Here is a 576,716-nt window from a genome sequence, read left to right as displayed (position 1 = left end):
AACCCTTCGCTCTATAGTTCTGGCCTTGGAACCTGGGGACTACATGGTCTCCCTGGACATACAGGATGCTTACCTGCATATTCCTATAGCAGTGTAACATCAGCAATACCTGAGGTTTGCGATTGGCAACCTCCATTACAAGTTTTGGGCGTTACCTTTTGGTTTAACTACGGCTCCGCGAGTCTTCATCAAAGTTATGGCGGTAATGACGGTGGTACTCCGCCGTCAAGGGGTCAGGATACTGCCGTATCTGGACGACTTGTTAATCCTGGCAAATTCCCCAGAACTTCTCCTACGTCATCTAGATATGACTGTCCGGTTTCTACAAGCCCACGGGTGGCTCATCAACTGGAAGAAATCCTCCCTGGTCCCTGCTCAGAGCATGGTGCACCTGGGAGCGCTATTGGACACTCACAACCAGCGGTTGTTCTTGTCTCAGGAAAAAGTCCTGAAGCTTCAGGACAGGATTCGTTGCTTCCTTTCTCGTCCACAAGTGTCGATACATTCGGCGATGCAGGTGCTGGGCCTCATGGTATCAGCATTCGACATGGTGGAGTATGCTCAATTCCATTCTCGCCACCTCCAGAGGCTGATTCTAGCCAAGTGGGACGGCCTACCTCACCGGATCAGGTCTCGCATGATCTCATTGACTCCGGAGGTCCATCTGTCGCTGCACTGGTGGCTCCAGGACCAACGATTGTGCAGGGGCCGTCCCTTCTGGATATCCGACTGGGTCCTGTTGACGACAGATGCCAGTCTCAGAGGTTGGGGAGCGGTGCTGGAGCAACACTCCCTTCAGGGTCAGTGGACCAAGGAGGAATCTCTCCTCTCGATCAACATTCTGGAATTGCGGTCTTCAATGCGTTGACCCTGGCCCAGCATTTAATTCACAACCGTCCTGTTCAAGTACAGTCGGACAATGCCACCACAGTGGCTTACATAAACCATCAAGGCGGCACTCAAAGCCGTTTGGCAATGAAGGAAGTCTCACGGATTCTACATTGGGTGGAAACGCCATCTACCGGCCATATCGGCAATATTCATTCCGGGAGTTCTGAATTGGGAAGCGGACTTTCTCAGTCATCAGGATGTACACGCCGGAGAGTGGGGCCTCCATCCAGAAGTGTTTCAACTCCTAGTGGAAAAGTGGGGCCTTCCAGACGTGGATCTGATGGCGTCTCGACACAATCACAAGGTTCCGGTCTTCGGAGCAAGGACAAGGGATCCTCAAGCAGCATTCGTGGATGCGCTGGCGGTGCCGTGGAGGTTTCGGCTGCCGTACGTGTTCCCTCCGGTGTCACTACTGCCCAGGGTAATTTGGAAGTTCAAGCAAGAAAGAGGAATTCTGCTTCTCATAGCTCCAGCATGGCCCAGAAGGCACTGATTCTCAGACCTGCAGGGCCTATCGTCAGAGCGTCCAATTCTACTTCCACAATGCCCAGACCTCCTCGTTCAGGGCCCCTGTGTCTACCAGGACCTAGCCCGGCTGTCTTTGACGGCGTGGCTCTTGAAGCTTCCGTCTTAAGGGCTAAAGGGTTTTCTGAGGCGGTCATTCAAACTATGTTGCGGGCCCAGAAACCGGCTTCTGCTCGGATTTACTATAGGGTCTGGCATTCTTACTTTGTTTGGTGCACATCTAACAATTATGACGCTTCCAAGTTTAGTATAGCTAAGTTGTTGGCCTTTCTTCAGCAGGGCCTGGACTTAGGCCTGCATCAGGCCTCCCTCAAGGTTCTAGTATCTGCCTTGTCGGTGTGGTTTCAGAGGAAGATTGCGACCTTACCTGATGTGCATACCTTTACTCAGGGTGTGTTGCGTATCCAACCTCCTTATGTCCCGCCTGTGGCTCCTTGGGACTTGTCGGTGGTTTTGGAGGCGTTACAAGAGTCTCCGTTTGAACCTCTTGGTTCAGCTGAGCTTAAGTGGCTTTCCATTAAGGTGGTATTTCTGCTGGCTATTGCTTCAGCTAGAAGAGTGTCGGATTTGGGTACCTTGTCTTGTAGTTCCCCATATCTGATATTTCACTGTGACCGGGCGGTTTTTAGGACTCGTCCCGGATATTTACCTAATGTGATTTCTTCGTTCCACCTTAACCAGGAGATTGTGGTTCCGGCACTTGTTTCTCCTGATCTGTCTCCCAAAGAGCGGTCTTTGGATGTGGTACGGGCTCTCCGTATCTATGTGAAGAGAACTGCTTCTATTAGGAAATCTGATTCTCTCTTTGTGCTGTTTGGATTTCACAAACGGGGCTCGCCTGCTCACAAGCAAACTTTGGCCAGATGGATTAGAATGGTGATTGCACATGCTTATGTGAGTGCTGGTCTATCAGCTCCTGCTCACATTACGGCCCATTCTACTCGGTCTGTTGGACCTTCTTGGGCGGCCCGCCGTGGTGCGACCCTTGAACAATTGTGCAAGGAGGCTACGTGGTCCTCTGTGAACACGTTCATAAGGTTCTATGCCTTCGATACTGCCGCTTCCCAGGATGCTTCCTTTGGACGCCGGGTTCTTGTGCCCGCTACAGTGCGTCCCCTCCCATAAGGAACTGCTTTAGGACATTCGCTATGTCTTTCCTTGTGGAGCCCAGTGTACCCCGCAGCAGAAAACGAGTTTTATGGTAAGAACTTACCTTTGTTAAAACTCTTTCTGCGAGGTATACTGGGCTCCACAAGGCGCCCACCCTGACGCACTTAGCTTCTTTGGGTTGGTATGGCATTAGCCGCTAACACTTCTCCTGTTGTGAGAGTGTGGTGTATGTGGCTACTAACCGTTGTCGTCTCTTTTCCTGCTACTGCATTGGGCTGGTTAACTAAAAACTGAGCTCCTGTGCAGGGAGGCGGGGTTATAGAGGAGGCGGCGCTAGGCATTCTGGGAACAGTCAAAGCTTTTGAGCCTGCTGTTGCCTCAGATCAAGATCCTACTCTACACCCCTATGTCTTTCCTTATGGAGCCCAGTGTACCTCGCAGAAAGAGTTTTAACAAAGGTAAGTTCTTACCATAAAACTCGTTATTCATTCTTAAATACAGTGAAATGTTTAAGAATCTCCAATTTTACACTGTCTAGAAATCTCTTTTTATGGCACCTCATTTATATAAATCTGTGATCCCTGGGAAGCTGATTTGTCTGTGTACTTACAGCGAATGAAGGCTCCGCATATTGCGCTCTCTCCCATCAGATAAATAGATGGTATATACAGAGCAGTTGAAATAGAGGGGGGTCCAAATTGGACTTTACCTGAAACCCTAGCACCAGAACTGAGTTATATGAGGTCTTTATTTCAGCCATACAATACATCAGCATATAGTCACTGACATGAATGCTGCCACATATTATTTATATGATAATGGGGCAGATGTGATACTGGCAGGGATTCAAGTAAAAAAAATCCAGGGCCCCAACCACAAAATTGCATATAGAAAATGCATTGGTTTGTTTGTGTGTCTGTCGGTCCGCTCTGTCTGTGAGGTCATGCTGTGATGTCATAATGGTAACAACTGCCTATACAAGGACTTTGCTGCATCTGCCCTGTCTCATAGTCCTGCAGAACCCTGGCAACACACAGCTCACCAGCAGTAGGCGAAATCACCAGAAAAGCTATTCACATAAGGTTAGTGACTGGATAAATATAAGGTGCTCACTGGGCAGGTCTTCCTAGGTTTGTTGGCCTCATCATTTTTTCAATTGACTTTGCCTGAGGCTAAGTAACTCTGGGTTTATAGAAAGTGGAAGGGAAGGACAATTTTTTCTTCATTATTTCAATTCAGAGAGGCAGAAGACAATGGTCAGCACTTGTCCTTACCCCTGCAGGTCTGTGTGACTATAGCAAGGTGACTGCATGGGGCAATACTTTATATTTTGTTCAAAATATTTAAGGTTGCAACCTGATGTCCAGGCTCCGCAATTCATGTGGTTTGAACTATCTGGCCTGTTAGAGGCACATCGTTCTTTTCATTTGTTTGTGCCTGGTTGCCGTGTAGGCATACTTGCCTACCTGACCCTCTCCATGAGGGAGAAAATGCTCTGTTCCTGGACTTTCCTGGCAATGTATGATTGCCATCACCTGTGATGAGCTAGTTAATTGATAAGAAAGGTGTTTAACCACATGTGATGGCAATCATACATTACCAGGAAAGTCCAGGAACAGAGCATTTTCTCCCTCATGGAGAGGGTCAGGTAGGCAAGTATGCGTGTAGGTTAGCAAATCACTGCCCAATACAGGGAATGGTTTCTATACCTCCCATCAGTGCTGCAAGTATGGCGGTATGGGGCGGTACGGTGTACCGGTAAGAAATTCCCAGCCGGTACGCCGAACCGCCAGGCCATCCACCATACCTGCATCCCGCTGGTGTCTGTGTGAGGAGAGGAGAGCGCTGTGCAGCACCTCTCCTACCCCTCAATTCTCTGTGATGTCGGTCTCCGCTCTGGCAGCTGCGGCGGCAGGGGGTGATCTCAATAAGACACCGGTCTGCTAGCCAATCAGCACTCGCGGACTGGCAGCCGTGGCTCCTGATTGGCTGCAGGTCCGCGAGCTCTGATTGGCTAACGAACCGGCGCCTCATTTGAGATACCCACCGCCGGAGACCTCACCGGACTTCATGAGCATTGAGGGGCAGGAGAGGCGCGCGCTGTGCTCTCCTCCCCTTAAACAGCAGCATAATAGGCAGCGGTGAACAGGCAGCGGTGAGTGGGGGCACAGTGGGGGCAATCTGGCACAGTGGGGGCAATGTATATCTGGCACAGTGGGGGCAATGTATATCTGGCACAGTGGGGGCAATGTACTGGCACAGTGGAGGCAATGTACATCTGGCACAGTGGGGGCAATGTACATCTGGCACAGAGGGGGCAAAACATTTGGCACAGTGGGGGCATTTGTGTATCTGGCACAGTTGGGGCATTTGTGTATTTGGTACTATTGGGGGCATTTGTGTATCTGGCCCGCCATATGTGTAACACGCCCTCATTTTCATTGGCCATGCCCCATGTGGCATTTGGCCACACCCATTTTTTAGTGCGCGGGCCTTCGGCGTGCACACACAGTACCTATAAGACATTTTCTCTACTTGCACCACTGCCTCCCATATATGCAAATTGGTATGGAGGGTTAACCCTAGTGGTTTAAATTCACAGATTTCCTTTGAAGTTTGTCCTTTAAGAAACCGCTCACTTTATACACCACACATTGGGCTTAATTCAGATGCAGTCGCAGAATGCTATTGGGCCTTTTTTAGAGGTGGAGGATAGGCCGATTTTGGTCATCAGAGCATGTGCTGCCTTCCCGTAAGGATGCAAATGCAATTTGATTGACAGGTGACGGGCGTTCGGGAGCAGTTATGTGGCACTGCGGGGAGTGGAGCAGGAAACGCAGGCATGTCATGGCCAGTTTCGGGGTAGACTGACTACGTAGCCGGTAGTTCCTGCTATCAGAAACATGGCGCTGGTGCCCCTACATATGCACTTTGCTGCGTATGCAGAGGAACGTCCTCTATTTGAGCTGCTGTGATGCGATCACAATGTAAATGCGATCGCAATGCTGGGCAGTGCCATACATGCTGGGCGGACCTGTGTACAACTCTGAATCAGACCCATAGACAGCGGCTTTCTGAGTTCTTAAAGCCTCTACTTATTTGGTTTATTTTCCCACTTGAAGAAGCAATTGCGACACAAGTTAGTTTTATTAGCTATATGTTTGTCCTGAGCTGTGCTTAACTACTTGTATTTCTGCAACTGCGTTCTTGATTAGGGAGATCTATGGCTGGTATCTAAACAGGATGCGATTAATTTACCAGCTGTCGAGATACCAGCAATCAAGATACCGATGCCGGAATCCCGACAGCCGGGGTAATAATGCCTGTGAATGGAATCCCGACACAAGCCTGGTATTCCCACTTGGGTGGTGGTCCATGTCACCACCCAAAGGGGAATAAAATAGTGTGCTGAGCTAAGCTCGCCACCGGGCTCGAAGCGCGGTGAGTGTACCCGCAGCGCTTGCTGCCGGGATTACAGTGGTGGTCTCCTGATCACCAGGATCCCATACCGAATCCATCTAAATGTTTTAATCTATGGAGGCATGAAACATGATCTTTTGGGTTTGTGTGAGACCCCTTTAGTGGTGCCACATATAAATACATTTAATACAGTTTATTAACAAATATTACTATGACTTATAATGCTTATTGTGTTATATACTGTAAATACATAAATGTAAGCAGCCACCTATATTTATTTTGCATTAGTGACAGTGGACCCTGAAGGAGGCTTTAGCAGGTAGCGCGTGGGTAATACAGATAGGATCTCATGTTGCAGCTGGGAGACATCTGGGCACCGGAAGAAAAGGGATACACTGACCGTTGGAAAAAAGTCACCAGAGAGAGAGCTGAAGACAGAATGACATCCACTGCACACACAGTGCTTCTCTAGGAATGGATTTTGTAGAGTCCGGGTGGGTGCCTAGGTGACCTTGCGGTAAATCTGACCCTGGGTGGTGCGGAGTGGTTGGGTGTTTGGGCAGGAATTGAGGCGACAGGGACAGGTTGGGTGGCTGGGCAAGGTTTGAGGCAGTGGGGACATGTGGGGTGGATGGGCAGGGTGAGAGGCAGCAGGGACACGTGAGGGTGGCTGAGAAGGGTGAGAGGCAGTGAGGACAGGTGGGGTGGTTGGGCAGGGTTTGAGGCGGCGGGGACAGGTGGGATGGCTGGGAAGAGTGAGAGGTGGCAGAATTAGGTGGGGTGGCTGGGCAGGTGAGAGGCGACAAGGACAGGTGGGGTGGCTGGGAAGGGTTAGAGGCAGCAGTCACAGGTTGTGTGGCTGGACAGGGTTTGAGGTGGTGGGGACAGGTTGGGTGGCTTGGCATGGTTTGAGGCGGCGGGGGTAGGTAGGGTAGCTGGACAGGGAAATATGTAGCAGGGACAGGTGGGGTGGCTGGGCAGGATTTGAGGCGGTGGGGAAAGGTGAGGTTACTGGGCAGGGTGAGAGGCGGTGGGGACAGGTGTGGTGGCTGTGAAGGGTTAGGCGGTGGGGTCGCTGTGCAGGGTGAGGCGGCGGGGACAAGTGGGGTGGCTGGGCAGGGTTTGAGGCGGCGACGCCAGTTGTGGTTATTGGACAGGGTGACAGTCGGTTGGGACATGGGTGGCTGGGCAGGGTTTGAGGCGGCGTGGACAGGTGGGGTTGCTGGGCAGGGTTTGAGGCAGCGGGGACAGGTGGGGTGGCTGGGCAGGGTTTGAGGCGGCGGGGACAGGTGGTGTGGCTGGGCAGGGTAAGAGGTGGTGGGGACAGGTGGGGTGGCTAGGCAGGGTTTAGGCGGCGGAGACAGGTGGGTTACTGAGCAGGGTGAGAGTCGATGGGGACAGGTGGGGTGGCTGTGCAGGGTGAGAGGCGGTGGGGAAAGGTGAGGTTACTGGGCAGGGTGAGAGGCGGCGGGGACAGGTGTGGTGACTGTGAAGGGTTTGGCAGTGGGGTGGCTGTGCAGGGTGAGGCAGCGGGGACAAGTGGGGTGGCTGGGCAGGGTTTGAGGCGGCCACACCAGTTGTGGTTACTGGACAGAGTGACAGTCGGTTGGGACATGGGTGGCTGGGCAGGGTTTGATGCGGCGTGGACAGGTGGGGTGGCTGGGCAGGGTTTGAGGTGGCGGGGACAGGTGGTGTGGCTGGGCAGGGTAAGTGGTGGTGGGGACAGGTGGGGTGGCTGGGCAGGGTTTGAGGCGGCAGAGACAGGTGGGTTACTGAGCAGGGTAAGAGGCGATGGGGACAGGTGGGGTGGCTGTGCAGAGTGAGAGGCGGTGGGGACAGGTGGGGTGGCTGGGCAGGGTGAGGAGGCAGGGACAGGTGGAGTGGTTGGGCAGGGTAAGAGGCGGCGGGGACAAGTGGGGTGGCTGGGCAGGGTTTGAGGTGGCAAAGCCAGGTGGGGTTGCTGGGCAGGGTTTGAGGCGGCAGTGGGGACATAAGTGGCTGGCCACGGTTTGATGCGGGGACAGGTAGGGTGGCTGGGCAGGGTAAGAAGTGGCAGGGATAGGTGGGAAGGCTGGGCAGGGTTAGAGGCCGCAAGGCCAGGTGGGGTTGCTGGGCAGGGTGAGAGGCGGCAGGGACAGGTTGGGTGGCTGTGCCAGGGTGAGGCGGCGGGGACAGGTGGGGTGGCTGGGCAGCATTTGAGGTGGCCTGGACAGGTGGGGTTACTGGGCAGGGTAAGTGGCGGCAGGGACAAGTGGGGTGGCTGGGTAAGGTGAGAGGCGGTGGGGCCAGGTGGGGTGGCTGGGCAGGGTTTGAGGCAGCAGAGACAGGTGAATCACATCATATTGGCATAATTATGAAAAGTGCCAATGCCTACCGTCCATCAATGACATCCTGCAGTAACTTCATCCACTAAGTCAAGGGTGAGAGGTGGAAGAATCAGGTGGGGTTGCTGGGCAGGGTGAGAGGCAACGCGAACAGTTGGGGTGGCTGGGAAGGGTGAGAAGCAGCATTGACAGGTGGGGTGGCTGGACAGGGTTTGAGGCAGCGGGGACAGGTGGGGTGGCTGAGCAGGGTGAGAAGCAGCGGGGACAGGTGGGGTGGCTGGGCAGGGTAAGAGGTGGCAGGGACAGGTGGGTTGGATGGGCAGGGTTTGAGTCAGCGGAGACAGGTGGGGTTACTGGGCAAGGTGAGAGGCGGCGGGGACAGGTGGGGTGGCTGTGCAGGGTGAGGAGGTAGGGACAGGTAGGGTGGCTGGGCAGGGTAAGAGTCGGCAGGGACAAGTGGGGTGGCTGGGCAGGGTTTGAGGTGGCAAGGCCAGGTGGGGTTCCTAGGGCAGGGTTTGAGGCGGTGGTGGGGATATGGGTGGCTGGGCAGGGTTTGAGGCATCGGGGACGGATGGCTGGGCAGGGTTTGAGGTGGTGGGTACAGTTGGGGTTACTGGGCAGGGTGAGAGGTGGCGGGAACAGGTGGGGTGGCTGGGCAGGGTTTGAGGTGGTGTGGCCAAGTGGGGTTGCTGGGCAGGATGAGAGGCGGTGGGGACAGGTGGGGTGGCTGGGCAGGGTCAGAGGCGACATGAACAGGTGGGGTGGCTGGGAAGGGTGAGAAGCAGCATTCACACGTGTGGTGTCTGGACAGGGTTTGAGGTGGTGGGGACAGGTGGGGTGGCTGGGCAGGATGAGAAGTGGTGGGGACAGGTGGGGTGGCTGGGCAGGGTAAGAGGTGGCAAGGACAGGTGGGGTGGATGGGCAGGGTTTGAGTCAGCGGAGACAGGTGGGGTTACTGGGCATGGTGAGAGGCGGCAGGGACAGGTGGGGTGGCTGTGCATGGTGAGGAGGCAGGGACAGGTGGGGTGGCTGGCAGGGTAAGAGGCAGTGGGGACAAGTGGGGTGGCTGGGCAGGGTTTGAGGTGGCAAGGCCAGTTGGGGTTGCTGGGCAGGGTTTGATGCGGCAGTGGGGACATGGGTGGCTGGGCAGGATTTAAGGCGTCGGGAACAGGAGTGGCTGGGCAGGGTTTGAGGTGGTGGGGACAGTTGGGGCTACTGGGCAGGGTGAGAGGCGGCGGGAACAGGTGGGGTGGCTCAGCAGGGTTTGAGGCGGTGAGGCCAGATGGGTTGCTGGGCATGGTGAGAGGTGGTGGGGACATGGGTGGCTGGGCAGGGTTTGAGGTGGTGGGGACAGGTGGGATGGCTGGGCAGGGTAAGAGGTGGCGGGGACAGGTGGGGTGGCTGGGCAGGGTTTGAGGCGGCGGGGACAGTTGGGGTTACTGAGCAGGGTGAAAGGCAGCAGGGACAGGTGAGGTGGCTGGGCAGGGTATGAGGTGGCGTGGACAAGTGGGGTGGCTGGGCAGGGTTTGAGGGACATGGGTGGCTGGGCAGGGTTTGAGGCATCGGGGACGGGTGGCTGGACAGGGATTGAGGTGGTGGGGACAGTTGGGGTTACTGGGCAGGGTAAGAGGCGGCGGGAACAAGTGGGGTGGCTGGGCAGGGTTTGAGGCGGTGAGGCCAGGTGGGGTTGCTGGGCAGGATGAGAGGTGGTGGGGACAGGTGGGGTGGCTGGGAAGTGTGAGAAGCAGCATTGACAGGTGGGGTGGCTGAACAGGGTTTGAGGCGGCGGGACAGGTGGGGTGGCTGGGCAGGGTGAGAAGTGACGGCTACAGGTGGGGTGGCTGGGAAGGGTGAGAGGTGGCAGAATCAGGTGGGGTTGCTAGGCAGGGTGAGAGGCGACGCGAACAGGTGGGGTGGCTGGGAAGGGTGAGAAGCAGAATTGATAGGTGGGGTGGCTGGACAGGGTTTGAGGTGGCGCATACAGGTGGGGTGGCTGGGCAGAGTGAGAGGTGGCGGGGACAGGTGGGGTGGATGGGCAGGGTTTGAGTCAGCGGAGACAGGTGGGGTTACTGGGCAGTGTGAGAGGCAGCGGGGACAGGTGGGGTGGCTGTGCAGGGTGAGGAGGCAGGGACAGGTGGGGTGGCTGGGCAGGGTGAGAGGCGGCGGGGACAAGTGGGGTGGCTGGGCAGGGTTTGAGGTGGCAAAGCCAGGTGTGGTGGCTGGGCAGGGTTTGAGGCGGTGGTGGGGACATGGGTGGCTGGGCAGTGTTTGAGGCGTCGGGGACAGGAGTGGCTGGGCAGGGTTTGAGGTGGTGGGGACAGTTGGGGTTACTGAGCAGGGTGAGAAGCAACGGGAACAGGTAGGGTTTGAAGCGGTGAGGTCAGGTAGGGTTGCTGGGCAGGGTGAGAGGCGGTGGGGACAAGGGTGGCTGGGCATGGAAAGATGTGGCGGGGACAGGTGTGGTGGCTGGGCATGGTTTGAGGCGGCGGGGATAGGTAGGGTAGCTGGACAGGAAAAGATGTGGCGGGGACAGGTGGGGTGGCTGGGCAGGATTTGAGGCGGTGGGGAAAGGTGAGGTTACTGGGCAGGGTTAGAGGTGGCGGGGACAGGTGTGGTGGCTGTGAAGGGTTAGGCGGTGGGGTGACTGTGCAGGGTGAGGCGGCGGGGACAAGTGGGGTGGCTGGGCAGGGTTTGAGGCGGCGACGCCAGTTGTGGTTACTGGACAGGGTGACAGTCGGTTGGGACATGGGTGGCTGGGCAGGGTTTGAGGCGGCGTGGACAGGTGGTGTGGCTGGGCAGGGTAAGTGGTGGTGAGGACAGGTGGGGTGGCTGGGCAGGATTTGAGGCGGTGGGGAAAGGTGAGGTTACTGGGCAGGGTTAGAGGTGGCGGGGACAGGTGTGGTGGCTGTGAAGGGTTAGGCGGTGGGGTGGCTGTGCAGGGTGAGGCGGCGGGGACAAGTGGGGTGGCTGGGCAGGGTTTGAGGCGGCGACGCCAGTTGTGGTTACTGGACAGGGTGACAGTCGGTTGGGACATGGGTGGCTGGGCAGGGTTTGAGGCGGCGTGGACAGGTGGTGTGGCTAGGCAGGGTAAGAGGTGGTGAGGACAGGTGGGGTGGCTGGGCAGGATTTGAGGCGGTGGGGAAAGGTGAGGTTACTGGGCAGGGTTAGAGGTGGCGGGGACAGGTGTGGTGGCTGTGAAGGGTTAGGCGGTGGGGTGGCTGTGCAGGGTGAGGCGGCGGGGACAAGTGGGGTGGCTGGGCAGGGTTTGAGGCGGCGACGCCAGTTGTGGTTACTGGACAGGGTGACAGTCGGTTGGGACATGGGTGGCTGGGCAGGGTTTGAGGCGGCGTGGACAGGTGGGGTGGCTGGGCAGGGTTTGAGGCGGCGGGGACAGGTGGGGTGGCTGGGCAGGGTTTGAGGTGGCGGGGACAGGTGGTGTGGCTGGGCAGGGTAAGAGGTGGTGGGGACAGGTGGGGTGGCTGGGCAGGGTTTGAGGCGGCGGAGACAGGTGGGTTACTGAGCAGGGTGAGAGGCGATGGGACAGGTGGTGTGGCTGTGCAGGGTGAGAGGCGGCGGGGACAGGTGGGGTGGCTGGGCAGGGTGAGGAGGCAGGGACAGGTGGAGTGGTTGGGCAGGGTAAGTGGCGGCGGGGACAAGTGGGGTGGCTGGGCAGGGTTTGAGGTGGCAAAGCCAGGTGGGGTTGTTGGGCAGGGTTTGAGGTGGCAGTGGGGACATGGGTGGCTGGGCACGGTTTGAGGCATCGGGGACAGGGGTGGCTGGGCAGGGTGAGAGGCGGTGGGGACAGGTGGGGTGGCTGGGCAGGGTAAGAGGCAGCAGGGACAAGTGGGATGGCTGGGCAGGGTTTGAGGCGGCAAGGACAGGTGCGGTTGCTGGACAGGTTGAGAGGCGGTGGGGACATGGGTGGATGGGCACGGTTTGAGGTGACGGGGACAGGTGGGGTGGCTAAGCAGGGTAAGAAGTGATTGGGACAGGTGGGGTGGCTGGGCAGGGTTAGAGGCGGCGAGGCCAGGTGGGGTTGCTGGGCAGGGTGAGAGGCGGCGGGGGCAGGTGGGGTGGCTGTGCCAGGGTAAGAGGCGGCGGGAACAAGTGGGGTGGCCTGTGCAATTCTGAAAAGTGTCAATGCCTACCGTCCATCAATGACATCCTGCAGTAACTTCATCCACCAAGCCAGGCTTTAAAAGTAAGTGTTTATCTGTATGTGACCTATGTGTGTATGTATCTATGGTATGTGTTCTTTGTTTTAGTGTGTATATGTATGATTGTGTTCTATGTGTGTATACAGTATCTATGTGTTCTATGGCGGGTGATTTAGACCTGATCGCTAGGCTGCTAAAATTGTAGCCCTGCGATCAGATAGTCGCCACCTAAGGGGAGTGTATAATCGCCACGCAAATGTGTGATCGCATGTGTATGCCAAGCTGCTAAAAAAAAACTGAGTCAGTGGACAGCTGCAAATCCGTTCACACCTCACTCACCAGTGGCTGGTTTTTACATGTGTGTGCAATGCCTGCGCAGCCCAGGACTTAGTCCTACAGTGCGATCAGAGCGGGCTGGTCGGGGCCGGACCTGACGTCACACACCCTCCCTGAAAATGCTTGGGCAGGCCTGTGTTTTACCTGACACTCCCTGAAAACGATCAGTTACCACCCACAAATGCTTCCTCCTGTCAATCAGCATGTGAATGGCTGTGCAATTAGAATTTTCGCACCAGCCTTCGCAGGCCGGCGATGCCTGTTGTTGTTGTCCGACGCACGTGCTCATTGCAGTGCATACGCATGCGCAGTTCATACCTGATCGTCCGCTGTGCGAAAACACACAGCAGCAATCTGGTCTGAATCAGGCCCAATGTGCATGTGTTTATGTACGTGTGTGTGTGTACGTGTACGTGTGTGTGTGTGTGTGCGTGCGTGCGTGCGTGCGTGTGTGTGTGTGTGTGTGTGTGTATGTATGTGTGCTTGTGTTCTATGTATGTGTAAATATGTGTTTGTGTATGTGTTCTATGTGTGCTTTTATGCGTGTATGAGTTGTATGTAACATGTATGTGTGTATGTTTTATATATTATTATAATAAAATTATTAATAATAATAATAATTGTATTTATCAACAGACTCCGCGCCATGATACTGCCAGAGCCAACGCTGTCTGCACCGATGGACGGAATCCTTCCTGCCTCTCACCCACGTGACACATCCATGGGAAATTCTCTTCTATCTTTATTTATATTATTTTCTCTTATATAATAAAGTCGTACCGTACAGAACATCATTGTGGGAACTGTCATGTTGTGCTGCCTTACATGAAACACAATTTTCACTGTTATAAACTAGAGATGAGCGGGTTCGGTTCTCAGAGAACCGAATCCCCCCCCTCCTGAACTTTGGCTTCCAGGTCTGGATCCAAGCCAGGCTCGGATCTTCCCTCTTGACTCGGAAACCCGAACGAGGCAAAACGTCATCATCCCGCTGTCGGATTCTCACGGAATTTGGATTCCACATAAGGAGCCGCGCGTCGCGGCCATTTTCACTCCAGTCTCGGAGAGTGAGAGGACGTGTACTATTCAGTCTCTGTTTATTCGGGCAGGAAAGTGGGGTGACAAGTGTTGTGCTGCTCAGTCCAGTCCATATAGCCAGTGTAGCTGTAAAGTGGTGCTGTGTTGTGCAGACCAGTCCAGTGTAGTCAGTGTATTGTGCTGAATCAGTCCAGGCAGATATATCCAGTGTAGCTGTAAAGTGGTGCTGTGTTGTGCAGACCAGTCCAGTGTAGTCAGTGTATTGTGCTGTATCAGTCCAGCCATTCACAGTGTTGGTGTTCTCTGCTGCCATATATCAGTAATTCCAGTATATATATCAGTAATTCCAGTGACGATATACGCTGCTGCTATATATATCCACTGCTGCAGTGTTAGAGGTGCATCCGGTATCCACCATTAGTTCAGTGTCACTTAAAGATTTGATGGAGATAGTGTGTTCCTGGCATCAAATCCCATCTAGGTTCTACTTCTCTAGGTAGGCGATACCGAGAATGTACACAGACGTCAGAAAAAGAGTCACCAGTGTCCTACAAAATGCGGTTGTAGCCAGTGTCCACTTAACCACGGACATGTGGACAAGTGGAAGAGGGCAGGCTAAGGACTATATGACTGTAACAGCCCACTGGGTAGATGTATGGCCTCCTGCAGCGGCACCAGTAGCAGCATCTTGCAAACGCCAACTCGTTCCTAGGCAGGCTACGCTATGTATCACCACTTTCCATAAGAGGCACACAGCTGACAACCTCTTACGGAAACTGAGGAACATCATCACAGAAAGGCTTACCCCAATTGGACTCTCCTGGGGATTTGTGATATCGAACAACGCCACCAATATTGTGCGTGCATTACATCTGGGCAAATTCCAGCATGTCCCATGTTTTGCACATACAATTAATTTGGTGGTGCAGAATTTTTTTAAAAATGACAGGGGTGTGCAGGAGATGCTGTCGGTGGCCCGAAAAATTGCGGGCCACTTTCAACATTCTGCCACTGAGTGCCGAAAACTTGAGCGCCAGCAAACACTCCTGAACCTGCCTCGCCATCAACTGAAGCAAGAGGTGGTAACGAGGTGGAATTCAACACTCTATATGCTCTAGAGGATGGAGGAGCAGCAAAAGGCCATTCAAGACTAAACATCCACCTACAAAATATAGGCAAAGGAGGGGTAATGCACCTGACTCAAGCGCAGTGGAGAATGATTTCCGTCTTGTGCAAGGTTCTCCAACCCTTCGAACTTGTGACACGTGAAGTCAGTTCAGACACTGCCAGCTTGCGTCAGGTCATTCCCCTCATCAGGCTTTTGCAGAAGCAGCTGGATAAATTGAAGGAGGAGCTAAGACGGAGCGATTCCACAAAGTATGTGGGACTTGTGGATGGAGCCCTTCATTCGCTTTGCCAGGATTCAAGTGTGGTCAATCTGTTGAAATCAGAGCACTAAATTTTGGCCACCGTGCTCGATCCTAGGTTTAAAGCCTACGTTGTAGCTCTCTTTCCAGCAGACACAAGTGTGCAGAGGTGCAAAGACCTGCTGGTTAGTAAATTGTCAACTCAAGCAGAACGTGACCCGTCAACAGCTCCTCCTTCAATTTCTCCCATCACTGGAGCTGCAAGGAAAAGGATAACATTTCCTAGCCCACCCGCTGGCGGTGATGCAGGGCAGTCAGGAGCGAAAGCTGACATCTGGTCTGGACTGAAGGACCTGCCAACGATTACTGACATGTCTACTGTCACTGCATATGATTCTGTCACCATTGAAAGAATGGTGGAGGATTATATGAATGACAGCATCCAAGTAGGCATGTCAGACAGTCCATACGTATACTGGCAGAAAAAAAGAGGCAATTTGGAGGCCCTTGCACAAACTGGCTTTATTTTACCTAAGTTGCCCCCCCCCCTTCCCCTCCAGTGTGTACTCCGAAAGAGTGTTTAGTGCAGCCGGTAACCTTGTCAGCGATCGGCGTAGGAGGTTACTTCCACTAAATGTGGAGAAGATGATGTTCATCAAAATGAATTATAAAGTACTCCGGGAAGACCTTTACCAGCAATTGCCTCCAGAAAGTACACAGGGACCTGTGATGGTGGATTCCAGTGGGGACGAATTAATAATCTGTGACGAGGGGGATGTACACGGTGAAAGGGGTGAGGAATCGGAGGATGATGATGAGGTGGAAATCTTGGCCCTCATTCCGAGTTGATCGCTAGCTGCTTTCGTTCACAGTGCAGCGATTAGGCTGAAAATCGGCACTTCTGCGCATGCGTATGGTGCGCACTGCGCACGCGCGACGTACTTTCACAAAAGCCGATGCAGTTTTACACAAGGTCTAGCGACGCTTTTCAGTCGCACTGCTGATCGTGAGTGATTGACAGGAAGTGGGTGTTTCTGGGTGGTAAGTTTTTTCAATCTGTAGAATCCATGCACCTCCTTCCGGTTTTCCTGTGTATGAAGAGGTTCTCAGACCTCAGACACGTTATAGGTACCGGAAAGAGAAATAGTGGGCAAAATAGTGTAATACTGTTTAAAAGTTTAATGACATACAAGACATGTATTAAAACAAATTTCCAACACAGTATCACACAATTAAGGTGAAGACTTAAAATCCTGCAACTGACACCCTCAGTGTCGGTGGGAGTAATGGCTAATTACCGGATCTTTGAAGAAAACGGGCTCATAAGAACATGATGGACGTAAGTCTGAGCAGAGTAAATCACCAGGCTGCAGGTCCGGGATTCTTCAATCACAGGATTCTTTCAAAGGTCAGGTCAGTCTGTCCTCCTCATCGTCCACGTCTGGGGTCAGTTCAGGAAAATGAGCACCCACGCGTTACGACCCTCCCCGGGTCTTTCTCAAGGTCAGCTCAAAGTTCCAATGTCTCCCAAACAATCTGCCCCATATAAGAACAACACATCCAAATCCTATTGGTCCCAGCGCAGCTGATCCCTATACATGCATTAACTAGAAGTCCGTGGACACTTGCGCTAGGACCTCCCCTCGTTACCATCTGGAATCCCTAACAACTCTAATCACAATCAGTAACCCGCCTGACGCGTCCTTCCGCTTCCGCTCTATCGCGTTTACATCCAGTGACGTTTTCTCTTATCAGTCATGCGTTCCACCGGCTCTTTGCACTCCGACCATTTCCTTTCCGGAGGTCCGATCACGTGATGTCACAAAGGTCGTATGACTGGATCTCCTTCAACACATATATAATAATAGGTTGGTCGAGGCAGTGACTGCATCATCCGTTGTCATGGTGATGCATCATAGAAACGGAATACATCGTCATGCAGGAAGAATACTGGTGTTCTTGGAATTTTCTATCTCTCGTTCTGGTTTTCCAGACGACCTTAATATAATGGGAGATATGAGTATTGAGAGACATAAAAATCTACAATAAAACATAATTTAAAAGTACCCACTAATTAAGAGAGGCAAAGTGTTCTACAGAAACCACTTCACCTCAAAATCTAAATTAAGGCCTTTTGTGTGGAGTGTCCCCCATTCATAGATGGCCCTCATCTCAGCTTTTGCTAGTTGACTCGTGAGGTCCCTTCTCCTCCAGTGCCCCCTCACCCATTTCATACCCACAAACCGTCTAATGGCGGCCGTGGAACATCCATGATGTTTTCTGAAATGGTCTGAAAGGGCATGCGTCTCCAGGCCCTTCCTAATGTTCCGTAAATGCTCTCCCAATCGTACTTTAAGGGCTCTCGAGGTTCTCCCTGTATAGAAAAGACCGCATTCGCACTCTACCACGTAAACAACATTTTTAGTGTTGCACGTTATAAAGTCCCTAATTATTAACTTTTTTCCGTTAATTAAGATGTCGCTTGTTTTACTTTGATTTTCCATTTTAATCTCCCTACATGCTATGCAATTCATACACCTGTAGAATCCCTTAGATGTTATCCCCACTGGTATAGTGGGGGGCATAGCACTACGCACCAATCTATTTCCTAAATTAGGGGCTTTCCTATATATGCACTTGTGCCTCACTGGGAGACGCTCTCCCAAAACAGGATCTTTTCTTAAAACTCCCCAATGCTTGTTAAAAATTCTTTCAATCATCTTAAATTGACCACAAAACGTAGTCACAAAGGCCCAATCAAAGTTGTCATGCTTTCCCCCTTCGTTTCCTTTTTCCCTTCTCTTTAAGAGGGAACTTCTATCTATCTTTTCTGTATCTTCCGCTGCTCTTATGACTAAACTCTCTTTATAGCCACATGAGATGAAATTAGATTGCATTTCTCTAGCTTGATCTTGATAAATAGCCTTTTTAGAGTAATTTCTTTTCACCCTCTTCAGCTGTCCCGATGGGATCGTTTGAAGCCAGTTGGGATGGTGACAACTTGTGGCATTGATATAGCTAGAAGAATCAGTCGGTTTGGTGTAGGTCTTTGTCTGAATGGAGCCTTCTTCTACATATATCGTGATGTCCAGAAAATTAATGGACTCTTTACTACTGACAAAACTGAATTCAATATTCAATGAATTGTCATTTAAATATGTGCAGAAATCTCCTAGGGAGCTCTCGTCTCCCTTCCACAAGAAGAAGACGTCGTCTATGTATCGGGACCACGAAACCAGGTTCGCCCCGAACTGATGGTCAGTCCAAATATTCTCCATCTCCCAACTACCCATGAAAATATTGGCGTAGCTCGGGGCGAACCTGGTACCCATCGCGGTCCCGATCTTCTGCAGATAAAAATCATCTCCAAACGAAAAGTAGTTATTGGTAAGTATGAAGGACACTCCCTCCAAAATAAACTCCTGTAGGCCCCTATCTAGGTCACTCTTCTGTAGGGAGTTTTTCACGGCTTTTAATCCTTCCTGATTGTCTATAATTGTGTACAAAGACCGTACATCAGCCGTGACCAGGATGTAATCATCCTGCCACACAATCCCTTCTACTATTCTTAATGCATCAGTAGTATCTTTCAAATGGGATTTATTGAGCATTACCAGAGGTTGTAGGTAATAATCTATAAGTTCAGACAATCCTGCTGTGATTGAGTGTATTCCGGATACTATAGGTCTCCCCGGAGGATTGTTAATGTCCTTATGGACCTTGGGGAGTACATATAGCACCGGGATCACTGGCTCAGGATTAATAAGGAATCTTTGTTCTTTCTCGTTTAACACTCCACGTGACACAAATCTCTCTATCAAGATGTTTAATTTCTCCATGATGTTTATCGTTGGATCAGACCTTAATCTATAATAGGTAGTCCTATCGCCTAGTTGGCGTAATACTTCTAACTCATATTTGATTTTGTCCATTAAAACCACCCCCCCCCCCCCCCCCCGCCTTTATCGGCGGGTTTGATAACCAAATTTTGGTGTTCTTTTAGATTTTTAAGTGCCTGTCTGTCAGGTCCGGGTGTTTTTGTGAATCCGTTAACCCGGGACCAACCACAGGTGTAGGTGCTGGGGTATGAAGAAAGCAGGGAGGACGAAGAAAGTTCTGTTTAATATATTTATTGAAAATAACAATTCAGTAAAATGGTAAATGGCAAGTTATTAATCACCATAATATACTGACGTATTGCATGAATAATAGAAATAATATGCAGGATAAATCTTAAAGAAAAAATAAAAGAAATGTTCATGGAATTGCGTTTAAAACAGGCTGGAGAATAAATGTAGAATTGTCCAAATATAAACAAGCTTTGATGCTGAACAGTAGAATGTGTTTAACTGGGTAATGCAGACATGAAGAAATAACTGTGAGGATTTGCAATGAAGTTTTGAGAGGTAACTGAGAGACTGTGAAGAATTATCCTTGTAATGGCAACATAGAAAGTAAAAGTACTAAATTGGGTTACTTGCGAGTTCCGGAGATCACTGTGAAACTGTAGCAGATGATATAAGTGATGAACGGGTTAAATGCTGAGCAGAACAAACGAACAGCTTGTCAGGCCCGGGTGTTTTTGTGAATCCGTTAACCCGGGACCAACCACAGGTGTAGGTGCTGGGCTATGAAGAAAGCAGGGAGGACGAAGAAAGTTCCGATTCATATATTTATTCAAAATAATAATTCAGTAAAGAGTTAACTGACAAGTTGTTTATCATCATATTATACTGAAGTATTGCAGGAATAATATGCAAGAGAAAACTCAAAAATAAATAAAAGAAATGTTCATGGAAACATATGCAAAACAAGCTGATGAATAAATGTTGGATTGTCCAAATATAAACAAGCTTTGATGCAGAACTGCAAAATGTGATTAACTGGATAATGCAGACATGAAGAGATAACTGTAAGGATTTGCAATGGAGTTTTGAGAGTTAACTGAGAGACTGTGAAGAATTATCCTTGTTATGACAACATAGCAAATATAAACAAACTTTGATGCTGAACTGTAGAATGTTATTAACTGGATAATGCAGACATGAAGAGATAACTGTAAGGATTTGCAATGGAGTTTTGAGAGTTAACTGAGAGACTGTGAAGAATTATCCTTGTTATGACAACATAGCAAAAAGTACTGAATTGGGTTACTTGCGGGTTCCGGAGATCACTGTGAAACTGTAGTAGAAGACAAGGTGATGAATGGGTTAAATGCAGAGTTGAACAAACGAACAGCTGAGAGAAATGAGATCCTGCAGACTTTGTAGGATAGGCAGACTGACAAGGTAACCTCATGCAGGACACTGGGAATCCAAGTATTTCCAATAGGTGTGCAATTGACTGATAGCACAATGGAGAGCCGGTAGATCTTTGGCAGTGAAGGCTGCAAACGGACCTCTGGGAACGGAGGCGATATCTGGACCACGGGAATCACACAGGAAAGCACGGAGAGAGTTCAGAGCTAGAGCACAGCTTTGATACAACAAAGCACTGGCCCAGAGTAACATAATCCCAGCCTACTTAAAGGCAGCACAAGCACGGGATTGGCTTACACCTGCCCACAGGTGTTTTCACAAGTGCTCTGTATTAGCTATTTGGTCTCCAACATGGCCACCTCCTATACAGCAGACACACCGCAGTGCCTTAGGCCATTTGGTCCCCGCACTCACAGTTCCCAGACTCTGCATCACCTGTGCCATTGATCACGCCGTGTCCCCACACGGGCGCACAGCACCGCAAGCAACCGCACTGGCAATGGATGAACCCCAGAACCCGCAGAGGTGAGAGACCGGTTCGTGACAGTACCCCCTCTTCTACGGGTGGTCTCCGAACACCTTTGAACCTTGTCAGGATTTTTGGAGAACAAACGAAGTATTTCTGTACCAGTCTTGGAGCATGAACATCTTCAGAGAAAACCCAGGATCTCTCCTCCGGACCGTAACCCTTCCAGTCGACCAGAAACTGTAAACGTCCGTATCGGGAACGTGAGTCCACAATCTCTTTAACTTCAAATTCCTCATTCTGCAAAGAGTGAACTTTAGGAGATTTGGACTGGGTAGTACGGAACTTATTGAGAATCAAAGGCTTCAGTAAAGATGTATGAAAGGCGTTAGGAATTCTCAAAGACGGTGACAATTTGACTTTGTATGACACAGGGTTGAGTACCTTTACAATGGGAAATGGACCAATAAACCTGAGAGCAAATTTCTTAGAAGGAACTTTGAACTTGAGATTGCGCGTAGAAATCCAAACTTGGTCTCCCACTTAGTAATTCGGTACAGCTTTACGTTTTCTATCTGCAAAAGATTTATAACGAGTGGAAGTTTTGACCAAGGACTTACGTACACAACTCCAGATGCTAGATAGACGTTGAAGCTCTTGATCTGCTGCTGGAACCTCTAGGGCTGGCAATGGATGAAACTCTGGTGGAGAACTTCTTGGACTCTTATGTTGGGCACATTTAGGACATGCTGCTATAAACTCTTGGACATCGGCTTTGAGACGTGGCCACCAATAAGACTGTTGAATAAATTCGAGAGTCTTTAGAACCCCATGATGACCCATGAAGGAAGAGGAGTGAGCCCAGGTAAGCAGCCGTTTTCGGAGACTTGTGGCAACAAAGGTCTTGCCAGGCGGAGGAACCGGAGAGGTTCGAGTCATTAAAAAGGACGTAGGATTCACAATGGCTTGATTCGTGGTAGCATCATTTAATTCAGAAGAAGCAAAGGACCGGGAAAGGGCATCTGCCTTTTTGTTCTGAGACCCTGGACGATAGGTGAGTTTGAAATCAAATCGTGAGAAGAAAAGCGCCCATCGAGCTTGTCGTGGATTCAAACACTGAGCTGACTGCAGATATAGAAGATTCTTATGATCAGTATAAACTGTAATGCGATGTTGAGCTCCTTCTAGAAGGTATCTCCACTCCTCAAATGCCAACTTGATGGCAAGTAATTCTTGGTCACCGATTGCATAATTACGTTCTGCCGGGAGGAACTTACGGGAGAAATATCCGCAGGGATGGACCTTTTTATCTTCAAAGACTTGTGACAACACAGCACCTACTGCTTCTGTAGATGCATGCACCTCTAATAGAAAGGGACGATTCAAATCAGGCTGTCGAAGAATGGGGGCTGACACAAAGGCTTGCTTTAAATCAGAGAAGGCTTTGATTGCTTCAGAAGACCAGTTCGTAGGATTTGCTCCCTTGCGAGTTAGGGCTGTGATAGGAGCAGCTAACGTAGAATAATTCTTAATGAATCTCCTATAGAAATTAGCAAAGCCAAGAAATCGCTGAATCCCCTTGAGAGTTGTAGGAGTGGACCAATCCCGGATAGCTCGCGTCTCTGGGATGGATAGCGGATGAATTTGTCCCCTAGGAGGGGTCTTGCCCGGAACCAGGACGACTGGGCAGTCCCATTCACGATGAGGAGGTAGAGAGTCTGCTGCTTGCTTACTGGAAACATCCGCAAGGGATTGATACACCGGAGGTAGATCGGAAAGGCTAATTGACCGAAGAGGTACAATTGCAGCTACACAGTCCTTGGTACAAGATTTACCCCATGAAAGGACTTCCATGGTTTGCCAATTGAGTTGAGGATTATGTTTCTGCAGCCAAGGTAAACCAAGTATCACATCTTGAGAGGCTTTGGGAATCACGTAGAAGGAGAGGTATTCGGAATGGAGCTCACCAACTTTCATCTTGAGACATACGGTTCGATGAGTAATTATACCATCTGGAATTCGACTTCCATCCACTGCTGTAACGGCAACTGCTGCTTTCAGAGGCATGGTTTGAACTTTAGACCGCATGACAAAGGCTGAGGAGATGAAGTTCTCGGCTGCCCCGGAATCTAGGAGAGCTGAAACTTTCACTGTAGAACTTGGAACTTCTAATTGAATAGACAAGGTCGGCTCTTTCCCAGAACGTGATTCTAGAGTAACTCCTAGCTTAACCTCTCTTGAATAAGCTAGGAGGCGAGAGTTTCCCGGTCGGAGTTTGCAGAATTTAACTAAATGTTCGGAGGACCCACAGTACATGCAGAGGTTACCCTGTCGACGACGAAGTCGTTCCTCCTCTGTGAGGCGAGAGCGCCCAATCTGCATAGGTTCTTCAGTCATTACTGGAGACTGTGATGAAGAATCTTGTCGAGGTCTAGGATGATCACGTGGACTGGATCGCTCTGCCCTGGATTTCTCTAAACATCGCTCCCTGTGACGTAGGTCAAATTTGTTACAGAGAGAAATCAATTCATCCAGTTTAATTGGCACATCCCGGATAGTTAAATCATCCTTGATTCTCTCTGAAAGTCCATTCCAAAACGCGGCGATCAGGGCCTCCTCATTCCAGTTTAACTCTGAAGACAACGTGCGAAACTGAATAATATATTGACTGACAGGACGTAAACCTTGACGTAGACGGAGAATCTCCAAGGATGCTGAGGTGGTCCTGCCTGGTTCGTCAAAGATTCTCCGGAAGGAAGATACGAACTCTTTGTAATTAGAGAGGATAGGATCACCTCTCTCCCATAATGGTGATGCCCACTCCAGAGCCTGACCGGAGAGGAGGGCAATAATATATGCAACCTTAGAACGAGCCGATGGGAAACTGGCAGACATCAGTTCAAACTGGATCTCGCATTGATTCAGGAATCCTCTGCAAAGTTTTGGAGTTCCGTCAAACTTACTCGGAGAGGGTAACAGCAAGCGGGACGTAGGCAGCGTCACAGGAGAAGCTGTAGTGGTAACTGGGACATCCGGGGTTGGAATCTGGACTTGAGACGTTTTAATAGCCGTATGAAGAGTCTCTAAACGGTCTGCCATAGTTTGCATAAACTGCACTATTTGTGTCTGTATAGACTCCTGGTTTTCCAGACGGGAAAGGATATCTGACGTAGCACCGCCTCCTGCGAATTGGTCACTTGACGGATCCATGTGGCCAGTGCTTACTGTCAGGCCCGGGTGTTTTTGTGAATCCGTTAACCCGGGACCAACCACAGGTGTAGGTGCTGGGCTATGAAGAAAGCAGGGAGGACGAAGAAAGTTCCGATTCATATATTTATTCAAAATAATAATTCAGTAAAGAGTTAACTGACAAGTTGTTTATCATCATATTATACTGAAGTATTGCAGGAATAATATGCAAGAGAAAACTCAAAAATAAATAAAAGAAATGTTCATGGAAACATATGCAAAACAAGCTGATGAATAAATGTTGGATTGTCCAAATATAAACAAGCTTTGATGCAGAACTGCAAAATGTGATTAACTGGATAATGCAGACATGAAGAGATAACTGTAAGGATTTGCAATGGAGTTTTGAGAGTTAACTGAGAGACTGTGAAGAATTATCCTTGTTATGACAACATAGCAAATATAAACAAACTTTGATGCTGAACTGTAGAATGTTATTAACTGGATAATGCAGACATGAAGAGATAACTGTAAGGATTTGCAATGGAGTTTTGAGAGTTAACTGAGAGACTGTGAAGAATTATCCTTGTTATGACAACATAGCAAAAAGTACTGAATTGGGTTACTTGCGGGTTCCGGAGATCACTGTGAAACTGTAGTAGAAGACAAGGTGATGAATGGGTTAAATGCAGAGTTGAACAAACGAACAGCTGAGAGAAATGAGATCCTGCAGACTTTGTAGGATAGGCAGACTGACAAGGTAACCTCATGCAGGACACTGGGAATCCAAGTATTTCCAATAGGTGTGCAATTGACTGATAGCACAATGGAGAGCCGGTAGATCTTTGGCAGTGAAGGCTGCAAACGGACCTCTGGGAACGGAGGCGATATCTGGACCACGGGAATCACACAGGAAAGCACGGAGAGAGTTCAGAGCTAGAGCACAGCTTTGATACAACAAAGCACTGGCCCAGAGTAACATAATCCCAGCCTACTTAAAGGCAGCACAAGCACGGGATTGGCTTACACCTGCCCACAGGTGTTTTCACAAGTGCTCTGTATTAGCTATTTGGTCTCCAACATGGCCACCTCCTATACAGCAGACACACCGCAGTGCCTTAGGCCATTTGGTCCCCGCACTCACAGTTCCCAGACTCTGCATCACCTGTGCCATTGATCACGCCGTGTCCCCACACGGGCGCACAGCACCGCAAGCAACCGCACTGGCAATGGATGAACCCCAGAACCCGCAGAGGTGAGAGACCGGTTCGTGACACAGCTGAAGTTAGTGGAATCCTCCAAACTCTGTATGGTTGAAAGCAGGCAGACAGGGTTTCCTCATGCAAGACTCTGGGAATCCAATTGTTACCAGTAGGTGCGTGATTAACTGACAGCACAGCGGGGAGCCGGTGGATCTTTTAGCAGTGAAGGCTGAAGACGGACCTCTGGGAACGGAGGCGATATCTGGACCACGGGAATCACACAGGAATGCACGGAGAGAGCTCAGAGCTAGAGCACAGCGTTGATACAACAAAGCACTGGCCCAGAGTAACATAATCCCAGCCTACTTAAAGGCAGCACAAGCACGGGATTGGCTTACACCTGCCCACAGGTGTTTTCACAAGTGCTCTGTATTACCTATTTGGTCTCCAACATGGCCACCTCCTACACAGCAGACACACCGCAGTGCCTTAGGCCATTTGGTCCCCGTACTCACAGTTCCCAGATTCTGCATTACCTGTGCCACCGATCACGCCACGTCCCCACACGGGCGCACAGCACCGCGAGCAACCGCACTGGCAATGGATGAACCCCAGAACCCGCAAAGGTAAGAGACCGGTTCGTGACAGTACCCCCTCTTCTACGGGTGGTCTCCGAACACCTTTGAACCTTGTCAGGATTTTTGGAGAAGTATTTCTGTACCAGTCTTGGAGCATGAACATCTTCAGAGAAAACCCAGGATCTCTCCTCCGGACCGTAACCCTTCCAGTCGACCAAAAACTGTAAACGTCCATATCGGGAACGTGAGTCCACAATCTCTTTAACTTCAAATTCCTCATTCTGCAAAGAGTGAACTTTAGGAGATTTGGACTGGGTAGTACGGAACTTATTGAGAATCAAAGGCTTCAGTAAAGTTGTATGAAAGGCGTTAGGAATTCTCAAAGACGGTGGTAACTTGACTTTGTATGACACAGGGTTGAGTACCTTTACAATGGGAAATGGACCAATAAACTTGGGAGCAAATTTCTTAGAAGGAACTTTGAACCTGAGATTGCGCGTAGAAATCCAAACTTGGTCTCCCACTTTGTAATTCGGTACAGCTTTACGTTTTCTATCTGCAAAAGATTTATAACGAGCGGAAGTTTTGACCAAGGACTTACGTACACAACTCCAGATTCTAGATAGACGTTGAAGCTCTTGATCTGCCGCTGGAACCTCTAGGGCTGGCAATGGATGGAACTCTGGCACACGAGGATGAAAGCCGAAGTTAATATAAAAGGGCGTAGATTCTGAAGATGAATGGAAGAGATTATTATGAGCAAATTCTGCCAATGGAAGGTAATCAACCCAGTCATCCTGTGAGGACGATATATATAGCCGGAGAAATGTTTCAAGGTCTTGGTTGACTCTCTCAGTTTGTCCATCTGTCTGAGGATGATATGCAGAAGAAAAATTCAACTTGACATTTAAAGATGAACAAAGCGACCTCCAAAACTTGGCCACAAACTGTGTTCCCCGATCAGAGATAATCTCTCGAGGAAGGCCATGCAACTTGAAGATTTCAGAGATGAACAATCTGGCTTGTAAAGGGGCTGATGGTAACCCAGTTAATGGAATAAAATGTGCCATTTTCGAAAATCGATCCACTATCACCCAAATGGTATTTCGCCCTTTTGATGGAGGTAGATCGGTCACGAAATCCATTGAGATATGAGTCCATGGTTTTTTGGGTATGGATAATGGATGTAATAAACCTGGTGGAGAACTTCTTGGACTCTTATGTTGGGCACATTTAGGACATGCTGCTATAAACTCTTGGACATCGGCTTTGAGACGTGGCCACCAATAAGACTGTTGAATAAATTTGAGAGTCTTTAGAACCCCAGGATGACCCATGAAGGAAGAGGAGTGAGCCCAGGTAAGCAGCCGTTTTCGAAGACTTGTGGCGACAAAGGTCTTGCCAGGCGGAGGAACTGGAGAGGTTCGAGTCATTAAAAAGGACGTAGGATTCACAATGGCTTGATTCGTGGTAGCATCATTTAATTCAGAAGAAGCAAAGGACCGGGAAAGGGCATCTGCCTTTTTGTTCTGAGACCCTGGACGATAGGTGAGCTTGAAATCAAATCGTGTGAAGAAAAGCGCCCATCGAGCTTGTCGTGGATTCAAACACTGAGCTGACTGCAGATACAGAAGATTCTTATGATCAGTATAAACTGTAATGCGATGTTGTGCTCCTTCTAGAAGGTATCTCCACTCCTCAAATGCCAACTTGATGGCAAGTAATTCTTGCTCACCGATTGCATAATTACGTTCTGCCGGGAGGAACTTACGGGAGAAATATCCGCAGGGATGGACCTTTTTATCTTCAAAGACTTGTGATAACACAGCTCCTACTGCTTCTGTAGATGCATCCACCTCTAGTAGAAAGGGACGATTCAAATCAGGCTGTCGAAGAATGGGGGCTGACCCAAAGGCTTGCTTTAAATCAGAGAAGGCCTTGATTGCTTCAGAAGACCAGTTCGTAGGATTTGCTCCCTTGCGAGTTAGGGCTATGATGGGAGCAGCTAACGAAGAATAATTCTTAATGAATCTCCTATAGAAATTAGCAAAGCCAAGAAATCGCTGAATCCCCTTGAGAGTTGTAGGAGTGGACCAATCTCGGATAGCTTGTACCTTACCGGGATCCATACATAGCTCAGATCCAGAAATGATGTAACCAAGGAACGGTATGGAAGATACTTCAAAAGTGCACTTCTCTAACTTACAATAGAGTTGATTTTTCCTCAGACGTGTCAGTACCTCTTTAACTTGGTGACGGTGAGACTTTAGATCCGTAGAGAATATTAGGATATCATCCAAGTACACTACTAGACACTTGTAGAGAAGATCACGAAAAAGTTCATTCACATAGCTTTGAAAAACTGCAGGTGCATTACAAAGACCAAAAGGCATTACAAGGTATTCGTAATGCCCATCCCGGGTATTAAAAGCAGTCTTCCACTCGTCCCCTGCCCGGATGCGGATTAAATTGTAGGCCCCTCGGAGATCCAATTTTGTAAACACAGTAGCTCCCTTTACCCGGTCAAATAATTCTGGAATTAAGGGTAATGGGTACTTGTTTTTCACAGTGATCTCATTGAGTCCACGGTAATCTATGCATGGTCGTAACCCACCGTCCTTCTTCTTAACGAAGAAGAATCCGGCTCCTGCAGGTGAAGAAGATGGTCTGATAAATCCTTTGGTTAGATTTTCCTGTATATAATCAGACATAGCTTGCGTCTCTGGGATGGATAGCGGATAAATTCGTCCCCTAGGAGGTGTTTTACCTGGAACCAGGACGATTGGGCAGTCCCATTTGCGATGAGGAGGTAGAGAGTCTGCTGCTTGTTTACTGAAAACATCCGCAAAGGATTGATACACCGGAGGTAGGTCGGGAAGGCTAATTGACCGGAGAGGTACAATTGAGGCTAAACAGTCCTTGGTACAAGGTTTACCCCACGAAAGGACTTCCATTGTTTGCCAATTAAGTTGAGGATTATGCTTCTGCAGCCAAGGTAAACCAAGTATCACATCTTGAGAGGCTTTGGGAATCACGTAGAAGGAGACGTATTCGGAATGGAGCACACCAACTTTCATCTTGAGACTTACGGTTCGATGAGTAATTATACCATCTGGAATTCGACTTCCATCCACTGCTGTAACAGCAACAGCTGCTTCCAGAGGCATAGTTTGAACTTTAGACCGTAAGACAAAGGCTGATGAGATGAAGTTCTCGGCTGCCCCGGAATCTAGGAGAGCTGAAACTTTCACTGTAGAACTTGGAACTTCTAATTGAATAGACAAGGTCGGCTCTTTCCCAGAACGTGATTCTAAAGTAACTCCTAGCTTAACCTCTCTTGAATAAGCTAGGAGCGAGAGTTTCCCGGTCGGAGTTTGCAGAATTTAACTAAATCTTCGGAGGACCCACAGTACATGCAGAGGTTACCCTGTCGACGACGAAGTCGTTCCTCCTCTGTGAGGCGAGAGCGCCCAATCTGCATAGGTTCTTCTGTCGTTACCGGAGACAGTGATGAAGAATCTTGTCGAGGCCTAAGATGATAACGTGGACTGGATCGCTCTGCCCTGGATTTCTCTAAACATCGCTCCCTGTAGCGTAGGTCAAGTTTGTTACAGAGAGAAATCAATTCATCCAGTTTAGTTGGCACATCCCGGATAGTTAAATCATCCTTGATTTTCTCTGAAAGTCCATTCCAGAACGCGGCGATCAGGGACTCCTCATTCCAGTTTAACTCTGAAGACAACGTGCGAAACTGAATAATATATTGACTGACAGGACGTAAACCTTGACGTAGACGGAGAATCTCCAAAGATGCTGAGGTGGTCCTGCCTGGTTCGTCAAAGATTCTCCGGAAGGATGATACGAACTCCTTGTAATTAGAGAGGATAGGATCACCTCTTTCCCATAATGGTGATGCCCACTCCAGAGCCTGACCGGAAAGGAGGGCAATAATATATGCAACCTTAGAACGAGCTGATGGGAAACTGGCGGACAACAGTTCGAACTGGATCTCGCATTGATTCAGGAATCCTCTGCAAAGTTTTGGAGTTCCGTCAAACTTACTCGGAGAGGGTAACTGCAAGCGGGACGTAGGCAGCGTCACAGGAGAAGCTGTAGTGGTAACTGGGACAACCGGAGTTGGAATCAGGACTTGAGACATTTTAATAGCCGTATGAAGAGTCTCTAAACGGTCTGCCATAGTTTGCATAAACTGTACTATTTGTGTCTGTAAAGACTCCTGGTTTTCCAGACGGGAAAAGATATCTGACGTAGCACCGCCTCCTGCGAATTGGTCACTTGACGGATCCATGTGGCCAGTGCTTACTGTCAGGTCCGGGTGTTTTTGTGAATCCGTTAACCCGGGACCAACCACAGGTGTAGGTGCTGGGGTATGAAGAAAGCAGAGAGGACGAAGAAAGTTCCATTTAATATATTTATTGAAAATAACAATTCAGTAAAATGGTAAATGGCAAGTTATTAATCACCATAATATACTGACGTATTGCATGAATAATAGAAATAATATGCAGGATAAATCTTAAAGAAAAAATAAAAGAAATGTTCATGGAATTGCGTTTAAAACAGGCTGGAGAATAAATGTAGAATTGTCCAAATATAAACAAGCTTTGATGCTGAACAGTAGAATGTGTTTAACTGGGTAATGCAGACATGAAGAAATAACTGTGAGGATTTGCAATGAAGTTTTGAGAGGTAACTGAGAGACTGTGAAGAATTATCCTTGTAATGGCAACATAGAAAGTAAAAGTACTAAATTGGGTTACTTGCGAGTTCCGGAGATCACTGTGAAACTGTAGCAGATGATATAAGTGATGAACGGGTTAAATGCTGAGCAGAACAAACGAACAGCTGAAGTTAGTGGAATCCTCCAAACTCTGTATGGTTGAAAGCAGGCAGACAGGGTTTCCTCATGCAAGACTCTGGGAATCCAATTGTTACCAGTAGGTGAGTGATTAACTGACAGCACAGCGGGGAGCCGGTGGATCTTTTAGCAGTGAAGGCTGCAGACGGACCTCTGGGAACAGAGGCGATATCTGGACCACGGGAATCACACAGGAATGCACGGAGAGAGCTCAAAGCTAGAGCACAGCGTTGATACAACAAAGCACTGGCCCAGAGTAACATAATCCCAGCCTACTTAAAGGCAGCACAAGCACGGGATTGGCTTACACCTGCCCACAGGTGTTTTCACAAGTGCTGTGTATTACCTATTTGGTCTCCAACATGGCCACCTCCTACACAGCAGACACACCGCAGTGCCTTAGGCCATTTGGTCCCCGTACTCACAGTTCCCAGATTCTGCATTACCTGTGCCACCGATCACGCCGCGTCCCCACACGGGCGCACAGCACCGCGAGCAACCGCACTGGCAACGGATGAACCCCAGAACCCGCAAAGGTAAGAGACCGGTTCGTGACACTGTCTTTCCTTATAAGTGAGATTAAATTTCCCATTCCTGGTGTCAATTTTAGTTAAATCATCGTGTACTAATGTGAAAAAAGTTTCCAAAAAACTACCCTTCACATGGGCTGGGTAAAAGATGGATTTTTTTGTTTAAAGGGAGTTGTCACTTCCTGCTCATTAACCATATTGGTATCAGTTTCCTTACTCAAAAATAACTTTTTTATCGTTAACTTTCTTATATATTTTTGTAAGTCCACGAAAGTGGCAAACTTATTAATGGTATTTGAGGGAGCATATTTTAAGCCCTTTTCAAGGACTGTAATCTCTTCCTTTGTAAGCAGATGGGAACTTAAATTAAATATTTTTACTTTTCCCTTCTCTGAATCAATTTTGTTAGTTTTCACCTCATTACCATTATTCTTTCTCCTCTTTATTCTCTCTTTTTTCAATTTTTTCCTCCGGGAGTATTGTTTAAGTTTCTTATTTTGTTTGCCTCCCCTTTTACCCCTACGTTTGTATGCAATTAATTGTGTCTGTATCGGTTCCTGTCCCGATCTAAAAAAGGGGTCTGTGGGGTATCATTGTCTTCCCTCAGACTTTGAAATCTATTGGTATCCTACATCCCCCTTCTAGGGGTCCCTTTTCCAAAATTCCGTTCCTCTCCCCTATCTTTCCCTCTCCAGTGTGGGCGTGATTCTTCCCTTCTGTTGATGTTTTCTAATCTGGAGTCTAATCTTCCTTCTTCTCTATAGTGAGACATACCTTCACCAGGGTTGTCTCTATGAGGGGGGTCTATATCGCTTCATAGTGGGATTACCCCAATTCTGTTGTCGAGAAGTCCAATTGCTATCCTGTGGAAGGGTCTTAAAGGCCCTATCGGGGGGTTTCTGTTATGATCTCTATATCCCCCACTCAGATCTCCCTCTTTAGATGTTTCTTTTGTGATTTCATATTCTTTACTCAAAGCTACATCCCTTTTGAATTTTTTCACTTTTCGATCTACTAAAATTCTTTCATTTTTGTTAATGCTATTTTCTATCCGCTTCTCTAAATCATTATATTCCTGTGTATCAAGAAAGGGTATCGTCAAGTCCCTTAGGGATTTTATCTCATCTTCTAGTTTACTTAATTCTTCCTTTCTATCCCCAATTATGAGGGTCATTAATGAGGTGGAGCATTCTTTCAGGATGGATTCCCACGCTTTTTTAAAGCTCTCACTTGCCGTGGTAAATGATGCATTTTTCGTAATTACAAGTCCTTTAGAAATCATCTGGTGGGAGACATACCTTAACCAGCGCCTTACTACAATATGGTAGTAAGTTTTTTCAATCTGTAGAATCCATGCACCTCCTTCCGGTTTTCTTGTGTATGAAGAGGTTCTCAGACCTCAGACACGTTATAGGTACCGGAAAGAGAAATAGTGGGCAAAATAGTGTAATACTGTTTAAAAGTTTAATGACATACAAGACATGTATTAAAACAAATTTCCAACACAGTATCACACAATTAAGGTGAAGACTTAAAATCCTGCAACTGACACCCTCAGTGTCGGTGGGAGTAATGGCTAATTACCGGATCTTTAAAGAAAACGGGCTCATAAGAACATGATGGACGTAAGTCTGAGCAGAGTAAATCACCAGGCTGCAGCTCCGGGATTCCTCAATCACAGGATTCTTTCAAAGGTCAGGTCAGTCTGTCCTCCTCATCGTCCACGTCTGGGGTCAGTTCAGGAAAATGAGCACCCACGTGTTACGACCCTCCCCGGGTCTTTCTCAAGGTCAGCTCAAAGTTCCAATGTCTCCCAAACAATCTGCCACATATAAGAACATCACATCCAAATCCTATTGGTCCCAGCGCAGCTGATCCCTATACATGCATTAACTAGAAGTCTGTGGACACTTGCGCTAGGACCTCCCCTCGTCACCATCCGGAATCCCTAACAACTCCAATCACAATCAGTAACCCGCCTGACGCGTCCTTCCGCTTCCGCTCTATCGCGTTTACATCCAGTGACGTTTTCTCTTATCAGTCATGCGTTCCACCGGCTCTTTGCACTCCGACCATTTCCTTTCCGGAGGTCCGATTACGTGATGTCACAAAGGTCGTATGACTGGATCTCCTTCAACACATATATAATAATAGGTTGGTCGAGGCAGTGACTGCATCATCCGTTGTCATGGTGATGCGTCATAGAAACAAAATACATCGTCATGCAGGAAGAATACTGGTGTTCTTGGAATTTTCTATCTCTCGTTCTGGTTTTCCAGACGACCTTAATATAATGGGAGATATGAGTATTGAGAGACATAAAAATCTACAATAAAACATCCTCTTCCTAAAGTAGGCATCCCCCTCCTCACTTCTACTCTACAGGTTATTGACCTGTGGCGAGCCCTGTATCCAACGGAGCGAGAATACACCTGTCTCTCGGCGGCGCACGGCTCTCTCTCCCGCATTGATTATTTCTTCATCTCGCATGCTCTTTTTCCCCAGGTAACGGACTGTTCTATTACCCCCATCTCCCTGTCAGACCACGCATTGATATCTATGGATATCCATTTTCCTGACGACAGAGACTCGACTAGGTTATGGAAATTCCCCTCCAGGTTTTGTCGCTCTTCTACTTTCAAATCCTTCTTGGAAGCTACTTGGGATGATTATTGCTCTACCAACTCTGAACATCTCCAGACGGATCCTTTTCTGTTCTGGATGTCGGCAAAAGCCGTTCTCAGAGGAGCGATTATGTCTTTCACTGCAGCTTCCAACAAGAAATTCTCCAAGCAGTATCTGGGGCTCCAGGACGCTCTCACCAAGGCCTTCCAGGCGTACAAACAGGCACCTTCACCGGCCACTAAGCAAGCATATCTGCTCACTAAAACCCACTTTGACGAACACATTTCCGAAATGGGGGATAGATACCTTTTTTCTGTCCACTATAAATTTCATAAATTCGGGAGCTTTCATACATTTAATCATAACTACTTGTTGCAATGTCCTACAACTTAATAAAAAGTATCAAATGAATCTACACATTAATCTGGTTGCTTTAATACCAAATATGACATGTCTATCTTGCTCTGCTCCAATAATACACATATATGACGTTACTCCATTATATAATTTTAAATCATTATGATGTCTGGCGCTTGATATTATTATAATTATGTGCTGTATGAAATATGTGTCGAATCCATCTCTGTGGCATGTCCATGTAAATGCGTGTGTTACCATATATTGCTGTGCTCCCTGCGCGTATTTGCAAGCATAGCGACTTATATGTGTGGAGTCTGTATGTTCTTTCTATGTAATATTTTTAACTTCGACATAAGAATAAAGGTCAGCCAGCTGCGTGATAACAGAGCATGGACTACACCAGTGGTTTCCAAACTTTGTAAAATCATGGGGCCGGGCGTGGCCTGGACGGGCATGGAGTAGCACTTGCATTATGCAGCTCTCCAGCCACGATATCTGTCAGTAATATCCTGTTTCCCCCCTGGGTCTGATGTCTAGACCATAGCTGCCTGATTGATTGGTGCCCCCCTCCCCCCGGAGAGAAGTTGGACTGGTGGCTCCCGTCTACCGTGCTGTTTGGAGCCGTTTTGAGCAGTCCCCTGGCGTGCACTGGGCCCGAGTGTGCAGCCACGTGCTCGCGCTCTCCATGAACCCGGAAGTTCGGCCCCCCACCGCCCGCTGCAACCAGTACAGGCGGGTGTGTGAGGACAGTGCCTGCCGCTCCGTCTGCCGCGGGGGCGCCTGTACACTTCCCCGTGCGGCCACTCTGCCTGTCCTGTACTGCCAGCCGCTGTTAGCCCGCAGATCGCTCCCTGGACGCCGTCCCTGCCTGCAATCAGTGTGAAGCCTCAGGTACTCAGGGCCCTAGATTAACACTGTGGGGAACGCTACTGTTGAAAGCCTGTGCTGGGTGTGCTGGTGGATGGCTGCGCTGGGTGCATCCTCTCCCTTCTCCATTTCCTCTGCTGGCTTTTGTGACTGTCTGCCTCTGTCCATTGCACTGCAGGGTGCGGGCTCCCTTGCATAGCCCGGGAGACGCTGTAGTGGACCGACTCTCCGTGCGTACTAGAATTGCTCTGGTGGAATACTGATTCGTTCCCTGCTCTAGCCCATACACATCAAGTTCCATTAAGCCGATACTCGGCGGTGTGGCCGGGAGCCCTGGTCCTACTCTTTACCTTTATATATTTCCCTGCACCAGTGGGCCTCTTCATAGTGTGCTGGACGATCGTCCCCCTTCTTTGCCTGCATTTACTTTGATATATCCTGCTGTCTGAGTGTTGCGACACCGTGTTGTCCAAAATGGTGGGCGGCGCGGCGGCAGGTGCGATGGAGAAGTTTGTTCGTAACCATGGCCCTCAGCAGCAGAAGGGAGAGACTGTGCGATCTGAGGCATCACCCCCATCACCTGCGTACAGTTCTGCCTCCTCTGAACCGCCAGATGCTGCATTACAGAGAGTGCTAGATGCGGTGACTGTCAGTGAAGCTCGTTTGGCTGATAAAATTGGGCAGGTGCAGTCTGATCTCTCCATTATTCATCAGGATCTCCAGCGGGTGAGGGAAAGGGTGGGAGAGGCCGAGACCCGTATCTCCAATGTTGAGGACTCTGTTGTCCCGCTGGGACGGCGTACTGATGCTTTGGAATCTCAGATGACTGATGTGCGCAAAAAGCTGACGGATATGGAGGGTCGCTTACGGCGCAATAATGTCCGCTTCATCGGTCTACCTGAGAAGGAGGAGGGCTCATCTCCTGAAGCGTTTCTCAAAAAATGGCTCCGGGATGCCTTTGGGTCCGAGGAATTTTCGCCTTTCTTCACCGTTGAACGTGCTCATAGAGTTCCGATGCGCCCATTACCCCCGGGGGCCCCACCCCGTACCTTCATTGCAAAATTCCTCCATTTCCGTGACCGGGACATTGTTCTGAAACTTGCTCGCATGAAAGGCTCTTTAAAATGGAACGGGTCGCCAATATCGGTCTTTCCGGATTTTGCGGTGGAAGTGCAGAAGGATAGGGCTCAATTACTGCCTGTTAAAAGGAGGCTCCGTGAACTTGACCTGCCATATGCTATGCTATTTCCATCGAGACTGCGGGTGGTGGCTGAGGCTGAAACAAAAAATTTTGCGACTCCTCGTGAGGCTATGGTATGGCTAGACAGACGATTCCCGGCAAGGCGTGCTCTTGCTGATCCTTGATTCTTCCGTGGAGCTCTGGTTGCCGGACCCTTATCTTTTGATGTATCAGATATGATTATATGCTGTTTGATGTGGGGTAGCAAGTTGAGGGAGTGATAATTATTTATTTATTTTTTTTCCTCCCTCCTCTGCTGCTCATTTACCACTGTTTAGCTATGTTATTGGGTGTTTTTATTCTACCTAATCTGATATGTCTTTTCTTAAATTTATTTATTTTCTCTTTTGGGGGGGGGTTTATATATGTTTCGATATATATGGTTCTACATTATCCGTATATGTTTTATTTTGTGTGTTATGCAGACCTAGGGGGAGGACCTCTATGATTCACCCTTCATTTTTTTAGGGGTGTTGTGGTTGGTGGCTGGAAGCTATCTGTTGTTTCCCGAGAGCCATTATATTCTTGGCCTCGTTTAGGGTGTACCTGCACCAGTCCATGGTGTGACGAATTTTTGTTTGTTATATTTCTTAGGAATTTATATTTTGTTTTGGGATCCAAGTATGCTACATGTTGGGGATGGTATACAGGGTGGGTTCCGGTATGAATGGTCGACCATGTTATGGTCGACAGTCATTAGGTCGACCACTAGTGGTCGACATTGACATGGTCGACATGGACACATGGTCGACACATGAGAATGGTCGACACATGAAAAGGTCGACATGAGTTTTTTGACTTTTTTGTGTTGTTTTTTGCGTAAAGTGACTGGGAACCCCAATTAGTACACAGCGTCCCCTCGCATGGCTCGCTTCGCTCGCCATGCTTCGGGCATGGTGCCTTCGCTCTGCTACCGCTACGCTCGGCACAGATTACCGTTCCAATCGTAGTCCACGTGGATCGTAAAGTATGGAAAAGTTCCCCAAAAGAAAAAAAGTTTTAAAAAAACCATGTCGACCTTTTCATGTGTCGACCATTTTCATGTGTCGACCATGTGTCCATGTCAACCATGTCAATGTCGACCAATAGTGGTCGACCTAATGACTGTCGACCATAACATGGTCGACCATGTGAACGGATACCTACAGGGTGGGGGGAGGGGAGTTGTTCCATGTTTTCTGTATGGAAGTTTCTGTTTTGATTGTATATGGTTTGCTGCTGTATTGTTTGGGCACTGGTGTCTGGCATTTGCACACTTGCATGGTGGATTTGGCTGGCTGCGGGGTAAGGTCCTTATTATGCTATCTGACTTCTCATGGCTGGGCTTAAAGTAATGTCTTGGAATGTGAGAGGGCTCAAAGATAAAGTTAAGAGGTCTCTGGTACTTCGACAGATTAGACAATATGCTGCTGACATTGTCTGTCTTATGGAAACTCATTTGGTGGGCGATAGGATCCTTTCTTTGAAGAGACCCTGGGTGGGATGGGCTTACCATTCAATGCACACTTCTGCCTCTCGTGGAGTTTCGGTTCTTATTAGAAGGACCGTCCCATTTGTGCTGGAATCTATACATACGGACCCCTGGGGGAGATATGTATTTTTGAAATGTAGATTATTTAATGCTCCTGTATTCCTTCTAGCTGTATATGTGCCTCCCCCTTACTCTTCTGTTGTTCTTAAGAAAGCTGCTGGGTTTATGGCCTCGTATCCCGGTATATCTGTTATTTGCCTGGGGGATTTCAATAATGTGTTGGATGTGGCACTGGACAGGTTCTCTGTATCTACACCTGTTGCGTATTCTGGGAAATCCGCTTTTGCTGATATGGTGTTGGGGTTGGGCCTGGTCGATCCCTGGAGATTGAGACACCCGTCTCTTAAACAGTACTCCTGTTTCTCTCATTCTCATTCTTCGTTCTCTAGGATTGACCTGGCCCTCCTCTCGAGCGACATGGTCCCTTGGGTTTGTGGTATTAGTTATGAGACTAGGGGCATATCGGATCACTCCCCCTTGACCTTTACCTTAGACTTCCGCTGTTCTAGGGGCCAGGCCGTATGGAAGTTTAATTCATTTTGGCTTGTACACGTGGGGGATGGCTCTGAATTGGTGGCCACCTGGCGGGAGTTCTTTGAAATGAATATTGAAGAAAAAGCTATTTCTAACTTATGGGACACGTTCAAGGCGTTTCTGAGGGGTACTCTGATTAAACGGGTGTCTAGTTTAAAGTCCTTTTATAAGCATCGGGAGGCTATGTTGGAGGCCCAGAGTGTTGCTGCGGAAGCACAATATTTGCAGGACTTTTTGGATAGTTTTAAATTAACCTGGCTATCGGCCCAAAGAGAATGGAAAGATTACTTAATGGAAAAGACTCAGCATAGACTCCTCTTCCCATACCTTTAATGCTACTGGTGATAGGCCAGGGACATATCTGGCTTCCCTCGCACGGGGTGATAGAACAGCTAATGTTGTGATTGAGATTGTAACCTCGGATGGTGTTTCTCTGACGCCAACTCCACAGATTGCGTCTGAATTTGTGTCTTATTATAGATGTTTGTACGGTTCCAAATTGGACTGTTCTTCATCGCAACTAGACGAATATTTAGATACCGTTAGTTTTCGCACCTTGTCCTGTGAAGCTTACGACCTTTTGGAGGCGCCCATCTCATCTGAAGAAATTATGGCCGCTGTTAAGGCCTCCCCTAGTGGTAAGGCCCCGGGTTTGGATGGCATACCCTCTGAGGTATATAAGCAATATTTGGATTTCTTCATCCCTCACTTATTTGAGTTATATAGCCAAATTTTTGCACAGGAGTCTCTTCCTCCATCTATGGCGGAGGCAATGATTGTGGTTCTTCCTAAACCTGACAAGGATCTTCGGAAAGTTGAGTCCTATCACCCTATATCCCTTTTGCCCACTGATATTAAAATTTTGGCCAAGGTACTGGCGGGTAAATTGAATACAGTTATCTCTCATATAATACACCCGGATCAAACGGGATTTATGCCCAATAAATCGACTTCTATTAATCTTAGACGTCTATTTACTCACAGATTCCCCGCAAAGACTCTTCCTCCGACCTCCTCTATAGTTATTTCATTGGATGCCGCTAAGGCTTTTGATTCTGTGGAGTGGGATTATTTGTGGGAAATTATGCGTAGATTTGGTTTAGGCCCGAATTTTATTAGATATGTTCGATTAATGTATTCTTCTCCTTCAGCCAGAGTAGCGGTAAATGGTTTTGTGTCTCACTCCTTTCCTTTATCTAAAGGTACGCAACAGGGATGCCCATTGTCCCCTACCTTGTTTGCTATAGCTATCAAACCCCTTGCACGCCTCCTTAGGGCGGACATGGGGATCTGTGGTTTTAAAGTGGGTACTCGGGAGGATAGGGTGGCCTTATATGCTGATGACATTCTGTTGTTTGTGGATCGCTATGCTGAGTCTATGCCTAGGATTTTGGAAATTATTACCGAATTTGGGCGATACTCTGGTCTTCTGATTAATTGGGAGAAAACCTTTATTATCCCACTACGGGGCGAGATTCCTGCCTCCCCATTGATTGCTCTCCCATTACGGTGGGTGGACACATTCAAATATCTGGGCATTTGGGTGTCTAATGATCCTCAGATATTTTCCTCCCTTAGGGGGATATCCAATTAGGCCCGATAAATGTTTTTCTCCCGAGTTCTGGCTGTCACGTGGTACATTTTTCGGGTGCTATCTTTTCAACGTATCCTTTTATACACTTTCCACCACATTTCTAACCAAATTTTTTTCGCTTGTTTTTCTATCTCCCGAAAAAGTTTCTTTCACAATGGAAAAGTATACCGTTATCGCAAAAATGGTATCTAATTAGAGGCGAGTGATAAGTTTTCGGATGAATTAGCCTGTTTTTCCCACGTAATGATTTCACCTACTCAGACATGGTGAAATGTGGTGGGAATGTTTTAATTTTGTTTCCATTCTTATGTCATTTCAAAGGTTGAATTTTTTTATGGCAGTACCTGTTTTTTTTTTTTTTTTTAACTCCCTGAAGTATGTATTTTTTATGATATTTTAAAATTAATATTATACTGTAAAATCCCATAATGCTTTGAGATCCTGCTGACAGGATGACACCTTCCTGACAGTCAGGATATTGTCACTCCTTCATGGGACTGGGAGAAAGCACACAGCATTTTACAGTCTGCTGGTTCTTGTTGTTTTTTTTTTTAACAATTTGCAGTTTTTTATATAACCTGCTTTTTATATAGCTGTCTACAAGCATGGAGCCTTTCACTGATGACATTTGGATGCTAATGATCCACACTAGTGTGGCTACACAGCAGGTCATGGCAGATGAAGAAAGTGATGAGGTAAATGTTCCATGTGGTGATTCCGTTCGTGTTTGCATTCCACGTCCACGCCATTATCCTACTAGGCGTGTGCTGGAGGGTCTCCCTGAGACGGAGGTGATACAACTGTATCGCCTATCCCCTCGGGCGATCTATTCGCTGTACGAGCTGTTGGAGCCGGACCTGGAACCTCGGGTGCCCACTAATCATGCTGTTAGTGGGATGAGCAAACTACTGTTTGCTCTTCATTTTTTGGCGTCAGGCACTTTTCAGCCAACATTGTCCCAAACAGTCGGTGTTGCGCAATCGTCTTTTTCGCAGATTTTAACACAGGTCCTCAAGGCAGTCCGAAAATTGACGACCCAGTTTATCAAATTTCCAGTAACAGACAGCGAAAGATCTGAGACAAAATTGGCCTTTTACCAAAATCGGTTTCCCAATATGCTGGGCGCAATTGACTGTACCCATGTGGCACTCGCACCACTCAGGGATTCGGAGGAATGTTTTTGAAATCGAAAGCACTTTCATTCGATGAACGTTCAGATGGTTTGCGATGCCAAGATGATGATCACCAATCTCCTTGTGGGTTTTCCTGGGTCGGCCCACGACTCCTTTATTCTAAGTCAGTCATCGCTGGCTCATGATTTTGAATCTGGCAAGATCCCAGATGGCTGGCTGTTCAGTAAGTATTTTTTTTTTCCTATTTCCGGATTTTAAAAAATAACTTACAAATTTTTTGTATTTTCATTTATTTATTTCATGTTGCCTAATTTTCGCTAGTTTTTTTTTGGTGCTCCTCCGGCAGTCACTATTGCGTTTTTTACAGACCTCAATGTCTCGAACATTCCCAGAGCAGGCATTTACTCTTGCCGCTATGGCCGTCCACATCTTTTTCTTATCCTTCGAGGAAGTTTGGACACTTCGGAACCCTAATAATCGATCATAATACAGGTTGACCCATCAATTAGAGCATTGTTTTCCTGCATGTTAAAACGCATGCTTCTAGTAGCACCATGGGGACGTGCTTCTTCACGTGTGCTATGATGCTCAGGATTTTCCTGAAATTAAAAAACAAATTACAGATCAAAAATTAAAGGCCTGTGTACGTGTCCTGTTGGTTTATGTGTGGCTGGGTGGGTGTGGGAGTGCCAGAGGATGTGTTTGAGGCTACCTGGGTGTGGCTGGGTGGGTGTGGATAAGTTTCAGGCTACCTGGGTGTGGCTGGGTGGGTGTGGGAGTGCCTGGGTATGTGTTTGAGGCTACCTGGGTGTGGCTGGGTGGGTGTGGGAGTGCCTGGGTATGTGTTTGAGGCTACCTGGGTGGTGCTGGGTGGGTGTGGGAGTGCCTGGGTATGTGTTTGAGGCTACCTGGGTGTGGCTGGGTGGGTGTGGGAGTGCCTGGGTATGTGTTTGAGGCTACCTGGGTGTGGCTGGGTGGGTGTGGGAGTGCCTGGGTATGTGTTTGAGGCTACCTGGGTGTGGCTGGGTGGGTGTGGGAGTGCCTGGGTATGTGTTTGAGGCTACCTGGGTGGTGTTGGGTGGGCGTGGGAGTGCCTGGGTATGTGTTTGAGGCTACCTGGGTGGTGCTGGGTGGGTGTGGGAGTGCCTGGGTATGTGTTTGAGGCTACCTGGGTGTGGCTGGGTGAGTGTGGGAGTGCCTGGGTATGTGTTTGAGGCTACCTGGGTGTGGCTGGGTTGGTGTGGGAGTGCCTGAGGATAAGTTTCAGGCTACCTGGGTGTGGCTGGGTGGGTGTGGGAGTGCCTGGGTATGTGTTTGAGGCTACCTGGGTGGTGCTGGGTGGGTGTGGGAGTGCCTGGGTATGTGTTTGAGGCTACCTGGGTGTGGCTGGGTGGGTGTGGGAGTGCCTGGGTATGTGTTTGAGGCTACCTGGGTGTGGCTGGGTGGGTGTGGGAGTGCCTGGGTATGTGTTTGAGGCTACCTGGGTGGTGGTGCTGGGTGGGTGTGGGAGTGCCTGGGTATGTGTTTGAAGCTACCTGGGTGGTGCTGGGTGGGTGTGGGAGTGCCTGGGTATGTGTTTGAGGCTACCTGGGTGTGGCTGGGTGAGTGTGGGAGTGCTTGGGTATGTGTTTGAGGCTACCTGGGTGTGGCTGGGTGGGTGTGGAAGAGCCTGGGTATGTGTTTGGGCTACCTGGGTGGTGCTGGGTGGGTGTGGGAGTGCCTGGGTATGTGTTTGAGGCTACCTGGGTGTGGCTGGGTGAGTGTGGGAGTGCTTGGGTATGTGTTTGAGGCTACCTGGGTGTGGCTGGGTGGGTGTGGAAGAGCCTGGGTATGTGTTTGGGCTACCTGGGTGGTGCTGGGTGGGTGTGGGAGTGCCTGGGTATGTGTTTGAGGCTACCTGGGTGTAGCTGGGTGAGTGTGGGAGTGCCTGGGTATGTGTTTGAGGCTACCTGGGTGTGGCTGGGTGGGTGTGGGAGTGCCTGGGTATGTGTTTGAGGCTACCTGGGTGTGGCTGAGTGGGTGTGGGAGTGCCTGGGTATGTGTTTGAGGCTATCTGGGTGTGGGTGGGTGGGTGTGGGAGTGCCTGGGTATGTGTTTGAGGCTACCTGGGTGTGGCTGAGTGGGTGTGGGAGTGCCTGGCGATGTGTTTGAGGCTACCTGGGTGTGGCTGGGTGGGTGTGGGAGTGCCTGGGTATGTGTTTGAGGCTGCCTGGGTGTGGCTGGGTGGGTGTGGGAGTGCCTGGGTATGTGTTTGAGGCTACCTGGGTGTGGCTGAGTGGGTGTGGGAGTGCCTGGGTATGTGTTTGAGGCTACCTGGGTGTGGCTGGGTGGGTGTGGGAGTGCCTGGGTATGTGTTTGAGGCTACCTGGGTGTGGCTGGGTGGGTGTGGGATAGAGATGAGCGGGTTCGGTTCCTCGGAATCCGAACCCGCCCGAACTTCAGGTTTTTTTACACGGGTCCGAGCGACTCGGATCTTCCCGCCTTGCTCGGTTAACCCGAGCGCGCCCGAACGTCATCATCCCGCTGTCGGATTCTCGCGAGGCTCGGATTCTATCGCGAGACTCGGATTCTATATAAGGAGCCGCGCGTCGCCGCCATTTTCACACGTGCATTGAGATTGATAGGGAGAGGACGTGGCTGGCGTCCTCTCCGTTTAGAGTGACTAGAGTACTAGAGAGAGACACAAATTTTGGGGAGCATATAGGAGGAGTACTACTTGCTGCTGATAGTGTGACCAGTGACCAGTGCCACCAGTTTAATTAATCCGTTCTCTGCCTGAAAAAAAACGATACACAGTGTGACACAGTCACACATACCATATCTGTGCTCAGCCCAGTGTGCTGCATCATATACTGTATATCATTATCTGACTGCTGAGTGCTCAGTGCTCACTGCTCACACAGCTTAATTGTGGGGGAGACTGGGGAGCAGTTATAGCAGGAGTACATTTAAGTACAGTGCACACTTTTGCTGCCAGAGTGACACTGCCAGTGTGACTGACCAGTGACCACTGACCACCAGTATTGTGATTGTCTGCTGTAGCTACCTCTGTGTCGGCAGTCGCTGGTCCATCCATAATTGTATACCACCTACCCGTGGTTTTTTTTTCTATCTTCTTGATACTAGTAGCTTACTTTAGGAGTCTGCAGTGCTGACAGACAGTGTCCAGCAGGTCCGTCATTACATAATATATACCTGTCCGGCTGCAGTACTAGTGTGATATATATATATATATTTTAATTTTATCTCATTATCATCCAGTCTATATTAGCAGCAGACACAGTACGGTAGTCCACGGCTGTAGCTACCTCTGTGTCGGCAGTCGCTGGTCCATCCATAATTGTATACCACCTACCCGTGGTTTTTTTTTCTATCTTCTTGATACTAGTAGCTTACTTTAGGAGTCTGCAGTGCTGACAGACAGTGTCCAGCAGGTCCGTCATTACATAATATATACCTGTCCGGCTGCAGTACTAGTGTGATATATATATATATATTTTAATTTTATCTCATTATCATCCAGTCTATATTAGCAGCAGACACAGTACGGTAGTCCACGGCTGTAGCTACCTCTGTGTCGGCAGTCGCTGGTCCATCCATAATTGTATACCACCTACCCGTGTTTTTTTTTTCTATCTTCTTGATACTAGTAGCTTACTTTAGGAGTCTGCAGTGCTGACAGACAGTGTCCAGCAGGTCCGTCATTACATAATATATACCTGTCCGGCTGCAGTACTAGTGTGATATATATATATATATTTTAATTTTATCTCATTATCATCCAGTCTATATTAGCAGCAGACACAGTACGGTAGTCCACGGCTGTAGCTACCTCTGTGTCGGCAGTCGCTGGTCCATCCATAATTGTATACCACCTACCCGTGTTTTTTTTTTCTATCTTCTTGATACTAGTAGCTTACTTTAGGAGTCTGCAGTGCTGACAGACAGTGTCCAGCAGGTCCGTCATTACATAATATATACCTGTCCGGCTGCAGTACTAGTGTGATATATATATATATTTTAATTTTATCTCATTATCATCCAGTCTATATTAGCAGCAGACACAGTACGGTAGTCCACGGCTGTAGCTACCTCTGTGTCGGCAGTCGCTGGTCCATCCATAATTGTATACCACCTACCCGTGGTTTTTTTTTTCTATCTTCTTGATACTAGTAGCTTACTTTAGGAGTCTGCAGTGCTGACAGACAGTGTCCAGCAGGTCCGTCATTACATAATATATACCTGTCCGGCTGCAGTACTAGTGTGATATATATATATATTTTAATTTTATTTCATTATCATCCAGTCTATATTAGCAGCAGACACAGTACGGTAGTCCACGGCTGTAGCTACCTCTGTGTCGGCAGTCGCTCGTCATCCATAAGTATACTAGTATCCATCCATCTCCATTGTTTACCTGAGGTGCCTTTTAGTTGTGCCTATTAAAATATGGAGAACAAAAATGTTGAGGTTCCAAAAATAGGGAAAGATCAAGATCCACTTCCACCTCGTGCTGAAGCTGCTGCCACTAGTCATGGCCGAGACGATGAAATGCCAGCAACGTCGTCTGCCAAGGCCGATGCCCAATGTCATAGTACAGAGCATGTAAAATCCAAAACACCAAATATCAGTAAAAAAAGGACTCAAAAATCTAAAATAAAATCGTCGTCGGAGAAGCGTAAACTTGCCAATATGCCATTTACCACACGGAGTGGCAAGGAACGGCTGAGGCCCTGGCCTATGTTCATGGCTAGTGGTTCAGCTTCACATGAGGATGGAAGCACTCAGCCTCTCGCTAGAAAAATGAAAAGACTCAAGCTGGCAAAAGCACAGCAAAGAACTGTGCGTTCTTCGAAATCCCAAATCCACAAGGAGAGTCCAATTGTGTCGGTTGCGATGCCTGACCTTCCCAACAGTGGACTTGAAGAGCATGCGCCTTCCACCATTTGCACGCCCCCTGCAAGTGCTGGAAGGAGCACCCGCAGTCCAGTTCCTGATAGTCAGATTGAAGTTGTCAGTGTTGAAGTACACCAGGACGAGGAGGATATGGGTGTTGCTGGCGCTGGGGAGGAAATTGACAAGGAGGATTCTGAGTGTGAGGTGGTTTGTTTAAGTCAGGCACCCGGGGAGACACCTGTTGTCCGTGGGAGGAATATGGCCATTGACATGCCTGGTCAAAATACCAAAAAAATCAGCTCTTCGGTGTGGAAGTATTTCAACAGAAATGCGGACAACATTTGTCAAGCCGTGTGTTGCCTTTGTTAAGCTGTAATAAGTAGGGGTAAGGACGTTAACCACCTCGGAACATCCTCCCTTATACGTCACCTGCAGCGCATTCATAATAAGTCAGTGACAAGTTCAAAAACTTTGTGCGACAGCGGAAGCAGTCCACTGACCAGTAAATTCCTTCCTCTTGTAATCAAGCTCACGCAAACCACCCCACCAACTCCCTCAGTGTCAATTTCCTCCTTCCCCAGGAATGCCAATAGTCCTGCAGGCCATGTCACTGGCAATTCTGACGAGTCCTCTCCTGCCTGGGATTCCTCCGATGCATCCTTGCGTGTAACGCCTACTGCTGCTGGCGCTGCTGTTGTTGCTGCTGGGAGTCGATGGTCATCCCAGAGGGGAAGTCGGAAGACCACTTGTACTACTTCCAGTAAGCAATTGACTGTCCAACAGTCCTTTGCGAGGAAGATGAAATATCACAGCAGTCATCCTGTTGCAAAGCGGATAACTGAGGCCTTGACAACTATGTTGGTGTTAGACGTGCGTCCGGTATCCGCCGTAAGTTCACAGGGAACTAGACAATTTCTTGAGGTAGTGTGCCCCCGTTACCAAATACCATCTAGGTTCCACTTCTCTAGGCAGGCGATACCGAGAATGTACACGGACGTCAGAAAAAGACTCACCAGTGTCCTAAAAAATGCAGTTGTACCCAATGTCCACTTAACCACGGACATGTGGACAAGTGGAGCAGGGCAGGGTCAGGACTATATGACTGTGACAGCCCACTGGGTAGATGTATGGACTCCCGCCGCAAGAACAGCAGCGGCGGCACCAGTAGCAGCATCTCGCAAACGCCAACTCTTTCCTAGGCAGGCTACGCTTTGTATCACCGGTTTCCAGAATACGCACACAGCTGAAAACCTCTTACGGCAACTGAGGAAGATCATTGCGGAATGGCTTACCCCAATTGGACTCTCCTGTGGATTTGTGGCATCGGACAACGCCAGCAATATTGTGTGTGCATTAAATATGGGCAAATTCCAGCACGTCCCATGTTTTGCACATACCTTGAATTTGGTGGTGCAGAATTTTTAAAAAAAACGAGAGGGGCGTGCAAGAGATGCTGTCGGTGGCCAGAAGAATTGCGGGACACTTTCGGCGTACAGGCACCACGTACAGAAGACTGGAGCACCACCAAAAACGCCTGAACCTGCCCTGCCATCATCTGAAGCAAGAAGTGGTAACGAGGTGGAATTCAACCCTATATATGCTTCAGAGGATGGAGGAGCAGCAAAAGGCCATTCAAGCCTATACAATTGAGCACGATATAGGAGGTGGAATGCACCTGTCTCAAGCGCAGTGGAGAATGATTTCAACGTTGTGCAAGGTTCTGCTGCCCTTTGAACTTGCCACACGTGAAGTCAGTTCAGACACTGCCAGCCTAAGTCAGGTCATTCCCCTCATCAGGCTTTTGCAGAAGAAGCTGGAGACATTGAAGGAGGAGCTAACACGGAGCGATTCCGCTAGGCATGTGGGACTTGTGGATGGAGCCCTTAATTTGCTTAACAAGGATTCACGGGTGGTCAATCTGTTGAAATCAGATCACTACATTTTGGCCACCGTGCTCGATCCTAGATTTAAAACCTACCTTGGATCTCTCTTTCCGGCAGACACAAGTCTGCTGGGGTTCAAAGACCTGCTGGTGACAAAATTGTCAAGTCAAGCGGAACGCGACCTGTCAACATCTCCTCCTTCACATTCTCCCGCAACTGGGGGTGCGAGGAAAAGGCTCAGAATTCCGAGCCCACCCGCTGGCGGTGATGCAGGGCAGTCTGGAGCGACTGCTGATGCTGACATCTGGTCCGGACTGAAGGACCTGCCAACGATTACGGACATGTCGTCTATTGTCACTGCATATGATTCTCTCCCCATTGAAAGAATGGTGGAGGATTATATGAGTGACCGCATCCAAGTAGGCACGTCAGACAGTCCGTACTTATACTGGCAGAAAAAAGAGGCAATTTGGAGGCCCTTGCACAAACTGGCTTTATTCTACCTAAGTTGCCCTCCCACAAGTGTGTACTCCGAAAGAGTGTTTAGTGCCGCCGCTCACCTTGTCAGCAATCGGCGTACGAGGTTACTTCCAGAAAATGTGGAGAAGATGATGTTCATTAAAATGAATTATAATCAATTCCTCCGTGGAGACATTGACCAGCAGCAATTGCCTCCACAAAGTACACAGGGAGCTGAGATGGTGGATTCCAGTGGGGACGAATTGATAATCTGTGAGGAGGGGGATGTACACGGTGATATATCGGAGGATGATGATGAGGTTGACATCTTGCCTCTGTAGAGCCAGTTTGTGCAAGGAGAGATTAATTGCTTCTTTTTTGGTGGGGGTCCAAACCAACCCGTCATTTCAGTCACAGTCGTGTGGCAGACCCTGTCACTGAAATGATGGGTTGGTTAAAGTGTGCATGTCCTGTTTATACAACATAAGGGTGGGTGGGAGGGCCCAAGGACAATTCCATCTTGCACCTCTTTTTTCTTTAATTTTTCTTTGCGTCATGTGCTGTTTGGGGAGTATTGTTTTGAAGGGCCATCCTGCGTGACACTGCAGTGCCACTCCTAGATGGGCCAGGTGTTTGTGTCGGCCACTAGGGTCGCTTAGCTTACTCACACAGCTACCTCATTGCGCCTCTTTTTTTCTTTGCGTCATGTGCTGTTTGGGGAGTGTTTTTTGGAAGGGCCATCCTGCGTGACACTGCAGTGCCACTCCTAGATGGGCCAGGTGTTTGTGTCGGCCACTAGGGTCGCTTAGCTTACTCACACAGCTACCTCATTGCGCCTCTTTTTTTCTTTGCGTCATGTGCTGTTTGGGGAGTGTTTTTTGGAAGGGCCATCCTGCGTGACACTGCAGTGCCACTCCTAGATGGGCCAGGTGTTTGTGTCGGCCACTAGGGTCGCTTAGCTTACTCACACAGCTACCTCATTGCGCCTCTTTTTTTCTTTGCGTCATGTGCTGTTTGGGGAGTGTTTTTTGGAAGGGCCATCCTGCGTGACACTGCAGTGCCACTCCTAGATGGGCCAGGTGTTTGTGTCGGCCACTAGGGTCGCTTAGCTTACTCACACAGCTACCTCATTGCGCCTCTTTTTTTCTTTGCGTCATGTGCTGTTTGGGGAGTGTTTTTTTTGGAAGGGCCATCCTGCGTGACACTGCAGTGCCACTCCTAGATGGGCCAGGTGTTTGTGTCGGCCACTAGGGTCGCTTAGCTTACTCACACAGCTACCTCATTGCGCCTCTTTTTTTCTTTGCATCATGTGCTGTTTGGGGAGTGTTTTTTGGAAGGGCCATCCTGCGTAACTCTGCAGTGCCACTCCTAGATGGGCCAGGTGTTTGTGTCGGCCACTAGGGTCGCTTAGCTTACTCACACAGCTACCTCATTGCGCCTCTTTTTTTCTTTGCGTCATGTGCTGTTTGGGGAGTGTTTTTTTTGGAAGGGCCATCCTGCGTGACACTGCAGTGCCACTCCTAGATGGGCCAGGTGTTTGTGTCGGCCACTAGGGTCGCTTAGCTTAGTCATCCAGCGACCTCGGTGCAAATTTTAGGACTAAAAATAATATTGTGAGGTGTTCAGAATAGACTGAAAATGAGTGGAAATTATGGTTTTTGAGGTTAATAATACTTTGGGATCAAAATGACCCCCAAATTCTATGATTTAAGCTGTTTTTTAGTGTTTTTTGAAAAAAACACCCGAATCCAAAACACACCCGAATCCGACAAAAAAAATTCGGTGAGGTTTTGCCAAAACGCGGTCGAACCCAAAACACGGCCGCGGAACCGAACCCAAAACCAAAACACAAAACCCGAAAAATTTCAAGTGCACATCTCTAGACTGTGGGAGTGCCTGGGTATGTGTTTGAGGCTACCTGGGTGGTGCTGGGTGGGTGTGGGAGTGCCTGGGTATGTGTTTGAGGCTACCTGGGTGTGGCTGGGTGGGTGTGGGAGTGCCTGGGTATGTGTTTGAGGCTACCTGGGTGTGGCTGGGTGGGTGTGGGAGTGCCTGGGTATGTGTTTGAGGCTACCAGGGTGTGGCTGGGTGGGTGTGGGAGTGCCTGGGTATGTGTTTGAGGCTACCTGGATGTGGCTGGGTGGGTGTGGGAGTGCCTGGGTATGTTTGAGGCTACCTGAGTGGTGCTGGGTGGGTGTGGGAGTGCCTGGGTATGTGTTTGAGGCTACCTGGGTGTGGCTGGGTGGGTGTGGGAGTGCTGGCTGGGTATGTGTTTGAGGCTACCTGGGTGTGGCTGGGTGGGTGTGGGAGTGCCTGGGTATGTGTTTGAGGCTACCTGGGTGTGGCTGGGTGGATGTGGGAGTGGCTGGGTATGTGTTTGAGGCTACCTGGGTGTGGCTGGGTGGGTGTGGGAGTGCCTGGGTATGTGTTTGAAGCTACCTTGGTGTGGCTGGGTGGGTGTGGGAGTGCCTGGGTATGTGTTTGAGGCTACCTGAGTGTGCCTGACCATGTGTGGTTGTTTTTTAAACATACCTCTGTATCCGAATCATGTCTGGCCTGCCTCTGAGTTTCCTTTTCCCTCCATCGTCTCCTTTTGTCTGCAGGATCAGGTGTGGGCATTCATTCCTCTTCTTCCTCTCCTGAAGCTTCCAAAGTAGTAGAGGATGGGGGAAAACGCTGCCGCTGTTCTCGAGGCATTTTAGAACTAAACCAAATAAAAAACAAGTCTCAAGAGTGTGTAATAGGGTGCTAGAAACTATTTAAACCCCCCCCCCCCCCCCCCCCCCAAGAAAAAAAAACATTACTAGAAAATTTTCTTTTTTTAGGGTGGGGATGGTAAGACATGAGGGGACATACTATACATGTGCATGTTTAACTCGAGAAGTGACCAGGGAAAAACTATCTGACAACATAGCTAGGGTGTGTCTACATGGGTGAGGGGGCATGGGTGGCCGTGCAGCAAGAAGGAGGCAGCAACAGTGCAAAGAAATACATGTCCAGTGCCCAGTGGTGGCCCATGTGGACATATATGTAAGGTCATATAGGTAGGGCACCATGGGTGGGGTGTGCTGCAAAATTACTTACCACAAAAATTAACCAGGCTTGTCCTTTGCAGGAGAATGCTGCTGTGGAAGTAACCATCCACCTTGGAAGCCAGAGGAAAATGGTGGTTGGCCAACGCCCGAAAATCCTATTTAAGCAGCGTAAAGTTTCCGGCCGCCCGATAAGCCACCTCCTACGTTCCGCATGATTGGTCTGTTTTCGGGAGAGACAGACGCGGAGCCGCTTCCTATTGGATAGGTCCGAAAAAACGAAACCGAAACCTGTAGTTTTCGACCGATAGCGTCGGTAAGCAAAATCGCCCAAAAACAACAAAAAACTCGGTCAAAATTGGATATCCCCCTTAATATCACGCCACAAATAACGTACTTTCGCGGTAGGGTGAAGGCCTGGGGGAAGCTACCTTTGACGGTCACAGGCAGACTTAATATGGTAAAAATGGTTTTCCAGCCCAAACTTCTATATATTTTACATCAGTCTCCTGTTTATATCCCTCAGAAGATCTTCAAACAAATAGATGGGTTGCTTTCCTCTCTGATATGGGCTAGTAAGCGGGCACGTCGGAGACTGGATACCTTGACCAGTACACGGGAACTGGGGGGTTTGGCTCTTCCCAACTTCCGTTTTTATTATTATGTGGCACAATTGACGCATATTTGGGAATGGGTTAACGATCTCGATGCCTTGGCTTTGCATTCACTGATGTTGAACCATGACTACCCTGGTGGTACCCCACTGCAGCTACTCCTCTGCGGCAGCGTCAAAATGTCCACACTGCCGCTTATAAAACAATCAATTTTGATTTGGAAATTGGTGCACTCGGTGATGCATGGTCACGGTATTGATCCGGATACCCCACTAGATAATGTTTATGGGCTGCCGGAACTGTGTCAGCTTCAAGTCTGGGAGGTCTGGGGAAAATGGGGAGTGTACTCTTTGAGCCATTTATATAGTGATGGGACGCTTAAATCATTTCAGCAACTTCAACAAGAGCATAATGTCCCCTCAGGGTTTTTCTTTCGGTTCCTTTAATTGCGACATGCTTTGGCTGCCCAATTTCCTGATAGCCCTCCAATCCTCGCTGATTCCCCGGTCAAGTCAATGTTGCTGACGCTGGAATCAGGGCACCTGGTTTCTAGGATATATGGTCGTATACTCCAGCTGCACCATACCGACCCTCTTGCTTCCCTTCGGGGTAAGTGGGAGTCGGATGTAGGTCCGTTGTCGGACGATATATGGAAGAATGCTTTGGGGTCCCATCGGATCTCTACTTCTTCCATTAGATACCAGCAAATACAATTATATATACTACATAGGGTATACATGACCCCAGTGAGGCTAGCGCATATTGGGGGATCTCATAGCTCTAGGTGCCCTAAGTGTGGAAGCCTGGGAGCTGACTTTTGGCATCTGCTTTGGTCATGCCCTAGGATGACGTTGTTTTGGAAAGAAGTTATACGTGTCATAATGGATACAGGTATCCCCTCTCCCATACTTACGCCTGTAACATGTGTATTGCTGGTTATAGACGAGGAGGCTTTGGATCCGCCCAGCAGGCAGTATGTCATTAATCTATGTGCTCTGGCTAAGGTTTGCATAGCTCGGCTGTGGTTGGCTGGGGAAGCCCCGATACCTAAGGCATGGATCTCTTTGGTCAATGAAACCATTGCGCATTAAAAATGTACATTCCTGGCTAGGAAAGTGGAAAAAAAATTACTTACAATTTGGGGAAAGTGGATGGGCTCAAGATATTTCAAGGAAAAATAAGTCTCAGATGTGCATTTATTTATTTATTTATTTATTTTGGGATAATTTAGAGGTGGATAGCCCGCGACCAGCCATGTTCTGTTATAATACGATATATCGTGCTAACTCTGCTGTGCATGTGCTTAAATTGGAAGTGGTATATTAGGACTGTCTTGCTCCAGGTCACCAGTGCTCTGCAGTTATGTAGCTTTATCCAAATTCTTACCCGTCTGTTGTACTATGTGCCTTTTTTTTATCTTTACCTTTATATACGTGCAGCTGTCTGTATGCTGATCTTTATGTCTGTTTTTTGTTGATTTTAGTTGTTGTATAAGTTATTCAAGCAAAACTTTAAAATTCCAATAAAAAATTACTGAATTTAAAATCATAGGGCCCTAGTGTATTGGCATGTTCTCATGGCACCCCTAGACCAAAAGGTTATTGAGACATTCAGTAAAAAAATAATTAAATTAAGTTAATTGTGTCTGTAATCCTTGGGTATAGTTATGTGGTAGTGGACCTGGTTGAGCTTCATTTTGTCCACATACTGTAGTTTATGATTGGCAGCCACCAGGATTAATATTTTTCTTTTACATTGATCATAAATTATTTTATTTGGTCCTAGATCACCAACCCATGGCACCCCTGGAAGTATCCTGTTGCACCCTAGGGAGCCACAGCACCCAGTTTGAGAATCACTGGACTACACTTTACAGATGGGGACATAACTTCAGAGAATTCCTTTGTTATTCTATTATTCTATTCTTTCCATAACATCCATAAATAAAACAAACAAAGGATGTGATTCAGACCTGATCGCTGGGCTGCTCACTTTTCTGTCCTGCATTCACATAGTCCCCTCCTACAGAGGTGTGTAAATTCGCCGTGCAAGTGTGCAATCCCATGTGTACGCCGAGCTGCAAAAATCTACTTTGTGCAGTCTCTGCGCAGCCCAGGACTTACTCCTCCAGTGCGATCACAACAGGCTGATCGGGGCCGGAGCTGATGTCAGACACCCTCCCTGTAAACGCTTGGGAACGCCTGCGTTTTTCTGGACACTCCCAATAAATGGTCAGTTACCACCCACAAACGGCTTCCTCCTGTCAATCACCTTGCGAACGCCCGTGCCATCTAATGTTTCGCCCCGTCGCTGACCGGCGATGCCCTTTTTGTCCGACGCGCGTGCGCATTGTGGTGCATACACATGCGCAGTTAGTACCTGATAGCAATCCGGAATGAATCAGGCCCAAAGCACATTATGTCTGTCGTTGGTACAAAATAATATGGTAGGTTCAGATATACTCATATTTACCAGTCAAGTATAATCTCTAAAGTACAAAGAGCTTGTAATATTTTGTACATATGGTAATATGAGAAAAATAAATGCCTACTATATAAATCACTGACTAAAAAGCTGTCTTGAAAAGGTCATAAACCCTCATTTGCACTTACACAGACCTGGTTGAGTGACACAGCAGGTGAGGAGGGCTATGGGGGAGCTGCTTTAGCTTTAAATGTCCTGTCTTACATAGAATTGTGTAAGTTTTATCTGGAGACCAATTTGCTTGTGTTAAGATCCTTATTTTCTGCATTCTGCCATTACAGAGATAAATAATTGCATACGTTGCTCTTTTCTGTTGTTTTTCTATTGGAATGAAAACGGTTTTGCAGAATATTACTGTATCATTTTGTATATCCATATATGAAACATAATTTAATAGATGTATGAAACCTTTGAGAGAGAGTTAGAGATCTATGTACTGAGTCTTGGAGAGAGATAAAGTACCAACCAACCAGCTCCAGTCATTATTCAAACACAGCCTATAATATGGCAGTTAGGAGCTGATTGACTGGTACTTTATCTCCTTCCACTTTTTCTCTCTCCATGGCTTAGTACATAGACCTTAAAGTGGAGAGGTCGCTCATAGCAACCAATAAGCTTCTAGCACAGTCTATGAAATGATAGGAGTTGGTCAGTTGCTGTGAGTGGGTTGGGTAGAATATCCTGACGCACGGGATGCCGGCGATCAGAATACTGACGCCGGCATCCCGATGAGGAAGATCCCAACAGGGGTGAGTTATGTATTCTAACATAATCCCTAACCCTCTGTGACTGCTGCCTAACCCTAAAATGAGCACCTAATCCTAACCCCCCCCCCCCCCCATAAGTGCCTAAACCTAACCCTCCACACCCCACTGCCTAAACCTAACCCACCCCCTTTAGTGCCTAACACTAACCTTCCAAACCCTGCAGCCTAAACTTAACACCCTCCCCCCCTTCCCTGTATGTCTAGAAAAGCCCTTCCACACACCAGCCTAATCCTAACATCCCCTGTATACTTACTTTTGGTAACCCGGCTGTTGGGATTCCGGCGTTGGGATACTGAGGCTTTCTGTGTTCTGACGGGTGTCGGGATTCCGGAACCATTTTTTTTTGGCTGCTGGGATCTCGACAGCCGCTATGTTGAATATATCCCCTATGAACACCTTTTCCTCTTTATCTTACTTGAAGGTTTGTTTACATCTGCCTTTAATGAGGTTCTGTCTTTGTGTTCTCATTTGAATTCATATGCCAGTCAATACGGCTAATATAATCGTAACATATAACACAAGACTTTATTTGGCTACTGATAGCTGAGATTAATGTATTTTAATTACAGCTGAGACACAGCAGAAGCAAATAAAGGCTTCCTGAGTATAAGTGCGGACAACTCATGGAATAACATTAGTGGGAAGTAATAGTGTTTGTGACCCTAGATCAGACTTTTGGGACCTGGTATCTACTCTTTGTTCACTTACCTACCTGTGATCCAGGGCCGGCTCTAGGCATGTTCGAATAGAGTGGCCGCGCAGGGCGCCACCCTTAATGGGCGCCGCCATATTTGAACATGGAGCCGGCCCTGTGCACTGCAGCATCGTCCTTGACTTGTGTGCGCTATACGCGCTGAGCGGCGCCGGTGTCTAACGTCAGACGCCGGCACCACGCAGCGCGCACAGCGCACACAAGCGCCTTGGATTTGGAGGCCTCCTGGCCGCCCGCCCGCACCCGGACCTGCACTGCACCAGCCCGCACCCGGACCTGCACCCGCCCGCCCGCACCCGGACAGCAGTACTCCTCCTCCTCCAACGCCGCAGGTATTGGGGGGGGGGGGGGAAATCATCTATGGATGGCACTGTGGGGGCATTTATCTGGCACTGTGGGGGCATTTATCTGGCACTGGGGGCATTTATCTGGCACTGTGGGGACATTTATCTGGCACTGGGGGCATTTATCTGGCACTGTGGGGACATTTATCTGGCACTGTGGGGGCATTTATCTGGCACTGTGGGGGCATTTATCTGGCACTGTGGGGGCATTTATGTAGCACTGTGGGGTCATATCTGGCACTGTGGGGTCATTTCTGGCACTGTGGGGGCATTTATCTGGCACTGGGGGCATTTATCTGGCACTGTGGGGGCATTTATCTGGCACTATGGGGGCTTTTCTGTATCTGGCACTGTGGGGGCATTTCTGTATCTGGCACTGTAGGGGCATTTATGTAGGGACATATCTGGCACTGTGGGGGCATTTATCTGGCACTGGGGGCATTTATCTGGCACTGTGGGGGCATTTATCTGGCACTGTGGGGGCTTTTCTGTATCTGGCACTGTGGGGGCATTTCTGTATCTGGCACTGTAGGGGCATTTATGTAGGGACATATCTGGCACTGTGTGGCCATTTATGTATCTGGCACTGCTGGGGGGCATGTCATGTGTTGCTGGCACTGCTGGGGGGCATGTCATGTGTAGCTGGCACGGCTGGGGAGCATATCATGTAGTGTTCCCGCTAGGCGTCTCTGGCTAGGCAATGTGTCTAACGTGCTCTGCCTGGCGCAAAGTGTCTAACGTGCTCTGCCTGGCGCAAAGTGTCTAACGTGCTCTGCCTGGCGCAAAGTGTCTAACGTGCTCTGCCTGGCGCAAAGTGTCTAACGTGCTCTGCCTGGCGCAAAGTGTCTAACATGCTCTGCCTGGCGCAAAGTGTCTAACGTGCTCTGCCTGGCGCAAAGTGTCTAACGTGCTCTGCCTGGCGCAAAGTGTCAATGAGGTTCTACCTGGTGCAGTGAGTAATAACTGCACTACTGTGTGGTGTAATGCGAATTGCCACTATTATGTGGCCACGCACCTTCCCCACCAAGCAACGCCCTAGGGGGGGGGGCTTTTACATGTTTTCGCTCAGGGTGCTAGTAGGCCTGGAGCCGGCCCTGCTGTGATCTACTGGCGTCAAACAACAACACCAATACTGACGCACACAATTAAAATAGCATTAATAATGATGCCATCAAATAACAACACCAATAATAATGCACACATTTAAAAACAGCATTAAGAATGACGCCATCAAATAACAACACCAATAATAATGCACACATTTAAAAATAACATTAAAAATGATGCCATCAAATAACAGCATCAATAACACATACATTTACAAAAAATACCATTAAGAATGATGCCATCAAATAACAGCACCAATAATAACGCACACATTTAAAAATAGCATTAAAAATGACGACATCAAATAACAGCAACAATAACGCATACATTTTAAAAAAATAGCATTAAAAATTAAGACATCAAATAACAACACAAATAATAACACACATTTAAAAATAGCATTAATGGGGGGGCATGGCCTGGACGTTGCTCTGTGAGGTTGAGCTGCATCAGAGCTCCAGCTGTTTAGTGGTTAATACCGCTATTTACCACGGGCCCCTGCACCTGCAAACTTCCTGCCTAACTCTGCCCACGGCTGTGGGCAGCACCCTGGGCACAGCGATACCGCCGGGTAGCCCTTTCACCTCCTTTCCGTTTGAGGCCTGCATCCGGACCTGAAGCAGGGACCTCGAGTTTGCGGCCTCCTCGGATCCGAGCTCCGGAACCGGAGCGCGTGCAGAACGGGACCGAATCGGCCTCCCAGCTCGCCAGTGATAGCCCTCATCACTCCTCCTACCTGCCCCAGACCCTCGGACGCCCTCAAGACCAAGTGGCTCCGCTGCCTGACCCCGGGAGCAGCAGTTACTCGACGAGACACGCCGCCAGTGCACCCGCCGGCGGCCATCTTGGAGCTCCCAGCCGAAAGTGCAGGTACTGCCCCGCTCTGCTCCTAGCCCACCTCCCTCATCGCTTCTACACATCTCCCCTCTCACCCCCCAGCGTGCCTGAGAGCTTACCCCCCTGGGACCCGCACGGCCGAGGGTACGTCCTGCGGTCTTCGGCCTGCAGCACAGCCTACGATCCCCAGCACCACCCACCCCTCCACTGTGCCTGTGTACCTACTCTCCTGTGGCTCTGTGCAGAGAGGAGCTCGCCCTGCGGCTCCCCCGACACCCTGGAGTTGCAGCCTTCAGCAAAAGAGTCCGGCCACCAAGGGCACACGGGCGGCGTGGGGAGCTGATAACCTTTCCCCCCTGCCAGCTGCCGCTTGAATACGAAGTGGAGTGCATCAGCTGGTTTCTTCCCTCATTCCAGCGCTACGGGGGCCTGTAACCCTATTTCCCACGGCTCACTGCATCTTTGTCCCCACCAATTGTGGCCTTCTATTGCGTGGGGAGTGGAGGACTGTGCATTGATCGACACCGACCCGGGGGTTTTGAGAGGGGAAGTGCCTCCTCATAAATAGCTTCAGCCGCCAAGGCAACAACTGGGGCCCGGAAGACGAAGAACACCGGTTGTCTTTAACCTGCTGTTTCTTAAAAGTGTATCCTCACCCCTGGTGTGCCGTTGCTTTGTGTGCCGATTTATCCCGCTCCGGTCTCTGATCATACTTTCAAGCTACCTACCCTATGGCCCTGTCGCCTTATATTTGTGAAGACTACATAATGTGAGTGCTCCTCACTCCTCCCACCGCCACTCATGTTTGCCTAATCGACATGTACGTGTTACCAATATGACTGAGTACTCCTGTTTCACACCTATCCTCTGATTGGACCCGGCACTCAGGGTGCGCCTTTTATCGCTTTCTGGATACATTCCTGTTGATGAGAAATGCCTCCTAAAAAACAACAAAGATCCAAAGCCTCCTAAAATCTCCTTTCCCCCCCAGAAGCCTCTCCAGATCTCCCCATTGCAAAGCATCTCCTCTCCTCCCACCATGCCGGATCCTGTGGGGTCTAGTGTCCTGTCCTCCGCTCTTTCAAAAAAAACTCGGATACCCTGGGAGGTCTTCAAATATTCCAGGACTTCTCCGCTGCCACCATTGCAAAGAGACGTGCCTTCACACCTATCACTCTCGCGCTTCGGTCCCATGACATCCAGTATTGCTGGGGATTTCCAGTTAAATTAATAGTCACATATGAAGACTCAACCTATATCATCTCTTCCCTGGATGCGGGAGTTAAATTGTTGTTAGATTGGGACATAACGGTTCTAAAGCCATCGGCACCATCCCGCACCTCTGCTATCCGTCAGGAATGGTCGAACACCTGAGCCATTGGATTGCTATTTAGGGTCCTTTCAAAAAAAATTCTCTGGTTCTCTGACGTTATAGACCTCTTCCCCTCTACTGAGAGGGGAAGGCTTTTCTGATAATGTTGTCTACCCAAATTGTTGATTCTTATCCAGGTCTATATGTTACGGGTTTACTCCTTCACTTGTTATTCAATAACTGTTCTTTTATTATACGTGTTAGCAGATACATAGATTTGTTTTCTCGTTTAGGGGCTCTGGTACGTTTTGTTGCCATTCCTTGTTGACTATATGTTGTCGCCCCATATACTCTCATCTGTTAAATTGTGAGATTTACCCTACATGTCTGTGTTTTTGCTTTTTTCTCGATGTTATACTAGAGTGGCAGTGCCTGCTTCGTCAGCCCGCCTCCACCTTTTTCTGTACTACTGCAAGTTCCTATATTTTTTCCCCCTCCCTGCAGTTGTCATGCAGATCCAATATTCCGGACCTTTTTTTGTTTTGTTTCCCTCCTCTGTCCACGGTTTAAACCCTTCTCACCTATTCCCCGCATGCACCAATCCCCCCCCCCCCCCCCTTCCCCCATCGAGCTCCAGACTCGTTTCTCTCCTCCATTTACTGTTCCATTCTGATTTCTGGTACATTTGCATTAACTCTGTTCAGTATAGATCTCTTTTTCTCATTGTTACCATGTATCTCCAATGCTGAACCTCCTTTCTCTCAATGTTAAGGGACTGAACTCACCTAACAAACGCAGACTGGCCCTTACTTTCTTCCACCAACAAAAAGCTGATGTTGTCGCACTGCAAGAAACCCATTTCTTTTCTGCTAACCCTCCCCTTTTTAAAAACAGTAACTTCCCAGTGGGATATTATGCAAATGGTCAGTTTAAACGGAACGGGGTGGCTGTCCTTTTTAGCGAGAATGTCTCTTTCGTCCGCCACTCCCAACTTTCAGACAAAAGCGGGCGTTACCTGATTCTTACGGGGCAATTAGATGACAAACCTGTCACAATAGTGTGCCCATATGCCCCTAACTCCAACCAAGTCCCATTTCTGCATAAACTTTTCCTCACGATACGTAAATCACTTAAGGGCTCCCTAGTTGTTTTGGGTGATTATAATTTGGTTTTAGACCCGAAACTGTACAAATTTCGTCAACCCTTCCACCCCACCCCATCTGCACAAACCGGCCCCTCCTTAGCCTTCCGCAATTTACTCACGGAATTCGATCTATACTATGTCTGGAGAACCCATAATCCCTCGGGACGGGAATATAGATTCCACTCCTTAGTTCCCAATTCCTATTCCAGAATAGATTGAATTTTATGTGACAAATGGTCTCTCCAGAGAACTAAAGAAGTTGATATCCTACCGATTACTTGTTCTGACCATGCTCCGGTTCTCTGGAAATGGAACCTCCATGACCTTCGTAACCCCCCCCCCCCCCAGACAGTGGCGCCTATATCCCTATCTCCTAAATAATCCTTTGTCCAAAAAAAAATATTCTTGACTCCATTAACTCTTACTTAGCCACTAACTCCCCACAGGACACCTCTACTATAAACCACTGGTGTGCCTTTAAGGCTGTTACCCACGGAGCTGCCATCCAAGCGGGTACCACCCTCAAGAAACAGGCCCTCCAATTACAGTCGACACTGGAAGCTGAATTGATAGATCTCGAATCCAAAAATATAGCCCATCCTTTTAAAACTCTTAAAAAATAAATCTCCAATGTCCGTAGCCAACTCCAAAGACTGCTTCTCGCTCGTACCCAGGCGGCATTGAATAGGATGCAACACAAATTCTATCTCCTGGGTAATAAAGCTGGTAGAATGTTAGCCCGTAAATTGCGAGTTCAACAAGCCAGGAATAAGATTAAATCGATCTACTCTCCCTCCAAACAAAAGATCCTAAATCCTAGGGACATAACGAGCCGATTTGCGCAGTATTACACCGAACTCTATAATCTACTAACTGACCCCTCAACCCCCCAACCTACCTCTCTTTCCATTTCCTCTTTTCCGGACAATCTTTCTTTTCCTACTCTCACCCAGGAGCAATTGTCTACACTCAATGCCCCATGGTCTATGGCTGAAGTCTCTGCAGCTATTAAATCCTCCCCTCGAAATAAGGGTTTATTACTGATTTTTATGCCACATTCCATGATATTCTTTCCCCCTCATTTGTCTGTCCTTTTCAATACATTCTCTGACCACGGCTCCCTTCCCTCAGAATTGCTGGAAGCTCGAATAATTGCAATTCCCAAACCCGGCAAAGATCCTGCCTATGTACATAATTATCGTCCTATCGCACGACTCAATTGTGACATCAAACTTTATGCCAAAATGATTGCAACATGTATCAACCAATTTCTTCCATTGCTGGTACACTCGGACCAAACAGGCTTCATGCCCGGAAGACAAGCGTCAGACAACACGCGTAGAGTCTTCAACTTGATCGACTCACTCTCTAAAGATCAGGGTCTCCTCTTGTTATCCTTGGATGCTGAGAAGGACTTCGATAGACTGAATTGGGTGTATATGCGTGAAGTCCTCCTCCGATTTGATTTTAGAGATCGTATTCTAGCCTCTATATTAGCATTGTATAGCTCTCCCACGGCCCGAGTGTTCAGCAATGGCTTCCTATCCGACTCTTTTCCAATTACAAATGGTACCAGGCAAGGTTGCCCTCTATCCCCTCTAATATTCGTTCTATCAATTGAACCCCTCGCCATTACAATCCGTGATAGTCCCCAATTTCCGGCTCTACCTTTTGGTTCCTCTCGCCATAAATTAAGTCTTTTTGCGGACAACGTTCTCTTTTTTATCTCTGACCCTACAACTACTCTCCCTCTCTTACATTCTATTCTAGATGCCTATAGCTTAGCTTCTTACTATAAACCCAACACCACCAAGACAGATGCCCTACCTATCAACCTCTCCCGCTCCCTCCCAGTCCTCTAATCCTCCTTTCCATATAATTGGCGGAAACATACGATAAAATACCTACGTATCAACATTCCTATTTGCACTCCTGATGTCTTCAATGCCAATTTTTCCCCCCTGATAGAGACGCTAGAGGCCCTAACTAAATCCTGGTTATCTTACGAGGTCTCCTGGCTTGGACGTATGGCCGCATTCAAAATGTCTCTCCTACCCAAACTAATGTACCTGTTCCGCACGATCCCATACATCTTCCCAAAAAAGGCCCTCCTGACCTGTTCTTCTGGCATGTCCAGATATGTCTGGTCTTCCAAACCACCCTCGCTAGCTTACTCCAAAATGGTTCTGGCAAGGGCGTTAGGAGGACTATGTTTACCCAATATTTTCCTATATCAAGAAGCTTCTCTTCTGGCTTCCCTTAAAAATTATTTTGACATCCACGCTCACTTAGGTTGGGTGGAGCTTGAGCAAAGTCGAGCACACTCACTCCCTCTAGCAGATCTATTCCGCATCCCTAAGGCGTTCCGACCCGCCCTTGCAAATCTGCTCCCCTCCACACAAGCTGCACTGCAAACTTGAGACAAATTATCCGCTACTCTATTGCCCCCTACTTGTCACATCACTCAGATCTCCATCACCACACTCGCAATGATGATACCCCATCTCAATCTCTCTAAATGGAGGAATGCAGGTATATTCTATCTAGGAGACCTACTTGACGGACTTTCTCTGTTACCCTTCTCAGCTCTCCAATTAAAGTTCTCCCTACCCGCCTCAGAACTCTTCCACTATCTGCAAGTTGCACATTGGTGGAGATCAATCCCCATTACCTCGACGTCACTGAACACAATATCACATCTGCTTTTCTCTCGTCTTTTCTTAAATAAATCTAAAGGTGATATCACATTCTGGTATAAACTGTTGATTACCCCTGTTTCTCCTTCCAAATCTAACGCACAATTAAAATGGGAACTTGATCTGGGCCGAACCTTGTCACCGACTGACTGGCGACTTATTTTTCTAGCTTCCTATGCCATGTCCAAATGCTTGAATCATACTGAAATGCACATAAAACTGATCCATAGACTATATTTGACCCCCGACCGACTCCACAGATTTTGTTCCTCATGTAGTAATAAGTGTTGGAGACTTTGCGGATCTGTTGGTCATATTTACCATATATTCTGGACCTGTCCAGTGATTACCAAATACTAGTCCGAAGTATTTGACCTGATCAATAAAGTTCTAACTACTCACCTCACCTCGGACCCGATCCTAGCATTATTTCATGTTGTCCCCCCTTCTGTCCCCCCCCCCCCTTAGCAGATATGTCTTAGGCCACATTTTAATAGCTGCTCGCGCCAACCTGGCGCAGCTTTGGAAACAACCTTTGTCTCCTACTTTGCTAAAAGTTATTTATAAAACAAACCACCACTTCCTTATGGAAACCGAATATATCCCCACCTCCAACACAGCCTCTTCTCCCAAGACAAGATGGTCCCTGTGGCAACAGTTTGTTACCACTGGTGCAGGATCCCATCACTTCCACAATCCATCTCCAAATGGCTCGCCTCACTTTAGCTTAATTGAACAACCGGTCAACGAGAAATATTTTAGAAAAACTGCCTATTGGGTTTCTCCCCCACACTAGCACAGATATGTGTCTCTCTTCTTTCAATCCGGCACAACGTCAGGTTATATTATTATACCCATCTTTTTTCTCTCCCTGTCTCACTGCTTCGCCCTCTCGAGCTAAAATCTAACTTTCTTGTTGCAATGTGACTGACACACCTCTATAGTCCCTCGTACCAAGGTTTTCTGATTCCCAACAATATTCCTATGCTTACTTTATGGAGTTTGTCCCTGTTCCCACATTTCTTTTGCTGGATATATATATTTGTTAGGATCTCCTGCTCTGTGCTGCCACGTCGCCATGGCAACCGGGAGGCAAGTGTTAGCGAAGTAACCTGAGCGCAGCTGATACTCCGGTCCGGGTTTTTACTGTGTAGTGGTTACAGGCTCTGTGCACGGCAGGGAATCCGGCGCTGGTTTTGTGCTCACAGTCTGTGAGGTCTGAGTGGGGCGTGGACAGCACCTGCTATATAAACCATCCTCTCAGGCTAGGCAAATGCTGCTGAATCTTTGTTTGTTAGTCAGTTCCAGAGAGTTAGCTAGTACTGTGTGACTTTGTATTTACTTGTTGCTTACTGCGAATAGGCCTTGGGATTCGGTACTTCATTCTGCCAATCCGGACCTAGCAATAAGACTGGAGTCAGTTGTTTGACCTGCTGGGGTTCTTTTGCTATTCTGTGAACCCAGCAGGTTTGCGGCTGTACTCTCAGACCTGCTTGCTTAATCCTCCCTCACTGTGCAGGGCGTCCAGGTGTCAGTTTAGTGGCAGTAAGCTGAACCTGTGCCCTGCAAGTGGGGGTTAGGATTGTGGATACTCTCCTTGTGTCTATATTTCTATCTCTGACCAAGGAGTTTATTCCCACACCCGTTGGTAACCCTTTGGGGTTTTTTCTGTTGCTCTTAGCAACATCATTTCAGGTGCTCCACATGTTAAATCACTACACATCGCTTCATTGTCCGCTCTATTCCATCTGAGCATTCCTGACACTAGGGAGACACCCAATTCCTGAGCCTTTGGGCTTCTCTGTTCACTTTGTGTTTATTAGTTATTCCATCACCTCCTGTGTATGTTATGTTATACTGTCTGTGAGTTTGTTTGCTTCGCTTCCCTCTCTGTTCATACACCAGTATACTCCTGTTAGCACTGGTGTGCGTAACAATATTGTGTCCTATAAGCTCGTTGTCAATGTACATGTATATATACCTGTACTGGATGCTCCCCTCCCCCCTCCCCGTGTACCACCCCTCCTGCCTCCATAATATGTTGTTTTACCCGTCCCCTTTTTTCTTTCTGTACCCTTTAAAAATAGTTTCTTCTTCAATAAAAATTATTGAAGTTAAAAAAAAAAAAATAGCATTAATAATACAACATTAAATAACTTTACTGGACTTGTAATGTGACTTGTATTGTGACTTTATCTTACGCTGGCTGGCTTGAGTGGCTCCCCTCTGGCTGGTTTGAGTGGCTCCCCGCTGGGTGGCTGGATGGCTCCCCGCTGTCAGCGTGCCTGCTCCCGCTTCCTGCCACTGCTGTCCTGCTGCCGCCGGCACTGACTGTATCAAACCAGATCCAACAGGCACACAGTGACAGGCTCCTCACATTGCGTTCCCAATCGTGCATAGCGCAGGTGTACGGCTGACGTCATGACATCACCTGAGCACCCGCGCAATGCATCATTGGGAACGCTCCGGACTCGGAGAGGCGGCAGAGGCGGCAAGTCACTTGGAATGATGGAGTTGGTCATGATCTATCGGCGGGAGCTCCACGAGCTACCGGTAGATCGCAATCAATGTTTTGTCCGCCTCTGCCCTAGATTATGTTATTATTGTCACTACCACTTTTATTCTCCCTATTGCCATTACTGGAGTAGAAGTTCAAAGTTTAATTTAATTACAGCCAGAGTCAGCTGCAGTGCTGACCACACATTGCAGGAGGGGGCCACTTAATACATATATAAACATACATGTTATGCTGTATGTAATATATGTGCTGGCTAGTAATGTTCCTGCTATTCAATACTCTGGCTCTTTCAATGCTGAGGAAAAGGCACAACCTGAGTAACATCACAAAAGCCCTCAGAAACCATTCAATGGGATAAAGGTGGCGCTTTCCCTTCCAGTTGGTGGTGAATAAGGATGACAAATCTCACTCCTCTACAATGCTACAAACGTACGAGTAAGATCTTTGGTATCATAGCTAATCTGCCCGAATCACTTCCTTGCCCGGAGTCCTCCCCAACGAAGCCCTCCAGCTACTGGATGGTAAACTGTCTAATCTTTAAGTTAAACACAGATCAGTATTGTTTTTTACTTTTTAGAGTACACTTTTCAAGTTACAAATTGATAATTCCTGCATCATCTGACCCTTCTTGTCATTCTTGTGGCCAGTGTGGCTCACAGCAGCGTATTTGGTGGTAATGTCCCTAAATTCATGCACGCACTTTCTTAACAACACTAAATGTCAAATCGCTCTCCACCCTCTCTATCAAATGCCATTAATGCAATCTGGTTTACCATTATGGCCTCTCTTGACAACATAACCAACCGCTTTATGAAAATTTTGTCTACATGGACTAAACACTTTGAGGGCGAGACAATCTTACACGCTAACATTTGCTCAATGCTCTTCATGACGCAGCAGCAACCCTCCTCCGCTTTTCACTTTACTGGCTCTTTTCCTATTTCTAGCAAAGGACAATTTGTTTCTTTACTTGATTGACCAATGCTAAAGACATCCCTTCCTTGTTTCTTTATATCAATATTATATTTTAAGATACCTTAACATCTACTATTGTGTTTTTATTAGGAACTGGTTTCTTCAATACCGCTGATTCTATTGTAAAGATTTTGGAAAAAAGGGGGGTGGTGGGAACCGCACAAGTCCTTTAAATTCAAATAAATTTAAGGCTTAAATTTATTTGAATTTAAAGGACTTGTGCGGTTCCCACCACCCCCCTTTTTTCCAAAAACTATACATTAGCTGATAACTCGGCTTTCTTGGGATACCTGCACAGTCACGCAATATAGGAACAGGTGTTTTTTTCTCTTAAGAAACCCTGTCTCGAGTACATAATCACAACTTAGGAGTTTTCAAATACATTATAGTATGAGTTTCAGTTTAAAACAAGAGCTTTGCTCAAGACGTAAAAATAAGGATAATCTAGATGATATCTTTCCGAGTGACCTGGGAAGTATTGAACCCCACATCAGTTGGGAAGAGGATTTTCAAAAATTGAATTCAATACTACGGAAACAAATCAGAACCAACTGGGACCTGACTACCCTAGAAAAATATATCAAAAACAAAATATCTCCACGTGGCCTTCGCCCAAGAGTTTTCCCAACATTCGAACTGGCAAGTGAAAATCTGAAAAAAGAATGGGAACACACCCTTCTTAAGTGTTCTAATGAACTCATGAATGTTTTAATCAAACATAACAACATAACATTGGAGGAGTGTGAACGTAACCTGGATGAACTAGGAAAAAAGTTGGAAATCTGGGAGAAGGACTCTCAATTCCAACGATGCTTTGAAAAGAACAAATTGGAACTACAAGCCTATGAGCAAACAATCATAGACAGAAAAAAGACCAAATACGCCAGAGATAAAAGAGACTTTGTATCTGGGAAAATCTTCAAATGGCAGAAAGCATCCTGGAAAAGAGATCTTCCTAGGCACACAGGCCAATATTCTTCATCTGAGGCGGAGACATCTGGAGCAGAAGACACTACAGACTATACTACAGAGAGATACCCCAACGCCAGGAAAGACGCATCCAGCAACCCTCAGAACTCAGCTTCTCTTTTAGGGGATCCCCGAGGAGGAGGAGGCAGACAAAGAGGGGGAAGACGAGGCGGGGGGACAAGAGGAAGAAGAGGACCGCAGCAATGGGATTCCTCACCCCCCACGACCCGCAACACATACAAGAGACAACACCAACAGGATCGCTGGTAACTCAAACCTGGGAAGATGATGACTCTAAATTGAAGATTATCAATCTATCAGATCATATACTTACACATACACAGGAATCCATACTTAATAAAGGCTTGACTTTCTCCCCCACTGAACATTTTAACAGATTCAAAGGGGAAAAAGATCTAAAATTATTTGGCAGAAAGCTGTTACTAACTAAACTATATGCCGAAAATGAAACAACTCTTCCATCGGTCCAAATTGAAGTGACAACCAATGGTGCATCGATGTTGGAGACCTCTCAAACAACATCCTCAGAGCTATCCCAGATGGAACAAGAAGCTCTCATTGCATTACAGGAACTTGAACAAGAACAAACTTCATATACTGAAGAAAAACTCACCACCAGGCCTATATGTAGAAAGAAATCGACATAATTTCCTCAAGAGCAAATGTGCCCTGAAGTACAGGTCTTTATGAAACTGGTGGCCAAAGAATTTGATCACATACACATTAATAAAAATAAATACTGGAGACATCCCAATCTTACTCGACAAGAAAGAAATGCAATTAAAGAATTACAGACATGGCATGATGTCGTCATCAAGCCCTCAGACAAAGGGGGCAACATTGTCATCTGGTCTATAATAGATTACATTAAGAAAGCACAGCAACAACTAGGCACTACTAATTGCTATAGACGAATACTACTCAACCCATTGCAGAATTACAAAACAATTTATGACAACATCATCACCCAAGCACAAGCACAAGGAACCATTACTAAACAAGAGTTTGATTACCTATTGATTCAGAACCCCAGAATTCCCACTTTTTACATGTTGCCAAAAATACATAAAAACATCCAAAACCCATCGGGAAGACCCATTGTGTCTGGGATAGGGGGATTAACAGAGAGGGCAAGCATCTTTCTTGACTTGCATCTCAGACAATTTGTTCTCGATCTCCCCTCATATGTCCAAGATACAACTGACATATTAAGGAAATTACATGACCTAAGATTAGAGGATAACCAATATCTGGTAACTCTAGATGTGGAGGCACTATACACCTCTATAGGTCACGAAGATGGAATAAGAGCAGTAGAATATTTTCTACAGAATGAAGGAAGAAAGGAGTTTCATCTCTTTCTCATCAAACTACTCCGTTTCGTGCTACATTATAATTTTTTCACGTTCAACGATCAATTCTTCCTCCAAACAAGGGGCACGGCTATGGGGGCAGCTTGTGCGCCCACATATGCCAACATATTCCTTGGATGGTGGGAGAAAGAAATTGTTTTCAAAGATATCAACGATATATTCACAGCCCACGTTGTTATGTGGAATAGATATATAGACGATATCTTTATGATCTGGGAAGGTGACTCACAACTACTATACCAATTCATTGAACACCTAAACAAGAATGATCTGAACATTCGTCTTACACACAGTATAAGTCAGTTTGAACTACCATTTCTGGACCTGCTGATTTATAAGAACTCAGAAGGAATGCTTGCCACAAAATTATACCGAAAAAGCACAGCAACTAATACATTATTACACCAAACCAGCTCACATTTCCCCCCGACTGTGGAAAATATACCAAAAGGGGAATTCCTTCGTCTTCGTAGAAACTGTTCAGATAATAAAGAGTTCAAAACGCAGAGCGTAGAACTAACTAGGAGACTTGGTGATAGAGGATACAGTAAAACCTCAATCAAAAAAGCCATAAAAACCGTCACGAACATAAAGAGGGAAGATATCATCTTCAAAAGAGAACAAAAAGACAAAATCGCCGATAAGACTATTCGTTTTGTCGGCAACTTCTGTCAAGAATGGAGGGTAGTCAAAGAAGCGATACAAAAACATTGGCACATCTTACATGCAGACCAGATCCTATCCAAGAAGTTGGGCCCCAAGCCTACCATGAGTTGGCGCAGGTCGAAAAATCTCAAAGATAGCCTTGTACGGAGTCATTTTCAAAGATTTCCCAGCAAAAAAGCATGAATCACTGGAACACACCCCTGTGGGAGATGCAAGGCCTGCAAATTCATTGATCCGACAAAGGAAATAGAGGACAGATATGGAAAAATTATACAAATCATAGATTACATGAACTGCCAAACTGAAGGCGTCATCTACTGCCTCAGATGCAGCTGCAATCAGAAATACATTGGCATGACAACCCGTCCTTTCAAGCAGCGCATTTTAGAGCATATAGGATCAATACGCAATGCCATCTCAGATAAGGCCAAGATGAAACAACTAACATCAGTCGCCCGTCACTTTTACACGCATCATGAAAGTAGATGGGAGGAGCTGAAAGTATTTGGCTTGGAGAGGATTAGACTCGGAATACGGGGGGGGCAGTCTAACGGACAATTTACTGAGAAAAGAGAGTGAGTGGATTTTCAAGATTGGATCCATATACCCAGCCGGGATGAATGAAAATATTAATTATGGAGTATACTTGAATTAATTTCCACCATTACTCAGTTAATAACATCAAACCTGCTGTATATCTACTTCCTTAATAAAAAATAAAAAAATAATAATTTGTGGCTCGTACCCTATAATTAATCATTCACCAATACACCCCATCATGCATCACTATTAATTATCCCCATCTTAAATAATATTTACACAACCAGCACCACAACCAATTTACTCACACGGTTTCACTATGAGTATTTTGTGTAGCACACTGCCCTCTTACTATTTATAGCTTCACATATAAGATATATTCACCAATAATACTGCATTGAACACTAACTCTCACCCACACAATCTAGCACAGATAATCACATCTACAACACAATATTTCTTTTTTCTTCATCTGTACTCCCCAAATTAGAATATACCTTTATCCATACATAGTCTCAAATATGCACAGAGCACGATTACCTAATTAATCAATTATTCACGCGCCGTTTATACTAATTTGTCCATTCCTTTCCCCCCCCCCCATCCTTTTCCTCTTTTCCCCGTCCTTCTTTTCCTTTCCCTTCCCCAACAATCCGTTCTCCTCCCCTCATTCCTTCCCTCACCTCCCCCCACTCACTCAATCTATGGTCACATAAACACAATCAAACAACTCTCAATAATTAATTATTTATTACGAGCCAAACCCATTTAGTCAACAGACCTGAGAAAAATAAAAAAGGATTGGTGGATCAAATGTCTGTCACAACGTATTATCCAATGAGCTACCAGCAATTGTCCTTAAATACTGACACTCTGAGAGATTACAGCACGCCCTGTGAACAAGCTTTCTCTGCGAAACGTACGTCAGGACAGGAAACTGCGATCACGTGAGGCGCACACGTGACCGCATCAGCCGGAGTCTCCAGGCGGTCACCAGGCAACGACCACACAGACACCTCAATTGCATGCCACGGCAATCCCCGGAGCCAGTGCAAGGTCAGAAACGGGATTCCCCAGAGCTGATGCACGGCTGAAGAACGGGACTCCCAGCGGCTGCACTATCACTTGGGTTCTGGTATTGTATACACCCCGCACTCATGTAAACTATTTCTATAGCCATCAGCAATCGTTAGAACGCTGCCTATTTAACCTGTTGAAACCAGTTGGAACGCTTCTCTGCATAATAGTTACATTTCTATTTTTCTTCTGAACAATTTTTTCTTCTGAATTAGCAGCAACAGTGGGGCTTCGTCTTTAAGAATTATCAGAGCACTGTCTGCAATTCTGGAAATTCAGCACATAATCATTAGATACTACTGTGATACAACAGCCACTTAATGGTTACATCTGTTTCCTTTATCTATGAAAGTAAACAATTGCAGTTACATTGTTACAACTGCTGAACTTAAATGTGGAAATACCACCATTGGTTACACATTTTACTTTGAAACTGATTGGTTTCAGCTATTGCACTGAAAGCACTAATTTCAACAGGTGTGCAATTAAGAACAAATATTCAAGTTTATATACATATATTTTCTAGCCGCGTTTTGCTGATAATATGCAAAAGCATTTTTTCATAATCATTATGGATGGAAGGTGCAAGTGCATTGATTTAACACTGCTTTAAAGAATTATTGAGGTGCCATTCTTCTTTTTGATATACTATTGTGTATTTCATGACTTATCTGCAGTCTGTGCAGAGTAATAATATTTACATATAGTGCAAATTTAACATGGCTGTACCGGTGCTCCTGGGACATAATTACTAATATTAGGCAAGTTCATTTATGAATATTTTGTGGTTTTGAAAGAAATTTTCCCACATAATAGGCCCTAATTTTTCTGTATGCTTTGTTTTGTGGCTGACGTGTCACATGGTGACTTGGTCAGGTAATTGCATATAATCTCATGTTTCTAGCAATTGTACCATACGTGTCTATCAATTGCAGCATTGCAGGTATATAAAGATCCTACATTATATACCTTTGAAGTGACTAATAAAGGAGATTTCAATAATTGCGGTCATACCTCACTGGAGATGCCCAATCTCTTCTGACCTTGGAAGCTAAGCAGTGGAAGGCCGGGTTAGTAATAGGATGGGAGACCACCTCTGAACACCCTGGTACTGCAATAAATTGACTCCCTAATATAATAGTCACTCACAATTATACCACTTGGCAATCGGTCCCACATGACCAATGATTTAATTCTCTGCATTCACAATAACCCAGAATGGGCATTTGCAGAATAAATGATGGTCATATAGTACATGAGAGACAATGTGCAATGATGATATAATCAAAGTATTACAGTGATTGATTTCCGGCATTTTTGAGACTGTGATATTGTCATCACTCATTATTCATTATTGATCTTTACATTTTCGCGAAACATTTTGTCCACATATAGATACTCCTAAAAACTCATTTCTTAATCTATTTACTATAAATGTCTTTATTAGTACCATACACGTTATAAATATCACCCTCTGAATTAGAGTGCTCCCAAAAAAAGAGTCTACTTCTCAAAACCCCTTTGTGTTTTGGTTTCTCTAGCTTGTCTATTGTAAAGATGCATGACTGCTTTTCTGCTTCTTTGTAACCTCGTGCTTAAAATCCTTAATAAAAAGATTATTTTTTTTTTTTTAAAAAGGAGAGTTCTTAATTATGGATTTCAATGTCTGCTTCAACCTGAAATTAGAGCATCTTCTTCCTCTAAACTTATCTCTAATACTATCTTTAGCTTACAGTATCTTCTACCTATAAGTGGATACTTTGACCTCTATGATGCCTGGTTAAATACCCCACTCATTAAAAATTATACTCTATATTTACATTACAGTATACAGCTCATACTTGTGCATTGACCCCCTAGTGATGATAAATGGTACCTACAACTCATTCTAAAAATAAATATCCTACCGTAACATGGTCTGACCATGTCTCCCCTGATATGGAGATATTGGCATCTCTTGAGTACACACCTATGACCATGGAGATTACATGATTATAGGGGACACTTACTAAGCAGTGATAAGAGTGGAGAAGTGAGCCATTGGAGAAGTGGCCCCATCAACCAATCGTCAGCTCTGTATCATTTTCTAGTATGCAAATTATAGATGTTACTTCAGTGGTGATTGGTTGTCATGGGAAACTTCTCCACTTACTCACTTCTCTGCTCTTATCACTGCTTAGTAAATGTCCCCCTAAGTTTTGGAAGAGGAGAACCTTACTTATTACAAATACCCCAGAAGACAAGGTGGTCACTTACTGTGATGCACTGAAGGGAGTCATGAGAATGGCTGCCATACAGACGAAAAAACTAATTTAGAGGTTTACATTCCCTAAGTTTAGAGACCAAACCTAAAAAATACCTCTAATTGTCAAACTGGGCAGATGGAGAGCTAGCAAACTCTTGAGGCGCAATTAGGCTCAAGGCCCTGATGGATATATTAATAATTTTTACATGACCTTTCAGACTCAGCTGAGATTAGCTAGATTGTTTTTACTGAAGCTATTGGGAAAATAAATGATTGAAGTCCAAAATCTTACAATTCTTTAACCAGGTAATATTACCAAAAGAGCCTTTTTGAATTTAGACATAAAGATTTAGCAAAGTTAATATCCAATCAGATACATCAGGAATGAAGATAAACCAAGACCGATGGGCTTTTTGTTGTTCTGGAAAGCTCTTGATAACACTACAAAACTTCTCAATAACTTTATAAATTATAATGTCACAGACTTATCAAATTTGGGTAAGCAATTCTTATGTTGTACACTAGTATTTTTTTATTTTTTACTTCAATAGATTTTTAATTGTTTTTTTTAGATATAGAAAAAAACAGAAGGAAAAAACATATGCAGTAATCCCAGAGGATATCTAAGCCATATCATGTATGCATAAACAATAAATAAAAGAATAATGCGATACAATAACCTGGTGTGAGCATATTCTTAACAAACAATACTGTTCCAAAGAAGCACAGAAGACACAGACGACAATACTTACAGAGTATATTTTAACCCAAAAGTACAACAAAGTCGTACATAGTAAAACATAGATTAGTAATTAGCAGACCAAGCACAGCAATCGAACAGTATTATATTGCAGATATAGAGAGGGTCTGACTATACGGGGAAGAAGGCCATCTATCCCACATCTTATAACATTTATCAGTGGCTTTTCTAGATATGTATACAAACTTCTCATGCGATACAGTCGAAGTCACCAGAGGTATCCAATTATTAACAGTGGGGCCCATTCGTGCCATCCAGGTGCATGCTATCAGTACCTAAGCAAGTGCACATAAGGTAAAAATATACCATCTAGAATGTACATCCAATATTTCCTCGTCAATCACTGCAAGAATACAGACAATGGGGTAAGAACATCAGATGGTATCCCTGTAGAAATTATAACCTTTATAACAGCTTGCCAGAAAGCATTCACCACAGGGCAGGTCCAGAGCAGGTGACAAAAGGTGCCATCTAAGGAGGCACACTTCGTGCACCTGAAGTCACCACGCCCTCCCATTTTAGACAGTCGGGTAGGAGTGACATATATTCAATGTCATGTAGCATATACAGGTGTATTTGTTGAAATCAGGCAGAGGTAGTAGCTGAAAGAAAAGCCCCAGGGCTATATCCTAAACATTTGGTGAGAGGGGTCCCAGGTCAGCCTCCCATTTAGTTTTAAGACCAGGGAGAGAATTAGTATGATAAGCACCGAGCAGAGCAGAGTAGAGAGCAGAGACTGTCCTAGAAGATCCAGTGGACGCTAAAAGCACATGAGCAGGAGACGTCTGAATAAGTGGTGGCGCAGCGCCAAACTGAGACAAGCAAGCATGACGGAACTGAAGGTATTGGTAAAAATGAGAGGTAGGCAAGTTAAAGTCAGTACGCAATTGGTCAAGTGTTTTTAAAGTACCCGCCACATATAAGTGACCGATGGATCATATACCCCAACATCCCCACACCAACTCCATCTGCAAAGAAACACATATGCAAAAGGAACAAGTGTGAGTCAGAGGAGTGTCGGGGTCCCACCCCTCCCCTTGCATCATACGATGTACTTGTCTCCATATCAAAATAGCTTGTTTAACAAGTGGCATATCAAGAACAGTTACATTATCACTGAATAATAGTTGTGTTGGCGTGAGGCCTGTCTGAGAATGAAGAAGCAGTTGGGATATCAAAGTATCCCCATCAAAGTCAGTGACCCAGGGAATCAAATGTGACAATTGGGCTGCCATGTAATACAACTTCAATTTAGGGAGAGCAAGACCGCCCGAATCGCGAGACCTTGTGAGGGTATCTAATTTAATTCTAGCTCTGCGATTCGCCCAGACTAGTGAAGATAGGAGACTATCGATTTATCAAATATTTTCTGCGGGAGATAAATGGGAGAGTGTTGTAAAATAGAGAGTAGTTTGGGTAGTGCGACCATTTTCATAAGATTAATTCTACCTGTAACGGTAAGCAGTAATTTCCCACACATTCTAATATGTGAACGTAAATAATTCATTTCTTGATGTAAATTCAAGGCAATGAATTGTGAAGATTGGTTAGTTATCCAAATACCCAGGTATTTAAAGGAATCCACCCAGCGAAGCGGCAGGCCCCCAGATGGGTCAGCAGGACAGAGACCCCTAAAAGGAAGGATACAGGATTTATTCCAGTTTATGGTCAAACCGGAGAATCCCCCAAAGGTATTAACAGGGCCGGCTCCAGGCATGTTCCACTCGAGCGGCCGCGCAGGGCGCCACCAAGGGCGCCGCTATTTGTGGCCGTCATATCGTGTCCACATACCTGGAGCCGGCACTGCCCTGATCACAGATGTCCGCCCCGGCTCTCAGCAGTGGCCGCAATGATGAGGGAGTGTTGTGGGTGGGCCAAGGCCGGGCTCAGTCAATTTGTGTGCGGCGCCTGGCCAGCCCGAGCAGCCCCGCCTCCCTCTCGACACACCCACCGCCTGTCTCCAGCCACTGTGCTCTCCTCATCCCCCTCTCCTCCCCAGAAAGCCGGTGTGCGCACAACGTCATTGCGATTGGCAGTCTGGGAGAGGAAGCGTTGGTGGGAGAAGAGAGGACCGAGGAGCGGGAAGATCGAGGAGCAGCGGCAGCCCCAGCGACGGTGCGTCCTGTACAGCATGTGCCCACCCATCCACCAACAAGCACCAGCAGGTCTGCAGTCTGCCTGCCTGAGCCCCTGGCCCCGAGGAGGCATCCTGTCAGTCCAGGATCCCGGCAGCAGCACAGCACATGGCCAGCATGAGCACTTCAGGGAGAGTGCTGCCCCCCCAGCCAGGTTGAGTCCGGATATATACATGTATAGAGTACATCTCTCATTCTCTGTCATCTCTCTCTCAGTCCTCACCCCCCTCTCTCTCTTTTCTTGTCCCCCCCGGTCTCTCTCTCTCTTTTGTATTCACGCCCCCTCTCTCTTTTGTCCTCGCATCTCTCTCTTTTGTACTCAGACCCTCTCTCACTCTTGTACTAACCCCCCTCTTTGTTGTTACCCACCTCTTTGTCGTTACCCCCCTCTCACTCTTTTGTCCTTACCCCCTCTCTCTATTTTGTCTTTACCTCCCTCTCTCTCTTTTGTTGTTACCCCCTCTGTCTCTTTTGTCGTTACCCCTCTCTGTCTCTTTTGTCGTTACCCCTCTCGGTCTCTTTTGTCCTTATCCCACCCTCTCTCTTTTGTCCTTATCCCACCCTCTCTCTTTTGTCCTTATCCCACCCTCTCTCTTTTGTCCTTACCCCCCTCTCTCTCTTTTGTCCTTATCCCACCCTCTCTCTTTTGTCCTTACCCCCCTCTCTCTCATTTGTCCTTACCCCCTCTCTCTTTTGTCCTTACAGTACCTCTCTCTTTGTCCTTACAGTACCCCTCTCTTTGTCCTTACAGTACCTCTCTCTTGTCCTCACCTCTCTCTCGTCCTCACCTCTCTCTCTCTCTCGTCCTCACCTCATCTCTATCTTTCTTGTCCTCACCCCCTCTCTTCTGTCTCTTTTCCTCACCTCTCTTTTTTTGTCCTTAACCCCTCTCTTGATCTCTCTACCTCTCTCTCATCCTCGCTCCCTCACTTTTGACCTCATCCTATCTCTTTTTTTGCCTTCACCCTTTCTCTCTCTTGTCCTCACCCCCCCCTTTTTGTCCTCACCTCTCCTCTCTCTAGTATTCATCTCTCTCTCTCTTGTCCTCAACTGCCCCCGCCCCACATTTTGCCTTCGCCTCCCTCTCTCTCTCTCTATCTCTCTCACCATAGCGCACAGCAGGGAGGAGTCCTAGGAGCAGCAGCACGGCGTTGAGCGATGTCGCTTGGTACTATAAGCGGCAGGCCGCCCACAAGCACCCGGTCTGCAGCCTGCCTGCCTGCCTGAGCCCCTGGTCCTGAGGAGGAGTCCAGCCACCCATGCAGCCCGGGATCCCAGCAGCAGCACAGCACACAGCCAGCATCAGCACTGCAGGAAGAGTGCCGCCCCCCTGGCCAGGGTGAGTGCGGATGTATACATGCCCTGGCTGATTCTCTCTGTCCTCACCCACTCTCTCTGTCCCTCTGTTTTCACCCCCCCTCTCTTTTTTTTTGTCCTCACCCCCTCTCTCTCTTTTGTCTTCACCCCCCCCTCCCTCTTGTCCTCACCTCTGACTCTTGTCCTCACCCCCCTCCCTCTCTCTTGTCCTCATCTCTCTCTTGTCTTCACCCTTCTCTCTGTTGTCCTCACCTCTCTTTTTATTGTCCTCACCCCCTCTCTTCTCTCTCTTTTCCTAACCTCTTTCTTTTGTATTCACTCCCCCTCTCTCTCTCTTTTGTCCTCGCCTCTCACTCTTTTATACTCAGACCCTCTCTCTCTCTTGTACTAACCCCTCTCTTTGTCGTTACTGCCCCTCTCTTTGTCGTTACCGCCCCTCTCTTTGTCGTTACCGCCCCTCTCTTTGTCGTTACCCCCTCTCTCTTTGTTGTTACTCCTCTCACTCTTTTGTCCTTACCCCTCTTTTTTTTTGTCGTCACTCCCCTCTGTCTCTTTTGTCCTTATCCCACCCTCTCTCTTTTGTCCTTACCCCCCCCCCCTCTCTCTCTCTTGTCCTTACCGTACCTCTCTCTTGTCCTCACCTCTGTCTTGTCTTGTCCTCACCTCATCTCTATCTCTCTAGTCCTCACCCCTCTCTTCTCTTTTGTCCTCACCCCCCTCTCTTCCGTCTCTTTTCCTCACCTCTCTTCTTTTGTCCTCACCCCCCTCTCTTCTGTCTCTTTTCCTCACCTCTCTTCTTTTGTCCCTACCCCCCCTCTCTTGATCTCTCTCCCTCTCTTTTTTGTCCTCACCCTCTCTCTCTCTCTTGTCCTCACGCCTCCTTTTGTCCTCACCTCTCCACTCTCTTGTATTCACCCCCCCCAATTTTGCCCTCACATCCCTCTCTCTCTTCTCCTTACCCCTCTCTTTCTATCTCTCTCATCATAGCGCACAGCAGGGAGGAGTCCTAGGAGCAGCAGCACGGCGTTGAGCGATGTCGCGTGGTACTGTATGCGGCTGGCCGCCCACAAGCACCCAGTCTGCCGCCTGCCTGCCTGCCTGAGCCCCTGGTCCTGAGGAGGAGTACAGCCACCCATGCAGCCCGGGATCCCAGCAGCAGCACAGCACACAGCCAGCATCAGCACTGCAGGGAGAGTGCTGCCCCCTTGGCCAGGGTGAGTGCGGATGTATACATGCCTTGGCTGATTCTCTCTGTCCTCACACACTCTCTCTGTCCCTCTGTTCTCACCCCCCTCTTTTCTTTTTTTTTGTCCTTGCCCCCTCTCTTCTCTCTCTTGTCCTCACCTCTCTCGTGTTCACCCTTCTCTCTGTTGTCCTCGTCTCTCTTTTTATTGTCCTCTCTTCTTTCTTTTTTCCTAACCCCTCTCTCTTTTGTCCTCACCCCCTCTCTGTATTTTGTCCTCACCCCCTCTCTGTATTTTGTCCTCAATCCCTCTTCTCCCTCTTTTCCTAACCTCTCTCTTTTGTACTCACTCACCCCTCCCTCTCTCTCTCTCTCTCTCTCTCTCTCTTTTGTCCTCACTCCCCCTCTTTGTCCTCACCCCCTCTCTCTTTTGTCCTCACCCCCTCTCTTTTGTCCTCACCCCCCTCTCTTTTGTCCTCACCCCCTCTCTCTGTTTTGTCCTCACTCCCCCTCTCTCTTTTGTCCTCACTCCCCCTCTCTCTTTTGTCCTCACTCCCCCTCTCTCTCTTATGTCCTCACTCCCCCTCTCTCTCTTATGTCCTCACTCCCCCTCTCTCTCTTTTGTCCTCACTTCCCCTCTCTCTCTTTTGTCCTCACTTCCCCTCTCTCTCTTTTGTCCTCACTTCCCCCCTCTCTCTTTTGTCCTCACTTCCCCTCTCTCTTTTGTACTCACCCCCCCCTCTCTCTCTCTCTTTTGTACTCACCCTCTCTCTCATCCTCACTCCCCCTCTCTCTTTTTTGTCCTCACTCCCTCTCTCTCTTTTGTCCTCACTGCCCCTTTCTCTTGCCTCACTTCTTTCTCTTGTCCTCTCTCTTTCTCTCTTGTCCACAATTCAAAGCTACTTTCATAGCGCCTCTACTGTGGTGTAATGTGTATAAGGAGCTCTACTATGGCATAATGTGTGTAAGTGGTGACAATGCTAAATTCCCTTGTCGTATAAACAACCCTTTATGAAGTCTAAGAACACTGTACGCTGTTTACTTAAGAAGTACCGTAATGGTACGCTAGTTGCGTAACGATCGCTCAGCCGTAGGCGAGACGCTCAAGCGTCACGTTCGCTCACGGCCCAGTGATCACAGGACACGTTATTGGCTATGACTAGAGTAATGATTCGCTATGGCGTAGCGGACGCTCGAGACCACGAGGAGATCACCAGCGGCGCAGACGCTCACAACGCTATACCTTTATGTCTAAACCTTATACCAATGAAATACACGGAATACCTTAATGTGAATACAGGGTGTAAGTGCAACCTTGTGTAACCTGACTAACTACTAAGCTGCTTGAGCGTCACCGACGCTCAAGTGAACACTTAACACTATAGGAAATACACAGATACTGGTTTAGGGTCCAAAGCCTATTAACTGTATTATATCTAGTATACTTGTAAAAAGGGGATAACAGTACAAATGATACACTACAATATAACAAAGACTTCCTAACCAAAATACAATACTATCTAATACAATACAATACTAGTCTAGGGGAGATACGAGAGAAAGAGAAGGGAAAGAGAGAGAGAGAGAGAGAGACGGAGAGAGAGAGAGAAATTGGCTCACAGAAAGACAATGATTACGGAGAGAAACTTACGCACAGGGTAAACGATCGCATGCGCCTGGACATCCAGCACCCGATTTTCAGCAATGAGAACCGTTGAAGAGTGAGAGCTGGATGTGGTCGGCCTGCCTATTTATGCCCCACACACAATGCAATCTCATAGTCCCTACAATCCCATTGTCCATTGGATGAAGGAATTCGACCCTGTATCACAACAAAAGGTCATAGGTTGATTCATACAGGTGGGCTGTGACTATTTCAAACAGCTCAGGTGGGTGGGGAACTAGGTTTCCCGCCGCATACCTGAGTATGAGTAAATAGTAGAAATGGACATAAACTTCTTATGTCCATAACTATTCGCACGAGCGATTAATACGCTCCAAACCAACACCGGAATATTGCTAATTAAATACTCTTCCGATGGGTACCAAACACTGCTGTATGATTCCTGTTAGACCCTTCGTACAATACAAAGAGGGATTACTTTAAACAGGGACCTTCTATATTAACCAAACTTTCAGAAACTATCAAAGGGATCATGATCTATAAACTACATTAATTGTGAAAATATGTAACGAATGAGTCGCACGCTACGACTACATAAACTCTACCGTAAATACGCATACCGCGCCTGCGAGTGCACGCTATTGCGGGTATGCGCCTTCACGGGAGAGCGTACGCATGCGCAGCACGGACCAGTGTGCGGTGCAAATATGGCAACGTGTATGGGGATATTTTTCTGACTTTGACAGTCCACCCTTTGGCAGTCAATAATAACTGCCACCTTCTAAAACATTTCAAAAGGAGAAAAATATATGTCAGGGGTTAATTCATTTCCATGGTTGGGTGAGGGAGGAGAGAGGAGTAGGTGTGAAGAGGGTATGACCTAGTGTGATAGCAGAAGCATGTGTGTATGAGTCCATGTTTGGAGGGTCATGTATCATCGTGCCGTACGTGTTGTAAATCAAGCTTCGAGGTATTGCGAAGTATACATTTGAATTCCTTCTTATCCTGTGGTACAGGTCTGTGGATGGGCTGTCAAACTTTACCAAGCTCTTTTCGGATTTTGAACAAAATGGGGAGCACATTTTAGTTGATGATACATGAATGGGGGAGGTATGTGGTTGCTGATATCTGTGCCTGTATTCCCTATCGTCTATGTGTGTCATTACCTGAGGGTTGTAGAGATGAAGATAAAGAACACTTATGGGAAATGCAATGATATTCTATGTCAGGGAAATGTACATCTGTCGTCGAAGTTGTGTTCGGTATCTGTTGAGAGTCGTCTTCTTTGCGCTGTATTGCTCCTTGGGCATGAGCAAATAGCTTTGTCAGAGCCATCGGATTTACAAAAAAATGTTGGGCTAGCGTGAGTTTAAATGTACTAGGGAAACTGGGGATCCATGGCAAAGTTCATCAAGTGTCCATTTCTCAAGTGGTCAAAACTTCATCTTTGGTGCTTGTCTGTTGTCTGTATAGCGTCTCGTCAACTTCCTCGTCCAAGGGGGTCTTTGTATCTTGGAGAAAAGCAGAAAAACAGGTGAAAGAAACGGACCGTATAATCGCATTTTCATCACATCCTGGTTTCTATTATTGGGTCATAAATCAAATCCAGGTTAATTACAGTTTCCTCACTCCTCACGCTCATCACTTTTGTACTTTGTTTGCACCTCATTAAAGCCTGCCCGCATCTAAATATCAATCCAATCGATATAACGACACCCAAGATACATAGTAGAAACTTTCCAACATCCATTATGACTCCTTGAGCCCAGTCTCCTAAACCGGAGAACCAATTTCGCGGGTTCAACCATGACACCCAACCAGTCAGCTCATTACCTACAGCAGCAAGGGTGAGATTGTGTTTTCGACGAAATTCCCACTTTAATTGCAGAATATCGTCCATCTTTTGGTCTATGACCTCTACCGGATCCTCGGTGCTATTCGTGATATAAGTGCAACACTTTATGCCGTACTGTGTTGCCAATGTAACACAATATCCACCTGTTACTGCTGTAAGATAATTAAGAACCATCCTATGCTGAACTAGTTCCGTTTTGTAAGCTTGAAGTTCTCTTCCAGTGTATCTAAACGTGTCATCATACATTTCAGTGATATTATCTAACAAATTGGCGAGTGCGGAAATGTATCTATAATTCATCACTCCTCGAGCGGTGCGAGTGAAATCTAACGCTACCAGAACCTGAATCCCGGTGGATTCATGGATAAGATCAGAGGCCGGATGCTCTAACCTTTCTGACAGTTGTCTTTTAACTCGGTGCTCGTAATGAGTGTGAGTATAAGGAGCTTGGGCACCACGGTGTATGTCTTTCATTTTGTCATGTGTTACAGTCATCACTTCAGGCAATACTTTTCCAATATAACACAATCCTTCAGAGTTTGGGGCAAGCCACTTGTACGCCTTTCTCCCGCATATGAAATATGCGTCATCGGGGAGAACATATGGGACGGAGAAGGACATTACCATGTTACAAACCTTCCAGGTGAAATCTCCTGACCCTAATTCTTCCATCTGCTTAATGCACGTATCAGTTTGTACGATATGTGCACAGTATCCTGGTGATACCTCTCCAACTCTAGTAATCCTATTTCCTAGGGTATATCGATACCGGAAAGATTTTCCTCTACTGGCTATGTGGCGTACAAGCTCTGTATCTGTAGGCATTCTATCTGCTCTGTGTGAAAAGGTCATGGTAAGGTTGCTCCATGACACTTCCCAATTTCCCGGCTTACGGGGGTTGGAGATATTAAAACATAAGAGGGACCTATCCACATGGTATTGGTGGAGCTTCAAACTAGGAGGGCTGGAGATGTTAAATCTCCGGTCCACCGGTCTCCCACCACTTAGCTCAAGTACCTCCCCTAACGTTAAAGGAAATGGTACTAGCCCTGATTTGCTATGACCCTGAGGTACTTGAGAGCATACCCAACAATCTGTTTGGTTTAACACATTACCCACTAAAGAGTGATAGTCACTCAATGGATGCCGGTCCATATGGATATTAAAACTGGATTGGCATTTCTTTATGCATCCATCTTCAACCAGATTATCACAGAGCCTACAGATACAATTTTCTTCAGCTAACAATCCATCACAATTTCTTCTATCGGATCGTTTTCTGATACTCGCCTTTGCTTGTTGGTTTGGTTGATCTTGGAAAACTACGCCTCCATCATCATAATCGGAACCCATTCCAGATCCTCTCTCGACCTCTATGGTATTCTCGCCGGAACAGACTGCTCTGGTCAACATCACGGTTAACATCAAAATCCGGATCACAGTCTCTTGGGGCAAGTCCATCTTTGAGGAGGAAATAGAGAAGAATGAGAAGGGGGAAAAAAGAAATTTCAAGGAAAAGGGGATGGGAAGTGGAGAAAAACAATAAAAGGGAGAGGGGAGTCGACAACTGCTTTCGGTCTTCAAGGCTCAGGTGCCGCCTCAGTCCTCCTGGAACAGACACTCCAGTGATACAACCTCTACCGTCTGTTCCTTATCACGGGACTTCTCTGGATCAGCAACCTTTTTGCAGTGGGATGAATGGACCCAAGCCTCTCTCTCAGCCACCTTCAATGCTGTGGTGCTAGTCAATAAGACCTGGTATGGTCCTTCCCATCTATCAATAAGACAACCTGAGCGTAGAAAATTTCGTATCATTACATAATCCCCAGGTTCAATGTCATGACAATTACTATCTGGTAAATCAGGAATCACCAACTTCAGATTATCATTTTGATTCCTCAACTGCTTACTCATGTTAATCAAGTACTTTACAGTTACTTCATTGTTACATTTCAAATCATCCTGAGGGTTAATCATGACATGCGGTTGTCGACCAAACAAGATTTCAAAAGGAGACAGATTAAGAGGGGACCTGGGAGTGGTTCTGATGCTATACAAAACAATGGGTAAAGCTTCTGGCCACGTCAATCCTGTCTCTGCCATTACTTTACTCAATTTATTTTTAATAGTGCTGTTCACTCTTTCGACCTTCGCGCTCGCCTGTGGACGGTACGGAGTGTGCAGCTTGCTATCAATTCCCATCAACTTACACATTCCTTGAAAGACATCACCTGTAAAATGGGTACCCCTATCACTTTCAATGATTCTAGGGATACCATATCTACTTACAAATTCCTGCACAATTTTCTTAGCTGTAAACATAGCGGTATTTGTAGCTGCTGGGAAAGCTTCGACCCAATTCGAGAAAACATCTATACAAACAAGTACATATTTCAAATTTCGACATGGGGGTAATTGAATGAAGTCAATTTGTATTACCTGGAAAGGGCCGCCGGCAGGTGGGATATGGGATGGTTCTGTAGGTATTGCTTTTCCAATATTCTTTCTCAGACAGGTAAGGCATGACATTGCTCTTTTACTCGCATGAGAGGAGAATCCTGGGGCGCACCAGTATGCTCTTACCAATTTGCACATCCCCTCCTTGCCTAGATGAGTCAGCCCGTGAGCTGCTTCAGCCAGACATGGAAGGTATGCCCCTGGTTTACCATGTCCATCCGTCCAGAGCCCTGAGGACTCCTGGCCATATCCCTTTGCCTTCCAGACTGCTCTTTCCTGTGTGGAACACAAATTCTGCATCTCACACAACTTTTGTGTGTTGATGGTATTAAATACCATCAGTTGTGTGGTGTCTGTCTGTATGGGGGTAGCAGCTGCAAGCTTTGCGGCTTCGTCTGCTCGGCTGTTACCAAGGGATACTGGGTCTTGGCTATATGTATGTGCTTTACATTTGATAACGGCCACTCTGTCGGGTTCCTGTATCGCTGTTAGAAGCCTTTTTATATATGCTGCATGCGCTATCGGTGTACCAGCTGCCGTCATGAAATTTCTGAGGCGCCATAGGGCTCCGAAATCATGTACTACCCCGAAGGCGTATCTAGAGTCGGTGTAGATATTGGCTGACTTACCCTTAGCCAATTCACATGCTCTGGTTAGGGCGACCAGTTCAGCAACCTGGGCTGAGTGAGGTGGGCCTAGCGGTTCCGCTTCTATGGTGTCTTGGTCATCTACGACTGCGTATCCAGTACACAAGTCTCCCGAGTCTGACTGTCTATGACAACTACCGTCCGTGTAGAACGTGAGTTCTGCATCTTCCAGTGGATTGTCACTGATGTCAGGCCTTGCGGTGAAATTTTGGGTCAAATATTCCATACAATCATGTGTATCTTCCTTTGCATTAAATCCTCCTTCCCCATCACTCTCACCTTCCACCCTTTGTGCCTGACCAGGCACACCTGGGAGAAAAGTTGCAGGATTTAATGCGCTGCATCTCCTTATGGTGATGTTTACTGGGGCCATTAATGCCAATTCCCATCTTGTAAACCTTGCAGATGAGACGTGTCTGGTTTGGGCAGAATTCAATAAGGCAGATACCGCATGTGGTGTATGGATTGTGAGGTTGTGGCCTAGCACGACATCTTCGCTTTTTGTCACTAGCAATGCTATCGCCGCAACGCTACGCAAGCATGTGGGGAGGGATCGCGCTACCGTGTCTAGCTGGGCGCTGTAGTATGCGACTGGCCTGCTGGCGTCACCGTGTTTTTGGGTTAGTACACCTGCTGCGCACCCAGCACTTTCTGTTCCGTATAGTTCAAAGGGTTTCCCATAGTCTGGCATACCTAGTGCTGGTGCCTGCGTTAGGCACTGTTTGAGTCTCTCAAATGCTGTTTCGGATTCGTCTGTATGCGAAATCCGATCAGGTTTGTTTGAAGAGACCATTTCCTGCAAAGGTAACGCCAATATGGAAAACCCTGGGATCCAATTACGGCAATACCCACACATTCCTAAAAACGTCCTGATCTGTTGCTGGGTTTGTGGCAGTGTCATGTCTCTAATGGCTTGGATTCTATCAGCGGTCAGGTGTCTCAGTCCTTGTGTTAGACAGTGTCCCAAATATTTTACCTTAGTTTGGCATAATTGTAACTTGTCTTTGGAAACCTTGTGACCTGTGTCTGAAAGATGAAACAGGAGCTGTTTCGTATCCTTCAGGGAAGCTTCCAGTGAATCTGAACACAGCAGTAAATCATCCACATACTGTATCAATACTGATCCACTCTCTGGTTGGAAAGACTGTAAACAATCATGCAAAGCCTGAGAAAATATACTTGGACTATCTATGAAACCTTGGGGTAACCGAGTCCACGTGTATTGGACTCCTCTGTATGTGAATGCAAACAAATATTGGCTGTCAGGGTGCAGAGGTACCGAAAAGAAAGCGGAGCAGAGGTCAATAACAGTGAAAAATTTGGCAGTGGGAGGAATTTGCATTAGGATGACAGCTGGATTAGGCACTACGGGGAACTGACTTTCAACTATTTTGTTAATCCCCCTTAGATCCTGCACTAGCCTGTAACCCCTCCCCCCACTCTTTTTAACAGGGAAGATGGGACTATTTGCTGTGCTGGACGTTCTTACTAGAATGCCCTGTTGTAGCAAGCGCTCTATTACGGGAAAAACTCCTAACTCCACCTCTGGCTTCAGAGGATACTGTGGGATTTTTGGAGCTATCCTACCATCTTTTACTTGTACAATTACTGGAGCTACGTTTGCCATTAATCCAGTGTCCTGTCCATCTTTTGTCCAAAGTGACTCTGGTATCTGAGATGTCATCTCTTCTACTTGGGATGGATTCCTATTTGTCATAATGGAATGTGACATTAATTTTGATGGGGAGTCTAACATGTCTCGTACCTCCTGAGCGTGATTCTCAGGTATGTCCAAGAATACACCTTCAGGAGTACAATAAATGACGCAACCCATTTTACATAGTAAGTCTCTACCCAGGAGATTAGTTGGTGCCGTTGCAGCCAGCAAAAAGGAATGCTTGGTATGCAAAGGCCCTATTGTAATCTCGGCTGGTTTGCTAACAGGGTAGTGCTGGACTACTCCTGTTACTCCCATGGCTGGAATTGTCCTACCAGTGGTTCTCATGCCCACTGTCGAATTTATCACTGACTTGGCCGCCCCTGTGTCTACAAGAAAGTTTAAAGTTTTACCAGCTACATTGATTGCAATCTCTGGTTCACTTCCAAGACTGGCAATCAACTTAACTGGCTGCAGATTACAGGTATGGCCACACCCCTAGTGGGTATGCTGACCTCCCTGAATCCCGCTGGCAGCGACTACTTGTGAGGGGGTTAGCTGGGAACTACCAGAGGCATGCCAATCTCTGTTCGGGGGATATCTTTTTGTTTCCCCTGTATGTGGCTCGAAACTCCGCCTCTGTGGACCCTGCTCCCAATGTCGTGTGTCGTGTCGTTGTCTAGGGGGTTGAAAAGATCTTTGTACACTCTTTGTTCTACAGTCTCGTGCATAGTGTCCCGGTCTGTTACAAGAAAAACATGTCATTACACTTGCCTTACCCACAGGATTCGGTGGTACATACGCAGGCTGCCTTGTGGTCAGCGCCTGTATACTTACGGACATCAACTTATCACTTTGCGACTCCCTGTGCCTAGTGATGTTTCTGTCGTGATCAATAGCAGCCTCTCTCAATGTGGACACTGACAGACCTCGCCAACATGGTTGTGTGGTCTGTACCCTAGCTTTTAATGTTTCTTTCAAACCATCCATCAGTACAGATACTGCTACTTCTCGATGGTTTGGGTTGGTCTTAATGTCTTCTATACCAGTGTACTTTGCCATTTCTAATAGTGCCCGGTGAAAATATTCTGTTGCCGTTTCGGACTCCTTTTGCTTAATGGAAAATATTTTATTCCATTTAACAACGGCTGGGAAATACTCCTTTAGCTGTAAATTTATCCTTTTTACATTATCCTTGTTGTACACGTCTGTAAGCGGTACATCTTTATCCAAGGCGCAGTCAACTAAGAATTGAGTTGCGTCGACATTGGAAGGTAAACAAGCTCTTAGCAGTATCTGCCAATCCTTGTTGTTGGGTTCTACAGTGTTACCTAGATCCCTGATGTATTTTTGGCTAGCAACTAAGTCTTTCCTGGGGTCAGGAAATTCGGACACTATTGTTCTTAATTCCATTCGGGAAAATGGAGTGTACATGGCAATGTTCCTTATGGGAGTGGCTCCAGACACATCTGTTTTTCCATTGGGAACTGCTATTACCCTTACAGGAGCAATTCTAACAGCCTCATTCTGCGTAGATTCTACAACTTGTGGTACAATTGTTTCAGTGTAGTGCATGGTGCCGTACTTACCCGTTGACACGACCTCACCTATCCCTCCGCTAGGGGCTTTCACTAATCTCGTGGGTGTCGCTGTGCCTACTGTGGTCTCTGCTATGGTGGCCGCAAGAGAGAGAGCTGAAATTGTTGCCGAATCTTCTTCTTGATCACACTCCTGAGGAAGGTTCAAAACAGGGTACAACTTGCACGGGTTAATAATAGCATGAGTTACTTGGTTAACATCATTTACATTTACAGGGTTACTAAGTGTTTGTGTTTTACAACCCAGTGCGTTTCTCTCCGCAATCAACCTCTCTCCTGCAATGTATGGTGGAGGAGGGGCTGTGGCTATCAGCTTACTGACTGCCCCAGATCCTGCCGCCAGAGCCAAACCTCTCTGTATCTCACCTTCCTGGTGCCATAACTGTAAATAATCATGATGCTGAATTCGTCTCTTTGTTGATTTTACGAGACATATCCTCCTCCTTAAATTTTGTAACACGTCTGGACTGAAGCTACCTATTCTTGGGAATTTGTCCCTGTCTTGTACAGTCATTCTCTCCCATTCATCACATAAAGATTCTGTGTGACTTCCGTATTTTTCACACATGATGTACCTTGCCGACCCAACGGGTCGGTTCTCTGAATCAACCCGAACCGAGGTTGATCGCCCCCTACCTGAACAACTGGCCCCCATAATTCTGCAGGTGTTGCTTATTCCTCCTTGGATCTTTATCTCAAGGTTTTCAGCGAACCCTTACAAACAAACCAAGATGTCCTGGGCAGGCCGGCGGTGGCGGTTTACCAAGTACCCCACTTACTTCTCGCCCACGTTGGCCAGTACTGCAATAACTGTAACCAGAGCTGCTGTACCCAACCCAGGGCCCCTGTGAACCTTCTGTTTACTGGAACATATGAGGGTTACCCGAAGGACACTTACTCTTTCCAGTAAAGTTGGGGTTGTTAGATAGTTCCTGAGTGACCAGCGAACTTCCCTTTAAAAATAAAAAATTACACAAATCACGTCAGAATGTACAGATAGCGTTTGTGACCACTTTACTCTAATGGTATTAGGTCAGATTACTAACTACTGCACACAATTACGTGCGGTCCAATCGTTCAGTACATAAGCACTACTTGTCATGTACTGAAAGATCAATGGAATCGATGTTTCCGGCCGCGATTCCTTCAGCAAGAGCTTATGGCCTATATGGGTTCTGCACCAACGCCCCCAGGGGTTGTGCCACTGGACTTTTATAGCGGACCTCTTTGTCTATTTTACCTGTTACCTTATGACCTCCTGGTCTGTTACCGTCTGTTAATGACCTCCTGGTCTGTTACCTTATGACCTCCTGGTCTGTTACCTTATGGTCCGCTATACTCTAATGCTCAAATATTATTTAACCAAGGATGCCTCCCTAGCCACCGTATATGTCACTTACACGTGTGTCCCTTGACGAGTACCCGACTTTCCTTTTGGTTCAACCTCTTAAGTTATATAAACTTATGTGATAAAAAACACACTCACTCAACACATGTACACTTTGTTTCTATATCTATTTCTGCGCAGAAATTGTCTTCAGTCCAACAGTGTTACCAATTAGGAGCAGGATCTGTTAAACTAAATTTCAGATTTTTCCAAAAATAGATTTGCGTTATTTACCGCTGTGCGTTACTTATCGCCTTTGCGCTAATTATCGCTTTGCGCTAATTCAACTTTTCGTGACTTGAGCTACGTTGCGTAACCAGACGCTACGTTGCGTAATGTACGCTGCGTGCGTCTGCCGTTTGGATTGCGTACGCAAGTCTTTTGTTAGGGACACGTGTACGCAAAACAAAGATCCACCGTAACACAATTTCTACCTTTATCAATGTAGGTGATCCCTGATCATCTACCGCACACCACACTGACTGTCTTATCTCCCAGACAAGCCGTGTGTTGGTCTATACTTTAACTATTACCTCTACTATGAAATAACAGCAAATCTCTTTTTGCACTTTCTATCAACTATAAAACTTGGCAAACAGGAATAGTGATATACGAAATTTGAAAAAGAAATGCAGATAAATGTATGCGTGCGTGTATACGCAAGACAGAAGAGAAATAAAACAGTTTTAAAAGACACAAGCGTTTTGTTCTTACTTCCGGTTCCCGGATTCCTTCAGCACTCTTTATCTAAGCGAAGCAGACGCTTATCCCGTCAGCACTGCGAGACAACCTCCCACCCTTTGCTGGGGGGATAATGTCTGCTGATCTACCTAGTGCAGATATGAGAAGGATAGGACGAGTCCCCAATTGACAATGCTAAATTCCCTTGTCGTATAAACAACCCTTTATGAAGTCTAAGAACACTGTACGCTGTTTACTTAAGAAGTACCGTAATGGTACGCTAGTTGCGTAACGATCGCTCAGCCGTAGGCGAGACGCTCAAGCGTCACGTTCGCTCACGGCCCAGTGATCACAGGACACGTTATTGGCTATGACTAGAGTAATGATTCGCTATGGCGTAGCGGACGCTCGAGACCACGAGGAGATCACCAGCGGCGCAGACGCTCACAACGCTATACCTTTATGTCTAAACCTTATACCAATGAAATACACGGAATACCTTAATGTGAATACAGGGTGTAAGTGCAACCTTGTGTAACCTGACTAACTACTAAGCTGCTTGAGCGTCACCGACGCTCAAGTGAACACTTAACACTATAGGAAATACACAGATACTGGTTTAGGGTCCAAAGCCTATTAACTGTATTATATCTAGTATACTTGTAAAAAGGGGATAACAGTACAAATGATACACTACAATATAACAAAGACTTCCTAACCAAAATACAATACTATCTAATACAATACAATACTAGTCTAGGGGAGATACGAGAGAAAGAGAAGGGAAAGAGAGAGAGAGAGAGAGACGGAGAGAGAGAGAGAAATTGGCTCACAGAAAGACAATGATTACGGAGAGAAACTTACGCACAGGGTAAACGATCGCATGCGCCTGGACATCCAGCACCCGATTTTCAGCAATGAGAACCGTTGAAGAGTGAGAGCTGGATGTGGTCGGCCTGCCTATTTATGCCCCACACACAATGCAATCTCATAGTCCCTACAATCCCATTGTCCATTGGATGAAGGAATTCGACCCTGTATCACAACAAAAGGTCATAGGTTGATTCATACAGGTGGGCTGTGACTATTTCAAACAGCTCAGGTGGGTGGGGAACTAGGTTTCCCGCCGCATACCTGAGTATGAGTAAATAGTAGAAATGGACATAAACTTCTTATGTCCATAACTATTCGCACGAGCGATTAATACGCTCCAAACCAACACCGGAATATTGCTAATTAAATACTCTTCCGATGGGTACCAAACACTGCTGTATGATTCCTGTTAGACCCTTCGTACAATACAAAGAGGGATTACTTTAAACAGGGACCTTCTATATTAACCAAACTTTCAGAAACTATCAAAGGGATCATGATCTATAAACTACATTAATTGTGAAAATATGTAACGAATGAGTCGCACGCTACGACTACATAAACTCTACCGTAAATACGCATACCGCGCCTGCGAGTGCACGCTATTGCGGGTATGCGCCTTCACGGGAGAGCGTACGCATGCGCAGCACGGACCAGTGTGCGGTGCAAATATGGCAACGTGTATGGGGATATTTTTCTGACTTTGACAGTGGCTCTGGTGTAAAGTGTCTAAGGGTTCTGATTAGAGATGTGCACTTGAAATTTTTCGGGTTTTGTGTTTTGGTTTTGGGTTCGGTTCCGCGGCCGTGTTTTGGGTTCGACCGCGTTTTGGCAAAACCTCACCGAATTTTTTTTGTCGGATTCGGGTGTGTTTTGGATTCGGGTGTTTTTTTCAAAAAACACTAAAAAACAGCTTAAATCATAGAATTTGGGGGTCATTTTGATCCCAAAGTATTATTAACCTCAAAAACCATAATTTCCACTCATTTTCAGTCTATTCTGAACACCTCACAATATTATTTTTAGTCCTAAAATTTGCACCGAGGTCGCTGGATGACTAAGCTAAGCGACCCTAGTGGCCGACACAAACACCTGGCCCATCTAGGAGTGGCACTGCAGTGTCACGCAGGATGGCCCTTCCAAAAAACACTCCCCAAACAGCACATGACGCAAAGAAAAAAAGAGGCGCAATGAGGTAGCTGTGTGAGTAAGCTAAGCGACCCTAGTGGCCGACACAAACACCTGGCCCATCTAGGAGTGTCACTGCAGTGTCACGCAGGATGGCCCTTCCAAAAAACACTCCCCAAACAGCACATGACGCAAAGAAAAAAAGAGGCGCAATGAGGTAGCTGTGTGAGTAAGATAAGCGACCCTAGTGGCCGACACAAACACCTGGCATATTGGCAAGTTTACGCTTCTCCTCCGACAATTTTATTTTAGATTTTTGAGTCCTTTTTTTACTGATATTTGGTGTTTTGGATTTTACATGCTCTGTACTATGACATTGGGCATCGGCCTTGGCAGACGACGTTGCTGGCATTTCATCGTCTCGGCCATGACTAGTGGCAGCAGCTTCAGCACGAGGTGGAAGTCGATCTTGATCTTTCCCTATTTTTGGAACCTCAACATTTTTGTTCTCCATATTTTAATAGGCACAACTAAAAGGCACCTCAGGTAAACAATGGAGATGGATGGATACTAGTATACTTATGGATGACGAGCGACTGCCGACACAGAGGTAGCTACAGCCGTGGACTACCGTACTGTGTCTGCTGCTAATATAGACTGGATGATAATGAGATAAAATTAAAATATATATATATATCACACTAGTACTGCAGCCGGACAGGTATATATTATGTAATGACGGACCTGCTGGACACTGTCTGTCAGACTCAGCACTGCAGACTCCTAAAGTAAGCTACTAGTATCAAGAAGATAGAAAAAAAAAAAACACGGGTAGGTGGTATACAATTTAGGATGGACGAGCGACTGCCGACACAGAGGTAGCTACAGCCGTGGACTACCGTACTGTGTCTGCTGCTAATATAGACTGGATGATAATGAGATAAAATTAAAATATATATATATATCACACTAGTACTGCAGCCGGACAGGTATATATTATGTAATGACGGACCTGCTGGACACTGTCTGCAGAATGCGTTTATAAAAACACCACACGACGAGTGTTTAACTTTTTCAGGCAGACAATCACAATATACTGGTGGTCAGCAGACAATCACAATACTGGTGGTCAGTGGTCACTGGTCAGTCACACTGGCAGTGGCACTCTGGCAGCAAAAGTGTGCACTGTACTTAAAATATGTACTCCTGCTATAACTGCTCCCCAGTCTCCCCCACAATTAAGCTGTGTGAGCAGTGAGCACTCAGCACAGTCAGATAATGATATACAGTATTACATATGATGCAGCACACTGGGCTGAGCACAGATATGGTATGTGACTGTGTCACACTGTGTATCGTTTTTTATCAGGCAGAGAACGGATTAATTAAACTGGTGGTCACTGGTCACACTATCAGCAGCAAGTAGTACTCCTCCTAATAATATGCTCCCCAAAATTTGTGTCTCTCTCTAGTACTCTAGTCTAAACGGAGAGGACGCCAGCCACATCCTCTCCCTATCAATCTCAATGCACGTGTGAAAGTGGCGGCGACGCGCGGCTCCTTATATAGAATCCGAGTCTCGCGATAGAATCTGAGCCTCGCGAGAATCCGACAGCGGGATGATGACGTTCAGGCGCGCTCGGGTTAACCGAGCAAGGCGGGAAGATCCGAGTCGCTCGGCCCCGTGTAAAAAAACCTGAAGTTCGGGCGGGTTCGGATTCCGAGGAACCGAACCCGCTCATCTCTAGTTCTGATGTGGCGTAACATGTACAGTATAAGTTGCTCTACTGTGGTGTAACATGTATAAGGGGCATTACTTTGTGGGGCATACTAAGGTGTAAAGGGCATTACTGTGTGGGCATATTAATGTGCAAGGAGCATTACTGTGTGGGGCATGATACGGTGCAAGGGGCATTACTGTGTGGAGACCAATAGAACCATACTTCAGTTATCGTCTGCTGTGCAGATTTGAAAAACGGTCCCCACTGAGTATGTCCGAGAACTGGGATTGCATATAAGAAAAATTTTACAAGGACCTGCTATATGATATTAAGCAATATCTTGGAGTTTGAAGGGAATTAATTAGGAACAGCGCTGTGGATTCCTTTTTGCTCTGGTATTTTCAAATATGTGTATCTGCCACTATTGGGGTCATTTTGTGAATCTGGCACTGCACTAATGGGTTCATTATGTGTATCTGTCACTATTGGGGGCATATGTGTATCTGGCACTGCACTACTTGGGTCATTATGTGTATCTGGCACTGCACTACTGGGGTCATTATGTGTATCTGGCACTATTGGGGGCATATGTGTATCTGGCACTGCACTACTGGGGTCACTATGTGTCTCTAGCACTTCCCTACTGGGGTCGTTATGCCTATCTGGCACTCTACTGGGGTCATTATGTGTATCTGGCACTATACTGGAACGTTATGTGTATCTAACAGTATACTGGGTACATTATGTGTAAGGAGCACTACTGTGGGCGTTATGTGTAAGGATGCTAATTGTGTTAAGGGTGTGGTGAAAATATACATATTTATAGTTTGATAACATAATATAAAGTTGCGTGGCCACACCCACTTTCCCAGAAGTGCGCGTGCCGAATGTGCACGCATTGAGAGGGGGGGGGGGTGCTTCAAAATTTCCCGCTCAGGGTGCTAGTAGGCCTGGAGCCGGCCCTGGGTATTAATGATATCCAAAACATAAGGCATAGTATTGGAATAGTCAGATATATATATAAAAGAATATCATCTGCACAGAGGGCAATTTTATCTGTCCTGTCCCCCAGCCAGAAGCCCGCCACCCGTGGGGAGGAGTACACTAGTCTTTCTGACCGCATCCTAGCACAGTTGGTTTTTGGCCTTACTAATGGCAACAGACAAGAATGTCCCCAACCCCATATTATTATCAATCCCACTATTCCAGCCAAGTATACACACCACGGGGTAAATTTACTAAGATGGGAGTTCTATTTAAGATGGGATGTTGCCCATAGCAACCAATCAGATTCTAGTTCTCATGTATCTAGCACCTTCTAGAAGATAATACCTGGAATCTGATTGGTTGCTACGGGCAACATCCCATCTTAAATAGAACTCCCATCTTAGTAAATTTACCCCCACCTCTGCTTAGACTAGTCACTTCTCAAAAACACTAATTACAAACTTTGAGGGTAATTTGACTGGCTGTTCACCCTGTGTCTACTTCTATTGAGATGATTAACACTGCATACTTTATTACCCTCATCAGAAGGCATGCATCAGCCTGAGCTTCCCCAAATAGGAAGCAAATTCCATTAACAATTTCTATAACCAGTGACCATTATGTAAAGTAATTTAGTTTCTGTTTTCATTTTTTCTGAAGCTGCTGGGATCTTCAGACTGATGGAGATTGACACGAAGAGGGCGTTTGTGGGTGGCAACTGACCGTTTTCTGGGAGTGTTTGGGAAAATGCAGGCGTGTCCAAGCGTTTGCTGGGCGAGTGTCTGACGTCAATTCTGGGACTGGACAGGCTGAAGTGATTGCAAGGGCTGAGTAAGTTCTGAGCTACTCAGAAACTGCACAAACTATTTTTGTACCGCTCAGCTGCACATGCGATCGCACCCTTGCACAGCTAATATACACTCCCCTGTGGGCGGCGACTATGCGTTCGCACGGCCGCAAAAAGTAGCTAGTGAGCGATCAACTTGGAATGACCCCCTTTGTTAGGCTTGTTAGTGGTTTCTTTTTGTTCAAGCTTTTATCTGTGTCACAAATCAGGAACCCTCCCATTATACCTGGTGCTGCTGATTTACTGGCTGGTGCATATCTGCTAGCCAGTCACCTCAGGATTCATCTATACTACAGCCCAGTGAGGCATGGGTCATGTCTTCCACATCCAATCCTGTGCTAGAGCTCCCTATTTAAACTGCTCTCTGCCATTGCCAGTACAACTAGTATTCCAAGTCTCCTGTTAGAAGTGGTCTGTTCCAGAGCTCCAGTATCTGTTCAAGTTTGTCTGGTGATAATCAAGAGTTCTTCTTTGAATTTACTACCTGATTCAGTTCCTGTGCTCAGTGCTCATTACTCTGGAGTCCCCTCCTCTTGCCAGCAGAATGGAACAGTAAGCAGCCCAGGAATTTCAATTCCATGACATTAAGGCAGTGGTTTTAAAATTCGGTCCTCAGGACCCCACACGGTTCACGTTTTCCTGCAAAACATGAACTGTGTGGGGTCTTGAGGACCGAGTTTGAGAACCTGTGCACTAAGGGAACACACAGAGCAGCACTGATGATAAAGACAAGTCAGAAAACTACATGGCTACTATCAAATGTGTTATACATTTAATACCAAGGAATTAACACGGCTGTGTAAAGCTCAAATAATACAAAGAATTTGTGGAGGAAACTGACCATAATTTGGTTTCCTGGACACACTGTATATACAGAATGTGAGAAACCTTTTGTGGCATATTACAATGTAATGCATATATTGATGTTCCCCTTATAATTATTGAGCTTTGAAGTGACACTAGAATAGTGTAAATTGTTTCCAGATAAACTTCACTTTATCCATACCATAACAATTTGCAATTATCCGGAGGACAGCACTGAGTGGAGGCATTCCATATAACCCCACACAAATGTGTTTTTGTACCCCAATTTGTTGATTTATAGAAAGCCAAGAAATAATCCAGTGCTCCCATTTCTGCATTAGCTACAAACTCAGAAAGAGGAATAGACAGGTCATCAGTTGCTGACACTATGAAATGTAAGCAGAATATGGGGGACAACATTTCCTGTTTTACCAATCCTGGCTGTTGTGATTATGGAGGAGGAGACAATTAATTTTACAGCAGCTGGCAACTACACATTTTTTTCAAGGTTTTGCCACTTACAAGTGAATGCCGTTTCCCATATTAATCTGCTTTGGTGTGTTATGAGGGGATGTAGTTATGTGACCGGCAGACAGTAGACCGCCGTCACAATACCAGCACCTACATCCCGCCCCCTCACAATCCCGGTGGTCGGCATGCCTACCAACAGAGTCTATTCCCACTCGTGGGTGTCCATGACACCAATAGAGTGGGAATAGAACCTGCGGCGAGCGCAGGTGGTGCTCGTCCTTCCCCCTTGCCGGGCATGTAAATGCCAGGATCCCGCTGTCGGTATTGTATCCGGTCACACATACCCAACTCGTTATGAGTTGTGTGAAAAATAAACAGTGCACCTTTCTATGTCCAGTAGCCATAACCGTAAAAAGTGTATATCAACTAGCTGTTCTACCCGTACTTCGCAGGGGAGTTTCTGATTTTCACGGTTGTACATATAAATGAATGTTAATAATTTGGTAACTCTATGGAGATGTAAATTTGAGATGTGTTAATGTAAGTAAATATTAATCCATAGGGGATCAGTACGAGTATGTGTCCCTTCATGGGCTCGCTGCTCTTGCCACGCTTCGGGCCCAGTGGTGACCTTCGCCACAGAGTTCTATTACCCTCCAGGTGGTGGTGTGGACCACCACCCAAGAGGGGTAACCAGCCGGTGATCAGAACTCAGACTGACGGTATTTCAGCTGGTGTCGGGATTCTGACTGCCGGGATCCCGACGGGGTAAATTGACTGCTTCCCATCCATAGTTCTTAGCATTACCCAAGGAGCACCTGTAGCAGATACGGTAAAAGTGACAGGACCATTTTTGTAGGTTAATAAATTCTACCCACTGGGGGTGCAATCCAAATTTTTTTCTGAATGTCCATTTGGGTGTTATCGCAAATGCCATGCAAGCTACATATCGGTAATGATGTAATTATGTCAACCCCCTTTTCATCCCCTTAGGAGAGGTTTATTAAAATTCTAATTACTTAGTTTTCCTATTTCCCGCCTGATGAATACCTATGTTAAATTTCAGCTTTCTTATACATCGGGAAGAAAATTAGTGATGAGTGAGGGCTTTCACATTTTTATATATAGATATGTGTTACTGTCAATTTCTGTGTGTATTCAATCTTTGCCCTGTAATTCATCAGCCTGTGCAAAGTATGTATACCCCTTTTACACCACTTTCCCGGGTCTTGAGAAATTGCTGGGGCTTCTCCTGAGTTCGCGCTTGGAGAGGAGATCATCTCTCCATAGGGCTTGAATGATACCCGGGTCGTTTTACCTGCTCACACTGTCCTGCAACCCAGGTAGCTCCCCTGTTAATCATTGCAAGATACCAGGGTTAAAAACGGCGGGGCTACTGTATCTACCACTGTTATTTTATAGGGCCAATTGGAGCTCTGGAACCAGCAGCCACTCAGGAGCAGCCGTGCGGGCACTCCTGATTAGCTGGCGGTCCACAGCAGATTTCAAATGGTGGCGGACATTGGGACCTCACCAGAGCAGCACCAAAGGCCTACTCTCCACACCGCCCACAGATTCTGCTTCTGCACCTCCGCCGCCATGGTCTCCTCCACCGTCACCAAGGGCCTTCTCTGCACCGCCGCCGACTACAGCCTCTGCACCACTGTTGATCACAGCCTCCTCCACACCTCCGTTGCTCATTAGATAACATTACCCTGCTTCCCTCTGTCACTCTTTCTGTCCCTCTGTCACTCTTTCTGTCACTGCTGTCACTCTCCCTGTCCCTGTTGTCACTCTCTCTATCACTCTCCCTGTCCCTGAATTTTGGATCATACTGTGTGGCATAATGTGAATTTTGGCTCATACTGTGTGGCACAAAGTTAATTTTGGATCATACTGTGTGGCATATTGTGAATTTTGGTTCATTCTGTGTGGTGTAATGTGAATTTTGTCTCAGTCCATGGGAATTTTGGCTCATACTATGTTGCATAATGTGAATTTGTCTCATTCCGTGTGGCATAATGTGTAAGGGGCATAAGTACTAAATGGTATAATGGGTCCTACTATTGTGGTGCATAATGTGTATAAGGGGTATAAGGTGTGGTACACTACACTTAAGAACATGCCCCCCTTTGAGTAGCCACACCCCCTTTTCTGAAGTTCATAATTACAACCTTCACTTTTCCATACCTCCAGTTCAAAATTTCCACTTCGACCACTGGGTATTAATGAACTGTTATAGGTGTTGGTCCATCAGCCAAGTTTACTATCTGTTTAAATGTAAGCTATGAGCAGTTAACATAGTTAACATAACAACGTCTCAAGGAACCAGCCATCACTTATAACCAGTTGTAAGAGATTGTGTTTAAAGTCCAGTGCCGTTTCTTGGGGAGGGCGAGCCGTGCAACCACACGGGGCAACCACCGCTGCACTTCTGCGGGTCCTTGCATCCCCCTCCTCCCTCTTCCTGAGTACTCCGCTCGGGGGGCAGAGTTTCGCGGAATGATGCGGTTACGTCGTGATGTCACCACGCAATCACGTCATTCCGCGAAACTCCGCCCCCCGTGCGGGGTACTGATGACAAGAGGAGGGGGAGCCAAGCTACTAGAAGGACGAGGGGGCCGGCGTGAGGAGAGGCGAGCCGTGAGGAGAGGCGAGCCGAAGAGCGGGAAGAACCTCTGCAAATGTAAGTCTCTCCCTCCCCCCCACTTGACACTTGCCTGCGTAATGTGTAAAATGGGGCCACTTGCCTGCGTAATGTGTAAAGTGGGGACAATTGCCTGCGTAATGTTTAAAATGGGGACACTTGCCTGCCTAATATATAAAATGGGGACTCTTGCCTGCCATAATATGTAAAATGGGGACACTTGCCTGCGTAATGTGTAAAATGGGGGCTCTTGCCTGCCGTGATGTGTAAAATGGTGGCTCTTGCCTGCCGTGATGTGTAAAATGGGGACTCTTGCCTGCCGTGATGTATAAAATGGGGACTCTTGCCTGCCGTGATGTGTAAAACGGGGACACTTGCCTGCCGTGATGTGTAAAATGGGGACACTTGCCTGTTGTAATGTGTAAAATGGGGACACTTGTCTGCGTAATGTATAAAATGGGGATTTAATGTATCAAGGGCATTGCGGTGTATGGCATAATATGTGTGTGTGTATGTATATATATATATATATATATATATATTTATTTATTTTTGTTTGTTTTTTTCCTGTGGTGGCCGTGATCTGCTGGTGCAAGGTGAAAAACTGGGATGTAAGGTAATCTTTTCAAATGAGGCCACGCCCATTTTAATGAGGCCACACACCCTTGCCAAGGTTTCTTTTGATGTCTATGGGGGGGGGGTGTTGTCAATGGGGGGGGCGCATTTTTAAATCTCGCACTGGGAGCCAAATTGGCTAGAAACAGCCCTGTTAAAGTCAATCTCCTGATTTGTACTTCAAACAATATCCTTTTCCAGATCTGAGGATCCTTAAAGCCACAAAATTATGTATTGTAAAAAATAATAATCTGTGAAGCATTGGTAGAACTCCAGTTTCTCGCTCCCAATGCTTTATCACGAGTAATAGAATACCGCCCTTAATAGTGGCGCTAAGAATTGTGCTATTACTAGTGACTGCTGACTTGACCTTTATCACTGACATCGGTTTCAGATTGATGTATCTGGGAACCAGTTGATCATGATATTATTGCAGACTTCAGTCTACTACCAAATTAGGCATGACCCCTACTTCCTTTCAAATGTACTGATTGTCTAAAATGGGACCAGTATGTGATCCCGGCGGCCGGGATCCCCGACGATCATTATACCGACGTCAGGATCCCGGTCATTAGAATGCTGGCGGGGGCAAGCACAAACTCTAACAAAGGAAACCCAGAGATGATTTCCAGTAGAAAAAAGTCCCTTTGTGGAGCACTCTTTTGTGTGTATAATTAGTGATTTAATAAAACATAACTTTTATTCACTCTTGTTAAAAAACTAACTAGACATGAACATACAACACAAGTACAATAAACATATATATAATGCGCTCACCAAATAATAATGGTAGTGGTGGTATTTTAAAGCATCAAACGGGTAAATACATATAACACATCAATACACCAATTGTTAAACTTTAATTATAAAACTTTAGATGCTATTTCATAATCATCTCCAGCTAATGGTACCCTTGAAACGAATCTTAGTGAATTAAACATTTTTCATACAGTTCTTTCATAGGCTATCTGTTTATGATAACATATATTAAATCATAAACAATATGCCGCAGGTGCTGCATTAAAACATGATACCATGATTTACATAAAGCCACATAAATAAATTATAACTCATGCTCCCAATGATCAGAGAAAATTATCATCCTGAACATATGACTTGCGGGCTCGTGGCGAGGTTCGGCTACAACAGGTTCTATTCTCCCACAGAGGGGGAATCACCTACCTCGCCAGTATTCCAGCGGTGGTATGGTGTCCCTGGTGGGATCCCGGCATCAGTATTGTGAAAGGCGGGATCCCGTCCATCTGTATGCTGACCGCATACCTCTAAAACACATCTAATTTATTTCTATTTTTACAGTCATTTTCATTAGTATAAGTTCTGAAAATAAGTAGATTCTTTGATTTCGGCCCATAAAGTTCTAGTTCTGTCCTTGCATAGGGACATATATATATATATGTGTATATATATATATATATATATATATATATATATACATACATACATACATAGGGACATATATCACCTTTGTGTTTGAAGGATTTATTTTCTTAAAGTTGTTCAGTACAAAATGCATAAATTAAGGGGACGTGATAAAGAAGATAGACAATATATAGATCGAGATTCATTAGGTCGATGGCATTAGGTCGACAGGGTCAAAAGGTCAACCCAAAAAAAGTAGATTTTTTTTTAAATGTTATTTTGTGTTTTTAAAACATACTTCACCCAAATCTTGGGAAATGCGTCCCCTCGTGGGCTCGGTATCTCGCTCCACTTAACTCGCCACAAAGTTACTAAAGCTAATAGTTTGTGACATGGATAGTAAATGCAACAAAAGTTGTAAAAACATGAAAAAACCCTAAAAACATGTGTTGACTATATGTTTGTCGACCTTTTGACTGTCTACCTTGCAATTGTCTATCAACCACCTCCCAATTATAGGAGAAGGACAGGTTTTGTAATACCTCTGCACATGTTATATCTGAAGAGATGCGATCGGCATCTCAGCCCAGCGATCGCCTCTGCCTAATTGACAGGCAGAGGCATTCGCTGGGCGGGAGGGGGCGGCCGGCGGCGTTGGGCTACCGTTTTGGGGGAGCTGGCTTGGCAACGCAGGCATGCCTGGACCGTGCGGGGGAGGCGGGCAGCAACGGTTGCGTGACGCCACACGCAGCCGTTGCGACCCAGAGGGCGGCGGGAGGGGGCGGCCGTCAGCGTTGGACCACTGTTTTGGGGGTGCGGGCTAGGCAACGCAGGCGTGCCCGGACCATGCGGGGGCGGGCCGCTGCGGCACATCACACATAGCCGCTGCGACCCGGGGAGTGACGGGTAGCTCCCTGCCAGCGCGCAGGAGCTGTGCTGGTAGGGAGCTACTCTTCAGGTACAAAAGCATTGCCGCCATGCAATGCTTTTGTACCTGTGCGGGAGGGGAAGACTATCCCTGTGCTGGGCATCCCCCGCATGTCTGTGAAAGTGATCGTAGATGTGCTAAATTTATCACATCTACGATCAAGTATGAATTACCCCCATGGATTTGCCCAAATTTGCTGCTACGATCAGGTCTGAATTACCCCCTAGTCCCTATATACGGAGTGAATTACATGGGCCAAAAACAGTACAGACCTCTCTTTAAGTGTAGGACTCATAGCTGATAAACATTTCTAGTTCTTCCATTATTATAAAGCATGCATTTTGTACAATACGAAACACAGGACTGCAGAGAATTCATTTATAATTTATATAAAAATAACATATTTATCACCGGTATGGACCTCCATCTAACCAGTCAGGATTCCATCCAACAAATTACTTTAATAATATCTGTAAGGTCTTTTAGCAACAGAAACCCTATTGTGTTTTAAAAACTTGTGGGTAAGATGTTTCAGTCTTAAAAAAAGAGAACGTACATTAAAAAAATAGAAATAATAATTCCAGCTTCAGAAGCACCAGAGCAGAAAGCAGGTAATCACAGACTTGGAATCTGCCTCTACAATCACATATATCTAAGATCCATTAATACTAAGTATAAGTATAGCTAATTCCTTAATTGGTATTGAAACTCAAAGCAGAAGCCTTCCAGGTTAAGATAACAGCAGATCGGTATTAATCAATGATTAAAAAAAAAAGAAAATGAACATTAATAATTGGACAAAATCATAATCAGCAGACAAATGAGCATGTCCTTTAACGTAGCCTTTATCAATCCAGGTCTCAAAAGACTTCGAGTCAATGAAGTAACAGGTTTAAGAACTGTACTGAGACATTATGACCTTACCACAGATAGTGCTAATTAGGTTTGGCATTAGCAAGTAGCAACAGCAGATTTCTCAAATAGCAAAGTTTACTTTTATAAATGCTTCCATATTACTTACTGTACTATTTTTTAGACATTATACCATTTATCTAAATAACTAGCTGTTCTACTCGTTCTTCGCACGGGAGTTTCTAATTTTCACAGCTGTTAAAAATTGGGTAAATCTATAGAGATGTAAATTTGAGACGTCTTAATGTAAGTAAATATTAATCCATGGTTCTTGGTGTTACCCGAGGAGCACCCGTAGCAGATACGGTAAAAAGTGACAGGACCATTTTTGCAGTTTATGAAATTCTACACACTGGAGGTGCAATCCCAATTTTGATCCGATTGTCTGTTTGGGCGTTATCATTCACACCACGCAAGCCACGCATCGTAATGATGTCATTATGTCAACCCCCTTTTCATCCCCTTTGGGGAGGTTTATTAAAATTTCTATTTCCTACCTGCAGAATACCTATGTTAAATTTCAGCTTCCTAACATATCAGGAAGTAAGAGAATTAATGATGAGTCAGTCAATGAGTTAGTGAGGGCTTTCGCATTTATATATATAAATTAGTCCCTATTTATCCAGGGTATGGATCATTAGGTCAACCCTAATTATGTTGACAGTCAATAGGTCGACCCCATATGGTCGACAGGTCGACATTGTCAAAACATTGACAGGTAAAAGTTAAACAATGAAAAAGATTGGCAGATACAAAAAGAGTCGACACATGAAAAGGCCAACATAAAAAATGCAAAGGAAGAATTACCAAGGTAATAAGCCCGGCGCTTCAAAATGTGATGTTTAACCCAAGCAGCTGTTTACAGAGATAGTTAATCCCTGAGGATAAATACTAGGAAAAGATATACAGCGCTATACACTGGATAAAGACAATATAACTTCTTTATTTTACAAAATAAGATATTTGGTTGCAACCATAAATATAATTAGAAATTTAAAATAAAATAAAAAATAAAAAATTATATATATATATATATATATATATATATAATAGGGCAAACCCAGCACAGCACTTCATTCGGTATATTACCACTTGTAGAGGCCAAACACAGTCTCCTGTATAGAATCCTTTGGAAAATATTGCCACAGTCCAAGGGGTGTAGATAACACTTGTGGAGATGTAAAGTCCATACGGAGTGGATGGAGAGCCTTTGAAGCTTGATTATGGACAGTTATAGTCCTATTGAAAGCATGGTTTCGAACTCCTCTTGCGGACACCAACAAGTTCCCCGTTTCAGGCGTGAAGGACTTCTAGGCGTATTCCAGGATAGGATGTTTTTATTTGTAGTGGAGGCCTCTGTAAACCGACGCGTTTCACTGTGTCAACAGCTTTATCAAGGTGTATGTATGTCCATTGTGCAGTTGCCCTTTTTAAAGGCTGTGCTGATTGCCCATTGTTAACAGCTGTACTTAAATTAAAATCATTAAATAACACAAAAAATAAAACTATATCCAGTTTAGTTAATTGATAATATATGGAGACAAGTGTATATGTATTCAGAAATCCCTTTTATTTCTTATTATTTAAAATCAATATACAGAACAATAGGAGTTTATGAAATTCTACACACTGGAGGTGCAATCCCAATTTTGATCCGATTGTCTGTGTGGGCGTTATCATTCACACCACACAAGCCACGCATCGGTAATGATGTCATTATGTCAACCCCCTTTTCATCCCCTTTGGGGAGGTTTATTAAAATGTCTATTTCCTACCTGCAGAATAACTATGTTAAATTTCAGCTTCCTAACATATCAGGAAGTAAGATAATTAATGATGAGTCAGTCAATGAGTTAGTGAGGGCTTTCGCATTTATATATATAAATTAGTCCCTATTTATCCAGGGTATGGATCATTAGGTCAACCCTAATTATGTTGACAGTCAATAGGTTGACCCCATATGGTCGACAGGTCGACATTGTCAAAACATCGACAGGTAAAAGTTAAACAATGAAAAAGATTGGCAGATACAAAAAGAGTCGACACATGAAAAGGCCAACATAAAAAATGGTCAGCAACATTTTTATTTTGCCATCAAAGCGCAGGGAACCCCAATTAGTGTACTGCGTCCCCTTACATGGCTCTCTGTGCTCACCATTCTGTGGGCAAGGTGCCTCGCTCTTCTACACCTGCGCTCGGCACAGGTTACTATTCCCAATCGCAGTCTCCATGGCTGGTAAAGTATGAAAAGTTAAAAAGAAAAAAAAAAAAACGTTAAACCCCCCCCACCTTGAAAAGTTGTGTTGACCATATGTGTGTCAACTATTGACATGTCAACCAATTAAACCTGTCCACTTTTTACATGTTGACCATTAGTGGTTGACCTATAGACAGGATACCCTTTATCCCTTACCTTGTTGTGGGGCAGGTGTACTAAACCTTGGTGAATGATAAAGTGGAGAAAGCTAAAGTACCAGCCAATTAGCACCTAATGCTGGATACACACTAAGCAATCTGTCTTACAATATATCGATCAAATGCGGATTGGAACAATATATCATACAGATCGCTGCGCAGCAGATGGGACGATGCAATGAATGACGCCATGCTGCTAAATGCATTGTGTAGTGTGTATGGGTGATGCTATGTTTCGTGCCATCGCTGGGTACATAGTTTAGTGTGTACCCAGCATTGCTGCTAGGTTTCAGGATGTGTTTGAAAAATGACAGTAAGGAGGTGATTTGTTTGTAGTTTATCTCTCTCCGCAGCTTAGTACATCTGTCCTTGTTTGCTAATTTAGCTAAATAAGTTTTACAAACAAGGAAAAGTAGAGATGTAGTCTACCCAGGCTGGCTAGAACTATTTGCAATGGTAACATGGTGTAACACAAAGTAGAAAACAATGACAAGCTGAAACTCATTCCATTCTACATAGTTATAGATTCAGTTATGTGAAGTTGCAGAACCTCTGTAAACTAGTGCAGTTATATTCCTGACGGATGGGATCCCAGCGGTCGATATACCGACGGATGCCACAAGCCCGGTGTCTAAATACCGAAGCTGCTCAGGATACCAGCATCACAATACTGACAGCCGGAATCCCAAACGTCCATCCAGCAGGACGTGTTGGCGTCCTGCTGCGCGGGTAGGAGGGGTAGGGGGAGGTTAGGTTTAGGAAGAAGGTGTATTAGGGGGTGCAGGACCGAGAAGGTTAGGGTTAGGGACCGGGGAAGGAGAGTTAGGCCTGGGCACATAGAAGGGAAAGTTAGGTTTAGGCAGTGGGGGAGGGAGGGTTATGCACCACCGGGGAGGGTTAGGAACCCACAAGGGAGGGTTAGGGTAGGGGGCAGGGGAAGGTTAGGGTACTTTAAAAGTGGGCTGTCAGGATTTTGATGGACGGGATGCCGCTGTCTGTATTCTGACCGCCGGCATCCTGTCGATTGGTAACTCATACTGATCCCGGTAGCTAAAGGCACTACCACAGCAACCACCCACAAGCAGTGCACTTTGGCCAGATAAACACTGCATTCTTTCTAGGCTTACTTAGGGAGGAGCCCGTGTTCGCGCGCACGCACACACACACACACACACACACACACACACACACACACACACACACACACACACACGCTTCCTTAGTGTGATAACAAGATGCCAGATCTAAACACAGTAACCATAGGCGTGTCGCACCCTTGTGCTATAGAAGTACATGTGAATGGATATTACCACCAGCACATGAATTCGTTACCATTTCCTCACTTCTTTTTTTTTAGTCTTTTTTTCATTACTATTTCTGAAAACGTCCAGTCCCCATTCCTCGCTTAGATGTCTTATTAATCTTTTCTCCGTGGCTTCTGCTGCCTCCTTTCATTTATTTTTCTTCTTCTGCTGGAACTATCTGAACGACTTATATTTCCCTTGTCTTTAAATCCTAACAACCTCCGACTTGTCTGAGAGTTTTCTTTATCAGGACCAAGGCTGTATAAAATAAATTCCTATAAAGGCACGCATCTACAAAGACATTGGACTCTGTTCAGCAGATCACCATCAGTTTGATTGACTATAAAAATAAAAACGTTCTAGTGATATCTCCCTGGAAACACCAGTGGCACATCACAATTATTCTCTTCTACAGTATCTGACACATTCTAAACTATTTCTTAGTTGCTCCAAAAAAGAAAAAGAAAAAAAATAATACAGCCAAAAAACCCATGTTACAAGCTCTCCACCCTCCGTTAATACAACTTATTCTAATGCAAATATGCGAGTAAGATGTAGTTGTGTATTTTGACAATGTAAATTCAACCCTGCACTGTGTGGAAATGCTGGTAACAGCAACACATCACAGGCACAATGGGGGTCATTCTGAGTTGATCGCTCGCTAGCAGTTTTTAGCAGCCGCGCAAACACATAGTCGCCGCCCACGGAAGAGTGTATTTTCACTTAACAGGAGTGCGAACGCCTGTGCAGCAGAGCGCCTGCAAACACATTTTGTGCCAAACAAAACCAGCCCTGTAGTTACTTATCCTGTGCAATGATTGCTGCGACGAGTGACACGGTAATGACGTCAGATACCCGCCCAGCAAATGCCCGGCCACGCCTGCGTTTTTATAAACACTCCCAGAAAACGGTCAGTTGACATCCAGAAACGCCCTCTTCCTGTCAATCTCCTTGCGATCGGCTGTGCGTTTGGAATCATCGCTAGAACCAGTGCAAACCACAAAGGACTTTGTACCCGTACGACGCGCGTATGCATTGCGGTGCATACGCATGTGCAGATTAACCGCTTTTCGCTACGCAGCAAACAAGGGCAGCTAGCGATCAACTCGGAATGACCCCCAATATCTCTACAATACGTATACTGTATATATAAGTAGGGATGTTGCTCTGTCATAATTATCCATGATGTGCTCAGCCGCAGCATAATGCGAATAACTTAATTGCCCTTTAAAGTTCTGTCAATTTCCATGGTAACATTATCAGTAAACACAGATAATGGAACAATACTTTGGGATAGGTATGTGTAGCCACCCTACTGCTTCCCAGCAGTTACAGTACATGACCCTCTGTATTCTCTACTAAACATAGATTAACATTTTATGTTACAAAAATGAATGTACAGGGGGGTACTCACGGAGCGATATTCTAAGCAATCTGACTAGATTGCTTAGAATATCGGCAGGATCGCTCCGTGTGTAGCCCCCTCGGCGATAGCGATGCGCGGCCCCGCACATCGCTATCGCCGCTGCTAGATTGGCCTGCATGCAGGCCAATCTAGCGGGTCGCTCACTTCACCCGCTGGGTGAAGTGAGCGGCCCCCCCGTCTCCCCCCGCACGCTCAGCACAGATCGCGCTGTGCTGAGCGGCAGGAGAGATGTGTGCTGAGCGGTTCGCTCAGCACGCATCTCTCCTTGATCGGCCCGTGAGTACTGGGCTAACCTTTCCTTGCATTCATATACGCAACAGATGTTCTGATATTTATGATACAACATAATTTACTGCACACAGCGAGTTACTCGGGTGTGGATCATTGGGTCGACAGTCATTAGGTCGACCACTATTGGTCGACAGTGACTAGGTAGACTCCTGAAATAGGTCGACACGGTCATTAGGTCAACATGGAAAAAGGTTGACATCAGTTTAAAAACAAAAAAAATTGGTGTTGTTATCTTCGTAAAGAGACCGGGAACCCCAATTAGTGCCCCGTGTATTGCTCGCTTTGCTCTCCATGCTTCGGGCAATCGTAGTCCACGTGGATCGTAAAGTATGAAAAAGTTCAAGAAACTTAAAAAAAGGGAAAACTCATGTTGACCTTTTCCAGGTCGACCTAATGCATGTCGACCAATAGCGGTCAACCTAAGCGTCGTCGAGCTAAAGACCGAATACCGAGCTACAATAAACAGGTTGGATGGGAATTTAAGAGATAGGCAAATACTTTGGGTGTTGATGGAGGACTGAATCCATATACTGTAGATATCTACATCAGACCAAGAAGAAGCACTAATTGGAAGCAATGTTGGAAAAAAATAATTTGCACTCAAAGAAGTTAATTATTACCTAGACAATAAGGGTATTAGCAGTAGCAGAATAATCAGGGGTGTCTCGGCAACCCATCATTACAATATACATTAATGAAATGTATACACACATTTACTGTATGTAAAAATGTACTTAGAAATAATTGAAAAATGTATCATAGTACTGTTCTGAAACAAAGTAGTTCTGTCTGTGCTTTGATATAATGTTTTGGAGTGTAAAAGGCAGAAGACTATTGTAATAATTAGCTTATAAATAATAAAAAGTTGGATACCAGTAGTCAGGGCTGCCATCAGAAATTGTGGGGCCCGGGACCGACATAATAGGCAGGGCCCCCTTTCCCCCTCCCAAAAAAAAGAAAAAAATATTTATATCTAAAAATATATATTTAAAAAAAAAAAAAGAATTACATTCCAATGCTCATACGGAGCAATACCATATTAAGTCCCCACAGTAATGCCCCTGACACTATATTATGCCCCTTGCACCATATTAAGTCCCCACAGTTATGTCCCTTTCACCATATTATGCCCCACACATTAATACCCGACACCATATTAGGCCCCACACAGTAATGCCTCTGACACCATATTGTGCTGCCACATTAATACCCTTGTCATCATATTATGCCCCATGCAGTAATTATAATAGTACCTGCTCGTCTGAGGTTCTGCTCGTTATCAGAGAATTTCAACCCCCCACCCCCACCCCAGTTGTTCTTGACTGCCTGCTTCAAATTAAAACTACAGAAAACATCTTTCCCAAAATGTACGCTGCCTCAAAGGAGAGAGTCATTAAAGATACTAGAGGCTCCTCCTCTAGTATCTTTAATAACTGTCTACTCGTCGGAGGTGGACATTTTGTAAGGGACATTTTTAATACAGTGCTGCGGATGGCGGCGGGCAGACTGGGACGGCCGTGGTGTGTGGCGGCATGAGCAGCCCAGGCCCTCCCTTCTCTGTCAGAGAGGCTGAGCCCATGACAGCTGTGCCCTCAGCAGCGCCATGATGGTGCCCTTGCCAGTAATGGACACTTTTTTGCAATATAGGGGCCACTGACTTGCAGCAGTGCATTGTTATTATGTTTAATACCCAACCTCTGTATGGCACGGATATCCATGTTGCTCACAAATGGTCACACAAGGATGATTTACAGCAATTTACTTATAAAATAGAACATTTGTAATAAACTTTAAACACCCGCACTTACATTTCCATAAACAGCTGATATTTCAAAGTGTGTAAACCCAATGGAATATAATCACCTTTGGTCTGCTGCCTTATAAATTGCAGTTACAATGATTATTACAAATAGCAAATCATTTTCTTTTCTACGCTGCAAACAAAAATAAGCTGCGTTAGCAGAAGTGCCACAGGCAACTGTAATACCTACAGTAGCATTCTACAGTACCTATAACATACAATAACACAATTATAAATTAATAATATCCCATAACAAAAGATTGGGAGTAAATGAAATGCATGTTGTTTACCAGTTCCACCTCCTCAGGCTCACCTAACCCGATGAGTGCCCTGCGCCGCAGGGAGATGACGGGCGCCCAGCTCCCTCTCCCTAGGTGCAGCCGGAGGCAGGAGCTCACTCCTGAGATCCAGCAGTTTGTGCGCTATGGGAGAGACGTTATGACGTTTCTACAGGGGGCATTACCAGAGGGGGTTAAACTACTGGGGGTATAAATACAGGGGCTAAACGATTGTGGGCTATAACTACAAGGGGGGCATTACCACTAGGGGGATTACCACTGGGGGGCTAAACCACAGGGGTGCAAAACTAGAAGGAGGTTAAATTACTAAGGGCGTCACCACCGGGGGGCTAAACTACAGGGGGGATAAATTACTGGGGGCATTACCACTGGGGGCATAACTACAAGGAGCATAACTACTGGGGGCTAAACTACAGGTGGCCTACCTATAGGTAGCATAACTAAAAGGGGCATAACTACAGGCAGCACTACAGGGGCAATACTACTGGGGGCACTACTAATGAGGGCATTGTAGAACGGGCACTTCATAAGGGGCACTACTACTGGGGGCATTGCATAAGGGACACCACTACTATGGGCTCTACATAAGGGGCATTACCACTACAGTGGACATTGCGCAAGGCTCACTACTACTTTGGGCATTGTATAAGGGGTGCTACTGCTGTGGGCATTATGTGTATTAGGGGTGCTATTACTGGAGGCATTATGTGTATTAGGGGTGCTACTACTGTGGGCTTTGTGTATAATGGGCACTAATGTGTGTCATAACATAAATAAGGGACACTAATATGTGGTGTAATGTGAATAAGATTGTGCTACTGTGCAGCATAATTTTAATTGGGGATACTATGTGCCACGCCCCTTCTTTTCGAGACCACACCCATTTTGGGGGCACGCATCTGAGGTGCGTGCAATCCCTTTATTACATGGGTGGGAGGGGAGAGTTCCACCACCTCTCTAGGACCACTTTGAGCACTGCTGCTTACACAGTATGGTGAAGGTACATTTAAATAGTTAGTACTGTCCCCACAATACTGTAATTTGTTACATGGCACCACATTTACGAAACCAACTAACTTTCTGGAAAAAACACATGAGCACAAAGCTATTATTGCCGTATGTCACATGATTGGATATAACAGGATTTTAATACCTACCGGTAAATCCTTTTCTCCTAGTCCTAGAGGATGCTGGGGTCCACTTCAGTACCATGGAGTATAGACGGTTCCGCAGGAGCCATGGGCACTTTAAGACTTTTTCAGAGTGTGAACTGGCTCCTCCCTCTATGCCCCTCCTCCAGACCTCAGTATAGGAACTGTGCCCAGGGAGACGGACATTTCAAGGAAAGGATTTACTTTTAATTTAACAGTGACATTCATACCAGCTCACACATCAACCATGCTGCACAACATGGCATTCAACATAACCCATGCCAACGGGCATGAACAATTGCAGCAACATGCTGAAAATAATTGTAACACAACACTTGTGTAACTACAAAACTAACCACTGCAGGTAAAGTACGCACTGGGTCGGGTGCCCAGCATCCTCCACGGACCAGGAGAAAAGGATTTACTGGTAGGTATTAAAATCCTGTTTTCTCATACGTCCTAGAGGATGCTGGGGTCCACTTCAGTACCATGGGGTTATACCAAAGCTCCAGTACATGCGGCAATGTGCGGATGACCCTGCAGCACCGATTGACCAAACTTGAGGTCCTCATCAGCCAAGGTGTCAAACTTGTAAAACTTTGCAAACGTGTTTGCCCCTGACCAAGTAGCTGCTCGGCAAAGTTGTAATGCCGAGACCCCCCCGGGCAGGCGCCCAGGATGAGCCCACCTTTCTAGTAGAATGGGCATTTACCGAATTCGGTATCGGCTATCCTGCCGGGGAATGAGCGTGCTGAATCGTCCCTCTAATCTAGCGCGCAATGGCCTGCTTAGAAGCAGGACACCCAATCTTGTTGGGAGCATACAGGACAAACAAAGCCTCTGTTTTCCGTATCCGAGCTGTTCTAGCTACATACATTTTCAAAGTTCTGACCACATCAAGAGACTTTGATGCAGTGAAGGTGTCAGTAGCCACTGGCACCACAATAGGTTGGTTTATATGGAAAGACAAAACTGCGCTGCTGACGAGTTCTAAACTCTGCCCTATCTTCATGGAAGATCAGGTAAGGGCTCTTGTGAGACAAGGCCCCCAACTCAGACACCCGCCTTGCGGATGCCAAGGCCAACAGCATGACCACTTTCCAAGTGAGAAACTTCAATTCTATCTCCTGTAGAGGATCAAACCAATCCGGTTGAAGGAACTGCAACACCACATTAAGGTCACATGGTGCCACCGGAGGCACAAATGGAGGTTGGATGTGCAGCACCCCTTTCACGAACGTCTGAACTTCTGGAAAGGAGGCCAATTGTTTGTGAAAGAAAACTGATAAGGCCGAAATCTGGACCTTGATTGAACACAATTTTAGGCCCGCATCCACACACGTCTGCAGAAAATTGAGAAAACGTCCCAACTGAAACTCTTCCGTAGGAGCCTTCTTGGATTCACACCAAGAGACATACTTTCTCCAAATACGGTGGTAATGTCTAGACATTACTCCATTCCTGGCCTGAATAAGAGTGGGGATGACTTCTTTGGGAATACCCTTTCGGGCTAGGATCCGGCGCTCAACAGCCATGCCGTCAAACGTATCCGCGGTAAGTCTTGATACATGCACGGCCCCTGCTGCAGCAGGTCCTCGCGAAGAGGAAGAGGTCGAGGATCTTCTATGAGCAATTCCTGAAGATCTGGATACCAAGCCCTCCTTGGCCAGACTGGGACAATAAGGATCACTTAAACCCTTTTTCTTCTTATGAGCTTGAGAACTTTTGGTATTAGTGGAAGTGGAGGGAAGACATACACCGACCGAAACACCCACTGTGACACCAGTGCATCCACTGCTATTACTTAAGGGTCTCTCGACCTGAAACAATATCTCAGCTTCTTGTTGAGACGAGACGCCATCATGTCTACGTGAGGAACTTCCCCAAAGACTTGTCACCTCTGCAAAGACTTCTTGGTGGAGACCCCACTCTTCTGGATGAAGATCGTGTCTGCTGAGGAAGTCTGATTCCCAGTTGTCCACTCCTGGAATGAAAATGGTCGACAGAGCTTTTGCATGTCTTTCTGCCCAGAGGAGGATCTTTGTCACCTCTGCCATTGCCGCTCTGCTTTTCGTTCCGCCCTGACGGTATATGTAAGCGACTGCTGTTACATTGTCTGACTGGATCTGCACGGGTTGATCTTGAAGAAGATGCACCGCTTGTAGAAGGCCGTTGTAAATGGCTCTCAATTACAGAACGTTTATGTGAAGACAGTTTCCTGACTTGACCATTTTCCTTAGAAGCTTTTTCCCTGTGTGACTGCTCCCCAGCCTCGGAAACTTGCATTCGTGGTTACTAGGACCCAGTCCTGAATCCCGAACCTGCGTCCCTCTAGTAGGTGAGAACTGTGTAGCCACCACAGGAGCGAAATCCTGGCTCTGGAAGACAGGATTATCTTCTGGTGCATGTGTAGGTGGGATCCGGGCCACTTGTCCAACAGGTCCCACTGAAATACTCTGGCATGGAATCGGCCAAACTGTATGGATTCGTAGGCCGCTACCATCTTTCCCAACAACCGAATGCATTGATGGATCGACACTCTTGTTGGTTTCAAAATTTGTTTGACCATTCTCTGGATTTCCAGAGCCTTTTCTACTGGAAGAAATACCCTCTGTACTTCTGTGTCCAGTATCATCCCCAGAAAGGACAATCTTGTCGTCGGTTCCAACTGCGACTTTGGAAAATTCATGATCCAACCGTGTTGTTGGAGTATGGACAGGGAGAGTGCAATGTTCTGCACCAACCGTTCCCTGGATCTCATTTTTATCAGGTGATCATCCAGGTAAGGGATTATATTGACTCCTTGCTGTCGGTGGACCGTCATCTCTGCCATCACCTTGGTGAATACCCTCGGTGCCGTGGGTGTGTGGTTCATCAAATCGACAGTATCTAGGTCGACAATGTTTAGGTCGACCACTATAGGTCGACATGGATGGAAGGTCGACAGGGTTTCTAGGTCGACATGTGCTAGGTCGACATGTCTAAAGGTCGACATGAGGATTTATTTTTTTGGTGTCGTTTTCTTCGTAGAGTGAGCGGGATCCCAAATTAGTGCACCGCTTCGCTTGCCATGCTTCGGGCATGGTGCCTTCGCTTGGCACAGATTACCGTTCCAATCGTAGTCCACATGTGTCGTTAAGTATGAAAAAATTTAAAAAAAGAAAAAAAATGTAAAAAACTCATGTCGACCTTTAGACCTGTCGACCTAGCACATGTCGACCTAGAAACCCTGTCGACCTTCCATCCATGTCGACCTAAACATTGTCGACCTAGATACTGTCGATCTTCAGACCCGATCCCGTGCCGTGGAGAGTCCGAACGGCAACGTCTGGAACTGGTAATGGCAATCCTGCACTGCGATGAGGAGCATAAATGGGAACATGTAAGTAGGCATCTTTTATGTCCACTGACACCATGAAGTCCCCTTCCTCCAGACTGGAAATCACTGTCCTCAGAGATTCCATCTTGAACTTCAACCTTTTCAGGTAGAGATTCAGAGATTTCAGGTTTAAAATTTGTCTGACCGAGCCGTCCAGCTTCGGAACTATGAAGAGGCTTGAATAAAACCCTTCTCCCTGTTGTGACAAGGGCACCAGGACAATGACTTGATCCTGACATATTTTTGAATTGCAGCTGTTACTACTTCTCTGTCCGGGAGAGAAGCTGGCAAGGTCGATTTGAAAAATCGGCATGGGGGGGGGGGGACATCTTGAAACTCCAGTTTGTATCCATGGGACACTATTTGCAAAACCCATGGGTCCAGGCCAGATTGAACCCAGAGCTGACTGAAAAGTTTCAGACGTGCTCCCACCCGAGCAGACTCCTGCAAGGGAGCCCCAGCGTCATGCTGCAGATTTGGCAGAAGCAGGGGTTGATTTCTGCTCCTGTGATCCTGGGGACGCTGTGGACTTTTTTCCTCTACCCCTCCCTCTACCTGCAAAGAAAGGGGAACCTTTACCCTTTTTGTATCTGTTGGGCCGAAAGGACTGCATCTGAGAGTGGTGTCTTTTTCGTCCGGCGCAGGAGCATAAGGCAAGAATGTTGATTTACCAGCGGTAGCCGCAGAGACTAAAGCATCCAGCCCATATCCAAACAAGGCCTCACCTTTATACTGATAAAGCTAATTATTTATCTTGAACCTAAGCAATATACTTAATAAAGACAACATACGCAATAGGCGCACGAGGTGCCGTAATGGTATGCACTTAGCGTAGCAGACGCTAGGCCGTGGTCGAGACGCACGAGCGGCACGTTCGCTCACGGCTTACGCTTGGTATCGAGCACGCTATAGGCGGCCCGAGTACCGTAATGCTACGCTAATAGTGTAGCAGACGCTGTACCGCGAGAGCGGGATACGAGCGGCGCTGACGCTCACTGATTTACACACAGACAACCTTGTAACAACACACTATAAGGGTATGCTTATACTGTAAACCTTAGTACTGTAATATTATCACAATGTAACGCTGATTAACCTTTATGATATGAAAGCTGTTTGAGCGACTGAGACGCTCAAAAAAACCCTTTATACTAACTAGTGAAACACACACTCTTTGCTAAGGTTCCAACACCTTTACGAACGATATTTAGTACGTAAAAAGGGGAAAACAGATACAGTTCATACACTACAGACCTGACATAAATATCTAAACACAATAACTAAGCAGAAATACAAACACTAGCAAACGATTGCAAATACAAATGAACAGACAGAGGATAATTGGCAAACACTTATAGGTTAGCTACAAAAGAACAATTGCATACATACAGAGTAACGAAATGGCCACAAAAACTTACACACGTGGGAATGAATCGCTTGCGTTATCTGGAAACCAGCTCTCAGTCATCACGGGGAAAACCTTGTGGAGAGAAGTGAAGCTGGTCTGGCTATGGGGGTCTTTATATACACAACATACTGTACAATACAATGGGCCCTACAATCTCATTGTTCATTGGACACAGGAATGTCTCTCTGCACTATGACAAAAGGTCATAGGTGGATTTGAACAGGTGGGCTGTGACTATTTCAAACTGCTCAGATGGGAGGTATCCTCAAGATTCCCGCCGCATGGATAATGAACCGCAAATACAGTAAATGTCCATAAACTACTCATAGACATAACTATACGCAGGAGCGATTAATCTCTACCTAACCAGCACCGGATTGTTTCTAATAAAATACTCTTCAGTTAGGCACCAGACACCACTGTTCAACCTTTGTCAGACCCTTTGTATCGTGAAAAGAGGAATTCCCAGGTCCCTGAACCATTTACACTAAACATACTTGCAGACATTATTAAGGGGATTAATATCTACAAAACACATTATATTGGTTAAATATGTAGCGATCGAGTCGCTCGCTAGTCGCACACAAACTCTACCGTAAATGCACATCCCCACGCGCAGGCGACGTGAGAGCGTCCCTTACGCAACCTGAGGGGATGCGTACGCACGGGGGAGTGGGTGCACGAGCAGCGGGCATGTGCATTGGGGTTAGTACATGGCGATGAGAATAAGGATATTTTTCGACTTTGACAGTTCACCCTTTGGCAGTCACCAATAACTGCCACTTCCTAAACAATTCAAACAGAAAAATATATGTCATTATGTAAATACCTTTTTATGATTGGGTAGAGGGAGGAGAGGAGAAGGTGGGAAAGATATGACCTATTGAGATAGTAAAGCATGTGTGTATGAATCCATGTCTGAGGGGTCATGTATCATCGTGCCGTACGTGTTTTAAAGCAAGCTTCGAGGTATTGCGAAGTATACATTTGAATCCTTCTTATCCCGTATTAAGGGTCTGTGGATGGGCTGTCAAACTCTACCGAGCTCTTTTCGGCTTTTGGTTGCAACAAATGGGGTGCACATTAGTTGATGATACATGAGGGGGGGAGAGTATGTGGATGCTAATATGTGAGAATCATCTGTCGACTATGTGGGATACTACCTGGAGGTTGTAGAGATGAAGATAAGAAACAAGCGTTATAAATGCAGTCATATAACTATGTGAGTTTTAGTATACAGTCGCCAATTGAGGTCTTGTTGATGTCTTGTCTGATGTACGTGTTGTCTGATGTCTCGCGGTGCTTTTGCTGTAAGTGGTGAACAAAAGCTTTTCCAGTGTCCATAAAATTACAGTCTCTAAAGTATTGGGTTTCCAGTAGATAGTTAAAGTCACTAAAAGTATTGGGTGTCTGTGACATAGTTCATCAATGGTCTGTATAAAAGAGGTTGTCATATTCTTCTTCCAAGTGGATGTCCTTGTACCTTGGAGGAAAACAAAGGAGAAATGGGTGAAAGAAACGGACCGTGGAATCACATTTTCATCACAACATTGTCTCTATCGTTGGGTCGTAAATTAAACCAATTGGTATTACAGTGTCCTTGCTCCTCAGACTCATCACTCTGGTACTACGTTTACACTTCATTAACGTCCGAACGCATCTAAATATCAGACCAATCAATATGACGACTCCCAGAATACACAAGAGAAATTTCCCTACATCCATGATAATGCCTTGGGCTCATTCTCCTAAACCAGAGAACCAATTTCGTGGGTTCAACCATGACACCCAGCTGGTCAGTTCATTACCCACAGCAGCGAGAGTAAGATTATGCCTCCTTCGAAACTCCCACTTTAATTGCAAAATGTCATCCATCTTTTGGTCTATGACCTCGGCCGGGTCCTCAGTGCTGTTTGTAATATACGTGCAGCACTTTACACCATACTGAGTTGCTAGGGTAACACAATACCCGCCTGTCATTGCTGTGAGGTAATTGAGAATCATCCTATGCTGAACCAGCTCTGTTTTGTAGGCTTGTAGCTCTCTCCCAGTATACCTGAACGTGTCGTCATACATTTCGGTGATATTGTCTATCAGGTTCGCAAGTGCGTTTATATACCTAAAGTTTATCACTCCTCTGGCGGTACGAGTGATATCTAACGCGAGTAGGAATTGAATCCCGGTTGATTCATGGATCAGATCAGAGGCCGGATGCTCTGTCCTCTCTATCAGGTGCCTTTTAACAACATGCTCGTAATGAGTGTGAGTATAAGGAGCTTGGGCACCGCGGTGAATGTCTTTAATTTTGTTATGGGATACAGTCATTACTTCAGGCAGTACCTTTCCAATGTAACACAATCCCTCTGAGTTTGGGGCGAGCCACTTATACGCCTTCCTCCCGCATATGAAATATGCATCATCGGGGAGAACATTTGGGACGGAGTATGACATAACCATGTTACAAACTTTCCATGTGAAATCTCCTAACCCTAATTCTCCCATCTGTCTAGTGCACGTATCTAGTTGTACGATATGTGCACAGTATCCGGATACTTCTCCAACTCGCATGGTCCTATTTCCTAGAGTGTACCTATACCGGAAATATTTTCCACTGTTGGCTATCTGGCGTATAAGCTCTGAATCTATGGGCATTCTATCGGCTCTATGTGAAAATGTCATGGTTTGATTACTCCATGACACTTCCCAATTTCCCGGCTTTCCGGGATTGGAAATGTTAAAGCATACTAAGGACCTATCTACATGATATTGTTGGAGCTTCAAACTAGGAGGACTAGAGATATTAAACCTCTTGTCCACCGGCCTCCCACCACTTAACTCAAGTACCTCTCCTGTCGTTAAAGGGAATGGTACTAGTCCTGATTTGCTATGACCTTGAGGTACTTAAGAGCACACCCAGCAGTCTGTCTGGTTTAACACTTTACCCACTAAGGAGTGATAGTCACTCAATGGATGCCGGTCCATGTGGATATTAAAACTGGACTGACATTTCTTGATGCACCCATCCTCGGCTACACTGTCACAATGCCGACAGATGCAGTTCTCTTCAGCTAACAATCCTTCACAATGTCTATAAATAACATGGCTACTAGATCGTTTTCTGGTACTCGCCTTTGCTCGGTGATTGTGTTGCTATTGGAATTCTACGAATCCATCCTGATCATCAGATCCCATTCCAGATCCTCTCTCGACCTCACTGGTACTCTCACCGAAACAGACTGCTCTGGTCAACAACAGGGTCAACAGGAAAACACGGACTGCAGTCTCTTGGGGCGAGTCCATCTTACAGGAGGAGAAAGAGAAAGTTGTAATGGGGGGACAGAAAATAATTGAAGGGGGAAAAAAAACTTGTTACGATGATTTGTCCTCTAGTCTTGTTGTTCTTCTTGCTCAGATGTCATCTCAAAGGTGCTGTCTCTCAGTCTTCCCAAAACGAACACTCCGGTGATACAATGGGCCTAATTCTGAGTTGATTGCAGCATCAAATTTGGTAGCAGTTGGGCAAAACCATGTGCACTGCAGGAGGGGCAGATATAACATGTGAAGAGAGAGTTAGTTTTGGGTGTGACGTGTTCAAACTGAAATCTAAATTGCAGAGTAAAAATAAAGCAGCCAGTATTTACCCTGCACAGAAACAAAATAACCCACCCAAATCTAACTCTCTCTACAAATGTTATATCTGCCCCCCATGCAGTGCACATGGTTTTGCCCAATTGCTAACAAACTTGCTGCTGCGATCAACTCAGAATTACCCCCAATATTCTTTCCAAATCAGCGATCTTTCTGTAAGGAGCATAAATCTTGCATTACCATTTGTATAACTTTTGTGTGACATACCATCCGTAAAACATGAAAGTACAAAAAGAGAGAGAACAATTTGAAAAGGAAAAACATTATCAGATTTTCATCAACAGGCTGTCACATCAACATGTCCACCAGTATCTCTGCATAATCTCCCCCCACCAGTATTTCCCCTCTCCACCCTTTGTGTCTGGCCAAACACAACGATGTTGGTAAGACATACTGGGGTTAGGTAGACCTCTGAAAAGACCAAGTAGCCATGTGACGTTTGAGTTCTGTTGGTGAAAGTTACAGACGAGAAGGAAACATTCAAAGATAAATTACAAAGTTTACCCGGCCGTTCCTGTGTCTACAAGGAACTGACCTCCCAATTTCATTAACTGTAACCTCAGGCTTACTGTCACGACTAATGATCAACTTTACTGACTGCACATTACAGGTGCGGCCCAAACTTCTTCCTAGGTGATTCCTGATTACAATTTCGTGTATCATGACTTTGCTCGTGTTTTTGTCTAGGGGGTTTATCTACCTTGTGTGTATCTTCAAAACCTACAATTTCGTGCAAAATGACCTTCTCTCTGGCAATTATAACATCTTATCACCTTTGACTTACCCACAGGGATCGGAGGCTTCTTACCTCCCTGTGCCTCCCTGTGCTTGCTGATGTTTTGATCATGCCCAACAGCGGACTTTCTTAATGCAGCCACCGAGATATTTCTCCAGTTTGGGTTCGTGGTCTGTACCCTTGTTCTCAATACTACCTTTAAACCATCCATTAATACCTTAACCGCTATCTCTCTATGCTGTGCATTTTATATATAACACCGTACTTACCTGTGGACACGACCTCACCTGACCCTCCGTTAGGGGGTTTGACTACTGCCTTTACCAATTGGGTCGCATCCACCTGGATGTCTTGTATCATGGCTGCTGGAAAAGGTGCCGATATCGTGCTGGGCTCACTTTCTTGCTTGTAATCCTGAGGGAAGTTTAACATGGAGTGCAACTTGCACGGGTTAGAATTTGTACATTTAACAGTTTTCCTTCTATCATTATTACATTTGTTACAATTATTCTTATCATTAATAATACAGTTGCTAAGTGCACAATTATCATATACCAGTGTGCCATTCTCTGCAGCCATTTGTTCTCCTGTTGCCATAACTGTCTTACCAAAGTGAGTCAGCTGTGTAAGCTAATCCTCCTTGTATCTCACCTTCCCGTTGCCATAACTGTAAACAATCATAATGCCTAATCCTCTGTTTTGCATTTGTTATTAGACATATCCTTTTCTTTAAATTTTGTAACACCTCGGGACTAAAACTGCCTACTCGTGGGAACTTTTCCCCATTATGCACAGTCATTCGTTCCCACTCATTGCATAATACCTCTGCGTGTGATTTCTCACATATTATGTACCTCGCTGACCCGACTGGGTGCGGAATATCATCAACCTGAACCTTGGTTGATCGCCCCTTACTTGAGCAACTGGCCCCCATTATTTGCAGGCGTTGCCTTCTCAGCGAACCCTTACAAAAAACCAAGTTCCCAGAGGTAAGGCGACGGTGAAAGTTTACAGAGTACCTTCACACACTCTCGCCCACGTCGACCAATATGCCCACACGCTGCCTTAGCGCTGGCGTACTCAACCCAGGGCCCCTGCAACCTGAACCTCTATTTACTGGGACGTGTGGCTGTGATCCGCAGAGCACTTACCCTTCCCAGTAAATATCAGTTGGTGGAGAATTCCTGAGTGATCAGCGAACCTCCCTTAAAATAAAAAAAACCTACACAAATCACGTTAGAATGCACAAGTAGCGTTTATGATCCCACAGTAAATTTTAATGGGTATCAAGGTAACAAACTAATGCACACAATTACATGCGGTACAGTCGCACTTCGTATAAATAACTATTATTTATACGCCTTACGACCAGCGGAATCGATAATTGCGGCTGCGAATTCCTTTCAGCCAGAGCGTAATGGCCTATATGGGTATTGCACCAACCCTCCCGGGGTTGTGCCTCTTGATTTCTATCTCTAGCGGACTTCCTAGTCTGCTGTACCTGGACCTCCTGGTCTGTATCTACAGTAGACTTCCTAGTCTGCTGTACTTCTAATGCTCTTATTTCAATATTAACAAGGGATGCCTCCCAAGCCACCATGTGCTATCACTATTACGGATGTACCTCACGAGAACTCGACTTCCGGGGGTTCCAACCAAAATGAGAAACTTATATATATATATATATATATATATATATATATATATATATACACACTCTTTCACCTCATATACTCTTTGACATTTCTGTACAGAAATTTTTTCTTTCACTCAGGTAACACAGGCTAATCCCAGAGGAGTTGCAACAAGAGAAGGATCTTTTTTAAACTAGTTTTAGAAGACTGAAATCAATTTGTGCTATTATCGCGTTGCTCCCGTTTCGCCTTACTAAAACAATGTTATCGTGTGATTTGTGTTTAGCGGGCGTATCCGTACGCTTGTTGCGTAATACACGCTACTTGCGTAGGCCTTTGCGTCGCGTACGCTTGACTCGCACTCGGTGAGAGACACGTGTACACAGCCTAGATACGTCCTCAGTAACATAAGTAACACGCTTCTATAAATGTAAGCGATATTTAACTATAATCGCTTACTGCACATCACACAGTATTCCACTGTATCAACCTTTAATTAGGCCAGGCTATGTGTGTGCCTTACAATTACTCCCTTTAAGTATTTAATCTTGCGTTTAACTAAAATAGCAACAAATTTTTCTCAGCACATTATCAAATGCAAATGGCAAACAGGAAGGTAGATAGGTGAAAATACACAAATGAAAATTCTAAATTAATCTAATAATCAATGCTTCCAATAGTATGATAGCCATCTTGCAGAGCATACATTGCTGTAAACACACACATAATTATAATATTACATCTCTGTACTAATCACTATTACATCTATGAGACCCATTCACTTCTCTAATTTGCATATGAATGTGCCCTTGACTGTGTGTGAGGGTGATTCTCTTCACTGCCAGGAAAAAGCAGCCACACAGGTTAATTTGCATTTCAATGGCTTATCCTACAACAAGCAAAGTTTAACTGAATCACTGGAGGTAAGGAAGAGAGAAAAAAAAAAAAAAAAAAGCCAACAACTTTGTTTTATCTGTGTATCGTTCTTAAATCAAATATTCATTTTACTATTAACTTACATTAAACCCTATCTGAACTATTTATAATTGCTTATGCATGGGTTAAATAAATGCATTGGTAACTCAAATGGTGATTTATTTTTGACAAGGGATGGCTGATTATTCCTGAGTCAACTGAAAATCAGCCATTCAGAAAAAAACAAAAATGTTGACCTTCCCAAAATGGCCGCTGTTCCTCCCCCTTACACATCCATGAGGGTTACACAAAATGGAGGACAGACCATGCGGCTTCTATTGTCACAAAAAAATCACCATCCAAGCCCCTGAAGTTATTTTAGGCCTGGGTTAAAAATAAAACTATCAAGCTATGCAGAGCGATTAAAAATACTTTTAAACCTATTTAAATAGACAAGCAATCCAATCTGAATCAAACACGATATGACTCATTCGAACCCCGTTCCGCAACGATATGGTCAGATATGCAGAGTACAGGTGTGTGCGTGTGCTACATGTGTTGCGTGTGCAGTTGGCACCAAATAGAAATTAAAACCAGATTTAAAAAGACAATAGCTTAATGTTCTTACCTTCTTCGGATTCCACCAGCATCCCTACAAACCAAGCGAATCAGACGCACATCTGATCAGCACTAAAAGATAGCAACTTTCCGCCCTTTGCTGATCGATAAAGTCTGCGCGTTTTCGCCTGACTGCGGATATGAGGTGGACCGGACTTGCCCCCAATTGATAAAGCTAATTATTTATCTTGAACCTAAGCAATATACTTATTAAAGACAACATACGCAATAGGCGCACGAGGTGCCGTAATGGTACGCAGTTAGCGTAGCAGACGCTAGGCCGTGGTCGAGACGCACGAGCGGCACGTTCGCTCACGGCTTACGCTTGATATCGAGCACGCTATAGGCGGCCCGAGTACTGTAATGCTACGCTAATAGCGTAGCAGACGCTGTACCGCGAGAGCGGGATACGAGCGGCGCTGACGCTCACTGATTTACACAGACAACCTTGTAACAACACACTATAAGGGTATGCTTATACTGTAAACCTTAGTACTGTAATATTATCACAATGTAACGCTGATTAACCTTTATGATATGAAAGCTGTTTGAGCGACTGAGACGCTCAAAAAAAACCTTTATACTAACTAGTGAAACACACACTCTTTGCTAAGGTTCCAACACCTTTACTAACGATATTTAGTACGTAAAAAGGGGAAAACAGATACAGTTCATACACTACAGACCTGACATAAATACCTAAACACAATAACTAAGCAGAAATACAAACACTAGCAAACGATTGCAAATACAAATGAACAGAAAGAGGATAATTGGCAAACACTTATAGGTTAGCTACAAAAGAACAATTGCATACATACAGAGTAACGAAATGGCCACAGAGAAAAACGTACACATGAGGGAATGAATCGCATGCGCTATCTGGAAACCAGCTCTCAGTCATCACGGGGAAAACCTTGTGGAGAGAAGTTAAGCTGGTCTGGCTATGGGGGTCTTTATATACACAACATACTGCACAATACAATGGGCCCTACAATCTCATTGTTCATTGGACACAGGAATGTCTCTCTGCACTATGACAAAAGGTCATAGGTGGATTTGAACAGGTGGGCTGTGACTATTTCAAACTGCTCAGATGGGAGGTACCCTCAAGATTCCCGCCGCATGGATAATGAACCGCAAATACAGTAAATGTCCATAAACTACTCATAGACATAACTATACGCAGGAGCGATTAATCTCTACCTAACCAGCACTGGATTGTTTCTAATAAAATACTCTTCAGTTAGGTACCAGACACCACTGTTCAACCTTTGTCAGACCCTTTGTATCGTGAAAAGAGGAATTCCCAAGTCCCTGAACCATTTACACTAAACATACTTGCAGACATTATTAAGGGGATTAATATCTACAAAACACATTATATTGGTTAAATATGTAGCGATCGAGTCGCTCGCTAGTCGCACACAAACTCTACCGTAAATGCACATCCCCACGCGCAGGCGACGTGGGAGCGTCCCTTACGCAACCTGAGGGGATGCATACGCACGGGGGAGTAGGTGCACGAGCAGCGGGCATGTGCATTGGGGTTAGTACATGGCGATGAGAATAACAATATTTTTTGACTTTGACAATACGGGAGAGCCTCCATATTTCTTTTGGAATCTGCGTCAGCATTCCATTGGCGAATCCACAACGCCCTCCGAGCTGAGACTGCCATGGTAGCGACTTTTGAACCCAAGAGCCCAATATCTTTCATGGCTTCTAGCATGTATGCAGCAGCGTCTTTGATATGACCTAACGTTAGGAGTATCTTGTCTCTATCTATCGTGTCAATTTCAGATGACAAGTTGTCTGACCATTTTTCGACAGCACTACTCACCCACGCACAAGCAATGGCGGGTCTGAGTAGTGTACCATTGGCCACACAAACAGATTTTAACGTAGTCTCCAACTTGCGGTCTGCTGGCTCCTTTAATGAAGTCGTCCCAGGCGCAGGGAGAATCACCTTTTTAGTTAATCGTGACAGGGCACTGTCTAAAACGGGGGGTGACTCCCACCTTTTCCTGTCCTCTGCCGGTAAAGGATAAGCAACCTGAATTCTTTTGGGAATCTGAAATTTCTTTTCAGGGTTTGCTCAGACTCCCTCAAAGAGAGTATTTAGCTCGTGAGAAGGAGGGAAAGTTACATTAATTTTCTTTTCCTTATAAAAAAATAAGCCTTCTCCTGAGGTAAAGGAGGGTCTTCCATAACTTCTAAGACCTCCTTTATAGCAACAATCATATATTGAATGCTTTATGCCAATTTAGGATCTATTCCCCTGGAATCACTAGTGTCGACACAGGAATCAGAGTCCGTGTCGGTATCAGTTTGTACTATTTGTGCAAATGGCCTCTTATGTGACTCAGAGGGGTCTCCTGTGGATGAAAAGGCAGAACTATGAAAAATCACATCTTCCACTGATTTTCTCCAGTTTTCTGCATGAGACTCAGACTTATCCAATCTCTTACTGATATGATTCACACTATCACGTAATTCTTTCACCCATTCAGGCTCGTGGTGTGCCGGCAGCGCCACCACATTACAACTCTGTGTCCCTAAAATGGCTCCCTCAGGGGGAAGAGCTCCCTGCCTCAGACATGTCACACACATGCACAACCACACCACAGACACTCCGGGACTTATAGTGGACAGACCCACAGTAAAATCTGTCTGAAGGACACAGAAAGGATTTTGCCAGTTCACAACTCAGCACTAGTGATATAATCCCTGTGTAACACAAAATGCCCACAGACCTGTAGCACTTTTATAATGACAAATTCACCATACAGCACCAATTTATACTGTGCCCCCCCCCCTGTTCTGCATCCTGATACTTGGTTCAGAAGTGGAGGACCACCAGCGTTCTTCTCTGCAGCTTGCTAGGAGAAAAAATGGTGCTGAGCAGTGTGCTGTCTGACTGAGGAGTATGCACCGCCCCCATAATGGCGCATTTCCCCTCAGACTTTTCAATACTATATTTTATACTGGTGGGGGTAGGACTGTGCCTCAGCATCTTATGTCCCCTTGTTAACCAGTTTTTACGTTCTAAGGGAAAAAGGGAAGGAGGAAGCTACTGCACTAGTAGGCTATAATTTTGTAGTTTTAAATTTCTTCTCTCAACCCCATATTGTTTTCCATTTCAGAGATTTGAATCAATTGTGGGGGTGCTGCCACACACTATATTTTTGCCAACAGATAGGAACTAATTCACAAAAAGAAGGGAAAGGATTGACACTTTGTTTTGTCATTGTATGTTGGTTTTTAATATTTCACAGTTACGGGTTTTTTAAGAATAAAGAATTAAAAGTTATATTTTATGAAGTCGTTTATTTTGTGCGCCACCTAAGACCAATCCTTTCCCTTCTTTTTGTGAATTAGCCAGTTTTTAGTAGGTTCATGCTGCACAGGGCGCCCCCCTTCCCCTGCTGTGCCTGTGTTGATGGGTAGCATGGCGCGCAGCATTCCCACCCGCTGCGCAGTACCTTTTAGCCATCACGATGACTGAAGATCTTCTTCTGTACACTCATCTGTCTTCTAGCTCTGTAAGGGGGGTGATGGCAGGCTGTGGGAGTGAGCGCATAGCCGCAGCTAGTGTTTAGTACCCTTCACGAGATAATGGTGTCCTGTCACCCAGAAGCAGAGCCATGAAACTATTCAGGAAGTTGGTTCCTACCTCTGCCCCCTAAGTCCCACGAAGCAGGGAGTCTGTTGCCAGCAGTTCTCCCTGAAAATAAAAAACCTAACAAAGTCTTTCAGAGAAACTCAGTAGAGCTCCCCTGGAGTGCATCCAGTCTGCCTGGGCACATTTTCTAAACTGAGGTCTGGAGGAGGGGCATAGAGGGAGGAGCCAGTTCACACTCTGAAAAAGTCTTAAAGTGCCCATGTCTCCTGCGGAACAGTCTATACCCCATGGTACTGAAGTGGACCCCAGCATCCTCTAGGACGTATGAGAAAAAATGTAACTTGCCTAGCATGGTCGCATCAGTCAGAAATACACACTATGTAGCTGCTGGGTGCTGCATTTGCCACACTCAGAGGGTCCTTCCGGACCCTCTACTTCCTGGTTCCCTCCCGCAATGCCTGCTGTGCATCCGATCAGTGCTGACAGGGCAACCGGGCAGCACCCCCATCCCACAGCTGCAGAGTTTAGCAGCAGTGGGGATATATAAAACAAGCAGCCTTTACCTTCCTTGTGTTCATCCAGCAGACGCAGAGAGGAGCAGCAACCGGGGAACTGTAAAGTCACGATGGTTGCGATGTTCCGAGCATCAGTGGACCAATATGTCGACAATCGATATTTGAACCTATGCTAATTTAAAAATAAATAAATATTTCTTTATAAAATTGTGTTGGGTAGATTTTAAACAAATCTTCTTACCTAATTTAATCATAAAGAAATTACAATTTGAGTGGTTTTTTGGAAAAATATTACCCAGGTAATTGGGTAATATTACTGTCAGAATAGTAATTTAGAGGATAATTATTTTGAGATACTAAAGGAAATATTGATGTCCAGGAAAAGAAAACATCTGGTCAATGAGCTGTCTGTTGCTCTTGTCCTCACTACTAGCAGGTTACCAGATAAACATAAGATTGGTAACAAATAGTTGTCTAGAAGTGAAAGAAAAATTTCACTGTCAATGGCCCAAATCTTTATTGATCTTAAAATGAGCTTTATTAAGTTATTTCACTTGCTGGGGGCGGCACACCTGACTGATAAGGGCAAGATGATTCTTATTTTTTTAGTCATTATAACTACATATTATATATAAGGAGATTTATGGTAGACTTACCATAGTTAAATCTCTTTCTGCGAGGTACAGTGGGTTCCACAGGGAATACATTGGGGTGTAGAGATGATCTTGATACAGGCACCAACAGGTCAAAGCTTTAGCTGTCCCAAGATGCATTGGGGCCTCCTCTATAACTAACCCCGCCTCCAGGCACTGTGAGCTCAGTTTCGTTAACCAGTCCAATGCAGAAGCAGGTAAAAGAGAAAGCAGATGTTAGACACATAGAACCACATTCTCACAACAGTAGAAGGGACTAGCGGCTAATGCCATACAAACCGAAAGAAGCTAAGTGCGTCAGGGTGGGCGCCCTGTGGAACCCAGAGTACCTCGCAGAAAGAGATTTAACTATGGTAAGTCTACCATAAATCTCCTTTTCTGCAGCAGGGTACACTGTGTTCCACAGGGAATACATTGGGAATGTCCCAAAGCAGTTTCTCAAGGGAGGGGACGCGCCTTAGCGGGTGTGAGAACCCAGCATCCAAAGGAAGCATCCTGGGAGACAGAAGTATCAAAGGCATAGAACCTATTGAACGTGTTCACTGAGGACCACATAGCCACCTTGCACAAATGTTCTGCGGACTCGCCACGACGGGTCGCCCAAGAGGGTACAACAGACCGAGTAGAATGGGCTTTAACAGCAGCAGGAGCTGGAGGTCCAGCCTGTGCATAAGGTTGTGCAATCACCATTCTAATCCATCTGGCCAAGGTTTGCTTAGTCGCAGGCCAGGTACGTTTGTGAAAACCAAAAAGTACAAAAAGGGAATCTGACCTCCTGATAGAGGCAGTCCTCTCCACGTATATACGGAGAGCCTGTACATCCAAAGGCCGCTCTTTGTAGGACAAACCAGAAGAGATGAAGACCGGAACCACAATCTCTTGGTTAAGGTGAAAAGATAACACCACCTTAGGCAAAAAACCAGGGCGAGTTCTAAGAACTGCCCGGTCATGGTGAAATAGACAGGATAGAGCGCCTAGGTCCGACACCCTCCTAGCAAAGGCAATAGCCAGTAGGAGCAGGACCTTGACCGAGAGCTATTTAAGGTCTACTGACTAAAGAGGTTCAAATGGACTCTTGCAGGGCATTCAGAACAACAGACAGATCCCATGGAGCCACAGGAGGGACATAGGGAGGCTGAATCCGTAAAACACCCTGAGTGAAAGTATGAACGTCAGGAATAGACACAATTTTTCTCTGAAACCATACCAACAAGGCAGGGATATGAACCTTGAGGGAGGCCAGATGAAGGCCTAAGTCCAGGCCTTGTTGCAGAAAAGCCAGAAGTCTGGAAGTACTGAATTCATAAGCCTCATAATTCTTAGCAGCACACCAGGTGAAGTAAAAATTCCAGACCCTATAATAAATCCGCGCAGATGCAGGTTTGCGGGCTTTCAGCATAGTTTGGATGACTGCCTTTGGCCCTCAGGAGTAAAGCTTCAAGAGCCACGCCGTCAAAGCCAGGTCTGGATAGACACAAGGGCCCTGAACGAGGAGGTCTGGGCGTTGAAGTAAAAGAAGACGCTCTATCGATAGACCGTGCAGGTCTAAGAACCAATGCTGTCTGGGCCATGCTGGAGCAAATGGAAATAGTATTCCTCCTACTTGTTTGAACTTCCGTAGTACCCTGGGCAGAAGTGACACTGGAGGGAACATATAGGGCAGCCAAAAGTTCCATGGAATTGCCAGTGCATCTAGGAATGCTGCTTGAGGATCCCTGGTTCTTGACCCGAAGACCGGAACTTTGTGATTGTGTCGAGACGCCATCAGGTCTACATCTGGTAGTCCCCACTTGTTCACTAGGAGTTGAAAGACGTCCTGATGAAGACCCCACTCTCCTGACGACTGAGGAAATCACCATCCCAGTTGAGGACTCCCGGAATGAACACTGCCGATATTGCCGGCAGAAGGCGTTCCGCCCAACAAGGATTTTTGACACTTCCATCATTGCCAATGCGACTTTCAGTGCCGCCTTGATGGTTTATGTATGCCAATGTGGTGACGTTGTCTGACCGTACTTGAACAGGCCTGTTCTGTACCAGAGGCAGGGCGAGAGACAAAGCATCGAACACTGCCCGCAATTCCAGAATGTTTATCGGGAGAAGTGATTCCTCCCTGGTCTACTGACCCTGGAAAGAGTGTTGCACCAACACTGCGCCCCAACCCCTCAGACTGGCATCCATTGGTAGTAGGACCCAGTTAGGGATCCAGAAGGGACGGCCCCTGCTCAACTGCTGGTCCTGTAGCCACCAGGTCAGCGACAGATGAACCTCCGGAGTCAAGGAGATGATGTGAGACTTGAACCGATGAGGAAAGCCATCCCACTTGGAAAGGATTAACCTCTGTAGAGGGCGGGAATGTTGAATGTCGAAAGCCGACACCATGAGGCCTTGTATTTGCATTGCCGAGTGTATTGACACTCTTGGGCGAGAAAGGAAGTATTTGATTCGGTCCTGAAGTTTCAGGGCCTTCTCTGAAGACAGAAACAGCTGTTGACTGTGTGTGTCCAGTAGTGCCCCCAGGTGCACCATGCTCCAACAGGGACCAGCGAGGACTTCTTCCAGTTGATGAGCAACCCGTGGGTTTATAGGAAGTTGACCGTCAGTTGTAAATGACTGAGAAGGACATCGTGGGAGTTTGCCAGAATCAGCAAATCGTCCAGATATGACAGGATCCTGACTCCCTGGCAACGGAGATGAGTCGTTATCCCGGCCATAAACTTGGTGAAGATCCGAGGGACCATGGTCAATCCAAACGGCAGAGCCTGGAATTGATAGTGAAGGTTGCCAATAGCAAACCGCAGATATTGCTGATGCAATATGGCAATAGGAATATGCAGGTAAGCATCTTGTATATCCAGGGATACCATATAGCATCCGGGTTCTATGGCCAGTACAATTGAGTGCAGTGTTTCCATACGGAACTTGGACACTCACAAACTTGTACAGTGATTTGAGGTTGAGAATAGGCATGAAAGACCCATCAGGTTTCGGGACTAGAAACAGGGTCGAGTAGTATCCTCTGCCACTCTGGGACAGAGGTACCGGCACTATCACTCCTGTATCCAGGAGGGAACGCACAACCATCTGTAGAGCTTGCGCCTTTAACAGATCCGAAATGATAACCGTTGTGCAGAACTGGCGAGGGGGACGTCTCTTGAAAAAGACTGCATACCCGTGAGAGATGACTTCTCACACCCATGCGTCTGAAGTGGTCATTAACCAGACCTGGATGAATCGTAGAAGTTGGCCCCCCACCCTGGGATCCCCCAGGTTGAGGCCTGTCCCGTCATGCAGCAGGCTCGTCATGAGAAGCAGGCTGACGAGCAGCCCAGGATAGTTAGGCCTTGGGATTAGTGATTGTTGGGTGCACGAGACAATCTCAGGTATGCCTGACCTTTGCTTTCCCTTAAAGTCTAAAGCAGGGAAACGTGGTACCTTATGCCTTCTGTGCAGAAGGAGTAGCACTTGGGAGAAAGGCAAATCAAAGTAGCTGCCGATTCAGACCCAATTTTTAATTAGGTCTTCCCCAAATAAGAGTAAGGGGAATACCTCCAAGGACTTTTGGAGACCAGATCCACCTTCCATGACCTCAGCCAGGACAGACGTATTCAACGCCTTGGCAGCCAACACACCCGCCTCAGGGAACGCCTCTTGGTGTAGAAAAAGGTGGCAGTGGTATTGTGAGACAGGGAATGTCTGGCATTGTCAGATATATCCTCGGGCAGCTCTTCCTTTAATGCCTGATCCAGTCATCACTCTATTTTGCAGCCCCAAGAGGACGCAATCGTAGTCTATGTACAACACCCACAAGGGAGTAATAGACTTCAGGCATCCCTCCACACGCTTATCTGTCGGTTCCTACAGTGAGGGGACAGTGGTGAAAGGCAGAGTGGATGACACCCGATGGGTGATACACGAGTCCACTAGCAGTGAATTACCTTCGTGTTATATAACTCTGCAGGGGGAGGATATCTAATGCCCGTTGTAGACAGGGGGAATGTCTTCCCTGGATTAGACGAGGGGTCTTGTCTGATGTACACTTAATGGTCAGATTGTGGTAACAGAGTTTTATTTACCCTCTGACATGTGAACATATCAGTTTGATTAACCACAGTAGGGGAATCCTCTTATCATCAGTGATTTGTAGGATTTGTTTCCCAGTAACCACAAGGGCAGTGGTATCATTTAGCAATGAAAAATCCTTGTCATAAACACCTAATATAGGGACTGACAGGACAGCATGATCCCCCACTCTTCAGATAAAATATCTGAGAGAAGGTAGGAGGGAGCAGCCCGCTTAGGTAGGTTGGAGGGAGCAGCCCGCTTAGATGACCCAGAGACACAAGAGTGACCTGGAATAGGGTTTTGCCTGACCAAGGAATGAGTCATATGCTACAACCCGTGAGGTAAAGTTTTCCCGCCCAAAGCGGAGTAACCATGGGGACATCAGTGACTGTAATGTTACAGGTGGTCCCATAGGGGGCATAAAGCATTCAACTAGAGCACCCAGTAGGTTTGAGAATGCAGCCCAGGTTGGCTCCAGATTGATTACAGGAGCTGTGGACTGACTGGGAGATGCATAGTATACAGACCATCACACAAAACTTCCCCCTCAGGTAAATCCATTGCGCATGCTCTGCAGGATGCAGGAGCTTCCCCAGATTTACTGCCCTACATGTTAAACATTATACACAAATGCAACAGAGAGCGGTTTAGTACGATGAAGCCAGACAGAGTACAATACCTGCGAATAAATCCGTTAGCATGTGACTGAGTACCCAGTACACAAGACCTGCAAATAAATCCGGTATTATGTGACTGAGTACACAGTAGATTACACGTAATAGGTAAATACTGTGACGCATAATATATTGACCCAGACGCACCTAGACCCCTAGGGTATAGTATACAGTGATAGATATATCTGTAATACACCGCAGTGAAATCACTTAGCAGATACAGGCACACATAGTCATGTTTGCAATACAGATAATTATTTTCATGACAATAAAATTGCATTGGATTATTATATGAACACAACTAAATAAATAAATAAATAAATAAATAAATATATATATATATATATATATATATATATATATATATATAAAACAATGCACGGTCTGAGACCGGACGTATATATCAGAATAATCGTACAATATATTCTGGCACAGGTACACTTGTTCTTAACGAACGCTGTCTTAATATCGCCATGTAGAATACTTAAGTGTTTGTAAAACCACGGTACTGAAGTACAAGCGGGTTTACAAAGGAGACCTTGCCCTGCAGTCCTGGAGACCAGTCGCATCTATTTTAGAAAATGGTGCCCAGCGTCTCAGTCAGGAAGTTAGGGAGAGTGTGAGGCAGCTCCAGGGCGGGAACACCAGCAGTAGATGGTGCCCTGGGCCGGGGGATGGGCTACAGGTTAAGTGCCGGCTCCCCTATGCTGGACTTCACCACCTGGTGCTGTGGAGTCTTATTAAAAGTGGACATTAGTATATCCGACCTGTACTCATATGCCATGGTGGATACAGTGGGGTCCCTGCTCGGTCCCAGTGTCCATGCCATCGTCTCAGACAGTCTCCCTATACTGCGATCGGAACGCGATTTAATGGCGGGTCCCGCCTGGGGGACCCTCTTCCCTCCTCCCCGCAGCAGCCACACGATGCAGGAGAGCGTCTGCGACTGTGTGCCTAAGCCGGAGCGTCTCCGCCGCAAGTACCAGGGAACAGAGCCAGTGGGAGCATGCAACGCAGCTTGGGAGGTGATGAAGCTGCAGCGCTGACAGCCCAGTTTTAAAGAAATATTCGGTCAGAAAAAGCTTTTTCAGGGCTGACTAGTGCAGCCTACCTGTTAAGTGACCTGCTTCTGCAGACACCAACTGAAAACTGAGCTCACAGTGCCTGGAGGCGGGGTTATAGAGGAGGCCCCAATGCATCTTGGGACAGCTAAAGCTTTGACCTGTTGGTGCCTGGATACACCCTAATGTATTCCCTGTGGAATAATGTGTACCCCGATGCAGAAATATATATATCTAGAAAAAAAGATTGAAGGACAAGCGCCTAATGGTGCAGTATGTTTAAACTCAATTAAATAATGCGACAATGCTCATGCGGGTATTCTGCGTACCAGATGAGGGGTTTTCAGTCATGCACATCAACAACTGTTAATTTCGATCTTCAATCTGTTGCTTGCATCATAAAGGGTCAAAGAGTAAGCATACAAAACACCTCTCATGGTGCAATATTGTTGTTCCAACACATTAATTGCCTCTAAAAGTAGTATGCATACCAGAAGGCTGGTATATAACAGCAGATCATAGGGGGCCTTTGCCCTCCAATGTTCAAAGTGCAATGGAACCTCTAAATAGGGCCTTATCAATGTGTGATCTGTAATGCAGGAACCCAGCTAATTAAAACACATGAGGGTAAATGGGAGGAGTTTTTCTTTCTTAATTTAGGAAATGAAGGGGGTAAGACAATGGACAGCAAATTGTGGTCCAAGTGTTGGTAGTAGGGTGAGGTTGGGGCTGCTTAGGTGGGCCTGAGGCATCCGGACTGTCACCCAAAACAAAGGAGGCAATGATGTAATGAGGAAGGGGGGGGGGGGGGGCAGTAATGTGACAAGGGGCAGCCTGACCCCTAAATTCAGCCCTGGATATTATATTACTGCATAACGGCATACTACTCATTTTGTGGATAGGATTTTGATGACGTCTTTCGTTTTATTTAAATATTTTTAGGTGGTTAGGTCATTCTTTTTTTTATGGCAGATTTGAGGTGTTTAATGCAAAAATAAGAATTTACTCACCGGTAATTCTATTTCTCGTAGTCCGTAGTGGATGCTGGGAACTCCGTAAGGACCATGGGGAATAGACGGGCTCCGCAGGAGACTGGGCACTCTAAGAAAGAATTAGGACTACTGGTGTGCACTGGCTCCTCCCTCTATGCCCCTCCTCCAGACCTCAGTTAGGGAAACTGTGCCCGGAAGAGCTGACACAATAAGGAAAGGATTTGGAATCCCGGATAAGACTCATACCAGCCACACCAATCACACCGTACAACTCGTGATACTATACCCAGTTAACAGTATGAATAATAAACTGAGCCTCACGAACAGATGGCTCATAACAATAACCCTTTAGTTAGGCAATAACTATATACAAGTATTGCAGACAATCCACACTTGGGATGGGCGCCCAGCATCCACTACGGACTACGAGAAATAGAATTACCGGTGAGTAAATTCTTATTTTCTCTGACGTCCTAGTGGATGCTGGGAACTCCGTAAGGACCATGGGGATTATACCAAAGCTCCCAAACGGGCGGGAGAGTGCGGATGACTCTGCAGCACCGAATGAGCAAACTCAAGGTCCTCCTCAGCCAGGGTATCAAACTTGTAGAATTTTGCAAACGTGTTTGATCCCGACCAGGTAGCAGCTCGGCAAAGTTGTAAAGCCGAGACCCCTCGGGCAGCCGCCCAAAAAGAGCCCACCTTCCTCGTGGAATGGACTTTGACTGATTTAGGATGCGGCAGTCCCGCCGCAGAATGTGCAAGTTGAATCGTGGAGCAGATCCAGCGAGCAATAGTCTGCTTAGAAGCAGGAGCACCCAACTTGGGTGCATGCAGGATAAACAGCGAGTCAGTCTTTCTGACTCTAGCCGTCCTGGAAACATAGATTTTCAGGGCCCCGACTACGTCCAGCAACTTGGAAGCCTCCAAGTCATGAGTAGCCGCAGGCACCACAATAGGTTGGTTTAAGTGAAACGCTGATACCACCTTAGGGAGGAATTGGGGACGCGTCCTCAATTCTGCTCTGTCCATATGGAAGATCAGATAGGGGCTTTTACAGGACAAAGCCGCCAATTCTGACACCCGCCTAGCCGAAGCCAAGGCCAAAAGCATGACCACTTTTCACGTGAGATATTTTAATTCCACGGTCTGAAGTGGCTCAAACCAATGTGATTTTAGGAAATCCAACACCACGTTGAGATCCCAAGGTGCCACTGGGGGCACAAAAGGGGGCTGAATATACAGCACTCCCTTAACAAACGTCTGAACTTCAGGCAGTGAAGCCAGTTCTTTTTGAAAGAAAATAGACAGGGCCGAAATCTGGACTTTAATGGATCCCAATTTTAGGCCCATAGTCACTCCTGACTGTAGGAAGTGCAGAAATCGACCCAGCTGAAATTCTTCTGTGGGGGGCCTTCATAGCCTCACACCAAGCAACATATTTTCGCCATATGCGGTGATAATGCTTTGCGGTCACCTCTTTCCTAGCCTTTATCAGGGTAGGAATGACTTCAACCGGAATGCCCTTTTCCATCAGGATCCGGCGTTCAACCGCCATGCTGTCAAACGCAGCCGCGGTAAGTCTTGGAACAGACAGGGCCCCTGCTGTAGCAGGTCCTGTCTGAGAGGCAGAGGCCAAGGGTCCTCTGATATCATTTCTTGTAGTTCCGGGTACCAAGTCCTTCTTGGCCAATCCGGAACGATGAGTATAGTTCTTACTCCTCTTTTTCTTATTATCCTCAGCACCTTTGGTATGAGAGGAAGAGGAGGGAACACATAAACCGACTGGTACACCCACGGTGTCACTAGAGCGTCCATAGCCATCGCCTGAGGGTCCCTTGACCTGGCGCAATATCTTTTAAGCTTTTTGTTTAGGCGGGATGCCATCATGTCCACCTGTGGCCGTTCCCAACGGTTTACAATCAGTCGGAAGACTTCTGGATGAAGTCCCCACTCTCCCGGGTGGAGGTCGTGCCTGCTGAGGAAGTCTGCTTCTCAGTTGTCCACTCCCGGAATGAACACTGCTGACAGTGCTATCACGTGATTTTCCGCCCATCGGAGAATCCTTGTGGCTTCTGCCATCGCCATCCTGCTTCTTGTGCCGCCCTTTCGGTTTACATGTGCGACCGCCGTGATGTTGTCTGACTGAATCAGCACCGGCTGACTTAGGGCATTGTAAATGGCCCTTAGTTCCAGAATATTTATGTGTAGGGAAGCCTCCTGACTCGACCATTGTCCTTGGAAGTTTCTTCCCTGCGTGACTGCCCCCCAACCTCGGAGGCTTGCATCCGTGGTCACCAGGACCCAGTCCTGTATGCCGAATCTGCGGCCCTCTAGAAGATGAGCACTCTGCAGCCACCACAGCAGAGACACCCTGGCCCTCGGGGACAGGGTGATCAGCCGATGCATCTGAAGATGCGATCCGGACCACTTGTCTAACAGATCCCACTGAAAGATCCTTGCATGGAACCTGCCGAATGGAATTGCCTCGTAAGAAGCTACCATCTTTCCCAGGACTCGCGTGCAGTGATGCACCGACACCTGTTTTGGTTTCAGGAGGTCTCTGACCAGAGATGACAACTCCTTGGCCTTCTCCTCTGGGAGAAACACCTTCTTCTGTTCTGTGTCCAGAATCATACCCAGGAACAGCAGACGCGTCGTAGGAACCAGCTGCGACTTTGGAATATTCAGAATCCAGCCATGCTGTTGTAGCACTTCCTGAGATAGTGCTACTCCGACCAACAACTGCTCCCTGGACCTCGCCTTTATAAGGAGATCGTCCAAGTATGGGATAATTAGAACTCCCTTCTTTCGAAGGAGTATCATCATTTCGGCCATTACCTTGGTAAATACCCTCGGTGCCGTGGACAGACCAAACGGCAACGTCTGGAATTGGTAATGGCAGTCTTGTACCACAAATCGGAGGTTACACCTGGTGAGGTGGGTAAATGGGGACATGCAGGTACGCATCCTTGATGTCCAGTGATACCATGTAATCCCCTTCTTCCAGGCTTGCAATAACCGCCCTGAGCGATTCCATATTGAACTTGAACCTTCTTATATAAGTGTTCAAGGATTTTAAATTTAGAATGGGTCTCACCGAACCGTCTGGTTTCGGTACCACAAACATTGTGGAATAGTAACCCCGTCCCTGTTGAAGGAGGGGAACTTTTATTATCACATGCTGGAGGAACAGCTTGTGAATTGCCGCCAGCACCACCTCCCTGTCCGGGGGAGTAGCTGGCAAGGCTGATTTGAGGTAACGGCAAGGGGGAGACGTCTCGAATTCCAGCTTGTATCCCTGAGATACCACTTGTAGAACCCAGGGATCCACCTGTGAGCGAACCCACCGGTCGCTGAAGTTCCGGAGACGGGCCCCCACCGCACCTGGCTCCACCAGTGGAGCCCCAGCGTCATGCGGTGGATTTAGTGGAAGCAGGGGAGGATTTCTGTTCTTGGGAACTGGCTGTATGGTGCAGCTTTTTCCCTCTACCCCTGCCTCTGGGCAGAAAGGACGCGCCTTTAACCCGCTTGCCTTTCTGAGGCCGAAAGGACTGTACCTGATAATACGGTGCTTTCTTTGGCTGTGAGGGAACCTGGGGTAAAAATGTCGACTTCCCATGTGTCGCTGTGGAAACGAGGTCCGAGAGACCATCCCCAAACAATTCCTCACCCTTGTAAGGCAAAACCTCCATGTGCCTTTTAGAATCCGCATCACCTGTCCACTGCCGAGTCCATAATACTCTCCTGGCAGAAATGGACATTGCATTTATTCTAGATGCCAGCCGGCAAATATCCCTCTGTGCATCTCTCATGTATAAGACTACGTCTTTAATATGCTCTATGGTTAGCAATATAGTGTCCCTGTCAAGGGAATCAATATTATCAGACAGGGAATCCGACCACGCTGCTGCAGCACTGCACATCCATGCTGAAGCAATAGCAGGTCTCAGTATAGTACCTGAGTGTGTATATACAGACTTCAGGAGAGCCTCCTGCTTTCTATCCGCAGGCTCCTTTAAGGCGGCCGTATCCTGAGACGGTAGTGCCACCTTTTTTGACAAGTGTGTGAGCGCTTTATCCACCCTCGGGGATGTCTCCCAACGTACCCTGTCCTCTGGCGGGAAAGGGTACGCCATTAGTAACTTTTTAGAAATCACTAATTTTTTATCAGGGGATGCCCACGCTTCTTCACACACTTCATTTAACTAATCTGAAGGGGGAAAAACCACTGGTTGCTTTTTCTCCCCAAACATAATACCCTTTTTAGTGGTACCTGGGTTAATGTCAGAAATGTGCAACACATTTTTCATTGCCGTAATCATGCAACGGATAGCCTTAGTGGAATGTACATTAGTCTCGTCGTCGTCGACACTGGAAGTCAGACTCCGTGTCGACATCTGTGTCTGCCATCTGAGGTAGCGGGCGTTTTTGAGCCCCTGATGGCCTTTGAGACGCCTGGGCAGGCACTGGCTGAGAAGCCGGCTGTCCCACAGCTGTTATGTCATCAAACCTTTTATGTAAGGAGTGGACACTGTCGGTTAATACCTTCCACATATCCATCCACTCTGGTGTCGACCCCGCAGGGGGTGACATCACATTTATCGGCACCTGCTCCGCCTCCACATAAGCCTCTCATCAAACATGTCGACACAGCCGTACCGACACACCGCACACACACAGGGAATGCTCTGACTGAGGACAGGACCCCACAAAGTCCTTTGGGGAGAGAGAGAGTATGCCAGCACACACCACAGCGCTATATAACACAGGGATTTTACACTACACAAAGTGATTTTCCCTATAGCAGCTATAATACACAGTATTGCGCCTAAATTTAGTGCCCCCCCTTTCTTTTTTTTACCCTATTGAGCCTGGAAACTGCAGGGGAGGGCCTGGGGAGCGTCCTTTCAGCGGAGCTGTGAAGAGGAAATGGCGCCAGTGTGCTGAGGGAGATAGCCCCGCCCCTTTTTCGGCGGGCTTCTCCCGCTCTTTATATTAATATTATGGCAGGGGATTTTTACACATATATAGTTTATTAGACTATATTATGTGTTTTTTGCCATTTTTAAGGTAATCTAATTGCAGCCCAGGGCGCCCCCCCAGCGCCCTGCACCCATCAGTGACCGGAGTATGTGGTGTGCATGGGGAGCAATGGCGCACAGCTGCAGTGCTGTACCTTAATGAAGACCGGAGTCTTCAGCCGCCGATTTTCTCCTCGGAATCTTCCGTCTTCTGGCTCTGCAAGGGGGACGGCGGTGCGGCTCCGGGACCGGACGACCGAGGCTGGGCCTGTGTTCGATCCCTCTGGAGCTGATGGTGTCCAGTAGCTTAGAAGCCCAAGCTAGCTGCAAGCAGGTAGGTTCGCTTCTCTCCCCTAAGTCCCTCGTAGCAGTGAGTCTGTTGCCAGCAGATCTCACTGAAAATAAAAAACCTAATAAATACTTTCTTTACTAGGAGCTCAGGAGAGCCCCTAGTGTGCAACCAGCTCGAGCCGGGCACAGATTCTAACTGAGGTCTGGAGGAGGAGCATAGAGGGAGGAGCCAGTGCACACCAGTAGTCCTAATTCTTTCTTAGAGTGCCCAGTCTCCTGCGGAGCCCGTCTATTCCCCATGGTCCTTACGGAGTTCCCAGCATCCACTAGGACGTCAGAGAAAATGCTATACAAAAAAACAAAAACAAAGAAAATGTAGTACGTTGTTGATGAATAGTCACAGCAACTAATATACTCTAATTTTAATAAGTTCAAAGCAATGTAGTAAAGACTCAATTATGCAACAAATAATAGATTATTAAATATGATATTTTATTGCAATTTTAATCACACAAGAAAAGTATTCTCATGAAGTTCTTTATTAAAATGGTCTTTTTTCAGTTGTACATCTTTTACACAGTTTTGACACCACTTGAAAGAAAAAAAAAATAGAGAAATCCCCCCCCCCCCAAAAAAAAAAAAAAAAAAAAACAACTTCCACTGCTGGAACTCCAAATTGTGTTGCAAGCAATAAAGTGTTCTCAGCAGTCAAGCTGTTTGTTACAACTAAACATAGATTGCATACTTTTTCATGGTATTTATTAAAAAAACAAAACCCATTCATATTTTGCGAAATGTATCCACCAAAAACTGCAAAACAAAAACGTGTTTGTAATAATAGAAAAAAACAAAGCAATGGTAGCTTAACTCATTCCCCTCAATACATAGACAATCTGTGTGTGTTCTGGCAAGGCATTGTGACTACAAAGTTTATATTCAGAATTTAAAATAATGCTAAAATGCAACTTGTATGCAGACAATTCCATAAATGTCAGTAACATTTTACATATACGGCCGTTATGTGGACGGCTTTGTAACATTCATGTAACGGCTGTGAACATTTATATTGTTTATATAGAAGCCACCGCCTTTAACATCCCACTGGAATACTGGAACATTTAGTACAGTTTGTTGAACATCTATACAGGCAAGTGAGCCTAAATAAGCATGTAAAAGCAAGATGGACAGGTTATAATGGCAACTACACCATTTCTGGTTAAAATCATTTAGAAATACTATTATTGAGTGTTTGCTTATAGTATAATGTTACAATTTCAGGGCAAATATATATGTGTGTGTGTATATATATATATATATATACATACATACATACACGACTTAATAAATCGTGGCCACATTTAAACATACAGGTTGAGTATCCCTTATCCAAAATGCGTGGGACCAGAGGTATTTTGGATATCGGATTTTTCCGTATTTTGGAATAATTGCATATCATAATGAGATATCATGGTGATGGGACCCAAGTCTAAGCACAAAATGCATTTATGTTACATATACACACAGCCTGAAGGCAATTTTAGCCAATATTTTTTGTAACTTTGTGCATTGAACAAAGTGTATCTACATTCACACAATTCATTTATGTTTCATATACACCTTATACACACAGCCTGAAGGTCATTTAATACAATATTTTAATAACTGTGTGTATTAAACAAAGTTTGTGTACATTGAGCCATCAAAAAACAAAGGTTTCACTATCTCACTCTCACTCAAAAAAAGTCCGTATTTCGGAATATTCCGTATTTCGGAATATTTGGATATGGGATACTCAACCTGTATAATCATAGACTGGAAGTAAAAGTGCCCTATATAATTGAATAGAGATATGTGTCTATGAATAATGTGCAAGTCATAAACATCTGAGAAAAAAAATCTAATAATGTAAAGCTATAGACACAGGTCAGACAAATTTAAAATAGCCTCCAGTAATTATTGTGCAAAGAGGTTGAAGGAAGAACGCCCAACATTTATGGAGAATACCTGGTAGAAGGACCTCTGTACACCACTGCATAGTACTGTGTTCCAGGCCTCATACAGTAATTAGCTGGCCCATAGGAACAAGTGGGCAGCAGTCTGATAGAGTAACACTGACAACGTAAAGTGAAATTGGAGATTCATTTCTACACACTTGACACTAATAAATGTCTTTGTACACACAGTACCTTACTGATTATGAACAAAAAGCCCATATACAAAATCCTCTATAATACGGTCACATGCCTAGATATGAGCTGGTGCACCTTGGTTTTCTCAAAAGTGCAATGGTTTGTGGAGCACTAGTTTGTTTGTATTTATCAAGGTGCAGATAGCTCTATGTGGGCTGCAAACACTCTCTTTAAAGTAAGGAGTAGACAAACGTGTATCTAGCTATGTAGAGTAGTGCAAAAATTAGATTTGGTTTTGAGGCATAATATACAAAGTAGATGACGTTGTGCAGAAGGTGCACTACTTGTAAAGGACATTCCTTGTTTTCCAGAAAGATGTACCACTTTGTCCACTCCTCAAAAGAATATCAATTTTGCACAACCTCACAACTGATGGAAACGGTGTCTTGATCTAACACCTGCAAGCTGCATTATTATTAGGCACAACTTTGTCTAATGTTAAAAGAAATGCTCACATACTCTATACAAATATGCCACATATAATATAATAAAGAGAACCCTGGTGTCCCCTTATTTTCACAAATACTTTAAGACTTAAATAAGGTTAAATTGAGCTGTATTTAAAAATGGAAGAGATGTAATGAGGGGAGGTAATACGATGGTAAGCATTTGCTGTTATTCCTACGTCTCCCTGCATAACTAGGTCCTCATCAAGATTGCAGTGGTACCTTCCCAAAGGCTAAAGTAGGTTTGCTCCCTTCAAGTGCGCTGGGCAGATCACCTAGTTGCATGAGTACAACAAGAAAGTTATATGCAGTGTGCATCCAGTGTGAGGTCCACAGTTGATAAGCATGTATTCCAATATAAACACGTAAACAGTGAATACTTACGAAATAAAACCTGAATTTACCCCAAACAATAGGAGAAGAGTTTAATGAAGAAACTGACAGAGCAACTGGATTGTAGCAAATCTTAAAATAGAAAATAAAAAATAAGATTTTAAACTTACCGGTAAATCTTTTTCTCCTAGTCCGTAGAGGATGCTGGGGACTCCGTAAGGACCATGGGGAATAGACGGGCTCAAAAAGAACTTTAGGTATGGGTGTGCACTGGCTCCTCCCTCTATGCCCCTCCTCCAGACCTCAGTTAGAGAAACTGTGCCCAGAGGAGACGGACAGTACGAGGAAAGGATTTTTGTTAATCTAAGGGCAAGATTCATACCAGCCCACACCATCCACACCGTATAACATGGATATACGAACCAGTCAACAGTATGAAACAAAACAGCATCAGCCCGAGACTGATCAAAACTGTAACATAACCCTTATGTAAGCAAGAAACTGTATACAAGTCTTGCAGAATGTAGTCCACACTGGGACGGGTGCCCAGCATCCTCTACGGACTAGGAGAAAAAGATTTACAGTTAGGTTTAAAATCTTATTTTCTCTTAAATCCTAGAGGATGCTGGGGACTCCGTAAGGACTATGGGGATTATACCAAAGCTCCAAAACGGGCGGGAGAGTGCGGATGACTCTGCAGCACCGATTGAGCAAACATGAGGTCCTCATCAGCCAGGGTATCAAACTTGTAGAACTTTGCAAAGGTGTTTGAACCCGACCAAGTCGCTCCTCGGCAAAGCTGTAATGCCGAGACACCTCGGGCAGCCGCCCAAGAAGAGCCCACCTTCCTAGTGGAATGGGCCTTTACAGAATTTGGTAACGGCAATCCAGCCGTAGAATGAGCCTGCTGAATCGTGTTACAGATCCAGCGAGCAATAGTCTGCTTAGAAGCAGGAGCGCCAACCTTGTTGGCTGCATACAGGACAAACAGTGCCTCTGTTTTCCTAACCCAAGCCGTTCTGGCCACATACATTTTCAATGCCCTGACCACATCAAGGGACTCGGAATCCTCCAAGTCCCGCGTAGCCACAGGCACCACAATAGGTTGGTTCATATGAAAAGATGAAACCACCTTGGGCAAAAAGTGAGATACTTTAATTCCACCGTTTTAAGAGGTTCAAACCAGTGAGACTTAAGGAACCGCAACACCACGTTAAGGTCCCAGGGTGCACTGGAGGTACAAAAGGAGGCTGGATATGCAGCACTCCCTTCACAAAAGTCTGTACTTCCGGAAGAGAAGCCAATTCCTTCTGAAAGAAAATGGATACGTCCGAAATCTGAACCTTAATGGAGCCTAATTTTAGGCCCAAATTCACTCCAGTCTGTAGGAAGTGAAGGAAACGGCCCAGATGGAATTCTTCCGGAGGAGCATTCCTGGACTCACACCAAGAGACATACTTCCTCCAAATACGGTGATAATGGTTTGCTGTCACGTCCTTCCTAGCCTTTATCAGAGTAGGAATGACCTCATCCGGAATGCCCTTTTCCACTAGGATCCGCCGTTCAACCGCCATGCCGTCAAACGCAGCCGCGGTAAGTCTTGGAACAGACAGGGCCCCTATTGTAACAGGTCCTCTCTGAGAGGAAGAGGCCACGGATCTTCTGTGAGCATTTCCTGAAGCTCCGGATACCAGGCCCTTCGAGGCCAATCTGGAACAATGAGAATTGTCTGTACTCCTCTTCGTCTTATGATTCTCAATATCTTGGATATGAGAGGAAGAGGAGGAAACACATAGACCGACTGGAACACCCACGGTGTCACCAGGGTGTCCACTGCTACCGCCTGAGGGTCCCTTGACCAGGCGCAATACCACGGTAGTTTTTTGTTGAGGCGTGACGCCTTCATGTCTATCAGGGGCAGTCCCCACTGACTTGCAATCTCTGCGAAGACTTCCTGATGAAGTCCCCATTCTCCTGGATGTAGATCGTGTCTGCTGAGGAAGTCCGCTTCCCAGTTGTCTACTCCCGGAATGAAGACTGCTGTCAGGGCGCTTACATGATTTTCCGCCCAGCGAAGAATCCTGGTGGCTTCCGCCATTGCCAATCTGCTCTTTGTTCCGCCTTGGCGGTTTACATGCGCCACTGCGGTGATGTTGTCCGACTGGATCAGAACCGGTAGGTCGCGAAGCAAATTTTCCGCTTGTCGAAGGGCGTTGTATATGGCCCTCAACTTCAGTACGTTGATGTGAAGACAAGCCTCCTGGCTTGACCAGAGACCCTGGAAGTTTCTTCCCTGTGTGACTGCACCCCAACCTCGGATGCTCGCGTGCGTGGTTACCAGAACCCAGTCCTGAATGCCGAACCTGCGACCCTCCAGAAGGTGAGTACTCTGCAGCCACCACAGGAGAGATACCCTGGCCCTGGGGGACAGGGTGATCATCTGATGAATCTGTAGATGTGACCCGGACTACTTGTCCAGAAGGTCCCATTGAAAAGTTCTTGCATGGAACCTGCCGAATGGAATGGCCTCGTAAGTCGCCACCATCTTTCCCAGAACTCGAGTGCAGTGATGCACCGACACCCATGTTGGCTTCAATAGGTCCCTGACCAAAGACATGAGTTCTTGGGCCTTTTCCATCGGAAGATAAACTCTTTTCCGTATCCAGAATCATGCCTAAGAAGGGCAAATGAGTCGTTGGAATCAACTGTGACTTTGAGATATTGAGAATCCAGCCGTGCTGTTGCAACACCCTCAGGGAGAGTGATACGCTGTTCAGCAACTGTTCTCTCGATCTAGCTTTTATCAGGAGATCGTCCAAGTACGGAAAATTGTGACACCCTGCTTGCGCAGGAGCACCATCATTTCCGCCATTACCTTGGTGAAAATCCTCGGGGCCGTGGAAAGCCCAAACGGCAACGTCTGAAATTGGTAATGACAATCCTGTACAGCAAACCTCAGGAACGCCTGATGAGGCGGATATATGGGGACATGAAGGTATGCATCCTTTATGTCCAGGGACACCATATAAAATCCCCCCCCTTCCAGGCTGGCGATGACCGCTCTGAGCGACTCCATCTTGAACTTGAACCTTCTTAAGTATAGGTTTAAGGATTTTAAATTCAAAATAGGCTTGACCGAACCGTCCGGTTTCGGGACTACAAACAGGGTTGAGTAATACCCCATCCCCTGCTGTAGCAGGGGGACTTTGACCACCACTTGTTAAAGACACAATTTTTGAATAGCTTTTAACACTCCTCTCTGGGGGAGAAGCCAGCAGGGCCGATTTGAAAAATCGGCGAGGAGGCACCTCTTCGAATTCCAGCTTGTAACCCTGGGAAACAATTTCTATTGCCCAGGGATCCACCTGTGATTGAACCCAGACGCGGCTGAGCCCCAGCGTCATGCGGTGGATTTTGTAGAGGCCGGGGAGGACTTCTGTTCCTCGGAACTAGCTGTGGCTGGCAGATTTTTCCCCTTGCCCTTACCTCTGGCAAGAAAGGAAGATCCCCGCACTCTCTTGGGTTTATGCGACCGAAAGGACTGCATCTGATAATGTGGCGTTTTCTTAGGCTGTGAGGAATCATAAGGCAAAAAGGTTGATTTACCTGCCGTAGCCGTGGAAACTAGGTCCGTGAGACCTTCCCCAAACAATTCCTCACCCTTGTACGGTAAAACCTCCATATGCCTCTTCGAGTCTGCATCGCCCGTCCATTGTCGGGTCCATAGGGCTCGCCTAGCCGAAATCGCCATAGCGTTGGCCCTGGAACCCAGTAGGCCAATGTCTCTCTGAGCATCTCTCATATATAGGACAGCATCTTTAACATGACCCAGGGTCAATAAAATGGTTTCCTTATCCAGCGAATCTCTATCAGCCGATAAGGTATCTGTCCACGCTGCTACAGCGCTACAAACCCAAGCCGACGCTATCGCCGGTCTGAGTAAGGTACCAGTATGTGTGTAAATAGACTTCAAGGTAGTCTCCTGCCTGCGATCAGCAGGATCCTTGAGGGTTGCCGTATCTTGAGATGGCAGCGCTACCTTTTTGGATAAGCGTGTCAACGCTTTGTCCACCCTTGGGGAGGATTCCCATCGTATCCTGTCCTTAGCCGGGAAAGGATACGCCATAAGAATCCTTTTGGGAATCTGCAGTTTTTTATCTGGAGATTCCCAAGCCTTGTCAAATAATTCGTTCAGCTCATGAGATGGAGGAAAGGTTACCTCAGGTTTCTTTTCTTAAAACATGTGAACCCTCGTGTCTCAGGGACAGCGGGTTCATCCGTGATATGCAACACCTCTTTTATACCAATAATCATATAATGAATACTTTTAGCCAATTTTGGCTGCAACTTTGGATCATCGTAGTCGACACTGGAGTCAGAATCCGTGTCGGTATCAGTGTCTACTATTTTGGATAGTGGGCTCTTTTGAGACCCAGAAGGTCCCTGTGACCTAGTGAAAGGCAGGGCTACACTCCCTGTACATTCCCTGGACTCAGCTTTGTCCAACCTTTTGTGCAATAAATTCACATTTGCATTTAAAACATTCCATATATCCAACCAGTCAGGTGTCGACGTTGCCGACGGAGACACCAAACTCATTTGCTCCACCTCCTCCCTAGAAGAGCCTTCCGCTTCAGACATGCCGACACACGCGTACCGACACACCACACACTCAGGGAATTCTCTATCTGGAGACAGTTCCCCCACAAGGCCCTTTGGAGAGACAGAGAGAGAGTATGCCAGCACACACCCAGCGCCAATGACCCAGGGAAAAAATTAACCCAGATAGCGCTTTTATTTCTTATATATATATATATATATATATATATATATATATATATATATATATATATATAACACTGCGCCAAATTATGTGCCTTCCCCCCTTCTTTCAAACCCTCTGTCACCGTATTCAGCAGGGGAGAGTCCGGGGAACCAACTTCCCAGCGGTGTGCTGTGGAGAAAATGGCGCTGGTGAGTGCTGAGGATCAAGCTCCGCCCCCTCAGCGGCGGGCTTCGGTCCCGCTCGATTTCTTTTAAAACTGGCGGGGGATGTCAGAATATACAGTACAGAGCCCATATATGTCCCTTATTGCCAGAACAGAGGTTTAAAATGCTGCCAGGGCGCCCCCCCTTGCGCCCTGCACCCTTACAGTGCCTGCCGCGTGTGTGTCGTGTGGGAGCAATGGCGCGCAGCGTTACCGCTGCGCGTTACCTCTATGAAGATCTGAAGTCTTCTGCCGCCTCTGAAGTCTTCTTTCTTCTTATACTCACCCGGCTTCTATCTTCCGGCTCTGTGAGAAGGACGGCGGGGCGGCTCCGGGACGAACAGCTAGGAGAGACCTGCGTTCCGACTCCCTCTGGAGCTAATGGTGTCCAGTAGCCTAAGAAGCAGAGCCTAGCAGTTAAGTAGGTCTGCTTCTCTCTCCTCAGTCCCTCGCTGCAGGGAGCCTGTTGCCAGCAGGCTCCCTGAAAATAAAAAACCTATCCAAGATTATTTCTTTTCAGGAAACTCAGGAGAGCTCCCTGTAATGCACCCAGTCTCCCCTGGGCACAGTATCAAACTGAGGTTTGGAGGAGGGGCATAGAGGGAGGAGCCAGTGCACACCCATACCTAAAGTTCTTTTTTAGTGCCCATGTCTCCTGCAGAGCCCGTCTATTCCCCATGGTCCTTACGGAGTCCCCAGCATCCTCTAGGACGTAAGAGAAAAAAAAGATTAAAAATCTAGGCAGAGAGTTCATGATACGCTCAGATATTTGCATTACTACTGCAGAGTCAGTTCCGGGAATGGGAAGCACGAGATCAGACAGTACATGTTCTGTTCATCATAGAGCTTTGGCACTGGTAACGTGTGTGATGTGTGACACTGGCTTCTGAGGGTATCCGCTGTAGATGTACACCTGAAGCAAGATGGCAATGTCTACAAGGACCTGCAGGAGCCCACAAACTGTAAACTGGAAGGGAGCCTGGTTCAGCACAAAGTACACCGTCTTAAAAGTGTCTCCACTGGTCCACATAAGAACCATTTTGATGCTGAAAATAAAAAAGGAAAACAATGAGAGCAAATGTCAGCGGTATTCAATAATCAACTAACAATATATTACAAACCAAGCACAAAGGGAAATAGTGTGATTATACAACACTGCATTATATGTATGTTACAAGAGCACAATTTATACACACTGGACACATTTCTCTCACAGTATAAGCATCATTAGAGTAAACTTATCTGATCTTTTAACAGATTTAACATAAAAAAAAAAAAAATTAAACAAAGCAGTATCAGGGATTCTTTTTGTCCATTCCATCAGACCACCCGCCAATACATGTGTGTTGTATGTTGACACCAGGGCTATTTTTCTAGCAATATATTTAGGAGCAGAATTTGTACTGATCCACAGCAACCAGACGCTTGCTTTTATTGATTAACTTGCACTAAACAAATTACCAGCTGATTGGTTGGTTGCTATGGCTCAGTGCACATTTCCCACTGCTGATACAGAGTGCAGCTATAACTAAAGTGAAGTTGCTGGTGGCTTAATTTGTAAATACAGAAATCCCAAATTTTAAAGGTTAACAAAAAAGGCATGGCAAATACTATTCAACATTTCAGTACATAATCTTACAGTGCATGGAATACAATTTATTTTCAACTGGTTTGGAATATGATATCGTAATTTCTTGGTGTATAGCAGTCTTCAGTTCATTAATGTTTGTAGACCTCAACTTTCAGATGGCCTTGTTGACTGTGTAGAAGCTTTTCATTAAGCCGGTGAGGATGGTCTTCCTTCCAGTAACAAATTCTGCTTGTTAAAGTAGCCAGACAAATGAAAGTGAGCTTCAGCAACAAACTGCAGCGATAACGCTGGAAATGACCCATCGAGTGATGCGAAACTTCAGAAACCGACTCCAAATGTGTATCACAAATAAAGGCCACCATCTGGACGATATCATATTCAAAACCAATTGAAAATAAACTGTACTCCATGCACTTTTACATTATGTACTAAAGTGTTGAATAACATTTACCATGCATTTTTTTTGCTTCAACCTGTATATGTAATCTCTGCATTTCTTCTATTATATAGGGTGTAATCTTATCATTACTGGTCCATTATCATGTTCTGGAGTAATTCTGTGTTTTTTTTTCTTGTCTAGACTGGCCCCTCCCTTACAGGCACCTGTAATGGACTAATAAATTGATTTGAGCTGCTTGCCATCTTTGTGCATCATTTCAGCTATAACTGAACCATGAGAACAATGCATGCCTCCTATGCTCTCTGTCATGGTAACTTTTTTTTTTAAATACATATTATGTACAGTATGAAAGTGAACACTTAGAAGTGCTAATAAACAGCCTTCTACACATCAGGATTAAGTTAATGCAGACCCTCTAAATAAATAATTGTACCCAGGCTATTATTTGCTATGAACTTTATTTAACGAGAGCCATATAGTCATACACGGAAAGATACTGGTAAAGCTAGAAAATTATATCTTTGTAAAAAAAAAAAGACTGTTTGTGGAGGGATGAACATAATGAAAATTGCTCCTGTGGTCCCATAGATAATTTAGGAAATATTGTTTGGGACAGAGGGAGGGAAAACCAGATAGCTGGGAAGAGGAAAGAAGAAATGGGCGGTGACCCATAACTCTGAGAACAGTGGGAAGCTTGCAATCGATATTACAGCAGTGTAACTGTAAAATCATCACTTCCACCTGATACACACTGCTGTGCTCCAAAACTTTGTATCAGGAACCTTTACTGAATATAAGTGGGAAGTTTGAGGACATAGCCCTCCTTGTGCGGAGTGGATAGATCCATTTTGGAAGGTCTGCAATGTCAATCTCAAGTTCAGTAAAAGCATTGCAACTTTCGCATAGTTAGTCAAGAAGGCAGAGTAGTAAACTCCCGTGTCATGCCAAGTACATAGACACAGTCCTTGCAGTCACAACTACACACCAATAAAACATCGATTCTGGAAACACACCTCCAAATGCCCATACATAGGCAATATGATGTCCCCACCAGCTCCGTCACTGTCCTCGCATTGGATTAGTATATAGATTGATTGTCACACAGCACCTTCTGCATGCCTTGTTCCCCTTCCACTCTGCATAACCACTGCACAGGCAGAGGAGGCTTTCCCTATACCTCCTCATGCAACACTGGTAAGCCATAACTCATCATTTCTAGGTTTATGCACACTGCTGTTTCCAAGCCTTCCAATGGCACCGACGACTGGTGTGAATTACACTTATTCGTGCTTCTTGTGTCCTCACACATTACGAACACTGTGACTTCCCTGCTGCTTAATGTATATAAACTGCTGAGGGTATGCGGTTAAAATACCGCCCGTCGGGATCCCGGCTGTCTCAATACCGATGCTGGGATCCTGACAGGTCCTATACCGCCGCTGGAATACCGGCAAAGTAGGTGATTCGCCCCACTGTGGGTGTCCACAACACCCATAGAGGGAGAATAGAACCTGTGGCAAGCAAAGATCGCCACCGAGCCTGCAGTGTGGCGAACGCAGCGAGCTCACAAGGGGCTTCATTGCGCTCGACCCCTTGCCGGCATTCTGGTACACACATTCTGGTACACAGGATACCGATATCGGTATACAGACATTCGGCATCCCATACCGATCACAGAGAAAGATAAGTCCTAACAGAAATGAAACTGAAGGTGTTAACATATAGCAAAACCAAAGTACAGTAACATTCTAACACCACACTTTCCAGTAACCTGACACGGAGAGTCTATAAAAGTCCACTACTCACAACCATGTTACCCCCACTTACTACTGTACTGTAACACTCATGCTATACTAATGAAATATACCACATTGTAATCTACAATCCATTTACAATGCCATATTAAAGGGATCACACATTACCATCAGAAAAACTCCAAGGACACTGCCACCTTAGCATTCTATACAATTCCACTATAGAATCCCACAAAACATACTTTTATGCCAACAACCCACATTAAATTAACAGCTACACTAAACAGTCACTAACAAATCCCATAAATAAACCATAAATCCCGATACTACACATCCTCTGTACCACTCTCATTTCTATCACAACATACAGTACTGTCCGCCTAACATTGACATAGTAAGCAGGTCTAGGAGTGAAATCTAAAGCAATGTATTAAATATATGTGCAATTATCGTTTGAAAACATAAGTAAATTATTAGGGCCAGGGTTTCCCAAACTCTGCCATTACTGTCCAAGTTTTAAGGATATCCACGCTTGAGCATAGGTGACTTAATTAGTGAGTATGGGAAAGGAGGTCACCTTGGACTGCACACCCTAATTCCAAACATAAAAGGAGGTATTATCATGCTGATACTTGTAGTTCCATACAGAAAATAGAAAATGCAGATGCATGCTCTATAGTACTAAACACTGCTAATCATAATAATTACAATAAACTAGCATAGATCTCTGGCATTTACTGACTGCATACTGGGAAAGACGCTATGATGGTAAGTCCTGAACAAATCTATTCCATTTGTCAGTTTTACTTAATCTAGCACTTTCTTTAGCACCTATTTATATTTCTACCTATGTAACACCTATTAACATTCTAATTATTACTTCTCACCAATGTAACACTCCTAACACGTAGCTTATGTTTCTTACTTATGTAACACTTACTAACTCTTTAACCTCTCACTAGTGTGATGCCTTGGGGCAGTTGGCCTGTGCTGACTTGGGGGGTTCCGTGCCCTGGACATGAACCTTTGTGTTAGTGACCACCAGATGAGGTCACCTGATTGCGGTTGGTGGTCGCATATATTTTTGGACAAAAATTATGCTAAGCACCTCAGCTTTGCTCTATGTTAGATTGCAGAGTTTATTATAAATTATTCTGATTAGCAAAGTTTAGTACTATAGAATGTGTACCTGCTTTTTATTTTTTCTGTATGGACTTAATTAGTACCACGGTCAATTTGATTTAACCATCTGCAAGCGTGGATAGCCTTAAAATGTGGACTGTAATGGCGGAGTTTGGGAAACTATGCCCTAGGCCAAAAGTCTCACTGGCCAATAACCTACTATTCACGACTTACCAGTGAATACGTCTTGCATAAGAGAGTTTAAATGTATTGTGATAAATTCAAATACTGAAATAAGACTACACATGAGTTATACATTTGTTGCGCATTTTGCAAAACGCCTTGTACATTTATAGCTGGAAGGTCCCTTATATCAGTATTGCAGCTCTGCCCTCTAAGGATCAAACAACCCTTATTTAAGTTTTACTCCATTATAAACAAGATAAAAGGACAAAATAAATCAGTCATTCATTCTGAGTACAGGCAAGTTGTAAAATCATTTTACAGCTGTTAGGAATAACAGAAGATGGAACCATCCACCAGAAAACTCATTCATCCATCAATGCATACTGTTGTCCATATGTTTGTAGATCTGGCAAATGGGAATGCAAACAATACCATCCCTGATTAGTAGTGACCCATGAGCCAAAACCAGACTGACTAAATCCTGCAAGTGATCATTATTTAGAAAGCGTTGTAGCATCTCCCGGTACTGTCTAGCATTAAAATTATTTTATTTATTTATTTTTTCAGTTATTATTAATTATGATTATTATTATTATCATCGACTATTTACTTATATGACTTTATATTGAAGGTAGGTAATTAATTTTCTGTTTTGCTGCAAGAATCATCCTCAGAAACCTCAAATGCACCTTAATACAAATCAAATTCTTAGGTGTAAATAGTTTGGAACCAGACATGCTCTACACAACTTTCAACCACTTGCCAGCCATGGCCGCATCAGATGAGATCACACCAGGTTGGGCTTTCCCTGACATGGTCGCATCTGATGCAATCAGTCAAGAAGGACCACTGTAGTCTGCAGTGGTGCGGCATGCAAGCTTTGTTGGTTGCTTGCAACATCCAGCGCGACATCTAATATTAGCTTAGGGTAGGGGTGGGCAAAATACGGCCCGCGGGCCGGATGCGGCCCGCAAACCGATCCTGTCCGGCCCACTGCCTCCCACCAGCGAGCAATGACAAGCGGCCCGAACGGCTGAGCTGCCAGCCAGCCAGATCAGTAAAGTTAATGGGAAAAGTGAGTGAGAGAAAGAAAGGGGTGTGTGTGTGTGTGTGTGATAGTGTGCGTATATTTGTGTGTGCGGGCAGTGGCGTCAGTCTGTTTTTAGGTTTGGGGGAGAGATCTATAGCTCTCGCCGTACCAACCCCTCCCGTGTTCTGTCACCATGTTACCCCAGTGTTCTGTCACGTATAACCCCCCCATGTTCTATCACTCTCACCCCCCCCGTGTTCTGTCACTGTGTCACACCCCCCGTGTTCCGTCACCGTGTGACCCCCACCGTGTTCTGTCACAGTGTCACCCCCACCGTGTTCTGTCACCGTGTCACCCCCCCCCCGTGTTCTGTCACCGTGTCACCCCCACCGTGTTCCGTCACCGTGTCACACACCCCGTGTTCTGTCACTGTCACCCCCCCCCCCCCCCTCCCCGTGTTCTGTCACTGTGTCACACCTTTCCCCAGGGGCCAAAAGACACTGGATAATTTGCTTGCTGCACAATAATTATCCTAAATAAAATGTTAATGTATAAAAAGGGGGCTCTACCTGCTGTAATGTGTAAAAGGGGCTCTACCTTCCATACTGTGTAAAAGGGGCTCTATCTGGTGTAATGTGTGGCGCAATTTGAATAATGGAGACTATTGTGCAGCCTAATATGAATCTGTATTATTTTTTGCCCACGCCCCTTCCACATGAAGGACGTCCCTATATTTTTGGCAAGTGGGGGGAGCTGCTATTTTGTATGTGGCCTTCGGATACTGACAGGAAATGTCAAGTGGCCCCTCAGCTGAAATAATTGCCCACCCATGGCTTAGGGTCTGCTTCAGAGAAGTAAACGAATGCAGCTGCAAGTGCAGTTTTATTCGCAACGCAACTGCAGATATCAGCAAGAGAAGTTGCCGCCCAGAAATCAAGAGACGCCCACCGGAGCAACTGCAACTCATTCGCAAGTGCATACACATATGCAAAAATGGGAAACATCAACTGCTTGAGTTGGTCTTTGGCTACGCAGACTGGCCGGTGCAGTAGTCACGCAAGCACCATGTCTTTATATGCTAGCGTCTGCAGCAGACATCAGACACATGTCCTGAAAATGCCTTTGACACATCTGCATTTTAACAACCACTTCCCACTAACACCATGTTAACACCCTCAAACGGTCACTTCCTGTCAATAACTTTGCGTAGGAATCCTCACTGTGTGCGGGTCCGCAGTAATACCTTAACACATGCGCAATGTGAATGCAGCACATGTACAGTCGGATGATAATCGCTCAGTTCCGTGGAACATCGGCTTTGCGTACTTCTCTGAATCAGGCCCTTAGACCAATGATCACCAAGCCTAGACCTCATTGTTATTCACAGTTGGGCCTGTTTGATAGATGGATGTAAAACACACAGCAGCTGCATCTTTGGGACGCAGCTGCTGTGCGAAAATATGCTAATACCGCAGGAGTTTTGTATAAACAGTTGCCTTCTGCTGGATTCTGCAATCCGCTGCGTCTGAATATACGGCATCAGATCATCTTGGATGTGGTGTGTTCAAACTGAAATCTAAATTTCAGTGTAAAAATAAAGCAGCCAGTATTTACCCTGCACAGAAACAATATAACCCACCTAAACCTAACTCTGTACATGTTATATCTGCGCCACCTGCAGTGCACATGGTTTTGTCCATTAGAGGAAGATTTTGCTTTTGCAATCAAATTTGAATTAGGCCCTAAGACAGAGGTTCCCAAACTGTGTGCCGTGGCTCCCTGGGGTACCTCAGGACACTTGCAGGGGTGCCCTGGGTTGGTGGTCCAGGACCAATTCAAATTATTCATGGTCAATATAATAGCCAAAACCAGTGCTGGTGGCTACCAGTCATAAAATATGTGGCCAAACAGAAGCAAATCTTGTCCCTCACCACACAACTGACCCTAAGGATGACATATAAACGCGATCTACTTAATGTAATATTACTTTCTAAATTTCTCAATAAAATTTTTTTGGCCTAGGGGTGCCGTGAAAAAGATTCTGATATTCTAGGGCGCTGTGATTCAAAAAAGTTTGGAATCCACTGCCCTAAGAGTTAGAAAAACACTGACATGGTCTCTCAGCAGGATCCGTTTTTGATACAGATAGTTGGAATATTGACTACGGAATCCTGAGACACTGCTCGGAATGTAGGCACTGGCATCCCAACACTGATCAAAATGCCGGTATCACGACTCATCTGAACCGGGAGTCTTCAGTGGTAAGCTGCGGGAGGAGGGGGGGGGGGGGAGGGTTGGGGGGTTAGGGGGGTAAGAGTAAACATATTTACCAAGCCCTGTGAGATTCTCTGCATCGGGATGCCAGTGTCCCATATAAGAAACATTTTGAGAATCTTCTTAATGAGGTTATAATAAAATGACCAGTAATAATCACGTTCTCAAAAGGGATCTTAAAAAAAAGTGAGCCCATATTACAGAACCATAACACTATATTTACTTATCTATATGCAGAGTGCAACAAAGTGCTTAATGGAAACAATGCTTTGCTCCCATTGTCCCATTACCTGACTGCGATCCTATAGCAATGGGCAATTGCATTTTTATTTTAAAAACTTGCACTACACCTTACTGTACCTAAAATATATTCGTCATCGTATTGGAATATCCAGAACAGAGTAAAGTGACAGTTCAGGTCTCCAGGCATTGTGCAGTAAAATCTTTTGTGTGTGTGTTATGCCATTTTCTATTTCTTTTTTTGCTGACAAGAATAATAGTGTTTCACTGACCTGCGTCTGCCCTTTAATCTAGACATATCTTTTTGACAATATCAATCATACAATGTATAAGAAAGTGCTGCAGTTCCATAAAGGAGATATACTACAGCAATACAAAAGTGAGAAGCCTTAATGTCACACATGAGCATTACATGGGGGAATGTGATGGATTCCATGTAATTGATGAAACAAATGAAAATACAGCATCAAAATTAAAGTGAAAACAGAAAAGAAATATTCAGTTCGAGTCTGCAAAAAAACCTACAATTCTTATCTGAACACAATCAGCCTTCGTAACCTCCCAATGCTATACAATCACTCAGTGTCGGCCTGGGGCATGTAGGGCCCACCGGGGGAATACAGTGGTAGGGGCCCATGTTTAGGGGTGTGGCCAGTCTCTAGAGGGGGTGTGCCCCACTGCCACATTGGTTTGCCTAACCATTTTGCAAGTGTTGGTCCCCTAGATAAATATATACAGTAAATACTGTAGTGCATGCAGGATAATATACTAGATCACTACCATCTACACAGTTTACACAATCTGTACATTTATTTTCTGTCTACAGTATAAATAACCTACTGATCCTCAAACAACAATTAATTACTGTGCCCTGGTTCATGTAGCACCACTAAGCACTTTATTCCATTATAATCAGGCTGGACTGATAGGACCTTGAGATTAAATGCAATTTACAGTATATCCTATGTCCTACAGACTGTAGGCATAGTTTCTTTAGTACTATTTGGTAACAGGATTTTATTACTGTGGTTTAAAGTACTGGGGTCTATGCCACCACTATATTAATAAGTGATAATAACTGTTTGTACAGAAATAGATGGAAACAGACACATTGGGGTAAATTTACTAAAGCTTTTAAAACAGAGAATTGGTGATGTTGCCCATAGCAACCAATCAGATGCTGTATCATTTTCTAAAAGGCAATAGAGTAATGATAGACAGCATCTGATAGGTTGCTATGGGCAATATCACCAATCATCGGTTTTAGAAGCTTTGGTAAATTTATTCCTTAAGCCAGGTACACACTGGGCGATTTCCGCCTAAAAAAATAAGAATTTACTCACCGGTAATTCTATTTCTCGTAGTCCGTAGTGGATGCTGGGTACTCCGTAAGGACCATGGGGAATAGCGGGCTCCGCAGGAGACTGGGCACTCTAAAGAAAGATTAGGTACTATCTGGTGTGCACTGGCTCCTCCCTCTATGCCCCTCCTGAAGACCTCAGTTAGGGAAACTGTGCCCGGAAGAGCTGACATTACAAGGAAAGGATTTTTGGAATCCAGGGTAAGACTCATACCAGCCACACCAATCACACCGTACAACTTGTGATAACCTTACCCAGTTAACAGTATGAACAAAACAACTGAGCCTCACTCAACGGATGGCTCATAACAATAACCCTTATTAAGTAATAACTATATACGCGTATTGCAGAAAGTCCGCACTTGGGACGGGCGCCCAGCATCCACTACGGACTACGAGAAATAGAATTACCGGTGAGTAAATTCTTATTTTCTCTGACGTCCTAGTGGATGCTGGGAACTCCGTAAGGACCATGGGGATTATACCAAAGCTCCCAAACGGGCGAAAGAGTGCGGATGACTCTGCAGCACCGAATGAGCAAACACAAGGTCCTCCTCAGCCAGGTTATCAAACTTGTAGAACTTTGCAAAGGTGTTTGAACCCGACCAAGTAGCCGCTCGGCAAAACTGTAAAGCCGAGACCCCTCGGGCAGCCGCCCAAGAAGAGCCCACCTTACTTGTGGAATGGGCTTTTACTGATTTTGGATGCAGCAGTCCAGCCACATAATGCGCCAGCTGAATCGTGCTACAGATCCAGCGAGCAATAGATTGCTTTGAAGCAGGAGCACCCAGCTTGTTGGGTGCATGCAGGATAAACAGCGAGTCAGTTTTCTGACTTCAGCCGTCCAGGCTACATAGATTTTCAAAGCCCTGACTACATCAAGTAACTTGGAGTCCTCCAAGTCCCGAGTAGCCGCAGGTACCACAATAGGTTGGTTCAAATGAAACGATGATACCACCTTTGGGAGAAATTGGGGACGAGTCCTCAATTCTGACCTGTCCATATGGAAGATCAGATATGGGCTTTTACATGACAAAGCCGCCAATTCTGACACACGCCTAGCCGATGCTAAGGCCAACAACATGACCACCGTCCACGTGAGATACTTTAGTTCCACGGTCTTAAGTGGCTCAAACCAGTGGGATTTCAGGAAATCCAACACAACGTTAAGATCCCAAGGTGCCACTGGTGGCACAAAAGGAGGCTGAATATGCAGCACTCCGTTAACAAACGTCTGAACTTCAGGCAGTGAAGCCAGTTCCTTTTGAAAGAAAAGGGATAGGGCCGAAATCTTGACCTTTATGGATCCTAATTTTAGGCCCATAATCACTCCTGACTGTAGGAAGTGCAGGAATCGACCAAGCTGGAATTCCTCTGTAGGGGCCTTCCTGGCCTCACACCAAGCAACCTATTTCCGCCATATACAGTGAAAATGTTTTGCTGTCACGTCTTTCCTAGCCTTTATCAGCGTAGTAATTTCATCCGGAATGCCCTTTTCCGCTAGGATCCGGCGTTCAACCGCCATGCCGTCAAATGCAGCCGCGGTAAGTCGTGGAACAGACAGGGCCCCTGTTGCAACAGGTCCTGTCTGAGAGGCAGAGGCCATGGGTCCTCTGAGAGCATTTCTTGCAGTTCCGGGTACCGAGTCCTTCTTGGCCAATCCAGAGCAATGAATCTTGTACTCACTCCTCTTTTTCTTACAATTCTCAGCACCTTGAGTAGGAGAGGAAGAGGAGGACATACATAGACCCACTGGAAAACCCACGGTGTTACCAGTGCGTCCACAGCTATCGCCTAAGGTTCCCTTGACCTGGCGTAAAACCTTTTTAGCTTTTTGTTGAGGTGGGATGCCATCATGTCCACCTGTGGCACTTCCCATCAATTTACAATCTGCGTGAAGACTTCCTGATGAAGTCCCCACTCTCCCGGGTGGAGGTCGTGCCTGTTGAGGAGGTCTGCTTCCCAGTTGTCCACTCCCGGAATGAACACTGCTGACAGTGCGCTTACTTGATTCTCCGCCCAGCGAAGAATTCTGGTGGCTTCCACCATCGCCACCCTGCTCCTTGTGCCGCCTTGGCGGTTTACATGAGCCACTGCGGTCTGACTGGATCAGAACCGGTTGGTCGCGAAGCAGGATCTCTGCTTGACTTAGGGCGTTGTATATGGCCCTTAGTTCCAGGATATTGATGTGAAGGCAAGTCTCCTGACTTGACTACAGACCTTGGAAATTTCTTTCCTGTGTGACTGCCCCCCACCCTCGGAGGCTTGCATCCGTGGTCACCAGGACCCAGTCCTGAATGCCGAATCTGCGGCCCTCGAGAAGGTGAGCACTCTGCAGCCACCACAGGAGAGACACCCTGGCCCAGGGGGATAGGGTGATTAACCGATGCATCTGAAGATGTGATCCGGACCACTTGTCCAGTAAGTCCCATTGGAAGGTCCTCGCCTGGAACCTGCCGCAGGGAATGGCCTCGTATGATGCCACCATCCTTCCCAGGACTAGAGTGCAGTGATGCACTGACATCTGTTTTGGTTTTAATAGATTCCTGACTAGTGTCACGAGCTCCTGAGCTCTCTCTATCGGGAGATAAACCCTTTTCTGATCTGTGTCTAGGATCATGCCTAGGAGAGGCAGATGAGCTGGAAGAACCAACTCCGACTTTGGAATACATAGAATCCAGCCGTGTTGCCGTTTCACTTCCAGAGAAAGTGATACGCTATTCAGCAGCTGCTCTCGTGATCTCGTTTTTATGAGGAGATCGTCCGTGATAATAGTGACACCCTGCCTCCGCAGGAGCACCATCATTTCCGCCATTACCGTGGTGATATACTCAAGGCCGTGGAGAGACCAAACGGCAACGTCTGAAATTGGTAATGACAATCCCGTATCTCAATTCTGAGGTACGCCTGATGAGGTGGATAAATGGGGACATGAAGGTATGCATCCCTTATGTCCCGATTCACGATAAAGTCTCCCCCTTTCAGGCTTGCAATGACCGCTCTTAGCGATTCCATCTTGAACTTGAACCTTTTCAGGTATATGTTCAGGGATTTTAATTCAATATGGGTCTGACCGAACCGTCTGGTTTCGGGACTACAACATGGTCGAATAATAACCCCCTCATGTTGAAGGAAGGGAACCTTGACCACCACCTGTTGAAGATACAATTTGTGAATTGCAGTTAACACTGGTTCCCTCTCTTGGGGGGAAGCCGGCAGGGCCGTCGGTGAGGGGGCATCTTCTCACAATCCAGCTTGTATCCCTGAGACACAATATCTATTGCCCAGGGATATAACAGGGAGTGAACCCACTTGTGGCTGAACTTACGAAGGCGTGTCCCCACCGGGCCTGGCTCCGCCTGTGGAGCCCCAGCGACATGCGGTGGATTTTTGTAGAGGCTAGGGAGGACTTCTGTTCCTGGGAACTAGCTGTGTTGTGCAGCTTCTTTCCTCTGCTCCCGCCTCTGACAAGAAAGTACGCACCTCAGACTTTCTTGTTTCTCTATTCGAAAGGCTGCATTTGATAATGTCGTGCTTTCTTAGGCTGTGCAGGAATATAAGGCAAAATATCAGAATTACCAGCTATAGCTGTGGAGACCTGGCCCGAGAACCCTTCTCCACACAATCCTCAGCCTTCCATATGCCTCTTAAGTCGGCATCATCTGTCCATTGCATATTACTACAGGACACGTCAAGCAGAAATCGACATAGCTTTGACTCTAGGACCCAGTATACTCATGTCTCTTTGGGCATGTTATATAATTATATATCTATCACTTAAGACAGCATCTTTAATAAATATATATATATATATATATATATATATATATATATATATATATATACATATCTCTATACATACACACATATATATATATATATATATATATAAATATCTATATGCATACTAGGGTCTCAATCTCTGCTGATAAGGTACCTGTCCACGCTGCCACAGCGCTATAAACCCATGCCGACACAATCGCCGGTCTGGGTAGTATACTAGAACGTGCACACTATCTGCAGGATCCCTGAGAATAGCTAGTGCTACCGTCTGTGCAAACAGGACACCCTAGGGGAAGATTCTCAACACATCCTGGCCCTAGTGGGGAAAGGATACAGCCTGAGAATTTTTTTGTGGGAAGCTGCAGTCTCTTGTCTGGAGATTCCCGCTCTTTTTCCTCATGAGAGGAGGGGAATTTATCTCAGCTTTCTTCCCCTTAACATGTGTACCCTTGTGTCAGGGACAAATGAGTCATCAGTGATATGCAAATCATCTTTTATTACAATAATCATATATTGAATACCTTTCAGCCATCTTGGCTGTAACTTTGCATTATCGTAGTCGACACTGGAGTTAAACTCTGTGTCGATACCAGTGTTTATTATTTTGGATAGTGAGCATTGAGAGACTCTGAAGGTCTCTGTGACATAGGGACAGACATGGGTAGATTTCCTGTCTGTTCCCTAACCTTTTGTGCAATAAATTCACCTTAGCACTTACACATATCCAAACAGGTGTCGGCGTTGTCGACGGAGACACCCTCTCACACACATAAACGCTCTATCACCTCCTTAGGGGAGTCTTTTACCTCAGACATGTCGACACACCACCCACACAGGGGATGCTCTATTTGAAGACAGTTCCCCCACAAGGCCCTTTGGAGAGACAGAGAGAGAGTATGCCAGCACACACCCCAGCGCTATATCACCCGGGGATTACACTACAACTCAGTGTTTACCCAGTAGCTGCTGTATATACAAAGTTTGCGCCTAAATTTATGTGCCCCCCCCCCCCCCTCCTTTCACCCTTTGTGTACCAGGATACTGCAGGGGAGAGCCTGGGGAGCTTCCTTCCAGTGGAGCTGTGAAGAGAAAATGGTGCTGGTGTGCTGAGGAAGAAGGCCCCGCCCCCTCAGTGGCGGGCTTCTGTCCCGCTTTCTGTGTAAAAAAATGGCGGGGGTTTTTACATATATACAGTGCCTGACTGTATATATGTATTTTTATGCCAAAAGGTACTTCAATTGCTGCCCAGGGTGCCCCCCCAGCGCCCTGCACCCTACAGTGACCGGAGTGTGTAAGTGTGCTGGGAGCAATGGCGCACAGCTGCGGTGCTGTGCGCTACCTTAAATGAAGACAGGAGTCTTCTGCCGCCGATTTCGCCGTCTTCAAGCTTCTGTTCTTCTGGCTCTGCGAGGGGGACGGCGGCGCGGCTCCGGGAACGGATGATCGAGGACAGGTGCCTGTGTTCGAACCCTCTGGAGCTAATGGTGTCCAGTAGCCTAAGAAGCGCAACTTAGCTGCAGGCAGGTAGGTTTGCTTCTCTCCCCTCAGTCCCACGTAGCAGTGAGTCTGTTGCCAGCAGAAGCTCACTGAAAATAAAAAACCTAATAAATACTTTCTTTTACTAGCAGGCTCAGGAGAGCCCTCTAGGAGCACCCAGCTCTGGCCGGGCACAGATTCTAACTGGGGTCTGGAGGAGGGGCATAGAGGGAGGAGCCAGTGCACACCAGATAGTACCTAATCTTTCTTTAGAGTGCCCAGTCTCCTGCGGAGCCCGCTATTCCCCATGGTCCTTACGGAGTTCCCAGCATCCACTAGGACGTCAGAGAAATAAACAACGTTCATTTTTTAGGCTTATATCGACCAGTGTGTATGGGGTAATATTGGTGAACGATGAACAATGCGCGCTCCCGTACATCGTTCAGCGATCACCATATTGAGCAGACATGCAGCTCAACCCGTCAATGTCGGGCTGATCTGCATGTCAAGGGATGCCAGCAGTGACGTCACTGATCGTTAGCGTTGAACGATAACGTTCAGTGTGTACACGTTATATTGCTGAATGCTATATCGTTCAATTATATAATTGTTCATCGCCGGCATTTCACTATTGCCAAGTGTGTACCTGGCATAAGTCGTCTAAAATTTCATATATTATATTTTCTGAAACGAGTAATAAAATATGTGGACACAGACTAAAAAAAAAGGACCTACATTGTTTAACTATCTTTTGTACACAATCTCACTGGGCGCTCTGAAATAGCTTACCATGTGTTTTAGAGCAATGCAATTAGTGGTCACAATGGTCAAATTTGTACACCGAGATGGTCTTCATATTTTATTTTGTCTTTTATTCTGTCCTCAGTGTACAAAGTACATACAAAGTAATGTTCCTTGTAAGTAATTTAACATTCCCAGCTAACCTATAAGATTATTTTTGCAACGTTGTACTTTAATTGTGCTCCTTTCTTTTCAAGGATAGAAATTCTTTGTTGCTTAGACCATATGTTGAAGCGGAGGCATGGGAATACTTAAGACAGAAGAGACACACTTTCAAAACCATTTGACAAACAGAAAAAAAGATGGTAACAAGAGTCAAACATTTTGGTTCAAGACTCAAAGTGATCTAGTATATTTCATTTTATAAATATGTCCAATGTACTAATCTGTGTTTATGTGCATGCAGTGCTGTTTAAGTTACATGACTGCAGTATTGTTTAATTTGCTTAATTTGTATTTTTCTTTAAACGACACCGCTTGGCATCTTTCCATCGTATTGTGCTGTGGTATCAGTAAGTGGGTAATAAATATCATCATTTTGAAAAAGCTGTTGTAAGTGCTTCCACTTAACTGGTTTGTTTATTTAAGATTACATGTGGATTAAGAGTCATTTATTAAAAATACATGAAATTATTGTGCGGTAGAACGAACTTGGTTAAATCAGCTAGAACAAACTAAATATGGAAGAATAAACTGTTCCTAGTACAATTGTAAACTGATTATTTAAGGCATTCTGAAAAGTATTTGTACTTATCTAAGGATATACAGAACATGCAGCCTGGAAAGTAGATATTTATACTCTATATCTGACCTAAAAGTGACAGACCAGTGTCCTGTTCTGGTGAGAGGCCTGCAAGTACTTCAAAGAGCAGCACACAAATATTTTATGCTCCGTTCTTCTGTTGGAGAAACCAATGACAAATTCCAAATAGATCATTTGTAAGGATCTGTGTTTTATTTGGGCTCTGGACTAGGACCACTGGACAAGACTGGTTCTGGCTGGAGCAAACAAAGGGCCTAATTCAAGTTTGAACGAAAATGCAAACGCATTTGCAGTTTCTGATAATCGATACACTGCACATGCGCAAAATTCACACAGCGCATGTCTGCTGCTATATTTGCATTCGGAACAGAGTAAAAATCGCCTCCGCTAAATTATTCTGCAAATTTGCACAGAAAAACAACCCCTTCACTAAACAGTGCTAAAAAGGCGTGGCGGTGGAGTGTCTGTGGGCAGTGCCCACAAGTTTACAAATCTGGGTGTGTAACAGGGGCGGTGCATAGGCATATCTGCAGATACTGTAGACCAGCAAAAAGTACAGAAAAAGTCAATGCAGATTCTGGGCAGGTATAGACGTACACTCTGTAAGTCACTACAATGGCAGCAATAACATTGATGATTGATGTGGTTGCTGCACAATTAGTGAATATTCGCACACAGCTGATGTTAATTAGTAAAATCACACACAGCGTCATGACGTCTCTCCCATAGTGCCGCACACTGCCTGAGCAGGTAGCCGGAGCTCAGGAGTGAGCTTCTGCCTTGGGCTGCCGCTGAGGGGCAGGAGCCAGGCGCCCGCTGGTAACAAAATCTCAGTGGGGGACCAGCATCACCCTGGGTTAGGTGAGCCGCCGGGCCGGATGAAGTGGCTGTGCAGGCCTTATACGGCCCACGGCCCTGACGTTCCCCAGCCCTGCCTTATACATTTATGGCCTCAAACATAAATGGCAATTCAATTCCAAATGCATAAGCCTGCAGATGACACTATTTGAGGTAAGTCAATAAAAACAAAATGGAAAAACAAAAATAGTCCCATTAAACATTCCACACAACACTGAAAAGTTTGTTTCTTCACTTTAGGTCAGTGAATATTGTAAAAGTGTATATGACATTTAACAGCAGGTATGAGTCACTTTGCTAAAATGAAAATTCAGCCTTATACTCTACATCATTTCTGTAAGAAGCAAACATGTACATCTGCATGCTTTAGGAAATTCTTGGAGTTTGACATTTGTACTTCTCAAACCCAGACAATTATTTAAATGAAGGTTGCACTACCTCTTCAGGCTTTATTCTGCTGCTGGTGCCTTCTTCCTTCATAAGGTTACATACAAATCTAGTAAATCAATTTACCAGGGAGAATTTAATAATACGATATTATAGCAAGGGCTAAGAGTAGCAAAAAGTATGGTTAGGATTAATAGGATATATCTTGTTATGAAATTAATTCAACTGCTCTGGGTAGAACTCAATTTGCTTCAGGCATAAAATGTCATGATGACAAACAATGGGCAAACTAATTGTTGCAATGTCCTCTTGTAGACATTTTAGAAAAAGAGTTAGCAGTAGCCAGCAGTCAACATGTCTCTTTCTTCTGCTCAAACCAATACCATTTCCCTTGCCCAAGCACAGGATATATTGTCCTCCTCTACCCTCCCCCCCCCCATCTCTGGTGAGAGTCCATGCTCTTCTATCTATTTACCCCATTTATTTCACCTACTCTGCTCCTTTTCTTCCAACACCTGCCAGCACCTAGCTTAATTCTACAACTTGCCTACACGCATAGACTCTTCACCACGTCCTTTAAACAAAATCCTCACCTCCCACTCGCCTTAAAATTATAAGACCAGCATTCTATCAAACTGTCTCATAACCTTCCTCTTCACTGAGTACCTCCTTAGCTTCTTATTCAGGAAGTTCTGCGATTGTAACAGATCTACAACTGCTGAGAATCGCACAGCAAGAGCCACCCAGCATGTTAAAGGTCCACCCACCAAGGAACAAGCTGCCCACTGATGACTTCGCAATTCTGCGAATGCAGCCGCAAATTTGCAAATGCATTGCAAAAATCGAGCACCATCAACAGTGGTGGTTGACCCAGTACTACTGAATAATGAGAATGCAGTTGCACCGGGCGCCGTGTTTTAAGTCACAGCAGTTGCAGCTGACGTCAGATGCACGCCCTGAAAACGGCCATGATACGCCTGCGTTTTATCAACCACTCCCTGCAAATGCCATGTGTACGCCCAAGAACCCCTGCCGCCTGTCAATCAACCCGCAATTACATCCGGGGAAGATGCGACTGCAGAAGATTCGCAAATCATGGGTCGCGCAGGTGCAATGTGTCCGCACTGCATGTGAAAATGGGCGATGATTGGCTGATCTGCGATTTTGCTAATTTACAACTGAACCTGAATAGTGGTTTACTTCCTTCCTGTCCAGTTTCTCCTCCTCACCTCTCCCTCCACCTATTGCGGCCCCCACAAAGCTCTATACTTGACCCTCTGTCTCTCTCACTGCTCCATTCCTCCCTCAGTGAGCTTATCACCTCCTTTTGAATACAGTACTGCCTCTATGTGGATAATAGCCAAATCTACCGCTCCTTCCACGTGTATCTCTTTTGGATGTTTGTTACCTACAGCTTAACATCTTTAATATCTCGAATGTCTCTAAAATTCCCACTAGCTGTACTTCCATTTACAACATTACAATCTCCAATGTCCCTTTTGTTGATTGCAATGGTGTCACTTTTGACATCATACACTTCTTATAAATCCGGCACCCAGTCCCTTACCGAATCCTGTCGCTTCTGCCTTTGAAATTTAGCCCATTACTCATCCTTAATGCTACAAAACTCGTATCCACTATTATTTTCTCTCATCTCAAGTATTGCAGCCTCCTCCTGTCCGGCCATTCACAAAATACTGATTTTGCTCCTAGGCTACTTTGCTTCTGCCAAGCTTTTCATTGGCTCCCCATATCCCAAAGACTCAAATGTAAACTGCTCACCCTAATCTACAGAGCCCTTCTCCTCCCTTTTCTTAAGTCCCAGTACACATGGGGGAGATGTGTGCTGAGCGATCTAGCACAGACCGCTCAGCACACAGTGCAATGTGTGCTGAGCGAGGGAATGGGGGGTGCTCATTTTACCCAGCAGTAAAATGTGTGATCCAACTAGAACTGGCATGCATGCATGACAAATCTAGAGTCAGCGTTAGCGACGTGCATCGCTATCGCTATGGGCATACACACGGAGAGATCCGTGCTTAACTTCTAAGCAATCTAGTCAGACTGCTTATAAAGTAAGCATGGATCTCTCCGTGTGGAGCCCCCTTTACTTTTCCAACTTCATCTCAATCCTTAATCCTTTCTATCCTCTCCACCCTGATAATAACAGACATCTTAACTAACCACTGATACGTACACTCTTGTCTCAAGGAATTCTCCCATGTCATGCCACACTTGTGGAATACACTTCTACATCCAATTTATTATTTATTTATTACCAGTTATTTATATAGCGCACACATATTCTGCAGCGCTTTACAAAGAGAATATTTGGCCATTCACATCAGTCCCTGAAACAGTGGAGCTTACAATCTATATTCCATACTACATGTATACACACACACACACACACTAGGGTTGATTTTTGTTGGGATCCAATTAACCTACCAGTATATTTTTGGATGTTATAAACGCACCTGACAAGTCCTAATGTTCACTGAAGTCTACCAGTCGTAGAACATAGAAACATTGACTTTGACGGCAGAGAAGAACCATTTGGCCCATCTAGTCTGCCCTTTTTTTTTTAATCCTTTAGGCAATCTCAAACCCTTTTGAGCCTTAGTTCTTTGTAAAGATATTCATAAGCCTATCCCAAGCAAGTTTAAATTGGTCTACTGACTTGGCCTCTACCAATTCTGATGGGTGGCTATTCCACTTATCCACTACCCTTTCTGTGAAGTCATTTTTCCTTACATTTCCCCTGAACCTGCCTCTCTCCAGTTTCAGTGTATGTCCTCAAGTTCGAATACTTCTCTTCCCTTGAAAGTTTCCCTCCTGGACCTTGATAGAACCCTTGATATATTTGAAAGTTTCTATCATGTCCCCTCTTTCCCTTCTCTGCTCCAAACTATGCATGTTATGACCTTTTAGTCTTTCCGGGTAAGTTTTGTGTTGTAAGCCATGCACCATTTTAGGGGTGTGGTTCATCAAATCGACAGTGTCTAGGTCGACAATGTTTAGGTCGACCACTATAGGTCGACAGTCACTAGGTCGACATGGATGGAAGGTCGACAGGGTTTCTAGGTCGACATGTGCTAGGTCGACAGGTCTAAAGGTCGACATGAGGATTTTTTTTTTTTGGTACCGTTTTCTTCGTAGAGTGACCGGGATCCCAAATTAGTGCACCGCTTCGCTCGCCATGCTTCAGGCATGGTGCCTTCGCTCCACTACCGCTTCGCTCGGCACACTTTACCGTTCCAATCGTAGTCCATGTGGGTCGTTAAGTATGAAAAAATAAAAAAAAATAAAAAAAAATGTGAAAAACTCATGTCGACCTTTAGACCTGTCGACCTAGCACATGTCGACCTAGAAACCCTGTCGACCTTCCATCCATGTCGACCTAGTGACTGTCGACCTATAGTGGTCGACCTAAACATTGTCGACCTAGACACTGTCGATCTTCAGACCGGATCCCCCATTTTAGATGCCCTTCTTTGTATGCTCTCTAATGTATTTGTACTCTTCTAGAGATATGGGTGGTCATTCCGAGTTGATCGCTAGCTGCTTTCGTTCGCAGCGCAGCAATTAGGCAAAAAAACGGCAGTTCTGCGCATGCGGCGCAATGCGCATGCACGTCGTGCTCTAACAATGAACAATGTAGTTTCACACAAGGTCTTGCAAAGCTTTTCAGTCGCAGTGTTAACCGCAGAGTGATTGACAGGAAGTGGGTGTATCTGGGTGTCAACTGACCGTTTTCATGGAGTGAGTGAAAAAACGCAGGCGTGCCAGATAAAAACGCAGGCGTGCCAGATAAAAACGCAGGTGTGGCTGGTGAAACGTAGGCGTTGCTGGCCAAACGCAGGGCGTGTTCGTGACGTCAAAACAGGAACTAAATAGTATGCAGTGATCACAAGCATAGGAGTAGGTCTGGAGCTACTCTGAAGCTGCACAAAATTATTTTGTAGCCGCTCTGCGATCCTTTCGTTCGCACTTCTGCTAAGCTAAAGTACACTCCCAGAGGGCAGCGGCTTAGCGTTTGCACGGCTGCTAAAAGCAGCTAGCGAGCGAACAACTCGGAATGAGGGCCATGGTCTCCAGAACTGTAGACAGTATTCCAGATGAGGGCGTATCAATGACTTATACAGTGGCATTATTACTTTTTTTCTGCTGCTGATTCCTCTCCCTATGCAACCAAGCATCGGACTAGCCTTTTTCATTGCTTTGTTGCATTGCTTGCCTGCCTTTTTACTCACTTGAAATAGTGACTCCTAAATCACTTTCCTCCTCAGTAGTTTGCAATATAGTACCCAAGATTAAGCCTTTGGGTTTTTGAGACTCAAGTGCATGATTTTGCATTTTCTAGAATGAAACTGTAGTAGCCACGTTCTTGACCATTTCTCAAGTCTAGATTATCAATCAGTTGTTTTACCCTTTCCAGCGTGTCTACCCTGTTGCATGTCTTTGTATCATCTGCAAACAGTAGAGGAGTATTTGTTTGACGTAAATAAGATTTCTTTGGCATGATCTCCCCCCTTCCCAGTAAATCCATGCTGTTTTGGATACTGTAAGTTGTTTGAATTAAGATATGATCTATCTGTAGCTACTCGTTTCTTCCTTGCTTCCACTTTTGTGCAGTGGAACTACATTCACCCTTTTCAGTCCTCTTTTCCAGTCTTCCACTTAACTCCACCTTCATTGGCCCTGCTTTTCTATGTCGACATTCTCATTTTGTGTCGTCACCCCCCCCCCCCCCCCCTTAATTTCAGCCATCAAACTACCCACTACACTAGAGGTTCTCCTATAACATGGCTATTTAATATGAGCTACATTCAGACAGTAACATAATGAGCAGAAATGTATAGCGCTAAGATACAGTTCTATGATGACATCTATGTAATACAGATATGCTGTCTACTTGTGTCAATGCCAGAAAGCAATGTTTCAATCTTACAGTACTGCACCGTCACTGAGAAATCCAGCATAATTACTGCAATATGAACTGTGCCAGATGCAGTCATGTAAAGGTTTATAGAAAATATGGGAAAATGTTTTGCAACCTTTGCATCTTGTTTTTCTAGAACTCCTTTTTTCTAAGAAAGCTCACAAAGTATACAGATCTCTAGATCTAAACCTGTCTTCAGTGTTCATTTCCACTTTCATATTATACTAGGCTGACTGTATTTCAGCTATGCGTTGTACTGCAGCAGTTAGGTACCACATTCTGTCATGCTTCCGTGTGTTCCGTCAATTGATTGTGCATATACATTGCCTTTCTAGATAACAGGATCTATAGTCTTTCTACCAAATACTCTCCAATATTGCATACTTGTCACAGCAGAATTAACAAAACTTTGCTCATTTATTTACTTGCCATTTGTGTATAAAAAAAAAAGTGTGCAGGCAATACACATAGTGGGAAAGTGAATAACACATTCTTGTATATTAAGGGGGATATACAATTACCCATGGTACATTGCCACGGATAATGATATCGCCCGGAGCGATTCTATTAGCCCCGATAACCTGGCACGAGCTGCAACTTGTTGGGGTTTATGTTACTGTACTGCACCGGGTGCTGGCTCCTGACAGTTCCCAGTGCAGCGCGGACTTCCAGCTCCCTGGTCACATGACCGCTGCCCCATCATGTGACCGCCAAAGAGGGACGGGGACAAGGGGTGCTGCGTAACTACTCCGGCATCCCAGTCGGGGGTCTTGGAACTTAGTGCCAGCTTCCAGGTCGCGGCACCCTCCCTGCAGTCCCAGCCTGCTGCTGCTGTGCATGACATGGGACACTGACGGGTCGCTGCAGCTTCTCTGGGATTTTGTTTCAAACTTTGTTTTATCCCCTGTAATAGGATACCGCCCTTAGTATTCTGCATTAGTTTTGTCAAAATTCAACACAGAAGGCACACCCCAAGATAATGCTACAAACAAAGAAAACACAGCATTGAACAGGTGATCAAGAAAATCCTTGGGTTTGTCACAGCAGTATTCCCACTGCTATATGGACAATCCCTGTGGGCACTAAGCAAATAAAATCTTTGCACATTTAGTAAATACCCTGGATGCAAAAGTTAAAAACAAGTATTACAGATAGTAGAATAAACAATAAATATTTAAATAATTTTTTTTCAAGATTTCACACCAGTTATTTAGCAGTAAACAATGATTTCCCACACATGCTGCCAGCAATCAGTGGGTCTACATTATACCCCTTTTCCACCAAAATCCCGGGTCTGACCTGTGATTTGGAATACGGTTCCAAGACGGGTCAGACCCAGGATTACCCCATTCCACTGCAACGCTGACCTGGGACAAAGCCAGGTTAGCACCCTTAACACTGCACCCGGGTGCAGTGCCAGCGTTTGGAGAGGATGTCATCTCCAAGCATTGCAAAACTGAGAGAAAAGCGCAACGGCTGATTGGTGGACAATGGGCGGTCGCCGATTGGCGGGAAGCGTTTGTGAGGATGCTGCCACACTGGAGACAAGCAGAGAGATTATACCCTCCCCGCTGTAATCCCTCCGTACCCGGTGATGGCTGTTATGGGTGATGGGTTTTTGAGCCAATCACCACACTGTAAACGGGTTACCCGGATCGGATGACCCAGGAAACCTGTTTCCACTGCACCTCACCCAGGTTTTCCTGGCAAAAATCCTGCTAGGTACCAGGGAAGGATTCTAAACAGGGTGTTTCGTTGTGAGAACGGACATTCGCCGACTAAAGTGACTTGCCACAATGCTGTTTGCGTTGCACTAGGGCACAAAACAGCATCATGGACCTAGGGGGTGATTCAGACCTGATCGCTGGGCTGTTAAGTTTGTTGTCCTGCGCTCAGAATCAGATAGTCGCTGCATCCAGGGAGAGTATAAATTCGCCGTGCAAGTGTGCGATCCCATGTGTATGCCGAGCTGCAAAAAATAGGATTTTGGTACTTACCAGGTAAATCCTTTTCTTTGAATCCATAGGGGGCACTGGAGTACTCTAGGGATATGGACGGTTCCACAGGAACTAGGCACTGAATAAGTTAAAATTTGAGACTACTGTACTTCTCCCCTCCATATCCCTGAGTACCTCAGTGTTTTTTTACTGAGCCGAACAGGAGCTATAGAGGTAAATGGAGAATTACATATAACAAACGGACAACAATAAAGTTGACACATAACGTTACTGACAACTATCAGCTGACACCAACCCAATAAACTTGCTAATTTGAACCAGTTGGTGAGAGTGTGTTACCATAAGATCCCCTGAACTTACCACAAGCCAGGAAAACTGCTCTGGGTGGGCGTCCAGTGCACCTGTGATTCAAAGAAAAGGATTTACCTGGTAAGTACCAAAATCCTATTTTCTTTTTCATCAACTAGGGGTCGCTGGAGTACTCTAGGGACGTACCAAAGTTTCCCCCCTGGGTGGGAGAGCTGTTTGGCACCTGTAACACTAGACGGCCAAAGCTAGATACTGATGCCGCAAAAGTATCAAACTTGTAAAAGCGCACAACCATGTGCACTGAAGACCATGTAGCCGCACTGCAAAAGCTGTGTCGTAGAACTCCACGACCAGCTGCCCATGACATTCCCGGAGAACATGTGGAATGAGCTGTTACTGATGTAGGCGGCTGTAACCTAGCATGAAGGTAAGCCTGACGTATGGTCAGTTTTATCCATCTGGATAAGGTCTGCTTAGAAGGTGGCCAACCCATCTTGCCGCATCATAGAGGATAACAACGTATCCGTCTTAGGAACTGTAGATGTTCGGAATACATAAACGCGTAATGCGCGGTACCCCAACCAAAATTCCAGAATCTCCTGTTAACACAGGAACTACTATTGGATGATTGATGTGAAAAGAGGACCCTACTTTTGGTAGGAAAGCGGGATTCGTCCAAAGTTCCGCTCTGTCATTATGAAACACTAAATACGGTGGCTTGCATGACAAGGCATTCAAATATGAAACCCGCCCTGCCGAAGCTTAAGGCTAGGAGAGAAATTGTTTCCCAAGTGAGAAACTTAATATCCACTTGTTGTAAGGTTTCGAAATAAAAAGACTATAAGCAATCTAAAACCAGATTCAAGTCCCATGGCGCAGTAAGTGGAGTGAAATGGAGGCTGTACTTTGAGGACACCCTGCATAAAAGGTGTGTACCGACGGAAATAGAGCCAATCTTCTTTGAAAATAAATTGACAACGCAGATATCTGCACCTTTAGTGTGGATAAACGCCGACCTCCATCTAACCCCATCTGTAGACATAACAAAAAAGATGATGTCGGAACTTCCGAACTTTACACCAACCTATATAGACACGCCAAATTCTGTAATAATGAGCTGCCGTAACTGGCTTTCTAGCATGTAACATGGTTGGTATAACCTATTCTGGAATGCCCTCTCTTTTTATGAGGGCTGTCTCAACAGCCACTCCGTCAACGCCGCCGCGCTAAATCGGAGAAAAAGAACGAACCCTGTAACAGGTCCGGACGCAGTGGGAGCGGCCAAGGAACGTCCGCGAGTAGACCGCGAAGATCCGAAACCAAGCTCTCCGAGGCCAATGAGGCGCCACTAGTATGACTGTGGCGGACTCTCTTTTGATCCATTTTAGCAACAGAGGGAGCAGCGGAAAACGGTGGAACAGATACACGAGACTGTATGGCCACGTGATTGTGAGAGCATCCACCGCCACTGCCTTTGGATCTCTCGTTCTGGACGCGTACTGGGGCGTTTGATAATTGTGGCGAGATGCCATCCGGTCCACTTGCGGGTAACCCCACCTCTGGACCAACATGTGAAACACTTCTGGATTTAATGCACATCCTGGATAAAAAATCCCGACAGCTGAGATAATCCGCCTCCCAGTTGTCCACTCCCGGAATGAATACTGCCGACAAAATCACCTCGGCCCAATTGAGGATTCGAGCTACTTCCCGCATGGCCATGCGGCTTTCCATTCCTCCTTGTTTGTTGATGTATGCGACCGCCGTCACGTTGTCTGACTGCACCTGAACAGCCTGAGCCTGCAGCATGTGCACTGCTTGTTGTAGCGCATTGTAAATTGCCCGGAGTTCCAGGACATTTATAGACTGCAATCTTTCGTGATCCGCCCAGAGACCCTGGAGCTGAAAATTTTGAACTACAGCTCTCCAACCTCTGAGACTCGCGTCCGCCGTGAGAATTCCAGGCGCCGAACCGTTTCCCTGCGGTTAGATTCTGTACCTTGAGCCACCAGAGTAGCGACCCTCTGTCCTTTGGAGACAACCTCACCCTGCGGTGAATCTGCAGAAGCGAGCCCGACCATTGTGTGAGCACATCCAGTTAAAAAGGACGTGAGTGAAGTCTACCGAACTGAAGCGCTTCAAAAGCCGCCACCATTGTGTCTAATAGGGGAATGCACAAATGAACCGAGACTGTGCGTGGCTTAAGCACTAATTCTACCAGATGACGAATGACCTGTACTTCTGTTCGGGTAGGTAAATTCTTTGATTTACCGTATCGAGAATCATACCTAGGAATTGAAGTCGATGAGACGGAATCATTCAGGAATTCGCGTAGACAATGGTAGGAACATTTCCCCCCCCCACCTGGTCTGTGATCTATTCTCGTCTGGAACGTAGCCAAAGTGGACATTGTGTGCCACTAGCGAAGCTGAAACGCAAGAACCAACTGCCAACGTCACAGAAGCTGTAGGCAGCAAGAAGTGTAAGGTGGTCTTTATTTAGGGCAAACCTGAACTGGAGCGCCCTGCCACTACAGCCTTGTTACCTCAAACCCTTACCAAAGCAGGGCGAAGCAACAGCCGTACTGCTGTGTAGGGTACACTCCGATAGGTAGTTAAACGCCCAATAATTGCAACTGTCTCTCATTGGAAATTGTTCAGCCTTCGCTGAGAACCTAACGTACTGGCCTGGTGCTATGAGGGCTGGCGGCGAATCGACCGCAACAATTTAGCTGAAAACACTAAAAAAATGTTTTTGTTTGTTTTTTTTCCCCCTCAGGCAGTACATGCGCCCGCATTTCCCCCCAAAGAGGACCGGTAAGGGTCTGTCTGTGCAGTCGTATTTGTCCGACACACTGTGTGACCGACTCTGCAGCGAAGCTGCTTGTTTGATTATGCATTAGACTTAGTAATCATGTACCCCGACCAGTAAGTACACCACGGAAGTAATCTGTGTATAAACCTGCATTACCGTGCATGTGGTTACCAGCAATAGTGAATCTTCCTGTAGAGACATGCTGTCAAAAACAATTAATAAATTAATAAATGAAATTCCTAACAACCCCCCGCTTCCCCAGAGGCTGAGTGTTGTAGGGCAGCAACCTCCTGCAAAGAACCAGGAAGTAATGTTAAAAATGGTGTCCTACCATGTTTTCTTTTTTTTATTATTATTATTTTTTAAATATATTACACATGTTAAACCAGGATCTGAACCAGTGTCCATGTAATCACAAAGTTCACTGTGGGCGGGAAGCCTAACCACTTGGCTACAGAGCCACCTGTAAAAATAATAAGCAAAGCTGCTGTTTAATCAACAACTCTGGTGATGAAATGGTTGCGGTAGTGACTTGCAATCCAGATGGGACCTGAACCCACAATCCCTGGTTTAGGAGGGCAGAGTCCTATCCATTAGGCCACTGGGGATCTGAGGCCTGAACTCACAATGTTTGCAGTGCTCAACAGATACTGTTTAATAAGCACTGTGTGCCGACCAACTGCGTCACTGTAGTCTTGCTTATTGAAAAATAGATTTTTAATGTCAGCATATTATATATATATATATATATATATATATATATACACACACACACACACAACAATGTATATTCACCCATACTCAGACCTTATAATAATATATATATATATATATATTTCATATATGCATACATACACATATATTATATACCCATATACATATATCCAGATATATCCTGATTTCAGAGGTATAATAATTTTAAGAAGTCTGAAACTAAATGTGACCACTCACAGGCTTAAAAAAAACCTGAGATGTCTGCTGCTTAACCGCAGCTTAGTTAATGGGTCCCGTATCCAGTGTGGTGTGGCTGTAGATTTAAAAGTACCTACAGCACCTTGTATTCCCAGGTGGGTAACCAGGCCCAACACTGCTCAGCTTCCAAGATCAGATGAGATCGGGCGTATCCAATTGTGGTGTGGTTAAGTGAATTAAGCAAAGCTGCTGCAGGTGAGCTTGAACTCACAATGCTTGCAGTGCTCCACAGATACTGTTTTATAATCACCATGTGCTGACCAATTGTATAACATATCTTACTTTACAACAGTGAACAAAGCCAGTATTTGGCTGACCACAGCCATGATTCAGATTTGCAGTCTTTGGGATAATAACATTATAAACAGTTATGATAAGAATAATAGTCTTTGCTGGTGTCTTACTCATTATACAGACAGACAATACAAAAAACAACTTGCGCGAGCAATATGCCCGATTCCAAATTCCCCTTAACACCCATGCGCCTTCAATAGAGGAGAGATGTAATACAGGAAATTCTGGAAAAACAACAGGAAAAATGGTTAAATATGCAGACTTATAATTATGTAAACAGATTTAATAAACATACTATGTTGCATTCAAACCTGCACATATATGAGCAGCATGTATTCTGTTTAAAAAAGACTTAATAGCCTATTGTAATACATATGCAGCGCTGCTGTATTCCAGTAAACATACTTTCTTTTATCAACAAGAGTTGAATCATGAGATTTTATCCAGTGACCCTGACATTTCTGTGTGCAGGGGACATCACCGTGGCATCAAAGTTACTCACTAGGCTATGGAGCCTGCCTTTTACAAAAACTCTCATTTGTGTGCCCATCCCCCGTGCTCCGTGTATCGTTCTCTATACACGGAGCCGGGCTATGGTGGAGAGGGAGCCGGAAGCGGCATCGAGGGCCAGGGAGCGCGCTGCATAGAGCCGTGGAGCGGCCTATGCATAAATCAACGTGGCCGGCGCGGCTCAAAGAGGCGGGGGACACAGCATAGACAGCGGCGCTGGAAACGGCGGCGGGCGGCTGAAGGCAGCGGCCGACGGCCACACACACAGTATCCCACAGTGGGGCAGCAGCGTGAGCTGACCGCCCCGTTCAACATACCTGGACCCTGTGGTGAGGGCTACGACGGGGCTTCTCTATAAGTTCTGTCCAGCCTTTACTGCAGGTTTTAGACCTGCCCGTGGCAGTGAGGGAGCTCTTTTTAGAGAGGTCCGACACCCACAGCTGCTTCAGCAGCTTCCACTATCCCGAACCCTCGCCTTTCTGGAAGGGGGGAAGGGATGTGGAACACTGAAAAATCAAAAATAAATCCAATAACTGTGGAGAAACTCCACAGGCCTAGTTGCTCGGTGAGCACCGAAAAAACACTGAGGTACTCGGGGATATGGAGGGGAGAAGTAGTCTCAAATTTTAACTTATTCAGTGCCTAGTTCCTGTGGAACCGTCCATATCCCTAGAGAACTCCAGTGACCCCTAGTGGATGAAAAAGAAATCCACAGTGTGCAGTCTCTGCGCAGCCCAGGACTTACTCCTACAGTATGATGAGAAGAGGCTGATCGGGAGCGGACGTCAGACACCTTCCCTGAAAACGCTTGGGCATGCCTGCATTTTTCCGGGCACTCCCAATAAACGCTCAGTTACCACCACAAACAGCCTCCTCCTGTCAATCACCTTGCGAACGCCCGTGCGATCGGATTTTTTGCACCATCCTGTCGCTGACCGGCGATGCCCTTTGTTATTGTCTGACGCACATGCGCATAGCAGTGCATGCGCAGTTAGTACCTGATTGCACAGCAGCGATCAGGTATTAATCAGGCTCCTAGTTTTGTCAGATTTCTCTAGTCGGGGATAACATTGCGCAGAATTGAATAGCTCCAGGAGCTCCTTCCCAGCGCTATTCAATTCGCTATAAATTGAATCAAGCCCATTGCTACATATTAATTCTGCAATCTATAGATCTATATAATAACAACGTTGATCATCTACAACACAGGTTCTCAAACTCGGTCCTCAGGACCCCACACAGTGCATGTTTTGCAGGTCTCCTCACAGAATCACAAGTGAAATAATTAGCTCCACCTGTGGACCTTTTAAAATGGGTCAGTGAGTAATTAATACACCTGTGCACTTGCTGGGTTACCTGCAAAACATGCACTGTGGGGGTCCTGAGGACCGAGTTTGAGAACCCCTGATCTACAATAAGACAAATGGATGTTTTTTTCTCTAACTTTTTGATTCAAGCAGCTATTAGTGAATTACATTGCGAGTCTCAACATGTAACTACCATTGCAACCAAAGTCACATTAAAAATTATGGGAAGGGTATGATCCAAAGCCTCTTTACTTGTCTCTCCAAGTAGCTCAACATCCAGCCACCCTTTTCCTCCTGCCAACATGTACTTGGAGGGAGGGCTCAGCCTTTCCCTGGGAACAAGCTTGAGCACTAAAAAAATTTTTTAGACAAATTAGAGACCTTACCTTGGATTGGCAGAAAGAATTTTTTCAAATAAAGACTTATACCCCTTTCACATTCGCAGTCCCGGGTCGCACCCGGGTTTGGGTTCCCGAAATCACCGGAGATGCTCTCTGGACATAACATGGAAATGTCCTGATTTATAATGTACTCAGACCCGGGATCTTCCCGAAACGGCCCCGTTTACACTGAACCCGGGTCATCTCTGCAAATCCCTATATAGGTCATTAGAAATGTACTTTTCCAGGCTCACAAAGATGAGGGACGGGTGGTGCCTGCTCACAGCATTGCAGAAGTCATAACCGACGGAGTACGAGTGTATAGTCTGGAGTTTTATAACCAATGGCATCCTTTACTGTGCCTGTGATCAGTCTCTTTATTTCTTCCTCCCCCATTATGCCGAGTTCTCTGACCTCCTCTTCGCTCCAAGTCGCCATGCTGATTGTCTCCTCTATGTTCTCCGGGGCTCTGGCTGCTGACCGCATCGTTTCAGCGCCCAAGGAAGCTCCAATCAGCGTCCTTTTAACAGTCCCAGTTCAGTAACGTGGGAAGGGGCCGTTCACACTGCACTGCATCCCAGGTCGCAACCTGGAATGAAATACTGGGATGCTCGACCCGGGATATTCTTTCAGGACCCTTTCAGACTAGGCAAAATCCTGGGTTCATGAGCATTCACGTGCAATGCAAATTTATGCTTGTCTGAACGGGGTATTAATTAGGGCATTCTAGAAGAATCAGGGCCATGGGTAAAAAAATTATGTACGTTTCAAGACTTGTTGAAAAAAAAAAAGTCTTTGGGGATTGCAGCAATACACTAAATACATTTCCTATTGTTTGATAGGAATAAAACAAAAATTTCACAAGACAGGGTTATGGTACCCACATGCCCTCCATTCTGTATTTATGCCTTCTTTTCACCACCTCCATCACATTCTTGATTTTCTTAAAATAAAGGTATCCCATATAAGAATTGTAGATGTTGCACAGAGATGTTTTTTACTGTAGAAGTAATGGATGATGGTAAAAATAAGAATTTACTCACCGGTAATTCTATTTCTCGTAGTCCGTAGTGGATGCTGGGTACTCCGTAAGGACCATGGGGAATAGACGGGCTCCGCAGGAGACTGGGCACTCTTTAAAGAAAGATTAGGTACTACATCTGGTGTGCACTGGCTCCTCCCTCTATGCCCCTCCTCCAGACCTCAGTTAGGGAAACTGTGCCCGGAAGAGCTGACATTACTAGGAAAGGATTTGGAATCCAGGATAAGACTCATACCAGCCACACCAATCACACCGTACAACTTGTGATAACTATACCCAGTTAACAGTATGAACAACAGCTGAGCCTCATTAAACAGATGGCTCAGAACAATAACCCTATAGTTAAGCAATAACTATATACAAGTATTGCAGAAGTCCGCACTTGGGACGGGCTCCCAGCATCCACTACGGACTACGAGAAATAGAATTACCGGTGAGTAAATTCTTATTTTCTCTGACGTCCTAGTGGATTGCTGGGTACTCCGTAAGGACCATGGGGATTATACCAAAGCTCCCAAACGGGCAGGAGAGTGCGGATGACTCTGCAGCACTGAATGAGCAAACTCAAGGTCCTCCTCAGCCAGGGTATCAAACTTGTAGAATTTTGCAAACGTGTTTGATCCCGACCAGGTAGCAGCTCGGCAAAGTTGTAAAGCCGAGACCCATCAGGCAGCCGCCCAAGAAGAGCCCACCTTTCTCGTGGAATGGGCTTTGACTGATTTAGGATGCAGCAGTCCAGCCGCAGAATGTGCAAGTTGAATCGTGCTACAGATCAAGCGAGCAATAGTCTGCTTAGAAGCAGGAGCACCCAGCTTGTTGGGTGCATGCAGGATAAACAGCGAGTCAGTTTTTCTGACTCTAGCCGTCCTGGAAACATAGATTTTCAGGGCCCGGACTACGTCCAGCAACTTGGAAGCCTCCAAGTCCCGAGTAGCCGCAGGCACCACAATAGGTTGGTTCAAATGAAACGCTGATAACACCTTAGGGAGAAATTGGGGACGAGTCCTCAATTCTGCCCTGTCCATATGGAAGATCAGATAGGGGCTTTTACATGACAAAGCCACCAATTCTGACACACGCCTAGCCGAAGCCAAGGCCAAAAGCATGACCACTTTCCACGTGAGATATTTCAACTCCACGGTCTGAAGTGGCTCAAACCAATGTGATTTTAGGAAATCCAACACAACGTTGAGATCCCAAGGTGCCACTGGAGGCACAAAAGGGGGCTGAATATGCAGCACTCCCTTAACAAACGTCTGAACTTCAGGCAGTGAAGCCAGTTCTTTTTGAAAGAAAATAGACAGGGCCGAAATCTGGACTTTTATGGATCCCAATTTTAGGCCCATAGTCACTCCTGACTGTAGGAAGTGCAGAAATCGACCCAGCTGAAATTCCTCTGTTGGGGCCTTCATAGCCTCACACCAAGCAACATATTTTCGCCATATGCGGTGATAATGTTTTGCTGTCACATCCTTCCTAGCTTTTATCAGCGTAGGAATGACTTCAACCGGAATGCCCTTTTCCTTCAGGATCCGGCGTTCAACCGCCATGCCGTCAAACGCAGCCGCGGTAAGTCTTGGAACAGACAGGGCCCCTGCTGTAGCAGGTCCTGTCGGAGCGGCAGAGGCCAAGGGTCCTCTGAGATCATTTCTTGTAGTTCCGGGTACCAAGTTCTTCTTGGCCAATCTGGAACAATGAGTATAGTTCTTACTCCTCTCTTTCTTATTATCTTCAGTACCTTTGGTATGAGAGGAAGAGGAGGGAACACATAAACCGACTGGTACACCCACGGTGTCACTAGAGCGTCCACAGCTATCGCCTGAGGGTCCCTTGACCTGGCGCAATATCTTTTTAGCTTTTTGTTGAGGCGGGACGCCATCATGTCCACCTGTGGCCTTTCCCAACGATTTACAATCAGCTGGAAGACTTCTGGATGAAGTCCCCACTCTCCCGGGTGGAGGTCGTGTCTGCTGAGAAAGTTTGCTTCCCAGTTGTCCACTCCGGGAATGAACACTGCTGACAGTGCTAACACATGATTTTCCGCCCATCGGAGAATCCTTGTGGCTTCTGCCATCGCAATCCTGCTTCTTGTGCCACCCTGTCGGTTTACATGAGCGACCGCCGTGATGTTGTCTGACTGGATCAGCACCGGCCGGTGTTGAAGCAGGGGTCTAGTCTGACTTAGGGCATTGTAAATGGCCCTTAGTTCCAGAATATTTATGTGTAGGGAAGTCTCCTGACTTTTCCATAGTCCTTGGAAGTTTCTTCCCTGTGTGACTGCCCCCCAGCCTCGAAGGCTGGCATCCGTGGTCACCAGGACCCAGTCCTGTATGCCGAATCTGCGGCCCTCGAGAAGATGAGCACTCTGCAGCCACCACAGCAGAGACACCCTGGCCCTCGGGGACAGGGTGATCAGCCGATGCATCTGAAGATGCGATCCGGACCACTTGTCTAACAGATCCCACTGAAAGATCCTTGCATGGAACCTGCCGAAGGGAATTGCTTCGTAAGAAGCTACCATCTTTCCCAGGACTCGCGTGCAGTGATGCACCGACACCTGTTTTGGTTTCAGGAGGTCTCTGACCAGAGATGACAACTCCTTGGCCTTCTCCTCCGGGAGAAACACCTTCTTCTGTTCTGTGTCCAGAATCATACCCAAGAACAGCAGACGCGTCGTAGGAACCAGCTGCGACTTTGGGATATTCAGAATCCAGCCGTGCTGTTGTAGCACTTCCTGAGATAGTGCTACTCCGACCAACAATTGCTCCATGGACCTCGCCTTTATAAGGAGATCGTCCAAATACGGGATAATTATAACTCCCTTCTTTCGAAGGAGTATCATCATTTCGGCCATTACCTTGGTAAAAACCCTTGGTGCCGTGGACAGACCAAACGGCAACGTCTGGAATTGGTAATGGCAGTCCTGTACCACAAATCGGAGGTACTCCTGGTGAGGTGGGTAAATGGGGACATGTAGGTAAGCATCCTTGATGTCCAGTGATACCATATAATCCCCCTCTTCCAGGCTTGCAATAACCGCCCTGAGCGATTCCATTTTGAACTTGAACTTCCTTATATAAGTGTTCAAGGATTTCAAATTTAGAATGGGTCTCACCGAACTGTCTGGTTTCGGTACCACAAACATTGTGGAATAGTAACCCCGTCCCTGTTGAAGGAGGGGAACTTTGATTATCACCTGCTGGAGGTACAGCTTGTGAATTGCCGCCAGTACTACCTCCCTGTCTTTTGGAGTAGCTGGCAAGGCTGATTTGAGGTAACGGCGAGGGGGAGACGTCTCGAACTCCAGCTTGTATCCCTGAGATACCACTTGTAGAACCCAGAGATCCACCTGTGAGCGAACCCACTGGTCGCTGAAGTTCCGGAGACGGGCCCCCACCGCACCTGGCTCCACCTGTGGAGCCCCAGCGTCATGCGGTGGACTTAGTGGAAGCAGGGGAGGATTTTTGTTCCTGGGAACTGGCTGTCTGGTGCAGCTTTTTCCCTCTACCCCTGCCTCTGGGCAGAAAGGACGCGCCTCTAACCCGCTTGCCTTTCTGAGGCCGAAAGGACTGTACTTGATAATACGGTGCTTTCTTAGGCTGTGAGGGAACCTGAGGTAAAAAAGTCGACTTCCCAGCTGTTGCTGTGGATACGAGGTCCGAGAGACCGTCCCCACACAATTCCTCACCCTTATAAGGCAAAACTTCCATGTGCCTTTTAGAATCAGCATCACCTGTCCACTGCCGAGTCCATAATACTCTCCTGGCAGAAATGGACATTGCATTAATTCAAGATGCCTGCCGGCAAATGTCCCTCTGTGCATCCCTCATATATAAGACTACGTCTTTAATATGCTCTATGGTTAGCAAAATAGTGTCCCTGTCAAGGGAATCAATGTTATCAGACCATGCTGCTGCAGCACTACACATCCATGCTGAAGCAAAAGCAGGTCTCAGTATAGTACCTGAGTGTGTATACACAGACTTCAGGATAGCCTCCTGCTTTCTATCTGCAGGCTCCTTTAAGGCGGCCGTATCCTGAGAAGGCAGTGCTACCTTTTTTGATAAGCGTGAGCGCCATGTCCACCTTAGGGGATGTCTCCCAGCGTAACCTATCCGTTGGCGGGAAAGGGTACGCCATTAGTAACCGCTTAGAAATCACTAGTTTCTTATCTGGGGAACCCCACGCTTCTTCACACAATTCATTTAACTCATCAGATGGGGGAAAAGTCACTGGCTGCTTTTTCTCCCCAAACATAATACCCTTTTTTGTGGTAACCGGGTTAATGTCAGAAATGTGCAACACATTTTTCATTGCCGTAATCATGCATCGGATGGCCTTTGTGGATTGTACATTTGTCTCATCCTCGTCGACACTGGAGTCAGACTCCGTGTCGACATCTGTGTCTGCCATCTGAGGTAGCGGGCGCTTTTGAGCCCCTGATGGCCTCTGAGATGCCTGGGCAGGCGCGGGCTGAGATGCCGGCTGTCCCAAAGCTGCGTCATCGAACCTTTTATGCAAGGAGTTAACACTGTCGGTTAATACCTTCCACATAACCATCCACTCTGGTGTCGGCCCGCAGGGGGCGACATCACACTTATCGGCACCTGCTCCGCCTCCACGTAAGCGTCCTCATCAAACATGTCGACACAGCCGTACCGACACACCACCCACACACACAGGGAATGCTCTGACTGAGGACAGGACCCCACAAAGTCCTTTGGGGAGACAGAGAGAGAGTATGCCAGCACACACCAGAGCGCTATATAACAGAGGGATTTACACTATACACAAAGTGAATTTTCCCCCAATAGCTGCTTATATCACAATTTGCGCCTAAATTTATGTGCCCCCCCTCTCTTTTTTACCCTTTCTGTAGTGTATACTGCAGGGGAGAGCCTGGGGAGCGTCCTTCCAGCGGAGCTGTGAAGAGAAAATGGCGCTGGTTGTGCTGAGGAAGATAGCCCCGGCCCTTCAGCGGCGGGCTTCTCCCGCTTTTTTAATGATAATTATGGCGGGGGATTAGGCACATATACAGTTTAGAACTGTATTATGTGCATTTTGCCACTTAAGGTATACTAATTGCAGCCCAGGGCGCCCCCCCCCCCCCAGCGCCCTGCACCCACCAGTGACCGGAGCGTGTGGTGTGCTGTGGGAGCAATGGCGCACAGCTGCAGTGCTGTGCGCTACCTTATTGAAGACCGGAGTCTTCAGCCGCCGATTTTCTCCGGAATCTTCCGTCTTCTGGCTCTGCAAGGGGGACGGCGGCGCGGCTCCGGGAACGGACGATCAAGGTCGGGCCCTGTAATATATTACTTAAAAACTGTGAAAATAAAATAGCACCTTGCAGAATTCCACAAACTTGATGTAAGCAAGTACCTTAAGATAGCATAAGAGAGCTTTTAGGTGTCTCATGTTTTTTTGAGGTATATGAATAATTGAATATATTCTGTATGAGGGACTAGGTTCTTCCACTTTACAGTCCTTATTCCCCAAGTCCTCAAAGCCTTACAAGCCCTACTTTTAATACCTCCCCTTCCAAGAAGGCATGGTATGAAAACCTCAAAATGCAGACACTCCAAGGCAATCAAACCTATGCTGGAACTAGATACTAGTCTAATGACCCAGGCCTACATGTGGTCTTATCTGGAAAGCATACTTGCTCAATTTCATAGGAGAGGAATGATAAGAGATGGGTGTGCTTTCATGGCATTTATATCGCCAAGTGGGTGGGGCAATATGTACGAGGAAACCAATTGCATAACTGCTCCACTGACTCAAAGATTCCCAACATGGTCTTAAGGGCCGTATTCACGGACTAATTTGGGGAGAGATGTGTGCTGAGCGGTTCGCTCAGCAAAGCGCGATGTGTGCTGAGCATGCGGGGGGAGACGGGGGGAAGGGGGGGGGGCGGGCGCTCATTTCACCCAGCGGGTGAAGTGAGCGACCTGCTAGATTGGCCTGTCTAGCACCAGCGATAGCGATGCGCGGGGCTGCGCATCGCTATCGCTGTGAGGGGTACACACGGAGTGATCGCTGCTTAAAATCTAAGCAATCTAGTCAGATTGCTTAATCCTCAAACATGTCGACACAGCCGTACCGACACACCGCACACACACACACACAGGGAATGCTCTGACTGAGGACAGGACCCCACAAAGTCCTTTGGGGAGACAGAGAGAGAGTATGCCAGCACACACCAGAGCGCTATATAACAGAGGGATTTACACTATACACAAAGTGAATTTTCCCCCAATAGCTGCTTATATCACAATTTGCGCCTAAATTTATGTGCCCCCCCTCTCTTTTTTACCCTTTCTGTAGTGTATACTGCAGGGGAGAGCCTGGGGAGCGTCCTTCCAGCGGAGCTGTGAAGAGAAAATGGCGCTGGTTGTGCTGAGGAAGATAGCCCCGCCCCTTCAGCGGCGGGCTTCTCCCGCTTTTTTAATGATAATTATGGCGGGGGATTAGGCACATATACAGTTTAGAACTGTATTATGTGCATTTTGCCACTTAAGGTATACTAATTGCAGCCCAGGGCGCCCCCCCCCGCCCCCCCCCCCCCCCCAGCGCCCTGCACCCACCAGTGACCGGAGCGTGTGGTGTGCTGTGGGAGCAATGGCGCACAGCTGCAGTGCTGTGCGCTACCTTATTGAAGACCGGAGTCTTCAGCCGCCGATTTTCTCCGGAATCTTCCGTCTTCTGGCTCTGCAAGGGGAACGGCGGCGCGGCTCCGGGAACGGACAATCAAGGTCGGGCCCTGTGTTCGATCCCTCTGGAGCTAAAGGTGTCCAGTAGCCTTAGAAGCACAAGCTAGCTGCAAGCAGGTAGGTTTGCTTCTCTCCCCTAAGTCCCACGTAGCAGTGAGTCTGTTGCCAGCAGATCTCACTGAAAATAAAAAACCTAACAAATACTTTCTTTATAGTGAACTCAGGAGAGCCCACTAAGCGCATCCAGCTCTGGCCGGGCACAGATTCTAACTGAGGTCTGGAGGAGGGGCATAGAGGGAGGAGCCAGTGCACACCAGATGTAGTACCTAATCTTTCTTTAAAGAGTGCCCAGTCTCCTGCGGAGCCCGTCTATTCCCCATGGTCCTTACGGAGTACCCAGCATCCACTAGGACGTCAGAGAAAAACTAAAAAATACCAATCCACATTTTGTACTTCTTCTAAAATAAAAAAATTGTAGCTATTTTTGAAAACAGGTTGTCAATTGACATAATAAAATAGGTCTATTTCTCCTGTGTTTTTACAACGCTATCTGAGAGATCGTGATGTATATTAATTTCTTAAAATGAATATGTACATTGAAAAAGGTTACATGGATATGTGCGTCTCATGTTCCTAATTTATCTCTACAAATGTCTTAGCCTCTAATTCAATTTCTACAGACAAATGATATTGTGCTTGCCTTGGTTTATAAATCATATCCATTAACTTTATCATTTGTCTTTGTACCATTTACGATTTGTAAATATATCTGTGTAGAGAACAAAAGTGCAATCCATATCTCAGTAGCTATATTAAGACACTGGAATGTGAAATGACAGGATCAAAATCTCTTCTCTTGTTCTTTTGCAAAATCAGCATTAGTCCTGGCAAAGATGAGTTGCTATGGGCATGGACACTTTCCAAGCTCAGCTAATAAAGACATTCTTCTTCTTTAAAGTTATTAGATTTCCTATGAGATACAATCCATGCTTTTAAATATAAAAGTTTTAAAGAAAAACATAAAAACTAGAAGAAATTTTTAAAAAAAGACAATGAAATGGTTTTTCTAATTGTTTAAAAAGAATTTTCTATTTAACTGATATTGTTTTATTCTTATAGGCTTCCTTGCATAAGGGAGTAGACCATTGTGCACAATATTCAAAAGAAGAAATAAAGACACTGTACAAAATATATTACTTAAAAACTGTGAAAATAAAATAGCACCTTGCAGAATTCCACAAACTTGATGTAAGCAAGTACCTTAAGATAGCATAAGAGAGCTTTTAGGTGTCTCATGTTTTTTTGAGGTATATGAATAATTGAATATATTCTGTATGAGGGACTAGGTTCTTCCACTTTACAGTCCTTATTCCCCAAGTCCTCAAAGCCTTACAAGCCCTACTTTTAATACCTCCCCTTCCAAGAAGGCATGGTATGAAAACCTCAAAATGCAGACACTCCAAGGCAATCAAACCTATGCTGGAACTAGATACTAGTCTAATGACCCAGGCCTACATGTGGTCTTATCTGGAAAGCATACTTGCTCAATTTCATAGGAGAGGAATGATAAGAGGTGGGTGTGCTTTCATGGCATTTATATCGCCAAGTGGGTGGGGCAATATGTACGAGGAAACCAATTGCATAACTGCTCCACTGACTCAAAGATTCCCAACATGGTCTTAAGGGCCGTATTCACGGACTAATTTGGGGAGAGATGTGTGCTGAGCGGTTCGCTCAGCAAAGCGCGATGTGTGCTGAGCATGCGGGGGGAGACGGGGGGAAAGGGGGGGGGGGGGCGGGCGCTCATTTCACCCAGCGGGTGAGCGACCTGCTAGATTGGCCTGTCTAGCACCAGCGATAGCGATGCGCGGGGCTGCGCATCGCTATCGCTGTGAGGGGTACACACGGAGTGATCGCTGCTTAAAATCTAAGCAATCTAGTCAGATTGTCAGATTGCTTAGATTTTAAGCAGTGATCGCTCCGTGAGTACCCCCCTTTAAACTGATGTGCATCACAACATGTTCAACTCACCTTGTGGTAGAAATGCCTGGGGCTCTTCACTCCTAATCTGGGAGTTTCTAAAACAGTAGGCAACTATGCTGTGATTACAGAGACAATTTACAGTAGCTATGGTATTTCAAACGAATACATGTCAGACTATCTCGAGGAATGATGATTAGAAGTGTACAGTCATTAATACATTTTCTTTACTACGCTCATCATGATTTTTGATCAGTATTGCTGTTCCTCAAGGTGTTGCAACACTAATTTTGGCCATACTTGTGGGCTTTGCGAATACCCAAAACCAGAGGAGCAGAGTGTAACTTATCAGTAGTTTTCACCAGGGAGCACCACAATGGGATTTGGGCTTTGCGGACCTCTTACTGGATCCCTAATGTACAGGGCTGGCGGACTCTGGAGGAACGTTTGGCCTGACCCTTTAAATTTTTTGTGCGTGCATCCCTATGGCATCGCATGCTGCCGCCATTGGAAGGATTATTAGTCGCCTGCTCTGCGGCCGGGGAGAGCGAAAAATAAGAATTTACTTACCGATAATTTTATTTCTCGGAGTCCGTAGTGGATGCTGGGGTTCCTGAAAGGACCATGGGGGATAGCGGCTCCGCAGGAGACAGGGCACAAAAAGTAAAGCTTTAGGATCAGGTGGTGTGCACTGGCTCCTCCCCCTATGACCCTCCTCCAAGCCTCAGTTAGGATACTGTGCCCGGACGAGCGTACACAATAAGGAAGGATTTTGAATCCCGGGTAAGACTCATACCAGCCACACCAATCACACTGTACAACCTGTGATCTGAACCCAGTTAACAGTATGATAACAGCGGAGCCTCTGAAAAGATGGCTCACAACAATAATAACCCGATTTTTGTAACTATGTACAAGTATTGCAGATAATCCGCACTTGGGATGGGCGCCCAGCATCCACTACGGACTCCGAGAAATAGAATTATCGGTAAGTAAATTCTTATTTTCTCTATCGTCCTAGTGGATGCTGGGGTTCCTGAAAGGACCATGGGGATTATACCAAAGCTCCCAAACGGGCGGGAGAGTGCGGATGACTCTGCAGCACCGAATGAGAGAACTCCAGGTCCTCCTCAGCCAGGGTATCAAATTTGTAGAATTTAGCAAACGTGTTTGCCCCTGACCAAGTAGCTGCTCGGCAAAGTTGTAAAGCCGAGACCCCTCGGGCAGCCGCCCAAGATGAGCCCACTTTCCTTGTGGAATGGGCTTTTACTGATTTTGGCTGTGGCAATCCTGCCACAGAATGTGCAAGCTGAATTGTACTACAAATCCAACGAGCAATCGTCTGCTTAGAAGCAGGAGCACCCAGCTTGTTGGGTGCATACAGGATAAACAGCGAGTCAGATTTTCTGACTCCAGCCGTCCTGGAAACATATATTTTCAAGGCCCTGACAACGTCAAGCAACTTAGAGTCCTCTAAGTCCCTGGTAGCCGCAGGTACCACAATAGGTTGGTTCATGTGAAATGCAGAAACCACCTTAGGTAGAAATTGAGGACGAGTCCTCAATTCCGCCCTGTCAGAATGAAAAATTAAGTAAGGGCTTTTATATGATAAAGCCGCCAATTCTGACACACGCCTGGCTGAAGCCAAGGCTAACAGCATCGACACCTTCCATGTGAGATATTTTAAGTCCACAGTGGAAAGTGGTTCAAACCAATGTGACTTTAGAAAACTCAACACCACATTGAGATCCCAAGGTGCCACTGGAGGCACAAAAGGAGGCTGTATGTGCAGGACCCCTTTTACAAATGTCTGAACTTCAGGTACTGAAGCCAGTTCTTTCTGGAAGAAAATCGACAGGGCCGAAATTTGAACCTTAATGGACCCTAATTTTAGGCCCATAGACAGTCCTGTTTGCAGGAAATGAAGGAAACGACCCAGTTGAAATTCCTCTGTAGGGGCCTTCTTGGCCTCACACCACGCAACATATTTACGCCAAATGCGGTGAAAATGTTTTGCGGTTACGTCCTTCCTGGCTTTGACCAGAGTAGGGATGACTTCTTCTGGAATGCCTTTTTCCCTCAGGATCCAGCGTTCAACCGCCATGCCGTCAAACGCAGCCGCGGTAAGTCTTGGAACAGACAAGGCTCCTGCAGTAGCAGGTCCTTTCTTAGAGGTAGAGGCCACGGTTCGTCCGTGAGCATCTCTTGAAGTTCCGGGTACCAAGTCCGTCTTGGTCAATCCGGAACCACGAGTATAGTTCTTACTCCTCTCCTTCTTATGATTCTCAGTACTTTTGGTATGAGAGGCAGAGGAGGGAACACATACACTGACTGGTACACCCACGGCGTTACCAGAGCGTCCACTGCTATTGCCTGAGGGTCCCTTGACCTGGCGCAATACCTGTCCAGTTTTTTGTTGAGGCGGGACGCCATCATGTCCACCTTTGGTTTTTCCCAACGGTTTACAATCAGGTGGAAGACTTCTGGGTGAAGTCCCCACTCTCCCGGGTGAAGGTCGTGTCTGCTGAGGAAGTCTGCTTCCCAGTTGTCCACTCCCGGAATGAATACTGCTGACAGTGCTATCACATGATTTTCCGCCCAGCGAAGAATCCTTGCAGCTTCTGCCATTGCCCTCCTGCTTCTCGTGCCGCCCTGTCTGTTTACGTGGGCGACTGACGTGATGTTGTCCGATTGGATCAACACCGCCTGACCCTGAAGCAGAGGTTTTGCTTGACTTAGGGCATTGTAAATGGCCCTTAGTTCCAGAATGTTTATATGAAGAGACGTTTCCAGGCTTGACCACAGGCCCTGGAAATTCCTTCCCTGTGAGACTGCTCCCCAGCCTCTCAGGCTGGCATCCGTGGTTACCAGGATCCAATCCTGAATGCCAAATCTGCGGCCCTCTAGTAGATGAGCACTCTGCAGCCACCACAGGAGAGACACCCTTGTCCTTGGCGACAGGGTTATCCGCTGATGCATCTGCAGATGCGATCCGGACCATTTGTCCAGTAGATCCCACTGAAATGTTCTTGCATGGAATCTTCCGAATGGAATCGCTTCGTAAGAAGCCACCATTTTCCCCAGGACCCTCGTGCACTGATGCACTGAGACCTGTCCTGGTTTTAGGAGGTTCCTGACTAGCTCGGATAACTCCCTGGCCTTCTCCTCCGGGAGAAACACCTTCTTCTGGACTGTGTCCAGAATCATTCCTAGGAACAGTAGACGTGTCGTTGGAATCAGCTGCGATTTTGGAATATTTAGAATCCACCCGTGCTGACGTAACACTACCTGAGATAGTGCTACTCCGACTTCTAACTGTTCCCTGGATCTTGCCCTTATCAGGAGATCGTCCAAGTAAGGGATAATTAAAATGTCTTTTCTTCTTAGAAGAATCATCATTTCGGCCATTACCTTGGTAAAGACCCGAGGTGCCGTGGACAATCCAAACGGCAGCGTCTGAAACTGATAATGACAGTTTTGTACTACAAACCTGAGGTACCCTTGGTGAGAAGGGTATATCGGGACGTGGAGATAAGCATCCTTGATGTCCAGAGACACCATATAGTCCCCTTCTTCCAGGTTTGCTATCACTGCTCTGAGTGACTCCATCTTGAATTTGAACCTTTTTATGTAAGTGTTCAAGGATTTCAGATTTAAAATTGGTCTCACCGAGCCGTCCGGCTTCGGTACCACAAATAGCGTGGAATAATACCCCTTTCCTTGTTGCAGGAGGGGTACCTTGATTATCACCTGCTGGGAATACAGCTTGTGAATGGCTGCCAAAACTGCCTCCCTGTCGGAGGGAGACTTTGGTAAAGCAGACTTCAGGAAACGACGAGGGGGAAACGCCTCGAATTCCAGTTTGTACCCCTGCGATACTACCTGTAGAATCCAGGGATCCACTTGCGAGTGAGCCCACTGCGCGTTGAAATTCTTGAGACGGGCCCCCACCATATCTGAGTCTGCTTGTAAAGCCCCAGCGTCATGCTGAAGACTTGGCAGAAGCAGGGGAGGGCTTCTGCTCCTGTGAAGCGGCTGCATGGTGCAGTCTTTTTCCTCTTCCTCTGCCCCGGGGCAGAAAAGAGTGGCCTTTTGCTCGCTTGTACTTATGGGAACGAAAGGACTGAGTTTGAAAAGACGGTGTCTTTTTCTGCTGATGTGGAGTGACCTGGGGTAAAAAGGTGGATTTTCCAGCCGTTGCCGTGGCCACCAGGTCCGATAGACCAGCCCCAAATAACTCCTCCCCTTTATACGGCAATACTTCCATGTGCCGTTTGGAATCCGCATCCCCTGACCACTGTCGCGTCCATAACGCTCTTCTGGCAGAGATGGACATAGCACTTATTCTTGATGCCAGGGTGCAAATATCCCTCTGTGCATCACGCATATATAGTAGTGCATCCTTTAAATGTTCTATAGTTAACAAAATATTGTCCCTATCCAGGGTATCAATATTCTCGGTCAGGGAATCCGACCATGCGACTCCAGCACTGCACATCCAGGCTGAGGCGATTGCTGGTCGCAGTATAACACCAGTATGTGTGTATATACTTTTTAGGATATTTTCCAGCCTTCTATCAGCTGGTTCTTTGAGGGTAGCCGTATCAGGAGACGGTAACGCTACTTGTTTTGATAAACGTGTGAGCGCCTTATCTACCCTAGGGGGTGTTTCCCAACGCGCCGTAACCTCTGGCGGGAAAGGATATAATGCTAATAATTTTTTAGAAATTAGCTGTTTTTTATCGGGGGAAACCCACGCTTTTTCACACACCTCATTTATTTCCTCTGACTCAGGAAAAAATATTGGTAGTTTTTTCTCTCCCCACATAATACCCTTCTTTGTGGTACTTGTAGTGTCAGAAAGGTTCAATGCCTCTTTCATTGCCGTGATCATGTAACGTGTGGCCCTACTGGACATTACGTTTGTCTCGTCACCGTCGACACTAGACTCAGTATCTGTGTCAGGGTCTGTGTCGACCCACTGAGGTAACGGGCGTTTTAGCGCCCCTGACGGTGTCTGAGACGCCTGGACAGGCACTAATTGATTTGCCGGCTGTCTCATGTCGTCAACAGTTTTCTGCAAATTGCTGACATTATCACTTAATTGTTTAAATACAATCATCCAGTCAGGTGTCGACTCCCTAGGGGGTGACATCACCAACACAGGCAACTGCTCCGCCTCCACATAATTTTCCTCCTCATACATGTCGACACACGCGTACCGACACACAGCACACACACCGGGAATGCTCTGATAGAGGACAGGACCCCACTTAGCCCTTTGGAGAGACAGAGGGAGAGTCTGCCAGCACACACCCAGCGCTATATATATATATATATACAGGGATAACCTTATATAAGTGTTATTCCCTTATAGCTGCTGTTATTATCGTTATTTGCTGCCAAAAATGCCCCCCCTTCTCTTTTTTACCCTGATTCTGAAGCAGGACTGCAGGGGAGAGTCAGGGAGCCGTCCTTCCAGCGGAGCTGTGAGGGAAAATGGCGCTTGTGTGCTGAGGAGATAGGCTCCGCCCCTTCACGACGTCCTTATCTCCCGCTTTTCTGTGTAAAATGGCAGGGGATTAAAATACATCCATATAGCCCAGGAGCTATATGTGATGTATTCTGTTTTGCCACCTAAGGTATTCCGTTATATTGCGTCTCAGGGCGCTCCCCCCCCAGCGCCCTGCACCCTCAGTGACCGGAGTGTGAAGTGTGCTGAGAGCAATGGCGCACAGCTGCGGTGCTGTGCGCTACCTTAGTCTGAAGACAGGATGTCTTCTGCCGCCGATTTCACCGGACCTCTTCGTCTCTTCTGGCTCTGTAAGGGGGACGGCGGCGCGGCTCCGGTGACCCATCCAGGCTGAACCTGTGATCGTCCCTCTGGAGCTAGTGTCCAGTAGCCTAAGAAACCCGATCCACTCTGCACTCAGGTGAGTCCGTTTCTTCTCCCCTTAGTCCCACGATGCAGTGAGCCTGTTGCCAGCAGGACTCACTGAAAATAAAAAAACCTAACTAAACTTTTATTCTAAGCAGCTCAGGAGAGCCACCTAGATTGCACCCTTCTCGGCCGGGCACAAAAATCTAACTGAGGCTTGGAGGAGGGTCATAGGGGGAGGAGCCAGTGCACACCACCTGATCCTAAAGCTTTACTTTTTGTGCCCTGTCTCCTGCGGAGCCGCTATCCCCCATGGTCCTTTCAGGAACCCCAGCATCCACTAGGACGATAGAGAAATGCCAGCCACCCCTTGTTGGATAGAGGGGCGGCAGGAGGCAGCTGCCAGACAATAGAAACGGGGCACCGATCAGCTGCTGCACTGCCGCCACCCAGGTAGAACCAAATACCCTATAAAAATTGAGGGGCATGGACATCGAAATACTTCACCCAACATCTATCTTCTGGACCAAAACCCTTATAAAAAACAATAATAAACAATAACACTTGTTTATCAGGCGCAAGTTTCCCTTAAGTCTAATTGAACACTTGTAAATAAATAATTGTAGTTGCTGCTCCCAACAGGTGATTTGGATTATCACCTAATTAAAGACAATATTTGGAAATAAATGAGAGCGCAATTGCAATTAAAAATATAGTAAATACTTTAATACATGCACAACATATATTAGACAAAATTAAAAACAAAGTTATTCTAAAAGGTTATTCTAAAAAGTCAAATAAATTATTGGTGCTTGACACACCCCCAGAGGGTTCCACAACCTGTAACTGATCCGGTAATGGTCTGTAAATCAATCACTGTCTCAAATGTTGGTAGCTTTTTCTACTATGTTTGAATAGAGTTCCACAGAATGATGGTTTTTTAGAAGTAAATCTGATGCTCACCGCTGCTGGAGTTCAATAGCAATAAACTTCCCATTATCTGATGCAGCGGAGGGAGAAGGAGCATACACCTCTCTGGATCCAAATGCCGTATGAAGAGAGGAAAGAGTGGCTGTCAGCAGCGCCGCTCACAGTGTCCATGTCAGCCCGTGCTCCGTACTCCACAATTAGGGGCGAGCTTGATGAGATGTTTCTCAGGGTACACGTGGAAAGGAGCGCGGCTGTAGACTGGCAGTGGAACAGTGGAGACAGAGCCCGGCAGTGTTGTGGTCCTCACGGGGGTAGCCTTTACGCGTTTCTCCGCTGTCAACGTATAGCGGTTTCCTCAGAAGGTATAATTAGGTGTCAAGCTGATCCGATATTTATTGTGCAGTTGGCCAATCCACAGAGGCCATTTAACAGCAAACAGGTGTACTTAATAGTCTAAAACAAGTGTTCAATATTAGTAGAGTTAATCTCTAACTCCACTTTTTAAAAATAATATCATAAAACATCAACAATATTTATTAATATATACACAGGCTTTCAATATTTTTATATATATAAAACGTTTTTTTACAAAAACAATTGATGTTTTGTTTGTTATAAGAAGGCATCACCGCAATTCATGTTCCAAGGAATAGATTTCAACTAATAGAAAACAACCAATATAAATACCAAAAAGGTCAGTGGCACAGCAGACTAATGCAGGAGTCACGTATGCCACTAGACCTGTGTTCGATTCCCATCCAAACCCAAATCGTATCACCAATATATATTTTTTATTATTATTTATTATTAGTATTATTATTGTTATTTGTTTTTCTCTCCTCTCCTCTATCTCCTTCTTTATTCGGCTTTTTATTAATCAAATTATATATTCTCTCTCTAGCGATCTTATATATTATTTTAAAAAATACCTATGTGTTGTTAATATATAATCAGATCAGTTGTCTCTAATCATATTTCTCTAAAGAGCGTAATCATATAAACTTATAGATGAGAAGGAGAGAGGAGAAAAACAAAAGCAAAATTTCAATCATCACAAAAGGGTACATATAGGCCCTCATTCCGAGTTGATCGGTCGCAAGGCGAATTTAGCAGAGTTACACACGCTAAGCCGCCGCCTACTGGGAGTGAATCTTAGCTTCTTAAAATTGCGACCGATGTATTCGCAATATTGCGATTACAAACTACTTAGCAGTTTCAGAGTAGCTCCAGACTTACTCTGCCTGTGCGATCAGTTCAGTGCTTGTCGTTCCTGGTTGACGTCACAAACACACCCAGCGTTCGCCCAGGCACTCCCACCGTTTCTCCGGCCACTCCTGCGTTTTTTCCGGAAACGGTAGCGTTTTCAGCCACACGCCCCTGAAACGCCGTGTTTCCGCCCAGTAACACCCATTTCCTGTCAATCACATTACGATCGCCGGAGCGAAGAAAAAGCCGTGAGTAAAAATACTTTCTTCATAGTAAAGTTACTTGGCGCAGTCGCAGTGCGAACTTTGCGCATGCGTACTAAGCGGATTTTCACTGCGATGCGATGAAAAAGAACGAGCGAACAACTCGGAATGAGGGCCATAGTCATAAGAATGGGGAAGGGAATTGGAAGAGGGGAGGGGGAAAGGGAAGTTCCATTTATCAAAGCTTAACTTATTAATATCTTCAAGCTGATTTGATCATGCTTTTTAGAACCAGCCCTCCGATTTACCAGTTTTTTTATATATATTTCACCAATAATTATAGTTCTGTTTTCTTCACAAGTACCTATATACACATATACTAGTAATCGATTTGTAGCTATAGATAAATCCAAATAACAAAAAATGAGATATATATATATATATAATAAGAATTTACTTACCGATAATTCTATTTCTCGTAGTCCGTAGTGGATGCTGGGGACTCCGTCAGGACCATGGGGAATAGCGGCTCCGCAGGAGACGGGGCACAAAAAGTAAGCTTTTAGGATCACATGGTGTGTACTGGCTCCTCCCCCTATGACCCTCCTCCAAGCCTCAGTTAGGTACTGTGCCCGGACGAGCGTACACAATAAGGAAGGATATTGAACCCCGGGTAAGACTCATACCAGCCACACCAATCACACCGTATAACTTGTGATCTGTACCCAGTTAACAGTATGACAAACGTAGGAGCCTCTGAACAGACGGCTCACAACAAATAACAACCCGATTTTTTTGTAACAATAACTATGTACAAGTATTGCAGACAATCCGCACTTGGGATGGGCGCCCAGCATCCACTACGGACTACGAGAAATAGAATTATCGGTAAGTAAATTCTTATTTTCTCTAACGTCCTAAGTGGATGCTGGGGACTCCGTCAGGACCATGGGGATTATACCAAAGCTCCCAAACGGGCGGGAGAGTGCGGATGACTCTGCAGCACCGAATGAGAGAACTCAAGGTCCTCCTCAGCCAGGGTATCAAATTTGTAGAATTTTGCAAACGTGTTTGCCCCTGACCAAGTAGCAGCTCGGCAGAGTTGTAATGCCGAGACTCCCCGGGCAGCCGCCCAGGATGAGCCCACTTTCCTTGTGGAATGGGCCTTGACAGATTTAGGTTGTGGCAAGCCTGCCACAGAATGTGCAAGTTGAATTGTGCTACAAATCCAACGAGCAATCGTCTGCTTAGAAGCAGGAGCACCCATCTTGTTGGGTGCATACAATATAAGCAGTGAGTCAGACTTTCTGACTCCAGCCGTTCTTGAAATATATATTTTCAATGCCCGGACCACGTCCAACAACTTGGAATCCTCCAACTCGTTAGTAGCCGCAGGCACCACAATAGGCTGGTTCAGGTGAAACGCTGACACCACCTTAGGCAGAAAATGAGGACGCGTCCGCAGTTCTGCCCTGTCCGTATGGAAAATCAGATATGGGCTCTTATATGATAAAGCCGCCAATTCTGATACTCTCCTGGCTGAAGCCAGGGCCAGTAGCATGGTTACTTTCCATGTAAGATACTTCATCTCCACCGATTTGAGCGGCTCAAACCAATGGGATTTTAGAAAATCCAAGACTACATTAAGATCCCACGGTGCCACTGGGGGCACAACCGGGGGCTGTATATGTAGTACTCCTTTTACAAAAGTCTGGACTTCAGGAACTGAAGCCAATTCTTTCTGGAAGAAAATCGACAGGGCCGAAATTTGAACCTTAATGGACCCCAATTTGAGGCCCATAGACAATCCTGTTTGCAGGAAATGTAGGAATCGACCCAGTTGAAATTCCTCCGTGGGGGCCTTCCTGGCCTCACACCACGCAACATATTTCCTCCAAATGCGGTGATAATGTTGTGCAGTCACCTCCATCCTGGACTTTACCAGTGTAGGAATGACCTCTTCCGGAATGCCTTTTTCCTTTAGAATTCGGCGTTCAACCGCCATGCCGTCAAACGCAGCCGCGGTAAGTCTTGGAATAGACACGGTCCCTGCTGATGCAGGTCCCGTCTTAGAGGTAGAGGCCACGGATCCTCCGTGAGCATCTCTTGAAGTTCCGGGTACCAAGTTCTTCTTGGCCAATCCGGAGCCACTAGTATCGTTCTTACTCCCTTTTGCCGTATAATTCTCAGTACTTTTGGTATGAGAGGCAGAGGAGGGAACACATACACTGACTGGAACACCCACGGTGTTACCAGAGCGTCCACAGCTATTGCCTGAGGATCTCTTGACCTGGCGCAATACCTGTCCAGTTTTTTGTTGAGGCGGGACGCCATCATATCCACCATTGGTTTTTCCCAACGGTTCACAATCATGTGGAAGACTTCTGGATGAAGTCCCCACTCTCCCGGGTGTAGATCGTGTCTGCTGAGGAAGTCTGCTTCCCAGTTGTCCACTCCCGGAATGAATACTGCTGACAGTGCTATCACATGATCTTCCGCCCAGCGAAGAATCCTTGCAGCTTCTGCCATTGCTGTCCTGCTTCTTGTGCCGCCCTGTCTGTTTACGTGGGCGACTGCCGTGATGTTGTCCGACTGGATCAACACCGGCTGACCCTGAAGCAGGGGTTTTGCCAGACTTAGAGCATTGTAAATCGCTCTTAGCTCCAGTATATTTATGTGAAGAGACATCTCCAGGCTTGACCATACTCCCTGGAAGTTTCTTCCTTGTGTGACCGCTCCCCAGCCTCTCAGACTGGCATCCGTGGTCACCAGGACCCAGTCCTGTATGCCGAATCTGCGGCCCTCTAACAGATGAGCACTCTGCAACCACCACAGAAGAGACACCCTTGTCCGTGGCGATAAGGTTATCCGCTGATGCATCTGCAGATGCGATCCGGACCATTTGTCCAGCAGATCCCACTGAAAAGTTCGTGCGTGGAATCTGCCGAATGGAATCGCTTCGTAAGAAGCCACCATCTTTCCCAGGACTCTTGTGCATTGATGCACAGACACTGTCCCTGGTTTTAGGAGGTTCCTGACAAGTTCGGATAACTCCCTGGCTTTCTCCTCCGGAAGAAACACCTTTTTCTGAACCGTGTCCAGAATCATTCCCAGGAACAGCAGACGTGTCGTCGGGGTCAACTGAGATTTTGGAAAATTCAGAATCCACCCGTGTTGTTGCAGCACTAGTTGGGTTAGTGCTACTCCGTCTTCCAGCTGTTCTCTGGATCTTGCCCTTATCAGGAGATCGTCCAAGTAAGGGATAATTAATACGCCTCTTCTTCGTAGAAGGATCATCATTTCGGCCATTACCTTGGTAAAGACCCGAGGTGCCGTGGACAATCCAAACGGCAGCGTCTGAAACTGATAATGACAGTTTTGCACCACGAACCTGAGGTACCCTTGATGTGAAGGGCAAATTGGGACATGCAGGTAAGCGTCCTTTATGTCCAGGGACACCATAAAGTCCCCTTCTTCCAGATTCGCTATCACTGCTCTGAGTGACTCCATCTTGAACTTGAATTTTTGTATGTACAAGTTCAAAGATTTGAGATTTAGAATAGGTCTTACCGAGCCGTCCGGCTTCGGTACCACAAATAGCGTGGAGTAATACCCCTTTCCCTGTTGTAGGAGGGGTACCTTGACTATCACCTGCTGAGCAAACAGCTTGTGAATGGCTTCCAATACCGTCGCCCTGTCCGAGGGAGACGTTGGCAAAGCAGACTTTAGGAACCGGCGAGGGGGAGACTTCTCGAATTCCAACCTGTAACCCTGAGATACTACCTGTAGAATCCAGGGGTCCACCTGTGAGCAAGCCCACTGTGCGCTGAAATTCTTGAGTCGACCCCCCACCGTTCCTGAGTCCGCTTGTAAGGCCCCAGCGTCATGCTGAGGGCTTTGCAGAACCCTAGGAGGGCTTCTGTTCCTGGGCAGGGGCTGCTTGCTGCCCTCTCTTACCCCTTCCTCTGCCCCGAGGCAGATATGACTGTCCTTTTGTCCGCTTGTTCTTATAGGAACGAAAGGACTGCGGCTGAAAAGACGGTGTCTTTTTCTGTTGGGAGGGGGTCTGAGGTAAAAAAGTGGATTTTCCGGCAGTTGCCGTAGCCACCAGATCCGATAGACCGACGCCAAATAATTCCTCCCCTTTATACGGCAATACTTCCATATGTCGTTTGGAATCCGCATCACCTGACCACTGTCGCGTCCATAAACTCCTTCTGGCAGATATGGACATCGCATTTACTCTCGATGCCAGAGTGCAAATATCTCTCTGCGCATCTCGCATATAAAGGAAAGCATCCTTTAATTGCTCTATAGTCAATAAAATACTGTCCCTATCCAGGGTATCAATATTTTCAGTCAGGGAATCCAACCAGACGACCCCAGCACTGCACATCCAGGCTGAGGCGATGGCTGGTCGCAGTATAACACCAGTATGAGTGTATATACTTTTCAGGGTAGTTTCCAGCCTCCTATCAGCTGGATCCTTGAGGGCGGCCGTATCAGGAGACGGTAACGCCACTTGTTTCGATAAGCGTGTGAGCGCCTTATCCACCCTAGGGGGTGTTTCCCAGCGCGCCCTAACCTCTGGCGGGAAAGGGTATAATGCTAATAACTTTTTTGAAATTAGCATTTTTCTATCTGGGTTAACCCACGCTTCATCACATACATCATTTAATTCCTCTGATTCAGGAAAAACTATAGGTAGTTTTTTCACCCCCCACATAATACCCCTTTTTGTGGTACTTGTAGTATCAGAGATATGCAAAGCCTCCTTCATTGCCGTGATCATATAACGTGTGGCCCTACTTGAAAATACGTTTGTTTCATCACCGTCGACACTAGATTCAGTGTCTGTGTCTGGGTCTGTGTCGACCGACTGAGGTAAAGGGCGCTTTACAGCCCCTGACGGTGTCTGAGACGCCTGGGCAGGTACTAATTGGTTTGCCGGCCGTCTCATGTCGTCAACTGATTTTTGTAATGTGCTGACATTATCACGTAATTCCATAAACAAAGCCATCCATTCCGGTGTCGACTCCCTGGGGGGTGACATCACCATTATCGGCAATTGCTCTGCCTCCACGCCAACATCGTCCTCATACATGTCGACACACACGTTCCGACACACAGCAGACACACAGGGAATGCTCTTATCGAAGACAGGACCCCACTAGCCCTTTGGGGAGACAGAGGGAGAGTTTGCCAGCACACACCCAAGCGCTATAATATATATGGGAACAACCCTATATAAGTGTTGTTCCTTATAGCCGCTTAAATATATAAAAATATCGCCAAAATATGCCCCCCCTCTCTGTTTTACCCTGTTTCTGTAGTGCAGTGCAGGGGAGAGTCCTGGGAGCCTTCCTCACAGCGGAGCTGAGCAGGAAAATGTCGCTGTGTGCTGAGGAGAATAAGCCCCGCCCCCTATTCCGGCGGGCTTTTCTCCCGGAGTTTTAGACATTTGGCATGGGTTAAATACATACATATAGCCTTAATGGCTTTGATAAATGGAACTTCCCTTTCCCCCTCCCCTCTTCCAATTCCCTTCCCCATTCTTATGACTATATGTACCCTTTTGTGATGATTGAAATTTTGCTTTTGTTTTTCTCCTCTCTCCTTCTCATCTATAAGTTTATATGATTACGCTCTTTAGAGAAATATGATTAGAGACAACTGATCTGATTATATATTAACAACACATAGGTATTTTTTAAAATAATATATAAGATCGCTAGAGAGAGAATATATAATTTGATTAATAAAAAGCCGAATAAAGAAGGAGATAGAGGAGAGGAGAGAAAAACAAATAATAATAATACTAATAATAAATAAATAATAAAAAATATATATTGGTGATACGATTTGGGTTTGGATGGGAATCGAACACAGGTCTAGTGGCATACGTGACTCCTGCATTAGTCTGCTGTGCCACTGACCTTTTTGGTATTTATATTGGTTGTTTTCTATTAGTTGAAATCTATTCCTTGGAACATGAATTGCGGTGATGCCTTCTTATAACAAACAAAACATCAATTGTTTTTGTAAAAAAACGTTTTATATATATAAAAATATTGAAAGCCTGTGTATATATTAATAAATATTGTTGATGTTTTATGATATTATTTTTAAAAAGTGGAGTTAGAGATTAACTCTACTAATATTGAACACTTGTTTTAGACTATTAAGTACACCTGTTTGCTGTTAAATGGCCTCTGTGGATTGGCCAACTGCACAATAAATATCGGATCAGCTTGACACCTAATTATACCTTCTGAGGAAACCGCTATACGTTGACAGCGGAGAAACGCGTAAAGGCTACCCCCGTGAGGACCACAACACTGCCGGGCTCTGTCTCCACTGTTCCACTGCCAGTCTACAGCCGCGCTCCTTTCCACGTGTACCCTGAGAAACATCTCATCAAGCTCGCCCCTAATTGTGGAGTACGGAGCACGGGCTGACAGGGACACTGTGAGCGGCGCTGCTGACAGCCACTCTTTCCTCTCTTCATACGGCATTTGGATCCAGAGAGGTGTATGCTCCTTCTCCCTCCGCTGCATCAGATAATGGGAAGTTTATTGCTATTGAACTCCAGCAGCGGTGAGCATCAGATTTACTTCTAAAAAACCATCATTCTGTGGAACTCTATTCAAACATAGTAGAAAAAGCTACCAACATTTGAGACAGTGATTGATTTACAGACAATTACCGGATCAGTTACAGGTTGTGGAACCCTCTGGGGGTGTGTCAAGCACCAATAATTTATTTGACTTTTTAGAATAACCTTTTAGAATAACTTTGTTTTTAATTTTGTCTAATATATGTTGTGCATGTATTAAAGTATTTACTATATTTTTAATTGCAAAACCCTTATAGTCCACCAAATATTGAATAGATTCTTGGGAGATCCTAGAGTCCAGGATTTTCTTTACTTCAAACTCTTCCTGGTGGTCATGTGAAATGGTAGGAGGGCACTTACAAGTGGCAAACAAAATTAGAATTACAGGTTTCAGCAGACAGACATGAAATACGCTAGAGATCTTGAATGTAAGTGGGAGCTTCAACCTGAACACCACTGGATTGAGGAGTTGTAGATTTTCTGAATGGTCCAATGAATCTAGGAGCACCTTTAATGGTAGATGTTTAGTTGAAAGTTAAACCTTACCTCCTGGATTTAGCAAAGTAACCTTATTTTCCTATCCATAAATAACTAATAAAGAGAAGAGGCTTGTTGTAGATTTTGCTTTACCGCATTTCAAAAGTTCAAAAAAGTGTTTTACAGTGCCAAGAACTGCTGGAAGAGGAACGGACTGATTGACAGGAGGGTAATTCTGACAAGTGATGATAGAAACCAATCTGGATGTAGTAGGTAGAAAATCCTGAGCCTTAATGGAAGAAGTTATTATGGACAAATTCAGACCATGGCAACAGTGAAACCCAGTTATCTTGATTGGTTGTGACATAGATCCTGAGTAATGTTTTTAGGTAATCCATGCCAGCCTCAAGATTTCATTACTTAAAGTGGTTCGCTAACTTTGAAACGTAGGGCTGTCTTCTAATACATGCTGCCATGTAGAGCAAGTTTAATTGGGTAAATTGCTAAAGGATCTTTGGACCTGATTTATAGGTGCACACAGGAGGGATCCCTGCTGCTGCTGCTTTGGCTGCAACAGGAACTGTGTGCATATGCAAATGTCACCAGAGGCATCTTTTGTAAAAAGACCCTCACTGGTGTCTTTTCTGATTGGCTGTCTCCATCCGAAGATGCAACATCGGATCACCATCGCGCACATTGGCCAGCTCATTGGAAGTCTAAGAAACATTAAGGTTTCTTGGATTGTCTGCCAAAACTTACTTGCTGAAGCCAGTGAACCTTCACTGGAGTACTCAGACACTGGCTTTGTTAAGCTCCCTAAACGGAGATGATATGCTTCCATTTTGAGGAACACTCACCATCTCCTCCCACAAATGCCTGTAGCATGTGAATCATGCTGCGACATCCAGAGCACTGCGACCAGGATCGCAGTAGCATTGCATCACATGCACACCGATGCCCTGGTGCATGAGCAGTACCGAAACCATGCTCAGTGGCAAGTAGGGTCTCTTCAGCTTTCTTGCTGAACACATTACCAAAGGATTGGTGAGGAAGAGGCAAAGGCCAATATTTACTAAGAATTCGAGTTTGTCCGATTTGTGTTTTTTTTTCTAAGTCCCAATCCGGGAATTCACTAAGCACCAATCTCGGCAGTGTTTGGACTATTCGTAATGGTTTGATTTGCAAAGTTCCGAAATACGAATGAATAGGCCATCGGTCAAACACGGCTGTTATTTCATACAATACGGGCATACACTATTCATTCGTATTTGGGTGTTAGTTTCTGAGTGCTCAAGTGCGGGTCTGTTTTTTTTAGATTCGTTAAAAAAAGCAGCAAAAAAATAGACCTGCTTTTTCCAGTCGAGTTTGGATAACCATGCACGGATCAGTGAGATCTGTGCATGGTTATCTATGGGAAAGGGTCTGTTTAGTGTTAAAACATTAAAAAAAATTGCGTGGGGTCCCCCCTCCTAAGCATAACCAGCCTAGGGCTCTTTGAGCTGGTCCTGGTTGGAAAAATATGGGGGGGGAAATGACAGGGGTTCCCCCATATTTAATCAACCAGCACCGGGCTCTGCGCCTGGTCCTGGTTACAAAAATACGGGGGGGAAAAAGCGTAGGGGTCCTCCGTATTTTTGAAACCAGCACCGGGCTCCACTAGCCAGGTACATAATGCCACAGCCGGGGGACACTTTTATACTAATCCCTGCGGCCCTGGCATTACATACCCAACTAGTCATCCCTGGCCGGGGTACCCTGGAGTGGGAACCCCTTAAATCAAGGGGTCCCCCCCTCCAGCCACCCAAGGGCCAGGGGTGAAGCCCGAGGCTGCCCCCCCCCCCCCCATCCAAGGGCGGCGGATGGGGGGCTGATAGCCTTGTGAAAAAATGTGAATATTGTTTTTAGTAGCAGTACTACAAGTCCCAGCAAGCCTCCCCCGCAAGCTGGTACTTGGAGAACCACAAGTACCAGCATGTGGTGGAAAACCAGGCCCGCTGGTACCTCTAGTACTACTAAAAAAATACCCCAAAAAAAACAGGACACACACACCGTGAAAGTAAAAGTTTATTACATACATGCACACCTCCATACATACATACTTACCTATGTTCCCACGAGGCTCGGTCCTCTTCTCCATGTAGAATCCTTGGGGCACCTGTGAAAAAAATTATACTCACATAATCCAGTGTAGAATCAGACCTTTGTATAATCCACGTACGGAAACCCGACCACGCACTGAAAGGGGTCACATGTTTACACATGGGACCCCTTTCCCCGACTGCCATGGGATAAATAAACTTATACTTTCACAGTGTGTGTGTCCTGTTTTTTGAGGGGTATTTTTTTTAGTAGTAGTACTACAGGTACCAGCGGGCCCGGTTTTCCGCCGCATGCTGGTACTTGTGGTTCTCCAAGTACCAGCTTGCGGGGGAGGCTTGCTGGGACTTGTAGTACTGCTACTAAAAACAATATTCACATTTTTTCACAAGGCTATCAGCCCCCCATCCGCCGCACTTGGATGGGGGGGGGGGGGGGAGACAGCCTCGGGCTTCACCCCTGGTCCTTGGGTGGCTGGAGGGGGGGACCCCTTGATTTAAGGGGTTCCCACTCCTCCAGGGTACCCCGGCCAGGGGTGACTAGTTGGATATGTAATGCCAGGGCCGCAGGGACCGATATCAAAGTGTCCCCCGGCTGTGGCATTATGTACCTGGCTAGTGGAGCCCGGTGCTGGTTTCAAAAATACGGGGGACCCCTACGCTTTTTGTCCCCCATATTTTTGGAACCAGGACCAGGCGCAGAGCCCGGTGCTGGTTGATTAAATATGGGGGAATCCCTGTCATTTTCCCCCCCATATTTTTTCAACCAGGACCGGCTCAAAGAGCCCGAGGCTGGTTGTGCTTAGGAGGGGGGACCCCACGCAATTTTTTTAAGAATTTTTAAGACTTTAAACAACTTTTTAAGGTACACAATGAAGCCCTGCACGGATCTCACAGATCCGGCCGGGATTCCTTGTGTTTTGTCAGGCAGTGTTTTACTCATCACTCCCGTAAAACACTGCCTGATATTACGAATCACATAGACATCGGAAAAAACGATTGTGCAAAACTCGGCAGCTTAGTGAATGATCTTATCAGGATTCAAAAAGTTGCAGTAAAATGCACCCGATACCATTCGAGTTCAAACACCCTTCAAAACGGCCAAAACACGAATCTTTGTAAATATACCCTAAAGAGTCAACATGATTGATGGCACTTTGAATAGTCAGCTATGGAGGAAAAACACTTCTCATGGTAGTAGTGAGGTCCACATGACAGGATTTGGAGTTTCTCCAAGTAAGGGTGGGAGCGTGAAAGCATAGCCAGGGGAGGCCCAAAATAATTTGGTTTACAGCCAGTGGAAGCACAAAGATATAAGCTCCCTATGGAGATCATCAACTTGCAAGGTAAAACACTGGATTAGATTATTAATGGTAGCAGTTTGAATTTTACTTCCCTCTACCCCAAAATACAGAGAGGAAACCACAAGAGCATGGTATATATTTGCTGTGATTAAGTTTCTGTTTTCTCCAGAATCCAAGAAGCCCATAAATAACTAACAACTTGCTCAACAACACTGAAACGTCAATTGAAAATTGTGCCAAAGCATCTTTTGGGGTGTATTGAAATGAGACTACTCTGACCACTCCTTGACTAGTTAGGCTTCCTTGTTTTCAAAAATTGTCACAAAGGTGTCCAGCTCTGCATGTATTGCGGGGAGCCAGGTTTCTAAACCTCCAATCTCACTCCTCAGGTGAGAGAGTCGATTCCCCAATTTGCATAGGCTCTTCAGGGGACACAAAGGGTAATGAGAACTGGAAAGGGGGGCACCTGTAGAAGAACCGACTGGCCTGTTCCCTTTCTTGAGCTGTCTCCCTATGGTGAAGATCTACACCAACAGCAGCTCCCTGGAAGCCAATTCGTCCTTGACTCATTCAGATAATCTCTGCCAAAAGACAGCAACAAGGGCGATGTTATTCCATCACAGTTCGAATGCTAGAAACCTAAAATGTACAGCATACTGGCGGAGGATCCAGAAGTCACTCGTCCGAGCAGGTCAAAAGCATTTTCAAAGGCATAGCGAAAATTTACTCTATTGTGCACCAGGGGATTGTTTCTTTCCCATAACGGAGAGGCCCAGGTCAAGGCCTGACCAAACAACAGGGATAGGATATAAGCCACCTCTGTTCTTTCTGTCTGGAAGTTGTCAGCATGTATCTTTGACAATTTTTGGGGACACCAATACTTCAGGGGGGTTTAGTTATCCGCACTGAGATGAGGCTCCTTGTAATGGGAGTTTGAAAGAAGCTTCGCGCAGATCAGCGAGAACCATGCATGCTTCTGTCTGTAAATGTCATAAGTAGTTAACATTTACAGACAATAGAAACCTGGCACAGATCAGCTGCTGCACTGCCGCCACCCCGGTAGAACCAAATACCCTATAAAAATTGAGGGGCATGGACATCGAAATACTTCACCCAACATCTATCTTCTGGACCAAAACCCTTATAGTCCATCAAATATTGAATAGATTCTTGGGAGATCCTAGAGTCCAGGATTTTCTTTACTTCAAATTCTTCCTGGTGGTCATGTGAAAAGGTAGGAGGGCACTTACAAGTGGCAAACAAAATTAGAATTACAGGTTTCAGCAGAGAGACATGAAATACGCTAGGGATCTTGAATGTAAGTGGGAGCTTCAACCTGAACACCACTGGATTGAGGAGTTGTAGATTTTCTGAATGGTCCAATGAATCTAGGAGCAAGTTTCATAGAAGGCACCTTTAATGGTAGATGTTTAGTTGAAAGTTAAACCTTACCTCCTGGATTTAGCAAAGTAACCTTATTTTCCTATCCATAAATAACTAATAAAGAGAAGAGGCTTGTTGTAGATTTTGCTGACCAAACAACAGGGATAGGATATAAGCCACCTCTGTCCTTTCTGTCTGGAAGTTGTCCACATGTATCTTTGACAATTTTTGGGGACACCAATACTTCAGGAGGGTTTAGTTATCCACACTGAGATGAGGCTCCTTGTAATGGGAGTTTGAAAGAAGCTTTGCGCAGATCAGTGAGAACCATGCATGCTTCTGTCTGTAAATGTCATAAGTAGTTAACATTTACAGACAATAGAAACCTGGCACCGATTAGCTGCTGCACTGATCTATTATTTTGGATCGTTTTGGGTGTGAGTTGTAAACTCGCACTCTATTACACTGGGCGAGTTATATGTTGTAAACGGGAAAACATCTGGATGTGAGTTTGTCCATTGCGAGTTTTGGTAAAGGCAAAACCATGTGAGTCCTAAAAAAGTGCGAGTTTAGAGCTAAACTCACACTTTTCTAGGACTTATACTCGATTACATATACCCCTTTGTGTCCGCACATTCTCCATTCCTGGGAAAAAAAGAAAATAAAAAAGTTTTCTTATTTACATTATTGACTCACAAAAATGTCATTTTTATTTTCTTTGAGTTGACAAATGTATTAGGCCACTGGCTTAGTCTCGGTTCAGGTGCTCGCACTGAGCAACATTTTCTACTTCACTGTAACAAAAAGAAATGTAGCCGGGAAGGTTTTTCTTTATTTGGTGCATCTAACAACAAATAAAACAACCAGCTACCTGCCCCAAAGGATACATTCCGATTTCCCCCAAAGCAAAATTCACATGGAGTAACAAGAAATAAAATAAAAATGATGTTCTCATTGAGGTTTACATTTAAAAACACATGGGTTCAACAAACTGTGTGTTTACTTCACTGAATAAATCCCACATTGGAAATAACTTGTTTTTAAACCTCAATTAGATGTCATAGTTTAGATTTAGTTTTCTTATTACACTGCCTGTGTTTGAAAAATAATTAATCAGAAAGAGATAACTACCATTTAAAGATCCTTACTGTATATTCCAAGGCTTATAATCAATTTAGATACAATTTAAAAATGCAAACTCAACCCAGCCTTGTTTTCTGCAATTGATGTACTATAACGATTTGTCCTCAAAGTTTATATTCTTACAGTTATGTGCAGTGAAAAAAACAACAATCAAGAATTGTAATCCAATTATAGAAGGAAAAAGCAGCAGAGCATCAGAGAAGAAACATTGAGCACCCTGGTTTCTCTGCTAAATAATCCTAGCCTTTTATGGCGTGCCCCTAAGAGATAATAAGATTTTACTTACCGATAAATCTATTTCTCGTAGTCCGTAGTGGATGCTGGGACTCCGTCAGGACCATGGGGAATAGCGGCTCCGTAGGAGACAGGGCACAAAATTTAAAAGTTTGACCACTAGGTGGTGTGTACTGGCTCCTCCCCCTATGACCCTCCTCCAAGCCTCAGTTAGGATACTGTGCCCGGACGAGCGTACACAATAAGGAAGGATTTTGAATCCCGGGTAAGACTCATACCAGCCACACCAATCACACCGTACAACTTGTGATCTGAACCCAGTTAACAGTATGACAAACGTAGGAGCCTCTGAACAGACGGCTCACAACAATAACAACCTGATTTTTTTGTAACAATAACTATGTACAAGTATTGCAGACAATCCGCACTTGGGATGGGCGCCCAGCATCCACTACGGACTACGAGAAATAGATTTATCGGTAAGTAAAATCTTATTTTCTCTGACGTCCTAGTGGATGCTGGGACTCCGTCAGGACCATGGGGATTATACCAAAGCTCCCAAACGGGCGGGAGAGTGCGGATGACTCTGCAGCACCGAATGAGAGAACTCCAGGTCCTCCTGAGCCAGGGTATCAAATTTGTAGAATTTTCCAAACGTGTTCTCCCCTGACCACGTAGCTGCTCGGCAGAGTTGTAATGCCGAGACCCCTCGGGCAGCCGCCCAAGATGAGCCCACCTTCCTTGTGGAATGGGCCTTGACAGATTTAGGCTGTGGCAGGCCTGCCACAGAATGTGCAAGTTGAATTGTGCTACAAATCCAACGAGCAATCGTCTGCTTAGAAGCAGGAGCACCCAGCTTGTTGGGTGCATACAGTATAAACAGCGAGTCAGATTTTCTGACTCCAGCCGTCCTTGAAATATATATTTTCAATGCTCTGACAACGTCCAGCAACTTGGAATCCTCCAAATCGCTAGTAGCCGCAGGCACCACAATAGGCTGGTTCAGGTGAAACGCTGAAACCACCTTAGGCAGAAAGTGAGGACGCGTCCGCAGTTCTGCCCTGTCCGAATGGAAAATCAGATATGGGCTTTTATACGATAAAGCCGCCAATTCGGACACTCTCCTGGCTGAAGCCAGGGCCAGTAGCATGGTTACTTTCCATGTAAGATATTTCAAATCCACCGATTTGAGTGGCTCAAACCAATGGGATTTGAGAAAATCCAAAACTACATTAAGATCCCACGGTGCCACTGGGGGCACAACCGGGGGCTGTATATGTAGTACTCCATTTACAAAAGTCTGGACTTCAGGAACTGAAGCCAATTCTTTCTGGAAGAAAATCGACAGGGCCGAAATTTGAACCTTAATGGACCCTAATTTGAGGCCCATAGACAATCCTGTTTGCAGGAAATGTAGGAATCGACCCAGTTGAAATTCCTCCGTCGGGGCCTTCCTGGCCTCACACCACGCAACATATTTTCTCCAAATGCGGTGATAATGTTGTGCAGTCAACCCCTTCCTGGCTTTTATCAGGTTAGGGATGACCTCTTCCGGAATGCCTTTTTCCCTTAGGATTCGGCGTTCAACCGCCATGCCGTCAAACGCAGCGGCAGGTAAGTCTTGGAATAGACATGGTCACTGTTGAAGCAGGTCCCGTCTTAGAGGTAGAGGCCACGGATCTTCCGTGAGCATCTCCTGAAGTTCCGGGTACCAAGTTCTTCTTGGCCAATCCGGAGCCACGAGTATCGTTCTTACTCCCCTTTGCCGTATAATTCTCAGTACTTTTGGTATGAGAGGCAGAGGAGGAAACACATACACTGACTGGTACACCCATGGTGTTACCAGAGCGTCTACAGCTATTGCCTGAGGGTCTCTTGACCTGGCGCAATACCTGTCCAGTTTTTTGTTGAGGCGGGACGCCATCATGTCCACCATTGGTCTTTCCCAATGGACCACAATCATGTGGAAGACTTCTGGATGAAGTCCCCACTCTCCCGGGTGCAGATCGTGTCTGCTGAGGAAATCTGCTTCCCAGTTGTCCACTCCCGGGATGAACACAGCTGACAGTGCTAACACATGATTTTCTGCCCAGCGGAGAATCCTTGCAGCTTCTGCCATTGCCCTCCTGCTTCTTGTGCCGCCCTGTCTGTTTACGTGGGCGACTGCCGTGATGTTGTCCGACTGAATCAACACCGGCTGACCCTGAAGCAGAGGTTTTGCCAGGCTTAGAGCATTGTAGATTGCTCTTACTGTAGCTCCAGTATATTTATGTGAAGAGACGTCTCCAGGCTTGACCACACGCCCTGGAAGTTTCTTCCCTGTGTGACCGCTCCCCAGCCTCTCAGGCTGGCATCCGTGGTCACTAGGACCCAGTTCTGTATGCCGAATCTGCGGCCCTCTAACAGATGAGCACTCTGCAACCACCATAGCAGAGACACTCTTGTCCTTGTGGACAATTTTATCCGCTGATGCATCTGCAGATGCGATCCGGACCATTTGTCCAGCAGATCCCACTGAAAAGTTCGTGCATGGAATCTGCCGAATGGAATCGCTTCGTAAGAAGCTACCATTTTTCCCAGGACTCTTGTGCATTGATGCACAGATACTTTTCCTGGTTTTAGGAGGTTCCTGACTAGATCGGATAACTCCCTGGCTTTCTCCTCCGGAAGAAATACCTTTTTCTGAACAGTGTCCAGAATTATCCCTAGGAACAACAGACGTGTCGTCGGGATCAGTTGGGATTTTGGAAAATTCAGAATCCACCCGTGTTGTTGGAGCACTACTTGGGTTAGTGTTACTCCGACCTCCAGCTGTTCTCTGGATCTTGCCCTTATCAGAAGATCGTCCAAGTAAGGGATAATTAAGACGCCTTCTCTTCGAAGAAGGATCATCATTTCGGCCATTACCTTGGTAAAGACCCGGGGTGCCGTGGACAATCCAAACGGCAGCGTCTGAAACTGATAATGACAGTTTTGGACCACGAACCTGAGGTACCCTTGGTGTGAAGGACAAATTGGAACATGAAGGTAAGCATCCTTGATGACCAAGGACACCATAAAATCCCCTTCTTCCAGATTCGCTATCACTGCTCTGAGTGACTCCATCTTGAACTTGAATTTTTGTATGTACAGGTTCAGAGATTTTAGATTTAGAATCGGTCTTACCGAGCCGTCCGGCTTCGGTACCACAAATAGCGTGGAGTAATACCCCTGTCCCTGTTGTAGGAGGGGTACCTTGACTATCACCTGCTGAGAATACAGCTTGTGAATGGCCTCCAATACCGTCGCCCTGTCGGAGGGAGACGTTGGCAAAGCAGACTTTAGGAAACGGCGAGGAGGGGACTTCTCGAATTCCAACCTGTAACCCTGAGATACTACCTGCAGGATCCAGGGGTCCACCTGTCTGGCAGATATGGACATCGCACTTACTCTTGATGCCAGAGTGCAAATATCTCTCTGTGCATCTCGCATATAAAGAAATGCATCCTTTAACTGCTCTATAGTCAGTAAAATACTGTCCCTATCCAGGGCATCAATATTTTCAGACAGTGACTCCGACCAAGCCACGCCAGCACTGCACATCCAGGCTGAGGCGATTGCTGGTCTCAGTATAACACCCGTATGTGTGTATATACTTTTTAATGTATTCTCCAGCCTCCTATCAGCTGGATCCTTGAGGGCGGCCGTATCAGGAGACGGTAACGCCACTTGCTTTGATAAGCGTGTGAGCGCCTTATCCACCCTAGGAGGTGTTTCCCAGCGCGCCCTAACCTCTGGCGGGAAAGGGTATAATGCCAATAACTTCTTTGAAATTAGCAGTTTTCTATCTGGGGTAACCCACGCTTCATCACACACTTCATTCAGTTCCTCTGATTCAGGAAAAACTATCGGTAGTTTTTTCACACCCCACATAATACCCCTTTTTGTGGTACTTGCAGTATCAGAGATATGCAAAGCCTCCTTCATTGCCGTGATCATATAACGTGTGGCCCTACTGGAAAATACGTTTGTTTCTTCACCGTCGACACTGGATTCAGTGTCAGTGTCTGGGTCTGTGTCGACCGACTGAGGTAAAGGGCGTTTTACAGCCCCTGACGGTGTCTGAGACGCCTGGACAGGTACTAACTGGTTTGCCGGCTGTCTCATGTCGTCAACCGACTTTTGTAGCGTGCTGACACTATCCCGTAATTCCATAAACAAAGCCATCCATTCTGGTGTCGACTCCCTAGGGGGTGACATCACCATTACAGGCAATTGCTCCGCCTCCACGCCAACATCGTCCTCATACATGTCGACACACACGTACCGACACACAGCAGACACACAGGGAATGCTCTGATAGAAGACAGGACCCCACTAGCCCTTTGGGGAGACAGAGGGAGAGTTTGCCAGCACACACCCAAGCGCTATAAATATATATAGGGACAACCTTAATAAGTGTGTTCCCTTTATAGCAGCTCAAATATTATAAATATCGCCAATAAGTGCCCCCCCTCTCTGTTTTTACCCTGTTTCTGTAGTGCAGTGCAGGGGAGAGTCCTGGGAGCCTTCCTCGCAGCGGAGCTGGGCTGGAAAATGGCGCTGTGTGCTGAGGAGAATAGGCCCCGCCCCCTTTTCGGCGGGCTTCTTCTCCCGGTTTTTTTGGAACCTGGCAGGGGTTAAATACATCCATATAGCCCCAGGGGCTATATGTGATATATTTTAGCCAGAATAGGTATATTACATTGCTGCCCAGGGCGCCCCCCCCAGCGCCCTGCACCCTCAGTGACCGCTGGTGTGAAGTGTGCGGAGAGCAATGGCGCACAGCTGCAGTGCTGTGCGCTACCTCATGAAGACTGAGACGTCTTCTGCCGCCGGTTTCTGGACCTCTTCTCTATTCGGCATCTGCAAGGGGGTCGGCGGCGCGGCTCCGGTGACCCATCCAGGCTGTACCTGTGATCGTCCCTCTGGAGCTAGTGTCCAGTAGCCTAAGAAGCAAATCCATCCTGCACGCAGGTGAGTTCACTTCTTCTCCCCTAAGTCCCTCGTTGCAGTGAGCCTGTTGCCAGCAGGACTCACTGAAAATAAAAAACCTAACAAACTTTTTCTAAGCAGCTCTTTAGGAGAGCCACCTAGATTGCACCCTGCTCGGACGGGCACAAAAACCTAACTGAGGCTTGGAGGAGGGTCATAGGGGGAGGAGCCAGTACACACCACCTAGTGGTCAAACTTTTAAATTTTGTGCCCTGTCTCCTGCGGAGCCGCTATTCCCCATGGTCCTGACGGAGTCCCAGCATCCACTAGGACGTCAGAGAAAATACTACGGTATTACTACAAGAGAGTACTACAGTCGTCACTCCCAGAATTCGCAAATAGGTTAACATAGCCAAATGTGATGGTTAAGGTTGGGGACCCCAGTGTCGCCCTTGGTGCAGACACGGTCCTAGAAGAGGCCAATCAGGCAACAATTTTTTATTGGATAAGAATGCAGTCATAGCCAGATTAAGGGGGAAGGGGCGTGCAGGGGATACTGCACCCCCGGCCAGAACACACTGACATCGCTAGCTGTCCCTCTTGTGCAGCAGCAGAACCAGGCAGTCAGAAAGCCAGAAGGATAGTATGCAGTGCAGGCAGAGACACATTAGTATCAGGTTTCATGACCTACCAATGAATATTCCTGACCAAAGAAGAGATATGTGGGGGTAAAGAGCTGTAGGTGACCAAGGTATCCCAGATTCCCCTCTCTTCTGTGCTGAAATAGCTTTCCAATCAATCAAATAGTTCAACACAGAGGTCCCTGAAAAGTACTCTGTAATTCAATGTAAGACAAGCTAAGTCACTTTGAACTAATGTTACAATTACCATAAAGTTGCACTCATCTAATAATTTTTGAGACAATGTGATACAGCCTTTCAATATGCTCAGAAAGGATGTTGCAGTTCTCATACATTAGTTTTTAAAAATTGTAATCAGCAGAGTGCAATCATACAATAGATTATGCTGCTATACTGTACTTTCATTCTGAATGCGGCAAATGCCATGTACACACTAGGTGATATATCATCCAATCTAGCGGATTGGACTAACATATCGGGCACATCGTCTAATGGGTACCCACTACTGCACGCCCGACAGCACGATCCTGACAACAACCAGATGCAGGGGACTGCAGCCATGAAAGATATATTGTGCGATATATAGTTCAGTGTATATGGCCAATATATTGCTATACCAATCGTGCAGCCAGAAGGGTACACACATCGTTTAGTGTGTACCTGGTTCAAAGCCGTGTTCTATCGATCAGAATAGTCCACTATTTATTGGCCTATTGGACATGTTAAAATCATCTAGCATATCCGAAAGATTAAAAAATATTAGTCAGCCGCATCTGAGAGTGTATGCACTACAGTGACGGATCGCCTGACTTTTCCAGTTTCTTAACAGTGTATGGCCACGGTGTCTGATGGTTTCAGCTTGTCAGATAACATGTCTGCTGACCCGACATTAGTAATTAGTCAGCATTGGTAACAGCTACATGACGGTTACGGACAGTTGGTCTGAACTCTGACCCCTCCCATAATTGTCAGTTATGTCATTATCTAAGACAGTGGTTCTCAAACTCGGTCCTCAGGACTCCACACAGTCCATGTTTTGCAGGTCACCTGTAGATTTTTAAAATGTGGCAGTTGGTGATACACAGTACAGCTGTTGGGTGACATGGAAAACGTGAACCGTGTGGGGTCCTGAGGACAGAGTTTGAGAACCACTGATCTAAGAGTTCAGACACCTACTGAGCATGACAGAGACCTGACTGCTTAGCCAATAATTACACAGAATAGTATCAGGCCGGCAATACACCACCTGTCCGGCCAGTCCTTCCCTCTGCTAGATGCAGGGTGGTCCTCCGTTTAGTTTTGTCTCGCTGCAGTGGGAATCATTGGGAGGGGAACGGCTGCCAGTACGCATGCATTTATATACACACATAACATGAACTCTTGGTTCTGATGACCTGTCCCCACTTGTGTGTGGTCAGAAGCATTTGTAGCAATTTTTTTTTATCTCCCCTGCTCTATTTATTTGTGTTCTCCATTGATCCACCACCACCCCAATCAGCAGCTACAAAAGCGGATTAATGTGAAATGCAATGAAACCTACGTGTTTCGGCGACTATAATCGGGGAAAATGCACGCTTACTGCGGATTTTGTTTTCGCATGCCTACAAAATCCCAGATAAATGCAGACTACTGGACTAAATGGATAGCCCTGGGTGGGTAAATTAGCCACGGTAAATTACTACAGCGAATTGGATATATTTCTCCTGGAAACATGCCTCTGAAAAGACACAGGATTTTTTAAAAATACTCTGCAACCAAGCAACATGCAGTACCCCTGTTACCAAGTTGAATGATTAACAAGAGAGTACTGTCAATTTCTTTGGGGTCTAAGCCCAATTCAAGCTCTAAAGCCCAATATTATACGGAGACAGGATACATTATTTATGCATTCACAACTTAATAATGTATAACAACCAAAATTTAACAAGTCTGTTACATGTCTATGTAATTATATAAGACACTGAAAGGAAGGTAAATGACGCAAAAAAAAATAATATATAAAATAAAGATTATAAAATCTTCCTCTAGCATATAATATATTTGACAGAGCAAACTGTTTATGATACAATAACGCCCAAATCAAATTTAAAGGAGCTACAACTGGAGAAGTGATAAAGCCACAGTCATCTCATAATTTCCACTTTCCATGCAAGACATCAGAAATAGCGTAGCCAGAAAATCGTCATATGCAATATAATAATTATCAGTGTCTCTGAAACGTAAGGAGTGACTAATAAAACTGCAATTACAGGGCAGAGGTTCAGAAGAAAAGGCCATTGTAGGATTAAGCACAATGGGGTAAATTTACTAAAATTCGTATTTTTCCGAATGAGGTTAAAGTTCAAACACGAATGACATCGAAAGTGTAAAATTGCAACTTTTTGAATTTATTACGACTAATTTACTAAGCTGTCGTATTCTGCATTTTCGTATTTTCCGATGTCAATGTCATTCGTATTTTTTGGCAGTGTTTTACGGGAGTGAATTGTAAAACACTGCCGACATTAACACAATGAATCTCGGCCGAATCTGTGAGATCCGTGCTGGGCTTCATTGTGCACCTTTCGTAAAAAAAAGAACATTGTTAAAACTCTAAAAAAAAAATAATGTGTGGGGTCCCCCCTCCTAAGCAAAACCAGCCTTGGGCTCTTTGAGCCGGTCCTGGTTCACAAAATATGGGGGGGGAAATGACTGGGGTTCCCCCATATTTCATAAACCAGCACCGGGCTCTGCGCCTGGTCCTGGTTCCAAAAATACGGGGGACAAAAAGCGTAGGGGTCCCCCGTAATTTGTTAAAATGTGAATATTGTTTTTAGTAGCAGTACTACAAGTCCCAGCAAGCCTTCCCCGCAAGTTGGCACTTGGAGAACCACAAGTACCAGCATGCGGTGGAAAACCGGGCCCGCTGGTACCTGTAGTACTACGACTAAAAAAATACCCCAATAAAAACAGGAGACACACACCTTGAAAGTATAAGTTTATTACATACATGCATACCTCCATACATACATACTTACCTATGTTCACACGAGGGTCGGTCCTCTTCTCCATGTAGAATCCATGGGTTACCTGTGAAAAAAATTATACTCACATACTCCAGTGTAGAATCAGACCTTTGTATAATCCACGTACGGAAACCCGACCACGCACTGAAAGGGGTCACATGTTTACACATGGGACCCCTTTCCCCGACTGCCATGGGATAAATAAACTTATACTTTCAGTGTGTGTGTCCTGTTTTTTTGGGGGTATTTTTTTTAGTAGTAGTACTACTACAGGTACCAGCGGGCCCGGTTTTCCACCGCATGCTGGTACTTGTGGTTCTCCAAGTACCAACCTGCGGGGGAGGCTTGCTGGGACTTGTAGTACTGCTACTAAAAACAATATTCACATTTTAACAAAAAAGCTATCAGCCCCCCATCCGCCGCCCTTGGATGGGGGGGGGGGGGGGGCAGCCTCGGGCTTCACCCCTGGCTCTTGGGTGGCTGGAGGGGGGGGACCCCTTGATTTAAGGGTTTCCCACTCCTCCAGGGTACCCCGGCCAAGGGTGACTAGTTGGGTATGTAATGCCAGGGCCGCAGGGACCAATATAAAAGTGTCCCCCGGCTGTGGCATTATGTACCTGGCTAGTGGAGCCCGGTGCTGGTTTCAAAAATACGGGGGACCCCTACGCTTTTTGTCCCCCGTATTTTTGGAACCAGGACCAGGCGCAGAGCCCGGTGCTGGTTTATGAAATATGGGGGAACCCCGGTCATTTCCCCCCCCATATTTTGTGAACCAGGACCGGCTCAAAGAGCCCGAGGCTGGTTTTGCTTAGGAGGGGAGACCCCACGCATTTTTTTCTAACAAATGTAACACTTTCCCACCCCTTCCCACTGATAAACATGCACGGATCTCATGGATCCGTGCATGCCTATCAGAACACGGTAAAAAAAAAGCAGGTCTGTTTTATTTTAGCATTTTTTTACGATTTGTATTTTTTCACGGCAGTGTTTGGCTATTGCCGGCAGTGTTTGTGAATTACACTTTTTAGTAAATTACCGAGTTCTACCAAATAACAGGCGTATTTGACCGATGGTGTATTCATTCATAATTTTTTTCTTTGAGTTCCAAAAAAATACGAATGCCCTCATCACTGCCGTGATTTGAGTTTAGTAAATTCCCGAGATGACACTTTGAAGAAAAAACACCATCTCGGTCAAAATCGGGAGCTTAGTAAATTTCCACCAATATGTAATTTCAGAGGCTGGACAGAAGTTCAGTGTTCCATTGAGTTAATCTGTTGTATTAAACACCTCCTTGCACAATTAAAATGACTTACAGTTCTACACAAATCCTGTGAATATAGGTGTAACCTCCTATAAATAACATCTATATAAACAATAAATTCTGATGTCATCACTATGACATCAGAATTCTATGATATAGCTGGTCTTGGTGTTACTTATCAGTAATCATCATCTCTGCTGCCACTAAGCTTCTTTCATTTACTTCCCCTTTTGGTCTTTCCTAGCAGATTTCATCTGCTACATCCTGTGATAGGCACTCCCTTTTACCATCTCTTCTTCTACTGCTCCATTTGGCAAATTTGTGATTCCCACTCTGACATCAACCTCCGCTGCTTCAACCTCACTATTGGTGTTTTTATAATGAGTGCACAGGCGCCCCTGGGTCTAAGCAGGGCCGGTGCAAGGTTTCGTGTCACCCTAGGCAAAACCTCAGCCTACCACACACCCCCACACACATACAAACACGCGCACGCAGGTGGCATCTTACAAGTACCCCTGCACTTGCTTGCAAGGAATACAGCAATATACTTTATTTTTTGTTTTATTGCATTATTTTATTACCTAAATATAAACAAATGAGGGCAGTCAGGTAAACATCTTTTTAATGTGTGTAAATTGTGTCCAATTCTATATCAGTCCCACTTAGAGGTCAATCCAATTAGCCGTGATGATATCGCGGGAGCAAATCACTGCGGCAGTGGCCGCACTCTACAGCGAACCGAACTCGCTCAAAAGTGCGGGCAGTGAGCACTTTTGTATCTAAGTACATAAGGCCATAGTATATATTTATTCATATAGGAGGGCACAGTATATGTTATTTATGTACATAAATTGTCATTTTTTTCAATTACTCCAAGATGGCTGGTCAGTGAGTTTTACTAAAATATTATATTATACACACACACATTATATATACACACACACACACACACACACACACACACACACACACACACATACATACATACATACATACTGTAATAGGGCACTCTGGGATAGTAGATAATGCCGGGGTGCCTTCCCTAAAAGGTAATGTAGAATGCAGGTATCCCCAGGTTATAAGGAAAAGGCGGCACTCCTGTCTTGTGCATAAAAATCCAAGCTTTGCTGTTTATTCACAACGTTCGAGCTGCGGCTCAACAGCAAGCACCACTATCTGTGGCAGTGCAGACAGCCTCCCCACGCCTGGGACAGCCTCAGCGTGTACAGACTACAAGAAATACGCACTGACTGGTGGTAGTGTGGTAAGTGTATTTTTCGTTAATCAATTGCCATTTCAAGCCTAGTCACTCTTCTCCCTTCTCTCTCTCTCTCTCTCTCTCTCGCACACTCTCTTTCTCTCTCTTCTCTCTCTCCTCCACCCTCTTTCTCACCGCCCACTCTCTTCTCCTTCCCCTCTCGCTCTCTTCTACCACACTCTCCTCTCCCACCCATCTCCCTCCCATCTTTCCCCTCCCTCCCTTCTCTTTCCTCTCTCTCTCCTTCTCTCGCATTATCCAGTAGGCAGAAAATAAGATTTTACTTACCGGTAAATCTATTTCCCATAGTCCGTAGTGGATGCTGGGGACTCCGTAAGGATCATGGGGATAGACGGGCTCCGCAGGAGACATGGGCACTTTAAGAAAGAATTTAGGTTCTGGTGTGCACTGGCTCCTCCCTCTATGCCCCTCCCCCAGACCTCAGTTAGAGAAACTGTGCCCAGAAGAGCTGACAGTACAAGGAAAGGATTTTGGTAATCCAGGGCAAGATTCATACCAGCCACACCAATCACACCGTATAACAAGTGAAAACAACCAGTTAACAGTATGACAAACGACAGAGCATCAGGTCAAACCCTGATGTAACCATAACATAGCCCTTATTGAAGCAATAACTATATACAAGCATTGCAGAAGAAGTCCGCACTTGGGACGGGCGCCCAGCATCCACTACGGACTACGAGAAATAGATTTACCGGTAAGTAAAATCTTATTTTCTCTAACGTCTTAGTGGATGCTGGGGACTCCGTAAGGACCATGGGGATTATACCAAAGCTCCCAAACGGGCGGGAGAGTGCGGATGACTCTGCAGCACCGATTGAGCAAACAAGAGGTCCTCCTCAGCCAGGGTATCAAACTTGTAGAACTTTGCAAAAGTGTTTGAACCTGACTAAGTAGCCGCTCGGCAAAGTTGTAATGCCGAGACCCCTCGGGCAGCCGCCCAAGAAGAGCCCACCTTCCTAGTGGAATGGGCCTTAACTGATTTTGGCAGCGGCAATCCAGCCGCAGAATGAGCCTGCCGAATCGTGTTACAGATCCAGCGAGCAATAGTTTGCTTTGAAGCAGGAGCACCAAGCTTGTTGGATGCATACAGGATAAACAACGACTCTGTTTTCCTGACCCTAGCCGTTCTGGCTACATAAACCTTCAAAGCCCTGACCACATCAAGCAACTCGGAATCCTCCAAGTCAGTAGTAGCCACAGGCACCACAATAGGTTGGTTTATATGAAAAGATGAAACTACTTTCGGCAGAAATTGTGGACGGGTCCGCAATTCTGCTCTATTCACATGGAAAACCAGATAGGGGCTTTTATGTGACAAAGCCGCCAACTCTGACACACGCCTGGCCAAAGCCAAGGCTAATAGCATGACCACCTTCCACGTGAGATATTTCAACTCCACCGTTTTAAGTGGTTCAAACCAGTGGGATTTCAGGAAACTTAACACCACGTTAAGATCCCAAGGTGCCACTGGAGGCACAAAAGGAAGCTGAATATGCAGCACTCCCTTTACAAACGTCTGAACTTCAGGTAGAGAAGCCAACTCCTTTTGAAAGAAAATGGATAGGGCCGAAATCTGGACCTTAATGGAACCCAATTTTAGGCCCAAATACACTCCGGACTGTAGGAAGTGAAGGAAACGGCCCAGCTGGAATTCCTCCGTAGGAGCATTCCTGGCCTCACACCAAGCAACATATTTTCGCCATATACGGTGATAATGTTGAGCTGTCACGTCCTTCCTAGCCTTTATCAGCGTAGGAATGACCTCATCTGGAATGCCTTTCTCTGCTAGGATCCGGCGTTCAACCGCCATGCCGTCAAACGCAGCCGCGGTAAGTCTTGGAACAGACAGGGCCCCTGTTGCAACAAGTCCCATCTTAGAGGAAGAGGCCACGGGTCCTCTGTGAGCATTTCTTGCAGATCTGGATACCAAGTCCTTCGTGGCCAATCTGGAACAATGAGGATTGTTCTCACTCCTCTTTTTCTTATTATCCTCAGCACCTTGAGTATGAGAGGAAGAGGAGGAAATACATAGACCGACTGGAACACCCACGGTGTCACCAGGGCGTCCACAGCTATCGCCTGAGGGTCTCTTGACCTGGCGCAATACCTCTGTAGCTTTTTGTTGAGGCGGGATGCCATCATGTCCACCTGTGGCAGTTCCCACCGACTTGTAATCTGTGCGAAGACTTCCTGATGAAGTCCCCACTCTCCCGGGTGGAGGTCGTGTCTGCTGAGGAAGTCTGCTTCCCAGTTGTCCACTCCCGGGATGAACACTGCTGACAGTGCGCTTACGTGATTCTCCGCCCAGCAAAGAATTCTGGTGGCTTCCGCCATCGCCACCCTGCTCCTTGTGCCGCCTTGTCGGTTTACATGAGCCACTGTGGTGATGTTGTCCGACTGAATCAGAACCAGTTGGTCGCGAAGCAGGGTCTCCGCTTGACGTAGGGCGTTGTATATGGCCCTTAGTTCCAGGATGTTGATGTGAAGTGAAGGCAAGTCTATTGACTTGACCACAGACCTTGGAAATTTCTTCCCTGTGTGACTGCTCCCCAACCTCGGAGGCTGGCGTCCGTGGTCACCAGGACCCAGTCCTGAATGCCGAATCTGCGGCCCTCGAGAAGGTGAGCGCTCTGCAGCCACCACAGGAGTGACACCCTGGCCCTGGGGGATAGGGTGATTAACTGATGCATCTGAAGATGTGATCCGGACCACTTGTCCAGTAAGTTCCATTGAAAAGTCCTCGCATGGAACCTGCTGAAGGGAAAGGCCTTGTATGTTGCCACCATCTTTCCCAGGACGAGTACAGTGATGTACTGACACCTGTTTTGGTTTTAATAGGTTCCTGACCAGTCTCATAAGTTCCTGAGCTTTCTCTATCGGGAGATAAACCCTTTTCTGGTCTGTCTAGAATCATGCCCAGGAAAGGCAGACGAGTCGTAGGGACCAACTGCGACTTTGGAATATTCAGAATCCAGCCGTGTTGCCGTAACACTTCCAGAGAAAGTGCGACGCTGTTCAGCAACTGCTCTCTTGATCTCGCTTTTATGAGGAGATCGTCCAAGTACAGGATAATGGTGACCCCTTGCTTCCGCAGGAGTACCATCATTTCCGCCATTACCTTGGTAAATATTCTCGGTGCCGTGGAGAGACCAAACGGCAATGTCTGAAATTGCTAATGACAATCCTGTACCACAAATCTGAGGTACGCCTGATGAGGTGGATAAATGGGGACATGAAGGTATGCATCCTTTATGTCCAGAGACACCATAAAATCCCCCCCTTCCAGGCTTGCGGTGACCGCTCTCAGCGATTCCATCTTGAACTTGAACCTTTTCAGGTATATGTTCAGGGATTTTAAATTCAATATGGGTCTGACCGAACCGTCCGGTTTCGGGACTACAAACATGGTCGAATAATAACCCCTTCCCTGTTAAAGGAGGGGAACCTTGACCACCACCTGTTGAAGATACAATTTGTGAATTGCAGTTAACACTATTTCCCTCTCGTGGGGGGAAGCTGGTAGGGCCGATTTGAGGTATCGGTGAGGGGGCATCTCTTCGAATTCCAGCTTGTATCCCTGAGACACAATTTCTATCGCCCAGGGATCCACCTGGGAGTGAACCCACTTGTGGCTGAAATTTCTAAGACGTGCCCCCACCGGGCCTAGCGCCGCCCCAGCGTCATGCGGTGGATTTTGTAGAGGCCGGGGAGGACTTCTGTTCCTGGGAACTAGCTGTGTTGTGCAGCTTCTTACCTCTGCCCCTGCCAAGAAAGGACGCACCTCGGACTTTCTTGTTTCTTTGTGATCGAAAGGACTGCATTTGATAATACGGCGCTCTCTTAGGCTGTGAGGGAATAAAAGGCAAAAAATTTGACTTTCCAGCTATAGCTGTGGAGACCAGGTCCGAGAGACCCTCCCCAAACAATTCCTCACCCTTGTAAGGTAAAACCTCCATATGTCTTTTTGAGTCGGCAACACCTGTCCATTGCCGAGTCCACAGGACCCTTCTGGCAGAAATCGACATAGCATTTATTCTAGAACCCAGTAGACTAATGTCTCTTTGAGGATCTCTCATATATAGGACAACGTCTTTAATATGCCCCAGGGTCAACAATACAGTATCCTTGTCTAAGGTATCAATTTCCTCAGATAAGGTATCCGTCCATGCTGCTACAGCACTACACACCCAGGCCAACGTGATTGCCGGCCTCAGTAAGGTACCTGAATGTGTATAAATGGACTTCAGGGTAACCTCCTGTTTGCGATCCGCAGCATCTTTGAGGGTAGCCTTATCCTGTGACGGCATGGCTACCTTCTTGGATAAGCGTGTTAAAGCTTTGTCCACCCTAGGGGAGGATTGGCGGGAAAGGATATGCCATAAGAATCCTTTTGGAAATCTGCAGTTTTTTATCTGGAGATTCCCAAGCCTTTTCACATAACTCATTTAGCTCGTGTGAGGGGGGAAAGGTTACCTCCGGCTTCTTTCCTCCATACATATGCACCCTCTTGTCAGGGACTGGGGTTTCCTCTGTGATGTGCAACACATCCTTAATTGCTATAATCATATGACGGATGGATTTAGCCAATTTTGTCTGTAACTTTGCATCATCGTAATCGACACTGGAGTCAGAATCCATGTCGGTATCTGTGTCAACAGTTTGGGATAGTGGGCGCTTCTGAGACCCTGACGGCCTCTGCGACATAGGATCAGGCACGGGTTGGGACCCTGACTGTCCCGAGGCTTCAGCTTTTTCTAACTTTTTATGCAAGGAATTAACATTATCATTTAAAACCTTCCACATATCCATCCAATCCGGTGTCGGCGCCGTCGGCGGAGACACCACATTCATTTGCTCCCGCTCTGCTTCCACAAAGCCCTCCTCATCAGACATGTCGACACAAGCGTACCGACACCCACACACACAGGGAATGCACTCTCTGAAGACAGTTCCCCCACAAGGCCCTTTGGAGAGACAGAGAGAGAGTATGCCAGCACACACCACAGCGCTATAAACCCAGGAATAACACAGTAACTTAATGTTAACCCAGTAGCTGCTGTTATATTGCTTTTTGCGCCTAATTATGTACCCCCCTCTCTTTTTACCCTCTTCTACCGTGTATCTGCAGGAGAGCCTGGGGAGCTTCCTCTCAGCGGAGCTGTGGAGAAAAAATGGCGCTGGTGAGTGCTGAGGAAGAAGCCCCGCCCCCTCAGCGGCGGGCTTCTGTCCCGCTTAAATATGCAATTTTTTGGCGGGGGCTCATACATATATACAGTGCCCAGCTGTATATATGCTTAACTTTGCGAAAAGAAGTCCCAAATGCTGCCCAGGGCGTCCCCCCCCACCCCCGCGCCCTGCACCCTTACAGTGACCGGAGTATGTGTAGGTGTGTGGAGCAATGGCGCACTGCTGCAGTGCTGTGCGTTACCTCAGTGAAGAACACGGAGTCTTCTGCCGTCTGTGAAGTCTTCTTTGCTTCTCATACTCACCCGGCTTCTGTCTTCCGGCTCTGCGAGGGGGACGGCGGCGCGGCTCCGGGACCGGACGGCGAGGGTGAGATCCTGCGTACCGGATCCCTCTGGAGCTAATGGTGTCCAGTAGCCTAAGAAGCAGGACCTAGCTTCAGAGAGTAGGGCTGCTTCTCTCCCCTCAGTCCCACGATGCAGGGAGTCTGTTGCCAGCAGAGCTCCCTGAAAATAAAAAACCTAACAAAATACTTTCTCTCAGCAAACTCAGGAGAGCTCACTGAAAAGCACCCAGCTCGTCTGGGCACAGTATCAAACTGAGGTCTGGAGGAGGAGCATAGAGGGAGGAGCCAGTGCACACCAGAACCTAAATTCTTTCTTAAAGTGCCCATGTCTCCTGTGGAGCCCGTCTATCCCCATGGTCCTTACGGAGTCCCCAGCATCCACTAGGACATTAGAGAAAAGGCTGCTGCTTAATATTCAGTAGCACAGCCCTAGAGATATGTTAAGCAGAGAGACAGATTCTATTAGCCACAGGACTGCCATGAGCTATTCAATTACTGGAGCTACCCTATGCAGTAAGCCCCAGACACAGAGTAATTCCATAGCTCTTGGCATGTAACCCACGAGGTACGAGTCACCAATACACGAGTTAGCTGCTGGCTTACAGCGTATGGAAATTGCGAAGAAACTGAATAGCCTCAGGCGTTAAACCAGGAAGCTGCAGCTGCGCTACACCCATGGCTAATCGAATCTTCCCCCAAGCGTAAGTGAATGTCTGATGGCTCGTGAATTTGCTCGTTATTTGTGCTATTCCTATCCAGTCTGTGGTGCAATATTATCATTTGGTACTTAGGTGTTACAGGTATTAGAACATGTAGGGGCAGTATGTGGGTGCGATGGTCGAGGGTATTGAGGTTTGGGGTGTTGTTTGAAAGGGGGGTGGGGGCACAAAAAAAATTGGTGTTCCAGGCGACAAGATTTCTGCTGTCGGCACTGCCCCAGATTCTTCACTTTACCCACGGACTCAGATCAATTTTTTTTTGAGAAGTCATATTTTCATGGCCCTTTGTCATAGATGCATTCTTATCATTTAGATGCATAGGAAACATCCTGAAATGACGGTAGATGTTTCTGTTTTACTTCCGGCTTATTTTTCTTTTCAACATAAATAAAAATCGTCTCAACTAGCACCAGTCTCCCCTACTATATTCTGTCCACTGCAGGCTTTTAAGAGCTCACACAGCGCAGTCTAAAAGTGAGGAAATTCATGCTGTTGAAGGCGACTCGCTTCCAAGCTGACTTCCACTATACTTTACAACTTTACTGCAGAGCCATCTTATAGTCTGCCTGAGAAACAGCATAACACACAGACAGAACAGGTAATGCGCCCCTACTACCATATCATACCAGCTACATGCAGTACAAGCACTAAAAGGAGTGTACAACTTTACTGCAGAGCCATCTTATAGTCTGCCTGAGAAACAGCATAACACACAGACAGAACAGGTAATGCGCCCCTACTACCATATCTTACCAGATACATGCAGTACAAGCACTAAAAGGAGTGTACAACTTTACTGCAGAGCCATCTTCTAGCCTGCCTGAGAAACAGCATAACACACAGACAGAACAGATAATGCACCCCTACTACCATATCATACCAGCTACATGCAGTACAAGCACTAAAAGGAGTGTACAACTTTACTGCAGAGCCATCTTATAGTCTGCCTGAGAAACAGTATAACACACAGACAGAACAGATAATGCGCCCCTACTACCATATCTTACCAGATACATGCAGTACAAGCACTAAAAGGAGTGTACAACTTTACTGCAGAGCCATCTTATAGTCTGCCTGAGAAACAGCATAACACACAGACAGAACAGATAATGCGCCCCTACTACCATATCTTACCAGATACATGCAGTACAAGCACTAAAAGGAGTGTACAACTTTACTGCAGAGCCATCTTATAGCCTGCCTGAGAAACAGTATAACACACAGACAGAACAGATAATGCGCCCCTACTACCATATCTTACCAGATACATGCAGTACAAGCACTAAAAAGGAGTGTACAACTTTACTGCAGAGCCATCTTATAGCCTGCCTGAGAAACAGTATAACACACACACAGAACAGATAATGCGCCCCTACTACCATATCATACCAGCTACATGCAGTACAAGCACTAAAAGGAGTGTACAACTTTACTGCAGAGCCATCTTATAGTCTGCCTGAGAAACAGCATAACACACAGACAGAACAGGTAATGCGCCCCTACTACCATATCATACCAGCTACATGCAGTACAAGCACTAAAAGGAGTGTACAACTTTACTGTAGAGCCATCTTATAGTCTGCCTGAGAAACAGCATAACACACAGACAGAACAGGTAATGCGCCCCTACTACCATATCTTACCAGATACATGCAGTACAAGCACTAAAAGGAGTGTACAACTTTACTGCAGAGCCATCTTATAGTCTGCCTGAGAAACAGCATAACACACAGACAGAACAGATAATGCGCCCCTACTACCATATCTTACCAGATACATGCAGTACAAGCACTAAAAGGAGTGTACAACTTTACTGCAGAGCCATCTTATAGCCTGCCTGAGAAACAGTATAACACACACACAGAACAGATAATGCACCCCTACTACCATATCTTACCAGATACATGCAGTACAAGCACTAAAAGGAGTGTACAACTTTACTGCAGAGCCATCTTATAGTCTGCCTGAGAAACAGCATAACACACAGACAGAACAGGTAATGCGCCCCTACTACCATATCATACCAGCTACATGCAGTACAAGCACTAAAAGGAGTGTACAACTTTACTGCAGAGCCATCTTATAGTCTGCCTGAGAAACAGCATAACACACAGACAGAACAGGTAATGCGCCCCTACTACCATATCATACCAGCTACATGCAGTACAAGCACTAAAAGGAGTGTACAACTTTACTGCAGAGCCATCTTATAGTCTGCCTGAGAAACAGTATAACACACAGACAGAACAGATAATGCGCCCCTACTACCATATCTTACCAGCTACATGCAGTACAAGCACTAAAAGGAGTGTACAGCTTTACTGCAGAGCCATCTTATAGTCTGCCTGAGAAACAGCATAACACACAGACAGAACAGATAATGCGCCCCTACTACCATATCATACCAGCTACATGCAGTACAAGCACTAAAAGGAGTGTACAACTTTACTGCAGAGCCATCTTATAGTCTGCCTGAGAAACAGCATAACACACAGACAGAACAGATAATGTGCCCCTACTACCATATCTTACCAGCTACATGCAGTACAAGCACTAAAAGGAGTGTACAACTTTACTGCAGAGCCATCTTATAGTCTGCCTGAGAAACAGCATAACACACAGACAGAACAGGTAATGCGCCCCTACTACCATATCATACCAGCTACATGCAGTACAAGCACTAAAAGGAGTGTACAACTTTACTGCAGAGTAGAGATGAGCGGGTTCGGTTTCTCTGAATCCGAACCCGCCAGAACTTCATGTTTTTTTTCACGGGTCCGAGCGACTCGGATCTTCCCGCCTTGCTCGGTTAACCCGAGCGCGCCCGAACGTCATCATGACGCTGTCGGATTCTCGCGAGGCTCGGATTCTATCACGAGACTCGGATTCTATATAAGGAGCCGCGCGTCGCCGCCATTTTCACACGTGCATTGAGATTGATAGGGAGAGGACGTGGCTGGCGTCCTCTCCATTTAGATTATAAGAGACTGAGAGAGATTTACTGGAGCTGACTAGGAGGAGTACTGTTACTGTAGAAGTGTAGAGACTGAGTGGAGAGAGTTTACTAGTGAGGACAGTGCAGTTTACTTTATAATCCGTTCTCTGCCTGAAAAAAGCGATACACAGCACACAGTGACTCAGTCACATACCATATCTGTGTGCACTGCTCAGGCTCAGGCCAGTGTGCTGCATCATCTATTATCTATATATAATATTATATATATCTGTCTGACTGCTCAGCTCACACAGCTTATAATTGTGGGGGAGACTGGGGAGCACTACTGCAGTGCCAGTTATAGGTTATAGCAGGAGCCAGGAGTACATAATATATTATATAGTGAGTGACCACCAGACAGTGGACACACAGTGCAGTTTATTTAATATATCCGTTCTCTGCCTGAAAAAAGCGATACACACAGTGACTCAGTCAGTCACATACCATATCTGTGTGCACTGCTCAGGCTCAGGCCAGTGTGCTGCATCATCTATTATCTATATATAATATTATATATATCTGTCTGACTGCTCAGCTCACACAGCTTATAATTGTGGGGGAGACTGGGGAGCACTACTACTGCAGTGCCAGTTATAGGTTATAGCAGGAGCCAGGAGTACATATTATATTAAAATTAAACAGTGCACACTTTTGCTGCAGGAGTGCCACTGCCAGTGTGACTGACCAGTGACCTGACCACACTGACCACCAGTATAGTTAGTAGTATACTTATATTGTGATTGCCTGAAAAAGTTAAACACTCGTCGTGTGACTTCACTTGTGTGTTTTTTTTTTTTTATTCTATAAAAATAAAACTCATTCTGCTGACAGACAGTGTCCAGCAGGTCCGTCATTATATAATATATACCTGTCCGGCTGCAGTAGTGATATATATATATATTTTTTATATCATTTATCATCCAGTCGCAGCAGACACAGTACGGTAGTTCACGGCTGTGGCTACCTCTGTGTCTCTGCACTCGGCAGGCAGTCCGTCCATAATTGTATACCACCTAACCGTGGATTTTTTTCAGTCTTCTTTATACATACATAGTTACATAGACATCTTCTCTTTATCAACCAGTCTATATTAGCTGCAGACACAGTACAGTACGGTAGTTCACGGCTGTGGCTACCTCTGTGTCTGCAGTCGGCAGGCAGTCCATAATTGTATACTAGTATCCATCTCCATTGTTTACCTGAGGTGCCTTTTAGTTGTGCCTATTAAAATATGGAGAACAAAAATGTTGAGGTTCCAAAATTAGGGAAAGATCAAGATCCACTTCCACCTCGTGCTGAAGCTGCTGCCACTAGTCATGGCCGAGACGATGAAATGCCAGCAACGTCGTCTGCCAAGGCCGATGCCCAATGTCATAGTACAGAGCATGTCAAATCCAAAACACCAAATATCAGAAAAAAAAGGACTCCAAAACCTAAAATAAAATTGTCGGAGGAGAAGCGTAAACTTGCCAATATGCCATTTACCACACGGAGTGGCAAGGAACGGCTGAGGCCCTGGCCTATGTTCATGGCTAGTGGTTCAGCTTCACATGAGGATGGAAGCACTCAGCCTCTCGCTAGAAAAATGAAAAGACTCAAGCTGGCAAAAGCAGCACAGCAAAGAACTGTGCATTCTTCGAAATCCCAAATCCACAAGGAGAGTCCAATTGTGTCGGTTGCGATGCCTGACCTTCCCAACACTGGACGTGAAGAGCATGCGCCTTCCACCATTTGCACGCCCCCTGCAAGTGCTGGAAGGAGCACCCGCAGTCCAGTTCCTGATAGTCAGATTGAAGATGTCAGTGTTGAAGTACACCAGGATGAGGAGGATATGGGTGTTGCTGGCGCTGGGGAGGAAATTGACCAGGAGGATTCTGATGGTGAGGTGGTTTGTTTAAGTCAGGCACCCGGGGAGACACCTGTTGTCCGTGGGAGGAATATGGCCGTTGACATGCCAGGTGAAAATACCAAAAAAAATCAGCTCTTCGGTGTGGAGGTATTTCACCAGAAATGCGGACAACAGGTGTCAAGCCGTGTGTTCCCTTTGTCAAGCTGTAATAAGTAGGGGTAAGGACGTTAACCACCTCGGAACATCCTCCCTTATACGTCACCTGCAGCGCATTCATAATAAGTCAGTGACAAGTTCAAAAACTTTGGGTGACAGCGGAAGCAGTCCACTGACCAGTAAATCCCTTCCTCTTGTAACCAAGCTCACGCAAACCACCCCACCAACTCCCTCAGTGTCAATTTCCTCCTTCCCCAGGAATGCCAATAGTCCTGCAGGCCATGTCACTGGCAATTCTGACGAGTCCTCTCCTGCCTGGGATTCCTCCGATGCATCCTTGCGTGTAACGCCTACTGCTGCTGGCGCTGCTGTTGTTGCCGCTAGGAGTCGATGGTCATCCCAGAGGGGAAGTCGTAAGCCCACTTGTACTACTTCCAGTAAGCAATTGACTGTTCAACAGTCCTTTGCGAGGAAGATGAAATATCACAGCAGTCATCCTACTGCAAAGCGGATAACTGAGGCCTTGGCATCCTGGGTGGTGAGAAACGTGGTTCCGGTATCCATCATTACTGCAGAGCCAACTAGAGACTTGTTGGAGGTACTGTGTCCCCGGTACCAAATACCATCTAGGTTCCATTTCTCTAGGCAGGCGATACCGAAAATGTACACAGACCTCAGAAAAAGAGTCACCAGTGTCCTAAAAAATGCAGCTGTACCCAATGTCCACTTAACCACGGACATGTGGACAAGTGGAGCAGGGCAGGGTCAGGACTATATGACTGTGACAGCCCACTGGGTAGATGTATGGACTCCCGCCGCAAGAACAGCAGCGGCGGCACCAGTAGCAGCATCTCGCAAACGCCAACTCTTTCCTAGGCAGGCTACGCTTTGTATCACCGGTTTCCAGAATACGCACACAGCTGAAAACCTCTTACGGCAACTGAGGAAGATCATCGCGGAATGGCTTACCCCAATTGGACTCTCCTGTGGATTTGTGGCATCGGACAACGCCAGCAATATTGTGTGTGCATTAAATATGGGCAAATTCCAGCACGTCCCATGTTTTGCACATACCTTGAATTTGGTGGTGCAGAATTTTTTAAAAAACGACAGGGGCGTGCAAGAGATGCTGTCGGTGGCCAGAAAAATTGCGGGACACTTTCGGCGTACAGGCACCACGTACAGAAGACTGGAGCACCACCAAAAACTACTGAACCTGCCCTGCCATCATCTGAAGCAAGAAGTGGTAACGAGGTGGAATTCAACCCTCTATATGCTTCAGAGGTTGGAGGAGCAGCAAAAGGCCATTCAAGCCTATACAATTGAGCACGATATAGGAGGTGGAATGCACCTGTCTCAAGTGCAGTGGAGAATGATTTCAACGTTGTGCAAGGTTCTGATGCCCTTTGAACTTGCCACACGTGAAGTCAGTTCAGACACTGCCAGCCTGAGTCAGGTCATTCCCCTCATCAGGCTTTTGCAGAAGAAGCTGGAGGCATTGAAGAAGGAGCTAAAAGGGAGCGATTCCGCTAGGCATGTGGGACTTGTGGATGCAGCCCTTAATTCGCTTAACAAGGATTCACGGGTGGTCAATCTGTTGAAATCAGAGCACTACATTTTGGCCACCGTGCTCGATCCTAGATTTAAAGCCTACCTTGGATCTCTCTTTCCGGCAGACACAAGTCTGCTGGGGTGCAAAGACCTGCTGGTGACAAAATTGTCAAGTCAAGCGGAACGCGACCTGTCAACATCTCCTCCTTCACATTCTCCCGCAACTGGGGGTGCGAGGAAAAGGCTCAGAATTCCGAGCCCACCCGCTGGCGGTGATGCAGGGCAGTCTGGAGCGACTGCTGATGCTGACATCTGGTCCGGACTGAAGGACCTGACAACGATTACGGACATATCGTCTACTGTCACTGCATATGATTCTCTCAACATTGATAGAATGGTGGAGGATTATATGAGTGACCGCATCCAAGTAGGCACGTCACACAGTCCGTACTTATACTGGCAGGAAAAAGAGGCAATTTGGAGGCCCTTGCACAAACTGGCTTTATTCTACCTAAGTTGCCCTCCCACAAGTGTGTACTCCGAAAGAGTGTTTAGTGCCGCCGCTCACCTTGTCAGCAATCGGCGTACGAGGTTACATCCAGAAAATGTGGAGAAGATGATGTTCATTAAAATGAATTATAATCAATTCCTCCGCGGAGACATTGACCAGCAGCAATTGCCTCCACAAAGTACACAGGGAGCTGAGATGGTGGATTCCAGTGGGGACGAATTGATAATCTGTGAGGAGGGGGATGTACACGGTGATATATCGGAGGGTGAAGATGAGGTGGACATCTTGCCTCTGTAGAGCCAGTTTGTGCAAGGAGAGATTAATTGCTTCTTTTTTGGGGGGGGTCCAAACCAACCCGTCATATCAGTCACAGTCGTGTGGCAGACCCTGTCACTGAAATGATGGGTTGGTTAAAGTGTGCATGTCCTGTTTTGTTTATACAACATAAGGGTGGGTGGGAGGGCCCAAGGACAATTCCATCTTGCACCTCTTTTTTCTTTTCTTTTTCTTTGCATCATGTGCTGATTGGGGAGGGTTTTTTGGAAGGGACATCCTGCGTGACACTGCAGTGCCACTCCTAGATGGGCCCGGTGTTTGTGTCGGCCACTAGGGTCGCTAATCTTACTCACACAGTCAGCTACCTCATTGCGCCTCTTTTTTTCTTTGCGTCATGTGCTGTTTGGGGAGGGTTTTTTGGAAGGGACATCCTGCGTGACACTGCAGTGCCACTCCTAGATGGGCCCGGTGTTTGTGTCGGCCACTAGGGTCGCTTATCTTACTCACACAGCGACCTCGGTGCAAATTTTAGGACTAAAAATAATATTGTGAGGTGTGAGGTATTCAGAATAGACTGAAAATGAGTGTAAATTGTGGTTTTTGAGGTTAATAATACTTTGGGATCAAAATGACCCCCAAATTCTATGATTTAAGCTGTTTTTTAGTGTTTTTTGAAAAAAACACCCGAATCCAAAACACACCCGAATCCGACAAAAAAAATCCGGTGAGGTTTTGCCAAAACGCGTTCGAACCCAAAACACGGCCGCGGAACCGAACCCAAAATCAAAACACAAAACCCGAAAAATTTCAGGCGCTCATCTCTACTGCAGAGCCATCTTATAGTCTGCCTGAGAAACAGCATAACACACAGACAGAACAGGTAATGCGCCCCTACTACCATATCATACCAGCTACATGCAGTACAAGCACTAAAAGGAGTGTACAACTTTACTGCAGAGCCATCTTATAGTCTGCCTGAGAAACAGTATAACACACAGACAGAACAGATAATGCGCCCCTACTACCATATCTTACCAGCTACATGCAGTACAAGCACTAAAAGGTGTACAGCTTTACTGCAGAGCCATCTTATAGTCTGCCTGAGAAACAGCATAACACACAGACAGAACAGATAATGCGCCCCTACTACCATATCATACCAGCTACATACAGTACAAGCACTAAAAGGAGTGTACAACTTTACTGCAGAGCCATCTTCTAGCCTGCCTGAGAAACAGCATAACACACAGACAGAACAGATAATGCGCCCCTACTACCATATCTTACCAGCTACATGCAGTACAAGCACTAAAAGGAGTGTACAACTTTACTGCAGAGCCATCTTATAGTCTGCCTGAGAAACAGCATAACACACAGACAGAACAGATAATGCGCCCCTACTACCATATCATACCAGCTACATGCAGTACAAGCACTAAAAGGAGTGTACAACTTTACTGCAGAGCCATCTTATAGCCTGCCTGAGAAACAGTATAACACACAGACAGAACAGATAATGCGCCCCTACTACCATATCTTACCAGCTACATGCAGTACAAGCACTAAAAGGAGTGTACAACTTTACTGCAGAGCCATCTTATAGTCTGCCTGAGAAACAGTATAACACACAGACAGAACAGATAATGCGCCCCTACTACCATATCATACCAGCTACATGCAGTACAAGCACTAAAAGGAGTGTACAACTTTACTGATGTATATTTTTTACATTTAAAACATGTATAACAGGATATTTACATTGACAGCAGCAGTGCCACTCCAAAACTAATGATACCAGGATTTTTATAATTAAATTCTATTTGTGCAGCCCTAGAAACGTCATCAATTCTTTAATTTTGGTAAACATCTAATTGCCATTAGTTCCCAGTGAATTGATAAGCTGTACCATTATGAATATCCATTTAGAAAACAAAGTGTTTGGCTCTATTGTGCAAGTACGATCAAGACTTTCAATTAACTTGACTGACCCATTTTCTCAATTATATACCACAGTGTTAGAAAGGCAGATTAATATACAGTATTTTACCAGTATCTGTGTAGGGTAACAAGCATTATAGAAAAAGAAAAGAAAAATATATTGAAGGGAGTTCTTTCTATCTAAGAGGTCAGTGGCCGTGACAAACTTGTTCAAGGTGAAATGCAAGAGCTATTATATATTTGAATAAAGGAAAGCGAATCTCCATTAATCACAATCCCTGTTTTATGGACACTGGCTAAGTAATGTTTTCAGACAAAGCACAGGTGACTTAAAAGAAGGAAGGTGACATTAAGGATTAATGTCCCCCCTAGAATGGTTAGGAAAAGCACCAGGAAAAGGAAGCCAGTGTGGTTCACAAAAGAAGTATCAACTAGTGCGAAAGCAAAAAAGATGGCTTTTAGGAAATACAAACAGACTCAAAATAATAACGACAAAGAGGTGTATCTGGACAGACGGAAGGATGCTAAGAAAGTGATCAGACGTGCAAAGGCAGAAGCTGAGGAGAAAATGGCCCAGTCAGTAGATAAAGGGGGCAAAACTTTTTTTAAGTATATAAGTGAAAGGAGAAAATCAAATGGAGGAATAATAAGACTTAAGACAGAGAGTGGGCATTTGGTGTAGGGAGACAAGGCAATAGCAGATCACCTAAATAATTATTTTTGCTCAGTATTTACTACAGAAGAAGGGATGGGGCCACAGTTAAGTTGCAAGGACATTCATAAAAATAAGGTAGATGAAAATACATTTACAGAGGAGAAGGTCCTAAAAGAACTTTCAAAACTAAAAGTGGAAAAATCAATGGGACCAGATGGGATACACCCAAGGATACTCAAAGAGCTAAAAGATGTGCTGGTTACACCTTTAACAGAATTATTTAACCAGTCACTAAATACAGGTGCTATTCTAGAGGACTGGAAAAGAGCAAATGTAGTTCCACTGCACAAAAGTGGAAGCAAGGAAGAAGCAAGTAACTACAGACCAGTAAGCCTTACATCAGTAGTAGGGAAAGTAATGGAAAAACTATTAAAAGAAAGAGTAGTGGAATATCTTAAATCAAACAACTTACAGGATCCAAAACAGCATGGATTTACTGGTGGGAGATCATGCCAAACAAATCTTATTTACTTTTTTGACTCTGTGATGAAAATAATAGATCAAGGGGGAGCTGTAGATGTAGCATATCTAGACTTTAGTAAGGCATTTGACACTGTCCCACATCGCAGACTGCTAAATAAACTTGAAAGCCTGGGGGTGGATTATAAATCAGTTAAATGGATAAGAACCTGGTTGCAGGATAGGAAACAGACAGTCGTAGTTAATGGAGTGCAATCTATGGAGGGAAATGTTACCAGTGGAGTACCCCAGGGATCTGTACTTGGTCCAGTTCTCTTTAATATCTTTGTTGGTGACATTGCAGATGGTATTGAAGGGAAGATATGCCTTTTTGCAGATGATACAAAGATACGCAACAGGGTAGACACACCGGGAGGGGTCAAACAAATGATTAATGACCTAGGTAGGCTTGAGAAATGGTCAAGAACGTGGCAACTACAGTTTAATGCTAAAAAATGCAAAATCATGCACTTGGGTCTCAAAAACCCAAAGGCTAAGTATAGTATCAAGGGTACTATAATGGAAACTACTGAGGAGGAAAGAGATTTAGGAGTCACTATTTCAAGTGACTTGAAGGCAGGAAAGCAATGCAACAAAGCAATGAGAAAGGCAAGTCAGATGCTTGGTTGCATAGGGAGAGGAATCAGTAGCAGGAAAAAAGAAGTGATAATGCCACTGTATAGGTCATTGGTACGGCCCCATCTGGAATACTGTGTACAGTTCTGGAGACCCTATCTCCAGAAGGATATAAATACATTAGAGAGTGTACAAAGAAGGGTAACTAAAATGGTGCATGGCCTACATCACAAAACTTACCCGGAAAGGCTAAAAGATCTTAACATGTATAGTTTGGAGGAGAGAAGGGAAAGGGGGGACATGATAGAAACTTTCAAATATATCAAGGGTCTTAAAGTTCAGGAGGGAAACATTCTTCAAAGGAAAAGAAGTATTAGAACTCGAGGGCATACATTGAGACTGGAGGGGGGGAGGTTCAGGGGAAATTTAAGGAAAAATTACTTCACAGAAAGGGTAGTGGATAAGTGGAATAGCCTCCCATCAGATGTGGTAGAGGCTAAGACTGTAGGGCAATTTAAACATGCTTGGGACAGGCATATGAATATCCTTACAAAGAAGTAAGGTTAAAAAAGGGTTGAGATTGCCTAAAGGATAAAATAAAAAAGGGGCAGACTAGATGGGCCAAGTGGTTCTTATCTGCCGTCAAATTCTATGTTTCTATGTAGATGCTATAGTGTTCTTAGTGTGCCCTATTTCATATTGCTGAAATCTGTGCTGTAATTAAAAGAAGATTACAAACTGATTTGGAATTTCCAACTATGTAAATATATTTAATCCCCTTTGGATGCAGATCCAAATTCCTATCATAGACATAACTAGGGTGACATTTGGAGACAATCCAGTAATGATTTTATCAATGGGTAATTGCATGTTTGCTATCCTATTTAATACTCAGATTTAATTCACAAATACTGTAGTTTAACTTGAAACATAAATCAGAAAATGCCAAACATTCACCAATCATCAATTAAATTGATTACAAAGTGGGTTTTTTTTTTCCTCCACTGGCTGATATATTGGCGGGGAAGGCTTTTCTGTTGGCCAACTTTACTACAAAGGTCTAGGGGCTCCGTTACACAATAGTCTTATATTTCAATAAAATCAGTAGCTATGACTCCATGTAATGTCACTTAATGAATGCAAAACTGGCCATTAGGTCAGAACACCTGTGATCACGTTGTCGTATGGCCCCGGCCACCTGCTTGATGCCTTATGCCAATGAGAGTATGTACCAGTCTATGTTGATTATCTGTGTGCCAGCATGTGAAAGGCTGACCCACCCACTGTTTTTCCATTCAGAGTTGTTATCATTAGTGTCGGGACCTGAACCTACTCCATGCAGGGTGCAAAAGATCCATCTGTCCGCACGCTACGAACGAGAAGTCCACTTACACTCTCATGGCACGGATCAGTTCAGAGCAATCACACAGTTGTCACCCAGTTACCATCGAGAAACGAACATTTCACAGAAAGATCGCTCTGAAAGCACTTGCATCTCTGTCCATCTGCATATGCTTGTAAGCTTGGGGGCAGGGCCCTACTACCACTATGTCTGTCTGTTTTTGCGCAGTTTATTCTATTACTGTTGTTCTAATTGTCAAGCGCAAAAGAATATGCTGCGCTATATAGCAAACTTAATAAATAATAAATAAATATGCATGGGGCGGAGAGTGCACAATTGGCAAATACTTTCTGTGATGCATGAATTGCTGATATCTGTGAGATGTGTCTGAGTCAGACTCGTAATCAAGCCCAAGTTTTATTCACAAAACTCAAGAACCTTTCCTGTATGCTCAGAATGACAACTGTGGCAGTTTTTGAGGTCTGCAGAATAGAGCAATAGGAGTCAGAGTGTGTATATCACTTAATGAAGATTTCTGTTATCTATGCCAAGGCTTCACCTATAATAGGAAATCAATTAGCTATCCAAGATAGCAACAAGGCAGTCAGCTTTAACATGCGTTAACCCTTGGCCATGTCTACAGGCTTCAAAAGCAAGAATTGGGCATGCTTGTATATAAATGTCTGTTTGGATTCCTAATCAGTATCATCTCCATCATAATCAGTTCTACACTGAGTGATTGTGTATATATGAAACATGGTTCTTTTGATCATCAGCAACCTTCAGGAAATAAAATAAATAATTGTGTTTTGCTTCTAGGTTTTTTGATGCCATAATTTTTAGGTAACCGGTTCTCTGTCATCAAACACCTTCTCCCCAATTACAAAGAAAGAAACAGAACGAAAAACAAAGTGTTGTTTTCCATTAGGACTGCATATTTCAAACTAAACTTCTCTATACAAGAAATTGTAATATTCCCCAGGCTCATAATAGGTTTCCACCACTGACATTTTTATACATTCTTTACAGTTGCTGAAGCATTTTCATTTTAATTTGTCTAAAATACAGGAATAGTCAGTGTTCTTATTATGCTTATTGCAGCTTTTGTTCTAAACTTGTAGAGAACAGGGAAACAAAAACCAAAGCCACAATATAAAGAGAGGACAATGTAGCAGTCATGAGTCATAGCAACAAAATAAAAACTCAACACAATGAAAGATAAAATAGGAAGAGAATTAAATTGCATAACACAATGTCCCTGAAAGCATAAAAAACACATTTTCAAAGGTGTCTTCCATCTTTCAGTGTGCAGTTTACATAACCCTTTGTTTCCACTAACTAGTTCATTATCAACCTTGCTGCTTTCAATGCAGCAAAATCCCAGACTTCGTATTAGTTGGGACATCTGCTGGAAGGCTTCAGTCAAAATTTATGAATGCCAAAGCATACAACGTACAAGCAGAAAATCCCAGCCAACTTCTGATTTAATTACATGACACTAGGCTCGACAGGAGCCAGCTGTCATTTCTACCCATGTGTTGGCTCTGATCCCTACATATTATAAAATGAAGTACCCAGTAGGTGTCTGACTGTATGTTCGGGCTAATCTCGAAAAATGTATTTTGATGCGGTTTGCACAATTCTATAAAGCATTTGTCGAGGAAGGTTTAGGTGTATGAAACATTAATCTATGACAAAAGGGAGCTGAGCAGTGACTATTTTAGTGAAGCAAGTAAAAAAAAAAAAAGATCCGTTCAAGTACTGTCTTGGCTTACACTACCTAAACCGTTCAAGATATATCACAATGGACTTTATTTTAGAATATGCAGAATTGACACGCATTGTCCGGTATCTCTAGAAACATTGATGTAAGCACTAGTTTACTGCTGTAAATTGCTCCTGTGCAAAGGTGGGGGAGGTCACCAGTACATCATAAGAAAAGACTTTCACAGTAGTACCTATGGTTGCCAAGATGGGTACATGTTGAAATAAAATGGACAATTTCTACCTATGGTAATCTAAGCTTCACAGAAGAAGACTATATAGGCAGGTATCCAATTACCCACAGTTATTGACAGCGGGTAATTAGTGCACCGGTGCTATCCAATTATCCTTGATAAGCTGGCACGGGGTGCGGCTTATAGGGGATTTTGCTTCACCTGCTTTCGGCAGCCAAAACCAAATCCACGGAAACAGACCCGTTTTCATGCAAAAACGGGGCTGTTTCTCACGAAAGCGGACTGGCTTCACTGCACGTGTGTTTTCGGGACGAAAAGTTTTTTTGTTTTTTTTTTAAAGGCGATCTAATTGGATAGCCTGTAAAAATATATTGATGGTATATATATTTACCATATAACACTGGTAAAAAGTGTGAAAAAAGGAAGTTTTTAACACACGTTGTTTTATCTCATCTAATTGGATTCCCCCCTATAAAAGGTTGCCCTGAGTGTCCATATATAAAGCAACAGTGAAGGAAGACATTAATATAGATTTAATATATTTTTTGCTAAAATTCCTCACCTCATTCCCTCTGTTGAGTTGTTCTGATGATTTCTATAAAGCTGGGGAACACCAAGCATAGCCTCTGTGAATACTGCAAGAAAGCCCAATGTCTCTACATAGAGCACAGAGTCCAGGGACAGATAGGTGATGTAACCAACCACACCAGTGAACGCCAGCACACACTGCACGTAGTCTATGAATCTGCTCCAGTGCCAGAAGAAGTTCATATCAAAATCTGGAAAAAAAACACGAAATGATTAGTCTCCAAAAAACGTCTAAAACAAACATGTATAGTCAGGCATGTACAGTATATACAACAGTTTGACATGCTGATGAACAACAGTTACCCATATTTTTAATTTTAATAATACATACTCAATTTACTAAATGCTTTTCATGAATGAAAATAATAATCTTTGTACTTTAGTTAGTGAGCCTTAATATGGGAGATCTAATTCCCTGTCAAAAACAAGAAAATTGAGAAAACCACTAATATATCTGTTTAGACAATAAAAATAAATAAATAGGATTTTAATTATCTACCGGTAAATCTTTTTCTCGTAGACCGTAGAGGAAACTGGGATCCACATTAGTACCATGGGGTATAGACGGGTCCACTAGGAGCCTTGGGCACTTTAAGAAATCAAAAGTGTGCGCTGGCTCCTCCCTCTATGCCCCTCCTACCAGACTAAGTCTAGAAACTGTGCCCGAGGAGACAGACATACCTTGAGAGAAGGATATAAAAGAACAGTGGTGAGATTCGAACCAGCACACACAAACAAGAGGAAAGCCATGCTATCCAAACTTGGAACAGCAACAGCTGAACCAACAACAATATCGAACCAAGTAACATTGCAGGAAAACATGAAGCACTGAGCGGGCACCCAGTATCCTCTACGGACTACGAGAAAAGGATTTACTGGTAGGTAATTAAAATCCTAATTTCTCTTACGTCCTAGAGGATACTGGGGTCCATATTAGTACCATGGGGATGTACCAAAGCTCCCAAACCGGGTGGGAGAATGGTAAATCTGCTCTGCAGGAACCTTAGCAAACAGAAGGTCCTCAGAGGCCAAAGTATCGAACTTATAGAACTTAGCAAACGTGTTCGAACCTGACCAAGTAGCTGCTCGGCAGAGCTGTAGAGCAGAGACACCCCGGGCAGCTGCCCAGGAAGAACCCACCGACCTAGTAGAGTGGGCCTGTACAGATTTTGGAACCGGCAAAACTGCCATAGAGTGAGCATGATGGATAGTAAGCCTGATCCAGCGAGCAATAGACTGCTTTGAAGCAGGACACCCAATTTTATTGGGATCATAGAGAACGAACAGCGAGTCCGATTTTATGTGACAAGCTGTCCGCTTCACATAGATCTTCAAAGCCCTCACAACATCCAAGGACTTTGAAGTAGCAGAGGTGTCGGTAACCAACGGAACCACAATAGGTTGGTTGATATGAAACGCAGACACCACCTTAGGAAGAAACTGCTGACAAGTTCTGAGTTCAGCTCTATCTTCATGAAAAATCAAATAGGGGCTTTTGTGAGACAACACCCCTAGCTCCAAAACACGCCTTGCTGAAGCGAAGGCCAACAGTGTGACAGCCTTTCACGTAAGAAACTTGACGTCACCGTCCTGTAAAGACTCAAACCATTCCGATTGCAGGAACTGCAGCACCACGTTGAGATCCCAAGGAGGAGGCACAAAGGGCGGTTGGATGTGCAGAACACCCTTCAAAAATGTTGGAACCTCCGGGAGAGAAACCAATTGTTTCTGGAAGAAAATGGATAAGGCAGAAATCTGGACTTTTAAGAAGCCCAAACTTAGGCCCACATCCACTCCTGACTGCAGAAAAAGGAGAAAATGTACCAGTTGAAATTCCACCGCAGGAAATTTCCTGTTCTCACACCAAGAGAATTTTGTCAAATACAGTGGTAATGTTTAGACGTTACCCCCTTTCTGGCGGCTTGGATCAAGGTTGGAAAAACCTTGTCCGGGATCCCTTTCCAGGCTAGAATTTGCCGCTCAACCTCCATGCCGTCAAACGTAGATGCGGTAAGTCGTGATAGACGAACAGCACCTGTTGTAGAAGATCCTTGCGAAGAGGTACAGGCCACGGGTCCTCTAGGAGCATCTCCAGTAGATCCACGTACCAGGCCCTTCTTGGCCAGTCTGGAGCAATGAGAATATCTTGAAACTTTTCCCTTTTATTCTATTGAGAATTTTTGGGATCAATGGAAGTGGTGGAAACACGTACACCACCTGGTAGTCCCATGAAGTCACCAGAGCGTCCACCGCCACTGCTTGTGGGTCTCTCAACCTGGAACAATACCGCTTCAGCTTCTTGTTGAGATGAGAAGCCATCATGTCGATTTGTGGAATTCCCCACCGACGTGTCAAGTACCCGAACACCTCCGGGTGAAGGCCCCACTCCCCTGGGTGGGGGTCGTGTCTGCTGAGGAAGTCTGCTTCCCAGTTGTCCACTCCCGGAATGAAGACTGCCGACAACGCCACAGCGTGCCGTTCTGCCCGGAGGAGAATCCTTGTTACCTCTGACATTGCTGCTCTGCTCTTCGTTCTGCCCCGGCGGTTTATGTACGTTACCACCGTCACATTGTCCGACTGAACTTGAATGACGTGATCCTGAAGAAGATGTGATGCCAGTAGAAGGGCGTTGTATATGGCCCTTAGTTCCAGAATGTTGATCGGAAGAATGGTTTCCTGACCATTTTCCTTGGAACTGTTCCCCTTGGGTGACTGCTCCCCAACCTCTGAGGCTTACATCTGTGGTTAGCAGAATCCAATTTTGAATCCCGAACCTTCGGCTCTCAGTCAGGTGGGAAGTCTGAAGCCACCACAGAAGAGAAATCCTGGCTTTTGGTGTCAGACGTATCCTCTGATGCATGTAAAGATGCAATCTGGACCATTTGTCCAACAGATCCAGCTGGAAGGGCCTTGCGTGAAACCTTCCGTACTGCAGTGCCTCGTAAGAGGCTACCATCTTCCCCAGGAGGCGAATGCATAGATGCACCGATACCCGGGTCGGTCTTAGAACATCCCGCACCATCGACTGAATTACCAATGCCTTTTCCAATGGAAGGAATACCTTCTGTGCCTCCGTATCCAGTGTCATCCCCAGGAACGGAAGCTTCCGTGTTGGTTCCAGGTGAGATTTTGGCAGGTTCAGAATCCACCCGTGATCCTGGAGTAGTCGTGTTGAGAGGGCAATGTTGTCTAACAACCTCTACCTGGATGGTGCTTTTATCAGCAGATCGTCCACGTACGGTATTATGGGGGTAATTCTGAGTTGATCGCAGCAGCAACTTTGTTAGCAATTGGGCAAAACCATGTACACTGCAGGGGGGGCAGATATAACATGAGCAGAGAGAGTTAGATTTGGGTAGGTTATTTTGTTTCTGTGCAGGGTAAATACTGGCTGCTTTATTTTTACACTGCAATTAAGATTTCAGTTTGAATACACCCCACCCAAATCTAACTCTCTCTGCACATGTTATATCTGTCCCCCCCTGCAGTGCACATGGTTTTGCCCAATTGCTAACAAACTTGCTGCTGCGATCAACTCAGAATTACCCCCTATGTTCACTACTTGCTTGCGGAGGAGAAACATAATCTCTGCCATTACCTTGGTGAACACCCTCGGTGCCGTGGAGAGGCCAAATGGCAGGGCCTGGAACTGCTAGTGACAGCCCTGTAAATGCAAACCTTAGATAAGCCTGATGGGGCAGCCAAATCGGAATATGAAAGTACGCATCCTTAATATCCAGAGACACCAGGAATTACCCCTCCTCCAGACCTGAGATCACTGCTCTCAGAGACTCCATCTTGAATTTGAACACCCGTAAGTAGGGGTTCAGTGACTTGAGGGTTAAAATGGGCCTTACCGAACCGTCCAGTTTCGGTACCACAAACAGGTAACCCTTGTTTTGCAGTTCAAGTGGAACTGGAACAATGACCTGAGTCTGTAGCAGTTTTTGAATTGCTGCCTGTAAAGTCATGCTTGTTTCTGGAGAAGCTGGTAAGCCTGATTTGAAGAATCTGTGAGGTGGGAGTTCCTGAAACTCCAGTCTGTAGCCATGGCCGATAAGATCTTTGACCCATGGATCCAGGCATGATGTTGCCCATATGTGACTGAAATATCATAATCGGGCTCCCACTGTTGTCCACCGTCATGCTGAAGGCTTTGAGGAAGCAGGACCGGAGGTCTGTTCCTGTGAAACTGCAGTTGCAGGTTTTCTGGGTTTACCTCTATTGCCTTTGAAGGCTGTAGAAGAACCTTTGGATTTACTTTAAAATTTCACTGTCCGAAAGGACTGCAGAGTTGGAGCAGAGTAGGTTTTCCTAGCTGGGGGTGCTGCGGAAGGAAGGTATGTAGACTTACCCGCCGTAGCCTTGGATATCCACATATCCAGTTCATCTCCAAAAATCCATGCACAAGCAATAGTGGGTCTCTGGGCCACCCAAGCAGCTGTGTACAGGGATTTGAGAGTGGTCTCAATTTTGCGGTCAGCGGTGTCCTTTAAGGAGGCTGCCCCAGGGACAGGTAAGACTATCTTAAGTGATAACGTAGATACCAATGTGTCAACAATCAGTGGATTTTCCCACTTTTTCCCATCATCCTGAGGAAACGGAAAGGATGTGAATAACCTCTTAGTGATTTGAAACTTCTTGTCCGGATTAACCCAAGTTTCTTCAGAGAATTTAACTCCTTTGAAGCAGGGAAAGTAGCAGAGGATTTCTTTTTACATTAAAATAAGATTCCACATCCACCTCCACCACCTTGTCAGGAATGTGCAAGACTTCTCTAACAGCTTCTATTAGGGCCTGTATTACTTGTGACAGGGCTGCATCCCCTCCACACGAGTCCACTTCACCCTCCTCCGCGTCTGATAAGTCATCATCAGTGTCAGCCTGCAGGATTTGGGCCAGAGTACGCTTTTATGGACAAATGGCAGGAGTCTGAGATGCTGGTATGGGAACTGAATCTCTAGTCATCAGGTCCTCTCCACAGACTGTCTTAAGTATTGCGTCTCTTTCTCATTATGGGATAATTTATTAGAAATAAGTGAGATCATCCCTTTAAGGGAATCCAACCATGCGGGTTCAGACCCACTAGCCTGAGAATGTGTACTATCCTGGGTACACTGTAGTGAATCCCCCGGGGAAGACAAACACTCTGCTGTGCAGGAAATACACTCCCTTGACATGGTAATGTGAAGGGACAGACACACACACACACACACACACACAGTGAAGGTGAAAGCACAGTTAACCCACACAGAGCCCGCAGGGAGACATAGAGAAGATGGAGCCAGCCACACAGCGCCCTTTATGATAAAGCCAAGCTCAGCTGGGTCGCAAACTAAGCTCCTTAATAGGGCTTAGTATTCTAACACCGCTCCCCCCCCCCATCCTTACTATGACCCCCTGGTACCGCTGAGTCTTTGTGAAGGAGCTGCGCTTCCCTGCAAGTCCTGTCCGTGTGAGCTGCAGAGGGAAAATGGCGCTGGTGAGCTGCTGGATCCGCTCATAGTGAAGCCCCATCCCCGTAATGGCGCGCGATCTTCCCGGTTTTATTATACTGGCTGAGGTGTCCGAGAAGCTTAATAGCGGGTTATAACCCCTGTAAGCTGTTTGCCAGTGAAGGGTAATGTTAAAAAGCTCAGCTTGCCACTCACAGCGGAAACACACACACACATACAGCATGTTGTACTGAGCCTGGAGATGCAGCCTGCATGTCAGTGCTGCGCTCCAAACCCTGATGCCGCCATTACAGCCGGCGACCCGCTAACCGGGACGCCGGCCACCTACTCACCACTCTTCTTACTTCTGGCTCTGTTAGGGGTGGCGGCCTGCTACGGGACTGTATGCTCGCCGTGGTGGGGCTTGCGAATAGGACCCTCAGGAGCTCAGTGTCCTGCCAGCGGAGAACGGGATTATTAACCCTATAGGCGGTTGGAAATTCTATTACGCTATAAAAACATTTGCTTTCAATAAACTACTCTCTACACGACTGATAAATGATCATTTCTTCTTGGTTGTTATGCGTTACAGCACTTTTTTTTTTAAATCATATTATTAATACAGGGTAGTTTAATTTAAAAAAATATATATATTTAGGTTACTCTTTTGTAAAACCTTAAACCTATCTTACATCTCTATTCATTCACTTCATATAAAAAACAATCCACTTTCGGCATTATTGGTTGTATAAGCTGTTATTTGCTAACTGAAGTACGCAATATCCTGCAAAATAACAAAGGACGAGGTCAACTCATAATTGCCTGATACACACAAGAAATGATGAGCAATATTTATTTTGATCAAGAAAACCACTACAAATCAATTTGTAAAATGACACCATTTTAATTAATCAAGAAAAAGCTGATGCCAATTTAGCAAATAAGTGTTGACATTTCAGCATATAATGTCATGTCAGTTATATGCCACCTGCTAAGTCAGAAGGTTGTGGAACAGACGATATTACAGTGATTCTATTGACAATCTTCTCATCTGTTCCATAAAACAACACCTACTGAAGAACAATTCTATTTCATATTGGTCTGCCATAATTCAGCACAACTAATGGTGAGCTGAGATTTACCAAACAAGTTTTTTGGTATTGACTGGAATAAGGTCCACAGTGCAAGTACTTATTTTACAGAAAAATGTATTAAATGTAAAACATTTTCATCAAATAAAGGTTAATTACAGTCTGCTTATTTGTTGTAAATGTTATAACAAGTCCCAGCTTCCTTTGTCAGGCAGAAGGACTAACACCATTGGTGCTCAATGCCGCCCCAGACTTATGGATCTTTATTTGCAGCCCTTTGAAGTTGTGAACCAAAATCCACATGGCAAAAGGCATCGTAAGTGCAGCATACACACACATTTACTTGCAGCCCTGTGTAATTTGCATCTGATTGAATCAATCTTTTAGTGCTCAATGCTTAAATAGTCCCAGTTTACAAGAACAACCAATAGGAGGAGAGGTAATTACTAAGCAACCCATTGGTATGAATTAGGGATGTGCGCCAAGCCATTTGGTTCTGATTCGTCGGCCGACCTTGGATTTGGTGTTCTGAAAATAATCGTAAACCATTCTATGGTGACCGTATGAGATGGAGTTACGGTAGAGGTGTCACAAATGCTGGGTAATTCATTTAGACCCGACCAGATGTCAAAATGTTTTGTTGACTTATCTGCATCACCAGTGGGTCTTTTGGAAAAGGTTGGCTGCTGCAGAAGAAACTGAAGGAGACTTTGTAGTGCCACGTGTAACTTGAGCTGCCAACTTGCTCACCAGGAGTTCTTTGTATCTTTTAAGTTCTGGATCAGTTGGAAAGAAAGACACAGCATACGACTTAAACCTAGGATCAAATACGGTTGCCAAAATGTAGTGATAGGATTTCAAGATATTGGCAACCCCTGGATCCTGGCGAAGCAAATCAAGGACTTGATTTACAAGTCTGGCATTCTTGGCGAATTCGCTTTGCTAAATCTCATCCTTCAATTTCTGCAGCTGATTTTCCAAAAGCCTAATTAGGATAATCACCAGGCTCAAGCTATCAATGTCAGCACTCACTTCACAGGTGGCTACTTCGAAGGGTTAGAGCACCTTGCACAAGACAGAAAGTACTCTCCACTGCACTAGGCTGAGGTACATTCCCCCTCCTCTCCCAAAGTCATGGCTTGTTGTATAGCTATGGATAGCTTTTGCTGTTCCTCCATCCGCTGAAGCATATTAAGGGCGGTGTTACACCTTGTTACCACCTCTTTCTTCAGTTGAAGACAGGGCAAATTGGATTGTTCTTTCAGGTGCTTCAATCTCCTGCATGCTGTTGCCGAATGCAGAAAATATCCCAAAATCTTTCGGGCCACAGACAGCATCTCCTGCATGCCCCTGTAATTATTTAAAAAAAAAACCTGTACCATCAAGATAATCGTGTGAGCATTATCAGAAACCACAAACCTGAGGAAAGCCCAAGTGGAGTAAGCCATGTTGCTATGACATCCCTCAGTTTTTCTAAAAGGTTGCCAGCGGTATGCCTCTTAGTGAAGCCGGTGATACACAGAGTAGCCTGCCTCTGAATGAGCTGGCATTTGTTGGATAATGCTTCTTCTGCTGATGATGAAGAAGATTCACCCACCCAGTGGGCTGTCACAGTCATGTAATCTTTAGTTTGCCCACTACCACTTGTCCACATATCTGTGGTTAAAAGGACAGTGGGTATTTTGTAGGGCAATAATTAGATATATATATTTTTTTTACGTCCTGGTACAGCCGAGGCTTTTTGGGTAACACGGAACCGAGACAGAAGTTGGTACAGAGGGCACAGGACCTCAATTAACTGTGTAAACCCCAATGCATTAATGGCAGATATTGGCCGAAGATCTAATACTAGCATAGCAGTCATGGCATCAGTGATCCGCTGTTCGACTTGCAAAGGATTGTTTAACAGTCAATTGTTTCAACTACAAGCAATCTTCTTGGTCCACTTCTGGGATGAAGATCCACCCTCAGCGGTAGCAGGCCTAGCTCTCAAGGATTCTTCTGAGGAATCCTAGAAAGAAGGAGTAACCTAGCGTTGACAAATTTGTTGCAGGACTATCTCCGATCATTAATGAGGATATTGAGGATGAATGTGTTGGTGGTGGAGATTGCAGATGCTGAGATCTAGTAGAGAGAAGGGAGCTAACTGATGCTAGACTGCTTGCTGTTATTTTTTAGCACCAGTTGTGGATGTTATAAATTACTTGTCATGAACTTGCTGCAGATGATGTAATAGGGTGGAGGTTCCTAAATGCTACAGATGACTTGACAAAAGTTGTCAGGATTTGGGTAAAAATAATTCCACACAAAAGAGGTGTATTTGTTGGTCCTATGCCCAAGCATGACAATGGCCTTCTTCATGTCATGTCCAAGAGATGTTTTCACTGGTGCTTGACTAACACAAACAACATCCTCATTCTCAACATCCTCTTTAATGCCAATGTTGGCTACACAAAATCCCCCCCCCCCCCCCATCCTCTTGCAATTCCATGGTGGCATACTCAATTTTTGTGTCATCAAGAATACTTATGCTGCTCATCCCCACATATAGAGAGGGAGCAGAAATGATGGAAGGCAGCTTCTCTGCACGTACAGTATCAGGAAGGTCAGATTCACACATAGCACTCGAGGACACTCTTAGATTCTCCTCAGGTATTTCTGACATATCCGTTTCTGATTGCATATTCTGTTCAACTGCCTTAGAGGTTTTCAGATTTTTTTACACCTCTTCTAGACTCAGAGTCTGAGGCATCATGACAGGCAGAAGATGCCTCACTAACAGATGCAAAACCACCACTCAGAAATAAAGGCCATGGCCTGAGTCTTTCTTTGCCACTGCGTGTGGTGAATGGCATGTTGACAATCTCGCGGTTTTCTGCACCAAACATTCCGTTTATAATAGGTGTTTTTTCTTTACCACTGTATATTGAGTTTTTTTGTTTTAGATTCCCTGGCTTAGATCTGTTATGCCTTTGAGCACCAACTTTAGTAGATGCTGGACTATTGTCATCATCGTGACTGGTGGCAGCAGGATGGTTATCTCTAAACGGATTGTTATCCATTTTTAATGCAGGAATCACAGGGTTAGATGTACGTGAAGAAAGCGCACTAGGGTACAGCGCACCAAATGGTACAAACAATAGAACTTTACTAACAGGCAATGGGAGAGAGGAAGCAGAAGAGAAAGAAACAGGATGGCTTGAATGTAAAATTATCTTTTTAGGAAGTACCAAAGAAAATGCATTTCTGCTTTAAGTATTCCTGTTCATAAATCGTGTTGAATAGACGTAATGTATTCAAAGGGGGGTGGAAACTGCTGCGTTTAAAAAAACAATTGCATTCATGTTAGAAGTTTCACAGATCTAATGAGATCAATGGTCTACTGAAGTTGTCAGTGATTATTGCCTTCCCCGACAAAAAGATTAAATGCATATATGTGTGTAGTAATTATTCATCATCATCATCATCATCCTTTATCTATATGGAGCCAAAAGAGGTTTGCCCAGCCTTACATAGTACATATACAAAACAAGAACAAAAGTCCAAAGATTGTGAGGTATATTTACTAAAGTACAGGTTTACAGAAGTGGGGGTGTGGCCCATAGTAACCAATCAGTTCTACCTATCGTTAATTTAGCACTTTCTAGAAGATAATAACCAGAATCTGATTGATTGCAGAACATGCTATATAACCACTTCTGCACATACTGTACAGTCAAAATGCCTGAGGTAACTTTTCTGACACCTCCAGCCTTAAAACCCAAGAAGTCAGAAGGACTGTGAGGTCAAGCTTTCAGGGCCTATATTGATACTGAAAATCAAGATCAAGCAGTGTCAGCTGAACCCACAGCCTTGGTGCAGTAGGGAGGAAATTATGGTATAAATTGGAGGAAGAAAAGCAGTTAAGGAGGAGGGGGCCCTGCTTATAAGCGCTTACATAGAGGGGAGAGGCAGACAGAGGGGAGAGACAGTCAGTGAGAAGCATGGATTATGAGAGCTGGAAGGCTTTAATAAAAGAAGCAGGTTTTGAGAGTCCATTTAAAGCTTTAGATCAAGGTAGAGAGTCTGATAGGGAGAGGGAGAGCGTTCCAGAGACAGAAATCAGCATGTACAAAATCATAAAGAGGTTTGAGTGGAAGGAGATAATCAGCATGTCGAAGAGCAGTTGTTGTTATTATCAGAGTGCAGTTGAAAGGTGGGAGGGTGGAGGGAGAGGTGGTCAGAGATGTAGGGGGACAAGATTGGGTGAGGGTTTATAGTGGAGTGTGAGGAGTTTGAAATGTGTTACGGGAAGGGGAGCCAGTGTTTGGCCTAGTGGAAAGGGGAAGAAAAGCAGTACGCTTGGTGTGGAAGATGCAGCAATGAGGACAGATTGGAGTGAAGAGAGGTGGGAGTCAGGAAGGCCTGATAAGAGGAGGTTACAGTAGTCTAGTCTAGAAATTACCAGTGAGAGCATGAGGGCTTTCATTACCTCCAGGGTTAGAAAGGGTCCGATTATCTCTAGTTATTCCTTTATTTTATAGAATGGTTTGTCAAAGTTACGTTATGTCATTTGTTATATTTTATTACCTTAAGCAGTTCGGGCCAGATACTGAGCATAAATGCATATACAACCACATTTCTGTACAGCCAAGCAAGCGGCTGTGCAATACCATACAACTAATACACTAATGCTGTAGAAGGCTTCTGTAGGAAAAAGATGCCTTCTGAGAGCATCTGCATTCCGAGTGCTATGTCTGAAGAATCTGCATCTGATCACCATTGTGGTTGCGAAGTTGGCAGCATCATTCACCAGAGTAAACTGAAGCTTATTCAGAGTGACTGCTGGAACTGCTTAGACCCTGGCCTCACCACTTAAAGTGGCCACCACGCACAACCAGGTGACCTCATTTGGTGCGTCCCTACCACTAAGGTTCAATTCCAGGGCATGGGACCCCCCAAGCCAACCGCCCCAAGGCATCACACTAGTGAGAGGTTTAAGTGTAAAAAAAAGTGTTACATTAACAAGAAGCAACCAACAGCTATTTGTTCAGTGTTACATAAGTGAGAGGTAATAAGAGTGTTAAAAAGTGTTACATTAGTAGAAAAATTAGGTGCTAAAAATGTGCTAGATTAAGTGTTAGAATATGATACCCCAAAGTCGCCAGGCCACACCAACCCAGGGGGCCCCACCAGGAGCACCAACAGGTCTGCTGGGTCCTGGTACTTATTCAGTATGATTTCCCGGCAGTCGGATACCGGCGGTCGAAATACAGACAGTCAAAATCCCGACAGAGTGGGATCGCTGCGTTCGCCACACTTCGGGCTCAATGGCGAGCTTTGCTCTCCACAATATGAGTATTGTATTCCACCTCAGGTGGTGGCGCAGACCACCACCCTAGTGGGAATACCGGGCATTTTGACTGCTGTTGAGATTCTGGCATCAGTATTTCAACCGCCGGAATCCCGACTGTTGAGAACTTATCTGCATCCCCCTGGTACAAAGAGGGGCTTGGCTAATGAAGGTGGTGTTGCCAATCCCCCTCCTTTAAAAATATAAAAATGATGAACTCCATGCAGCCGCACGCACCTCATAGGGGGGCACCAGTGGTCAATATGACGGTCGGCGGGTGTGATAGCTCGCTCCCCCACACAGGGAGAAAGAGGATCGAATGCAGCTGCCTCTCTTCCCAGCTCAGCACAGAATCAGTTAGGGTAGAGGGGCGGTCGGGGGCAGTTGTACTTCCAAAATATACCCCCTGAGACCCCAATTGTCAAACATGGTGGATGACCTGGGGTTCTTTTCTGGATCATGAGTCTGTGAATTGCACTCTGAACCAAAAGGGCTAACATAGCACTATGCATACTCTCTAGTTTATGCCTAGTTGGTCAAGGGTTTGTCTTACAAAAAGATAATGACCCAAAACATACCTCCAGACACTAGGAATGAATCAGAGATGTGCGCTACTGATGTTGCAAAAATCTGTATAAGACGCAGCCACCAGGATTTGAATTAAGATGTCCATAATCAGTGTCTTTGTACCAACGCTTACATACAATACGTAACCATCAGATGCATCAGCTAAACATTGACTACCTAAGTAGCTAGAGACATTTCTACTGTGTATAGGACCGCAGATGCAAGGACCATTTATTATACATACTATGGGCGGTATTCAAATGATATATCATGCCTAATCTCCTTTCTAAAGTGATCCCCGTTATTGCACCCATACTGATCAGGTTTAGCTGTGTAAAGGATTGGGCGCCCTCGCTACACCGGGAGTAGCAAGCTGAAATGATTATACCACACATGCCAGCGGAAACAGAATGGGTGTGGAAGGGGGTGAAAAGAATTGAATATCACCCTACATGTATAAAAATAATACTGCTGATGGAATGTATTCTGATCCATACACATAGCCAATATTCACGTAAATGTTCACCGTTTTTAATCTGCGTATGTTTTGAAGTGGCTAAAAAGTTGCAGAGCGCATGCATTTAACAGTATGCACGTAGCAATAGTGATACATGTCACAGAACATTATCAATGCAGTGAGTGGGAGACAGTGCCGTAACCTAGGCTTCGCTGAGCCCTTTGCCAGCCTTGCCCCCTGACTATGATGTCACGAAGGGGTGGGGCCATAGAATAGTAACGGCAGAATGGCCCAGGGCAGGGATGCTCTGAGGGGCTGCACAGACTGCAGGGTGCTGCCTAAGGCATTTCAAGGATGCTCCAGTTGGCACTGCAACAGAGATTATGGCTACAGATTGCAACCGCTCCCCGCTCCAAGGACTAATTAATCAGTTGGAAGTTTCCAGTTAGCTTAAGTAGTCTATCATTACTCACCTTTCGAAGTGGTGCTTTCTGTAGGAGCGGCGAGTACGCAAAGTGTGTATGAGTGTCTGTGAGTGTATGAGTGTGTGACCCCACCCCACACCCCCGCAGAGGCTGGCCGCATGGGAGAACTATATCTTCCAGTAGCCCTTGCGTCTCCCAGGACCCCCCAGGACTACCTGCAGCACCCTCCCCAGTCGGGAGATGGAGGGGAGACCACTGGAGTCCCTGGAGAGACAAGTATCTTTTTTTCTTTTTACGCACTGCAGGGCTTTCAGCGCTGAAAACCCAGCAACCAATTTTTCAAGATGAATCTACTAATACATGATTTTTTTTTTTACAAATTGCTCCGGAATCATATTATCTTATAAAATGTGAATAAAAGAACAAGGACATTGTGGCTAACACAAACAGTACTATAACATAATAAGAATACTACAGTAAATATTGCATTTGTATTGCTTTAAATACTCAAACGCCTACACATCGCTTATGTGGATTTTCCTATTCCTTTTTCATAGTTAAAAGAAAACAAAACAGCATTTAAGCTTCAAAAGCACAGACATTCCAGTTTTAGAATTGTTTGGTCACAAAGAAAACAGTACAGTGATAAAAATGTAAGGGTTCAGGCATTGCTAACAATCTTCAGCTGTGCAAGTGCTGCCCTCTTGTGGAACAACAAAACATTACTTGTAAACACAATACTGTTTTAACATTTAAAACTTTTAACTACTGACCATAACTATTATCATGGTCAGTACGATAACATCTATTTTGCAACAGCTCTCAATACCAGTAATATAAACAAAACAAACACATGTACTGTAGATCCGTACAAATGTTTGCTGGAGATCTGCATAAAGCAAACTAAAAATGCATCAAGCCCTTACCATAGCAATAGCCATTTGCATGAGTTAATTTACTGTAGCCAGTGGTTGAAGTGGGCCAGTATACCACAACTTTTTCTACTGTCTCAATTCTAATGTTAACTAGTATCACATTTTATTCACTTGCGTTTTCCATACTGCCATTTCCAAACAAAAAGTACAGAAATGTAAAGCCTAAATAGGTAAAAAATAGGATTTTAATTACCTACCGGTAAATCCTTTTCTCGTAGTCCGTAGAGCATACTGGGGATCCATTTAGTACCATGGGTATAGACGGGTCCACTAGGAGTCATGGGCACTCCTACCCCTCCTACCAGACTCTGGGGCAGATTTATTAAGCCTGGTGAAGTGATAAAGTTGAAGGTGATAAAGCACCAGCCAATCAGCTTCTAACTTCCATGTTACAGGCTGGGTTTGAAAAATTACAGTTAGGAGCTGACTGGCTGGTGCGTTATCACCTTGCACTTTATCCCTTCTCCAGGCTTGGTAAATCTGCTCCTCAGTCTAGAAACTGTGCCTGAGGAGTCGGACATACCTTGAGAAAAGGATTTAAAGGACAGTGGTGAGATTTGAACCAGCACACACAAAGGGTGTAGTATGGTATGCCGGCGGCCGGGCTCGCGCACAGCCGTCAAACTGAAGACCACCCCACACAAAACAAGAGGAAAGCCATGCTAACCAAACTTGAGGAGGAACAGCAACAGCTGAACCAAACAACAATACTTAATCAAGTAACAGTGCAGGAACACACAAAGCACTTGGCGGGTGCCCAGTATCCTCTACGGACTACGAGAAAAGGATTTACCAGTAGGTAATTAAAATCCTATTTTCTCTTACGTCCTAGAGGATACTGGGGTCCGTTTTGTACCATGGCGATGTACCAAAGCTCCCAAACCGGGTGGGAGAGTGCGGAGGTGCCTGTAGAACTGATTGGCCTCTGAGGACTTTCAGTTTGGCCAAAGTATCGAACTTGTAGCACTTCGCAAATGTGTTCGAACCTGACCAAGTAGGCGCTCGGCAGAGCTGTAAAGCCAAGACACCCTGGGCAGCCGCCCAGGAAGAACCCACCAACCTAGTAGAGTGGGCCTGTACAGATTTTGAAACCGGCAAAGTAGAGTAAGAGTAAGCATGTTGGATAGTAAGCCTGATCCAGTGGGCAATAGACTGCTTTGAAGCAGGACACCCAATTTTATTGGGATCATAGACCACAAAAAGCGAGTCCGATTTTCTGTGACGCGATGTCCGCTTCTCATAGATTTTCAAAGCCCTCACAACATCCAGGGACTTTGAAGTAGTGGAGGTGTCGGTAACCACCGGGACCACAATAGGTTGGTTGATGTGAAACGCAGACACCACCTCAGCTCTATCTTCATGAAAAATTTCCAGTAGATCTGCGTACCAAGCCCTTCTTGGCCAATCTGGAGCAATGAGAATTGCTTGAGCCTTTTCCCTTTTTATTCTTTTGAGAAATCTTGGGATCAATGGAAGTGGAGGAAATACATACATCATCTGATAGACTCATGGAGTCACCACAGCGTCTACCGCCACTGCCTGTGGGTCTCTCGACCTGGAACAATACCGCCTGAGCTTCTTGTTGAGACGAGAGGCCATCATGTCAATCTGTGGAATTCCCCACCGAAGTGTCAAGAACCTGAACATCTCCGGGTGAAGGCTCCACTCTCCTGGGTGGAGGTAGTGTCTGCTGAGCAAGTCTGCTTCCCAGTTGTCTACTCCCGGAATGAAGATTGCGGACAACGCCACAGGTTTATGTACGTTACCGCCGTCACATTTTCTGACTGAACCTGGATGGCCTGATCTTGAAGATGTGATGCCTGTAGAAGGCCGTTGTATATGGTCTTTAGTTCCAGAATGTTGATTGGAAGAATGGTTTCCTGACTTGACTATTTTTCTTGGAAGTGCTCCCCCTGGGTGACTGCTCCCCAACCGCTGAGGCTTGTGTCTGGTTAGCAGAATCCAATTTTGAATCCTGAACCTTCGGCCCTCTGTCAGGTGAGAAGTCTGAAGCCACCACATAAGAGAAAACCTGGCTCTTGGCAACAGATATATCCTCTGGTGCATGTGGAGATGCGATCTGGAACATTTGTCCAACAGATCTAGTTGGAAGGGCCTTGCGTGAAACCTTCTGTACTCCAGTGACTCATAAGCGGCTATCATCTTTCCCAAAAGGCGAATGCATAGATGCACCGATATCCGGGTTGGTTTTAGAACATCCCAAACCAGCGACTGGATTACCAATGCCTTTTCCAATGGAAGGAATACCTTCTTTGCCTCTGTATCCAGTATCATCACCAGGAACGGAAGCCTCCATGTTGGTTCTAGGTGAGATTTTGGTAGGTTCAGAATCCACCTGTGATCCCGGAGTAGTCGAGTTGAGACGGCAATATTGTCCAACAACCGCTTTTATCAGCAGATCGTCCAGGTATGGAATTTTGGGGGTCATTCCGAGTTTATCGCTCACTAGCTACTTTCAGCAGCCGTGCACGGGGGAGTGCATTTTCACTTTGCAAGTGTGCGAACGCATGTGCAGCCAAGTGGGACGAAAAAGTTTTTTGCAGTTTCTGAGTAGCTCTGGACTTACTCAGCCCTTGTGATCACTTCAGTCTTTTTGGTCCCGGAATTGACGTCACCCGCCTTGCAAACTCTTGGACACGCCTGCGTTTTCCCAAACACTCCCAGAAAATGGTCAGTTGACACCCACAAACGCCTTCTTCCTGTCAATCTCTTTGCGATCGGCTGTGCAAATGGATTCTTCGTTAAATCCATCGCTAGCAATTATCCGCTTTGTACCCGTACGACGCGCATGCGCATTGCAGTGCAAACGCATGCGCAGTAGTAACCTGTTCACTGCGCTGCGAAAAATGGCAGCGAGCGATCAACTTCGAATGACCCCCTATGTTCACTCCGTTTGCAGAGGAGAAACATCTCTGCCATTACCCTCGGTGCCGTGGAGAGGCCAAATGGCAGAGAATGGAACTGGTAGTGAGTGTCTTGTAATGCAAACCTTAGATAAGCCTGATGAGGCGGCAAGATTGGGATATGAAGGTACGCATCCTATGAAGGTACGATATCCAGAGACACCAAGAATTCCCCCACCTCCAGACCTGAGATCACCGCTCTCAGAGACTCCATCTTGAGTTTGAACACCCGTAAATATGGGTTCAGTGACTTGAGGTTTAAAATGGGTCTTACCGAAGCGGCCGGTTTCGATACCACAAACAGGTTGGAATAATAACCTTTGTTCTGTAGCGGAGGTGGAACTGGAACAATGACCAGTTTTTGAATTGCATCCTGTAAAATGGTAGGCTTTCCACACCTTTTCTGTAATCCGCATCTGCAGTCCACTGACGCAGCCATGGGCCCCTGCGTGCTGACACTGCCATGGCCTTGGTGTGTGCAAGGAGCAAGCCTCTCTCTTTTATGGCCTCCACCATAAAATTTGCAGAGTCCTGTATATGTTGTAGGAGTAAAACTATCTCTCTTCTGGGTAAGGAATCTAACCCCTCAATTAGGTTGCCTGACCATTTTGCAATGGTCCTAGTGATCCATGCACAAGCTATAGTGGGTCTTTGGGCCACCCCAGCAGCTGTGTACAGAGATTTGAGTGTGGTCTCAATTTTGCGGTCAGCTGTGTCCTTTAAGGAGGCTGCCCCCAGGAAAGGTGAGATTATCTTACGCGACAACCTAGATACCGATGCATCAACAATCGGTGGGTTTCCCATTTTTTTCTATCATCCTGAGGAAAAGGGAAGGATGCCAGTAACCTTTAAGGGATCTGAAACTTCTTGTCAGGATTAATCCAAGTTTCTTCAAATAGGAAATTCAATTCCTTAGATGCAGGGAAAGTAGCAGAGGATTTCTTTTTTACATTAAAATAAGATTCCTCATATTCCTCTGTCACTTTGTCAGGAATGTGCAGGAGTCTTTAATAGCTTCTATCAGGGCCTGTATTCCTTATGACAGAACTGCATCCCCCCTCCCGAGTCCACCTCACCCTCCTCTGCATCTGATATATCATCATCAGTGTCAGCCTGCAGGATTTAGGCCAGTGTACGCTTTTGTGGACAAATGGTAGGGGTCCGAAACGCCGGTATGGGAATTGAATCTCTATTCATCAGGTCACTCACAGTCTTAAGTATTGCCTCTCTTTCTCATTTTGGGACAATGTATGTGACATATTTGAGATCATCCCTTTTAATGAATCCAACCATACTGGTTCGTACCCACTAGCCTGAGAAAGTGTATTATCCTGAGTACACTGTAGTGATCCACCTGGGGAAGAAAAACACTCTGCCGTGCATGAGACACACTCCTTTGACATTGTAAAATGTGAAAGAACATACCCACACAGGAGAAAGCTTGAAAGCACAGTTAACCCACACAGAGCCCTCTAGGGAGTCACAGAGTATGATGAACCAGCCACACCGCGCCCTTATAGCTAATGCCAAGGTTAGCTGGGTCGCAAACTAAGTACCCTTAATAGGGGCTTAGTATTCTAATATTGCTCTCCACACCCCGCCCCCCCTTGCTATGACCCCCTGGTACCACTGAGGTAATCTGTAGCTCTTGTGGAGGAGCTGCGCTTCCCTGCCAGTCTGTCTGTGTAAGCTGCAGAAGGAAAATGGTGCTGGTGAGCTGCTGGATCCACTCATAGTGAAGCCCCATCCCCTCAATGGCACGCGGTCTTCCCGTTTTTTTTAATACTGGCTAAGGTGATTTTGGTACTTAACAGTGGGTCAGAGCCCCCCTGTAAGCGCTGTGCCAGTGTGGGTAGTTGTTTAAAACCGGCTCAGCTCGCCCCTCATAGCAGTGCAGCAATGCTGATCTGAACCTGGAGACGCAGCCTGCACTCAGAGCTGCGCTCCTACCCTTGTGCCGCCAGAATAGCCGGCGACCCGCTAACCGGGACGCCGGCATAGTACTCACCACTCTAACGTCTGGCTCTGTTAGGGGTAGCGGTGTGCTGCGGCAATGTACGCTCGCTGTGGTGGGGCTAGCGAATGGTTCCCTCAGGAGCTCAGTGACCTGTCAGCGGGAAACGGGACCATTAACCCTTCAGGAGGTTGGGCCGTTTACCCCCCAACCCCCCCCTCCCCCACCCAAGTCCCACAAAGCAGACAGGATGGTGCCAAGCAGCCCTGTCTGAAAATAACAAACAGAAAATAAATGCAGAAAACTCTTCAAGATCTTCCCTAAGTGTGACCGGCTCCTTCAGGCACATTTTCTAAACTGAGTCTGGTAGGAGGGGCATAGAGGGAGGAGTCAGTGAACACTGTTGATTTCTTAAAGTGCCCAAGGCTCCTAGTGGACCAGTCTATACCCCATGGTACTAAATGGACCCCAGTATCCTCTATGACAGAAGCCGATCGGTTGGTACTTGATCTCTCTCCAAGGTTTGATACATCTCACTCTGCGTGTCCACTAATAAATGGCATGGGATGTAGTTAGGTGACCGGCGGTCACAATACCGGACTCCAGGATCCCGCCCCCTTACAATCCCAACACTTGGCATGCCGACTAACAGGGACTAATCCCACTCATCGGTGTTCATGACAAGTGGCGAGTGCAGCTAACCAGGCTAACCAGCTAAAGGGCTTTATTGCGCTCGTCTCCCTCCCTCCCCCCCCCACCCCCCAGGCATAAAAGACAGGATCCCGGCAGCTGTATTGTGACCGCGAACCCAGCCCAATGGCATGACCTGGTATATAGCCAGAAATTTGTGGGCCCCATAGCAACATTTTGAAATGCTTTTCCTCTCTGTCGCGGTTGTTAATTGTATGCCCAATAATAGTGCCCTGGTTCATTTTCTGGAACATAGTAGTGTCCTAGTTCACATTATGTCACATTGTAGAGCTGCCAGTACACATTATGCAACACAGCACCCCCAATACACATTGTGACATACAGTGTTACCAGTTCATATTATGCCATGTTGCAGTGCCTCCACTTCATATTGTGCCACATTACAGTGCCTCAGTTCATATTATGTAACATTATAATGCCCTCCAGTTTATTTTATACCACATTACAATGAGCAGGTCCAGAGGCGTAACTAGATATATTGCAGGCCCCAAAGCAAATATTTGTAAGGGCCTATGTATGTACCAATGGTCAAAAATGTATATAACACATCTAACTTTGCTCCTCTCAGCTCTGGGCCCCATAGCAGCTGCACTACCTGCACCTATGGTAGCTACTCCCATGTTAATCAGTATATCAATGACAAGATTAATCAAAGCTCAGAACTGTAATAATAAAAGAGAGAAACTCACCAATTAGTATTATAAACAACACCATTTTAATATGTAGCTCAGTTGAATTTTCACGTGATCTCAATATCTTGTACTCAGACCGGCCATAATATAGCCGATCTGATAGAGATAATTCCATAATTACTAGGCGCCTAATAACGCCCGAGATTTACCCAAACAAAATATCCTATTGATATTGTTTATTATGATCACATGATCCTAATCACGTGACTCTACAGCCAATAGGAGAGAGTCGGTTGCTAAGAGACCGGATAAAACTAGACAAATATTTAGTTTAACAAGTGGCAATAATAAGGGGTATATGCAATTGCCGGCGAATCGCGGCAATTTTTCGCCCGTTTTTTAATTCGACACAATTCGACCGTCGAATTCCGTCAGGTGGGTGCCAGAATTCAACATATTCAATAAAAAACGGATTCTACAGTCCCGCTGTCGAAAAACGGCCGATTTGACGGATTTTGATTACATTTGTAAAAAATAAAAATAAAAAAATGGGAAAAACGGGAAAAATCAGAAAAAAAATTGCGTGGGGTCCCCCCTCCTAAGCATAACCAGCCTCGGGCTCTTCGAGCCGGTCCTGGTTCTAAATATCCGGGGTAAAAACTGACATGGGATCCCCCGTATTTTTAAAACCAGCACCGGGCTCTGCGCCTGGTGCAAAAAATACGGGGAACAAAAAGCGTAGGGGTCCCCCGTATTTTTTACACCAGCATCGGGCTCCACTAGCTGGACAGATAATGCCACAGCCGGGGTCACTTTTATACAGCGCCCTGCGGCCGTGGCATTAAATATCCAACTAGTCACCCCTGGCCAGGGTACCCTGGAGGAGTGGGGACCTTCAATCAAGGGGTCCCCCCCCAGCCACCCAAGGGCCAGGGGTGAAGCCCGAGGCTGTCCCCCCCATCCAAGGGCTGCGGATGGAGGGCTGATAGCCTTGAGTAAAATGAAAGAATATTGTTTCTTCCAGAAGAACTACAAGTCCCAGCAAGCCTCCCCCGCAAGCTGGTACCTGGAGAACCACAAGTACCAGCATGCGGGTGGAAAAACGGGCCCGCTGGTACCTGTAGTTCTACTGGGAAAAAAATACCCAAATAAAAACAGGAGACACACCGTGAAAGTAAAAGTTTATTTCATACATGCCGACACATACATACTTACCTATGTTGACCCGCCGACTGCCACGTCTCCTGATCAGACGATCCGGGGTACCTGTGAATGAAATTATACTCACCTGATCCAGTGTCCTGTGATTTGTAATCCACGTACTTGGCAAAACAAAAAAACGAATACCCGGACCCGTGACTGCTGTCACAGAAAGGTCCATTCAGCCAATCAGGAAGCGCCACCGCTGACCGCGGGTAACCCCACCGCTGACCGCAAAGTTCCCACCATTGAAACTAATGGAGGGAGCTGTGCGATGCGCTGTCTGTCAGCTCAGACGCGCATACCGCCAATCAGGAGAGTGCCACGAAGTGGCGCTGCCTGATTGGCTGAAGGGACCTTTCTGTGACAGCAGTCACGGGGGGTCTCTCTGCATTCGGGGAAAGGGGTCCCATGTGTAAACATGGGACCCCTTTCAGTCCGTGTGGTCCGGGTATTCGTTTTTTTGTTTTGCCAAGTACGTGGATTACAAATCACAGGACACTGGATCAGGTGAGTATAATTTTATTCACAGGTACCCCGGATCGTCGGATCAGGAGACGTGGCAGTCGGCGGGTCAACATAGGTAAGTATGTATGTGTCGGCATGTATGAAATAAACTTTTACTTTCACGGTGTGTGTCTCCTGTTTTTATTTGGGTATTTTTTTCCAGTAGAACTACAGGTACCAGCAGGCCCGTTTTTCCACCCGCATGCTGGTACTTGTGGTTCTCCAAGTACCAGCTTGCGGGGGAGGCTTGCTGGGACTTGTAGTTCTTCTGGAGAGAAAAAAACAATATTCTTCCATTTTACTCAAGGCTATCAGCCCCCCATCCGCAGCCCTTGGATGGGGGGGGGGGGGGGGTACAGCCTCGGGCTTCACCCCTGGCCCTTGGGTGGCTGGGGGGGGGGGGACCCCTTGATTGAAGGGGTCCCCACTCCCCCAGGGTACCCCGGCCAGGGGTGACTAGTTGGATATTTAATGCCACGGCCACAGGGCGCTGTATAAAAGTGACCCCCGGCTGTGGCATTATCTGTCCAGCTAGTGGAGCCCGATGCTGGTGTAAAAAATACGGGGGACCCCTACGCTTTTTGTCCCCCGTATTTTTTGCACCAGCACCAGGCGCAGAGCCCAGTGCTGGTTTTAAAAATACGGGGGATCCCCTGTCAGTTTCCCCCCCGGATTTTTAGAACCAGGACCGGCTCAAAGAGCCCGAGGCTGGTTATGCTTAGGAGGGGGGACCCCACGCAATTTTTTTTCTGATTTTTACCATTCCATTAAAAAAATAATAATAATAATAATAATAATAATAATATTTTTAAAAATCTATAAATAATACTTGTGCCTCCAAAATAGACAAACCAAGTACCTAATCCCTTCTAATATAAATAGATATGCTATTGCCAATTAATAAAACCCCAAAAAAACATGTTTTTAAAAATTTTTATTAGATTCCGCCAGCAAAGTGTGGCGGATTGAAAATGACGAATTTACTGTCTAAAAGCACAGTTGTCGAATTTACAATCTTCAATTGAATATACTTTTGTAAAATTGCCGCATTTGTACCATTGCTGAAATGTCGAATTTGACAAATGTCGAATTTCAAAAAGTCGAATTTTGAAAGTCCGTTTTTTTGACGAAAAGTACTGAATTGCATTGTCGAAAAAAATTTTGGGGGGAAAATGTCCCGTTTTTCGACATTTTCGGGAATTCGACCGCAATTGCATATACCCCTAAGAGAGAGGGCTGAATTCAAAGGCAGTAGTAGAAGGGGAATTCTTCAATTGCTATTAATGTTAACAATGCAGGGGCGAGGGCGCCCCTAGACACAACAATGGTCGCACCCCCCTTCCCCACACACAGCTAATATTATTATTTTTATTGATTGGTTACAAGCCCTTATTTGAGGACAGCCAATTTAATAGGAAAAAAAAAACTAACACTAACTATGATTTATTTTTATTTTTAATTATGTTTACTAAGTAGGACAGCTGACAGGGGCAGTATGTGCATGTTCTACCCATTTACACTCTAATCAAGATGGCGTATACTGTAGTACAGTAAAATGGCTATATTTTGCAGTTACTGGCACATTTTAGGCTGACAGTATCAACACAAGCATCCAGGTACCGACCCTAGGCATGTGCCTCACATGCCTAATGGGAAATACGCCATTTCCTATAAGGTCAAAATAAACCGACAAACGGACATATAGTCGGACCAAACTTACAGGGATAAATTTATTTAGATTCTAAAATATATCACTATCATATATTATTATTATTATTATTATTATTATTATTATTAATAAATAAATATATTGTCCCTTTTAGAGAGAGCAGTAAAAAATTCACAGAATTTAAACACTTTCGATGTAACTGTACAAGAAATCTATATATATTATTTATAGAGGGACAAAATATAACTCAACATCATTAGCCAACCCATTACTTTGTCAGTTTAACAAAGACGATACAATATAACAGCTTCATGTAAGAAAAAAAAGAAAAAAGAAAAAAAAGACACAAAACATGAGGATGCCAGAGGTTGTCAGCTGGCCCCATTGTGATGTCAGCAGGCCCCATTGTGATGTTACAGGACTATGGCCCTGTAGCTATAAAATCTCACCTTGAGGCCATTTACTGACATATCTTCAGCGCTCCTTGACCAGATTACAGGGAAAAGTGAAGATTTCCAGTTTACAGGGAGATTTCTAGAGGTTAAGTAGTCAGCACTGATTTTACCATTGCAGTTGGATTAAGAAAACTATTATTTGTAGCAACTGCCAGTGTTAATTTTGACAAGGATCTTACATTTAGTTTTAGTCCTATGGGCCCTACACACTGGGCGATAATACTGAAAGATATGAACGATCTCATTCAATAATGATCGAGATACCATTCATATCTTTCAGTGTGGAGGCACCAGCGATGAACGATGCACTACCCCGCGCTCGTTCATCGCTGGAGCCCCGTCGCTTGTGCATGCAGGCCAATATGGACGATCTCGTCCATATTTGTCTGCACTGCTATGGAGCTGGGTGGCGGGGGGAGTGAAACGGCCATCGGGCAGCTCAGCGGTTGGATCTGTCAGTGTGTAGGGCCCATTAGTCACTTACTTAAATTGTAGTTGGTTTAAAGTCACAATTTAGTCTCCTTTTTTTGCTTTGTTTTTTTGTCAAGATTTAGTCAGTGGATCTCAGTTTTCATTTTAGTCTAATTTTAGTCAGTGTTTTAGTCATAACTTTTGCAAATGACACTAACAGATTTTGCTGAAGAACATTTCTGTAAAATTCCCCTGGATATTTGCTCACCTTTAACTATGTGTTTATTAGTAATCTGGGATCAGTAGGCTGAGAATGTGTTACATACTGAGTCTGACTTACTTTAATACATACATCATATACACATTAATGCCTTAAATTTGTTAGAACAAACAAGAGCATACTTCCTTCACAGCAGGTCATACTTATTTTCTACAAATATCTAGATCACATAATTGTTCTTTTTATAAAGTTGAAACCCAACCTACAATGTTAATTTTGACAATGAGTTTAAATTTGGTTTTAGTCTTAGTCACTATATTTTTTATTTTTTTTTGCTTTGTTTAAGTCAAGTGGATCTCCATTTTCATTTTTGGTCTAGTTTTATTGACTTTATTATTGACATAAAACTGCAGTCGATGATTTCTTAGTCAAAATTTTTGTCGTCAAAATTAACACTGGTGACTGCTGCTACAGGCCATGGTACGGTGCAAAGCTCGGCAGCCCATGGGCCCTTGCCTGGCCCAGAAGCCCGTGGGACCCTCGCCCGGCCCAAAAGCCCGTGGGACCCTCGCCTGGCCCAAAAGCCAGTGGGACACTCGGCCCGGCCCAAAAGCCCATGGGACCCTTGCCCGGACCAAAAGCCTGTGGATCCTTGACCGGCCCAAAAAAAAGTGGGCCCTTGCTTGGCCCAGAAGAATGTTGGCCCCTGCTTGGCCCAGCAGTCCCTGGCAAGGCACCTGAACCAGCAGCCCATGAGCCCTCACCCAGACCAGCAGCCCATTGCCCATCATCCAGAGCAGCAGTTCGTGGGCCATAGCCCGGACTAGCATAAGGCCACCAGCCTGGCTCAACGAGCAGCCTGCTCATTCCGGGATGCCATGAAGGTTTTTGGGGTTTCGCATAGTTTAACTAAAAACAGCAGTCCATCAGCCCGTGGGCCAATACAAAGACCGGCTGCCCATCGGTCCTCGCCTGGACCAGCAGCCCGTGGGTTATTGCATGGACCAGCATCCCATGAGCCACCACTCAGCCCAGAAACCTGTGTTTGTACATTTAATACAGTTCCCTTTTTCATATAAATAATTGGACATGGTTTTTATTTTTTCACCTAACAATACACTAAGGTACATTCTCTAAACGTGTTTTGTCATATTTTGATATTAATAGAAAATTGCACAGACACAAACAATTGCGATAACTTTTAGTTTTCACACATTATATGTATGACTATGACCAGATCTGTGGTCTAAGAATAATTATTAACAGGTTCTTATATAGTGCAGCAAATTCTATTGCGCTGTTCAATTCAGTAATAAAACAAAACTGGGTGATAAACAGACAATAATAGAGATAGGAAGGCCATGCTTGCAAGCTTACAAGCTATAGGGCAGGGGTGGACAACCAGTCAGAAGCAAAGAGCCAGAAAAGATCTGTACTCAAGTGAGAGAGCCATTATTATGAGAGTGTGCAAAAAATAGGATTTTAATTATCTACCGGTAAATCCTTTTCTCAACGTCAGTAGAGTATACTGAGGATCCATTTAGTGCCATGGGTATAGACGGGTCCACTAGAGTCATGGGCACTTTAAGAATTTGATAGTGTGGGCTGGCTCCTCCTTCTATGCCCCTCCTACCAGCCTCAGTCTAGGAAACTGTGCTCGAGGAGATGGACATACTTTGAGAGAAGGATATAAGAGAATAGTGGTGAGATTTCGAACCAGCACACACAAACAAGAGGAAAGCCAAGCTACCCAAACTTGAAAAACGAACAGCAACAGCTGAACCAAACAACAATACTTAACCAAGTAACAGTGCAGTAAGAACGAAGCACAGGGCGGGCGCCCAGTATCCTCTACGGACTACGAGAAAAGGATTTACTGGTTGGCAATTAAAATCCTAGTTTCTCTTACGTCCTAGAGGATACTGGGGAACCATTTAGTACCATGGGGAAGTACCAAAGCTGCCAAACCGCGTGGGAGTGTGCTGAGGTTCCTGCAGAACTGATTGACCAAACTTAAGGTCCTCAGAGACCAATGTATCGAACTTGTAGAACTTACCAAACGTGCTCGAACCTGACAAAGTACAGTAGCTGCTCGGCAGAGCTGTAAAAACGAGACACCCCAAGAAGAAACCACCGACCTAGTAGAGTGGGCCTGTACAGAACTTGGAACCGGCAATCCTGCCGTGGAATAAGCATGCTGGATAGTGAATCTGATCCAGCGCAATGGACTGCTTTGAAGCAGGACACCCAATCTTGTTGGGATCATAAAGAACAAACAGCGAATCCAACTTCCTGTGACGAGCTGTTTGCTTTACATACACCTTCAAAGCCCTCACAACATCCAAAGACTTTGAAGTAACAGAGGTGTCGGTAACAACCGGAACCACAATAGGTTCATTGATGTGAAACGCAGACACCACTTTCAGAAGAAATTGCTGACGAGTTCTGGGTTCAGCACTGTCTTCATGGAAAATTAAATAGGGACTTTTGTGAGACAACACCCCCAGCTCCGACACACGTCTTGCTGAAGCCAAGGCCAACAGTGTGACGGTCTTCCAAGTAAGGTACTTTACGTCTACCTCCTGTAAATGGTTCAAACCAGTCCGATTGGAGGAACTGCAGCACCAAATTGAGATCCCAAGGTGCCGTGGGAGGCACAAAGGGAGGTTGGATGTGCAGCACACCTTACAAGAACGTCTGGACCGCAGGAATAGAAGCCAATTGTTTCTGAAAGAAAATGGACAAGGCCGAAATCTGAACTTTTATGGAGCCCAGACGTAGGCCCACATCCACACCTGATTGTAGAAAAAGTAGGAAATGTCCCAGATGAAATTCCACCACAGAAAATGTTCTGCTCTCACACCGAGATGTAGTTCTTCCAAATACGGTGGTAATGTTTAGACGTTACCCCCTTTCTGGCGGATCATAGTTGGGACGAACCTCGTCAGGGATCCCTCTCCCAGCTAGAATCAGCCGTTCAACTTCCATGCCGTTAAACATAGCCGCTGTAAGTCTTGATAGACGAACGGGCCCTATTGCAGAAGATCCTTGTGAAGAGGTAGAAGCCTCTCCAGAAGATCCGCTTACCAGGCCCTTCTTGGCCAGTCCAGAGCAATGAGTATTGCTTGAACCTTTCCCTTTTTAGTCTCTTTAGAATTCTAGGGATCAGAGGAAGTGGAGGAAACACGTACACCATCGGATAGACCCATGGAGTCATCAGAGCGTTTACTGCCACTGCCTGTGGGTCTCTCATCCTTGAACAATACCGCTTGAGCTTCTTGTTGAGACGAGAAGCCATCATGTCGATTTGTGGGTATTCCCATTGGCTTGTCAAGCACCTGAACATGTCTGGGTGAAGGCCCCACACCCCCGGTTGCAGGTCGTGTCTGCTGAAGAGATCTGCTTCCCAGTTGTCTACTCCCGGAATGAAGACCACTGACAACGCCACAGCGTGTTTTTCTGCCCAGAGGAGAATTCTTGACAACTCTGACATTGCAGCTCTGCTTTTCGTTCCGCCCTGTCGGTTTATGTACGCTACTGCCGTCACATTGTCCGATTGGACCTGAATGGCCCGATCCTGAACAAGAGATCAGGCCTGCAGAAGGGCGTTGTATATAGCCCTGAGTTCCAGAATGTTGATTGGAAGGACAACTTCCCGACTTGACCATCTTCCTTGAAACTACACCCCCTGGGTGACTGCTCCCCAACCTCTGAGACTTGCGTCTGTGGTTAGCAGAAACCAATTCTGAATTCCGAACCTTCGACCCTCGATGAGGTGAGAAGTCTGTAGCCACCACAGAAGGGAGATTCTGGCATTTGGCAACAGACGGATCCTCTGGTGCATGTGAAGATGCGATCAGGACCATTTGTCCAACAGATTGAGCTGGAAGAGTCTTGAGTGAAACCTTCCATACTGAAGTGCCTCGTATAAGGCCACCATATTCCCCAGAAGGTGAATGCATAGATGCACCGATATCCGGGTTGGTTTCAGGACATCCCGAACCATTGACTGGATTACTAATGCCTTTTCCAATGGAAGGAACACCTTCTGCAACTCCGTGTCCAGTATCAGGAATGGAAGCCTCCGTGTTGGCTCTAAGTGAGATTTCAGAAGGTTCAGAATCCACCAGTGATCCTGGAGAAGTTTGGTTGAAAGACCAATGCTGTCCAGCAATCTCTCCCTGTACGGTGCCTTTATCAGAAGATCGTCCAGGTACGGAATTATGTTCACTCTCTGTTTTCTGAGGAGAAACATCATCTCTGCCATCACCTTGGTGAACACCCTCTGTGCCATGGAGAGACCAAACGGCAGGGCCTGGAACTGATAGTGACAGTCCTGCAGTGCAAACCGTAGATAAGCCTGATGAGGCAGCCAGATCGGAATGTGAAGGTACGCATCCTTGATATCCAGAGACACTAGGAATTCCCCATCCTCCAGACCTGAGATCACCACTCTCAGATACTCCATCTTGAATTTGAACACTCATAAGTACGGGTTCAACAACTTGAGGTTCGGAATCTGTCGTAGCGAACCATACAGTTTTGGTACTAGAAACAAGTTGGAATAATATCCCTTGTTTTGCAGATGAGGTGGAACTGGAACAAAGACCCGAGTCTGTACCAGTTTTTGAATGGCGTCTTGTAAAGTTATGCTTGCATCTTGCAAAACTGGTAATAAAGAGAAGAGAGAAAAAGAAAAAGAGACCCTTGTTGGGAGCACTCACTCTTGGAAACGATGGTGGATTAGATAATACTTGATAAGTTGGGTATTTAAAACGTAACTTTTAATTGTTTGTAGGTAAAATAAGAAGTACACCCTAAATTGTTGTTTAAAAATGTAATTAAATAAACGTGAAACATTGGTTGCGAATTACCGCTGTGAATATATAGGTGAAAACATATATATATAAGGCCAAAAATTGCAAAAAATGCGACATAAATTATGGCAAAATCAAGGAATGTGCCTACCAGGTATTGTTTTTTAGGTTAGTGCAATAATCAGAGTATTGCCGTCAAGTAAAACCTACAACACCAGGTATTCCTTAGTGGTCAACCACCTAAGTACTGACCAGGCCCAACACCGTATTGCTTCCAAGATCGGGCGAGATTGGGCATGCGCGGTGTGGTATGGTAGTAGATTTCGGTTTGAACAGCTGGTATGCAGCTATTGACTACCCCACAGACCTGGTTATTGAAATGGGCAGATGATCTCTTAGAAAAGAGACATATGTTTGACCATCATTGCACCGAATTGTATTCCAAATATATAGGTATACGAAGGTTTAAATCATATGGTCAGTCGGTTTTGCCAAACTGAGCCGCCTGCATGTTGCTTTTGATTGTGTGTGCTATGCAACATAAATCCACAATAGATTTTTCACACGTGGTAGGGCATAAATGAACCCTTATTGTGCTGATGACATGCCAACAGGATTAATATACATTAATTAATGAAAGTAATATAATGTCACTAAAGCTGAAGCTTACTCAAAGATACTTTGTCTCCAATCATGCAGGTCGGTGGAATGAACTTAAGGTCTGTGGACTTGAGCAGGTTAAACTGGGAATACGAGGAGGAGATTTGACCAATACCCTCTTACGGAAGGAATGTGAGTGGACTTTTAGACTGAACTCACTACATCCTCAAGGACTCAATGAAACCATTAATTATGGCGCTTTTCTCTCAACTTGACCACATTACTATTACATAATAACTAATAACTATCCTAGCAGGGACCACATTGTTACACATCACTATTTCTCTCCTTTATAGCTTTCCTTCACCCATCCAACAGCTTTTTTTTTCCCCTTCCCCCCTCCCCCCAATTTTTCAATTTTTTTAACTTTTTACACAATTATTTTCTTTCAATTTAATCTGCACATTGCAGGGCACCCTATATCCCCTCCTCTCTCACACACCATTTTGCATCCAATCTCATCATTTCCCACGCCATGCCCCCTATATTTTACATTTTAGTTATTCCTTATCCAACACCTCTTAATCATGCTAATCCCTCTTCCCCTCTTCCCCATTCTTTCCCTTTTCCCCCCCTCCCCCTCCCCCCGCCTTCCCTCGCCCCTCTTTATCCCCCCCTTTCCCCCATCCCGCCCACCCCCTCATTTCTACCTTTATTCACACCCGTTTTCAACACCCTTACTCAGTTTTTCAACACCATCAGTTTTTTAACACTACCAACCTGCACGTGCTATATAACTTCTTACCTACCCACATTTTCCTTAAACTCCGTGTTTCCAATTAATCTATACCTAATCACTCTTTTTTCCCAACATATATGTGTTTAATAACACATAGATACAAATTGTTATCATATCATTCTATTATGTTCTCAAGTATACTATATTCAGATTTTCTTATATTCCATTTCATAAGATGCAGGCCATCTATTCACTATTTACTCTAACACATGCAGGACATTCCTTTAGCCTTCACTGCAGCTCTATGTATACAGCCAGACCCCATGCTAATCATTGCTACAACTATCAACCTTTTAGCCAATTATCAATCATCTCAGCAGTTTTAAAACCGGGTCTGCACATTCAGTGTTCACACTACCCGTGAACAAGCTCGTTGTGAAACGTACGTAGGGGAGGTGGACGTGGTCACGGTGAGCGCGCTCACGTGACCAGCAGACCGGCAGGAGAGGAGACCAGGCAAGCCGCAGATCTTCACAGCTCGTTAACCCGAGCCGAACGCGGCACTGACAGCGGCACTCAGCAAGCAGGACACAGACGCCAGACGGCTCTAAGTATAATTTTTAGCTATATCCTGCATATTCACGTCTCCCGCTCTCCGGCCACGCACAAATGTAATTTAACAACAGGTGCACTGGTCCTGGGTTTTTTCGGCAAATCATGCCAGTTATATAAGGCACTATTCACTGCATATGAAACATTCTTTGTTTCGTAGGTGCTATCAATACACAGTTTACAAAATATTTATTGATACTTTTCTTTGCGTCAATTTTGGGCAGACACATTACAAAATAGCAACAAACTGTCATCCACTATAGTTGCAGTAATCATAACATAGGTGCTGCCACTCACTTATTCCTGCATAAGCAGCACTTTTTTCTTCACAGAGATCTCAAATATGGGCATATGAAATAATGTATATACATTTGCCAATATAGCACAAATTATATTTGGCATGCCACATTCTTGATTGATTTATTGTGGACATTCAGTGTATACATTATTAGTGGTTTCCTTATTGGCAACAAGATTGTCACAAAGACAGCATGCGGTACTTTAGGCTCTAAGGATTTATTTAGCCTAAGTGTGGGCAGGAGGGATTGTGTCTCTGGAAATACATTCCCTATTTTCCTATCTGCCAGTCTGTCTGTACAGCTGATAAAGATATCTTTGAGTAAGCTTCAGCTTTAGTGACATTATATTACTTTCATTAATTAATGTATATTAATCCTGTTGGCATGTCATCAGCACAATAAGGGTTCATTTATGCCCTACCACGTGTGAAAAATCTATTGTGGATTTATGTTGCATAGCACACACAATCAAAAGCAACATGCAGGCGGCTCAGTTTGGCAAAACCGACTGACCATATGATTTAAACCTTCGTATACCTATATATTTGGAATACAATTCGGTGCAATGATGGTCAAACATATGTCTCTTTTCTAAGAGATCATCTGCCCATTTCAATAACCAGGTCTGTGGGGTAGTCAATAGCTGCATACCAGCTGTTCAAACCGAAATCTACTACCATACCACACCGCGCATGCCCAATCTCGCCCGATCTTGGAAGCAATACGGTGTTGGGCCTGGTCAGTACTTAGGTGGTTGACCACTAAGGAATACCTGGTGTTGTAGGTTTTACTTGACGGCAATACTCTGATTATTGCACTAACCTAAAAAACAATACCTGGTAGGCACATTCCTTGATTTTGCCATAATTTATGTCGCATTTTTTGCAATTTTTGGCCTTATATATATATGTTTTCACCTATATATTCACAGCGGTAATTCGCAACCAATGTTTCACGTTTATTTAATTACATTTTTAAACAACAATTTAGGGTGTACTTCTTATTTTACCTACAAACAATTAAAAGTTACGTTTTAAATACCCAACTTATCAAGTATTATCTAATCCACCATCGTTTCCAAGAGTGAGTGCTCCCAACAAGGGTCTCTTTTTCTTTTTCTCTCTTCTCTTTATTACCAATGTAATAGACCCATGGGAGCACCATCGACAATCACCCCTTTTTTCTACCCACAACTTTGTCTGTTTAATGGTAGATGGTGATAAATTCCGGAAGTTTTTTCGGTTGGTCGGTTTTCTTGGAAACTTACACTAATTATCTATTTATGCAACATCATTTACTCCTGTGCGGCATCCTTAACCCAATTTTCCTCTTGCATATTGTACACAACTAGAAATAGTTTTCTTAGGAATACCAGCACGGAATATTTGATGTCATAACGAATATTCTTCCAGTAACTACAGCTTCTTAGTACACCAACGGGCATAGTCCCATACATCATTAACATGAGCTTCAGTTTAAAGCAGGAATTGTCCTACAAACATAGGAATAGAGAAAATTTAGATGAAATTTTTCCAAGCAACGTAGTAGATACAGAACCACATACCAACTGGGAATCTGATTTTGTACAACTCAAACAACTACTGCACAAACAAATAAGAACCAGTTGGGACCTCACTACATTAGAGAACTACCTTAAGAACAAAATTGTACCACGCGGCCTTAGGCCAAGAGTTTTTCCTACTTTCAGCCTGGCTAGTGAAAATCTTAAAACTGATTGGGACAATTGTCTCCTCAAATGCTCCATGGAACTCATGGGCATTTTGATTAAACACAACCATCTCATACTTGAGGGCTGTGAACGCGACCTGGACGAATTAAGTAAGAAATTGGAGCCCTGGGAGAAAGACACACAATTTCAACGCTGTTTCGAGAAAAACAAACAAGACCTTCTAACATACGAACAAACTATCATCGATAGAAAAAGAAACAAATTTGCAAGAGACAAAAAGGACTTTGTATCGGGCAAAATATTCAAGTGGAATAAGCCCTCCTGGCAATCACGACCCCCTAGAAACCCTGAACACTACTCTTCATCAGATATAGAGACATCTGGAACTGAAGATATTCCGGAATATATCCCCAACGCACCAGCCACCACAAACTTCAGAGGTGAGAGTAACAGTTCCTCCCAATATCATCAACAACATTTTTTAGGGGATCCCCCCAGGGGAAGGGGATCAAGGCACCCAGTAAACGAAAGACAAGGAGGGGGCGCAAGAGGAGGAAGAGGCCGTCAATAACAGTGGGATCAACTACCACCGAGAAGACAACCAGTACGGAATTCACGCAGAAGGTAACTTCAGACTTCCCAATACCAACGGATACGTCTTCACAACTCAAGATTATCAACCTCTCAGCACACACTTTAGATCACGATCAAATCCAAGTCCTGAGCAAAGGCCTCTCCTATTCACCAACCGAAAAGTTCAACAGATTCAAATGGGAAAAAGATTTAAAACTTTTTTGCAGGAAGTTACTTCTCACGAAATTTCATAACAAAATAGCTACCTCCAAAACTGACGGTACACAATCCTATCAGACAGAAACAGGCGACAACATGAACATATCAGATCTGTCTGGACTTGAATTGGAAGCATTGGAGGCCCTACAATCTTTGGAAACAGAATCAACACCAACCACAGACTCCCAGTGGGAAGTCAGCACGAGGGTCATTTGCAAGAAAAGGTCTACATTTTTTCCAACAGAGCAGACGAGCCCAGAAGTACAGATATTCACCAAATTAGTGTCTCAAGAACTTGACAATATACACCTTCGGAAGACCAGAAGTCTGTACAATTCCAATCTATCCAGGAAGGAACTTAATGCTCTCAGAGAGATTGAATCATGGCAGGACGTCATTATAAAGCCATCTGACAAAGGGGGAAACGTGGTGGTATGGCCCCGCGAACAATATATACAGGAAGCCTATCGACAGTTGGAAGACCAAACTTGCTATCAAAGAGTATTACTGAACCCTATGGAAAATTACAAGACACTATATAACCGGATTCTTACCGATGCTCATGTGGAAGGGACCATAACATCTTCGGAATATCAATATCTCCAGACAATACATCCCTGTATCCCCACATTTTACATGCTCCCCAAGATACATAAGAATATGAGGCAACCACCAGGAAGACCAATCGTATCTGGGATAGGATCTTTAACTGAAAAAGCCAGTATCTTTGTCGATCTACATCTACGACACCACGTTCTGGGTCTCCCTTCCTTTGTCCAAGACACCACAGATGTTCTTCGCAAGATCCATGATGTCAAGCTGGAAACAAACCAATACTTGGTTTCTTTGGACGTTGAGGCACTGTATACTTCAATTGACCATGACAGAGGACTTGAAGCCGTCAACTATTTTATGAATATGGAAGGCATGGAAAAATTCCATGTGTTCCTTGCCGACCTACTCCAGTTCATACTCAGTCACAATCTCTTCACTTTCAATAACAGATTTTTTCTACAGACCAGGGGCACAGCTATGGGGGCAGCATGTGCCCCCACGTATGCGAATATTTTTTTAGGATGGTGGGAACGCGAATTTGTGTTCACGGACAGCAATGATGTTTTCACATCTAATATCATCATGTGGGTAAGGTACATCGATGATATTCTGATGATATGGGAAGGTGACGTACAGATGCTTCTCCTGTTCATTGAACATCTTAACAACAACAACCTCAATATTCGACTTACCCACCAAATCAGTCAGGATGAACTCCCATTTCTGGATGTGCTAATTTACAAAGATGTAAACAAAATGCTCTCAACAAAACTATATAGAAAGGAGACATCGTCTAACACTCTGTTACACCAAACTAGCTCCCATTTTCCCCCAACAATTACAAACATACCTAAGGGGGAATTTCTCCGTTTAAGAAGGAACTGCTCCAACGATCAAGACTTCGCGGATCAAAGCAAAGAACTCTCGAAGAGATTACGAGAGAGGGGATACAGTAATACTTCAATCAAAAAAGCGAGTAGAAACATTCAGAATATCCAGAGAGAACATCTAATCTTTGAAAAGAAACAAAAACCGCAAGAGGACAAGAATATCAGATTTGTAGGGGGTTTCTGCCAAGAGTGGCGTCAGGTAAAACAAGCCATTCAAAAACACTGGGGAATCCTCCATCTGGATCCCATCCTATCTCAAAAACTTGGGCAACAAGTATCTATGAGCTGGCGGAGATCTAGAAACTTGAAAGACAGACTGGTGTCCAGCCATTTCCAAATAACACAAGGTAAATCACAACCCACGATCAGCACACATCCATGTGGTCATTGTAAAGCATGTCAATATATTCTTAAGACTGACAACATCCAGGACCGTTATGGCAAAGACATTAAAATCAGACACTTTATTAACTGCTCAACAGAAGGAGTGATCTATTGCATAGTATGCACATGTGGACAAAGATATGTTGGCATGACGACCAGAGCCTTCAAGCAAAGAATTCTGGAACACGTTGGATCCATTCGCAACGCGACAAAAGATCTACAAAAAATGAAGCAAATCACCTCTGTAGCACGACACTTTGTCTCCAATCATGCAGGTCGGTGGAATGAACTTAAGGTCTGTGGACTTGAGCAGGTTAAACTGGGAATACGAGGAGGAGATTTGACCAATACCCTCTTACGGAAGGAATGTGAGTGGACTTTTAGACTGAACTCACTACATCCTCAAGGACTCAATGAAACCATTAATTATGGCGCTTTTCTCTCAACTTGACCACATTACTATTACATAATAACTAATAACTATCCTAGCAGGGACCACATTGTTACACATCACTATTTCTCTCCTTTATAGCTTTCCTTCACCCATCCAACAGCTTTTTTTTTTTTCCTTCCCCCCTCCCCCTACCCCCAATTTTTCAATTTTTTTAACTTTTTACACAATTATTTTCTTTCAATTTAATCTGCACATTGCAGGGCACCCTATATCCCCTCCTCTCTCACACACCATTTTGCATCCAATCTCATCATTTCCCACGCCATGCCCCCTATATTTTACATTTTAGTTATTCCTTATCCAACACCTCTTAATCATGCTAATCCCTCTTCCCCTCTTCCCCATTCTTTCCCTTTTCCCCCCCCTCCCCCTCCCCCCGCCTTCCCTCGCCCCTCTTTATCCCCCCCTTTCCCCCATCCCGCCCACCCCCTCATTTCTACCTTTATTCACACCTGTTTTCAACACCCTTACTCAGTTTTTCAACACCGTCAGTTTTTTAACACTACCAACCTGCACGTGCTATATAACTTCTTACCTACCCACATTTTCCTTAAACTCCGTGTTTCCAATTAATCTATACCTAATTACTCTTTTTTCCCAACATATATGTGTTTAATTACACATAGATACAAATTGTTATCATATCATTCTATTATGTTCTCAAGTATACTATATTCAGATTTTCTTATATTCCATTTCATAAGATGCAGGCCATCTATTCACTATTTACTCTAACACATGCAGGACATTCCTTTAGCCTTCACTGCAGCTCTATGTATACAGCCAGACCCCATGCTAATCATTGCTACAACTATCAACCTTTTAGCCAATTATCAATCATCTCAGCAGTTTTAAAACCGGGTCTGCACATTCAGTGTTCACACTACCCGTGAACAAGCTCGTTGTGAAACGTACGTAGGGGAGGTGGACGTGGTCACAGTGAGCGCGCTCACGTGACCAGCAGACCGGCAGGAGAGGAGACCAGGCAAGCCGCAGATCTTCACAGCTCGTTAACCCGAGCCGAACGCGGCACTGACAGCGGCACTCAGCAAGCAGGACACAGACGCCAGACGGCTCTAAGTATAATTTTTAGCTATATCCTGCATATTCACGTCTCCCGCTCTCCGGCCACGCACAAATGTAATTTAACAACAGGTGCACTGGTCCTGGGTTTTTTCGGCAAATCATGCCAGTTATATAAGGCACTATTCACTGCATATGAAACATTCTTTGTTTCGTAGGTGCTATCAATACACAGTTTACAAAATATTTATTGATACTTTTCTTTGCGTCAATTTTGGGCAGACACATTACAAAATAGCAACAAACTGTCATCCACTATAGTTGCAGTAATCATAACATAGGTGCTGCCACTCACTTATTCCTGCATAAGCAGCACTTTTTTCTTCACAGAGATCTCAAATATGGGCATATGAAATAATGTATATACATTTGCCAATATAGCACAAATAATATTTGGCATGCCACATTCTTGATTGATTTATTGTGGACATTCAGTGTACACATTATTAGTGGTTTCCTTATTGGCAACAAGATTGTCACAAAGACAGCATGCGGTACTTTAGGCTCTAAGGATTTATTTAGCCTAAGTGTGGGCAGGAGGGATTGTGTCTCTGGAAATACATTCCCTATTTTCCTATCTGCCAGTCTGTCTGTACAGCTGATAAAGATATCTTTGAGTAAGCTTCAGCTTTAGTGACATTATATTACTTTCATTAATTAATGTATATTAATCCTGTTGGCATGTCATCAGCACAATAAGGGTTCATTTATGCCCTACCACGTGTGAAAAATCTATTGTGGATTTATGTTGCATAGCACACACAATCAAAAGCAACATGCAGGCGGCTCAGTTTGGCAAAACCGACTGACCATATGATTTAAACCTTCGTATACCTATATATTTGGAATACAATTCGGTGCAATGATGGTCAAACATATGTCTCTTTTCTAAGAGATCATCTGCCCATTTCAATAACCAGGTCTGTGGGGTAGTCAATAGCTGCATACCAGCTGTTCAAACCGAAATCTACTACCATACCACACCGCGCATGCCCAATCTCGCCCGATCTTGGAAGCAATACGGTGTTGGGCCTGGTCAGTACTTAGGTGGTTGACCACTAAGGAATACCTGGTGTTGTAGGTTTTACTTGACGGCAATACTCTGATTATTGCACTAACCTAAAAAACAATACCTGGTAGGCACATTCCTTGATTTTGCCATAATTTATGTCGCATTTTTTGCAATTTTTGGCCTTATATATATATATGTTTTCACCTATATATTCACAGCGGTAATTCGCAACCAATGTTTCACGTTTATTTAATTACATTTTTAAACAACAATTTAGGGTGTACTTCTTATTTTACCTACAAACAATTAAAAGTTACGTTTTAAATACCCAACTTATCAAGTATTATCTAATCCACCATCGTTTCCAAGAGTGAGTGCTCCCAACAAGGGTCTCTTTTTCTTTTTCTCTCTTCTCTTTATTACCAATGTAATAGACCCATGGGAGCACCATCGACAATCACCCCTTTTTTCTACCCACAACTTTGTCTGTTTAATGGTAGATGGTGATAAATTCCGGAAGTTTTTTCGGTTGGTCGGTTTTCTTGGAAACTTACACTAATTATCTATTTATGCAACATCATTTACTCCTGTGCGGCATCCTTAACCCAATTTTCCTCTTGCATCTTGCAAAACTGGTAATCCTGATTTGAAGAATCTGTGAGGTGGGAGCTCCTGGAACTCCAGTCTGTAGCCCTGGGAATTAAGATCTGTGACCCAGGGATCCTGGCATGATGTTGTCTAGATGTGACTGAAGAAATTTAGTTGGGTTCCCACCTGCCAGTCCTCGCGATCCACCCTCATGCTGAAGCTTTTGAGGAAGCAGAGCTTGAGCTCCGTTCCTGAGAACCGGCGGTTGCTGGTTTGCGTTGTTTACCTCTAGCGCCTCTGGTGGCTGTAGAAGCACCTCTGGTTTTGCCCTTAAACTTGGGCATCTGAAAGAACTGTAAATTCAAAACGGAGTAAGCCTTCCTGGTTGGGGGAGCTACGAAAGGAAGATATGCAGACTTATCCGCAGTAGCTTTGGAGATCCATTTGTCTAGTTCATCTCCAAATAAGGCCTCTCCTGTGAATGGTAGGCCTTCCACGCCTTTCCTGGAGTCCGCATCAGCAGTACACTTGCATAGCCATAAGCCCCTGCGTGCTGACACTTCCATAGCAGTGGTGCGTGCATTAAGCAAGCCTCTCTCTTTTATGACTTCCACCATAAAAGTTTGCAGAGTCCTGTATATGTTGCAGGAGTAAAACAATTTCCCCCCCAGATAAGGAATCTAATCCCTCAATTAGGTTACCTGACCATTTAGCAATGGCTTTAGTAATCCACGCACATGCTATAGTGGGTCTCTTGGCCACCCCAGAAGCCAAGTACAAGGATTTGAGTGTAGTCTTAATTTTACGATCAGCCGTGTCTTTCAGGGAGGCTGCACCAGGGACAGGCAATACAATCTTTTGTGACAGCCTGGACACTGATGCATCTATCATCGGTGGAATTTCCCATTTCTCTGACGTCCTAGTGGATGCTGGGAACTCCGTAAGGACCATGGGGAACAGCGGCTCCGCAGGAGACCGGGCACAACTAAAAGAAAGCTTTTAGACTACCTGGTGTGCACTGGCTCCTCCCACTATGACCCTCCTCCAAGCCTCTGTTAGATTTCTGTGCCCGGCCGAGCTGGATGCACACTAGGGGCTCTCCTGAGCTCCTAGAAAGAAAGTTTAATTTTAGGTTTTTTATTTTACAGTGAGACCTGCTGGCAACAGGCTCACTGCATCGAGGGACTAAGGGGAGAAGAAGCGAACCTACCTGCTTGCAGCTAGCTTGGGCTTCTTAGGCTACTGGACACCATTAGCTCCAGAGGGATCGACCGCATGGAACTGGCCTTGGTGTTCGTTCCCGGAGCCGCGCCGCCGTCCCCCTTACAGAGCCAGAAGCAAGAAGAGGTCCGGAAAATCGGCGGCAGAAGACATCAGTCTTCACCAAGGTAGCGCACAGCACTGCAGCTGTGCTCCATTGCTCCTCATGCACACTTCACACTCCAGTCACTGAGGGTGCAGGGCGCTGGGGGGGGGGGCGCCCTGAGCAGCAATAAAAACACCTTGGCTGGCAAATATATCACAATATATAGCCCCAGAGGCTATATATGTGATAAATACCCCTGCCAGAATCCATAAAAAAACGGAAGAAAAGTCCGCGAAAAAGGGGCGGAGCTATCTCTCTCAGCACACTGGCGCCATTTTCTCTTCACAGTGCAGCTGGAAGACAGCTCCCCAGGCTCTCCCCTGTAGTTTGCAGGCTCAAAGGGTTAAAAAGAGAGGGGGGGCACTAAATTTAGGCGCAATATTGTATATACAAGCAGCTATTGGGAAAAATTCACTCAATATAGTGTTAATCCCTAAATTATATAGCGCTCTGGTGTGTGCTGGCATACTCTCTCTCTGTCTCCCCAAAGGGCTGTGTGGGGTCCTGTCCTCAGTCAGAGCATTCCCTGTGTGTGTGCGGTGTGACACGTTTGATGAGGAGGCTTATGTGGTGGCAGAGCAGATGCCGATAAATGTGATGTCGCCCCCTGTGGGGCCGACACCAGAGTGGATGGATAGGTGGAAGGTATAAACAGACAGTGTCAACTCCTTACATAAAAGGCTGGATGACGTAACAGCTATGGGACAGCCGGCTTCTCAGCCCGCGCCTGCCCAGGCGTCTCAAAGGCCATCAGGGGCTCAAAAACGCCCGCTCCCTCAGATGGCAGACACAGATGTCGACACGGAGTCTGACTCCAGTGTCGACGAGGTTGAGACATATACACAATCCACTAGGAACATCCGTTACATGATCCCGGCAATAAAAAATGTGTTACACATTTCTGACATTAACCCAAGTACCACTAAAAAAGGGTTTTATGTTTGGGGAGATAAAGCAGGCAGTGTTTTGTTCCCCCATCAAATGTGTGAATGAAGTGTGAAAAAGCGTGGGTTCCCCCGATAAGAAACTGGTAATTTCTAAAAAGTTACTGATGGCGTACCCTTTCCCGCCAGAGGATAAGTTACGCTGGGAGATATCCCCTAGGGTGGATAAGGCGCTCACACGTTTGTCAAAAAAGGTGGCACTGCCGTCTTAGGATACGGCCACTTTGAAGGTACCTGCTGATAAAAAGCAGGAGGCTATCCTGAAGTCTGTATTTACACACTCAGGTACTAGACTGAGACCTGCAGATAGTGCTGCTGCAGCGTGGTCTGTAACCCTGTCAAACAGGGATACTATTTTGCGAACATAAGACGTCGTCTTATATATGAGGGATGCACAGAGGGATATTTTGCCGGCTGGCATCCAGAATTAATGCAATGTCCATTCTGTCAGGAGGGTATTAGAGACCCGATACTGGACAGGTGATGCTGACTTTAAAAGGCACATAGAGCCTTATAAGGGTGAGGAATTGTTTGGGGATGGTCTCTGGGACCTCGTATCCACAGCAACAGCTGGGAAGAAAAATTTTTACCTCAGGTTTCCTCACAGGCTAAGAAAGCACTGTATTATCAGGTACAGTCCTTTCGGCTTCAGAAAAGCAAGCGGGTCAAAGGCGCTTCCTTTCTGCACAGAGACGAGGGAAGAGGGAAGAGGGAAAAAGCTGCACCAGTCAGCCAGTTCCCAGAATCAAAATTCTTCCCCCGCTTACTCTGAGTCCACCGCATGACGCGGGGGCTCCACAGGCGCAGCCAGGTGCGGTGGGGGGCCGCCTCAAAAATTTCAGCGATCAGTGGGCTCGCTCACAGGTGGATCCCTGGATCCTTCAAGTAGTATCTCAGGGGTACAAGCTGGAATTCGAGGCGTCTCCCCCCCGCCGTTTCCTCAAATCTGCCTTGCCGACAACTCCCTCAGGCAGGGAGGCTGTGCTAGAGGCAATTCACAAGCTGTATTCCCAGCAGGTGATAGTCAAGGTGCCCCTACTTCAACAAGGACGGGGTTACTATTCCACACTGTTTGTGGTACCGAAACCGGACGGTTCGGTGAGACCCATTTTAAATTTGAAATCCTTGAACACATACATAAAAAAATTCAAGTTCAAGATGGAATCGCTCAGGGCGGTTATTGCAAGCCTGGAGGGGGGGGATTACATGGTATCCCTGGACATCAAGGATGCTTACCTACATGTCCCCATTTACCATCCTCACCAGGAGTACCTCAGATTTGGGGTACAGGATTTCCATTACCAATTCCAAACACTGCTGTTTGGACTGTCCACGGCACCGAGGGTCTTTACCAAGGTAATGGCAGAAATTATGATACTCCTTCGAAAAAAGGGAGTTTTAATTATCCCGTACTTGGACGATCTCCTTATAAAGGCGAGGTCCAAGGAGCAGTTGTTGGTCGGAGTAGCACTATCTCGGGAAGTGCTACGGATGGATTCTATACATTCCAAAGTCACAGCTGGTTCCTACCACACGCCTACTGTTCCTGGGGATGGTTCTGGACACAGAACAGAAAAAAAGTGTTTCTCCCGCAGGAGAAAGCCAAGGAGCTGTCATCTCTAGTCAGAGACCTCCTGAAACCAAAACAGTTATCGGTGCATCACTGCACACGAGTCCTGGGAAAAATGGTAGCTTCTTAGGAAGCAAAATTCCATTTGGCAGGTTCCATGCAAGAACCTTTCAGTGGGACCTCTTGGACAAGTGATCTCTACTGTGGTGGCTGCAGAGTGCTCATCTTCAAGAGGGCCGCAGATTCGGCATACAGGACTGGGTCCTGGTAACCACGGATGCCAGCCTTCGAGGCTGGGGGGCAGTCACAAAGGGAAGAAATTTCCAAGGACTTTGGTCAAGTCAGGAGTCGTCCCTACACATAAATATTCTGGAACTGAGGGCCATTTACAATGCCCTAAGTCTGGCAAGGCCTCTGCTTCAAAACCAGCCGGTACTGATCCAATCAGACAACATCACGGCAGTCGCCCTTGTAAACCGACAGGGCGGCACAAGAAGCAGGATGGCGATGGCAGAAGCCACAAGGATTCTCCGATGGGCGGAGAATCACGTCTTAGCACTGTCAGCAGTGTTCATTCCGGGAGTGGACAACTGGGAAGCAGACTTCCTCAGCAGACACGACCTACACCCGGGAGAGTGGGGACTTCATCCAGAAGTATTCCAACTGTTGGTAAACCGTTGGGAAAGGCCACAGGTGGACATGATGGCGTCCCGCCTAAACAAAAAACTAGATATTGCGCCAGGTCAAGGGACCCTCAGGCAATAGCTGTGGACGCTCTAGTGACACCGTGGGTGTACCAGTCGGTTTATGTATTCCCTCCTCTGCCTCTCATACCAAAGGTACTGAGAATAATAAGAAAACGAGGAGTAAGAACGATACTCGTGGTTCCGGATGGGCCAAGAAGAGCTTGGTACCCAGAACTTCAAGAAATGATATCAGAGGACCCATGGCCTCTACCGCTCAGACAGGATCTACTACAGCAGGGGCCCTGTCTGTTCCAAGACTTACCGCGGCTGCGTTTGACGGCATGGCGGTTGAATTCCGGATCCTAAAGGAAAAAGGCATTCCGGAGGAAGTCATTCCTACGCTGATAAAAGCCAGGAAAGAAGTAACCGCAAACCATTATCACCGTATTTGGCGAAAATATGTTGCGTGGTGTGAGGCCAGGAAGGCCCCAACAGAGGAATTTCAGCTGGGTCGTTTTCTGCACTTCCTACAGTCAGGAGTGACTATGGGCCTAAACTTGGGTTCCATTAAGGTCCAGATTTCGGCTCTGTCGATTTTCTTCCAGAAAGAACTGGCTTCACTGCCTGGAGTTCAGACATTTGTAAAGGGAGTGCTACATATTCAGCCCCCTTTTGTGCCTCCTGTGGCACCTTGGGATCTCAACGTGGTGTTGAGTTTCCTAAAATCACATAGATTTGAGCCACTTATAACTGTGGATTTGAAATATCTCACGTGGAAAGTGGTCATGTTATTGGCCTTGGCTTCGGCCAGGCGTGTGTCAGAATTGGCGGCTTTGTCATGTAAAAGCCCTTATCTGATTTTCCATATGGATAGGGCAGAATTGAGGACTCGTCCCCAGTTTCTCCCTAAGGTGGTATCAGCTTTTCACTTAAACCAACCTATTGTAGTGCCTGTGGCTACTAGGGACTTGGAAGATTCCAAGTTACTGGACGTAGTCAGGGCCTTAAAAATTTATATTTCCAGGACGGCTGGAGTCAGGAAAACTGACTCGCTTTTTATCCTGTAGGCACCCAACAAAATAGGTGCTCCTGCTTCTAAGCAGACTGTTGCTCGCTGAATTTGTAGCACAATTCAGCTGGAGCATTCTGCGGCTGGATTGCCGCATCCTAAATCAGTAAAAGCCCATTCCACGAGGAAAGTGGGCTCATCTTGGGCGGCTGCCCGAGGGGTCTCGGCTTTATAACTTTGCCGAGCTGAAACTTGGTCAGGGGCAAACACGTTTGCAAAATTCTACAAATTTGATACCCTGGCTGAGGAGGACCTTGAGTTCTCTCATTCGGTGCTGCAGAGTCATCCGCACTCTCCCGCCCGTTTGGGAGCTTTGGTATAATCCCCATGGTCCTTACGGAGTTCCCAGCATCCACTCGGACGTCAGAGAAAATAAGATTTTACTCACCGGTAAATCTATTTCTCGTAGTCCGTAGTGGATGCTGGGCGCCCATCCCAAGTGCGGATTGTCTGCAATACTTGTATGTAGTTATTGCCTAACTAAGGGTTATTGTTGAGCCATCTGTTGAGAGGCTCAGTTATATTTCATACTGTTAACTGGGTATAGTATCACAAGTTATACGGTGTGATTGGTGTGGCTGGTATGAGTCTTACCCGGGATTCAAAATCCTTCCTTATTGTGTCAGCTCTTCCGGGCACAGTATCCTAACTGAGGCTTGGAGGAGGGTCATAGTGGGAGGAGCCAGTGCACACCAGGTAGTCTAAAAGCTTTCTTTTAGTTGTGCCCGGTCTCCTGCGGAGCCGCTGTTCCCCATGGTCCTTACGGAGTTCCCAGCATCCACTACGGACTACGAGAAATAGATTTACCGGTGAGTAAAATCTTATTTTTTTCCTATCCTCAGGAGGAAAAGATGAGAGTAATCTTTTAGGAATTTGACATTTCCTATCAGGATTAACCCACTTCTTCAAACAGGGTATTCAATTCCTTTGACACAGGAAAAGTGACTAAGGACTTTTTTACATTAAAATAAGACTACTCTGTCACCTTATCAGGAATTTGGAGAATGTCTCTGATAGCTTCTATAAGAGCCTCTATTCCCTGTGACAGAGCAGCATCCCCCCCCACTCTGAATTCACCTCACCCTCCTCCATGTCTGACCCCTCAGCGTCAAAGGGGACTTGCCCGACTAATGAGGTCACTTGAACGCAGTGGGCAAGCCGTTACTTATGGCCATAACTATGTGAAGAACCTCGCTCAAAATGCAAAATTTTATTGCAATGATTATTAATAAATTGGTAATGTTTGCGTTGTGCACCTGCAACCTTTTTCTTTGTATGCAGTACCCCTCAGCGACAAAGTCAGACTGCAGGATATGGGCCAGTGTTCGTTTTTGTGGACAAATGGCAGGGGACTGAGACGCTTGTTTGGGGACTGAGTCTCTGTTCATAAAGTCATCCACAGACTGTCTTAAGTACTGCGTCTCTTTTTCATTGCAGGACAATTTATTAGAAATATTGGAAATCATTCCTTTAATGGAATCCAGCCACACTGGTTCAGCCCTGCTCTTCTGGGAAGGTGAGTAAATAGTAGTGAGCTCCCTGGGGAAGGGGAGCACTCTGCCGTACATGAAACACACTCTGTAAATATGACAGAGCACACACACACACGCACGCACGAACGCACGCACACACACACACACACACACACACACACACACACACACACACACACACACACACACACACACACACAGAGGAAAAGGTTAAAAGTACAATTAACCCACAAAGAGCCATTCCAGGGAGACACAGAGATATTTTGGAGCCAAAACGCAGTGCCCTTATCGCTAATGCCAAGCTCAGCTGGGTCGCAGACTAAGTACCCAGATAGGGTACTTAGTACGCTAATAAATGGCTCCCCCTGCTATGACCCCCCTGGTACCGCTCAGGTAATATGGAGTCACACAGGAGGAGCTGCACGTCCTCCGGTGGCGCTAGATCCGCTCATAGTGAAGGCCCCGCCCCTTCAATGGCGTGCGGTCTTCCCGCTTTTTTTTATACTGGCTGAGGTAATCTGGTGCTTAAAATGGAGAGAAAACTGTTTTACAGCTGTTTTTGCCAGTGTGGGTACTGTGTACTTACCCGCAGTTGTGTACAGAGTCTGGAGGCGCAGTCCGACCCGGGTAGAAGCCGTGCGTCTAAGTACCCTCATGCCGCCATAATGGCCTGCGACGTGCTAACCGGGACGCCGGCTTAGTACTCACCACTCTTTACTCTTCTGGCTCTGTTAGGGGGGGCAGCGTGCTGCAGGAATGTACGCTCGCCGTGGTGGGGCTTGTGAATAGTTTCCTCAGGAGCTAGTGTCCTGTCAGCAGGGAACAGAACCATTAACCCTTCAAGAGGTTGGGCCGCTCTCCCCTCTAAGTCCCACGAAGCAGACAAGCTGGTGCCATCCAGTCCTGCCTGAAAACAACAAACAGATAAAGTAAATGCAGAAAACTCTTCAGGAGCTTCCATAAGCATGACCGGCTCCTCCGGGCACATTTTCTAAACTGAGTCTGGTAGAAGGGGCATAGAGGGAGGAGCCAGCCCACACTATCAAATACTTAAAGTGCCCATGACTCCTAGTTGACCAGTCTATACCCATGGTACTAAATGGATCCTCAGTATACTCTACGGACTATGAGAAAAGGATTTACCGGTAGATAATTAAAATCCTATTTTCTAGGACGTAAGAGAAAATAAGATTTTACTTACCGATAAATCTATTTCTCGTAGTCCGTAGTGGATGCTGGGGACTCCGTCAGGACCATGGGGATTAGCGGCTCCGCAGGAGACAGGGCACAAAAATAAAGCTTTAGGATCAGGTGGTGTGCACTGGCTCCTCCCCCTATGACCCTCCTCCAAGCCTCAGTTAGGATACTGTGCCCGGACGAGCGTACACAATAAGGAAGGATTTTGAATCCCGGGTAAGACTCATACCAGCCACACCAATCACACCGTACAACTTGTGATCTGAACCCAGTTAACAGTATGACAAACGTAGGAGCCTCTGAACAGACGGCTCACAACAATAACAACCCGATTTTTTTGTAACAATAACTATGTACAAGAATTGCAGACAATCCGCACTTGGGATGGGCGCCCAGCATCCACTACAGACTACGAGAAATAGATTTATTGGTAAGTAAAATCTTATTTTCTCTGACGTCCTAGTGGATGCTGGGGACTCCGTCAGGACCATGGGGATTATACCAAAGCTCCCAAACGGGCGGGAGAGTGCGGATGACTCTGCAGCACCGAATGAGAGAACTCCAGGTCCTCTTTAGCCAGGGTATCAAATTTGTAGAATTTTACAAACGTGTTCTCCCCCGACCACGTAGCTGCTCGGCAGAGTTGTAATGCCGAGACCCCTCGGGCAGCCGCCCAGGATGAGCCCACCTTCCTTGTGGAATGGGCCTTGACAGAATTAGGCTGTGGCAGGCCTGCCACAGAATGTGCAAGTTGAAATGTGCTACAAATCCAACGAGCAATCGTCTGCTTAGAAGCAAGAGCACCCAGTTTGTTGGGTGCATACAGGATAACAGCAAGTCAGTTTTCCTGACTCCAGTCGTCCTGGAAACCTATATTTTCAGGGCCCTGACAACATCTAGCAACTTGGAGTCCTCCAAGTCCCTAGTAGCCGCAGGTACCACAATAAGCTGGTTCAGGTGAAACGCTGACACCACCTTAGGAAGAAACTGGGGACGAGTCCGCAGCTCTGCCCTGTCCGAATGGACAATCAGATATGGCTTTTGTGAGACAAAGCCGCCAATTCTGACACTCGCCTGGCCGAGGCCAGGGCCAACAGCATGGTCACTTTTCATGTGAGATATTTCAAATCCACAGATTTGAGCGGTTTAAAATGTGATTTGAGGAATCCCAGAACTACGTTGAGATCCCACAGTGCCACTGGAGGCACAAAAAGGGGGTTGTATATGCAATACTCCCTTGACAAACTTCTGGACTTCAGGAACTGAAGCCAATTCTTTCTGGAAGAAAATTGACAGGGCCGAAATTTGAACCTTAATGGACCCCAATTTGAGGCCCATAGACACTCCTGTTTGCAGGAAATGCAGGAATCGACCGAGTTGAAATTTCTTCGTGGGGCCTTCCTGGCCTCACACCACGCAACATATTTTCGCCACATGTGGTGATAATGTTGTGCGGTCACCTCCTTCCTGGCTTTGACCAGGGTAGGAATGACCTCTTCCGGAATGCCTTTTTCCCTTAGGATCCGGCGTTCCACCGCCATGCCGTCAAACGCAGCCGTGGTAAGTCTTGGAACAGACCTGGTACTTGCTGAAGCAAGTCCCTTCTTAGCGGCAGAGGCCATGAGTCCTCTGAGCATTTCTTGAAGTTCCGGGTGCCACGTCCTTCTTGGCCAATCCGGAGCCACGAGTATAGTTCTTACTCCTCTACGTCTTATAATTCTCAGTACCTTGGGTATGAGAAGCAGAGGAGGGAACACATACACCGACTGGTACACCCACGGTGTTACCAGAACGTCCACAGCTATTGCTTGAGGGTCTCTTGACCTGGCGCAATACCTGTCCAGTTTTTTGTTCAGGCGGGACGCCATCATGTCCACCTTTGGTCTTTCCCAACGGTTCACAATCATGTGGAATACTTCCCGATGAAGTCCCCACTCTCCCGGGTGGAGGTCGTGCCTGCTGAGGAAGTCTGCTTCCCAGTTGTCTGCCATTGCCCTCCTGCTTCTTGTGCCGCCCTGTCTGTTTACGTGGGCGACTGCCGTGATGTTGTCCCACTGGATCAATACCGGCTGACCTTGAAGCAGAGGTCTTGCTAAGCTTAGAACATTGTAAATTGCCCTTAGCTCCAGTATATTTATGTGGAGAGAAGTCTCCAGACTTGATCACACTCCCTGGAAATTTTTTTCCTTGTGTGACTGCTCCCCAGCCTCTCAGGCTGGCATCCGTGGTCACCAGGACCCAGTCCTGAATGCCGAATCTGCGGCCCTTTAGTAGATGAGCACTCTGCAGCCACCGCAGAAGAAACACCCTTGTCCTTGGAGACAGGGTTATCCGCTGATGCATCTGAAGATGCGATCCGGACCATTTTTCCAGCAGATCCCACTGAAAAGTTCTTGCGTGAAATCTGCCGAATGGAATCGCTTCGTAAGAAGCCACCATTTTTCCCAGGACCCTTGTGCAATGATGCACTGACACTTTTCCTGGTTTTAGGAGGTTCCTGACTAGCTCGGATAACTCCCTGGCTTTCTTCTCCGGGAGAAACACCTTTTTCTGGACTGTGTCCAGAATCATCCCTAGGAACAGCAGACGTGTCGTCGGAAACAGCTGCGGTTTTGGAATATTTAGAATCCACCCGTGCTGTCGTAGAACTACTTGAGATAGTGCTACTCCGACCTCCAACTGTTCTCTGGACCTTGCCCTTATCAGGAGATCGTCCATTTTCTTTGAAGAAGAATCATCATTTCGGCCATTACCTTGGTAAGGACCCGGGGTGCCGTGGACAATCCAACCGGCAGCGTCTGAAACTGATAGTGACAGTTCTGTACCACGAACCTGAGGTACCCTTGGTGAGAAGGGCAAATTGGGACATGGAGGTAAGCATCCCTGATGTCCCGGGACACCATATAGTCCCCTTCTTCCTGGTTCGCTATCACTGCTCTGAGTGACTCCATCTTGATTTGAACCTTTGTATGTAAGTGTTCAAATATTTCAGATTTAGAATAGGTCTCACCGAGCCGTCTGGCTTCAGTACCACAATATAGTGTGGAATAATACCCCTTTCCTTGTTGTAGGAGGGGTACTTTGATTATCACCTGCTGGGAATACAGCTTGTGAATTGTTTCCACTACTGCCTCCCTGTCGGAGGGAGACGTTGGTAAAGCAGACTTCAGGAACCTGCGAGGGGGAGACGTCTCGAATTTCCAATCTGTACCCCTGGGATACTACTTGTAGGATCCAGGGGTCCACTTGCGAGTGAGCCCACTGCGTGCTGAAACTCTTGAGACGACCCCCCACCGCACCTGAGTCCGCTTGTACGGCCCCAGCGTCATGCTGAGGACTTGGCAGAAGCGGTGGAGGGCTTCTGTTCCTGGGAATGGGCTGCCTGCTGCAGTCTTCTTCCCTTTCCTCTATCCCATGGCAGATATGACTGGCCTTTTGCCCGCTTGCCCTTATGGGGACGAAAGGACTGAGGCTGAAAAGACGTTGTCTTTTTCTCCTTTATACGGCAATACTTCCATGTGCCGTTTGGAATCTGCATCACCTGACCACTGTCGTGTCCATAAACAACTTCTGGCAGATATGGACATCGCACTTACTCTTGATGCCAGAGTGCAAATATCCCTCTGTGCATCTCGCATATATAGAAATGCATCCTTTAAATGCTCTATAGTCAATAAAATACTGTCCCTGTCAAGGGTATCAATATTTTCAGTCAGGGAATCCGACCAAGCCACCCCAGCGCTGCACATCCAGGCTGAGGCGATCGCTGGTCGCAGTATAACACCAGTATGTGTGTATATACTTTTTAGGATATTTTCCAGCCTCCTATCAGCTGGCTCCTTGAGGGCGGCCCTATCTGGAGACGGTACCGCCACTTGTTTTGATAAGCGTGTGAGCGCCTTATCCACCCTAAGGGGTGTTTCCCAACGCGCCCTAACTTCTGGCGGGAAAGGGTATACCGCCAATAATTTTCTATCGGGGGAAACCCACGCATCATCACACACTTCATTTAATTTATCTGATTCAGGAAAAACTACAGGTAGTTTTTTCACACTCCACATAATACCCTTTTTTGTGGTACTTGTAGTATCAGAAATATGTAACACCTCCTTCATTGCCCTTAACAAGTAACGTGTGGCCCTAAAGGAAAATACGTTTGTTTCTTCACCGTCGACACTGGAGTCAGTGTCCGTGTCTGGGTCTGTGTCGACCGACTGAGGTAAAAGGACGTTTTAACGCCCCTGACGGTGTTTGAGACGCCTGGACAGGTACTAATTGGTTTGCCGGCCGTCTCATGTCGTCAACCGACCTTGCAGCGTGTTGACATTATCACGTAATTCCTTAAATAAGCCATCCATTCCGGTGTCGACTCCCTAGAGAGTGACATCACCATTACAGGCAATTGCTCCGCCTCCTCACCAACATCGTCCTCATACATGTCGACACACACGTACCGACACACAGCACACACACAGGGAATGCTCTGATAGAGGACAGGACCCCACTAGCCCTTTGGAGAGACAGAGGGAGAGTTTGCCAGCACACACCAAAACGCTATAATTATACAGGGACAACCTTTATATAAGTGTTTTTCCCTTATAGCATCTTAATATATATAATCATATCGCCAAATAAGTGCCCCCCCCTCTCTGTTTTAACCCTGTTTCTGTAGTGCAGTGCAGGGGAGAGCCTGGGAGCCTTCCCACCAGCATTTCTGTGAGGGAAAATGGCGCTGTGTGCTGAGGAGAATAGGCCCCGCCCCCTTTTCGGCGGGCTTCTTCTCCCGTTTTTCTGAGACCTGGCAGGGGTTAAATACATCCATATAGCCCCAGGGGCTATATGTGATGTATTTTTTAGCCAGAACAAGGTATTCTCATTGCTGCCCAGGGCGCCCCCTGCAGCGCCCTGCACCCTCCGTGACCGCTGGTGTGAAGTGTGTGACAACAATGGCGCACAGCTGCAGTGCTGTGCGCTACCTCATGAAGACTGAAAAGTCTTCTGCCGCCGGTTTCTGGACCTCTTCACTTTTCGGCATCTGCAAGGGGGTCGGCGGCGCGGCTCCGGGACCGGACTCCATGGCTGGGCCTGTGTTCGATCCCTCTGGAGCTAATGGTGTCCAGTAGCCTAAGAAGCCAATCCATCCTGCACGCAGGTGAGTTCACTTCTTCTCCCCTAAGTCCCTCGTTGCAGTGAGCCTGTTGCCAGCAGGACTCACTGTAAAATAAAAAACCTAAAAACTTTTTCTAAGCAGCTCTTTAGGAGAGCCACCTAGATTGCACCCTGCTCGGACGGGCACAAAAACCTAACTGAGGCTTGGAGGAGGGTCATAGGGGGAGGAGCCAGTGCACACCACCTGATCCTAAAGCTTTATTTTTGTGCCCTGTCTCCTGCGGAGCCGCTAATCCCCATGGTCCTGACGGAGTCCCCAGCATCCACTAGGACGTCAGAGAAATGGGGGTGTGGCCTAGTTGTCACAAAGCCACACCCCATTTTTGTTCGCGCACCTTTGGGTATGTTTGTAGGAGTATGACCTTGCACAGCGCCACATACACATAATGCCCCAGTCAGTGGTACAAGTAGGAAAGAAAAAAATCTTTCAGTGGTACTGTGCCTCCACAGTGCCAGATCCACATATGTCCCCACAGTGCCAGGTACACATATGCCCCACAGTGCCAGGTACACAAATACCCCACAGTGCCAGGTACACATACACCCCACAGTGCCAGGTACAACCCCCCTTCCCCCGTGTTGCTCACTGCGCTGCTGCTCTTCTCAGTCTGCTGTGTGTGAGGGGAGAAGAGCGCAGCGTGCACCTTTCCTGCCCCTCAGTCTTCGGCGGCGGTGTAGAACTCCAATCAGGCGCCGGTCCGTGAGTTAATCAAAGCTCGCAGTCCGGCAGCCAATCAGGCAACACAGCTGCCGGTCCGCAAGCTTTGATTGTCTCACGGGCCTGCACCCTTAGAGACGGTGATCAGCGTGTCGGGCAGCGGGAGGTCGGAGCAGTGAGCCAAACGAGCCTCTTGCAGCTCAAGAGCAGAGGGTTGGCCACCGCTGCTATAGGGTAACAGGCATTGATGCACAAGGGTACTAGGTATTACTCATTGCATAATCTCACCCCAGACTCACAGATTTCTGTGCAAAATATTTATTAAAAAAAACACCTACAGTACCGTGTGACATGCAGCCAGACTTCCACGTGCTTTAATGAACTTCCAGTTAATTGGATTGGCTCCTAAGTGATAGCTGTATGCACATACCATATTATACAGTGTTACAGTGCCTCACATCATATTGTGCCACATTACAGTGTCTCAGTTCATATTTTGTAACATAATGCCCTTCAGATAATTTTATACCACCTTACAATGAGCAGATCCAGGGGCGTAACTAGACATATTTTAGGCCCCAAATAAAAAGTTTGTAAGCGCCCCTATGTCATACCTCCCAACATGACCCTCTCCAGGAGGTACAGAACGCTCTGCTCCTGGACTTCCCTCTTAATTTATGATTGCCATCACTTGTGCTGAAACACCTTTCTAATCCATTAAACTGTTAACAACAGGTAATGGCAATCATATATTAAGAGAAAAATCCAGAAGCAGAGCATTGTGTCCTTCCTGGAGAGGGTCATGTTGGGAGGTATTCTATGTATCTACAAATGGTGAAAAATGTATATAATACATGTAACTGACAGGAAAGGAGGGCCCCATAGCAGCTGCACTCCCTGCTCCTATGGCAGCTACACCCATGGGCATGACATTGATTTTTTTCAAGCAAAGCCTGTAACATGGCAGTTAGGAGCTGATTGGCTGGTACTTTAAAATCTTTCTCCACGGTTTAATACATTTCCCTCTAAATATCATGGCTGCCCAGACAGAATACAACTCTTATATAAGGAACACAGTGACCACACATAGAGAAGGTAGAAACTTAAATCTTTTTAGCTTAAAGTTGGATGAAACCAAATAAACACAAAAGAATGAGAGTAAATAAAACATGGAGTAAAATCTGCGTCGAGGCTTCCCTGAGCCAGAAACCTGGCACACATTCTGATAGGAGAGCTTATGCTAAAACCTAGTCTTCTCACTCCTACCATCTGCTAACAGCAGTATGTCGAGTGATTAACACAGCATTCAATGTTGCAAAGTTCTATGAGGCAATGAAACCTGTTAAGCGAGTTATATTATTAATAATGACCTGAGACATGGATATGAAATTAACAGCAAGCCCCAGTATCATAATGCTATTTGCTTTATAAATTACCAAGACCAACTTAAATGCAAGTATCTCATATTTATCCATTGCGAAGACTAAAATACTATTCACACTCTTTATGGCATAGTGTAGATTATTATTTACGGTGAATTAGAAGCACACATATACATTGACTGCTTTAATAACTATGGATATTACAGTGAATGGGGTCTATGTTTTAATCTTTGGAGAGAGATAAAGTGGACGGAAATAAAGTACCAGCCAATCAGCTCCTAACTGCCATGTTACATGTTGTGTTTGAAAATGGCAGTTAGGAGCTGATTGGTTGGTACTTTATCTTCAATTGCAGGCGGGAAATTTAAAAAACCTGCAGTGCAAGTTTTTCCCCGCAGCCACTGGGTTTTGCTATTCAATTAGGGGACTGATAAATTGCACATGCATCTTTTTCACGCGCCTCCAGAGCAAGTTTGATTTTTCCGAAAAGCATTACATTTTAGGAAAAATCACTGGGACTTGCTTAGGCACCCCGGCAGCACCTCACTGAGGACTAATTAAGAAATTAGAAGTTTCCAGTTAGTTTAGTCTGTAATTACACACCTTCCGAAGTGGTCTTCTCCTGCAGCAAGGGGGAGGGGGGGGGGGGGTGTACTGGAGGGAGAACATGTCAAACAAACCCCCACTCTCCCCCGGTCTAACATGTCAAACAAACACCCCACTCTCCCCCGGTCTATGAGGCAAATACATCTCCCAGCACCCCCTGAGACTTCCAACAGGCCACTCCCCAGTGGGAAGATGAAGGGGGGGGACCACCGGAGACCCCCAGACAGGCGAGTATCAATTTTTTGTATTTATTTACTTTTGCACGTTGCAGGTATTTCAGCGCTGAAAACCTCACAACCATTTTTTTTATTTTAATTGGATAATGCAGGTACATATACACAGTGGGGCAAAAAAAGTATTTGGACAGCCACCGATTGTGCAAGTTGACCCACTTAGGTGGTCATTCCGAGTTGATCGCTAGCTGCATTTGTTTGCAGCGCTGCAATTAGGGGGGGGGGAAAACAGCAGTTCTGCACATGCGTATGCGGCGCAATGCGCACAATGAACGATGCAGTTTTGCACAGGGTCTAGCGATGCATTTCAGTTGCACTGGTTGCCGCAGAGTGATTGACATGAAGTGGGCGTTTCTGGGTGGCAACTGACCGTTTTAAGGGAGTGTTTGGAAAAACGCAGGCGTGCCAGGGAAAACGCAGGCGTGATTGGGCGAACGCTGGGCGGGTGTGTGACGTCAAATCCGGAACTGAATAGTCTGAAGTGATCGCAAGCGCTGAGTAGGTTTTGAGCTACTCTGAAACTACACAAAAAAATTTTGCAGGCGCTCGCCGATAAAAACGTTTGCACTTCTGCTAAGCTAAAATACACTCCCAGTGGGCGGCGGCATAGTGTTTGCACGGCTGCTAAAAACTGCTAGCGAGCTATCAACTCGAAATGACCCCCTTAAAAAGATGAGAGAGGTCTGTAATTTATTTTATAGGTACACTTTAACTGTGAGAGACAGAATCTGGAAGAAGAAAAAACTACCAGGAAATCACATTGTATGATTTTTAAACAATTTATTTGTATATTCTTGTGGAAAACAAATATTTGGACACCTACTAAGCAGCAAGATCTCTGGCTCTCACAGACCTGTTACGTCTTCTTTAAGAAGCTCTTCTATCCTCCACTCATTACCTGTATTAATGGCGCCTGTTTGAACTGGTTATCTGTATAAAAGACACCTATCCACACCCTCAAACAGTCAGACTGCTACCTCTCCACCATGGCCAAGACCAGAGAGCTGTCTAAGGACACCAGGGATAAAATTGTAGAGCTGCACAAGGCTGGGATGAGCTACTCGACAATAGGCAAGCAGCTTGGTGAGAAGAGATCAACTGTTGGCGCAATTATTAAAAAATGGAAGAAATACAAGATCACTGACAATCTCCCTCGACCTTGGGCTCCATGCAAGATCTCACCTCGTGGGGTATCAATGATCTTGAGAACGGTGAGGAATCAGCCCAGAACTACATGGGGGGACCTGGTCAATGACCTCAAGAGAGCTGGGACCGCAGTCACAAAGGTTACCATTAGTAACACACTACGTTGTCATGGATTGAAATCCTGCAGCGCCCGAAAGGTCCCCCTGCTTAAGCCAGCACATGTCCAGGCCCATCTAAAGTTTGCCAGTGACCATCTGGATGATCCAAAGGACGATTGGGAGAATGTAATGTGGTCAGATGAGAGCAAAATCAAACTTTTTGGTATAAACTCCACTCGCCGTGTTTGGAGGGAGAAGAATGATGAATGGCATCCCAAGAACACCATACCCACTGTGAAGCATGGGGGTGGAAACATCATGCTGTGGGGCTGCTTTTCTGCAAAGGGGACAGGACAACTGATCCGTATTAAGGAGAGGATGAACGGGGGCCATGTATCGTGAGATTTTGGGCAAAAACCTCCTTCCCTCAGTAAGAGCATTGAAGATGGAACGTGGCTGGGTCTTCCAGCATGACATTGACCCCAAACACACTGCCCGGGCAACTAAGGAGTGGCTCCGTAAGAAGCATTTCAATATCCTGGAGTGGCCTAGCCAGTCTCCAGACCTCAACTTAATAGAAAATCTGTGGAGGGAGATGCAAGTCCGTGTTGCCCGGCGACAGCCACAAAACATGACAGATCTAGAGAAGATCTGCATGGAAGAGTGGGCCAAAATACCTGCTACAGTGTGTGCAAACCTGGTCAAGAACTACAGGAAACATTTGATCTCTGTAATTGCCAACCGAGGTTATATTGTATTGAGTTAAACTTTTTGATTGTCCAAATATTTATTTTCTGAAAGAATATACAAATAAATTGTTTAAAAATCATACAATGTGATTTCCTAGTTTTTTTTCTCCAGATTCTGTCTCTCACAGTTGAAGTGTACCTATGATGGAAATTACAGATCTCTCTCATATTTTTAAGTGGGTCAACTTGCACAATCAGTGGCTGTCCAAATACTTTTTTGCCCCACTGTATATCTGGAAAAGAACAAACTGCACAAAAGTGTAAGCAAGGAAGAGGCAAGCAACTACCAAGCCTTACATCAGTAGTAGGGAAACTGATGGAAACACTCTTAAAAGAAAGAGTTGTAGATTATCTTAAATCCATTAATTTACAGAATCCCAAACAAACCTTATTGAATGTGTTGATTGTGTGACTAAAGTAATAGATAAAGGTGGGGCTGTAGATATAGCTTATTTGGACTTTTGTAAGGCTTTTGACATTGGACAACATGGCAGACTGCTAAATAAACTCAAAAGCGTGGGACTGGATACTAAGATAGTTGAATGTATAACATCTTGGTTGCAGGATAAAAAACAGACTTGTAGTAAATGGAGGGCATTCACAGGAGGGAAATGTTACTAGTGGAGTACCCCAGGGATCTGTACTTGGACCAGTGCTTTTTAATATCTTTATAGGCGACATTGCAAATGGCATTAGAGGGACAGTATGCCTTTTTGCAGATGACACAAATGTATGCAATGGGGTAAAACAAATGACTCTAGGTAGACTAGAGCACAGCTTCGAAAACTCGGTCCTCAGGAACCCGCACAGTTCATGTTTTGCAGGTCCCCTGTAGATTTTTAAAATATGACAGTTGGTGATACACAGTGCAGCTGCTGGGTGACATGAAAAATGTGAACCGTGAGGGGTTCTGAGGACAGAGTTTGAGAAGGTGACCTATGGAAAAAGTAACAGGAAGTTACGAAACGTGTCTCGGACTCCTTTTGTAACTATTGAGATCTGGGAATCCCGCCCGGCATCTAACGGTTATCATCGTACTACATTACTGGCTCTGCAAACAGACACCGTCAGCCGCCTGTGACATCGCCGCTACCAAGCCGCTCCGCTCTGTGGATATTATGCCGCTGGCAGCAAGCTGCTTGAGCCCGGGGATGCCCGAACTCAAATATCTCCTCGCATCTGCAAACAGGTCCCTGTAACAAACGCTAAGCAGGATAGAGTGAGTAACAGCAGTCACAGACGCCATTTTGAATTACATGCGGCAAATGGGAAATATATGTGAGCAGTTTTAATATTATACAGCCGGGTATATTGGATTAATTCCTTTGCAAAATACGGGACCCCAGCATAATACCAATGCAATCCAATTGGATTAAACATCACAATTGGGACTGAACTTCTCATTTCCAATATAGTTATTTCAATGATGAGGCTATTTAGAGGTCTATTTACTAAGCCTTGGATGGAGATAAAGTGCATGGAGATAAAGTACCAGTCAATCAGCTCCAAACGGCCATGTTACAGTCTGTGTTTGAAAAATGACAGTTAGGAGCTGATTGGCTGGTACTTTATCTCCATGCACTTTATCTCCATCCAAGGCTTTTTAAGTAGACCCCTTAGATACATAAATTTAACTGAGTTGATACAATTTGGTTTACAGCTTATATACCTACTGCCAGTTACAATTGTATCTAATTAGGTGTTGTCTATATCAATATTTGGCTACAAGAATTTTTTATGTGTGTATGTATGTATGTATATATATATATATATATATATATATATATAGTACTCCAAGATAAAACGGCACTGGACGCAAAGAATATGAAAATGAGATGTATTGCAACAACACGTTGTTGCAATACATCTCATTTTCATATTCTTTGCGTCCAGTGCCGTTTTATCTTGGAGTACTGTATCTGATATTTTGAAAACGCTGCACGGAGGCCAGTTGTGTTTATTTAATCTAAGAGTGCCGACTGAACTGCAAGTATATATATATATATATATATATATATATATTCATGTGCAATAAAATATATATATATTCATGTGCAATAAATGTCCATTTTATAATATATTGGCTTTTTATCATATTAAATTGGTTCTCTGGAGCGACCCTTTTCAATTATTTATTGTTTCAATACTGAAGCTTAGACAGATAAGCTTCTAGGGTCTGACGCATTAGTACCAAGTATTAACGCTATGGTTATGAGATGACAGAATTTTAAAAGTATATATACACACACACACACACACACATCTATTCGTGCAGTCAGGCATATATATTTTTTCTGTGTGAGGAGGAAAGGTATCTAGGAGTCACTATTTCAGGTGACTTTAAGACAGGTAAGCAATGAGGAAGGCTAGTCAGATGCTTGGTTGCAAAGGGAGAGGAATCAGCAGCAGAAAGAAAGACGTAATAAAGCCACTGTATAGGTCATTGGTGCAGCTTCATTCTGGAGGCAATATCTTCAGAAGGATAATAATACATTGGAGACATTAGAAGGGCAACTAAAATGGTGCATGGCCTAAATCACAAAACATACTGTACATAGAAAGACTAAAACATCTCAATATGTATCGTTTGGAGCAGAGAAGGGAAAGGGGGGACATTCTAGAAACTTTCAAACATATCAAAGGTTTTAACAAAGTTTAACAACGGAGGAACACATTCTTCAAATGAAGAGAAATATTAGAACAAGAGGATATGCACTGAAACCGGAGAGAGGGAGGCTCAGGGGAAATTTGAGGAAAAATGACTTCATTGGACAAGTGGAATAGCCTCCTATTAGAGGTGGTAGAGGCTAAGACAGTAGAGCAATTTAAACATGCATGGGATAGATATAAGGAAATCATTACAAAGAAATAAAGATCAATGAAGGTTTGAGGTAAAAATATTGTAAAAAAGGGGCAGTCTAGATAGGCTAATTGGTCCTTATCTGCCGTCAAATTCTATGTTTATATAAAAAATTATTTGGCCACATCTGTTAGTTATTGAATTCAGTTGTTTCAATCAGACCCGTTGTCACATGTGTATAAAATCAAGCATCTAGCCATGCAGTCTCTATTTGCAAACCGTGACTCCAAGTGTGGTACTGTGATAGTCTTATGGCAAAGGTGGCATCCTGTTTGTGAAATTTCATCCCTGCTGGATATTTCAAAGTCAACTGTAAGTGATATTAAGTGGGAGCCTTTAGGAACAACAGCAAACCAGCCACGAAGCCGAGACCATGTAAAATCACAGAGCAGGGTCAACGACTGCTAAGGCGCATGGTGCGTAAAAGTCTCCAGCGCTCTGCTGATTCCACAGCTGAAGAGTCCCAAACTTCCACTGGCATTAATGTAAGCTCACAAAGCAGGACCTTAACGGAATTGGTCTCTATGGCCGAGCAGCTACATGCAAGCCTCACATCACCAAATCCAATGCCAAGTGTCAGATGGAGTAGTGTAAACCACATCGACGCTGGGCTGTGGAGCAGTGGAAACATGTTCTGTGGAGTGACGAATCATTCTTCTCTGTTGGGCAATCAATTGTGAGAGTTTGGGTTTGGCAGATGCCAGGAGAACATTATCTGCCCGACTGTATTATGCCAACTGTGAAGTTTGGTGGAGGAGGAATAATGGTATGGGGATGTTTTTTCAGGGTTTGGGCTAGGGCCCTTATCTCCAGTGAAGGGCAATCTTCATGCTTCAGCATACAAAGACATTTTGGACAATGCTATACTTACAACTTTGTGGCAAAAGTTTGGGAAAGGCCAGTTTCTATGCCAACATCACTGTGCAACAGTGCACAAACCAAGGACTATAAAGGGAATACATATGCATTACCGGCAGACGGGATGCTGGATGTCAGTATACTGACAGCGGCATTCCGTCTATTGGAATCCCGGCAGCAAGTCCCCTTTGATCGCCACAGGTTAAATTCCCACTCTGTCGGTGGCATGTACCCACCAACCGAGTGGGAATACACGGTGGTGGACAGGATTCGGTTTGTCTGTATTTCACTGGCTGTTGGGATTGCGGCATTGGTCTCCTGAACGCCGGGATCCAGACAGCCGGTATTTTGACTGCATCCCCTATAAAGACATGGTTTCATGAGTTCGGTGTGGAAGAACTTGAATGACCCAGACAGAGCCCTGTCCTCAACCCCATTGAGAACCTTTGGGATGAATGTGAACGTAGATTTCGATTCAGGCCTTCTTGTCCAACATCAGTGCCTGACCTCAAATTCTCTACAGAATGAATGGGCACAAATTCCCACAGAAACACTCCAAAACCTTGTGGAAAGCCTGCTAAGAAGAGTGGAAGCTGTTATAGCTGCAGAAAGGGGGACCAACTCCATATTAAAGTATATGTACTTGAATACAATGTCATTACAGTGCAAAAGTTTTAGACAGGTGTGGGAAAAAATGCTGCAAAGTAAGAATGCTTTCAAAAACAGAAGGGTTAATAGGTTTTTTTTTTATCACTTAACAAAATGCAAAGTGAATGAACAGAAGAGAGATCTAAATCAAAATTTGGTGTGTATACCCCCCTTGCCTTCAAAACAGCATCAATTCTTCTAGGTACAGTTGCACATAGTTTTTGAAGGAACTCGGCAGGGAAGTAGTTCCAAACATATTGGACAACTAACCACACCATCTTCTGCGGATGTAGACTTGTTCAGATCCTTATGTCTCTTCATGTAATCCCAGACAGACTCAATGTTGAGGCCAGGGCTCAGTGGGGGGGCATATCATCACTTCCAGGACTCCTTGTTCTTCTTTACACACAAGATAGTTCTTAATGACATTGGCTGTATGTTTGGGGTCATTGTCCTGCTGCAGAACAAATTTGGAGCCAGACTCCTCCCTGATGGCATTGCATGACGGATAAAGTACCTGCCTGTATTTCTCAGCATTGAGGACACCATTAATCCTGACCAAATCCCCAATTCCAGTTGCTGAAATGCAGTCCAGAACTTGCAAGGAACCTCCACCATGCTTCACTGTTGCCGGCAGACACTCACTGTACCGCTCTCCAGCCCTTCGTCAAACAAACTGCCAACTGTTACAGCCAAATATTTTACATTTTGACTCATCAGTCCAAAGCACCTGCTGCCATTTTTCTGCACCCCAGTTCCTATGTTTTCATGCATAGTTAAGTCACTTGGCCTTTTTTCCACGTCGAAGGTATGGCTTTTTGGGCTCAATTCTTCAAGGAAGACCACGTCTGGCCAGACTTCTCTGAACCGTATATATGTGCACCTGGGTCCCACTGGTTTCTACAAATTCTGAGCTGATGGCACTGCTGGACATCTTCCAATTTCAAAGGGATGTAAGCATGATGTGTCCTTCATCTGATGCACTAATGTCCTCAACTTGGCCAGCTTCTTTATGCTCCTTCAAAAGAGCTTGAACAGCACACATCTTGAAACCCCAGTCTGCTTCAAATAGTTCAAAAGGGAAATACTTTGCTGATGCATTATAACTACCTTGTGTCTTGTTACTGTGCTCAGTCTGCCATGGTGTGTGACCTGTGACATGAAACGGTCTTCCACAACCTCCCCTTTGTCGCAGAGTTTGCCTATTCCTCACCCAGATTTAAGCCTTCTACACAGCTGTTTCTGTTTCAGTTAATAACTGCGTTTCAACCTACATATGAAAAGTATGATCATTATCACCTTTGGAAGGATTGGTCAATCATACACCTGACTATAATACTACACAATCCCTAACTTTGTCCAAGGGTACCTAGAACTGATGCTGTTTTGAAGGCAAAAGGTGATCCCAACAAATACTGATTTGAATTAGATTTATCTTCTATTCATTCCCTTTGCATTTTACCGATTGATAAAAATAAACGATTAACACTTCTATTTTTGAAAGCAGTCCTTGACGCCTGTCTAAAATCTTTGCACAGTGTTGTGTTTTATAGTGTGTGTGTGTGTGTATTATATATTATATATAAATAAATTGATTGGCATGGGTGGAAGTTTACTACCTGACGATAAAAAAACGAAGTAAAGGTTTTGAATCGTTGAAACACGGAACTGAGGGGCAGATGTATTAAGCCTGGAGAAGTGATAAAGCAGTGATAAATGGAAGGTGATAACGCACCAGCCAACCAGCTCCTGTCAATTTACATATTGGAGCTGATTGGCTGGTGCGTTATCACCTTGTACTTATCACTGCTTTATTACTTCTCCAGGCTTAATACATCTGCCCATATGTCTTCTGACTGTCATTTTCAGGTTGCCGTGAGTGCCGCCTATGCCTATTATATGTTTGCTGTCTCCCTGCCAGTATCCGGTATAGAGGAAGGCACACGACGTAACTGCATTTTATACAGCATTGGAGTGCCAGCTTTCCCACATGCCATATATTTATATATTTCAGATGTTCTAACATTTCAAAGCAGGATGTATAATTTAAAACTTCTGGCATCAGATGCGGAGGGGACTATATAGTAAGAGCATCAGACACAGGCTGCATAACACTACATACAGTATAAAAAGGCACACACGTCATTTTAGAAGTAATAACACCTTCAAACAAAGAGCCCTAAAGGAATGGTTTTCATTTTGAAATTTATGAACCCCATCACAACACACATACAAATCCATGCAGAAAATTTCCATAAATATATGGCAGAAATGAACAAAACGAACACAAATACTTCTATTTAGTGATAAGTTAGGTGGAAATGTGATCAAAATCACAAAAACAAGTAGACATAGAAATAACATCATGACTGAAGGGAGAAAAGCCTCATGCAAGGTGGGTGTTGACAGTACATACCCAGAAAGCATCTCTTGGGATGAGTTTTGAGTTCTTCATCCTTACTATCTGAGGCTAAAAACATCAAAAAAGTAAAAGAAAAGAAGAAAGACAAAGCATTGATACAATGTATAAAACACCTAATAATGCCAACTGTATTGTTCTAATAACAAACTATTCCTGACTAAGCACCACTCCAGTCACAGAATACCATAGAAACCCTGATTTATGCACCAACAGCAGAATGCCTATTCTGGTAATTCTATGGCACCCTACCCAGACACACATTTATTCCTGCAATTAACGCAGTTTCAAGAGGTAGATGTGCCAAGTTGGCCGTCAGGGACAATTTAGGAAAATTAAGTTAATGTAAGATTAAGTTAATGTAATTTAGTTAATGCACATTTTGGCTTAATGTGCATTATGGTTTACAGAAGAAAATCCTTTATACAATAAATGGAAATCTGGGCATATGAGAGCTTATTTACTGTGCGTTACAGTGGTATAGATTTCTTCTGTGTGCCACAGCTTATACGACTGCATGATTTGAGATTGCATGGACAGGAATATTTCATTACAACATGTGCACTGTGTTCCTGATCTTTATGCAGCATCATACTTTGGAAGATTTTAGACTAGAACAAACGCTCTTAACTATGAGATAGTGTATGACCAAAAGTAAAGGGCACGACACATCCGCCGAGGTACCCGATGGCCGATACGGTCAGCGGGCGACCCGGTGGCGGGGGGGAGGTGACGGGGGGAGTGAAGTTTCTTCACTCCCCCCATCACCTGGCTCCATAGCGCTGCACACTAATATGGACGAGATTGTCCATATTGGAATGCATGTATAAGAAACGGGGCACCAACTATGAACGAGCGCGGGGCTGCGCATCGTTCATCATTGGTGCCTACACACTGAACGATATGAACGAGTTCTCGTTCATTAATGAACAAGAACGCTCATATCGTTCAGTGTTATCTTCCAGTGTGTAGGGCCCATAAAAGACTAAATGATCAAGATATTTCTCATCCCACGATATAGCTGTTTAACAGATATATAAAGTCGTACAAGACATAGTGAAGAGCACAATTTGACATGTTTACCATTAATGTTAGTGTTTCAATCTGAATTAAAGATACACCGTAAAGATCCACTAGCAGCTTCTTCTTTTTTTTATTTATTATATTTGTGTCATTTGAGTAAGTAGGAAAACATGGACAACTACTCCTCTGGGTATAGAGAATGGGAACTTTGAGAAGGTAATTAATAAAATAAAACAGCACACGCAAACTGACATAGACAACAGGTACAAGTAGAACCCAGCACATCAGAACATGGTCCCCCCAGGTGGATTATGAGAAACATATCTTGGTTAGCACATAAAAATCCTGCTCTCTCTTATAGCCTATCTGGGGCCCCTGCTTTCTCTGGCATTCCCCAAAGCAACAAGAGTGGAAGTGTGCAGGTACATAGTACGCAACAGCAAAAAATTGGACTCCCTAGAAAGTAAGATGTTAATTTTTCATAAACATGCAGAGAAAACCAGGTTACAGCCTTGCTTAGCTATTCTGACGAGGTCTCCTGCCTCACTGCCCTGAAATAACCTACCGCACAAGTAGAATTAGCTCAGACACTCTTCTCATAGGTCTATAGACTAGCAGCGGTAAGCCATCTTGCTAACGATTGTGTCACTGGCAGCAAACCATACTCGATCCACACCCAATTTATATGGAAAAGACTGAAGAAATAAAATAACTGTACTGTTGAAAAGCCTGCTGGACAGTTTCTTAATTTAAATGGAACTTGAACACAGCTTTCTACTGAAAGGATAGCGCAGTTTTATCGGCCAAACTGTCAGAATGGTGAAGTACAGGATAGGGTGTCAATTCTAATATACAACCGGCAGAGGCCAGCAGGAACACAACTTACTACATAAGGAAGAGAGGCTCCGAGCCCAGTAGTGCAAAAGGAACCTGCTAAAGAAACTAGAAAGACCCCATTTAAAGTGTCAAGGGTACAAAGGGCTGACCCCTCAACCACGACAATTGAAACCCCTGATCCAAGCCTACCTGTAGAAAATAAGGGGGCACAAAACACTGAACTGGGAAGCAGAGACTCCCCTGTTTTCACAACAGATAATGTATCCAGACACAGTGGTAGACACTAGATGTAGTAGGCCTTCAAGTATAGTATGAAAGAACAAACTAGAAAGACACCTTGCATTAAGGAATTTGTCTTCCAGTGCCTTTCCATCAATCAAAGCCAAGTGACTCATATCCGGGTAGACCAGTGAGCATAGAAGATTTTTTATTAAAGGTAAATGCCTAGGTCATTCTAATAGCAATGGCAGAAGAATCACATACCATATCCACCTAAGTCAGTCTGGTTTCATGTGGACACCCTGAGCTCTCCCCGCAGTACCCCAATACAATGCCACTTCCTCCTGGAGGCAAATAGTCAGCTCCATGGTCCCATGACTTCACGTACCGCCCTGGTGATGGATGGAAGTCTTTGCTGTAGTAATTTCAGACAGAATCTAAAGTAACCTGCCTGTTAGGACACACTGAGCCTGGGTCAGGGCACTGTTCCAGAAGGGAGAGTTCCTGAGCAAGCTATGAAAGAACAGCCCTCTCAACTATGTAAATTGACTGAGCTTGTTGCCAGTCCATAGCCTTTTCTAAGAAAGCTGGTACTGGTGTCTGGTGTTCTTTTGGCCCCATCACTGAAAAAAGCCTGCCAAAATATAGTCCTTTTAAAAAAGGGACTGAAGCTATTAACCAGCTATCTGAGCTATTTTGTAAATGTTTTTTTTGTTTGTTGCAGCAATCCCCCAAGAAAAACAGTGCAGTTAGACAGGATGGAACTCCTCCCTATGCGTGGTTCGGGGAGATTATGACATCATCTGAGGCAGCTTTCCCTGCTATCGACTTCCACAATTAGGCCTACTTGCAGTAGTAGTTCTAATGTGGTACAGCATATGGAAATTTTATAAAACAGGTATTGTCCCTTTAAATCAGGGGTGGGGAACGTACGGCCCGCAGGCCGGATCAGGCCTGCGCAGCCTCTTCATCGTGCCCTGCTGCCAAGGGTAATGGAGGTGCTGCGCTTTCCTACCCTCACATAGCAGCAACAACAGCGGTGAGCAGCAGGGAAGGGGGGGGGGGGGGGGGCACAGTGGGGCATTGTGTATCTGGCACAGTGGGGCATTGTTTATCTGACACAGTGGGGCAATGTGTATCATTGACTGTGGGGCAATGTGCATCTGACACTGTGGGGCAATGTGCATCTGGCAGTGCACTACTGGGGGCATATGTGTATCTGGCTCGCCACTATTGGGGGCACCCATTTTTTGGCGCGCGCACACAGTACCACTAAGGTGCATATCTACTGGGGCATAACTACTGGGGGCAGGCTAATTTTTAAGTTGATATTTTTTGTATGGCCCCCGAAGGATTTTATAAATATCCAAATGGCTCTTGGTAGATAAAAAGTTTCCCCAACCCTGCTTTACATGATAGTAAATATAGTACCCTGTAGATGTAAACCTATTGTAGAGTGACGATCTAATCAGAATTACCTGCAGCTACCTTGACCCTGCATGCATGGGGGATAGGTAAACCAATGGAGGGGGCAATATTTATTTATTTATTTATTTACATTTTCTTCAGCAAATTCCATTGCACTTTACAATTGGACACAATAATAAAACAAAACTGTGTAAATAAACAGAGGTAGGAAGGCCCTTCACGCAAGCTTACAATCTATAGGATTGATAGCCACGCCACAGCCAGTAACCCATCACATAAACAAATATCAGTCTTGATAATAGTAAAAATGAAATATAACCAGGGAAAAAAATGCAGGCATTGAATAAATCTATAACTATTTAGGAAGAAGGTATCCCAGTGATACAGCGTTGGTTGGTTATCAACACTAGGTTGAGTCTCCGATATCCAAAATACTTGGGGCCAGAAGTATTTTGGATATTGGATTTTTCCATATTTTGGAATATTTACATACCATAATGAGATATCTTGGGAATGGGATCCAAACACAGAGCGCATTTATGTTTCATATACACACAGCCTGAAGGTAATTGTATTCAACATTTTGAATCATTTTGTGCATTAAGCAAAGTTTGTGTACATTTAAAGAAAGCAAAAGTTGTTACTAACTCAGTTAAAATCTATGGTTTGGAATTTTGGACATGGGAGACTCAACTTGTACTATATAAATACGAATTAGCCTTGGGCCACACGCTATGTGGAGTCACACATATACCTTTTCACCTACGGATTTCAAGTAGAACACACAGCCGCACTGTGTGAACACATACATTTAAAATGTATGTGCTCTACTTGAAATATAATCATCCTGTCATCCGGCTGCGGTTGGGTTCGGTGGATGTGGCAGCACTCCCGCATATGTGTGGGCGGCCGCATAGGAGCCCATGTGCAGGCTCGTTCCTGACAAGTGAATCCCGCTGATCGGGACCAGCTAAAACGCAATGTGTGGCCTCAGCCTTAGTGACCAGAAAAAAAATGGAAAGAGACCACTATTAGCTCTGAAATGGAATAGAAGCAATTCTGCATTACCAAACAAGCACCTCCTATAGCACTTTTACTCATTTTATAGTGCACCACAGTTGTCATAGCTTGTGTGAGATACAGGACATGTTCTATCCCCTCCCCTCATCTGTATGTGCCGAGTGCTACCCCACTTTATACCCAACTGTATTTGTTGAGTGATCTAATCCATCCACCCCACCCCATCCCACCCTCCCTAACTCACCTGTATGTGCAGAGTTCTACATGTATACATTTGTTTGTTCAGGCCTCCGCCCTTGTAGTAAAAGTACTACAGTATGTTTGCTTTTGCTCCCATCCCGTCTCCATTTCTATGTCATGCTCTGCGCCTCCGCCAGTGTCCAACATGGCCAGTCTCAGGGGTCTATATTCATGAACCATTGAAAACAGTGGAGAAACATACCAGTGGAGAAGTTGCCCATTGCAACCAATCAGCATCTCCCTTACATTTTACAGAATCAACTTGATAAAGGCTTTCTTCAAAGCAGATTGGTTGCTATAGCCAACTTTTCCACTGGTCTTTTTCTACACTCTTTTCACTGCTTCAGTATCTGTGGCACACTTTGCAGCCAGACTCCTCCAACATATGACACTGTCCTGCGAACATCGCAAGGACTGGTATGGGGTGTAGGGGTAGCAAAGATGCCCAAAGGGCCCTGTAGGGGCAGCAAAGATGGCTGTACCACCAGATGAGACCCCCTGACATAAAAAATTGTTAACCCCAGTTCCAATATTTAGAAGTTAGCAGCTGTTCTCTCTGCTGCATGGGAACACACAGTGGCCTCATGTACTGTGAGCAGCCTTTCAGGGACTTACCTCTCTGTCATATGTACAGCAGCAGTTTCAATTCATACAGTAAGAAGCAGTCGCACCTTCCACACACAGGTCCCGCTGCTCACGGGACCACACAAGCTGCAACTCCAACCAGTCTGCCTTACATTAGCTAGCTGCAGGACATTTCAGCTGGTAATTACCATCTGAATTATCTGTGCTTCACATTGTAGTGGTGAATAGTGATACTACATACTCAGTCGTGAGTGGTGTTACCTATTGCCATTTGTACTGTCACACAGGCTCCAGCATACCTCCCAACTTTTGAAATGTGCAGCGCGGGACGTGCCAGGAGGCGGAGCCTTGGGATAAGGGGGCGTGGCATCACACTACGACTGTTTAGATGCCATGCGCACGGCACCTATTCAGTGATCACTGGCTGCTTTTCAAAGCAGAGCAGCGGTGATCACTGGTTCTCCTAAGGGCCCTTCCGCAGGACACTGGGACCCGCAGGAGGGACAGCAGGACAGTGTCCGAATGGCGGGACTGTCCCACTGAAATCAGGACAGTTGGGAGGTATGGGCTCCAGGAACTTTTTGCATATTCATGTGCAGTTTGGATTAGCCCCGACGCCGGCACTTATCAGCCATTTTTTTTCGGGACCCGTTGCGGTTCCAAAACAAAATGCCCAATAAGTGCAATTTTTTCACAGCTGCAATTGCGAAAACACATAGGTCCAGAAACTTATTCCCAATCCTGTGTGTTTTTGCCCAAAAAATTATTATTAGGATTATTTTTTTTCCCGGTATAAAAAAAAAAAAAGTGTTTGAAATGAATTACCCAAAAAAAACATTGGGCAAAAAAAAAAAAAAATACTGCAGTAAACCGTTTTTTTCAGCCTAAAATATTTCGCCCACAGTTAAATCCCCCCCTTAATATTTTAAATAGATAGAAGACAGACCACTGACATCTATACCAAAGGGGAGCGAGGTAATGTTAAAACAAGTGCAAATACAGATTAAGATAGAGCTCCTGTGCTATTTGTTTTATCATGTATTTTTGTTAGAAGGTCAAGACAGTTTGACACAAAGTATGCAGCATGTGTACAGTACTTCCAGAAAGCAACTGGAAAAGTACAAAGGTACAAAAAGGCCTGTGATAGAGGAGCCAACTATTGTCAAATTAATCTACACTGTGGGTCTTATTCAGGTTTGTTAGCAAACCAAAATGCAGTAATGGGGAAAACCATGTGCACTGCAGGTGGGGAGGATGTAAAATGTGCAGAGAGTTCAATTTGGCTGGGGTGTGTTCAAACTAAAATCTAAATTGTAGTGTAAAAAGAAAGCAGCCCGTATTTACCCTGCAGAGAAACAAAATAACCCACCAAAATCTATAACTCACTGCACGTGTTACATCTGCCCCACCTGCAGTGCAACATGGTTTTGCCCTTTAGTGTGCTTTTTTTTTGTTTGTTTTTGCAACAAACCTGAATAACCCCCTGTATTAGTATTTTAGAGTCTGGACTGGTCATTACTTTGTCCTTTATCCAAGGGATTTTGCACCATTCACAAACATTGATCATTTTAACACTATGTGAGATTTACCTTAATATATGCATTTTACCTAATGTACTAAAATAATAGTTTGGATGTCTTGGATAAAACAGATGTATCTAGCGCAATAAACAGCATACCAATGTAAGTAAGGGTGTAGTACTGGTGACCGGCGGTCTCCTGACCGCCGGTCAGCTTACCGACGCCGGGATCCCGGCAGCATACCGACGCCGGGATCCCGGCGGGGAGGGGCGAGTGCAGCAAGCCCCTTGCGGGCTCGCTGCGCTCACTACGCTGCGGGCTCGGTGGCGACCTGCGGTCGCCACGGGTTCTATTCCCACTCTAAGGGTGTCGTGGACACCCACGAGTGGAAATAGTCCATGTTGGTCAGCATGCCGACCAACGGGATAGTGAGCCGTCGGGCTCGTGGAGGAGGTCATGTGACTGTCGGTCAGCTGACCGGCGGTCACATGAATACCACCCGTAAGTAATTGTCTCACTCTCCTCACTAGACACTATACCCCTGCTGCCCCGTCATTTGATCCACTGGCTCCTTGCCCCACTAAGAAAACAGTTCAGACTCACACTCACTTATAGCCTTCAACCATTCATCTCCTCCCTACATCTGCAACCTTTTCCCCCAAACACACTTCCTCCTACATACTTTTCTCTGCCAATAGCCACTAAATAAGGGTAGCCATCATGATTTGTAGGTCTGAATACCATGGTTTCCGTAGCCAATCTTTGGTCACTTAGATTATGCAGATATCTTTCTTTTTACTTTCTTTAGTAATCTCAGCAGCATGGCTATCAGAGGGAAAAGGTAAATACAAGGGTAATACCTGGGATCCACCACGGTGGGGACAAGTAATGCTGCAGGATCTCTTGGTAAGTGTGTACGCACAAGCTCGTTCGTTCGGCCAGATTGATGATCCGTTAGCCAAGTGTGTACCCAGTATTACAATAGAACGAAAACCTTGAGTTTATTACAATAGCCGTATGTTTAAAAAAAAAAACACATTCTATTTAGCCATGAATTCAAGATAAAAAAAAACAAGAATTTACTCACCGGTAATTCTATTTCTCGTAGTCCGTACTGGATGCTGGGACTCCGTAAGGACCATGGGGAATAGCGGCTCCGCAGGAGACTGGGCACAACTATAAAGAAAGCTTTAGGTCTAACTGGTGTGCACTGGCTCCTCCCACTGTGACCCTCCTCCAGACCTCAGTTAGGATACTGTGCCCGGAAGAGCTGACACAAGAAGGAAGGATTTTGAATCCCGGGTAAGACTCATACCAGCCACACCAATCACACCGTATAACTCGTGATACAATACCCAGTTAACAGTATGATAACAACTGAGCCTCTCAACAGATGGCTCAACAATAACCCTTTAGTTAAGCAATAACTATATACAAGTATTGCAGACAATCGGCACTTGGGATGGGCGCCCAGCATCCACTACGGACTACGAGAAATAGAATTACCGGTGAGTAAATTCTTATTTTCTCTGACGTCCTAAGTGGATGCTGGGACTCCGTAAGGACCATGGGGATTATACCAAAGCTCCCAAATGGGCGGGAGAGTGCGGATGACTCTGCAGCACCGAATGGGCAAACTCTAGGTCCTCCTCAGCCAGGGTGTCAAACTTGAAGAATTTAGCAAACGTGTTTGACCCCGACCAAGTAGCTGCTCGGCAAAGTTGAAGAGCCGAGACCCCTCGGGCAGCCGCCCAAGAAGAGCCCACCTTCCTCGTGGAATGGGCTTTCACTGATTTAGGATGCGGCAGTCCAGCCGCAGAATGTGCAAGCTGAATCGTACTACAGATCCAGCGAGCAATAGTCTGCTTTGAAGCAGGTGCACCCAACTTGTTGGGCGCATATAGGATAAATAGCGAGTCAGACTATCTGACTCCAGCTGTCCTGGAAACATATATTTTCAGGGCCCTGACTACGTCCAACAACTTGGAAGCCTCCAAGTCTTTTGTAGCCGCAGGCACCACAATAGGTTGGTTCAGATGAAACGCTGATACCACTTTAGGGAGAAACTGGGGACGAGTCCTCAATTCTGCCCTATCCATATGGAAAATCAGATAAGGGCTTTTACATGACAAAGCTGCCAATTCTGATACACGCCTGGCCGAAGCCAAGGCCAACAACATGACCACTTTCCACGTGAGATATTTCAAATCCACGGTTTTCAGTGGCTCAAACCAATGTGACTTTAGGAAATCCAACACCACGTTGAGATCCCAAGGTGCCACTGGAGGCACAAAAGGGGGCTGAATATGCAGCACTCCCTTAACAAAAGTCTGAACTTCAGGTAGTGAAGCCAGTTCTCTCTGGAAGAAAATCGATAGAGCCGAAATCTGGACCTTAATGGAACCCAATTTAAGGCCCATAGTCACCCCTGACTGTAGGAAGTGCAGGAAACGGCCCAGCTGAAATTCCTCCGTTGGGGCCCTCCTGGCCTCACACCACGCAACATATTTTCGCCATATGCGGTGATAATGGTTTGCGGTTACTTCTTTCCTAGCCTTAATCAGCGTAGGAATGACTTCCTCCGGAATGCCCGTTTCCTTCAGGATCCGGTGTTCAACCGCCATGCCGTCAAACGCAGCCGCGGTAAGTCTTGGAACAGACAGGGCCCCTGCAGCAGCAGGTCTTGTCTGAGCGGTAGGGGCCATGGGTTCTATGAGATCATTTCTTGAAGTTCCGGGTACCAAGCTCTTCTTGGCCAATCCGGAACAATGAGTATAGTTCTTACTGCTCTTCTCCGTATTATCCTCAGTACCTTTGGTATGAGAGGAAGAGGAGGGAACACATAAACCAACCGGTACACCCACGGTGTCACTAGAGCGTCCACAGCTATCGCCTGCGGGTCTCTTGACCTGGCGCAATACTTTTCTAGCTTTTTGTTTAGGCGGGACGCCATCATGTCCACCTGTGGCCTTTCCCAACGGTTTACAATCATTTGGAAGACTTCTGGACGAAGTCCCCACTGTCCCGGGTGGAGGTCGTGCCTGCTGAGGAAGTCTGCTTCCCAGTTGTCCACTCCCGGAATGAACACTGCTGACAGTGCTAACACATGATTTTCCGCCCATCGGAGAATCCTTGTGGCTTCTGCCATTGCCGTCCTGCTTCTCGTGCCGCCCTGTCGGTTTACATGGGCGACCGCCGTGATGTTGTCTGACTGGATCAGTACCGGCTGGTTTTGAAGCAGGGGTTTTGCCTGACTTAGGGCATTGTAAATGGTCCTTAGTTCCAGAATATTTATGTGCAGGGAAGTCTCCTGACTTGACCATAGTCCTTGGAAGTTTCTTCCCTGTGTGACTGCCCCCCAGCTTCGAAGGCTGGTATCCGTGGTCACCAGGACCCAGTCCTGTATGCCGAATCTGCGGCCCTCTTGAAGATGAGCACTCTGCAGCCACCACAGCAGAGACACCCATGTCCTTGGAGACAGGGTTATCAGTCGATGCATCTGAAGATGCGATCCGGACCACTTGTCCAACAGGTCCCACTGAAAGGTTCTTGCATGAAACCTGCCGAATGGAATCGCTTCGTAGGAAGCTACCATTTTTCCCAGGATCCGCGTGCAGTGATGCACCGACACCTGTTTTGGTTTTAGGAGGCCTCTGACTAGAGATGACAGCTCCTTGGCCTTCTCCTCCGGGAGAAACACTTTTTTCTGTTCTGTGTCCAGAACCATCCCCAGGAACAGTAGACGTGTCGTAGGGACCAGCTGTGACTTTGGAATGTTTCGAATCCAGCCGTGCTGTTGTAGCACTTCCCGAGATAGTGCTACCCCGACCAACAACTGCTCTCTGGACCTCGCCTTTATCAGGAGATCGTCCAAGTACGGGATAATTAAAACTCCCTTCTTTCGAAGGAGTATCATCATTTCGGCCATTACCTTGGTAAAGACCCTCGGAGCCGTGGATAGACCGAACGGCAACGTCTGGAATTGGTAATGACAATCCTGTACCACAAATCTGAGGTACTCCTGGTGAGGATGGTAAATGGGGACATGCAGGTAAGCATCCTTGATGTCCAGTGATACCATGTAATCCCCCTCGTCCAGGCTTGCAATAACTGCCCTGAGCGATTCCATCTTGAACTTGAATTTTTTTATATATGTGTTCAAGGATTTCAAATTTAAAATGGGTCTCACCGAACCATCCGGTTTCGGTACCACAAACATTGTGGAATAGTAACCCCTTCCTTGTTGAAGTAGGGGTACCTTTACTATCACCTGTTGTGAATACAGCTTGTGAATTGCCTGTAACACTGCCTCCCTGCCTGAGGGAGTGGTTGGCAAGGCAGATTTGAGGAAACGGCGGGGAGGAGACGTCTCGAATTCCAGCTTGTACCCCTGAGATACTATCTGAAAAATCCAGGGATACACCCGTGAGCGAGCCCACTGATTGCTGAAATATTTGAGACGGGCCCCCACCGTACCTGGCTCCGCCTGTGGAGCCCCAGCGTCATGCTGTGGACTTAGAGGAAGCGGGGGAGGACTTTTGCTCCTGGGAACTGGCTGTATGCTGCAGCTTCTTTCCCCTACCTCTGCCTCTGGGCAGAAAGGACGCGCCTTTAACCCGCTTGCCCCTATTTGGTCGAAAGGACTGTACCTGATAATACGGTGCTTTCTTTGGTTGTGAGGGAACATGGGGTAAAAATGTAGACTTCCCAGCTGTTGCTGTGGAAACGAGGTCCGAGAGACCATCCCCGAACAACTCCTCACCCTTATAAGGCAGAACTTCCATGTGTCTTTTCGAATCTGCATCTCCTGTCCACTGCCGAGTCCATAACCCTCTCCTGGCAGAAATGGACATTGCACTAACTTTGGATGCCAGCCGGCAAATATCCCTCTGTGCATCCCTCATGTATAAAAGTGCGTCTTTTATATGCTCTACGGTTAGCAATATAGTGTCCCTGTCTAGGGTATCTATATTTTCTGACAGGGAATCTGACCATGCAGCAGCAGCACTGCACATCCAGGCTGAAGCAATAGCCGGTCTCAGTATAACACCTGTGTGTGTATATATAGATTTCAGGATAGCCTCCTGCTTTCTATCAGCAGATTCCTTCAGGGCGGCCGTATCCGGAGACGGTAGTGCCACCTTCTTTGACAAGCGTGTAAGCGCTTTATCCACCCTAGGGGATGTTTCCCAGCGTGACCTATCCTCTGGCGGGAAAGGGTACGCCATTAGTAACCTCTTAGAAATTACCAGCTTTTTATCAGGGGAAGCCCACGCTTCTTCACACACTTCATTTAACTCCTCAGATGGAGGAAAAGCTACTGGTAGTTTTTTCTCTCCAAACATAATACCCTTTTTTGTGGTACCGGGGGTAACATCAGAAATGTGCAACACATTTTTCATTGCCTCAATCATGTAACGTGTGGCCCTACTGGAAGTTACATTAGTCTCATCGTCGTCGACAATGGAGTCAGTATCCGTGTCGACATCTGTGTCTGCCATCTGAGGTAGCGGGCGTTTTAGAGCCCCTGATGGCTTTTGAGACGCCTGGGCAGGCACAGGCTGAGAAGCCGGCTGTCCCACATTAGGTATGTCGTCAAACCTTTTATGCAAGGAGTCGACACTGTCGCGTAATTCCTTCCACAGCACCATCCACTCAGGTGTCGACCCCGCAGGGGGTGACATCACATTTACAGGCATCTGCTCCGCCTCCACATAAGCCTCCTCATCAAACATGTCGACACAGCCGAACCGACACACCGCAAACACACAGGGAATGCTCTGACAGAGGACAGGACCCCACAAAGCCCTTTGGGGAGACAGAGAGAGAGTATGCCAGCACACACCAGAGCGCTATATAACACAGGGATCCCACTATAAATGAGTGTTTTCCCTTATAGCTGCTTTTTATATATCAATATATATATATATATATATATATATATATATCTCAATATATATATATATATCTATATATATATATCTATAAATATATATATCTATAAATATATATATCTATATCTCTATATATATATATATATATCTCTATCTATCTATCTATCTATCTATCTATCTATCTCTATCTATCTATATCTATATATATATATATATATATATATATATATATAGCACGAAACTGGCAGGCTCGGCACTCACTTCTGGGCGCTGATTACTTGCTGCGGTGCCCTCTGGGAATGTTGCCATCCAAATGTAGTCACTATAAAGCAGCGGCACTCAGCAGTCTGACGTAGTGGAAAAAAAGCCTTTATTGCGGTCCTACGCCGTTTCGGGGGTAAACCCCGTCTTCAGGGACAAAACAGTACATGTACTGTTTTGACCCTGAAGACGGGGTTTACCCCCGAAACGGCGTAGGACCGCAATAAAGGCTTTTTTTTCCACTACGTCAGACTGCTGAGTGCCGCTGCTTTATAGTGACTATATATATATATATATCCTTGTTACACGGCACTCACTGTGTCCACAGCTGGAGTTGAAAATGATGAAGAAGCCGGTGCCTTCCGATGGTTACAGTGTGCACTGTGTCCAATAATATATTCGGCGTGTAGGCGGCACTCGTGGCATGAAATAAAACAACAGACGCAAGTCTTGGTTGCTGAATCAACGTTTCAATGTTAAGTAAACATTTTCGTCAGGATGAAAATGTTTACTTAACATTGAAACGTTGATTCAGCAACCAAGACTTGCGTCTGTTGTTTTATTTCATGCCACGAGTGCCGCCTACACGCCGAATATATATATATATATATATATATATATATATATATATATATATATATATATATATATATATATATATATATATATATATATATATATATATATATATATATCCTGCGCCTAAATTTAGTGCCCCCCCTCTCTTCTTTACCCTTCTGTAGTGTTCAGACTGCAGGGGAGAGCCAGGGAGCTTCCTTCCAGCGGAGCTGTGAGGGAAAAATGGCGTCAGTGTGCGGAGGGAGATGGCCCCGCCCCTTTTCCGGCGGACTTCTCCCGCTTTTTCTGGAATACTGGCAGGGGTATTTTTACATCTATATAGCCTCTAGGACTATATAAGATGTAGATTTGCCAGCCAAGGTGTCATATATTGCCCTCAGGGCGCCCCCCCCAGCGCCCTGCACCCATCAGTGACCGGAGTGTGAGGTGTACATGAGGAGCAATGGCGCACAGCTGCAGTGCTGTGCGCTACCTTGGTGAAGACCGAAGTCTTCTGCCGCCGATTTTCCGGACCTCTTCATGCTTCTGGCTCTGTAAGGGGGGCGGCGGCGCGGCTCCGGGAACGAACACCAAGGTCGGGTCCTGCGGTCGATCCCTCTGGAGCTAATGGTGTCCAGTAGCCTAAGAAGCCCAAACTACCACCTGTTAGGTAGGTTCGCTTCTTTTCCCCTTAGTCCCTCGCTGCAGTGAGTCTGTTGCCAGCAGATCTCACTGTAAAATAAAAAACCTAAATATACTTTCTTTCTAGGAGCTCAGGAGAGCCCCTAGTGTGCATCCAGCTCAGCCGGGCACAAGATTCTAACTGAAGTCTGGAGGAGGGTCATAGTGGGAGGAGCCAGTGCACACCAGTTAGACCTAAAGCTTTCTTTATAGTTGTGCCCAGTCTCCTGCGGAGCCGCTATTCCCCATGGTCCTTACGGAGTCCCAGCATCCACTTAGGACGTCAGAGAAAAGAAAAAAAAAGACAGCATTGCAGGCTAAACAAACAAATTCAGACAGCACACCAATAATACATGTTTCAGGTCCAAGACTGGTGCTCTTTACAATCATTTATTTGAACTTGTGCTGCCATGTCCTCTATCCATTTAACTTGTGTGTTCACAAGCTAGGAGCATCAATGCTGGTCTGTGACAAATGTAACTGGACACAAAAACGAAAGTGTTCACAAGTTTTTATCTGTAAACGGTTTTCTTTTCTTCCCCAAATGTAAACATCGCTCTCAAGGAATAAAGCCTTAAAATATAACAATGCTGGTATGATGAGACATTCAACAAGTTCATCAGAATTGTATGTAAAGAGATTTCAAAAACTAGTCACACAACTATGCAGCATGGACTACAATGAAATGGCCAGATGGGTCTTGATCATTCCTGAGAACGATCCACATGGAATCAATCAGAACCTTTTTTGGCCGTGCCAAAACATTTGATATCTACAGTAACTACTGTTAGTTTCTTTATGTGGTTACCTGGCAAGCTCATCAACAGAGCTACATGATGACCCGGTTTCCCATACCAAGCACTGATTCACTGTATCTATTTTATGGGTGTGAATCATTGGGTCGACTATAATTAGGTCGCCAGTCAATAGGTCGACCCCATATGGTCGACATACATGGGGTCAACAGGAAAGATCGACAAGTAAAAAGTAGACACCTGAAAAGGTCAACATGTATTTTTGTCTGTTTTTGTGCCATTTACCATTTTAAACAAAAACGTGACTGCTTCGCTCAGCACACTTCAGGCAGGTTACTATTCCCAATCTTAGTCCATGTGGATGGTAAATTATTAAAAAATTGAAAAACATAAAAAAATAAATTAAAAAAACCTTGTGTCGAACATTGTCATGTCAACCATCTTAACTTATTGACCTTAAGCACTGTCTACCTTTTACATGTCGAAATTTTGATGTCAACCTTTTGTACCTATCGACCATATGGGGTCGACCTATCATTCGGTACCCCTATCTTACATGGCCATCCACATTGCCAAACTTTACTTGTTCTTTAATCCACCTATGTACTTATATTCTAACAAATGGACTTTACTGTGTCCTGAATGGATGTTTCCAGGAGGCAGCTGTGTAACTCTGTTTGGAGTATAATAACAATTTTAATTAAAAGAAGAAAAAAAGTAACATTTTCTAGAAAGAACATTTAAACATTTATTATTTTCCAATGTCTTCTTTCTTCTCTTTTTACTGTTTTATTTCTGATCATGCCTGCCACTAACAAACTAGGACTAAATCAAGTATGACCCATAGACTCAAACAGAACAATGCCTATTTAATTATAGGTGCCCTATGTGGAATATCTGGTTGGGAACTCAGTCCATTGTGTGAAAACCCTAAAAGCCAAGGAAAGGCATCTGAACTATTGTATTGAAATAAACCCCCTACAGGTTAACAAAAATGTATAATGTACATTTGACAGTGTTATTTCCTTCTAAGAAGCACAATTACTATGACAGTTGTATAACTAATCATAGTTATCCATATTATACCTATGTATTTCCACTTTAATCCACAGATTACAATCCCTACCATTTTTCTGAAGTGCAGAGACTAATCTGTGACATTCTAGTGATCACTAAAAAAAGACAGGTACACGTGAAGCAATCCTGCAAACACTACTGCAATTGTATCCGGTGTTGCAGAGTATTTTTTTTCCCTTGCTCCCCCCCCCCCCCCCCTTTACCCTCATGTCTCACTAGCTCCTCTCTATTTGCCCATTCTAACTCTCTTCCTTGCTTTTCTTTCCTTCTTTCTCTCCCCTTTTATTTTTACTTCCTCAGTTCTAAGTCTCAGTGTCCCTTACCCTCCGCTCTCTGCCTTTCTTTTATTCCACCCCCACTGCCTTTTTTCTCATTACGTCTGTGTACCTTTCTCTGTTTCCTGTACAGCTTATTTACTTTGTGCAGGCTGTGTGCAGTGCAGACATGGCGGCGTCTGATGGAGCCATCCAAATATGAGGAAAACCACAGTGATCAACAGCATATTTAATTATCCATATTTACAGTGTGACAGAAAATGGCTGGGTGTGCTTGGCAAGCTGGCCAAAGGTGTTAATCGTAGCACCAGTATGTACCTTACTGATGGCAGTGGTGAGTGGTGGGTTTGCGTGGAAGAAGCAGGCAAGAGACAGTCATTTTACCTACCATCCCTGTCCACTGCTCCACTTCCTGTACTGTACCACCCACTCCCTCTCTACCCTCTCCTCTATTCCCTGTGCTCTGCTCCGCACTGCCCCCCCACCGCGACCACCATCACTCTGTTTTGCCGCCTTTTATACCCCAGCCATTGGATGGACGGTGCATGCCCCAGCTCCCATTGCACGTCCAGTCCATGTATGACATTAAACAGACTTTAGAGGATTATTATATAGATGTTTACAAATTTATATGTGAAATTTTCTAAGGAGGGAATGTTCAGAATTACATATAGGCTGGCAACACAATATCCTACTGTGAGAAAATGTGCACAGGTACAGTCACCTAAAAGGAGATGCCCATCAATTTTTTTTTTTTTTTACCCTTACAAGCCTCTGTGCCAATTGTGCTTAGCATATTTTGATAATGGAGGAACACAGATTAAATATTTAATAACTAATAAAAATAAGATCTCTATAAATTTGGACAGACCGCTCCTTTAAATGGCTTCCTCTTGTGTTTTTTAAATATCCTTCATCGTGATGCTTGAAACATTATTCAAAAAGTTCTGCACACTGATCGTAAAAAGAGGATATACTTATAACCTATATGAATAAAAACAAATACAGATTAAGTTATCAGAAATGTTGCTTAACAGTGAGTAAGGTAGGCCTTCAGATGCTGTCCATTGCTAGTGACCTGCAAATCCAAGGATGTTTTGCAACCGTAGTATAGCAGATGAATGAGAGGCAAAGGCTCTGCATACAATTAATATAGAGTGTATATTCTATATTGCCATCACTAACCTGTAAACAAGCGGCGCCTGGTGCTCACGTCAGTTGCAACACGCACTTCTGTGCACAGCTTCAGCATCAGGAGCATGGTAACAATCATAATGATACTCTGCCACAGGAGCGGGGATTCAAAGTGACGGCCAAACCTGAAAGGAAAGGAAAATATTACAGTGTTACGCTAAGATAGCAAGCCATACTCAAGAAATTATAGAATCCCATTTAAATACTGTATATACTCGAGTATAAGTCGACCCGAATATAAGCCGAGGCACCTAATTCTACCACAAAAACCTGGGAAAACTTATTGACTCGAGTATAAGCCTAGGGTGGGAAATGCAGCTCTAGCCGTACACAGCCCTCAGTGCCAGATATGCCCTCATACTGCCAGATATGCCCTCATACTGCCAGATATGCCCCCACAGTGCCAGATATGCCCCCACACTGCCAGATATGCCCCCACACTGCCAGATATGCCCACAGTGCCAGATATGCCCCACAGTGCCTGATGTGCCAGATATGCCCTCATGCTGCCACATATGTCCCTCATGCTGCCACATATGACCCTCATGCTGCCACATATGCCCCTCATGCTGCCACATATGCCCCTCATGCTGCCACATATGCCCCTCATGCTGCCACATATGCCCCCTCATGCTGCCAGATATGCCCCCTCATGCTGCCAGATATGCCCCCTCATGCTGCCAGATATGCCCCCTCATGCTGCCAGATATGTCCCCTCATGCTGCCAGATATGTCCCCTCATGATGCCACATATACCCCCTCATGCTGCCAGATATGCTCCCTCCCCAAGTGCCAGGTATGCCCCACAGTGTTGTTACTTACCCCTCCGTCGATCCCGCGCTGTCTTCTGGAGGGACACGAAGCGCACAGCACGCGCCTCTCCTGTGTCCCTCCTGCATCTTCGGCGGCCGCGGCAGGTCTATTAAAGGAAGTGCCGGTTCGTGATCAGAGGTCACGAACGGGTACTTCCTGTAATAGAACCGCCGCTGCTGCCGCCGGAGGTGCAGGAGGGACACAGGAGAGCCGCGCGCTGTGCGCTTCGTGTCCCTCCTTCACACTGCTCTGCCTCTGCCTGTCACTGACTCGAGTATAAGCCGAGGTGGCTTTTTCAGCACAAAAAAAAGTGCTGAAAAAGTCGGCTTATACTCGAGTATATACGGTAGTTGAAATATTTCCTAAGGTTAACATTTGCAATTCATGCAGGTATATTGCTTTTACCATAATCATTAATAACAGTTACTTATGCCAGCGCACTCCGATGCACTTTATAATTGGGAACAAAATAGCAGTAAAACAAGGGTGTGACATAGAAGATCTACAGTAATTAGACAGTCATTAGGCCGACCCCATATGGTCGACAGGGTCAAAAGGTCAACACAGAAAAGGTTGACACAAGTTTTTGGGTGTCATTTTGTATGTTGTATCATCTGTGATCACAATCAGTGTAAACGTGTACCCTCACAGGCCTGCTTCCCTCGCCACGCTTTGGGCAAGGTGCCTTGCTTTGCTACCGCTGCCCTCGCCAAAGGTAGCAACCATGGATGGTAAATCAAGCAAAAGTTGAAAAATGTGTGATAAACCCCCCAAAAAAACTTGTGTCAACCATTGTCATGTCGGCCTTTTGAACCTGCCTACCTTTTGCCTGTTGACCGAATGCATGTCGACCACATGGTGTCAATGCATTGGGTATGGGATCCTGGCGGTCATAATTCCGACCCCAGCATCCCGACTGTTTAAAATGCAGACAGGGGTGTAGGAAGCAGCTAAGCCTAAACCTGTCCCTTGCCCCCAACTCTCCCTCCCCACAGCCTAAACCTTACCCTCGATTCCGCAGCCTACCCCTAACCTCCCTTCCGAGAAGCCTAACCTTAACCCTCCCTCCCCACAGCCTAAACCTAACCCTCCCTGGGATACTTACATTCGGGATCCGGCCTGTCCGGATGCCAGTGTCAGTATTCTGATAGGTGCTGGGGTTCCGGTGCTAGCATTCTGAGTGTCGGGATCCCAACTACATCCCAGTGTCGACTTATTGACTGTCTGTCTATACATGAGCCAAAGTGCCATTTCAGGAGGGGGGTGGAGCTGGGCAGCGTTTCCAAAAATGGGGCATCCATCTTTGAATCACTCCCAAAGCAGCGGTGCTAAGGCATTCATCTCTGAATCAGGCCCTCTGTCAGATTTGGCAGCTATTCCACACTTGGTCTAGCACCGACAGGACACCATTAGTGCAGATGAATAAATTCCACATACTGTACAACAGCAGATGCATTCATCTTCCAACTGCACTTATGACGTTAATGTTTACTTGTCTCCTCTTAACAGGACAATTTAACTCCAAAAGTGACATTTGCATGATATACTGTGGTGTGGAAAGGTGACACGATGCTCTAAGAGGACACATACTCAATGACCTCCTCCGCCCCCTATCACACACACATCCCCAATCATGCAACAGTGTACATGTCACCTATGCGGGCATGTAAGCGTTCTAGGAGAATATCTCTAGACATTGTAGAGCTAGGCGGTCACTCCATCCTCCTCCCTGGACAGTGTAATAAACTAATGAGGGAATTAATTCTAATTATTTATACTAAACCAGCACTGACACAGTATGATGGATATAAGCATGACACCTGGGATCAGGTGACATATAAATAAGAGTAACTTACCAAAACAGTATCCGCAATATATTTGCTACTAATAGCATAAGACAAACATAAACGGAGAATCCTTCTGCATTTTCGGTTCTTCTAATGTCCCTGTACTGGGGTATATATGGCACTATTCCCCCAAAGATCATGGCAGCTGATGCTCCCCAGGAAACAAGCCGATGTAAAGCGACAACAAGCCACTCTGTCCCTTCTTCGTCCATCGTGGCTGAGGACCAGTGTCTCAATTCACGGCTTGGTCCAGCTCCTACCCATATAGCAGAGTCTCTGTGTCTGGATTATTTTGGTGTATTCAAGCACCACCAAACCTGTGTAGGGACATTATATCCCATTATGATGCCTGCAGAAATAGAAGAAAATTAGTTAGGAAATAATACTTCAGATGTTCATCAAGAGCTTCTTTAAGCAATTGATGGCATTATCTAGTTCAAAAAAGTTGTACTCTCCCTAACACCCACTATCAAGTCGCCATCACAGCTACAGTGTTCTAATGTACACGCATCAGCATGGCATCCAAACAGATTCAGGCCATTAGCATTTACTTAGTTTAGAATGACAGGGCAAATAAAGAAAATGGAGCACTATGCCTCCGAAAATTCATCAGCTAATGGGTAGGAAATGTTATCATTAACAATAATTTTGATACACGTGGCAAAACTTACTCTTTAAATCGAAAACAAAAAAGACACACACAAGCTGAAATTAGTTCATGGGGGAGGGGTCCATTGACCTAGTAAACATGACATGTTACAGTCTTCCAACAACACCTAGTGACCATATAACATAGTTAATCAGACAGTGGGCCAAATGTAATAGAGTGAGAGTTTCAGAAAGTGAGAGATTTGTAAGGCTTTGCAGTTTTTTTTAAAGTGGCAATCATTTACACAGCAAGATTAACCTGGTTTTGCAGTGTAAATGATTGCCACTTGAAAAAAAACAAACTGAAAAACCTTATCAAATCTCTCACTTTCGGAAACTCTCACTCTATTACATTTGGTCCAGTATATACAAATGGCTTGTAAACATTTATATACTGCAGATGCAGAGATCAAAAGGAAGACACATTCAAATTTAAAATTATGTATTAAACTTGTACAAAACTCCACAGGCATATAAATAAAGCAAAACCATATTTCTTTACGGCTAGTGCTGCATCACAGAACACAGCTTCTGCCGTTAAGCTGGGTACACACTTGTAACAAGAGAAGAAGGGATTTGTCTTGGTGTGGCGTGCCTGAAGATAAAAAAAAAAATAGGATTTTAATACCTACAGGTAAATCCTTTTCTCCTAGTCCGTAGAGGATGCTGGGGACTCCAAAAATACCATGGGGTATAGACGGGATCCGCAGGAGACATGGGCACACTATAAGACTTTGAATGGGTGTGAACTAGCTCCTCCCTCTATGTCCCTCCTCCAGACCTCAGTTATAGGAACTGTGCCCAGGGAGACGGACATTTCGAGGAAAATGATTTTTGTTAAACTAAGGGTGAGATACATACCAGCTCACACCACAAACATACCGTACAACTGGATTATCAGGAATACCAGACAACAGTATGAACGAAAAACAGCAACAAGCTGAACATAACCGATTCACAACCTTTGTGTAACCGAAAACAACAACTAACAACACAGCTGCAAGTAACGGTCCGCACTGGGATGGGCGCCCAGTATCCACTACGGACTAGGAGAAAAGGATTTACCGGTAGGTATTCAAATTCTATTTTCTCTTACGTCCTAGAGGATGCTGGGGACTCCAAAAGGACCATGGGGTCTATACCAAAGCTCCAGACCGGGCGGGAGAGTGCGGACGACTCTGCAGCACTGATTGAGCAAACATGAGGTCCTCATCAGCCAGGGTATCAAACTTGTAGAACTTAGCAAAAGTGTTTGAACCCGACCACGTAGCCGCTCGGCACAGTTGAAGTGCCGAAACCCCTCGGGCAGACGCCCAAGATGAGCCCACCTTCCTGGTAGAATGGGCCTTCACTGACTTCGGCAATGGCAATCCAGCCATAGAATGAGCATGTTGAATCATATTACAAATCCAACGTGCAATAGTCTGCTTGGAAGCAGGATTTCCAATCTTGTTGGAAGCGTACAGGACAAACAGAGCATCCGTTTTCCTAACAAGAGCCGTTCTGGTGATATAAATATTCAAAGCTCTTACGACATCGAGAGATTTTGGCACCGGCACGGCATCCGTAGCCACACGGACCACAATAGGCTGATTTATGTGAAACGAAGAAACCACCTTCGGCAGAAATTGTTGACGAGTCCTCAATTCCGCTCTATCCACATGGAAAACCAAATATGGGCTCTTGTGAGACCAAGCCGCCAATTCAGACATCCGTCTGGCGGACGCAATGGCCAGTCGTCCACGCCCGGAAGGAAGACTGCTGACAGAGCGCTCACGTGTTTTTCCGCCCAGCGGAGGAGAACTTTTGTGGCCTCCGCCATCGCCGCTCTGCTCTTTGGTCCGCTCTGGCGGTTTACGTACGCCACCGCTGTTACGTTGTCAGACTGAATCAGGACAGGTAGACCTCGAAGAAGGTGTTCCGCTTGCAGAAGGCAGTTGTAAATGGCTCTTAACTCCAGAACGTTTATGTGGAGACAAGTTTCCTGGCTTGACCATTTTCCCTGGAAACTTCTTCCTTGAGTGACTGCTCCCCAGCCTCGGAGACTTGCATCAGTGGTCAGCAGGACCCAATCCTGGATCCCGAACCTGCGTCCCTCTAGAAGCTGAGAACTTTGCAGCCACCACAGAAGAGAAATTCTGGTCCTGGAAGATAGACTTATTTTCCGGTGCATGTGCAGGTGAAACCCGGACCATTTGTCCAGCAGGTCCCACTGAAACACCCGGGCATGAAACCTGCCAAACGGAATGGCTTTGTAAGCCGCAACCATCTTCCCTAGCACTCGAGTAATTGATGAATCGACACTCTTGCCGGTCTCAGAATCTCCTTGACCATGCATTGGATTTCCAGAGCTTTTTCCGCCGGAAGAAACAAACACTCTCTGCAGTTCCGTGTCTAGGATCATGCCCAAGAAGGGCAGCCGAGTTGTCAGGATCAACTGAGACTTTGGCAAATTTAGAATCCAACCATGATGTTGCAGAACCGTCAGGGAGAGTTCCACATTTCTTAGCAACTGCTCCTTCGATCTCGCCTTTATCAGGAGATCGTCCAAGTATGGGATAATTGTGACACCCTGCTTGCGTAGGAGTACCATCATTTCCGCCATCACTTTGGTGAAGACCCTCGGGGCCGTGGAAAGCCCAAACGGCAACGTCTGAAATTGGTAATGATAATCCTGCACCGCAAATCTCAGGAAAGCATGATGTGGAGGATATATCGGGACGTGTAAGTAAGCATCTTTTATGTCGACTGACGCCATAAAATCCCCCCCTTCTAGACTGGAGATCAATGCTCGAAGAGATTCCATCTTGAACTTGAAAGTTTTTAAATACAGATTGAGGGATTTTAAGTTCAGGATCGGTCTGACCGAGCCGTCCGGCTTTAGCACGACAAAGAGGCTCGAATAAAACCCTTCTCCCCGTTGGGACGGGGGTACCGGGACAATGACACTCTGGAGACACAGCTTTTGTATCGCAGCACTCACTACTTCCCTTTCTGGGAAAGAAACTGGCAAGGCTGATTTGAAAAATCGGTGGGGGGGGGGGGGGCACCTCCTGAAACTCCAGTTTGTACCCTTAAGACACTATGTCTAACACCCAAGGATCTAGGCCCGAGTGAAACCAGACCTGACTGAAGAGTCGGAGACGCGCCCCCACCGGCACGGTCTCCCGTAGGGGAGCCCCAGCGTCATGCGGTGGACTTGGCAGAGGCCGGGGAGGACTTCTGATCCTGGGAGCCTGACACAGCAGGTGACCTTTTTCCCCTTCCTCTGCCTTTTGACGCAAGGAAGGACGAGCCTCTTCCTTTTTTGTATTTATTAGTCCGAAAGGACTGCATCTGATAATGGGGTGCCTTTTTCTGTTGTGCTGGAACATAAGGAAGAGTCAGAGTCTGTGTCGGTATCCGTATCAGCTATTTGGGTAAATGAACGCTTTTGTGACCCTGAGGGGGCCTGTACCTGGGATAAGGCGTCCTCCATGGATTTTCTCCACGTTTGTGACTGAGAATCAGATTTATCCAGCTTCTTAGACAATAACGCCACATTTGCATTCAATGTACTCAACATATTCACCCAATCAGCAGTCGGCGGTGCCGACAGTCACTCCCAAATACTTCTCTGCACCCCCAGTAACTTCCTCCGTGGAGGTGCACTCAGCCTCAGACATGTCGACACACCGTACCGACACACACACTCTCACACTGGCAATAGGGGATAGATCCACAGGGAAGCCTGTTAGAGAGAACACAGAGGGATTATACCAGCTTACACCCCAGCGCCCATATACTACTGAAAAAATAATATATGATCACTCCGCTGTTTAAATAGCACCAATTTAGGAGAGTGGAGGTCTGGGCCAGCGTCTCTGCAGCGTCTGTGAAAAGAGAATATGGCGCTGGTAAGCTGTGAGGGCTAAGCCACGCCCCCTTCCGGCGCGCTGTAGTCCCGCTCAATTTTAAATATTTATACTGGCGGGTGTCGCATGCCATAGGCGGCGTTCACCGCGCTTACCCCTGCGTGCCTGCTGGTCTGTGTTGCGGCCTCCGCCTTCGATGGTCCACGGGCTCCGGCGTCTGGATGGCGCGGCTCCCGGCGGTTCCCCGGGGCAGGGGCGCCGCCCTGACACCCGGCATCACGTGGGCGGGGAGCAGGTGACGTCATCAGACTGTTCCGCCAATCCAGCGGAGGCGGGAGATTCAAAGGCAGACGCCGGGCAGAGCCTCGGCGCCTGAGTATCGTCTTTTCCCCTGAAGTGGATGCCAGTGCTCTTGTTCCCGGCGAATCTCTCTGCAGTCGTACCCCAGGGTCTCCGGCACTTCCAGGTGCCAGTTGCTGCACAGTTCCAGCATATACAGCGGCTGGTGTGTTCCTCTGCAATCCAGTCACCAGTGTTTCTTGGAGTCAGCGTGGGCTGCGGGCTAAACGCTGCTCTCAAGTTCTACAAGACATCAGTGTCTTTAAACACCGCTCTCAAGTTCTACAAGACATCAGTGTCTTTAAACACCGCTCCCAAGTTTTGAAAGTTAGTGTCTTTAACCACCGCTCTCAAGTCATACAAATCATCAGTGTCTTTAACCACAGCTCACAAGTGTTTCAAATCAGAGTCTTTAACCACCGTTCACCAGTTCTTCAAATCATCAGTATATGTAAAAACATCACTCAGTCACTATTATCTTGTACCAACACTCACAAGTACTTCTTTTCCTGGAATCTTTAACATTGTGTCACTGACCTAGGTTGGGGGTGTTGTGAACTCGGGGGTTCTCCCGATGGTAGGGGAGAGGAACCACAGTTGGGTCGGAACAGGGATGGCTTGATATAGGTCTTCCTCATACAGGACTCTGACAGTAAAGCTTGGTGAAAATATTAAAGAACTTTATTGCAGGAACGGAGCAACACAATGTCACATAGCAGAGAAGGAATGTATGGGGGGAATGTCCAGGCCTATAGGAGAACTTGTAAGCAATGTTAAAGATTCCAGGAAAAGAAGTACTTGTGAGTGTTGGTACAAGATAATAGTGACTGAAGAACTTGTGAGTGATGTTTTTAAAGATACTGATGATTTGAAGAACTGGTGAACGGTGGTTAAAGACTGATGATTTGAAACACTTGTGAGCTGTGGTTAAAGACACTGATGATTTGTATGACTTGAGAGCGGTGGTTAAAGACACTGGTAACTTGCAAAACTTGGGAGCGGTGGTTAAAGACACTGGTAACTTGCAAAACTTGGGAGCGGTGGTTAAAGACACTGGTAACTTGCAAAACTTGGGAGCGGTGGTTAAAGACACTGATGACTTGTAGAATTTGAGAACGGTGTTTAAACACACTGATGACTTGTAGAACTTGAGAGCGGCGTTTAGCCCGCAGCCCACGCTGACTCCAAGAAGCACTGGTGACTGGATTGCAGAGGAACACACCAGCCACTGTATACGCTGGAACTGTGCAGCAACTGGCACCTGGAAGTGCCGGAGACACTGGGGTACGACTGCAAAGAGATTCGCCGAGAACAAGAGCACTGGCATCCACTTCAGGGGAAAAGACGATACTCAGGCGCCGAGGCTCTGCCCGGCGTCTGCCTTTGTCCCGCCAATCCAGCGGAGGCGGGAGATTCAGTCTGATGACGTCACCTGCTCCCCGCCCATGTGATGCCGGGTGTCATGGCGGCGCCCCTGCCCCGGGGAACCGCCGGGAGCCACGCCAGCCAGACGCCGGAGCCCGTGGACCATCGAAGGCTGAGGCCGCAACACAGACCAGCAGGCACGCAGGGGTAAGCGCGGTGAACGCCGCCTATGGCGTGTGACACATTGCTTACAAGTTCTCCTATAGGCCTGGACATTCCCCCCATACGTTCCTTCTCTGCTATGTGACATTGTGTTGCTCCCTTCCTGCAATAAAGTTCTTTAATATTTTCACCAAGCTTTTCAGTCAGAGTCCTGTATGAGGAAGACCTATATCAAGCCATCCCTGTTCCGACCCAACTGTGGTTCCTCTCCCCTACCATCGGGAGAACCCCCGAGTTCACAACACCCCCAACCTAGGTCAGTGACAGTATACTCAGGCCTCATGGACCCGGGGGATCGGAGCCCAGAGGCAAGTACCATCCAGGACTTGATTTCTCGAGTACAAAGTCAGGAAGCAGCACAGGGCCTGGTGATGCATTATCTCCAGGAATTATCTGGCCGGCTGGATCAAATTCAGACTTCTCTGGCTTCAGTAGTACCGGCCCCAGCTCCAGTACCCGCTCCAGTGGTGGTCTCTAGTAATGTTCCATCCTCCTCTGGAACCAGGTCACGCCTTCAGCTCCCTACTCCTTCTCGCTATAATGGGAATCCAAAGAATTGCCGTGGTTTTATCAATCAGTGCGAGGTACATTTTGAACTTCTTTCACATAACTTCCCTACTGATCGGTCCAAGGTGGCATACATTATTTCTTTGCTCGAGGGTTCAGCGTTGGATTGGGTGTCTCCGTTATGGAAGCGATCTGATCCATTGGTTTCTAGTTACACCAATTTCATTACGTCATTCCGGAGGATCTTTGATGAGCCCGGCAGGACGACCGCTGCCTCTGCAGACTTGCTTCGTGTCCGACAAGGCTCTCGTTCAGTGGGACAGTATGTGATTAATTTTCAGACCATAGCCTCAGAACTGCGCTGGAATAATGATGCCCTTCGGGCTGCCTTTTGGAACGGGCTCTCCGATCGTCTAAAGGACGAGTTGGTCACTAGAGATTTGCCGGATTCTTTAGAACAGTTGATCTCGCTCTGTGTAAAGGTGGATCTTCGCATGCAGGAATGAGGTGGCGAACGTAGTCGGTCAGATCGATCAAGGGTCCGATCTCTTCCGTCTAAGCAAACGGTTATTCCAAGTCCTGATTAACCCATGAAGATTAATCGATCTCGGCTGTCCCCAGAAGAACGTCAGCGTCGTCGTGAGGGTAGACTCTGCCTCTACTGTGGAGCCGCGGATCACTTTCTCAAGTTTTGCAAGTCTCACCCGGGAAACGGGCAGTCCTAGCTTGTTCCGGAGGAGTCGAGCTAGGGGTTTCTTCTAAACCTTCTCCGCCAGTGGACTGTTTACTCTCCGTGTCTCTGTTCTCCGAGTCAATAGCCAAACCCGTTAAAGCTCTGCTGGACTCAGGGGCTGCAGGGAATTTTATTTCCCTTTCCTGTGCCCAGGATCAGGGTTTTCAGCTACGGTCGGTCGAATGACCTATTACGTTGACTGCTATCAATGGTACCCAAATTTCTAACGGTCTGATTTCAAGTTGTACAGTACCAATCAAACTGCAAGTGGGAGCTCTGCATCAAGAACACCTGGAGTTCCTAGTGATTCGGGAGATGCCCCACGATCTGGTTCTTGGCCTTCCTTGGCTTAAACTTCACAACCCTCACGTCGACTGGAGTTCGACACAAATAACATCTTGGAGTTCTTTTTGTCATTCAAATTGTCTCACCCCTGTCTATCCGCTCCGTGTATCTTCCAAGTCAGATGAAGGGCTCATTCCGGAGGCCTATCGGGAGTTTTCTGACGTTTTCTCGGAGCAAGCGGCCGATCAGCTACCACCGCATAGACCCTGGGACTGCCCCATTAAGCTCATTCCGGGGAAAATGCCACCTCGGGGTCGCACTTATCCCTTATCATTGCCCGAGACCCAAGCTATGTCGGACTATATCAAGTCTAATCTGCAGAAAGGATTCATCCGCCCCTCTACCTCCCCGGCGGGGGCGGGTTTCTTTTTTGTGAAGAAGAAGGACGGAGGGCTGAGACCATGTATTGACTATCGTGGTCTAAATGATGTCACCATTAAGAATAAGTATCCTTTGCCGCTCATTACGGAGCTTTTTGATAGAGTTCGCGGAGCCCGAGTTTTCACCAAGCTTGATTTAAGGGGAGCTTATAATTGGATACGTATCCGACAGGGGGACGAATGGAAGACGGCCTTCAATACCAGGGACGGGCATTACGAGTATCTGGTAGTGCCGTTTGGCCTCAGCAACGCCCCTGCCGTCTTCCAGGGATTCATTAACGAAGTCTTTCGGGATATGCTATACCTAAGTGTAGTGGTACATTTGGATGACATTCTGATATTTTCTAAAAATCTCACAGAGTACAGAATACAGGTCAAAGAGGTACTTCTTCGATTGCGAGAGAATCATCTTTATGGCAAGATTTCCAAATGTACTTTTGAGGTTCCTTCTGTTCCATTTCTTGGTTACATCATTTCGGACACGGAGCTTCGTATGGATCCAGAGAAACTCACTGCCATCCGGGACTGGACTCGGCCTCTTTCCTTGAAAGCGGTACAACGATTTCTGGGTTTTGCAAATTACTACCGGAAATTCATAAAGGGATTCTCTACCATCGTGGCACCTATTACTGCCCTAACCAAGAAGGGTTCTGACCCAAGTCATTGGTCCTCCGAAGCTGTAGCAGCGTTCGCTCAGTTAAAGGCAGCCTTTATGTCCGCTCCAGTACTTCAACAACCACATTTTTCAAAACCATTCTTTTTGGAGGTTGATGCTTCCACGGTAGGCATAGGTGCCGTGCTTTCGCAGTACGCTCCAGATGGGAAGTTACATCCATGTGGTTTCCATTCTCGCAAATTCTCTCCTGCGGAACAGAATGACACCATTGGAGACAAAGAGCTTTTGGCAATAAAATCTGCCTTGGAGGAATGGAGATATCTTTTGGAAGGTGCTAAACACCTAATTACAATTTTCACTGATCATAAGAATTTGCTGTACCTCAAGACGGCCCAGTGCTTGAATCCCCGTCAAGCTAGATGGGCGCTCTTCTTTACTCGGTTTTCGTTTGTTATTAAGTACCGGGCTGGGACTTTTAACACCAAGGCTGATGCTTTATCCCGTTCCTTAACAGCTTCGGCTGAGGAGAATTCCGTTGAGAAGGCTTTGATTCTCAGTCCAGTTTCTATGTCAGCGGCTCCCACCGCTCTGGGTCCTCCTCCTGGGAGAATGTCTGTGCCAGCTAAATTTCGACCAAGGTTGTCGCAGTGGGCTCATATTTCCAAGTTTTCCGGTCATCCTGGAGTTCAAAAGATGTGGGAGTTTCTACGAAGGTCTTAGTGGTGGGACACTATGAAGAAGGATATTCAAGATTATGTCAACTCATGTCCTCAGTGTGCTCAGCACAAAGGCCCTCATTCCGAGTTGATCGCTCGCAAGGCGATTTTAGCAGAGTTACACACGCTAAGCCGCCGCCTACTGGGAGTGAATCTTAGCTTCTTAAAATTGCGACCGATGTATTCGCAATATTGCGATTACAAAACTACTTAGCAGTTTCAGAGTAGCTTCAGACTTACTCGGCATCTGCGATCAGTTCAGTGCTTGTCGTTCCTGGTTTGACGTCATAAACACACCCAGCGTTCGCCCAGACACTCCTCCGTTTCTCCGGCCACTCCTGCGTTTTTTCCGGAAACGGTAGCGTTTTTAACCACACGCCCATGAAACGCAGTGTTTCCGCCCAGTAACACCCATTTCCTGTCAATCACATTACGATCGCCGGAGCGAAGAAAAAGCCGTGAGTAAAAATACTATCTTCATTGTTAAATTACTTGGCGCAGTCGCAGTGCGAATATTGCGCATGCGTACTAAGCGGAATTTCACTGCGATGCGATGAAATATACCGAGCGAACGACTCGGAATGAGGGCCAAAATTCTTTGTTTGCCTCCTGCAGGGTTGTTGCATCCACTGTCCATTCCTCAGAGGCCTTGGACCCATATCTCTATGGACTTTGTCACCGAATTGCCCCTCTCCAAGGGTCACAATACTGTTTGGGTAATTATCGACCGTTTCTCTAAGATGGCACATTTTGTACCTTTGACTGGGTTACCATCAGCTTCCAAGTTGGCTTTGTTATTTATCCGAGAACATTTCCGCCTGCACGGCTTACCTCAGGAAATAGTCTCTGACCGAGGGGTACAATTCACTGCAAGATTCTGGAGAGCTCTCTGTACGGCCTTACAAATAAAACTCAAGTTTTCCTCAGCTTACCATCCACAAACCAATGGGCAAACTGAACGCGTCAATCAAGATTTAGAGACTTTTCTCCGTGTTTATCTTTCTCCCTCGCTAGATGATTGGGTGGAACTGTTGCCATGGGCCCGAGTTTGCCCATAATCATCTGTACCACTCTTCGACTGGCGAGTCCCCATTTTTCATTAATTATGGGTTCCATCCTCAAGTTCCTGAATTACCCATTTGTCCTCCGGAGGATGTTCCTGCTGCAGCCTCTACTCTTCGGCACTTCAGCCAAATTTGGAGTCGAGTTCATGCTAATCTCAAGAAAGTCTCCGGCCACTATAAGTTCTTTGCGGATAGGAAGCGACGAGCAGCTCCCCAATACAAGGTTGGTGACAGGGTATGGCTTTCCACCCGCAACCTCCGGTTAAGGGTGCCCACTATGAAGTTCAGCCAAAAGTTTATTGGTCCTTACCCCGTGTTACAAGTCCTGAACCCGGTTGTCTGCAAATTGGGATTGCCTTCCCACCTCCGGATACCAAACTCCTTTCATGTCTCTCTCCTTCGCCCCCTTGTTTTAAACCGGTTCCATTTAAAGTCCCCGAGGCCAACCTCTGCAGAGTCTGAAGCTGGAACGGACTTTGAAATCAAAGCTATTCTTGACTCTCGTTATCTTCACAAGAATCTACAGTATTTGGTGGAGTGGAAAGGTTTTGGCCCAGAGGAGAGGAGCTGGGTCAAGGCTACTGAAGTTATGGCTCCCCGACTGGTGTGGATTTTCCATTCCAGACATCAACAATACCTGGAAAGTGTCCGGGGGCCACTCCTGGAGGAGGGGGTACTGTCACACGCCATAGGCGGCGTTCACCGCGTTTACCCCTGCGTGCCTGCTGGTCTGTGTTGCGGCCTCCGCCTTCGATGGTCCACGGGCTCCGGCGTCTGGCTGGCGTGGCTCCCGGCGGTTCCCCGGGGCAGGGGCGCCGCCATGACACCCGGCATCACGTGGGTGGGGAGCAGGTGACGTCATCAGACTGTTCCGCCAATCCAGCGGAGGCGGGAGATTCAAAGGCAGATGCCGGGCAGAGCCTCGGCACCTGAGTATTGTCTTTTCCCCTGAAGTGGATGCCAGTGCTCTTGTTCCCGGCGGATCTCTCTGCAGTCGTACCCCAGTGTCTCCGGCACTTCCAGGTGCCAGTTGCTGCACAGTTCCAGCGTATACAGCGGCTGGTGTGTTCCTCTGCAATCCAGTCACCAGTGCTTCTTGGAGTCAGCGTGGGCTGCGGGCTAAACGCCGCTCTCAAGTTCTACAAGTCATCAGTGTCTTTAAACACCGCTCTCAAGTTCTACAAGTCATCAGTGTCTTTAAACGCCGTTCTCAAATTCTACAAGTCATCAGTGTCTTTAACCACCGCTCTCAAGTTCTACAAGTCATCAGTGTCTTTAAACGCCGTTCTCAAATTCTACAAGTCATCAGTGTCTTTAAACACCGCTCTCAAATTCTACAAGTCATCAGTGTCTTTAACCACCGCTCTCAAGTTCTACAAGTCATCAGTGTCTTTAAACGCCGTTCTCAAATTCTACAAGTCATCAGTGTCTTTAACCACCGCTCCCAAGTTTTGCAAGTTACCAGTGTCTTTAACCACCGCTCTCAAGTCATACAAATCATCAGTGCCTTTAACCACCGCTCTCAAGTTCTATAAATCATCAGTATCTTTAGTCACCGCTCTCAAGTCATACAAATCATCAGTGTCTTTAACCACAGCTCACAAGTGTTTCAAATCATCAGAGTCTTTAACCACCGTTCACCAGTTCTATAAATCATCAGTATCTGTAAAAACATCACTCACAAGTTCTTCAGTCACTATTATCTTGTACCAACACTCACAAGTACTTCTTTTCCTGGAATCTTTACCATTGCTTACAAGTTCTCCTATAGGCCTGGACATTCCCCCCATACGTTCCTTCTCTGCTATGTGACATTGTGTTGCTCCCTTCCTGCAATAAAGTTCTTTAATATTTTCACCAAGCTTTACTGTCAGAGTCCTGTGAACCTGAGGGTCCTCATATGTTACTCTTCTGTAAGTATCACTTTAATTCATGCACTGATGTATCTATTTATCTTGATACATTGTATCTAGGATCAGTGTTATGATAATATATTGCCTCAGTATAACCAAATCCAGGGGATGAGTGCTATATTAGCTATCCTATTAATGGACTATAGAAGTGCAACTCACAATCACACATCTAGGGTTAATCGTATAATGTAAACTGATTCAGTATGAAATCCCGACTGTCAGGATCCTGACGGTTGAAATACTGATGCCAGAAACCCGACTTCAAGCGCGGCGTGTCCGCTCGCCACAGTTCGGGCCCGGTTGCCACACTAATCTATTCCTCCTCGGGTGGTGGCGTGGACCACCACCCCAGTGGGGATTCCGGGCAGCAGTTCGGATTCCGGCCACCGGCATTCCAACGGGTGTCGGGTTTCCGGCATTCTATATTTCGACCGCCGGGATCCCGACAGTCGGGAAATTAACTGCGTCCCGTGTAAACATATTTGTGTGCAGGATCTATCCTGTAATTTTTCCAACATATTGTAATGACATGTCACACTGCTCTTACAAGGTCGGAGATTAAATGCGCAGTATCATGTAATGAGTATATGCATTTAAACTTTGTATTATGAGAGTGCACTGGTAGGCTCCCTGACGAAGTAGACACTGCGCAGCATGCTCCGGCTTCAATGCTGTGTGTGGGCGCTACCGGTGCACTCTGTCATAATACAAAGTTTAAATGTATATACTCATTACATGATATTGCACATTCAATCTCCACCCTTGTAAGGGCAGTGTGACATGTCAGTGGAGTTGTGGAGTTAGTACACTTAGGGGGAAATTCAACTGGGCGCGAGGTATAGCAAGGTAAAAAACTCGCAACCACTTTTGGATTACTGCAGATATGAGCTCGCCAGATGCCGGCAGTATCCAATTTAAAAAATGTGGTCACACGGTTTTCAGCACTGAAAACCCAGCAGCGTGTGAACAAATAAAATTAAAAAAATGATACTCATCTGTCCGGCGGTCTCCCCTCCATCTTTACACTGGGGGGGGGCTGCTGGGAGACGTAGTTCTCCCAGCAACCAGCTCCGGGAGGAATAAACTACACGGGGAAGGTGTCACACAGAGACACTCATGCACACACACTCAAACACTCGCCCTCCCTGCTGGATGTGGAAGACACCTCTTTGGAAGGTGAATCATTACTGACTAATTAGTAATTAAGCTAACTGGAAACTTCCAATTGATTAATGAGTCCTCAGGGGGGTGCTGCCGGTATCTCAGTGCAAGTCCCGGTGATTTTTCCTAAGATTATTGATTTTATGAAAAATCAGACTTGGGGGCAGATGTATTAACCTGGAGAAGGCATAAGGAAGTGATAAACCAGTGATAAGTGCAAGGTGATAACACACCAGCCAGTCACCTTGCTCTTATCACTGGTTTATCACTTCTTTATGCCTTCTCCAGGTTAATACATCTGCACTTTGCTCTGTAGGTGCAAGAAAGATGCAGTGATTTCTATAGAAATCACCGCATCCCATCGGGATGTGGTTAAAATGCCGGCTGTTGGGATCCCAGGGTCAGGAGACAGACACCGGAATCCCGACCATAAGTATAGCGGGCGGGTTAGGGCTATTTCACAGTTGATGGATTTGGCCGTGGTTTTTTTTTTATTATTATATATTGAAACACACAGGTGCTTTCAGACGCAATAGTTGCAGTGCTACAGCCGAAAAAATATCCACTGACAAGGATGGCTGCCGTGCCACGTTTGTGCCGTCCCTGCAAGTCTGTGGAGCACATGCTTCTATTGATCTTTTCACACAGCAGTTTTTTTGCAGGAAGCCGTTAGCTTGTACAGCTTGTCCCCACCCACAATTTTCCATCACCAGTGTTGTAGTGCTTGAGTGTCAACATGACTGACAAGTTCAACATAGATACTGAGAGGCTGATAATATTAGTAGAGGCCAGACCAGTTTTGTGGGACAAAAATAGGAATTTAATACCTACCGGTAATTCCTTTTCTCGTAGTGGATACTGGGGTGACATTAGTACCATGGTGTATAGATTGGGTCCATTGAAAACACCCAGCTGAAAACAGTGTGTGCTGGCTCCTACCCTCTAAGCCCCTCCACCAGACTCAGTCTAGGAAAACTGTGCCTGAGGAGACGCCATACCATGAGAGAAGGAATAACACGAAAGTGGTGAGGCAACGAACCAACACACAACAGTAGTAAAGGATAGCAAAGGAGAGCAACGCTAACCAAAGACCGCCATAGCTGTGGTATGGCCACGGATGAGACAAAATTCTTTAACGGTCTCACTCGTAAAAATTTGCAGCATCCTGGATATGATGCAGTAGTGTCATGATCTCATCCTGAGGCAGGGAGTCAAGCACCCTTATTATATTCTCAGACCATTTTACCATGGCTCTAGAAATCCAATAGTGGGCCTTTGTGCTACACCCACCACAGTATAAATTGATTTGAGTGTAGTCTCAATTTTGTGGGCAGCTGGGTCTTTGAGAGAGAGAGCCTCAGGTACAGGCAGTACAATTTTACGTGACAGCCTCGACACTGAGGTATCCACGGACGGGGGATTTTCCCATGCTTTCCTATCCTCAGGAGGGAAAAACAGGATTTTAATACCTACCGGTAAATCCTTTTCTATAAGTCCGTAGAGGATATTGGGGACACCAAAAGAACCATGGGATATAGACTGATCCGCAGGAGACATGGGCACTTTAAGACTTTAAAAGGGGCGTGACCTGGCTCCTCCCTCTATATCCCTCCCCAGACTCAGTTTGGAACGGTGCCCGGAAAGATGGACATTTTGAGGTAAGGACTTAACAAACTAGGTGAGCATCATACCAGCTCACGCCATAAACATGCCGAATAACATGGCATTCAACTGAACACATGCCAACGGACATGAACAAAATTCAGCAACAAGCTGAAGAAACCATAACACAATGTGTGTGTAACCAGAACTAAACTGCAGATACAGTACGCACTGGGACGGGCGGCCAACATCCTCTACGGACTTATAGAAAAGGATTTACCGGTAGGTATTAAAATCCTATTTTCTATTACGTCCTTGAGGATGTTGGGGACACCAAAAGAACCATGGGATCTTACCAAAGCTCTATAACGGGCGGGAGAGTGCGGACGACTCTGCAGCACCGATTGACCAAACTTTAGGTCTTCATCGGCCAAGGTATAAAACTTGTAAAACTTAGCAAACGTGTTTGACCCCGACCAAGTAGCTGCTCGGCAAAGTTGTAATGCGAGACACCCCGGGCAGCCGCCCAGGACGAGCCCACCTTTCTAGTGGCATGGGCTTTTACCGATTTAGGTAACGGCAAACTTGCTGTGGAATGAGCCTGCTGAATCGTGTGACATATCCAGCGGGCAATGGTCTGCTTGGAAGCAGGATACCCAAGTTTATTGGGAGCATATAGCACAAACAGAGACTCTGTTCTAACTGGAGCCGTTCTGGCAACGTAAATTTTCAAAGCTCTGACGACATCCAGAGACTTTTCCTCAACCAAAGTGCCAGTAGCCACTGGCACCACAATAGGTTGGTTAATATGAAAAGAGGAAACCACCTTTGGCAGAAATTGTTGCGGAGTTCTCAATTCTGCCCTATCCTCATGGAAGATCAAATAAGGGCTCTTGTGAGACAAGGCCGCCAATTCAGACACCCGCCTTGCGGATGCCAATGCTAACAAAATGACAACCTTCCAAGTGGGGAATTTCAACTCCACTTTACTTAAAGGTTCAAACCAATGTGATTTTAGGAATGTTAAAACCACATTAAGATCCCAAGGTGCCACAGGTGGCACAAAAGGAGGTTGGATGTGCAGGACCCCTTTTACAAAGGTCTGCACTGTCACGATCCGGGTATCTGGACGCCATTTCTTACCTATCAGATGCCTCCTAAGGCTGGCTCAGCGCTCCAGGACCGGATCCCATCTGTTATCCTGATGTGCACATTCCCGCATCCTCTCCTGTCTCTCTGGACGCAGTCACAGTAACGCCTTATACATCTGGCATGGCGTCTCCCGCGGCCTCCGCCGCCGTCCCTGAGCTTCTGCATTCAGAGTGGCGATTACGTCAGCCGCGGCCTCCGCTGTGTCCGCGTGGTCGGGTGTGCATCTGTCAGCCTGGCGTCTCCTGTCTCCGGTGACCGGCGCCACCATTACTGTTTTCCAGACCACATGGATTACAATCCAAACTTCCCTCCAAGTGTCTGCATGGGCGCAGCCATCTTGGATTCTGTCAGCTGATCTTTCCTACCAATCCGTTGTCAGTATTATTAATTTGCATAATTGCCTTGCCAATGCCTTCCTTGCTGCAGGTATCAATAGGTTGTGCCTGAGCAAGGAAGGCGTCAGTGCTTTGGTTGTCAAACCTAGTTCCAGTTTGTCTCTCTCCTGTGATTGTCTTCCAGGTTCCAGCTCCTGTCTCCAGACTTCTGCTATAGAGACCCGCACCAGCATTCCATCTGCGGTGTAGCCTGACTCTCCGATCCATTCTGGACTCACCTGCTTCCAGCTACAACATCACCTGCTTCCAGCTCAGCTTCCAGCAGTGTACAGCTTCTCTTAAAGGGCCGGTGTCCTTTCTGCAGTTTACCACTCTCCACCGGTATTATTATTTCTCCGCTCTCAAATTCTACATTTCATCTATATTGCATCGCTCTCAAGCTTTATTTATTATTTAACTGGTTCCAGCCAGTATCCACTCCGTGCCAACACCTGTCTGGTTCTAACCAGTACCCACAGCAGCATTTTATCTACAGCAGTCCAGCTTTCCCTGGAACACCAGCTGGTACGACCCTGGGCTTTCCTCATTGCTACAGTTGAGCCTGGTAAGGACTTTCCAACTTGCAGATAATAAGAACTGTCTCATACCACCAGAGCTCTGTGGCCCCTGCCACCCTGTAGTACCCAGGAACTGTATTATTATTTCTCTGCTGATTTTTATGTTTCTTTTTACTGCTACTGTGATGCATGGAGTTTGTCATAAATAAATATCATTGACTTTTACTCAAGTTGTCGTGGTCACGCCTTCGGGCGGTTTCTCTTCATGTTACTTACATGTCCAGGGGTCTGATACAACCTCCCAGGTTCCGGTACATCTCAGCCCCTACAACTGAGGCTGCCTTCCGTCAGCTCAGGCCCTCAGTTGTGACAGTAAGCACTGACCAAATGAATCCAGCCGGAGACCAGGATCAAACGGCCAGGCCGATGCAAGAACTGGCAGCCCGACTTGAACATCAGGAGGCTGCACAGGGCCACATCATCCGCTGTCTCCAGGATCTCTCTACTCGGCTGGATGGGATTCAGACAACTCTCCGTGGATCAGGCGCATCTGGGGCGTCAACCACAGTGACTCCAACTATAACCCCACCCACCTTACCCGTTTCTGCTCCACGTCTTCATCTTCCAACGCCAGCAAAATTTGACGGATCTCCAAGATTCTGCAGGGGATTTCTCAACCAGTGTGAGATTCAGTTTGAGCTACAACCTGGCAATTTTCCCAGTGACCGTACAAAAATTGCCTACATCATCTCTCTTCTCAGTGGCTCAGCCCTCGACTGGGCATCACCGTTATGGGAGAGGTCCGACACCCTGCTATCTTCTTACACTGCATTCGTGTCAACATTCAGGCGCATCTTCGACGAGCCAGGCCGGGTAACTTCAGCTTCGTCTGAGATTCTCCGTTTACGCCAGGGATCACGTACTGTAGGACAATATCTTATACAGTTCCAGATTCTGGCATCTGAACTGGCATGGAACGACGAGGCCCTGTATGCTGCATTCTGGCATGGTTTATCCGAGCGTATTAAAGATGAGTTAGCTACCAGAGACTTACCCTCCAAGTTAGATGAGCTAATCTCACTTTGTACGAAAGTTGACTTACGTTTCAGAGAGAGAGCAACTGAGCGTGGAAGATCATCTGCTCCAAAATCTTCTGCTCCTCCTCCTCGCCAACTGTCACCAACTAAAGATGAACCCATGCGAATTGGCCGTTCCCGTTTAACTCCTGCTGAGCGCCGAAGACGTCTCTCTGAGTCTCTCTGTCTGTATTGTGCAGCTCCGTCTCACACTATTAATGCCTGTCCCAAACGTCCGGGAAACTCCAAATCCTAGCTCGCCAAGGAGAGGGCCGGCTAGGAGTAATGATCTCCTCTCCATCTCCTCAAGATTGTAATCTCCCAGTCTCGCTTCAAGTTGCTCAACGTTATCAGAACGTCATTGCCCTCCTGGATTCCGGATCAGCTGGGAACTTTATTACCGAAGCCTATGTTAAACGGTGGTCCCTACCCACCGAGAGACTTCCTTCCTCCTTTTCCTTAACTGCCGTGGATGGCAGTAAAATTTTTGATACAGTTATTGCTCTAAGGACTCTACCAGTTCGTCTGAGAGTGGGAGTTCTTCATTCCGAACTTATTTCACTTTTAGTGATTCCAAGAGCCACACATCCTGTGGTCCTGGGCCTTCCATGGCTCCGTCTTCACAATCCTACAATTGATTGGACGACTACGCAAATTCTGGCATGGGGTCCCTCCTGTGCTGAGACATGTTTGTTTAAAGTGTTGCCTGTCTGTTCTTCCTCCCCCAGGTCGTCTGATGTTCCACCTCCTCCATATCAAGATTTCACGGATGTGTTCAGTAAAGCTTCTGCTGATATCCTTCCTCCTCATAGAGAATGGGACTGCCCGATTGATCTCGTTCCAGGGAAGGTTCCACCTTGAGGCCGAACTTATCCGTTGTCTCTGCCTGAGACGCATTCTATGGAGGAATACATTAAAGAGAACCTAGCAAAGGGGTTCATTCGACCTTCTCCAGCCGGCGCAGGCTTCTTTTTTGTAAAAAAGAAAGATGGTGGTCTGCGGCCGTGCATCGACTACAGAGGTTTGAACGACATTACCATCAAGAACCGCTATCCTTTACCCCTGATTACTGAGCTCTTTGACAGAGTTAGCGGAGCTACCATCTTTACAAAGCTGGACTTGAGAGGTGCATACAATCTCATCCGGATCCGTGAGGGTGACGAGTGGAAGACCGCATTTAACACCCGTGACGGACATTATGAGTACCTCGTCATGCCCTTCGGATTGAGCAATGCTCCAGCTGTCTTCCAGCATTTCGTCAATGAGATTTTCAGAGACATTCTATACCGTCATGTCGTGGTCTATCTAGATGATATCCTAATTTTTGCCAACAATTTAGAGGAACATCGTTTTTGGGTAAAGGAGGTTCTGTCCCGTCTCCGTGTCAATCATCTCTATTGCAAATTAGAGAAATGCGTCTTTGAAGTCAAGTCCATTCCGTTTCTAGGGTACATTGTGTCCGGTTCCGGACTAGAGATGGATCCTGAGAAACTACAAGCAATCCAGAATTGGCCGGTACCCTTAACCCTCAAAAGGGGTCCAGAGGTTCTTAGGGTTCGCCAATTATTACCGAAAGTTTATACGAGACTTTTCCACCATTGTGGCGCCTATTACTGCTTTCACCAAGAAGGGTGCTAACCCGTCCAAGTGGTCTGAAGAAGCCATGCAAGCTTTTCATCTTTTAAAACAGAGGTTCATCTCTGCGCCTGTCCTGAAACAGCCTGACATCGACTCTCCTTTCATCTTAGAGGTGGATGCCTCCTCCGTTGGAGTAGGAGCGGTGTTATCTCAGAGGGCTAAAGATGGCCATTTACATCCTTGCAGTTTCTTCTCACGGAAGTTCTCCCCAGCGGAGCGCAACTATGCCATTGGCGACCAGGAGTTGCTAGCCATCAAGCTCGCTCTAGAGGAGTGGAGATATCTGTTGGAGGGAGCTTCTCATTCAATCACCATCCTTACAGACCACAAGAACCTTCTATATCTGAAAGGCGCACAATGTCTCAACCCTCGTCAGGCCAGATGGGCACTTTTCTTTTCCAGGTTCGACTTTAAACTCCAGTTCTGTCCGGGCTCTCAGAATCGCAAGGCCGATGCCCTTTCCCGCTCATGGGAGCAAGAAAATGAGTCAGAGTCTTCAGACAAGCATCCTATTATAAATCCGTTGGCATTCTCCACGGTAGGGATGGACTCTACGCCCCCATCAGGGAAAAGTTTTGTGAAGCCGACACTAAGGAAGAAGCTCATGCATTGGGCCCATGCTTCCCGCTTTGCCGGACATACAGGTATCCAAAAAACCCTGGAGTTTATCTCTAGGTCCTATTGGTGGCCAACTCTGAAAAAGGACGTTTTGGAGTTTATTGCATCTTGCCCAAAGTGTGCTCAACATAAAGTATCCCGCCAGTCGCCTGCGGGGCAACTGGTTCCACTATCTGTTCCCCGTCGACCATGGACCCATTTGTCGATGGATTTTATTACAGATTTGCCCATGTGCAACAAGTTTAATACCATCTGGGTGGTAGTTGACCGGTTCACCAAGATGGCACACTTCATTCCTCTTACCGGTCTTCCGTCAGCTTCCAAGTTGGTTCAAGTATTCATAAAAGAGATCTTTCGACTCCACGGTCTTCCAGAAGAAATTATCTCAGATCGAGGAGTTCAATTCACAGCCAAATTCTGGCGAAGTTTATGTCAAGTCCTCCAAGTCAAGCTAAAGTTTTCCACGGCTTACCATCCTCAGACCAATGGTCAAACTGAGAGGGTGAATCAGGACTTGGAGTCCTTCCTCCGCATCTATGTGTCCTCCTCTCAAGATGACTGGGTTCAATTACTTCCCTGGGCCGAGTTCTGTCATAACAACCAGTATCATTCTTCATCTTCTTCAACACCATTCTTCACCAACTTTGGATTCCACCCTAAAGTCCCTGAGTTCCAACCGCTTCCAGCAACTTCTGTTCCCGCAGTGGATATCACCTTGCATCAGTTTGCCAATATCTGGAAGAGCGTACGATCAGCTCTGCTCAAGGCATCGTTCAGGTACAAGAAGTTTGCGGATAAGAAGCGTCGAGCAGTTCCTGCTCTCAAGGTGGGTGATCGGGTATGGTTATCCACGAAGAATTTGAGGTTAAGAGTTCCCAGTATGAAGTTTGCACCTCGCTACATCGGTCCTTTTAAAATTGATCAAGTCATCAATCCTGTTGCTTACAGACTCCAGTTGCCTCCCTTCTTAAAAATACCCAGGACATTCCATGTTTCCCTGTTGAAACCGCTAATCTTGAATCGGTTTCATTCCTCACTTCCTCCAACTCCGAAAGTCCAAACTCAACGAGGCGTTGAGTATGAAGTAGCCAAGATCCTGGACTCACGTCACCGTTACGGTCAACTTCAGTATCTTATTGACTGGAAGGGTTATGGCCCTGAGGAACGTTCATGGACCAATGCTTCTGATGTCCATGCTCCTGCCTTGGTCCGGAGATTCCATTCCAAGTTTCCTCAAAAGCCAAAGAAGTGTCCTGGGGCCACTCCTAAAGGGGGGGGTGCTGTCACGATCCGGGTATCTGGACGCCATTTCTTACCTATCAGATGCCTCCTAAGGCTGGCTCAGCGCTCCAGGACCAGATCCCATCTGTTATCCTGATGTGCACATTCCCGCATCCTCTCCTGTCTCTCTGGACGCAGTCACAGTAACGCCTTATACATCTGGCATGGCGTCTCCCGCGGCCTCCGCCGCCGTCCCTGAGCTTCTGCATTCAGAGTGGCGATTACGTCAGCCGCGGCCTCCGCTGTGTCCGCGTGGTCGGGTGTGCATCTGTCAGCCTGGCGTCTCCTGTCTCCGGTGCCGCCATTACTGTTTTCCAGACCACATGGGTTACAATCCAAACTTCCCTCCAAGTGTCTGCATGGGCGCAGCCATCTTGGATTCTGTCAGCTGATCTTTCCTACCAATCCGTTGTCAGTATTATTAATTTGCATAATTGCCTAGCCAATGCCTTCCTTGCTGCAGGTATAAATAGGTTGTGCCTGAGCAAGGAAGGCGTCAGTGCTTTGGTTGTCAAACCTAGTTCCAGTTTGTCTCTCTCCTGTGATTGTCTTCCAGGTTCCAGCTCCTGTCTCCAGACTTCTGCTATAGAGACCCGCACCAGCATTCCATCTGCGGTGTAGCCTGACTCTCCGATCCATTCTGGACTCACCTGTTTCCAGCTACAACATCACCTGCTTCCAGCTCAGCTTCCAGCAGTGTACAGCTTCTCTTAAAGGGCCGGTGTCCTTTCTGCAGTTTACCACTCTCCACCGGTATTATTATTTCTCCGCTCTCAAATTCTACATTTCATCTATATTGCATCGCTCTCAAGCTTTATTTATTATTTAACTGGTTCCAGCCAGTATCCACTCCGTGCCAACACCTGTCTGGTTCTAACCAGTACCCACAGCAGCATTTTATCTACAGCAGTCCAGCTTTCCCTGGAACACCAGCTGGTACGACCCTGGGCTTTCCTCATTGCTACAGTTGAGCCTGGTAAGGACTTTCCAACTTGCAGATAATAAGAACTGTCTCATACCACCAGAGCTCTGTGGCCCCTGCCACCCTGTAGTACCCAGGAACTGTATTATTATTTCTCTGCTGATTTTTATGTTTCTTTTTACTGCTACTGTGATGCATGGAGTTTGTCATAAATAAATATCATTGACTTTTACTCAAGTTGTCGTGGTCACGCCTTCAGGCGGTTTCTCTTCATGTTACTTACATGTCCAGGGGTCTGATACAACCTCCCAGGTTCCGGTACATCTCAGCCCCTACAACTGAGGCTGCCTTCCGTCAGCTCAGGCCCTCAGTTGTGACATGCACCTCAGGAAGTGAGGCCAATTGTTTCTGAAAGAAAATTGACAAAGCAGAAATCTGCACTTTTATGGAGCCTAATTTAAGGCCCGCATCCACTCCATTTTGTAGAAAATGGAGAAAACGTCCAAGGTCAAACTTCTCCACTGGAGCTTTCTTGGACTCGCACCAGGAAATATATTTCCTCCAAATACGGTGATAGTGTTTCGACGTCACACCCTTCCTAGCAAGAATAAGAGTGGGAATGACTTCATCGGGAATACCCTTACGGGCTAAAATCTGGCGTTCAACCGCTATGCCATCAAACGTAGCCGCTGTAAGTCTTGATAGACGAACAGCCCCTGCCGCAGCAGATCCTCGCGAAGAGGAAGGGGCCATGGATCTTCGACTAACAACTCCTGAAGATCCGGGTGCCAAATTCTCCTTGGCCAGTCTGGAACTACAAGGAGCGCTGGAATCTGTGATTTTCTTAGGATTCTCAGAACCTTTGGAATGAGAGGAAGCGGAGGGAAAACGTACACCGACGGATACACCCAAGGTGACGTCAGTGCATCAACTGCCGCCGCCTGAGGGTCCCTGGACCGGGAACAATACATTAGTAGTTTTTTGTTGTGGCGGGACGCCATCATGTCTATGTGGGGAATCCCCCAAAGATTGGTGATTAGAGTGAAGACCTCCTGATGGAGGCCCCACCCTCCTGGATGTAGATCGTGTCTGCTGAGGAAGTCTGCTTCCCAGGTGTCCACTCCCGGAAGGAATAATGCTGACAGAGCGTTTACCCGAGTCTCTGCCCAGCGAAGAATCCTTGTGGCTTCTGCCATTGCTGTTCTGTTCTTTGTGCCGCCTTGGCGGTTTATGTACGCTACTGCCGTCACATTGTCCGATTGGATCAGGACAGGCCGGTTTCGAAAAAGATGCTCCGCTTGTAGAAGGCCGTTGTAAATAGCCCTCAACTCCAGCACGTTTATGTGAAGAAGAGTTTCCTGACTTGACCATCTTCCTTGGAAGGTCACCCCTTGTGTGACTGCTCCCCAACCTCGGAGACTTGCATCCGTGGTCACTAGGATCCAGTCTTGTATCCCAAATCTGCATCCTTCTAAGAGGTGAGAGCTGTGGAGCCACAGGAGTGAGATCCTGGTGTTGGGGGATAGAACTATCCACTGGTGCATATGGAGGTGGGATCCGGACCATTTGTCCAACAGGTCCCACTGAAATACTCTGGCATGGAACCTCCCGAATTGGAGGGCCTCGTATGCCGCCACCATTTTCCCTAGCAACCGAATGCATTGATGAATGGAGACTGTTGGTGGTTTCAGAAAGAGTTTTACCAAACTCTGAATTTCCAGTGCTTTCTCCGGAGGGAGGAACACTCTCTGCTGGACCGTGTCCAGAAACATACTCAAAAATGCCAACCGGGTTGTTGGAACCAATTGTGATTTCGGCAGGTTCAAGAGCCAGCCGTGCTGTTGTAGAAGCGACAGAGACCGTGTAATGTCCTGTACCAGTTTTTCCTTGGACCTCGCCTTTATCAGGAGATCGTCCAAGTACGGGATAATTGTAACTCCTCTTTTTCTGAGGAGTACCATCATTTCTACCATGACTTTTGTGAAAATCCTCGGAGCCGTGGACAGGCCAAAGGGCAACGTCTGAAATTGGTAAGGAGTAGCCTGGATTGCAAACCTGAGATAACTCTGATGAGGGGGATAAATGGGAACATGAAGGTAGGCATCCTTTATGTCCAAAGACACCATGAATTCCCCCTCCTCCAGACTGGAGATCACCGCTCGGAGAGACTCCATCTTGAATTTGAATTTCTTCAGGAAAAAATTTAGAGATTTTAGGTTGAGGATTGGTCGTACCGAGCCATCCGGCTTTGGCACTACAAATAGGCTTGAATAAAAACCTTCCCCTTGTTGCTCCCGGGGGACCGGGATCACAACCTGATTTTGACATAATTTTTGTATTGCTCCACAGACTAGAGCTCTGTCTTGTAGCGAAACTGGTAAGGGTGATTTGAAAAAACGGCAGGGGGGGGGGGGGGGGGGGGGGACGTCTTGAAATTCCAGTTTGTACCCTTGGGTCACAATTTGTAACACCCAAGAGTCCAGGTCCGAGCGAACCCAAACCTGACTGAAAAGCCTTAGACGTGCCCCCACCGGTGCGGTCTCCTGTAGGGGAGACCCGGCGTCATGCAGAGGATTTGGCAGAAGCCGGGGAGGACTTCTGCTCTTGTGAACTATAAGAAGCGGCAGTTCTCTTGGACCCTTCCTCTACCTCTGGTAGCGAGGAGGAAGTTACCTCGGCCTTTTCTATATTTGTTGGGCCGAAAGGACTGCATTTGATAGTGCGGTTTCTTCTGTTGCGCAGGAGCATTAGGTAAATAAGTAGACTTACCCGCAGTGGCCGCTGATACTAAATCAGTAAGGCAGTCACCAAACAGTTCCCCACCCTTAAAGGGAAGGACTCCATGTTTTTCTTGGAATCCACGTCAGCATTCCATTGATGAGTCCATAGCGCACGCCTAGCCGCAATAGACATAGCATTAGCCTTAGCCCCCAGGAGGCCAGCATCTCTTGCAGCCTCTTTCAAGTATGCAGCCGCGTCCCTGATATAACCAAGCGTAACTAGGATGCTATCCCTATCCAGAGTATCTAAATCAGCAGATAAACTTTCCACCTATTTTTCAATGGCGCTACTAACCCACGCTGACGCAATAAGCGGTCTAAGCTGCGTCCCCGTGGTAGTAAATATAGCTTTTAAAGTAGCCTCCTGCTTATGATCAGCCGGCTCCTTAAGAGTCGTTGACTGAGCTGCAGGGAGCGCTACCTGTTTTGGCAAGCGTGCTAGGGCTTTGTCTACTGTGGGTGGGGTTTCCCACTTATCCCTATCAGCTGCGGGAAAGGGGTATGCCACCTTGATCCTATTAGGGATGAGAAATTTCTTATCAGGTGTATTCTAAATGCCATCAAAAAGGTCATTTAGTTCAAAACAAGGAGGAAAAGAAACAGAGCGTCTCTTTTCCTTGTAAATAAGGACCCTCGTTTCTGGTGTAAAGGGGTCCTCAATAGGTAATATGTCTTTGACAGCCACAATCATATATTGAATACTCTTAGCCAATTTAGGATCTAATCTAGAATCAGCATAATCGGCACCGGTATCAGAGTCCGTGTCGGTATCTGTGTCATCTAATTGGTCAACACCACGTTTCAGCGACCCTTGTAATAAAGCGTCATCTACCGATTTCTTCCAAATCTGCAGTTGAGAGTCAGATTCAGTAAACTTTAGATCTAACAGTGTAACATTAGCATTTAAAACATTTAAAGCAGTTAACCAATCAGCCGTCGGCGGTGCCGACAGGAACCCCAAAACATTTGGTGTCCCCAATAAATTACCCCCCTGAGAGGAAAATTCTGCCTCAGACATGTTGTCTCCCTAACAGCACCCAAAGAAAAGCCTGTGAGGGAACAAAAGGAAAGGACCAGTGCTGCTGCTTGGAGGAGGAAATGGCGCCGAGTGAGCCTGGAGGAAGAAGCCCCGCCCCCAACATGGCACGCTTCTTCCCGCTTATTTTTACATGTTTATCCTGGCAGGGGTTTGCGGGCAGTGCCAGGGCACTGTACAGATATGCCAACCTTATTTATGAGGTATTTTTAGCTCCCCAGGGCACTGAGCAAATCACGCTGCGCGGTACCTCTATATGCCATCTTTGTTGAAGAGAAGATGTCTTTTCCTCACATACTCACCTGTCTTCTGACTTCTGGCTTGAAGAGGGGGGACGGCAAGCTGTGGGAGCGATCATCCAGGAGAGCCCGGCGTTCATCTCCCCTCAGGAGCTGAAGGCATCCTGTCAGCAGTAGCAGAGCCCTGAAACTCATTAGAAGTGGGTCTAGACTGCTCTCCCCTCTTTCCCACGAAGCAGCGCCAGCAGATCTCCCCAAAATAAAAAAAACCTAACATTAAGTCTTTTCAGAGAAACTCTAAGAGCTCCCCCGAGTGCCTCCATCTCGCAGGGCACATTTTCTAAACTGAGTCTGGGGAGGGATATAGAGGGAGGAGGCAGGTCACGCCCCTTCGAAAGTCTTAAAGTGCCCATGTCTCCTGCGGATCCGTCTATATCCCATGGTTCTTTTGGTGTCCCCAACATCCTCAAGGACGTAATAGAAAGAAAGGAATTTAGTAACCGTTTAGGAGTTTGGAATTTCCTGTCAGGATTGACCCATTCCTCTTTAGAAAGGGAATTCAATTCCTTTGATATAGGAAAGGTGGCAGAGGATTTTGGTTTCACATTAAAAAAAAATTCCTCTTCTGGTTCTGTCTCCTTATCCGATATGTTGAGGACTTCTCTAATAGAATAAATCAGGGCCTCAACACCTGGAGACAGATAATTATTATCTTCCACGTCTTGCTCTCCCCTCATCCAGCTCTGGTAATTCAGAATCAGAGTCAGACTGGAGCACCTGTGGAAGCGTGCGCTTATGAGAGACCAACAGAGGATGCTGAGGAGGCTGTCTGTGGGCAGGAGCCTTAAGCAAAAAATCATCTACAGATTGTTTAAGGGTCTGCCTTTCCTGTCTGGCTGTAGCTAATTCTGTATTAATAATCATGCCTTTGAATAATTCTAACCACTCAGGTTCCTGCATACTACTACCTTGGGAAGGCAGAGGACACTGGGTACACAGGAGAGACACCCCCCTCCTAGAGAAGGTGTAAACTTAGTGTTACATGAGGGACACACAGTCTTTTTCCCCAGACATTCTTATTGCAGAAAAACAGAGTTAGGTGAATAAACACAGTGCAGTGACAACACAGAGAGTGAAACAGCACAACAACCCCAGACAGTCAGTATGGAGTGACACAAAGAGTAATGGGACCAGCACACAATACCTCAGTCAGAGCAGCGCCCTGCTGGGTTTTTCGACGTTTCAGCTGCTAAACACAGCCTTCCTCTAGACATCCCACCAGTAGGAGAGACAGGAGCAAACTGAGAGCTGCCCTGAGAATCCCTTTAGACCCTTACCTAGTGTTCACTCGAAGATTTTTTAAGGGCATTGTGCTGATCATTGAGGAGGGCACATTTTTATTTTGAAATGCACATTTTTGATGTGACGCTTTGCGCACAAAGCATAGCGCATGTCTATAGTTGTTATACATATATTTTCCCCTTAGTATATCATATACCCCTACATACATATAGGACACCCATGTAACACCCAACATCCTGTACTGAGAAACATACTGTATATGTCCAGTCTTCTTGAAAGATTGGCTGTAGCATATACATAAGTAGATAATCATAAATGTCTCCTCCAGTGCTGAAGTGGTTATAATCCGTATGTGTTATAGAACAGAAAAGTTAAGCAGAGGGCTAAAATAAAATCTGTTCTACTAGGGAAATACTGTAAGCAGTACATGCTTACCCTGTTCTTTCCCTCTTCGTCAGAGTGCTGTGTTATGCAGGCAGCCACAGCGTGACGTCATTTACAGTCCCTCATCTGCCATCCAGTTGGCTAAGGAGAGAAATTGTTTCCAATTTCAGAGATGGGCAGGGAGTAGACAATAACATTGTAACATGCACTCTGACTGTTGCATTCTGTATACAAGGGGGCGATTTATGGTCCTGCAGGGTGCACTGAAAAAGGGCAGGGTGCTTTTTCACATTTAAAAAATGGGCAGGGTGCAGCACCCTGCTGAAACAGCCTAGAAGGAACACTACTTACCAATAAAGCATTAGCTCCACACATCTGCAAATCTGTTAGGTTGATAACCTGGTAATTGCCTATCTTATTACACTATAAATACTATGTATTCAACAACCCAACATTATGCAGAGGTGGTGCACTATTCAGGGATCAGCCCTAATACCTCTGCATATCAAAGATACCGCTCGAAGAACTTTGAAATACTAATTAGCGGTAAATGCCGCTAAACTTCCGGTTATGCGTTCCACCTCTACCGCAAGTGATCCGATTATGCGTTCCACCGGCCGTAAGTTCCAATAAATACGCTCCCAATGCGGCTCTAGCGTTTGTAACCATGGAGATTACCTTGGCAACGTGGAATAATACTTTACAGCACTTCCTAAATCGCTTGCTTCCTTAATATCAATGGTTTCTAAGGGCAGCAGGGGACATCAGGGCAACCATCAGAAAAACACAGATCTATACAAAAATATTAAAATACAATATTACAAAAAGTGCAATTATACACCAAAATCCACATGAAACACAGACTAAGACCCCTTTCACACCGCAGCTTGTACCCGGTAATTTGCCGTTTTTACTGGCTTCCTAAACGGTTCGAGCTGCGATGTGAAAGGGTCACCTTCAATTTACAGTTTTCAAAAAAACTGTATTTTGAAACGGTAAAAAAGCAGGGTCCTACCTATCATTGTGCAGTGTGAAAGGGTCTGAAACGGTATTTGCAAGCCCCAGAAGGTGATAGGCTGTCTCCATGTGTGATCTCACCAGGCAGAAGCAGGAAATAAACAAAATGACAACCACTGTTTTGTATGGGTGAAACGGGTTCAGTGTGAAAGGTACCAAAACGGTAATGAAATGGTAATATACTGGTTACAACATGCGATGTGAAGGGGGTTTAACTGCTCAGACCCGTTTTAAGAACCGTTTAAAGAACCGTTTCAAAAGCAGGTTTTGCGATGTGAAAGCAGCATAAACTAAAGATACCTGGAGATTCAAATGTGGCTCTCTACACATCTTATAATACTAAATGGCAGTAATTGGAATCTCTATGCAGCCATCTATGGGAACTATTACCGTATATACTTGAGTATAAGCCGACCCGAATATAAGCTGAGGCACCTAATTTTACCACAAAAAAATAAGAATTTACTCACCGGTAATTCTATTTCTCGTAGTCCGTAGTGGATGCTGGGAACTCCGTAAGGACCATGGGGAATAGACGGGCTCCGCAGGAGATAGTACTGAATCTTTCTTTAGCGTGCCCTATCTGGTGTGTACTGGCTCCTCCCTCTATGCCCCTTCTCCAGACCTCAGTTAAGGAAACTGTGCCCGGAAGAGCTGACACAACAAGGAAAGGATTTGGAATCCAGGGTAAGACTCATACCAGCCACACCAATCACACCGTACAACTTGTGATAACCATACCCAGTTAACAGTATGAACAACAACTGAGCCTCAGTAACAGATGGCTCATTAACAATAACCCTTTAGGTAAGCAATAACTATATATATGTATTGCAGAGAGTCCGCACTTGGGACGGGCGCCCAGCATCCACTACGGACTACGAGAAATAGAATGACCGGTGAGTAAATTCTTATTTTCTCTGATGTCCTAGTGGATGCTGGGAACTCCGTAAAGACCATGGGGATTATACCAAAGCTCCCAAACGGGCGGGAGAGTGCGGATGACTCTGCAGCACCGCATGAGCAAACTCAAGGTTCTCCTCAGCCAGGGTATCAAACTTGTAGAACTTAGCAAACTTGTTTGAGCCCGACCAAGTTGCAGCTCGGCAAAGCTGTAAAGCCGAGACCCCTCGGGCAGCCGCCCAAGAAGAGCCCACCTTCCTTGTGGAATGGGCTTTCACCATTTTGGATGCGGCAATCCAGCTGCAGAGTGAACCAGCTGAATCGTGCTATAGATCCAGCGAACAATAGTCTGCTTCGAAGCAGGAGCGCCAACCTTGTTGGCTGCATACAGAATAAACAGCGAGTCAGACTTTCTGACTCCCGCCGTTCTGGAAACATAAATTTTCAAAGCCCGGACTACGTCCAGCAACTTGGAATCCTCCAAGTCCCTAGTAGCCGCAGGCACCACAATAGGCTGGTTCAAATGAAACTATGAAACCACCCTAGGAAGAAATTGGGGACGAGTCCTCAATTCTGCCCTGTCCATATGGAAGATCAGATAAGGGTTTTTACATGACAAAACCGCCAATACTGACACACGCCTAGCCGAAGCAAGGCCAATAGCATGACCACTTTCCACGTGAGATATTTTAGCTCCAGTGTCTTAAGTGGCTCAAACCAGTGAGATTTCAGGAAATCCAACACAACGTTAAGATCCCAAGGTGCCACCGGTGGCACAAAAAGAGGCTGAATATGCAGCACCCCCGGAACAACGTCTGAACTTCAGGCAGTGAAGCCAGTTCATTTTTAGAGAAAATGTATAGGGCCGAAATCTTGACCTTTATGGATCCTAATTTTAGGCCCATAGTCACTCCTGACTGTAGGAAGAGCAGGAATCGACCCCGCTGGAATTCCTCTGTAGGGCTTTCCCGGCCTCACACCAAGCAACCTATTTTCGCCATATACAGTGAAAAAGTCTTGCTGTCACGTCTTTCCTAGCCTTTATCAGCGTAGGAATATGCATCCGGAATGCCCTTTTCCGCTAGGATCCGGCGTTCAACCGCCATGCCGTCAAATGCAGCCGCGGTAAATTTTGGAACAGACAGGGCCCCTGTTGCAACATGTCCTGTCTGAGAGGCAGAAGCCCTGAGTCCACTGAGAGCATTTCCTGCAGCTCCGGGTACCGAGTCCTTCTTGGCCAATTCGGAGCAAAGAATATTGTTTTCACTCCTCCTTTTATTACAATTCTCAGCCCTTGGATATGAGAGGAAGAGGAGGGAATACAGAGACCGACTGGAACACCCACGGTGTTACTAGTGCGACCACAGCTATCACCTGAGGGTCCATTGACCCGGCGTAAAACCTTTTTTAGCTTTTTATTGAGGTGGGACGCCATCTAGTCCACCTTAGGCAGTTCCCATCAATTTGCAAACTGCGTGAAGACTTCCTGATGAAGTCCCCACTTTCCCGGGTGGAGGTCGTGCCTGCTGAGGAAGTCCGCTTCCCTTCCCAGATGTCCACTCCCGGAACGAACACTGCTGACAGTGCGCTTACTTGATTCTCCGCCCAGCGAAGAATTCTGGTGGCTTCTACCCTCGCCACCCTGCTCCTTGTGCCGCCTTGGCGGTTTACATGAACCTCTGCGGTCTGACTGGATCAGAACCGGTTGGTCGCGAAGCAGGATCTCCGCTTGACTTAGGGCGTTGTATATGGCCCTTAGTTCCAGGATATTGATGTGAAGGCAAGTCAGTTGACTTGACCACAGACCTTGGAAATTTCTTCCCTGTGTAACTGCCCCCCACCCTCGGAGGCTTGCATCCGTGGTCACCAGGATCCAGTCCTGAATGCCGAATCTGCGGCCCTCGAGAAGGTGAGCACTCTGCAGCCACCACAGGAGAGACACCCTGGCCCTGGGGGATAGGGTGATTAACCGATGCCTCTGAAGAGGTGATCCGGACCACTGGTCCAGTAAGTCCCATTGGAAGGTCCTCGCATGGAACCTGCCTAAGGGGATGGCCTCGTATGATGCCACCATCCTTCCCAGGACTCGAGTGCAGTGATGCACTGACACCTGTTTTGGTTTTAATAGATTCCTGACCAGTGTCATGAGCTCCTGAGCGCTCTCTATCGGGAGATAACCCTTTTCTGGTCAGTGTCTAGGATCGTGCCTAGGAGAGGCAGATGAGCTGTAGGAAACAACTGACTTTGGAATATATAGAATCCAGCCGTGTTGCCGTTACACTTCGAGAGAAAGTGATACGCTGTTCAGCAACTGCTCTCTTGATCTCGCTTTTATGAGGAGATCGTCCAAGTACGTGATAATAGTGACACCTTGCTTCCGCAGGAGCACAATCATATCCGCCATTACCATGGTGAATATTCTCGGGGCCGTGGAGAGACCAAACGGCAACATCTAAAATTGGTAATGACAATCCCGTACCGCAATTCTGAGGTACGCCTAATGAGGTGGATAAATGGGGACCTGAAGGTATGCATCCCTTATGTTCCGATTCACAATAAAGTCTCCCCCTTTTTAGGCTTGCACTGACCGCTCTTAGCGATTCCATCTTGAACTTGAACCTTCTCAGGTATATGTTCAGGGATTTTTAATTCAATATGGGTCTGACCGAACCGTCTGGTTTCGGGATTACAACATGGTCTAATAATAACACCCTCTTGTTGAAGGAGGGGACCCTTGACCACCACCTGTTAAAGATACAATTTGTGAATTGCAGATAACACTGGCTCCCTCTCTTGGGGGGAAGCCCGCAGGGCCGTCGGTGAGGGGGCATCTTCTCACAGTCCAGCTTGTATCCCTGAGACACTATCTATTGCCCAGGGATCGAACAGGGAGTGAACCCACTTGTGGCTGAACTTACGAAGGCGTGTCCCCACCGGGCCTAGCTCCGCCTGTGGAGCCCTAGCGACATTGGTGGATTTTTGTAGGGGCCGGGGAGGACTTCTGTTCCTGGGAACTAGCTGCCCGGCTCTGACAAGAAAGGACGCCCATCAGACTTTCTTGTTTCTTTATACGAAAGGCTGCATTTAATAATGTCGTGCTTTCTTAGGCTGTGCAGGAATATAAGGCAAACTAGCAGAATTACCAGCTACAGCTGTGGAGACCAGGCCCGAGAACCCTTCTCCACACAATCCTCAGCCTTTCATATGCCTCTTAAGTCGGCATCATCTGTCCAATGCATATTCTACAGGACACGTCAAGCAGAGATCGACATAGCTTTGACTCTAGGACCCAGTATAGTCATGTCTCTTTGGGCATGCTTTATAACTATATATCTATCACTTAAGACAGCATCTTTAATATATTTATATTGCATACTAGGGTCTCATCTCTGCTGATAAGGTACCTGCCCATGCCGACACAATCGCCGGTCTGGGTAGTATACTAGAATGTGCACGCTATCTGCAGGATCCCTGAGAATAGCAAGTGCTACCGTCTGTGCAAACAGGACACCCCAGGGGAAGATTCTCAACATATCTTGGCCCTAGTGGGGAAAGGATACAGCCTGAGAATTCTCTTGTGGGAAGCTGCCGTCTCTTGTCTGGAGATTCCCGCTCTTTTTCCTCATGAGAGGAGGGAAATTTACCTCAGCATTCTTCCCCTTAAACATGTGTACTCTCATATCAGGGACAGATGAGTCATCAGTGATATGCAAATCATCTATTATTTCAATAATCATATATTGAATACCTTATAGCCATCTTGGCTGTAACTTTGCATTATCGTAGTCGACAGTGGAGTTAAACTCCATGTCGATACCAGTGTTTGTTATTATGGATAGTGAGCATTGAGAGACTCTTAAAGTCTCTGTGACATAGGGACAGACATGGGTAGATTTCCTGTCTGTTCCCTGACCTTTTGTACAATAAATTCACCTTAGCACTTACACATATCCAAACAGGTGTCGGCGTTGTCGACGGAGACACCCTCTCACACACATATCCGCTCTATCACCTCCTTAGAAGAGCCTTTTACCTCAGACATGTCGACACACGCGTACCGACACACCACACACACAGGGAATGCTCTATTTGAGGACAGTTCCCCCACAAGGCCCTTTGGAGAGACAGAGAGAGAGTATGCCAGCACACACCCCAGGGATTACACTACAACTCAGTGTTTACCCAGTAGCTGCTGTATATACAAATTTTTGCGCCTAAATTTATGTGCCCGCCCCCCCCCCCCCTCTTTTTTCACCCTTTGTGTACCAGGATACTGCCGGGGAGAGCCTGGGGAGCTTCCTTCCAGCGGAGCTGTGAAGAGAAAATGGCGCTGGTGTGCTGAGGAAGAAGGCCCGGCCCCCTCAGCGGCGGGCTTCTGTCCTGTTTCTGACTAAAAATGGCGGGGGTTTTACACCTATACAGTTTTCCAGACTGTATTATGTGTATATATTGCCAAAAGGTATACTTATTGCTGCCCAGGGCGCCCCCCCCCCCCCCCAGCGCCCTGCACCCTACAGTGACCGGAGTGTGTGGTGTGCAGTGGGAGCAATGGCGCACAGCCGCAGTGCTGTGCGCTACCTTAAAGAAGACCGGAGTCTTCAGCCGCCAATTTTATCTCCTTCTTCTGTCTTCTGGCTCTGCAAGGGGGACGGCGGCGCGGCTCCGGACGATCGAGGTCAGGCCCTGTATTCGAACCCTCTGGAGCTAATGGTGTCCAGTAGCCTAAGAAGCACAAGCTAGCTGCACGCAGGTAGGTTTGCTTCTCTCCCCTCAGTCCCACGTAGCAGTGAGTCTGTTGCCAGCAGATCTCAATGAAAATAAAAAACCTAACAAATACTTTCTTTCTAGCAAGCTCAGGAGAGCCCACTAGGTGCATCCAGCTCTGGCCGGGCACAGATTCTAACTGAGGTCTGGAGGAGGGGCATAGAGGGAGGAGCCAGTGCACACCAGATAGTACCTAATCTTTCTTTTAGAGTGCCCAGTCTCCTGCGGAGCCCGTCTAAACCCCATGGTCCTTACGGAGTTCCCAGCATCCACTAGGACGTCAGAGAAACTGGGAAAAATTACTGACTCAAGTATAAGCCTAGGGTGGGAAATGCACGGTGCCAGAGGTTTTCATGCTCAGGGTGTCATGCTCGTTGCCAGGGGTTTCATGCGGTAGGTGTTATGCTTGTTGCCAGGGGGTAATGCTTGTTGCCAGGGCTGTGCCCCCAGTGCCACATATATCCCCAGTGACAGATATCCCCCCACAGTGCCAGATAAAAACATGCCCCCCTGTTGCTTTGCCCCCAGTAGTTGTGCCCCCTCTTTCTTTGCCCCCAGTATTTGTGTCCCTCTTTCTTTGCCCCCAGTAGTTGTGCCCCCTCTTTATTTGCCCCAGTAGTTGTGCCCCCTCCTTATTTGCCCCCTGTCGCTGTGCCCCCGTCGCTGCTTACAAACACACACACACAAAATAATAAAAACAATACTTACCACTGCCCGCTCCTGCTTCTGCTCCGTCCGTCTGTCTGGCCGCCCGCCCCTCTCTATGGGAGAGACGTCATGACGTCTCTCCCATAGCAGCGCCGCACAGACACCAGAGGTCAATAATGACCTCTAGTGTCTGTCCCTGGAGCCGGCTGCAGCGAACGCCCACACAGCCCACGGCGTCTGCTGCAGCCGTGAGCTGACTCGAGTATAAGCCACGGGGGGCTTTTTCAGCATAGAAAAATCTGCTGAAAAAGTCGGCTTATACTCGAGTATATACGGTATATAGAATTCCTAAAGAAATATATGGAAATGAAATATATAGGAGCTGAGGGGTACATTTACTAAGCAGTGATAAGAGCGGAGAAGTGAGCCAGTGGAGAAGTTGCCCATGGCAACCAATCAGCACTGAAGTAACATCTATAATTTGCATACTATAACATGATACAGAGTTGCTGTTTGGTTGATGGGGAAATTTCTCCACTGGGTCACTTGTCCGCTCTTATCACTGCTTAGTAAATGTACCCCTTAGTGTCCTGTTAGCGGGGATACGAACCATTATCTCTATAGGAAGTTGGTTCGGTCCTTCCCCTAAGTCCCATAGTGAGGCAGACTGGTTGCCAACCAGTGCTGCCTGAAAATAACAAACTAAATAAAAGTTCTGAAGAAAAAAAACTCTGGAGCTCCAGAGGAATGCACCCGGCTCCTTGGGCACATTTTCTAAACTGAGTCTGGTGGAGGGGCATTGAGGGGAGGAGCCAGCACACACTAATGTTTTCTTAGAGTACCAGGCTCCAATGGACCTGTTCTATACCCCATGGTACTAATGTCACCCCCGTCTCCACTAGGACGTTAGAGAAACACAAGATATTTATAAAGACAGAAATGCTACTTGAAAGGCGTGGCAAGAGGTTTGCTTTGAATTGACAGAAAATGTCAAGGTGTTGGGAGACGAGGATAAAGATATATTTGGTTAGTACTTTTATTTGTAGTACTGCTGCTGCTGCTGCTGCTGCTGCTGCTGCACTACATCCAGCAAACATAGCACAACATTAAAAACAGCTGAAGCCGCTGTATGTGAAAGGCCCTACTGGATGGCAGTAGGGGGGGTGTTTAGATTTAGCCGCCACTCGGGGGGTGTTAGGGTTATGCACCAATGGGGGGCGGTTAGGTTTGAGCACCAAGGGGGGAAGGGTTAGGCACCACCAGGGGGAGGTTTAGGGGGTAGGGGAGAGGAGGGAACATGGTTACCTCACCTCAGTCGCAATTACTCTGAACAGAATTCTGGCATCGGTATTGTGACCGCCGGCATCCCATCCAGCGGTCAACCATACTGAACCTGTCCCATCTTCTATCCTTCAATTGAATAGCAAAATTCCACGCAGCAGGGTTTTTTTTAATTTCTCACCTGCAATTGAATCTGCCCCAAACCTGTGAATTCCTTTATTTTACTACTGTCCAAATGGACTCCTTCGTGAATGGCAAATGTAGATTAATATAAACTGTAAGAAATTCACTGTATTAAAATAATATTGGAGACAATTGAGTTCAGGTGGTTAGAATGAAATTTCCAGGTGTAAATTGCACCCTGTGTTGCAGAGGGAAATTAAAAATGCACATATAATGTAAAGTTAGTATGGAGGCGCAGACTAGCCTAACTCTAAAATACAGTGTAAAACAGAAGTGACCGCTATGCATTCAGCATGTAATATCATTTACTGTAGTATTTTCACTGTAAGCACATAAAAAAAAAAAAAAAAAATACATTCACATACCTTGGTTGCAGGCCTACATGGTTGTATAAAAAGAGCAATTTGCACCAGCTCTAAATCAGGGTTAGTACTCAGCCTATTCCCTGCACAAGTGTTAATCGCTGATATTTATATAGTAGTAGTAAGTATTTTTCTACCAATTCCACCCAAAATGGTCTCTGACTCCACAGCTCTCACAGTTACTGTCAGACGGGCGTAGCACCCACAGTGACCACAGTGGATCATAGAATGAAACGAGTTGGGTATGCGTGACCGGTCAGCATACCTCCGCCGAAATCCCGGCAGTGGAATGCCAGCGGGGGAGGGGGGGCAAGTGCAACAAGCCCCTTGCGGTCTCCCGGCCCTCGCCACAGGTTCTGTTCCCACTCTATGGGTGTCGTGGACACCCACGAATCCCTGCTAGTCGGCATGCCGGCTGTCGGGATTCTAAGGGGGCGGGATGTAGGGGCAGGTATTGAGACCGCTGGTCACATAACTACAGCCCAATGAAACAGTTGTTATTACACATATTGTCTGAATGGTGGTCTCCAGACAGTTTTAGCTGCTATTGCAAATGTATATTAGTCTATATATCAGTGGCTAGTCTCAAGACATTTTTCAGAGGGAAGGGTTATATAAACCAATATTTCCCTACAAGTATGCACAGGATTACCCTTATAGTGCCATCAGAACTTACAGGTCATCAGCTGAACAGCTACCATCCACAATCCATAATTATCCAAATGATTTGACTATAATAATTCGCCTTGCCGATATCAGAAGCACAAGTAAGATGGAATAAGGGGAGAAAGATAGACCTGGTCATGACAGTCACAGATAAGATTGGAAGGGGGGCTTTCATAGGGTCCGTCACAAGACAACAGTTTGCTAAATTCAGTTGTGGAACAATTAAACTACCATCCTATTAAGTAGACCTCTAAGGCTGACCCCAAGCCTTTATTACTGCAGAGCATGGGCACTGTTTGCCATGCACACAAAGCAACCATAAGGCTTGTGGACTGCATGCAAAAAGATCGGGATGGAAGAGACAAGTTCACGAAAAAGGAGTGAAAACAACCAAGTGTGAGCATGGCACAATGTAAACCAATTGACTGCAAAGTCATGTAAACCATACAAATGTAATAACAAAATAGGTTTGAGTCTAACAAATGGGCACATAGGCAAACGCAGGGGGGGGGATTTCCGGTTGTGTGTGTCCGAGTGCCCAGTCAATGCTCTGGAGAGTAGCTGCCAGGAAGAAGAGATGGGAGCCTTACCATGAGGTGGGAGAATGTGTGCTTAGAAACATCAGTACTGGTTGTATTATGTTTGTGTATTTATTATAGTATGTTTAACTTTTTTCTGACCTCTTATCATATTTAAATGTTTGATACAGCCTATACTAGACCAATAGTTCAATTTTTGGGGAATTGTGGCGCCCTAGAGTATCATAATTTTTTTCACGGCACCACAAGTCCAATAAGTTTCTTATTAAGAAATTTACAAATAAATATGAAATTAAGTAAATTGTGTTTATATATCATCCTTAGGTTCAATTTTGTGGTGAGGCTCAAGAGTTGCTTGTTTTTCCACATAATTTATTAGCAGCCATAAGCAGTGGCAAATTTTACATTATGACATTATTATATTTTGGATTAATAAGTGGCTTTTTTATTATTTATTCTATTATATTGGCTATCATCAATTGAGAGCTTGTAACCAACCAATAAAAATAATAAAATTAAGGAGGAAGGGGAGGGGTTGCCTATTACATTGACTGTAAATCATTTGAATTTACAACCAATCCAAGGCTCCCCGGCAAGTATCCTGAGGCATCCCAGGGTGCCTAAGCACACAATTTGAAAAGCACTGCTGCAGACCATCTAGTACCTAGTGTTAAATGTTAATACTGTATTCCATCTTCCGCAGAGTGGGAGATTGTGGATTGCATCTGGAAACCCCCCTCTAGAAACCCTGCATTTGCCCCTGGCCCGGCAGGAGCTGAAAGTCCTAAATAATGCCTGTCATAAGGTTGCATTTTTATAGTTTAAGTGGGCACAGTAATTAAGGTAAGTGTGGAAATATATTATGAAATAGGTATAACAGTAACATACATAAATAACTAAAGATATTATTGTGCACTTAATATTCTGTAGCACAAACACATAATTGCTTATAAAAAGGAACATAACACAATATGTAAATGCAGAAATGGTGGAATTTTAGTACTTCATGTGACCCTAAGCACGAGTTGTGTAACCTAAACATGGTTAAAGGCAAATCGCAAATGTCCTTAAAGACGCGAGACATTTCCTATGTGGCACAAGGAAGTAATGCTAACCAGTGTGCAAACAATAGTAAACAGACACATAGAAGTTATGGCTTCTCTCCTTAGAATACAATAGGTATAAAATACACAATCCTACCAAGTATGTTTGCACAGGTAGAAGTACTGCTGGAAAGTGATGGATGTGCTTTTAACCCTGGGTATGCTGCTCTATTAGTCGTGTCAAAGGGGGATATTGAACTTTGTGAAGTGCCTGCCAAATCAGGATTGTATTTTACGGCAGGGTTGGGAAAAAAAAAGTTTAATGAAATAAAAGTAAATATATATATATATTCCACCAGATCCGGCACTCCTATTGTCCCAGTGTAGAAACTTGCCAGGTGCCCTCCGTGACGGCCGTGTTGCAACGGCCCACAATATCCACACACCACTCGGCGGCACTCCGGACAAATAAAATGAAGACTACAAAGTCATCTTGGATTAAATCGACGTTTCAGTGCTCGGCGGCACTTTTATCAAGATTATCAGACAGCATGAACGTATATCCATGCACAGGAGTTCAATAAAGAAGGCCTTTAATGTTTTAGATTCTAGTACACCACCAGTAGCTAGACATTTTGTAACGTGTGGTCATACAATGTCGGACTTTAGATGTATGCCAATTGACCACGTTCCTCCACTACGCAGAGGAGGTGATAGACATTGCATACTTCTACAACGTGAATGCGAATGGATATACAAACTTAATTCTACTGCTCCAGATGGTCTAAATGAAGAACTGATTATGACCCCATTTATTTGAATTTTTTGCTGTTTCTGCCGACATTAGTACTAGTTTTTGATAGTATATCACTTTTTTGGTAACTTTTTCCACTTTTAGAAATATCCATGCATTTGTTACTACTATTATCTATTAGTACCTATATAATATATGATTGTTGGCATTCTGCCTATGCGTCGACATCTGCAAACACAATCCTATTTTGTTTATATTTTTTATTAATTCCTTTCAATGGTGAAGATTATTTTATTTTGTAAGTGTTTGCTAACAACTATTTTTTGTTTATGTGGATACAGACGCTAAGGCTGCACAACATATATTATATATTATATTTTATTATTATTTTGTATGTTTTGACCTGTACAACTTACGAGTTATTTCTATGTATTGGTTCGCCCCTCCTGAATCATGTGACGGGCCCTGTGTTTCTGAGCCTAGGTGCTGGGACATTGCCCGTGACCTGAGGCTGATTCCTAGCCTGGCGGACGTAGACAGCCGCGATTGCGCGACGTCACTTCCGGTACAGCGGAACCAGTGTCAGTGCCGCTGGGAACTGTGTCCTGGCACTGGGGTTCCACTTCAGCTTGCCACATTGACTGGGAGGTGCTTTCCATCACTTGCGGACAGGGTTGAGCAGGTGTATTTCATTCACACTGATTCTGCTGCTTTTATAAGGTCTTATGTTTGAGCATTATGCTGTAGCTGACCCCATGATGGTGTGACAACCGAAACGGGCCGTTGGGATGGCTGTTTGTTTATCTATGGACTTTCTCTACTTAACACTGATGAGTATAAAACGTGTTTTTTCAAAGGCCTGATAATGCTGCTATCTAATTAAACGTTTTTTTCACTTTGCTACTTGGTGGTGTACTGGTCTCCCTGTGTCTGACCGTTTTGGTAAACACAAGGAATGAGTGTATATTTATTTATTTTATTTGTATTTATTTTTTGTAAACCATTTCTTTTGGCATGAATGTTTAATCCTGCTTATTATATTAATACTGTGACAGACTGCTATATGTTACAACCGTTGATCAAATAAGAACAACAAGTTAAATGTTAAGCATTATTATTGTAATAAATATGAAAAGCAATACAAAAGGGAAAGGAACCTTTCAGGAGAGCCCCTAGTGTGCATCCAGCTCAGCCGGGCACAGAAATCTAACTGAGGCTTGGAGGAGGGTCATAGGGGGAGGAGCCAGTGCACACCAGATAGTCCTAAAGCTTTCTTTAGATGTGCCCAGTCTCCTGCGGAGCCGTCTATTCCCCATGGTCCTTACGGAGTCCCCAGCATCCACTAGGACGTCAGAGAAACACTATTTATTTTATTTTTTTAATAGTATAATAGACTTTTTTTTTTTTTTTAAGAAGTCACAGCACCCCCAGGGTGTGTAGGCTGAAATGTACGAAAAGTGACCCGTTTGAGCGCTCAAACAGGACTTTTCGTGTTGCGCCCACTAGTTTGGTCAGATTGAGCCCCTTTATGCGGCTAAACCCGACCTTTTTGGGTGCAATCAGCACAGGAAAAAACGCAACTGAATTGTGCCCTGCGATCTCCTGTCACTTTACACGGGAGATCGGGCGCACAAAACGACTGAATTCCCTCCATTGTATTATATATAATTCCGACGCAGATAGGGACTATATATTGTACGGATCTTACAGTGCGTATGGCTGATTGCATGTTCATAGCGGTCATTCATCTAATATTCCCACCTCATATGCTGTAATGAATGACGACATGCAGGTACATGCATGCTGTAACGATACATTGCGCCACTGCACACTGGACTGCACAGAGACGGCTGAGACACACATTGCATAGTGTGTACCCAGCTTAAGCCTCCACTGTTTAGATTTGTCTACATTCCTTACATAATAATACCTCACCATTCTTTTGGGATTCTATAGACTTGACCTTTCTTTATTTTAAAAACACAATGGACACAAAACTCTGCTGTATATAATAAATATAATCTAATAAGGATACGTATCTTAATTTATCCCATTGTTGTTGTACTCTACCCATCAATTCCAAGCCTGTCAGTCAATCACATGGATGATTTATCATTCGAGTGACCACAAGTCGGACGTAATTGCTCAGGCATTAGGTGTACAGAATGAATAGTGTATATTTGTTGCTCGCATCTTTGCCAGTGAACTGCCCCTATACGCAGACCTTGTTTCACAGCCGTCATTACTATAAGTGCACACTTGCACCATTCCTATATTTGGTGTAAAAGATCAGTCTGAATACAGGTGTAATCATGGATGCACACAACTCCGTAGCATACTGTAGCACGTTATTCCACATATAGGCCCACTCTGTACAAGCCTACATGAAGCGCTCCATTACAGCCCAGTTACATGTACCCATTGGAGGTACATAGGACTCTATGCACACTTGCATATGCCTGGTTGCGTAGCATAAAAACACACAAGATATCCTCGCAATGAGATACTCCCCCCTTTTATTAGCCCCCATCTTAGATATCTGCTGCGGTTCCTCCATTTTGGACAGCAGCTGCATCCCATGTAGGGGGTTCAATGCTGCCAGATTTACCATGCTCCGCAATGCAAAGCATTCCACAGTTTGGCCCCTGCAGTTAGCGCCATCTGAAGGTAATGGCCTCTGCACATTCGCGGTCAGCACACTGCGCATGCGCAGAAGTCCCAGAACTGGAGTGAACACATCGCTGGGACAGCTGCCTTTCGGAGCCCCTGTCCCTGTGTGTTCTCTGCTATACATCTAAACAGCTATAATCACATACTGCAATGCAAAATTGGGCACGAATATCAATCCCCGATCGCATTTATGCAATTACAGGTTGAGTATCCCATATCCAAATATTCCGAAATACGGAATATTCTGAAATACGGACTTTTTTGAGTGAGATAGCGAAACCTTTGTTTTATGATGGCTCAATGTAGACAAACTTTGTTTAATAGACAAAGTTATTAAAAATATTGTATTAAATGACCTTTAGGCTGTGTGTATAAGGTGTATATGAAACATAAATGAATTGTGTGCTTAGATTTAGGTCCCATCACCATGATATCTCATTATGGTATGCAATTATTCCAAAATACGGAAAAATCCGATATCCAAAATACCTCTGGTCCCAAGCATTTTGGATAAGGGATACTCATCCTGTATTTATAAATGCACCCCTCACAGATAGATTTCCCACACTCCCTTTTTGTATACATATCCAGAAATAATTCTGTCCTTTACTACTACCAGTAATAACAACTAGAAGATCTAACAATTACTTAATGATAATAACTACAGAGAGCTTATTTGCCAAACTACAATCATTTGTATATAAAGGATATAATCCCATATCATTTTCTTTAACCTAAACAATACGTCTCCCATCAGAAAGACACACCACTTCCTTATGGTCTGTCTTAACTAGTTTAACTAACTACTAATCTAACATCTGAATTTACCACTGAGAAACATTTTGTTTCTTTAGCACCAGCATGCAATCAGTCTCTTTTGAACAATGGCTTATTCTACACTGTCAAGACCAATGAACCCACACCCTTTACCTTATTTCTTTAACTAAGTGCTAAAACGTCTGCTGAGACGCATCCTGTATACCACTCCTTATGAGCAGGGCAAACTTAATTTAAAAACAGGGAGGGCACTGCATGCCAACCTCCTTTTCTACCAGACAATACGCTTTTTATAACGTTCCAGTATCATAGATGTATAAATCAATAGTACCAAAACGAGCAACATCTAGCTCACCACCTTGACTCAGCGATTCCACAATCTTTATGATCCTCCTGACTCTGTAATCAGTGATTCCTGGCACGCACCTAATGTCTCTATCTTCTTTATAACCATCTTCCAGATAAATACCTCTTTGAATATGAAATGACAGGAAAATCTTAATATATTCAACAGAATCTAGACGATTTCCAGAACAGACAACTTCCTGTTGGCATGTACAACATGACAATTACATAAAATCACAACTAGAACATCACATTTCTTCTGGTGCGTATAGAGACAATGTATAATACAAAGCCACACAAATTCCTCTCCTAACATCTTCCAATACTTACCCCTTATGTTTTTTTTTTTTACCTGGTATTCTTATTCATTTTTTTTTTAATCCACAAAGGAGATTAGGACAAGTGAAAATTATGTGTCTGGGGACTACTTATTACCTCTTAGAGCACCGCTTTACTTGACAGGACACCGCTACTGGGCCCTGTCACCACGGAACCCACTCCTTTCTTCCTCTCCCCCACATGTGTAAACCCCTCTTATACTCTGCTGGGATTTAGTCAGTTTCCATCTCTTCCCAATCACCTTTGTAGGCCATAACCTTTTTTGGAAATTGGAGTTCTCCCCAATATTATTTATTTTTTTATAAAACCCTATAGTCATGGGACAGCTTAGCTCTTATAAAGTATTATATACTGCATCCTATATAATAACAGGCTAAGGCTGCTCCTCACCTCTGTTATGTGCACTGGCGGCCACACCAAATGACTCACAGCTGAAAGTGAAAGGGATACTGCAGGGATATGTTACAGCCTCCTAGTCTGCTGGTGCTAATATAGATAATACTGTTCTGATCTTCACACTTGCTGTATACGGAGAGAGGGGGCTGGGGGGTAGAGAGTGGGGGTAGGGGTAGGTAGGGACTGGGGAGAGAGAAGGGGTAGAGGCAGAAAGAGACTAGGGATAGAGAGAAGGTAGAGGCAGATAGGGACTGGGGGTGGGGGGAGGGGTTCAGGGAAGAGAGAGATGCTGCTTTTTTCAATATAGTAAACTCTGTGGTGGTGCCGCCACTGGAGGTCGCCTGAATGAGCAACGTTCGGAACACGGACGGACACACACCCTATGTACACTACACCCCCCCACCATATACTGCCTCTATATACACTGCACCCCCTCCTCCATATACTGCTCCCGCCATATACCACATATTCTGTATATCCTCCTATATACTATGCTGCAACCCCAGGTTACTTGCCATCCCGGGACTTTGCAACAAGCAGCAGCAGTAACCAGGAAACGGATGCAGGATCCACCAGGCAGTCCCACAGTGCTCAAAGTGGAGGCACTGGGGACACGTGTGGCCACTTACCAGCGGCAGAAGAAGGTGAATCAGTCCAGCAGGAAGGAGCGAGACCCTGTGTGGGGTGAGCAGTACAGTGACCGGGAGGAGGAGGGGTCGGTGCTGGGGCTGTAGATGATGGGTGCTTTATAAATACTGTTCATTGATGGAGTAACAGGGTCCCAGCAGCAGGACTTCCGGAAACGCGGTAGCTCCTGTGTGAGTAGTGACCGTTTCCCCTATAATCCAGCCCTGGTGCCTGTCAAAATTTTGGCGGGCTTTTAACTACTAAATATATAATAGCTTGAGGTTACAAAACAGGAATAAAGGGCCCCATACACTAGAACGATAATGCCCAATTTCATCCGATTTTGGGCATTTGGCCCTATATATCGGGTGAAATCGGGCATTTTGGAGGCGTTTCCGATCCGATGCGTGTTCCCGTGAGCATTGGATCGGATCCTCCAGATTGAGCGTGCTGCACTAGCAATCATGTCCGACCCCGCAGGCATGGCTGGGATCACCCATGATACATTGTATGCAAAAGGACCGCATACAATGTATCTTGTGCGATCCTGACGCCTGGGAGGCTGCTGGGGTGATCGCCTGCGACATGACGTTCAGACATGTCGCATAAGTGTATGGGGCCCTTAACAAATGTACTAGTAACATCATTACTATAACACACAGTATTGCCAAAACAATAATACTGAACATGGAAATAAGAATCTTATTTTGCAACATATGCCATATTTCCTGGCACTGTCAGAGTGTTATTCATGAAAAATCTGTTTCTGTACCTTTATGGCACGTCATTCACATATACCTAAAATAACCCCGATTCAATGTATGAGGTTTACCACTGGACTAACGAGCTAAACAGGATTTCTGAACAATGTTACTGCATGTAGAAATTGCTCAAATCAATGCTCAACAATGTTTCAGTTAGAACCCCAAGTGCCAACACTCGGGTACCCTAAAGGAATTTCCCAACAGATTTACATAGCTAACAATTATGAGACAGAACACACAGGTTGTGCATCCATGGATTCAAATATTCTATGCAACCCAAGGAACTTTATTTTGCACTACTTTATGCTGTGTCAGTCACCCAAACATTTTAACAGTTGTAGTATATGTGATTACCAGTGCTGTAATGCTCATTGCATGGTATACTAGGCAGTATATCCTTAATACCTGTATGCTAGCTAAAGTCTGTATAGCTTTTTCCAGTTTGGCCCCCATGGATCTGGAGTTTACTGAATAGGTACAGTTGGTCATTTCTATTTGGTCCATGTGAAATACATTTACCTACCACGTACATCTAATATCTCATCTATACAGGCAGTGGTGGAACTACAGCCAGTGCAAGCAGTGTCTTGCACTGGGGCCCACCGCTGTCAAGTGGCCCAAACGGAACCAGCCGCTGCCCCCGCACAGTTACTCTAGCCGCCGCAGCACCCACAGCGAGTGAACTAAGACACGCTGTGGGCTGCAACAGCGCTTCCATACATTGCAATGTAAAAAAAACCCACCAAAAATGGCCACCGCCAAGGCGGAAACAGACGCTAGAAGTCACATTTGACCTCTAGCGCCGTCTCCCCGGCGGCGGGCATTTTAAGGTTTTTTTTCCACACTGGAATGTACGGAAGCGCTTCCGCAGCACCGTTCCCCCCCATGTCTCAATCCATTGCGGGGGCTAGAATTATAGATACTGAAGCGGCAGCCCACACACACCCTCCCATACTTTAATGGAACAGCGGCTGGGAGACCCCTAGCAACTCGCAGGTGACCCCCCTGGCAACGCGAAGGAAACCCCTGGCAACGCGCAGGTAAAAATACCTAAACTGGCACTGTGGGGGCATATCTAGCAATGTGGAGGAATATGTGTATCTGTCACAGTGGGGGCATATCTAGCACTGTGGGGGGTTGTGTATGTGGCAATGCAAGGCCATGTCTGGCACTGCGGGGGCATATGTATATTACGCCCCCATTTTCAATGGCCACGCCCCACGTGGCATGTGACCACACCCATTTTTTGCCACGTGCACGCACACAGCACAACAATTGCTTTCTACTTGCACCAGTGTGTGTGTGTGTATATATATATATATATATATACACACACACACAAACAAACACACACACACACACGCACGGAAGCATGCAAAGAATCTCTAATATGGAGTTGGGAGGGGATGAGGGGGGGTGGGGAATGGGGCAAAGCATTTTGGTGCACCTGGGCCCACCGCTCGCTAGTTTCGCCACTGTATACAGTGTATTTACTACTGTAACCATGTTACTGTTTTCCTCCTATATATGTGCTGTACATGCTATTCTGTATGATTACTGATCATTAAGATTGTTTGTCTTAATGATTACTGATCATTCTGTACACAGCCTTGATGTTACCTGATTACTGATCTGACACCACAATAATCATGCTTGTTTTGCTACTTGTATTTTTGTATGTTTTGTTTGTTTACGTTTATGGGGGTATCCAATTAGTTAATTGGTTCACAGGAGACTATCCTATTAGCCACAATAGCTGGCTTTTATCCCCCAATGCTGGCACTTATCGGGGATTGGTTTCACCTGCCAAAAGTCAAGTCCCCGATAACTGACTATTTTTTCCGCGATAAGTGCCGCCAAAATACACAGGTTCACGGTTTTCGAGAGACCTTATGATATCTTGAGAGAAAATGGTTGTTTTTTTTAATCACAAATTAATTTGATAGTAGAGATAAAAAGAAATTGCGAGAACCTACCATTTTTCACGGAAGCGGCATTATCACAGCCAATTGGATACCTCTCTTTGTGTTTTTTTCTCTTTTATGTACCACCGGCCTATGGGATTAAACCATCCTTTTTGAAGGCTAATACAAGTTATTTATCCAATTGGTATTAAGTAAACGTGCAAAACTCAGATTAAGGGGATATAGGGGAGTGGAGTAGTAATTTACAAACATTTTTGATACAAAGTGGAGCATTCAATTGTTATACTGAAGTCGCTAATTATCGGGTGTCCGACAGAGCAATTCAGTTATCTCGGGCACCCACCACTGCGCCTAATTTGACTTGGATTAGCCACGTAGAGCAGCTAAACCTGCCTAAACTACTGGTTAGGGCAGCCAATCCATGGAGTTATCGCATACATTTTAAGGAGGCTGTGAGCAGAAATATGTCCCCCCGTGGTACTCATACCCGATCAGAGCAACAATTGAATCACTCTGATGGGCGCTGTCTAGTGGCAGCCACGGGGAAAACAACTGAAGCGCCCCAAAAGTCTTCAATAGCCCAAATAATGCCACTTATGGCTAAATGTAATAATAGGTATATATTATACAGGTTGAGTATCCCGTATCCAAATATTCCGAAATACGGAATATTCCGAAATACGGACTTTTTTGACTGAGAGTGAGATAGTGAAACCTTTGTTTTTTGATGGCTCAATGTACACAAACTTTGTTTAAACTTTGTTTAATACACAAAGTTATTAAAAATATTGTATTAAATGTCCTTCAGGCTGTGTGTATAAGGTGTACATGAAACATAAATGAATTGTGTGAATGTACACACTTTGTTTAATGCAAAGTTATAAAAAATATTGGCTAAAATTACCTTCAGGCTGTGTGTATAAGGGCCCTCATTCCGAGTCGTTCGCTCGGTAATTTTCTTCGCATCGCAGTGAAATTCCGCTTAGTACGCATGCGCAATATTCGCACTGCGACTGCGCCAAGTAATTTTACAATGAAGATAGTATTTTTACTCACGGCTTTTTCTTCGCTCTGGCGAACGTAGTGTGATTGACAGGAAATGGGTGTTACTGGGCGGAAACACGGCGTTTTCGGGGCGTGTGGTTAAAAACGCTACCGTTTCCGGAAAAAACGCAGGAGTGGCCGGAGAAACGGGGGAGTGTCTGGGCGAACGCTGGGTGTGTTTATGACGTCAAACCAGGAACGACAAGCACTGAACTGAACGCAGATGCCGAGTAAGTCTGAAGCTACTCTGAAACTGCTAAGTAGTTTGTAATCGCAATATTGCGAATACATCGGTTGCAATTTTAAGAAGCTAAGATACACTCCTAGTAGGCGTAGGCTTAGGCTTAGCGTGAGCAACTCTGCTAAATTCGCCTTGCGAGCGATCAACTCGGAATCACCCCCAAGGTGTATATGTAACATAAATGCATTCTGTGCTTATATTTAGGTCCCATCACCATGATATCTCATTATGGTATGCAATTATTCCAAAATACGGAAAAATCCCATATTCAAAATACCTCTGGTCCCAAGCATTTTGGATAAGGGATACTCAACCTGTATTAGCATTTGCTAACAGAGGTCACCAAAATATAGTGGTTGGAACGGTCATACAATATGCAAGTCATTATAAGAGATATATAATCAATAGGATAGAGAGATATTAACAACGTCAATTATTTATTATCCAAGTCATTGACTTTCACAGACATGGCAGCTAAGGCTGGTTAACTTTTGAATCATGTAGTAAATTCAGCTGCTGTAGACAGGAAAGTGTATGTGGTGGGCACAGGACTGTTATGCTACAATTGGAATGTGTGTGTTGAACTTAAGTTTATCAGGCATATTCAATTGGTGATACAATATAGAGAAACCCTGCGCCGCAGGGTTTTTCCATATTTCTTATTCAGCTGAAGAAAAAAAAAAAAAAAAAAAAAAAGAAGAGCTTGCTTATATAGAATTACCTTTTTTTCTCACAGCCCCAGAGCAAATCTAATTTTTCATTTTAAGAAAAAGTTGTAGGGACTTGCATCGGAACCCCTTGGACACGCCCCCTAATGACTAAATATGCAATTGGAATACTCCAATTAGCTTAATTAGTGAAAAATGACTTAACTCCTGCAGCACTCTTCTCCTTCTCCGCTTTGCTGGAAATGCAGGTCTTCTTCTGCAGCATGTGCGAGAGATCACTTTTCATGTGCGAGACCCCATGTCAGTGTGCGTGAGAGATACCGTAGGTCAGTGTATGTGCGTGTGAGACCTGTCAGTTGTGTGTCCCAGTCAGCTGGCAGCGTGGAGAATGCGGTAGCCGGGCACATAAATGTTTGGAACACATTGATGAGTGACTGGTATTCCATGGCAACATTTCCCCCCAGTAGAATTTCATGAACATTTTTTTATTAAATACTGTGGGGGCAATTACTGCTGGACGTCTATACCAATGGTCTCTCCACGGAGCAAATCCATTGTTGGTCCATCTGGGCACCCATTATTAGATGGCTAAACCTACCTAGAAGGCAGGCAACAGAGGGGTGGGGGGGTGAAAGGGGATACCTGTACCAGGCACCAAGGATCAGAGGGGCCCCAAGTCTTGTCCAAGTAGGGCAGCAAGCTGTAGGAGGTGTGGCTGCAGCCTCAGAGTGATAGGAGTCTTTCACACGCAGTGACTGTGCGGCACAAGTGTGCACTCGCTCCTCGGGTCCAGCTGTGTTGCAGGCAGTTACAGGAAATGGATTGCTGTGCCCTGCGCTGGACTCTTCTGGTGGGATGTGATGGCGACACGGTACCTGCTGTGCGGTGTTCGGATCTGGGGAGTGCTGCTCAGGTAAGTCTCTCTGGGGTAAGAGTGGGTTCAGAGGGGACCCCAGAGATATCACTGTACGGGGCCTCAAGATTTCTGTTGCCGGCCCTGCCTATCTTAAGCAGTGATTACGGCCCCCAAACTATCATCTGGGTGCCCAAATCACAGACTTTGCACACATTTCTTATTGCTCCTCAAGAGGCTGCGAGAAGAAATGTGTATCTGGCAGCAAATGGGCATCCCAACGAAGTAACAGTTGAATTGCTCTGTGAGGCACCCCTTGGTCTAGATGTCCAGCGGAGGGTGCCGCAGTCATCTGAATCACCCCAAGTGGGTATTGAGAAATCGCATATCCGCAGTAAATTAAAAACTGGTTGGGAGGTCCACAGAAAAAAATTGCAGACAATATCCCACACACAAATGAATATGCTCCTATATATGGAAAGTCATATACTGCAGTGCTGATACTTACAATGCAATGCTGGCATGGGACTCTACATGGTGGTCAAGAGCACGTGTCTGCATTATTTTGTATTGCCATGTCATCCACACTATGGGCCTAATTCAGCTTGAGTTGTAGTTTTGCAAAACATCTCAAAATTACAACTCCGTACTCTAGCATGCAGAGGGCCGCCTCGCAGGCCGGGTCCTCCCTGCCCTTCCCCCCCTGCTGAAATGTGAACGCTTCGCTAAACAGCAATGCTCTTGCATTGCAGCCTAGCTGCAAAGACAGTCGCCGGGTCGCCATATTTTGTGTCCAACGCAAGACTATGAGCCTGATTCAGATGTGGTTGGAGGTGTAATCACTTCTGCTTTAGACGTCTCCTGTTTGCATAAGTGATCCGTGCTGCGTCGCCGCATCAGACCACCTGTGAAACCATCGTCCGGCTGCATTACCCATTTGTTCGTGCAAGCTGGCTGCCGCAGTTCCTACAAAGAGGCCAGGAAATCTCCATCTTCCGACGGAGATCCCGGCCTCGGCACTCCCCCAAAACAGAGGCACCATGTCTCTAATTTCGGTAATGGCGGTCGTCGCCTCCACTTTCCCGCCCCCAAGTGGCAGCAGACTGTCAACCACTGACACGACTTATATAAGGTAAATTCCTGCGCACTCTAGCTGCTGCCTTTAGTGGGATCCTATCCTGGTGTGTCACCACATACACCTGAAAAGAATGACAATAACAAACAGTGGGATAGGAGCCCGCTGGTGGCGCAAGCACTGTGCGGTTACCGTGATGAGTAGCCGCAATGGTCAAATGTCCATAGGAGAACGCTGGAAGAGTCCAAAAACTTCTTATTAATGGTTCTCATATAGATCCAAGTCCATAAGGTAATATGTAAAAGAAAAAACACAAATGGTATGCAGAGAATCAATTTAAAATCCCAGAGTCAATGGGTAATAAGGAGGTGACTTCTTCCAGGATTCCTTATACTGTGGTGGCTTTACGAGTGTGTTTCTATCTGTAAAGGTTCACCCTGGTGTTTGAGGAAAAAGCAAGCTCCTCACATGTGTGCTTACTTCAAAGTATCCCAGAAAAAAACATATAAAGGTTTCTTTAAAGCCTCTGAACATGCAGTGTCTTTCACCCAGTACGAGTGGTGTCTTGGATAATCTCGTGCAATCTTTATTAAAATTAATGCTCACATTCGTGCTTACTTTGAAAGACGCCGTTCTTCTATATAACGGTTTCTTTTTCAGTTGGTCCTCATCCCGTCTTCATACACTTCCTGGCTTCGTATTAGGCTCGGTATTAAGCATAAACACGAAGGGACGTGTGAAGATTCATATAAATTTATTGTAAAATTACTTTAAAAAATTAATTTTGGTAATTCACCACAAATAGGAGACCAGCAAAACAGATGGAATGCAGCACAGTACAACAGTAACATAAGATGTTTAACCCGGGGTATCTCACCGCTAAACTGGCTGGAAGAACTGGTATCAGTGGTGTTCCAAAATTCTCACATACTCCACCAACGCGTTTCAACTGATTCAGTCTTTGTCAAGGTGTATGTGAGCTGTTCCATACCTTCTATTTATACCTGGTATGGTGAAGGTATCCGCCCCTTCCTGGGCGGGATTACATTAAAATAGTCACAACTGTATTCTAGCTAAAATGTGTCAATACCGGAGAGAAATACACTTGAGGTGCACATCATAAAAGAACGTGTGTTTAAACATTGCAAAAGATCCCGAAGATACCTTAATATCTTATTTTAGCGCTGTGCGTTCCAACCGTGTGGAACGCACTGTACTTTCGCCCACCGTCAACCACTGACAGTCTGCAGCAGTAGTGCATCCTACAACACAGGACCCATACAGTACACGCGCAGAGAACCGAACATCAGTACTTTGCGCTATGTGCTGCACCTCCAACCACATCTGTATCAGGCACTATGTGTGCAGCCTATAGTGGTGTAATCACACATCCAGCCTGCGGGGACAAATCGGCAGTTACTGTCATAAGTAATCATATCCTACTGCTCATAATCCAGTATGTAGGAAGCTGTTCCCCCTTCCACCTCCACCACAGTCAGCACCGCTAGGCCTGCAAGGTATGCTAGGGCACTGTGCATCGGGCTATCCCTTTTTTGCTATCCTATTCACCAAATTGGATATCCCCAAAAAATTGCACACATAACCATTGTTGAAGTGATTAAATAGGTTATATACTTCAACAATCCTACGACTTCATAAGTCAAAAACACAATTATACTTCAATGTCTAAAAAACCCAAATAGACTGGTTTGGTGAGTCACGGTATTTTTAACGTTATAGCGAGATGTAATAACAGCCAAGTTTGCCGTTGGTGTGGGATGCTGTCCAAACTCAGACTTTTTTTTTTTTTTTTTTAAAGGGGCAAAACCAAGCCTTGTAAATGATTGCCCCTTTAAAAAAACGTCTGTGTTCAGCCGGCATCCCGCACCTCTGGCATACTCGGATGCTATTGCATATCGCCTGTTGTGTTTTGCCAACACACTGAAAAATCTCTGACTGGCGGATCAGAAAGGAGGTCTAGATGTGCAGGCCACGTTACACACTTTGATAATTCTGCTATAGCATTATTATTGTCTAAATTTCTTTGGATTATTATAACTTGTTTAAAATTTGATTACGTTTGGCTGTTTTAAAAGCCTAAAACAATGCTGTTAAAACACAGGATGTTACATTTTCCCATTCTTTAGTGATTTTAATGTAGATTTAAATTTGAACATCAAACAGCAGTGGTTCCCAAACTTTCTTGAATCCCAGCATCCTAGAGTATCAGCATTTTTTTTTTTTTCATGGTACCCCTAGGCCAAAAAGTTCCTTGAGAAATTAAGCAAAAATTATTAAATTATGTAAATTGGGGTTACGTATCCATTAGGTTCAGTTATGTAGTGATGGACAGGGTTGTGCTTTTTCGTCCATGTATTTTATGATTGGCAGGCACAAGCACTGGGTTTTGCCTATCACACTAACCATAAAATAATTTGATTTAGTAATGGACTACCAACCCATATCACTCCTCCAATGGACTACCAAACCCATATCACTCCTCCAAGTGCCCTGAAGCACAAAGTTTGGGAACTACTGCACTACAGCGTTCAAGTTTACATTTGAGTTTTAACTTCATATATGCTGTTCACAATAAAATACTATACAACGTATCCATTTAGGCTTCAACATGACTGAAACTCAAAAATAGGCATCTTATTTAAATGTAGTGTTTGAAGTCAAGAATGGATCACATTGTTTTCAAATTTTAGAGCCAGACAAACCAGATCAAGAACCTCTTTGGAACAAATCTAAGCATCTCTAATAGTAACATTCTACAGGGCTTACATATTCTCAATCATGGAAAATATAGACATAACTTTCATAACTAGAACCTACCCATACATACAGTCAATGTCATTAACAAGACTTTGTCCAATTAGTCTAATCCCAGTTACAGGTACAAGCAGCCACATCACATGGAGCCAAGTTATGCATATCCCTGCAACTAGCACTGTTTTGAAATAGGAACCATTGATTGTTTGTTTCTGAAGGCTAACCCGCCAATGGTGAAGATCTAATGGATCCACCCCATTGAAGTTTTTTTTTCCCCTAACGTTTTGCGTATGTACTGGTAGACAATGCAGATTAAGGGTGCCTTTTCAGCAAATCCCCCTCGGAACTCTAACTCTCAACCTCATGTACCACTGTCAGATACATGAGCTCTCTACTCTTCCAGTTAAGCACTAAACAGTGTGTTTTGACCAGTGTTAAAAACATCAGTACTACCAATTTTGTCTTTCAATGGTGTTGATTCAATTGAGCGTGCTGCTTTGTCCAAGAATGCCCATACTCACGCCTTAAACAGGATGTTTAGGCACGAGAATGGGCATTCTCTGACATGTGTCCCGCAGCGATGCTGTTTGCATTCACAATGGCACAAAATAGCATTGCGCTTTTATGCCCTTATTTATCAATGAGTGATACATTTCACTGTGAGTGATAAATTGCACCAGCCAATCAGATCCTAAATTCCTAGTCGCAGGCTGGGTTTGAAAATTGACAGGAGCAGATTGGCTGGTGCAACTTCTCACTCACAGTGAAATTTATCACTTATTGATAAAAAAAAGGGCAATAGTTTTGTCGGCCAAAGCAGCACACTGAATTGAATGGCACTAGAAAGTTACTCACTTCGCAATCAATTGACTCGACCCCAATGTCCCATCACTACCATAGCTCCAAAACAATAAAACAGAATATAAGGCTAAACACAGCAAAGGGTCTATACTGTATATGCAACAGCAGCACACATCACACAGCAGCAGACTGCAGCCACACACACCATGCGCATGTCTCAGGGGCTACTGTTGCTGCTGTGTTACAGGGAGACAGCCGGTAGCTCTCACTACGTAGCCCCACAGTCCGGAGACCCCGGCACTCTTAGTCATAGTGATGCTGTACTTCCCGCACACGTTACCTGGCATTAGGGGCTGGCATGCAGTTGGGGTGGCGGTGGCAGCAGGCAGAGCGGGTTACCCGCTTACATGCACCCAGCACTGCGCCTCAGTCTGTGCCGCTGATGCCTCTGACATCCCCATCCTCCTACTCCTCAAATCTGATTGGTGCCTCGGGCAGGGGCGTGGCCACGGCGATGTGACGTCACTCAGGGAGCGCCGTGTGACTGTGTGAGCTGCACAGAGGAGGAGAGGCGGAGGAAGTGTAGTTTCGACGCCGGGACGCCCAGGTGTGGTGATGCTGGTGAGCCGGCGCTGTATACGTTTCTGCTGTAAGTCACACGTGGCTGCTGCTGTACATACACGGCAGGTGACACATCATGTGACTTCCTGATGGAGCATGAGACCACGTTCTGCTTTTAGTGGCAATAATGACGCTGCAGAGTGTGAGTGCACGGACAGTAAAGGTGGGTACACACTAATAGATATATCTGCAGATAAATTGATCTGCAGATATATCTATGGACGGATCGGGCAGTGTGTTGAGCATACACACTGCCCGATCCGTCGGGGACTGACGTCATGAACTGGGCGGGCGTGTACACACGCCCGCCCAGTTCAGCTGTCAATCACCGCCGGCCGCCGCAGCATGTATACCCGTACACACACAGCGACGCGCCAATATATCGGTAGATATATTGGCCGTCGGCTATGCTGCGCGGCCGACGCGATACGTCTGTGAACGACGGAGTTCACAGACGTATCGGCCGTACACACTGGCCGACGGTCCCGCGATATATCGGCCGTTCAAGAGAACGGCCGATATATCGACCAGTGTGTACGGGCCTTTAGACAGTGGATAGTAATGGTTGCTAATAGCATGGTGCGATTTTGTTAAATGTGGATCAGTGCTGGAGTGATGCGGCTCCTTCGGGTGACTGTTACAGGCACCTGTTGTAAGCAGGGCAGTAGAGAGCCTGGCTGGGTACGGGGACTTTTCAGGTTGTGGACTAATCACAGGAGGCGTGGTCATGCATCCTTGGGGGGAAAAAATACTTTTCTCTGACGTCCTAGTGGATGCTGGGAACTCCGAAAGGACCATGGGGAATAGCGGCTCCGCAGGAGACTGGGCACAAAAGTAAAAGCTTTAGGACTAGCTGGTGTGCACTGGCTCCTCCCCCTATGACCCTCCTCCAAGCCTCAGTTAGATTTTTGTGCCCGAACGAGAAGGGTGCAATCTAGGTGGCTCTCCTGAGCTGCTTAGAGTAAAAGTTTAAATTAGGTTTTTTATTTTCAGTGAGTCCTGCTGGCAACAGGCTCACTGCATCGAGGGACTAAGGGGAGAAGAAGCGAACTCACCTGCGTGCAGAGTGGATTGGGCTTCTTAGGCTACTGGACATTAGCTCCAGAGGGACGATCACAGGCCCAGCCATGGATGGGTCCCAGAGCCGCGCCGCCGTCCCCCTTACAGAGCCAGAAGAGCAGAAGAGGTCCGGAAAATCGGCGGCAGAAGACGTCCTGTCTTCAATAAGGTAGCGCACAGCACCGCAGCTGTGCGCCATTGCTCTCAGCACACTTCACACTCCGGTCACTGAGGGTGCAGGGCGCTGGGGGGGGGGGGCGCCCTGAGACGCAATAAAAATACCTTATATGGCAAAAAAATACATCACATATAGCTCCTGGGCTATATGGATGCATTTAACCCCTGCCAGGATACATAGAAAAACGTGAGATAAGGCCGCCGATAAGGGGGCGGAGCCTATCTCCTCAGCACACTGGCGCCATTTTCCTTCACAGCTCCGTTGGAGGGAAGCTCCCTGGCTCTCCCCTGCAGTCACTACACTACAGAAAGGGTTAAAAAAGAGAGGGGGGCACTAATTAGGCGCAGTATAAACAATACAGCAGCTATAAGGGGAAAAACACTTATATAAGGTTATCCCTGTATATATATAGCGCTCTGGTGTGTGCTGGCAAACTCTCCCTCTGTCTCCCCAAAGGGCTAGTGGGGTCCTGTCCTCTATCAGAGCATTCCCTGTGTGTGTGCTGTGTGTCGGTACGTTTGTGTCGACATGTATGAGGAGAAAAATGATGTGGACACGGAGCAGATTGCCTGTAATAGTGATGTCACCCCCTAGGGGGTCGACACCTGAGTGGATGAACTGTTGGAAGGAATTACGTGACAGTGTCAGCTCTGTATAAAAGACAGTGGTTGACATGAGACAGCCGGCTACTCAGCTTGTGCCTGTCCAGACGTCTCATAGGCCGTCAGGGGCTCTAAAGCGCCCGTTACCTCAGATGGCAGATATAGACGCCGACACGGATACTGACTCCAGTGTCGACGGTGAAGAGACAAATGTGACTTCCAGTAGGGCCACACGTTACATGATTGAGGCAATGAAAAATGTTTTACACATTTCTGATAATACGAGTACCACCAAAAAGGGGTATTATGTTCGGTGAGGAAAAACTACCTGTAGTTTTCCTGAATCTGAGAAATTAAATGAGGTGTGTGATGATGCGTGGGTTTCCCCCGATAACAACTGATAATTTCTAAAATGTTATTGGCATTATATCCTTTCCCGCCAGAGGTTAGGGTGCGTTGGGAAACACCCCCTAGGGGGGATAAAGCGCTCACACGCTTGTAAGGGCTCTACCCTCTCCTGAGATGGCCGCCCTTAAGGATCCTGCTGATAGAAAGCAGGAGGGTATCCTAAAATGTTTTTACACACATACTGGTGTTATACTGCGACCAGCAATCGCCTCAGCCTGGATGTGCAGTGCTGGGTTGGCGTGGTCGGATTCCCTGACTGAAAATATTGATACCCTAGATAGGGACAGTATATTTTTGCCTATAGAGCATTTAAAAGATGCATTTCTATATATGCGTGATGCACAGCGGAATATTTGCCGACTGGCATCAAGTCTAAGTGCGTTGTCCATTTCTACCAGTAGAGGGTTATGGACACGACAGTGGTCAGGTGATGCGGATTTCAAACGGCATTTGGAAGTATTGCCTTATTAAGGAGAGGAGTTATTTGGGGTCGGTCTTTCAGACCTGGTGGCCACGGCAACAGCTGGGAAATCCACGTTTGTACCCCAGGTCGCCTCTCAACATGAGAAGACGCCGTATTATCAGGCGCAGTCTTTTCGTGGACAAGCGGGCAAAAGGTTCCTCATTTCTGCCCCGTGACAGAGGGAGAGGAAAAAGGCTGCAGAAATCAGCCAGTTCCCAGGAACAGAAACCCTCTCCCGCCTCTGCCAAGCCCTCAGTATGACGCTGGGGCTTTACAAGCAGAATCAGGCACGGTGGGGGGCCCGTCTCAATGAATTTCAGCGCGCAGTGGGCTCACTCGCAAGTAGACCCCTGGATCCTTCAGGTGATATCTCAGGGGTACAAATTGGAATTCGAGACGTCTCCCCCTCGCCGTTTCCTAAAGTCGGCTTTACCGATGTCTCCTTCTGACAGGGAGACCGTTTTGGAAGCCATTCACAAGCTGTATTCCCAGCAGGTGATAATCAAGGTACCCCTCCTGCAACAGGGAACGGGGTATTATTCCACACTGTTGTGGTACCGAAGCCGGACGGCTCGGTGAGACCGATTCTAAATCTAAAATCTTTGAACATTTACATACAGAGGTTCAAATTCAAGATTGAGTCACTCAGAGCAGTGATTGCGAACCTGGAAGAAGGGGACTACATGATGTCTCGGGACATCAAGGATGCTTACCTTCATGTCCAAATTTACCCTTCTCACCAAGGGTACCTCAGGTTTATGGTACAGAACTGTCACTATCCGTTCAGACGCTGCCGTATGGATGGTCCACGGCACCCCGGGTCTTTACCAAGGTAATGGCCGAAATGATGATATTCCTTCGAAGGAAGGGAATTTTAGTTATCCCTTACTTGGACGATTCCCTGATAAGGGTAAGATCCAGGGAACAGTTGGAGGTCGGTGTAGCACTATCTCAGGTAGTGTTGCGGCAGCACGATTGGATTCTCAATATTCCAAAATCGCAGCTGGTTCCGACGACTCGTCTTCTGTTCCTAGGGATGATCCTGGACACAGTCCAGAAAAAGGTGTTTCTCCCGGAGGAGAAAGCCAGGGAGTTATCCGAGCTAGTCAGGAACCTCCTAAAACCGAGCCAAGTCTCAGTGCATCAATGCACAAGGGTTCTGGGTAAAATGGTGGCTTCCTACGAAGCAATCCCATTCGGCAGATTCCACGCAAGAACTTTCCAGTGGGACCTGCTGGACAAATGGTCCGGGTCGCATCTTCAGATGCATTAGCGGATAACCCTGTCACCAAGAACAAGGGTGTCCCTCCTGTGGTGGTTGCAGAGTGCTCATCTTCTAGAGGGCCGCAGATTCGGCATTCAGGACTGGGTCCTGGTGACCACGGATGCCAGCCTGCGAGGCTGGGGAGCAGTCACACAGGGAAGGAATTTCCAGGGCTTATGGTCAAGCCTGGAGACATCACTTCACATAAATATCCTGAAGCTAAGGGCCATTTACAATGCTCTAAGCTTAGCAAGACCCCTGCTTCAAGGTCAGCCGGTGTTGATCCAGTCGGACAACATCACGGCAGTCACCCACGTAAACAGACAGGGTGGCACAAGAAACAGGAGGGCAATGGCAGAAGCTGCAAGGATTCTTCGCTGGGCGGAAAATCATGTGATAGCACTGTCAGCAATTCCGGGAGTGGACAACTGGGAAGCAGACTTCCTCAGCAGACACGACCTCCACCCGGGAGAGTGGGGACTTCACCCAGAAATCTTCCACATGATTATAAACCGTTGGGAAAAACTCGACAGGTATTGCGCCAGGTCAAGGGACCCTCAGGCAATAGCTGTAGACGCTCTGGTAACACCGTGGGTGTACTAGTCAGTGTATGTGTTCCCTCATCTGCCTCTCATACCCAAGGTACTGAGATTGATAAGATGGAGAGGAGTAAGCACTATATTCGTGGCTCCGGATTGGCCAAGAAGGACTTGGTAACCGGAACTTCAAGAGATGCTCACGGAGGATCCGTGGCCTCTACCTCTAAGAAGGGACCTGCTTCAGCAAGGACCCTGTCTGTTCCAAGACTTACCGCGACTGCATTTGACGGCATGGCGGTTGAACGCCGGATCCTGAAGAAAAAAAGGCATTCCGGATGAGGTCATCCCTATCCTGATCAAAGCCAGGAAGGATGTAACCGCAAAACATTATCACCGCATTTGGCAAAAATATGTTGCGTGGTGCGAGGCCAGTAAGGCCCGACGGAGGAAATTCAACTGGGTCGATTCCTACATTTCCTGCAAACAGGAGTGTCTATGGGCCTGAAATTGGGGTCCATTAAGGTTAAAATTTCGGCCCTGTCAATTTTCTTCCAAAAAGAACTAGCTTCAGTCCCTGAAGTTCAGACGTTGTAAAAGGGGTACTGCATATACAGCCTCCTTTTGTGCCTCCAGTGGCACCTTGGGATCTCAATGTAGTTTTTGGGTTCCAAAAAGTCACATTGGTTTGAACCACTTAAATCTGTGGAGTTAAAATATCTCACATGGAAAGTGGTCATGCTGTTGGCCCTGGCCTGGGCCAGGCGCGTGTCAGAATTGGCGGCTTTATCCTGTAAAAGCCCTTATCTGATTTTCCATTCGGACAGGGCGGAATTGAGGACTCGTCCTCAGTTTCTCCCTAAGGTGGTTTCAGCGTTTCACCTGAACCAACCTATTGTGGTGCCTGCGGCTACTAGGGACTTGGAGGACTCCAAGTTGCTAGACGTTGTCAGGGCCCTGAAAATATGTTTCCAGGACGGCTGGAGTCAGAAAATCTGACTCGCTGTTTATCCTGTATGCACCCAGCAAGCTGGGTGCTCCTGCTTCTAAGCAGACTATTGCTCGTTGGAATTGTAGTACAATTCAGCTTGCACATTCTGTGGCAGGCCTGCCACAGCCAAAAATCTGTAAATGCCCACTCCACAAGGAAGATGGGCTCATCTTGGGCGGCTGCCCGAGGGGTCTCGGCTTTACAACTTTGCCGAGCAGCTACTTGGTCAGGAGCAAATACGTTTGTAAAATTCTACAAAATTGATACCCTGGCTGAGGAGGACCTGGAGTTCTCTCATTTGGTGCTGCAGAGTCATCCGCACTCTCCCGCCCGTTTGGGAGCTTTGGTATAATCCCCATGGTCCTTTCGGAGTTCCCAGCATCCACTAGGACGTCAGAGAAAATAAGAATTTACTTACCGATAATTCTATTTCTCATAGTCCGTAGTGGATGCTGGGCGCCCATCCCAAGTGCGGATTGTCTGCAACACTTGTACATAGTTACAAAAATCGGGTTATTATTGTTGTGAGCCATCTTTTCAGAGGCTCCTCTGTTATCATGCTGTTAACTGGGTTCAGATCACAGGTTGTACGTGTGATTGGTGTGGCTGGTATGAGTCTTACCCGGGATTCAAAATCCTTCCTTATTGTGTACGCTCGTCCGGGCACAGTATCCTGAGGCTTGGAGGAGGGTCATAGGGGGAGGAGCCAGTGCACACCAGCTAGTCCTAAAGCTTTTACTTTTGTGCCCAGTCTCCTGCGGAGCCGCTATTCCCCATGGTCCTTTCGGAGTTCCCAGCATCCACTACGGACTATGAGAAATAGAATTATCGGTAAGTAAATTCTTTTATATTTTTTTTTTTTTTTTTACTTTAAGGGCCTTCCTGGCCAAACTGCATCCCAGCACGCACTCCTATGTGCTGGGCTGAGGAGAAGAGCTACATCTGCTGCTGCCAGGTAAGGAGTGGGGACCTGGCCCTCTCTATCAGGCCTGGGTAACTAGTACCCCCCCCCCACACACACACACACCCCACTCTCAGTGCCATTGATTCTAAGGGCCTGTAACAGTACTCCACAATGGTGGGCTCTTTGAAGCTGAGCTCGGTCAGGAGACTGCCCATTGGCACGTCTGCTGTGGGTGTGCTCCTGCTCAGGATGAGTGCAGCAGCAGAGCCCCAGAGCTCTCATGCTAGCTCTGAAGCGCTTTTGCCTCTTGGACAGGAGGAGACGCTCATATCACCCTGTGGATGCAGCTGAGCACCATGCTGCGCTCTGGCGTGCTCCTGCTGAGTTGCTCGGACAGTGGGCGAGAGGTAATCCTCTCAATTGATGATGTAGGGGACCCATGTAATCCCATGCCCTATCTAACCCAGCACTTGGAACATGTGCACCCTTAGCCTTCCCCTCCCTAGTTACATAGAAACATAGAATTTGACGGCAGATAAGAACCACTTGGCCAATCTAGCCTGCCCCTTTTTTTTATCCTTTAGGTAATCTCAACCCTTTTTGAACCTTTAATTCTTTGTAAGGATGTTCATATGCCTATCCCAAGCATGTTTAAATTGCTCTACAGTCTTAGCCTCTACCACCTCTGATAGGAGGCTATTTCACTTATCCACTACCCTTTCTGTGAAGTAATTTTTCCTTACATTTCCCCTGAACCTGCCTCCCTCCAGTTTCAGTGTATGTCCTCGAGTTCTAATACTTCGTGGCCTACCCCTCCCTAGTTGTGGCCTAGGTTGCTCAAAATGACTGTATATTCTCCCCGTACTTGCGTGGGTTTCCGGGTGCTCCGGTTTCCTCCCACAATCCAAAAATATACTGATGGGTTAATTTTTGTTGGGATCCAATTAACCTATGTGTGTGTACATGTGGCAGGGAAAATAGATTGTAAACTCCACTGGGGCAGGGACTGATGTGAATGGCCAAATAGTGTCTGTAAAGCGCTGTGGAATATGTGTGCGCTATATAAATAACTGGTAAATAATAAATTCTTTATTGTGGATACATTTATGGGCATACCACAGATGGTCTGCCTCTCCCAGTATAAATACATCATGGCCGGATGCCTCCACAGCAATACTGATAGATTCTCAAATGGTGTACATGCCATTGTGAATTATTGATGTGAATCTATATCAGTGAGGTGAATAGCTGGGGAGGCACACATGGGGATGGGTCTGAATACGGGGTGCCTGTCTCATCCCCTACTCACTGTAACTCTCCCCTAACTACACAAAGCTACAGTGTCCATTGAGTCTCCAGCCTGCATCCATGTGTCTTCTTTTGTCTGCTGCTGACTGAGTTCCCACTACAGTGCACTTCCTGGTCACATGAACCATCCTCGTGTACATCAGTGCACAAGGCCCGGCCCCACACTTGGAGGCATTCCTCCATAAGCTTCCTTTCTATGCAGCTTTACTTGCCTGTGTTGTGGTCCTGCCACCAGCTCTGCAAAGCAGTGTCTGACTGTAGAACTGAGGTAAAGCTGTTGCTGCCTCATCTCTCATCTCCCTGCAGCTCCTGGGGTCTCAACAAAGTTGGTGTTAGCGATAAAAAGGTTTACGATAAACAAAGGAGATGTTTGTTGTAAGTATCTTCTTTGTATTATCTTCACCATTTTTATATAAAATAGGGAGTATGACAGGGGAGGCTCTGCCTACCCTGACTGCACGTCTCTGATCTATCCTAGATACGCACGCACGCAGCCTGCCCCCCTGTTCTATGTGCTGCTGCTGATCGGCTAGCCAGAGTGTCTCTCGCTCTGTCAGCCACCACCCTCGGCAGCAGCCAGTCCAGCAGTCACTGACTCGCTGAGCAGCACCAGTGAGCAGGAGTGGGGCAGGCCCAAATACAGCTGAGCCAAAGGAGACAAGCCCGCCCCACAGCACAGCCATCTGACTTGTCCCACTCCTGATATAGTCCTGTCCCCTCCCCTTCAACTGTGAGACTCTGAGTCAGTGTCAATAATACTAGTGTTGTCAGAAATGAATACAGCAAGCCAGCAGCCCAAAGCGCCACACAGTTGGGCAGCCAGCAGCCAAACACACAGTACTAGTGAGACTGTCAGTGAATACCAAGGCATGCACCGTCGGTCACATAGCCACCTCCACACAAGACCAATCACAGCGCCTGCTGCACCTACACCTCAAATACATCAGGGGAGAAACTGAACAATAGTGAGGAAACATTGCATCCTCTCCATCACATGGTTAAACATCAGCCATTTGAACCATCTAACATCAATGATTCCCATCCCCGCTTCCTATGCCCATCAAACAGATGGGGTGTGAGAGGGAGGGCTTTTGTTCTGTATAATAAAGTATTTATCAACCATCATTATTTATAGTTCTGTCCACTAAAGTTCTTGATTCCAGTATTTGTACAACTGATTGTAGTGTAATGTGTGCAATTCTGTTGTGGAAACAATTCTTGCAGGTGTTTTGGTTGTTTTCTTTATTGGGGGTGGGTGGGGTGTAATTTTATTTTCCTTTTGGTGCTCTGCATGCCCCATGGCTGAACATATGCAACTTTGACGCGGTATTCAGAGATGAGCATATGCAGAGTAGGTGAAGGACAAGACAAAAAAAAAGTCAAATGGAGAGACTAAATCTAGAATAAATAGTATTAGTTCCCAGACACTGTCGAAGTCAGAAAATATTACAGTACACACATCACGTACAAACACCACATAGATGGCCTCTGTGTGCGTACTTATTCGGCCGTGCGTGCACATATTCGCAATTTGCGTATGGTCGCTTCCGCGGTCCTGCGCATTAGAGCGTGGTATGAGTAATTACAGTGGAATTAGTACTCGCATGGAAAAGCCACAAAGACATATATATCTAATCCATATATTGCATGAATCACCCACTGTCTGCTTTCACTTCTAAATAGCATGAAGATGGGTCACCCATAAATTATACTCCCAGAGACTCAAATACAATGGCCTTATTTACACAAAGCTTTGAAATTCTATGAAGAAGGCAAACACCTTTGTTTACTCCTATTATTATTATTATCCTTTATTTATATGGCGCCACAAGGGTTCCGCAGCGCCCAATTACAGAGTACATAAACAAATAATCAAACAGGAAAACAGCAACTTACAGTTGACGACAATATAGGACAAGTACAGGGTAAATAAACATAGCTACATCAGCAGATGACACTGTAATAAGTATCAGGTGGCAGAAGACTGCTGGATTTGGTGCAGCTGAAGATTATTAAAGTAAGAAAAGGGTAAGCACATGAGGGAAGAGGGCCCTGCTCGTGAGAGCTTACATTCTAAAGGGGAGGGGTAGACAGACAGGGGTGAGACAGATGGGGTACATAGAGAGCGTGGAACAGAGGTTTAGGATGAGATTTGGCTGGGTTTGGTGAAGAAGTGGGTCTTGAGAGCCTGTTTGAAGTTTTGTAGAGAGGTGGAGAGTCTGAGGGTGAGAGGTAGGGAATTTCAGAGAAGTGGTGCAGCACGTGAAAAATCTTGGAGGTAGGAGTGGGAGGAAGTAATCCGTAGGCAGGAGAGTCGGCGAGCATTAGCAGAGCGAAGAGGACGGGTGGGAGTGTAAAGCGAGATAAGATCAGAGATGTAGATGGGAGAGGAGTGGGTGAGGGTTTTGTAAGCAAGTGTGAGAAGCTTGAAATGGATTCTGAAAGGGAAGGGGAGCCAGTGAAGGTCTAGTAAGAGAGGAGAGGTGGACGTAGTGCGTTTGGTGAGGAAAATGAGCCGGGCAGCAGCATTGAGGATAGATTGGAGTGGAGAGAGGTATTTGTCAGGAATGCCAGTCAGGAGGAGATTACAGTAGTCCAGTCTGGAGATGACCGGTGAGTGGATAAGAGTCTTAGTAGCATCCTGGGTCAGAAAGGGTCTGATCCTGGAAATATTTTTTAGATGAAAACGGCAGGTTTGTGAGAGGTGCTGAATGTGTGGTTTGAAGGAGAGGGAGAAATCAAGGATTACTCCAAGACAGCGCACTTGGGGGGTAGAGGAGATAGTAGTGCCATCAATAGATAATGAGATTGTAGGAGGTGAGGTTATGCGGGAGGGAGGGAAGATGATCCGCTCGGTCTTAGACATGTTAAGTTTAAGAAAGCGCTGGGACATCCAGGAAGAGATAGCAGAGAGACAGTTGGAGATACGAGTGAGGAGAGTAGGGGAGAGGTCTGGAGAGGAAAGATAGATTTGAGTGTCATCAGCATAGAGATGATATTGGAAACCAAAAGAACTAATGAGCTTACCTAGTGAGGACGTATAGAGAGAGAAGAGAAGAGGACCAAGGACAGAACCTTGGGGTACCCCTACAGTTAGTGGAAGTGAGGGGAGGTGGAGTCATGAGAGGAGACAGAGAATGAACGGTCAGAAAGGTAGGACGACAACCAAGAGAGGGCAGTGTCACGCAGACCAATGGAGTGAAGGATTTGCAGTAGGAGAGGATGGTCCACAGTGTCAAAAGCAGCAGAGAGATCAAGTAGAATAAGTAGAGAGTAGTGTCCCTTAGATTTAGCAGCATGGAGGTCATTGCATACTTTTTTAAGGGCAGTTTCAGTGGAGTGGAGAGGACGGAAGCCAGATTGGAATGGGTCAAGCAGTGAGTGTGAGGAAAGAAAGGAAGTAAGGCGGTTGTAGACAATACGCTCAAGGAATTTGGAGGCAAAAGGGAGGAGAGAGATGGGTCGGTAGTTGGAGAGAGTGTTTGGATCAAGGGTAGGTTTTTTAAGAATAGGAGAGATGAGTGCATGCTTGAAGGCAGAGGGGACAGTGCCTGATGATAGGGAGAGATTGAGAAGGTGGGAAAGATGGGAACAAGCAGAAGAAGAGAGGTAGCGGAGGAGGCGGGAGGGGATAGGGTCAAGTGGGGAGGTGGTGAGGGGACAGGAACAAATGAGGGCCATGACTTCCTCTCCAGATGCATGGGAGAAAGATGACAGAGTTGGTGCGAGGGATGGGGAGGATTGGTAAGGGATGGGAGAAGGCTGGTTACTGATGGTCTGGTGTGATGTCCTGACGTATGGAGTCAATTTTGGATGTGAAGTAAGTGGAAAAGTCAAGAGCAGAGAGTGAGGAAGGGAGACGAGGTGGAGGTGGGCAGAGGAGTGAGTTGAGAGTGGCAAAGAGGCGCCGGGGGTTGGAAGACTGGGAGGAGATGAGGTTCTTGAAGTATGACTGTTTAGCAAGAGAAAGGGCAGCACTGAAGGATGAAAGCATAAGTTTGAAATGGAGGAAGTCTGCCTTAGAGCGTGATTTCCTCCAGTGTCGCTCAGCAGTACGTGAGCATTTTTGCAAATATCTGGTGCATTTGGTGTGCCAGGGTTGAGGTGTTAATTTGCGAGGGTGAATAGTGGTTGGTGGAGCAACAGAGTCAAGAGCAGAAGTAAGGGAAGCATTGTATGTGGAAGTGGCTTGTTCAGGGCATGAGAGAGAGAGAATAGGAGAGAGAAGTGAGTCAAACAGGGAGGAAAGGAATGTGGTGTCAATAGCTTCAATGTTACGCTTAGTGATGGTAGTCTTAGGAGGTAGAGATGGGGAAGTCGAGAGAGAGAGGTTAAAGGAGAGCAGGTGGTGGTCAGAGAGGAGAAATGGGGAGTTGGAAAAATCAGAAATATCACAGCGGTGAGTGAAGACCAGATCCAGTGAGCTCCCATTCACATGGGAGGGTGAGGAGGTCCACTGGGAGAGACCAAGTGAAGAGGTGAGGTTAAGGAGTTTAGAGGCAGGGGATTGTGTGGGGATGTCAATAGGGATGTTGAAATCGCCTAGGATAATGGTGGGAATGTCAGAAGAGAGGAAGTGAGGAAGCCAGCAAAGTTGTCGATGAATTTGGAAGCAGTGCCAGGGGGGCGGTAAATGACAGCTACTCTAAGATGGACTGGTTGGAAGAGGCGTATGGCGTGGACCTAAAATGTAGAGAATATAAGGGATGGTTCTGGTGGTATGAGTTTGTAGGAGTAACTAGAAGGTAAAAGGACCCCAACACCACCCCCATGGCGACCCCCAGGTCGGGGTGTGTGTGTGAATGTGAGGCCCCCAGCAGAGAGAGCAGCAGCAGAAGTAGTGTCAGAGGGCGTAATCCAAGTTTCAGTAATGGCTAGTAGGTGTAGGGAGTTGGAAATGAAAAGGTCATGAGTGGGGACCAGTTTGTTACAAACAGATCTGGCATTCCAGAGTGCACAGGATAGGGGGTATGAGTTTGTGGGAGAGATGTGAATGAGATTTTCAGGGTTGCTGTAGCGATGAGGTGGGATTAACTTTGAGGGCAGGGATGATGAGAGAGTAGTGATGGTACGGGTGCCTGAGCTAGGAGGGGAAACTGCAGGAGGTGGGCAGGGAGGGAGGTCAGTGTGATGTGGATGGGGGTGTGGGGAGGTGACAGGGAAGGGAGAGAGGGAGCAGTGCTGAGTTGTGGAGTAGCAGGACCATGGGGCAGAGGTGAATGAAAGTGGGGTAACAGGAAAGGTGGGGGTAGGAAACAGAGGGATGGAGGGGAGACAGAGTAGGGGAGAGAGGAGGAGGTGTAGGAGACTAGGGGGGGAAGGATAAAGATACATTATTAGGTAGACACTGAGTGATGTGGGGAGTATAGGAAAGCCTTGACATAGTGTTAAGTAGGTAAATAGGTTGAGGGAAAGTGGAAGTAGGAGAGGAGACTGCAAGGGAATCCGAGCAGAAGAATTGCAGAAATGCAGGTGAGAAAAGCAGTGTAGGCTCAAGGGGTGTAGATTTAGTATGAAATGAGTCAAAAGCGAAGATAAAGTGGGTGCAGAAATGTATTTGGAGTGTAAGAAATGAAAGGATTGTGAGAGGTTTAAGAAGCAATAATTCTAGAGTAGCCTAGTTTCTGTCGAAAACAATAAATACTGGATTGTCATTGTCTTGGCTAAAGACAAGACAAACAAAAAGACAATACCCAGGAACCTAGTTTGAAGAGAAACTCAATTAGCAATAGCTAACAAAATTACAAACCATTTAGAAATCTGAGGTAATGGGGCGTGGCTTGGAGGCTGAGTGAAGTGGCAGCACGAACAGGGAGCTCTGCAATCCCTGAGGAGATTATTCCCCTGTTTTCCTCTCCCTGCTCCCTGAAATAGCCTCACAAAATCACCTACTGCACCAACGAGGCCCCCTCACACTGGTGGACCTGTGCTGCGGAGTCGGGAAGCCGGTTAACCGGCTTCTGCGGATTGCGGCCTGCCCACCCACCTAAAGCCGGGGCCTCGATTTCGGATCCCAGGCCGGCGCTGCTTGTCGCGGAGGGCGTCCGCCCCTGGAGACCCCGGAGTGCCTGCTTGAGACCCCAGTCCTGGACCCCTGCGGCCGGACCCCCCTTACCTGGCTGCTGGGATCGGCGCCGCTGCGGGAGGAGGGAGAGCCCGGCCGGACGCGGCTGTGTGAGGCCCGAGGTTCCGGCGGCGGTGGCCATCTTGGATCTCGGGATCCGGGGAAGGACGCGGAGGACGTGCGGCCCGGGGATCCCCCCGCCGGAGTGGTGAGCCGCTTCTCTTTGCTTAATCTCCCGGCGGTGGCCCCCTCCTCTGGGCTCCGACACATACTGCCCGCGGACGGCGACCTTGACCTGCTGAAGGAGCTGAACGCGGCTCCATCCCCCCCCCCCCTCCTGTGCGCTCACCCAGGGACTGGCTCTGTACCACCCCTGTGAATGTGTGGGTCTGCTCCACTCCAGTCTATTCTCTGGAGTCCCCGCACATTGTTTTCTGGAGCCCCTGGTGCCGCTAAAAGCCGGGGACCCTCCTGAGGAGCACCAGCACGATTCTCCCCCAGCCTCCGGCTCCCTGCAGCCTGCTCCGGCGGCGGCCATTTTGTGGGCCTCCGGTACCGCAACCCCCTCTACCTCCAACCACTTAAAACTCGCTGGGGCATACACTGGGGCCTACCCGAGGGCCGTCCTCATAACTGTCCGCAGACCTCTCTCCCCGCCGGGGCCCGGCCGCGGGGCTACCCCGGTCACTGGCTGGTCCGTGCCCGGGGCGCGTCCCCGTGGTCCCTGTGCGGCGGAAATCATATATAGGGCTCCCCCTCCTGCGACTTCGGATTACCGGCCTCCAATCTGGGGCCGGGAGCCCTCCCCCTGCTCTCTTGGGCCTCCCTGGGCGGGCTCCGTCTGCCGGGCTCGGCTAACGACCACACCATGATGCCTGCTTAAAGCCCTTGATTTCCCTTCCCTGGTCCTGGGCCTCACTGCGGGGGCGCCACCTCCATTTCCCACCCTGCTTTCCACCCACCCCCCTATGCTCCCAAGATGACTAGGGGTAACAAAAAATCCCAGGGGTCCGACCTCACACCAATCCTAACCAAAAGAAGCACCCCAGCCACGAACAGGCCTGATAATCCCGGGCCCTCCCAGGGTCCCTCCGAATCGGAGGCCGAGGATGACGATCTCACACCCCTCACCCGCAAGGACTTTCTCTCCCTCTTTAAGGAGATGCGGGACATCAAGTCCTCAGTACAGGCTCTACACTCCCTGAAATCCGATATTGCCGACATCGGCTCCAGAACTGACCAACTTGAACGAAGAGTGGAAGAGGTGGTAACGTTCCAGCAAACAGTAGAGACCGATCTTCATCAAATCCGTCAAGATGTTGCCCACCTCCGGGAGGAGCATGAAGACCAAGACAATAGAGCAAGGAGAAATAATCTGAGGATCCGGGGTATCCCCGAGGAGGTCGAGGCGACTCATCTTGATCTCTACCTCAAACGCCTCTTCGCTCACCTGTCCCCTGACACCCCTGAGGAACATCTCCTCCTGGACCGAGCCTTGCGGCCTCACTCTCAGGACTCCTCCCAGCCCAGAGATGTCATTCTCCGACTACATTACTTTACTGCGAAGGAGGCCGTCATGAGGGAGGCCCGACGGCTAGGATCTGTGACTTTCCAAAACACCCCGCTTCAGATCTTTCAGGATTTATCTCCGCTCACCCTAGCTAAACGCAGGGACTTCAAACCCATCACTTCCCTGCTCTCCCGTCACAACGTGAAGTACCGCTGGGGTTTCCCTTTCCGTATCCTAGTGTGGCACCAAGGGAAGCTCCTCACAGCCAGAGATCAACCAGAGGCCCAAACGCTCCTCTCCAGGTTGGGCATCCCTGCTGTCGATCAAGATGCTCATACTCAACGCCTCCCGCCACGGACACAGCGGGACTCACTTCAATCTCCTCGCTCTGAGTGGTTCACGGTGCCGTCCTCTGCGGCCTCCCAGGCTCCACCTCCAGTTCCCTGAGAACTTTCACCTCTCTACGCTTACGCTTCCTACACAGAATTGGGGCGATCACTCCTGGTCGCATTCCCCCATCAGAGGAACTACGTTACTTTAGGTTCCCCGTAACCTGATCTCTTGATCCCTTAGTTGCTTCACATCTGCTTTGTTGTTACCCCCTGTTGAAATGTTTCAATGTCTATAAGCTTAAATGTTTAAATGCCTATATACTCAGTTGTCACCCTGCTGATATGTTTCCATGCTGCCGCCTGATCTATTCCCTTCCATCCCACCCCCTCCCTCTCCTTCGCCCCTTGGGGCTGGCGCTCCAGCAGTCTTCTCTTCCTGTCTCCTCTCCAGCTTTCTCCCTCAGGTACCCCCAGGGGAGGCTTGCCTCCTGCCCTTTCACGAGCGGCTCGTGGTCCGCGATCTGGGCCCCATGCCACGCCCCCACAGGGCCCCGTGCCCTACGCTGACCTAGGTGCTCCCCCGACGCCTAGTACTCCTTCCCCTTGTCAGCTCCACCGGTCCTGGCCTCTACCGCCAGACGACCAACCACCCTCCCACCCCTCCCGGTCTTCTTTCCCGCCCCCCCTCCTCTGACCACACTCTCTCTTACTTCATATATCTCCGTTCTGTCTTCCCCTCCCCACCTTCAACCACCTTCACTCTTTCTAATCGGCCTACCTTGCTGTTACTTGCCCATGGGTCTCCGGGTACTCTCTTATAACGTGAAGGGCCTGAATAGCCCTCAAAAGAGAGGTAAGCTCTTTGCTTCCCTTAAACACCATAGAGGCGATCTGATCTTCCTACAGGAAACTCACTTCGTGCATGAATCTCACCCTACCCTGCAATGTAAACCATTCCCTGTTTCCTTTCATGCCTGTGACCACTTAGCCAAAAAACGAGGAGTAGCGATTTTATTTGCCCGCCACCTCACCTTTTGAACTCCTAGACTCTCATGCCGACAAAGACGGTCGATTCCTTGTCCTGGTGGGGAAACTCAATAACAACCTACGCACCCTGGTTAACATTTACGCCCCTAACCAGCGACAGGAACGGTTCTTTACAAGGCTAGATAATCTCCTCACTCGAGTCCGGTAGGGCGACCTCATACTTGCAGGGGACTTTAACTCCGTCCTCAACCCACAGCTAGATCGCTCTACCTCCTCCCTTACTCCTTCCCCATCGGATTCCCTCCGCTCTAGATCCCTCCTCTGTCTCATGCGATCCCAACTCCTCTACGACTCCTGGAGGATAAAAGATCCCTCTGCCCGCGATTATACCTTCTACTCTGCCCCTCATAACTCCTACTCCCGCATTGATATGGTCCTGCTCAGTCATGATCTCGCTTTGAATCTCCGCGATGCCCATATTCACCCATTAATTTGGTCCGACCACGCCCCCATCTCCTGCGACTTGGCAGGTTTGGTTTCCCGTCCCCGCCCTATGACATGGCGCCTCAACGACTCTCTCCTACACAACCCCGAGATAAGGTCCCATCTTCAGGATAAGATCTCAGATTACTTCACCTTAAATGACTCCCCCCGATATCTCCAGGTCCACCCTCTGGCTGGCGCACAAGGCTGTCCTTCGAGGACACCTCATCAGCCTAGCCTCGAAAGCTAAAAAGCAATCCCTCTCCCAATACAATAAGCTCTCCGTTAAACTCCACACTCTTGAGACCCAGCACAAGGCGTCCTCCGACCAGACGGTCTTGTCCGAACTTCGCACCATCAAGGCGGAACTCGATCTCCTTCTCACTACACGGGTGGCCAAGTGTCTTAAGTGGCTTCGCCAGTCCTTTTATGAGAAGGGTGACAAGGCGGACAAGATCCTGGCGGCACAACTCCGCTCCACGAGAGCCAAAACCAACATTGTTACTATCAGGAATTCCCTCAATCAACTTGTTCAGGATCCCATTGTCATTAGAGCCGCCTTCTAATCCTACTACACTGATCTATACAACCTTCCGCCCCCTCCACCGGGCTTTCCCCCCAACCCCAATCCGACCTCATCTCCCACTTTCTCTCTGCTTCTAAATTACCCAGACTACCTCAGGACGCCTTGGACCTTCTTAACGGTGAGATTACGGTGGAAGAAATCACCCAGACCATACTCATGCAAAAAATTGGCAAATCCCCGGGCCCGGATGGGTTCACGGCTCTCTACTACAAAAAATGTTCTGCCCTCCTCTCCCCCCACCTCCACTCCCTGTTCAATAGGATTGTCCAAGGCGACCCTTTTCCCCCTGAGATGCTTGAGGCTAGAACTGTGGTGATCCCCAAAGAAGGTAAGGACCCCCTTAACTGCGCTAGCTATCGCCCCATATCTCTCCTGAACCTAGACCTGAAAATCTTTGCTAAGATCCTAGCCAATCGTCTTAACCCATACCTCCCTTCCCTTGTTCACTATGACCAAGTAGGATTTATCCCGAGCCGCCAGGCAAGAGACAACACCAGGCGTGCTATTGACCTTATACATATCTCGAATTCCAGGAGATCCCTCACTATCATGCTCTCCTTAGATGCCGAAAAAGCATTTGACCGGATCTCCTGGGGATTCCTGAGACCCGCCTTGGAGGCCTATGGCCTGTCCGGTGTCTTTCTCACTAGCATCCTAGCATTATACTCCACCCCCACTGCCACCGTCCTTATCAATGGTATCCCATCCGCCCCACTTAATATTTCCAATGGCACACGTCAGGGCTGCCCCCTCTCCCCCTTAATATTTGCCCTCATCATAGAACCCCTTGCCTCTCAAATTAGAGCACATCCGGACATACACGGAATACAGGTAGGCCCCACAGATCCTAAAATCTCCCTCTTCGCAGATGACATCCTATTTTCCCTGACCCAGCCCCTCATCTCACTCCCAAACTTATTCTCAGTTCTACAAGCCTATAGCCCTATATCAGGCTACAAGATCAACTACTCCAAATCTGAGGCCATGATACTTCATATCCCCCAACATGAGGCGGAGTCCCTTCGTGCCAACTTTAATTTTAAATGGCAGCCCACGAAGATTAAATACTTAGGGATATACCTAACCCCTCGTTACGACTCCTTCTTTCGGGAAAACTTCCCACCCCTCCTTACCAACACAGTAGCCGACCTGACCTCTTGAAATAGTCTCTTTATCTCGTGGCTGGGCAGGATCATAGCAGTTAAAATGACCATAATCCCCAAATGTCTCTATCTTTTTTCAGACCCTCCCAATGGCGGTCCCGGCCTCCTTTCTCCGCACTATCCAACGAGCCCTTATACGCTTCATTTGGAACCACAGACCTCCCCGCATTGCCGCCAACACTCTGAAAAGACCACCCTCCTCGGGAGGCAGAGGCCTTCCCGATGTCAAACTATACTACCTAGCCTCCCATTTATCCCACATTGTCACTTCATACGCTCCTCCAGGATCGGTGTCCTGGTTGGACATCGAGGCAGCCTTCATTGGCATTCCAGACCTGACCCCCTTATGGGACCTCCCCTCCACCTCCCGACCACCAACCTCTAAACTTCTCCCCACCATTAAATTCAACCTCAAAACCTGGGACACCCTCTCTTTGAAGTGGGGTCTCACTACTACTCCCTCACCCTTGAACCCCATCTGGCAGAATCCCATGTTCCCCTCGGGACTCTCATTTACGAGATCCCGGACGTGGATAGCACTGGGCCTTAAATTCCCAACCGACTTTGCCGATCGAGGCCAATGGTTGTCCCTCCCTGACCTCCAGCAGAAAATCCCCTCACAACCACTTAATCCCTTTCAATTCCTACAAATACGCCACTTTCTAACCTCCCTCCCCCCCCACCGCCTTACTTCGTGCCCTCACTCCCTTTGAAAGCCTATGTGTCAACTCCCACTCCTCCAAAGGCATAATCTCCCAACTTTACTCTCTCCTACTAGAATTCTTCCTTCCCCTATCCCGGCCCCATGAACTCGCATGGGAACGGGACCTCGGGCCCCCACCAGAAACTGAGGACTGGGAGGACATGAGACTAGGGATTGCTAAGTGCTCCATTGCCACCGCTTTTAAGGAAATGGCCTACAAAGTTTACTACCGCTGGTACTACACCCCCGACCGACTCAACAAATTTTTCCCGTCCTCCTCTCCGGCTTGCTGGAGGAACTGTGGAACTAGAGGCACTATGCTCCACATATGGTGGACCTGCCCGGTTATCGTGCCCTTCTGGGACTTGGTCCACTCCCTCCTCAATTCACTCCTAGAATCCCCTGTACTGAAAGATCCATGGATCTCCTTTCTGTGTTATCCCCCCCCCCACTCCTCAATAAATTCTCCCAAAATCTGACTTCACACATTCTAGCGGCAGCTAAATCACTGATCGCCCTCAACTGGAAGAGCCCCTCACCACCTTCCCTACTATCCCTTAAAGCTAAAATTTGGCACATCGCTTCAATGGAAAAGATCACATACTACCTCCACGACCGGGGCCACGTCTTCGAGCAGGTCTGGGCTCCCTGGCTCGCCGCCGAACGTAGTTAGCCGTTCCCCTCCGTCTGCTCCTGCCCCCCCCCCCCCCGTAGACCCATTGGCACCTCCCACCATCTCCCTCTCCGACATCTCTCTTTATTCCAGCTCCTCTCTTTCTCTATCTTCTCATTCACCTTTGCCTTCTCTGTCTTCGTCTCCTTTCTGATTCCCCTCCTTCCCTTTATTCTGATCTTGTTGCTCTCACGATATATATTATATATGGATACTAATGTGGTTCTCCCCCACCCTTGTTCCCCTCCTCCCCCCCCCCTTTGAACCCCATGTTTGAACTCGATTGTTCTTCCCTCACCGATTAACCCTGTTATTTATCTGAAAATTTGTGGTCTATCTTGGACACTGGCTATGTTGGCCGCCTGTCCCATGTATTTCTATAATCCCTTCTCTATGTACCTGACCACGTACAAATAAAGAATTAAAAAAAAAAAAAAAAAATCTGAGGTAATAACATTCATAGTCTAAACTCTTGGAGATGTATATATTTGTGTGTATGTGTGTGTATATATATATATATATATATGTATATATATATATATATATATATATATATATATATATAGTAGTAGTAGTTCCAGTTTCCTGGGGGGCACTCTCCTTTGAACATCATCACACGAAATTTCTTAATCCATAATAGGCTTTATTTGGTCACACAATTGGCTTTATTAAGTCGACGTTTCGGCTCTATAAATGGAGCCTTTCTCAAGACAAGCCTTGCATATAATTTTATAGTCAAATGGTCACAACCTATACAAATAACAAATACATAGAAATGAATAAATACAATCAATCTCACGGGCCCAATCAGAAAATCACCATAGCTGTGCAATCCGTATAATCAGTAGAAGGAGGAGAGAGTGCTGAATAGTCATGGTATTAGCAAGTCAGAGGAACCCAACATGGATATCTATCTCTAATAGAAATATCCAGTAGGACAAATAACCAATCACCACACCATAGTGAGACGCCAACAAGAATATTAATGGCGTACTTACTAAAATAAGTGTAACTCAACAAAACAGCCCTGAGGGTGGATTCGCAGTCACTCCAGTGTATTTAACCTGTTAATGAGACAACAAGGACTCTATAGCAGTTTCCAAAGACTAAAAAATATACTCTCAGGTGCCACCTATATCAAATGGTAATTTCACTTACTTCACAAAAATGGAAAACATCATGGATAACTATCCAAATAGTGGCACCTTGCTCAGTAGAACCTCTGCACAAAAGATATTGAGGGTATATCATAAACAGAGTGCCTCTTCCTATTTAGAAGGTGAGTCTCAATCAACATACACAGGATTTAATATAAGCCATATAGTCTCTTACCCCTGGGGATCACGAATCAACATCCAGTCAGTGTGGCTGCCTGATGCTTAATGTGCACAGCGTGCCTTATAAACACATTTAACCGGAAGTGCCATCTAGCCCACAGTATTGAATAAATCACCGCATGTCCCAAACGTATACAGCTCTCTGAATCCTTACCCTTCCCCGCTGTAGCCGACATCACCCTTCCAGACTGAATATAGTCATCCAAACTTATCAAAAACTTAGGTACAAGATACTTCGCCGTCAGTCCGGACGGCGTGCGTGCCATCTCCCGGAAGTCACAAACCCGGTGCGTTCCAACACCCGGAAGTAGTATGCAAAGACGTTCTAACGATCAGGGCTTTTGCCACCGGCGTGTGTCGTAACCTAGCAACCTGACGCTTTGATATATAATAATGGTATGAGTCGGACAGCAGCGTGCAGCAACCCGCAAACTCCATACTCTCGAGACATTCCCAAAACGAAAACAAGATAGGGTGATTTTTATCCTCCATAACCCACTGCATCATCCTCAAGGGTCCATGTACGATACATAACCATTACAAAGTAGATCTACTACGATCACATCTCCCATGTTAGGCTCACTCTTAATAGAAATTAAAGGTATATTCTTCATTCAAGTATACTAAAAACAACAAGTCTCATAGGATCCTGTAAAGGTCGAGATAAGTGAATCCATGGCTGCAGTCTAAGTAATTTGATGTACATATACATAGATAAATGTATAAATATATAGGGTGCATCTAATCAGGCCAGTGAGAATAGACTTACAAACAAACAATTTATACATAATACAATACTACATTAAATACATTAGACATATAGTGTAAAAATAAAAAATATATAATTAAAATATTCTGTATCAGGATACACCAATCATAATAATGCAATGTGTCCATGTCTCAACATCAAAAGAAAAAATAATTATAGACATGTGTAACACTTTACAAAAAGATATTCATGGTGTTGTATTCATTAAGTCCCCTCGGAGCAACGGTATCTAGTCTGTTGATCCAAAAGCTCTCTTTCTTTTTTAGTGCTAATGTCCTATCCCCCCCGTTGGGAAGAGGGGGGATCCAGTCAATTAGCATACATCTAAGGTTCGCCACCTGGTGTTTATTTTCAAAAAAGTGTCTCGCTACAGGTTTATCAGAAGACCCAGTTTGGATGGCAGCTCGTATTGTGGTCCTGTGGTTCGCCATCCGGTCTCTAAAGCATCTAGATGTAAGCCCCACATAATAAAGGCCGCAAGGGCAAATTAAAAAATAAATCACGTGATCCAATTTGCAATGCAGATGGTACTTAATTTTGATATTTTTCCCTGTATGTGGGTGTGCAAAGCTGTTTCCAATCCTCATAGCCCTACAAGTAGTACAATTCCCGCAAGAGAAACAACACGGCTTTAGGCTCATCATTTGGGTAGGGTTCATTCGCTCATCAGGGACCAAGGTAGGGCGCATAAGTAACTGCTTTAGGTTAGCCCCACGTCCATAGGCCATCAAAGGTGGCCCAATGTGAGTAAACGGCAATGAGGGGTCTGTCGCTAAGATTGGCCAATGTTTGCGTAGGATCTTATTAGTTTCTGATGCATGACTATCATATCTGGTAGTATAAATCATTCTATTAGTATTCTTACGGTTTTTAGAAACCTTATGCAAAAATATGTTACGTGCCTTACGCATACATCTCTCCAAAGTGCGTGTAGTATAACCACGCTGTCTGAATCTGCATATCATTTCCTCCAGTTGAACTTCTCTAGCCATATCATCTGTGTTATTTCTCATAACACGAAGTAATTGAGAGACAGGCAAATTGTCTTTTAATGCAGGCGGATGGAAACTGCTAGTGAGTAATGTGGTATTCCTATCCGTAGGTTTCCTAAAAAGAGTAGTAGTGAACCCTCCCTTGTTATGTCCTATAGTAACATCTAGAAAGTTAACAGACTCCGCTGAGATCTCATATGTGAATTTAATCGGGCTATCCAGATTGTTCACCTGATCTATCATATCCATAAAGGACTCACGGGTGCCCAACCATACCACAAAAACATCATCTATAAACCTTTTATAGATCTTAATGTTCTGTCCGAACTCTGAGAGTATGTGCCTCTGTTCAAATACCGTCATGTACATATTTGCATATGAAGGAGCGAGATTAGACCCCATTGCGGTTCCTGATACCTGGTAATAGTATTCGTTCTTATACTGAAAATGATTGAGTCCTAATACCAGATTTGTTAACTCTAGTATATATTCAGTTGGAATTCCCTGAGTGGGTTCTAGGGCAATCAGTTCTCTCAATGCTCCCAGACCCTCAGCGTGGGGTATCACGGTGTACAAAGATTGTACATCCATCGTGGCAAGCAATACATTGTCAGGTAAATCCTGACAAGTTTTCAGATGTTCTAATAAGTCACTAGTATCGCGGATGTAACTAGGACTCTTAATAACATACGGCTGTAATAGAGAATCGATAAACTGGGCTATAGGTTGTAGCAGTGATCCTTCGGCTGCTATTATTATCGGCCGCCCCGGTGGGCTTCGTAAGGATTTATGTATTTTGGGCAGTGTATAAATTATTGGGCAACTGGGTTTGTCCACCGTCATATATTCATACAAATCAGTATCTATCCATCGATTGTCAAAACCTCTTTTGAGACATGCGTCAATTTGACTTTTAACGTGTGTCAAAGGATTGTTCCTAACTTTCCTATATGTTAATTCATCTCTAAGTTGACGTTTGATCTCTAAATCATAATCCACCCAGTCCTGTACGACAACGGCTCCACCCTTATCCGCTGGGCGAATTACCAAATTACAATTCGAGCGTAACTTTTGGAGAGCTTGTCGCTCATCAGCAGGTAGGTTGTCGTACAGTCTGGGTGGTTTGATCGAACGAGTATCCTTAGCAACCATTCTAAGAAAAGTTTTTAAGCTTGAATTTGTAGATGGAGGATCAAATTTGGATGATCTCTTTAACTGCGTTTTAGGTTTAACGCAGTCTTTACCCGCAAAGTGCTCTCTAAGACGTAAATTTCTACCAAACCTATATTGATCAATAGTGGTCTCAAATGTTTTATGTGGAAAAAAAGGTACAAAAGATAAACCACGGGCTAATAGGCGTGTTTCTGCTTGATCCAATACCGTAGAAGAGAGATTAAATACGGAACTTAAGTCCGATTCCTGCGACCCTGTCTTTTTGCCACCGCCCCTCCTCGTGTACGTACGGTGCCTTTTGAGGTACCTACAGGGGGTGTAGTCCTGGAATCGGTTCCTGGGTCTAAAAAACGTTGATCACCGGTTTTGTTATCCGAGAGATCAGTCTCTGAAGTAGAGACAGTCGAACCCAAATCACTAGAATAGTATTGACGTCGCTGCTGTCTATATGGTCGAGTTTGTCTATCAGCGAACGACTGGTTACTATTACCAAGCAACCAACGGTACACTGTATGTGTCTGATAGTCTGTTGTCACCGTGGTCAACTTCTTCCTTTTAAAGGAAGTAAGTTCCTTACGATAGGAGTCAACTTGATTTTGTAGTCTATCAAGCCAACTAGAACTTTTGTCTTCCCTTAAAAGTGGTATAGACGTAATCTCAAGTTGTTCTAACTCACCTTTTACCTTTTTTAGCTCATTACTAGCACAAGCAGATCAAGGGAACACTTATTTAAAATCCCGCACCATTTGGTGCAAAACACTGGATTGCTGCGACCCAATGTCGGGATGTTGTTGATCCTAAACCCCCGGGGAATTAATTTACGACGATGATATTCAGACAAAAACTGACCGTGTAGTTGGAGGTCAACCTCACGTCGTTTAAGTTTTAGCAATCTGTAGAAGACATCCACCGACGTCTCCGCAGGTAATGCCTCGAAGTCCACTCTATCGAACAACACCTTCTCAATCTCATCATCAGTAAATGAAATTGTCACTTGTTCTGCCTGTGCTAGAAGTCCCTCATCAAACAGACATGTTGCTCCATGGGCCATAATCTATTACAATCAAACTAACAGAAACATAAAAATCCTGATACTGAAAGTCTCTAGATTGAATTTATACATTCACGTATATATATATACAAACAGGTAAATACAAATGACGGGTGTCAGGAAGAGAATGACAGTAATTTACTGGCAGTCCATAATATCCATGGGAGTCCTGCACTCACGTCCGTAAATAATCAACTGTGGGGTGCACCCAGTAGAATCCACACAATCTCTGTAGATCAACATATATAGTAGTAGTAGTTCCAGTTTCCTGGGGGGCACTCTCCTTTGAACATCATCACACGAAATTTCTTAATCCATAATAGGCTTTATTTGGTCACACAATTGGCTTTATTAAGTCGACGTTTCGGCTCTATAAATGGAGCCTTTCTCAAGACAAGCCTTGCATATAATTTTATAGTCAAATGGTCACAACCTATACAAATAACAAATACATAGAAATGAATAAATACAATCAATCTCACGGGCCCAATCAGAAAATCACCATAGCTGTGCAATCCGTATAATCAGTAGAAGGAGGAGAGAGTGCTGAATAGTCATGGTATTAGCAAGTCAGAGGAACCCAACATGGATATCTATCTCTAATAGAAATATCCAGTAGGACAAATAACCAATCACCACACCATAGTGAGACGCCAACAAGAATATTAATGGCGTACTTACTAAAATAAGTGTAACTCAACAAAACAGCCCTGAGAGTGGATTCGCAGTCACTCCAGTGTATTTAACCTGTTAATGAGACAACAAGGACTCTATAGCAGTTTCCAAAGACTAAAAAATATACTCTCAGGTGCCACCTATATCAAATGGTAATTTCACTTACTTCACAAAAATGGAAAACATCATGGATAACTATCCAAATAGTGGCACCTTGCTCAGTAGAACCTCTGCACAAAAGATATTGAGGGTATATCATAAACAGAGTGCCTCTTCATATTTAGAAGGTGAGTCTCAATCAACATACACAGGATTTAATATAAGCCATATAGTCTCTTACCCCTGGGGATCACGAATCAACATCCAGTCAGTGTGGCTGCCTGATGCTTAATGTGCACAGCGTGCCTTATAAACACATTTAACCGGAAGTGCCATCTAGCCCACAGTATTGAATAAATCACCGCATGTCCCAAACGTATACAGCTCTCTGAATCCTTACCCTTCCCCGCTGTAGCCGACATCACCCTTCCAGACTGAATATAGTCATCCAAACTTATCAAAAACTTAGGTACAAGATACTTCGCCGTCAGTCCGGACGGCGTGCGTGCCATCTCCCGGAAGTCACAAACCCGGTGCGTTCCAACACCCGGAAGTAGTATGCAAAGACGTTCTAACGATCAGGGCTTTTGCCACCGGCGTGTGTCGTAACCTAGCAACCTGACGCTTTGATATATAATAATGGTATGAGTCGAACAGCAGCGTGCAGCAACCCGCAAACTCCATACTCTCGAGACATTCCCAAAACGAAAACAAGATAGGGTGATTTTTATCCTCCATAACCCACTGCATCATCCTCAAGGGTCCATGTACGATACATAACCATTACAAAGTAGATCTACCACGATCACATCTCCCATGTTAGGCTCACTCTTAATAGAAATTAAAGGTATATTCTTCATTCAAGTAGACTAAAAACAACAAGTCTCATAGGATCCTGTAAAGGTCGAGATAAGTGAATCCATGGCTGCAGTCTAAGTAATTTGATGTACATATACATAGATAAATGTATAAATATATAGGGTGCATCTAATCAGGCCAGTGAGAATAGACTTACAAACAAACAATTTATACATAATACAATACTACATTAAATACATTAGACATATAGTGTAAAAATAAAAAATATATAATTATTAAAATATTCTGTATCAGGATACACCAATCATAATAATGCAATGTGTCCATGTCTCAACATCAGGGAAGATATCACAAAAGAAAAAATAATTATAGACATGTGTAACACTTTACTTTTATAGGTTGTGACCATTTGACTATAAAATTATATGCAAGGCTTGTCTTGAGAAAGGCTCCATTTATAGAGCCGAAACGTCGACTTAATAAAGCCAATTGTGTGACCAAATAAAGCCTATTATGGATTAAGAAATTTTGTGTGATGATGTTCAAAGGAGAGTGCCCCCCAGGAAACTGGAACTACTACTACTATATATGTTGATCTACAGAGATTGTGTGGATTCTACTGGGTGCACCCCACAGTTGATTATTTACGGACGTGAGTGCAGGACTCCCATGGATAGATATATATATATATATATATATATATATAATTCCTAACAAATTGTAATAGCAGGAGTATGTGTGTATATATATGTGTGTGTGTGTGTGTGTGTGTGTGTGTGTGTGTGTGTATATATATATATATAGATATATAGATATATATATATAGATATATATACAGGTAGGAAGAAGGCGGCACTCCGTCAGGCTATATTCAGAAAAAATAGGTCATTTATTAAGACCAAAAGGCCTTTTGGTCTTAATAAATGACCTATTTTTTCTGAATATAGCCTGACTGAGTGCCGCCTTCTTCCTACCTGTGCATTTAGTGACCACGGTCACAGGGAGGGCACCGCAGCCATTACCTCTACAAGGTACAAGGGAGTGCCGGGCCATCTTGCCTTTTATAGATATATATATATATATATATATAGATAGATAGATAGATAGATAGAAATATGTGTATCTTGAGGATGGAAATAGATAATCATATCATATGTGTGGGATCATATTATACAGAGTCACGTAAACATTAATCTGGTGGGAATAAGAATATTATCATATATTACAACATTAATGAATAATACCAGATGGGGCGGGAACTCAGATGCAAACAACAGAAATCACATCTCAAGTCTTAGCCATCGCCCACTTCTTGAGCTGACCAATGATCCCCGGTGCACAGGATATGTCCCACCCCCGAACCAATGGAAGAAGAGCACACAGTGTCTATTGTATTATGTATTAACCCACTGTATAAAGAGGCAGCTGCATGCCAGGTCACTATCACAGACTCTAAAGGTCATCTACCCAGATGACTGAGGACCAGACTGGGAAGCGCAGGCAAAAACCAAACACGTATGTACCATTGACTGTAGCCATTATTCTGTTCTATTGTATTGTTTTGTTATTGTAACCCCCTTTCAGTAATTATATGTTGGTGTGTTGGAACCCAGCATTTTAAATACAAACTGGTGTTGTGTCCCATTTCCTTGCTAAGGTTTAAAGTGTATTTGCAGCCACTCGGGCTGCTGCATTGTGCTAACAGCGTATAGGCCTGTGTACGCAAACTGTGTAGTCTCTACGCCCTTTCGGCGTACGTACGCAAAGTGCGTACACTGTGCGACCTTTGTGTACGTAAGGTTTGGGAATAATATAAAGGTGAAAGGTTAATTACTGTGGCCGCAGCGGCTCATTATTAGAAGTGTATCAAGAGTGTTTAAAGTATAGGCTTTTTAAACCTGTAAGTAAACCAGCGTTTCCAAACTGTGCCTCAGCACCCTGGGCAGGGGCATTTTAATAGAAGAGGGAGCCCACGTGAGGGCCGCCTCCTCTCTGGCAGTGAGTAAAGCCAGAGTCTACTGTGCAGATCTCTGGAAACATGGTGGCCAAGCGTTGTTCCTGGGAACATCTCTATTGTGCATACGCAAATCAATATACCAACACCACTGGTTAGGTGACTGCACTGTTCATAGTTTGTATCATCCGCTGGTGTGTGTCTATATAAAGCTGGGTACACACTTGATTAACGGGCATTTGTTCTGAGATCAGAAACAAATGCCCGTCAGCCTAGGTTGCCCGTACACACTGGAACGATCATGTTCTGTCCTTCATTAGCATACCACAAGACGCTAGTGATATCATCAGGTATGATGTGCAGCACATCAAACCTGACTGTCACCCGCATATCGTACATACACTGCCCGATATGCGTTAATGTGAGCGATATGTCTGACCAATATGCCGGATCGGACTACATATCGCTCAGTGTGTAACCAACCTTGCTTGGCAATATGAACATCTGCACATACTGTATATTGGCCCTCATTCCGAGTTGTTCGCTCGGTATTTTTCATCGCATCGCAGTGAAAATCCGCTTAGTACGCATGCGCAATGTTCGCACTGCGACTGCGCCAAGTAACTTTACTATGAAGAAAGTATTTTTACTCACGGCTTTTTCTTCGCTCCGGCGATCGTAATGTGATTGACAGGAAATGGGTGTTACTGGGCGGATACACGGCGTTTCAGGGGCGTGTGGCTGAAAACGCTACCGTTTCCGGAAAAAACGCAGGAGTGGCCGGGGAAACGGTGGGAGTGCCTGGGCGAACGCTGGGTGTGTTTGTGACGTCAACCAGGAACGACAAGCACTGAAATGATCGCACAGGCAGAGTAAGTCTGGAGCTACTCTGAAACTGCTAACTCGTTTGTAATCGCAATATTGCGCGTACGTCGGTCGCAATTTTAAGAAGCTAAGATTCACTCCCAGTAGGCGGCGGCTTAGCGTGTGTAACTCTGCTACATTCGCCTTGCGAGCGAACAACTCGGAATGAGGGCCATAATTTTCAACAGGTTGCAATACCCAGAGCAGCAAAGAGATGCCATCTCCAAAGGAAGTAAAGTTAGTAAGTGAATACAGATATTTTGTGACATTCATAGATGACTTCACAAGAATGACACGTGTTTTTCATCTGAAGCTGAGGCTTGTGGAAAAGCAAACAGGTCATAGACTCAAGACCCTGAGATCTAAAAATGGTGGAGAATATCTTAACAGGGGAGGCAGGCAATTGACCGCCAGTCGGGATCCTAGCGGTCAGGATTCCGACGCCAGAATCCCGACACCAGCTGGAATACCGGAGACCCGACTGCCGGCTAGTTCCACCACTTGGGTTGTGGTCCACACCACCACCTGAGGGTGGCCCGAAGCGTGGCGAGGCCAAGGACGCAGTTTCTTTGGCCTCCCAAGCCACCATGCAACAGGTACTCAGCCTGCCATCACAAATCAACATTGCAACAGATGCTCATGATGTTCATCCTAGACTGCGACCACAAATGCAAGAAGGAGGTGCTATTCACCTCTGCCTGCATCTGCATTTACAAAGCTGCTTGCAAATGCAATCCTTGCTGAATTCGGCCCCATGTCCATATAACAAAAGAAAAAATACACAAGCTGGATTCAGAATCCGTAAAGTGCATCATGCTTTGTTGTTCCCATAAAAGTAAAGGCTACAGATCATTGGCGTATCTATAATGGGTGCACACCCTGCATCAATATAATTATATTTACCCCTCTGGAATCCCGCAGCAGCTGGTGCTGGTGACATAAATCTCCGGGAAAATGGCACCGTGGCCATTTTTCCAGTTATTCGCACATCCGCACTAGACTTGTCCCCGTGAATAAGATGCCATTTTACCTGGAGATCTGCACATGCGCAGTAGACTCTGGCACAAATCCAACATCTACGGTGCTGCGGCAGCTGAGAGAAGGGGGCCTGCGCATGGGCTCCCTCCTCTCTTAATCAACCCCTGTTACAGATTATGGAAATCAAAAGCTAGTCAAGTCAGAAGGTCAGACATATCCTTTTTAGCTCTAGAGAGACTTGTGTTTACCTGCAGTCCACAAGCTGTTCCAGCATCCCTCTACCGCTACCCATTTGCAGTATACACTCACTGGCTGGTGTGCTGTATGAACCCCCCTACAATTAAGCTACGCTCCATCATCCGTTTACAGGGTTGGACTGGGGAGCCAGGGAATTCCCCTGCGGGCCCAAATACTTCCAAGCCACGCACCTTTCTGTGAGGGAGCTGGGCTTAGTTGCTCATAATTGGGGGGTAGCAGGGCTGTGCTCTATGTCAGAACCAAGGGTGTGCTTTGCCGCTGGACAGGGTGCCATATGCCCCAGGCTGGTCCATTTGCTTCAGTGAGGGCTGCAGGTAGGCAATATTGGCTGCGTTCATCTCTGAATAAGCCCCTATGTCAGCATATGTGGCCAAAGCATGGGGAGGCTTTCAGAGCATTAGTAGCAGTTTTAGAAGTAGGCGGGGGAAAGGAGGTAGCTGAGTGCTGTGGCTGCGTGTGTGCCATCTTGGATTCGCCACTCACCTTTTCTTCTGGCGCTGCTGTTTGGGGGGCATGGGAGGTGTCAAAAGCTTCTCCATGCACAGTCAGAATGTTCCCCTCACTTGTGGCGGCGAAGTCCTGACTTTTCAGACCTGTGGTGGGTCCAGGAGCAGTGTAATAGCTGCAGCTGCACAGGAGCTGTTTCAGTCTGCAGCCATCTCCAGTGAGGGCGGGGCAGGAAGTCCTCAGGGCCACTATAACGTGAACTAGGGCACTACTAGGGCAAATATAATGAACAGCTGCTGTGGAAAGAGGTGTCTAGAAGAAGGAAAGGGCCTCTTCAGTATGTTACTATAGAGCCCAAAAAGTTCTCTCTATGCCCCAGCCCTGTCCCTTACTGGTGCAACGTCTATAAGGGACTCTACCTAGCAGAGCGTGTATAATGGACTCTACCTTGCATAATGCATGTAAGGGACTCTACCTTGCATAATGCATGTAAGGGCCTCTACCTGGCGCATGTATAATGCGCTCTATCTGGCTTAATGTGTTTAAGAGGCTCAATCTGGTGCAGCTTGTATAAGAGGCTCAACCTGGTGCAAGTTTGTATAAGGGGCTTTACCTGGCACAATGTCGCAACGTGTATAAGAGGCTCTACCTAGAACGTGTATAAGGGGCTCTACCTGGCATGCTCCTATATTTTTTACAAGCCCCCCAGCGTGCACTGTCCGTTTTGAATGGGGGGCACCAAAGGAAACATTCGCCCTGAGTGTAACCAGGTCTAGAACTAGCCATATGCATGAGCAGGAGACGAGACAGGGTTCCATAATGGGACCTCCCCCTCAATCAGGTCAAGGGAGGTCCCATTGCAACATCTGGCCTCTACATTATCTGGTGGTCACAGCGATGCCTGCTGCATTATCTAGCAGTCACTTTGATGCTTTCTGCATTATTTGGCTGCCACTGTGACACTCTGCATTATGTGGTGGTCACAGCAATGCTTTCTTCATTATTTGGCAGTAACTGCGATGCTCTGTATAATTTGGTGGTCACTGTGATGCTCTGTATAATATGGTGGTCACTGTAACACTCCCTGTATAAAATGGCAATCACTATGTTGCTCTCTGTATTATATGGCATCACTGCATTGCTTCAGTAATATATAGCTGTCACAGAGTTGCTCTCTGCATTATATGGTGGGCACTGTGATGCTCCCTGCATTATATGGTGGGCACTGCAACACTCTCTTTTAATATGACAGGCATTGCGATGCTCTCTGCAATGGGCTGATTCAGAGATGAACGCAGCCACGCGTCTGTACGCAGCGGCCGCATCCATCTGGTCTGCGCACTGGCCACAGTGCGCGACCCTTCTCCTTACAGCCGCATCCAGGAAGGATGTGGCTGCAAGATGATTGACGGCAGCGGTGTTCGGGCTGGCGACACGGCGTTGGGGGGGGGGGGGGGGGCGGACACAATGGGGGCGGGCCAGGAGCGTTTTCGGGGCGCCTGCGTGGGACATCGGGGTGCCGCTTCAATAAGAAAAATGGAGGCGGACTACCTGGCAGCGCAGCCAGGGGTCACATCACACATGTTGGGCGGCCTTGCCCTGTGCTGGGCGTACCCTAGCATATGAGGAGCTGTACACAGATCTGGCTGCATCCATCTCTGAATAAGTTCTACAGTCTTTTAATCAGCTGGTGACAACTTTGTGCTGCATCCCTTCAATGGGCCCCTACCATTGTATTGCCTGTTTGGGCCCCTCATGTCACAATCCGACACTGCCAGTGTACATGTAATAGTGAGTACGGTGGTATCTGCTATCTATCAATAAGTCAACACAACTCTGTAAGTAACTGTGCTGTTCATAGTTTGTTATTCACTAGTGTGTGCCTATATAACTGCAATATCAACACCTGCACACACATCATTTCCAATATGTTGCAGTGCACAGATCAGATTGGAAATCACATTTTCTGACTGTCAGATATAGGGAGTTGTTCGCAAACCAAAAAAGTTAGCAATCGGGCAAAACCATGCTACCCTGCAGGTGGGGCAGATGTAACGTGCACAGAGAGATTTGATTTGGGTGGGGTGTGTTCATACTGAAATCTAAATTGAACAAAAGGAGCGTTGGTCTCTATTTTTCTGTGACTGAATAAGACCCTGTTGAGTGCCGCCGTTTGGAATTGGATTTATGGGCTGTTGCAGCTGGAGGGCACCAAGGGCGCTATTTGAGAAAGCAGAGTGCCGGTACCAAACGTATTGTGTGTGTGTATATGTATGTATAGACTGAAGCCCGGCACTCTTCAAGCTGCAACAGAACTTGTACTGTCCAATGTAGCAGGTAAATAAGGCGGCACTCCACAATAATGAAAGTCAGTTAAATTATGTTACGGCGTTTCTGGGATTAACCCCGTCGTCAGGGACAAGCGTATACAAATACAATGCACATAACAAAACATTTATACCCACTACAATACAAACAATACTGATCATGTTCACCTGTCCGGTGTCACCCTTCGAGATCCAGCACCACGCACCGGGAATGTACGTCACGGGACCCGATCATCATCAGGCAGGTGAAGCTGCAAGAGCGTCATGGTTACTTAGTAATGCTTGTATACAAAAATACATTGTATCCAGTCTATTGATCTCAGTGCCCGCAGCTTATTTTGGTACCTAATATTGCAAGTCTATTGGTGTTACACACGGTGAGATATTGTCTTACGATTTTGACTATATAGTCAAAATCATAAGAAAAGTTAGTGTAGATCACAAGGTGAAAGTCACCTTGCCATCCCGATGTGCGGTCCCGCGCGGTTGGCATCGCAAGCCTAGATAGACTGTGCAGGCAAGTCAATTTTGACTATCTCTTAGAAAAGATAGTGAAAATTGACAGCCAAAATCGCACACAGTATCGCAGCACAGTTATTATGTGCTTGCGATACCGACCTAGTCCCTATCGCACAGTGAGAATCGGGGTTAGCCCAAATCTCACCGTGTGTATGCATCTTAAGTTTGATATAACACATTATCGAGGAATCAATAAACAATCAAATGTTAAATTTTCTACAAATTTCATATATAGTATCAAAGAAAACATTGCAGTCCCAATGTCTCATTTAACCCTTTAGCCAGTGATTCTTAAACTGTGTGCCACATGACTGTCAGGAATCGGCGTTCAGCAGCATCTCACTTACCAGCGCGCTGGTGTGCAGGCCTCCGGAGGTCACGGCCCCAGTCGCTGCTGCGTGAATGTACTGTCCGCGAGTGTGATGTCCATTGTCGCTGTGTACCCCTGAACCTCATCCAGTGTGTACCCCGCTGTGTGCCGGCGTCTGTACAGCATGGGCGCCGCCATGACACCTGCGCTCAGCTGACCTGAACCTCCAATCCTGCAATGTGTCTGCACACAGGATCCCGGCACCAATCTCTGCGGAGCAAGGGGTATAAGTTCAGGTCCGTGGCTCAGTCTCATCACTTTGGACGAGTCACATTCAGTGCTCAAGTTCTCCTGGTTCCTGTTTCCAGTGGCTTCCTTGTGTCTATTCCTTCGTTGATCTCCAGTCGTCAGTCATCCAGCTTGTTACGAACTTCTACCACAGTCAGCACCATACAACTTGCAGTAAGAGACTTTCTCCAGGTGTTTCTCCATTCAACCTGTGCATTTAATTACCAGCATTGTGCATTCAGCACTTAATATTCCAACCTGCTGTGTTAAGAACTGTCTCCTGCTTGGGCCTTGCTTGGCTTAGTGAATGTGTGCTTTTATACAGACTGTGCTCTTCAGTATTTCTTACCATCTAACGGAGTTTCGTTTGCTACATATGTGTGTCATCAGTTTCATCTGCTTCTTCTGTTATCATTAGCATTATTACCAACTTTCAAGTCAATCATCATTATCGTTTGTTATCAGTGACTTTTAAAACTCATTTCATCGGAATCATTTCTGCTGTTACCGACTTCCAAGTCAATCACCATTTGTTTTCTCATTGACTTTCAACCATCAGTTTATCATTGTGTTCCAGTTGCTGTAAAACCCCTGTGTGCTGATAAACATCAGGCGCACATGCACAGGACTTTTCTTCAGCCTCCTCGTTTCCTCTACCGCACCTACACTGACCCACTAGTGCCCACTCCGGGGACAGGCAAAGTTACAGACCTGACAAGGACAGGGGTGCCTTGGGTTGGTGGTACAGCACCAATTCAAATGATTTATGGTCATTGTAATAGACAAACCAGTGCTGGTGGCGGTCAATCATAACATGTGGACAAGCAAGCAAATCATGTTCCTCACCACATAACTGAACCTATGGATGACATACTGTATAAACATAATTTTTCTTAATTTAATGTGTCATTCCAAATATCTGAATAAGAAACTTTTTGCCTAAGTATGCTGTGATTCCAAAAAAAATTGGGAACCACTGCTTTATACTAGTAATTAAGGATTCAGTATGATATGCCAGCTGTCGGAATCCCGGCGGTCAGAAGACTGATGCCGGTATCCCGACAGCCAGAATAACGGTGACGAGTGGAGCGTGTACCTTGTGGGCTTGCTGTGCTCGCCACGTTTCGGGCCTGGTAACGACCTTCAGTAACCACAGGGTTATATTCCCCCTTAGGTGGTGGTGTGGACCACCACCCAAATGGGAATTACAACTGCCGGTATTTCACCGGGTGTCGAGATTCTGACTGCCGGGATCCCAACAGCCGGCAACATGAATGCCTCCCTTTAAGGAGTATATCCATCTACTTTCCTTTTTTAATATTTTGGATCTATTCCTACCCGGATAAATTTAGGGACATGGTGATTTATGATTGCTCTAACTGATGCCACTCCATGTTTAGCCTCCAGTGTCTGGCCACAGGTTGGACTCTGGTAATCATTTCCAGCGCCTGTTTCTTTGCACTCCTATGGAGAGCCATGCGTTCTTTAAACTGTATTTGGGTTTTACCCAAATAAGACAATCCAGACAGCCAAATTAACATGTAAACTACGTGGGTGGTATTACAGGTTACAGCATGATTTACTTTAATTCTCCTACCCGTATGCGGGTGATTAAATGTCTATCCTGTTATACCCTTTTCAGACTGCCAGCTTGTAAACCGGGTAATTGCAAATGAGCGCGCACTGACCCAGGTTGCTGTGCGGGCTGAGAGGGCCCAGGGAAAATATCCTGGGTTGAATGACTGTATTTCAACCCTGGTTGGGACCAGGGTTGAATACGGCTTCAACCCTGGTCACTGTGTGGTGTGAATGGGCTACCGGGTCATTGCGGCCAGTTTTCCGTTCACACTGCATGGACGGGCAGTGAGATGATCTCCAAGTGCCGCCTACACCCACGTCACCGCTGATGTCACCAACCCAGCAATATGCCAGGCTGGGGACACCAGTGTGAAAGGGGCCTCAGGCAGGACACACCTATGAAGCACCTGTGTACAGCTCCCAGTTGCGATCCTCCAATTGCGGTCTGAGAGAGGTATAATTAAGGTATCACAAGTAACACAGCCCAAGCATCTAAAGCAACCTGTTTTTCTATGTAAAAAGTGTGTTAACTCTGTGTTGTCACATTTTACTATTCGATCCCGTAAGTTTCTACCTCGCGTACAACTGGGTAACAATTTGGTATTATGAAGGGCCAGCAAGTCCCTGTCTGTATTGCTAATTGGCCACCATTTTTTTACTTTCTTGGTCGTCATATCACTTTTAACCATGTATTTGATAAGCCGCGGAATGTGTGGAACAGCACTTACGTTAGACTTGATACAGGATTTTTTTAGATGGCAAGGTATTGTCTCTTGTGATTGCTAACATATTACTCTTAATTTTCTCCAGTTTCTTATCATATCCCCTCTCTGCAAATTTCTCAAGCATATATTTTAACGTTGATTCAGTCATACCAGGATCAGATGTGATCCTTCTAACCCGTAAAAATTGGGAATACAGAAGCCCACACCAAAATGGCAGTGGGTGGAAACTATTATGTTTTAATAATGTGTTCCGATCGGTATCCTTAACATAGATGTTACAATTCTTCCTTTTCTTATCAAAATGTTCACATCCAAAAAATGTACCTCATTGTTACTCATTATAGGGGGCCTCCTATTGAATTATTTCTGACACTATTCCAATTAGTTCTAAATAGAAATTATTTCTTATACAACGGACAATTCTGTTTATAACTAGTGGCCTGTTTAATGGGGTCCTTTATTGCCCCATCGAACACAAATGCTTTCATTTACTGTATTGAATGTAAACTACAGTATGATGGGTGTGTACTAAAGAAAAATGTAGCTCTATACTTTTGTTACATAGACGATCTGCTGCTGTTTTGGTCTGGTGCACAACAAGAGCTGGTTACCTTATTAGAGGGACATAACTGTTAGGGTCTCCTGCCCTGTGCTGCCACGTCGTCATGGCAACCGGGAGACAAGTACTAGCGGAGTAACCTGAGCGCAGCTGATACTCCGGTTCGGGTCTTTTGCTGTGCAGTGGTTATAGGCTCTGTGCACGGCAGGGGATCCGGTGCTGGTTTTTGTGCTCACAGTCTGTGAGGTCTGAGTGGGGCGTGGACAGCACCTGCTTTATAAGGCCTCTTTCCAGGTTAAGCAGATGCTGCTGAATCTTTGTTGGTTAGTCAGTTCCTGAAAGTTAGCCAGTACTGTGTAGCTTTGTATTTGTTTGTTGCTTACTGCAAATAGGCCTGGGGATTTGGTATTACACTCTGCCGATCCAGACCTAGCAGTAAGACTGGAGTCAGTCGTTTAGCTTGCTGGGGTTCTGTTACTACTCTGTGAACTTAGCAAGTTTGCGGCTGTATTCTAAGACTTGCCTGTCTAATCCTATCTCACTGTGCTAGGTGTCAGGGGTCAGTTTAGTGGCAGTAAACTGAACCTGTGCACTGCAAGTGAGAATTAGGATTGTGGAGACTCTCCTTGTGTCTATCATTCCATCTCTGACCAAGGAGTTTACTGCCACACCCGTTGGTAACCCTTTAGGGTTTTGCTGTTGCCCTTAGCAACAGCATTTCGGGTTCTCTATGTATTAAAACACAACATCTTGCTTTTCCCATCTGAGCATTTCTAATACAAGGGAGATACCCAGTTCCTTAGCCTCTGGGCTTCTCTGTTCACTTTGTGTGTATTTTGTTACCCTATCACCTTCTGTGTACGTTATGTCATATTCCCCAGTCTGTCTGTGAGTCCATTTGTTGTGCATAACAGTTCTGACACCAGTACTTTCCTGCAGGCACTGGTGTACATAACATATTCAGCAGCCTAATACTCCTGTTGAAATTTTGTGGGAATATGGAGCATACCCCTCAAAATACGTTGCAACAGGTGGTCGATCAGGTGCAGGTCCTGACTCGACAATTTAATGATCTGTCCATTAAAATGCACACCTCCCAGGCTGCTGGCGGAGCTCCCGCAGCAGCAGCACCTGCAGGGGTTAAGGAGCCGAAAGTAAATCTCCCGGATCGTTTTTCTGGAGATCGCTCGCAGTTCTTTTGTTTCAAGGAGAGCTGCAAGCTATACTTCCGGCTTAGGCCTCAGTCTTCTGGGTCGGAGATTCAGCGGGTGGGCATAGTGATTTCCTTGCTACAAGGAGACCCACAGGTCTGGGCATATGGGTTGCAGCCTGACTGTCGCTTAAAAGTGTTGATGCTTTTTTTACGGCACTGGGCATGTTGTATGATGACCCTGACAAGATGGCCTCAGCCGAGGCTCAGATTTCGATCCTTAAGCAAGGGCGAAGGCTAGTTGAGGTTTACTGTACGGAGTTTCGGAGGTTGGCCCATGATACCCAGTGAAATGACCCAGCCCTGAGACACCAGTACCGAAGAGGTCTTTCTAACCAGATAAAGGACCAACTGGTACAATATCCCTTGCCTGATAGCTTGGATCAGCTCATGCAGTTATCCATCCGGGTGGATAGACGGCTGAGAGAGCGTAGGCTTGAAAGGGAGACTGAGATTTCCTTCCTTCCCAAGGGAACCTCAGACTCTGAGGAATTTTCCGAGGAGCCTATGCAGATTGGGGCTACCCGCCTCTCCTCGCGTGAGAAGACGCGGAGGAGACAGCAGGGGTTGTGTTTGTACTGTGGGAATAAAGGTCATGTGGTAGTATCATGCCCAGAAAAGCCGGAAAACTTCAGGGCCTGAGGGTGATGGGAAATATCCTGTCAGGCCAGAAGTCAGAATTTCCCAAGAAGACTTTTATCATTCCGGTGACCTTGAAGATCCTCGGTCAAACTGTCAAGACTGAGGCCTTTGTGGACAGTGGGGCCGACGGGGTTTTTATGGACCGCCAATTCGCCCTGAAACACTCTGTTCCCTTAGTACCCGTGGCATCGGAAATTGAGATTTGTGGGTTAAACGGGGAACCATTATCCCAAGGTAAAATTACCTCTTGCACTAGCCAGATTTCTTTGTTTATTGGAGCCACACACTCTGAAAAATTGTCCTTTTATGTGACTGTCTGTACTTTTGCCCCATTGGTGTTGGGGTTACCCTGGTTAAGGGCCCACAATCCTCAATTTGACTGGGTCTCTGGGGAGATTCTTAGTTGGGGTACTGATTGTTTCAGGAGTTGCTTGAGCCTTCCAGTCAGGCTCTCGCAGCTAAGTTTGCCAGGATTGCCAGGGTGTTATGCAGATTTTGCGGACGTGTTCTCCAAAAAAAGTTGCAGAGGTACTACCTCCCCATCGCCCCTATGACTGTGCCATTGATTTGTTGCCAAATGCTAAGCTTCCCAAGAGCAGGTTGTACTCCCTATCACGTCCTGAGACTCAGGCTATGGCAGAGTACATTCAGGAGAACTTGGCTAAGGGATTTATCAGACCTTCACAGTCTCCAGTTGGGTCGGGGTTCTTCTTCGTGGGTAAAAAGGACGGTTCGTTGCGACCCTGCATCGACTTCAGGGAATTGAACTGTATCACGATTAAAAACTCATACCCACTGCCTCTCATTTCGGTCTTGTTTGTTTGACCAGCTTCGTACTGCCACCATTTTTTCTAAGATTGACCTACGCGGTGCGTACAATCTAATCCGAATAAGAGAGGGGGATGAATGGAAGACTGCCTTTAATACCCACTCAGGGCATTATGAATATTTGGTGATGCCTTTTGGGCTCTGTAATGCCCCGGCAGTCTTCCAGGATTTCATGAATGATGTGCTCAGGGAATATTTGGATAGATTCTTAGTTGTATACTTAGATGACATCCTAATCTTCTCCCATTCCCTGGAGGAACATCGGAAGCATGTACGCTTAGTCCTCCAGAAACTCAGAGACCACCGGCTTGGGGCGAAGCTGGAGAAGTGCGAATTTGAAGTTCAGCAAATCGCATTTCTAGGATATATTATCTCCCCAGAAGGTTTCCAAATGGAGGGTTCCAAGGTACAGGCAGTCCTGGATTGGGTGCAACCCACTAGTTTGAAGGCGCTTCAACGTTTCCTGGGCTTTGCGAATTTTTATAGACGATTTATCGCTGGATTTTCGTCTATAGTGGCGCCCTTGGTGGCACTCACTAAGAAAGGGGCGGATGTTGCTCACTGGTCTTGTGAGGCTAAAGCGTCTTTTGCCCGTCTCAAAAGGGCATTTGTTTCGGCCAAGGTGCTGCGACACCCAGATCCAGAGCGTCCTTTTGTGGTGGAGGTGGATGCCTCTGAGATGGGTATTGGGGCAGTGCTTTCTCAGATGGGAGTGTCTGATAATCGCCTTCATCCCTGTGCTTACTTTTCCCGTAAATTTTCGCCTGCCGAGATGAATTATGACGTGGGTAACCGGGAATTGTTGGCTATTAAGGATGCACTCGAGGAGTGGAGACACTGGCTTGAGGGGGCTAAGTTTGTGGTCTCAATTCTCACTGACCATAAGAATCTGGCATATTTAGAGTCAGCGAAGCGTCTCAATGCCAGGCAGGCACGATGGGCTTTGTTTTTTGCTCGCTTTAATTTTTTGATAACATATCGCCCTGGGTCAAAAAACATCAAGGCTGATGCGCTCTCGCGGAGTTTTGCTCCAATCCACGAGACCACCGAGGAGCCGTTGCCCATTGTTTCCCCATCATGTATTAAAGTGGGCATTACCCAGGACCTCTTATCATTAGTCCTTAGAGCACAGGAGCAGGCTCCTCCAGACCTTCCGGTAGGTCTTTTGTTTGTGCCTCCTAGGTTAAGACAGCGAGTGTTCCTGGAATTCCATGCCAAGAAGTCGGCAGGTCACCCGGGTATTGCCAGAACTCGGGAGTTGCTATCTAGGGCGGTGTGGTGGCCCTCGGTGGCTAAGGATGTGGATCAGTGGGTTCGGGCATGTGACATCTGTGCCCGAAATAAGACTCCTAGAGGGGTTCCTGTTGGCCCATTACATCCACTCTCTATCCCATCTAAGCCATGGACCCACATTTCAATGGATTTTGTGGTGGACTTGCCCAAATCCTCGGGGATGACAGCCATCTGGGTTGTCGTTGACAGGTTTTCGAAGATGGCGCACTTCGTTCCACTGGTTGGGCTGCCATCGGCCAGACGCCTGTCTGAATTATTTATGCTGCATGTTGTGCGTCTCCACGGGTTGCCACTTGATGTGGTCTCTGACCGCGGATCCCAGTTTGTGGCCAAATTCTGGAGGGCATTTTGTTCCGATCTCCAGATTTCTGTCAGCTTGTCGTCAGGCTACCATCCGCAGTCTAATGGGCAGACTGAAAGGGTGAACCAGTCCTTGGAGCAGTTCCTCAGGTGTTATGTCTCCAAGTGTCAGACTGACTGGGTTGCTCATCTGTCCATGGCGGAGTTTGCCTATAACAACGCGGCTCACTCTGCTACAGGGATCTCTCCCTTCCTTTGTGTGTATGGGCATCATCCTAAGGCCAATTCTTTTGACCCCCTGGACTCCACGCCTGGTGGTTCCTCTGTGGTTTCGGTCCTTAGAGGTATTTGGCGGAAAGTGAAGAAAGCCCTTGTGTCTGTGTCATTAGTGACCAAAAGGGTTTTTGATAAGCGGAAAAGACCCTGCAGCTTCAAATTAGGAGACTTCGTCTGGTTGTCTACCAAGAATTTGAAGTTGAGACAGCCATCTCATAAGTTAGGCCCCCGGTTCATCGGCCCTTATAAGATCACCAGGGTTATCAATCCGGTGGCATTTCAGTTAGATCTGCCCCGTTCATTGGGTATCAATAAAACATTTCACTGTTCCCTTTTAAAACGGGCGATTAGGAATCCTTCTTCCAGTGGAAGACCTTCCCCTCTTCTGATACGTGGCCAGAGGGAGTTTGTTGTTGAAAGGATTCTTGACTCCAAGGTGGTTCAGGGTCGGCTGTCATTTTTGGTGCACTGGAAGGGGTATGGCCCGAAGGAGCGGTCGTGGGTGCGCAGTTGTGATCTTCATGCCCCCAGACTGATACGCTCTTTCTTCTCGCAGTTCCCCGATAAACCCGGTGGTAGGGGTTCTTTGACCCCTCGTCAGAGGGGGGTACTGTTAGGGTCTCCTGCCCTGTGCTGCCACGTCGTCATGGCAACCGGGAGACAAGTACTAGCGGAGTAACCTGAGCGCAGCTGATACTCCGGTTCGGGTCTTTTGCTGTGCAGTGGTTATAGGCTCTGTGCACGGCAGGGGATCCGGTGCTGGTTTTTGTGCTCACAGTCTGTGAGGTCTGAGTGGGGCGTGGACAGCACCTGCTTTATAAGGCCTCTTTCCAGGTTAAGCAGATGCTGCTGAATGTTTGTTGGTTAGTCAGTTCCTGAAAGTTAGCCAGTACTGTGTAGCTTTGTATTTGTTTGTTGCTTACTGCAAATAGGCCTGGGGATTTGGTATTACACTCTGCCAATCCAGACCTAGCAGTAAGACTGGAGTCAGTCGTTTAGCTTGCTGGGGTTCTGTTACTACTCTGTGAACTTAGCAAGTTTGCGGCTGTATTCTAAGACTTGCCTGTCTAATCCTGTCTCACTGTGCTAGGTGTCAGGGGTCAGTTTAGTGGCAGTAAACTGAACCTGTGCACTGCAAGTGAGAATTAGGATTGTGGAGACTCTCCTTGTGTCTATCATTCCATCTCTGACCAAGGAGTTTACTGCCACACCCGTTGGTAACCCTTTAGGGTTTTGCTGTTGCCCTTAGCAACAGCATTTCGGGTTCTCTATGTATTAAAACACAACATCTTGCTTTTCCCATCTGAGCATTTCTAATACAAGGGAGATACCCAGTTCCTTAGCCTCTGGGCTTCTCTGTTCACTTTGTGTGTATTTTGTTACCCTATCACCTTCTGTGTACGTTATGTCATATTCCCCAGTCTGTCTGTGAGTCCATTTGTTGTGCATAACAGTTCTGACACCAGTACTTTCCTGCAGGCACTGGTGTACATAACAATAACACCCGGAGTCCAGTTAAGTCAGGCATGTCCAAAGTCTGCCCCGTGCTCAAATTTTCACCGGCCCGCAGCCTCCGTGAAAATTATTTTTGGGGCGTGGCCTGGCGTCTGAAGGCTAGAGAGTCGTGTCTCTGCTGAGCTCCTACAAGGGTTACCCATAAACAGCTAAAGCAGACATCTCCCCTCTAAGCCCACACTACTGCTCACCCGATATTAAGGAGACTGGAGGGGACTGAGCAGCGGAGCCGAGGAGCGTATAAACTCACTCCTGTGGGCTGCGGCCTTCCCCTCCACCTTAGGCCGGGATCCGCAGCACAGCTCGCCCCATCCACGGGCATCCCGGACCACACTGAGACCCAGCATGACGTGAATCTGCTAGTGTAACAGGTAAGTACTGTGAATGTGTTGTGCAGGTGGACGTACCTGGATTGTTCACCCGGAATCACCTCTTGAACCAGAGCTCACTGCTCAAACCCTAGGCAGAGAGGACAAGGAACCCCAACACCCAGAGGACCCAATGGAGTAGTCTTGACTCGTTAGGATGGGGACATGATTTATTTTTCAGGAACAAAACTGGTCACTGCTGTATAATTAAATGGTTAAAGGCAAAGGCACTTCACAATAAGGAAAACAACCTAAATAAGCAGTAGTTTTGCAGCCATAAAATACAGAAGTAATATAAATGTTGATGAAAGTTCACAATAATAATCACTGGCAATTTCCTGACGCTTCCACAAGGTGGTGGTATAACGTCAGCTATTACTTTAACCTGCTTCTAACTTAACGCATGTACTCAGTTTGTAGTTACTCTAAGTAGCAAAGTAGTCAAATTACGTTAACCCTTTATATTCCACAGTCTTTAAGGCAGGCAGTTCAGTGAAAGGTGAAGAATGGCATGGAAAGTCTTAACACAGCTCAGGCAATATGAGAGCATGCATAAGCTGCAGAGTAGCAAGGTACAGGGCAAGCAGCTGTGATTAGAGAAGGCAAGTAAGCTGGCAGATGAACAGCACCTGCTAGTTCTAATATAAGCCACTTAACACTATCCTGCAGTTCCTCACGAGGGTCAATCAGCATTGAATAAGGCAGCTTAGTAATGTAAGTAGAGAGTAGCATGCAATTTAGTTACTTCCCTTGAGAAATGGGCATACAATTTACTGTCACACATCATAGCACCATTCAATCCTAGTAACTTGGTAGGCATATGAGCAAGGTCTGATAACACCAAGCGAGTGTCGGGTGTCACAGTATACAGTAGTTCAAAGCACTTGTCCTGCACAGACATGCATGAGTAAGCTGGTAACCGGAAAGGGCTCAGGGTGGTACCATGCAGCCCCTGACTAAAGTCACTTGTTTTGCAAAGGGTAGTAACAGGTATACTTGCAGCAGCCTCATGACAGAAATACTGTGGAAAGCAGGGGCAGAGGATAGAGCAGAAATTCAGAATGTGGGAGGGAGTACAACAGTTCCTGTGTTACTCTGCCTTTCATCACGTAACAGGGTGATTTCTCTAGAATTGAATAAAACTACCCGTCTGTTATCACTGAGCCTCTCCTGACCTCCCCAGGGACTCGACATCTGTTTCCAAGCATACAGTCTATGAGAAAGCTGCTATATAATTGGCTGCTCGTAGCGTTGGCCACTAATTCCCAGCTCTAGCGATGGGTTAGACTTCTGGTGCTCCCGGGTCTCCCACTGACAATCACCCCTTGGTGCGGGCTCAGGCTCTCTGCGATCAGCAACCTCCAAACAGCGCGGTTCTCCTCAGCGTGGCTTGTCAGCGTGACTCCTCCGTCCACAGCGGTCTCCTCAGCGGCGGCTCCGCTCTCCACATCATGTCTCCTCTCACACACAATGGGGGTAATGATCGTAGCAGCAAATTTGTTAGCAGATGGGCAAACCATGTGCACTGCAGGGGGGGCAGATAATGATATAACGTTCAGAGAGAGTTAGATTTGGGTGGGATGTGTTGAAACTGAAATCTAAATTGCAGTGTAAAAATAAAGCAGCCAGTATTTATTTACCCTGCACAGAAACAAAATAACCCACCCAAATCTAACTCTCTCTGCAAAAGTTATATCTGCCACATCTGCAGTGCACATGGTTTTGCCCAACTGCTAACAAATTTGCTGATGCAATCGACTCTGAATTACCCCCACTGGTGCCTCTTCTCTTTCCTGCTCTGCCACAGCCAATCAAAACTCCATCAGCCTTCTCACTCCCTCCTCCATTATAAGTAAGTCCAAGGGTCCTAGTGCCTGTGTGCTCACTGGTTCTGCTGGCATCTCCCAGGCAACAGCAGAAGGGAGTGTTAACCCCTTCAGCATTAACAGGATGGGTAGAAATCGAAGCTCAGCAAGGGGAAAATTAGGGGACCATACTCATGTCTTATCCAGTCCGACAGTTGCCTGCAATACAAATGCTTTGTAGTACAAATTAAGGGGGTCCAGTTCAGAGTGTCACACTAGCGGTGTTCTCTACTAGATGTCCCCGCTCTGCTGGAACCCTGCTTCTGCCATGGATTGGCGGCGAATGCCCAGCTAGTTTACTTTGTTCACATGCAGCGGTGGCCATCCTGAAAAGGTCTGTGATCCTAATTTTATGCTCTCCCCCAACTAAATATATATATATCAAGGTGCACTATTACTGGGAACCCCTCTTCTATATCTGGATAGGTGTGCGCTATATCTGGATCCTTTATAACTGAGCAGTGCCAGCCTTTATTTACATGTATTCACACATCAAAGCCTTTGGGACTAAGCTGAAACTTTTCCAAGAACACCGGTCACAAATGCAGCCCAATACAACACATTTCCCATCTCTACAGGAAATAATGACCAGTTTTTCAGAGAACAATATCAGTGCGCAAATGAGGAGGTATGCAGCAGACAACTCATCTCTGGCTGAGTTTCAACAGCGCTTTCAGGATTTTGCAGCAATTGAAAAGGAGATCACACTTTTTTCCTCTCCTTTCTCCGTGGTTCCTGATAATGCTCCAGACCACCTGCAGCTGGAGCTCATTGAGCTGCAGTGTGACGCCGAGTGTCGCAGTCGGTACCAACAGCTCCCTCATATTAACTTTTACCGCCAGCTGGATAAAGGCAGGTTCCAAGAGACTCAAACATTTGCTAAGAAAATGCTGAGCTTGTTTGTCTCGACATACTTGTGCGAGAAGACATTCTCGGTTATGAACCATAACAAAAACCGCGTGAGGACAAGACTAAGGGGCTAATTCAGACCTAATTGCTGCTGTGCATTTTTGCACAGCGGGCGATCAGGTCTGAACTGCGCATGCGTATGCACCGCAATGCGCAGGGGCGACGGCGAGTGCTGGGATGGTGCGAAAAATCAGATCGCACCGGCGATCGCAAGAAGATTGACAGGAAGAGGGCGGTTGTGGGTGGCAACTGACCGTTTTCAGGGAGTGTCCAGAAAAACGCAGGAGGGACCCAGCGTTTTGTGGGAGGATTTGTGACGTCAGCTCCAGCCCCGATCATTGCAGCAGGTGAGTGAGTCCTGGGCTGTGCAGAGACTGCACAAACTTCTGTTTGTGCAGCTCTCCTGCACATGCGATTGCACACATGCACAGCGAATTTCCCCTCCCCCTGTAGGCGGCGACTACCTGATCGCAGGGATGCAAAAAACGCACCCTAGCGATCAGGTCTGAATTACCCCCTAAGTGATTCACCTGTGTGGAGGCTTGGACTGGCCCACAGGGGTACAAGGGAAACCACCGGTGGGCCCCACTGCATGGGGGCCCCACCTCCTGCTCTAAGGATCAGGTTCCAGAGTGTGCACTTGTATTATACATTATACATGTTACCTTATACTGTACTATGGTGTATTTTCTACAGTGCATTGCTGTTATTAATCTGTTATTAATCTGGTACATTATCACGCATGCAGCAGCTGAATTTACTGTATATATTTATGAAGGGGTCCAGACGTTGCACTCTCTAATGGTTAGTCAAACCAATGAGGTGGCAGGCCACACACCCTCTGCAGACTGGCCACGCTCCTAAACATTGACCCCTACCACTGCATTACCCCGGTGGGCCCTACATGCCCCAGTCCGACACTGCCTGTGTGACATCTTGCGCATCAAAACCACTGTCTTTGAGCCAGACCTGGCCTATTTACTGCAGTCGAGATCTCAGAATCACCATTCACATTAGAGCAGGTAAGACAAGTTATTTGTTTAATCTTCTGAGGTGATTAATGGTTTAAAGAATGTCAGGCTGAATGGTCGGCCCCCACACATTTACACCTCACCAAATCTGGCCCTCTTTGCAAAAAGTTTGGACACCCCTGAGTTAAGTTAACATACACTGTGAATAACAATGAGGTACATTTTTTGGATGTGAACATTTCAATGAGAGAAGGAATAATTGTATCATCTCTCTATGTAAAGGATACACATTATTAAAACATAATAGTTTCCACCCACTGCCATTACAGCGTGGGCTAACGTATTTTAAATTTTTACGGGTCAAGGTGCCCATAAACTCAGGGCTGGCAACAGAAATCTTGGGGCCCCATACAGTGATATCTCTGGGGCCCCTCAGATGAGATATATATATATATATATATATATATACACACGCACACACAAGTACAACAGGAGAGCACTCCCAAGAAAAAAGATAACTGTCCCGGTGCCAGCGGTAGGTATTTCAAGCCGAAATTCCAATATGTATGCAAAAGGTCTGCAGCACTTAGTAATAAATTCAAACTTTAGCGGCAGGGAATCTGCAACGTTTCAATATTTAAATTTTGCGTGCATATATATATATATATATGTATTCATTTAAGTGCAACAGAATTTGCGCTATATAAGAAACTATATATATATATATGTCTATAGTGAAAAATATTGCGCCACTTGCGAGGAAAATATATACAATTTATTATAATAACAGGAGCAATAAAAAATGAATAAAAAAAATAAGAATTTACTTACCGATAATTCTATTTCTCGTAGTCCGTAGTGGATGCTGGGGACTCCGTCAGGACCATGGGGAATAGCGGCTCCGCAGGAGACAGGGCACAAAAGTAAAAGCTTTAGGATCAGGTGGTGTGCACTGGCTCCTCCCCCTATGACCCTCCTCCAAGCCTCAGTTAGGATACTGTGCCCGGACGAGCGTACACAATAAGGAAGGATTTTGAATCTTGGTAAGACTCATACCAGCCACACCAATCACACTGTACAACCTGTGATCTGAACCCAGTTAACAGCATGATAACAGCGGAGTCTCTGAAAAGATGGCTCACAACAATAATAACCCGATTTTTGTAACAATAACTATGTACAAGTATTGCAGACAATCCGCACTTGGGATGGGCGCCCAGCATCCACTACGGACTACGAGAAATAGAATTATCGGTAAGTAAATTCTTATTTTCTCTGACGTCCTAAGTGGATGCTGGGGACTCCGTCAGGACCATGGGGATTATACCAAAGCTCCCAAACGGGCGGGAGAGTGCGGATGACTCTGCAGCACCGAATGAGAGAACTCCAGGTCCTCCTCAGCCAGGGTATCAAATTTGTAGAATTTTTCAAACGTGTTTGCCCCTGACCAAGTAGCAGCTCGGCAAAGTTGTAAAGCCGAGACCCCTCGGGCAGCCGCCCAAGATGAGCCCACCTTCCTTGTGGAATGGGCATTTACATATTTTGGCTGTGGCAGGCCTGCCACAGAATGTGCAAGCTGAATTGTACTACACATCCAACTAGCAATCGTCTGCTTAGAAGCAAGAGCACCCAGTTTGTTGGGTGCATACAGGATAACAGCAAGTCAGTTTTCCTGACTCCAGCCGTCCTGGAAACCTATATTTTCAGGGCCCTGACAACATCCAGCAACTTGGAGTCCTCCAAGTCCCTAGTAGCCGCAGGTACCACAATAAGCTGGTTCAGGTGAAACGCTGACACCACCTTAGGGAGAAACTGGGGACGAGTCCGCAGCTCTGCCCTGTCCGAATGGACAATCAGATATGGGCTTTTGTGAGACAAAGCCGCCAATTCTGACACTCGCCTGGCCGAGGCCAGGGCCAACAGCATGGTCACTTTCCATGTGAGATATTTCAAATCCACAGATTTGAGCGGTTTAAACCAATGTGATTTGAGGAATCCCAGAACTACGTTGAGATCCCACAGTGCCACTGGAGGCACAAAAGGGGGTTGTATATGCAGTACTCCCTTGACAAACATCTGGACTTCAGGAACTGAAGCCAATTCTTTTTGGAAGAAAATCGACAGGGCCGAAATTTGAACCTTAATGGACCCCAATTTTAGGCCCATAGACACTCCTGTTTGTAGGAAATGCAGGAATCGACCGAGTTGAAATTCCTCCGTGGGGGCCTTCCTGGCCTCACACCATGCAACATATTTTCGCCAATGCGGTGATAATGTTGTGCGGTCACCTCCTTCCTGGCTCTGACCAGGGTAGGAATGACCTCTTCCGGAATGCCTTTTTCCCTTAGGATCCGGCGTTCAACCGCCATGCCGTCAAACGCAGCCGCGGTAAGTCTTGGAACAGACATGATCCTTGCTGAAGCAAGTCCCTTCTTAGTATCTCTTGAAGTTCCGGGTACCAAGTCCTTCTTGGCCAATCCGGAGCCACGAGTATAGTTCTTACTCCTCTCCGTCTTATAATTCTCAGTACCTTGGGTATGAGAGGCAGAGGAGGGAACACATACACCGACTGGTACACCCACGGTGTTACCAGAGCGTCCCAGCTATTGCCTGAGGGTCTCTTGACCTGGCGCAATACCTGTCCAGTTTTTTGTTCAGACGGGACGCCATCTTCCTGCTGAGGAAGTCTGCTTCCCAGTTGTCCACTCCCGGAATGAACACCGCTGACAGTGTTATCACATGATTTTTCGCCCAGCGAAGAATCCTTGCTGCCATTGCCCTCCTGCTTCTTGTGCCGCCCTGTCTGTTTACGTGGGCGACTGCCGTGATGTTGTCCGACTGGATCAGCACCGGTTGACTTTGAAGCAGAGGTCTTCCTAGGCTCAGAGCATTGTAAATTGCCCTTAGCTCCAGTATATTTATGTGGAGAGAAGTCTCCAGACTTGACCACACTCCTTGGAAATTTCTTCCCTGTGTGACTGCTCCCCAGCCTCTCAGGCTGGCATCCGTGGTCACCAGAACCCAGTCCTGAATGCCGAATGTGCTGCCCTCTAGTAGATGAGCACTCTGCAGCCACCACAGAAGAGACACCCTTGTCCTTGGAGACAGGATTATCCGCTGATGCATCTGAAGATGCGATCCGGACCATTCGTCCAGCAGATCCCACTGAAAAATTCTTGCGTGAAATCTGCCGAATGGAATCGCTTCGTAAGAAGCCACCATTTTTCCCAGGACTCTTGTGCATTGATGCACTGACACTTGGCCTGGTTTTAGGAGGTTTCTGACTAGCTCGGATAACTCCCTGGCTTTCTCCTCCAGGAGAAACACCTTTTTTCTGGACTGTGTCCATAATCATCCCTAGGAACAGCAGACGTGTCGTCGGAAACAGCTGCGATTTTGGAATATTTAGAATCCACCCCTGCTGTCGTAGAACTACTTGAGATAGTGCTACTCCGACCTCCAACTGTTCTCTGGACCTTGCCCTTATCAGGAGATCGTCCAAGTAAGGGATAATTAAGACGCCTTTTCTTTGAAGAAGAATCATCATTTCGGCCATTACCTTGGTAAAGACCCGGGTTGCCGTGGACAATCCAACCGGCAGCGTCTGAAACTGATAGTGACAGTTCTGTACCACGAACCTGAGGTACCCTTGGTGAGAAGGGCAAATTGGGACATGGAGGTAAGCATCCTTGATGTCCATGGACACCATATAGTCCCCTTCTTCCTGGTTCGCTATCACTGCTCTGAGTGACTCCATCTTGATTTGAACCTTTGTATGTAAGTGTTCAAAGATTTCAGATTTAGAATAGGTCTCACCGAGCCGTCTGGCTTCAGTACCACAATATAGTGTGGAATAATACCCCTTTCCTTGTTGTAGGAGGGGTACTTTGATTATCACCTGCTGGGAATACAGCTTGTGAATTGTTTCCAATACTGCCTCCCTGTCGGAGGGAGACGTTGGTAAAGCAGACTTCAGGAACCTGCGAGGGGGAGACGTCTCGAATTTCCAATGTGTACCCCTGGGATACTACTTGTAGGATCCAGGGGTCCACTTGCGAGTGAGCCCACTGCGCGCTGAAACTCTTGAGACGACCCCCCACCGCACCTGAGTCCGCTTGTACGGCCCCAGCGTCATGCTGAGGACTTGGCAGAAGCGGTGGAGTGCTTCTGTTCCTGGGAAGGGGCTGCCTGCTGCAGTCTTCTTCCCTTTCATCTATCCCTGGGCAGATATGACTGGCCTTTTGCCCGCTTGCCCTTATGGGGACGAAAGGACTGAGGCTGAAAAGACGGTGTCTTTTTCTGCTGAGATGTGACTTGGGGTAAAAAAAAGTGGATTTTCCAGCTGTTGCCGTGGCCACCAGGTCCGATGGACCGACCCCAAATAACTCCTCCCCTTTATACGGCAATACTTCCATGTGCCGTTTGGAATCTGCATCACCTGACCACTGTCGTGTCCATAAACATCTTCTGGCAGATATGGACATCGCACTTACTCTTGATGCCAGAGTGCAAATATCCCTCTGTGCATCTCGCATATATAGAAATGCATCCTTTAAATGCTCTATAGTCAATAAAATACTGTCCCTGTCAAGGGTATCAATATTTTCAGTCAGGGAATCCGACCAAGCCACCCCAGCGTTGCACATCCAGGCTGAGGCGATCGCTGGTCGCAGTATAACACCAGTATGTGTGTATATACTTTTTAGGATATTTTCCAGCCTCCTATCAGCTGGCTCTTTGAGGGCGGCCGTATCTGGAGACGGTAACGCCACTTGTTTTGATAAGCGTGTGAGCGCCTTATCCACCCTAAGGGGTGTTTCCCAACGCGCCCTAACTTCTGGCGTGAAAGGGTATAACGCCAATAATTTTCTATCGGGGGAAACCCACGCATCATCACACACTTCATTTAATTTATCTGATTCAGGAAAAACTACAGGTAGTTTTTTCACACCCCACATAATACCCTTTTTTGTGGTACTTGTAGTATCAGAAATATGTAACACCTCCTTCATTGCCCTTAACATGTAACGTGTGGCCCTAATGGAAAATACGTTTGTTTCTTCACCGTCGACACTGGAGTCAGTGTCCGTGTCTGTGTCGACCGACTGAGGTAAATGGGCGTTTTAAAGCCCCTGACGGTGTTTGAGACGCCTGGACAGGTACTAATTGGTTTGCCGGCCGTCTCATGTCGTCAACCGACCTTGCAGCGTGTTGACATTATCACGTAATTCCCTAAATAAGCCATCCATTCCGGTGTCGACTCCCTAGAGAGTGACATCACCATTACAGGCAATTGCTCCGCCTCCTCACCAACATCGTCCTCATACATGTCGACACACACGTACCGACACACAGCACACACACAGGGAATGCTCTGATAGAGGACAGGACCCCACTAGCCCTTTGGGGAGACAGAGGGAGAGTTTGCCAGCACACACCAAAACGCTATAATTATACAGGGACAACCTTATATAAGTGTTTTCCCTTATAGCATCTTAATATATAATAATATCGCCAAATAAGTGCCCCCCCTCTCTGTTTTAACCCTGTTTCTGTAGTGCAGTGCAGGGGAGAGCGTGGGAGCCTTCCTAGCAGCGGAGCTGTGTAGGAAAATGGCGCTGTGTGCTGAGGAGAATAGGCCCCGCCCCCTTTTCGGCGGGCTTCTTCTCCCGTTTTTCTGACAACCTGGCAGGGGTTAAATACATCCATATAGCCCCAGAGGCTATATGTGATGTATTTTTAGCCAGCATAGGTACTTTCATTGCTGCCCAGGGCGCCCCCCCCAGCGCCCTGCACCCTCAGTGACCGTTGGTGTGAAGTGTGCTGAGAGCAATGGCGCACAGCTGCAGTGCTGTGCGCTACCTCATGAAGACTGAGAAGTCTTCAGCCGCCGATTTCTGGACCTTCTGCAAGGGGGTCGGCGGCGCGGCTCCGGTGACCCATCCAGGCTGTACCTGTGATCGTCCCTCTGGAGCTAGTGTCCAGTAGCCTAAGAAGCCAATCCATCCTGCACGCAGGTGAGTTCACTTCTTCTCCCCTAAGTCCCTCGTTGCAGTGATCCTGTTGCCAGCAGGACTCACTGAAAATAAAAAACCTAACAAAACTTTTACTCTAAGCAGCTCTTTAGGAGAGCCACCTAGATTGCACCCTTCTCGGCCGGGCACAAAAACCTAACTGAGGCTTGGAGGAGGGTCATAGGGGGAGGAGCCAGTGCACACCACCTGATCCTAAAGCTTTTACTTTTGTGCCCTGTCTCCTGCGGAGCCGCTATTCCCCATGGTCCTGACGGAGTCCCCAGCATCCACTTAGGACGTCAGAGAAATTAAAATATTCACATCTGACATATAGTAAAAAAAAAATCCAATTAACACAGATAATGTATAAATAGGCAAAAATGTATAGATAAAAGCGTATGTATAGATAAAAGATATACATTTCATTAGCTATATTTAATGTAAACACCATTGGTCGCTTAGAACCCCTCTATGTCTTTTTATATATATATATATATATATATATATATATATATATATCCTTCCTCCCCCCTACACACCACAGTCTGTCTCCCTCTCTTCTTCCTCCCACACAGTCTGTCTCTGCCCAATGACTCCATGCTGCATTCCCAGCTCGCCCAACCCACCCCAAAGCCCTGTATCCCCTACCCAAGCCACTCTCAGCCCGGGGAGAGACTCACCTGTGCTGCACTCCCCAGAGCAGAACACCGAACAACAGACCCTACCAGAAGAGGCCGGTGCAGAGCACGGTAATCCTGACCAGCGGAGCTGCTGCCATTTCACGTAACTGCCTGCAACGGAGCAGAACCCGGAAGAACGGATGCACACTCACGCCGCACAGTCACTGAGTGTGAGAGGCTCCTGTCACACCTCGCTGCCCTGTTTGGACAGGACGTCTCACATCCCTGCTGGGTACTTATCAGCATATACTTGGGGCCCCTCTTATCCTTGGGGCCTGGTACAGTTGTCCCCTTTGTACCCCCCCTGTCGCCGGCCCTGCATACACTAGATGATCTGTAGATGATTTCTCGTTAACGGTTTCCCTTAAACTCCCCTGGCAGTCCTGGGCAAACGATATAGTACAATATACATAAGATATATCTGAATATCTGGGAGTGGCTACATCCAGGAGCATGCTGTCATTGACAATAGCTTCTGATCTTCCCTGCAGCAAGGAAGATCAGAAGCTACGACCAGCGGGGCCGCGCATCATGATCATTATCGTTCACAGACATTGAGCGATCTGCACTATTATGAACGATTTGTAATTCCGATCCGTTGGAAATGGTCAAATCGCTCATAATATTGTCTAGTGTATGGGGAACTTTAGGAGGATCACATCTGATCCTGATATGACTGAATCAGTGTTAAAAGATATGCTTGAGAAATTTGTAGAGAGGGGATACGATAGGAAGCATCTGGAGAAAATTAAGAGTAATATACTCTATTAGCAATCCCAAGAAACAATCGGTTGCTGTTGGAATACTAGCAGCCGAGATAACTGAGGTCAAAATACCTACCCCGGGATCCCAACCGCCAGAATGCCGGCAGCAAGGCGGGTGTCGTGGATACCCACGAGTGGGAATAGCCCCGGCACAACTGCCAGCATTCTCGGCGGTCGGTATTCTGACTGGCAGGATCCCGAGACAATACCTTGTCATCTAAAAAAATGCTGTATCAAGTGTAACGTAAGTGCTGTTCCACACATTCCATGGGGTAACAAATAGTTAAAAGTGATATGACCACCAAAAGAGTATCCGGACCATAGAGCTACACTAAAAAGGTCTACAATCAATAGGTCTACCACTAATGGTAGACATGCATTAAGTCGACAGGGTCAAAATGTTGACAGGTTCAAAAGGTCAACATGTAAAATGTAGACAGTTCAAAAGGTTGACCTGGTCCAAAGGTTGGCATGACAATGGTCAACACGTGTTATAGGCCCTACACACTCGGCGATGTGCAGCCGAGCTGCCCGACCGCCGATACGGGCGACCCGGCGGCGGGGGGGCAGTGACGGGGGGAGTGAAGTTTCTTCACTCCCCCCGTCACCCGGCTCCGTAGACTTGCAGGCAAATATGGACGATCTCGTCCATATTGGCCTGCATGCACAGCCGACATAGCACCAGCGATGAACGAGCGCGGGGCCACGCATCGTTCATCGCTGGTGCCTCCACACCACGATATGAACGTTATCTCGTTCATTAATGAACGAGATTGTTCATATCGTGCAGTGATATTGGCATGTGTGTAGGGCCCATTAGAAACGAGTTTTTTTCTTATGTTTTTTTTTCCATATTTTTCAACTCTTTCATACTTTACCATCCCCGTGGACTATGATTGGGAATAGTAACCTGTTTGCGATCCATGTGATGGGATGTGGTACACTAATGGGTCTTGTTTGTGGCAGAAAAGTAACAAAACACTCCAAAAAATAACTGCCTACCTTTTTTGTGTAGACCATTTACATGTCGAACTTTCTTCTGTCTACCTATTCTAGGTCGACCTTTTAATCCTGTCGACCTTTTGACCCTGTCGACCTAATGTATGTCTACCATTAGTGGTAGACCTATTTACTATAGACCTTTTTAGTGTAGATCTAATAATCCACACCCACCAAAAGAGTTAAAAAATGGTGGCCAGTTATCAATACGGATAGCGACTTGACCTTCATAATACAAAATTGTTACCCAGTTATACACGAGGTAGAAAGTTACGGGATCGAATAGTCAAACTTGACATCACAGAGTTAACCAAGAATAACACTTTTTTATGTAGAAAAACAGGTTGTTTTAGATGCTTGGGCTGTGTTACTAGTAATATCTTAATAATAGGACAGATATTTAATCACCCACATTTAATCACCCACATATGGGAAAGAGAATTAAAATCAATAATGCCGTAACCTGTAATACCACCCATGTAGTTTACATATTAATTTGGCTGTGTGGACTGTCTTATATGGGTAAAACCCAAAGACAGTTTAAAGAACGTATGGCTCTTCATAAGCGTGCAATTAAACAGGCGTTGGAAACGGGTACCAGCGACCAACCTGTGGCCAGACACTGGGGCAGATGTCTAAAGCTTGGAGAAGAGATAAAGAAATTATAAAGCAGTGATAAGTGCAAGGTGATAACACACCAGCCAATCAGCTTCCGTCATTTTTCAAATCCATAATGATTGGTTGGTGCATTATCACTTTACGCTTATCACTGCTTTATCATTTCTTTATCCCTTCTCCAGGTTAATACATCTGCCCCATTGTTTGGATGCTAAACATGGAGTGGCATCAGTTAGAGCAATCATAATTGACTATGGGGGTTAATAAGAGATGAATGCAGATGGCTGCATACGCAGCCAGATCTGCGTTCATCTCTGCATATGCTGGGGGCCGCCCAGCATGTATCGGGCCGCCTCTCGATGCGTCCACTATCTAATTGTGAATGCATCATATCTAAGGTTGACCCTGGCAGCACTGCCAGGCGGTCAGAGGCCTTTTTTTCGGAGTGGCTGCGTGTGACATCACAAAACTACCCTAAAATGGTTGCGACCCACCCCCGTTTTTGCGGTGATGCTCCTGCAACCTCCGCCCCACAACGGCCTTGCCTGTCAATCACATTGTGGTCACATCCATCTGGGATGCGACCGCAATGTGTACTGCCTCGCAGTAGTTTGCCAATACCGGCAAACTGCGCTGCGGGCTGCTATTGCGGCCAGGTTTGAATACCCCCCATTTCCCTAAATTTTTCCGGGGAGGAAATAGATCCAAAACATCATTACAAAAAGAAAGTAGATGGATCTACGCCTTAAGTACTATAGCTCCTAAAGGCTTAAACAAGACATTGGGACTGCAACGTTTTCTTTGTTTCATGCAATTTGTAGAAAATGTTACATTTTATCGTTTGTGGTATATCCTACTTAGACTTGCAATATTAGGTGCCAAAATACATGTTTTAACTTTGTAATGATCATAATCTGCGGGGGCTGAGATCAATGGACTGGATACAATGTATTTTTCTATACAAACGGCCTGATGATGATTGGGTCCCGTGACATATGTTCCCGGCGCACCGTTATGGATCTCGAAGGGTGACGTCGGACGGGTGAACATGATCTATTTTAATTGTTTGTATTGTAGTGGGTATAAATGTTTGTTATGTGCATTGTATTTGTATGCGCTTGTCCCTGATGACGGGGTAACGAAACGCCGTAGGAATAAAGAACATAATTTAACTGACTTTCAATACTATGGGGTGCCGCCTTATTTTACCATCTCTCTCTCTCTCTCTCTCTCTCTCTCTCTCTCTATCTATCTATATATATATATATATATATATAGTGCATCCGGAAAGTATTCACAGCGCTTCACTTTTTCCACAATTTGTTATGTTACAGCCTTATTGCAAACTGGAATAAATTAATTGTTTCCCTCAAAATTCTACACAATGGGGGTAATTCTGAGTTGATCGCAGCAGCAAGTTTGTTAACAATTGGGCAAAACCATGTGCACTGCAGGGGAGGGGGGGGGGGAGATATAACATTTGCAGAGAGAGTTAGATTTGGGTGGGTTATTTCGTTTCTGTGCAGGGTAAATACTGGCTGCTTTATTATTACACTGCAATTTAGATTTCAGTTTGAATACATCCCACCCAAATCTAACTCTCTCTGCACATGTTATTTCTGTCCCCCTGCAGTGCACATGGTTTTGCCCAACTGCTAACAAATTTGGTGCTGCGATCAACTCAGCATTAGGCCCAATACCCCGTAATGACAACATGAAAAAGTGTTTTTGAGAATTATGAAAATTATTAAAAATAAAAAACTAAGAAGTCACATGTACAGAAGTATTCACAGCCTTTGCTCAATACTTTGTTGATGCACCTTTGGCAGCAATTACAGCCTCAAGTCTTTTTGAATATGAAACCACAAGCTTGGCACACCTATCTTTGGGCAGTTTGGCCATTCCTCTTTGCAGTACCTCTCAAGCTCCATCAGGTTGGATGGGAAGCGTCGGTGCACAGCCATTTTCAGATCTCTCCAAAGATGTTCAATCGGATTCAAGTTTGGGCTCTGGCTGGGCTCTCAAGGACATTCACAGAGTTGTCCTGAAGGCACTCCTTTGGCTGTATGCTTATGGTCGTTGTCCTGCTGAAAGATGAACTGTCGCCCCAGTCTGAAGTCAAGAGCGCTCTGGAGCAGGTTTTCATCCAGGATGTCCCTGTACATTGTTGCATTAATCTTTCCCTCTATCCTAACTAGTCGGATTCTTGGTCACCTCCCTGACTAGGGCCCTACTCCCCCGATCGCTCAATTTAGACAGCCAGCCAGCTCTAGGAAGAGTCCCGATGGTTCTGAACTTCTCCCATTTATGAATGATGGAGCCCACTGTGCTCATTTGGACCTTCAAAGCAGCAGGTATTTTTCTGTATCCTTTCCCAGATTTGTGCCTCGATACAATCCTGTCTCGGAGGTCTGCTGACAATTCCTTTGACTTCATGCTTGGTTTGTGCTCAGACATGCACTGTCAAGTGTGGGACCTTATATAGACAGGTGTGTGCCTTTCCAAATCATGTCCAATCAACTGAATTTACCACAGGTGGACTCCAATTAAGCTGTAGGAACATCTCAAGGATGATCAGTGGAAACAGGATGCACCTGAGCTTCATGGCAAAGGCTTTGAATACTTATGTACATGTGATTTCTTAGTTTTTATTTTTAATAAATTTGCAGAAATATTAAAAAAAAAACTCTGTGCATAGAATTTGGACGGAAAAAAATTATTTATTCCATTTTGGAATAAGGCTGCAACATAACAATATGTGGAAAAAGTGAAGCGCTGTGAATACTTTCCGGAAGCACACATACATACATACATATATATATATATATATATATATATATATATATATATACACACACACACACATATATATATATTTATATATATATATATATATATATATATAAACTTTCCCCCCTGCCCTCCCCCCGCACCGTTGTAATAAAGGGATTGCAGGAGCCCCCCAAAAAGGGCGTGGTCTCAAAAAGAAAGAAAGGGGCATGGTCACGCAATAGTATCCCCAATTCAAATTATGCGACACAGTAGCACAATCTTATTCACATTACACCACATAGTAGTGTCCCTTATTCATGTTATGACACACATAATGGCCACAGTAGTAGCACCCTTAATACATATAATGACCACTGCAGTAGCGCCTCTTATACAATGCCCACAGTAGTAGTGCTCCTTATGCAATGTCCACTGTAGTGGTAGTGCCCCTTATGTAGAACCCATAGTAGTGGTGCCCCTTATGCAATGCCCCCAGTAGTAGTGTCCCTTATGTCCCCAGGAGTGATGCCCCTTATGAAGTGACCCCTATACAATGCCCTCATTAGTAGTGCCCGAGTAGTAATGCCCCTGTAGTAATGCTGCCTGTAGTAATGCCCCCAGTCATTTAGCCCCCTGTAGTTCTGCCCCCTGTAGTGTAGCTCCCTGTAGTTATGCCCACAGTAGTTATAGCCCCCTAGTGGTAATGCCCCGCAGTGGTAATGCCCCCAGTAGTTTAGCCCCTGTAGTTATACTGCCTGGAGTTTAGCCCCCCAGTGGTAATGCCCCTGTAGTTATAGCCCTTCTGTAGTTTAGCCCCCCTGTAGTTATAGCCCTTCTGTAGTTTAGCCCCCCAGTGGTAATGCCCCCAGTAGTTTAGCCCCCATTGTATAAACTGTACTCCGAAAATTTCCAGAAGGCATCGCTCAGACACTGTTACCTTAGAGTAGCAGTGAAAGAATGGATTTCAAAATTTCGGGGCTTTTGTCCCCTTCGTCAGGATACAGCAATAAAGTGCAAAAGTGCATAACAAACATTTATAGCTTTTACCATTTCATAGGATCCCTCAGCTGTCCACCAAGGCACGCCGTTCCAGCTTTCGAACCGTCCACTTCCAGTCGCGGTCTGAACTGTGCAAGCGCTGGCGCCGCAGTGCGCCAGCGCATGCCAGACAGCCGATGGTCATCTCAGCCCTGCGATCGTCTCTGCCTCATTGACAGGCAGAGTCGGGAGGGGGCAGACCAGCGGCATTTGGCCGCCGTTTTGTTGGCGTGGTCCAGGCAGCGCAGGCATGCTTGGACCGCGTGGGGGGGCGGGCCGGGGGGGCTTCATGACATCACATGCAGCCGCTGCGACCCGGACAGCGACAGGTAGCTCTCTGCCAGTTCGCAGGAGCTGCGCTGGTAGGGAGCTACTCGTCAAGTACAAAGCATTGCCACTGTGCAATGCTTTTGTACTTGTGCAGGGGGGGGGGCAGACATGTGGGGCGGACTATTGCACGGCTACGATCAGGTCTGAATTAGGCCCCTAGTGTCCTTTTCACCTAAAACAGACCAAATCAAAGGACATTTCACATAGACTATATGACTATATCTAAAACAGAGGCATATTATTCCTAAATGCCACCACTAGATGTCATCTTCCTGCACAAAACCATATTCAGTATACATGGGCCGATTCAGACCTGATAGCTGCTGTGCGTTTTTGCACAGCAGGCGGTCAGGTCTAAACTGCGCATGTGTATGTACTGCAATGCGCAGGGGCGATGGTCCACAGCGACGGGATGGTGCGAAAAATCCCATCGCACGGGCAAATGCAAGGAGATTGACAGGAGAGGCCATTTGTGGGTGGTAACTGACAGTTTTTGAGGAGTGTCCAGAAAAACGCAGGAGGAACCAAGCGTTTGGAGGGAGGGTTTCTGACGTCAGCTCCGGCCCCGATCATCGCACTGGAAGAGTAAGTCCTAGGCTGCACAGAGACTGCACAAAATTAGTTTGTGCACTCTCTCCAACACATCCGAACGCACACATACACAGCAATTTCCCCCTCCCCCTGTAGGCGCGACTACCTGATCACAGGGATGCAAAAAACGCAGAAGCGACGGAATGGGGGGGCAAGGGGGCAGCTCGCTCCCCCCAAACATGAGAGAGGCGCCTACCGCCGCCGATACTAGCGGCAGCGCTACACGCCGCACCATCCCTGTACAGTACGCGGCTGAGTCGGATAAGCACCGCACATAAAGGGCGCTTCGGCCGCGGACCGCGATTCACTGACTGTCACTGTCCTTGACAGTGACAGTCAGTGCTGCTGCTGCTCCCCTGTAGCGCTCAGATCACGCATATGTAATGAGCGGCGGAGCGTCACGACGTCAAGCCGCTCATTACATATGCGCAAGCTGTGCTGGGGCCGGACCTGGACGTCGCAGCGGAGATACTGAGAGGAGACTTGTTTGAAAATGCGGGGGCCGCCCGCTCCAGCTTGTCCACCCGCCTGCCCGGCGTCCTGTGGTGGTATGTGTTCCTTGCACTGTAGGGACATATGCATATCTGGCACTGGGGGTATATATGTATAACTGGCACTGGGGGCATATATTTATAATTGGCACTGGGGGCATATATGTATACAGTATCTGGCACTGGGGCATATATGTATAACTGGCTCTGGGGACATATATGTATATGTATACAGTATCTGGCACTGTGGGCATATATGTATAACTGGCTCTGGGGGCATATGTATAACTGGCTCTGGGGGCATATATGTATACAGTATCTGGCACTGGGGGCATATATGTATATTTGGCACTGGGGCATATGTATAACTGGCTCTGGGGGCATATATATATATATATTTCTCCTTCGTCCTAAAGGATGCTGGGGACTCCAAAAGGACCATGGGGTATAGACGGGATCCGCAGGAGACATGGGCACTTTAAGACTTTAAATGGGTGTGAACTGGCTCCTCCCTCTATGCCCCTCCTCCAGACCTCAGTTAGATTCTGTGCCCAGAGAGACTGGACACACACTAGGGGAGCTCTACAGACTTTCTGTTAGGTTTATTATTTTCAGGGAGCACTGCTGGCAACAGGCTCCCTGCTTCGTGGGACTGAAAGGAGAGAAGCAGACCTTCTTCTGTGAGTTAAAGGCTCTGCTTCTTAGGCTACTGGACACCATTAGCTCCAGAGGGTCTGATCACTTGGTATAGCCTAGCTGCTCGTTCCCGGAGCTGCGCCGCTGTCCCCCTCACAGAGCCAGAAGAGAGAAGCCGGGTGAGTAACCGAAGCAAAGAAGACTTCAGTGAAGGCGGCAGAAGACAACAGTCTCAGAGGTACCGCGCCGCGCGCCATTGCTCCCGCTCACAAACGGCACTAAACGGATGCTGGGCGCAGGGGAGGCACCCTGGGCAGCATTAAAGCCTCTTTTAAAATCTGGCACAGAGGTATACAGTGCGCAGGCACTGTATATAGACCCACGCCAGTATAAAAATAGCGGGACACAAGCGCGCCATTTAGGGGGCGGGGCTTCATCCTTCCAGCTCTTATCAGCGCCACCTTTTCTCTTCACAGCAAGCTGCAGAGACGCTGGTCCTGGCCCTTCACTTCTGTCACAAGTAACAGGGTGCAAAAAAAGGGGTGGGCACAGCATATTTGGTGTTGAATATATTTATATATAAAAGCGCTGCAAGGTCTGGGGCATTGTATATTCCTTCAGACCGGGGGAGGCGCTGGGTGTGAGCTGGCAAACTCCCTCTCTGTCTCTCTGAAGGGCCTTACTGTGGGTCTGTTCCCTATAGCCCAGTGTGATAGTGGGTGTCGGTACGCGTGTGTCGACATGTCTGAGGCTGAATGCTCTTCCCAGGAGGAGGCTGGTGTGGGGGCAGAACAGAATGTGGGAGTGACTCTGTCGGCACCGCCGACTGCTGATTGGGTAGATATGTGGAGTGTCTTAAATGCAAGTGTGGCTTTGTTGCATAAGAGATTAGACAAATCTGAGTCTCAGAACCAAGCATGGAGACAATTCATGGAAGATGTTTTGTCACAAACTCAGACCCCCTCAGGGTCACATAAACGTTTGTTTACCCAGATAGCAGACACAGATACCGTCACGGATTCGGACTCCAGTGTCGACTATAGTGATGCCAAATTGAATCCAAAACTTGCTAAGAGCATTCAGTACATGATTGTGGTAATTAAGGACGTGTTACATATCACGGAAGACCCTGCTGTGCCTGAGACAAGGGTCTATGGTGGTCATTCCGAGTTGTTCGCTCGTTATTTTTTTTTCGCAACGGAGCGATTAGTCGCTAATGCGCATGCGCAATGTCCGCAGTGCGATTGCAGCAAGTAAATTTGCAATGCAGTTAGGTATTTTACTCACGGCATTACGAGGTTTTTTTCTTCGTTCTGGTGATCGTAATGTGATTGACAGGAAGTGGGTGTTTCTGGTCGGAAACAGGCCGTTTTATGGGAGTGTTTGAAAAAAACGCTACCGTTTCTGGGAAAAATGCGGGAGTGGCTGGAGAAACGGAGGATTGTCTGGGCGAACGCTGGGTGTGTTTGTGACGTCAAACCAGGAACGACATGCACTGAACTGATCGCACTGGAAGAGTAAGTCTCGAGCTACTCAGAAACTGCACAGAGAAGTCTTTTCGCAATATTGCGAAGCTTTCGTTCGCAAATTTGAGAAGCTAAGATTCACTCCCAGTAGGCGGCGGCTTAGCGTGTGCAAAGCTGCTAAAAGCAGCTTGCGAGCGAACAACTCGGAATGAGGGCCTATATGTATAAGGGAAAGAAACCTATGGTAACGTTTCCTCCCTCTCATGAACTGAACACTCTTTTTTAAAAGGCTTAGGATACTCCTGACAAAAAGTTGCTGATTCCCAAGAGAATTTCTATGGCATATCCGTTTCCCTCTGAGGATAGGGTAAAGTGGGAGTCGACGCCCACGATGGACAAAGCTCTAGCGTGGTTGTCCAAGAAGGTGGCGCTTCCGTCCCCTGACACAGCAGCCCTGAAGGATCCTGTGGATCGTAAGCAGGAAACTACCTTGAAATCTATTTATGTCACTACAGGTACGGTGCTCAGACCTGCCGTGGCATTGGCATGGGTGAGTAGCGCTATTGAAAAATGGGCAGATAACTTGTCATCTGAAATTAACACCCTGGATAGAGATAGCGTGCTTTTGACGCTGGGTCATATCAGGGACGCTGCAGTCTATCTAAAGGAGGCTGCAAGAGATATTGGCCTCTTGGGATCAAGGGCCAATGCCATGGCAATCTCGGCTAGGAGAGCGTTGTGAACTCATCAATGGAATGGTGATGCTGACTCTAAGAGGGCTATGGAGGCTCTGCCCTACAAAGGTGGCGTTTTGTTTGGTGAAAGCCTCGCGGACCTGGTATCTACAGCTACCGCGGGTAAGTCATCTTTTATACCTTTTGTCCCTCCACAGCAAAAGAAAACGCCTCAGTATCAGATGCAGTCCTTTCGGTCTAATAAATTCAAAAAAGGACGAGGGTCCTCCTTCCTTGCTGCTAGAGGTAAGGGAAGGGGAAAAAGATCGCAAGCTCCCGGCTTCTACCAAGTCCACCGCATGACGCTGGGGCTCTGCTGCGGGAGTCCGCACAAGTGGGGGCACGTCTTCAGCTCTTCAGTCGGGTCTGGGCTCACTCAGGCCTAGATCCTTGGGTGCTGGAAATTGTGGCCTAACGATACAAACTGGAGTTTCAAGCCGTACCCCCCACCACCACCACCACCACCACCGATTTTTCAAATCGGCCTTGCCAGCTTCTCTTCCAGTGTCACAATCCTGACTGTAGGTTTCATATTTGGTGACTTACCCCTGCCATCTGTCCCGGATCCTGTGTCTTTTACTCACTGAGTTAAACAGCTTGTCAGCACTATGAGTTTTCCTGAGTTCCCTGAAAGGTAATAGTTAATTAGCTCCACCTGTGGTGATCTCCTGTGTGAGGCTGAATTCAGTAATCTGAAGTTCAGGTTTCAGTGTTCTCTCGGCCTACTAGGCCTCATTCTACATCACAGCCTAGTCTAGAGTAGTCACATGACAGTGACTGTTCACCTGAACCAGAGTTGTCCAATCCTCTGCCAGTCTGAGACTCTCTGCATCACCTAATCCTGCTCTCCAATCACCAAGGACCAGGAAGTATAAGTTGGGAGACTGAGTTAGAATCTGTGCCAGTTCCTTGTGTCACACTCACAGCTATGTGTGAGTCTTCAAGCTGAGCTCCCTAAAGTTGTGATCTCCAGAGCTTCCGTATCCCTGCAGCATCTCCGTGCCTCAGCATCTCTGTGCCTCAGCACCTCAGTGCCTCGGTACCTCAGTGCCTCAGCACCTCAGTGCCTCAGCACCTCCGTGCCTCAGCATCTCCGCGCTTCCAGCATCTCCGTGTCTCAGCACCTCGTGCCTCCAGTACCTCCGTGCTTTCAGTACCTCTGTGCCTCAGCACCTCCGTGCTTCCAGCATCTCCGTGACTCAGCACCTCGTGCCTCCAGTACCTCCGTGCTTTCAGCACCTCCGTGCCTCCAGCACCTCGTGCCTCCAGCACCTCTGTGCCTCAGTACCTCCGTGCCTCAGCACCTCCGTGCTTCCAGCACCCCAGTGTCTCTACGCACCCCAGTGTCTCTACGCACCCCAGTACCTCCAAGCACCTCAGTGCGTCCAAGCACTTCCGTGCCTCCTAGTACCTCAGTGTCTCCAAGCGCCTCCGCGCCTCCTAGCATCTCAGTGTCTCCAAGCACCCAGTGCACTTTAGCGCAGTTGTACCTGGTATTCTTCACTGATTCATCAGCGCCTTTCCAGTTCTGTCTTTCAGGAGACCTTCAGCGTCCACACGTGCCTCCTGTCTGCCGACCTAATCCTGCATGAGGAGAACCTAGATTCAGCCATCTCTGCTGCGGTTCCTCTTCCCAGTCACCGGAAGAAACCCCGAGTCCACAACACTCCCAAACCAGGTCAGTGGTAGTATTCATATAATTCTCCAGTCGCCCGCACAGACTTCACTAACCCCGGGTTCACAAAACCACAGTTATGACAGTAGGAACTGGCCACATGGACCCGGCCGAAAGTGTTTGTCTGACGCAGGACCTCCTAAGCAATATTGCAGGACGCTTGGAAGGTCTGGAGTCGACTCAGCATCAATCAGCACAGTGTCTGCAGCGGAATTCTTTCTCCAGAGATTCTCTGACCTTCTGCACCAAGACTCCTGACAAACTGCAGTTTTTCTACCAGATGTTATTACAGTTACAAGAACTTTTGTCTAGTATTCTGTCTGTGATGCCTGATCTCTTCAGGAATACTACCAACGTTGTTGATCCTGTTTTGTCCCATCCAGTTAATAGAGTCTCTTCCTCTGTGCAAGGAAAAGTTGTTCATCAGAGCTATCCACGGCCCAAACTCTCTGAAGCTGTACGTCAGCGGCGTAGGGAGCTACACCTCTGTCTTTACTGTGGAAATTCCAGTCACTTTGTTAAAGACTGCATTCTTCGTAAGCCAGGGAATGGTGACAAATCTCAGTATCACAGGGCTCATGTCTACAAGTCATCCACAGTAGCCGATCCTGCTACTGCTGAAGGGGGTATCAAGATGGCTACTCTGAAAGAGACTCAAATTTATGACTGGGGTCCGGTGTTTAAAAGACCTTATCCCAAGTTAGGTGTCCAGAGAAGAATGTTTAAGCCATTTAGAGTCACAGAGGAGTCCGTGTCTACAGCCCAAGGAGGGGCGTCCGTGTCTACAGCCCAAGGAGGGGCGTCCGTGTCTACAGCCCAAGGAGGGGCGTCCGTGTCTACAGCCCAAGGAGGGGCGTCTGTGTCTACAGCCCAAGGAGGGGCGTCCGTGTCTACAGCCCAAGGAGGGGCGTCCGTGTCTACAGCCCAAGGAGGGGCGTCCGTGTCTTCAGCCCAAGGAGGGGCGTCCGTGTCTTCAGCCCAAGGAGGGGCATCCGTGCCTTCAGCCCAAGGAGGGGCGTCCGTGTCTTCAGCCCCAGTGAGGGGTTCAGAGGGTCCAGTCCCAGAGAGACTACAGAGCGCCGCCCAGCCAGAGAGACTACAGAGCGCTGCCCAGCCAAAGAGACTACAGAGCGCTGCCCAGCCAAAGAGACTACAGAGCGCTGCCCAGCCAAAGAGACTACAGAGCGCTGCCCAGCCAAAGAGACTACAGAGCGCTGCCCAGCCAAAGAGACTACAGAGCGCTGCCCAGCCAAAGAGACTACAGAGCGCTGCCCAGCCAGAGAGACTACAGAGCGCTGCCCAGCCAAAGAGACTACAGAGCGCTGCCCAGCCAAAGAGACTACAGAGCGCTGCCCAGCCAGGGAGTCTACAGAGCGCTGCCCAGCCAGGGAGTCTACAGAGTGCTGCCCAGCCAGGGAGTCTACAGAGTGCTGCCCAGCCAGGGAGTCTACAGAGTGCTGCCCAGCTAGGGAGTCTACAGAGTGCTGCCCAGCCAGGGAGTCTACAGAGTGCTGCCCAGCCAGGGAGTCTACAGAGTGCAGCCCAGCCCCGTGAAGAGGGGGCTCTTGCCTCAGTCCAGCCCCGTGAAGTGGGGGCTCTTGCCTCAGCCCAGCCCCGTGAAGAGGGGGCTCTTGCCTCAGCCCAGCCCCGTGAAGAGGGGGCTCTTGCCTCAGCCCAGCCCTGTGAAGAGGGGGCTCCTGCCGGTCCAGCTATATTCCAGGCTCCACCTGGTCAGTCCGTCCCGGTTCTATCCGGTCCAGCGATACTCCAGGCCCTGCCTGGTCAGTCCGTCCCGGTTCCAGCCGGTCCAGCAATACTCCAGGCCCAGCCTGGTCAGTCCGTCCCGGTTCCAGCCGGTCCAGCAATACTCCAGGCTCTGCCTGGTCAGTCCGTCCCGGTTCCAGCCGGTCCAGCAATACTCCAGGCCCAGCCTGGTCAGTCCGTCCCGGTTCCAGCCGGTCCAGCAATACTCCAGGCCCAGCCTGGTCAATCCGTCCCGGTTCCAACCGGTCCAGCAATACTCCAGGCCCAGCCTGGTCAGTCCGTCCCGGTTCCAGCCGGTCCAGCAATACTCCAGGCCCAGCCTGGTCAGTCCGTCCCGGTTCCAGCCGGTCCAGCAATACTCCAGGCTCTGCCTGGTCAGTCCGTCCCGGTTCCAGCAATACTCCAGGTCCAGCCTGGTCAGTCCGTCCCGGTTCCAGCCGGTCCAGCAATACTCCAGGCTCTGCCTGGTCAGTCCATCCCGGTTCCAGCCGGTCCAGCAATACTCCAGGTCCAGCCTGGTCAGTCCGTCCCGGTTCCAGCCGGTCCAGCAATACTCCAGGTCCAGCCTGGTCAGTCCGTCCCGGTTCCAGCCGGTCCAGCAATACTCCAGGTCCAGCCTGGTCAGTCCGTCCCGGTTCCAGCTGGTCCAGCAATACTCCAGGCCCAGCCTGGTCAGTCCATCCCGGTTCCATCCGGTCCAGCGATACTCCAGGACCAGCCTGGTCAGTCTCCTTTGGCTCCAGCCAATTCAAGTATCCTCGGATCCAATCCAGTACTACTCGTCCAGCCAAAGATTTCTCCAGTTCCAGCCTCTAAGTTTTCGTCTGATGGTTTACCACCTATTTACTTTGATGGAGATTTATTGCAATATGCCGCTCTGGTTGAACAATTTCTCTCTCTGATGGAGTCTGATCCTTCAGGTGCAGTAACTCCTTCCAAGTTCCAACGTTACTCGATATCTGTTCCTGGCATTCAGAGGAAGAGCTTTGGAGTGGGCCAACATGCTCTTTGAGAGTAATGATCCTGTGTTCCATGACTTACAGACTTTTAGTAACGCTGTAGTTAAAGAATTTAGTCCTAAACCTTTGGAATCTGACTTGGTAAAAGAATCACGCTCTAAAAGGAATGCAGAAGGAAGTTTGTGCTGTCCTCCCAGGGATAATCTCAGAATCTCCTTCGGTAAGAATCCGACCATTAAAATTGCTCATGTAGGAGTCTCTCCTAGCCCAGAGAATTTAAAACTCCAGTGCACCTCCTTTTCATCTGCAAACTGTGTATCTAAGGGAGATTCATATCTTCCATTAGACTTGGACTCAGACTCTGAATTTGATCCAGTTCATGATGCTACTCCTTTCATGGGAGGCCCCATGTCTTCTAAGGAAGGTTTTTCTTTACAGGAGATTCCGCTGTCCTTGGTCAAAACCAAATGTTCCCGTAAGAAGAAGAGGCATCAACGAAGGTCCTAAATTCTTCTGTATGAATTTCTCAAGTTCCTCTAAGATTCAAGATGGGTGTCCGGAGTCCACCCTTGAAGAGGGGGATACTGTCACAATCCTGACTGTAGGTTTCATATTTGGTGACTTACCCCTGCCATCTGTCCCGGATCCTGTGTCTTTTACTCACTGAGTTAAACAGCTTGTCAGCACTATGAGTTTTCCTGAGTTCCCTGAAAGGTAATAGTTAATTAGCTCCACCTGTGGTGATCTCCTGTGTGAGGCTGAATTCAGTAATCTGAAGTTCAGGCTTCAGTGTTCTCTCGGCCTACTAGGCCTCATTCTACATCACAGCCTAGTCTAGAGTAGTCACATGACAGTGACTGTTCACCTGAACCAGAGTTGTCCAATCTTCTGCCAGTCTGAGACTCTCTGCATCACCTAATCCTGCTCTCCAATCACCAAGGACCAGGAAGTATAAGTTGGGAGACTGAGTTAGAATCTGTGCCAGTTCCTTGTGTCACACTCACAGCTATGTGTGAGTCTTCAAGCTGAGCTCCCTAAAGTTGTGATCTCCAGAGCTCCCGTATCCCTGCAGCATCTCCGTGCCTCAGCATCTCTGTGCCTCGGTACCTCAGTGCCTCGGTACCTCTGTGCCTCGGCACCTCCGTGCCTCAGCACCTCCATGCCTCAGCACCTCCATGCCTCAGCACCTCCGTGCCTCAGCATCTCCGTGCCTCCAGCATCTCTGTGCTTCCAGCATCTCCGTGTCTCAGCACCTCGTGCCTCCAGTACCTCCGTGCTTTCAGTACTTCTGTGCCTCAGCACCTCCATGCTTCCAGCATCTCCGTGACTCAGCACCTCGTGCCTCCAGTACCTCCGTGCTTTCAGCACCTCCGTGCCTCCAGCACCTCCGTGCCTCAGTACCTCCGTGCCTCAGCACCTCCGTGCTTCCAGCACCCCAGTGTCTCTACGCACCCCAGTGTCTCTACGCACCCCAGTGTCTCTACGCACCCCAGTGTCTCTACGCACCCCAGTACCTCCAAGCACCTCAGTGCGTCCAAGCACTTCCGTGCCTCCTAGTACCTCAGTGTCTCCAAGCTCCTCCGCGCCTCCTAGCATCTCAGTGTCTCCAAGCACCCAGTGCACTTTAGCGCAGTTGTACCTGGTATTCTTCACTGATTCATCAGCGCCTTTCCAGTTCTGTCTTTCAGGAGACCTTCAGCGTCCACACGTGCCTCCTGTCTGCCGACCTAATCCTGCATGAGGAGAACCTAGATTCAGCCATCTCTGCTGTGGTTCCTCTTCCCAGTCACCGGAAGAAACCCCGAGTCCACAACACTCCCAAACCAGGTCAGTGGTAGTATTCATATAATTCTCCAGTCGCCCGCACAGACTTCACTAACCCCGGGTTCACAAAACCACAGTTATGACATCCAGAAAGAGAAGTAGTGTGCTCTGCAATACAAAAGCTGTGTCAACAGCAAGTAATTGTCCCGGTACCCCTGTCACAATGGGGAGAAGGGTTTTATTCAAGCCTGTTCGTGGTCCCGAAGCCGGATGGCTCGGTCAGACCGATTCTGAACCTAAAATCCCTCAATCTATATTTGAAAAGATTCAAATTCAAGATGGAATCTCTCCGAGCAGTGATCTCCAGTCTGGAAGGGGGGGATTTTATGGTGTCAGTCGACATAAAGGATGCTTACCTACATGTCCCCATATATCCTCCACATGAGGCTTACCTGAGGTTTGCTGTTCAGGATTGTCATTACCAATTTCAGACGTTGCCGTTTGGTCTTTCCACGGCCCCGAGGATTTTCACCAAAGTAATGGTGGAAATGATGGTGCTCCTGCGAAAGCAGGGTGTCACAATTATCCCGTACTTGGACGATCTCCTGATAAAGGCGAGATCAAAGGAGCAGTTACTAAAAAACGTTGCGCTCTCCCTGATAATTCTGCAACAATATGGTTGGCTCCTAAATTTGCCAAAGGCACAGCTGATTCCGACAACAAGGCTGTAGTTCTTGGGCATGATTTTGGACAAGGATCTGAAGAGAATTTTTCTCCCGAGGGAAAAAGCTCTGGAAATACAGAACACGGTCAAGGGGATTCTGAAACCGGCAAGAGTGTCGATTCATCAATGCACTCGGGTGCGGGGAAGATGGTGGCGGTCTACGAGGCCATCCCGTTTGGCAGGTTCCATTCCAGGGTTTTTCAGTGGGACCTGTTGGACAAGTGGTCCGGGTCTCACCTACACATGCATCTGAAGATAAGTCTTTCTCCCAGGGCCAGGATTTCTCTCCTGTGGTGGCTCCAAAGTTCTCACCATCTAGAGGGACGCCGGTTCAGGATACAAGATCCCCTGGTAACCACGGGTGCGAGTCTCCGAGGTTAGGGAGCAGTCACACAGGGACAAAATTTCCAGGGAAAATGGTCAAGCCAGGAAGCTTGTCTGCACATAAACATTCTGGAATTAAGGGCCATCTACAACGGCCTTCTACAAGCGGAACATCTTCGCGGCCTGCCCGTCCTGATTCAGTCGGACAACATAACAGCAGTGGCGCACATAAACCGCCAGGGCGGAACAAGGAACAGAGCGGCGATGGCGGAGGCCACAAAAGTTCTTCGCTGGGCGGAAAAACAGGCAAGCGCTCTGTCGGCGGTCTTCATTCCAGGCGTGGACAACTGGGAAGCAGACTTCCTCAGCAGACACGATCTCCATCCAGGAGAGTGGGGTCTTCATCAAGAGGTCTTTGCAGAAGTGACAAGTCGTTGGGGAATTCCTCAAATAGACATAATGGCGTCTCGCCTCAACAAGAAACTTCAGACATATTGTTCCAGGTCGAGGGACCCTCAAGCAGTAGCAGTGGACGCCCTAGTGACACCGTGAGTGTGTCAGTCGGTCTATGTGTTCCCTCCACTTCCACTCATCCCAAAGGTGATAAGGATCATAAGAAGAACAAGGGTTCAGGCGATACTCGTTGTTCCAGATTGGCCACGGAGGGCCTGGTGTGCGGATCTTCAGGAATTGCTCATAGGAGATCCCTGGCCTCTTCCTCTAAGAGAGGATCTGTTACAGCAAGGGACGTGCGTGTTCCAAGACTTACAGCGGTTGCGTTTGACGGCGTGGCGGTTGAACGCAAAATCCTAGCTAGAAAGGAGGTAATGGCGAAGCATTACCACCGGATTTGGAGAAAATATGTGTCTTGGTGTGAATCCAAGAAGGCTCCTACGGAAAAATTTCAGCTGGGTCGGTTTCTCCATTTTTTACAAGCAGGTGTGGATGCGGGCCTAAAGTTAGGCTCCATCAAAGTGCAGATTTCGGCCTTATCAATTTTCTTTCAAAGGGAATTGGCCTCGCTTCCAGAAGTACAGACTTTTGTGAAAGGCGTGCTGCACATCCAGCCTCCATTTGTGCCCCCAGTGGCACCATGGGACCTTAACGTGGTGTTACAGTTCCTTATGTCACATTGGTTTGAACCTTTACAAACGGTTGAGTTGAAATTTCTCACTTGGAAAGTGGTCATGCTATTGGCCTTGGCGTCCGCAAGGCGGGTGTCGGAATTGGCGGCTTTGTCTCACAAAAGCCCCTATTTGATTTTTCACGAGGATAGAGCGGAGTTGAGAACTCGTCAACAATTTCTACCAAAGGTGGTTTCTTCGTTTCACATGAACCAACCTATTGTGGTGCTTGTGGCTACTGAAGCATTGGCTGATTCAAAGTCTCTCGATGTGGTCAGAGCTTTGAAAATGTATGTAGCCAGAACGGCTCGTTTTAGGAAAACGGAGGCTCTGTTTGTCCTGTATGCTTCTAACAAGATTGGGGCTCCTGCTTCTAAGCAGACTATTGCACGCTGGATCTGTAATGCAATTCACATGCTCATTCTATGGCTGGATTGCTGTTACCGAAATCAGTGAAGGCCCATTCTACCAGGAAGGTGGGCTCATCTTGGGCCGCTGCCCGGGGAGTCTCGGCGCTACAACTTTGCCGAGCAGCTACTTGGTCGGGTTCAAACACTTTTGCAAAATTCTACAAGTTTGATACCCTGGCTGATGAGGACCTCATGTTTGCTCAATCGGTGCTGCAGAGTCATCCGCACACTCTCCCGCCCGGTGTGGAGCTTTGGTATAAACCCCATGGTCCTTTTGGAGTCCCCAGCATCCTCTAGGACAAAGGAGAAAATAGGATTTCAATACCTACCGGTAAATTCTTTTCTCTTAGTCCGTAGAGGATGCTGGACGCCCATCCCAATGCGGACTCTATCTGCAGTACTTGTTCATAGTTATTGCTTTTGTTACACAAAGGTTGTGTTTTTGGTCTCGATCAGCCTGTTGCTGATTTTCTTTTTTGGTTCATGCTGTTAACTGGTTTTAGTTAAATGCCATGTTGTACGGTGTGTTGTGGTTTGAGCTGGTATGTATCTCACCCTTGGTTAACAAAATCCTTTTCCTCGAAATGTCCGTCTCCCTGGGCACAGTTCCTATAACTGAGGTCTGGAGGAGGGGCATAGAGGGAGGAGCCAGTTCACATCCATTTAAAGTCTTAAAGTGTCTCCTGCGGATCCTGTCTATACCCCATGGTCCTTTTGGAGTCCCCAGCATCCTCTACGGACTAAGAGAAAAGGATTTACCGGTAGGTATTAAAATCCTATTATATATATATATATATATATATATATATATATATACACAAACAAAGAACCCAGCACTCACCAAAGTAAACTCACTTATCCTCAACAATTCAATAAATAAATGATGGGGGTTTAGTTGGTGGATTGGCCAATGCACGGAAGCCTGCATACCGATTTTCAAGGTACCCCACCTTCATGCAGGTCCTACACTATCACAGAGTCTTAAAACCTGACTACTTCACTGCTGTTACACAACTCATCTGCCTGCTAGATTTAATGTGTACCTGCCACAGACTTTATGGCTTTTAAAGGCACACTAGTCACCTATTGCACTGGCTCAAAGATGATTGCTAAGAAACAGCTGAGACAGGTTCAGGATAATAAAGTCCACACAGGGGTGCATGAGAAAGCTAGTGGCCACGGTTAATAAGACAGCAGTGAAGTAGTCAGGTTTTAAGACTCTGTGATAGTGTAGGACCTGCATGAAGGTGGGGTACCTTGAAAATCGGTATGCAGGCTTCCGTGCATTGGCCAATCCACCAACTAAACCCCCATCATTTATTTATTGAATTGTTGAGGATAAGTGAGTTTACTTTGGTGAGTGCTGGGTTCTTTGTTTGTATTTATTAGAGCGATGTGGTCATGGGCTACATGCACCCCGCCCTGTGAGTGGTAAGTACAGCTGTGTACCCCGCTTTTGTGGTGGAGAGTGCTGTGTTACATGCACCCCACCCTGTGAGTGGTAAGTGCATAGCTGTGCCCCGCTTCTGGTGTGGTGAGTGCTGTGGTTTTTTCTCTGTGTGTATATATATATATATATATATGGCTCTGGGGACATATATGTATAACTGGCTCTGGGGGCATATATGTATAACTGTCTCTGGGGGCATATATGTATAGCTGGCACTGGGGGTATATATGTATAACTGGCTCTGGGGGCATATATGTGTATCTGGCACTGGGGGCATATATGTATAACTGGCACTGGGGGCATATATGTATAACTGGCTCTGGGGGCATATATGTATACAGTATCTGGCACTGAGGGCATATATGTATATCTAGCACTGGGGACATATGTATAACTGGCACTGGGGGCATATATGTATATCTTGCACTGGGGACATATGTATAACTGGCTCTGGGGGCATATATGTATATCTTGCACTGGGGACATATGTATAACTGGCTCTGGGGGCATATATGTATAACTGGCTCTGGGGGCATATATGTATACAGTATCTGGCACTGAGGGCATATATGTATATCTTGCACTGGGGACATATGTATAACTGGCACTGGGGGGCATATATGTATATCTTGCACTGGGGACATATGTATAACTGGCACTGGGGGCATATATGTATATCTTACACTGGGGACATATGTATAACTGGCTCTGGGGGCATATATGTATAACTGGCACTGGGGGTATATATGTATAACTGGCTCTGGGGCATATATGTATATCTGGCACTGGGGGCATATATGTATAACTGGCACTGGGGGCATATATGTATAACTGGCTCTGGGGGCATATATATATATACAGTATCTGGCACTGGGAGCATATATGTATATCTTGCACTGGGGACATATGTATAACTGGCTCTGGGGGGCATATATGTATAACTGGCACTGGGGGCATATATGTATAACTGGCACTGGGGGCATATATGTATAACTGGCACTGGGGGCATATATGTATAACTGGCACTGGGGCATATATGTATATCTTGCACTGGGGACAGCATCTCTGGACTGCGATCACCTCTGCCTGATTGATAGGCAGAGGTGGTTGAGGGCGGGAGAGGGTGCGGTCCAGACAACACAGGTGTGTCTGGTCCGTTGCGGAGGCGGGACGCAGCGGCTGTGTTGGAATGGAGATACTAGCCAGGTGCAAATCATCAGCGCTATGTGATGTTTTTGCACCCGTGCGGGAGGGGGGGGGGGGGGGAGGCAGAGCCAGACATGCTGTGTGGACTAGCCCTGTGCTGGGCATCCCCCCCACATGTCTGAGAAACTGATCATAGCACATCTACAATCAGATCTGAATTGGGCCCTTTAAAAGGCATATTGTGTGTAAGGGAGCTCTACCAGACATAGGGGGTAATTCCAAGTTGATCGCAGCAGGACATTTTTTAGCAGTTGGGCAAAACCATGTGCACTCCAGGGGAGGCAGATATAACATTTGCAGAGAGAGTTAGATTTGGGTGGGTTATTTTGTTTCTGTGCAGGATAAATACTGGCTGCTTTATTTTTACACTGCATTTTAGATTGCAGATTGAACTCACCACACCCAAATCTATCTCTCTCTGCACATGTTGTATCTGCCCCCCCCTACAGTGCACATGGTTTTGCCCAACTGCTAAAAAATGTCCTGCTACGATCAACTTGGAATTATCCCCATAATGTATATAAGGGGTCACTCATTCACTGCTACTCCACAGAGTTTCGTACAGGTACAAGTGACCTGTCTAAGGTGGCCATAAATTAGGGGCACCAAATTGAGATTTTATCTTGCCCCCCCCAACTGAAAAACATTCTGACGCCCCTGAAAAAACGCACCCTAGCGATCAGGTCTGAATTACCCCCTAACTGTGTGCAGTAATATCGGACTTGGAGGAACAGGATAATATTAATGAAGTATTAGTAAAAATATTCTAAAAATACTAATAATAATTATACTTAAAAGATTAATAATCCTAGATCCTACCAGTCCATATTGGCAGTATAGGCCTTTCCAAAGGGGTAAAGAAATAATGCACATGCTTATAAAAAAAAGCTATTGAGTGCTGTTGACTCATTTAACCCCTTAGGGTACAGTGTGTCTAATCTGAATATCCATTCAGCTTCCAGTTGTAAAAGTTTTTTCTAGCCCTGTTACCTCCTCTTAGTGAGGCTGGGTTGTGATCTGTTATCTTATACTTAAGAGAAGTTATGCTGTGTTTAAACATAGCAAAATGCCGGGCAACCGGCTGTTCGCTGTTACCCATTTGTATTGCCGCCCGGATAGATGGTTTGCCATCTGTTTCTTAATTTGACATTGCGTCTTTCCCACATAGTGCAACCCACGTGGGCAAGATAACACATAAATGACATATCTTGAGCTGCATGTCAAAGGCCACCGGATTTTATTTTTTTCCCTGCGTAGGAATGAGAGATGGAATCTCCAGGTAGCATGTAGCTTCAGGTGGTACACCTTAGACATTTATGACAGCCATTCTTCCTGCTCAAGAAATGCGTGGGTGTATTGTAAACCCAGTGATGATATTATTTACTACTAGATCTCTTATATTCCGGCTATGGGTATAACTGGGCATCACCTTGGTATTCTTCAACAAGGGTAATTCCGGGTCCGTTGCTATCATGGGCCACTATTTCTTAACTTGTTTACTGGTGTAAATACTTGATGTATTGTACTCATTAACCCATGATACTTTTAGTTCCCTCTTTTTGTCTATTATTAGCTTGTAGTAATTCCATCCTGTTTTTAGCTAGGGCCCTTTCTTTTGCTTTCCTTATATCACGTTGTGGGTATCCCCTAAGTGCAAATTTCTTTACCATTATGTTTAATTGTGTTTCTCTCTCAGTAGGGTCACTTGTTATTCTGCATACCCTTAAAAGTTGGGAAAATGGCAACCCCTTGATTGTTGCTCTGGGGTGAAAACTTTCATGTCTAAGGCCAGTATTCACTTCTTTTTACCCCCTTCCACACCTGTTCTGTTTCTGCTGACGGGCGTAGTATCATAATTTCAGCTCACTACCTCTGGGGTAGCGAGGGCACCCTAACCCTTTACCTAGCTACTATGGGTGCGATATGCGCATTAACGGAGATCACTTTAGAAAGGCGATTGGGTGTGATATATCATTTGAATACCACCCTAAGAATAATATTTCTGTTTGTGGGTTTGGTATATAAAGTGGTTTTGATCCTGTTATCCTTTAACTTAATATTAACATCAAGGAAACATATCTCCTGATCACTAACACTCAGAGGAAATTTTACCGGCCTGGAGGATGAGTTGTGTAGTTCTGTTAGAGTTTTTAAAGCGACCTCCTCTCCTGTCCAGAATATTAGAAAAACGAGTTTTATGGTAAGAACTTACCGTATATACGAGTATAAGTCGACCCGAATATAAGCCGAGGCACCTAATTTTACCACAAAAACCTGGGAAAACTTATTGACTCGAGTATAAGCCTAGGGTGGGAAATGCAGCTCTAGCCGTACACAGCCCTCATAGTGCCAGATATGCCCTCATACTGCCAGATATGCCCCCACAGTGCCAGATATGCCCTCATGCTGCCAGATATGCCCCACAGTGCCAGATGTGCCAGATATGCCCCACAGTGCCAGATATGCCCTCATGCTGCCAGATATGCCCCACAGTGCCAGATGTGCCAGATATGCCCCACAGTGCCAGATATGCCCTCATGCTGCCAGATATGCCCCACAGTGCCAGATATGCCCTCATGCTGCCAGATATGCCCCACAGTGCCAGATATGCCCTCATGCTGCCAGATATGCCCACAGTGCCAGATATGCCCCACAGTACCAGATGTGCCAGATATGCCCCACTGTGCCAGATATGCCCCACAGTGCCAGATATGCCCCACAGTGCCCGATATGCCCCACAGTGCCAGTTTGTTACTTACCCTCCGTCGCTCCCGCGCTGTCCCGTTGCTCCCGCGCTGTCTTCTGAAGGAGGGACACGGAGGGCACAGCGCGCGGCTCTCCTGTGTCCCTCCTGCGTCTCCGGCGGCAGCGGCATGTGTGTTAAAGGAAGTGCCGGTTCGTAAACTTCCTTTAACACACACACGCCGCTGCCGCCGGAGACGCAGGAGGGACATAGGAGAGCCACACGCTGTGCCCTCCGTGTCCCTCCTAAATACTGACTCGAGTATAAGCCGAAGTGGCTTTTTCAGCACAAAAAAGGTGCTGAAAAAGTCGGCTTATACTCGAGTATATATACGGTACCTTTGTTAAAACTCTTTCTGCGAGGTACACTGGGCTCCACAAGGAATGGACAATGGGGCGTAGAGTAGGATCTTGATCCAAGGCACCAACAGGCTCAAAAGCTTTGACTGTTCCCAGAATGCATAGCCCCGCCTCCTCTATCACCCCGCCTCCCTGCACAGGAGCTCAGTTTTTAGTTAACCAGCCCAATGCAGTAGCAGGAAAAGAGACAACAACGGTTAGTAGCCACATACACCACACTCTCACGACAGGAGAAGTGTCAGCGGCTAATGCCATACCAACCCAAAGAAGCTAAGTGCGTCAGGGTGGGCGCCTTGTGGAGCCCAGTGTACCTTGCAGAAAGAGTTTTAACAAAGGTAAGTTCTTACCATAAAACTTGTTTTCTGCTGCGGGGTACACTGGGCTCCACAAGGAATGGACAATGGGGATGTCCTAAAGCAGTTCCTTATGGGAGGGGACGCACTGTAGTGGGCACAAGAACCCGGCATCCAAAGGAAGCATCCCGGGAAGCGGCAGTATCGAAGGCATAGAACCTTATGAACGTGTTCACAGAGGACCACGTGGCCGCCTTGCACAATTGTTCAAGGGTCGCACCACGTTGGGCCGCCCAAGAAGGTCCAACAGACCGAGTAGAATGGGCCTTAATGTGATCAGGAGCAGAGAGACCAGCCTTCACATAACCATTTGAAATCACCATTCTAATCCATCTGGCCAGAGTTTGCTTGTGAGCAGGCCAGCCCCGTTTGTGAAACCCAAACAACAAAAAGAGAATCAGATTTCCTAATAGGAGCAGTTCTCTTCACATAGATATGGAGAGCCCGTACCACATCCAAAGACCGCTCTTTGGGAGACAGATCAGGAGAAACAAGTGCCGGAACTACAATCTCCTGATTAAGGTGGAACGAAGAAACCACCTTAGGTAGATAGCCGGGACGAGTCCTAAGAACCGCCCGGTCACGGTGAAATATCAGATATGGGGAACTACAGGACAAGGCACCCAAATCCGAAACTCTTCTAGCTGAAGCAATAGCCAGCAGAAACACCACCTTGAGGGAAAGCCACTTAAGGTCAGCTGAACCAAGAGGTTCAAACGGAGACTCTTGTAACGCCTCCAAAACCACGACAAGTCCCAAGGAGCCACAGGCGGGACAAAGGGAGGTTGGATACGCAACACGCCCTGAGTAAAGGTATGCACATCAGGTAAGGTCACAATTTTTCTCTGAAACCACACCGACAAGGCAGATATTTGAAACTTGAGGGAGGCCAGACGCAGGCCTAAGTCCAGGCCCTGCTGAAGAAAAGCCGACAACTTGGCTATACTAAACTTGGAAGCGTCATAATCGTCAGATGCGCACCAAACAAAGTAAGAATGCCAGACCCTATAGTAAATCCGAACAGAAGCCAGTTTCCGGGCCCGCAACATAGTTTGAATGACCGCCTCAGAAAACCCTTTAGCCCTTAAGACGGAAGCTTCAAGAGCCACACTGTCAAAGACAGCCGGGCTAGGTCCTGGTGGACACAGGGGCCCTGAACGAGGAGGTCTGGGCGTTGTGGAAGTAAAATTGGATGCTCTGACGATAGGCCTTGCAGGTCTGAGAACCAGTGCCGTCTGGGCCACGCTGGAGCTATGAAAAACAGAATTCCTTTTTCTTGCTTGAACTTCCGAATTACCCTGGGCAGGAGTGACACCAGAGGGAACACGTACGGCAGCCGAAACCTCCACGGTACCGCCAGCGCATCCACGAATGCTGCTTGAGGATCCCTTGTCCTTGCTCCGAAGACCGGAACCTTGTGATTGTGTCGAGACGCCATCAGATCTACGTCTGGAAGGCCCCACCTTTCCACTAGGAGTTGAAACACTTCTGGATGGAGGCCCCACTCGCCGGCATGCACGTCCTGACGACTGAGAAAGTCCGCTTCCCAATTCAGGACTCCCGGAATGAATATTGCCGATATGGCCGGTAGATGGCATTCTGCCTACTGTAGAATCCGTGAGACTTCCTTCATTGCTAGGCGGCTTCGAGTGCCGCCTTGATGATTTATGTAAGCCACTGTGGTGGCGTTCTCCGACTGTACTTGAACAGGACGGTTCTGAATTAAATGCTGGGCTAGGTTCAAGGCATTGAAGACCGCCCGCAACTCCAGAATATTGATCGAGAGGAGGGACTCCTCCTTGGTCCACCGCCCCTGAAGGGAGTGTTGCTCCAGCACTGCGCCCCAACCTCTTAGACTGGCATCTGTCGTCAACAGGACCAAGTCGGATATCCAGAACGGACGGCCCCTGCACAGTTGTTGGTCACGAAGCCACCAGAGCAGCGACAGACGGACCGACGGAGTCAATGAGATCATTTGAGACCTGATCCAGTGAGGCAGGCCATCCCATTTGGCTAAAATTAGCCTCTGGAGAGGGCGAGAGTGAAATTGAGCGTACTCCACCATGCCGAATGCTGACACCATGAGGCCCAGCACCTGCATCGCCGAATGTATCGACACTTGCGGACGAAATAGGAAGCAACAAATCCTGTCCTGAAGTTTCAGGACTTTCTCCTGAGACAGGAACAACCGCTGGTTGTGAGTGTCCAATAGTGCTCCCAGATGCACCATGCTCTGAGCAGGGATCAGGGATGACTTCTTAGGACTGCCTGGAGCAGCCCCTCTGTTAAGTGCCTGCTACTGCAGCACCAACTGCAAAACTGAGCTCCTGTGCAGGGAGGCGGGGTTATAGAGGAGGCAGCGCCATGCATTCTGGGAACAGTCAAAGCTTTTGAGCCTGTTGGTGCCTCGGATCAAGATCCTACTCTACACCCCATTGTCTATTCCTTGTGGAGCCCAGTGTACCCCGCAGCAGAAATCTATATAGCGGTAGTATAAAAATAGCTTCTCCGCCACAGCTGCATCATCAAAAAATAGTGGGCCTAATTCAGACCTGTTCACTCGCTAGGGGTTTTCTTGCAGTCCTGCGTTCGCATAGTCGCCGCCCATAGGGGAGTGTATTTTAGCTGTGCAAGTGTGCGAACGCATGTGTAGCAGAGCTGTACAAACAAATCTTGTGCAGTCTCTGAGTAGCCCAGGACTTACTCAGCCGCTGCGATCACTTCAGCCTTCAGACACCTGCCCTGCAAACACTTGGATATGCCTGCGTATTTCCAACCACTCCCAGAAAACGGTCAGTTTTCACCCACAAATGCCTTCTCTCTGTCAATCTCCTTGCGAATGCCCGTGCAAATTTATTGTTTGCACAAACCCATCGCTGAGCGGAAATCCAATTTGTACCTGTGCGACACGCCTGTGCATTGCGGTGCATACACATGCGCGGTTTAGACCTAATCGCAGGCTGTACGAAAACGCAGCCTAGCAATCAGATCTGAATTAGGCTCAGTGTGCGCTCCACCTGCCACATGTAGGCATTGTGCTACGGATGATGCCATCGCGCAGCCCCTTCTATACCTGTAGAATTTGCCATCAAATAAGAAATAATTGTTGCTAAGTGTGAACTCCAAAAGACACATATAAAAATTAACATCTGGACCAGTATATTTAAGATTTTCTCTAATGAGAGATCTGACCGCCTGTAGACCTTCCGTTTGCGGTATGCATATGCAGAGACTTGTAACATCTATAGTTGACAATAAGGTGTGTGCCAGCACAGTGTTAATAGTTGAAAACTTTGTTAGTAACATATTAGTATCTCTCAGGTGAGTATATGTATCCTGAATTAGAGATGTGTGGCTGGCACTTTTCATGTTTTGGTTCTAATTCCACTTTCGTGTTTTGGTTTTGGTTTTGGATCTGGATGATTTTTGAAAAAAACATAAAAACAGCTAAAATCACAGAATTTGGGGGTAATTTTGCTCCTACGATATTATTAACCTCAATAACATTAATTTCCACTCATTTCCAGTCTATTCTGAACACCTCACAATATTGTTTTTAGGCCTAAAAGTTGCACTGAGGTGGCTGTATGACCAAGCTAAGCGACACAAGTGTGCGGCACAAATACCTGGCCCATCTAGGAGTGGCACTGCAGTTGCAGACAAGATGGCACTATTCAAAAACTAGTCCCCAAACAGCACATGATGCAAAGAAGAAAAAGAGGTCACCGAGGATGCTGTATGACTAAGCCAAGCGACACAAGTGTGCGGCACAAACACCTGGCCCATCTAGGAGTGGCACTGCAGTGTCAGACAGGATAGCACTTTTAAAAAACTAAGCCCCAAACAGCACCTCATGCAAAGATGTAGAAGAGGTAGCTGTATGACTAAGCCAAGCGACACAAACAATTCCCACTGGAATTATACATCGAAATCACTGGAATTATACGTCCAAATCACTGGAATTAAATGGCAAAATCACTGGAATTAAATGGCAAAATCACTGGAATTATAGTGCAAAATCACTGGAATTATACGTCCAAATCACTGGAATTAAATGGCAAAATCACTGGGATTAAATGGCAAAATCTCGGTATCGCCTGCCTAGTGAAGTGGAATCCAGATGGGATTTGGTACCGGGGACACAATACCTCCATCAGTTGTCTAAGTCCCACTGCACTAATGGCGGATACCGGACGCATGTCTAACACCAACATAAGTGTCAAGGCCTCAGTTATGAGGTTTTCCATCGTCATGTGAAGCTGAACCACTAGTCATGAACATAGGCCAGGGCCTCAGCCGTTCCTTGCCACTCCGTGTCGTAAATGGCATATTGGCAAGTTTACGTTTCTCCTCAGACCATTTCAATTTCTTTTTTTGGGTCTTTTTACTGAACTTTGGCTTTTTGGATTTTACATGCCCTCTACTATCACATTGGCATTTATCACGATGGCATTTCATCGTCTATGTCATGGCTAGTGGCAGCATCTTCAGCACTAGGAGGAAGTGGTTCTTGATCTTTCCCTATTTTATCCTCCATATTTTTGTTCTCCATTATTGGAACTGCCAGTTTTTAGCCTGATCGCTGCGCTGCGAACAAATGCAGCTAGCGATAAAATTCGGAATGACCACCAATATGCAGCACAGGAATGACTGATGGCTGATGCACAGGACACTACCACTGGTCTGATGCAGGACAACGCAGCAACACTGTAAGGGACTTGTTGTTGTTGTTGTTGTTGTTATTATACGGAAGCAGTGGACATATAGCAGCAGCGTATACCACTGTGACTACCTGGTCACTGGAATGACTGATGGCCAGGACACTACCACTGGTCTGATGCAGCACAACACAGCAACACTGTAAGGGGCTTATTATACAGCAGCATTGGACATATGGCAGCAGAGGACACCACCACTGTGAATGGTCACTGGACTGACTGATGCACAGGACACTAGCACTGGTCTTATGCAGGACAACACAGATAATTATACAGCTGCACTGGGCATATGGCGGCAGATGACACCACCACTGTGAATGGTCACTGGACTGACTGATGCCCAGGACTCTACCACTGGTCTGATGCAGGACAACACAGCAACTCTGTAAGGGACTTATTATACAGCAGCACTGGACATATGGCAGCAGAGGACACCACCACTGTGACTGATGCAGCACAACACAGCACCACTGGACAGCACTGGACATATGGCAGCAGAGGACACAAGCACTGTGACTGGACAGATTCAGCACAAGACACGGACACTGAGAACAGAGACATGTCCTCTCTCTACACTCTCCAATGCCGGAGTGAAAATGGCGGGGACGCGCGGCTCCTTATATGGAATCCAAACCCAGCGAGAATCCGACAGTGGGATGATGACATCTTGCCTCGTTCTGGTTTCCGAGTCAGGCGGGAAAACCTGAGCCTGGCTTGGAACCGGACTCGAATGGTGCAGTTTGGTACGGTTCGGTTCTCTGAGAACCGAACCCGCTCATCCCAATCCTGAATACAGGACTGTAGGTATAATAATAATAATAATAATAATAATAATAAATAGGTATGCATCAAGATACACAGAAATAGGTTCGCACAGAGACCTCCTTGCTGAGATGATTGGCCTCCCAGGGAGGTCTCTGTGCATCCTTAGGTATTTTGGGTATAATATAAAACAATGGTACAATGGCATATTCAATAGACAATTTCTTATATATCTCCCCTGTTATAATACCACTATCAACTGCCTCTTTAAGCATAGTGTCAAGTTTCATTGTATGTTCACCAGTAGGATCACAGTCCAGTACAGAATATGTGGAACCATCATTCAAAAGCCTATAACGCTCTGACTTGTAGTTATTTATATCCCAGGTAACTATGGATACTCCTTTATCGGCCCCTCGTATCACTGTATCCTGCATTTTGGCAAGTGATTGCAGGGCCTGATGTTCTTCTAATGTAAGATTTCTATATATGGGCACACAGTGTTCATTTCCAATGTTATCCATCATCTAATGGAAAGTTTTTATGGAATGAAGTATTGGTCGAAACAGGCTTGAATTGTGATCTGGGGCCAAGACGTTGTACCTGAGCAGGTAGTGGGGTAAGGTTCAGTTGATTAGGCTTCTTACCAAAGTACTCTTTCAGCTTTAGAGTTCTATTCATTTTAAATGTATCCACTTTCCACCGGAATTTATTAGAATAGTTGGTAGGGATGAATGAAAATTCTTTACGCCTCCACTGTGGTCAGTGGTCTGGCTGATAGATTAAATATCTTATCCATCTCCCCCTGTGAGGTCTGGCTCCCCTTCTATCTCCTCGATTGCCCTTCCCTTCTGGTGTGTTTCTTTAGCGCCACAAAGTAATGGCACGGGTTTTGACCCCTAAAGGAATCTCACATTGTATAGTTGAAGCAGGTCCAGATCCATTATCATCAGTCTTACTTCCAAACGTACTAGGTTGCCGTCTTGTTTGATTACGACATCTAGTATATTGTATTTGCCTTCTGGGCTGTGAGTCAGTGTTATTCGAAAGCCAGGCATAGACTTTATGATGTTCATAGTCCAGTTGGTCTTTGCACAAGTTCTCCTTTTTATATTTAATCAATTCTGTTCTACATAGATCCACCTGAGTTTTTAGTTTATCCATCCATTTGTTCGTCTCGTCTGCTGCTAAAGTGGGCACGTGCTCTTGTTCAAACTGCGGGATCTTATCCCTCACTAAATTGTACTCCTTGGTGGATTCTTCTATTACCAATAGGATAAGTTCCAAAGAGCACATATTGAGGTTCGATATCTATCATTTACAGAATGCCACGTTATATCGACTAATCGATCTATCGTCGCCATATTATGAACCCAAAAGCCTCTTAGGATCTGCTTCACTCTATGGTAATCTGATAAAATGCATCCATGGTAAAGAAAGTAAATTTCCATTTTTTTTCAATTTATATAGATCACGGTATAATTCCTCATTCGTGCTCTCAGGGTTAATATCAAAGGCAGGGTCTTTTAAAAGGATACTTTCCATCTCCAAGTCAGGGAAAGTAAAAGTCTCATAGTAGTCACATCACATCATGTGTTGCCTGGCCAGGGCCGGTGCAAGGTTTCTCAGCACCCTAGGCAAACCATCTGCCTACTGCCCCCTCCACCTCCTACACCCCCCCCCCCACCCCCACCTGCCCCCCCACGCACACACCATTACCAACTGTCCAGTCCCCCAGGTGTAAAACTGGCTTCCTAGAAGTTCCACAGCCATTTTCATCCTCCTCGGATGGGGAGGGGAGAGTGGGTCCGCCCCCTCAGGGCCCGCTGCTTAATGGAAGCGCCGGATATGTGTGTTTGTATATATATATATATATATATATATATATATATATATATATATATATATATATATATATATATATATATATACATATACATACACACACACCAAAGGTGCGGCACTCGGCGTAATAAACACAGTAGACAGATTACAAGGTAACCTGAGGATAGTGGGATAGCACTGAAACGTTGTTGTAATCTGTCTAATGTGTTTATTACGCCGAGTGCTGCACCTTTGAAGTATATTGAATTGTGACTGTGCGGGCATCAGCGGCTATTCTTTCTATTATCGGAGTGCCGGACCTTTGGAAATAATATCTATATCTATACAATATATATATCATAAAGCAGTCCAAGGCACTCCTAGATCCGAAAGGTATGTTAAAACCTGTGACTAGCCGGTGCCCTCCAATGGTTACAGCAGGCGCTGTGTCCAATAGTATATACTGTAGGGTCTGGCGGCATTCGCAGCGTAGAAATAAAGACAGCCTCCAAGTCTGATGTGCATCAACGTTTCAATGTCATAATAAAATTTTCGTCAGGATCCTGACGAAAATTTTATTATGACATTGAAATGTTGATGCACATCAGACTTGGAGGCTGTCTAGATTTCTACGCCGCGAGTGCCGCCAGACCCTGCAGTATATACTGTGTATAATATATATATATATATATATATATATATATATATATATATATATATAAAAAATATACATATTTATTTTCAGCAAAGACATTTGCCCGCACTCGAAGGAGATGTTGATGATAAATCGCATCACAACATAACCCCCAACACATACTGTAGCACATATACACATATACACACAGACACACGCTCCCCTTCCCTGCTGTGTGCGTGTGTAAGGATTCTGCCCCATGAAAATCCTGTGTTTGCCCCTAAGTATACATGCTGACAGCAACGGCAGTGGCTTTGGACCCCCACACAGGTGCAGCTGGCGGCTGGCTAGCACTCTCCTGGCCCTGGGTGCTCCTGCCATGCGGGAGACCAATCAAGGGGGGGAGCTGGTAACAAGATGAAGGGGGGAGGCAGCGGGTAACATGTCGGAGCGGGGGCACAATTGCCGGGGCGGGGGAGCTGGTGACAGGAGGGGGTGGGGGGGGACTCGGGGAGGCAGCAGGTAACCTTAGGGAGCGGGAGCCCAATTGTGGGGGGGGGGGGGGGGGGGGACTGCTGAGTGGTGACAAGATGCAGGAGCCGATCGCGGGGGGTGGGAGCGCCGGAGCGGGTAACAAGAAGAGCGCCGCAGCGGGTAACTGTTTCGGGAGCCCAATCGCAGGGGGGATTGAGCACTGGAGCGGGCATCATGCGGGAGCCAATCGCGGGGGGAGCTGCAGTGCGTGCCAGCTCGTAATATGTGGGACTTGGGAGCAGCCTGAACATATCTATGCCGGGACTTCGGATGCTGCTGTCACGGAGGTGGGGGGCGGCAGGATTGCAGAAACAGGACTCACAGTGTCACTCACATTGAACACAGACAGACTTGGTGGGCGCCCATGACATCCCTTGCTGCTCCTCGTCTCTAAAAGAATAGGAGGAGCTTGGCTGTGCTGAGGCGAGGCAGAGTGATAAAGAAAGCATTCTCTCTTTCATTCACTGTGCCTAAAGCTGCCTAGTGGTAGCGCCGGCCCTGTGCCTGGCATTTTGCTATGTTTAAACAACACAGCATAGCTTGTCTTAAGTATAAGATCATAGATCACATCCAAGTCTCGCTATGAGGAGGTAACTGGGCTAAAAAAATCTTTAACAATTGGAAGCTGAATAGGTATTCAGATTGGTTATGGCGAAAACCAAGTTGGAGAAAGGACCTCTGACATCACCAGGGGAAGGAACCATGCCAGAACAGGGTACCCGAAATGTACCCTCACGGGCTCGGTGGCTCGCTCCGCTCGCCTCCGGGTTACTACAGGGAGTAGTTGGTGGTGTGGATAGTAGAAGAACTATCCTGCTGGTCTGGCTCCTCCCCCTGGTGTCATGGCTCCTCCCCCTGCCATCAGAGGTCCTTTCTCCAACTTTATTTTAGCATCTACCTATTCAGATTAGACACATTAGTATACTAAAGGGTTAAATGCTTCAACAGGGCTCAATAGGTTTTCCCTTACGTCCTAGAGGATACTGGGGTTCCATTTAGTACCATAGGGGTATAGACAGGTCCACTAGGAGCCATGGGCACTTTAAGAATGTGATAGTGTGGGCTGGCTTCCCCCTCTATGCCCCTCCTACCAGACTCAGTTTAGAAAATGTGCCCTGAGGAGCCGGTCACGTTTATGGAAGCTCCTGAAGAGTTTTCTGCATTTATTTTATATGTTTGTTATTTTCAGGCAGGGCTGGTGCGTGCCTGGTTCGTGGGTCTTGGGGCGCAGGGGGGCGGCCCAACCTCTTGAAGGGTTAATGGTCCCGTTCCCCACTGACAGGACACTGAGCTTCTTAGGGAACTATTCGCAAGCCCCACCACTGCGAACGTACATTCCTGCAGCACGCCGCCACCCCTAACAGAACCAGAAGAAAGAAGAGTGGTGAGTACTATGCCGGCGTCCCGACTAGCGGGTCGCCGGCCATTATGGCGGCATGAGGGTATTGAGACGCATGACTTCTAACCGGGGTGGAATGCGTCTCCAGACACAGTACATGTCACGTCTAGCAAAGTTTGGGGATCCGGCAGTTGAGACTTGCCCAAGGAGGTAGCAGGCTGGGGAAGAACAAAATGAGGGGGTTGGATATAGTTCCTTTGCATGGGATACGGAGCAATGAAGGATGTAGGCGGAGTTTGAGAGTCAATGAAAAGTATTTATTATGTACAGAGCAGAGGTAGAAAACTGAGGTTGATGAACGGTGACTTGAGAACGTGGTCGTAGACAAGGAACTGAGGAACTGTGTGTGAGAGTAAAACGAGGCTGGAGACAAGAACCATGGACTTCGACTTATGAGATGAAACTGCGGTAGAGGAGCTGAGAACTGTGGACGGTAGTTTGGGTCGTGACTGGAGACTGAGAACTGTAGACTGTGGCTTGAAAGATGAAGCTGGAGATAACGAGCTGAGGACTGTGAATGGTGGTTCGAGGACTTGGCTGGAAGCAAGAATCTGCGGACTGTGGCTTGGAGGACGAGGCAAAAGACCCGGGGTCATCCGTGCCCAAAGGGTCTTACTGAACCGGGTTTTCCAAGAGCGTCTCCACGGGCAGCAGCAGGCTAGGAACGGGAAAACTGCAGCAGCAACTGAGAACTGGCAAAGCAGGGTTAGAAGTACCAGAATACAGCAGGAATCCTGGGAGCACAGGCTAAAGCACCTACAACAGGGTTGTAACTTGAAGCACTGGCATCCCTGTCCTAAACCAGCCCCCTTTTATAGGAAGAAGTCTCCCTGGATTGGCTGGAAAACTAGGAACAGGAATTATGTCAGAAACTTGGTCTCCAACATGGCGGCTCCCAGTAATGCAGACCTTTTCTGACAACATGCTGCTCACTGCCCCTGGTCTCCTAGGCAATGGCTTAGCGAGAGCGAGCTGCTGCAGCGGACCCCCTCAACGCCATTACCGCTGCCTGTACCCTTGAATCCAGCGCCGCAGCCCTCCACCGCTGCTGCCCGGCCGCCCGTGAAGCCCGCCCCTCAGCCCCAGCGTTCCGGTAAGACCCCGGACGCTGACAGTACCCCCCCTTTTGCGGGTGGACTCCGGACACCTATAAGATTTAGCTGGAAATTTGGCATGAAATGTCCGAAGAAGTCTTGGGGCATGGACGTCCTCTGCCTCTACCCAGGACCTTTCCTCAGGTCCATATCCCTTCCAATCAACTAGGTACTGGAGGCGACCATATCGTTTGCGGGAGTCGAGGATCTTATGAATCTCAAATTCGTCTCCTTGTGTTGACTGGATCTTGGGTGATTTAGGTAGAGCAGCTCTGAATCGATTGCGTACCAACGGTTTTAAGAGAGAAATATGAAAAGCGTTAGGGATTCTTAAATGTGGAGGTAACTTCACCTTGTAAGCCACAGGATTCAAAACTCTTTCGTTTGGGTAGGGCCCAATAAACCTGGGAGCAAACTTCTTAGTAGGAACCTTCAATCTTAGGTTACGTGTGGAAACCCAAACCCGATCTCCCACTTTAAGACTTGGTACCGCTTTTCGCTTTAGATCTGCGTAGGTCTTATACTTCTTGGATGTTTTGAGCAAGGCCTTGTGAATTTGTTTCCAGGTTTCAGTAAATTGTCTAAGTGTTGACTCTGCGGCAGGAACCTCGAGTGTAGGCAGAAGTTGGAAGTCAGGAACTTTCGGATGATAACCATAATTAATGAAAAATGGAGAAGATTTTGTGGCAGAGTGATAAAGATTGTTATGGGCAAATTCTGCAAATGGGAGGAAGTCAAGCCAGTCGTCCTGAGAGGAGGACATGAATAAACGCAGAAATGTCTCCAGGTCCTGGTTCACTTTTTCTGTTTGACCATCCGTTTGAGGATGATATCCTGAGGAGAAATTCAATTTCACGCCAAGAGCAGAACATAGGGATCTCCAAAACTTGGCCACAAACTGGGGACCTCTATCAGATACGATTTCCTGCGGTAATCCATGGAGACGAAAAATCTCTGCTATGAATAATTTTGCCAGCTGGGATGCTGATGGAATACTGGCCAGGGGAACAAAGTGTGCCATTTTAGAAAATCGATCAACTATGACCCATACGGTGTTCCGTCCGCCAGACACAGGCAAATCAGTAATAAAGTCCATAGAAATATGTGTCCATGGTCTTTGCGGTGCAGGTAGCGGATGAAGTAACCCGGCTGGAGGACCTTTATGACTTTTATGCTGAGCACACTTTGGACAGGCAGCCACGAATTCCTGTACATCAGTCCTGAGATGAGGCCACCAGTAGGAGCGCTGAATGAATTTGAGCGTTTTATGACCACCCGCATGGCCCATGAAGGAGGAGGTGTGAGCCCATGTAAGCAGTCTCTTGCAAAGATTTGGAGCAACGAAGATCTTTCCTGGAGGAGGAAGTGGAGTGGTATTGGTTGCTGAAAAAGAGGTGAAGTCTAAGATGTATTGTTCTTTTGAACGGTCAGAGGGTTCTTCAGAACTCAAGGAACGAGATAACGCATCTGCCTTTTTGTTGAGGGACCCTGGGCGGTAACTAAGTTTAAAGTTGAAACGGGTAAAGAAGAGTGCCCATCTTGCTTGACGTGGATTCAGACATCGGGCTGACTGTAGATACAGGAGGTTCTTATGATCCGTGGTTACCGAGATTGGATGCTGAGCTCCCTCCAACAAGTACCTCCACTCCTCAAAGGCTAACTTAATTGCTAGTAATTCTTGTTCCCCAATAGCGTAATTCTGCTCAGCGGGGGAGAATCTTCGCGAGAAGAACGCACAAGGATGGACTTTCTTGTCCTCGAAGAGCTGAGATAAAACTGCTCCCACTCCTACCGTGGAGGCATCGACTTCCACCAGGAACGGACGACTGAGATCAGGTTGTCGAAGAACAGGAGCGGTCATGAAGGCCTTCTTTAAATGATGAAAAGGCATCTAAAGCCTCTGGAGACCATTTGGCTGGATCAGCTCCTTTCCTGGTTAATGCTGTTATGGGGGCTATGACAGAGGAATAATTCTGAGTGAATCTTCGGTAGAAGTTAGCAAACCCCAGGAAACGTTGAACTCCCTTAAGGGAAGCTGGAAGCGACCAATCCTGAATCGCTTGGACTTTAGCGGGATCCATCTGCAATTTCTGCCCTGAAAGGATGTAACCGAGGGATGGAATCGTGGGTACTTCGAAGGTGCACTTCTCGAGCTTACAAAATAGTTGATTCCTCCGTAAACGAGTTAGAACTTCTTTGACTTGTTCTCGATGGGTCTTCAGATCCCTAGAAAAAATGAGGATGTCATCCAAGTAAACCACCAAGCAGTCATAGAGGAGATCTCTGAAGATTTCATTAACGAATTCTTGAAAGACGGCTGGGGCGTTACATAGGCCGAAAGGCATTACCAGATATTCGTAGTGGCCGTCGCGGGTATTAAAAGCCGTCTTCCATTCGTCACCTGGGCGAATATGTATAAGGTTGTAGGCTCCCCGTAAGTCCAGCTTAGTGAATACAGTAGCTCCTTTAACACGGTCGAACAGTTCTGGAATTAGAGGTAATGGATATCTGTTCTTAATTGTAATGTCATTGAGACCTCTATAGTCAATACAGGGCCGCAGACCCCCATCCTTCTTTTTGACAAAGTAAAACCCCGCGCCAACCGGAGAGGTGGATGACCTAATGAACCCTTTTTCCAAGTTCTCCCGGATATACTCCGACATGGCCTGAGTCTCAGGGAGTGAGAGCGGGTAGATTCGACCTCGGGGAGGAGTCTTGCCGGGTACCAGATCAATGGGACAATCCCAAGTGCGATGCAGAGGCAAGGTGTCCGCCCCATGCTTACTAAAAATATCTTGGAAGGCCTGGTATTCTGCAGGGAGGCTGGAAGGACTAGAAGAGCAGAGAGGTCTTACAGAGGGCAAACAGTTCTGGAAGCAGTTTCGTCCCCAGGAAAGAACATCCATGGTTTGCCAATCTATGTGGGGATTGTGTCTACTTAACCATGGAAATCCTAGGATCATTTCGTGAGAGGCTTTGGGAATTACTTGGAAAGTGATGTTTTCCGAATGAAGAGCTCCAACCTTCATCTTAAGAGGAATTGTACGAAGAGTGATAATTCCCTCAGGAATATGACTTCCATCCACAGCAGTAATTGAGATGGTACGATCCAAACGGACCGTTTGTATCCCAGATCGTTTGACCAGAGCTGATGTAATAAAACTTTCGGCAGCTCCGGAGTCGAGTAATGCAGGGATGAGAAGAGAGGAAGAAGGAAGCTCCAGGTGGGTTAACAAGACTGACTCTTTTTTGGCAAGTAATTCTGAGAATTCTCCTAGCTTGACCTCTCCGGCACAAGCTAGGAGCGGGCGTTTCCCGGACGTTGGCTACAAGATTTAACAAAATGATCAGATGCACCACAGTACAGGCATAAGTTCCCTTGTCGCCGTCTCTGACGTTCCTCGTTGGAAAGACGGGAACGATTGATCTGCATGGGTTCCTCAGAAGTTGGAGTTGATGGTGTTGGTGGAGGAACGACTCGAGGCCTGGGACGATCTGACCGTGATTTCTCCATACAGCGTTCTCTGTATCTTAAGTCTAATTTATTGCATAGGGAAATTAACTTATCCAACTTATCAGGTACGTCCTGAGTCGCGAGGTTATCTTTGATCTTCTCGGAGAGAACGCTACAGAAAGCTGCGATGAGAGCCTCCTCATTCCAGTTCAGTTCAGAAAAGAGAGTACGAAACTGGATCACGTACTGACTGACCGTACGCGTGCCCTGACGCAGGCGCAGGATCTCCAATGAGGCAGCAGAAGTCCTGCCTGGTTCGTCGAAGATTCTTCGAAAGGCGGCTACAAACTCCGAGTAGTTAGACAGGATTGGATCCGACCTCTCCCACAATGGTGACGCCCATTCCAACGCTTGCCCAGTAAGTAAAGAAATGATATAGGCTACCTTGGTTCGTGCTGATGGGAAACTGGCCGACTGTAGTTCGAACTGGATTTCACACTGGTTAAGAAACCCACGGCATTGCTTTGGATTCCCATCGAATTTACTGGGAGATGGCAAATGCAACCGTGGAAGTGGGCCTGGCACAGGAGGAAGCGGAACCGGAGGTGCTAATGTGGGAGCAGCTGTAGGAACTTGAGGAGCCGTCATGGCAACACAGAGAGAATCGAGACGTTCGGACATACTCTGCATGAACTGCACAATTTGAGATTGTGTGGCCTCCTGCTTACTTAAACGAGACCAGATATCCGCGGTTATATCTCCTCCTGAGGCCTGATCACCCATCAAGTCCATTTAGCCAGTGCTTACTGTCACGTCTAGCAAAGTTTGGGGATCCGGCAGTTGAGACTTGCCCAAGGAGGTAGCAGGCTGGGGAAGAACAAAATGAGGGGGTTGGATATAGTTCCTTTGCATGGGATACGGAGCAATGAAGGATGTAGGCGGAGTTTGAGAGTCAATGAAAAGTATTTATTATGTACAGAGCAGAGGTAGAAAACTGAGGTTGATGAACGGTGACTTGAGAACGTGGTCGTAGACAAGGAACTGTGGAACTGTGGGTGAGAGTAAAACGAGGCTGAAGACAAGAACCATGGACTGCGACTTATGAGATGAAACTGCGGTAGAGGAGCTGAGAACTGTGGACGGTAGTTTGGGTCGTGACTGGAGACTGAGAACTGTAGACTGTGGCTTGAAAGATGAAGCTGGAGATAACGAGCTGAGGACTGTGAATAGTGGTTCGAGGACTTGGCTGGAAGCAAGGATCTGCGGACTGTGGCTTGGAGGACGAGGCAAAAGACCCGGGGTCATCCGTGCCCAAAGGGTCTTACTGAATCGGGTTTTCCAAGAGCGTCTCCACGGGCAGCAGCAGGCTAGGAACGGGAAAACTGCAGCAGCAACTGAGAACTGGCAAAGCAGGGTTAGAAGTACCAGAATACAGCAGGAATCCTGGGAGCACAGGCTAAAGCACCTACAACAGGGTTGTAACTTGAAGCACTGGCATCCCTGTCCTAAACCAGCCCCCTTTTATAGGAAGAAGTCTCCCTGGATTGGCTGGAAAACTAGGAACAGGAATTATGTCAGAAACTTGGTCTCCAACATGGCGGCTCCCAGTAATGCAGACCTTTTCTGACAACATGCTGCTCACTGCCCTTGGTCTCCTAGGCAACGGCTTAGCGAGAGCGAGCTGCTGCAGCGGCGTCCCGCCGCCACGAGCGGACCCCCTCAACGCCATTACCGCTGCCTGTACCCTTGAACCCAGCGCCGCAGCCCTCCACCGCTGCTGCCCGGCCGCCCGTGAAGCCCGCCCCGTAGCCCCAGCGTTCCTGTAAGACCCCGGACGCTGACAGTACACAGCTGCGTCTCAGTACACTGTACACAGTACCCACACTGGCAAAAACAGCCGTAAAACACTTTTCTCTCCATTTTAAGCAACAGATTACCTCAGCCAGTATAAAAAAAGCGGGAAGACACCAGCACCATTTTCTCTCTGCAGTGGACACAGAAGCTGACTGACAGGGACACGCAGCTCCTCCAGTGTGACTCCAGATTACCTCAGTGTTACCAGGGGGTCATAGCAGGGGGGAAGCGATTATTAGTGTACTAAGTCCCCTATCAGGGTACTTAGTCTGCGACCCGGCTAAGCTTGGCATTATCAATAAGGGCGCGGTGGGGGCTGGCTCCAAACTTACTCTGTGCCTCCCTGAAGGGCTATTTGTGGGTTATTTGTGCTTAACCTTTTCGTGTGTGTGTGTGTGTGTGTGTGTGTGTGTGTGTGTGTGTGTGTGTGTGTGTGTGTGTGTGTGTGTGTGTGTGTGTGTGTGCGTGCTGTCACATTTACATTATGTCAGGCAAAGAGTGTGTTTCTTGTACAGCGGAGTGTTCCTCTTCACCATGGGGCTCACTACTGGGTACCCAGGGCAGTGCACCTTCCCAGAATAGCGGGGCTGGACCGGAATGGGTTAATTCCATTAACGGAATGATCTCACATATTTCTACAAAGCTATTCCGCAACGAGAAAGAGACGCAATACTTAAGACAGACTGTGGATGAGTTCATGAATAGAGACTCAGTCCCCAAACCAGCGTCACAATCCCCTCCCATTTGTCTGTAAAAACAATCTCTGGCCCATATCCTGCAGTCTGACGCTGACAGGTCAGACAAGGAGGAGGGTGAGGTGGATTTGGAGGGGGGGGATGCTACTCTGCCACAGGCAATAGAGGCTCTTATAGAGGCTATCAGAGATGTTCTGCAAATTCCTGCTAAGGTGTCAGAGGAGTGTGAGGAATCTTATTTTAATGTAAAAAAGAAGTCCTCAGTCACTTTTCCTGCTTCATAAGAGTTGAATACCCCGTTTGAAGAATCGCGGGTTAATCCTGGTAAGAAATGTCAAATCCCTAAAAGCTTGCTGTCATCTTTTCCTTTTCCTCTGGAGGATAGGAAACAATGGGAAAATCCACTGATAGTTGACGCATCAGTCTCTAGGCTTTCACGTAAAACTGTATTGCCTGTCCCTGGTGCAGCCTCCCTAAAATATACGGCTGATTGTAAAATTGATACTACACTCAAATCATTGTACACAGCTGCTGGGGGCCCAAAGACCCACTATTGCATGTGCGTGGATCACAAAAGCCATTGCTAAATGGTCAGGTAACCTAATTGAGGGGTTAGATTCCCTGTCTAGGGGGGATGTTGTTTTACTCCTGCAGCATATACAGGACTCTGCAAACTTTATGGTGGAAGCCATAAAAGAGATTGGTTTGCTTAATGCGCGCACCACCACTATGGAAGTGTCAGCACGCAGGGGCTTGTGGCTACGCCAGTGGACTGCTGATGCGGACTACAGGAAAGGCGTGGAAGGCCTACCATTCACAGGAGAGGCATTGTTTGGAGACGATCTAGACAAATGGATCTCCAAAGCTACTGCGGATAAGTCTACGTATCTTCCCTCCGCAGCTTCCCCGGCCAGGAAAGCTTATTCAGCTTCAAATTTACAGTCCTTTTGGACAGCCAAGTTTAAGGAAAAATCCAGAGGTGCTTCTACGGCCTCCAGAGGCGCAAGAGGTAAGCCATGCAAACCAGCAACTGCAGGTGTTCAGGAACAGAGCTCAGGCTCTGCTTCCTCAAAGCCTTCAGCATGACGGTGGACCGTAAGGCCTGGAGGTCTGTCAGGTGGAAGCCCGACTACAATTCTTGAATCACATCTGGTCAAGTTCGTGCCGGGATCCCTGAGGAATAGATCTTATTTCTCAAGGCTACAGACTGGAGTTCCAAGAACTCCCACCTCACAGATTCTTCAAATCAGGCTTACCAGCTTCACAAGAGGCAAGTATAATTTTACAGCAAGCCATCCAAAAACTGGTACAGACTCAAGTCATTGTTCCAGTTCCACCTCATCTACACAACAAGGAGTACTATTCCAACTTGTTTGTAGTACCGAAACCGGACGGTTCGGTACGACCAATTCTTAACCTCAAGTCCTTGAACCCGTTCTTAAGAGTGTTCAAGTTTAAGATGGAGTCTCTGAGAGCGGTGATCTCAGGTCTGGAGGAATGGGAATTCCTTGTGTCCCTGGATATCAAGGATGCGTACCTTCACATTCTGATCTGGCCGCCTCACCAGGCTTATCTATGGTATGCACTACAGGACTGTCACTACCAGTTCCAGGCCCTGCCATTTGGTCTCTCCACGGCACAGAGGGTGTTTACCAAGGTGATGGCAGAGATGATGTTTATACTCCACAAGCAGCGAGTGAACATAATTCCGTACCTAAACGATCTTCTGATAAAGACGCCATCCAGGGAGAGGTTGCTGGACAGCATTGGCATCTCAACCAAACTTCTCCAGGTTCACGGGTGGATTCTGAACCGTCTGAAATCTTACCTAGAGCTAACACAGAGGCTCCCATTCCTGGGAATGATATTGGACACGGAGTCGCAGAAAGTGTTCCTTCCATTGGAAAAGGCATTGGTAATCCAGTCGATGGTTCGGGATGTCCTGAAGCCAACCCGGATATCGGTGCATCTATGCAGTCACCTTCTGGGAAAAATGGTGGCCTCTTACGATGCGATTCAATACGGAAGGTTTCACGCAAGACCCTTTCAACTCGATCTGTTGGACAAATGGTCCGGGTCGCATCTTCACATGCATCAGAGGATCCGTCTGTTGCCAAAAGCCAGGATCTCCCTTCTGTGGTGGCTACAGACCTCTCACCTCATCGAGGGTCAGAGGTTCGGAATTCAGGACTGTATCCTGTTAACCACGGACGCAAGCCTCCCAGGGGGTGCAGTTTCAAGGAAAATGGTCAAGTCACGAAGTTTTCCTTCCAATCAACATTCTGGAACTCAGGGCCATATAGAACACCCTTCTTCAGGCCTCTTATCTTCTACAGGATCGGGCCATTCAAGCCAAGTTGGACAAAGTAACAGCAGTGACGTACATAAACCGACAGGGCGGAACGAAAAGCAGAGCATCAATGTCAGGAGTGTCAAGAAAAAAAACGTTGTGGTGTTGTCAGCGGTCTTCATTCCGGGATTAGACAACTAGGAAGCAGACTTCCTCAGCAGACATTACCTGCACCCGGGAGAGTGGGGCCTTCACCCGGAAGTGTTCAGGTGCTTGACACATCGGTGGGGATATCCACAAATCGACATGATGGCCTCTCGATTCAACAAGAAGCTCAAGCGGTATTGTTCCAGGTCGAGAGACCCACAGGCAGTGGCGATAGACACTCTGACAACTCCATGGGTCTATCTGATGGTGTATGGGTTTCCTCCACTTCCTCTGATCCCAATAATTCTCAAAAGAATAAAAAGGAAAAAGGTTCAAGCAATCCTCATTGCTCCGGACTGGCCAAGAAGGGCCTGGTACGCGGACCTTCTAGAGATGCTTCTGGAGGATCCGTGACCTCTACCTCTCTGTGAGGATCTGTTGCAACAGGGCCCGTTCATCTATCAGGACTTACCGCGGACACGTTTGACAGCATGGAAGTTGAACGGCTGATTCTAGCCAAACGAGGGAGGATCCCTAATAAAGTTATCCTGACTATGATCCAAGCCAGGAAGGGGGTATGGTCTAAACATTACCACTGTATTTGGAAGAAATACATCTCTTGATGTGAGAGCAGAACTTATTCTGCGGTGGAATTTCACCTGGGACGTTTCCTGCTTTTTCTGCAGGAAGGTGTGGATGTAGGCCTACGTCTGGGCTCCATAAAAGTTCAGATTTCGGCCTTGTCCATTTTCTTTCAAAAACAATTGGTTCCTCTCCCTGAGGTCCAGACGTTTTTGAAAGGTGTTCTGCGCATACAACCTCCCTTTGCGACTCCCACGGCACCTTGGGATCTCAATTTGGTGCTGCAGTTCCCCCAATCGGACTGGTTTGAAACATTACAGGAGGTGTATGTAAAATATCTTACAGGGAAGACCGTCATACTGTTAGCCTTGGCTTCAGCAAGACGTGTGTCAGAGCTGGGAGCTTTGTCTCACAAGAGCCCCTATTTAATTTTCCATGAGGACAGAGCTGAACTCAGAACTTGTCAGCAATTTCTTGCGAAAGTGATGTCTGCGTTTCACATCAACCAACCTATTGTGGTTCCGGTTATCACCAACACTTCCGCTACTTCAAAGTCTTTGGATGTTGTGAGCGCTCTGAAGGTATACGTAAAGAGGACAGCACGTCACAGGAAATCCGACTCGCTGTTCGTTCTATATGATCCCAATAAAATTGGGTGTCCGGCTTCAAAGCAGACAATTGGACACTGGATCAGGCTCACTATCCAGCATGCTTATTCGACGGCAGGTTTGCCAGTTCCAAAATCTGTACAGGCTCACTCTACTAGGTCGGTGGGTTCTTCCTGGGCGGCTGCCCGGGGTGTCTCGGCTTTACAGCTCTACCGAGCGGTTACTTGGTCTTGTTCGAACAAGTTTGCTAGGTTTTACAAGTTCAATACTTTGACCAAACTGAAGGTCCTCAGAGGCCAATCAGTTCTGCAGGAACCTCAGCACTCTACCACTCGGTTTGGGAGCTTTGGTACATCCCCATGGTACTAAATGGAACCCCAGTATCCTCTAGGACGTAAGAGAAAATAGGTTTTTAATTACCTACCGGTAAACCCTTTTCTCGTAGTCCGTAGAGGGGTGTAGTAGGGTATGCCGGTGGCCGGGCTCCCGGCAACCAGCATACCGGTGCCGGAAGCCCGACCACTGGCATACCGACAGCGTGGCAAGCGCAAATGAGCCCCTTGAGGGCTCGCTGCGCTCGCCACGCTGCAGGCAAGGTGGCGCGCTACGCACGCCATGCTATCTATTCTCCCTCCAGGGGGGGTCGTGGACCCCCAAGAGGGAGAAAAAGTGTCGGTATGCCGGCTGTCGCGATTCCGGCGCCGGTATACTGTGCGCCGGGAGCCCGGCCGCCGGCAACCTAAAGACCACCTCCGTAGAGGATACTGGGCGCCCGCCCGGTGCTTCGTTCTTCCTGCACTGTTACTTGGTTAAGTATTGTTGGTTCAGCTGTTGCTGTTCCTGTTTAAAGTTGGGTTAGCATAGCTTTCCTCGGTTTGTGTGTTCTGGTTCGGAATCTCACCACTATGCTTTTATCCTTCTCTCAAAGTACGTCCATCTCCTCGGGCATAGTTTCCTAGACTGAGTCTGGTAGGAGGGGCATAGAGGAAGGAGCCAGCCCACACTATCAAATTCTTATTTCTTTACCCCTTTGGAAAGGCCTATACTGCTGATATGGACTGGTAGGATCTAGGATTATTAATCTTTTTAGTTTAATTATTATTAGTATTTTTAGAATACTTTATGAATACTTCATTAATATTATCCTGTTCCTCCACTAGGGATCCGGTCTGAAGATCGACAGTGTCTAGGTCGACAATGTTTAGGTCGACCACTGTAGGTCGACAGTCACTAGGTCGACATGGATGGAAGGTCGACAGGGTTTCTAGGTCGACATGTGCTAGGTCGACAGGTCTAAAGGTCGACATGAGTTTTTCACATTTTTTTTCTTTTTTTTAATTTTTTCATACTTAACGATCCACGTGGACTACGATTGGAACGGTAAAGTGTGCGGAGCGAAGGCACCATGCCCGAAGCATGGCGAGCGAAGCGAGCCATGCGAGGGGACGCGGTGCACTAATTTGGGATCCCGGTCACTCTACGAAGAAAACGACAAAAAAAAAAAAAAATCATCATGTCGACCTTTAGACCTGTCGACCTAGCACATGTCGACCTAGAAACCCTGTCGACCTTCCATCCATGTCGACCTAGTGACTGTCGACCTATAGTGGTCGACCTAAACATTGTCGACCTAGACACTGTCGATTTGATGAACCACACCCCGTCCACTATCCTCCGATATTACTGCACACAGTATATACTGAATATGGTTTTGTGCAGGAAGATGACATCTAGTGGTGGCATTTAGGAATAATATACCTCTGTTTTAGATTTAGTCTATGTGAAATGTCTTTTCCTTTGGTCTGTTTTAGGTGAAAATGACACTATATTTATTGTAAAAGCAGTATATATTAACAGAAACTGCAAGGAAGTTGATGGAGCTCAGTCCCATGCTCCTCCATATGCAGAGAGCTCTGCATGTCAGGGGTGTAGTACGGGTGACCGGCGGTCTCCTGACCGCCGGTCACCTTACCGACGCCGGGATCCCGGCAGCATACCGACGCCGGGATCCCGGCGGGGAAGGGCGAGTGCAGCAAGCCCCTTGCGGGCTTGGTGGCGACCTGCGGTCGCCACGGGTTCTATTCCCACTCTATGGGTGTCGTGGACACCCACGAGTTGAAATAGTCCCTGTTGGTCGGCATGCCGACCATCGGGATAGTGAGCCATCGGGCTCACGGAGGAGGTCATGTGACTGTCGGTCAGCCGACCGGCGGTCACATGACTACCACCCGCATGTCAGAACTCCCTGCAGCAGCAGCTGCGATCGTGGTAGCGATAACGTTTTGTGTTGAGAAGGAGAGGTATATTTTATTTACTGAGGTGCAAGGATAAAGAAGTGGAGGTATTGCCCATAGCAACCAAACAGCAGGTTTAAAGAAGTGGAGATGTTGCCCATAGCAACCAGATTCCAGCTATTATCTTCCAGAGGGTGCTAGATAAATTATAAGTAGAATCTGGTTGCTAAGGGCAACATCTCCACTTCTATAAACCTAAATCTTAGTAAATCTCACCCAGAGACTCATCTGTGTCTGTCTCTGAAAGGAATAATTTGGCCCATCAGGGGGTCACCCCCACCCCTCCTCCCAAAACGCTACTTGTAAGAATGATAACTAGCTTCAGTAGCAGGGTTCTGATGTGTGTTTCTACTTGACAGCTTTGTAGCATACCACTTCTGGACTATATATGTGACCTACTCAGGGACCGATTAAGGCTTGTGGCGGTAAGTCAGTCAGATAGCAATAAAGTTCCCCATAGGTTCAGCGGGAACTATGGGGGTAATTCCAAGTTGATCGCAGCAGGAAATTTAGCAGTTGGGCAAAACCATGTGCACTGCAGGGGGGGGGGCAGATATAACATTTGCAGAGAGAGTTAGATTTGGGTGGGCTATTTTGTTTCCGTGCAGGGTAAATACTGGCTGCTTTATTTTTACACTGCAATTTAGATTGCAGATTGAACTCACCACACCCAAATCTATCTCTCTCTGCACATGTTATATCTGCCTCCCCTGCAGTGCACATGGGGGGTCATTCCGAGTTGTTCGCTCGGTAAATTTCTTCGCATCGCAGCGATTTTCCGCTTAGTGCGCATGCGCAATGTCCGCACTGCGACTGCGCCAAGTAAATTTGCTATGCAGTTAGGAATTTTACTCACGTTTTTTTCCTCGTTCTGGTGATCGTAATGTGATTGACAGGAAGTGGGTGTTTCTGGGCGGAAACTGGGCGTTTTATGGGTGTGTGTGAAAAAACGCTACCGTTTCCGGGAAAAACGCGGGAGTGGCTGGAGAAACGGAGGAGTGTCTGGGCGAACGCTGGGTGTGTTTGTGACGTCAAACCAGGAACGACAAGCACTGAACTGATCGCAGATGCCGAGTAAGTCTCGAGTTACTCAGAAACTGCACAGAGATGTCTTATCGCAATATTGTGAATCTTTCGTTCGCAATTTTAAGAAGCTAAGATTCACTCCAAGTAGGCGGCGGCTTAGCGTGTGCAAAGCTACTAAAAGCAGCTTGCGAGCGAACAACTCGGAATGAGGGCCATGGTTTTGCCCAACTGCTAAAATTTCCTGCTGCAATCAACTTGGAATTACCCCCTATATGTATGAAATTAAGATACACTCACAGAAACACGGGGGCAGATGTATTAACCTGGAGAAGGCATAAGGAAGTGATAAACCAGTGATATGTGCAATGTGATAAAGGCACCAGCCAATCAGCTGCAATATGTAAATTAACCGTTAGGATCTGATTGGCTGGTGCCTTTATCACCTTGCACATATCACTGGTTTATCACTTCCTTATGTCTTCTCCAGGGTAATACATCTGCCCCACAATGAGAAACTTTCAGCTCATAAAATAAGACAAATATAATCCAAGGGCGGAGATCAGGTGCGCAATGTCATACAATGAGTTAATACATTTATCAACTTGTGTAAACAGACAGAGTGCTCTGGTAGCGCCCACACTGCGTAGAAGCCGTAGAATTCAGAGTGACTTATTTTTCTCACACGATAATATATATATATATATATATATATATATATATATATATACCTACCAGTGATAGTGACACTGAACCTATGGGGAACTATGGGCCTAATTCAGACCTGATCGCTGTTGTGCAAAATCGCACAGTAGACGATTATTGAATGACTGCGTATGTGTACAGATTGTAATGCGTAGGCGTAAGGCCAAACTGTGAAAAACTACGTTTTTTTTTTTATCGCTAGGCGAACACAGGCTGATTGACAGGAAGCGGGCCTTTGGGGGTGGTAACTGCCAGTTTTCTGGGATTGTCAGGAAACACGCAGGCGTGCCTAAGCATTTTCAGGGAGGGTGTGCGACGTCAGCTCTGGCCCGATCAGCCTGATACTTTCGCACTGTAGGAGTAAGTCCTGGGCTGCGCACAGACTGGAAAGATCATTAGATGGTGAGTGGGTTGCGAACGGATGTGCAGCTGACCGGCATTTGCAAAGCTTTTCTCTAATGTATTAATATCCTTTTGAAGATATGGCCTCCAGAAATGAACATAGTATTCTAGATGAGGCCGTACCAATGACCAGAGCCGGCCATAGGCATAGGCAAACTAGGCAATTGCCTAGGGCATTTGATATGCCTAGGGGCATCATCAGCTTCTGCTGATTAAAATGATATGCGGCATGCCCATATTCTGTATGTAGCATTTCATATGCAGATACAGCCACAGTCTCACACAGTATATAGGCATGCTGCATATTAGTTTAATCAGCAGAAGCTGCTTGTGCATCCTAGCCACATAGCAATGTAAATTCGATGACTTTTCATTAAAAAAAAGGTGCCCGACATTAGCATTGATGCAAGATTTATGAAGACACATCTGTATCCAAGCAGAGGCAGAGGTCACAGTGTCAGTGGAAGTGTGAGTGCTGTGTGCATGTGAGTGGGTTGGTTGTGCAGTAGTGTTCAGAATATGTGTAAGGAGCATTATGCGTGTCATGTAAAAATGCATTAATAATGTGCAACATATGTGTAAAGGGCCACTATGTGTGTCATTATGTGTATAAGGGCATTAATAATGTGCGGCATATGTGTAATAGGGTACTACTGTATGTGTGTCATTATGTGTATAGGGGCACTAATAATGTGCAGCAAATGTGTAGGGGCACTATGTGTGTCATTATGTGTATAAGGGCATTAATAATGTGCGGCATATGTGTAAGGGACATTATGTGTAAAAGGGCATTAATAAAGGTTGTCATAATGTGTAAGGTGCATTATTTTTATAAGGACATTAATGTGTCTCATATGTGTAAGGGGCATTACTGTGTGGAATTGTGTATAAATGCATTACTAATGTGTGGCATTATGTGTATAAGGTGCTCTACTATGTGGTGTTGCATATAGAAAGGGCACTACTGTGTCGTCTAATGTGAATAAAGAGCAATAAGGTGTGGTGTAATGTGAATAAGGAGCAATTCAGTGTGATCTAATGTGAGTAAGGGGCTCTACTGTGAGGAGTAACGTTTATAAGGTAAAGTGATACTACTGTGGGATGTAATATGAATTATGGACACTATCGCAAGATAAAATGTGAATAAAGTTGCAGTACTGTGTGGCGTAATTGGAATTGGGGTTACTATTGTGTGGCCATGCCCCTTCCCAGCAAGAAGATGCCCCTTTTTGGGCTGTGCGTCAAATGTGCAAACTGTTCCTATTTAAAATATAGGGGGTACAAGGACTGCTATGGGTGAGGGGTGATGGTGCTCGGAAAGAAGTGCAAGGTCAGAGGCAGAACCAGCGGTGGTGCTAGGAGGCACCAGCCAAAATCTTGCCTAGGGCATCATATTGGTTAGGGCCGGCTCTGCCAATGACCTATGCAGTGCCATTATTACTTCTTTCTTTCTGCTGCTGATTCCTCTCCCAATGCAGCCAAGTATCTGACTAGCCTTCTTCATTGCTTTGTTACATTGCTTACCTGCCTTTAAGTCACCTGAAATAGTGACTCCTAGATCCCTTTCCTCCTCAGTAGTTTCCAGTATATTGCCATTAATACTATATTTAGCCTTTGGATTTTTGAGACCCAAGTGCATGATTTTGCATTTTTTGGCATTAAACTGTAATTGCCACACTCTTGACCATTCCTCTAGTCTACCAGTCCTACTGTAGATCATCAGTCATTTGTTTTACCCCTCCTGGTGTGTCTAAACCAGGCATGTCTAAACTGCGGCCCTCCAGCTGTTGTGAAACTACATATCCCAGCATGCCCTGACACAGTTTTGCTGTCAGAGAATGCTAAAGCTGTGTCAGGGCATGCTGGGATGTGTAGTTTCTCAACAGCTGGAGGGCCGCAGTTTGGACATGCCTGGTCTAACCTGTTGCATACCTTTGTGTCATCTGCAAAAATGCATACTTTCCCTTTAATACCATTTGTTATGTCACCAATAAAGATATTATAAAGCACTGGTCCAAGTAGGGCAGCACAAATGGCGTAATGGTTAACATTACTGCCTCACAGCACTGAGATCATGGGTTCAATTCCCACAATGGCCCTCACTGTGTGGAGTTTGTATATTCTCCCTGTGCTTGCGTGGGTTTTCTCCGGGTGCTCTGGTTTCCTCCCACACTCCAAAAATATACTGGTAGGTTAGTTGGCTCCCAACAAAATTAACCCTAGCGTGAATGTGTGTTCATATACATGTGGTAGGGAATATAGATTGTAAACTCCACTGGGGCAGGGACTGATTTGACTGGCCAAATATTCATTGTAAAGCACTGCAGAAAGTGTGTGCGCTATATAAGTAACTGGTAATAACTAGAGATGAGCGGGTTTGGTTCCCTGAGAACCGAACCAACCCCCCCCCCCCCCCCCCCCCCCGAACGTCACTACCCGAGCCCGGATCCCAGTCAGGCTTGGGTTTTCCCTCCTGACTCGGAAACCAGAACGAGGCAAAACGACATCATCCCGCGGTCGGATTCTCGCGGGTTTTGGATTCCATATAAGGAGCCACGCATCACCGTCATTTTCACTCCGGCATTGGGGAGTGTAGAGAGAGGACGTGTCTCCGTCCTCAGTGTCTTGCATCAGTTCAGTGGTGGTGTATTATGCTGCATCAGTCCAGTCACATTGGTGGTGTCCTCTGCTGTCATATGTCCAGTGCTGCTGTATAAGTCCAGTCCAGTGGTGCGGTGTTGTGCTACATCAGTTCAGTGGTGGTGTATTGTGCTGCATCAGTCCAGTCACAGTGGTGGTGTCCTGTGCTGCCATATGTCCAGTGCTGCTGTATAAGTCCAGTCTATTGCAGTGGTGCTGTGCTATCCTGCATCAGTCCAGTGGTGGTGTCCCTGTGCTGCTATATATGTCCAGTGGTACTGCCGTATATGTTCAGTGATACTGCCATATATGCCCAGTGATACTGCCATATATGTCCAGCGGTACTGCCATATAAATCCAGTGATACTGCTGTATATGTCCAGTGGTACTGCCATATAAGTCCAGTGGTACTGGCGTATAAATCCAGACCAGTGATATTGCTGTATATGTCCAGTGGTACTGCCGTATAATTCCAGTGATACTGCCGTATAATTACAGTGGTACTGGTATATAATTACAGCGGTACTGACATATAAATCCAGTCCAGTGATACTGCCGTATATGTCCAGTGGTGCTGCCGTATAATTCCAGTGGTACTGTCGTATAATTCCAGTGATACTACCGTATATGTCCAGTGGCATTGGCGTATAATTCCAGCAGTACTGGCATATAAATCCAGTCCAGTGATACTGCCATATATATGTCCAGTTGTATTGACATATCATTCCAGTGATATTGCCGTATATGTCCAGTGGTACTGCCGTATATATCCAGTGGTACTGGCATATAAATCCAGTCCAGTGATTCTGCCGTATATTTCCAGTGGTACTGCCTTATAATTCCAGTGATATAGCCGTATATGTCCAGTGGTACTTCCATATATGTCCAGCGGTACTGCCATATAAATCCAGCGATACTGCCAAATATGTCCAATGATACTGCCGTATATGTCCAGTGATACTGCTGTATATGTCCACTGGTACTGCCGTATAAATCCAGTGGTACTGGCTTATAAATCCCATCCAGTGGTACTGCCGTATAAATCCAGTGATACTGCCGTATATGTCCAGTGGTACTGCCGTATAAATCCAGTCCAGTGATACTGCCATATATGGCCAGTGGTACTGCCGTATAATTCCAGTGATAATGCCGTATAATTCCAGTGGTACTGGCGTATAAGTCCAGTGGTGCTGCTGTATATGTCCACTGGTACTGCCGTATAAATCCAGTGGTACTGGCGTATAAATCCCATCCAGTGGTACTGCCATATAAATCCAGTGATACTGCCGTATATGTCCAGTGGTACTGCCGTATAAATCCAGTGGTGCTGGCGTATAAATGCAGTCCAGTGATACTGCCATATATGGCCAGTGGTACTGCCGTATAATTCCAGTGATAATGCCGTATAATTCCAGTGGCACTGGCGTATAAGTCCAGTGGTGCTGCCGTATAAATCCAGTCCAATGGTACTGCCATATAAGTCCAGTGGTACTGCCGTATAAATCCAGTGATACTGTCGTATAATTCCAGTGATACTGCCGTATAAGTCCAGTCCAGTGGTGCTGCCATATAAGTTCAGTGGCGCTGTCCTGTGCTGTATATTATTTACTCCAAATAAAGGGGTTATAAATAATTTTCACAGGGTTTGCCCTGTGTGGTGTAGAGGTACGCTCTCCTGTACTGCATATTGTTATACAACTCCAGAAAAATAATGGAGAACAAAAATTTGGAGGATAAAATAGGGAAAGATCAAGAACCACTTCCTCCTAATACTGAAGCTGCTGCCACTAGTCACAACATAGACAATAAAATACCATCAACGTCGTATGCCAAGGCCGATGGCCAATGTGATAGTAGAGGGCATGTAAAATCAAAAAAGCTAAAGTTCAATAAAAAGACCCAAAAAAATAAATTGAAATGGTCTGAGGAGAAACGTAAACTTGCCAATATGCCATTTACGATACGGAGTGGCAAGGAACGGCTAAGGCCCTGGCCTGTGTTCATGACTAGTGGTTCAGCTTCACATGACGATGGAAACCCTTATCCTCCCGCTAGAAAAATGATAAGTTATGCTGGCAACAGCACAGCAAAGAACTGTGCGTTATAGGTGGTATCACAAATCCCCAAGGACAGTCCAAGTGTGTCAGCGGTTGCGATGCCTGACCTTCCCAACACTGAACGGGAAGAGGTGGCTCCTTCCACCATTTGCACACCCTCTGCAAGTGCTGGAAGTAGCACCCACAGTCCAGTTTCTGATATTCAAATTGAAGATGTCACTGTTGAAGTACACCAGGATGATGATATGGGTGTTGCTGGCGCTGAGGAGGAAGTTGACGATGAGGATTCTGATGGTGATGTGGTCGGATTCTCACGGGATTTTGATTCCATATAACGAGCCGCGCGTCTCCGCCATTTTTACTCCAGCATTGGAGAGTGTAGCGAGAGGACGTGTCTCCATCCTCAGTGTCCTGCATCAGTACAGTGGCAGTGTCTTGTGCTGCATCAGTCCAGTCACAGTGGTGGTGTCCTCTGCTGCCATATGTCCAGTGCTGCTTTATAAGTCCAGTCCAGAGGTGCTGTGTTGTGCTGCATCAGTTCAGTGGTGGTGTCTTGTGCAGCATCAGTCCAATCACAGTGGTGGTGTCCTCTGCTGCCATATGTCCAGTGCTGCTGTATAAGTCCAGTCCAGTGGTGCTGTGTTGTGCTGCATCAGTTCAGTGGTGGTGTATTGTGCTGCATCAGTCCAGTCATATTGGTGGTGTCCTCGGCTGCCATATGCCCAGTGCTGCTGTATAAGTCCAGTCCATTGTAGTGGTGCTGTGTTGTCCTGCATCAGTACAGTGGTAGTGTCTTGTGCTGCATCAGTCCAGTCACAGTGGTGGTGTCCTCTGCTGCCATATATCCAGTGCTGCTGTGTAAGTTCAGTCCATTGCAGTGGTGCTGTGTTGTCCTGCATCAGTCCAGTGGTGGTGTTCCAGTGATACTGCTGTATATGTCCAGTGGTACTGCCGTATATATCCAGCGATACTGCCGTGTATGTCCAGTGGTACTGCCATATAAATCCAGTGATACTGTCGTACATGTCCAGTGGTACTGCCATGTGTGCAGTGGCAGAACTACTGCCAGTGCAAGCAGTGCCTTACACTGGGGCCTGCCAATGTCCAGGGGCCCAAAGCCAGTGCGGCATGTAATGAGTCAAACTGACTCATTACATGCCGCCGTCCGCCGCCCACCTAGGAGAGGAGTACTGCGCCACGGGGGGGGGGGAGGAGGAGGGAGGTGGAGGAGGGAGCAGCAGCAGCGCTGTGCAATTGGTGGAGGACCTGCTGCAGCTGTCCCTCTCCTTCACCATAGGCTGCCCTTCCGCCGCTGTGAATGCTGGGAAGCGCATCCCAGCATTTACAGCGGCGGAGGACAACTTTGGTGAAGGAGAGGGACAGCAGCAGCAGCACCTCCACCAATTACACTGCGCTGCTGCAGCTCCCTCCTCCACCTCCCTCCTCCTTCTTCTCCCCTGCCCGGGATCATCATCCGCCATCAAGCTGCACCGAGGAGCCTGACTGCCAGCGGAGACAGTAAGTATAATCTTTTCTTTCTTTCTGTCTTTCTGTCTGTCTATGTATATATTCTGTCTGTCTGCCACAATGTGTAAAAAGGGGGTTAATGCCTTAATGTGTAGAAAAGGGGTTGCTGTCTGCCGTAATGTGTAAAAAGGGGACGCTGTCTGCCGTAATGTGTAAAAAGGGGATGCTGTCTGCCGCAATGTGTAAAAAAAGGGGGACTGTCTGCTGTAATATGTTAAAAAGGGGACGCTGTCTGCCGTAATGTGTAAAAAGGGGACGCTGTCTGCCGTAATGTGTTAAAAGGGGACGCTGTCTGCCGTAATGTGTAAAAAAGGGGGACGCTGTCTGCCGTAATGTGTAAAAAGGGGATGCTGTCTGCCGTTATGTGCAAAAAGGGGACGCTGTCTGACGCTATGTGTAACAAGGGCACGCTGTCTGCCGTTATGTGTAAAAAGGGGACGCTGTCTGCCGTTATGTGTAAAAAGGGGACGCTGTCTGCCGTTATGTGTAAAAGGGGACGCTGTCTGCCGTTATGTGTAAAAAGGGGACGCTGTCTGCCGTAATGTGTAAAAAGGGGAATCTGTCCGCCGTAAGGTGTAAAAGTGTCTCTACCTGGTGTAGTAGTGCTACTGTGCGGCGTAATTTGAATAATGGAGACTACTGTGCACCATTTTATGAATTGGTATTATTTTGTGGCCACACCCCTTCCCCGCGAAGCCACACCCCTATGTATTTTTACGCACGCCTACGGCGCGCACTGCCCCTGTTTTGCATGCAGGGGTGGGGCTCCGATGACATTTCTTGCACACAGTGCTAAAATGTTTAGTTACGGCACTGTTGCTAGGTATCCATTTCTCTGGCCCTGAGCAGGTCCCCCTCACCAGATCCTCTCCAGGAGTGAGGGGGTGGACTTGGATGGGATGGGGGGGAGGGCAAAGTATTTTGTCGCACCTGGGCCCACCGCTCGCTAGTTCCACCACTGCACCTGCGGTTATAAATACGTAGGAAAAACCAAAAGAATACTGAAGCTAAGAATACAGGAGCATTTTTGAAATATAAAAAATAAAGTAGAAAACCACACAGTTTCGAAACATTTCATTGAAAAACATCGATCTAACCATGAAGAAATTTCCTTTAAGGCTGTAGAATCAGTAAAGGGCCCTACAGACCGGGCGACCCGCCGCCGAGCTGCCCGACTGCTGATACGGCAGACGGACGACCCGGCGGCGGGGGGAGTGAAGTTTCTTCACTCCCCCCGTCACCCGGCGCCATAGCAATGCATGCTAATATGCCGTAATGTGTTAAAAGGGGACGCTGTCTGCCGTTATGTGTAAAAAAGGGAACGCTGTCTGCCGTAATGTGTAAAAAAGGGGGACGCTGTCTGCCGTAATGTGTAAAAAGGGGATGCTGTCTGCCGTAATGTGTAAAAAGGGGACGCTGTCTGCCGTAATGTGTAAAAAGGGGAATCCGTCCGCCGTAATGTGTAAAAGGGGCTCTACCTGGTGTAGTGGTGCTACACTGCGGAGTAATTTGAATAATGGAGACTACTGTGCACAGTTATATGAATTGGTATTATTTTGTGGCCACGCCTATTTTTTTTTTTTTGCGCGCCTACGGCACCCACTGCCCCTGTTTTGCATGCAGGGGTGGGGCTCTGATGACGTTTCTTGCACACAGTGCTAAAATGTTTAGTTACGGCACTGTTGCTAGGTATCCATTTCTCTGGCCCTGAGCAGGTCCCCCTCACCAGATCCTCTCCAGGGGTGAGGGGGTAGACTTGGATGGGATGGGGGGGGGGGGGGGGAAGGGGCCCAAAGCATTTTGTTGCACCTGGGACCACCGCTCGCTAGTTCCGCCACTGCATGTGTGCCAGGTGTTTATGCCGCACACTTGTGTCGCTAAGCTTAGTTATCCAGCCACCTCGGTGCAACCTTTTGGCCTAAAAACAATATTGTGAGGTGTTCAGAATAAACTGGAAATGAGTGGAAATGAATGTTATTGAGGTTAATAATACCGAAGTAGCTCACAGAGCGCTGGGTATGCCCCCTTGGTGATTGAAAATTACGGCATGGCTCACGATCGTGGCATTACCGCAAGGCCATGCCCCCTTTACTGAGTCCACACCCCTTTTTAACATATGATCATCGCTGCAACAGTCAGCTGACATGGTAATCTTATCACCTGGGTTGTGTCCAAGCACACAAATGATTTATTTCTCACTCCACATGTGTATAAGTCGCACTGCGCATGTGCGGCGATAGTCTTGCAGCCTCGGTAACAGTAAGGATTATTTTTTTCCGTGAATTGTATGACAGGCATTTTGTGGCAGGTGATGTTGAAGTGACATCTCAAAAGGTGTGTCATGACTATGTCACAGCCAGAGGCGTAACTAGCATGGGGCGAGCAGGGCACGTGCCCTGGGCGCCATGGCAGCCCCAGCAGAAGGGGGCGCCACCGGCACGGCCCGCTCGCCCCATGCTGCCTGCCGCTGCTACTCCTCCAGACGTGGGTGGGCCCAGGATCTGCTGTCAGCCAGCCGACCGCCGCTGTGACACTTGGTCGGGAGATGGACACAGCAGCAGCGGAGATTTTGGGGGCGGAGCTACGTCGTGTCTCCCTGTGAAGCAGCCAATCAGTGCCCGGCATTGCTGTGCGGGGAGGGGCGGAAGGAGACAGCGTGGCGTTGCCGCGGTAACCAGGCGGCGCTGAGCCCGGTCACTCATCAGTGCTGGGGCGGCAGCTGGAGCCGGAGCGATTGAGGCGGGAGCAGCGCCGGAGACTGGCCGCCTTGTCCCTGCTGCTGCTGGCGGCCTTCCTGCTCAGGTGATGTGTCCCACTGACTATGTATATATACTGTGCTGCTAATAATTTATATATATATATATATATATATATATATATATATATATATCCAGAAAAAGTACAGGCACTCACCACTTCCTTGAGAATAGAAAAATTTATTGCCACTCACAGGTATGTCTCACATGGAGACAGTCAGCATGTCAGCATATCGTGTCGACGTTTCGGCTCCAATCGAGCCTTTTTCAAGACAGAGAAAATAACAACAGGTGTATACCCAGCAGCCCATACCACACACTGCACCCTGGATTGCTTATGTAGCAAAGACCACACACAAATCCCGCCCCTCAATTAACAAACAGGAAATGACCATACTGGTCAGATGCACTTTTAAAATCACCTATAGGACTGGACAGCCAACGGTCATGTCAATGTAATGAATTTACCATAGGTAAAATGTAGTGAAAGAATGACACAGACAGCGGCTGATCGCGGCAAATTGCCGAGAGGCCGGAAGTGGCGTGCGTTCCACTGACCGTGGAACGCACGCCTGACCGGCGTCATACCGGAAGCGCTGTGCGCTCCACCGCCGTGGAGCGCAACCACGTGACCGGAACACCAGGGTAATATAGGACAGCTGCCAGCCGTCGCTAGGCAGCCGGACTGCAGCACATAGAAAATACAATCATGACCGCATGTAACCAGAACCCTGCAAGGAAAAAACAACTTTGGACTGCAGTGCAGTGAAATTGAGTGTGAACCACAGGGTGATCCCAGGTACATAATATGCTATAATGATGATAGTAAATGAATCCAAGATCACAATTTAATCGTATAGACATATAATTAATCTTTCAAGTAGTGATTGACAACAAATAGTTAAATCTTATGTGAAATATATGGGGTCACCGAACACTATCAAGATGGCCCGCCCACCTTCCCCTGGATGGACACGCCCACCAGGGCAACAACAGGGGAAGGGGAATGACAATACTATATAAATGTACCCTAGGGCACAACGTGGTTCATGTTAGGACCTGTGATGTGGCCCATGTCACAAAAAGCAATCCAGGGTGCTCACCAACACATAAAATTAAAAAAGACAAAAAACAGACAATTCCAACATCATGTAATAATGCATGATAGACTCAAAAGAATTTACTTTGTGTTTAAGAAAAAACATTTTTTGAATAATTATTATTCTTATTCAGCGGTAGCCCTATCCGAGAAAAATATTGAATGGATTAGCCTCGTTTAACCCCCGAGGGGCTAGAGTGTCCAATTCGTAGATCCATTTGGCTTCACATTGACGTAATTGCCTTTCCCAGTCACCCCCGCGGGAAGGTCTCGGTACGTGGTCTATCAACATACACTTCAAACTGGATACCGAATGTCCTCTGGATACGAAGTGTTGTGCCACTGGTTTATCAGACACCTTCGTTATTGAGGAGGTGGGGGTGGAATTGAAACAAGTGCGAGAGGACTTGGCCAAATTTAATTCTTTGCATCTGTCCACATTGGTGGTTGATACTGCTGACAAGTGGGTGGATCGCTTGACTGAGCAGGTTAACACTTATCAACAAGAACTTATTACATTTAAACGTAAAAAATTGGTTACTGTTAATTCTGACTACACTAACAACCAGGTTTACAGGTGGTTGAGGTGTGATTCCAAAAGTTTTTCAGGTAGAAGACCACGCCCATACAATAGAGGTAGATATCAGGGCCCCCTAGATAATTCCTCATCTCAATCTAACTCAGAGAGTGAGGTGACTGACAATAGACCCCCCTCGGGTGTTTTTTTAGGGAGGAACGCCCGGACCAACATAAATCCAAACAGAAACACAGAACGAGGTTCCCCTTGAGGAGGGGTGGTCGCAAGGCGAAGGGGACGCCCAAGAAAATACCAGTAGACACTGTCTTTAATTTGTCCACCTATAATCTTTCATCAGTTGAGACCGAAATTTTAGCCCTAGGACTTACATTTGTTCCCACTGTCCCACATAATAAATTTGGTTGGGCTATAGACCACTATAAATTTGGGAGAAAACTTAGGCTGCGGGAATTTTTTTCGGATAAGGCCCAAGAGGTGACCCAAATTACTGGATTGGCCAGACCAAGTGCTTTTGATCCTCAGTCTACCAATCCAAGCATACGTACATTTCTTCGGTTAACCGACAGCGATATGCATGCCGATACTGCACAACCACGATACAGCAATCTCTCTCCTGCACAGAGGGATGCATTGAAGAGTTTAATCAACAATGAACAGATAGTAATTCGACAGGCCGATAAGGGCGGTGCCGTGGTGGTGCAGGATTGGCGTAAGTATAATGCTGAAATACTTAGGCATTTGGCGGATTCTAAAGTATATGTCAAATGTAGGGGTAACCCCATGTTACAAATTAAAAAATCAGTGGATACTACCATCACTCAAGCCTTGGTGTGTGGATGGTTGGACCAGAAGATTGCTGGCTACTTAACTGTAGATAATCCAATATGTCTGATCATCTACACACTACCAAAAGTGCACAAATCAATGAGTGACCCTCCCAGTCGTCCGATCATTTCGGCGATGGGATCTGTTTTACAGCCACTAGCCATTTTCATCGATTCTTTTCTTCAACCACTTGTCACCATGATGCCTAGTTACATCAGGGATACTACAGATTTGCTCGACAAAATTGATTCACTTGGCCCAATACCTGATGACACTTGGTTAATAACCATGGATATTCAGTCGTTATACACAGTCATTCCTCACAAGGAAGGCCTTGAGGCTATGCGAGATGCCCTAATTGTGGGGCCATATGAGGGTCCCCCATCGGAATTTCTACTTGACCTCGCTGGGCTAGTACTAAAAAAGAACAATTTTTCTTACGGTAATGATTTCTACATTCAATGCAGTGGTACTGCGATGGGGTCAAATTTGGCCCCATCGTATGCTAATTTGTACATGCATAAATATGAATCCAGCAATATCATACCTGGATTTGGGTCTAAGTGTCTATTTTTTGTCCGCTATATCGATGATGTTTTTATTATTTGGCTAGGGACCGACACTGAGTTTTACGAGATGGTTGACTACCTCCACAGCTTGGATAGCCCTATCCGTTTCACCTATCACATCAATCGTGATAAGGTTAATTTTTTGGATGTGACTCTGTTTCGTCACAAAGGAAGACTTGCCTCGACCCTCTTTAGAAAGGAGACCGACAGAAACACACTCCTCCATGCCTCCAGTCACCACCCAGTTCATCTCAAGGAGAGCCTACCGATCTCGCAGTTCATGCGTGTGTTACGCAATAACTCCTTACAAGAAGATACTGAGCTACAGATCAAGGCGATGGCAGAGAGATTCTATGAACGTGGTTATGCCAAAAAGACTGTCGCAAGATGTCTCAAAAAGGCAAGGTACAGGCACTCCCACCCCAACGATCATGGCGCTAAGGGTTCCACCAATAGAATGATATTTGCTTCCACTTACGATGTTGCTTCATCACAATCTGAGAAAGTGCTGCGGAAACATTGGCCGATTGTGGCCTCAGACCCAGTATTTAAAGGGTCTAATCTACAGCCACCACTCTGTGCATACAGACGAGGTAAAAATCTCAGACAATTGTTAATGCGCCCAACTCTACAGCCACTAGCAACCAATAAGACCTGGCTACCGGATAGTAAGAAAGGCTGCTATCGGTGCCCCAATTGTACCACCTGCCGATCAATGATGTCTGGTGCAAGCTTCGCACATCCACATAGTGGTCGACAGATTAGGATCCGCCAGCGGTTACATTGCACTATGGACCATGTAATCTACATCATTGTGTGTCCTTGCGGATACTACTACGTTGGTATGACGACAAGAAATTTTCGTGACAGGATGGCTAACCATCGCACATCAATCCGAGCTGCATTGGTCTCTAAGGTGTCTGATAAACCAGTGGCACAACACTTCGTATCCAGAGGACATTCGGTATCCAGTTTGAAGTGTATGTTGATAGACCACGTACCGAGACCTTCCCGCGGGGGTGACTGGGAAAGGCAATTACGTCAACGTGAAGCCAAATGGATCTACGAATTGGACACTCTAGCCCCTCGGGGGTTAAACGAGGCTAATCCATTCAATATTTTTCTCGGATAGGGCTACCGCTGAATAAGAATAATAATTATTCAAAAAATTTTTTTTTCTTAAACACAAAGTAAATTCTTTTGAGTCTATCATGCATTATTACATGATGTTGGAATTGTCTGTTTTTTGTCTATTTTAATTTTATGTGTTGGTGAGCACCCTGGATTGCTTTTTGTGACATGGGCCACATCACAGGTCCTAACATGAGCCACGTTGTGCCCTAGGGTACATTTATATAGTATTGTCATTCCCCTTCCCCTGTTGTTGCCCTGGTGGGCGTGTCCATCCAGGGGAAGGTGGGCGGGCCATCTTGATAGTGTTCGGTGACCCCATATATTTCACATAAGATTTAACTATTTGTTGTCAATCACTAATTGAAAGATTAATTATATGTCTATACGATTAAATTGTGATCTTGGATTCATTTACTATCATCATTATAGCATATTATGTGCCTGGGATCACCCTGTGGTTCACACTCAATTTCACTGCACTGCAGTCCAAAGTTGTTTTTTCCTTGCAGGGTTCTGGTTACATGCGGTCATGATTGTATTTCTATGTGCTGCAGTCCGGCTGCCTAGCGACGGCTGGCAGCCGTCCTATATTACCCTGGTGTTCCGGTCACGTGGTTGCGCTCCACGGCGGTGGAGCGCACAGCGCTTCCGGTATGACGCCGGTCAGGCGTGCGTTCCACGGTCAGTGGAACGCACGCCACTTCCGGCCTCTCAGCAATTTGCCGCGATCAGCCGCTGTCTGTGTCATTCTTTCACTACATTTTACCTATGGTAAATTCATTACATTGACATGACCGTTGGCTGTCCAGTCCTATAGGCGATTTTAAAAGTGCATCTGACCAGTATGGTCATTTCCTGTTTGTTAATTGAGGGGCGGGATTTGTGTGTGGTCTTTGCTACATAAGCAATCCAGGGTGCAGTGTGTGGTATGGGCTGCTGGGTATACACCTGTTGTTATTTTCTCTGTCTTGAAAAAGGCTCGATTGGAGCCGAAACGTCGACACGATATGCTGACATGCTGACTGTCTCCATGTGAGACATACCTGTGAGTGGCAATAAATTTTTCTATTCTCAAGGAAGTGGTGAGTGCCTGTACTTTTTCTGGATATATTTTGGACTTCTCTGGAGCCCTTTATGGAGCACCGCCTATGTTGTGGACTGTAGCAGTGAGTGTGGACTTAACTGGATATATATATATATATATATATATACCCCTACATACACATGTGCTAATAACTAGTAACTCATATATATATATATATATATATATATATATATATATATATATATATATATATATATATATATATATATATACACACACACACAATGTCTAGATAATCCGGCACTCCCAATAAAATCCAACTGCCTGTGTGCCTTTGTCCAACATTTAGATATGGAAGGGAGTCAGAACAAACAAATGTCCAAGACAGGACATGGCACTCCAGGACTTGAGAATAAAACTCTTTTTAATGCATCCAATTAATCAGCACACTGCATTACTCCAACAGCCAATGGTGCAGTGAAAACAGTGGTAAAATGACACAAGCATCTTACAGACTATGCAGCATTTCGGGTCACGCAGGACCCTTCCTCAGGTCGTGCTAGTGCATCAAACAGACAGGTAAACAAACATACATACAACATAGAACTCACCTAAATAGCCCCCCCCCATGCCGGCATCCCCAACCTCGGGGCAGCGTGGAGCTTCCGGTCAGGCCGAGAGCGCCTGGGAGATGACGTGCTCAGGCGGCGACGGTGACCATGGCAACCCGGCTCACGGAGCGCATAGCGCTTCCGGACAGGACTGGACGCCTGGATGATGTCAAAGGGATGCGACGGTAACCCTGGCAACCCGATGCCCGGAGGCTTCACACACTGTACCCGGTCGTGTCGCCTGGCAGGGGAGGCTATAATAAAACAAACATATACAGTGCATAATGAAAAAACAAAACAGCAAACTTAGGTGGAATAAAGAATTACAATACAAATAAGAATAAGAATAAATGCTGGTAAAAGGGCTAATCCACAGAACCTGTGAAATTAAGCCCGTGTATACCAAAAACACAAAGAAGCAAATTATATAATAATTTGCAAAAGTGACTAAAGCTAACCGGCCTATAATAAGACAGTCATCTATAATAACTATAAGCATAGAATAAATACAATCATGGTGTAAAATACAGTTGCCATAACTCCTGAACCTAATTGAATGGTTCAGTCTAATAGACGGAATTATCTATATTGTAGATAATTCCCATTAATTTTCTCGTTCAGACCTGCTGGATGTAACGTGTTTAACTTAATGATCCATTTAGCCTCCAATCTATGCAATGCCAGAACCCTATCACCCCCTCTGGGTAACACTGGTATGTGATCAATAATTTGATAACGAAGATCAGACAATGAATGAGCCATGGCACAACAGTGTCTGGATACCGGTTGTTCATTCGCATTGCCTAATAGAGCCTGACTAATATTGGAGCGATGTAACGCCATACGTTCACGTAAAGTGCGGGTGGTGAGACCCACATATAATAATTGGCATGGACAAATGATGTAATAAATAATGAATTTAGTCGTGCAATTCAGCACATGTCTAATGTTAAATTTCTGTTTGGTGACTGGGTGTGTGAATGTTGATCCTGTGATCAAAGAGGAACATGTGATACAAGACGGACATTTATAGCAACCAGCTTTCTTAACAGATCCAAAGATACCTGGTCGAGGGGAGTAGTCAGTAATGTCGGTTTTAACTAATACGTCGCGCAAGTTGCGACCTCTTTTGTAACTCGTCATGATTTGGGTGTTATTGAGACCCGGTAAGGATTGATCAGTCTTAATGATAGGCCATAGCGCTTTACTGGCACGGGGTAAGATGGGACTAGAAGTTGAATATCTAGTAGACCAAATAAATTTATTCTGATCAAGTTTCTTATCAGATGAATCTTGAAGTATGGTCTCACGCTCTTGACTCATCACCCGATGTTTAGCTAAATTTAAATCCCTACTGTTATAGCCACGGCTTCTAAACTTGTTGACTACAATGTCTAAGGCATCGCTTAACTGTTCCGGATTACTAGTGATCCGAGCCACCCGAAGAATTTGCGAATAGGGAAGACCCTTCTTTAATGCTACCGGATGATGGCTGCTGGCGTCTAACAGAGAGTTACGGTCAGTGCTCTTGTAAAACACTGTCGAACTCAATTTGCCATCAGACAAATGGACTGTGACATCAAGATAATCAATCGTATCAGGTCTACACACAAACGTAAATTTAATGGGACCCGGTGTTGCATTGATCTTAGCCATCATATCATGAAAAGAGACCTCACTCCCCTGCCATAGCATGAATAAATCATCTATGTATCTGGTGAACCATTTAATGTTAACACTATATATAGTGTTTCCAAAAAATAATTTCTGTTCCTGATCGAACATGAACACATTGGCATATGCCGGAGCCACACTGCTGCCCATGGCACAACCAGATCTCTGTAAATAAAACCTACCATTAAACAAAAAATAATTTTTAGTGAGAACCAATTCCAATAATTTAAGGAATAATGTCTTGTCTAAACCAAATTCTGCATCTAAATTACTAATAAATCTATTCATGGCATCTAATCCCTCTACATGCGGTATGGACGTGTAGAGAGAAGAGACGTCCATGGTACAGAGTAACGTGTCTGCTGGCAAATCATCAAACTCCTTGATCTTCCTCAGGAGCGTTGTAGTGTCCTTCAGGTATGTGGGTCGTATGGTCACATGCGGTTGCAAAAGCGAATCCAAAAATTCTGCTATCGGCTGATACAAGGATCCCCTTGCCGACACAATCGGTCGGCCCGGGGGGTTCACTAAGCTCTTGTGAACCTTTGGTAGTGTATATAGACAAGGGGTAATAGGATTCTTAGGGATGAGGACCTCTTTCAGTCTCGGATTGAGCAATTTATCCTGGACAGCTTGGTCTAATATGGTATTAAGTTCCTTTCGGAAATCAGCCGTCGGATCTTTTGATAAAATCAGGTAGGTCTCAGTGCAAGCCAATTGTCCCATGATCTCTTGGACATATTGTGTTCGATCTTGCAATACTATGCCTCCGCCCTTATCGGCCGGGCGGATAATAATAGATACATCTTGGCTCAGATCTTTCAAGGCTTTGTGCTCGTCCCGTGACAGATTGTTATAAATGGGTTTTGGAGTAGCTAAGAATCTATTAACCGAATCGTCCATCAACCTCCCGAAGGTTTTCAACGAGGCATTGTTGGAGACAGGATCAAATGTTGAGATCTGATACTTCCGTATAATGTGTTCTGCCGGATCCGGTGATGGTTGACTGTGAGAATGTTGATAAAAATTCCCTTAAGCGTAACTTCCTGTTCATTTGATGTATATTGGCCTGCCACTCAAAAGGATTATGATGGTTAGTGGGAACAAAAGACAGTCCTCTATTCAATACAGCTTCTTCCGTAGAAGTTAATTGTCTCGAGGACAAATTAAAAATCAGGTTTTCTTGGACTTGTTCCCTTTTGATGATCCTTTGGTTTTGTCCGCCGCGTCTCGTGGGCTTGGACCAGCCTCTGCTCTGGCCCTGGTAGTAGCCCCTAAAGGGGGACGTTTTGCAGATAAAGAATCGTCAGAATCTGCGACCACAAAGTCGCTGTCACTATTTGATGAGTGATGTCCTTTATCCTGGCGACCCCTGCGTTGCCGGTACGTGGTACGTGTCTGAGCTCTGTAGTTTGATTTAGAGGAATCCGTGCCAGTCAGCCATCTATAAACCTGGAAATCTTCATAATCGTTTTGCACAACTAGTAATTTTGATTTCTTGAATTTAAGTAATTCTCTGCGGTAATTTTCTATTTGTTGTGTCAATTTAGCCCAGGTTGCGGCATGATTAGGGTCGGATATAATTCCTACATGAGTAGTGTTGAGAGCCTCAATTTTCGACTTTGCGACTTGTAACTTCCGACCCGATTCTTCTATAACAAGAAGCATCAAGTCGAAACTGCACTTATTCAGTACAGAAATCCATCGTCGGCAGAATTCAGGGTTGGTCCTCCCTCCGCGTCCGGAACACCCCAACAATAGGGAGGACCAACCCTGAATTCTGCCGACGATGGATTTCTGTACTGAATAAGTGCAGTTTCGACTTGATGCTTCTTGTTATAGAAGAATCGGGTCGGGAGTTACAAGTCGCAAAGTCGAAAATTGAGGCTCTCAACACTACTCATGTAGGAATTATATCCGACCCTAATCATGCCGCAACCTGGGCTAAATTGACACAACAAATAGAAAATTACCGCAGAGAATTACTTAAATTCAAGAAATCAAAATTACTAGTTGTGCAAAACGATTATGAAGATTTCCAGGTTTATAGATGGCTGACTGGCACGGATTCCTCTAAATCAAACTACAGAGCTCAGACACGTACCGGCAACGCAGGGGTCGCCAGGATAAAGGACATCACTCATCAAATAGTGACAGCGACTTTGTGGTCGCAGATTCTGACGATTCTTTATCTGCAAAACGTCCCCCTTTAGGGGCTACTACCAGGGCCAGAGCAGAGGCTGGTCCAAGCCCACGAGACGCGGCGGACAAAACCAAAGGATCATCAAAAGGGAACAAGTCCAAGAAAACCTGATTTTTAATTTGTCCTCGAGACAATTAATTTCTACGGAAGAAGCTGTATTGAATAGAGGACTGTCTTTTGTTCCCACTAACCATCATAATCCTTTTGAGTGGCAGGCCGATATACATCAAATGAACAGGAAGTTACGCTTAAGGGAATTTTTTCAACATTCTCACAGTCAACCATCACCGGATCCGGCAGAACACATTATACGGAAGTATCAGATCTCAACATTTGATCCTCTCTCCAACAAAGCCTCGTTGAAAACCTTCGGGAGGTTGATGGACGATTCGGTTAATAGATTCTTAGCTACTCCAAAACCCATTTATAACAATCTGTCACGGGACGAGCACAAAGCCTTGAAAGATCTGAGCCAAGATGTATCTATTATTATCCGCCTGGCCGATAAGGGCGGGGGCATAGTATTGCAAGATCGAACACAATATGTCCAAGAGATCATGGGACAATTGGCTTGCACTGAGACCTACCTGATTTTATCAAAAGATCCGACGGCTGATTTCCGAAAGGAACTTAATACCATATTAGACCAAGCTGTCCAGGATAAATTGCTCAATCCGAGACTGAAAGAGGTCCTCATCCCTAAGAATCCTATTACCCCTTGTCTATATACACTACCAAAGGTTCACAAGAGCTTAGTGAACCCCCCGGGCCGACCGATTGTGTCGGCAAGGGGATCCTTGTATCAGCCGATAGCAGAATTTTTGGATTCGCTTTTGCAACCGCATGTGACCATACGACCCACATACCTGAAGGACACTACAACGTTCCTGAGGAAGATCAAGGAGTTTGATGATTTGCCAGCAGACACGTTACTCTGTACCATGGACGTCTCTTCTCTCTACACGTCCATACCGCATGTAGAGGGATTAGATGCCATGAATAGATTTATTAGTAATTTAGATGCAGAATTTGGTTTAGACAAGACATTATTCCTTAAATTATTGGAATTGGTTCTCACTAAAAATTATTTTTTGTTTAATGGTAGGTTTTATTTACAGAGATCTGGTTGTGCCATGGGCAGCAGTGTGGCTCCGGCATATGCCAATGTGTTCATGTTCGATCAGGAACAGAAATTATTTTTTGGAAACACTATATATAGTGTTAACATTAAATGGTTCACCAGATACATAGATGATTTATTCATGCTATGGCAGGGGAGTGAGGTCTCTTTTCATGATATGATGGCTAAGATCAATGCAACACCGGGTCCCATTAAATTTACGTTTGTGTGTAGACCTGATACGATTGATTATCTTGATGTCACAGTCCATTTGTCTGATGGCAAATTGAGTTCGACAGTGTTTTACAAGAGCACTGACCGTAACTCTCTGTTAGACGCCAGCAGCCATCATCCGGTAGCATTAAAGAAGGGTCTTCCCTATTCGCAAATGCTTCGGGTGGCTCAGATCACTAGTAATCCGGAACAGTTAAGCGATGCCTTAGACATTGTAGTCAACAAGTTTAGAAGCTGTGGCTATAACAGTAGGGATTTAAATTTAGCTAAACATCGGGTGATGAGTCAAGAGCGTGAGACCATACTTCAAGATTCATCTGATAAGAAACTTGATCAGAATAAATTTATTTGGTCTACTAGATATTCAACTTCTAGTCCCATCTTACCCCGTGCCAGTAAAGCGCTATGGCCTATCATTAAGACTGATCAATCCTTACCGGGTCTCAATAACACCCAAATCATGACGAGTTACAAAAGAGGTCGCAACTTGCGCGACGTATTAGTTAAAACCGACATTACTGACTACTCCCCTCGACCAGGTATCTTTGGATCTGTTAAGAAAGCTGGTTGCTATAAATGTCCGTCTTGTATCACATGTTCCTCTTTGATCACAGGATCAACATTCACACACCCAGTCACCAAACAGAAATTTAACATTAGACATGTGCTGAATTGCATGACTAAATTCATTATTTATTACATAATTTTTCCATGCCAATTATTATATGTGGGTCTCACCACCCGCACTTTACGTGAACGTATGGCGTTACATCGCTCCAATATTAGTCAGGCTCTATTAGGCAATGCGAATGAACAACCGGTATCCAGACACTGTTGTGCCATGGCTCATTCATTGTCTGATCTTCGTTATCAAATTATTGATCACATACCAGTGTTACCCAGAGGGGGTGATAGGGTTCTGGCATTGCATAGATTGGAGGCTAAATGGATCATTAAGTTAAACACGTTACATCCAGCAGGTCTGAACGAGAAAATTAATGGGAATTATCTACAATATAGATAATTCCGTCTATTAGACTGAACCATTCAATTAGGTTCAGGAGTTATGGCAACTGTATTTTACACCATGATTGTATTTATTCTATGCTTATAGTTATTATTATAGATGACTGTCTTATTATAGGCCGGTTAGCTTTAGTCACTTTTGCAAATTATTATATAATTTGCTTCTTTGTGTTTTTGGTATACACGGGCTCAATTTCACAGGTTCTGTGGATTAGCCCTTTTACCAGCATTTATTCTTATTCTTATTTGTATTGTAATTCTTTATTCCACCTAAGTTTGCTGTTTTGTTTTTTCATTATGCACTGTATATGTTTGTTTTATTATAGCCTCCCCTGCCAGGCGACACGACCGGGTACAGTGTGTGAAGCCTCCGGGCATCGGGTTGCCAGGGTTACCGTCGCATCCCTTTGACATCATCCAGGCGTCCAGTCCTGTCCGGAAGCGCTATGCGCTCCGTGAGCCGGGTTGCCATGGTCACCGTCGCCGCCTGAGCACGTCATCTCCCAGGCGCTCTCGGCCTGACCGGAAGCTCCACGCTGCCCCGAGGTTGGGGATGCCGGCATGGGGGGGCTATTTAGGTGAGTTCTATGTTGTATGTATGTTTGTTTACCTGTCTGTTTGATGCACTAGCACGACCTGAGGAAGGGTCCTGCGTGACCCGAAATGCTGCATAGTCTGTAAGATGCTTGTGTCATTTTACCACTGTTTTCACTGCACCATTGGCTGTTGGAGTAATGCAGTGTGCTGATTAATTGGATGCATTAAAAAGAGTTTTATTCTCAAGTCCTGGAGTGCCATGTCCTGTCTTGGACATTTGTTTGTTCTGACTCCCTTATATATATATATATATATATATATATATATATATATACACACACACTGTATATATGTGTGTATATAATATATATATATATATATATATATATATATATATATATATATATATATATATATATGTACACACAGACACACACACGTGCTAATACTAATATACTGTGTATGTACACATGTGCTAATGCTAACTTATACCCCTTTTACACTCGCCGAAAAATCCCCGGATATTACACGTGAACGCGCATCATCCCGGGATTTTTGTGAGTGTGAATGGGTACAGGGACAATTTCCCGGGACGAGCATCCCGTTCTCTGCATAGGAGGAGGCGGTGCTTGGAGAAGATTATCTCCCAGCACCGCCTCTGCTAGAGTCGGCGGTGACGTGGTCGGCCCGCTAATGTGAAAGGGTCATTCCCGGGAATGTGTCCCGGCAAATATACCGGGACACATTCCCGGGAATGACCTTTCACTGCGAGTGTAAAAGGGGTATAATATATATATATACTGTATTGTGTCCAGCAATGGAGGGGTAAGCAGGGATGTGTGTGTATGTATGTTGCTGGAGGGGTAAGCAGGTGTGTGTGTGTGTGTGTGTGTGTGTGTGTTGCTGGAGGGGTAAGCAGGTGTGTGTGTGTGTGTGTGTGTGCCTGTGCAACAGATGGAAAATACCAAGAACGGTGCTCGGGCGCAATATGGGCTGTTGTTCTAATGCTGCTGCTATATAACAGGATTGGTCAATCCTGATACCTAAGCATACACAAAAAGAAAACCAATAATAGCAGCGCTGAATTCAATTAATACTAAAAATTAAAAAATGAGATGGATTGAATGAAAACAGATTAAAAAATGTATTAATAACTCTGATTAATAACCAATTAAAAGTCAATGTGACCACCGGCAGAATAAGTGAACCAGAAATGTCCGTTCCTTTTAAATAACTGGACACCAGTTTAGGCAGAATATACAGGCTTAGGAGCTGATTGCACAGTCCCAAAAAGGGTTATTACCGCTTCTTAGGCCGCTGGAGGGAGAAATATCCCATAGATGATCCTTCAATTGGGAGTTGATAGCATATTCTCAATCCTCACCAATATGCGGAGCTAACTTGCGGGATGGTCCTAAGTACGCCTGTTAAAATCCACCAAATAGCAAACTCTGGGCATCCAGTATGGTCCGGGCACTGGTTCAGCAACAAAGCAACGGTGATCAGGGTGGCACCTGATCCGTTTCGCTGCTGGTCCTGCAGCTTTTTCAAAGGTGATCTATCTTGTGTGGAGGCAGAGTATTTATACCTGTGGTGATCATTGATCAATCCACACCTGTTCTCACAATGCATCTCAATTAACCATAATTTTCATAAAAACACTTCGTTATTCATATATTTATTATCTCAATTTCATAAATATTAGACTCAGCAGGGCAAAAAACCTTTTTACTTGTTCCTAATTCAAATAAAAACAATTTACAATATTATTCCTCATATTTTACTTCCGGGTAAATGACCATGTGACCATGATATGTATGCAGTTGCTAGGCAACTGCATAATAACTTCCGGGTTATGTGGACACTATTTCCTGTTTCATATTTTACTTCCGGGTAAATGGCCATGTGACCATGATATGTATGCAGTTGCTAGGCAACTGCATAATAACTTCCGGGTTACGTGGACACTATTTCCTGTTTCATATCATATAGGTAGAAACAACATCCACTATTGTATAAATGTAATGTTAGGGGATTTTGCAGTAAAGGTTACTTTTCACCTTATTTTTTATTTTTTATTTTTTGTGTGTGCCTGTGCCTGTTTGTGTGTCCAGCACTGGTGGGGTAAGGATGAGTGTGCGTGTGTACGTGTGTGTGTGTACTGCCTGGAGGGGTAAGCAGGAGTATGCGTGTTTCTGTGTGTGTGTGTACTGCCTGGAGGGGTAAGCAGGAGTGTGTGTGTGTGTGTGTGTGTGTGTGTGTGTGTGTGTGTGTCCGGCGCTGGAGGGCTAAGCAGGAGTATGCGCTGTGTTTCATGTGTGTGTTTTATGTGGGTGTGTGCGTATATATATATATATATATATAGTCAAAGTAGCGGCACTTTTCCACAGACCCGGAAGTATATATATTTTTTTTTAACCAGCAGCAGCATGTAGGAAGGAGCCCTGGAGGACTCGCCGAAGACCAGAGGAGGAGCGGAGACATGTGCACCAGCTGAAGAGATACGAGGGACAGGAGGGGACCAACGCCAGGGAGGAGCTGCCTGTCACCAGAGCGACCAGAGCCGTCCGCGCTGAGTGGAGAAGATGCTGCAGAAGAGGAGGAATCCAGCCAGTCGCAGACCGGGGAAGGACATCCAACCTTCAGTGGACCGGGACCCTGAGAAACCGCTGCAACCCTTCCGCTGCTAAACTCTGCAATTAGTCAATTAAAGGGGTAGGCTCCCCTCACCACAGTGCCACACAGGCCTTGTTAATTAAGGGGTAGGATCCCCTCACTCTATAATGTGAATTTTGGCTCATACCATGTGTTATAATGTGAATTTTGGCTCATACCATGTGCTATAATGTGAATTTCGGCTATAACGTGTGCTATAATGTGAAAGGGGACCTACTACACTGAAGGACACGCCCCTTTTGAGTGACCACGCCCCCTTTTCCCACCGCGCGCGCCGAAGGCATAATTACAACCTCCACTCTTTCATTCCCTCTTCAAAAATACCACTTCAACCACTGCACCTACATCTATACATACACACCCTGACATCTTTATATACAGTGACTTTCCTTTTGTGTTGTTTTTTTGTTTGGTTTTTTTGTGTGTATGTGTGTGTGTGGGGATGGGGGGGGGCGCCATTTTTGGTCTTGCCCTGGGCTCCAAAAACCCTAGTTACGCCTCTGGTCACAGCTTACTACTGTGGTCTCAGTGTCTTACTTCCAACAGCCATGTTGCGTGGCCATAGGTATACTCAAAAGGTTGATTATGGACCGATGTGCGTTACATGTCAGTATCTTGGTACACATGCAGTGGATCTGAAATACATTCTGAAATAGCTCCAATAGGCATATTAATACAAATTGACATTGGCATATTTTCCCGCACAGCCGCTGCATGCTACATCGCAGCTGTGACCAACTTTGCATGCAGAGCTGAATCAGACCTTTTTTGTGATCTCACCATATGGGGGAAATTCAATTAAATTTGCTATTGAATAGTGCCGGGAATGAGAGCATGGAGCTATTCAATTAGATGCGCTGTAAACTTGCAAGAAGTTCTGCTCCACCTTTTCAGTGCCGCAGTGTGAGTTGTGGGCTTACCGCCTGCACTAATTGCATCACGCCTGGCACTTAAGTCAGTGGATGCCATTTATTAAACAACATTCTTTAAGCGCAGTAACCTACATCACCTGCAGTGTTGGGCACGATGCAGCTAAATAAATAGCTTCAGGCACTCATTCCCAACACTATTCAATATCACATTTAATTGAATTCCCCCTGTGTGTGGATTAGAGCTCAAATTTAGGGCCTAATTCAGCGATGTGGTCGCATGCTGAAGCCCTTGTGCAGTGTGCGCATGCACAGGAGCCACACTGCAGAGGCATTTGCGGGTCATGCAGGGGCGTCAACGCAGAGTTTTGGGGGCATTGTTACGGCATTGTAGGGCATGGTCTGGACAACACATTCGTGTCCAGACTGTTTGCAGGGCAGGCCGTGGCTGCTGTGTGACATAACACTGCGCAGGCAGGGGGCTACCCTTATCATGCGAGCACTTCACTGCTTAGCGACGAAGGGTTCGCATGTTAGCGGGGTGGGGTGGGGGGGGGAGAGGTTGAGGGCCCGGCATGTTACATGGCCGCCACATGCTAGTGGAGTGCGTTGTAGTTGTGTGAATAGTCACACAACTACAACTCATGCTAAATCAGGGCCTTAGGTGCTTACTATCTAAGAGGGCAGGCATCCTTGTTACGGCTTATCTGGATTGTAGGAACTGTGTGTCATGCTGGTTTCATGTGAAATTACAGATGCATGTGTTGTAAATTGTTTAAAGAATCTCTAAATAGCAAATTAACACAGCTGAATCATGTATCATCTGGACAATCCTTATTGACTTTTAGAGAAGCAGGTTTTTCCTGCTCTACTGAGGTGCGTTTCTAAATGAAAACATGATCATCCTAACAGTGTATTTAATATCAGAACAGATATACAGATAGAGCATGGACTAAATGTAACAAGAGTCAACCCTGTTAAGAGCTAAATTAAAGTGTATTTGTGGGGAAAAATATCTCTTAATAGAAAACAAATTTATTAGCCATGTATCACAGGGGACAGACCCACAAAATCACAGTAAACTTAAGGAACACATAATTAGAACTTTATCTTCACAGTTCATTTTGACAATTTAAATGTCTGATATTCATCTTAAAATAGTTTCTTGAAAATTATACATCAAGCCATAAAAGGTGCATGAGAGAGAGAGAGAGTCACATCCCTTGTGGCATGTGAGCAAAGGTGCCACCTTGCGGGCTCCAAGAGTCTGACTTGGGTGTCAGGGGAATAAATCCCTGAGACCAGCCAATCCTGGCTCAAGGGGAGAGCTTGACTGATGGGCTCCACTGCTGTGTGAGCTCAATAAATTGATGTTGCTTATACTCAAGTGTGTCGGAGTTCCAAGAGGGGTCTCAAGAGTGCAGAAGGAGAGACATAGGCTACTGAAGCTATAGACAGTTGGGAATGTCAACTTCAGAGTACCGCCAGGGCAGAAGGATATAACCCTCTTCTCTCTGTGTATTGAGTCATGTGAGCGTGGGGGTTCACACAGAGACTACTGCATGGCACACAGAAAGAATGCCAATGGCATGTGTATAATGGAGGATGAAATAAGGTGAGCAGGTACGAGATGTGGCTATTAAATAACGAGACTGATGCTATGATTTATGTTTATTATATTAAGTACATTTTAAATCCATTCCCCTTCTATGTACTATCCTACTGCATCCACACACAGCTGCATTCTTATTTTCCATTGGTCAAAGCTGTGCTGTAGCTCATTGTTTGTCAGCTGTCTCAAAATCTCTGACGTTTTCTTCTTTACCTCAGTAATTGATGGAAAACAGGTTCCCTTGAGTACAGATTTGATGTTAGGGAAAAGAAAGAAGTGACATGGTGCTAGATCTGGTGAGTATGAAGGGAGCTCTAGCACTGGAATCTGTTTCTCGGACAAAAATTGCTTCACAGAGAGAGCTGTGTGGGCTAGTGCGTTGTCCTGATGGAGGATGAAACCATTTTTCCACAACTCTGACCTCTTTCTTCTGATTCTTTCCAACCAAGTTGCTAGAATATTTTGTAGTAATGTAGTTTCACTGTTGCACCTTCTGATAACCAGTCTTCCAAAGTAACACCTTAGATATAAAAGAAAACAATGAACATGGCTTTGAATTTGGATTTGCTTTCTTGGTGATGATGGTGGTTTCCAGGGCATGGACTTGTGTTTTGTCTCAGAATTGTACAGGAAGATGTTTCATCACAGGCAGAGGCGGATTTAGACCTCGTGGGGCCAGTGGCGGAACTAGCAAGTGGTGGGCCCAGGTGCAACAAAATGCTTTGGGCCCCCCCATCCCATCCAAGTCCACCCCCTCACCCCTTGAGAGGATCTGGTGAGGGGGACCTGCTCAGGGCCAGAGAAATGGATACCTAGCAACAGTACCGTAACTAGACATTTTAGCACTGTGTGCAAGAAACGGCATCGGAGCCCCACCCCTGCATGCAAAACAGGGGCAGTGCGCGCCGTAGGCGCGCGCAAACATACATAGTGGCGTGGCTTCGCGGGGAAGGGGTGTGGCCACAAAATAATACCAATTCCTAAAACGGTGCACAGTAGTCTCCATTCTTCAAATTACGCCGCACAGTAGCACCACTACACCAGGTAGAGACCCTTTTACACCTTACAGCGAACAGATTCCTCTTTTTACACATTACGGCAGACAGCGTCCCCTTTTTACACATTACGGCAGACAGCGTCCCCCTTTTTATACATTACGGCAGACAGCGTCCCCATTTTACACATAACGGCAGACAGCGTGCCCTTGTTACACATAGCGGCAGACAGCGTGCACTTTTTACACATTACGGCAGACAGCGTACACTTTTTACACATAACGGCAGACAGCGTGCCCTTGTTAAACATAGCGGCAGACAGCGTACACTTCTTACACATAACGGCAGACAGCGTCCCCTTTTTACACATTACGGCAGACAGCGTACACTTTTTACACATAACGGCAGACAACGTACACTTTTTACACATAGCGGCAGACAGCGTGCCCTTGTTACACATTACGGCAGACAGCGTGCCCTTGTTACACATTACGGCAGACAGCGTGCCCTTGTTACACATTACGGCAGACAGCGTGCCCTTGTTACACATTACAGCAGACAGCGTGCCCTTGTTACACATTACAGCAGACAGCGTGCCCTTGTTACACATTACGGCAGGCAGATTCCCCCTTTTTACATGTTGCGCCAGGCAGTCCCCCGTTTTTACATATTGCGGCAGGCAGATTCTCCCTTTTTACACATAGCGGCAGGCAGATTCCCCATTTTTACACATTGCGGCAGGCAGATTCCCCATTTCTCTGACGTCCTAGTGGATGCTGGGAACTCCGTAAGGACCATGGGGAATAGCGGCTCCGCAGGAGACTGGGCACAACTAAAGAAAGCTTTAGGACTACCTGGTGTGCACTGGCTCCTCCCTCTATGACCCTCCTCCAGACCTCAGTTAGAATCTTGTGCCCGGCTGAGCTGGATGCACACTAGGGGCTCTCCTGAGCTCCTAGAAAAGAAAGTATATTTTAGGTTTTTTATTTTCAGTGAGATCTGCTGGCAACAGACTCACTGCTACGAGGGACTAAGGGGAGAAGAAGCGAACCTACCTGCTTGCAGCTGGCTTGGGCTTCTTAGGCTACTGGACACCATTAGCTCCAGAGGGATCGAACACAGGGCCCGACCTCGATCGTCCGGTCCCGGAGCCGCGCCGCCGTCCCCCTTACAGAGCCAGAAACATGAAGATGGTCCTGAAAATCGGCGGCAGAAGACTTCGGTCTTTAACAAGGTAGCGCACAGCACTGCAGCTGTGCGCCATTGCTCCTCATGCACACCTCACACTCCGGTCACTGATGGGTGCAGGGCGCTGGGGGGGGGGGCGCCCTGAGCAGCAATATTAACACCTTGGCTGGCAAAATAATCACAATATATAGTCCCAGAGACTATATATGTGAAAAATACCCCTGCCAGGATCCATAAAAAAGCGGGCGAAAGTCCGCCGAAAAAGGGGCGGGGCTATCTCCCTCAGCACACTGGCGCCATTATCTCTTCACAGTGCAGCTGGAAGACAGCTCCCCAGGCTCTCCCCTGTAGTTTTCAAGCTCAAAGGGTTAAAAAGAGAGGGGGGGCACTAAATTTAGGTGCAAATCTGTGTATTATAGCAGCTATAAGGGAAAAATCACTGTGGGTAGTGTGAATCCCTGCATTATATAGCGCTCTGGTGTGTGCTGGCATACTCTCTCTCTGTCTCCCCAAAGGACTTTGTGGGGTCCTGTCCTCAGTCAGAGCATTCCCTGTGTGTGTGCGGTGTGTCGGTACGGCTGTGTCGACATGGTTGATGAGGAGGCTTATGTGGAGGCGGAGCAAATGCCGATAAATGTGATGTCGCCCCCTGTGGGGCCGACACCAGAGTGGATGGATAGGTGGAAGGTATTAACCGACAGTGTCAACTCCTTACATAAAAGGCTGGATGACGTAACAGCTGTGGGACAGCCGGCTTCTCAGCCCGCGCCTGCCCAGGCGTCTCAAAGGCCATCAGGGGCTCAAAAATGCCCGCTACCTCAGATGGTAGACACAGATGTCGACACGGAGTCTGACTCCAGTGTCGACGAGGTTGAGACATATACACAATCCACTAGGAACATCCGTTGCATGATCTCGGCAATGAAAAAATGTGTTACACATTTCTGACATTAACCCAGGTACCACAAAAAAAGGGGTTTTATGTTTGGGGAGAAAAAGCAGACAGTGTTTTGTTCCCCCATCAGATGAGTTGAATGAAGTGTGTGAAGAAGCGTCGGTTCCGCCGATAAGAAACTGGTAATTTCTAAAAAGTTACTGATGGCGTACCCTTTCCCGCCAGAGGATAGGTCACGTTGGGAGATATCCCCTAGGGTGGATAAGGCGCTCACACGTTTGTCAAAAAAGGTGGCACTGCCGTCTTAGAATACGGCCACTTTGAAGGAGCCTGCTGATAAAAAGCAGGAGGCTATCCTGAAGTCTGTATATACACACTCAGGTACTATACTGAGACCTGCAATTGCCTCAGCATGGATAGTGCTGCTGCAGCGTGGTCTATTACCCTGTCAGGACAGGGATACTATTTGCTAACCATAGACCATATTAAAGATGTCGTCTTATATATGAGGGATGCACAGAGGGATATTTGCCGGCTGGCATCCAGAATCAATGCAATGTCCATTCTGCCAGGAGGGTATTAGGGACCCGGCAGTGGACAGGCGATGCTGACTTTAGAAGGCACATGAAGATTCTGCCTTATAAGGGTGAGGAATTGTTTGGGGATGGTCTCTGGGACCTCGTATCCACAGCAACAGCTGGGAAGGAAAAAATTTACCTCAAGTTTCCTCACAGCCTAAGAAAGCACCGTATTATAAGGTACAGTCCTTTCGGCTTCAGAAAAGCAAGCGGGTTAAAGGCGCTTCCTTTCTGCACAGAGACAAGGGAAGAGGGAAAAAGCTGCACCAGACAGCCAGTTCCCAGGATCAAAAATCTTCCCCCGCTTCCTCTGAGTCCACCGCATGACGCTGGGGCTCCACAGGTGGAGCCAGGTGCGGTGGGGGCACGTCTCGGGAACTTCAGCGACCAGTGGGCTCGCTCACAGGTGGATCCCTGGGTTCTGCAAGTAGTATCACAGGGATACAAGCTGGAGTTCGGGGCGACTCCCCCTCGCCGTTACCTCAAATCAGCCTTGCCTGCTGCCCTCGAGGAGAGGTAGTACTGGCGGCAATTCACAAGCTGTACTTCCAGCAGGTGATAATCACGGTACCCCCTCCTTCAACAAGGCCGGGGTTACTATTCCACAATGTTTGTGGTACCGAAACCAGACGATTCGGTGAGACCCATTCTAAAAATTGAAATCCTTGAACACTTATATACGAAGGTTCAAGTTCAAAATGGAATCGCTCAGGGCGGTTATTGCAAGCCTGGACGAAGGGAATTACATGGTATCACTGGACATCAAGGATGCTTACCTGCATGTCCCCATTTACCCTCCTCACCAGGAGTACCTCAAAATTGTGGTACAGGACTGTCATTACCAATTCCAGACGTTGCCGTTGGTCTGTCCCCGGCACCGAGGGTATTTACCAAGGTAATGGCCGAAATGATGATACTCCTTCGAAAAAGGGGAGTTATAATTATCCCGTACTTGGACGATCTCCTTATAAAGGCGAGGTCCAGGGAGCAGTTGTTCGTCGGAGTAGCACTATCTCGGGAAGTGCTACAACAGCACGGCTGGATTCTGAATAGTCCAAAATCGCAGCTGGTTCCTACGACGCGTCTACTGTTCCTGGGTATGGTTCTGGACACAGAACAGGAAAAAGGGTTTCTCCCGGAGGAGAAGGCCAAGGAGTTGTCATCTCTAGTCAGAGACCTCCTAATACAAATACAGGTGTCGGTGCATCAATGCACGCGAGTCCTGGAAAGATGGTAGCTTCTTACGAAGAAATTCCATTCAGTAGGTTCCATGCAAGGATCTTCCAGTGGGATCTGTTGGACAAGTGGTCCGGGTCGCATCTTCAGATGCATCGGCTGATAACCCTGTCTCCAAGGGCTAGGGTGTCGCTGTTGTGGTGGCTGCAGAGTGCTCATCTTCTAGAGGGCCGCAGATTCGGCATACAGGACTGGGTCCTGGTGACCACAGATGCCAGCCTTCGAGGCTGGGGGGCAGTCACACAGGGAAGAAACTTCCAAGGACTATGGTCAAGTCAGGAGACTTCCTACAGATAAATATTCTGGGACTAAGGGCCATTCACAAAGCCCTAAGTCAGGCTAGACCCCTGCTTCAACACCAGCCGGTGCTAATCCAGTCAGACAACATCACGGCGGTCGCCCATGTAAACCAGCAGGGCGGCACAAGAAGCAGGATGGTGATGGCAGAAGCCACAAGGATTTTCCGATGGGCGGAAAATCATGTGTTAGCACTGTCAGCAGTGTTCATTCCCGGAGTGGACAACAGGGAAGCAGACTTTCTCAGCAGGCACGACCTCCACCCGGGAGAGTGGGGACTTCATCCAGAAGTCTTCAAAATGATTGTACACCATTGGGAAAGGCCACAGGTGGACATGATGGCGTCCCGCCTCAACAAAAAGCTAAAAAGATATTGCGCCAGGTCAAGGGACCCTCAGGCGATAGCTGTGGACGCTCTGGTAACACCGTGGGTGTACCAGTCGGTGTATGTGTTCCTTCCTTTGCCTCTCATACCCAAGGTATTGAGAATACTAAGAAGGAGAGGAGTAAGAACTATACTCGTGGTTCCGGATTGGCCAAGAAGAGCTTGGTACCCAGAACTTCAAGAAATGATCTCAGAGGACCCATGGCCTCTGCCGCTCAGACAGGACCTGCTGCAGCAGGGGCCCTGCCTGTTCCAAGACTTACCATGGATGTGTTTGACGGCATGGCGGTTGAACACCGGATCCTAAAGGAAAAAGGCATTCCGGAGGAAGTCATTCCTACGCTGATTAAGGCTAGGAAAGATGTGATCGCAAAATATTATCACCGCATATGGCAAAAATATGTTGCTTGGTGTGAGGCCAGGAAGGCCCCAACGGAGGAATTTCAACTGGGTCGATTTCTGCACTTCCTACAGTCAGGAGTGACTACGGGCCTAAAATTGGATTACGTTAAGGTCCAGATTTTGGCTCTGTACATTTTCTTCCAAAAAGAACTGGCTTCACTGCCTGAAGTTCAGACTTTTGTTATGGGAGTGCTGCATATTCAGCCCCCGTTTGTGCCTCTAGTGGCACCGTGGGATCTCAACGTGGTGTTGGATTTCCTGAAGTCGCATTGGGTTGAGCCACTTAAATCCGTAGAGCTAAAATACCTCACGTGGAAAGTGGTCAAGCGGTTGGCCTTGGCGTCGGCCAGGCGTGTATCAGAATTGGCGGTTTTGTCATGCAAAAGCCCTTATCTGATTTTCATATGGATAGGGCGGAATTGAGGACTCGTTCCCAATTCTTTCCTAAGGTGGTATCAGCTTTTCATGTGAACCAACCTATTGTGGTGCCTGCGGCTACGTGGGACTTGGAGGACTCCAAGTTACTGGACGTAGTCAGGGCCCTGAAAATATATGTTTCCAGGACGGCTGGAGTCAGGATAACTGACTCGCTATTTATCCTGTATGCACCCAACAAGCTGGGTGCTCCTGCTTCTAAGCAGACTATTGCTCGCTGGATCTGTAGCACGATTCAACTTGCACATTCTGCGGCTGGACTGCCGCACCCTAAATCTGTAAAAGCCCATTCCACGAGGAAAGTGGGCTCTTCTTGGGCGGCTGCCCGAGGGGTCACGGCTTTACAACTTTTCCGAGCTGTTACTTGGTCGGGTTCAAACATTTTTGCAAAAGTCTACAAGTTTGATACCCTGGCTGAGGAGGACCTTGAGTTTGCTCATTCGGTGCTGCAGAGTCATCCGCACTCTCCCGCCCGTTTGGGAGCTTTGGTATAATCCCCATGGTCCTTACGGAGTTCCCAGCATCCACTAGGACGTCAGAGAAAATAAGATTTTACTCACCGGTAAATCTATTTCTCGTAGTCCGTAGTGGATGCTGGGCGCCCGTCCCAAGTGCGGATTGTCTGCAATACTTGTATATAGTTATTGCCTAACTAAAGTGTTATTGTTATGAGCCATCTGTTAGTGAGGCTCAGATATATTTCATACTGTTAACTGGGTATAATATCACGAGTTATACGGTGTGATTGGTGTGGCTGGTATGAGTCTTACCCGGGATTCCAAATCCTTTCCTTATTGAGTCAGCTCTTCCGGGCACAGTATCCTAACTGAGGTCTGGAGGAGGGTCATAGAGGGAGGAGCCAGTGCACACCAGGTAGTCCTAAAGCTTTCTTTAGTTGTGCCCAGTCTCCTGCGGAGCCGCTATTCCCCATGGTCCTTACGGAGTTCCCAGCATCCACTACGGACTACGAGAAATAGATTTACCGGTGAGTAAAAACTTATTTTTTACACATTGCGGCAGGCAGTCCCCCATTTTTACACATCGCAGCAGGCAGTCCCAACAAATAAAGAAAGAAAGAGACAGAAAGAAATAAGGAAAGAAAGAGAAAGAAAGAAAGAAAGAAAGAAAGAAAGAAAGAAAGAAAGAAAGAAAGAAAGAAAGAAAGAAAGAAAGAAAGAAAAAGAAAGAAAGTAGAATCATACTTACCCTCTCCGCTGGCTCAGGCTCCTCGTGCAGCTTGACGACTCCCGGGCAGTAGACGAGGTGGAGGAGGGAGCCGCAGCAGCGCTGTGTTATTGGTGGAGGCGCTGCTGCTGCTGCCCCTCTGCTTCACTATAGGCTGTTCTCGGAAGACCGCCTATAGTGAAGCAGAGGGGCAGCAGCAGCAGCGCCTCCACCAGTAACAAAGCGCTGCTGCGGCTCCCTCCTTCACCTCCGTCCTCCTCCTTCCCCCGTCCGTGCCGCTGCTCTTCTCCTCTGTGGGCGGCTGTGCGCTGCGGGCCGCGGTTGCCCGCAGCGCACAGCGGCATGTAATGAGTCAGTTTGACTTATTACATGCTTGGGCCCCTGGACAGAGGCGGGCCCCAGTGCAACGCACTGCTTGCCCTGCCGGTAGTTCTGCCTCTGCGTGGGGCCCTAAACAACATATTGGTTCCTTCAAATGCATGCAATTTCAATCTACGTCTTTGTTCTGTTACCATCAAGTGGCATGCACAATATTACACAGATGCATTCATAGATTGAAAACGACTGATTGCGTCCAATGCCACCACAGTGTACAACTCTGACCCAGGCCGTATTTATATCACCATGCTACCTACCCACACTACATCTCTGCAAAGTAAAAATTTCACTTGGATCTGTGCTTAATACAGTGTATTGCCACAATTGTATGCAACAGCTGACTAGGTCTAGAAGTAATTATTCCTGTATACTGGATGAAGATTATACCGGATACTGAAAAGGTGAGAGCAAAGTCCCATTAGGGTGTTAGTTTACCGGTAGGCCAGTTGAAGGTGATGCAGTCCCCTTATTCCTTGGCTTAGGAAGAATTTCTCTTTTCCAGCGGGGATCCAAGTGGCCAAAAATTAAATCCAGAACAGGTAGGAGTCCAATAAATGTCAGCATATGTGAAAGGTCCAAGTGGCAAGTCAAAATAGGCACGTGAAAGGCTGTCGCTCAACGCGTTTCCCTGGTATGACCAGCTTCCTCAGGAGCATATCTGAGAAAGTCGGTGATGATGGCGAACGCGGTGACGGCTTTCTGTTAGTCCTGACACCGGTGAATTTGAACTAGCGGTGGCTGTTACACGTGGCGCGGTATCCGTGGATGCATGCGATCCGTAAGCTGCTAAACAGAGGAGACCAAGCCGGTGACCAGAAACTGAGATGTATGTGAGCTGCTATTGTTATATTAAATTTCATATAATTTTGACTCACACCTGCGCCTTCCATTTTTCTTTCTTTTATATATATATATAAAGAAATGGAGAGAAAGAGCGCCTCCTAGTGTATGATTTAAAACTAAAAAAGTGCACAGTGTGTGTGATAATATAAACCACAACTTATCCTTCTTTGTTTCTATACAAACTCTTCAGGCAATCAATCATTGGAATCATGGCATATGGAAAAAACAAAAAGGAAACAACATGGGCCCTCATTCCGAGTTGTTCACTCGTTAGTTTTTTTCGCAATGGAGCGATTTGTCGCAAACTGCGCATGCGCAATGTTCGCAGTGCGTCTGCGCCAAGTAAATTTGCTAAAAAGTTTGGTATTTTACTCACGGCTTAACAAAGAAATTTCTTCGTTCTGGTGATCGGAGTGTGATTGACAGGAAGTGGGTGTTTCTGGGCGGAAACTGGCCGTTTTATGGGCGTGTGCGAAAAAACGCAGCCGTTTCTGGGAAAAACGCGAGAGTGTCTGAAGAAACGGGGAAGTGTCTGGGCGAACGCTGGGTGCGTTTGTGACGTCAAACCAGGAACGAAACTGACTGAACTGATCGCAGTGGCAGAGTAAGTCTCGAGCTACTCAGAAACTGCAAAGAAATTTCTATTCGCAATTCTGCTAATCTTTCGTTCGCAATTCTGCTATGCTAAGATCCACTCCCAGTAGGCGGCAGCTTAGCGTGTGCAATGCTGCTAAAAGCAGCTAGCGAGCGAACAACTCGGAATGAGGGCCATAGTGTGTACTGGCTTAAAAGCGTAATGAAGTCTCAATGTGCATTTTCACTAGACTTTCTAGGGAACAGTCTATTTCCATTTAAATAAGCAGCATCAGTGGTTACAGTAAAAACACAGAGGTTTTAATTATACACTGACATGAACAATGGCTGGATAACACACGTACAAGATTAAAAACATAAAAGGCTTATCTGTCCATAAAAGGAGATATCAGGAAACAGTCCCCATGCATTTCGTCCACAGATGTATGGACTTCATCAAGGGGACAAGCAGACTGAGTCTGGAGACTCTATTTATACCTATCTAGCAATCACAGATGGAAGCTACACTCTAGGTCACTTCCTGTGACCTATTTCCTGTGATTAAGCATACAATTTCAGGGATACAGTATCAGAAAAGTAGAAATGGAAAGAATAAACATAAATCATGAGAAATAAGAAAACCGCTATGGTTAGAGCAAGATAAAAATTTTCAAAAGTGTCAGAAACCTATAAGTGCGGGCTAGGACCGGAAATGGCGGCGGTGGAACGCATTGTGGAATGCACCACCGTCTAGAATGGTGGTGGAACGCAACCAGAACGCACCGCCATATTGAAATATGTCACTTCCGCCGCGGACCTCCGCTGTGATTACTGTATATCAGCGGTGTGGCAACAAGTGAAATAGTAAAGGTGATCATTAGCTGCACAATAAAGAGGGCTATAAGTGTACTATAATGTGAAATGTGAAGTGAAAGAAAGGGGAAGGAAAAAAACATATCACCAGTAATAGTGACGCGGTGGAACGCACGTATGTGGCAGAGATTATAGGAACGCACCGCTATATAAATTTATTACTAGGCTGTGGTGCCCAATGGAACACACAGCCATATTTAAATTACAGTATATAATATAGTGATGCAGAATTAGAGATGAGCGGGTTCGGTTTTACTCGGTTCTTAAAACGGCATCTTATTGGCTCACGGATGTCACGTGTTTTGGATAGCCAATAAGAAAAATCCGTATAAAACCGAACTGGCGTTAATTCTTGCATTACATCCAAACCCGCTCATCTCTAATTCATCTCAGGAATGAAGTGCCTGTCAGATATATTAGGAAGTGAAGCAAAATCCCATGTAGATAATTTGATCAGAAACACATGTAAATGAAAAAGACATAATATTGCACATAACAAAAATAGCAACAAATAGCATAAATACTTTGTCCATAGATATCCAAATAATCCAGATCAATCAAAGAGAGCATAGGTGTTTTATTCCTGTCGCAGTTAGTTTAAGCTGTTTCCACGTCATTAACTGGTTTCCAAGTTAGGTACTGCTTTATGAACACATCAAATGTAACGTAGTGGACTAGAACAAATGAATAGAAATTAGTTTTAGCAAAACTAGAAGAGGAATTGGATGAGAAGCACCACGTGACTTTTAAACAGGACTTATGGTGAATAAACAGATAAGGTTAAAGAAATGGAGCAATTTCAAAGCTTTCACTGAGGCCAAGGGGAGACAATGGGGGTCATTCCGAGTTGTTCGCTCGTTGCCGATTTTCGCTATACTGCGATTAGTCACTTACTGCACATGCGCAAGGAACGCAGAGCGCATGCGCTCAGTTATTTTACTAAAAACTTAGCTGTTTTGCTGTGGTTTCTGTGGCGCTTTTCAGTCGCACTGGTGTTTGGTAAATGATTCACAGGAAAGGGGCGTTTCTGGGTGGTAACTCAGCGTTTGTTGGCTAAAAAACGCAGGCGTGTCAGGGAAAAACGTGGGAGTGTCTGGAGAAATGTTTGAAGTTCGAAAATCTAAAACATCTCCATTTTCGAGAGTTTGTTGAGGACATCTCCTCCTCTTCCGTTGAGTCTTAAGGACCCTACACACTACAATCTCGTCCATATTGGCCTGCATGCATAAGTAACTGGGCACCAACGATGAACGAGCACGGCCCCGCGCTCGTTCATCGTTGGTGCCCAGTTGCTTATGCATGCAGGCCAATATGGATGAGATTGTCCATATTAGCATGCATTGCTATGGCGCCGGGTGACGGGGGGAGTAAAGAAACTTCACTCCCCCCGCCGCCGGGTCGTCCGTCTGCCGTATCAGCAGTCGGGCAGCTCGGCGGCGGGTCGCCCAGTCTGTGGGGCCCTTTACTGATTCTATAGCCTTAAAGGAAATTTCTTCATGGTTAGATCGATGTTTTTCAATGAAATGTTTCGAAACTGTGTGGTTTTCTACTTTATTTTTTATATTTCAAAAATGCTCCTGTATTCTTAGCTTCAGTATTCTTTTGGTTTTTCCTACGTATTTATAACCGCAGGTGCAGTGGCGGAACTAGCGAGCGGTGGGCCCAGGTGCGACAAAATACTTTGCCCTCCCCCCATCCCATTTAAGTCCACCCCCTCACTCCTGGAGAGGATCTGGTGAGGGGGACCTGCTCAGGGCCAGAGAAATGGATACCTAGCAACAGTGCCGTAACTAAACATTTTAGCACTGTGTGCAAGAAATGTCATCGGAGCCCCACCCCTACATGCAAAACAGGGGCAGTGCGCGCCGTAGGCGTGCGTAAAAATACATAGGGGTGTGGCTTCGCGGGGAAGGGGTGTGGCCACAAAATAATACCAATTCATAAAACGGTGCACAGTAGTCTCCATTATTCAAATTACGCCGCACAGTAGCACCACTACACCAGGTAGAGACCCTTTAACACCTTACGGCAGACAGATTCCCCTTTTTACACATTACGGCAGACAGCGTCCCCTTTTTACACATTACGGCAGACAGTGTCCCCCTTTTTACACATAACGGCAGACAGCGTGCCCTTTTTACACATAGCGGCAGACAGCGTGCACTTTTTACACATAACGGCAGACAGCGCCCCCTTTTTACACATAACGGCAGACAGCGTCCCCTTTTTACACATTACGGCAGACAGCGTCTCCTTTTTACACATAACGGCAGACAGCGTGCCCTTGTTACACATAGCGGCAGACAGCGTCCTCTTTTTTGCACATAACGGCAGACAGCGTCCCCTTTTTACACATAACGGCAGACAGCGTCCCCTTGTTACACATAGCAGCAGATAGCGTACACTTTTTACACATAACGGCAGACAGCGTGCCCTTTTTACACATAACGCCAGACAGCGTGCCCTTTTAACACATAACGGCAGACAGCGTGCCCCTTTAACACATAACGGCAGACAGCGTCCCCTTTTTACACATTACGGCAGACAGCATGCCCTTGTTACACATTACAGCAGACAGCGTCCCCCTTTTTACACATTACGGCAGGTAGATTCCCCCTTTTTACACATTGCGGCAGACAGCGTCCCCTTTTTACATATCACAGCAGGCAGATTCCCCCTTTTTACACATTACGTCAGGCAGATTCCCCCTTTTTACACATTGCGGCAGACAGCGTCCCCTTTTTACACATCACGGCAGGCAGATTCCCCCTTTTTTTACACATTACGGCAGACAGTCCCCCTTTTTGCACATGAAAGGAAGAAAGAGAAAGAAAGAATTATACTTCCCCTCTCCGCTGGCTCAGGCTCCTCGATGCAGCTTCTGGCAGAGGTCCCGGGCAGGAGAGAAGGAGGTGGAGGAGGGAGCCGCAGCAGCGCTGTGTTATTGGTGGAGGTGCTGCTGCCGCTGTCCCTCTGCGTCACTATAGGCTGTTCTCCGCCGCTGTGAATGCTGGGATGCGCTTCACAGCGGCGGAAGACAGCCTATAGTGAAGCAGAGGGACAGCAGCAGCGCCTCAACCAGTAACAAAGCGCTGCTGCGGCTCCCTCCTCCACCTCCCTCCTTCCCCTGTACCGCTGCGCTCCTCTCTCTCCGGGTGGCTGTGTGCTGCGGGCGGCGGTTGCCCGCAGCACACAGCGGCATGTAATGAGTCAATTTGACTCATTACATGCTTTGGGCCTCTGGACAGTGGCGGGCCCCAGTGAAACGCACTGGTTGCACTGGCGGTAGTTCCGCCTCTGCGCAGGTGCATTCTAATAGATAGATTACTATTGTTGAATTACAATTTAAAAAGTCCTTGATCTGATACTCTTTTGAATTGTTGTGATTAAAGATTTTTTTCTTTTCGGATGAAGGTATTTGCAGGCATTACAATTACCGCATTTAAAACACCCCTTGCAGTTTGTGATGGTGTTTTTCTTTGTCTTTATTTTTGGTCTCAGAATGTCCTTTATATATCCTGTATATACTGTATATACAGGTTGAGTATCCCTTATCCAAAATGCTTGGGACCAGAAGTATTTTGGATATCGGATTTTTCCGTATTTCGGAATAACTGCATACCATCATGAAATATTGTGGGGATGGGACCTAAGTCTAAGCACAGAATGCATTTATGTTTCATATACACCTTATACACACACAGCCTGAAGGTAATTTTAGCCAATATTTATAATAACTTTGTGCATTAAACAAAGTGTGTCTACATTCACACAATTCATTTATGTTTCATATACACTTTATACACACAGCCTGAAGGTCATTTAATACAATATTTTGAAGAACTTTGTGTATTAAATAAAGTTTGTGTACATTGAGCCATCAGAAAACAAAGGTTTCACTATCTCACTCTCACTCAAAAAATTCTGTATTTCGGAATATTTGGATATGGGATATCCTGTGAATTTGTTCCAAAATGTCTGTACACATTTGCTTTTTGATTTACTTGTCACCATCTTAGCACAAAGTTTTGTCATATTAAGGTATCTATGCAAATCTTGCCTAACAGTGGGGGTAATTCCAAGTTGATCGCAGCAGGAAATTTTTTAGCAGTTGGGCAAAACCATGTGCACTGCAGGGGGGGCAGATATAACATGTGCAGAGAGAGATAGATTTTGGTGTGGTGAGTTCAATCTGCAATCTAAATTGCAGTGTAAAAGTAAAGCAGCCAGTATTTACCCTGCACAGAAACAAAATAACCCACCCAAATCTAACTCTCTCTGCAAATGTTATATCTGCCCTCCCTGCAGTGCACATGGTTTTGCCCAACTGCTAAAAAATTTCCTGCTGCAATCAACTTGGAATTACCCCCAGTGTCTTTTGTAGATGCAGAGTCAACAACTGATGTGCAAGGCCTTCCGGGACGTTCATCATCTTCGACATCCTCACGACCATCACTAAGTCTTTTGTGCCACTCAAGCACACATGCATGAAACATACAGATGCAGCCACACTCATCCAGCCTGCAAGTTTACCCACGACTAGGATACACATGTCTAAGCACGTGCGTCCATAGGAATACATGGGCGCTTGTGCGGCCAAGTCGCAGGATGGATGAGTGTGGCTACATCTTATGATATGCCCCGTAAGCCTTGATTAACATACAGAAAGATTTGGGGGACGTTTTAAGTTAGGACGTTTAGCTACATTTGAACTAAGCATTATTACAATGCATGGGAAAAATCACAACTTCTTCAAATGCTGTGTGACAGCAAACTATCTGTGCAAGAGGGGTGACACTTGCAAAACTGTTTTGGGATAGGCCAAGGTCAATGTTCCCCCACTTCCTTATAATGCACGCAGTATGGTTTATTTTTTACAAGTACAGTCTCGTTATTTAATAGCCACACCTCGTTGTTCGCAGCACAGCGATCAGGCTAAAAATTGGCAATTCTGCGCATGCATATGGACCGCAATGCACACGCGCGACGTATGGGTACAAAGGCGTTTGTGGTTTTGCACAGGTTCTAGCGACGTTTTCATTCGCACTGGCGGCTGCAAGAAGATTGATAGGAAAGGCGCGTTTTTGGGTGTCAACTGACCATTTTCAGGGAGTGCTTATAAAACCGCAGGTGTGCCATGGAAAACGCAGGCGTTGCTGGCCGAATGCTGGGCGGGTGTGTGACGTCAAAAGCCAACCCACCAACGTTAGAATCAACGCACATGAAGAGTAAGTCCAGGGCTGGTCTTGTTCTGCACAAAATGTTTTTGCAGGCGCTCTGCTGCACAGGCGTTCGCACTTCTGCAAAGTAAAAATACACTTCCTAGTGGGCGGCAACAATGCGTTTGCACGGCTGCTAAAAACTGCTAGCGAGCGATCAACTCGGAATGACCACCTTAATGCAAGTGATTTGGAGCAACAGCAGCAGTGAAGGAGCAGGATATTGACAGTAGAATGAAAGAACCATTACGCAAGAGTGTCAGCTCTTGTGTCAAGCATTTGCAGGGGCACCTGCTTGCTGATTCACCCACAGGGGCCTGAGGTGAGAGAGACTGAGCCAGAGCGGAGTGTCAGCCAAGAGAGTGTTTCAGAGGTAGTTGTAGCTGTGACCTAGATAGATTTACTATCATTCATTTTTTTTTTTAAATGTGTAAAATAAATTATAATTGAACCTTATTGTTCTCTATATTTACTAAATTCAGCTGCTTGGGGAGAGGATACATTGTTTTTCCAATAAAATACTTTGTAAAAACTAATAATATATACACAATGGAGCTCATGTACATTTGGAGGTATACAGGTTTAAATTGGGAAAAAGACTTAAGCTGGGTACACACTGGGACGATGTGTCAGCAGCCAACATATCGGATCCTGGGTACACATATAACGATGTAATAAAGGTCAGAGCAACATATCGCTCCTTCCTTCATTACACATGCCATGGTCACTAGCAGAGGCGGAACTACCGCCAGTGCAACCAGTACGTTGCACTGGAGCCCGCCTCTGTCCAGGGGCCCAAAGCATGTAATGAGTCAAACTGACTCATTACATGCCACTGTGTGCTGTGGGCAACCGCTGCCCGCAGCGCACAGCCGCCCGGAGAGGAGAGGAGCAGCGGTACGGGGGAAGGAGGAGGAGGGAGCCGCAGCAGCGCTTTGTTACTGGTGGAGGCGCTGCTGCTGCTGCCCCTCTGCTTCACTATAGGCTGCCTTCCGAGAACAGCCTATAGTGAAGCAGAGGGGCAGCAGCGCCTCCACCAATAACACAGCGCTGCTGCGGCTCCCTCCGCCACCTCCCTCCTCCTCCTTCTCTACTGCCCGGGAATCGTCAAGCTGCACCGAGGAGCCTGAGCCAGCGAAAAGGGTAAGTATAATTCTTCTTTCTTTCTCTTTCTTTCTTTCTTTCTTTCTTTCTTTCTTTCTTTCTTTCTTTCTTTCTACTGCCTGCCGCAATGTGTAAATAGGGGGAATCTGCCTGCCGCTATGTGTAAAAATGGGGAATATGCCTGCCGCAATGTGTAAAAATGGGGAATCTGCCTGCCGCAATATGTAAAAAGGGGGAATCTGCCTGCCGCAATGTGAACAAATGGGGAATCTGCCTGCCGCAATGTGTAAAAATGGGGAATCTGCCTGCCGCTATGTGTAAAAATGGGGAATCTGCCTGCCGCAATGTGTAAAAATGGGGAATCTGCCTGCCGCTATGTGTAAAAATGGGGAATCTGCCTGCCGCAATGTGTAAAAAGGGGGAATCTGCCTGCCGCAATGTGTAAAAAGGGGAAATCTGCCTGCCGTAAAGTGTAAAAAGGGGGACGCTGTCTGCTGTAATGTGTAACAAGGGCACGCTGTCTGCCGTAATGTGCAAAAAGGGGACGCTGTCTGCCGTTATGTGTAAAAACTGTACGCTGTCTGCCGTAATGTGTAAAAAGGGGACGCTGTCTGCCGTAATGTGTAAAAGGGGGGCGCTGTCTGCCGTTATGTGTAAAAAGTGTACGCTGTCTGCCGCTATGTTTAACAAGGGCACGCTGTCTGCCGTTATGTGTAAAAAGTGTACTATCACTGACCTGGTTTGGGAGTGTTGTGGACTCGGGGCTTCTTCCGATGACCGGGAAGAGGAACCGCCACTGGGTCGTAGTAGAGATGGCCGGATGTAGGTCTTCCTCATGCAGAACTAAGACGGCAGGCGGGAGGCCCAGAGGAATTCTTGTAGGTCTCCTGTAAGACAAGACTTGTAGAAATAATGAAGGCTGGGGTACTGAGATATTGGAGACACTGTGGTATTGAAGGCACTGAGGTACTGGGAGTACAGGGAGTGCTGGGAGACCCTTGGAGGCACGGAGGTGTTTGGAGGCACGGAGGTGCTTGGAGGCACGGAGGTGTTTGGAGACACCGAGGTGTTTGGAGGGACGAGGTGCTTGGAGGCACGAGGTGCTTGGAGACACGGAGGTAACTGGAGGCACGGAGGTGCTTTGAGGCGCGGAGGTGCTTGGAGGCACGGGGTGCTTGGAGGCACGAGGTGCTTGGAGGCACGGAGGTGCTTGGAGGCACGGAGGTAACTGGAGGCACGGAGGTAACTGGAGGCACGGAGGTAACTGGAGGCACGGAGGTGCTTGAGGCGCGGAGGTGCTTGGAGGCACGAGGTGCTTGGAGGCACGAGGTGCTTGGAGGCACGGAGGTGCTTGGAGGCACGGAGGTGCTTGTAGGCACAGGATGCTTGGAAGCACAGGATGCTTGCAGGGACAGGATGCTTGGAAGCACAGGATGCTTGCAGGGACGAGGGAGCTCTGGATCATAGCTTCCACAGGAGAAACGAAGATACTCAGGCATCGGATCTCTGCCTGGTATCTGATTTTAAATTCCCCGCCCTAGCCTGATTGGCGGAGCAGGCAGGTGACGTCAGACCTGCTCCGCCTCCTTGCCCTTGCTTGTGATGGCGGCGCCCTTGCTTCCGGGAAGCCGCCGGAGAGCAGCGCCGACCCGCCGCTGAAGCCGGAGACTGACAGGGGAAGAGAGGCGCCGGGCAGACCAGGCCACCCGCAGGGACAAGCGCGGTCGCCGCTGCCCGAGGTTCGTGACAGTACCCCCTCCTCCAGGAGTGGCCCCTGGACACTTCCCGGGCTTAGTCGGATGTCTGGAGTGGAAGATCCGAATCAGACGAGGAGCCGTTACTTCAGTAGCCCCAATCCAACTTCTCTCCTCAGGTCCATAACCCTTCCAGTCCACCAAGTACTGTAATTTTTTATGAAGATAACGAGAGTCCAGAATAGCTTTGATTTCAAACTCCGCTCCAGCTTCTGCCACTACGGACGTTGGCCTTGGGAGTGCTGAGTGGAATCGATTCAGTATGAGGGGACGGAGTAGAGAAACATGGAAGGCGTTAGGTATGCGAAGATGGGCAGGCAAACCCAGTTTACAGACCACAGGATTTAAGACTTGTAGCACAGGGTAAGGACCGATGAACCTTGGAGCGAATTTCATGGTGGGCACCTTCAACCGGAGATTCCGTGTGGACAGCCATACCCTGTCCCCAACTTTATATTGAGGTGCGGCTTGCCGTTTCTTATCTGCAAAGAACTTGTACCGAACAGAAACCTGCTTAAGATTAGCATGAACCTTTCTCCAAATTTGTCCAAAGTGTCGTAGAGTGGACGCTACAGCAGGAACCTCTATTATCGGAAGGCTTGGAAATTCCGGAACACGGGGATGGAACCCGTAGTTGACGAAAAATGGTGATTCCCCAGTGGAAGAATGAAACAAATGGTTATGGGCAAACTCCGCCCAAGGCAACAACTCCACCCAGTTGTCCTGTGAAGGAGAGAGATACAACCGAAGAAAAGTCTCTAGATCTTGATTGACTCGTTCCGTTTGTCCATTTGTTTGGGGATGATAAGCCGACGAAAACTTAAGTTTAATGTGTAGAGTTGAACAAAGGGCTTTCCAAAACCTGGCGGTGAACTGTACTCCACGGTCAGAAACAATCTCTTGTGGCAACCCATGCAAACGAAAATGTTCTCGGATAAACAATAGAGCCAGTTTCGGTGCTGTCGGAAGACCAGTCAAGGGCACAAAGTGTGCCATCTTCGAAAAACGGTCAACGATAACCCAAACGGTGTTGCAACCCTTGGAACAGGGCAAGTCAGTGATGAAGTCCATGGAAATGTGAGTCCAGGGTCTCACAGGGATAGGCAGAGGACGAAGTAACCCTGCAGGAGGCAGACGAGGAGATTTATGTTGTGTACATTGGGGACATGAATTAACGCAATCTTGTACATCCTTCCTCATGGTGTTCCACCAGTAAGACCTTTGCAGAAACTTGTACATCTTCTGAGCGCCGGGATGACCGGAAAACTTGGAGTTATGGACCCACCGTAGTATTCCTGGGCGGAATCTAGCTGGTACGGACATTCTTCCAGGAGGAGGAGCTGGAGTAGTTAAAGCAGCAGAGACAGAAACTGGATTCAGAATTAAACCCCGCTCCGGAGGTTCATCCTCGTCTGTGGGAACCTGTGAACGGGAAAGCGCATCTGCTTTAATATTGAGAGTCCCGGCACGGTACTTGATAATGAACGAGAATCGGGAAAAGAAAAGTGCCCATCTCGCCTGGCGAGGATTCAAACATTGTGCGGATTTGATGTACAGTAAATTCTTGTGATCCGTGTAGATGGTAAACACATGTTTAGCCCCTTCTAGAAGATATCTCCATTCTTCCAAGGCAGATTTGATTGCCAAGAGTTCCTGGTCTCCAATAGAGTAATTTCGTTCGGCTGGAGAGAATTTACGAGAGTGGAAGCCACACGGATGTAATTTCTTATCAGAGGAATGCTGGGAGAGGACAGCCCCCACCCCGACTGAAGATGCATCAACTTCTAAGAAGAAGGGTTCCTCGAAATTTGGTTGTTGGAGAACTGGAGCCGTCGTGAAAGCTAACTTTAAGCGAGAAAAAGCTACAATGGCTTCCGGAGGCCACAAACTAGGATTAGAACCCTTTCTCGTCAGGGCAGTAATGGGTGCAACAATGGTGGAGAAACCTTTAATGAATTTCCTGTAGTAGTTCGCAAAGCCCAGGAACCTTTGTATTGCTTTCAGGGAAAGAGGCTGAGTCCAATCACGAATGGCCGACAACTTTTCCGGATCCATGCGAAGCTCCGTCCCCGAGATGACATAACCGAGGAACGGAATAGATGTTACTTCAAAGGTACATTTGGAAAGCTTGGCGTAGAGATGATTCTCTTGTAAACGGTGTAGCACCTCTTTGACTTGAGTCCTGTGTTCGACAAGATTCTTGGAAAAAATCAGTATGTCGTCCAGATATACCACAACGCTCTGATACAGCATATCACGAAAGATTTCGTTGACGAATCCCTGGAAAACCGCGGGAGCATTACTAAGACCAAACGGCATCACCAAGTATTCGTAATGCCCATCTCGGGTATTAAAGGCAGTCTTCCATTCATCCCCCTCTCGGATGCGTATAAGATTATAAGCTCCTCTCAAGTCGAGTTTTGAAAAAATGCGGGCACCACGAACCCTATCAAATAACTCTGTGATTAGTGGCAAGGGGTATTTATTCTTAATAGTAATGTCGTTTAGGCCGCGGTAGTCGATGCATGGTCTCAACCCCCCGTCCTTTTTCTTCACGAAAAAGAAGCCTGCACCAGCAGGGGAGGAAGAGGGGCGAATGAATCCCTTGAGCATATTGGACTTAATATACTCCGACATGGCTTGAGTCTCGGGAAGAGACAGAGGATATGTGCGACCACGAGGTGGCGTCTTCCCTGGGACAAGGTCAATAGGGCAGTCCCAAGGCCTGTGAGGTGGTAACAGGTCAGCAGCTTGTTCCGAAAATACGTCCTTGTACCCTTGATATGCCTCCGGAATGTGCTCTTCATCCGTTTTGGAGGTAACACGGAGCGGACAAACAGGAGTAAGACAATTAGTGTGACAAAAGGAACTCCAGGACAGAATTTGTGACGACTTCCAATCGATGTGGGGGTTATGACTTTTCAGCCAAGGCATTCCAAGAACCAGATCATGGGGCATTTCTGGGATTACCAAGAGTTCCAAATCTTCCTGATGTAGAGCCCCGACCCGCAGCTTAACTGGCCCCGTGCGCCACATTATGAGACCTTTGGAAATTCTAGTCCCGTTGATAGCCGTCAGTGAAATTGGCCGCTCGATAGGCCGTAACTTTAAACCCAAACTTTGGGCACAGAAGGAAGAAACGAAGTTCCCTGCAGCTCCGGAATCCAATAGGGCTTCACAAGACCTGGAGACTGAATTGGAGACTAGAGTTACTGGAAGCAAGCAGTCCGAAGTTGGAGAAGCTTTTGTCGTAACTCCCAGCTTGACTCCTCCGGAACAAGCTAGGTCTGCCCGTTTCCCGGACGGACTTTACAAGATTTAAGAAAATGATCTGCGGCTCCACAGTAAAGGCAGAGTTTACCCTCACGACGACGCTGTCGTTCTTCCGGAGACAGTCGGGAGCGGTTAATTTGCATGGGCTCATCTGAGCTAGGTGAGGCCACCGGCCTAGGAGTAGGATTCCGGAACCTGGAACGATCCGAACGGTTACGTTCTCTTCCACGCTCCTGCATCCGAAGATCCACCTTGACGCAAAGGGAAATCAAATCTTCTAATGGATCCGGCAGATCTCTAGTAACCAGCTCGTCTTTCAGCCGGTCGGAAAGACCGTTCCAGAAGGCAGCTCTCAGGGCATCATTATTCCAGCGTAGTTCGGAAGCAATGGTCTGGAAATGAACCACGTACTGGCCCACGGAACGGGCGCCCTGCCGAACACGGAGCAAATCGGAAGAAGCAGTGGTCATTCTGCCGGGCTCGTCGAAAATCCTTCGAAAGGACGAGATGAAGTTGGTGTAGTTGGAAACCATGGGATCAGATCGTTCCCATAATGGAGACACCCAATCCAAAGCAGAACCTTCCAACAGAGAAATAATATATGCTACCTTGGACCGGTCTGTAGGAAAGTTGTGTGCAAGTAGCTCGAAATGTACCTCGCACTGGTTCAAGAAACCACGACAATTTTTGGGATTCCCATTATAGCGGGACGGAGTAGGCAACTGAAGGCGTGGAGTGACACCGGCCGATGGTTGAACATTGCTGGCAACGGCACCTGGTGCGACTGCTGGAACAGGAGCCGGAATTACTGAGGCCAGAGACGCCTGAATCTGATCCAGACGCCCGGACAACTGCTGGAGGTACTGCATCACCTGACCTTGTGCTGCTTCCTGACTTTGCACTCGAGAAGCCAGGTTCTGGATGGCACTAGAGTCCGTGTTCCGATCCCCCGAGTCCATGAGGCCTGAGTATACTATCACTGACCTGGTTTGGGAGTGTTGTGGACTCGGGGCTTCTTCCGATGACCGGGAAGAGGAACCGCCACTGGGTCGTAGTAGAGATGGCCGGATGTAGGTCTTCCTCATGCAGAACTAAGACGGCAGGCGGGAGGCCCAGAGGAATTCTTGTAGGTCTCCTGTAAGACAAGACTTGTAGAAATAATGAAGGCTGGGGTACTGAGATATTGGAGACACTGTGGTATTGAAGGCACTGAGGTACTGGGAGTACAGGGAGTGCTGGGAGACCCTTGGAGGCACGGAGGTGTTTGGAGGCACGGAGGTGCTTGGAGGCACGGAGGTGTTTGGAGACACCGAGGTGTTTGGAGGGACGAGGTGCTTGGAGGCACGAGGTGCTTGGAGACACGGAGGTAACTGGAGGCACGGAGGTGCTTTGAGGCGCGGAGGTGCTTGGAGGCACGGGGTGCTTGGAGGCACGAGGTGCTTGGAGGCACGGAGGTGCTTGGAGGCACGGAGGTAACTGGAGGCACGGAGGTAACTGGAGGCACGGAGGTAACTGGAGGCACGGAGGTGCTTGAGGCGCGGAGGTGCTTGGAGGCACGAGGTGCTTGGAGGCACGAGGTGCTTGGAGGCACGGAGGTGCTTGGAGGCACGGAGGTGCTTGTAGGCACAGGATGCTTGGAAGCACAGGATGCTTGCAGGGACAGGATGCTTGGAAGCACAGGATGCTTGCAGGGACGAGGGAGCTCTGGATCATAGCTTCCACAGGAGAAACGAAGATACTCAGGCATCGGATCTCTGCCTGGTATCTGATTTTAAATTCCCCGCCCTAGCCTGATTGGCGGAGCAGGCAGGTGACGTCAGACCTGCTCCGCCTCCTTGCCCTTGCTTGTGATGGCGGCGCCCTTGCTTCCGGGAAGCCGCCGGAGAGCAGCGCCGACCCGCCGCTGAAGCCGGAGACTGACAGGGGAAGAGAGGCGCCGGGCAGACCAGGCCACCCGCAGGGACAAGCGCGGTCGCCGCTGCCCGAGGTTCGTGACATGTACGCTTTCTGGCGCTATGTGTAACAAGGGCACGCTGTCTGCCGTTATGTGTAAAAAGGGGACGCTGTCTGCCGTTATGTGTAAAAAGTGCACGCTGTCTGCCGTAATGTGTAAAAAGGGGGACGCTGTCTGCCGTAATGTGTAAAAAGGGGACGCTGTCTGCCGTAATGTGTAAAAAGAGGAATCTGTCCACTGTAAGGTGTAAAAGGGTCTCTACCTGGTGTTTTGCATGCAGGGGTGGGGCTCCGATGCCATTTCTTGCACACAGTGCTAAAATGTCTAGTTATGGCACTATTGCTAGGTATCCATTTCTCTGGCCCTGAGCAGGTCCCCCTCACCAGATCCTCTCCAGGGGTGAGGGGGTGGACTAGGATGGGATGGTGGGAGGGGGGGGCAAAGCATTTTGTCGCACCTGGGCCCACCGCTCGCTAGTTCCGCCACTGGTCACTAGTGTTATCGTCCAGTTGCCCGTACAGCAGGGATGACCAGGTGAGGTCACTAGCGACAACAGGCACCCACATATCAGGCATACACACTGAATGATATGCCCGATATCGTCTCTGCTGTACCCAGCTATACTTCTGATCTGGGCCTGTGCACCATTTATATGCAGCCATCCATATGCAGATATTGCCACAGTATGGGCATATTCACGTAATTGCTACTGAAGTAGACCTATGTGCAGATACCTCTGTCAGGTGCTATAGCTGACACAATGAGACATAATGACATAATCAGCAGCACTAGCAATCCACTTCAGATTGACACCTCTACAAGATGAATTTGTGCCTACCTAATTGCACTACTTAATTGAATAGCAGGATCAAGACACTATTCTCACTTGTGTACGTTATGACATGATATTGTGTTCACATAGGTTAATGTCTCTTTAGTATTAACTACTAACATTGTGAAGTCATTCCTTTACACCAAGCGCATAGCTACCATAGGTGCAGTGAGTGATATGGGGCCCAGAGATGAGAGGGGTCTGCCTTCCCTGTCAAAGTTTCATGTGCTATATTCATTATTCACCATTGGATGATACATAGGGGCCCTTACAAACTTTTGCCTTGGGGCCTACACATATTTAGCTTTGCCACTGGACCTGCTCATTGCAATGTGGCATAAAATTAACTGTATGACTTTATAATGTTACATAACATGAACTGAGGCACTGTAATGTGGCACAATGTGAAGTGGAGGCACTATAGTGTGGTATAATATGAACTGGGGCACTGTAATGTGACATGAGCTGAGGTCACTGACACTGTATGTTATGTGAATTGGGGGTATTTTGTTGCATAAATGTATACTGGCAGCAGTGAGGCAAGTGCCTAGGGGTGGCACTTGGATGCTTGTGTTGGTACTGTCAGCCTGAAATGTACCAGTAACTGCTAAATATTTCCACTGTACTGTACCATAAGCCATCTTGATTGGCGTGTAAATAAGTAGGACATGCACATGCTGCCTCTGTAAGCCGACCCACTTAGTTAGTAATTTTTTTTTTAAAAGTCATAGTGGATTTTTTTATTATTCTATTAAATTAGCTATCATCAAATGAGAGCTTATAACCAATCTATGAAAATAATAAAATTGAGCGGAGGGGGGAAAGTGGGCGGGGAAGGGGGGGGGGGGGGGGGGGGCGAACGGGACAGGGGGCATTAGTGTGTGCGGGTGCCCTCACCCCTAAATCCGCCCCTGACTGGCAGCCCTGCAATGTGACATACTGTGAACTAGGGCACTACTATGGTTTATAAATTCATTTTATTAATTTATTAATTATATTAAAATGTTGCTAAAGGCCCCACAAAGTTCTGGCTACACCCCTGCTCTACACTGTTGAGCAGTTATAATGCATGAATGTTAGTGTTGTGTAGTCTGACACATCTGATGTATCCAGTGCCAGATTAAGGTCCACATGGGCCTGGAGCTGAAATTTCTGAAGGGCCTATTGTGTGCAGCCGCAGGGGGTGTGACTAGTGATGTGGTCTGAGTTATGGACTGTGGCTAGTACCTTTCTACAATCACCTCAATTGCCTTCCCCACTATGTTTAAATTAACAGTGTAATGTGAAAGTCTACAAATGAACAAAGGAAATGCCGCTTGTTAACGTGACAAAGAAAGAATAATGAGGCAGATGTATTAACCTGGAGAAGGCATAAGGAAGTGATAAACCAGTGATATGTGCAAGGTGATAAATGCACCAGCCAATCAGCTCCTAACTGTTAATTTACATATTGGAGCTGATTGGCTGGTGCGTTATCACCTTGCACTTATCACTGGTTTATCACTTCCTTATGCCTTCTCCAGGTTAATAAATCTGCCCCAATGTCTGATACAGTAATGAGTAGAACTCAAGATATGTATGTTTATAAAATTTTACAATTATGTAAACAGTAATAACAAATATATGACATCATAGTGCATTGAACAAATAAAATAAAATTTGGCCATAAAAGTGGGAATGAATTTATCTTTGAACCTAAAAAAATGTCAGCCATCTTAAGCAATGAATATAGGGTCCTGGTATGTTTAATGGCATACAAAAGCACCTACAGTAATCTGCACTTAGGGCGGGATTCAAATCTTTTATTGCCCCTGATCTCCCGTCTAAAATGACGGGAGATCGCGGGGCGATATTTTATGGCCCCCTGTTATCGCGCTGATTGCGCCCATAAGAGACGGGTTTAGCCGCCTAAAGCAGCTAAACCCAACTAAAGACGTGGGTCCCGTTTGGGCGTCCAAACGGGTCACTTTTCGTGCATTTTGGCTTGCCACCCCAGGGGGTGGTGAGCTGAAATGCTGATATCGCGCCCATCGGCAGTAACATTTTAATACTGCCGGAGGGCGCGATGGGGGCGGGAGGGCAGCTGCAAGATTTGACTCCTGCCCTTATAATTTGTATCCCAGGGTGTTCAAATGGACTATTCTAGGGTTAAGCCATTCACCCAAAATAGGGGATCATTCCGAGTTGATCGCTTGTCTCCGATTTTTGCAGCGCAGCGATCAGGTAAAAAACCGGCAAAACTGCGCATGCGTATGCACCATAATGAACACGCGCTTCGTGCGGGTACAAAGAGCATCGTTGCTGTGCAATGCTTCTAGCGACGACTCCATTTGCACAGCCGATTGACAGGAAGAGGGCGTTTATGAGTGTCAACTGACCGTTTTCTGGGAGTGGTTGGGCAAACGCAGGCGTGTCCAGGCGTTTGCAGGGCGGGCATCTGACGTCAATTCTGGGTCCTCCGTCGCTAGAATCATCGCACAGGATAAGTAGCTACAGGGCTGGTCTTGTTTTGCACAAAATGTTTTTGTACTGCTCGGCTGCACATGCGATCGCACACTTGCAAAGCGAAAATACACTCCCCCGCGGGTGGCGACAATGCATTTGCACGGCTGCTAAAAGTAGCTAGCGAGCGATCAACTCGGAATGAGGGCGATAGATCGCAGCAGTTTCCTGAAGTAAATAGCAGTAGTCAGGACAGCAGCTTTAACTCATCAGCAGCTGTAAGTGCTGCTCATACAGGGTAACAAAATAGAAAGCAGCGTGAACAAACCAGTCAAGTGTTTTATCTACTCTATGGAGTCCCATTCTTCGCAGGTAGGAGAAACTCTCTTATTGCCATTGTTCCTGAACTACTGTATTGGCGTTGCGGCGGCCATGTGTAGCTGGACTGCAGAGCATGTGGGCTGGGCATTTCAGCAGTCCCATGTAGTTGCCGCTCTATGTGCTCACTTACTTGTTACAAACAAATAACGTAAGTGTCTGGCGGCAGCAGTAGCTTGAGATGAGGTGGTTGCAGGAAGGAGGATAGCCCAGTCCGCAGTGCTAAGGCCACTGGTGAAGTCTGGGCTGCGCCCCATTTTCCCGTAGATATTGGTCACCTTTGGCTATCTTGAATAAAGACAATTACATTGTAATGTTTGTTGTACTACCCCTTTCACATCTCCAATGCCGGATCCTGCCAATGCCTGGTGGGACACGGCATTGGAGACTTTCCTACCTCTTCTGCTGGTTTCCAGACCCGGCAATTTGCCGGGTCGGTTGCCATAGTGGCAGGGGGCGGAGGCGGAGGTGGAGGCGGCGCCGGAAGATGAGCTCATCTCAGGGCCGCCTCTCCCTATCTTGTAAACGGGCCTGGGAATCCGTTCACACTGCCACTGACCCAGTATTCAACCTGGGAATAATCCTTCTTATAACACGGGTTGAATTACCGGGTCAGGCGACCCAGGAAATCCGACATGGCGCTTTCACACCGCACACTGCCCCGTGTCGAACCGGCAATATGCCGGGTCGATACCGGGTTATTTGTGCGGTGTGAAAGGGGTATAAGTGAGGGCAAGACCCATTAAATTAAGGTGCCAGCATCTGATGCACTTATTCTGTGTTTCTGGGGTGACCACTACATAATACAGAGAGACTCAGTGACGCCATATAATACAGAGAGCCTCAGTGACGCCATATAATACAGAGAGCATCAGTGACACCATATAATACAGAGAGCATCAGTGACACCATATAATAGAGAGCCTCAGTGACGCCATATAATACAGAGAGCCTCAGTGACGCCATACAATACAGAGAGCGCCAGTGACGCCATATAATACAGAGAGCCTCAGTGACACCATATAATAGAGAGCCTCAGTGACGCCATATAATACAGAGAGCCTCAGTGACGCCATACAATACAGAGAGCGCCAGTGACGCCATATAATACAGAGAGCCTCAGTGACGCCATATAATACAGAGAGCCTCAGTGACGCCATATAATACAGAGAGCCTCAGTGACGCCATATAATACAGAGAGTCTCAGTAACGCCATATAATACAGAGAGCCTCAGTGACGCCATACAATACAGAGAGCGCCAGTGACGCCATATAATACAGAGAGCCTCAGTGATGCCATATAATACAGAGAGCCTCAGTGACGCCATATAATACAGAGAGCCTCAGTGATGCCATATAATACAGAGAGCCTCAGTGACGCCATATAATACAGAGAGTCTCAGTGATGCCATATAATACAGAGAGCCTCGGTGACGCCATACAATACAGAGAGCGCCAGTGACGCCATATAATACAGAGAGCATCAGTGACACCATATAATAGAGAGCCTCAGTGACGCCATATAATACAGAGAGCGCCAGTGACGCCATATAATACAGAGAGCCTCAGTGACACCATATAATAGAGAGCCTCAGTGACGCCATATAATACAGAGAGCCTCAGTGACGCCATACAATACAGAGAGCGCCAGTGACGCCATATAATACAGAGAGCCTCAGTGACGCCATATAATACAGAGAGCCTCAGTGACGCCATATAATACAGAGAGCCTCAGTGACGCCATATAATACAGAGAGTCTCAGTAACGCCATATAATACAGAGAGCCTCAGTGACGCCATACAATACAGAGAGCGCCAGTGACGCCATATAATACAGAGAGCCTCAGTGATGCCATATAATACAGAGAGCCTCAGTGACGCCATATAATACAGAGAGCCTCAGTGATGCCATATAATACAGAGAGCCTCAGTGACGCCATATAATACAGAGAGTCTCAGTGATGCCATATAATACAGAGAGCCTCGGTGACGCCATACAATACAGAGAGCGCCAGTGACGCCATATAATACAGAGAGCATCAGTGACACCATATAATAGAGAGCCTCAGTGACGCCATATAATACAGAGAGCGCCAGTGACGCCATTTAATGCAGAGCGTCTGTGACCCACCCACCCCATATCACAGTTTCCCCCCTCCTCATGTTACACAGCAGTCCTCATGTTATACAATTACCACTCTCCCCATGTTACATAGTTACTCCCCTCTAAATGGTACACAGTAAAATCTCCCCCCCCCCCCCTTCCCCACAAGGTACACAGTAACACACATATCCCCCCCATCTTGGTACATACAGTTACCCTTCTCCCTGCCCATGGAGACTCACAGATGTGGAGGAATATCTCCTGCAGGAGCTTCTGTTGACTACGTCCTTTGGCTGTCCGAGGCTCTGGGGGAAGCTCTGGGTGTCCGCTGGGGGGGTCAGTGTCTCCTGTTACCCGCCTCTCTCAGCTCTCACATCCGCTTCTAGCTCATTACCGAACGGGTGTTAGAACGGAGCGGGGTTTCCGCATCTGCGCTCCTCTCAGCGGGGCATAGAGGGAGGTGGACACCAGGGACAGATCTCCAGCTACTGGGCGCGCGCTACATGTCACCCCCCAGTGTCCATCACTGACACACAGCGGCTGCGCCAGTACGCCTGGCCTTACTATAACAGGGCACGCGGTGGGACCCACTCCATACAGTGGTATCAGCGGGGATTGGCGCTGCACTGATCATAGCTTGCCGCTGCCTGTCAGATTAGTTTGACAGGCACAGCAAGCGGCAGAGCAGGGAGAGCACCTCTCAAGACTGGCGCCTCCCTGCATTGCTGACCCCGCTGGAGCGTGTAGCATTAGTTCTGTAACCGCCCTACCTACCCGGCTGGCCGATGTAGTTTTAGAAGATCCTTCCACTCACCATGACTTCCCCCTTAGCTCCGCCCCCGGGGTGGAACTTATCTGACATCATGCGGAAGGGCTGTGGAGCTCCTCATTGCACCGCTGTTTTTAATGTTGGGGACCCGGCTTCAAGAGAATGGAGGCATTCTCCCGGGCAGGTGGTGGCTCATCAGGGTTTGCAGGGTTTGTGAGGACGGCGGCTGACAGCTTGTGATAAGAAAACATTTTTCTTGTCAAAGTCGCCAGTCTCTTGTGGGCCTATTTTTATGGGGAGGCCTGGAGCTGCAGCTCCATCCGCCCCATTGTTAATCCGGCCCTGGATGTATCCGACTGGATATAAGCATGTAACGCACTTTTCTATGCATTATTCTTATTTTTGTGGGTAGACAAATACATCCAATTCCACGCGAGACTCAGTGTGCACTTGTATTACTATATTTCCACTAAAACTTCAACTTAGATATAGCAGCATTACTAACATTACTTTGCCAACAAAAATATTTCTCAATAATGGGTCACAGGAAACTTTCACTTCATGTAAGGAACAGTAAGGGGTGAGTTTAATTACAACTAAGTGGAGCTTCTCATCAGAACCCATGAAGTAAAATGTCAAAGTTAAGCGGCTATAGTGAGCTGTGTAGGACAAGAACAAGGATCTTGCTCTGGGTGGCGGTGGTGGGGTTGCTCTTTTCTTACTTGCTTTACTTGAAGGGGGGGGGGGGGGGGGTCAAAAGCTCAAAAGCATGGAGAGAGAGAGAGAGAAAGGGGAGAGAAATAGACAGCACTAACCAATCAGATCCAGTAATTTTTAAAACACAGCCTGTATAATGAGAGTTAGAAGGTGATTGGTTAGACACAGACACACACTGCTCAGCCTGTCTATCATCAATAAGCCCGTCCCAGACTCCCATTGGCTGGTTTCACAGGAGTCTGGGGGCGGGCTTTTTGATGATAGACAGGCTAAGCAATGTGTTCCTGTCTTCTATGCGTGTGGCGGCTGCCGATCCATATGTAAGGAAGCCAAAACATGTTACATACAGCTTTACATGTATGCTCATATGTGCTGCCCAGCTCACCCCTGCACACTTTGGTCGGCTTTGCAACCCAGGGGCAGCACCCACCGCTTAGCTAGAGTAACTGCTTTGGAGCCCCATACACAGCTGGTTCACTGAACTGTCATTTTAGACAAACGTCTGGTAGCCCCCAGGTTTAATTTGGTGGTGAGCTGCTCCACTGTAGCGCGTCGGTCGGCCCTTACACACCTTCGTAGCCAATGTTCAAAATGTCACCTCTCACATCAATTGCACGTGGTGCTCCGCAGTTTCCATGTGGGTTATTCACAATGGTGCCATTTGTCCAGTTACGATGCACCTTCACCACAGCAGCACATGAACAATTCACAAACTGCGCTGTTTCAGAAATACTGCCACCCTTGGCATAAAAGCCAATAATCATCCCTTTTTGCAACACGGCTAAATTGCCCCTTTTTCCCATGACAGCAATGAGTGCTTTGTGTGCAGACGGCCTATCACACACCGTATATACCCACCATGGGCTACGTGCTGCCAAAGTCAAATGTAGGAGGTGGACATAATAATGTAACTCAACCGTGTATAAGAATGATTGGTATCTTTCGGGTTATTCTTGTTCTTATCAATAAGGATCAAAGCTTAGAGAAAGGATTCACCTTCTTTGGTGTTTCAGTTAGTAAATGAGCAGTGCACAGCAGTGGCAAACGCAGGATTTTCGTGGGGGGGGGGGGGGGTTCCGTACACGTGTGTGTGTGTGTGTGTGTGTGTGTGTGTGTGTGTGTGTGTGTGTGTGTGTGTGTGTGTTTGTAATTGAGTAGCCAGCACACTGCACAAGCTGTGTACATTATATATGTGTGTTTTGTACATGTATATATATATATATATATATATATATACATATACAGATATAGATATATAGATATAGAGATATATAGAGATATATATAGATATATATATATATATATATATATATAAAGTCCAGAAATGAAGCGCACACACTTAAATGAAATCCAGGGGTGCCGTGTCAATTCGTAATAATACAATCATTCCTAATGTTTACCCAGCAGGGTCGTACATAAGGAGACCAGCACACCACCAAGTAGAAAAAATGAAAAAAGCATTTAATATTTAAGCAGCATTATCAGGCCTTTTGAAAAGAATTGTTATTGGTACTCATCAAAGTTCGCTGAAAAGAGTCCATAATACATCATAACAGCCATCCCAACGGCCCGTTTCAGTTGTCACACCTTCATCATGGGGTCAGCTACAACATACTGTTCAAACATAGGTCCTTATAAAGCTACATAATCAGTGCAAATAGAGTACACCTGCTTAACCCAATTAACTAGTATTAAACAACACCTCCCAAACAATGCGGCGAGCCAGAGTGGAACCTAAAGAACAGGACAAAGTTCCCAACACCGTTGATACTGGTTCCGCCGTGCAGGAAGTGACGTCATGCGACCGCGACTATCAACATCCGCAAGAAGCGGAACCCAAGCGCCAGGAGAAGTTATCCTGGACACTCGGATCGGTGCCGCTCTACCGGAAGTGACGTCGCGTAACCGCGACAGTCAACTTCCGCCAGGCTATAGACCAGCATCAGGTCGTGGGCAATGTCACTGTGCACAGGCTCAAAACACAGGGCTCGTTGCATGTTACAGGTGGAACAAATCCAATTGAAATTAAATTATAATAACAAAAGTGCAAATACAGTGAATAAAATGAAAAAGAAAAAGAATAAAAATATAAATAATAAATAATACTGCCTGGGCGTCAGCATTTTTGTAACCATAAAAAAGTTATTATAGTTGTTAGCAAGCATTTGCACAAACTGCAAACATAAAAATATTGTAAAAAAAATAATATTAAACTTGTGTTAGAAAAATGTTGACGCAACGGCATGATGTCATCAATCACAAATTAACATAAATATTAGTGAATAATAATGGTAATGTTTCCATAAATATTCCCAAAGAGGAAAAGATTGTCAACAATAACAGCATGACTTAATCTCTCTGTTTGATGTTAATAATCACAGCAAGAAAAATTAAAGGAATGGAGTCATAATTAATTCTTCATTTAGACCAGTGGGAGCAATAGAGTTGAGTTTATATATCCATTCACATTCACGTTGTAGAAGTATGCGATGTCTATCTCCACCCCTACGCAATGGGGGAATGTGGTCAATAGGCATACATCTAAAATCCGACAATGTATGACCGCAGGTGACAAAATGTCTGGCTACTGGTGGTGTGCTAGAATCTAGAACATTGAAGGCCTTTTTGATTGAACTCCTATGCATGGATATTCGTTCCTTTAGCATGCGGATGGTTTTACCCACATAAAGTTTGTTACATGGACAAAGAATGATATATACCACATAGGGAGATTCACAGGTCAGGCGATGTCTTAGCATGTAGTTGCTATTGGTAATTGGATGTTTGAAGGTCTTTCCTAATAAAAGAAATCTGCAATTGGCACAGCCCGTACACTTATAGGCTCCTTTTTGCAAGGAAAGCCAATGCGAATTAGTGTATACACCAGGACTAATGTCAGAGAAGGTAATACGTTCCTTTAAGTTGCGGCTTCTCTTATAGCTAAAGAGAGGTGGATTCTTGCAACTTGTTCCAAGGATCGGGTCTGCTTGCAATATGTGCCAGTGTTTAGTAATGGTCTTTCTGATGAGACCAGAAGTAATGCAGTATGTTGTTGGAAAAACCAATCTTGTTGAAGTGGCATCATCACGCCGTGAAACCAACAGATCTTCTTGTTTCAATGACAAGCATTGATCAATTGCTTCTGCAACTTCGTTTCTGCTGTAACCCCGCTGGATGAAATTGTCGCCCTTTTTTTGAAGAGCTGCTTCTAATTTAGAAGGATCGGACGTAGTTCTCACAACTCTAACAAGTTGTGAGTATGGAAGTCCTTTTTTCAAGGGCCGAGGGTGAAAACTGTCTGCAAGAAGCAGTGTGTTTTTGTCCGTGGGTTTTTTAAAGAGTTCTGTATGAAAGATGTTGTTATCAATGGATACTAGAACATCCAGAAATTCTATACTAGCGGCACTACTCCTACATGTAAAGGAAATGTTGTCGACTTTATGGTTCAATTGCTCCACAAAAATATCTAGATCTACTGCTGTCCCTGACCAAACAAAAAACAAATCATCTATATAGCGAAAATAACAACTAATAAATTTAGAGAAAAGAGGATCTGACACAATGTACGTTGTTTCAAAATCATACATAAATATATTGGCATATGAAGGCGCCATGTCTAAACTGAACGATAATATATCTAAATTTAAAAATGAGCTAATTGCTTTTAAAAAAATCAAATATAGAAAAGTCAAAGATGACTACAAAGATTCACGAGTCTATTATTGGCTCTTAAATCAAAGTACCAGAAGGGTTTGGAGAGGTGGACAACCTAACAAATATAGACGAAACCAGACTTTTACTGACATAGAGTCCCATACATCACACAGTGACTCAGATCAGTCGTCTTCATCCAAAAAGTCTTTTTTAAGGGAACCAACATCTACACGCAACAAAAACCATATAGAACGAGACCTTGCAGACGAGGGGGGGCCAAACATAAGAAGACAGGTTACCAAAGACACTGAAGAAATAGTTGTCTTTAATCTTTCAGACTATGTCCTTAGTGGGCCTGAACAGTCAGTGCTAACTAAGGGATTATCTTTTGTACAGACTTTCCAACAAACGGATTTCCAATGGGAGACCGAATTATATAGATTTCATAGACAACTTAGACTTAAGGACTTTTTTTCTAAACAAGGCAACACAACCAATATCACTAAACACTTACCCTTTTCAACAAAAAGTACTTTTGACCCACCCAGTAATAATTCCGCAATAGAAACATTTATACGTTTAGTTAAGAGAGATACAATACCCAAGATTAGGAGTAAGAAAAAACTTTTTCAGAATTTACACACTGATGAAATTAAGGCAATACAGTCCCTAAAGAATAATCAACAAATTATAATACGTCCCGCAGATAAAGGCGGAGTTATTGTTGTACTTAGCAAAAGTGATTATATTAGGGAGGTGGACAGACAATTGTCCATCCAATCATGTTATAAAAAACTGTCCTTAGATCCCACGGGTCTCTACAAAAGGGAAATCGACACCATCATTGACCTTGGTTTTTCCAATGGGTGGATAGATGAACACACTAGAAACTTTATGACACAAGACTTTCCCAAAATTCCCCTCCTATATATTTTACCAAAGATACATAAGTCTCTCAGTTCTCCGCCTGGTAGACCGATAATATCGGCTCGAGGTTCTTTGTGCCAAACTCTCTCACAGTTTTGTGATTATTTTTTACAACCCGTGGTACTAGAAAATCCTTATCATCTCAAAGACACCACTGACTTTTTGTTGAAATTGAAACAGTTTGGTGCTCCTTCAGAAAACTGTCTTTTGGTTTCTTTAGATATAACCAGCTTGTATACAAATATCACTCATACTGAAGGCATCAATGCTGTGCGCCGAGTAGTGACAAACAGTTCCAACTACAAGGGTCCACCCGTTGATTATTTGATTTTGCTTATGGAGATTATTTTACATAAACATTATTTTTTGTTTAATAATGCATTCTATTTACAACTCCAAGGAACCGCTATGGGTTCAAACATGGCGCCTTCATATGCCAATATATTTATGTATGATTTTGAAACAACGTACATTGTGTCAGATCCTCTTTTCTCTAAATTTATTAGTTGTTATTTTCGCTATATAGATGATTTGTTTTTTGTTTGGTCAGGGACAGCAGTAGATCTAGATATTTTTGTGGAGCAATTGAACCATAAAGTCGACAACATTTCCTTTACATGTAGGAGTAGTGCCGCTAGTATAGAATTTCTGGATGTTCTAGTATCCATTGATAACAACATCTTTCATACAGAACTCTTTAAAAAACCCACGGACAAAAACACACTGCTTGTTGCAGACAGTTTTCACCCTCGTCCCTTGAAAAAAGGACTTCCATACTCACAACTTGTTAGAGTTGTGAGAACTACGTCCGATCCTTCTAAATTAGAAGCAGCTCTTCAAAAAATGGGCGACAATTTCATCCAGCGGGGTTACAGCAGAAACGAAGTTGCAGAAGCAATTGATCAATGCTTGTCATTGAAACAAGAAGATCTGTTGGTTTCACGGCGTGATGATGCCACTTCAACAAGATTGGTTTTTCCAACAACATACTGCATTACTTCTGGTCTCATCAGAAAGACCATTACTAAACACTGGCACATATTGCAAGCAGACCCGATCCTTGGAACAAGTTGCAAGAATCCACCTCTCTTTAGCTATAAGAGAAGCCGCAACTTAAAGGAACGTATTACCTTCTCTGACATTAATTCGCATTGGCTTTCCTTGCAAAAAGGAGCCTATAAGTGTACGGGCTGTGCCAATTGCAGATTTCTTTTATTAGGAAAGACCTTCAAACATCCAATTACCAATAGCAACTACATGCTAAGACATCGCCTGACCTGTGAATCTCGCTATGTGGTATATATCATTCTTTGTCCATGTAACAAACTTTATGTGGGTAAAACCATCCGCATGCTGAAGGGACGAATATCCATGCATAGAAGTTCAATCAAAAAGGCCATCAATGTTCTAGATTCTAGCACACCACCAGTAGCCAGACATTTTGTCACCTGCGGTCATACATTGTCGGATTTTAGATGTATGCCTATTGACCACATTCCCCCATTGCGTAGGGGTGGAGATAGACATCGCATATTTCTACAACGTGAATGTGAATGGATATATAAACTCAACTCTATTGCTCCCACTGGTCTAAATGAAGAATTAATTATGACTCCATTCCTTTAATTTTTCTTGCTGTGATTATTAACATCAAACAGAGAGATTAAGTCATGCTGTTATTGTTGACAATCTTTTCCTCTTTGGGAATATTTATGGAAACATTACCATTATTATTCACTAATATTTATGTTAATTTGTGATTGATGACATCATGCCGTTGCGTCAACATTTTTCTAACACAAGTTTAATGTTATTTTTTTTACAATATTTTTATAAGTTTGCAGTTTGGGCAAATGCTTGCTAACAACTATAATAACTTTTTTATGGTTACAAAAATGCTGACGCCCAGGCAGTATTATTTATTACTTATATTTTTATTCTTTTTCATTTTATTCACTGTATTTGCACTTTTGTTATTATAATTTAATTTCAATTGGATTTGTTCCACCTGTAACATGCAACGAGCCCTATGTTTTGAGCCTGTGCACAGTGACATTGCCCACGACCTGATGCTGGTCTATAGCCTGGCGGGAGTTGACTGTCGCGGTTACGTGACGTCACTTCCGGTAAAGCGACACCGATCCGAGTGTCCAGGATAACTTCTCCTGGCGCTTGGGTTCCGCTTCTTGCGGATGTTGATAGTCGCGGTCGCATGACGTCACTTCCTGCACGGCGGAACCAGTATCAACGGTGTTGGGAACTTTGTCCTGTTCTATAGGTTCCACTCTGGCTCGCCGCATTGTTTGGGAGGTGTTGTTTAATACTAGTTAATTGGGTTAAGCAGGTGTACTCTATTTGCACTGATTATGTAGCTTTATAAGGACCTATGTTTGAACAGTATGTTGTAGCTGACCCCATGATGAAGGTGTGACAACCGAAACGGGCCGTTGGGATGGCTGTTATGATGTATTATGGACTCTTTTCAGCGAACTTTGATGAGTACCAATAACAATTCTTTTCAAAAGGCCTGATAATGCTGCTTAAATATTAAATGCTTTTTTCATTTTTGCTACTTGGTGGTGTTCTGGTCTCCTTATGTACGACCCTGCTGGGTAAACATTAGGAATGATTGTATATATATATATATATATATATATATATATATATATAAAACAAGTTCAATATACCTTTATCCTGCGCTATAAGAAGGCTGCACCTCTGAAAAAAAAACACTGCTAGAAAGGGTCCAAGAGAACAAGTAGAAAACAAATTCAGAGGTAGCACATCAACCAATTAAAAAATAATATACTTCAAATATAATCCAACCAGCAGCCGAATATATAAAAGTATAAAAATTTATTATATCACAGTAACATGACAAATTGGACACCATATATACCCCTACAAGACTGATTATTCTGGGGTTTAATGTCCTTAAAGAGAGAATTACTCTCTGTTCCCGACGCGTTTTGTCCTATATAAGGACTTCATCAGGGGAATGGTGTAATAAAGAGCTGGTGTAATAAAGAGGAAAAAGGAAAAATGGCATTTATAATCAAATTAAGGAACTATCAATAACATTATATCTCGTTATTAAAACAATACTTTGGATGATTAGTGACTATCAGACAAGATACAAGATATAATTATACAAAGTATACAAAGTATCTCAACTAGATTAGCAAAATGGTTTGACAAAACATAGTTTTACAAAATGTCATAATTGTATTACAACATCAATGTATCAAATTGTTTATCCAAGATGCATTTTGTAAGCTTTGTCATTCGAGAGAGAACAAACAGCGTTTTGACTCTACAAAAATAGTGATCTTATTAGACTAGACAAATAAACAATCCAATATTAATTACAGTATTAGATCACAAATACTCTTAGAACATTGAAGGAAGAGTGTATCAATACTGATCATTTACTCACATAAAAAACCACTCTTCACCATCCAAAAAAGAGACGAAAGTAGTTCATGACAGGTAAGTCATACCCAAAATGGAGTAAGATAATATGGTACTACTGTACCTATAAATAATAACTCCTTCAATGTACTAAGAGTATTTTACCATTTTGATAATCTAGTTGAGATACTTTGTATAACTATATCTTGTATCTTGTTTGATAGTCACTAATCATCCGAAGTATTGTTTTAATAATGATATAATGTTAATGTTATTGATAGTTCCTTAATTCGATTATAAATGCCATTTTTCCTTTTTCCTCTTTATTACACCAGCTCCGATTGTTTTCCCCTGATGAAGTCCTTATATGGGATGAAACGCATCATGAACAGAGACTAATTCTCATTTTAAGGACATTAAACCCCAGAATAATCAGTTTTGTAGGGGTATATATGGTGTCCAATTTGTCATGTTACTGTGATATAATAAATTTTTATACTTTTATATATTCGGTTGCTGGTTGGATTATATTTGAAGTATTTTATTTTTTAATTTGTTTTATATATATATATATATATATATATATATATATATATGCCATCTGTACATAGACATACATACACACACATACTGTACAGTAGCATACTTACATACACAGCTTACATACTTACACAGTTTACATGCACACATCATACATACACACACAGTATACGTGCACACAGTATACATACATACTAACACAGTATACATGCATACATACATAGTATACATGCACACAGCATACACACTGTACCTACACACAGCATACATACATAGTATACATGCACCCAGCATACATTCATACATACACAGAATAGATGCACACAGCATGCATGCATACATACATTCACACAGTATACATGCATACACACACATACATACACGCAGTATACATGCACACAGGATGAATACATACATACACAGTATACTATACATGCACACAGTATGAATACATACATACACAGCATACATGCACCCAGCATACATACACAGTACACATGCATACAGCATATATACATACACGCACACAGTATACATGTACACTGTACACAGCATACATATATAGTTACACACACACTATACATGCACACAGCATACATACATACATACATACATAGTTACACACTCAGTATACATGCACACAGCATACTGTACATACACACATACTATACATGCACACAGCATACTGTACACACACACACACACACACGCGGATTGGCCATAGGGCTTACAGGGAAGATCCCCGGTGGGCCGACGCACCCGCGGGGACTGTTTTGTTTGAGGACATGTGGTCCTATTTATAGACATAATGAATAAGATGTAAAATAATTTGCATATATGAACATTTCTTTGCCACTTAGCCTGTGATTGCAGATGATCTAGTGTATGCTCTGTCTGCCTGCTTGGCTGACATATAAGATTGAGTGAATAGTGGTTGGGATACGGTTGGTGTAATAAGCAAGAAAATATATCTTTCTAAAGAATTATATAGTTTCCTAAATTCTAAAGGTGTATCATATAATGTGCTCATAATATTTAATTTTATTTATTTTTAACTTCCCCCTTGATGGTGGACATGCCCACTATCTGGAAAGTCTTGGGGGGAGGGTGCTGCTGCCATGGCCCATGGCTAGACCTTACACCTCTGGTGCTGACAATGTGGTGCCACTAGTACAAATTTTTCCAGGGCCGCTTTTTGTTCCCAATCCGCCCCTGCTCACACACACACACTATACATGATGCACACAGCATACTGTACTTACACACATACACTATACATGCATAAAGCATATATACATACACACACGCACACAGTATACATGTACTCCGCATACATACACACACACTATACATGCACACAGCAGTGCACACACCCATTAACAGTAAGCAGACACCCCCCCCTTCTCACTTTATGCACATGGCTACTCACAAACTGCTGCAGTAATCGGTACAATTTATTATAAACTCCCCCCACACACACACATACAGTATATGAGAGACGCAACTTGCTTCTGCAGAGTCACACACACTCACACAGAGAGCCGAAGACAGCAGCCACTGCCTCGCCTAGCGCTGTCTCATGACCCCTTGAACTGCCTGAGAGGAGCTGCACGCTTCCGCTGAAGCTCCCCTTACAGGCAGCCAGCAGCGCCTGCAGCCAGGTTCTTCACAGTCACTCGGAGAGTGTAAGCAGGAGGAAGCTGCTGCATAAGCTTCTCCTTATTTAAAAAAAAATAAAAAATCGGACAGCAGTGCTGATGGATCGGCAGCCAGGGGGGGTTTCTAGGTACTCAGAAACCCCCCCTTAATGCGCGTATGCACAGTCACCATATAGGACAACTATGTGATGGTGTAGATGGTTACTGGCTGTCGCTTACTTTTACCAACAGTCAGTCTACTTTGTAGCCCAACATATCAGACACGTTTTTTATTCCAATAACAGTATCCGGTCTATAGATATACACTAAAAAGGTCTACAGTCAATAGGTCAACCACTAATGGTCAACATGCATTAGGTCGACAGGGTCAAATGGTCAACAGTCAAAAGGTCGACACTTTTTTAACCCTTTTTGTTTTATTTTTACAACTTTTGCTGCATTTACTGTCCATGTCACAAACTATTACCTTTAGCAACCTTGTGGCAAGTGAAGCCACCAAGCCCGAAGCGTGGCGAGCGAAGCGAGCCTGCAAGGTGACGTATTTCATAAAATTGACTATCCATGTCACAAACTATCACCAGTAGTAACCTTGTGGCGAGTGAAGCGAGCCACCGTGCACCGAAGTGTAGAAGCAAAGCAAGCCCGCAAGGGGATGCATTTAAAAAAATTGGGGTAAAAAAATGTTTAAAAGCAACAGCCAATTTTTTGTGTGTCGACCTTTTGACCCTGTCAGGGCCGAAACTAGGATTCATGTCATCCGGGACAAGGCAATAATGTGGCGCCCCCCAGCAAGCACACATCTATTTACACTAGAACATATTCCATATACATGCGCTCCTTATACTTGTACCCCCTATAGATGCTTTCCCCTCTATATATGCTCCCAATAGATGCACTTTTTAAAGGTACTCTGCATAGATATACTTCTTCTAGACTCATGATATATATATACATTTCCTATAAATGCAATCACTATGGCCCTCATTCCGAGTTGTTCGCTCGCAAGGCGATTATAGCAGAGTTACACACGCTAAGCCGCCGCCTACTGGGAGTGAATCTAAACATCTTAAATGTGCGACCGATGTATTCGCAATATTGCGATCAAAACCGAGTTAGCAGTTTCTGAGTAACTCCAGACTTACTCTGCCTGTGCGATCAATTCAGTGCTTTTCGGTCCCGGCTGACGTCATAAACACACCCAGCGTTCGCCCAAGCACTCCCACCGTTTCTCCAGACACGCCTGCGTTTTTTCCGGAAACGGTAGCGTTTCCTGCCACACGCCCCTAAAACGCCGTACATCCGCCCAGTAACACCCATTTCCTGTCAATCACAATGCGTTCTCCGGAGCGACGAAAAAGCCGTGAGTAAAATTACTTTCTTCTTAGTAAAGTTACTTGACGCATGCGCAGTGCGAACATTACGCATGCGCACTAAGAGAATTCTCACTGCGATGCGATGAAAAATACCGAGCGAACAACTCGGAATGAGGGCCTATATATGCTCTCAATCACTGTAGTGGCTGTGATCTCCCATGCACAGAGGTCGTTGCCTGGGGCCGGTGTGTGAGGGCAGGAGGCTGCTGCTCGGATGATTCTCAGAGGGGCAGGGTGTGTGGTCAGTGCTGGAACTCAGCAGCTGCAGCCTCCGGTGTCTGTGTCTCTGTGTACACTCACAGCTCCTGTCCTGGTATGTGATTGGAGGAGAGCAGTGGGGGGTGGGGCCATGCACAGCCCAGTGTAGAAGTCCCAGCCCACTGACTGGCTAGTACGGATGGTGGTCATTAGGTCGACATGAGTTAGGTTGACTTAAATTGGGTTGACCACATTTGGTCGACATGATCACTAGTTCGACATGTACTAGGTCAACATGGAAAAAGGTCGACATGAGTTTTTCACAATTTATTGAATTTTTTTACTTTTTTCATACTTAACGATCCATGTCGACTACAGTTGGGAATGGTAACCTGTGCCGAGCGCAGCGGTAATTATTCTGACTCTCCTCTACACAGGACTGTGCCAGTCCTCATATGTTTTGTTCTATATGTCATGATTGTATGTCAGTATTAAAATTGTTTTAACTGTACTACACATGATACCCTTTTTCTTTTTTCACATACATTTGTTTTATGTCAAATTAAGTTTGTGGCTGTGATTTCACTTGTTTGAGTGTGTTAGTAGCGCCAGAAGGAACGCATCCCCAACCCTTCTATTCACGTTTATTGTTATTTGGAGTTTTTTGGAGAGAAACTCTGTGGGGTTTGCTTTTTCCTTGTAGGCTGCTCTCTTGGTGTTTGCGCAGTATCAAATTGTCCAAAAAGAATACTCCAGGTGCACTAATTGGGGTTCCCCGTCAAAGGAAGAAAACGACACCAAAACAAGTAGAAAGACTCATGTCGACCTAGTACATTTTGACCTAATGACCATGCCGACCTAGTGATCATGACGTCCAAACGTGGTCGACCCAATGTATGTCGACCTAATGACCCACACCCAGCTAGGACACTGCAAAACTTTCCCAAGGCTTCCCCAGCTCGGGAGAGTACCGACACCCACACAGGCTGCAGTGGCAACGCTGGGAGCGAGGCACATGGAGATAGCTGCTGTATGTATGCCGGTGACCAGGAGAGGAGAGGATGCCGCAGTGTTGGGGGTAGGGAGGGTGGACAGCTTGCATCTCCTTAAATCCGGCGCCACTAACCGCCCTTCCCAGGTACGGCCATGACCCTGTCGACCTAATGACTATCTTTTTAATGTCTATTTTCTGTATCAGAGCCTCCAATAACCTCATAGGTGTGCTATTTGTACATTAGGATGTATACAGATGGCTCCCTGGTGCAGTAGATTCATTTTTTTTTAAAGAAATTACATTTACAAATAGGTATACACATATAGATAAAGAGATAAATAGACCTCTCTCATATGAAAAAGCAGGCATTCAAGCAACTTCTCTTTTGAGTAAGGGGCTCATCCATCCATCTATATATCTATCTATTTATCTATCTATATATCAGGTCTGTGGTTGCATTGCTTTGTAACAAGTAGTGTTTTAGTAGGTATGCATTATTTTTAATTATTCTAGCACTTGTAGATCCTTCCTATTGTTCTTTTATTAAAGCTTTAAGTTTCTGGGGATGTTGCACAAATATTACATTTCTAGAGCAAATACACTTAGGGAATTACAATATCATTGTACTGAGTGTTACCAATATAAAGTTACATCACTGTCCACAGAGAACTTCCCAGAGGCAGTAAAGTGCAGGCAGTTAGAGTGGACACATTTGTAGCATAGTTTGTACACATTCTGCAGTGAATCTCTGGAACACAGAGGTATTGAGTTCCTGTGCTGGGTGTGACCGGCCTCCTCCTGACAGGTCCTCATTGGTGTTGTGCCGACGTTTCCAAGGCAGTTAGAGGCAGCATTGTCCCTGTGTTTGCAGACGCGGCACAGCTGATAAGGGAGTGGGAGCTGCTGGTTTTGGTAGCCAGTGACCCTGCTCATCGGGAAGCAGGTAACAGAACCATGGCAGACAGCGATCCCAGGACGCCCCAGGACCTCTCTGACTTTGTAAGTGTGTTTCATGATCTCATATGATATCTATTACACTGTGTGTTTTATCAAATAATAATACTATATTGTGCCAGTCTTCTATACACCTCAATATTAATTTCTAGATTACTTACCACTTTTCCACCTAAATCCTGGGTTTTGGCACAGGGTTCATCTATCCCTGACCAGACCACTTCCACTGCACCTTCCACTTGGGTTATTCTATACCCTCCAACTGTACTTTTTTTTTTTATGGCCCGTACCTGTCGAAAAGTGCTTTGTGTCGATTTTTGACTCTCCAAATTAACATTGAAAATATAGGAAAGGGGGGCGTTTACCCAGGACCACGCCCCCTTTCCTAATTTGTACCGGTTTTCATGTGTAAAATGTTAGAGGATATGGTTATTCCCGGGTCGGCCCCTTTCACACTGCACCCCTGTGCAGTGTTTCTGTTCTGCAGGTGAACCTGCGCTCTCTATGCTTTTCCACTGAGACACGACCTGGGTTACCCCAGCAATAACCCAGGTTATTGCGGCAGTGGAAAAGGGGTCTAGTGCGTGTGCATGGATAAATTTGAACCCTGATGAATTTTTTTTAAATTAAATATTGTCCTTAAATGTTCTATATGAGAGTGTTCAGCAGGGAGATAATGTAATGGTTGCATGTGGCACTACAGCTGTGGAGAACAGTAACTCTATTAAACCAGTGGTTCTCATACTTAGTACTCAGGACCCCAAACAGATCATGTTTTCCAGGTCACTTATACCCCTTTTACACCGCTGCTATAAACCCAGGTTATTGCCGTGATAACCTGGGAGTGATGTGGTGTAAAAGGGTTTACTCGTGTGCAGTTACCCAGGAATCCAACCCAGCTAGCTTGCAGGTCTGGTCACAGGAAGGACCCGGCCCCCATTCACACAATAGGAAGAGGCAGCGCTTGGAGATCGTTTAATCTGCAAGCGCTGCATCCAGGGCGCATCGCTGCTGACATCACCAACCCAACTTTTGACACATTTGGGAACTATCCTTTTATTCATGTGAAAGTAATATTCACATTTATACTTAGGGGTAAATTTACTAAAGTGGGAGTTTTTTTTTTTTTTTTAGAACTGAGGATGTTGCCCATAGCAACTAATCAGATTCTATTTATTGTCTTCCGGAAGCTGCTAGATAAATGTTAAGTAGAATCTGATTGGTTGCTATGAGTAACATCACCAGTTCTAAAAAAAAACCCTCCCACCTTAGTAAATTTATCCCTTAGAATCAAAATTAATGAAACTTTCACTCTGTTGTGTTAAATGTTTTTAGATCATTACATGTAGGGGGGTATTTATCAAAGCTTGGAGAGAAAATTGTGAGAGATAAAATACTAATCAATCAGCTCCTGTCATTTTTCAAGCACAGCCTGTAAAACGTAATGCAGAAGCTGATTGGCTAGCACTTTTGGGTATATTCATGAAGCAGTGGAGAAGGGAGCCTGTGGAGAAGTTGCCCATGACAACCAATCAGCTGCTCCGTACAATTGTATAGTATGCAAATTATAAATGTTACTTTAATGCTGATAGGTAGCCATGGGAAACTGCTCCACTGACTCACTTCTCCACACTTTTCACTGCTTCATGAATAGACCCCTAAATCTCTAACAATTTAATCTCTCTGTGAGCTTTGATAAATACTCCCATCGGCATATAACTGAAATCAACACATTGGCTACCGGCTAAGCCAGACTGAAATGGGAGTGATCAGTGCGATAACAGGGGTCAACTGAATATCACCCTGCAATGTCCCATCACTTTAGACAGGAGATCAGGCGCGATTAACCAATTGAGTTCCCCCCATTAACAGCAAACATTTTCATAGGGAAAATATGTAGAAAAAAATTAACTTATATTACTGCACTTCTGCTGTTCCTGACTTGTTATTTATTGAGCTGTCCTGTAATTTGGGCCTATCCTATGAACCTTTGGGATAGATGTTAGAAATTGTATTCTACATGATTGATGTATATGGTTTTTCATAAAGATGTATGATACACTATGACAATGATCTTTGTTGTTTGCCTTGCAGGCTGAGAGTCTATTAAAAAACCTCCAGGACAGATTCCAGGCCATGTCAGATCAGTTAACACAGAGAAATATCCTTTTGGCTGACAGCGTTAATGATTATTACAACTAGTGATGTATTTTCCTGTACAGAATATGCTTCTGTTATATCCTGCATGATTCTGACAGTAGCTTTGATCTCAACACACATAGAAATCCACATATAGGTTTAACAAGTGTCTCAGAGTTTTTTTTTTAATCCCTTCTATAGCGCCAGTCCATTTTTTAATGACAGGCAGAATACATTAATAGGTATGTGTGTTTTATAGAATAAGAGCACTGCATGTCCACTTTAATAAAAGTTCTTGCAAAATCATATTGAACTTAATGTACAAGAATCAATAGAACATGATACTTACCTTCTGGTAACTACTGTGTGTTGTCTGATGTTCCAAAGCTTCCATGGGTATTCGGGAAATAATTGCCATTGTGGCAATAACAGGAACCAGTCATAGGCCATATATTTAGAACACATATGCAACTGAAAATCCAAACACTAGTGGTATATAGGTAAAGGTAACCATAGGAAAGCATATGGACACATCCCCCATTTGTCCCCTTATTTCTGTCAGTCACTTCCTCTATTGCATACAAAAAATGAAATGTGTGCGAGTACTGTATCCCAACATGCAATAAAAAAAAAAAAACTCTGAAGAATGACTGAGAGTTCAGAGCAAAAATAAAAAAGCAAGGAGCAAACCATGTTGCTATAAAAGGGGTACAAATACCTCTTTTTTTGTATGTGTGGCAAATACTGGCTGCTTTTGCATGTAGACCACAAATACTGGACAGTGTTATTTTCACATGGTTTTTTAGATTTGCGATTGGACACACCTTACCCTTATGTATTTCTCTGCACATTTTACATCTGCCCCACCTGCAGTGCAGAATGGTTTTACCAAGATGCAGTTACTTGGACTTTTTGATCTATTGTGTCCACAATGTAATTCTTTGCAATGGTGACTTACAGAAATTCTATCAAGACTGGGTGTGGGCAGGGTGCATGTTTTCTGTTTCACCATTATATTGTCATGTGAATGCAGCACATATAATTGTGAGACAGATGTGTCAATTGGCATAATGGTAATACTACCCATAGAGAGGCCTTTATTTTCCTTGACTTCTTACTGGAAGAAATGGGTTCTAATATTGATGGACTACAAAAGGACGTCAGTGACCTGATGACACAGGCAGGCATAGATAAAACAGATGACGTTGTGGTAAAAATACTTTTCTTATTTATCATACAGAGGTGATTATAGGATTTTGATTACCTACCTGTAAATCCTTTTCTCGTAGTCCGTAAAGGATGCTGGGGTCCACATTAGTACCATGGGGTATAGATGGGTCCACTAGGAGCCATTGGCACTTTGAGAGTGTGGGCTGGCTCCTCCCTCTATGCTCCTCCTACCAGACTCAGTCTAGAAACTGTGCCCGAGGAGACGCACATCTTCAAGAGAAGGCTTTAACACAGATAGTGGCGAGATTCATACCAGCTCACACATACAAGGCACATGAAGCTAGCTTAGCTTGAAGCGCTGGGCGGGCGCCCAGCATCCTCTACGGACTACGAGAAAAGGATTTACCGGTAGGTAACCAAAATCCTATTTTCTCTTACGTCCTAGAGGATGCCGAGATCCACATTAGTACCATGGGGATGTACCAAAGCTCCCAGAACGGGAGGGAGAGCGCGGGGGCTCCTGCAGAACTGATTGACTGAACTTCAGATCATCAGAGGGCAAAGTATCGTACTAGTAGAACTTTGCAAACGTTTTCCCACCCAGACCAAGTTGCAGCTCGGCAAAGTTGCAATGCCGAGACACCCCGGGCAGCCGCCCAGGAAGACCCCACCTTACGAGTAGAGTGGGCCTTAACAGATTTTGGACACGGCAGTCCTGCCGTAGAATAAGCGTGCTGGATAGTGAACCGAATCGAGCGAGAAATAGTCTGCTTAGAAGCAGGACACCCAATCTTCTTGGGTTCATATAGGACAAACAGAGTCCGACTTTCTGTGATGAGAAGTTCTCTTCACATATATCTTCAGAGCCCTTACAACATCCAAGGCCTTTGATGTAATTGTGGAGTCAGTAGCTACTGGCACCACAATAGGTTGGTTGATATGAAATACCGACACAACCTTCGGAAGAAACTGCTGACGTGTCCGGAGTTCATCTCTATCTTCGTAGAAGATCAAGGAAGGACTTTTACAGGACAAAGCCCCTAATTCCGACACACGTCTAGCAAAAGCTAAGGTTAACAATGTGACCGCCTTCCAAGTAAGAAATTTGACCTCATCTTCCTGTAGAGGTTCAAACCAATCTGACTGGAGAAACTGTAACACCACGTTAAGGTCCCAAGGTGCCGTAGGCAGTAAAAAGGGGAGATTGGATGTGCAGAACTCCCTTCAAAAAAGTCTGAACCTCAGGGAGGGCAGCCAATTGTTTTTGGAAGATGGAGAGGGACGAAATCTAGACCTTCACAGATCCCAACCTCAGGCCCATATCCACACCTGCTTGCAGGATGAGGAGAAACCGTCCGAGTTGAAACTACACCGTAGGAAACTTCTTGGATTCCCACCAAGAAACCTATTTCTTCCAAATACGATGGTAATGTTTAGACGTTACCCCTTTACTAGCCTGTATCAGGGTAGGAATGACCTTCGTCGGAATGCCCATCCGAGCTAGTATCAGGCGTTCAACCTCCAAACGTAGCTGCGGTAAGTCTTGATAGGCGAACAGTCCCTGCAGCAGCAGATCCTCCTGAAGAGGAAGAGGCCTCGGCTCTTCCTGCAAGAGATTCAGAAGGTCCGCGTACCAAGCCCGCCTTGGCCAGCCCGGAGCAATGAGGATCGCCTAAACCCTTGATCTCCTTACGAGCTTTAGAACTCTTGGAATGAGTGGAAGAGGTGGAAACACATACACCGACCGGAACAACCACGGAGACACCAGGGCGTCCACTGCCACTGCTTGTGGGTCCCTCGACCTGGAACAATAGCTTTGAAGCTTCTTGTTGAGACGAGAGGCCATCATGTCTATTTGGGGTAACTCCAAAGGTCTGTAATTTCCTTTAAACACCTCCGGATGGAGACCCCATTCCCCTGGATGGAGATCGTGTCTGCTGAGGAAGTCTGCTTCCCAGTTGTCTACTCCCGGAATGAAGATTGCTGAGAGCGCCAACGCGTGTCTTTCTGCCCAGAGGATGATTCTTGTCACCTCTGACATTGCAGCTCTGCTCTTCGTTCGGCCCTGTCGGTTTATGTAGGCCACTGTCGTTACATTGTCCGACTGCACTTGAATGGCCCAATTTCTTAGAAGATGGGCCACCTGAAGACGACCATTGTAGACGGCACTTCGTTCCAGGATGTTGATGGGCAGGCCAGCTTCCAGACTTGACCACCTTCCCTGGAATGTTTCCCCCTGAGTGACTGCGCCCCAGCCCCGAAGGCTCGCATCCGTGGTTAGAAGGACCCGTCCTGAATCCCGAACCTGCAGCCCTCCAGAAGGTGAGGCAATTGGAGCCACCAGGGGAGTGAAATCCTGGCCTTTGGCGACAGACGAAGCCTCCAGCGCATGTGGAGATGAGATCCTGACCACTTGTCCAGGAGATCCAGTTGGAAGGCCTGAGCATGGAACCTCCCGTATTGGAGAGCCTCGTAAGAGGCCAATATCTTTCCCAAAAGGTGAATGCAGTGATGAACTGACACCCGGGCTGGCTGCAGGACATCCCGGACCATTGTTTGTATCACCAACATCTTTTCCTGCGGAAGAAACACCCTCTGCACTTCTGTGTCGAGGATCAACCCCAGAAAAGACAACCTCTGGGTCAGTTCCAAATGTGACTTTGGGAGATTCAGAATCCGACCGTGGACTCTGAGTAGGTGCGTTGTGAAAACAATGGACTGCAACAGCTTCTCCTTGGACGAAGCCTTTATAAGGAGATCGTCCAAATATAGAATGATGTTCACGCCTTGTTTACGGAGGAGAACCATCATCTATGCCATCACCTTGGTAAACACCCTTGGTGCTGTTGAGAAGCCGAATGGCAAGGCCTGGAACTGGAAATGGCAGTCCAATAATGCGAAACGGAGATAAGCCTGATGCGGCAGCGAAATCGGAATGTGGAGGTCCAGGGATACCAGGAATGATATCCAGACCTGATATCACCGCCCTGAGAGACTCCATCTTGAACTTGAACTCCTTTAGAAAGGGGTTTAGGGATTTTAGGTTCAGAATGGGCCTGACCGAACAATCCGGTTTCGGTACCATGAAAAGGTTCGAATAATAACCTTTGGTTTGTAAATGAGGAGGAACTGGTACAATGACCTGTGCCTCCACCAACTTCTGGACAGCTTCCTGTAGTACAGTTCTGTCTGCCAGTAGAACTGGCAAGCCTGATTTGAAAAATTGGTGAGGAGGGAGATTTTGAAATTCCAGCTTGTATCCCTGGGACACACTATCACCCAGGGATCCAGGCCGGACGATACCCAGACGTGACTGAACTGTCCGAGTCTTGCCCCCACCTCTAGGCCGCGTGGTCCACCGTCATGCGGAGGACTTTGGCGTACCTGAAGCAGGCTTTTGTTCCTGGGAACCTGCAGCAGCAGGTTTCTTGGATTTAACTCAACCTCCCCTAAAGAAGGTATTGGACGGTTTGGCCTTTCTAGGCTTGTTAGGCCGAAAGGACCGAGATGCTGATGAAGAGAAGTATTTCTTCGGAGCAGGAGCAGCTGAGGGAAGAAACAGACTTACCCGCTGTAGCCGTGGATATCCACGCATCCAAAGCTTCCCCAAAGAGAGCCTGACCTGTGTAGGGCAGGGACTGCACACTTTTCCTAGATTCCGCGTCGGCAGACCACTGGCGCAGCCACAGTCCCCGATGAGCTAAAACAGACATGGAAGAGATCCCCGCAGCCATCGAACCGAGGTCTTTCATGGATTCTACAATGAAACCTGCTGAATCGTGAATGTTACGCAAAAACAATTCAACATCCCCTCTATCCATCGTATCCAAATCCTCTAGTAAGGTAGCCGACCACTTTACTATTACCCTTGCAATCCATGCACTAGCAATAGTGGGACGTAATATGGCCCCTGAAGCAGTGTACATTGATTTAAGTGTATTATCAATTTTTCTATCAGCCGGCTCCTTTAAGGCGGTAGATCCTAGAACAGGTAAAACCACCTTTTTTGAGAGTCTGGACACCGATGCGTCAACAATAGGCGGGTTTTCCCATTTTTTCCTATCCTCAGCGAAAGGAAATGCCATCTGGACCCTTTTAGGGATCTGGAATCTTTTCTCCGGGTTTTCCCATGCTTTTTCAAATATAGCATTCAATTCCTTTGACGCAGAGACAGTTAGCGAGGCTTTCTTATTTTCAGTGAAAAAAGCCTCCTCAACCTGCTCAGGTGTGGTATAATTTCTATTTAACACATCCCTGATAGCCTCTGTCATTAATTGCACCCCCTTTGCAAGAGACAGATCCCCTCAACACATCCCCATTACAGTCTGTGGTGTCAGAATCGGTATCCGTGTCATCTTGCGTGGTGTTAACAAGCGCATGTTTTTGGCGGTGTATAGCGGGGCGTCCTGAGGTACCAGAATCGGGCCATACTGCCATGGAGTTCTGTAATACCTGGGTTGCAGACTTATTACTCGCAACCCTGTCAGACATCTGAGTAATCCAAGATTTGATAGAGGAAAACCATTCAGGTTCCCTTGCTGGAATCTGTGCTAAACCAGTGCTATCCTGATTACATGGAATGGGATCATCCTGTGAGGACATATCCTCCGCAGCATATGACACAGTGTCCCTGAACATAGCTAAAGGAGACCACCAAACACTCTACACACACACACACACACACACGTGAGGGCAGACAGAGTTTCCCCCCCCCCAAGAATGGCAAGAGAGACACAGAGATTGGAGCCAACCCACACACAGCGCTTTTACCAAAGGGAGACCCCTTGTCAGCGCTGACTGTGCACCTTAATAGGATACACAGTCATATTGCAGCCTCTCCCCCCCCCTTCTACAACCCCCTGGTACCGTTTACAGATAGCTGGAGTTGCTGTGGAGGGACCTTCTTTCCTGGTCAGCGCTGTGCAGGCAGGAAAATGGCGCTGAAACGCTGCTGGGTTTGCTCTGAGAAGCTCCGCCCCCAAAATGGCGCTGTCTTCCTGCTCTTCTTTTGCTTATACTGGCCTGAGGATTTAGTGCTGGCTGAGATCCTGGGACCCCGACAGGCTTCTGGACCAGTGTAGGGTGTAGCGCTGGCTCACACCGACCCCCGCTTGCTATGGGGGTCGGTGTCTCACTCCCCACCGATTCTTCAGCTCTGCAAGGGGGTGGCGGCATGCTGCTGGGGTGAGCGGTCCCCTGTGGCGGAGAACGATCAGACTCCTCTGGAGCTCAGTGTCCAGTCTGCGGAGACAGTGGATCAGACCCCGCAGGGCGGACACTGCTCCCCCCCTCAGTCCCTCGCCGCAGGGAGGCTGTTGCCAGCAGCCTCCCTGTAAAACAAAAAACTCTAAAACAGGGCTGGCCAAACCGGTCCTCGAGATCTACCAACAGTTCATGTTTTCCAGGCCTCCTGGAGATCTGTAGAATTGTCAGTTTGGAATGAATGCAGCACATCTTAATTAGTAATGACTACACCTGTGCACCAGCTAGTTGGTCTGGAAAATGTGAACTGTTGGTAGATCTCGAGGACTGGTTTGGCCAGCCCTGCTCTAAAACAACATTTTACTAGGAAAACTCAGGAGAGCTCCCCTAGCTGTGACCGGCTCCTCCAGGCACATTTTCTAAACCGAGTCTGGTAGGAGGGGTATAGAGGGAGGAGCCAGCCCACACAATCAAACTCTTAAAGTGCCAATGGCTCCTAGTGGATCCTTCTATACCCCATGGTGCTAATGTGGACCCCAGCATCCTCTAGGACGTAAGAGAAAAATATATAGTACTCCATAACGGATTGTAGAATACCCTATGTTTATCATAACCTCATACAAGCAATCCCCTTACCAAAAATGTGTGTAAGAATCTAAAGGGACACATGCTGTGAAGTGTATTACTATCACATATCACCCTAGTTTTGTGATCTGTATAATGAGTAGTGAATACAGTACAACCTATGTTTTGAAAAGGACAAACGTTACACAATCTCACAGGTGTATTGTACAGAGCTTTCTTAAGTCCTCATATCACAGTTTATGATGCAATAATAAGAATTTACTTACCGATAATTCTATTTCTCGGAGTCCGTAGTGGATGCTGGGGTTCCTGAAAGGACCATGGGGAATAGCGGCTCCGCAGGAGACAGGGCACAAAAAAGTAAAGCTTTTACCAGATCAGGTGGTGTGCACTGGCTCCTCCCCCTATGACCCTCCTCCAGACTCCAGTTAGGTACTGTGCCCGGACGAGCGTACACAATAAGGGAGGCAATTTGAATCCCGGGTAAGACTCATACCAGCCACACCAATCACACCGTACAACTTGTGATCTAAACCCAGTTAACAGTATGATAACAGAAAGAGCCTCTTAAAGATGGCTCCTTAACAATATAACCCGAATTTGTTAACAATAACTATGTACAGTATTGCAGATAATCCGCACTTGGGATGGGCGCCCAGCATCCACTACGGACTCCGAGAAATAGAATTATCGGTAAGTAAATTCTTATTTTCTCTATCGTCCTAAGTGGATGCTGGGGTTCCTGAAAGGACCATGGGGATTATACCAAAGCTCCCAAACGGGCGGGAGAGTGCGGATGACTCTGCAGCACCGAATGAGAGAATTCCAAGTCCTCTTTTGCCAGGGTATCAAATTTGTAGAATTTTACAAACGTGTTTTCCCCCGACCACGTAGCTGCTCGGCAGAATTGTAATGCCGAGACCCCTCGGGCAGCCGCCCAAGATGAGCCCACCTTCCTTGTGGAATGGGCCTTAACAGATTTAGGCTGTGGCAGGCCTGCCACAGAATGAGCAAGTTGAATTGTGTTACAAATCCAACGAGCAATCGTCTGCTTAGAAGCAGGGGCACCCAACTTGTTGGGTGCATATAGTATCAACAGCGAGTCAGATTTTCTGACTTCAGCCGTCCTTGAAATGTATATTTTTAAGGCTCTGACAACGTCCAACAACTTGGAGTCCTCCAAGTCGCCAGTGGCCGCAGGCACCACAATAGGTTGCTTCAGGTGAAACGCTGATACCACCTTAGGGAGAAAATGCGGACGAGTCCTCAGTTCTGCCCTATCCGAATGGAAGATTAGATAAGGGCTTTTATAAGATAAAGCCGCCAATTCAGATACTCTCCTGGCGGAAGCCAGGGCCAGTAACATAGTCACTTTCCATGTGAGATATTTAAAATCCACCTTTTTCAATGGTTCAAACCAATGGGATTTGAGGAAATCTAAAACTACATTTAGATCCCACGGTGCCACCGGAGGCACCACAGGAGGCTGTATATGCAGTACTCCTTTAACAAAAGTCTGTACCTCAGGAACTGAGGCCAATTCTTTTTGGAAGAATATTGACAGGGCCGAAATTTGAACCTTAATAGATCTCAATTTGAGACCCATAGACAATCCTGATTGTAGGAAATGTAGGAAACGACCCAGTTGAAATTCCTCCGTCGGAACACTCCGATCCTCGCACCACGCGACATATTTTCGCCAAATGCGGTGATAATGTTTCGCGGTGACTTCCTTCCTTGCCTTAATCAAGGTAGGAATGACTTCTTCTGGAATGCCTTTCCCTTTTAGGATCTGGCGTTCAACCGCCATGCCGTCAAACGCAGCCGCGGTAAGTCTTGAAAGAGACAGGGACCCTGTTGTAGCAGGTCCCTTCTCAGAAGTAGAGGGCACGGGTCGTCCGTGACCAACTCTTGAAGTTCCGGGTACCAAGTCCTTCTTGGCCAATCCGGAGCCACTAGTATTGTTCTTACTCCTCCTCACCGTATAATCTTCAATACCTTTGGTATGAGAGGCAGAGGAGGAAACACATATACTGATTTGTACACCCAAGGTGTTACCAGTGCGTCCACAGCTATTGCCTGTGGATCTCTTGACCTGGCGCAATACTTGTCCAGTTTCTTGTTGAGGCGAGACGCCATCATGTCTACCATTGGTCTTTCCCAACAGTTTATTAGCATGTGGAAGACTTCTGGATGAAGACCCCCCTCTCCCGGGTGAATATCGTGTCTGCTGAGGAAGTCTGCTTCCCAGTTGTCCACGCCCGGGAAGAACACTGCTGACAGTGCTATTACGTGATTCTCCGCCCAGCGAAGAATCTTGGCAGCTTCTGCCATTGCACTCCTGCTTCTTGTGCCGCCCTGTCTGTTTACATGGGCGACCGCCGTGATGTTGTCCGACTGAATCAACACCGGTTTTCCTTGCAGGAGTGGTTCCGCCTGGCTTAGAGCATTTTAGATTGCTCTTAGTACCAGAATGTTTATGTGAAGAGACTTTTCCAGGTTCGTCCATACCCCCTGGAAGTTTCTTCCTTGTGTGACTGCTCCCCAACCTCTCAGGCTGGCGTCCGTGGTCACCAGGATCAAATCCTGTATGCCGAATCTGCGGCCCTCCAATAGATGAGCCTTTTGCAACCACCACAGAAGATATACCCTTGTCCTTGGCGACAGGGTTATTCGCAGGTGCATCTGAGGATGCGACCCTGACCATTTGTCCAACAGATCCCTTTGGAAAATTCTTGCATGGAATCTGCCGAATGGAATTGCTTCGTAAAAAGCCACCATTTTTCCCAGGACTCTTGTGCATTGATGTACAGACACCTTTCCTGGTTTTAGGAGGTTCCTGACAGGTCGGATAACTCCTTGGCTTTTTCCTCGGGAAGAAAAACCTTTTTCTGAACCGTGTCCAGAATCATCCCTAGGAACAGCAGACGTATCGTCGGAAAACAGCTGCGATTCTTGGAATATTTAGAATCCAGTCGTGCCGTCGAAGAACTACTTTAGATAGTGCTCTTCCGACCTCCAACTGTTCTCTGGAACTTGCCCTTTTTAGGTCGTGCAAGTAAGGGATAATTTAGATGCCTTTTTTCTTTGAAGAAACATCTTTTCGGCCATTACCTTGGTAAAAAGGCCCGGGGTGCCGTGGATAATTCAAACGGCATCGTCTGAAACTGATATTGACAGTTCTGTACCACGAACCAGAGGTACCCTTGATGAGAAGGACAAAATTTGGACATGGAGGTAATCCTTGATGTCCAGGGACACCATATAGTCCCCTTTTTTCCGGTTCGCTATCACTGCTCTGAGTGACTTTATCTCGATTTGAACCTTTTATGTAAGTGTTCAAAACATTTTAGATTTAGACTATGTGTCACCAAGCCGTCTGGCTTCAGTACCACAATATAGTGTGGAAAAATAATACCCTTTTCCTTGTCGTAGGAGGGGTACTTTGATTATCACCTGCTGGATATACAGCTTGTGAATTGTTTCCAATGCTGCCTCCCTGTCGGAGGGAGCCGTTGGTAAAGCAGACTTCAGGAACCTGCGAGGAGAAGATGTCTCGACTCTCCAATCTTTACCCCTGGGATAATACTCGTACGATCTAGGGGTCAACTTGCGAGTGATCCCACTGCGCCCTGAGACTCTTGAGACTACCCCCCCACCTTGAGTCCGCTTGCACGGCCCCAGCGTCATGCTGAGGACTTGGCAGACGCGGTGGAGGGCTTCTTTTCCTGGGAAAGGGCTGCCTGCTGCAGTCTACTTCCCTTACCTCTATGTCTGGGCAGATATGACTGGCCTTTTGCCTGCATGCCCTCATGGGAAAGGAAAGATTGAGGCTGAAAAGACGGTGTCTTTTTTAGCTGAGATGTAACTTGGGGTAAAAAAGGTTGGATTTCCCAGCTGTTGCTGTGGTCCCCAGGTCCGATGGACCGACCCCCAAATAACTCCTTCCCTTTATACAGCAATACTTCCATCTGCCGTATGGGATCTGTATCACCTGACCACTGTCGTGTCCCTGACATCTTCTGGGAGATATGGACAACGCACTTATCTTGATGCCAGAGAGCAAATATCCCTCTGTGCATCTCACATACATATATATAGAATGCATCCTATTAAATGCTCTACATGAATAAAATATTTTCAGTCAGGGAATCCGACCAAGCCAACCCAGCACTGCATCTCCAGGCTGATGGCGATCGCTGGTC

The 576,716-nt window shown here is 46.3% G+C and overlaps 1 protein-coding gene and 4 pseudogenes across 2 annotated transcripts; 3 read left to right on the top strand and 2 right to left on the bottom strand.

The window, feature by feature from the left end:
* The first annotated feature begins 72,580 nt into the window (after positions 1 to 72,580).
* Positions 72,581 to 72,700, top strand: LOC134929974 (5S ribosomal RNA; annotated as a pseudogene).
* Positions 72,701 to 142,988: 70,288 nt separating this feature from the next.
* SLC66A2 (solute carrier family 66 member 2) lies at positions 142,989 to 387,042 on the bottom strand. Of its 2 annotated transcripts, XM_063923296.1 has the most exons (6): positions 386,745 to 387,042; positions 330,169 to 330,508; positions 327,491 to 327,624; positions 309,930 to 309,983; positions 245,316 to 245,532; positions 142,989 to 151,366 (listed from the first exon to the last, which is right to left on the bottom strand). In XM_063923296.1, the coding sequence occupies exons 2-6, from the start codon at positions 330,369 to 330,371 to the stop codon at positions 151,159 to 151,161; spliced, it is 816 nt and encodes a 271-aa protein (XP_063779366.1). In that variant the 5' UTR covers positions 330,372 to 330,508; positions 386,745 to 387,042; the 3' UTR covers positions 142,989 to 151,158. The 2 variants fall into 2 exon arrangements, with proteins under 2 accessions (XP_063779366.1, XP_063779367.1); XM_063923297.1 differs by lacking the exon at positions 309,930 to 309,983 and having other exon boundaries at positions 386,745 to 387,041.
* On the bottom strand, positions 275,287 to 275,405 carry LOC134930158 (5S ribosomal RNA; annotated as a pseudogene).
* LOC134930157 (5S ribosomal RNA) lies at positions 278,002 to 278,120 on the top strand (annotated as a pseudogene).
* Positions 284,147 to 284,265, top strand: LOC134930156 (5S ribosomal RNA; annotated as a pseudogene).
* Positions 387,043 to 576,716: the final 189,674 nt, after the last annotated feature.

This window comes from Pseudophryne corroboree, chromosome 5 (genome assembly GCF_028390025.1).
Source record: "Pseudophryne corroboree isolate aPseCor3 chromosome 5, aPseCor3.hap2, whole genome shotgun sequence".
NCBI classification, from domain to species: Eukaryota; Metazoa; Chordata; class Amphibia; order Anura; family Myobatrachidae; genus Pseudophryne; species Pseudophryne corroboree.
The sequence above is the reverse complement of the archived record's forward strand: the minus strand, read 5'-3'. Positions and strand labels throughout refer to the sequence as shown.

Bases quoted from the DNA above. Each gene is read 5' to 3' on its own strand.
- SLC66A2 (XM_063923296.1), bottom strand. From the start codon at position 330,371: ATGGACGAAGAAGGGACAGAGTGGCTTGTTGTCGCTTTACATCGGCTT. The intron at 327,625-330,168 runs GTAAGTTACTCT...CTTTCCTTTCAG, and splicing joins ATATTGCGGATACTGTTTTG to GTTTGGCCGTCACTTTGAAT. The intron at 309,984-327,490 runs GTTAGTGATGGC...TGATGTTTTTAG, and splicing joins CAGGCGCCGCTTGTTTACAG to CCTCAGATAGTAAGGATGAA.